The sequence below is a fragment of the Lepidochelys kempii genome, chromosome 11, assembly GCF_965140265.1.
Source record: "Lepidochelys kempii isolate rLepKem1 chromosome 11, rLepKem1.hap2, whole genome shotgun sequence".
NCBI classification, from domain to species: domain Eukaryota; kingdom Metazoa; phylum Chordata; order Testudines; family Cheloniidae; genus Lepidochelys; species Lepidochelys kempii.
The window spans coordinates 57,021,330-57,598,045 of NC_133266.1; the positions used below are offsets into that span (position 1 = coordinate 57,021,330).

Below are 576,716 nucleotides of genomic sequence, written 5' to 3' on the forward strand. Positions count from 1 at the left end.
GTGTGTGAATATAGACCAAAAATCAAAAAAAGATGTTTGTTTAACATCAAAATTAACCGTTTTGACATTTCTGAAATCTTTTTTTTTTGTTTTGACCAGAACAATTCACTGAAATCAAAATGAATTTGTGAAATGTTTTGATTGACTTAAATCTGCATTTTTCATCAAAGAAAAGTTTTGCCAAAAAATGTCACCCAGCTTTAGTCCTAACCTCTTTGGCTGACTACCAAAATCTAGTGCATTAAGTTCATATAGTTTCATGTTCTCTGATTTTATTCCTGTTCCATTGTAGTGTATATAATGTTAATACATAGTTTGTGCTTTCATTTAAGAAGTTTACCAGTAATTAGTTCAAAAAAGCCATATTCTGTGCATGCAGTCTGCTTCATGGCTCCTTTGGGTCAATTAAGCCAAGGGTGGAACCAAAGATTTCTGAGATTTAGAACATACCTCAAGTACTGTCACAGAGGATCTAGAAACTGTTTTAGATCAGACTTCTTTCTCTAACTTGTGAGACTACTCCTTTAAGAAGAGACTCAACTGGTTGGAGCTAAGTGAGTCCATAAAGGGTCTTTGAGGAGGATGACTTCAAACAATTTATCCAAGCCAAGGGGAAAAAGCAACACTGGCTGGGCATCGTTGAGAATGTCTTCACACAGACTACTATAAATCACTGGTGGGCTGATGTGCAATAGACATATTACTGCAGACTGCACATATTTTAAAGCTGGACCTATCGTCCTGATTTTCCATTTTGAGATTAGGGAGTAATGGGCACCACATAATGAACTAAAGCAACCTTAAAGCTGTACTAATTTTCTAAAAACTAAACAAACTAACCTTACTAGTTCCTAAGGTTTCAGACAGATCCAAGACAAATGCAACTGACAGGCAAAAAGTGGATAATTCCTAGACCCACAGGCAGAAAAACAAGGAATGAGAGAATATTTGGACGAAGCATCTCTCATAATTATGATCTGAATGCTCAGGTCTTTAGACAACGCAGGCACATGAATGTAAAGGTTAAGAGATCAGCATTATAATAAGAACTATATCAATCACTACTGAAATAAGACATTTAATAAAGTATAGGCATGTACAAAATATGCCTTTAGGATTCCTATTACTAAGGGTTAAATTAAAGTTGGCTTACTTTCAAAAACCTAGAGAAAAATTAACAAAAAAAGATGAAATACTGAGAAAGGCTCTCTGAAACTTTGGGCTGAAATTTGAGAGGAACTGAACAGTTAGACTGTAAATCACACTGTACAAAAGATTTACATGAGTTGAACCATACCAGACTGCAAAACTATTTCACCTTAAATTACGTTTCCCTGCTAAATTCCCTTCCAGTGTCCAAAAAGACCACTGTTTCATGATATAAGAATGATGCTGTCTGTCCAAATCAGTAGTCCTAGAATAATGAATGAAGGTAGAAAATAGCAGCACTCTGAAGTGGATGGGTACTTCAGTATTCAAATGTTTTATATACAGAATTGCTCAGTATTGGCTCAGGCCCCCCCAGCAACTACTATTATTTTAACCTTCTACTAAATCTTTAAACCTAGTACTAAAAAAAATCTTTGCTTTTTCATGAACAGCAAAATAGTTCTTACACTTGTAAATGTTTTTATGAAGAACTAATGTCAACATATTTTTTAGTTAAACAAAATGTATGTTTAAAAAGCTATACTGACATTAGTTAGTTGTTTCTTTGTAGCAACATTTAAATGTATAAGAACTGTTTCATGGTTCATGAAAAAGCAAGAAATGTATTTAGTATAGGGTTTAAAGAGAATATTTCATAAGTAAAGAATGGATATTTACCCTGCAATAACTGTGGTTCTTTGAGATGACGCAGTCAGTTTGAATCACACTGGAGGTGTGCGTGCACCTCATGTGCATGAACTCAGAATCTTTGGAATAGCAGTGTTAGCTGGGGCCATGCGTGCACCCTGAGTCTCCTTATGACCCAGTGAGAGGGCATACAGGATGGAACGGCTGTAACACTCCTTCAGTTCCCTTGCAATTCTAAGTCCATGACTCTGACAAGTGGGGATGGAGGGTAGGTCATGGGCTCCACACCCACCACAACATCTTCAAGAGCCACAATTACTGTACAGAAAATAACCGTTCTATCTTCTCTGAGTATGTGTCAGTGTGGATCCCACTGAAGGTGACTGTCAATAAGTATCCTCTCAGGATGATGGGAATGATTAGTATCAGCTACATCAGTTAAATAGAGATTGACATACTATTCTCCCAAACTTGGTATCTTATCTAGTAGTTAAGATCAGTGCATAATGCTTGACAAATGCGAGCGGGTTGCTTCATGTGCCTTGCAGATTTCAGATATTGACACATTTCAGAAGTATGACAAGTATGTTGATTGGGCTCTGGTGGAGAGACCCTTACTAATTGGTGGGAGACCAGCTGGTAACATAGTGAAATGCAACATCCATTTTGACGGTTTTTGCAATGAAATAGCCTGACCTTTGAAGCAGCCAGCTATGGTCACAAATAGATGGAGCAGTCTAAAGGACAGAGAAAATGATAGTGGCGAGGGTAGTGAGCAAGGGTAGGGGGCCAGAAAAGAAATTGGATGGAGCAGCTATGGGTGACAAAGTACAGCAGATATTTGTTGGCTGTAATCTCTGGCCGTGCCCAATCAAAGTGGGGACAAGGCAATTTCTGGCATGGTGATGACATGACTCTCAATATCCCTGTCAAATCTGCTGCCTCTGGGTGGCAGCCTGGTGCACAGTAGAGTAGGGGGATGATCGGCACCTCCTGGTTTTAACAGGATTGCTTTCTAGGCAAGCATTCCAGTTGGTGACTGTGGAAATAAGATTATTTTATGCTTTGTGGGGACTGGTACAGGAACATCTTGGGATATAGCACTGGAGTGTAAATTCCCACAGATCTCAGCATTGCCCTTGAATCCATGAAGGAATGGAATGTCTTGTGTGTCTGGTTCCTGAAGAGCTCCATGCCCTTGAAGGGCAAGTATTCTATTGTTGCCTGGACTTCTTTTAGAATTCAAGATGCCTGTAACCAGGAGGCCCAGCACATTGTGACTACCATGGCCATGGATCAAGCAGCCATTCTGGGCTCCTCCATTGCTGTTTGTAGGGCTGTTTTTGCTACTATCTGCCCTTCTTTGATGGTGTATCTCAGCTCCTCCCTAGAGTCCTGCCAGACCCTTGATAGGAAGGGGAGTTGCTCTGACCTACATCAGAAAATTGTATTTTGCAAACAGGGCCAAGTAGTTCAGGATGTAGAATTGGAGAGAGGCTGACAAGTAAGTCTTTCAGCCAAAGAAGTCCCTTTCTTGGGGTCCTTATTCTTTTGGCGTCCCCTTGGTGGACCTGAACTCTTCCTGGACCACAGAAACTCCAAGCGACCGTATTGTCAGATGCGTATAAAAATGTTCAAAATCCTGAACTGGGACCTGACAGAACTTTTCTACTGGTGTAAAAGTAGGGGGAAAGCAAGGTTGGGGTGTGCCACAGTTCGTTTGCTGAGACCAATATTTTCCCACTGATTGGAAGAGCAATTCTTGTCAGCACTGCGAAGCTGAGGCTACCAAACAATTTGTGTGTGTTCTCTTGGATCACCTCTGCCTCTATATCAAAGCTTTCAGCTGTTTTTGGAAGTCCCTAAAGTCATCGATGACAGATATTGGGGCTGAGGTTAAAGCCTGAACTGGAGAAGAGGAGTATTCCTTAGCTGGGGAGGGCAGTTGCCGTGTTTCTCAAGCAATCTTTGCTGCTTCATAAAGAAGGTCCTCAGTTCCAGTGAAGAGGGGCTGGCTTTTGATGTCAACAATGATCAAGACCTTTCCTTTTTGCTGAAACATGTGATGGGACTCCACTCTGGGAAGCTGGGGTATCAATTGGGCTACTACGGCCATTGTGGTAAATTGTATAAGTAATGGCCAGACTGCAGGTGGCCCATCCACAGACAGTAATGCACTAGTACCCAATATAGGGTGCTTTTGTAGCTATCGTTTCAGTCTACCAGGAGAGGGTTCCTGGCTCAAAACCAGGGAGAAGGAATGGCTTGGAGACAGCAAGGAGAAGTACATCTCTGGGAATGGTGGTGCCATTGAATACATGTCTGGTGCTGATGGTGCTGGGTCCAATGCTGAGAGGAGCGGTGAAGGTGGTTCCTTGAAAGTACACCTCTGTAATAGGATGGGCTCTTTTGTCAGTGCCAGTGTTAATACTGGGGTAAATTTGTGTCGATGTCAATATAGCCTCTCATGCCTTTTTTCATTGTCGGTGCCCTGCTCCCATCCCTCAATATTGAAGAAGTAGTGTTTTGGGTCCTCCTGATGGGATGGACATATTGTCCAGTCTGAGCTTGCACTCAATGCAGGTGTGTTGCTTGGCATCCAAACTGAATGGTGCAGACGCATTTGGTGCCAACATCATCAGTGCTAATTGGATCAACACGAAGGATTCTGGTGTCAAGTGTCAGTGGTCTTGGCACCTTTTTAGACTACTTCTTCCCACTGGAACTGGTGGTATGATTCTTGGATTCTGGGGCAATTGCTGACGTTAGTCTCAACTCCATCTTGGAGGATTTCTGCCTCTTTGGGACCAGATGTGAACTTCATGGATTGTTAAAAGAAAAGGAGTACTTGTGGCACCTGAGAGACTAACCAATTTATTTGAGCATGAGCTTTCGTGAGCTACAGCTCACTTCATCGGATGCATACCATGGAAACTGCAGTAGACATTATATACACACAGAGACCATGAAACAATACCCCCTCCCACCCCACTGTCCTGCTGGTAATAGCTTATCTAAAGTGATCATCAAGTTGGGCCATTTCCAGCACAAATCCAGGTTCTCTCACTCCCTCACCCCCCTCCAAAAAGGTGAGGGAGTGAGAGAACCTGGATTTGTGCTGGAAATGACCCACCTTGATATTCATACACATTGTGAAGAGAGCGGTCACTTTGGATGGGCTATTACCAGCAGGAGAGTGAGTTTGTGTGTGTGTGTGGGGGGGGGGGGGCGGAGGGTGAGAAAACCTGGATTTGTGCTGGAAATGGCCCAACTTGATGATCACTTTAGATAAGCTATTACCAGCAGGACAGTGGGATGGGAGGGGGTATTGTTTCATGGTCTCTGTGTGTATATGTCTACTGCAGTTTCCACGGTATGCATCCGATGAAGTGAGCTGTAGCCCACGAAAGCTCATGTTCAAATAAATTGGTTAGTCTCTAAGGTGCCACAAGTACTCCTTTTCTTTTTGCAAAGACAGACTAACACGGCTGTTACTCTGAAACCTGTCATGGATTGTTGTTACACACACTGGGGGTGTAGGTGGTGTGACCTAGTTGTTGGAACAGGCATTATACCTACTGGTCAGAGCAGAGCTGGAAAGCAGAACCAGAGTTGTGGTCAGGAGACAAGCCAATGGTCAGAGGCAGGATTCAGAACAAAACCGGAGTTGTGCTCAGAGCCAGGGTGTGCAGACCAAGGTAGAGACTAGGGCTGAAGCAGGAACAGGTGCAGATTGGAGCAAAGACCAGTACAGGAAGCAGGTCTGGCACAGGTGAGGTGTAGAACATATTGAGCAGCTGCTGTTGCTACAAGGCTTAAATGATTATTTGCTGGCTCTTCTGTCCAATCAGGGAGCACAGTCACTTAGCTTGAGCTTATTGGCCCAGTCAAGCTCATTGAGTTGCCACGCAACTGTGCCCAGAGCCAGCTGAGTTCCTGACAATTGCTCCAAGATGTAATTTGAGACTCCCATATCTCAATTTTCAGGTTCAGGTTGAGAATAAGCAGTGGATGGAACACTTGTCAGGGATGTGTCCTTCCCAGAGGCAGGAAAGACATCTGCTGTGTACATTGATTAAGGGCATAAGACCATCGCATGAAGAACAAGGTTTCAGTATTGTGGGTTAGAGTCTACTATTGCCAGCAGCTGATATGAAGTTGCTCGCCCTGCAGTAAAGCAGTTTGGTGGGGGTATCTCCTCCATCTTTTATTTATATATATATATAGGAACAGCCAAGAAAAAAGAATAACAAACAAATTCATAAGAAGGTGAAGAAAAGTTCTTCACAAAAAGTTTGAGTCTGAAGCTCAAAAACAGTAGTGCGTTGGACACAGTCCAGGTTCAATTTTACTGTCATGGGCAATAAGCGGGAACAGAGGGAGAACAGCAACTGCTGCACCCTTTATGCCTTTACATGCTCAACCCTGAAAACATGAGGATCATGCACACCTATAGTGGGAGCCACACTGACACATACTTGAAGATTATTTTTCAGAGAACAGAATATACCATTTACAAGTTACTTGGTTTGGCAAATTCTACTTATTTTGTTCTGTGTCTCATCCTTTTCTGGAATATCCCCTAATCCATAATCTCCCTCCTAGTTGTGTGAAGAAACTGATAGGCTGCTAAGGGACCCTGAGAGAGGGAAACTTGAACATGGGCCCATTGAGGATGATGGTTTGGGCAAGAAAAGTCTTTCTATTCCTCCACCTGGATGCTATTTTAACCTAATTTCCTAAACAGATAGTGTAATTAATCTAACACATATGAAAACATAACTCTGTTTAAGTGACAGTAAAGCAGTAGACTCATTGTACAAGTTTACAAATTCATTTTTTAAACAATTCCCTGATAAATATAAATGTTTATATTTATCATTTACACTATTCTAGTCTACTTGATCAAAAATAAGTTACACCATGAGCAGTAAATACAGGAAAATTTATTTGAATTAACCTTTTAGTTACAAAAACAGAGTTTTATTAGAAGTTACAAACTACAGAAACTTGTTTTTTATGACTGTATTTCACATGTACAGTTTTAACACAAAATTAGATGTTTGTTTTACTATTCTAAATGGTAACAGGTTTACTAAAATCTTAAGGTCTATGAATTTATTGTTTAAACATTTATTTCTGTACATCAACAGCACCTTACTGAACAAGGCTGCAGTAACCAGATTAAATGCACCTGGAATACATTATCAAAGCAAACATTCATCCGATTAGCTAAAATCCTGCATACTAATATAAGACAAAACTTAAACTGTTATGTCACATGTCAGCTTTAGTTTTATCATGCTTCCATTTCCAAAAATCAAAATACTCAAGAACCTTTATTATGAACCACATAAAGAGCATTCTGTTTATATTTAATGTATACATTTATTATTAACTGCAGCTAATTTTGATGGAAAGAGGTTATGGTATAAAATATATATGGCTCTGTTTATACTCTGTAATACTGTATGGCTCTCTTAAAGCTATCATTTTAAATATATTTAAAAATATTAATATCTCAAAAGGTCCATGAAGGCCAAGAGACCTGTACCTTTCTGCTATGTATTAAATAAATTATTTTGTATTTTCTTTAAAATGAGAGCTACACAGTACAGCTAGCCAAGCATGATAAGTGCTTACCACATTTCAAACTTTTTTTTTTTTTGCACAACAGGTTCTAGTTTTCTGATAGGAGTGTACAGATGTATCATTGAGACATCCTTATTATATTTTTCATTTCTTTAAAAAATGACTTGTTAAATGTTTGTTTTCTTCACTTAAATAGAGAGCCGTCATGAAGTGAAGAAAGCTTTAATCCAGGTGAGCTGAAATTACTGCACTACTTTACCTTTAACACATTTCTACAAACCTATCTTACAATAAAGGCGCATCCTTGAAACTTCCAACATTTTAAAACTATGCTAACATACAGGTAAAGCCATGTGTTCTGTTAGCGTTTACTAAATTGTTATTGGAATGCAGTTTGTTCATTAACATAATGGTAAAAAAATTGTGTAGGACACAGAAAATTGTTGTCTTAATGCAACCTATTTTGGAAATGCATTTTAAAATACCTTAAATACAAAAAAATCACATTAAAATGGCAAATTAAATTGTTTTATGATGAAAATGAATTGTTTGCTAGTTCTCAAGAAAGATTAATATTTTGTGTTAATGCTATTTCTAACCTTTGAAACAGGTATTTACTATCCAAATAGAGGAAAATCTACTTTACTTAACATTATGACATTCCTTGATCTAACGCATAAAAAATGTTCAGGAGCTATGATAATCATTGGTATCAGTTCAGATGTAATTTTTCTGTCAGTCAGAATCTATGGTAAATATGATTTTCCAGTGTTCCCTACAGCAAATGTTCACACTAGCATTTTGCCACATAACTATCTAGAATACAAAATTCAGTCAGTATCAGTTGTTAGTAGTGCTCTGAAAGCTAGCTTTCTAGCATAACGAAAATACAAACTGGGTGGCTAAGTCAGAAAATTAATTTGACTTCAAGGTCAAAGATTGTCAGTGGATAAGAGAAGATACTGAAGAGAAGGAGGAAAATTTGTCATATTTGATTATCTTGACAAAGAATAGTATTGGTATAGGCAATGATCCTGCAATCTGATTTGGGTAGGACTCCTCCCATGCACATGTGTAGAGCTTCAGAGGTGTCAACAGAGCTCTTCGTTGATACAGAATTACACCCATAAATATTATATTGCAGAATCAGGACCACTGCATGTAGAGGCAGCTGTATGACTTCTGTACAAAAGCATGGAATTTCCAAGAACAGGGAGAATGGGATAGAAAAGCATCAAACGGGGGTGGAAGGTAGGAATGAATATTAGAAAAAAACTACACTGGAAGTATCAAGATAATGACACTCACAGATTTTTTAAAGAGGGAGTGGGGTAGTTCTTTCTTAATGTATATTATTTTCTACAAGAGGAACATGCTGAGAGTACAGCTACATATGGGAGTTGAATTTTAAGGCAGGGGTGTCCCAACTTTGCCTAATGAAGGGCCCCACTGATCAGAAGCCTGAGGGTTGAACCTAATTTGCATAACAAGGATTAGGTTGCAATCATCCTAAGAGAAGAATTTAAAGAACAGGAGCCTATTTAGTCACCTGTCTGATCTTCAAAAGCACTGAGCTACCAACACCAACAGCTGCAACTGAAGTCAACAGAAGCTGCTTAGTGCTCAGTGCTTTTGAAAATCAATCAGGATCCTAAATATAGTTTTAGGAGCCTAATTTTAACCTCCTATTTTATTAAAAATCTTGGCTTAATCTTAAAAAAATGATGTATGGCTCTTGGAGGCTTGAGGTCCCAGCATTCAATGCTCTGTATCTTGATCTGTTCTAGACCAGTGGTTCTCAAAGACAGTCCGCCACTTGTTCAGGGAAAGTCCCAGGTGGGCAGGACCAGTTTGTTTACCTGCCGCGTCAGCAGGTTCGGCTGATCGCGGCTCCCACTGGCCGCGGTTCGCCGCTCCAGGACAATGGGGGCTGCAGGAAGGGCGGCCAGCCCTTCCCTTGGCCCATGCCGCTTCCCGCAGCCCACATTGGCCTGGAGTGGCGAACTGCAGCCAGTGGGAGCCGCGACCGGCTGAGCCTGCGGATGCGTCAGGTAAACAAATCGGTCCGGCCTGCCAGGGGCTTTCCCTGAACAAGCGGCAGCCCGGCTTTGAGAACCACTGTTCTAGACCACACAGATAGAGCCCAGTACGTCAGGAAACTGCACTTTCATACTGAAGAAGAGGGTGGCGGCAGACTTTTTTGTAGAAATCTGTGGGCTGTAGTTGATGTGCACAGTGTAGCTGGGCCATTCTTCCAAGGCAAAAGAAGAAGCAATACAAAAGAAAGTCCAAATTGTAAAATGAAATGATAAATACGAAGGTTTAACTTTTACTTTTCAGAACAAGTGTCTTTGGGCCAAATTTTGAAGTCCTTAATTAACTTTTATTTAAGAAAATTCCCACTGAAGTAAGGACCTCAGGATTTAGTCCTTTGTACTTCAGCCTGGAGAAGAGGGAAATTAATTTTTTTGTTTACAAACAAATCTCATTTAATATCTACTACAATTTCTTGTTTTTATGAATTCTGAGTCCCTTATATAGCAGCTCACAGTAGCTCATCCCATCATTTTATTTACCTTAGATTTATATTATTTAATGTTCATATAATTGCATTCTGTATTTGACCAAATAATTAAAGCTGGAATATTTTTCAAGTACAAGAATTAGAGTGTGGTCAAACAAGAACACATTTTCAATTGCTGAATTTTGAAACTTTAATATACCTATTTGGTTTTTACTCTTCAAACTGGGATTCTTATAACTAAAGCACAAAAGAAAGAATCAATTTTGCCAGTCTGTATTATAACACTTTAAATGACATATCAATTCAACCTTTCCCTCACATCAGAAAATTAACTGACACTTACAAAAGAAATCAACTACTTCAATTTAAAAAAATGACAGTTAATACTATAGTTAATAGCTTGATCTTTAGATGAGATACTGCATCTGCCTCTGTAGCACTAAGAACATGTTACGTTATTTATAAAATAAATGCATAGTCACTCAGATTGAGTATGAGAGAGATTTTTCAAAATAGATATTGTGCCATCTTTTTTTTTTTGCATTACTAATAAAATTATCAGACTACCGTTAGTTATTTCACATATTATTTTCCCCCTTATGTTTCTGAAGAAAATAAAACCAAAAGTTAATATTTATAGTCTAAAATCAAATCTGTTCCTATAAATGGAAATAATAAATGTGTGAATATTTGGGCTTTTTAGATACCCTTTACCTGATATACATATCAACAACTGCACAATATTTGTGCACCTTTGAGAAATCAGATCGAAAGACTTCAGCTGTAAACCAAAATTGTTGAACACATTACTGCATAACAAATTTACTTTTTGGACCTCTATAATTTAAAAAATATTGTAATAAAAATGTTTTAGTAGAACAAAGAACAAACTAAAACTGAATTCTTGAAAGCAGAATTTATAACTCATACTGAAAACATGGGTCAAATTGATATATATGTTGTTTCATGATATTAGAAATAAAGCTGTAATAACAGAACACAAGACCTTTCCTGGCTACCTTTGCTTACAAAATATTTACAACTGAGTAAATGCTTCCACATAGATGAAGCAGTTTTAGGATGTGCCAAAATGTCTATAACATATCTATTGAGATAAATTCTAAAACCTAAACCAAATATAAAAATAACTGGGTAGATGCTCACTGGTGTAGATTGTCTCAATGGAGCTATGACAATTTAATCTAGCTGAAGATCTGCCCCAAAACAATGAGCTGATATCCTCAAGATCCCAAGTTATATTTACATTTTGACATAAACTGTTTAAAAATGACAGTTGTTGGGTTATCACAAACATTTTTTACAAGAGGTATAAATCATATTTACGTGTGATCTTGTTTCTGTTCAACAATGGTGCAAAACTGATTTAGTCTTGGAGTGTTACTAAAACAGTAAATAAAATTATATGCTATGGGCCTGACTCTCCTCTCACAGCAATGTCAATCAACTGGAGTTAACCCAGTATAAGAAAGAGCCGAATCAGGCCCAGCACAATATAAAAGAAAACCACTGACTGCTGGATTTTAAATAAGACTGAATACTACCTGTGTATGTATCTACCACTGCTATATATAATGCCCACTCTGCAAGATCTTCACCTGATATAAACTAAAACAGAATATTGCAAATGCAGTTGGAAAGTCACTATCAAGCAGTTCAAAAATGTAAAAAAGAATTTAAAACATTTTACATACAAAAGAAAGGTAGAGATAAAGACTTTCAGTACTACATAAACAATAAGCCATGGCTTGCACTCATATTAAATACAGTAGTCATGTTTTAATCTATCAGGAATTTAAAATTTAATAATATAGATGGAATCCTTAAAAAGGAAGGCAAAGGGGAAAAAGAAGGAATAAATTATTAAGTCCTTGTGGTTGAGGAGAAAATTGTTTTCCATCTCAACACATGATATAGTCAGTCAATGAGTTTTTAATCCTGCATAGACAGTAGAAAAATATTAATACTTAAATGCCAGGTGAAGGTTTTCAGTTGTCTTAAAATATAAAGTATTAAGTAAATTCGTGTTCATTTTCTATAGCTAAAAATCATACCATAAACATGAATGTATTGTTTACTGTATTCAAGAACAGTGTCAGCCTCAGATAAAGGTATAGACTTATAAACAAATGGTCCAAATTATATTCTTAAAAATTCTTATCACAAAGTAACTAAAATTACACCTATGCAAGAATTCTTATCTGATTTGATTTCAACAACAACAAAATAAAGTTACACAAACTATACATGACGTGAAAAAATACAGTTATGTTTAAATAACAATATGTAAAATAAAATAATTGGTATCCAAATCAAGTATATGCTGTCAGTCTACAAGAAAATGGCTCAAATGTTGAAAATGTCTGTTGTAATTTATCTGATACAAAAATGAATTTTAGATTTTTCCTGTAATACAAATATGCTGTTTTTCAAACTACTTTAATAAATAGTGCATATACAATAGTCTGTATATCACAAATTACAAGTCTGTCACCTAAATGTGCATTAATTGATAAAGGAAACCATGATTTTATCCTGCATATCTTGTGTTTGCTGACATGAACTGCAAGATTTCTTTTTATTCCTTTTACAAAAAAATAGGGCATTTTAACTTAGGCATACTCAGTAAATGTTGAGAGTTACTAAATTACATACCCTCTGTGTGCTAGACATATTAGCATAGTAGACATCTAAGATTCTATTTTACAGAGTCTGTAGAGGAAGGTGGAGTGAGAATTGTATCTTCCATTCTGTAATCTTTCCTAGGATGAAAGTGAGGGCTTCGTGTATATCGAGGTTTCAAACTCACAGATGAAGGATGTGAAAAATTTCTTCTCACAGAATGTAACCTTGGTTCCTAAAAAGAAAGAAAAATACCATTGTGTTTAAAACGGTGTTTTGTTTATTATACTAAACATGTAGTGGGAAAGATCCAATTTAGGATATATATGTACCACCTGTCTGAACACTGGTGCTCATCTCTAATTTGGAGGATAAGGACCTAAGGTAGATGCAAGACTTACGCATGTGGATAGTCCCACTGGAGTCAATGGTACATGTGATGGGACTACTCACATGCTTAAAGTTAAACACATGCATATGTCTTTGCAGGATCAGGGCTTTAATGTATTTGAGTTGTTTCTTTAACAAGCAGAGACAACAGAGGAAAAATACTTTGTAAATCTCCTATTTTTCCCTCTTATCGCATACTTTCATGATTCAAATACTGTTCTTATAATATATGCAACTACTCAGCCTCTTGCAGGGCTCCCTCAAATCACTTAGGACTCACAAACTATGAATGCAGAATTTCCACAGATACCAATGTGAGTTCCATGTGCAATTGAAGATACAAGGCTAGATCTTCAACTGATATAAATCATCATAGCATCATTGACTTCCATGGAGTGACATGATTTTCACCAGCTGAAGATATGTCCCACAACTTGGCCTAAGTATCCTTACCACATCACACTGACACTATCTGTTTAAAAATAAAATGAATACATTTAAATGTATTCATATCTAAACAGTTTTCATGCCAAAGCACTTTACAAACAAACTCACAAGGATCTCAGCTGCAGTGCAACTGTAACAGCATGCAGCAAGACTGAACAACAGTTTAAGATAGGTAGTGAAAAATACCATATTCAATTGAAACTGTAAGGGGCAATATAGGTAAGCACAATATTATCATCTAAATTGGAATTTTAGCCACAATACTAGGATTCACACATTCATACTTGTGTTCAGTGCTATGGGATACTTAATGACCAAAAGTATTCAGTACTTTGATTTACAGCTCTTCCAAACCCTAAAATGTCTACCAGCATAGCTTTGTCCTCTGCCCCCGCACCCCCACCTCAGTGTGCTGGGGTATCATAATTCAGTGGATTGACTCAGAGGGAAGAGTTGCACCAACGCCCTTCTTGCAGCACCCACATGTTCTTGGAGGTCTCTCATCCAGTGGTGACTCAGCATGACAATACTTAGCTTTCAACCCATAACAGATTAAACAGTGGGGGCAAGTCTTCCAAGTTATACTGGTGCAAAGCTGATATTAGTGGCACTGCACTGGTGTAATTAAGAATAGAATTTGCACTCTTATTTTTATATTTCTATTATACTTGTATGGTGTAATATTTTACTTCTTGATAAGTATGATTCAACAAGCATATAGAAATAATAAAACATATTAGGGCTGTCAAGCAATTAAAAAAGTTAATCACCATTAATCGTGCAATTAATCTCACTGCTAAACAACAACAGAATATTATTTATTTAAATATTTGTGGATGTTTTCTACATTTTCAAATATACTGATTTCAATTACAACACAGAATACAAAGTCAACAGTGCTCACTTTCTATTTATTTTTATTACAAGTATTTGCACTGTAAAAAACAAAAGAAATATTATTTTTCAATTCACCTAATACAAGTACTGTAGTGCAATCTCTTTATCATGAAAGTTGAACTTACGAATGTAGAATTATGTACAAAAATAACTGCATTCAAAAATAAAACAATGTACAATTTTAGAGCCTGCAAGCCCACTCAGTCCTACTTCTTGTTCAGCCAATCGCTCAGACAGACAAGTTTGTTTACATTTGCAGGAAATAATGCTGCCCTCCTCTTATTTATGTCACCAGAAAGTGAAAACAGGCATTCTCATGGCACTGTTGTAGCAGGCGTCACAAGATATTTACATACTAAATGCACTAAACATTCATATGTCCCTTCATGCTTCAACCACCATTCCAGGAGACATGTATTCATGCTGACGATGGGTTCTGCTCGATAACAATCCAAAGCACTGCAGACCAATGCATGTTCATTTTCATTATCTGAGTCAGATGCCACCAGCAGAAGGTTGATTTTCTTTTTTGGTGATTTGGGTTCTGTAGTTTCCACATCGGAGTGTTGCTCTTTTAAGATTTCTGAAAGTATCCTCCACACCTCGTCCCTCTCAGATTTTGGAAGGAACTTCAGATTTTTAACCCTTGGGCGGAGCGCTGTTGCTATCTTTAGAAATCTCACATTGGTACCTTCTTTGTGTTTTGTGAAATCTGCAGTGAAAGTGTTCTTAAAATGAACAATATATGCTGGGTCATCATCTGAGACTGCTATAACATGAAATATATGGCAGAATGCGGGTAAAACAGAGCAGGGACCATACAATTCTCCCCCAAGGAGTTCAGTCACAAATTTAATTAATGCATACTTTTTTAATGAGCATCATCAGCATGCAAGTATGTCCTCTTGAATGATGGCCAAAGCATGAAGGGGCATACGAATGTTTAGCATATCTGACACGTAAATACCTTGCAATGCCAGCTACAAAAGTGCCATGCAAATACCTGTTCTCACTTTCTGGTGACATTGTAAATAAGAAGAGGGCAGCATTATCTCCTGTAAATGTAAACAAACTTGTTTGTCTTAGCGATTGGCTGAACTAGAAGTAGGACTGAATGGACTTGAAGGCTCTGAAGTTTTAAATTGTTTTGTTTTTGAGTACAGGTTTTGTAACAAAAAAAAATCTACATTTGTAAATTGCACTTTCACGACAAAGATTGCACTATAGTACTTGTATAAGGTGAACTGAAAAATACTATTTCTTTTGTTTATCATTTTTACGGTGCAGATATTTGTAATAAAAAATAATATACACTTTGATTTCAATTACAAATAGAAATAAATAAATATGAAAATGCAGAAAAATATCCAAAATATTTAATAAATTTCAATTGGCATTCTATTGTTTAAAACTATGATTAATTTTTTTGAGTTAATCATGTAAGTTAACTGCGATTAATCAACCGCCCTAAAACATATGTTGTTTTTGCTGCTGTAGTGCTTCCATAGATCTCAAAGTACTTGAGAAGGCTGGCTGATCATTAGCCCCATTTGACCTACAGAATAACCAAAGCACAGAGTCATATATGAATGGCCATACTGGGTCAGACCAATGGTTCTTCTGGCCCAGTATCTTGTGTTCTGACAGTGGCCAGTGCCAGATGCTTCAGAGGAAATGAACAAAACAGGGAAATGTTGAGTGATCCATCTTCTGTCATCCAGTCCCAGCTTCTGGCAGTTGAAGGTTTAGGGATACCCGGAGCATGGGGTTGCAGCCCTGACCATTCTGGCTAATAGTCATTGGTGGACCTATCCATCTTGAACTTATCTAATTCTCTTTTGAGCCTGGTTATACTTCTGGCCCATGGCAACAAGTTCCACAATTTGTATATTGTGTGAAGAAGTACTTCCTTTATGTTTTAAATCTGCTGCCTGTTAATTTCATTGGGTGACTCCTAGGTCTTGTGAAGGGATAAATAACACTTCCTTATTCACTTTCTCCATACCATTCACAATTGTATAGATCTCTATCATATCCCTTCTTCATTGTCTCTTTTCTAAAATGAACAGTCCCCGTCTTTTTAATCTCTGCTTGTATGGAAACTGTTCTGTACTCCTAATTATTTTGTTGCCTTTTTTCTGTACCTTTTCCAATTCTAATATACCTTTTTTGAGATGGGGCAACCAGAACTGCATGCAGTATTTAAGGTGTGGGCATGGGTTTATACAGTGGTATTATATTTTTCTGTTTTATTATCTATACCTTTCCTAATGATTCTTAGCATTCTGCTAGCTTTTTTGAGTGCCACTAAACACTGAGCAGATGTTTTCAGAGAGCTATCCATGATACAAGTATGAAGATCACTTTCTTGTGTGGTAACAGTTAATTTACACCTTATAAGTTTGTATGTATAGTTTGAATTATGTTTTCCAGTGTGCTTACTTTGCACTTATCAACACTGAATTTCATCTGCCATTTTGTTGCCCAGTCACCCAGCTTTGTGAAATCCCTTTGTAACAGTTAGCTTTGAACTTAACTATTTTAAGTAATTTTGTATTGTCTACAAATTTTGTCACTTCACTGTTGACCCCCTTTTCCAGATCATTTATGAGTATGTTGAACAGTGAAGGTCCCAGTACAGATCGTTGGGGGACCCTGCTATTTACCACTTTCCCTGGTGAAAACTGACCATTTATTCCTACCCTTTGTTTCCTATCTTTTAACCAGTTACTGATCTGTGAGAGGACCTTCCCTCTTATCCCATGATTGCTTACTTTGCTTAAGAGTCTTTGGTAAGGGACTTTGTCAAAGACTTCTGAAAGTCAAAATACATTATATTGACCGGATCACCCTTGTCAACATGCTTCAAAGACTTCAAACACCCTCAAAGAATTCTAATAGATTGGTAAGGCATGACTCTTCCCCAACACATCACATTTATCTATGTATCTGATAAATCTGTTCTTTACTATAGTTTCAAACAATTTGCCTGGGGTACTGAATTACTTCAGGTTTACCACCTGTAAATGCCAGATCACCTCGGGAGCCTTTTTAAAAAATTGACGTTATATTAGCTACCCTCCAGTCATCTGGTGCAGAGGATGGTTTAAGTGATAGGGTACATAACACAGTTAGTAGTTCTGCTATTTCATATTTGAGTTCCTTCAAAATGCTTGGGTGAATACCATCTGATGACTTATTACGGCTTAATTTATCAATTTTGTTCCAAAACCTCCTCTGCTGATACCTCAACCTGGTACAGTTCCTTAGATCTGTTACCTAAAAAGAATGGTTTGGGTGTGGAGATCTCCCCCATATCCTCTGCAATGAAGACTGATGCAAAGAATCTCCGCAATGGCCTTGTCTTCTTTGAGTGCTCTGTCAGCACCTTAATTGTCCAGTGGCACCACTGCCTGTTTGGCAGGCTTCCTGTTTTAGTTGGGATGTGCTCCCCACACTGGCCTGAAAGAACTGAATTGGGCTGGGGGGGGGGCAATCAGCCAATTAAGCTGCAAATGGGGGAGATGTAGGCTGAGTGGAGGGTGCTAATTAGAAAGAAGCTCACCTGTGAGAGAACAGGTGGGGCTTCTATAAAGCCAAGAGGCTGGCATCAGTGGGAGGTGGTAAGGAGGAAGCCTGCAGTTTCTCTCTCTGAGGTAATGGAACAGGAAAGGGAGATAGGAATCCACAAGGAAGCGTTTACTTAGTAACTCTAAGAGAGAAGGGTCCGACTAGAAAGGCTGATGGAGGAGCTTAAAGAAGCACAGTAGGAAATAGTTCAGGAAAGAGAGTTGTATGGTTGGTGAAGTCCCAGACCTTAACTGCTCTCTTTAGGGCCCTGGACTGGAACTTGGAGTAGAGGATGGGCCTGGGTTTCCCTACCAACTACTGTGAAGTGGTATTGCTAGAGGCAGTAAATGGGAAGACTGCCTGAGTCACTGTGGGAGTGACATAGTCAGGGCAGTGGGTGTGAGGACTGCCTGATACTGCTTGTGTGGAGAGACTTGGAAAGACTCCCTTGAAAGGGGAAATCACAGTGTGACCTGGCTGGAGGATCAAGTCACGAAGCAGCCGTACCGTGACTCTGTGAGCAGGAAGAGAGCAGCAACTGGGTGGAACAAATCCCTGGAATCGCCAGGAGGTGTCACCCAGCAGTGAGTAGAGCATCCCTAACAAGCAGTCATAAAAATATCCTGTTTAAGATTGCACATTGAGTCTAAGTTGGGAACACAGCATAGATCTTCTGACTCATAGCTCTATAAGTCATCCACAAAATCACAGCTACCTTCACTTTAAAATTTCTATTATAGTCATATAGTACACAGCTACAAGGAATCCTTTGAAGTTAACAATAGATGTAAATAAGATTAAAGTATATTAATGCCATAGTTATGACTGAGGAGACATTTTTTCTAAGCACTTCTTTTCAGGTATTGATAACTTTCTGAAAACAATACCCTTTAGGACAGTGGTTCTGAACCAGGGGGTCCGAGGCCCCCTGGGGGGCTGCGATCAGGTTTCGGGGGGGGCCACCAAGCAGGGCCAGCATTAGATTTGCTGAGGCCCAGGGTAGAAAGTCGAACCCCCACCACATGAGGATGAACCCTGAGACCAACCACCCAGGGCTGAAGCCAAAGCCTGAGCAATATAGTTTCATGGGCGCCCCGTGGCATGAGGCCCCAGGCAATTTCTCTGCTTGCTATCCCCTAACGCTGGCCCTGGCTTTTATATGCAGAAAACCAGTTATTGTAGCACAGGTGGGCCGTGGAGTTTTTATATCCTGTTGAGGGGGCCTCAGAAAGAAAAAGGTTGAGAACCCCTCCTTTAGGATGAAATTCTTGATTTTTGTTCTTAGCCCAAAGAAGAATTTTCTTCAAAACTTTAGTATATCTCTCTGTTCAGAAGTTGTGAGATTTAAGAGAGAACCTCAGTAAAATTAATGTGTGTGTCTGCAAATTTTACACATCTACAGAAGACTTCTGCTATCCATTTTTCAGGGAAAGTTTTGTTAAGATCCTTCCAGTTCTGGATGCATTTACCAACTTTAAGTTTTCACAACCTTAAAAAAACCCACTGAATTAATTTCTACAGGCTTCCCTTGTTTTGTACACCTAACTGTAACTTAAAAGCCAAGTCACATTTGAAAAATATCAGCACACTAGGTTTAAAGTTATGACTGCTTGAAATCAGCCAACTGAACAAAAAGAGGTACAGACTCAAAACCATCTTAAAAAATATCAGGATGGTTCAAAATTTCAGGTGAGTTGTTTTGGGAGGCCTGGATTCAGTAGTCATTGGTGAAGGACAGCTGGGTTAAGGATTAGCTCCATTTATGGATGGCTCACAGATAAGGACAGCAGCATTCAGGCTATGTAAGTGTTTTAACCTGGATCAATTTGGTTTAACAAGTTGCACTACCCATATTAATTTTTAAAAAACAAAACTCAAAAACAAGGATTTTCCATGCAACCCCTCCCCCCAACCATTAATGCAATGATAAGGGTGGATAAACTAATGTTTAAAAGTTGGAAATACAAAGTGAAAGTTAAACGCTAAAACCATAACTTTGCCCCTTTGTTCTTAAACTTTAAAATACGGTCTCTCTTCATAACATTATACAGAAGAACCTCAGAGTTATAAAGACCCTGGGAATGGAGATTGTTCATAACTCTGAAATGTTTGAAACTCTGAACATTATGATTGTTCTTTTAAAAATGTTCAACTGAACTTTGACTTAAAACAGCTTTGAAATTTTACTATGCAGAAGAAAAATCTCATTTTAACTTTAAATGAAACAAGCACAGAAACAGTTCTCTTACCTTGTCAAACTTTAACTTTCCCTTTATTTTTTATAATTTACATTTACCTGTATTTGCTTTTTTTTTTGGGTCTCTGCTACTGCTTGATTGTGTACTTCCAGTTCCAAATGAGGTATGTGGTTGACCAGTCAGTTTGTAACTCTTAGGTTCTACTGTATATTATTTGTAAAATATTTCACACAAAATAGATAACTTGTAATGTTTGCAGTGTTTTCCCCATTCTTGTATAATTATACTAGATTATTATGACATAAACTAATTTTAATCTTTTGAATTAGGAACAAATTCTGAGAGCTGATGATCACCTACTGACTTCAATGGGAGTAACTGGTGTTCAGCAACTTAAGACATTTTATATGGCAGTTCCCTTTGCTAAAATATAGATTTCCCAATATCCATATAACTTATATCTAGCAAAATATTTTTCTTTCTTTCACACATGTTGTAAACCTTTAAACAGTGTTTTCCTGGATAGTTATAGTAACAGAATATATTACACCCAAAACCTATGTTGAAAGAACATTATTAATATTGCAAAGAAAAGCACTCTAAAGTTAGAAAATAAAATTGCTTTGCAAACTTAATTCAGCCCCCTTGTGCATATGTATTGCTATACAGTCTTTAATTAGATGACCACTAGAGCTGGCCAGAGAACAACAACTGAATTTTGTGGCAACTTTTTGAGGTTTCAAATTTTGTCTTTGTTCAGCACTGGAATGGAAATTTTTGTGAAATGGAATTGTGCTGAAACATCTGTTTTCAGATGAAAAAGGTCAAGTTTTTGATTTGGGCCTCTCTCTCTCACCCTCACCGCAGAGTCCAGAAACCCTACCATTGAAAATTTCACTGAAATAAATACATTTCCATTAAACATTTTGGCTACAACTAAAAGCATTTTTTGTCAAAAAATGTTTAGTTGGAAATGTTTCAACCATCTCTAATGTCCACATGCTATTTTTCTATAGGGCTATATCATTCCATGCACAGAACTGATTGTGCTCACTCAATGAGCAGCTATCAAATATTTTGTTTTCTTTGTTTAATATTTGGTCCCATCCATGCCTCATTTACTGAACTGTATCCAAACCCTTCTCTTAAGACAGAATTATTGAACTCCACATGTACTTTTCTATAGCACTCATCACCACAGTATCTAAGTCTTTCACAAATATTAATGAATTAATTTTCACAATAGGCCTGTGAGTTCCACATCCATCAATTTACACCCGCACAATTCATCAGCAGGGTTGGAACCTTTTGTTCTACCACACAGGCCTCTCCCACTTGAGCTAAGTAACTGACAGCAATAGTAGTGTCATCCTATACGTGGACCAGCAGTAGAAGAGGAAGGGACACTCTGCCAGTAGGTTTCAAATATATTTGCCAATAGCAAAGGAATGGTGAGACTTAGGAAGCCTGGGTTCCATTGCAGACTATGGCAGGGAGAGTCTCTAGTGGGCACAGGCTCTTCTGCACATACCCCCAAGCTTGATCCCTTTCTGATACATCCCTTTGAACCTGTCCCTATCCTGTCTCTCCCCCACTCCAGACTCCTCATTCCAATCTTTTTCCTCACCTAACCAGTTCCAGTCTCCACTGCCCTCAGTCTTCTCATCGCAGACCCACCTCTTTCCCAGCAAGCCCTTGTCTCCACCCTTATCCAGTCCCAGTCACCTTGCCCAGCCATTCCCAGTTCCCTCCTAACTGCCCTGGATCCTTACCCCTACTCTTTTTGCCTAGCTAGTCCAACTTCCCCCGTCCTGGCTCCTCATCTGATCTGTGTCTTAAACCTCACCCTAGCCTCCTCACCCACATGCCTCATCTTCACTGGCTCCCAGTCTCCATCCTTGGGCTCCTCATCCAATCTCAGTAGTATTGTTTCCCCCAGCCCCTTGTCCCAGTCTCTTTGCCCAAGCTGTCTCCGTTCTCTCCCATCACCCCGCCTCCAATGTCAGACTCCTGCCTCACCTCCTTCTCCCCAACCCACCAGTTTTCAAGTCCAGTCCCCCTCCAGCTTTTTATCCTCACCTTCTGCCTCCCAGTCATCCCCATTTCTATCCCAGTCTCCTTGCCCAGACAGTCACAGTCTCTGCTCCCAGCTCCAATTCCCAGTCTCTTCTCACCCCAATTCCCAGTCTCCCTCTCCTTCCACTTGTCACTACCCCAGTCCGGCTTTTTTCCTCAAGGCAATGGAATCAGGCAGCTTCCTCTTCCATGCTCTCTGGGTCCAGCAAGGGATAAATGGAGCACAGAAGAGAGTCTCCCTGCTTTCTGTTCAGGTGCCCAGACAGGGCACAGCCCACAGCAATCCAGAGCTGCAATTGCAGGGAAAATCCTGTTCAGCTCCAGGATGAAGTATGCGCAGTGTAGACAGAATCTTTGTGGAATTTGGCTGCTAAAATCTAAAGCTGTATCTACACTACAGACCTTAAAGCTGCGCTGCTGCAAGGTCTCTTGTGTAGCCTCTCTATGCTGGCAGAAGAGAGCTCTCCCACCAGCACCATTAAACCACCCCCAAAGAGCGGTGGTAGTTATGTTGGCAGGAGACTCTCTCCTGCCAACATAGCGCTGTCCACACTGGCATCTTTGTTGGTCCGGGGTGTTTTTTCCCCCACTCCTCTAAATGACAAAAGCTTTGCCAACAAAAGTGCAGTGTAAGACATAGCTAAGTCTCTACTGAGAATGTGTGAAGTGCAATTTTTCAAAGATTTATAACTAGGCCAAATTTTTTGGGTGGATTTTCATGAATGGCAAAAGGCACATCTCTGACTCAAAGGTCACCTCCTGTGCCAAATTAAGTCCCTGTTCCAAAGCATGGTGGGCACTAAAGTTTTTTCAAAGGAAAGGTCACCAGAATTGTTTTAACATGGGCCAAACAACAGATTTGCTACACATTACTGGAAAACCCTGAACCGTTTTGGCTGAAATTTTTCAAAAAAGTTCAGCCTGAGGCAGACACCTGGCATGGAAAATTTCAGCTCAAATGGTTAAAGCCTAGCAAAGTTATAATCAACAGAACACAGGGTCTTATAATGGGAATTGACATGGAAACCTTAAGAACAAGGTGCTACTATCACTGAATATAGCTGATATTTATTTATATTTTGTTTGTCCGTCTCTTAAATAGAAGCCTGTTTATTTCATATTTTCCAGGTACCCTATCCTAAATCTGTCTTTAAAAAGTCCAAATCATACCTTCTCTGAGCACTGGATATACTTTTAAAAAAAATATTGAGCTTTCTTTTTGGACAGAGTCTGCTACCTTTCCTCATGCTGAACAGTATTTTACATCAGGAATAGTCCCATACAAATCAATGTGACTACTTCTTGAGTAAGACACTTACACACATGGGATAGCATATCAGATTTTTGAGTGCTTAGTTACCATTCTACTAAGTTTTTTCTATAAAAAAAAAAAAAAACCTAGATTTTTTTTTTTAAAAAAAAGAAACAGCTTCCTTCTCAAAATAAAGAGGATGGCTGTGTACTTGCAACTGAATATATAATTCCAGAGCATGAAATAATGTTAAAAATTAGAGGTGGGCACTCAAAATAGGATGGATGGAGAAAGGGATAGAGTGCTTACTAACAAAGGAGAAGAGAAACAGGATGTCAAAAAGTTTTAAATAGAATAATCTGGCAGTAAAAATGGCTCAATTTTAAATTTTCAACTTAAAGACAAGGTTTCAAAAATAAAAAAATATTAAAATACTTTAAACAGTCAATCATACTTTCAGGAAAAATAACTCAAAACATGCACAGAATCCTGGGAAGTTGGACTAGGAAGAAAAAACTGGTGGAGGAAAAATACGCAAGATTCACAGTCTCAAGGATGAATGATATGGATTACACAACTTGCTTTATAAAAATGGACAACTGGTTCAGATTAATAAAGGAACTGACACAAACATACAGCAGATTGGGCTGGTTATACTTTGGCACACTTGATACCTAACCAGTTTGCAACAATCAGGCATTGCAAAGAATGAACTGACCCTAAGTTTCACAATGGGCAGCCGCTAGCTGGTTCGCTGAAGATGGATCTTGGCCACGTGGGAAGGACTGGACAAGAAAATCAGTACATCTTGAGTAGAGCTGCCAAAATGGCTTAATAATGAATGCTCCACAATGTCTGTCAAGTAAAGAGAGAGAATATACAGATCAGAGAAACTGGAGGGAAAAACTAAGCTGAAATGAGAGCAGACTACAAATACAGAAAAAGAATAGATGGTAAAGAGAGTACAGAAGGAAACAATGTACAGATAGACAGAAGACATTTCCCTGAACCAACACACATTAATATGAAATGCATCAAAATTACTCAATGGAGTTCTAACAATATTTCTGTTCTACAGACTGAGACAAGCAGATTGTGTGGGGAGACAGAACCCATAAGTTATGTCCCCAGTGTCGTGAGAGACTGGTTGCGTAACCTTGAGCAAGACACTTATTTTCACTGTGCCTCAGTTTTCTCACCTGTAAAATGAGTATAATAATACTTACCCACATCAAAAGTATATTGTGAGGCTTAATTCAAATACTTTGAGATTTCTGGTAAAAAAATGTTTTAAAAGTGCAGAGTATATATTAATGGCTACTGACTTTTTCACAATGCCCATCCCATGACTTCACCTTAAAAAATGCCACAATAAAATCATAGCCCTAATTATATTAACTATAAATAAAGCAAAGCATTTTGGTTCATTGGGGTTTTATTCCAAAGTCTGAAAGTCTTTTGAATTCAAATGAATTCTCAGAACAAACATGACTGAAAGGTCCAGGTATCTTTCCTGAACCCAAGGACACTCCACTCAGAGGTGAGTCATCTTCAGAGACAATTCTTGAAGAAGAAATGATCACCACACCTACAAGACTGACTAGCAGTACTTTCAGATTTCAGAATTGTTCTCTTGGAACAGGCACCTAGCTTAGTTCCAACATAAAAAGAATGATTTTGAATTATGAGTCCCATGCACAGCTTTGGAAATGTCAGAAATGGACACAGGTTTTCCACATAAAATGTAGAAGCTAACTTTGTCCTATTAGAAAAGGCTTTTAGACCATTTGGTAAAGGAACGCCTTGCCATAACAGCACTAAATGCAAAGTCTGATCTATTTAGACAATCTGTAGACTGAGATGGTTGCTTTTAGGGACAAATCTAAAAGGGATGCAAACAAGGCACAACCAGAAGTTATGGTCTTGATGCAGGAATCACATTGTGAAATGCAGGAAATCAGACTAGATGATTATAATGGGCCTTTTGGCCTTAAAATTATGAATCTATTATGGTAATTTGTGGAAGGACTTTGTCTTATCCATACAGCTCAATACTCCTAACATTCAGAGCGTAATTCTCCTTTCATTCATCTCCAGTTTAACTCCATTTATGGCATGGGAGTTGCTCCTAAGCTACATTGGTACAAAGTGAGAGAATGCAGCAACCTGATTTGTGCAGTGCCCAGATACCATAAAAATACATACAATATGTATGTATTGCACGTTTGATATGAGTTGCTCAAAGTCACTGTGCAGTAAACCCAAGTGCTCCTAATGTAAAGCAGAACTCATACATTATTGCAGTAAAGAGAGAATGACCTTCCAGACCTGCAGGCTTGGGTGCTAGAAGGGAAGGGTGGGAGGAGAGGGAGAGAGAGAGTGTGTGTGCATGCACAGGCAACCCCCACCCACCAGTCTGATGGTCCTGGAGTGTGCAACCCCACCCACCCACCTAACCCTCAGCCTAACCCTCCTTTTCCCCTCTGAGACCCTGCCCCCCCACACCTACTCAGCTCTCCTGGAGTCTGTCTCCCAATCCTCCTGGAACCTTTACCTTCCCACCCTACTTCTCACTTTACCCTCCCCACTGGCCCTCAGGTGATGGGTCTATCCTGTTTCCTGAATCTGGCCAGTCCCCAGCACCAGGAGGAACCACCCCACACTTTCTGCAGTCTGCAGGTGAGGGCCTGGCTGCCAGCCTGCAGCACAACACAGAACAGGTCACCAAGATACCAGCCAGCTGAACTATGGTATACTCACTCCCAGCAAGGTTTTAAAAAGTGGGGGCACATGGCCCCCCCCTGCTTTTTAATGGGTCTTTGCTCCTCCTCACCCGGTGCATATTCCTGCAAGGTGAAAAAACCAAGGCCATTTAAAAACAAAAGTAGTGGCAACTCCGATGTTCTGAACAACATGAATTAGAACTGTGGGTAGCTTATTTAAAACCCTAGAAAATTCTGAATCCACTGGTGAACTGAACTGGTTGTGACTGGACTACATTTAGTTCTGGGCTCCTAATTAGCTGAAAGATGTTGAGAAAATGAAGAGAGTTAAGAGAGAAGCTACAAAAATAGTGAGGGGATGGAAATAATTACATGTAAGGAAATATTAGGAGAGTTACATTTGTATAACTCTGGATTAAATAGCTGATATGGCCTATTCTAACAACAAAAAAAGAGAGATCCTCATGCTTAGAAATGCTCTGATTCAATTCTAGACAAAGCTAAAAATATGACTGCAGTCCTTAATTTTTTTTAACAGTATCTTAGAACAATCTCAGGCAGTAAAGAAAGCAAAATCCTTAAAAAAAAACAACAAAAAAACAGAAAAACCTGCCTACCTTTGACAGCAAAATGACTTAACTTGCAAGATAAAAAGTTACTTTCCTGCAGAGAACTTACAAGTCATAATAAAGAGTGTTACCATCAGTATAAAAAAAAAAAATACAAAAAACCCCAAACCCAACCCACAAAACCCCAAAACAACATATGGTTGATTACACTGGCATCTGTTATACTTGATCGGCACATATGTCTCCATCTGGGGGCATCTGTCTCATCTAGAATCTAACTTAACAGCAGAGGCTTTATTCTAGAGGTTAACTTTTACACAGAACAATTTTTAATAAAGCAGATGAATATCATGTCAAAGAATGGTTCAGTAAAAAAGTGTAGAAAATAAGCATCTCACAAAAGTCATTTTTTAAAGCTTCTGTACACATGAAGTAGAAGGTAAACTGAATACTACAAGCATCATGATCATCATGACACTTAATGGTATGGGGCATACATGATCAGGATTTAATGAAATATCACATCTCCAATTTACTTTACCGATGCCAGTAACATTGATGAAGATGCTTACTATGTATAAAAATATAAAAAAGAGTTACGAAGATGAGCTACAGAAAGAAAAGGGAGATGTTTCTTGAGTGTATGAATCACTCCTACAAGTAGTATTCTTCACAGATTCATACTTAGCCTCTGACTTTTTTATTCTAGCTCCCTAATTTTAATTCAAGACTATATTTAATGCTCTAGCCCCCTCTACTGGAAATCTCTAATGAATATAGGTCTTCCATTAATGGGAGATTTTTCAGAATTTTTAAATTTCCTATTTACAAGGAAGTCCACCGTGCAGAGCAATGAAAGGGAACTCACACACATATATAAAAGGATTGGCTGTGTTTATCACATTGTTTATAAAATGGAGGTGAATTCTGGAGCTGGAGGTGTTTCTATAAGGATTCCTTGGAGGCAGCTTGGTGCTCGCCTGGAGTGAGCTGTAATACCCCAAGAGGGGGGAAGTTTTGCTATTTTGTAGCATTCTCAGATGCATCCCAAAACCCACTTAAAAATCCCCTGAGGATATGGCTTGTTCATGCCATCTTTCTGCTATGGCTTTGGTTCTTTGGAGGCAGAACACCAGGGTACTCCTGCCATCAAGGGAGTGAAGTGTCCTGTCTTTGGGAAAAGCATGGGGTTTTGAGAAGAATACAAGTAAGTGATTGATGTGGAACTCAGTTACAATCTATAACCCAAGGGAAATTTTCTCTTTGTGGAATACTGTATAAGGAGAGTCTGCTATCATGGCTGCTAGCTCACTGACCCTCCTGGCCAAAGTGATGGCCACTAAGAGTGCCACTTTCCTGGACAGATGGGTCATGGCACGTTGCCAAAGGTTCGAAAGGTGGACCTGTGAGTGGTGACAGGAAAAGATTGAGATCCTATTGAGGTATAGGTTTAATGACCGGTGGAAAAGTCCTGATCAAGCCCTTCATAAATTGCACAGTAGCCAGGTATGTAAAGACAGAAAGTCCCCCTACTGGAGGGAGAAAAGCACTAATTGCTGCTACGTGTACTTCCAGTAAACTCAGGGCCAGACTTGAAGATTTTAAGGAAAGGAGATAGTCTAGACTAACCGGAATACACACAGCACCTAGTGAATGTTGGTGGGAACATACCCAGGCCAAAAAACGCCGCCAGGTAGCATGTTCTAGTAGAATCTTTTCTACTTTAGTTACTTCCTGAACGCAGGGTGGATGGGTGGGAGCATGAGTGTTCTATTTCCAATGCCTATCCAAATACAAGGCTGTGAAGTGGAGTGAGCACAGGTTGGGGTGCTTGATCTCCATTCCCTCTCCCCCATCCTGAGTTAGGAGATCCTGAAACAGGTGGATCCTGATAGTGTGCGCATCATTAGAATTCCATGAACCAGAACTGTCTGGCCCAGTAGGGTGCTAGGAGGATGATGGTGGCTCTGTTGCAACAGATCTTCCATACAACCTGTGGTAGCAGAAGGATGGGAGGAAAGGTGTATCTGATCCAGAGGAGCCTATGGCTCCCCTGGAACAATACCCAGAGAGCTTTTTGTTAATCTGGGGTGCAAAGAGGTCCCCCAACGGAGTTCCCCACTGTGAGAATATATTAGTTAGAACTGTGTAGTGGATCTCCCATTTGTAGTCTGCAGATAAGCTCCTGCTCACCTTGTTTGTCAGGGAGGTGTGGACATCCAGCAGGTATGTAGCCTGTATTGTAATGTGGTTTCTGATACACCAGTTCCAAAGTCTGATTGCTTCCAGGCAGAGGAGCTACAGGTGATATGAACCTTGCCTCGCCACTAGGGGGAAGATCACCTGCATACTCAGGAGTGGTGAGCATTGTATGCTTAATGTGTGTATTCTGTTTAGGTAACTGTTAATAAATAGAGGTTAAGGATATTATTGTGTAAGGCTCTTTCACTAGGAAAAGACCCGGTAGAGCCCTGAGTCCACCAGGAATGGCTGTTAGCCATGAGCACATGGAGGGGTAGAGCCTGGAACCCAGAGAGGAGTAAATTTGGGTCCCTTACTTCCTGAGCACCCAAAAGAGAGAGTAGTGGTGGCGAGAGACCTAAGTTGTGCAGGTAACAGTCTTTTTTGGGGATTAGGAAATATGGGGAGAAGAACCCTCTCCCTTGGTCCTGAGGTGGGACGCACTCTATCAACCCCCAGAATACAAGGAATTCCACCTCTTACTGAAGACTCCGTTGGTGAGAGTGGTTCCCAAAGGGGGATCAGGAAGGCGGCTGTTGAAGAGGGAAGAAAAGAAACTCTATGAAGTATCCCTGGTAGTCTCCAGGACCCAACTCTGTCTGGTGATCTTGTTCCAGCTGAGGGCGAATGAAGTAAGACATCCTCCAAAGATGACAGGAGAGGAAGTTGATGGCATCATTGGTGATACGCGAGTCTTGACATGCATGTCAAAAATGGCCTTTGGGCTGTGGTTGGAAATAAGTGGAGGGATCTGAGGAACGGGACCTCTGAATCCTCTGTCATTTATGCAGACTCAGGTGGATGCTAGTAATATGCAATGTGTGAAGGGGGTGGTCATGGTCTAAAGCAGTGTTTTTCAAAGTTCGGGTCATGACCCAGAACTGGGTTGCAGCATGTAAGGCACTGGGTCTCCTTCCTCAGCACCCAGGGACCCTATCAGCACTGCTGACTGGGACGTTAAAAGTCCCGTCGGCGGTGCTGCCCAGCTAAGGCAGGCTAGTGTTTACCTGTTCCGACACTGCGCTGTGCCCTGGAAGAGGCCAGCAGTGGGTCCAGCTTCTAGGCAGGGGGGCCATCAGGCTCTGTGCACTGCCCCGAGCACCGGCACATGGGAGCTGGGGGTGGTGGTGCATGCGGGCGAGAGCCATGTGGAGCCTCTTGCACACCTCTGCCTAGGAGCTGGACCTGCTGCTGGCCACTTCCAGGGCACACTGCAGCCTGCAGTGCCAGGACAGATGGGAAGCCTGCCTCTGCACCCTGGCTGTGCTGCTGACTGGGAGCCGCCGGAGCTAAGCCCGGGCCCCAACCCTGTGCCCCAATCCCCTGCCCCAGCCCTGAGCCCCCCAAACCCAGAACCCCTTCCTGCACCCCAAACCCTTCATCCCTGGCCCCACCCCAGAGCCTGCACCCCTAGTCCAGAGCCCTGATCCTCCTCCCAGGCAACCCCCTGCCCCAACCCTGAGCCCATACCCCAAATTTCCCCTCCCACACCCTCATCCCCAGCTCCATTGGGTCACAGGCATCAACAATTTTCTTCAACTGGGTCCCCAGAATAAAAGTGTGAAAACCACTGGTCTAAAGGGCTGTCTCTAGTGTTTCCTCCGGGGGATGGAGTGTAAATTCCCAGGGATCACAGAGTGGATTTTGAATCCTTTAGAGAACGCAGGGATTTATACATCTTTTCATTAAAAAGGTTGGACTCATCAAAAGGGAAGTCGTAGATGGTGGACCTCTCTAGAAAAGCCTGACAACTGGAGCCTCAAGTCCCTTTGCATGACCAGCCCTGTGGCTAAATTTCTGGAAACTGAGTTCTTTCTGTAGCTACCTGTATCATCACCAAGTTAGGGGCAGGATGGGAAAACAAAAAGTCAGCTCCTTTGGCAGGAACAAAATATCATCTTTTGGCTCTTTCTGGTGTTGGAACACAAGATGCTGGTGTGTGCCAAACTGCTCTGGCCAGTTCCAATATAGCCTTGTTAACTGGAAGGGCCACACTGGTCGGTCCTTGCACTTGCAAAGTCCAAGAGTTGGTGTTGAGAGCGCTGGACCTCTTCAAATAGGACCTGTGGACCATTAGTGACCCATTGCAACAGCTCCTGATACTAATGGTGGAAGTTGATGAAGGAGTGATGGCATTGTCTGGAGATGATGAGAAAGCCCCCTCAGAACCGGTTCCAGCTCTTCCTCTTTGTACCCTAATGGAACTAGCTGACGAGAGGAGAGGAGCAGTACAATTCCTGAGAGAGGTCTGGTCACCTGCCATGGGGTCCCAAAGGCCCCAATAAGGCCTCAAGGAGGGATCCATTGGCCATGGTGGCCCCCCGGGCAAACAGTACCAGCTCCCTTTGGGGGCGGGGGGGTTATATCCAGAGGGATGGTAAGAACAGCTTGTCAGGGCTCCTGTGCCTTACTGGAGATACCGGTGCAGCTGTCTCCTCTGATTCCTTCAATTCCAAGTTTGCAGTGGTGGTTCCATCAGTACTGGGCGCTCCTGCCCGATGGGTGGAGATGTAACTGCTCCTGGGACATCAGTAACGATCACACTCTGGGATAAGAATGTCCCTCAGGAGGAGAAGGCCTGAAAGGAGTGGAGATTGCGGGGAGGAGAGGAATATATCCTATGGTGTACTAAGGTCTCCGTATGGCCGAGAGTCTGGGGAGTTCCAGCAGAAACACCTGAAGGATGAGGCTTGTCTGTCACAGCCGGTCGGTCTTTGAATAAACAAGGTTGTACCAATGATGTATCTGGACCTGTAATTGTAGATGAGACTGAAGAGTGTATGTCTTTCCACTTCAGTCCTGAAGGTCTTCGGCGGAGCCAGTTCCCTGGGTTCCATATGTGACATCTCACCCAAGCTGGACCGGCTAAGGAAGGAAACGCGTTTCTTATGGACAATCCTCCGTGAGGATCTGTCCTTACGCCCATGAGATTGCCCCTTACTGTCATGGGAAGTCTTGTAGGAGGAATCCTTGGGCTTTGGTGCTAAAGGTTCTTCTCCAAGGCCTGTGCTTGGAGAGGCACGGCTGGTTGGTTGAGGCTGATGTACACAGAGGGAGGGTATTCCAGGCCCAGGTCAGAGCGAGGACTCATAGTCTCCTCCATTAGGAACATTTTTAGTTAGAACTCTGATCTTTCTAATTCTGGGTGGAAAGCATTGACAGATACTGCACTTCAAAGACATACGTGCGTCGTACAGGCATCATTGATGATTGTCACTGAGGAGAAGGAGCGAGAAGATATAATTTTTGAATCCCAGGATTCTGGGCATAGTCCTGGGACCGGGGAGCATTTTCCCTGAATGGCGGGTGACGGAACTATCTTATACTAACTATAACTACTAAGCTAAGATATAAAAACTATTTACGAAGAGTTTATTTTACAGGTTATGCACGGAGTGAAGGATGACACAATTCTGACTCGGGTCATGTGCTGATAAGCAGGAACTGAAGAGGCATCTACCCACACTGCCTCTTTTATCCTCGGTCGGGAGCACGAGGGAAGCTACTGAGCATGTATGGGTCAACGAATATTGCATTGAAGAATTTCTGGACTCGGGCACATGGCATGCATGCGTATCCCACATGTAGAATACACAAAGGGATCATCACTCAACAAACATACAATTATTTTAATCTTTCATTAACTGATGTTTGTTCTGAGTTTTGATGATGTAAGGTGCTATTATGTTTTCACAGAAACACAGGAACAGTCATACCAAATCAGATCAGTGATCCCTTTAGTTCCATACCCTTGTTTCTGACCGTGGCCAGTCCCAGACGTTTCAGAGGAAAAGTAAGAAACCTCAAAGTGGACAATTAAAGACTAACCTGCCTTAAGGATAAATCCCTTCCTAACCCCAGAAAGTTAGTGGCTGCTTTATGCTTTGAAGCACAAAGGGTTATACCACATCTAATTTGTCTTTAAACCTATCCAGCACAACTGTGGATGATCTCATTAGCCATACAATGTTTATTACTTTTTGCATTACAACTAAACTCTTGGCCTCAATGATATTTAGTTCCACAGGTTAATAATACAGTATGTAAAAAAGTATTTCCTTTTCCTTCTGTTTTAAATCTATTTTTCAATTTCATTGGATAGCCCCTTGTTTTTGTTTTCTATACCATTCATTATTGGGGGAGCTGGTATTTATCCCCTAAATTAAGTTGCCTAACATACTTTGCATTATGAAGGATTCTTGTGACCTTTTCTTTGAGATGATCTCACAGCTCATTTGTTTGTAGGAGTCCTTTGATATTTGGAAGGGGGAAATACCCTCAGGCTAAAGCAGCGCCTGCTTTTTGTTAACATCCTGAAAATATGCTAGAATATTAAAGGCATGATTTTGTCATACAGAAGCTGTGCTTGTCTGTCCCTCTCTCAGCAAGTTCAGCTATATATTTTAAAATTCTATTTTTAATTATTATTTCAGTCAACTTTCTCCTAGAGAAGTAAGGCTCACTAGTCTATAAGTCCCTGTACCATCCCTAAAGTCTTTTTTAAAGATAAGTACTGCCATTTGTTAACCTTTAGTCCTCTGGAATAGCAGCTGATCTTCATAAGAGGTGGCATATTTTTTAAATTTCTTCAGATAACCTCCATCTTCAGAAATCCTGGTGATTTGTTACTTTTTAATTTATCAATTATTTCCAGCTCTTCCTCATTTGACACCTTATTTTCTGACTGTCTCATAGTTATTACCTGAATCGAATAATTCCAAGGTGGGTATCTCCCCAACATCCTCTGTGGTGAAAACTAATGCAAAGAAATAGTTAGTTCCTCTGCAACATTCTTGTCCTCCTTACTTACCACCTGGCAGTACGTAAGACCAAAAGAAAAGAAAAAGACTACAGAGCTTACTTTAACTGGCTCAGGCTGCATCACAGGTGTTGGCATAGCTATGGCACTCTGGGCATAAACTTGGTGATATGCTGCTTGAACTCCATGATCAGAATATGGCTGTCAAAAAAAACCCAAACATTTTTTATAGGAAGATTTTTAAGAGTACAAAAGCATGCTCTACATTTGTATGTTTTTGTAAGCTCTCTTATGATTTAAACCGCTAAAAATTGTGGACTAAGTTAACCTGACTACCTATCATTAATCAAGGATTTTTTTTAATTTATTTTTTCCCCCATTGCAGAACAGGTTTTGGTAAATCACTTAATATTGCACACTTGTTTATCAGTGCCACCCACCTTTCTTCCTAACGTGGAAGCCCATTAAAGAGATTAATTTCTGTACTATGAATTCAGTTTACTCATAACTGTAAAGGAACAGTATATAAATGTATTATATTAATATTGAAACTCCGTAACCAATATTTTCAGCTCGTTTTAAAAATTTACTCAGGAAAGATGCAGAATGCTTTTTTCTTCAACAGGTGTATTGTATGCATGTAGCTTCCCCCAATATCAATAGACTATATACCTGTGGATTGAAGGCATGATACAGCCATGTTTTCCTAAATTAATTCTGGTTTTATTTGTAGTTGATCTGCCTCCTAAAATTTCTTTGTACATAATTGGTAACCTTCTGATTCATGCACAATTGGTAGAGCATGCAAGATAAATATAAAATTAGCCAGCAAAGGAGCAGTGTGTGCAGTTGCATAGGAATGTCAATATACATTTGTTTTAGAGAAAAAAAAAGTGCAGGCTTCTGCATATACTGTTTGTCATTTGCTATAATTTTTAGTGAAAAATACTTGACTTCACCCCCCCCCTCCCCATAGTCCTTCTAGCTGCTTTAGTGATTAATTCTTTTAATGAAAGAATACTATGCCAATATATCAAAATAATTGTACAGGTCTTTTGCCGTAGCTCCATTTTCAGGAAAACATATTGCTATATTTTCCTTCCACTTCTTATATATTCAATTACTAACAAATGGTTTTATCAGAAATTTTCTAATACTTTCTCTCCAATCTAAAAATTAACAATTTTTGGGAAAAAAAAGACTGCAAAAAAAAGGATTGCTGTTGACTAAGAAGTAAAGATTCATATGCACAAAACAGCAGAAAATATTTAATTTTTAGAACCTGGAAAACCTTACGATTCTAATCCCCAGAATTGTCAAACACCACGTTCCTCCACAGAAAAGTATTCCAGCGAATTTATATTCTTAGAAGCATTCAGATCAGACTATAACCATTCAACAGTCCTAACAAGCAGTTCAGTCTGGATTTATTCATTTTGAACTGTTAGCGTGAATGTGGAACTAGCAGAAACATTTAACCTAGTCCTCCCACTGCTGCCCACAATCCAGTGGCAGCCTTTCAAAATATTTCAAAATCCAGTGTTTCTGCTAGGAAGCCGTGCCAGGAATTCTGAGAGAGGTAACCAAGAGGCACTGCGATTGCAATGACTTAAAACAATACTAGTGTGGGCATGGAGAAAAAGTGCAAAGGGTTGTAAACTTCTGCATGGCTGATGTAGTTGCACTGAATTGTTTGTACTTAAATTGGTTCTGTTTAACTGGTTCAAATAAAAAATGTTCAAGTTTCTATTGCATATAAGTATATATATTGTATATAAAAGTTCCATGAAAGTACCTCTGGAACTGCAGCTTCCATTAGAGAGAAAGGAGGAGGTACACATCCACTGTCCTGTGCAATTTCTAGTGGCTGATAAATAACTTCAGAAGGGTGAAGATAAAAGAATGAGGTTGAAGAGGCAGGAGACTGAAATAAAACAAGATTTAGTACACGTTACTGAACTGTGCCAGTGGTAAGCAACACCAAACTAAAGACTTAAATAACTGACACTGAATTTTAGGCAACTTAAAAAAATATTTAAAAGTTTTAGATACTACATTTGGCTTCGACTCCCCTTGCTATTTTTGTGTTTTTACAATCAAATTTTCTTCTTTTAAAAATGTCTCTCCTCTGCTATGTGAAGAGCTGACGCAAACAAAAGGGAAAAGTAACCGACCGACCATACAGGGGAAATAATTAAGATGATTTTACATGAAGTTCTGTCAAAAGCACTCAGTCAACAAACTGTAAAAATAAATATTCTCCTCATTCAGTTATAGTAATCTTATATACTACTGTAAAAAAATTAAAAATTAAAGTTTGCACATACAAGTATGAATTTTAAAATTGATGGTGTTGCTTTAACATTTTAATCCCAGGGCAATTTGGTAGAAAAGAAGAAAGAGAAAACACAAAAGTCAGAAAGCAAGAGAGAGTAAGAAAGTTTTCTAAGCACATTCAAAGTGAACTGATGTACTTTTAAAAGTAACTAAAATATAAAAAGTTGTTTAAGATTCCAAATCCATAACTGAAGAAATATATAAACTTAAAATATATTTAAAAACACATTATTAAAGGAAATTGAAAGGTTGTTTTTTTTAAAATCCCTGCAAAAATTTGATAGTTTTCTGTTTTTCCTGCAATAGTTAACAAAAAAACCCCCCAAACAACTGAAGTAGAAGAGGAAATATTGCTTTGTGTACTCGTGACATCATACATTCCCACAATAAAAATACAAAAACCTGAATACCAGTTGTGGCGTTTAAATAGGAAATAAAGCAATTTTCAAGTATTTTTTTTTAAACTTATCCATTTGTTATTTTTAGGTCTACCCATGCATAGTGTTAATCTTTTAGGATATTATGAAGGTATTGATAAAGACTTAAGTTAAAATTGTGTTGAGATTTACACTTAAAGCAGGATGAACATTCCTGCATTCCACACTGTAACGACTAAATTTAGTCTTCAAATTTACCATCACAACTCTTCAGAGAACAAGTTAATTTTATCCCCCCACACATTTAAAAAACAAAAGGAAACTCCCTTCACAAAAAAATGTTATTAAGTTAGTTAAGGTTGCATTTCCTATGAATGCAATTACTACCTTACCAAACATTAGATTTCACAGCCTAACAACAAATTCACTTTAATTTTTAGCATAGAACCACTCACAATGCACATATGTACGCAAAACCATAATTCTATCCTACTATCTCATGTAAAATATTACATGTATCTATAAATTAACAATCTTGCTTAGTTCGTCAAGCACTGTGTAAGTTTGTGGTGCTAAACTAAGTGTCCAGTCTTGTAAATATTTAATTACATGAGTGAAAATTTTCATAATTGGAACAAGTCTTAACTTTGCACACATGCCCTAAAAAGCTTAAAATTATTGGCTCTCAGCCTGCATGAAGCTCAACAAGCACAAACTCCTGTGCCTATACTGTACTCCATAAAAGCGTAGCTGTCCATGCTTACTGATTCTGATGAAGGATCAGGGCATTGAAAAGTTTGTATTTATTACAATGTTTTTTCAGCTCAACTTTAGCAATAAGATACCATGAATAATTTTTGGGTTTTGTTGACGTGGCTGAATCATAAAACAAATAATTGAACTGGTGTAAAAAATTTCCTCACACATATCCTCACAAAAAAACTTCAGATAAAATAAAAAAAGACATAAAATGTTTTCAGTTTGGCCTAGATCTGTTATTAATCGAGAGAACTTTAAAAAAACAAAGACCATTACAAAGAGAGTCCTGTTTCATGTTCCCCCAAGATTGTATCATGTGATGGTCAGCTGTTCCAATCTTGCTGGCTTGTCTTGTATGAAACAACACGAGATTTAGTTCCATCTTGGAAAAGGGGACTTTTGTCTTGCAATTCTTCATAGATGTAAGCGGGTCCTTAAGAGGGAGTCTGAAATTTGTAAGCCCCAATGAAAATGGCATTCTTCAGACTCCACTTGCATTGGTATATTTGCTTTAGGCTTACCCAACTGGTGACTGAGTTCAGTAACTCTTCGATATGAATAGCTTTTATATTAGTAGCTTCCACTACAGTGCACAGTGGAGAGAAGATCTCTGGGAATAGAACTGGTCTTCTCTTCTTTTTCTTATTTGTACATGCCACTGCTGTAGTGCTGTCATATTACTAGGACAAGCTTCTGGGAGGCTCTGACAGTTTGGAGGATATGTCTGTGTCAACTTATGAATTTCAGCTTTGGCTTGTGAACACCGTTTCTATTTGTAAGAAGACGTAACTCACCCTCTTCAATAACTGTGGTTCTTCAAGATGTGTGTCCCTATGGGTACTTCATGCTAGGTGCGCTTGCGCCCACTGCACCTTTGATCAGAGATTTCACATAGCAGTTTCCGTTAGGCTCATGCATGCACGTTACTCAGTCTTGTGCATCGCACCATTGTTATATAGGACCGCATGGGCCAAAATGCCCTCAATTCCTTCTCAAGCTTCATGACAGATAATTCCAAAGACAAAGGAAAGGAGTATGGGTAGTGGAGCACACACAGGGACATGCATCTCAAAGAACCACAGTTCCTGCACAGAGTGAGTAGCCATTTCTTCTTTGAGTAGTGTCCCTAGGGGTGCTTCACTCCAGATGGCTACTGAGAAGTTCCCCTTAAGGAGGAGGGGGCTTTGGAGTGAGTCCAATACAGAAGAAAGACCAGCAGAGCCAAATACAGCATCGGAAGCGGAGTCATGAGTTCATGCATAATGCTCAGCAAAGATATATATATATATATATATAGAGAGAGAGAGAGAGAGAGAGAGAGAGATCCAAGTCGCAGCTCTACGTATCTCAATAATGGGAACATTTTTCAGAAAGGCTACTGAAATAGAAATGGACCTTGTAGAAAGTGTTTGTATGTTCGAGGGTGCTTGGAGATTGCAAGGTTGGTAGCAACAATGAATATAGTCGGATATGCACCTAGAGAGTCTTTGTTTATAAATTGCTGACCCTTTTGATCTGTCTTCAATTGAGACAATTTGGGGGACTTTCTAAAACAATTAGTCCTGTCAAGATAGACGACCAGCGCTCTTCTAATACTGAGTGCGTGTAACAGTGCTTCCTTCTTACCCAGCTCCGGTGTAGGGTAAAAGACCGGAAGATGAAGGTTAATGTGGAATTCTGAAGATGCTTTTGGTAAGAGCTTGGAGTGTGGTCATAATATGACTGTGTCTTTGAAAAATACAGTGAAAGGGGAGTATGCCATAAGGGCCCCTATTTCCCTAACTTGCTGGCTTGACATAATGGCTACCAGAAATGCCGTTTTCACTGATAAATGGAGGAGCAAACAGGTAGTCAGTGGCTCAAACAGTGTCCTCAAGTTGGGATTCCAAATCAGAATAGGACATTTGACTTGTGGGAAGAGATTTCTGACTCCCCTGAGGAATCTTATTGAAGTTGAGTGAGCAAACACAGAATAACCCTCTATTAGAGAGCGGAAAGCTGCCAAGTGGACCCTAACAGAGCTCAACAACAAACCTGAGTAGTTAAATCCAGGATGTAGTCCAGTATATCTGACAGCGATGAGGTTGCTGGTGGAATGTGCTTTAGGTCACACCAGAAGCAAAATCTTGTCCATTTTTGCGAGTAAGTGTAGGGGGTAGACTGTTTCCTGCTATGTAACAGTACTCTTTTTACTCCCCCTGAACAGGCTGTTTCTAAACCTGCAAATCATTGAGTAGCCATGCTTTGAGGTGAAGCACTCTGAGATTGGGGTGAAGGATCTTTCCGTCTTTTTGGGAAAGAAGATAAGGAGCAGTCCAGAGAATGATCAATGAACAAGAAGCCAGCTTTATGAGGGTAAGGAAACGATGTCCGTCTGGGCCAGGGTGGAACTATTATAATAACTCTGGCTTTGTCCTCCTCTTTCTTGAGCAGAACTTTGGATATTAGAGGAGTCAGAGTAAATGCACACAGTAGACCTGACAACCACAGAAAGTGAAAGGCATCACTCCAAGGACTGGAGACCCAGGCCACCTCTGGGGCAGAACTGAGCACATTTCTTGTTTCTGGCCATGGAGAATAGATCTATCTGAGGGATGCCACATTCCATTGTACTCAATCACATATTTTGGCAATCTATTTCCCACTTACATGCTGATCGCCTGGGACGTAAGCTGCTGTGATGATGATCTTATTGCATATGCACTAATTCCAAAACTTTGACAGCTTCGGCACAGAGGGAAGGGGGATCTTCCCCTCTTTGTCAACTGATATAGAACATGCATGACCTGTTGTTCAGCACGACCTGTATGTATTTGCCCCAATCAATGGTAGAAATTAGAGACAGCCATATCTGACTGCCTTGAGTTCTAGGATGTTGATGTGCAGAAGACATTGCTCAACTCCCTAACAGAAGAGCAGGGACAGACAAGGTTCTGGGGGCTGTTTTAAAAAGGACATGCTCTTGAGGAAAAGGAAGCCATTTCTTCTATGGAAACAAATGACCCAAAAAAGGAAAATGGAGGCAACAGAGACTTTACTTAAATGTCTTGGACCAAACCCAAGACCCACAAAGTAGGGTGAGATAACACTGAAAGGGATTACGTTCAGGTGTGTTTTTGTTTTCCATAGGTCTGTAACTCTCTTGTGCCTTTTAAGAGGTGTATGTGACCATGTCTACACTAGCGAGTTTACAGCAGCACAGCTGTACTGATGCAGCTGCACCGCTGTAAGCCACTCGTGTAGCCACTTGATGCTGATGGAAGAGAGCTCTCCCACCGACATAATAAAACCACCTCCACGGACGGTGGTAGCTATGTCGGCGTGCAACTTTGCTGATGTAGCACTTAAGGAAGATGCTATCTACACTGACAAGAGAAGCTCTCCCATTGGCATAGGTAGTCCACTTCCCCAAGAGGCAGTAGCTATGCTGACAGGAGAAGCCCTCCCATTGACATAACACTGTCTACATGGGAATTCGATTGGTATAACTGGGTTGCTCCTTTTTCCACACCCCTCAGCGATGCATTTATATCAACCTAGGTTTGTAGTGCAGACCAGGGCTAAGGCTGGGCCAAATGGTGACAGACGTCACTGCTATTAGACTAACCAGGGCATGTCTAATTGCCCTGTGTTTCAGGAACTTAATATTCCCTTTGAGTTCAGACTCAAAATCCCTTGGATGGCAAGATTCCCCATCCATATAAACTAGAGAACTCCTGTAAGCTGGACAAAGCTCTCCTGTGGTAAAGAAATACTATGTGAATAAACAAACTGGATGTGATATTTTATTAAATTGTACTATATCCCTTCCATTATGCCAGGAAATACTGCATGATTGCATTACTGAGATATAGCAAACAATATTAACCTGAACAGTGCTGATTAACTGCCTTGGGAGATATCATTTCATCAATGAATTATGTACAAGTGAATTAAAAATTGAAAAAGCATACTGTGCATTCAAACAAGGAAAGCAATGACCAAATGCTGTAATTATAAAATATATTTACCTGTGGAACACTCCATTGCCACTGCCCTGAAAGATACTGTGCAGGTGCCTAGGTTCATAAAAATAAGATAGTTTATTATTTCATAATTCAAACATTCTTATATGGAAAACACACAGACCTTTCAAATGCGTTGTTTTGAAAATAAAACAGACACTTGCAGGTCTTAGCTGATGAAAAGGATGTAAGGTAAAATTTTCAGAAGAGTCTGAGTAATTTAGGCGCATAAGTCCTATTGACTTTCAATGGGACTCTGGTTTGGGCACTTTTGAAAATGGCACTTAGGATCCTACATCACTTAAGCACATTTGAAAATTAATTTTTTTAAAATAAATAAAACAGATAAAATACGAAGTTTTACTACAATTCAAAAGTATTTTTAAAACTTTGCAACAGTCCTATTTTTAAAGATATTTTTATCATGGCCACAACTGATCAATAAAGCCAGAAACTTTCCAGAGAACTCTTCTTCCAATTAAGCATTGGTTCCCAAACTTTAACAACCTGTGAACCCCTTTCACTAAAATGTCATGTCTCGCGAACCCCCTCCTAAAAATGAATATTTCCAGGAATTTTATCCTTTACCTGAGTATAAATTATAAAAGCAGTGATCTTGGAAATATAAAATTTGTTTTTATAACATCCTTATTACACATTATTTATGATTAATTACGATTTATCATGACGCTATTTTTATTACATTATGAAAACAGCAACACTCTTCCAAGATCTCACTTTTGTAGCTTGTAACGCTTTGAATAAGCCTGTTATAAGACAAGGCTCCTATGTTTCATCAAGGAGTACCGCATGAAGGTATTTATGAAGCCAACTCAAAGAGTTCCTCCTACACAAGGATTCAGATCTTGAGCAGTCTAGGCAAACAACACACGTTACAACAAAGCTTAAACTTGTTCTTCATATTAATTTTAAAAAACATACTAAAAATAAATGCCTATTTAACTTTAAAAACAGCAAAAAATATCCACCTCCCTTTCCATTTCTTATAAGGAGTCTTGAAGTTTAAATCTCCTCAGTGTGATAGATATGCTTGCTTTGATCTGCTTAGCTCTTGGAAGTCCAGGGGCTCTGGGCTGCTGGCCCCGGGTTGCCCGTGGTCCCTAGGGACAGCTTTGTCCACCATTAGGGAATTTTTTCCCAAGAACCCCCTATAACATTTCATGAACCACTGCAATAAGGTCCCAAATCTGCAAACTACTGGTGAGAACCCTTGTGCATGCATAAGTCCCTTTAACATCAGTGAGACTGCATGGGTGTTAGAATTCACATTGGTGCATCTAGTTATAGGATCAAGTTCTAAACCCTTCGTGATTTCCAACTTTGTATGATTTGTTCACCATTTTTTTAAGCAAGGATGGGATTGACCCAGCTATCTAGCATTACCATAAAGAAAGGACCAGAGTTCATTCCAAGTAGGCAGGGAGAAAATTCAATCCCAGTGAGGGGTTGCAGGAATGGAATACCGCAGTATGCTATCTACTGTTACTTTAAATTTTAGGTATTGCACTGGTAAACTTTGAAGGGAGCATTGTTTGGCCAGAGGGACAGATGCTACGAATTTATGGTTTTGAGAGAATGGTGAAAGCAAAACTAGACAGTTGGAGAGAATGAGAGGATTACTCACCTTGTGCAGTAACTGAGGTTCTTCGAGATGTGTATCCCTGTGGGTGCTCCACTTTAGGTGACTATGCACCCGGTGCCTCTAATTGGAGAATTTTGACAGCAGTACCTGGCTGGGCTGCACATGCGTTCTCCCCGTCTTGCGCCTGTTGCGGTAGTTGATTAGCGCTGTGCAGCCCCCCCCCGCAGTTCCTTCTCTATTGCAGAGGACTAATTAGAACTCCGAAGTAGAGGGGAAGAGGGAGGGTAGTGGAGCACCCACAGGGACACACAAATCTCGAAGAACCTCAGTTACTGCACAAGGTGAAAAGAAAAGGAGTACTTGTGGCACCTTAGAGACTAACCAATTTATTTGAGCATAAGCTTTCGTGAGCTACAGCTCACTTCATCAGATGCATATCGTGGAAACTGCAGCAGACTTTATATATACACAGAGAATATGAAACAAAACCTCCTCCCACCCCACTGTCCTGCTGGTAATAGCTTATCTAAAGCCATCATTAGGTGGGCCATTTCCAGCACAAATCCAGGTTTTCTCACCCTCCACCCCCCCACACAAATTCACTCTCCTGCTGGTGATAGCCCATCCAAAGTGACAACTCTTTACACAATGTGCATGACAATCAAGTTGGGCTATTTCCTGCACAAATCCAGGTTTTCTCACATCCCCCCACCCCCATACACACACAAACTCACTCTCCTGCTGGTAATAGCTCATCCAAACTGACCACTCTTCAAGTTTAAATCCAAGTTAAACCAGAACATCTGGGGGGGGGGGGGTAGGAAAAAACAAGAGGAAACAGGCTACCTTGCATAATGACTTAGCCACTCCCAGTCTCTATTTAAGCCTAAATTAACAGTATCCAATTTGCAAATGAATTCCAATTCAGCAGTTTCTCGCTGGAGTCTGGATTTGAAGTTTTTTTGTTTTAAGATAGCGACCTTCATGTCTGTGATTGCGTGACCAGAGAGATTGAAGTGTTCTCCGACTGGTTTATGAATGTTATAATTCTTGACATCTGATTTGTGTCCATTTATTCTTTTACGTAGAGACTGTCCAGTTTGACCAATGTACATGGCAGAGGGGCATTGCTGGCACATGATGGCATATATCACATTGGTGGATGTGCAGGTGAACGAGCCTCTGATAGTGTGGCTGATGTTATTAGGCCCTGTGATGGTGTCCCCTGAATAGATATGTGGGCACAATTGGCAACGGGCTTTGTTGCAAGGATAAGTTCCTGGGTTAGTGGTTCTGTTGTGTGGTATGTGGTTGTTGGTGAGTATTTGCTTCAGGTTGCGGGGCTGTCTGTAGGCAAGGACTGGCCTGTCTCCCAAGATTTGTGAGAGTGTTGGGTCATCCTTTAGGATAGGTTGTAGATCCTTAATAATGCGTTGGAGGGGTTTTAGTTGGGGGCTGAAGGTGACGGCTAGTGGCGTTCTGTTATTTTCTTTGTTAGGCCTGTCCTGTAGTAGGTAACTTCTGGGAACTCTTCTGGCTCTATCAATCTGTTTCTTTACTTCTGCAGGTGGGTATTGTAGTTGTAAGAATGCTTGACAGAGATCTTGTAGGTGTTTGTCTCTGTCTGAGGGGTTGGAGCAAATGCGGTTGTATCGCAGAGCTTGGCTGTAGACGATGGATCATGTGGTGTGGTCAGGGTGAAAGCTGGAGGCATGCAGGTAGGAATAGCGGTCAGTAGGTTTCCGGTATAGGGTGGTGTTTATGTGACCATTGTTTATTAGCACTGTAGTGTCCAGGAAGTGGATCTCTTGTGTGGACTGGACCAGGCTGAGGTTGGTGGTGGGATGGAAATTGTTGAAATCATGGTGGAATTCCTCAAGGACTTCTTTTCCATGGGTCCAGATGATGAAGATGTCACAAGGTGAGTAACCCTCTCTTCTTCTTCGAGTGATGTTCCTGAGGGTGCTCCACTTTAGGTGACTGTAGAGCAGTGCCCCTCAGGTGGAAGGAGGGGTTCGGAGTTAATTCTCAATGGACGATAGGACTATGTGTCCAAGCCAAGTGTCGGATGCTGAGACTTGGTCAATGACATAGTGTTGTATGAACATGTGGGGTGATGTCCAAGTAGTTGCTTTGCATATGTTACTCCTGGGGGAATTCTGCACCAGAAAATCCAAAATTCTGTGCCAAAAAATCCGAAATTCTGCGTATTTTATTTGTCAAAATCATGCAATATAATTACACCAGTTTCACTTATGTTGGTAATTAATTTAAACTACCATACAGAAAAAAATCATAATAACTGTTCAGATTTCTTAAACACATGAAAGTTAAGTTACAAAGGTAACCAAGACCCTGCATTCCAGTTATAATGGATTTTCATTTCAATTACATTACTTTTATTTTGGTGTTCTGTAAAGTAGACTGTCGATTTAAAATGCTCTGACTTGCACACATGAAAGTCATACAGTTTTGCTAATCATTGTTCTGCATTTTTTTTAAAACGGATAAGTAAAATAGATCCTGAGCTGTAATCTAACCCCATTGTGCCTCTCTGGTTCAGGAAAAAAAGCTAGAAAGGACACAGACCTTCCTAGTGAGGATTCCGTTACTGTCATTTACAATAAGGGCACATCTTCACTGGCAACATTAAAGCGCTGCTGCAGTAGCACTTTAATGTGGCTTGTGTACTCGCGGCATAGCTCTGGGAGAAAAAAAACACCTCCATGAGGAAAGTAGCTACCAGCTACCAGGATTACTTTGGCTTGATCATATCTGATCTTGTGTATGACACTGGGCAGTGGTGGGATGGAAGGGAAGGCATACAGGAGAGGTGCGTCCCATCAGATGAAAAAAGCATCTCCTCTGGATTTTGATCCCAGACCCGCTCTAGAGCAAAATGTTGGACACTTGCTGTTCTGGCTCATAGCAAATAGGTCTATTGAGGGGAACCCCCATTGCTGAAATATGTTCTGGATCACTGAATTTATTTCCCACTCATGGTTGCGTGAAAACTTTCAGCTTAGCGTTTCTGCTGTGATGGTCTGAGATCCTGGTAGGTAAGTGGCTGATATGCTGATGTTGTGTCGGATGCACCATGTCCACAACTTTATGACTTCTGTGCATAGAGAGTGCGATCTTGCTCCTCCCTGTTTGTTTATGTGGAACATGCAGGCCACATTGTCTGTCATGATCTGTTTGGTTTTGTTTTCAATTAGAGGCATAAAGTGTGCATAGACATTGTGAACTGTTAGCAGCTCCAGAATGTTGATGTGGAGAGTTGATTCCGAAGGAAACCACCTGCCCTGTGCTGTGAGGCTGTTTAAATGGACAGCCCAACCCAGAAGGGAGGTGTCTGCTGTAATTATCATGGGGGGAGCATTTTGTGTGGGTACACCATTGTAACGAGTCCTTGACCTTCACTGGCATGCTTAGGAGTTTGTTCAGTCTGTGTTTGTGTGGAATGTACACTGTCCTGAGCCAAGCTTGCAGGAAGAGCATGCATAGTCTGGCGTGATTTACTACATATGTGGTCACCGCCATGTGACCTAGTAGATGAAGGCAGATCCTGGCAGATACTTGTGGACTGTGTATCATGGTATCAATCAAGTTTGTCAGGGCGACGAATCTCTGAGGTGGTAGTGATGCTTTCGCCTGTATAAAGTTTAAGTGGGCCCCAATAAAGTCCAGTTGTTGAACTGGTGTTAGCATTGAGTTTTGAAGGTTTATTTGTAGACCAAGATCTGTGAAAAGTGACATTGTCTTTTGCGTGGTTTCGACGGCTTCTTCTCGAGTGTGAGCCTTGATTAGACAATCATCTAAATACAGGCGAGTCTCATCTTACGCGCATTTAACATGCATGAATTCAGCTTTGCATCGTCGGCAAAAACAAAAAAAAGAGAGAAAAATAACCATTTAAATACTGACAGGTTTCAGAGTAACAGCCGTGTTAGTCTGTATTCACAAAAAGAAAAGGAGGACTTGTGGCACCTTAGAGACTAACCAATTTATTTGAGCATAAGCTTTCGTGAGCTACAGCTCACTTCATCCGGATCCATACTGTGGAAAGTGTAGAAGATCTTTTTATACACACAAAGCATGAAAAAATACCTCCCCCCACCCCACTCTCCTGCTGGTAATAGCTTATCTAAAGTGATCACTCTCCTTACAATGTGTATGATAACTAAGTTGGGCCATTTCCAGAACAAATCCAGAGTTTAACAAGAACGACTTGGGGGGGGGGGAAACAAGGGGAAATAGGTTACCTTGCATAATGACTTAGCCACTCCCAGTCTCTATTCAAGCCTAAGTTAATTGTATCCAATTTGCAAATGAATTCCAATTCAACAGTTTCTATGACATCATAATCAAAAAGGCTGACAAAGGAGGTGCTGTTGTCATCATGAATAGGTCGGAATATGAACAAGAGGCTGCTCGGCAGCTCTCCAACACCACTTTCTACAAGCCATTACCCTCTGATCCCACTGAAAGCTACCAAAAGAAACTACAGCATTTGCTCAAGAAACTCCCTGAAAAAGCACAAGATCAAATCCGCACAGACACATCCCTGGAACCCCGACCTGGGATATTCTATCTACTACCCAAGATCCATAAACCTGGAAATCCTGGGCGTCCCATCATCTCAGGCATTGGCACCCTGACAGCAGGATTGTCTGGCTATGTAGACTCCCTCCTCAGGCCCTACGCTACCAGCACTCCCAGCTACCTTTGAGACACCACTGACTTCCTGAGAAAACTACAATCCATTGGTGACCTTCCTGATAACACCATCCTGGCCACTATGGATGTAGAAGCCCTCTACACCAACATTCCACACAAAGATGGACTACAAGCCGTCAAGAACACTATCCCCGATAATGTCACAGCAAACCTGGTGGCTTTGTGACTTTGTCCTTACCCATAACTATTTTACATTTGGGGACAATGTATACCTTCAGATCAGCGGCACTGCTATGGGTACCCGCATGGCCCCACAGTATGCCAACATTTTTATGGCTGACTTAGAACAACGCTTCCTCAGCTCTCGTCCCCTAACGCCCCTACTCTACTTGCGCTATATTGATGACATCTTCATCATCTGGACCCATGGAAAAGAAGCCCTTGAGGAATTCCACCATGATTTCAACAATTTCCATCCCACCATCAATCTCAGCCTGGTCGAGTCCACACAAGAGATCCACTTCCTGGACACTACAGTGCTAATAAACGATGGTCACATAAACACCACCCTATACCGGAAACCTACTGATCGCTATTCCTACCTACATGCCTCCAGCTTTCACCCTGATCACACCACATGATCCATCGTCTACAGCCAAGCTCTGCGATACAACCGCATTTGCTCCAACCCCTCAGACAGAGACAAACACCTACAAGATCTCTATCAAGCATTCTTACAACTACAATACCCACCTGAGGAAGTGAAGAAACAGATTGATAGAGCCAGAAGAGTTCCCAGAAGTCACCTACTACAGGACAGGCCTAACAAAGAAAATAACAGAACGCCACTAGCCGTCACCTTCAGCCCCCAACTAAAACCCCTCCAATGCATTATTAAGGATCTACAACCTATCCTGAAGGATGATCCAACACTCTCACAAATCTTGGGAGACAGGCCAGTCCTTGCCTACAGACAGCCCCGCAACCTGAAGCAAATACTCACCAACAACCACATACCACACAACAGAACCACTAACCCAGGAACCTATCCTTGTAACAAAGCCTGTTGCCAACTGTGCCCACATATCTATTCAGGGGACACCATCACAGGGCCTAATAACATCAGCCACACTATCAGAGGTTCGTTCATCGGCACATCCACCAATGTGATATATGCCATCATTTGCCAGCAATGCCCCTCTGCCATGTACATTGGTCAAACTGGACAGTCTCTACGTAAAAGAATAAATGGACACAAATCAGATCAGATGTTAGGAATTATAACATTCATAAACCAGTCGGAGAACATTTCAATCTCTCTGGTCACACGATTACAGACATGAAAGTTGCGATATTACAACAAAAAAACTTCAAATCCAGACTCCAGCGAGAAACTGTTGAATTGGAATTCATTTGCAAATTGGATACAATTAACTTAGGCTTGAATAGAGACTGGGAATGGCTAAGTCATTATGCAAGGTAACCTATTTCCCCTAGTTTTTTCCTCCCCCCCCTCACCACCAAGTCGTTCTTGTTAAACCCTGGATTTGTGCTGGAAATGGCCCAACTTGATTATCATACACATTGTAAGGAGAGTGATCACTTTAGATAAGCTATTACCAGCAGGAGAGTGGGGTGGGGGGAGGTATTTTTTCATGCTTTGTGTGTATAAAAAGATCTTCTATGCTTTCCACAGTATGCATCCGATGAAGTGAGCTGTAGCTCACGAAAGCTTATGCTCAAATAAATTGGTTAGTCTCTTAGGTGCCACAAGTACTCCTTTTCTTTTTTTCATTTAAATACTGTACCTGTAGTCCAGGTGATTCCGCCCGCCATTACACTCAATGTAATTTTGACTACACGCGATTTTCGCTTTATGCGCTGACTGCGGAACGTAACCCCAGCGTAAGATGAGACTCACCTGTACGGGTAAATCATGACCCCTTGCTTGCACAGGTGGGCCGCCACCACTGCTAGAACTTTGGAAAACACTCGGAGGGTGGGGGGTTGGAGATTGATTGCTGTGATGTGGAGGACTGCGAAAAATTTGATCTTCGTTTGGGTGGTGTTTGCCTACATCTTTGAGGATAATACGGTCCCTGGTTCTTGTGTACAGAGCCCGTCTAGGACGTTATAACGTATGATACCTGCCCTGTTTGCATTTTGTTGCAGGTGTATAGATTCCTAGAGATCTAAGAGTGGCTCTCGAGTCCTTTAAGGAGAGAAGTGATTCGTTAATCTGGCTGGCAAACAGCTTCAGACCCTCGAAAGGAAGGTCCTTTACTGTTGATTGCACCTCCCTTGAAAACCCTGAAAAGTGAAACCAGGAGGCCCGGCAGATGCGATGGTCCTCGCAGCAGTGTCAGCGGAGTCCAGTGATGCCGGAAGGACTGTTTGAGCTATAAACTGGCCTTCAGAAATGCTCTCTCTTTTCCTCTGGTATAAGTTCAATAAAGTCTGCTAATTTTGAGTAAGTCATGTGGTCATATTTTGCAAGAGAGCTTCATAATTGGCAAATCTAAACTGTAATGTTGCCGATGAGTAGGCCTTGCAGCCAAGTAAATCCAGCCTTTCGCACTCCTTATCATAAGGTGTGAACCTGGAATAACGGTGCCTACCTCTTTCGTTAACAGTGTCCACCAAGAGAGAATTTGGGGGTTGGAAAATAAAAATTTTAGCCCCTTCGAAGGGACAGAATACCTTTTGTCCATCCTCTTACACTAGGTCGGATTCTGGTGGGTGTTTTCCAGATGGTTATGACGGGCTCCATAAAGGCAAGGAAATCTTGGAAGATGTCAATGTGTGGAGTATGTCCAAAAGCTTGGGCTGATATTCAGTAACCTCTTCAAGAGGGATTTGAAGTGTGTTAGCTATTCTTTTAAACAGTTCCTGAAACTGTTTGAAATCATCTCCAGTAGTAGGGGGCAGAGGCATGATGGTCTTGTCAGGTGAGGATGACAAGCTGGTTGCAGGGATAGCCTCCTGGTCTAACTCCTGATCTGTTTGCTCAAAAGTTTGTTCCTGGGAGATGTCAGGTGGTACTACTGGTTTTGGCGAGAAGTGTCTATACATTTCCCTGCTGCTTGGTGGCTTGGGAAAATATTGCCTGTATGCTGCCCATGAGCCCCAGAATGACCATTGTGGTGGGAAATCACCTAAAGTGGAGCACCCACAGGGACATCACTCGAAGAACTACCTCAGGCTATGAAATGATACACCCATTTTCTAACTTTTACCTGGTAAGGATATGTAGGTTGATGATAAACAGGTTGAGCTACCATTACAGGGGAACTGGAAATGGAACGTGACTTTAAATGAAAAAAAAGAGATAAATTAGAAATTTTAATACATTAATCTCAGGAATTGTTACTTTTACTAAAACATACACCTTAAGTACTATATGCTATACAACTTACCATTTTAAAAACAAAATAATTTATAAAGAATGGTTACTTACAGTAACTATGATTCTTTAAGATGATCACTTGCATGGATTCACACTGCAGACAAAGCACATGGCCTAGGCACATGAACTCAGAACTTTCTTGAAAGCAGTGTTCATTGGGGCTGCTCACATAGCCTATATCCTCAAATTCCCCCCACCCCCGCCCAATCCTGTGGATATGAAATGGAGTGCAGCTTCAAACCTAATTTAGGTTCCTTCCACAAAACACAAGATCTGCTGGAAGACTCTGGAATAATGGAACATATCGTACCAAAGTCCACAAGGTTGAAATAATTGAGGGCCCTGATACTAAAGGACACAGAGTATGTCTACACAACAAAGAAAAATCTGCAGCTCACCCATGCCAGCTGACTCATGCTCACGGGGCTCAGGCTGTCGGGCTCTTTCACGGCTGTGTAAACTTCCAGGCTCAGGCTGCAGGCCAAGCTCTGGAACCCTCTCACCCCGCAAAGATCCTAGAGCCTGGGCTCCAGCCCAAGCCCAGATGTCTACACAGCAGTGAAACAGCCCCACAAGTCCAAGTCAGCTGGCACAGGCCGACCGTGGGTTTTTCTTTGCTGTTTAGCCATACCCTCAGCACCAGAGGAACCAACATCAATGTACTGGGAAGCCCAGATTTAAGGCACTTGAGGTAGTCAACACCAAGGTAATCAATGCCCAGGTGCTCAACACAAAGGGTATGTCTACATGGCAGTTAAAAACCTGTGGCTGGCCCATGTCAGCTGACTCGGGCTTCTGGGGTTCGGGCTAAGAGGCTGTTTCATTGCGGAGTAGATGTTCGGGCTCAGGCTGGAACGTGATCTCTGGGACCCTCCCACCTTGCAGAGTCCCAGAGCCTGGGCTCTAGCTTGAACCTGAACACCTACACTATAATTAAAAGCCCTTTAGCCCAAGTCAGCTAGCATAGGCCAGACGCAAGTTTTTAACTGCAGTGTAGACATACCCATGATGTCTAAAAGACAGAATCCAACAATAAACTCTGTGTAATCTGTAAATTTCTTCCCAAGACATCTTTCCAATGCAGTTTCTTGGTAAAGATAAAATATTTGTCTTTTGGGGTTGAAAGAAAGGTGCTTGCCCTTCCCTGTTTAAATCCAGCACTTGAACTACCCCCATTTATCCTCTTCCCAAAACAAATATCAATTCTAAAATGTATGTGAGACAGATTGGGGGATATGTTTCAGAGTAACAGCCGTGTTAGTCTGTATTCGCAAAAAGAAAAGGAGTACTTGTGGCACTTTAGCGACTAACCAATTTATTTGAGCATAAGCTTTCGTGAGCTACAGCTCACTTCATCGGATGCATACTGTGGAAAATACAGAAGATGTTCTTATACATACAAACCATGAAAAAATGGGTGTTTACCACTACAAAAGGTTCCCCCCCCCCGCTGGTAATAGCTTATCTAAAGTGATCACTCTCCTTACAAGGTAGTGGTAAACACCCATTTTTTCATGTTTTATGTTTGTATCAATTTATGAATTTCATTTTTTGTGAACACTGTTATATTTCACCCTCCATTTTGAATGTAACCTTTATTGTGGCCTGAAATATTCATTATGGTAGCAGGAACTTGACACATAATAGGGAGGCTATGGCAGAGCCATCAGCATTGAAAGTGGAACACTGGGGTTGCTATCAGCAGGGCAACTGACTTTGAACTTTCTGCCCAGAAGCTGGTAGGGGGAAGGAGCATGGAAAATCCCCCGTGGAAAAACAAGGACAGAAAAGGCTGTTTTAAAAAGAGGAATACGCTTTAAGCAAGGGAAAACCATTTCACTGCCAGAAACAAAAAACCAAGCTGAAAAAAAAAAATGGAGGCAGGAGGGGCTTTATCTCCCTAAAGAACAGTGGTCAAACCCAAAGTTCCCAAAAGGGGGTGAGATCACACTGAGGGGACTGCATTCAAGAATTTATTTTCCATAGATCTGTAATTCTCTTATGCTTTTTAAGAGTAAAGTGTGTATGTGTATAAGAAATTCCTTTGTTAACCCTGTGTTCCTTGCTTTATGGCTACACTGACCCTGAAGGGATTAACTAGAAAGCTCACACAGCCAGGTAGACTCTGTGGGAAAAGTGTGGACACTGGTTCTGGGGTCTAGGTGGCCAGACTACAATGTCTCACTGCCCAAGAAGAGTGTTGTACATTGGGTCAGTGGATTCAGTGGTCACAATAGACTGGTGTCTATTCAGGGACTGGTCTAGATTGTGACTGCATGTTGTCACAAAACTCAGTAGTTCTTTCCTCTTACTGACAGCCAAAACCTTTCACAACATTTCTACATAGTTCTCTGTTATGAATTTCTTTCTGCTTTACAATGTCTCATCCTTTGTTCTATATTTAAAAAAAATAGGTGAGGCTAAATGAAGTGAGAACTTAAACTTAATAAACTTTTTTGTACTATTATGAATTTTTAAAGTCACAGATTCCCTAGGAAAAGACAAAGGCAAAAGCATTAACGTAATGTAAAACAGTTTGTTTTATTCAACACGATCCATGAAACCTGTACTAATGATCATCTGTTAACTGCAGTTACCTCCTGACAGACATATTAATTACATTATATGATGCAAAAACAACAAGGAGTCCTTGTGGCACATGAAAAGATGGGAGTTGCCTTACCAAGTGGGGGGTCAGTGCTAACGAGGCCAATTCAGAGTTGGAATTAATTTGCAAACTTGACACCATCAAATTAGGCCTGAATAAAGACTGGGAGTGGCTGGGTCACTACAAAAAGCAATTTTCCCTCTGTTGATATTCACCCCTTCTTGTCAACTGTTGGGAACAGGCCACATCCACCCTGACTGAATTGGCCTCATTAGCACTGACCCCCCCACTTAGAAAGGCAACTCCCATCTTTTCATGTGCTGTATATTTATACCTGCCTACCGTATTTTTCACTCAGTGCATCTGATGAAGTGGGTTATAGCCCACAAAAGCTTATGTCTAAATACATTTGTTAGTCTCTAAGGTGTCACAAGGACTCATTGTTTTTACTGATAGAGACTAACACGGCTACCCCTCTGAAACCTGTCATTGTATGATGCAGTTACAGTCAGAAAAGCAGCCAGTTCCTCAGCTGCCATCAAACATCATGAGAGACTAGGTGGGTAAGGTAATATCTTTTATTGGACCAACTTCTGCTGGTGAAAGAGACAAACTTTTGAGCTAACACAGAGCTCTTTGTCAGGTCTGGGAAACGTACTCAGAGGTTGTGTCTATACTAGAGAGTTTACAGTGGCACAGCTGTACTGTACTTCTTGGGGGGGGGGGTAGAAGGGGAGGCTGAAGGATAGGATCATATTTTCAAAGGGTAGACAACGTGCCCACGCCCCACCTGACCACTAGCTGGCAATGTTAGTGGTTGTTCACCTACTGAGGGAAAGGAGGGGAAAAAGCCGGGGCGGGGAGAGGTTAGTGAGTTATAGATTGTTTATAATAAGCCATAAATCCAGTTGTCTCAATTCAGTCCATGATTTTTAGCTGGCACTTACCATCCCACACTGGAAGCCTTACAGGATAACACCAAACAATTACAACCCATATTCAATGAGGACCAAATCCTGAAAGAAATCTTTCCCACCTCTTCTGGCCTTCAAACAATTCCCCAACCTCTCCATGCTCATGATCTGAAGCAAGCTCCACGCAGACTAGGACACACCAACTGAAAGTGGCGCACACCCTGCCAGAACAACAGATGCAAAACCTATAGATATATCTTCACTACTATGATGATCATCACCCCCAGCAACATGCCTTTCAAGATCTATGGGTCTTATACTTGCCTATCACAACATGTGATGTACATCACCCAGTGCACTAAATGCCCCAATAACAACTATGTGGGTGAAACCAGACAATCATTACGCTCTCGAATGAATTAACACAGAAAAATGATGAGACAAAACTACTATATCATCTGTGGGTTAGCACTTTTCACAAAGGAAACCTGCACAATCCCTTCAAAAGAAGAACCTGGGAACTTAAATTCGTAATTTTGCTAGATACGAAAAATCATGGACCAAATAGAAACACTGGATTTATGGTTTATTCCAACAATCTATAACCCACAAGCCCCCCGCCCCCAGTTTTTTCCCCCTTCAATACCCCTAGGAGTGAAGAGGTGTTAAGGGGCCACTTCACCTTGAACGGTCCCTTGAAATATGTGTATGTGACATGTATTTATGCCAAGCAATCTGCTCCACCTTGTATTTAGCTGGGAAACACTGAGTACATTTCCCAGACCTGAAGAAGATCTCTGTGTAAGCTCAAAAGCTTGTGTCTCTCACCAGCAGAAGTTGGTCCAATAAAAAATATTACCTCACCCATCTTGTCTCTTTCATATTCTGAGACCAACACAACTATAACAATATTGCCTATAATTAAAGATAATGTACAGTTAACAAGTTTCATGGTAGTAATTAATTTTCTTCAGAGTTTTATCTATTTTGTATAACAAGGAGAGAGGAAAGAAGAAAACATGGAAAATACAATAAAGAAGCAAAAGGAAACAAGCTTCATGGAACAGAACTTTACCAACAAGCCAGTTGTGAGACATATGCAGTATTCTCAAATGATAATCTTTCAGATATTACTTACAGGCCATGGCTGTGGAACAGATGCAACTTCAGGAGTATGAAAGTAAGCTACTCCATTGTGATAAGTATAAGGATATCCAGTTGAAGTGGTCAAGTACATTGTTCCAGCTGCTGGCATTATGCTAGATCCTACAATAAACAAGGATGGCTGAAATTAAAATTAAACAAATTTGCAGCTTTTAAAACAAGTGAAGTAATAGAAAATTCCAATGCACATTTTAATTGCCAAACATATAACAAATTTTATACTTGATATATCTACTCCATGTTGCTGCTCTGCATCTCTCTGTAACAGGAATGTGTCTCAAACAAACCACAGATGCTGCAATGGCTCTGGTGGAGTGCATTTTTGAATCCTTGGCAGGAACTACGCTTCTAGCTAAAATGTAACATAGTTCTCTGTATCTTTTTATCCAGTGTGACAGCCTTTGTTTGCTAATAAGCTCTCTCTGACATCTTTCCCCATAGGCTATAAATAGTCAACTGGATTTTCTAAAGGCTTTTGTACTCTCTAGGTAAATACATTCTAATGTCCACATTATGCAGATAAAATTCCCTGGGTTGGAAACAGGGCTTTGAAAGAAAGCTAGGAGGGAGAGGTAGTAAATGGAAATTTGACACCATCTTGGACATGAAGCTAAGTTTGGGCCTCACAATCACCTGGACCTTATGTACCTAAGTGTATGGTAGTCTGGCCATTAATGCATCAGTTCTCCAGCTCTTTTGGCAGAGGCTTTAAGATGGCTTTAAGAAAAGCTGTCTTTAGAGACAGATGCACCAAAGACATTTTCTTGAGGGGCTCAAAGGGAGGATCCACGAGTTTAATCAGAGCAAGATTTAAGCCCCAAGAATAGAGAAGGCTCCCTTGTAGAAGGAAAAACATTGGTCATGCCTTTCAGGAACAAAGAAACAGTACAATCAGAAAATATAGATCTGTTTTTAATATGCCTGACAGCTAAATGCTCCTTAAGCCTGGATTTAAGGAGAAGGAAGTTGTCCAATGTCCTGATATCAACTTGGGGAGCCTTCAAAATCATCTCCAATGGTGTCAAAACTACTCTGAGACAACTGCAGATTTGAATCAGAGAGGTAAGTACAGAAGCAGAGTCAAGTGGTGGAAAAGTATGTGGTGAAATGGGCAGTAGCCTCAGTGGTGGTCCCCCATTCATGCAGTGGGAGAGAGAAGGGGTTCTTGGGATCTATAGTAATGACATGTCCAGGCTGATTGGTGCTCAGAGGTCTGCCACTGGAGATGTGTGTTGAAGAGACAGCTATAGCGTTAAAAATCTCCGAAATACTCTTGTGTTGAAGAGTAAGAGAGACAGTTCCGCCTCGTCTTTTGTTTGTGCCCCTCTAGTGGGGAGAAGTGCTTCCTGTTCTCTTTCTGATTTCCTGGAGGAGTCCTGTGGTGCCATAACTGATGTATTGGTGCTGGAGGACATGTTCAATATAGGACTTTGTGCTGGAAGAGAGGGCAGTGGTGCTGGATGAAGGGTTTGACCTGGGACTTTTCAAGCCTTATGCCACAGTGCCAGCTCAGTTTTTACTGTTGTGCCATAAACTGATTTTGATGCCACAGAACTGACAGGACTGACCACTGGTAGCTGAGGGAGTCTCTCCCTTTATGGGGCTGTAGCGGGGTGGCTACCCTGCTCCTAAAATAGAAGGGGTTAAAAGCAGCCCTGGAAAGGGCTGTGGCTGGCTGACTGGGGAAGCAGCCGCAGCTGGGCGACACCCCAAGCAGGACCCAGCTGGCCTGTATAAAAAGGCTGTGAGCCAGCGGCCCAAGGAGTCTCTCTCCAGGCTGGGAGAGAGCAGGGCCTGGCTGCCTGCCTGACAGTGTACTCAGGGTGGTGCAGTGCTGGGGAAGGAGCAGGCTGAGTGGGGGCGCTCCAAGCTGGCAACTCCCCAAACTGTAGGGCCTGGTCCAAGGCCCATAAAGGTACTGGGAGGCAGAGGAAGGCAACAGGTCCGAACCCCCTTGCCTATGATGAGTGGCCTTTACACTGCAGTCTGCCCCAGGGAGCGGGGGCTTGGTGATGACTGGCAGTAGCCCAGACTGAGGCAAGGCGGGGATAGTGGGTTGGGGGATTCCCTAGGAAGGGGAGATCCAGAGGCAGAGTGTGGGGGTACTGCCAGGGGGCAGAACCCCAGAGAAAGCAGCACTGGGGTCTGTGAGGGACATGGGGGCTAGAGCTGTGGCGGATCACCGGCCTGCAGAGGGCACTCTGGTGGCTGGATTCCCGATGACTATCAGCAGGAGGTGCCACAGGGGTGAGTCTGCTCCTTTACAGGAGCTAAGTAGATTCCAGTCTTGTGCCTTTGGTGGAAGATGGTGCAGAAGCCCAATGAGAAGGGTTTGTCTCAAAGAAGAGGACCTCAGGATTGATCATGGTCTTGACACCAGTCATGGGCCTGCCAGAGTTTCAGGCTGTACATGTTCTGAGGCCAGATGAGTCTGGAGCCTCAAGTCTCTCTCCCTTCCGGCCTGGGGAGTAAAGGCATAGTAATGGTAAGAAAGTTGGCTTTACTCAAAAACAGATGGAACTGGATGTGGGCATCAGACTCAGGAATACCCTGGGCAAGAGGAGCACCTCTTGAAGCCCTTACAGGGCTCAGGACCTGTCATAGTTCTGGTAAAGGAGCCCAGAGATAGGCCAAGGGAATGGCTACTTACACTATTCTAAAGTTAACTAACTATACTACACTACACTAAACAATACTAACTATTTACAGACTTACAAGAAAAGGTTATAAGGTAGTCTAGCCCTGAGGACAGGACATGGTGAGTTCCGTCTGCTCTCTGCAGTGGCAATGAAGGAGCTAAGTCAGTTAGGGTGCATACTCCACTATATAGAGTAAGGCGATGATGTCATTCTTGTGTACTCCCAATGGAATAGGTTTTCAAGGCAGTTCGGCAGCTCAATACCAGGAGATGCCAAACCCACAAAATATAACACACAGAGGCCCCTGGAGAAGAACAAAATGCTTTATACTCTATTTAGTTTGTAAAACAAAACTCTGTAATACAGATAAAAGCAATTACAATGCAAAGGTACTGAAATATGACTGTCCTGGGTAAGCTAAGCCTTTTATCTATGGATTCACACTCTTTGACAAGACACTTCATCAGTACGATTTCAAAGTCTTCCCAAAACTCCAAAAATGGAAACTAAAAAAACAGGGATGCAATTTTGGATAAGCAGATTGTTGTAATTTAATGCAAAATAACGTTAAAAAACTTAACAGTAGAGCTGGTTGAAAAATTTCCAAATTCCCAATGTCGACAAATTTTTCATCCATTTTAAACATAAAAAATCAAGTTTTTATTAAAATTTAGTTTTTCAATTAGCTCTAGTTAACAGTACCTAAAAACGGTTCATACAAAGACTTTATTATGAATAATCTTTTGCTTTAAGAAAATAAATTCCTGAACACTTCAAAGCTGTCTAATCAGGTCAAAATGAAACTAATCATTAACTAAGTATCACAAACCACAACCCCAGTATTAGAAACATCTGAAGAGGTAAAATGTAAGAAAGGGGAACTAAACAATTCCTCAGCAAATGCTATTACCGAAGTCAGAAGTAAAGGTGGAAAAATAACTAGTTGACAATCCTATCAATCTTGGAAGTTTGTAATTTGGTATCAGATAAGTTAAAAGTAATGACAAGCTAAACTTGTGGGAGACTAACTATAGACTCACAGAAACTGAAGACAGTGGAAGCCTATTCCATCCCCTTCCAATTCAGTATTCCCTATGCTATATATTTATTAGTACAACATTCAGTTAACTTAAAAAATATTTCAAGCAATATTGCTTTTGTTACTTCTCTTATGAGACCATTCCACACCCCAACAGATTTCAATCTCTGAAATTTATTTCTGATATTCAGCCTAAATTTTCCATTTATAAATTACATTCTTTTGCTGATGGTTATAGCCCTTCACTGTCCTAAGTAGCTGGTCTCTTAACTTGTGTTTTCACTTTCCAGATATTTATAGGTTATTATCGAACACCACACCAACCCTTAGTCAGAACTTATTTAGGATATTCATAATAATTATCTTCTCTCATTAGGTCAGTTCCTCTAGATCCCTAATTGTATTTGTTGATCTTCTCTAAATTCCTCCCACTTTGTCTGCTCTTTCTGGTAATACAGTGCACTCAAGTAAATGGAATATTTCAAATGTGTTTGCTCCAGAGGAACACAGAGAGGGACCTCCTTTGTTCCATAACATGGTGCCTTTTGGGTATGCAAGCCCAAAACTACATTGCCTTTTTTTTTTTTTGCTGACATACCACAGCAGTATCAGGTATAGAAATACCTTCCTTCTCATGTAAAAATCTACAAAAAGGGACCACCAACCATCAAAGATTTTTTGAAAAGTTTTTGAAGAACTGAAGCGGCACTGCATCATCCCTGTTCTCTAGTGTGACACTATGGGACAGGTGACACTAGAGAATAGGCAGTGGGAGTAGATATCTAAACATACATATGCCAAAGAGCCTCTTGTATAAATGTCCCAAATCTCATGCATCCCTGGCTTTACTCAGAGAACGTCCCTCCGTCTGTTAGGCGCAACCTCTGGAGTAGATAAGAGGAACATGTGCCACCCACAATATATTATCTCATTTAAATCTCCTTCAGTGTGGCTGTAGGATGAATACACTCTCACTTCGTGCCATCCTTAAACCGTATATCACTGCTGTCTCGTCGTGCCTCGGGCCACTTCCAGCACATCTGAATCCACTGCTGTGCTACCACTGGTTATACTTCAATAGCTATGACCTTTGAACATGGCTTCACACAGCACACATGGGGATTTAATGTTCGTTAGAGCAACATATGTAGCATGTCAATATAACATGTGCCCTGTTTCCAATAGGAAAATGCTGTATACAGCAGACTGTCACATACGCTTTCCCTGCAGTTAAAACACATTTGTCTTTAGCTTTGAGGCTCTGTCACAATAAGGGCCTGTGGCAGCTAGGAAGGGGCATACTGCCATACCAGAGAGTCACATTCCATGCAGCCTACCCACATTCAAGTGGATACAGTCTTCATCCATTGGATCCCTTCCATGCAATATACAAAGGAACATACAGTAGGAGGTTAAAGGATGGTGCCTGGAAATCTGGTTCTTTTGACATTTTTGTTAGTATGTCAGTGCTTCCACATGCTGACTATTCTGATCATATTCAATGCTCTGGATTAGTACAGTACAGGTCCAACACAGATATTTTTGGTTAAGAGTTCTATTTATATCACATACAGCTAAAGAATATAATGAAAATACATACGAGGAATCCCTACTTGTTGTTTTCTTATTGCTGGACCAATATTCAGTTTCTTATCCTTATAATTAAGTTTTTCAGCCTAAAACAAACAAAGAAAAACACTTAATATTCAGTACTTTTACTTCTTATTTTTTGGGTCCATATAACTACTGAAAGTAAAACTAGAAGTAGATGATAGTGAACACACCCAAGAAGCTTCTTTCAGATCTCTGATAGTGTTCCTCAAGTACTAAAAAAACCCACTTTTATTATCTAAGTCCTTGGCTTCATTTTGCAAAAATTACCAATTGTGCTCCAATATGTACATGGTGCTTACTGTGATTTGGGCAAATGCTAAATAAAATTTACTTCTGAATGCTAATGGAGCTTCCTGACCAGCTACCAGAGACATAAATAACTGCTAGTAAAAACACTAGTTTTACTTTTTTCCTTTTAAAAAATGTCGTCATAAAAATATTTGAGTTTACTTTAAAAAAAAATTAACTATATTAAAACATGCAATTAATACACTGCAAGGCTACTATATACTTTATAACAGTTGACAGCAATAATTCAGCTGGTGTGCTGTAAATTCACACTCTGAGGGCTTGGATACACTTGCGAGTTAGAGCAGCCTCGGACGCCCTAACTCATGATGCGTCTATGCTGGCAAGGTACGTAAAGCTCCCGGACTCCGTGGCTGGAGGGCTCCTGGTAGTCTACCTCCACAAGAAGCATAACGCTTCCTGCGCCCCGGCTGGAGCACCACGGCGCCAGTGTGGATGCCCTGATCTATTAATGCGCTCTGATCGGCCTCCAAAAGTGTCCCACAATGCCTGTTCTAGCCACTCTGGTCATCACTTTGAACTCTACTGCACTGCCCTCTGGTGACCGACTGTCAAAGCTGCCCTTTAAATTCTCTGGGAATTTTGAAAATCCCCTTCCTGTTTGCTCAGTAAGGCGTGGAATGCTCTCAGTGAATCTTTCCTGGTCACCTCGCCTTAGGGCGACCAGACAGCAAGTGTGAAAAATCAGGACAGGGGGTGGGGAATAATAGGAGCCTATATAAGAAAAAAACCCAAAAATCGGGACTGTCCCTACAAAAACAGGACACCTGATCACCCTACTATGCCCCCACACACCAGGCAATCCCCAGTGTGGAGCAATGGTGAGGTACTGGACCTCATCAGTGTTTGCGGGGAGGAAGCTGTCCAGTCCTGGCTTTGCTCCAGCCGCAGGAATTACGATACCTTTGGGCAGATATCAAGGGACATGATGGAAAGGGGCCATGACCGGGACGCACTGCAGTGCAGGGTTAAAGTGAAGGAGCTGCGGAATGCCTACCACAAAGCCTGTGAGGCAAAACACCGCTCCGGTGCTGCTCCCACCACCTGCCGTTTCTACAAAGAGCTGGACGCAATACTTGGGGGCAACCCCACCTCCACTCCGAAGACCACCACGGACACTTCAGAGCCCAGTTCAGCAAGGCAGGAGGAGGAAAGCAAGAGCGAGGGTGCTGAGGAGGAGGGAGACAGCCTGGCATCCCTAGATGCATGCAGCCAGAAGCTGTTTTCAAGCCAGGAGGAAGGTAGCCAGTCGCAGCGGATGGTGCTTGGGGAAGGACAAACACTAGAGAAAGTATCCGGTAAGCTGCTTTTATTTTGGGAAGGAAGTTGTTCGGTGCGGGCTCTTGGGGCGAAGAGGGTTAGGGCTGTATGCGTGCCTAGATGCAGAATAGGGCATTGATGTGCTCTCTCACATCGCGGTAATTGGCCTCAGTGATCTCTTCAAAGGTCTCATGCAGAAGCTGGGCAATCTGCTTGCGCAGGTTCCTTGGCAGAGCTACTGTGCTCCTTGTCCCAGTAAGGCTAACATGTCTGCGCCACTGTGCCGTGCGGGCGAGGGGACCATTCCTGCACACAGGCAAGCTGCCTATGGGCCAGGGCGGAAGCCGCACTGTAGTAGAAGACCCTCCCTTGCTTTCCAGGTCACCCTCAGCAGCAAGATATCTTCCAGGACAAACTCCTGTGGAAAATGTGGGGACAGTGTTCAGTATAGGGGCCCCCTGCACCTCTTGGCTCTCCCCAAGGCACAGAACCCCAGAGGACAGTACGGCCGTGAAACAATCATGCCCCTTGCCCCTGTGCTTACTCACCATTTTGGGGCTCCTGTGGGTTATGTGTGCTCGCTTTGGGAGGGGCAATTTCTGCTATTGTGTACACTGTGCTTGTCTTTAAGTATGGCCAAATCATTGCTGTGTCTGGTGTGAACAATGCTGCCTCTTTTAAGTGTTGCATTTTGGCTTTACAGATGCAACCTTGAGATCCCAGCTGTCCTTGTTATCAACGTCTGAAAGACTCCAAAGAATCAGGAGGTGTATGCAAAAAAGCAAAGAGGACATGCTGCATGATGTCATGCAGCAGTCCCTTAATGAAAATTAAAAAGGACAGGAGGGTCCGCCAGCAGAATGCGGATGGCCGGCACCAAAGCATGGAGTGCCAGCTAAGCATCATGGAGTGCCAGCTAAGCATCATGGAGTGCCAGCTAAGCATCATGGAGTGCCAAGCGGACTCGATACAGGTGCTTGTAGCAATGCAGGGGGAGCACTTCCGTGCCCGCCCCCCCTTCAGCCCTTGTCCCAAAACTCTTTCCCTTGTGGCCCCATGTCACCGCCAACCCACTTTTCCCAACATCCAGGTTCTTAACGCCACCAGCTGCCTCCAACACCTGTAGCTTCACCACCCAGCCCTGCAAACTACGACCCTTACCCACTGCACTCAACCTCTATCACCATGCATTTTAGCCATCCTGAAGTGCAGCACCCATTGCACAGCTCTCCGGACAGGAAGGCTGAGTATGCTAGGACATACGCAAACCTGTGATTGTCCCGTTCCCCACCTCACCCTCTTCCCTTGTCCCACACAGCACAGATGTGTCATGCCCTTTCTGTTTCCCAAGCAGTTGTTTCTTTGCAATAAATGAATTTTTTGGCTTTGAAAACATTCTTTATTATTGCATTAAGTAAAAGATACCATAGCCCAGGAAAGCACCAGGCACTGCAAGTCAGTGCATCATATGTAGCAAACACAGATTCCTACTAACATTGGAACCACTGCACTTCACTCCCATGTAGGGCACCAAACATTACTGGTGGCTTTCAGCCTCAAATTTCTCCCTCAAGGAATCCCTAATCCTTGCAGTGCTGTGCTGGCCCCTCTAATAGCCCGGCTCTCTGGCTGTTCAAATTCAGCCTCCAGGTGTTGAACCTCTGAGTTCCATGCCTGAGGGAATCTTTCAACCTTCCCTTCACAAATGTTATGGAGGGTACAGCACGCAGATATAACCGTGGGGATATCATTGGCCAGGTCCAGCTTCCCATACAGACAGCCACAGCAGCCCCTTAAACGGCCAAAAGCACACTCCACAGTCATTCTGCACCAACTCAGCCTGTTGTTGAACTGCTCCTTGCAGCTGTCAAGGCTCCCTGTGTAGCCACGGCATTAAAGGGTAAGCAGGATCTCCAAGGATCACAATGGGCATTTCGACTTCCCCTACGGTAATCTTCTGGTCTGTGAAGAAAGTCCTGGCTTGCAGCTTCCTGAACAGGCCTGTGTTGCGAAAGATGCGTGCGTCATGCACCTTTCCGGACCAGCCTGTGTTAATGTCAATGAAACGCCCATGGTGATCCACAAGCGCCTGGAGAACCATCAAGAAATACCCCTTCTGATTAACGTACTCTGAGGCTAGGTGGGCTGGTGCCAGAACTGGAATATACTTCCCATCTATCACCACTCCGCAGTTAGGGAAACCCATTTGTGCAAAGCCAGCCACAATGTCATGTACGTTACTCAGAGTCACAGTTCTTCTGAGCAGGATGCGACTAATGGCCCTGCAAACTTGCATCAACAGGATTCCAACGGCCGACTTCCCCACTCCAAACTGGTTAGCGACTGATCAGTAGCTGTCTGGAGTTGCCAGTTTCCAGAGTGCAATAGCCACCTGCTACTCTACCAGCAGGGCAGCTCTCAATCTCGTGTCCTTGTGCTGCAGGGTGGGGGCGATCTCAGCACACAGTCCCATGAAAGTGGCTTTTCTCACCTCAAAGTTCTGCAGCCACTGCTCGTCATCCCAGACTTGCATGACGATGTGATCCCACTACTCAGTGCTTGTTTCCTGAGCCCAAAAGCAGCGTTCCACGGTGGTGAGCATGTCCATGAATGCCACAAGCAATCTCGTGTGGTGTGCGTTATGTGAGTCGACATCATCCTCGGACTCCTCACTGTCAGTTTGTAGCGTAAGGAGTAACTTGACTGCAATTCATGACGTGTTGGTGAGACCCATCGGCATATTCCTCAGCAGTTCAGGATCCATTCCCACAGACCGAAAGGGAAGACAGAGCGCACAGTACAAAAACCATTGAAAGATGGTGCCAAATGTGGACGGAAGCACAGGGATTGCTGGGATGCAAAGTGATGCATCAGGGGTATTGGGACAGGACCCAGAATGCCCTACACCCTCCCACCCCCTTCCCACAAGCCACAGCACCAGAATGGGAAGAGATGCTCTGTAGGATAGCTGCCCATAATGCACCGTTCCCAATGCCACTGCAAGTGGCGCAAATGTGGCCACACCAGTGCGCTTGCAGCTGACAGTGTGAACACAGTGCAGCGCTTTCCCTGCTGCTGTCTCTAAGGGCTGGTTTAACTCACAGCGCTCTACATCTGCAAGTGTAGCCATGCCCTGAGGCTTGCAGCAGAGTAACCTGCTGTGCAGGTTAGTGCTGTCTACACTGGGAGTTAGGTCAGCTTAAAGACATCACTCTGGAGTATGGATTTTTCACACCCCTGAGTAACACAGCTAAGCTGACTTAATTTTCTAGTGTAGACCAGGCCAAAGTGTAAATTCAAGTAGGATGGGGCTACTTTTATTTACATCTTCTTTCAGCTCCTCATCATTTAAAGGAAAACAACAAAAGTGACTATAAAAATACTGTCAAATGCACAAAGTAAACCAACTGCAAACTTTCACTAATATCTTTCATTTATAGTAGATGTAAGTATTACTTTGCATCTGCAGTAGTTAAAACAAAAATCAGACAGCAATGTGATTTTTAAATTGTAAGTGTCCCTTTTATCCTGCTTCTGCAAAAGGAAATCTGGAGGAACCAGAGGGCCTGATTCTCCATTTCCCTGAACACTTTGTAGTCATTTACACCAGGACAAAATGGGTGTAAAATCAGAATCAGGACCCACGTTTCCACTGCCAGAGCTAGAAGGTTCAAGTACCAGATACAATATATACATTAGGGAGCTAACAATAAAACCTCAAACCTTTTGCAGTTTTATTATCCAGAATATTTATTTAAAGGAAATGTATAAAGATATCAGTTGCAGTCAAGTCCAAAGGCAACAGTCAGAGAACAGAATACTTTCCTCCTCCGGGCCCCAATTCAGCAAGATATTTAAGCACTTGCGTAACGCTAAGCACTGTCTATGTGCTTAAAAATTAGGCACGTGCTTTGCTGAATTTGAGCTCTGGAACACAAAGGATGGTACTGTGTTCTCTTTCATGGCAAATAAACCTATTTAATGGAAAGCAGCAAGTGAGACACGATAACAAGTGTACAGTTTCCAGAGCCAAATTGCTTCCTGACACAGGTGGTGGGAACAAGCATCTCTCTGGTGATTGATGTTATATATTACATTGGTATTATCAGTCAGAATTTGGACTGCTTTTATATATATATGTATGTATATATTATTTTAACTAGAGTTGGTCAAAAATGGGAAATACCATTTCATAAAAATTTCATTAAGAATTTTCCAGCTCTTTGAATAAAATTTTCAATAAAATTTCAATATTTTAAAAATTTCAACCAGCTCTACTTGTTGATAGGCCTCCACTCAGTCTAGAAGAGGCTTTGCTTGAGATAACATCCTCTGGTCTTCTTCAGGGAACTTCATGAACACAACTGAGCCCATGGCTCATCCAGCCAACATAGCCCAAGCAGGCCAAAAGAACAGGTTGCAAAAGGCTAAGGTTGTGGAGCCATCATGGCTTCCTATATCCTAAGAGAAGGACAAGAAAGAATATCCTGGCAGCTAAGAAAGGTCCATTCTGGGGCAAACCTCACATTCGCAGGAGCAAGAATTAAGCATATCTGGAAGTGGGCCTCACAGATCTCAGAGTTTTTTGAGTGAACCTCAGTGGTTCCTCCTTGATGAGAGTGAGGTTAACTTCAATTTCTCTCATGATCTCAGCCTCAGCCCTAAAAATATAGTCTCCTTTACAGATGTCTTATGACAGCTGGATTCTCTACTCAAGAAAATCAAAGCACCAGCAGGAACTTCAGATCCAAGTGAGCAGTATACAAGGAAGAGGCTGGAAACAGTTATCTCTACAAAGTTAAGGTACCTGACACTGAACCATCAGCTTCACCTGCCTTAGTCAGCTCCACAGACTCCCAGCACCCACCCTCCCTTAAAACTAAATCTCTGAGATGTCTTCTTGGATGTTCTGTGGGTTCAGAAGGGAAAATAATGCTACTGCTACTTCTCTTCATCCTTCTGTACCAAGAAAAGAAAGCAACAAATCTGACAAACTGGCCCACAGACATCCTGGGCTTCTTTAATACCTTCAAATCCAAGCAGGTAAACACAGAAGGGACAAATATCCACTGGTAATGGATGTCTGCAAGCACTAATACCAAATTAAAGAATTTACCTAAACAATGAGTATAATGATGATTATATATCATCTTACCTCTTGTAAAATTTTTTGTGCATCTTCTTGAGTTTCAAAAGTGATGAAACCATACCTAAATAAAAATTACATGAATTATTTTTCTTGGCATACTACTTTATAACCTAAAACATGTTATATATTACATATTACACAAAATACTATGTTAAAACATTAAGTTTGAAAAGTAAAGCACTAAGAAGTTAATAAATGACAAATAAGGTTGCTGTGGCAACCTTAATTTGGCCCCAAATGCGTATGAACTATAATAGTCTTTAATTACATGATCACATTCTATTTTTCTCACAGGACCACTGTCTCATTCAGTGAACAGTGCTTAATGAGCAGCTATTCAATATTTTGTTTTATCTTCACTGTTCAGTGCGTGGCCCTGGCCCAGGCCCAGGCCCTGCTCTGAAGACAGAATTAACATCCTCATGGGCTTTTTTATAGTGATCATCACTATAATATGACTGCTTTATAAACATTAATGAATTTATTTTCACAGCACCTGTGAGAGGAAGGGGTATTATTATCCACATTTTACAGATGGGGAACTGAGTCACAGAGAGATTAAAATCAAAAGTATCCACTACATTTTGGTGCCCAATTTACTGTATACTATCCAAACCCTTCTCTGAAGGCATAATTATTAATATCCTCATGGGCTTTTCTATAGCACTGGCCAACAGCATCTGAATTCTTCACAAATATTAATTAATTAATTTTCACAGCATCCTGTGAGGTGACAGAGTGGTATTATCCTACTTTAGAGATGGTGAACACAGGAACAGAAAGTTTAAGGTAAAAATTCTTCACTGATTTTGGATGCTCAATTTGAGACACCTGTGACCTGATTTTTCAGCACACTTAGCATCATATAGCATTTTGTATGTTCAGACACAGGTTCCTATTGACATCAGCTGATGCTGAGAGTACTTAACACTTCTGAAAATTAAACACCAGGGTATCAAGTGGGGCACCCAGAAAATGAGGAATACACAATTAGTGATCACCTGTGAAGAGTTTGGTTTAAGTGACTTGCACAGCATCATCTAGAAACTCTGTAACATGGGCTGGGATAGAATCTCATTCTCCAGAGCAATATTTAACTGCTTTAACTATGAAATCATCCTTTTTCTTCCTGCAGTCCACTGCTTCATTCGCTACAGAACTTCCAATTTCTGCAACAAATAAAGCCGGGGTCTTATAGACAACAACCTCCTTCACTACACAACCTGATTCATTGTAGGGTGACCAGATGAAACGGGCAAAATATTGGGACACATGGGGGAAGAAAAAAAAAAAAGCAGCCGGAGCGGAGTTGCCAAAGCACAAAAAAAAAAAAAAAAACCTGCCGGAGTGGCCAAAGCTGCAATATCGGGACAAATGGCATCCTGACCATGCATCGGTCGGGACATGGGACAAAGAACTAAAAATCGAGACAGTCCCGATTTTATCGGGACGTCTGGTCACCCTAGATTCATTCCCACAGCAGGTCCATCCTCTGCCAAGAATGAGACAGGGGTCCTGTGGAAAAATAGTGTGTGATTATGTAATTTTAGAGAATGTATTATAATGCATATACACAAGAGATCACTTACTTTTGAGTGCTTGCCTTTGCAGTCTTAATGTTCTTCTAAACACTATTTTTTGTTTTTTATTTTAAATTTTAAAAAAGCAAACTGAAAAAAACAAACTTCATCCTACTGATATCCAAACGGTTCATCAGCAAGGTTGGAATCTACAGAGTCTGTGAATCCATCACACAGACCTCTGTCACTTGAGATAACTATGTAACTGATAGCTGTGATGGTAAGTTGTCATCCTCTGTGTGGACCGGAATTAAAGAAGAATGAGACACACACGTAACCTGTCGGTTTCAAATGTATTTGGTAAGAGCAGAATAATGGTGAGACACAGGGATCTTGGATTCCTTCTGCAGACCTTTTGCTTTCCCACCCTGGCTTCTTGTTCTAGTCCAATTCTCCCTGGATACCCAGTCACAGTGTCCAAGGCTCAGATTTCTAAACTCAGTCTCAGACTATTTACTTAGTGCAAATCTCCCCCCACTCCCAGTCTTCCCCCCTCCCCACACCCAGTACCAGTTCCCTTGCCCAACCTGTCCTCTTTTTACCACTTCAGACTCCTCAGCCTATCTGCTTCTCCCTTCTCGCACCACTAGCTCTTAGTCATAGTCTTCCTCATCCAGTCTCATCTCCCACCCCTCCCTGTCTCCTGATCTCAGTCTTTTTGCTTAAATAGTCCCAGTTCTACCCCTGTGCCACAGCTCCTTGTCAGATGTCTGCCCTCCTCAGTTTCCTTTTCCACACTGGTTCCTAATCCAAGTCTCCTTGTCCAGCTACTCCCAGTCCCCTCTCTCACCCCATCCAATCTCACTGTCCCACTCCCCCCTAGCCAACAGGTTCCAAGCTCACCATTCCTCTCACCAGCTCGCAGTCCCAGTTTCCTTGCCCAGCTAGCCCCAGTCTTTGTCCCATCCCAACTCCCACTTTTTCTCTTCCTCTTCCCTCTAGCTCCCCGCTCTAGCTCTTGTCCCTTCAGCATTTGAATCAGGCAACTTCCTCCTCCATGCTGCAGGGCCCAATGAGGGGAGGGTTCATTAAGAACACAAGAGAGACAGTTTCCCTGTTCCAAGTTTAGGTGCCTGGACCCAGCATCCAGAGTGACTGGAATCTTCAAGAATGTAGTTGCTAAAATCAAAGTCTCTATTGAGCATGTAGAAAAGAAGTACTTGTGGCACCTTAGAGACGAACAAATTTATTTGAGCATAAGCTTTCGATGAAGTGAGCTGTAGCTCATGAAAGCTTATGCCAAATAAATTTGTTTGTCTCTAAGGTGCCATAAGTACTCCTTTTCTTTTTGCGGATAAAGACTAACACGGCTGCTACTCTGAATACTGAGCATGTGTAAACTATGATTTTTCAAAGGCTTGTAACTGAGCCAAATTTGGGGCAATTTTCATGGGAATGGCAAAAGGAACATACCTGACACAAAGGACACTCCTCTTGCCAAATCTCAAGTTTCCAAATCTCCAAAGCATGGGGGCACTGGAGCTTTTCAAAGAAAAGGTCATCAGAGTTTTTTAAAATGGGCAAAGTAATGTATTTTTTCCAAGCTTCATATTCAGAAATTTTCCAGGTAAATTCAGCTTGAGACAGATACCTGTCATGCAAGATTTCAGCCAAAATGGTTAAAATTTGGCAAAGTTATAAGCAATTAAAGATGGGGTGTTTACGATGGGAAGTGCCGAGCAACCTTATTAATAGAAAGTGCTACCAGACTCATCTGTAATGACTGTAAACCTACCGACTTTTACTTTTTAAGGAAGCAAAAAATAAAATAAAATGACACTTCTAAAAGGAAGTTGGGACTCTATTTAAAAACGATAGCATATATGAAAGTTCTGGCTAAAGTTCAAAGTAATAGTAAGGGGAGCTGCAAACTCGTAATGAACTAAAATATTAAAAAACAAAAATCACAAAGCATTTTGGCTAACACACAAGAGCTTAACTTCAGTTTCCTTTCTCTTTTTCTTACACAGCTGCTCTGAGGAAAGGCAATAAGAAGATCTTATTAAAGAGACTGAAGCAAAAATACCTGTGGGAAAAAAGGGTGCTACACCAAGATATTGAGTCAACCCTATCTTGGGGAATGTTTTTGTAATAGGCTTTTTGCTTATGTTGAGAAAAATTTACTGCTGCTGAAAAATCTTGTTTGTTAGAGCAGTTTTATTGCTGCTAAATCAACCTACCAGCTTAAAATAGATAAGTAAGTTAATTCAAAATTTAAGGTTTCTACAGCAAAGTTTCCTCATCCACATTTCATGTTTGTTATTTATTATTGGCATTCTGGTAGCATCAATGTGCTAGGTGACGATTACACACCAAGGAAGATACAGTCCCTGCCATAAAGAGCTTCCAGTCTAAGAAAAAAAACAACATAAAAACTTTGAGGGAGAGGAATGGATTAAAGCAGGTAAGCAAAATATATACTCTTCAGCTACTCCTCCACCTATTAGTATTAGTCGGCTAGCTTCTTTTAGGTGTCAAGGCTGAAGTAGAACTGAAGCAGAGATTTGGAGGATAGGGTAGATGCCTTATGGATCAGTTCAGGGAAGGAATTCTGTGAGTTACCAAGGGGTGCACTGGAAGAAAACACGAAAACCACTGTCAGAGAGGTAGATAAATGGAGGTGGCAACAGTGGCAGGTGCAGACATTGGGGATACCATGATGAGAGACAAATGCAGTTAAGTAGCGAGGGGCAGAGTTGGTAATAACCTTGAAGGTGAGTAGAAAAGCTCCTCTTCTGGTGTGGGGCAGAAGCTTCTTCCTTCTGTGTTCAGAGTGAGTTTCAGAGATTGCAGTGACAAGGGATGAGGATGAATGAAGCTGCAAGTTGTCTCACATCTGCAGACTTAAGGTGCTGAAAACTATGACAGCCTCATACATAAGAATGGATCTAATATTTATGCAGGTACTCCATACCCCCTATTACAAGGGTCCTACTGCAACTCTTAGATGTGCTACACAGAACTCATAACTCGGGGGAAAGCGATGGTGATTTTATGCCACCTTTACACTCTCCTGATTTTGTGCTGCTCTGTGGCCCCTGGCATAACAGACAACCCTAGTGGCTTGCCTAAGTCATGGCAGCATGTCCCCAGTTACCTATATGCAACATAAATGTTCACAGTGCTACATGTTGTGGTCCTGCCAGCAACATGTCCCTTCCACCCTGCCCCCAGTATGCCCCCTGCACTAGAGCTTGCAAGCGGCTCTTCAGAATACAGCCTTAGTTCCTGAGCTGGGGGAATCTGTTCCTGATTGGATTCAAGTTTTCAGAGCTCCTTTATTCCACTCTGACCCTTTTACATGATGAGGTTCTCACCCATATTGTAACACAATGGACATTCTTGCCAGTGAAACTCCAGGTTAAAGTGAAGTCTAAGTGCTTAAAGAGGAGGAAAATAGTGATGTTAACCATATATTTATCAACACCACCATTCTGGGACACTGTAAGAAAGAAAACAAATGAACTGAAACTTGAGTGTGTCATATAATGCGATGCCAGTAATAACGTTATAAGCCACAAAAATCACAATCAACTTCTATTCTACTTATTCCACTTACTATTATGTTTTCAGAGTCCACAATGGATATATTGCAACTGTACTAACCCCTTTGATACTCCAGCTCTGTCATTTACTATCTTCACTTCTTTCACGCACCCATACTGGGCAAAAAACTTCCTTAGGTCATTTTCGTTAGTCTAGTAAAATAAAGCAAAAGAACAAAAAGAATACAAATAGGTTTGTTTAGTTATTAAATAAGAAATAACCACAAGATTGCTTTGGTTTGGACACACTGATCAACAAACTACTTGTAAATCCTGGGAGCAACTATTTATTAAAAAAACTAGAAATAGAGAAAAGCCTCCAAGGTGAATGTTTCTGTGACTCTTTTGGGGAGACGGTGGGTGTGGGGGCGGGAGTGGAGCGTGAGAGCGAAAGAGAGAGCAGGTAGTAATCTCAGTTTTTCTCTTACATGGTTTTAATCTTCAGAAATAAATCTAAGTATCTACTGAATTTACATTATAATTTTACTTCAATAATCTTCCCTTGTAACTTAATTATATCTGAATTCCATTTTGTCTCAGACAAGTCTTTCAGTTCTATATTTTAGTGTCATTTACAACATGAGGCATTATAATTTAGAGATCACTTTAAAACTTAAAACTAGGCATGTGTGTGTAGACTTCCACGAAGAATTTGCTAAGTTTGGAAAACAATCATTAAGATAAAGTGACGTTATTAGTCCATATTATGCAGGTCAAACAAAATTATCAAAATGGTCCCTTTTTATCATAAAGTTTATTACTGAAACACTGTGTACCACATATGCATAATATGGTCATTTTCTGTACTATTAAAAACATGCATCTAGTATGGTCTTCCAGACATACATTTATGTATCTAGAAGTAGACACTGAAATAAATACACCAGGCATTTGAATGTCTGATCCTGTGTGACCGTTGATTTGGCATGTGTTGAACCTCATGCTTCAAGGAAGTGTGCTGGTGAACATTGATCTTTGGATGCCTCAAGCCACTCCTGGATGGATCTAGAGTTCTCAGAGCCTCAAGGAAGTACTCAGAAGTTTTAATGTGTTTCTTTGATTCACCAGTCATTTTAAAAAATGTATGGTATATGTTGGAAAAATTCTTCTTCCACTTCTCCAAGGCTTACACTGCCTTGTATATGCCTCTAAGGAGCAGGAGAGTTTTTACTGATTACAGAGTTAATATAAGTTATCATAATGGTTGTGTCATTGAGACATTTGGTGAGTACTTTTTTGGAAGAATTTTACCTTCAAGACGTATTTTATAAAAAGGTGCTATTTTCTTGGTGCTACAAATTCAAACCCCCCAAAAACCAGAGACAGCAAAGCTGTGTGCAGCCTCAAAAATACAGGGAAGAATAGTAGGCAAGAGTAGATCTGAGCAGGTAGGAAATGTACTCCAAGGACTCATTACAGGTAAGCAGTCTTCCTCTCTCCTTTGAAAACTAACCCCACCGAATCCCACTTTCAGAAGATTAAAGTCACAGTCCACCAAAGGAGGGCTTAAAAGTACTAACAAAACAGAGACTGTAGAATTGTAGTCCTGACTTGAATATCACACCCAGTCCCTAAATCCAAGAGTAAAGCTTTGTAAACGTATGAATACAGCTCCATATAGCAGCTTTATGAATATCTGTAAACAATATTTCTCAGAGATGCTGTGGAACCTGCTTTAAATAAGATGTACTGTACTCCTATTTTTGGGTAATGATTCTGTATACAAACTTTTCTAATCCATAGAAAAAAGTCTCTGAGAAGAAGCTGCCTTCCCCTTGGATTTGCCTACAAAGATCAGTGTAATGGTTTACTCACATCTAACTGGAAATTCAAGGCATATTTAATTTGTGCAATTAAACTGTTAGTTTTAAGAAAATATGATCATAGTTATAAACTGGTTTAAATGAAATTCTGAAATAACATTTGGTGAGAATTTATGGTGCAAGCATTGTACTGTCTTATCGTGGAAAACAGTGTGGAAAAGGGCCAGTCATCAGGGATGAATTTTACTCAATAGATTGGATGATGTACTAGCCAGCCAAACCAGTTTTCAGGGAAAGATTCCCCAATGTTCTGGTCCCAAGAAAATGATGATTCTCATATAAGGGGGAAGACGTGTAGCAAGGTCTCCCCAAACACGATGTCAGACCATGCCTATGCCTCAGTTTCTCAACCTTCATGCAAGCCATTGGGCCAATTCACAGGTCAGTGCATCGATGAAGTTTCCACCAGTGTCAATATTTGAGTCCCTTTTCCCAAGGTTGTGTTTATTGTTCAAACATAAACACAATTCAACATCAAAGAAAGTAAACTTGGTCCTGCCACCTGGCCTCTGCCTAAGGGGGCTTCTGCTGCTGCCCACACAACAGGTCTCCCCAGCCAACTGGGTGACAACATGCACCAGGATCTCTAGAAAATTTCTTAAGAGTAGATGGACAAAGACCAAAAATCTCTGGACCAGAAGATGATACATAGATAAGGTTATAAGATGAATTGTAGTTGAGCTCAGAGTCACTGGAGTCTATATTTTTAAGCAAATAGTCCAAAATAAAATAAACTGTCAAAGATAAAGGAGCACTGTTCTTAATAGGTGTTCCTGTTGAAAACTGTTTCCACTTAGGGACACAAGTTTTCTCTGTTGAAGAGTCACAACTCTCTCCAGTAAAATCTGCAGTACCTCTTTTGAATATAGACTTCAACTGCTTTAGAGGGTATTAAGCTCCAAGTTACCAGGTACAATAACTTCAGATATAGATGTAGAATGTCAACTAGACTATGATAAAGGAGATTTGGAAGAACTGGTAGATGGGCATAGTCAGAAGGTTAAAGAACTAAACTTGCCATACTATGAAGATTATATAAATTCTGTCTTACTATATATCTCTTGGAAATAAAGGCAATGAGGGAACGTTGGTTTCAATCAAGAAGGAAGCTTCCCTGCCCATGAAACAGAAATGTGGACAACCCGGTGATGTCTCTTGTGGCAAACAGGTCCATATTTAAGGATTTCCCACTTCTGTGTCCACAGAGTTCTTCAGAAACAATTTGAATTGTACACAGAGCATGCAGCTCAGTTTGTCCACCAGGATGCTTTCCTTGCCTATGAGAAACTTTATTTATGCCAAAATATCTTGAGGCATGGTCAGAGTCTGTTGAGGCCTATTACCAGAGCAAAAGGAGTTTCAGCCTATTTCTGGAGAATGTGGAGGACATATATACATGAGACCATGATTGCCAGAAACCTTAGGAAATATATTGTGTCCTGTGCTCTCATGAATATAATTATCCTCTAGAACGAAATTGTCCTGTGGTCTCTTGCAGCTAAGCTTCTGCAGAGAAGCACAGACATGAAGGGAAACAGGAATAAAACAATGATACTAGATTTACTGCATAGTTATCAAGAGTCCAATCCAATATGATGTCTAGACGTTTACTAGAATGTGCATGTAAGAACTTCTAGCTTTTTTGTTGGCTCCTGTACAAATCAGAATGCAAAGGCTACTGCTGTGTTCTTTAAAAGTGCTAATGTTGAGCGATAGGCTAAATCTGAGATGCTTGGCTCTGGCACTAGAGAAAGAGGACTGATTTACTTTGAAAATATGATGTTAAAGACCATCTAATAGACTTGGCCTCTGTAAGTTTTCTAAGGCCTTATCTGTGATTCTGTTGAACAGAGTGGAGCTTACAAATGAAAGAGACTGGAATTCTTCAGTCACGAATTGTGCATCAGGGATAACTGCTGTGGTGACTGACCAAGTTGCTGTAACAGAGGAAATGAAAGCAGTAGAACTGGTTGGAAAGAGGAAACATTTTTTGTGAAAATTTCACTGAAAAACCTGTCTCTGTTTTTCCATCAATTTTGAATGTTTTCAACAACTCTAGCAAGTGGCTTACAAGGAGTATGACACTCTCTGGCCTTTGGAAAGATTTCCTCCCAGAAATTATCTAAGATTGGCAGGAATCTATCCTAGGTTTTGAATCCACATCTCGCTAAGCCCATTTGGTAGTATTCTTAGCTGAAAGGGTTATTTCCCCTTCCCAATGAAATTCATATTCCTTATTCTCACTCTCTGAGGGAGAGATGACCTAAAGCTTTCCCACTGTTAGACCTCTCAGCTACTGCACAAACAATTAGATACCCTTCATCAGACAGGATAAGTATAAAAATTATTTGAAATACTGATGGTCCTTGGCATAGCTAGCCACAGGAAAGACAAAATTGGGAGGGAGGGAGACAGAAGTCTTTACCAGAATATTTTTTTTTATACAAAGAACTATCTGCCCTCCTAATGAAGCTCCAAATATACTGAAGAGCCTGTACATTTTCCTCTCAAGAGTAAAAACATGAATTTCCAATGCCTCAGCCACATGATCAAAAAGATCCCAGAAGTTCTTGTAATTATTATGCAAGATATACTGGGTAAATTGTCAGCCATAATGATGGACAAGATAAATATCTTCCATATCCATTCTTTTCTTTCTCTTAATTTGAGTCAATACTCAATGGGTCCTCAGACTAATTGCATTAAGGCAGAGAGGATACTGATGGTGGGAAAGAAGGAACAGCTGAACAGACCAAAAGAAGCAGAGGTCCAGGGTTCTAAAGTGGTAAAAAAAGAAAACGAGAGCAGCAGGGAAATCACCAAATGTTCAGATCAGCAAAGGAATGTGCATATGGCCCCATATTTATTGCCTTTTGGAGGGTCCAGAGCATGTAGCATCAAAGCTGCATGTGTTCCATGAGTTAGGATATGTACTAGCAATACTCTGTGGCAAATCCTTAAACAAACATGCTTACTTTTCCTAGATATTACCCTGTGTAACAGGATGGCTTGCCCCTTTATGGGCCACTGGCCTGTGCCCAGCCAACCCTGATTACTGAAGAGGCACACGTGAGCGAGATTAGCTGTCTCCCTATAAAGAGTAGCAAGAAATGGAAGAGGAGGAGGTAGAGAGAGAGAGTTGTAGAGACTAGCAAAGAGAGGAGACTTAGTGGTAGGTTTGGAGGATATACTCCTCAGGGCAGAGATTAAGGCTAGCAGGGTAACTGCCATATTGTCACTTTGATTTGCTGTTTTGGAAAATGAACAAAAGCCTGGCCAGAAGGGCCTGTGAGATTGATCTTGTGTCAGTTTGGTAGCACAGCCCTGAAGGAGGAGAAAGTTGATGGCAGGGCACTGCAGAGGCATCTCAGGCAATGACGGCGGCGCACAGGAGACATCACCCCACAACAAAGTAAAGAAAATATGCTTAACTTCCTTTTATTGTGAAATGGAGTGGAGCTGAAGGTACAGATACTTACTAATAATATGGAGATGTTTCTTACCTACAGTACTGTTTTGTGTAGAAAAAAGGAATAAGTTGATTTTGTGATTCAAAGATGATTAATGTAGTATACCAGATTGTCATTTTTAGCTCTGTCTAGAGGTATTTTTTTAAAATTCTGCTCTAAAAATGTATAATCTACAAAACATCTGTATTACAAATAACTTTTCAGATATTTTTATAAAGAATGCTTGTAGCAGTTCAATATGCAAATAAAAATAGCCATCTTTCTGTGGCAAAATCAGATAAAACAGAATTTTAAGGCTTAGTTTACAAGGATATTATCGCAAAGACCACCATCATCTCACAACCATCACTGTAATGTAGGGGTTCCCAAACTTGGTTCACGGCTTGTTCAGGGTAAGCCCCTGGTGTGCCGCAAGACACTTTGTTTACCTGAGCGTCTGCAGGTACGGCGGCTCACAGCTCCCAGTGGCAGCAGTTCGCTGTTCCCGGCCAATGGGAGCTGCAGGAAGTGGTGCAGGCCGGGTCACTGCTTTCTGCAGCTCCCATTGGCTAGGAAAGGTGAACTGCGGCCACTGGGAGCTGCGAGTGGCCGTACCTGAAGACACTCAGGTAAACAAAGTGTCTTGTGGCCCGCCAAGGGATTACCCTGAACAAGCTGCGAACCAAGTTTGGGAACCCCTTGCTGTAATCAAACAACACAATAAAATGTATTTTATATATGCTTATACCTAACATGCATAAAACTAATGAATATATAAAGTAAGACTAATAAAGAAAAAAATATCAAAACATTTATGCTATTACTTATCTACCAAGATTAGAAAAAAATACCTTAAAATCGATTCCTCCAACAAAGATGCGATTAGGAATAACTGTTCCAAATTTTGGGGCACTTGTTGGGTTATTTAAAGGCACGGGTGACACAGTGTTGGGGGATGGAGACAAAGATTCTGTTTGTGTCTGAATTGTGGTTTGCTGTTTGAGAGAAAAATATTTTTGTAAAATTTATTTTTGACATTTTGTATAGTATAAACCAGTAAAGCAAAACACATCCACACAGAAAAACGTGGAGATTCTTTGAGAACACACAACATGCTGAACAGTCAAACATTTACCATGATTTATTTATTTCTAACCAATGGCACTTATCCAGTTTTCTTCCAGGGTCCTTATCCAGGCTTATTCAGTAAAGTACTTAAATGTACCAAATAAGCATGTCAAGTGCTTAAATACCCTACTGAATTGGGTCTCAGATTAAGATCTTTGGGTCTATTTTTTATTTTGTTTGTACACACCCTGCACTATGGGGGCCCAATCTCGACTAGACCTTCTGGTTGTTACTGTAATATAACATATAATAATAATGAGGAGCGCCTTACTTTAAACTGACAAAAGGCAGTCATTATCCACTACAGGACAGGATTCCCACTGCACTCCAATCATGGATAACAGAACTGGAATGGACCTTCTGTCCAATCACATCTCACAGACTGGACTCTGCACTATACTATGCTTTCTGTGCATTTCTAAAATTATGCGTCTTGAACATATCTTGTGCCTGATTTTCAGAAATGCTAAGCACCCACAACTCCAAATGAAGTCAATGGGAGGAACAGGTGCCCAGCACTTGTAAAGATCAGGTTCCCCAGGCTGGTCCAGTAAGGCCACTTTGCTTTTCTTACACAGTGCAAAATGGCCTTAAATTGGCTGTAAATTCTAGCAGATAAGCCTTCCCCCCCGTGCACCCCTGTCTCTGCTGGTGTAAAGCCCCCCCCGTCTCTGCTGGTGTAAAGCTGACAAAGGCAACACAGTTGCCACCAATGCCAGCTACACCTTACCCAGCCATAAGGGAAAGGGTAAGGTGGAGCTTGCTGGGGCCATTAGCATGGTGGAAGTTAGAATAGCTGCCCTACTGTTCTGATTTCCTCTGGTTTGGGCAGCCAAGGATCAAGAGACCATAACAGCTCCCTGCAGCTGCCACTGTTTGACTGTCTCTATTTTAAAAAAGGTTTAACATCCAAACTAAGTGTATCCTTACCTTAATCCAGTTTAACAGTATCCTGTATAAATAATTTTTTTCATGTAATCCTAAAGTATTATATATGTATGTTTTCAAATCACCTGTTATGCATTATTTTGGCTTTCTGCGTAAACTTAAAGTCTCAAAATTATCCTCATGACTGCCAATATTTAAACTCTTTTTTGATTTTTTCATATCAATTTTCATGTGTAGGAGGAATCTGAAGAACAGTGATTGAAACCCTGACTACATCGAAGTCAATGACAAAATTTCTACTGACAACAATGAGACCAGGATTTCACCCAGTATTCCTGATGCAGTCTCACTCACACAATAAGGAGTCGTGATACTGCTTTAATTTTATAAGTTATTTCTCTTCTAACAACATTGTACAACTGTTTGACCCATTAAAAATGGGTATCATATTTTGTGCACTTGCTTTCAATTTGTTATCCCACAAAAAGGTTCATTTTTTCTCCATATTTGTTTTCTATACATATTCTGCCAAGCTATGATCTTGCATCTTTTCATATAGGAATTCATACAATTAAGTTTTAATTTCCCCAAATGCCTTGCTCCCTCTGAATTTGAGCATTTCATCTTGTGTATATTGCTTCATCAGGAAATAAATGTAAGATAATGTTTAACTTATTTTCTTTCTGGATGTTAGAAGATATACTGAATAGTGACCCTGTCATAAATATAAAGGGAAGGGTAAACCCCTTTGAAATCTCTCCTGGCCAGGGGAAAGCTCCTCTCACCTGTAAAGGGTTAAGAAGCTAAAGGTAACCTCGCTGGCACCTGACCAAAATGACCAATGAGGAGGAGACAAGATACTTTCAAAAGCTGGGAGGAGGGAGAGAAACAAAGGGTCTGTGTGTCTGTCTGTATGCTGGTTTCTGCAGGGGATAGACCAGGAATGGAGTCTTAGAACTTTTAGTAAGTAATCTAGCTAGGTATGTGTTAGATTATGATTTCTTTAAATGGCTGAGAAAAGAATTGTGCTGAATAGAATAACTATTTCTGTCTGTGTATCTTTTTTGTAACTTAAGGTTTTGCCTAGAGGGGTTCTCTATGTTTTTGAATCTAATTACCCTGTAAGATATCTACCATCCTGATTTTACAGGGGGGATTTCTTTATTTCTATTTACTTCTATTTTTATTAAAAGTCTTCTTGTAAGAAACTGAATGCTTTTTCATTGTTCTCAGATCCAAGGGTTTGGGTCTGTGGTCACCTATGCAAATTGGTGAGGCTTTTTATCCAACATTTCCCAGGAAAGGGGGGGTGCAAGTGTTGGGAGGATTGTTCATTGTTCTTAAGATCCAAGGGTCTGGGTCTGTAGTCACCTAGGCAAATTGGTGAGGCTTTTTACCAAACCTTCCCCAGGAAGTGGGGTGCAAGGTTTTGGGAAGTATTTTGGGGGGAAAGATGCGTCCAAACAGCTCTTCCCCAGTAACCAGTATTAGTTTGGTGGTAGCGGCCAATCCAAGGACGACGGGTGGAATATTTTGTACCTTGGGGAAGTTTTGACCTAAGCTGGTAAAGATAAGCTTAGGAGGTTTTTCATGCAGGTCCCCACATCTGTACCCTAGAGTTCAGAGTGGGGGAGGAACCTTGACAGACCCCAATACAGAGCCCTGCAGAACTCCAATATCTCCATTTTCCCCTTCCTCACAGGAGGCTGTTCCTCCTCTGAATTCTCAATGAGTTTTTTGGAAAAATTCAAGTAGCGTTCAATGCAAGAAAAAACTTTTCACATGAAAATACAATAGTAAAAATGAACAGAATTTTAGCACTCAGAAGTCATAAAACTCCCCAAGTTAAGGGTGTTTTGGCAATTAACTTTGTAATGATGTACATATGTAGCATTATTTTTTATTCTTTTGACTTAATTTAAAAAAACACTCATGTTTTAACCTACTATTGATATAACACCTATGAGTTCTAGAAGTAAAAGATAAGAGAAAATTATCTATTTTTGTTTTTGTGTATTTGAAAACACTTTGCCTTAGTTTCAGTTTACCCTGAATACAGAATTAGTCAATTTCTCCTTTCTATCTATCAAGCTATTTACATAACCACAGAAAGGTAGGGCTGGAAGGGACCTGGTCCCAAAGTCCAGCCGTCTGCACTGAGACAGGACCAAGTAAACCTAGACCACCCCTGACAAGTGTGTGTTCAACCTGTTTTTAAAAACCTCCAATGAGCGGGCTTCCACAACCTCCCTTGGAAGCCTGTTCCAGAACTTAACTACCCTTATTAAGTTTTTCCCAATATCTAACCTGAATCTCCCTTGCTGCAGAGTAAGCCCATTACTACCTGTCCTACCTTCAGTGGACATGAAAAACAATTGATCATGGCCCTCTTTAAACCAATCCTTAACATATTTGAAGACTGTTATCATGTCTCCCCTCAGTCCTGTTTTCTCAAGACTAAACATGCCCAGTTTTTTAAACTTTCCTCATAGGTCAGGCTTTCTAAACCTTTTATAATTTTTGTTGCTCTCCTTTGGTCTCTCTCCAATTTATCCACATCTTTCCTAAACTGTGGTGCCCAGAATTGGACACAGTCCTCCAGCGGAGGTCTTACCAGTGCCAAGTAGAGTGGGACAATTGCCTCCTGTGTCTTACATACAACAATCCTGTTAATACACCCCAGAATTATATTAGCTTTTTTTGCAACTGCACCACATTGTTGGCACATATTCAATTTGTAATCCACTGTAAACCCCAGATCCTTTTCAGCATTACTTCCACCTAACCAGTTACTTTGCATTTTGGAGTTGTAATTTTGATTTTTTTCTTCCTAAGCACAGTACTTTCCACTTGTCTTCACTGAATTGATTTCACACCAATTCTCTAATTTGTCCAAGGTCATTTTGAATTCTAATCTTGTCCTCTAAAGTGCATGCAACCCCTTCCAGCTTTGTGTTATCTGCCAATTTTATAAGCATATTCTCCACTCCATTATTCAAGTCATAAATTAAAATATTGAATAGTACCAGACTCACAAATGACCTATATGAGAACCCAATAGATAGCAAATCATTGACAACTATTCTTTGAGTACCATCTTTCAACAAACTGTGCCCATCTTATGGTAATTTCATTTTGATCACATTTTGCTAGTTTTGATTATGACAAGGTCATGTGGTACTGTCAACCTTAAATAAAAACAAGATATACCATGTCTACTGCTTCCCCCAAATCCACTATGCCAGTAACCCAGTCAAAGAAGGAAATTAGGCTGGTTTGGCATGATTTGTTCTTGACAAATCCCTGCCGGCTATACCTTATAACCCTATTATCTCTAGGTGCTTACAAACTGACTGTTTAAATTAATTTGTTCCAATATCTTTCCAGGCATCAAAGTTAGGCTGCCTGGTCTATAATTCCCCAGATCCTCTTTGTTCCTCTTGTTAAAGACAGGTACTATACTTACCCTTCTCCAATAGTCTGGGACATCATCTGTCCTTCATGAGTTCTCAAAGATATGTATAGGGCTCCTATCATCATAGTATGCTCCCTACAATCATAAGCTCCCTACAATCATAAGTATTTATCCCAGAGGTGGCCAAACTATGGCCCACGGGCCACATCTGGCCCGTGGGACCATCCTGCCCGGCCCCTGAGCTCCTGGCCCAGGAGACTCACCCCCACCCCCTCCCCCGCAGTTCCCCCTCCCACGCAGCCATGTGGCTGCATGGGCAGCGGGGCTGCGAGCTCCTGCCGCTCTGAGGGGCATGGTAAGGGGGAGGTGGTGGCAGAGGTTGGGTAGGGGGTCCCAGGTGGCAGTCAGGGGACAGGGAGCAGGGAGCGGTTGGATGGGGCGGAGGTTCTGGGGCGGTCAGGAGTCAGGGAACAGGGGGGGTTGGATAGGGCATGGGAGTCCCAGGGGGCCTGTCAGGGGACAGGAGTGTGGATAGGTCAGGGCAGTCAGGGGACAGCGAGCGGGGAGGGGGGGAGTTGGATGGAGGGGGACAGTCAGGGGGCAAGAAGTGGGAGGGGGCAAATAGAGGGCGGGGGCCAGGCTGTTTGAGGGGCACAGCTTTCCCTACCCGGCCCTCCATACAGTTTCGCACCTGGAGGTGGCCCTCGGGCCAAAAAGTTTGCCCAACCCTGATTTATCCTCATAATACGCTTGCAAAGTTCCCATCATCCCAATTTTACAGATGGGGAACTAGGCATAGAGACTGGACATGATCCAAATCCCACTAATCTCAATGGGAGTCTTTCCATTGATTCCAAGAGGCTTTGGATCATGCCATAAGTGACTTGCTCAAGATCATCCAGGAAGTCTGTGGCACAGCTCGATATTGAAACCAGGCTTCCTGAGTCCCAGAGCAGTGTCATAACCAATTTTCACAAATTCACTCAAAAGAACATGGTGTCTACTCTTTTAGTCATGTTTGGGATCACCTTCATTACTCATTCATGTTGCATATTCTGATTATGTGAATGACAGGAGGGGTAAGGTTTTTTCTGCCCTTATCATTAACAGCTGATTTATTTTTTGCCACAGCCTTGTCCTGGTCAGCTCGTATATATGCCAGTGGTCACACTCCAACTGTGTATTTCAAAGAGGAAATTTTAAGCCTGTGCTGAAACTGTAGAACAGACAAGTGTGACAGTTCTTGAGGCAGTTGATTGATTACTTTTCTGTCACTAATCAACGGCCTTGAGCCATTCCATTGATATGATGTGCTCTCCATCCCTACAAACTCGCATCTAAAGTGATGATTCCATTGTGGGACCCCACAGGCATCTCTTTAACTAGTTTTCAGCTTTCAGCCAACAGCTTAAAGTATGACAGACATGGCAGCATTAACAATTTTTGGAGGTCCTTAAGAGTTCAACTTCCACTGAGAGGGAGAGATATCTGAAGACAACAGAGAAAGATCTGCAAGTGTACTTTGCACTGTCTATCCTGAGTATGTCTAGTTTAGTGCTGAATTGGGTTCTCACATATAGAGATTCTGCATAAGAATTAGCACACATTTCTTTCTGTTGAAGAATCAGCTATGTTGCTCCAGAAACAAACAACTATGGAGATGGCTACCCTGGCCAACATTTCAGCTTGACCCAGTCTAGCCAGTCATTCAGGTATGGCTAAATGAAAAGACACTCTTTTCTCATTCTCTTTACTCTGGTAAAGTTTGAGATGCATCATCCAAATCAACCTGCAATGTTTGACATAAAAACTGTTCCATGGCTACAAAACACTGGAACCATAGATGTAAACATAAATCCAAGTTATGGAGATAAACTTCAATTGATCCAACAAGTAGAACAATTCATCTGAGTAGATTCCTAAGAGACCTCATTCAAAAATTTGTTAGTCTCTAAGGTGCCACAAGTACTCCTCATTGAAACACTCTTTCCCCTAAGGGATGTATTTATTTATTTGAACCTAATTCTGGATTGGTGCTAACAGACTGAATAAAACTGTTGGGATACTTTAAATCAATTTCTGCTGTACAGCTATGGGGCCTAAAAACCAGTGGAGTGACATTTTATGACCCATAAATGGAAGAAACAAAGCAGTCTTCTTCCTATTAAGTTAAGGGTTGTGTGGATCAGCATACCCCCAAAACTCCTTAAATGAGGAGGTGGCGGCACCCAGGTCTCCAGCTCCCCTGCCCTGGAAGCAAAAGAAGCAACTCTTATCGGAGCCTCTTCTCTCTTCTCAGACAATACGATCTGGCTTCTTTAAATCTGTAGCCGGAGAGTGAAGACCAAAAGTGCCACTTAAGTGGTATATCCTGAGGAAGGCCAAGGTTGTTTCTCTCTAGGAAGACTGTAGAATTCACTGGAGCTTTACTGCTAGAAAGGGCTTCCCCATGAAAGAAAGTGGCTGAGAGGCTTGTCTCTGACATCTGGCTGGCTGATCATTAATTTCTGGTTGCTATTGAGGTGGTAACAGATTTAGAAAGTCTCAAGGAGATGTCCTATCAGAAGCATCCCCATCATGTTCATTTGTATTTTTGATATTAGGGTATGCCAACAAAATATTTGGGCCTGGTGAGAGCTCAAGAGAATGGGATCTATTGTACTGAGTCCACTGGTTTTTCCTCTTCCAACTTTAAAGTTGGCCTATTTGGGTAATAAAGAAGGACATAACGTAATTTATCTTTCCCTTGGCTCTAAGGATTAGATATGGATCTCTCCTTTCCATAGAGGATCCTAGTTCCCGAAGATTCTCCACTGTAGCTGGAATACTGGATCCTGAATAACGACCTTGGAACAGAACTTGTCCTTTCAAAATATCAAAAGCAGAAGGAGACATTTAGTCTTCAGAGGAGGAGACTCATTTCTCTCTCTCTAACCTGGCCCTCTATTTTGAATGTCCTAAATTATGTCTTTGTTAAATGCAAGAAATCTGATGCAGTTTGGACTGAAATTTCACAGTCTGCTTTTCACTGTGCAGCCTGGCTGCTGTAACCCTGAGATGGAAGAGGGAGATGCTTCCTAGTGGGATAAGATAGGGTGCAGCACATAGAAGGGTTAGGATCTTCATTGCTCCTTGTTGCCAAGGTCTTTTATTTTCTCTGTGGGTTACACCTTTAAATTTCTGTCCTTCACCATGGAAACAAAACACAACAGACATCTTGTTCTCAAATTTGCTTTTATCCTTGTTCAACTTGTATCACCCAGACAGTAAGCCTTTCACTGAAGAAGTTTGTTCTTTCTGGCTGTTTTTTTTAATCTAAATTAAAATAAAGGTATTTTAGATTGAACTAAACATATTTTACTGTGTGTACAAAAACACAGAAAGTGGAAAGGAGGTGGCAGCAGCTGCCTACTCAGGTTTTTAAAGGCAGATGCAGAGTTGCTGCATGAGCAACTCAAACTGAGGAAAGCACAGTTGGTTCACGTTCTGCAGACTGAGGGGGTGAAAAGACTGGGGGGTTGGAGATCATATAGAAGCCCAAGGGACCTCAAGGGAAGAAGACCCTGATTTGTAAAGGTATTTAGGTGCCTAACTCTGACCGATTTCCAGGAGAGTTAGGTGTCCAAATACCTTTAAAAAATTTGGCCCAAAATACCTAGAAAAAGTAGGGAAAAATTCACTAGCTGTCCCTGAAACAGGCAGTATAAATCCTCTTGGGAATGTATCTGCCCCATTCAATACCTAGGTCTCTTCACAATTGAGAGGGCCTTAGAAAGCTGGGGCTCCAATCTTTGCCCTACTCTTGCAACTGAGGGGGCGTCTCAGGAAAAGGATGTTCTCACACTTTTACTTCTACTGCACTGTGACTTTTTACCTAGAAGTAATAAAAAAATTGTTACACTTTTCTTTCACCTGACTTTTCTTAAGCTAGTAGGAGAAACGTATGCATGTTTAAACATTAGCAAATGGCTGTACAAACTCCGCAATCTCAATACTTGGAAGCTTCCTGATCCGGGACAGGTCGTGCAGGGTAGGGGAGGGGTGAAGATCTGCATGGCAGAAATCAAACTTCTCCTAGACACTGTCATCATTTAGATTACTCTTTATTTAGACTGTCTGCTTCATTTTTAATTGTTTATCTCTCATTTATTCACTACATAGTATCTTGTTCTTTTGTGCAATTTAATACTTTATGATCTCTGCTTTTAAGCATTTCTGGATATGTCCCAAACCCTTTTACCTTCCTGTGTGTCCTATCAAAGATAATCTTCAAGTGAGACAGTGGCAGCAAATAACAAGAAGTAAAATAATATCAATTTTATCTTTAGCTTCTCAGAAACTGAACATGCAGTGCGTCAATTTTATATCCGTTAGGTATCCTAATGAATGACGCTAAAACTATTCTACAGCCTTGATTATTCTCAATCAATACCATGCCTAAAAACAACTGCCATTCAACTGTATGTGAGTTAATTAACTTCAGTGTGAGGGAGTATCTGAAAGCTATTAATTCAAATTTTGATAGGATTATGGGGGGCTGTTCTTTATTTAAACCACTCATCTCTGTATGTCAAGTTAAAAGACAGTATCACAGTCTTAATGATATTTACCACATTTGTCAAAAACACCTATTCACCATACTAGAAATAAAATCAACAAACGCTAGCAAATGTAGGCAGTTCATCTTTCTAGTTTCCTTTTATGGGTTCAGTTAGTCTATAACGTGACATCCAAAATCAAGACACAGGACAGAGTAGTTCACGTGGATGCAAACTAAGATTCACTATTAACCCTGTATTACCTTCAACCAAACATCAATTTATTTCCTAGGAGAAATATCTTATTTGCAACATTTATCAATATTTGGTTTTCACAGAGCATGCTTCCTAGGTGCACAGGAAGCGTTAGCATAGCATGTTGTGCTCTGAGCAACAGAGCCACAACACGGTCCTTCCTGAGTCCGCTGAAAAACATATATTTTGGAGAAAAGGGAAGAGCCAAATAATGGACAGACAGTTTTATGACTGATCTGGGTCGGGCCAAGGGAAAAAATTAGTCGGCTGTAATGGATTCCCACAATTATCACAGACATTGAAGACAATAAATCAACTCTTTGACTACCCCACATTTTTCTTTATAAAGCTGAAGGATTAATTCTTGTTTCAAAAATATAAATTATAATTATTGTAACCATTTGGACATCAGTTCTTTTCCGCGAAGCTTTGACCTGCATTATTCACTGTGAAGTGGAACATAACCAGTACCAAGTCTATCATGAAGATACAAGAGTCTACAACTTGTACTTCTATACTATATGATTATAGGCATTGTATCTGCAATGGCCGACATTCAAGAGTTGCTCTGACAATATATGAAGTTCTTTCAGAGTTTATTGTTTATTATTTGTATAATGGTGGTACCTAAATGCACCAATAAGGACTGAACACCCATTGTGCTAAGTGCGGTACAACCAGAGTAAAAGACACCCCCTTCCCCAAGCAGCTTACAGTCTAATGAAGACAAGACAGAATAAGTGTGAGTAGCAATCAGAAGAAATGGGGAAGGAAGGACTCAAAGAATCAAAGTCCTTTAAGTAAAATAGACTGATTGGGGTGCTGTTATCCTTAAACAAACAACAGTTTGTCCTGTTTACAGGAGCAATGTAAAATGAGGAGCAGATAAATGCCATCTTCACTGGCAGAATTTCATCTGATTTCACATACTGAGGTCCTGGCGAAGCTGTGAGAACATCCCATGCTCCTCATGGCTGTTGAAGGCCAGCAGGGAGGTCCTGGGTCTACTACTGACTGAAATTGTTACTGTTTTTTCCTGGAACAGCAAATGCTGACCACTGAAACAAACAGTCATTAAGTTCTTGGTTAAGAAGCCATTACTTTACTGAACTCACCAGTTACCACTATACTTCCTTCAAACTTTCTTGGTTCTGGATGGCTATGGAGGAGTTCATGTCAATGCAGCTTTGGATTCCTCTGACTTCCTGTGACACTATCAATCTGTTTTTTTTACCTGAGTATGGTAGAAAGACATCTGTTTCTACCTTTAATTGATGCTCTTCTGACAATGCATAAAGTTCTGGTGGACCAGGATTACCTTTGATATAGATAACCACAAGGTGCAGGTGCCATGCCTTTGTAGTCAGGCAAAGGGTAAAAATTGTTCTTTAACTGATCCAACCTTTCCTTTAAGAGGCTGCAAAAAGTAGTACTGGATAACTAGTCATCCAAACCACAGAGACTTCCACAACTGCCTAATACATAGCAGCGATGGACTTGCGTCTTTGCCGCTGATATTTATGGTAAGTATGAGTAAAGGTGGGCAAATGCGTGTTGTGCTGGGAAAGCTGTGTTCATCAGTGCATGGATTGTTTTGTGCTGGGAGATTTGTGTTGATTTGAATGTGGGCTGTGTTCATCTGGGAGATCTGTGTTGATTTTTGAAGGTGGTGAATTGGGGGGGTATGCTGCAGTGAGTGGCTCTGTGTGTTTGGGGTTATTGTGTATGGTTGTACTGTTGGCTGTCCTGATTTTGTGTGTGTTTTAGTGTGGTGCTAGGAAACTTATATGGATTTGTGTGTGTGGTGAATTAGGGGAGTATGCTACAGTGAGGAGCCATGTATGTTTATTATTGTGATTGCTGATTGTGTTGTTGTCTGCGTGGTTGTGCTAATTTGCATCGGGGGGTTGTTCTGGGAGAGTAGTGATGATTTGTTTGACAGTTGAGCACATAGGTATGGCAGTTGGGCCAAGTAATTTACCACCTGTGCCGGGGTAGTCAGTAGGCAGACTGCAAACCAAATCCGGACAGCCAGACCCTTTTGAACAGACCTTGAAATCCCTTTATTTAATTATTATTTTATTATTTGTCTTATTATATTCTCTGGACTCTGGACCTTGACTATACCTCGACCAAGAAATTTGGACCTTGACAAAAAATAATTGATTACCCCTTATCTGTACAGTCTCCCCCATATGACCAATGAAACTGCAGTATGTAAATTAGCTATACAATAAGAGTGGTTGGTTGATTGAGTTATATCTCTGATATCACAATGGTCTTAGCATGGTATAGAATAGATATGTACCTTACTCTAGCAGTACACTGCACAGATACAATTCATAAAGTCAAAATGCCTGAGAACTTAAGAACTAGATTGTAACAGACCACACAACCCAGTGATGATTCAAGCTGCTGATATTCTGAACAAAAAGAGCTCTCAACCATGCTTATAGCTGCTTCCATAACTTCATGCTGACCCTACAAACATTTTAGCCTTCAGAATGACATATAGAGAATCTTATTATATAAATTAGACATCTCAAGGAGACTGTAAGGCATTTGGGGCAGCAGTGCTATCGGTACACCAGTGACACACAGTTCTAGCTCTGGTTCTGTTGAAATGGAGTTTCCAAATGTCTCGCTGAGACCCTGAAGAGAACAAGTTGAAAGATCCAACATGGAGAAAGAGTGAATTAACAGCGAGGGAAAGCAATTTGAGGAACTGAGGAGGTATGTAACTGGTCTATGTATTGGTAAAGGTCCTCTCCTGCTACACTGGTTTACAATCTTTACATACTTCTGGACCACATTGTGCTTGGATTACCAGGAAGCAGCAGTGGCTCTGTGATGGGGTGTACTCCCCACAATGGCTCTGCAAGAGCTGAATTAGGCCAAAGTGGCCCAATCAGCCAATTAGACTGCAAATGGGGGAGACTTAAGCTGGAGGAAGCTAATTAGAAGGAAGTTCAAATGTGAGGGTCTGGGGAGGACTTCTACAAAGGTAGGCGGCTGGCTATAGTGAAGGGAAGGAAGAAAGCCTGCAGTCCCCTACCCTGGGGCAGGGGAGACACAAGATGGTAGGAAGGTGTTCAGTGGCGAGTAATAACGGGTGCAGCTGCAGCCCTAGCCCTTAACTGTTCACTACAGGGCCCTGGACTGGAACCCAGAGTAGAGGGTGTTTTTAAGGGCACTTCTATAAAAACTGCCGGAGTCAAGGATAGAGAGACATAGGGCAGCAAATGTGAGGACTGCCTGACACTGCTTGTGGAAAGAGACTTTGAAAGACAACCCGCTTCCCCCAAAGGGTACCTGGTGAGTGACCTGGCTGGAGGGCTAAGTCATGAAGAGGAAGTAGCAACAAGAGACGGAGTGCCATCAACAGGATGGATGTCAGCCTCACAGAGCTAATCGCCAGGAGATGACGCTGTCCAGCAGTGAGTAGAACACCCGTCACAGGTTCATACAATTTTTGTTTCCATTTGTGACCAGCTATTTGATTGTATTCTTTCCTGGATGAGGCAAACCTTGCAACACTAATCCATGCTTGTCATTACTAGGCTGAACTAATGCAGTACTGTCCATTTGGGGCAATATACTCCTAGTAGTTAAGAGGCATAGAATATGGCAGTCTATTAACTTACTGGGGTAGGTCCACATGAGCATATGAAATCAGTGCTATGTGAACCTTAGTGGGTTCAAATCTGTCTGTAGGTACAGTCCAACACACTGGTTATAAATCTCTATATGGCTGAGAACTGGTATATCACAAACTATGCCATGAGACTAAGCAAGCTTCATCAGCTATTGAAAATGATTCCTCATATGAATAAAAAATTCCTCAAGATCAATGGATTGAATTGAAGACATTATGTTCTTTGTTTGAGACTTGAAACCAAACTTGTTTTACATTGTGGAACATAAAATATCTTAGCATTTAAATTTGTAAGTTTTATAATATGCTTTTTGGGGAGTAATCTGTTTGATTAGAATCATCTGCTAATTATAATTTATTTTTAAATGTATAAAATATACCTGTCACATTTGTCCCTAGGTTAATGAATGATATTAAACACTAATCCGTACATCAATTCATACCAACACAAAGCCAGCCCATAAACAGTTAATAGCTTCAGGCAAAAGATGAAAATATAGACTGAGTACTGCTTGCTGAAGATCAACAGATTTTGCTCTGTTGGACCAGTTGGGAAAGCAAATGCAATACCAAGTGCCTGCACTGAAAATAATCTGCCTATACCTTCCATATGCTTAAGTCTAGGGTGTTAACAAGAGTACCCCACATGATATCAACTGTCATGATGGCACTAAGTGAAAGAGACAGTCTTTCGGGTTGCCAAGAACCAAACCCTATGTAAGATTGCATCCATGTTCAAATATTCAAAACAGTTAATTTCAGGACTTGGTAGACTTGGATTTGAAGTTTCCAATATTTACTACATGGGTTCCAAGTCCTGGTCTATTCCATCTCGATGATTTGGAATCTACCAGAGTAGTCTGAGTTTCGTCAGACTCTTAAATTCTGAAGGCCTACTTGTATCCCCGAGGAAGTAGCACTGGAACATTTATGGCTATGCAGAGATGCTTGCAAGACTTCCCTGCGCCTACCTAGGTGCTGAGGTATGATATTAAAGGATCCCAATATCACAAAGGGCCACCCTAACATCTGTGGTGACCTCCTCCCTAATTGACTTTTCAGTCAGGTACTGGGGGGGGGGGGAATAAAAGCCTCCTGCTAAAAAGGAAGCGAAGAGAGAGAGAGAAGCACGTGCCGGGGAGGGGCGAACGGCTCGCTGGAGCCGTGGGCGCAGCTGGCCCTCCCTGCCGGTTTTGGCGGGAAAGCCATGCGCGGGCTAGGGAGCAGTTGCCTCGCTCACCGCCCCCGTCGTCTCCGACCCCTCACACAGGCCGGGCAGGCCCTGGCTATTTAATGGGCGGGGGGGAGGACACACCCTTTCACCCCGAGTCTCTGAGCCCCTTCGCCACAGAGCCCCGCGCCCCCGCACAGCCAACGCTCACGGCCGCACGTCGCCCCCACAGGGGAGTCGCTCACAGCACCAATCGCAGGCCCCGAGGCACGTTCCCCCGGGAGCCACCCCACCCCGAACCTCCCTCCGACTGACCCAGCTGGGGGGAGGGCGGCGTCGCCTGTAGCTCCGCTTATCCCCCGAGGGGCCGGGCCCCCGCACCCCTGCTACTCACCGCGTTCTCGGGCTCCATCTCCGGTGTCACGCCGGCCTCAAAGTCCCCCGCAGCACGTTTCCCGCACGCAGCTTCCTCCACACGCCGCGGCAGCTCCGAGCCTCGACGCGCTCCTGACTGTGTACCCACACAGAGCCGGAGGAGTCACATCGGGACGGGCGGGCCCGGAAAACGGAGTGTGTTGCGGAGGGGGGGGTCTTCTCCCTGCCTAGCGCACGGGTAGGGGGCAGCACTGAGCTAAAATGGGGGGCGGAGATTGATATCCGGGATTGTCTGGGGCAGCCGGGGAAAAAGAGAAGCGGGCGGTCAATTGTCTCTCCCACAGAACTACCTGCCCTCCCTTCCCCATGCGCCCCACAGAGCTACCTCACTCCCTTCCCCTTCATGGGACCCACACAGCTACCTTGCCCCGTTGTTGTGTGGCGCTCACAGGGGAAAGAGCATAAGGCAGCATCTCGCCAGGGCTCCAGCATAGCTACCCTCCCACAGTCCCTCCAGTGGATCCCACAGAACTATTCTCCTCCCTATGGGCCCCACACAGATACTACTTCATCCCCTCGTGCCCCCTAACATATCTATCCTCCCAAGAACTATTCAACATCCAGCTCTTATCAGCACACTGCAACCCCAACAGATATCGCCTCCAAAGCCTCACTGAGTTCCACTCAGTTATCTCTCCATATCCCATCTACCACCTGCTTCAGCCCATTCAGTCATCTTCTATCTCCCCTGCAGCCCATTCAGTTACTGCTCCTCCTTCCATCTTCTGCAAAACACATCCTACCTGCTAACCCCCCCCCCCATTCTCCCTGCTACTCCCTTCAGCACACTTCTTTATCACTTCCAATCCCCCCTTTCAGTCATCATCCCAGCAATCATCCCTTCCCTGCAGCTTGGGCAGTTTTCACTCCCCATCCCAGTAAAAGAGCTCTTTCATTGAGTTATAAGAGATCAGTGTTTAGGGGCCATGCCTGGAAAGTGGAACTCCCCCCTCTGCCAACCTCCCTTGCACCTGCTGGTGCTGTCACTCACCCTCAGAGCTCAGCCTGCCTCTCTGGGACAGGCACGCACAACTCCTAAGCACTACACAAAAACCCCTTTACAGCTCCTTAGACACCCTAAAGCACTGGGAGTGGGAGGGCTGCTTACTCACCTCCACGGGGTGAGTTACTAGACCCTGGGGCACCACCAGTAGCAGCAGCTGGATAGGAGTTGGTTTCTGACTTCCAGGCCTGGAGCAGCAGGAGAAAGCAGCACAAAGCTGTTGGCTGCTGGCTGCTCCTCCATTCCGTGTGCTTCTGAGTTTCTGACACTCGCATACATTCCTTCTCCCCCTCCCCCTTAGTGAGTATCATTTCACCAACAAACCCTCATTACACACACTTGCAAAAACACTGATCACAGGCTGGCTGGCACACAAACATACAAGAATAGTACCAGGGAAGGGTGGTGTAAATATTACAAATTGGAGCTCAGGAGGACTCTGTGAATGAGCTAGATTCCTCATTGAAACACCTCGCAAAAGTCCCCACACAATCCCAAGATCCCATTATATGTGCACCATATAATGGTGGCCTGATGTGCAGGCCACTATCTTAAAATTAAAAAAATAAATAACCTTGAAATATTTCAGTTAGCCACAGTCACACAAAGTAAACTTCTGTCAACCTGTGTGTGTGCGTGTATATATATATATATTTATATAACCTCCACCATGATTTGTTATTTGGGATTGAACCTTTTAACTCCATTAGCTAATGGTAGTAGCTGGCATAGCCTATATGTGGAACTCGACCAGCCACTGGAGTTACTTGCCCATTCAGTTACTGCTTGCTGAGATTACAAACAATGGTTCCATTTAGTGTCAATTATCACAATATTTTTTGTGATGTAGGTACCTACACTGGGAGGTGAGCTGAAATGTACTCATTTGACACAAGCCACCAAATAACTTGTCAATGATTATTTGGTCATCATCAACCAGATTCTAGCTAGTGACTTAAAAATTAAAGGACGTGTGGCATATAAACAAGCTTTTGATTGATTGATTATATAGCATTTCCACATTTCTTTCAGCTCTGAGGAGGTGCTGCACTACTTTCATTGAGATAACTATAGTGCTCCTTCATTAGCCAGTTGTAGGATGACCATATTTCCCTGTGCTGAATACGGGACACCTGGTAAAATTACTCGTATTCAAGAGAATTCAACAGCAATCAATCAGAACTATGCAGTACAAATGTTAAAATTAACATCAAGTTGACTGAGCCCCTGTTAAAAAGAAATACTGCACAGTTGGATTCTTTTCATTTACCTTCTTATGTTTAAGGCTTTAGGGCTCACACGGGGAGAAGTGACACACACACACTCCCATACACACCTCTCTCTGTGCCTGGAGGCAGCTTGTCCCTTCCTGCCTGCACAGTGTCAAAAGGCAGCTAACACCTCCAGGCTGCTGCCGGTCACCAACATAACCCGACCGCCTCCTGTCCCCTGGCTACAGTGCTGGCAGGAAGGAATTAAGCCCTAAGGATGCATTGTGCACCAGGGCTCAGGGAACCTGACTGCAGGGGCTTCAGCTAACCCTGCCAGAGAGGTGGCTCAGCAAGGGAGGATACCTAGGACAGGACCCAGGGCGAGAGGGAGCTGGGGTGAAGAGTGTGCTACACTAAGTCCCTGCCCTGAGAGCTGCTGTGGCGCCTGCAGGGTTGGGGCATGAACAGGCTGGAAATCGCTTCCCCCCGCCACTCCAGAGCTTAGTTGAGGGGTGGAGAGGCTTCCCTATGCCAGCACTATATGGGGCTTTGGCACGTGCAGGGGTTGGCTCCTCCTGGCCAGTACCCCAGGCTGGAAGGTCTTGGGCTTCCCCAGGGCACTGGCCTAGCTGGAGGCAGTTGTGGAAGAAAGGAGCCTGTCAGCCAGGCCGTTGGTGAGCTGAGTGCTCTGATCCTGGGCTGGTTCTCTGCACAGTGCTGGGAGCAGGACGCACCTCACTGGGGGGAATATGGAGGACCAGCGGGGCTGGGGGAGTGAAGGGGCAAAGCAGGGAGAGGACAGTGAGATGGGAAGCACGTAAAGGGCCAATGGGTGGACAGCAGCGGTGACACGTAACCAGCTGCCACCTGGTGCCTGCCCACACTCGCCAGCCATGGCAGCACGCAGCCAGTGCTGTCTGGAAAAGGGATGGGGGCTATGCTGATGGATCAGCATGGGGAGCGGCCAGCCCCATGCCCTGCAGTTTTGCCCTGCCACCAGCCTTGTACACCCACCCAATTGTCAGCCACTGGACGCCCCCTGCTCACTGCTGGTGGGCAGGACGCTGGCAGCAGGGATCCAGCTAGTAGCAGGACCCGCAAGTACTGATGTGGTGGGAAACAGAAAATACGGGACAGTTTGCCCGTTATTAAGAAGAAGTCGGGACACCTGCAGGAGGACTTAAATTCGGGACTGTCCCTTTAAAAACGGGACATCTGGTCACCTTAGCCAGTCACCCTAGCCATAGTAGTATTGTTGCAGTCGTTAGCATGCTGAACTTGGAAACTCAGCAAATGAGATTTGTAGGATCCTGTGTCTTTAGCACATAATCATGTGAGAGTTAACTCTTAGGGCTTGTCTATACTTACCAGATTGCTGTGGCAATCAATCCATTGGCAGTCGATTTAGTGGGTCTAGTGAAAACCCGCTAAATCGACTGCCGATCGCTCTCCTGTCAACTCCTGTACTCAACCTGATTGAGAAGAGTAAGGGGAATTGACAAGAGAGCATCTCCCATCAATGTTGCGTAGTGTGGACGATAAGTAGATCATTGATTTGAGTTAAGCTATTCACGTAACTCAAATTGCGTAGCTTAGATCGACTTTTTTCCCTTTTGTGTGAACAAGGCCTTAGTGGTGAAATTTTTAAACTGGCTGAGAAAATAAAACTACATCATAAGAGTAACATTAAAATTCAGAAGGATTAATGGTTATTTTATAGAGACTTGCTGAATTACAATCACTGACCTAATTTTATGAATACCTACCACAAAACACATACGTTTAACCTAATAACAGCGTGTTGTTTCTACATGCTTTCATCTGATATGGCTTTGAACTCTCCAGCTTGGAATATAAAAGGCATATGAAAGACTTGTCTTCCTGTTCTGCCTTACAAAGCATTTAAAGAAATCTGAGATATGAAAGATTGCATGGCATATTTTTAACTGCTGGATTTTATTTTATCCTAGACATGATACAGCTATTTCAAAACCTAGATCTTTGACATCTTACATTTAACACTAAAAATCATGATAAAAATAGGACTTTTGAGAACAGATGAGAGGGTGACCTGTTTTTGATTTTGATAATTTAAAATTTGAAATCCTGAAAAGCCAAGAAACTTATAGTAAATATTAATGAAGTAGGGTTGGTAATATTTTAGTCTCTATTAACTATTAAAACTTATTAACCATTAACATGATTTAAATATTGTAACAGTTACTGTGCTGGCTGCCTGGTGTGTGTTTTCTCCAAAATGAGAAATATACCCTGGCTTAGGCAGTCATTCAGAGAGGAAGTCAGTAGTGTCTGTTTTTAATTCCTCTCCATCCATCAGAAGGATAAAATGAGCTCTCTGTGTATTCTCTTCCAGAAATAAAAAGATATGGTTCTTTGTTTTATGGACTTGTGCCTGCAAGGCATTTTTCTTTTCCAGGTGTTGGGAAGGAAGAGCCAGGTGGTAAGCAAAGTTAAAGATAATCATGAGGAAAATAAGAGAGCTGAGAGATTTGGGAGTGAGTGTACTCCAGGTACAAAAAGCGGGAGCTCGATTTTGTGACTAAGACAGGGTTGGAAATCGGGACTCCTGGCTTTCATTCCCAGTTCTGCTATTGATTTATTGTTTGACCTTGAGAAAGTCACACCCCATGCTTTGATTCAGTTTCCCATCTGTAAAATGCAGATAATAATACTGACCAACCTACCAGGTAGTTGAAAGCATCTTAAGATACCCACATGGAAATATTATCATTATTGTATTATTATTAGATGGGGGAGATTTCTGATTTCACATATTCATACCTGAAAAAAAGTAACTCAGGATGCTGCTTAGAGATTGAGTATAGAATAAATGTATGTGGGGGAAAATGTTAAATTTATGGAAAATTACAATACTTTCTCCAATTTTTAAGGGACTTTTGTTGTGACTTTCCCTTTATGACAACTTTGCAGGGGTTTTCCTCAATTTGGGGACTTATCCTGTGTTCTTTGCACACCAAGAAAGCCCATAATTCTAAACATGCAAGGAATTTGGGACCTAGGCTTTAAAGGCAATAGTTTTACTCTTTAGCAGCATATTTTGATGGTTATCCATATAGTGCCATCTAATGGGAGGGGCAGTGGGGGGGAATTGTCCAGGGCCAGTGGAAAACTGAAGATAATTATAAAATTTCGAGGGAGTTCTCCCAATTTATGTAAGCATTTTTAATTTTTTTTAGTAATTCATTATCTTCTTCTCCCCCTCTCTCTTCTTGATGCTGTCTCCACTGCTTCTACCTTTCTCTGCTTGTCATATTTCTTTGTCCCTAGTCACTCACATTTGAAGCCTTTCCCCACTCTTTTTTTTTCTTGTCCCTCTCTTTCTGGCTCCTTTACCCCCCCCCCCATTATATTTCCTTGTCCCATCTGTGTCCCAGTCACTCTTCCCCTTATCTGTGCTTGTGCTTGTCCTCTTCTGTTTGTCCCTTGTTCCTTTTCTGCTTCTAGACGTCCTTTCTCTTTTGCCTCCATTCATTTTTGTCTCTCTGTTTTTCAACCTTGTGTCCCTCTTTCCTCACCACCCTCTCTTTTAAAATCTTCTGCCCTGTTCCTCCATTCAGACTGCGATCATCAGTGAGGAGAGGACTCTACTTCAACTATCTTCTGATGGGTCAGTCCATATTAACCAAACATTCTGCTCAGTGTAGGCTAGTTACTCAGTGGTGTCCTCTCCCATCTTGTTCCTACGTAGCAGCTGTGTTTACTCATCAGATGATTGAAAGGAACAGAAGGTTTCTTGATCTTAATGGTCAGTGCTTAAGGGAGGCTGCTGACTTGCTGTTTTTGATGGCAGACTTCTATAATCCAAAGTGCATTTAGCATCCAAACGTTCTGGTTCAGACCACCCCTGGGAACCATGCCAGGATGATAACTGATTTATAATGCAAACCTGTCCTGGATTGCCAGAGATTAGATTTAAAAATTCAGAGTTTATAGTACAAGGACACTATTTTAGATTTTTTTAAATCTTAATTTAAGACTATATTGCCCGGCCTACACTAGATATTTAGGTCGGTTTAACTATGTCAGTTAGGGATGTGAAAAATCCACAACCCTGAGCAGTGTAGTTAAGCTGAGCTAAGTCCCCACATAGACAGCACTAAATCAGATTTTTTTATCATTCTTGGGGACCAGTAGCCTAAAAAACTTCTTGGAAACAGCTTTTTCAATAAGGAATTAAACTGTGGAATTAATTGGCACAGGAAGATATTGAAGTAAATTTTTAGTAAGATCAAGAAGAGAAAGAGATGAATAAGTATAATAGCATCTGCATCAACACCAGTTAGGACAAAAATTAAAAATGCCATCAGTCCTATCCCAGTTACCTCTAAGCAGAAGACCTATGTACAAAAGCCATGTTAAAAAGGGCAATGCCCTTTCTACACCAGAAACGATAAAACCTGTACATAAAGTATGGACCCCATCCCCAAAATAAGAATCTATTGTTCAAATCTAATGGTCTGTTTGTATTAAAAAGAGACGAGGTCAATCTTAAACACAATTACAGAGTATCAGATCCTCAAATGATGTAAATAAGCATAGTTACATTGACTTCAGTGGAACTATATCAGTTTACACCCGTGGTTCTCAACTCTGGCCCACCACTTGTTCAGGGAAAGCCCTGGTGCTCCGGGCCGGTTTGTTTACCTGCCATGTCTGCAGGTTCGGCCAGTCACGGCTCCCACTGGCTGTGGTTCACCGCTCCATGCCAATGGGGGCTGCGGGAAGGGCAGCCAGCACATCCCGCTGCCCACATTGCCTTCTTCAGCCCCCATTGGCCTGGAACGGGAAACCGCGGCCAGTGGGAGCTGCGATCAGCCGAACCTGCGGACGCAGCAGGTAAACAAACCGGCCCAGCCCGCTAGGGGCTTTCCCTGAACAAGCGGTGGACCAGAGTTGAGAACCACTGGTTTACACCATCTGAGGATCTGGCCTTAAGTCTCCAACTAGATTGGTGAAGAGGTGGTTAAAGTTAAGCTCCTCATTTACTTTAATTGTTTGGTTGAATCTTCCTTTCATTGCACCCTATTACGTTTACTTTATTCTTCAAGACCTTTGATATTGAATCTAATTGTGATAAATTAATTTTTAGAGATTCTAATACAGTAATTTGCCATAATACTGTGTTTTTATATGGCTCACTGAATAAGAAATTTAATAGCATGACATTGGATAGAGGAGAGTATGAATAATTTGGAAGTATTATGAAACACAAATGGACAAGATGAATATTTTCAAGATAGATATATTTAGAAAAATGTAAGACTCTATTTTTATTTAAACTCACTTTAAGGCCTCTTTATTTTGACAGTGTAACCATAATTAAACTTGCTTTAAGGCCACTGTATTCTCCCAAAGGGTGTAAATTAAAATCAGGAGCCCATGTTTGGAGATTAATGTAATAATCTGTGAAAATAATGATTCTGAGTTCTAATCCCAGTTCAACCCATGTTTTAGTATGGGGTTGTATGGATTTCATTCTACCTCCTGGTGCTTCAGCAACCCTAGCTGGGTAGAAAAGAATCTCCCTGTAAACAAGGTGTTCTATATCTGCTCAAACATTCTGTATGTTTGGTAACAATTTTTGAGAGTCACATTGTTAATTATTTAGTTAATTAGGTATTGGGCCCTAATCTGTAAGGGGCTGACAACTTTCATCTCCCATTGATTTCAGTGGGATTTATAGGTGTTTAGCACCTTGCAGGATTTTTTCCAATGTTTGTAAAGTGCTTTGAAGAAGTAAAATGCCACATAAATGCTAAGAACCAATGCAATTTATTGTGGCCCTGATATTTTTTCTTGTTTAGTGCTTAGTATATATATTAAAAATAAATTATTCCATTTCTATCCCCTTGGAATTGGAAAAGATTCAGAAGAGGGCAACAAAAATTATTAGGGGTATGGAACAGCTTCTGTATGAGGAGAGATTAATAAGATTGGGACTTCTCAACTTGGAAAAGAGATGACGGGGGGGGAGGGGGGAAGAAATCATGACTGGTGTGGAGAAAGTAAATAAGGAAATGTTATTTACTCCTTTTCATAACATAAAAACTAGGGGCCACCAAATGAAAGTAATAGGCAGCAGGTTTAAAACAAACAAAAGGGAGTACTTCTTCACACAACGCACAGTCAACCTGTGGAATGTTGTATGGACTGTGACCTACTTTTCATGCCAATGTGCTAAAATGAATGTAGAATTTCATGCTGAAGAGGAGAAATTACAACCATGAAATTCCAATTGTAGAGGTGAAAATAGCACATTTTGCAAGCTAAGAACGGGATATCTGGCTTTAGATTTGTGTTTCTCTTTTTCAGTATCCACCTTTAAAATAGCAGTCCAGCAAACACTAAAAATATCATATTAAATGGGTTTTGATCAAATAAATAATAAAAATAGTACCTAGCTCTTATATAGCACTTTTCAGCCATAGATCTCAAAGAGCTTTACAAAGGAGGTCAGTATCATTATCCCCGCTTAAATTGTTTCTGTAGTTCCTTATCCATCATTACTGATTACCAAGGACCAGGATTAAAATCATAAGCATACCCCTTAGCCTCAATCAGGTGGGAGAAGGGTGATTTTTTTTTTTAAACTCTGAGGGGTTTTATGTAACATCAGCGCTTCCCCCCCCATATTAATCTCTTAGTTAGAATAAAGTTTTGTTAGATCATTGAAGTGTGTGTGTGTGTGGAGGGGTAAGAGGAATTTTATTTTTGCCATATTTATAGCTCATCTCCTGCTATTTTCCCTGTAGTTTACAGAATACAGTCTCTAGCTCTTGTTGCAGAAAGCTTCGTAATAGTTTTAGCTCTTGCCTTTCACCTACATCAAGATATTTGGAGGAATGTGGTGATATATAATTTAAACTAGATTTGACCTGTCATCCAGTTGTAGTGGCTCACAGGGTATAATTATCTTACGCAGATTTTGCCCTGGAGGTGTCTGAGGTCTTCACAGAACTTTAAAGAGCCTGATATTGTTCTCAAGCTGCACAGAAACTGCTCAATGGATGTTCCACATGTAGAACACACACCAGAATGGGATTTCTGTCATTGGGACTGAGAACTACAGATCATGTAGAGTGTATATAGTCCTTACACCTCAATCTGTCTAAATTTGGCCAGTGAGTTTGAATGTATGCACAAGACTAATATAATGGGGAGAGGGTGAAATTGCATAAAAATAGGACTCGCCCCAAACATGTAAGTAAGGAGAGGAAAATGGGCATCGTAAATTAAACCTTCTCAGGGAAGCTGTAATTTTCTGTTTTCCCTTGGATTTAGAGAGAGTCTATTCTAGTTTTTTATAGCTAAAATTTCTCACTTGGTATAGTTCCAGCAGTAGCAATAGTGGGAGTGTTAGTATAGACTGCACACCGGTATTTTAACTGCCATGACAGGCAGTCCTACTCAGAAATGATCTAGATAACAGTGGTAAAAATGCTGACACCTTGTTTAAATTAGCACTTCTGCAGTGGCTACCACCAGTGAAACTGCATGAGTGGTGTGACATTTTTGGAAAATAAGTGTAGTTTAGACAAGACCTTAGCCTTACTTTTCGCCTATTCTAACAATCTCTTCTTCCCCAGCCATTAAAAAAACAAGAGATTTAAAATCAAAGTTATTAAATCCTTGCAGGCAATTCTCTTAAATCTCTTTATAATCCCTCCTCTCTTGTACAATTAACACCAGGGGAGGTTAAATTGTTTTGGGGATTTCATGTTCTGATCGCAATTATGACTTTTTTAAAATTCTGTCCCTAGGATGCCTTCTGTGAGGGATTAGGGAATGTGGGCTCAATGTGCATCTGTGAGAAACAATTAGGTGTGAACATTTTGCACACCTCTTAAAATGTATTTCCAATAAAATTCATAAGTGGCTTCCATCTGCCTAAAGACATAGGCTCACACTCAGTTTTAGAAGACATGGCCAGAATCTGGCCAGCCTCAGTACTGGCTCACAAGGCGAGACTGCACGGAGTTCCCTTACCCTTGTACTTCTGTTCAGGAGCTCTCCAGAATTCTGATGGAAAGCATAGGCCTGACCCTTCCTTGTGCCCGTTGGGATGCTTGGTGCCTGAAAAGGGGCAGGATATGGTAAGGGAAGGGGCATCGCTCCACCCCCACTTCATTGTGTAGCATAGATATACTGGGCAAGAAGAGGGAAGTACGCTGTGCACTTTTAAAGGATGTTGTACAGGGGAAACTGGTGTGCAATGCCTGAGAGCTCCCAGAAGGAATTCTGGCTGAGCAAAAATCTTTCCTGGGGTCATTGTCTATTGTGCATATGCTGTCAGTGCTTCCGGCAGCATGTGGCTTGTGATAAATTTGTCTGCATCTGAATGTATGTGGGCATTAATAAAACACCTCTGAGAGTTGACAGTGCTGTCAGTCTAGACACCACAGTGACTATCAGTTAATAGGCAGATACTGTGCCCTTAACACCCACAGAACTCCCTCTGATGTTATCTGTATTCCTGGATATAGCCTACTCTGCTATGGAGCGTTCTGTTTTCTAGACTTTGTTTAAACATACTCAAAAAAGCAAATGTTGTTGTAGTTACTAATGACAAATCTTAAAGTATTATTAGTGACAAAGTTTAGTGCAATACAGTAGAATCCTCTTCGTTGGGACACCCACTGGTCCATCTTTAATTCCCAGTAAAAGGAATTCCTGATGGTCAGAAGACACCATTTAATAGTAATGCTGCTATCTTGGGAGCTGAACAGCCCACAATGGCCCAAATGTTCAAAAAGGTTTTCACCTAAGTGTGTGTGTGGGGACCATGTAGACATGTAAATCTCAGTTACTGGATAGACTCATTCAATGGGAGGGTCACCATTTACACTGGGATAAGGATTGCACTGCTTTTAGACTCATTACTGGGGCAGATCCAAGACACCTGGCATGAAACCTGAAATATATGTAGCTGCCAAGGAAAGTGACAGATGGTGGCTGGCCAGTACCTTTTAGTGGAATCAAGGTTCACCTGTAAGCAATTAAGGCCTGATCCATAAAGGTATTTAGTTATTCAACATCAGTGGAAGTTAGGAATCTAAATACTTTGGATTTGGGCTTAACAGTCCATGTAGGTAGTAGTTAGTTAACTTACTAATGAGCACCTGGACCTGATAAAAGGCTACTAGTATTGTCTTCTCCAAATCCCTTCTCAAGGCCTTTTGTTTTGTGATGCCTACAAGCAATCAACCAACACTTAAATAACTAGACTGAGGAGGAAGCTGGGAGCAGATAAGGAAGTTTTACTTATTAGTGTAAATAGAAAAGTATGGGGTGGGGATGGTAGCACCACCTATTACTAAGGTTGCCTGACACTTCATTCTAAGACCCTGTTCCATTTGGGGTGAAATATTATATACTAGGTGTATAGTTCAGGCTGAATGTTTATAGAAAACTTTTAATCAAAACTATTCATCAACTTCTAATAATGGGGATAGCAGAAAAATGTTTTACCCACTTCAAAAAAAAAATCTGGTGACCTCCTCTTTGAAGGGCTCTAACACCCCCATGACTTGGACAAGGGACTTCACATTTGGCAGAGGGTTGATGTTTGCATCAGGGATGTCTCTTGCTATTCCTGTGAAAATGGTCCCAAATTTGGCCTAGTTGTAAGCTTTTGAAAAAATCAGTTTGCACATGATCACTGGAGACTTAGATTTTAGTAGCTAACTTTCCCTGAAGACTTCCTCCATTCTGGGAATGCTCCAGCCTGGCTATGGGCAGGGTTTTCCCTGTACTTGCAACTCTGGGCTGTTGCATGCTAGTTAGGATCTGTGCCTAGGTCTCTGCACCAGAGCTGAGAGTGGGGATTCTGACTTTCCTGTGGTCTCAGTGGCCCTCCTACTAGGTCCAGGGAGCATGGAGGAAGAAGCTGCCTGATTCAAAGCCAATGGGGATAAGAGCCAGACTTGGGAGGCACAGAGATGGAAGTAGATTTGGGACAAGAACTGGGTGGGGGCGGAGGGCAGAAACTGGGACTGGAAGATAGGGTGTGAAGAGCATGGGACTAGAGTGACATACTGCATCTGAGTGGGCAAGGAGAATGGGACTGAGTTGGGGATGGAAACAGGAGAAGCCAGGCTTCTAGAGACAGACTCCATCACTAGTGGCTCTAATTCATTCCCAGAGCAGGTCCATTCTGTATGCTAAATGAGATAGGGGTCCTGTGAGGGGAGGAAACAGTATGTGATCCTGTCATTAGACTGTGACTAAGTGGAGTGGTTTGTCTCTACCACTTCTGGATGATTTTATGAAATTGCACCATGAAACTACTGTCACTATATGTATGTGGATCCCCCTTGAGTTAGCAGGGTTGTCATGTTTCAGAGTAACAGCCGTGTTAGTCTGTATTCGCAAAAAGAAAAGGAGTACTTGTGGCACCTTAGAGACTAACCAATTTATTTGAGCATAAGCTTTTGTGAGCTACAGCTCACTTCATCGGATGCATACTGTGGAAAGTGTAGAAGATCTTTTTATACACATAAAGCATGAAAAAATACCTCCTCCCACCCCACTCTCCTGCTGGTGATAGCTTATCTAAAGTGACCACTCTCCTTACAATGTGTATGATAATCAAGGTGGGCCATTTCCAGCACAAATCCAGGGTTTAACAAGAACGTCTGGGGGGGGGGGGGAGGGGTAGGAAAAAACAAGGGGAAATAGGTTACCTTGCATAATGACTTAGCTACTCCCAGTCTCTATTCAAGCCTAAGTTAATTGTATCCAATTTGCAAATGAATTCCAATTCAACAGTTTCTCTCTGGAGTCTGGATTTGAAGTTTTTTTTGTTGTAATATCGCAACTTTCATATCTGTAATCGCGTGACCAGAGAGGTTGAAGTGTTCTCCGACTGGTTTATGAATGTTATAATTCTTGACATCCGATTTGTGTTCATTTATTCTTTTACGTAGAGACTGTCCAGTTTGACCAATGTACGTGGCAGAGGGGCATTGCTGGCACATGATGGCATATATCACATTGGTGGATGTGCAGGTGAACAAGCCTCTGATAGTGTGGCTGATGTTATTAGGCCCTGTGATGGTGTCCCCTGAATAGATATGTGGGCACAGTTGGCAATGGGCTTTGTTGCAAGGTTAGGTTCCTGGGTTAGTGGTTCTGGTGTGTGGTTGCTGGTGAGTATTTGCTTCAGGTTGGGGGGCTGTCTGTAGGCAAGGACTGGCCTGTCTCCCAAGATTTGTGAGAGATCTTGTGCTTTTTCAGGGAGTTTCTTGAGCAATTGCTGTAGTTTCTTTTGGTAACTCTCAGTGGGATCAGAGGGTAATGGCTTGTAGAAAGTGGTGTTGGAGAGCTGCCGAGCAGCCTCTTGTTCATATTCCGACCTATTCATGATGACAACAGCACCTCGTTTGTGAGCCTTTTTTATTATGATGTCTGAGTTGTTTCTGAGGCTGTGGATGGCATTGTGTTCCGCACGGCTGAGGTTATGGGGCAAGTGATGCTGCTTTTCATACACATTGTAAGGAGAGTGATCACTTTGGATAAGCTATTACCAGCAGGAGAGTGGGGTGGGAGGAGGTATTTTTTCATGCTTTATGTGTATAAAAAGATCTTCTACACTTTCCACAGTATGCATCCAATGAAGTGAGCTGTAGCTCACGAAAGCTTATGCTCAAATAAATTGGTTAGTCTCTAAGGTGCTACAGGGTTGTCATGTCTCTGCTTGGCCAGAGACTATGGTGAATGATCAGCACTTAACAATCCATCTATTCAAAATGGAACATGCTTGGACAATAGTCTTTCTCTATCTGGAAGAAAACACCCTCCCCTTTTGTGTGAAGTTGGGGAAGGGTTGGGAGTAATGGATAATTATCAAAAGGCAGAACAAAGGAAGCAGATGACCCCAGCAGAAATCTATAAAGGGAGAGCTATGGGGGTGGGGGGATGAGTGAGGCTGCTGCAGAGGCAGGGAAGGCAAGGGGGCAGAGGACCCTGCCTGTCTGATGGAACACCGGTGATTATCATCACCAAAGAAGCATGAGCTTGTGAGGGACACTGCGTTTAGGATGTCTCATTGTTTTGTATGGTCTGTACTCTCCAGTGCTTTATCTCAAAAGCATAAAGTTGATAGCCACCCACACTCTGTTCAGTCTATGGACTGCTTCACAACTGCTGTGCTGGGAGAGTTCTGAGAGAGGGATGTGTCTAAGTACTGGGGTGTCTGAAGGGTCAGAGCTGCACCCAGAGGGGCTAAGTGGGTGGACAGCAGGTTCCAACACTTGGGAAAGAGGTGCCAATAAGTGTGTGCCCTGAGAGTGTGCCTGAGGAAAGTGGCTGGACTCTGTTCAAGGTCTGGGAGCACATCCCTGGGAATCCCCCTTGTTTCGGAAGGGGAGCTCATTAGGGTCTGTGGCAGACGGTGTCTTAATTCAGCCTTTTTAATATATGTATTATGGTGTAATCTTAATTATGGCATTTCTGAGATCTTGAGTGCTTGACTTTGCAATCTTAATATTCTTTTTAACAATAGGTGGTTGTGTGTAATAAATCTATGGAGTCATATGATTCCAATGTGGTTCCATGTGGGCAAAGGATACACCTGCATATTCCTGTTTCAAGGATTCAGGCTGAAGTCTGTACAGTGATTAGTATAATGGTGTCCTGATTCTGAGCATTACAGTTTTTATATTACAGTAACATATCAAGCATGTTCCAGTTGAGTGCTTGATTCTGCTCACTTACTCACATGAGTAGCACTTAATTATGAAAACAATACCATTGTCAAGGAGTACTTTGTGAATAAGAATTGGCAGTATCAGACCATAATTGGAGTGTATGGATTGCTTTTTCAAAATTGCACATCCCAGAGTCTGGTTCTGAACATACAAGTTCTACAGTTTACTTCAGTGGGATCAAGATAAAATACCTTTGTGGGAAAACTTAGAGGACAATAAAAATTTTATAACTAAAAGGATCCATAACAAAACTTTCCAGAACTATCATTCAAGTGAGCTTTTTCTCCAAAACTAGGAAACTTAGCAAGTTACCAATACGTTAAATGTTCCCACCAAACAACTTGGCAAGCATTGACTATAATTTAAGAAAATGGGGTAGTACAGGATTTAAGTATATTAAATCATGACCTTTGTCTATATTTACTTTTAAAGATTGACTCAAAACTTGCAGTGGTTTTTTCACTATTGGGAATTAGATCAATGTTTAGACAAAATGTCAAGGGTATAACTTTTTTGCAAGATATCCTAGGTACTGAAAGTTTATTGCTTGCCTGATACAATAAAGTGACTGTTTGTATGAAAATCTTTAAATATCCTTTTAAAAACATTTTCATATGCATCATATTACAAAGACAGAGAAAACACAATAACCAGTGCTCTATTACCATAAGAATTACATAGATAAGAACCTCTTCTCTCATAGATGCACTTGTATAACTCTAGTCAACACTAAAGTGAGCTATGCATTAACACCGATGGCAAATCTGTACTTGAAGAATACGCTATGTGATCTTCCCCCATGTAGAAAAATAAATGCTCTAGCAGTGCCATAAGAGAGCTTCTTGTCTGCTTTTATCACTCAATCAATCACCATAGGGGCACCATCCTGACAGCAGAACACTTTTCATTTTAGGGGCATTACCTTAAAATTATTCTTTTATGGTGAATGTCTAAATATGAAAGTACCAGTACTTGATTATGGAAACTAAATTCCAATGTAGATGTATGGTCCTGCCATCTGTGGGGATGGATTCTCAGCTGTTTTTTAAACTGGCTAACTTACACAAGCTAAGATTCTGACCTTGTTTCAAGGATCCAGGAAGTAAAGGGATGCAATTAAAAAAAAAATTATGCAGACTTGTGTTCTGTTCACACATGCAGTTCAAAACGCAAGAGGTAGATTTGGTCTCTCAGTGCCCCTTCTTAGCTTGAATGAATTCCCTAGCTTGTTTGAAACCTGATACCCTTATATGGGTCAGACTTTTCAAAAGAGTTCAGCACCCAACAGCTCCTTCTGAGAGCAATGGGTGTTTCTACTTCAGTTTTAGTACAGTCTTCTATCAGTCACCCAATGACCCTTGATGACAAAATACTTACGATGAAAACAAATGATAGTGCAGCAGCACTAAAATGGAATGCTATTTTTTCTTTACATGCCATTGTTATTGAGGGTGACCATATAGCTTTGAGCAGATAATCTACTAATTAAACTGGATTCATACATATGGGCTGCACGTAAGGATAATTGTTTAGACAATGGGGCCAGCTTATTACCTTTGTGTCCTGCTAGACTAACATTGCAATGCAATATCACAATATGGTGGTAACTTAATTGTTATATAGTGTCATGGCATGGGAAGTGGGATTCATCCACTGACGTAGTGATCGTGGAAAAACTGTAGATTAGTGGCAATGCTAATGATGGCTCTATCCATGCCCCTTCTTTGTGTGTGCCTGTGTGTTTGCAAATCTGTGCATAACACAATATACAAAAATGAGTATTGTCTGTGAAATGTAAGTCTCCTATAAATGTATTGTTCCTTTTGGCTGGAGTCATTAGCCAACGTTTGGGGCCTTGCTGGGTTGTTTCTATTAGGAGGAGAAATTGATAATCAGTTGTTTGGTGTTATCTTTATAGAGAATATAAACCATGTCCTGGTCCCTTAGACATAAGAAACAAATAGGTAGTTTTCTTGTTTGGAAATCCTACTCTGACCCTTCAGAGTACTGTGCCCAAAAAAGTTCTGGCTCTTATCTTCTTTCCAGGGCCATGTTCACTACTGGTTCTATCATTTAGCTGTAACCAGTAAATCTCGTAGCTCCTGTACTTGCAATCAAGTAGCATAGCATAACTCCTCAGCCCACATGGTTTAACTTCACCTTGCATCCCATTGACTTGGGCAGTGGTTTCCTATTGTTTCCAGTTCTTATATAAGGAGGCATTTAATCACTCCTTCCATTTCATCTGAATTAAAGTAGTTAGAATCAGCTTTGACAAAGTTTGTGTTGTTTATTGCTCAGAGACCTGCTTGTTAGTAGCTGGCAACACCTTCCGGCATAACAATATTAATATCCTTTAGTGGTGGAAGAGGCTTGAAATACAATAAATGACCTAGAGATCAAGTTCCAGAAAAGCATGGCAACTGGAAGTTGTGAACTGACTATCCTTTTTGTTCTAAAGTAAGGGTATGTCTACACTACAAAATTAGATCGATTTTATAGAAGTTGGTTTTTAGAAATCTACTTTATACAGTCGATTGCGTATGTTCACACTAAGCGCATTAAGTCGGCGGAGTGTGTCCTCACTACCATGGCTAGCATCAACTTATGGAATGGTGCACTGTGGGTAGCTATCCCACAGTTCCTGCAGTCTCCGCCGCCCATTGGAATTCTAGGTTAAGCACCCAATGCCTGATGGGGCAAAAACATTGTTGTGGGTGGTTTTGGGTACATGTCGTCAGTCGCCCCTCCCCCTGTGAAAGCAACAGCAGACAACGTTTTGTGCCTTTTTTCCGTGCAGACACCATACCACGGCGGCAAGCATTGAGCCCGATCAGCTCAGCTCACGGTCACCGCAGCTGTTGTGTCCTGGGTGCTGCCGTCAGCAGACAGTGCAGTAGGACTGCTAACCATTATCATCCACCACTTTTGCTGCAACTCTGCTCTCCTGCAGATGCATGGAGCCCGCTCAGCTCACCGTCACCACTGTTGTTGTGAGCATTGTAAACACCTTGTGCATTATCCTGGAGTATATGCAGAACGGGGCGAAGAGACGCCAGCATGAGGAGGATTTTGATGAGTACATGGACAGAGACATTCCTGAAAGCACTGGCTGTAGCAATTGGGACATCATGGCGGCAGTGAGGCTGGTTGATACAGTGGAATGCTGATTCTGGGCCAGGCAAACAAGCACAGACTGGTGGGACCGCATAGTGTTGCAGGTATGGGATGAGTCACAGTGGCTGCGAAACTTTTGCATGTGTAAGACCACTTTCCTGGAACTCTGGAAAAGAGTTGCTTTCCTCCACCCTGAAGCACAGGAATACCAAGATGAGAGCTGCCCTGACAGTTGAGAAGCGAGTGGTGATAGTCCTGTGGAAGCTTGCAATGCCTGACTGCTACCAGTCAGTCGGGAATCAATTTGGAGTGGGCAAGTCTACTGTGGGGACTGCTGTAATCGAAGTAGCCAATGCAATCATTGACGTTCTATTATCAAGGGTAATGACTCTAGGAAATATACAGGTCATAGTGGATGGCTTTGCTGCAATGGGGTTCCCTAACTGTGGTGGGGCAATAGATGGAATGCATATCCCCATCTTGGCACCGGACCGCCTTGCCAACCAGTACATAAACCACAAGGGGTACTTCTCAATGGTGCTGCAAGCACTGGTGGATCACAAGGGATGTTTCACCAACATCAACGTGGGACGGCTGGGAAAGGTGCATGATGCTCACATATTTAGGAACTCCGGGCTGTTCAAGCAGCTGCAAGAAGGGAGTTACTTCTCAGACTACAAAATTACCATTGGGGATGTTGAAATGCCAATAGTTATTCTTGGGGACCCTGCCTACCCCTTGCTCCCATGGCTCATGAAGCCTTACACAGGCAGCCTGGACAGTAGTAAGGAGCAGTTCAACTATAGGCTGAGCAAGTGTAGAACGATGGTAGAATGTGCCTTTGGACGTTTAAAAGCTCGCTGGCGCTGTTTGCTGACTAGGTCAGACCTCAGTGCAACCAACGTTCCCATTGTTATTGCTGCTTGCAGTGTGCTCCATAATATTTGTGAGAACAAGGGGGAGACGTTTATGGCGGGGTGGGAGGTTGAGGCAAATCATCTGGCATCCGATTTCGAGCAGTCAGACACTAGGGCGATTAGAAGAGCACAGCTAGTTGTGCTGCGCATCAGAGAGGCTTTGAAAGCCAGTTTTATGACTGGCCAGGCTACGGTGTGACCGTTGTATGTGTTTCTCCTTGATGCAAACCCATCCCCCTTGGTTGATTTTTAATTTCCTCTAACCAAACCACCCTCCCTCCCTTTCCCCTTCGAAATAAAGTAACTATTGTTTTGAAACCATGGATTCTTTATTTATTAATTGAAAAAAAAAAGTGAGATAACAACTGACAAGGTAGACCAGGTTTGGCGGGGGGCAGGGGGGAGGGAGGGAAGGACAAGGCCACATGGCTTTTTGTAGCCACACTACAAATCAAACTGTTTGAATGACAGCCTTCTGTTGCTTGGGCCATCCTCTGGAGTGCAGTGGCTGGGTGTCCGGAGCCTCCCCACTCCTCCTTTCCCGCATTCTTGGGTGTCTGAGTGAGGAGGATATGGAACTTGAGGAGAAGGTCAGGCAGTTATACAATGGATGCAACGGGGCTTTGTGCTCCTGTTCGCTTTCCTGCAGCTCCACCAGACACTTCTTCATGTCCATTTGCTCCCCCCTTAGCCTCCGCTCTTCATGCTCACTTAATGCTTTCCTGGCCTCTAACACTGAATGTCTCCATGCATTAAGCTGTGCCCTATCAGTGTGGGAGGACTGCATGAGCTCAGAAAACATGTCATCGTGAGTGTGGTTCCCCCCCCACCCCACCTTCTAATCTGTGATAACCTCCGGGACGGAGATGATAGGGGGAGCATAGAAACTTTTGCACCTGGGGGGAGAGATAAAAAGGGAGAGTAAACTTTAAGATACATTTCTGAGAACAAAAAGGATACTCTTTCACAGTGAATCAAGCAATTCACAGAAGACAGCACATGTGCTTTAGGTAAAAGGTCGCATTTTGCCTTTTATATTGAGTACTTGCCGGTATGGTGACACATCACACACAGCTGGGCAACAGAATTTGATTTCCAGGCAGCCATGGTAAGGCACAGGGTACGCGGGGTTGGCTTATTACGCATAATATGTGGGAATGGTTTCAAACTGCAGCGCCATCTTTTCCCATAGCAAGCAATGGGTTGGGCTTCACATTTAAAAGGAGGGGCTGCTGTTTTCAGGTGGATGTGCAGCACCCACCTCCCCCCACCCCACTGTGTGGCTATTCTCTGGGATGATCCCTTCACCCCTCCCCCTGCCTCGAAGCTATTCTCCAGGATGATGATCCCTTTTAGCCAAGTGCAAACAGCCCAGCATGAATGGGGTCCTTTTACTGTTCCCTTACAAAAATTCCCCTATTTCAACCAGGTGACCATGAATGCTATTACTCTCCTGAGGCTAACACAGAAAGATATAGACTGAATGTTGCTTGAATGTGACCAAAACCCAGGACCATTTGGTGCCATGCTTTGTGCTGCAATGATTCCAGAATACTTGCTACTGGCTTGCCATGGTAAAGTGTCCTACCATGGAGGACGAAATAAGGCAGCCCTTCCCAGAAACCTTCTGCTAAGGCTTTCAGAGTAACTCCAGGAGAGCTTGATGGAGACGTCCTGGAAGGATTCCTGCACCATTCCCAGACATGTGAACAGACTTTTCCAGTAGCTGTACTGGCCATGAATGCATCCCAATTCTTCAGGGCAAATCAAACATTAAACACTATTGCTTTTAAACCCTGTACTGTAGTTACAAATGTGCACTCACCAGAGCTGCCTTCTCTGGCTTCAGGGTCGGGGATCCCGCCTTTGGACGGTATTGGGTCCAGGGTGATGAAAAGGTCCTGGCTGCCGGGGAGAACGGATTCACCACTTGCCTGCAGCGCATTCTTCTCCTCCTCTTCCTCATCCACAAAATCCTCCTCCGTGTTGCGTGTGACTCCCCCCTTGCAGGTGTCCATGGACAGTGGTGAGGCAGTGGTAGGGTCCTCCCCACTAGATGGCCATGCAGCTGATCATAGAAGCGGCATGTATGGGAGTCTGACCGGAGTGCCCGTTTGCCTCCTTTGTCTTTTGGTAGGCTTGCCTGAGCTCCTTAACTTTCATGCAGCACTGCTGTGTGTCCCTGTTGTAGCCTCTCGTCATCATGCCCTGTGAGATTTTGACAAATATATTGGCATTTCTTCTTTTTGCTCAGAGTTCTGCATGCACAGATGCTTCTCCCCATACAGCAATCAGATCCAGTGTCTCCCTTTCGGTCCATGCTGGAGCTCATTTGTGATTCTAGGGGGACTGCATGGTCACCTGTGCTGCTGAGCTCGTCACACTGACCAAACAGGAAATGAAATTCAAAAGTTCCCGGGGCTTTTCCTGTGTACCAGGCTAGTGCATTGGAGTTCAAAGTCCTGTCCAGAGTGGTCACATTGGAGCACTCTGGGATAGCTCGCGGAAGCCAATACCGTTGATTTGCATCCGCACTACCCCAAATTCGACCCAGCAAGGTTGATTTTAGTACAGAAGTTGATTTTAAGAGCCCTTTAAGTTGACGGAACGGGGTTGGTTGTGTGGATGCATCCATTTAAAAATTGACCTAAGGTGGCTAAATTCGATCTAACCCCATAGTGTAGACCAGGGCTAAATACTAAATATCTATCTTAAAAGAACGTGCAATAAAGGAACATGTTCCTAATTGGAAACAGTGAGTAGCTAACTTTTCATTTTGTTTTATTTGTAAAATAAATTATCTGTGATACTTTCTATTATCTAAGCTTACACCAGGAGTGCCATGTAAGGAGCTCCTGGTTCCCAGTCACCTGCTCATAATACTAAACAATGACTCTCTACTGACTGCTAGATTGAAATTGTGACCTGTTTGCCTGGGTCAGGGGAAAGCAGCACCCTGTATTCTCTATCACAGCACAAACACGAGCTATTGGAGCTTCTCACAAAAGGAAAGAGAACGTTCCCCCATGCCCAACACCATTGCAACTTGGGATGCATATTGTCACCATCTTTCTCCCAGCCTTCAGCATTTTTATATTATAAATGTAAAGAAGCTTTTATATCTGATAGGATTTCTCATTGAAATAACGTTTGCATGTGTGATGACATAGAAAGGGGTTGTCGGCTGAGTGAGGGTCTGATTCAACTCCCACTGCAGTCTGTGGAAACTTCAGAGGGGAATTGTATCTGGCTCTAAATTAGTATATTTTATGACTTCTGCATGGAGCAAAGTACAAGGCTCTATTTTCTATCTTCTACATGTATTACAGTCACAATTCTAATGGGAATTATGTTCTCTGCATTTAGTGGCAATTAATAACTGGCTGGTGTAAAGGTGCTCAACCCTCACATTTCCCGGCTTAGTCATTAAGTGTCAGGAAATTCCTGACCCAGGGGTCTGATTAATTAAGAAATGAGTTTAGGAAACTGGAGAGAAATGGAGCTTTCTGATAAGCATGTTGTCACTGAGCTTTATGTCTAGAGTTTGGACTCTGGGTGTTGTTCTCCAGGGCGCTGGTTAGCTATCTGATCCTAACCTCTCCCACAGTCTCTTCACCTCCTCACTCCAACTGCCCTGCATCATCCACTCTTTCCTTCCTACCCTTTTCTCTCCTGTCTTTTCCCCCTCCTTTCCTTTATCCTTTTAAAATAACCCCATCCAAACTAAATCCTACCCAAAGATTTAATAAAAACAGCCACTTGGAATTAACCTGATACAAGCAGAGTGAGCGTGTTATACCCCTTTCCCTTACTCTGTCTTTTACACTTGCATTGTAAGCTTCTTAGGACCTGGACTACATGCTACAGTCTGTACAATGCCTTGCACAGTGGGGCCTCATTCTCATTTAGCCCTCAAGCACCACTGTAATAAAATATCAATAAACTTAAAAAAAACCCCAAACTAATTCTCTTGTGTGCAAAATCTGTATTTTGAACTCTGCCCTGTACTTTGATTGCATTTATTTAGGGAAAAATCTCTCAATATCTGATACTACTGTAATACAACAGATTTAGAGCTGGTATGAGTGCAAGACCCTTTAGGTCGCAGAAGTTGCAATCACTTACACTAGGGCCATGATAAACTCCTCCTTGCAGCTTGGAGGTGCAGTTTGAACCCTCTACACTAGGAGGCAGGGTATGCCCCACTGGTTCTCCCTGGCAGCTGGACAGAAGGGGTTAGCACTACTTGCCCTCCTTTAGACTCAGGAGGTAAAGGGTGGCTTTGAGGTATGGGGTGGGGGGCTTCCTGTGGAAACAAGGGAATAGATTTGGCTGGACCTTGTCTCAGTAACCCATCTAGAACCAGGCGTCAAGCTCTGTCCCTTCTGCCAACAACTGAACTAAACCAGAGGCAATCAAGGTTCCGTTCTGAATTATTCCCTGTATTTTTTATTACAGTTCATAGAGTGCACCTGGACCAAATCCTGCACCCCTTACTCAGTCCGAACTTCCGTGGAGTAGGGCTGCAGCATTTGGCTCTTGGGGGAAATAAGTGACTGGTTAATTTCAGGTTTCAGAGTAACAGCCGTGTTAGTCTGTATTCGCAAAAAGAAAAGGAGGACTTGTGGCACCTTAGAGACTAACCAATTTATTTGAGCATAAGCTTTCGTGAGCTACAGCTCACTTCATCGGATGCATGCCGATGAAGTGAGCTGTAGCTCACGAAAGCTCATGCTCAAATAAATTGGTTAGTCTCTAAGGTGCCACGAGTACTCCTTTTCTTTTGACTGGTTAATTTAAGTGTCTCTGCTGTCGGAACGCCTTGTGGATGGGCGCTAGAGGGCGCTGGTGTTGCTGAAACCCATCCCAGTCGTGCGGCTGGCTGGACCGAGCTAGGATTCAGCTTCTCTGCTTCACCCAAGTTGTAAATGTCCCGGCGCGGAGCCTTCCGCGGCGCCTGCTTGTTCTCTCCGCTGATCAGAAACTAAGCGCCGGTGGCTGCAGCTCTTTGATTCTTTACAAACGTAACCGAGAAGGTCAAGGCGGAGTCCCAGGCTCCCGCAGCCCGAAACTTCTCCCACTGGAGTCTAAGGTGAAAACTCCCCCCTGACTTCGCTGGGAGCAGCAGGCTCTGCTCTCGGAGGCGAAACGGGGCCAGGTCAAAGCACTTATTCCGTAGGGAGAAAGCAGAAATGAATTATATTCGTATCCGGAGCCCATTCCCTGCATTCCCACCTCTGTCGCCCTTGTGAATGGCCTGGGCAGAATTCCCCCCCCCCCCGCCCCCCACGCCATACAAACGGAAGCTGCTCTAAGCGATCGTTTACATTGATAATCTGAACGGTGTTGAATCGGGCCTCCCAGTCCACTCTTCAACCTGACACGGGGGTCCCACCTGAGCCTGGGCGAATGTCCGTCTAGCGGCATCTTTTTCATACACATTAGTTTATTTAGTGTTAGTTTTGAACGGTCTCACTTTTAATCCAGTTCAGCGACAGAGCTGTTTCATACCTTTCACCCGCCCTGATCATCCCCTGCACAGTGAACATAACACCCCTACAACCTCCTCTAAATGGGCGCTTACTGGGATTGCTAATTTGCACGATTTGGAACCTTTTCTCCTGGTTTTCCCCCCTACTGGCGTATCTTTAGTGTGACACGGTCAAACTTCAAAGCATCCCAGAAACGTCCCTCTAGTTGTATCTTTAACCCTTCACGCTCTGATGACCACAACTCTAATACAAGCTCACCCTCTCCTCTCTTTTTAACTTCCCAAAACCATGCCTCTCTCCTGGGTACTTACTCTCCTTACGTGACTGCTCCAGCACAAATGCACGCTCTGCTCTGACAGCAAGGCTGGGCTGACTGGGATTTCTGGCTTGCAGGGGCAACTAGCCTTCTTCCCCCTCCCTTCTTCGCTGCCCTCTTTAACCGCCCCTGCTCCCACTTCAGCACGTCGCGTGTGTGTGTGTCATCGACAGTTGAATGTACCCCTTCGCTGGGACTTCCAGCTGAGCCCACATTCCACTCTGCCCCATGGCCACACCCCCCGGCGCTTACTATTGGGCGCCCCCGGCCCCATCGGCAAAGCGGCTCCTGTGCTGAGTGGCCCGGCTCCCTGTCTGTCAGCCTGGCCTGTCAAAACACGCCTGGCTCTGTCACAACAGAGGAGTAGCGGCGCGGCGCTCCTTGCTCGCGGGCGGGCTGCGGCGAGCCCCGGGCGCTGCGCTTCTGCCTTGCCCACGCGCCCAGTCCCCTGTGTTCTGCCTGGCACAAGCGGGGCGTGCGCCCGCCCTTTCCCCTCCGCTCCGAGGGAGACCCTCCCCCGCGCCGCCGGGGCGGCCGCCTTGGCGGGGCGGCATGGCCACCTCCCGCTGCAGAGGGAGCCGGGCGAGCAATGACTCCTCCTGAGAAAGTTGTTGCCGCCGCCGCGGTGCCCTCGGAGGAGAGGCTGGAGATCCTCGCCCCGCAGCCCCGTGTCCCCCGCCGTGTCGGCGCCTGCCCCGGGGGGCGCTGAGCCGGCGCGGGAGGGCGATGGCAGAACGCGCGGGCGGCAGGGAGCCGCCGCCGGCGGCGGCGGGTCGTGCCCTGCCCGCGGCGCCTCACAAGGGCGAGGGGGAAGGCGAGCTGTGGCCAGAGCCGGTATCCCTGGAAATCCCTGCGGTGGCTCCAGGCAGGAGACGGGAGCGCCGCAGCGGACTGGCTATGGCGGGAGCCGCCGAGCGCTTTCCCGGCAGCCTGGGGACCTCGGCGGGGGCAGCGGCGGATCCCGAAAACAGCCTCTTGGAAGCTGCCAAGGCGACCCCTCGCAGGAGCAGTATTATCAAGGTAAGGCGGGCAGCCCCCTGCGCCTTTGGGGAGGGGCACGCGTGGACCCCTTGGCACGTGCCCCCTGGGTGAGGAAGCTGCCCTGAATCCGAGCGGGGCGTGCACAGTCACCGAGAGGCACCGGGGCGGTTTCTCTTCACAAGCCAATCTCCCTTCTTGGAAAGGGGGGTGCCTTGTTGGGAGCAGTTGTTGACGGGGAGCACAGAAAGTCTCTCACTTCAGCCAGCCAGCCCCCCGCCCCCAGCTAATAGTTTTGCGGGATACGTTTGCCCAGTTCTCAGCTTTCCATCGCTCCCTTTCCCAGTGGTTCTCAACCTATGGTGTGGGTACTGCGGATGGTTTGCAGATCACTTGGTGGTCGCCTGTGGAGCGCTGGCTGGTCACATAATATTGGCTCTTCTCATTCTTCCCTCCCCCTGCTACCTAGCATTAAAAGAAGCTTAAAAACTTTTCTAATATGCCTCTTTTGTGTTGTCGCTATTGTAGATGCCACAGCTGTGTGAATGGGTAGAGATGGTTGTGCCTGGGATGGGATGAGAGGTGGCCCACACAATACAAAATGGGAAGAGATGGCCCCTAAGGCACTCTCGTATTACAATGTGGTCTGTGCTATGAAAAAGCTTGAGAGGCCATAGCCCATATGCAGACTTTCAACTTCTCATTTCTGGAAGGTATTTTTAACTGTTAGGGTAAATTATGCTGAAGAATTAGGAGCAATCCAGGAATGGATGGATTGCGGGTAAGAATGAAAAATGTATAGATGCAGAAACAAATAGGAGAAGCAACATTGCACCTTATTAAAATGAACATAAACAGAATTATGAAGGGAGGAGTACTAGAGAGGGGACCTATCCCTCCAGCTTTTAGCCTGCAGAGGACAACACTGACTTTGTTTTCCCACTTCCCATCTACCCAAAATTGTATCCTGCAGGAGGGGAAGCAACAGAGAGATGACCAGGGACCGATTTAAGCTCTTAGCTTGTACAGCAAATCTCAATTAATGCTCCCCTCTGTCGCTGTCAGCTGCTGATCTGTTGCTGTTGAGCTGAGTGGCTGAACAGGCAAGAATCTGGGGAGTGAGGGAGAAAAATGTGGGATGGGTCAGGGTGGCTGCTGAGCTGGCTGGGAAGGAGATATAGTAGCCATCCCCCCTCACTCTACATTACCAGCAGCAACAGCTTCTCCTCCCCTCCCTTTAGCAGATCTAGGAATGAGGGAAGGCAGGTACAGCACAAACCATTCACATATAACAGCTTTGCGCACAGATAATACACTGTATATTCATAGTCTGTTTCTAAGGTACATACAGTGGCCAGTTATATACACACACATTTTTTGTGTGTGCTCCAAACTGGCATCTTCAGCACTTGTGTGAAATGGAACTGATTGTGTAATATCGTGTGTAAATACACACACGTACTTGTTTATTTTCCAAACCTTCTAAATAAATGCTAACGGTGCGTACTACAGAGGCATCTGCTGTGTTGAAGAATACCGGGTGGTATATCTGGACAACAAATATCTTGCAGTAGCTTATTGTTTTGTGGTTTGCGGATTTCACAAAGAAAATTGTTTTCAGGATGTGAACTTGGATAAAAAGAGGAAAAGACCTCTGTTGTTGTTGCAAAAGTATCAGAAAAACAGTTGGTTAGAAACAACACAGATGCAATCGCTTTATCAGATAAAAGGAAGATTTTATAGAGTGGGCTATAGGCATACACTTAAAATGATTAAATTGTTTTATACTAATTTTGTTAATGCTCACATGAAAGTGGACATCTTCAAGATACTATTTCCAATTTACGGACTTGATGCTGTCCTTATTCACATGAGCAGTCCCATTGAAGCCAAAAGTATGTGAGTGGCAGGACTGGGCCTGTTATTAATGCCGGAGAGAAAGTAATGGAATTCGGGGAATTCTGGTCACTTTATGTGACCAACAACTGTTACCACCAAACAACAATGTAAATATCTTGTTTGAAAAATACACGTGATTTCTAATTTCATGTGATGAAGGGCCCAGGCCTGCACCTACAGAAGACAATGGAAATTTTGACATTGATTTCAATGGAAATTTATTCAGTTGAATGTAACATGTTTGCAAGTAGGCTTAAACTCAAACTTCTTATTTGAGACTGCATTTTTTTGGTATGGTTCTTGGTAATGTTTGCTAACTTCAAAATAGGGCAAGTTTTGAAATAGCAATAACGTTTTTTGTTTTGCAACTCATCATTATTTTTATGTAACATTTGTGAAGAACTTGAAGGCAGAATAAATAGGTTCAACCTTGACAGTTCTTTCACTCTTGCTTAGAAAAATACGCAGTGACACAAATAAATTAAATTACTGGTATGTTTAAAAGCTGAATGCATTCCAGATTGTTAGGCAATACTGTTTGCTTCGCATCCTCATTGTTACAGTTAAATTAACAGGTTCAATTTTGATCCTAAAATCCTTGACTATCTATTTGTTGTAATCTGGTAGAGAAGTCTCCCAGGTTCCATTTATATATTCAGTTTAGCTTTTAAGAAAGACCTCAAGGAAACAGAATTACTATTTTTATATACTGAACTAAGTGGTCCCTCATAATTATTTAAGTTGCACAATGAATCCTAGAGAGACGAATTTGTGCGCAGAATTCAGATGAGAGAGTTGAAGATGCACACTAAAGGCTGTTTAATAGATATGTGTCAATGATATCCATATATCTCCTTGGTTCTTTTGGCCTGGTTAGGACTCGAGAAGACAGGAGTCAGAAGTAGACTTTGCACTTGGGTGAGGAAAAAAAAGACTTCAGCTATGGTTGACCCCTGTGCAGGGGGAGGATCCTGGCACCCTTCATTCTTGTGTACTTGAACAAAAACTGGACAAAAATCTAGCCCAAGGCAAAGCAGTAACAAACATTCATGCTTAGCTCTAGGTACTTCATATGTTCATTCTTTTTCATAAATGAAGCATTCAGAGTTGGATATTAAGGTTGTGATTTCCAGAGGAAGTGTAAGGGAGTTAAATGCCTAATTCCCTCAGGCTCCTTTGAAATATTCCGGTGTAAACTACTAATCTGCATCAAATTTGTCCGAATCCAGCAAAGCACGTAAGCATGTGTGTAACTTTCTATAAGCATTCGCTAAAAGCAATCAATTGAATTCAATGGGACTATTCAGGTGCTTAAAATTACACACGTGCTTAAATGCTTTGATGGACTAGGGTCATGGTTCTTGGAGTATGTACTCCAACACTTTCCTTTTTCTCTTGAAGCTTGTGTAAAGGCTTCACAAGATACATGATCTTGACCTAAAGTAAAGAGAACATCACTGACTTTGCAACTTTAAAATTTCCATCTGAATCTCCCTGCTCCATAAGGTGTCACAATCATAGATACATTCTGATTACTTTCATGTAGCTTTCACTTCAGGTTGAGGACATGCAAAATTGCAAAAAACTGATATTACAATAATCCTCTGTTTTGACTTATTGTGATATTGGGACTAGTTACAAAGAATTAAGTTTGTTTTCCCACAGGATTCCCTTATTTAGTGTTTATAGAAAAGCAGTTTGAAACCCAGTTTTTCTTTGGTATTGTCCAATTGCGTGATTCTGGGAGTGGCTTTCATTTATTTTGGAGTAAGAATTAAATGGGTAATTTTGCCTGTATTTTCCAAGACTTTTTAATGTTTTAGGAAAAGCTCTCCAGCTATCGAATATGTATTGTTATATAGAATCAACATTTTAAAAATAATTAATTTACTGTCACAGGGTTTTCAGATGAAGAATTTTCATATGCAGGAAAATTAATTGTTTAAACATTGCACATTAAATAGCAAAATGAGTTTTACAATCTTACTTTTATTATTGTGTTCATAAATCTTTAAATCTAAATAAGCTTGAATGAACAGAATCAGAATGTTGTTCCATTGCTTTCTTTAAATTCTTTTTTATCAGCTGAAAAGAGAGCTGGAGTTGAGAAAGTGATAGAAACGTTCACAACAGTCATTCAAAGACCACAGTGAAGTGTCTGTGTAGTTCTGTAGAGGCCACTGGACTGGATGGGTGAAGGGATTGGTAATAGGATCCAGTACCTGGTCACTGGTTTAAAACCAGCTCAGGGTGATTGCGCCCGAAAATCTTGATTCTCTGATGCCTGTTTTGTAGCCTATGGGAAATGAGTTGGAGGCATTTTTTTAATGACCTTATCCTGCTCCTGTTGAATTCAATGGGAAAGTTCCCATTGACTTCAATAGTGTGAGGTCAAGGCCTTAGCACATGGGTGGAAAATAAATTGTAAAAGAATCCCAGTACTTTCTTTGAGCTTGATTCTTCAGGGCTTGGCCCCAATCCACCAAAGCATTTAAACGCATGCTTAATTTTAAGCATATGAGTAGTCCAACTGAACGAGGAGTGTTCAAGTCATCCATCTTTACTTTAGTCAAAGTACATTCTTTTAAAATTAGTTTTAGTAGCCACCTTTTGGATCTCTGTGTCAAATTCAGAGGTAGCATAAGAGGGTGCATCTCCATGCAAGCTAGTGGAGTTGCTTGCATCAGTGGAGTGTTTTGACCTAGGGTTGCCAGCCCTCCAGGATTGGCTTGGAGTTTCTGGCAATTAAAGATTAATCTTTAATTAAAGATTATGTCATGTGATATCTCCAGGAATACATCCATCCAAAATTGGCAACCCTAGTTTGACCTCCAAAGGATATTTGCTTTAAAGAACTGAGTACAGTCTTAAATTAAAAAAAAAATTCTCTGTAGCAAATTAAAATGGACTTATACTGTAAGTAAAATATTAACCCTTTTGGATAATGTCCAATGTGTTTAAGGTCTGAATATTTGTCCTTGGACATGTTCTCTCTCATTTAGAGAGAGAGGAAAATAGTTTTTCTTTTCATTCAAATTTTAACTTGCTAACCTCTTATTTACAACTCTGTAGATGATGGGGGGACTTTTAAAAGGGCATAAATAGGAAATAGAAATATTGACTTTGTACATCTACCTCCTTTTCAGGAATCCTTTCATTTAAATCAGTTCTGATTTGGCCTTGAAAAAGAAAAGAGAAAATAATAATTGTTTATATCAGGAATTTCACCCATAGATCTCATAAATCATTATCAAAGCTTATTTGGGAGAATTTTATGTGAGTCCAAACTTTGTAGACAGGTTCAGTGACATTAATTTAAGAGGCTTATTTGTATTCAGCCACTCTACTTCACAATTAACTTTAATAAGAATTATAATCATGCTGTGACCAGGTCCATAGCCAGGGAGTTTGCTTTCCTGAATTTCAACAAGGAAAGAAAAAGCTGAAATGCAACAGGGAGGAATTCCAGCCGTCCTCCCCCCATTTCACCCCCCCCAAGTGTAAAAGGAGTAGTAAGGACCTATGTTTCTATACTACTTCTATATAACCTTTGGCAAAAGACAAGTGTGAAATACTATGTCATACGTTAAAGACCAGAGCCTGCAAAGCAGACAACTCCCATTGATTTTTTTCATATGCATGATATTTCAAATTCCATTATAACTCGAACCTCTTGAGATGCTTTAAACAAAAGAAGTAAAACAAAAGATTATTTGTCTAAACATCAGTAATTTTGTGATTTTAGTATGTGTGCAAAGGTGACAAATGAGGCATTATTTGGAGAGCAGGAGAGAAATATTGTTTATTACTTTCACACCTGGTTAAAAGTGATGGTTATTTATTATTTGTAAAAGCGGTAACACCTAGGGGCACCCATTGAGATTAATTTCCCACTATGCTAGGTGTTGTACAAACCTATAATAAGAGACAGTCCCTGTCCTGAAGAGCTTACAGTATAAACAGACCAAAAACACAGCATGGTATAAAGGAAGTATTACTATCCCTGTTTTACTGAAGGGGAAATGAGGCACAGAGACGTAGGGACTTGCCCAGGGTCGCATTGGTTAAATTACTCTTAGATGCTTTCAGTAATTTTTATCCCTTCTGGTGAATTATCCATGGCTAAATCAAAATTAATTGTTTGCAGATTGAAAGTATAATTGCAGTTTTCCTACCCTTCCTCAGTAAGGAGGATAGAAAATGGAGTTAAAAAGGGAGAGGTCGCTTCTTAGTATTTAGTGCTCTTGCCTGTAAGGCTTCTCAGCATAAAACTCTCAGTGAAGTCAGCTGTTATTATTATTTTCTTTCTGGAATTGGAAGTATAAATAGTTTAATAAATTGATAGGAAGGTTGTCCACTTATGTAATCCCCAACTATATCTTTTCTGAAATACTATGCAACTTTTTGCAAAGACATTCCTCAGAGGCATCTCAAACATATATCCCTGCTCTTCCTACATTAACTGAATACTTTTGGAACTGTATTTCTTCCCCTTCCCCATAACAGAAGGACATCTTTGTCCAATGATGTCCTAATCTAAGACATAGGTCCTTGTTATATTGATAAAAATGGACTTTGCATATAAAGCTGGGGGAGAGGAAAGGAAGGGACAATATTATCAGAGTTCCTTAGTCATTGTGGTAGTGAAAGACCACTCCTAACTTCAATGTGATACTTTCAAACATTGCCTTGGTCTGTTTCCTACTTACAGATGTTTCTTCAAGGCTCAGTCTGACACTCCTTGCACAGATGATATGCTGGACTGGTCTTTTTCCTATTCTGCCTTCAGTAGTTTGCAGGCAATTTTCAAATCCAGGAAAATTATTTAAGTGGCTGGCTAATATTGTTATGGCTATTTTACTTCAGGAAGCAATATTTATCCAACGGACATTTTTAGCTCTTATAAACCTCTGATAAAAGAATTTAAGGTTTTAATTTATTTTAGTTTGTGCTCTGAAGATAGTGTGGTGAGGCAACTGAGATATTTGTCACATCTTTCTTTGCAACACAACGATATCTGAGGGAAAAACTTTTACTAAAAAGGAAAGTTACATTTCTCATGATTGTTTGTGTCACTGGAATTATTTAGTAACTTATTTTGCTGCTTGTACAATAAGTTTTAAATTTAGATGCCTTTTGCTAAAAGTCTAAATTTGAAAAAGTTTGTTAGAAGTAAATTTTGATAGCCATATAGTGATCGTACCACTCCTTGCTTATTGTTCAGACCAATGTGAGAAAGTTAACAATGGAAAAAAAATTCTGAAAAGACAGAAACAGTCTTCCGGCATGGTCAGTAAAATGCTCTCTTTGAAAAGTAAGGATGTTTATAGAGTTTCTTTCTATTAGACTCCAGAGAATTAGAGCATGACCGACTCTCATGCAATTTGTGCTCTATTTAATATATTTGTTTTATTTTAGATGCTTAATAATAACAACAATAATTCTTTAAACATTATAATAAAAGGAAAAGGACTTCACATATTCTCTTTGGGTTGCTAAGGTCGGTCTGCGAATATCTGTATACTATGTTCACAGTATCTGTGACGTTACACTGTTAATCCATATGTCCCAACAACCTGAATTGATGAGCTGGAGTTGCTGGGGAGCTATGCCAAATTCAGAATTTGTGTAAGCACTGCAGTGCAACATTATTGAAGTCAGTGGTTTAGCACCTACTTACACTAGTTTTGTGTTTGACTTCTTGTCTTTTTATAGGACCCATCTTGGCTCAAGGTTTGCTTTTGGCAGGTGACTTGCTGATGTATGTGCAGAAAGTAATGCTCCTGAAAGTCAGTAGGCTTTCTCTGGAGGTGCTGTTTGTTATATATGATTCAGTCAGGGACTTGCCTGGTAATTCCAGATTATGGTAACTTTGATATTTTCCTAAAACTAAGGCTATGTAGATAAATTCTGCATTTTTTCTATATTTGTGGTAATAACATTGTTTTCAGTGAGCAGTATTTTGGTTCGAGAGAATTCTCATGCCAAATTGTATAGTGGTTGTGTGGCAGGTTTTTGTTTTGTTTTTTAGACACTCATATCTAGATCCTCAAAGATGTTTAGGTGTCTAACTCCTATTGATTTCAATGGAAGTTATGGACTGAAATAGTTTTGAAGATTTGGGTCTCAAATTCTATGGTAGCAAGCATGGTATATGTGCTTAGAGAGGTATTGGATGGATCTCATCACTTATGTCCAGTATTTGGCTAATCTAGGGTCGTATCAGAACACATACTCTAAGGACCAAATCCTGCAGCCCTCACTGAGGCAAAGCTCACACTGATATAGAGCTGGTCAAAAATTTTTTAGATGGAACAGTTTTCTGTCAGAAAATGCAGTTTCGTTAAGATCAAAATAAGTCCATGTAATGTATTGGTTTTGATGAAATTTTCAATGGGAGGTTGAGACATTTTGATAAAGACAAAACGAAACATGTTAACCTTGTTTTGATTCATTTAATTTTGACTTGTACTAAAATATTACTTTTAATATTTACAGTTTTAATATAATATAAAAGTATAATCAAAATGATAAAGTCAAAATGAAGCATTTTTACCATATCAAAACAATTGGATGTTATCCAGATAAAATGTTTTGATGGGCCCAAATATATATATAATTGTTTTAATTTTCATTCTCCACAAATTTTTGACATTTCAAATTCAGAATAGTTTGTTGAAGTGCTTATCTATGCAACACTATGATAGCTGAGATCAGCTGAAGCTGTCCCATTGACCATCCGTAAATCTGACCTCTTGAGAACTGGCAAAAGGATGCCCTCTATGTAGGGACCTAAGCAAAGGAACTCAGTCCATCTGGTGTTCTGCCAAAACCTGAATTTGCAGGTCTTCATCTTTTTAACCAAGCATTTGTTTCATCTTGGGTGAAGACTGTGTAGGCTTTGCCATTTGATGGCTTTTCTTGGTAAGAGATAGCTATTATTTCTGCCAATAATATCAATGTGGTAAATAATGTTTGATTCATTTTTTCATGTATGTAAGGTACCCAAAGGCCATTGCAATAGGTGCATAGTACATTATATAATAATGTCCCATTGGTACATTGGCACTGAGGGATAGGGCATCAGCAGAGGCATGCTTTATTTTGCTTACTAAGTACGTTAAGCAGCAGTTAATAAGGCTGTAATTGTTTACATTGGAGCAGCGCAGCAGAGTATTTCCTACAGCAACGTTTTGTGCATTTTGCAGCTCCAGTGAGATTAAGTCCATCTGCAACAGAAATATTTCATTTGAGTTAATGGAAATTTTTTTGTTCTCTGTTAGAGCCAGTAATGCATCCTTTGTGGTGAAACAACTTGCTAATCAAGTTTGCACACCAGATTAGCATAATGTTTTTATTGTCTTGTATGCACCTGGTAGGCTTAATTCATAGATACTAAGGTCAGAAGGGACCATTATGGTCAAGTAGTCTGACCTCCTGCACAACCCAGGCCACAGAATTTCACCCACCCACTCGTGGCAACACCTTAATATCTTCTGCAAAGAAATAGAGAGAGATGATTGATATAAATGTTTCAAAGCCATGTTTAATAGCATACTCTTTTTTTTTGGCACCACACTATTCATTCCCATGTGATCAGTTTGGACATGGAATAAAAATACAGTTTTAGGCACTACCTCCAGCTGGGTCAAAAGGCTAAGATAACTTCTGCAAAACACTAACTACTTTAAAGTAGGAAACATTTAAAAAGGTATTCTACTCTCCATTCATTGCTACTATAAGAATGGGTGTTAAAAACAAGACTTAGATTGCAAAATCTTTCAGTCTAGCAAATATTTTGTTAGGGAGGCCATAAACCCAGGCAGATAAGACATTGGACTGGGACTCAGGAGACCTGGGTTCAGTTCATGGTTATGCTGCTGGCCTGCTGGGTGACCTTATACAAGTCTCTTCTCTCTCTCTGCTTGTTTCTCCAGCTGTTAAATGGGTATAATAATACTTATCTCCTTTGTAAAGGAGTTTGAGATCTACAGACTGGGAAAAATGCTGTGTAAGAGCTTGGTGGTATTAATAACATTGAGTTCTGCATATGTAATGATGTGGACCACTGTTTTTCAGGAACAGTACATTCTAGGGCAGAGATCATTTAGTTTCTTAGACCGTTTTCCATTTCAGAAATTGAAAATTACTGCTAATAGAAGTAAACTCATAATTTTTCCCCTAAATCATAAGTACTGAGATTATCACAGGTATTCCACTTGATTTTAGTTCATGATTAGCTTGTAAATTTATGAAGTTAAAAGAGTCATTGCTATGATTCTCAAAGCTCCTAACAGGTTCTTATTCAAATGACTGTAGGTAAATAGGCTAAATTTATCCTTGCTGTAATGCTATTTAAATCACTGACATTAGACTGGGGGGAATTTGGCCCTTATGTGTTGGATAATGTCGATTAAAATTTTGGAAGCTACCTGATGCTAGGGACCTGTATTGAGACTTTAAATAGTTCTGGTTATAAATATGTACTCTGTGGGCTTGAGTCTCCTCTGAGTTACACCAGTCAGGAGTAGCTCTACTGAAGCCAGTTTACATGCTCGTGTAAATTTTTAAGAGTCGTTAATTATTTAATTCTAAAAGAGTTTAGCAGTTGATCAGATTACAGAGGTCCAAGAAATAGATCGTCCTTGCAGCCAAATCCTGACTCATGGTTACATATCACTTATTCCCCTGTAAAGGCATCTAATCCCACCTAAGCCTGCTCCCTAGAGGGCCATTTGATTCTCAGCAGATTCAGCCTGGTGATTGTGTGGTCTGGAGTGGCTCCACATGCAGGTGGTATGGAGCCACACAAGGGAAAAGCTGGTGAATTCCATGCTCCTGAAACAGCTGTTCACATCCAGCAATGTTTTCCTCTACCCGGAACCCACAGGATTACTGCATCCCAAGGCTGTAATGACCCCTGTTGAGTTGCTACAGAAGAAAAGGAGAGCGTCCTTGAACTATCACCTGAATGGTCACATTCCCTCTCTCTGAAAACAGGATCTTTTAAAAAATATATTTCAGGAGGTCTGTTTCCTTCACCCCATCTATCCATTCTGTTGATCTGGTGTCAAATTGGACCTGTAGTTAGGAGCTCCTCCTTTGGACTCAGCTCCTGGCTGTCAGCTAGCCACAGCCTGTGCACTGCCTCTTCACTATCATCTCCAATGGCCTAAGGACCAGAGTCTCTAGATGCCTGGTTGGTCATAGCCCTGCACCTTCTGTAATCATTTAAAATGCTTCCATCCTAATTTTTGTCTGCACAGGTGTAAATGTTTACCAAGGTGCAGGGCAAAGGAGAATCAGGACCAAAGACTCCTGGGAGGTTTGGCATCTATGTATCAGATACATAGCCATTTGAAGTGAGTGCCTCAAACAGTCATCAGACAGCTCCTTATTGATTCGATTGCTGTTTACATTTACACAACTTTCCGGTAACTCAGGGATTTATTAGTTTGTAGACCCAATTTCCATCAAGGTGCACAGATCTGTGGTTTTTCTTGTATCCATTTGGATCTATAAATTCATCGATTACCAGTATCCTTATATGCATTTTTTTAAAGTATGTATGGCAGTTACATTATGGCAAATTCATTAAGCCATACCAATATATTGGTAACTTGTTTTTGATTGTAAGTTACAGATGTCTTCATTTTATTTAACACTTCCAGATTGCGAGAAAACACAACAGAATGGAAATTGCTTACACAAAATGAGAGGGTGGGCTGCAGCATTTTGTGGCATTTGCAGGCCTCCGAGTGAAGAAAAAATGGCTGAGAAGTTATTCATTGCCTGTTCTGGCATGCCTTTCGTTGTACTGATATACATGCTATATGCCACCAAATATAACTGCTTTTCAGAAATTCTTTTCTGCCTGTTTTGGTGAGAGAAAGCATGAATTCTGTAACATTAGATGTTTTTGATGTGTGTTTGTGGTGATGAGCCATCATGGGATAATGCATTAGATTACCCACTGGGAATCTGGTCACACAAACATAAGTGTGCTTGAAATTATGCTATTTCTAGTAGCTCAAATGACAAAATTGGCCCAGTGAACAGAAGACTGATTAATAAATGAAGAATTTCTGACATAGGGAGTTCCCCTCTGTTTCCTCTGGGCAGAATTTTGTGTGTACACTGACCATTCTGAGTTCATATGGGTAAGGGTATAGCCAGCACTCTGATCAGTTTTTGTATATATAGTCTTCAGAGTACTGCCGTTTTCCTTTCTCACCCCATAATTTACCCATAGTGTCAATTCTGAGCTGATGTATACTTCATACTCCTATTGAAGTTAATGAACTCTCTGAAGGAAGACCTGCTGTTACACCAAAGGGCCACATTCATCCCAAATGTGAGCAGTGAACCTCTGATTAAAGTGCTTGGACCAAATTCAGCAGTGACTAACTCTAGTGTAAGTTACAACACACAACAGGTATATAGAAACCCAGTTATAAAGTGTCTGCAAAAAGAAGGGATGTCTCCTTTGAAGAACTGTAGGGGATTATATTACAATTTTTTTTTAAAAAATGTCAACCAGGGTTTTTAAATCATGAAGGCTTGATTCTTAATCCTCCAGGTATCTTGTTCAATCAGGAAACACTCTTTATTGAGAGAGCAGAGTATGGAACCTCTTGCTGAGCTCAGAGCAGTCAAACATAGGCAGGCAGCTTGAGCATTACTCTGAGAATCCAGTGCAAAGTATTCCTGACAACTTTTCTTTGTGAATAGAGAATAAGGTGTTCCAATTCTGTACTCTGTAGGAAAGTCTGCATCTGCTTATATAATGCAACTGTTTTTAATATTAATTTAGCCCATAGATGGCTTATGACTTTTAAAGAGATTGCAGATTAATGCAATAACATGGAGACTTTTCCTTTGTGTGGTCATTGATATGTGGACAGCCAATCTCATGTGGTTTAGAGAGAACTCTAGACTGGCTGAGTTTTTCAGATGGAATTCACATCCCTGTGCAATAACAGGTATTTTTTAGTTTTTTGTTTTGCAGAGAGGTATTTTGTCTAATGAAACATTCAGCCCCTATACCATAGCAGTATTTGGGGGAACTCCACAGCCTCTCCCTAGCTGCTATTTCAATTACTGACCAATAGCAAAGGCTGCAAGCAGTATGCTGGTGTCTGAGGCCACTGAATCCATATAATCTGGTTTACTGGCTGCACTTGTAGCCTGCTCCAGTCCCAGTGATGAGTTTATGCAGAGCTAGTGTTGAACTCTCAGGGGAATTTGCCCACGGCACAAGGTGACTGCAACCCTCTCTTGGTGAATTCTCTTTGCACTGTAGCCCCCCTGCCAGGTATAGAGCCAGGTCTGTACTGCTGCTGGTATGGGGGTGTCCGGAGGTACGTTGAGGGTGGGGTGGGCTAGTGGAGAGTGAAAGGAAGTGTGCCTGGGGCAGCAGGCCTGAGACCTAGTGGTTCCCTACTATTGCAAGGCTCACAGGGGATCTGGCAGTGTGGAGAAGGGTAGGTGCAAACTATGGGAGCCTGTAAATAGCTCTAACCTGCTCTGAGGTCAGACCTAGCTTGCTCCTACCCCTTGTCCCTGTGCTAGGCTCTGCAACAGTACTGGATGAATTCCTCTTGCTTTGTACTTGCTCCAAGGCCAGCCATCCACCCATCCACTGGGAGCTTTCTGTGGCCACTGGGCCTCTGGGCGAGTTCCAGCACTGTGGAATAATACCACAAGGTTATTTCATACAGAGCAAGAAATTATAATCTCTGCCTGAGAGGCACAGAGAACAGGCTGGGTGGACTCCTAGCAGCTTTCCAGCCTAAATTGTTTTCTATAGATCAATACGTACTTTAATCGTGGTACTATATTTAGCACTGGCTATTAATTTCCCTACAACATACTTGTAAAATGGAATACAGATAACCCTATTTCAAAATGTAGATGGATTCAATTATTGCACTGAATTCTGTGTTAAAAAGCTAGGAGGAGGGAGTGGGGAGGGCCATGTGCTTTGGTTTTCATAGTTCTTTTTATTTAATTTTTGATGTGATCTTCATAGATACTTGATTAGAAATTACATTTTGTTCAGCTAAAGTGATTGCTGATTTCTTGTAGCTGGAGCTATCAAGAGAGAGCTCTACAAAAGAATTACTGTATAAGATCTCTTTTTTTTTCTCCAAATTTAATTATATAGAAGCCTTATTAAATAATTTAATGTAATAGTTTAATAAAAAATATATTGCATGGGAGTATGACTCACCTCCAGGTTATTCAATATACTGTAAATTCTTTATATTTTATCAAAATTATACGTGCATTGGCTGGAGAAATTTAATAAACTTTGAAAATATTTCTTAAGAGTATTTCTGTTTTGTGATAGTTGGGGCTCAATCAGGGGTGAAAGTAACTTAAGGGACTTGTATGCAGGATGGCTGGGCAAGGTGGGAGGGGGGCAGCTCAACCAGAAGGGGCGGGGCCTTGGGCAGAAGGGGTGGGGCTAGAGCCAGACTTCCCCAGCCAGCCCTTCAGTGCAGCCCGGCAGCAATTTAAAGGTCCTGGGGCTCCCAGCCACCACCACCAGTAGTACCCCGGGGCTCTGGCAGTGATTTAAGGGGCTGGAGCCCCGGGCCCTTTAAATCGCCGCTGGAGACCTGAGGCTCCTGGCCACCGGCACTACGCCAGGGCTCCGGCACTGATTTAAAGGGCCCAGGGCTCACGGTTGCTGCTGCTACCTCGGGGCTCCAGACCTTTAAATAGCTGCCAGAGCCCTGGGGCTTCCGGCCACTGCCACTACGCTGGGGCTTTGGCAGCGATTTAAAGGGCCCAGGGCTCTGGCTGGTGGCGGCCAGCATCCCCGGGGCTCTGGCGGTGATTTAAAGGGCCAGGGACTCTGGGCCCTTTTAAATTGCCAGGCCCTGGGGAGGCTGCCCCCTGCCAGTACGGTTGGCTGTGTACCGGCTCTTACCAGTATGCTGTACCATACCATACCGGCTTACTTTCACCTCTGGGCCCTATCCTGAAAGATGCATGGAAATCTTGTTGATTACAATGGGAGTTTTGTCCATGGAAAGTTCATAGTATTGGGACCTTATGTTCTATGCAACAGCTGAATCCTCAGTCACTGTTGTAAATATTCATTTGCTGCAGGAAATTTTTATACCTGCATCCTGGAAAAAGTGCCATTTTTAATGCTATTAAAAAAATTGATTGTTCTTTGAAAATGTATTGTTAGAAAATGTAAGTCCTATATACAGCCAGGATGTGAAATTTATACCACAGCACTGTAATTCATAGTGGCTGTCGCTCCCTAAAGCAACATTTTCAGCAGTCTCATGAAGGGTCAGATTCTGCACCCATTGAACAATGGCAAACTTTTCATCGATGTCAGTGGGTGCAGGATTTGGTTAATATTTTGCAACACAAATACATGATCACTGAACCCATCAATTTTGCCTTTAAGTTTTCCACAGTAGCTTCTAAAAGTTTAAAATGTCTTTATTTTTGCTCTAAAATTACCCGTTTTGAACTGTGCAAGATTTGTTTGAATTACTTGTATTGATTTTAAACCTAAACAACATTGGATACAAATAATGGATTTTTGGGGATTGTTTTCAACAATAATTAGAAACAATAACTTTGAAGAAAATTGTGTTGTTATCATATTTGAGGAAAAAGGTAACCATTTATTAAACGGTAGCAGTTTATAAAACAAATACACTTACTATTTATTATTTGACTGTGTGCTTACGGCTATCCAAGAACTGCAATTTACAATGGATGAGGTGGGGACACTTGCACACCTAATGTGGGGTTTATTTTTGTCCAGTCGACATATATTCTATATAACATAATATGACCTTTGCCTCAATGAACCAGTAAAGGGCTGATCCAAAGCCCATTAAAGTTAACGGAGTCTTTCCATTGACTTCAGTGCACCCTGGGTCAAATCCTAATTTAGGACTGTATTGTGATATCCTTACTTATGCTGAGTAGTACCTGACTCTTCAAGAATTCCCACTGACTTCAGTTGGAATGTTTTGTTGAGTAAAGGACTACTCCGTGCGAGCAAGGGTGTCAGAATCCAGTCCCCAGGATATATTGTATGAACCAATTCAGAGGCTATATTGTCCTTACTTGAGAAAACCTGTGGAAGGGCCAGAAAACACAATACATTTATAATGTGCAGAATTTCCTACAGCTTGGCCCATGGATGGGGTGAGGAGTGGAAAGTGGTAGTGGTGGTGGTGGGGGAGAAGGGTTGCACCCTGACGTGGTTAGCTGGGGGTGGGAGCATGACTCTCCTAATAAATGAACTGCATGAAATCATGTGGATCTCAGGACATCTGCAGAAGGCTGGGCTACTTACAGTGAGGCTTGGTATCCCAGTGCTACTCCTTGTGAGTTGCAAGCAATCTACTAGGCAATGTGGTCTTGGGGGCAGGAAAGATGAGAAAGGAATTACATCAGTTTTCTGTTTATGTGCAGTAAGGGGCAAAAATCCCTCTAGCGAATACAAACATGCTATACAGTTTAAAAATTAACATAGATCTGGAACTGAGTTCAAAATCAGTTTGCAGTAGAGGAAGCACAAAATGTTGCACTGAAGGCCACCTCTGTTGGATTCAGGGTGTGATCCTGCTCACATTAAAGACAGAGGAAATTGTGCCATTGACTTTCAATAGGAGCGAGATTAGGCCTTAAGGTAATTATAAACTTCAGTGCTTTTGATGGAAGGGAAAGGGGTGGACACAAAGGGACAAATCTGGCTGTGAGCTCTGCACCATGGACCTTCAGCAGCAGCCCCCTAATGGGTGGGCATAGCTGTATCTGTGTCCTGCACAAAGTAATATAGTTTATCCTGCTTAAAATCAGTGTAAGTCTCCATTGCCACAGCCCTCCTCATAGTGTTCTTGGAGCACCAATGAGAGCTGTAATTAAAGGGCATGGCTACACTTGCAGATGTAGAGCGCTGTGAGTTAAACCAGCCCTTGGAGAGCGCAGTAGGGAAAGCGCTGCAGTCTGTCCACACTGACAGCTGCAAGCGCACTGGCATGGCCACATTTGTGGCACTTGCAGTGCAATTGGGAGTGGTGCATTATGGGCAGCTATCCTACAGAGCACCTCTTCCCTTCCTGGCGCTGTGGCTTGTGGGAAGGGGGCGGGGAGTGCGGGGCATTCTGGGTCCTGTCCCAATGCCCCGTGATGCATCGGTTCGCATCCCAGCGTTCCCTTTGTTTCCGTCCACATTTGGCGCCATCTTTCAATGTTTTTTGTACTGTGCGCTCTGTTTTCCCTTTCAGTCTGCGGGAATGGAGCCCGAACTGCTGAGGAGTATGCTGACGAGTCTTGCCAGCACGTCACGTTTGGCAGTCGAGTTATTCCTTGTGATCCAAAGTGACAGTGAGGGCTCCGATGATGATGTTGACTCGAGTAACACATATGACACGAGTTTGCTTGTGGCATTCACAGACATGCTCACCACCGTGGAACGCTGCTTTTGGGCTCAGGAAACAAGCACTGAGTGGTGGGATCACATCATCAGGCAAGTCTGGGATGACGAGCAGTGGCTGCAGAACTTTCGGATGAGAAAAGCTGCTTTCATGGGACTGTGTGAGAAGCTTGCCCCCATCCTGCGGCACAAGGACATGAGATTGAGAGCCGCCTTGCCGGTGGAGAAGCGGGTGGCTATTGCAATCTGGAAGCTGGCAACTCCAGACAGCTACTGATCGGTCGCTAACCGGTTTGGAGTGTGGAAGTCGGCCGTTGGAATCCTGTTGATGCAAGTTTGCAGGGCCATTAATCGCATCCTACTCAGAAGAACCGTGACTCTGAGTAACGTGCATGACATTGTGGCTGGCTTTGCACAAATGGGTTTCCCTAAGTGTGGAAGGGCAACAGATGGCATGCATATTCCAATTCTGGCACCAGCCCATCTAGCTTCCAAGTACGTTAATCGGAAGGGGTATTTCTCGATGCTTCTCCAGGCGCTTGTGGATCACCATGGGTGTTTCTTTGACATTAATGCAGGCTGGCTCGGAAAGGTGCATGACGCATGAATCTTTCGGAACACTGGCCTGTTCAGGAAGCTGCAAGCTGGGACTTTTTTCCCAGATCAGAAGATTACCATAAAGGAAGTCGAAATGCCCATTGTGATCCTTGAAGACCCTGCTTACCCTTTAATGTCATGGCTCATGAAACCCTACACAGGGAGCCTTGGCAGCAGAAAGGAGCAGTTCAACAACAGGCTGAGTCAGTGCAGAATGACTGTGGAGTGTGCTTTTGGCCATTTAAAGGGAACGGGAAGCTGTATGGGAAGCTGGACCTGGCCAATGACAGCATCCCTACTGTTATATCTGCGTGCTGTACCCTCCATAACATTTGTGAAGGGAAGGGTGAAAGATTCACTTAGGCATTGAACTCAGAGGTTCAACACCCGGAGGCTGAATTTGAACAGCCAGAGAGCAGGGCTATTAGAGGAGCCCAGTGCGGGGCTGCAAGGATTAGGGATGCCTTGAGGGAGCAATTTGAGGCTGAAAGCCACCAATAATGTCTGGTGCCCTGCACGGGAGTGAAATGCAGTGGTTTCAATGTTAGTAGGACTCTGTGTTTGCTACGCTGACTTGCAGTGCCTGTTTCTTTCCTGGGCTTTTACTTTATGCAATAATAAAGAACGTTTTCAAAGCCAAAAAAAATCCATTTATTGAAAAGAAAATTCATTTATTGAAAAGAGACACAACTGCTTGGGAAACAGAAAGGGCAAGGGGGTGGGGAATGGTACAATCACAGATTTGCGTATGTCCTGTCTGGAGTGCTGTGCAATGAGTGCTGCACTTCAGGATGGCTAAAATGCATGGTGATGGGGGTTGAGTGCAGTGGGTAAGGGTTGCAGTTTTCAGGGCTGGGTGGTGAAGCTACAGGTGTTGGAGGCAGCTGGTGGTGGTAGGAACCCGGTTGTTGGGGAAAGTGGGTTGGCGGTGACATGGGGGCACGAGGGAAAGAGTTTTGGGAGAAGGGCTGTGGGGGGGTGGCGGGTGTGGAAATGCTCCGCCTGCATTGCTACGAGCGCCTGTATTGAGTCTGCTTGGCACTCCATGATGCTTAGCAGCTGCTCCGTGCTGTGGTGCCGGCGATCCACATTCTGCTGGCAGACCCTCCTTTCACTCTCCTGCCACTCCTGCACTTTTTGATTTTCATTACTTGAATGCTGCATGACTTCATGCAACATGTCTTCCTTGCTACATGGCCTCTTTCTGATTCTTTGGAGTCTTTCGGCCGTTGATAACAAGGACGGCTGGGATCTCAAGGTTGCATCTGTAAAGGCAAAATGCAACACTTAACAGAAGCAGCATTGTTCACACCAGACAGAGCAATGATTTCCCCTGTACTTAAGGGGAAAGCACAGTCTACACAATAGCATAATTTGCCCGTTCCAAAGTGAGTGCACAAAACCCATAGGAGCCCCAAAATGGTGATTAAGCTCAGGGTCAAGTGTGACTGATTGTTTCACAGCTGTACTGTCCTCTGGGTTTCTGTGCCTTGGGGAGAGCCGACAGCAGCAGGAGACCCCTGTACTGAACACTGTCCCCACATTTTCCACAAGAGTTTGTCCTGGAAGATATCTTGCTGCTGAGGGTGACCTGGGAAGCAAGGGAGGGTCTTCTACTGCAGTGCTGCTTCCGCCCTGGCCCATATGCAGCTTGCCTGTGTGCAGCAATGGTCCCCCCTGCCCCGCACGGCACAGTGGTGCAGACAAGTTAGCCTGACTGGGACAAAGACCACAGTGGCTGTGCCGAGAAACCTGCGCAAGTGCTTTGCCCAAGTTCTGAATGAGACCTTTGAAGAGATCACTGAGGCTGATTACCGTGATGTGAGAGAGCACATCAAAGCCCTATTCCGCATATAGGCGTGCATGCAGCCCTAACCCTCTTCGCCCCAAGAGTCCGCACCGAATAACTTCCTTCCTAAAATAAAAGCTGCTTACTGGGAACCTCCTCTGATGTTTGTCCTTACCCAAGCACCGGCTGCCGTGACTGGCTACCTTCCTGGCTTGAAAACAGCTCCTGGCGGCATGCATCTAGGGATTCTGGGGTGTCTTCCTCCACCTCAGCACCCTCGCTCCCGCTTTGCTCCTCCTCTTCCTGTCTTGTTGCACTGGGCTCTGAAGTGTCCATAGTGGTCCCCGGAGTGGAGGTGGGGTCGCCCCCAAGTGTTGCGTCCAGCTCTTTGTTGAAATGGCAGGTGGCGGGAGCAGCACCGGAGTGGCGTTTTGCCTCTCGGGCTTTGCAGTAGGCATTCCTCAGCTCCTTCACTTTAATCCTGCACTGCAGTGCGTCCCGGTCATGGCCCCTTTCCATCATGTCCCTTGATATCTGCCCAAAGGTTTCGTAATTCCTACGGCTGGAGTGCAGCTCGGACTGGACAGCTTCCTCCCCCCAAACACTGATGAGGTCCAGCAACTTGCCATTGCTCCATACCAGGGCTTGCCTGGTGCCTGGAGGCATGGTCACCTGGAAAGATTCGCTGATAGCACTCCACACCTGGCTGAGCAAACAGAAAGGGATTTTTCAAAATTCCTAGAGAATTTAAAGGGCAGGTCTGACAGTTGGTCACCTGAGGGGAGGGCAGTAGAGTTCAAAGTGATGACCAGAGTGGCTAGAACCGGCATTGTGGGACACTTCTGGAGGCTGATGAGCGCGCACTATAGGATCAGGGCGTCCACACTGGCGCCGCGGTGCTCCAGCGGGGGCGCAGCAAATGTTATTCCACTTGCCAAGGTGGAGGACCAGCAGCGCTGTAGCCGCGGAGACAGAGTGCTCTACGTGCCTTGCCAGTGTGGGCAGGTAGTGAGCTAGTGCGCCCGGGGCTCCTTCATTGCGCTGTAACTTGCAAGTGTAGCCAAGGCCAAAGGGAAAAGCTGTCACTCTCCTTTCTATTTCCTTCAGCATGTGGCTCTATACCTGTTCTATGGAATATTAGTTTGTAGTCAGCCTTGGCAGGAGTAACTTGCCCTCCATATTTCCCTTCTGATGGGTTTTCCCATGTGATGTGAAACATTTGCGCATGTATACTTGCTAATTTAAAGCTCCTTGAGCTAGAATTTGCACTACATGTGAGGACTTATATTTAGATTAATTATACTAGACTGTGTTCATATGAAAGGATAGTTAATCCATTAAAATGAAGATCCCACCATATGTCCGTATAAAGGATAGTGTTATGGTGACAGTTGGTAATGTCACATGTGCTGTGAGTTGTTGAGGTATTAGTACTGAGGATGAAATTTTCTCTGTAACCAGAGACTTGTTAAGGGAATTGTGTGGATTCCCTGGCCTGGGCAGTTGAACCTCTTCTGCGGTTCCTTTGTGTTGTGAAACACCTGCACAAAAGGGAGGGTTGATGCCCAGGCTCACCTTTCATGGCCTTTTGTGGCCATCTTGAGACAGCTTTGGTCTAGGTGTTTTCCCAGGTGAAAAGCCCAAAGGTTGAGGGAGGAACAGGGAGCAGTGTGGTTAAGTAGTGAGATCCCAGAAATGTGTGGGAGAGACAGAGGCCCAAGAGAGCTGCTCCTAGATGTTGGGACTGTGGTGCCTTACTGAAGGTTCTGCAAAAGGGAGTTGCTTGTGTGCAGTGTATGACTCTCTCTGCTCAAGGAAACAACCCTTGTGTACAGTTTGTAAAATAAACAAATTACACTAAGAAAATATCCTGACTCTACATCCCTGATTTCTCCTCCAAACATGAAAATTTCCTGCAAGGACCTGAAATCTGCTGCTGCTTGGCAAAGGAGCTGCAATATGTTGTGAGAGGACATCCATTACGAGGACTTGAGATGCTTTCTCTGAAGTTGCTTAGTTTCCAAAAAGAAATTGGCAGTATAGGAGAAATTATCCCTGCTACCACATTTCTTGCTATGTAAAGAGAGAACCACCTATTTTCCTCTGAGCAACATTCTCACATCTCAAAAGATAAGCACCTCTCCGCTTGTATAAACTCAGAACCATGTTGTAATGAAAATGCATTTAGTATCTTGTTTAGAAGTGTCCAGATTATGGAAGGAGTGATATAATCAATGTTCTATTCACTGTCTTGGTCCATTACGTGTTATGGCTAACGAGAATAAAAATTGCTTTTCTAATTTGCACAGCAGCATTTTGCGGTGTGTTGCTGAAGTGGTAACTAAGTGACAGACACGATCCATCTGTGAAATACCATTTGTGTCGTTCAGTGCCACTGCTGGCCTACGTCATAGCCCAGGTGTGCGGCAATCCATAAACATATGTGTGACATGGGCTGCAGAATGTCTGTAATCCATATTGTTCTCAGGCTGGTAGCGATACTGTACACCACAAATGGCATATCACAAACCATAGCACGAGCGTACAGTTCTTCAGGTGTATGCAAGGATAACAGTATATGCACAGTGTATCTGGATAGCCACATGTTGCAGCTAACACCGTTCCATTTATTTAAATGATTATATGTTCAAAAATCATAGCATATGTATGTGGCACATCTATGTTGAAGTTCATATCACATTTTGCATTTAATGGACCTCATGAGCCAAATTCTGCTGTATGGTGGTGTAAATCTGGAGTATGGAAATTCCATGTATTGAAGGGTAGTGGAGCTAAATTTGGTAACCCTTTCAATGTTTATTTCAAAGTGGAACTACTTGTTTTTTTTAATTTAAAGAATAAATAAATAGCAAAAAAACAAAACAAAAACACCAGGAAATGAAATACAATAAACTATGGCAATGCAAAATCATGGTGGAAATTCAAGCTTATGACTTCCACTGCAAAATAACTTGCAAACATTGCATGTATTTTATAGGGTTAACTCCTTCTCTTCACTGTACTGATGTGTAAGGCCTGGTTTAAACACAATAGTTTAATTAAAGGTATGATTTTAAACTGATTTAGTTAAATCAGTATAGAGTTTTGTGTTTTGGACAATCTTAAATTGACTTTAAACATGATTTATGGTAACAGGAGCAAACTAAATAGACATAAATAGTTTTAAGCCAATATAAGTGTGTCCACAAAGAGGTTTACACCAGTTTAACTAAAGCAATTTGTGTGTAGACAGGCACCTAGAAGAGGAAAGAAAGAGCAGAGGCCACCTTCTCTCTCACAAGCAGCCATGTAGAAGTATCTCTTTTTGAAAAAGAATATGTCAGGAAGTGTGTCCAGCTAATCAAGAGGAGCCCATGCTACATCCCAAGGAGCCTGGCCTGCTGGAAAAGGGGCATGCATGTACACCCAGGCAGGTTTGACAATCAGCGATGATTCCTATCCACCAACAGGTTGGCATGCACTTCACTCCTGCTCAAAGGAGCAAAAAAGTACACTCCACACTGTTGTGGTAGCCCACAGTGCAGAATCTTGTCTTATGCCAGTACATCTAATTGCAGAGAGGACTCACAGGCCAGCCTCTCTGTTTATCTTCACTTTGTTGGCGTGTTGCATCGGAGTAGGATTTGACCCATACTATATTAAGGCAGAAAAGTTATTCAGAATCCTTCAGGTCTTTTGGCAAAACTCCAATTGTCTTAAACAAGGGCCACATCATGAGAGGTGTTGTATACCTGCAATTGCCAGGCTTCCATGAGAGAGGGAATTGATCAGCAATGTGGACTGGATCCATAGAGTAAGAACTTCAGGATTTGGTCCATGGAAAATACCACATGTGTACTAGTGCATATAGTATTTGTGAGAACCTCAACTTTAAACTTTCGGATTTTGTGTGTTTTGTAAAATCTCAGCTGCACCATTGAATTAATGCAGTGTTTTGCAATTATACAGATTAAAACATTATTGTGGGGGTAATTTGCAGTGCACTTCATTTACGGAGAATTGTGTCGTCGTCCCCCTCCGCCCATAATTGTAGGCTTTGTTAGCCGAGACTGTGAATTGTGGCTTGGAATTAATTTTGCTTACCTTGGTGTGATTATTATGCTTCAGTAGAGTAATTTAATGGATGAATGTGAATCTGGAGGAGGGGTGATATGAAAGAGGATAAAGCTGGAGAATAGATTTCCATGTGCTATGCAGCTCACGGGTCTTTACGCTGCTGACTATTCTTATAGTTAGGAACCCTTGCCTCTTTGCTTAATTAGTCTATGGACCAGATTTTACTTGGGTAACAACTGTGGTGATTTCCTACTCCTCTCAAGTGTATTTTAACACTGCTGCCTTTGGTATTTTGCCACAGTATGTTGGCTGCTAACTAAGGCTTTAACACCTTGTTTAGGGAACTCATCATGGTATCATTCAAAATTTGAGTTGCCCAAAGCTAGATTTATGGTTGCGGGGGGGCATAACCAATAGTCTGTTTTTATGTGGGAGACAAGGTGGGTGATGTAATAAAAATTTTTATGTGGGAAAGAGACAGTTTTTAAATATTTTTCAAGATTTTGCCTTAACTGCAAGTATCCTCTTAGATCTCTTTTAGAAGAAGGCCAGAGCAGACCATTTCATCAAAATTTCTGCTGTCTGGAATCTGTTAAATGTGTTAAATATCCTTGTGAAATGACTTTAGATGGCTGGGTACATTACAGGGCTTTTAAACTGTCTGGTAATAAATAGTGAATGCTAAAGGATTCCCCCCCCCATTTTTTTTAAATTAAGCAATGATTTAGTGGTCAATAGCAATAAAATAATCCAGGCACTGCATTAGTGGACGATTATTGCCCTTCTTAAATAGTTGTTTAGCTTTAAAGATAAGCTTCATAGTGTGCTTTATGATAATAGTGATTGATGTTTTCCTCTTTGTTGATTTCTCTGTATTACTTTCTTTTTCTTAGTCTGATTTGTGCTGTATAATGCACCAGAGGTTTGCAGCTCTCTCCCCCAGAAAGCTACTTCCTCCCATGCCTTACTGCTTAATTAGATGACTAGATATGATGAGGGATTTATAGCTTGCTCAAAGAGAACTTTGTTGTCTATATTTCTGTCTGGGTGCCTTCCTTACATAAGGCTACATCACACCCTCTGCTGTGAGATGTGGAGGGAAGGAAAAAATGGTTAGCAAGTATTCAAGGAGGTGATATAGAGGAGCCTGTGGCATTGTTCCCACACATAGGTCGTGCAAGCTCCTTTTTGTTACCAGCCTGCCTGTGACTTCACAGGCTGGGGTGGCGGGAGGGAGCTGTTTGGCCAGAGGGGAGGGCGAAGCTGGTGGACAGCTGGTCTAGGCAGCAGCATCTCCCTTCAGTCCTGTGAAACTTCTGCTGGACATAATGCCATCACTATTAACTCTTGTAGCATCTGCATGGGAATAGTAGTGAGTAAGGCAGAGGCACGTGGGAGGGCATGCAGTAGCAGCATGGCTCTTTGGGGTGTATGGGTTATCTTGAAGAAAAGAGGACCAGGATGATAGAGCAGAGGGCTTGGTAGACACCCTGAGCTGTGTGGATTTCCCTGTGCATCATGGGGCACCTGTGAATTTAGAGGGTCATGACACCATCTCTCTTGGTAAAACCAAGCTTAAAATTGGGACTTTGCTGAGTGACTTTTCTCCTCCTACAACTTTTCCATAGCGGGGAATGATTTAAGCCCAAAGTATGTGCATGTTAATCAAAGCCCTCATTCTCTCCTCCTGCCTTGTCCATTCAGTGAAGACACCATGCAGTGATAACATCACAAACCCAGGATGTTGACATCACTGAATGAAGCTGCCACAACATCTGACTAGGTTGGGTATGCAGGCTGAAACCTTTCTGTGCACCAGATATCTCAATGGTCAGGTACAAAGGGAGAGAACTTGCATGGTGACTTAATGGGGCTTTGATTAAATATTTCAACCTTTTCCAGACTGTGTCAGTAGTTCTTTAAATAGCTGCTTTTACCTCTTTTTACAAATACTCCTCCTCTTCTTGTCTGTTTTAATATTCTTATCTTGACATAAAAATAGAAAGTTCCATTTTTCCTGAAATTACAGGGGTCAGTAGTTAATTGCGAGAATCTTAATTATTTTGCAAAGAGAAATAAAATGTCTTAAATGCATTGTAAATGCACACTGACTTATGCCTCAAAATCCTGGCTCCATTGAAGCTAATGGCAAAACTCTCATTTGGATTTTACCCTAGGTTGTTTTACTGCATCTCTAAGGTATAGGGCAGATCCTCAGCAAGTGTCAGTTATCCTAGCCAAGGATTATGTTCGTGTCCCCCATAACATGGTCCTCCATTCTCCTCTCCGTGCCAGGCGTTCTGTGCCTCCCCACATTTTCCGTTCTCCTCACACATGTGCTGGCTGCCCTTCCCACAGCCCCCATTGGCCTAGAGCAGCAAACCGCGGCCAGTGAGAGCCGCGATCAGCCGAACCTATGGACACAGCAGGGAAACAAACCGGTCCGGCCTGCCAGGGGCTTTCCCTGAACAAGCGCGGACCGGCTTTGAGAACCACTGCTTTAGGGTACAGATGTGGGGACCTGCATGAAAGACCCACCTAAGCTTATTTCTGCCAGCTTAGGTTAAAAAAATTCCCCAAGGTACAGATTCTTCCTTGTCCTTGGATGGGCACTTCTGCCACCACCAAGTGAGTTAGACAAAGATTCAGGAAAAGGACCACTTGGAGTTCCTGTTTCCCTAAAATATCCCTCCAAGTCCCTTCACCCCCTTTCCTGGGGAGGCTTATGAATAATCTACCAACCAAATAGGTAAACCAGGTGAGCACAGACCAGATCTTTGGGTTTTTAGGTCACTAAAAACCAATCAGATTCTTAAAAAACAGAACTTTATTATAAAGAAAAAAAAAGTAGAAGAAACACCTCTGTAAAATCAGGATGGAAGGTAATTTTACAGGGTAATAAGATTCAAAACACAGAGGATTCCCCTCTAGGCAAAACTTTAAAGTTACAAAAAACAGGGATAAACCTCTGTCTTAGCACAGGGAAAATTCACAAGCTAAAACAAAAGATACTGTAACGCATTTCCTTGCTATTACTTACTATTTCTGTAAGTTAGATGTGTCATTCAGTAGGAGCTAGATTACTTGCTTGGTCTCTCTCTTTGTCTCAGAGAGAGACAAAGCAAAAACCTCCCCTCAACAGATTTGAAAGTATCTTCTCCCCTTATTGGTCCTTTTGATCAGGTGCCAACCAGGTTATCTGAGCTTCTTAACCCTTTACAGGTAAAGGAGGGATTTTATGCTACCCTTAGCTGTATGTTTATGACAGGGAGTGACAAACTCACAGGTACAGGCAAGGCAGCAGAGATCTTTTCAGCGGAGAGAAAAGGGCATCTACAAGACCGAGAGATAGCACAGTCTTCAGAGGTGAAGGCTCTTGCACCAACAAATTTAATCAGAATAATCATATGCATACTTTTTACTTTTGTTTCTTTATTTGTTCCCAGGCCCCTCCCAGCATCCAGGATGTCATATTCTGTCTGTCTCTTTTTGGGTGAGATTCTGTCCTGGACTTCTAATTCTTTGTTGTCTCCCCCATCCCGTCTAGCTCAATATCTGCAGCTAAATTCTCTGTATAGTCTACATTTTACAGCATGTCATGAAAATCTTGTCTGCTAACCTATGTGAAGTTACTGGGATGTTTACATAATAATCATAAGTGTGACATATAATCGTTACCTACTGCAATAGCAACAAATTGTTTCAAAAATTAGCTTGGTGTGTGTCTGAGTGATACTTTTTGTTTTGTTTTGTTTTGTAAGGGGATTTTTCCCCTCCATCTTGATAATACAAGAAAGGGAAGAAGGATTGGATACTGCTTCTGATCAGTAGTCAGTAACTGCAGCCATATTTCAGTGGAGTGTGTATGAAAATTTGGGATTTTAAATATTCTCAGCTGATTCCTTCACTTTCAGTGCAATGACTTCTCGAGCTTCATTGTTTTGTACAGTTTCAGTAAAGTCAATTACTAGAAATATCCTTTTCTTTGGCAGAGCCAAAATGATTCCATCCCATGAGTCAGCCAGTTCTATTGGAATTTTTATGTTCTTGCTGGTTTTTGGACTCTCTTTTTCCCTATTCCGGAATTATTATTATTGTTGTGTAGTAAGACTATGCAGCTGTGTCATAAAGGGAATTTTACAAATCTCCTGCTAGAATCTTCATTTCCGGGCTTCTCAGAAGCATTCACTTCAGAGAATCAAATCAAATGTGTCTTTTGATTTTGGTTTTGTTTCCTGACTTCTTGGACCTTTGACAAGCACATAATGTCACTTTTAACCTATTTTAGTATCTATAGCTTTGAAGTTAATTTCCCCAAATCAAGACTTGGTACAGTAGTATATTGACTCAGACCCTGCCTTCTGTCCCAATGTGGCCTGAAATATCCTGGGTTTCTTAAATATCCTGGATTTTGACAGTCCTGATCAATGCGCTGGGGACTGTTGGACACTGGTGCCCAGAGTTTTAAAAATGAGTCTCCCACTGCTGAAAGCCACTGTAGTGAGCAGACAAAAGGCTGAGAAGAGGTAGTCAGAACACTTTTGACTAAATGTATTTTTGTCAAATCAAATTAATCTATTTCATCAAAACTGAGACATTTTGCAGAGAGGGATTGATCTTGACAAAGATTTTGATTGGAAGGTTACTGATGTCCAGGACACTCTGTTCACTTTAGAGAGAGAGCGAGAGCAAGCCGAAACCCGACGTTTTTGACACAATTTTGTTTAGAGAAAACTTCTGATTTTTTCCCCCCAGAATGAAAACAAACATCAAAAGCTGTCGTGAAGTAGAACTGTTGTCTTATGGACAGCTCTAGGTAAAAGGAGTAAATTTGAAGCAGGGATTAGGAGAAGACGGGATTTGAACAAGGATCTGCCACATTTAGGAAAGTGCTCTTAACCATTTTGCTATGGGATTTTGTAACGTGGGGCACCCTCAGTCTTTCCTGTTGAAGCTGTTACACTCTGGATAAATAAGAAAAGAGTCATTTGAACAGGGGGACTGGATCCTGGGTTTCTCACCTTCCAGGTAAATCCTCTGACCTCCAGACTACTGAATCATTCGTATGTCTGTGTGCTCTCTTTTTCTTTGAGTCATTTGGGCCAGAGAGAGTGAGAGAGTTTATAATGTAGATATAGCCCCAGCAGCTTCATGCACCCTGCACCCCCTGGTTGTTTTGTGTGAACACATCTGAGGGGCCCAGTCCAGTAGGTACCCTCTGACCAAGCCTACTGGATGGGGCCCTGCACCTGACTTAGGCAGCCAAATACCTATCTTTCCCTGGGTTATGAATAGCTCTGGTGCTTAGGCAGGAGACAGGCACCTGAATGCCGAGAGGGAGGCATGCCCAGAGGCAGAAACGTAGGTGCCTCGTGGACTTTTACTCTGAAAACTTAGGCAGAGAGTGATTTAGGGTTCAGTGGGAGTTTTGTGCATTTCAGTGATTCCAAATCTGGGACTCAGGCACCTAGAAGAGGGACTTAAGGCACATAATTCCTTTTGTGCCATTAGGCCAAAGTCCCTAAAATGGTCCACTTTTCATTCTGAGTCATCTGTGCATTGATGTAGTGCTTCTTTGACTAAAATGACCATTAAACTGACGGAGTCTGAGAGATTAGAACCAGCACCCTCACCTGAGCTTGCTTACTGATGATATCTGCACTATCCAGTTGAAGTCAATGGGCCAAATTCAACCCACATTCCGTTGCCACCTATGGAGTTACACTAGAGATGAATTTGGCCCCTGGTGTTTATCCTACTATTTTTAACTATTTTATCTAAATTGGTAAAAAGAAACTTTTTTTGGTTTAATTATCATGGCTCCTCATCTTGTAAATGTTGATCAAATCAACAATGGAGGATTCATTATTCTAGTTCATTTATTCACTGAGGATCTCAGTGTGCCATCTTTACTCATGGCGAGTGGGACCTTGCTCTTCTAACAGTCCCAGTGGCTACTACTTGCTGTAAGAGTTGGGAGCACGGTCAGTCCCTAAAGCTGAGGGGAAGTTTCAACGTTTTCTCCTCTTTCCCTTCATCTTGTCATTACCGATCCGGCATGTGGGGAGAGTGGAGAAACTTTGCAAGTATGACATAAACAACACAATCCTTCAAGCGTTCAGACTTTCATACTGTTTGTATTAAAGCACTTTGAGTTAATAAAAGCTTCTATTTGGACTATTAATAAAAAGAAGACGGTCAGTTGATGTTATAGTGCATCTTGAGAGTGCTTTGAAAATGCTGTTACGTATTTCGATCAAGCTAAATCGCAGATTGGGTTTAAAGGATTTGTTTTCCTGGCAATATACAAGTACAAGATGAATACTGAAAAAATGCACTGTTAGAGACTTCACTGAAAGAAGCTGATGATAACTATTTGCAAAAGAAACTGCTAGTTTCCCTAATTTTAATCTCCCAAATTACATGACAGGGATTCGCGGGATTTGCCCACCCCTGGTTTAGACAGTGAGATCATATGAGCAGGGGCTGTTTTACTCTGTGTTTGTATAGTGCCTCGCATAATAAGGCCACTATTTTGGTAGGGGCCTCTTAGTGCTACTGTAATAAGAACAACAACAGCTAGGCTTGGAGAGAAAACTTAGACTAAGGTTTATATACTATTGTTATATGAAATACTAGTAAAGCCAAAATCTAGGGGGTAAATTTGACCTTACATAGACTTTATTTGAAAACCACCTACTTGTAAAAAAAGAAGCCTGTCTAACCTCCCTCCGTTCCTCCACCCCCATTCCCAGTGACATTTCTCTGAGAAATGCCAGTGCTGTAAATCTAGAGTTTGTCGGTTTTGTGCAGCAGGAGTATAAGGGGAGAACAGTATTGTCATTGACACTGAATGGTGCTAATCTGTAAATACAGAACAAAAATAACTCTTGGGAAAATTTTTTTGCACTGTTTTCTGTTCCCAGCCAAACAATTTATGTAATGTAAACAGAAGCTTAGTATATCCTGCTACACAATGACATGATATGCACTAGAATGCTTCAAAAAATGGAATGCTTTGCTCTTGGATTAGACAGTCTAATCATGGTAATGGATTTTTAAGGACATGACTGCTGTATATCTGGGGCCATCTTCTGTCCTTGGTTACATCCTAGGGTGACCAGGTGTCTGGTTTTCAAAAGGAACACCCGGTCAAAAAGGGACCCTGGTGCCTCCTCTCAGCATTGCTGACCGGGACATTAAAAGTCCGGTCGGCGGTGCTGTGACGCTAAGGCAGGCTAGTCCCTACCTATCCTGGCACCACACTGCACCCCGGAAGCAGCCAGCAGGTCCAGCTCCTAGGCGGGTGGGGGTGGGGGAAGGGCTGCACGGGGCTCCGCGTGCTGCCCCCGACCAGAGCACTGGTTCTGCACTCCCACTGGCTGAGCTGGGGGGGTGGTGCCTGCTGGCGAGAGCGGCTTGTGGCGCCTCCTTCCCCGCTCCCCCTCCCCAGGACCTGGACCTGCTGGCTGCTTCTGAGGTGCATGCACCGCGATACCAGGACAGGCAGGCAGTCTGCCTTAGCCCCCCCGCTGCACCACTGACTGGGAGCCATCTGAGGTAAGCTCCTGCCCCAATGCTGAGCCCCAGCCCCGAGTCCCGCCCCAAACCCAGAGCACCCTCCTGCACCTGAAACCCCTCATCCCTGGCCCTACCCCAGAGCCCGCTCCCCCACCCAGAGCCCTCACCCCCTGCATCTCAATCCACTGCCCCAGTCCAGAGCCCCCTCCCACACCCTCAGCCCCTCATCCCTGGCTGCACCCCAGAGCCCTCAGCCCCTCCTGCACCCCAACCCCCTGCCTCAACCTGCAGCCCCCTCCTGCACTCCAAATCCCTCAGCTCCCCCCCCCAGCCTGGAGCCCCCTCCTACACCCCAAACCCCTCATCCCCGGCCCAACCCCAGAGCACTCACCCTCTCCCACACCTCAACCTACAGCTTCCTCCTTCACTCTGAATCCCTCGGCCCCATCCCCCAGCCTGGAGCCCTCTCCTACACCCCAAACCCCTCATCCCCAGCCTCACTCTAGAGCTCACACCCCCAGCTGGAGCCATCACCCCCTCCCATACCCCAACTCCCTGCCCCAGCCCGGAGACCCCTCCTGCACCCTGAATCCCTCTTTTTTTGAACCCACCCCAGAGCCCGCACCACCAGTTAGAGTCCTCACCCCCTCCTGCAACCCAACCCCCTGTCCTGAGGGGGCGGGGCCTCAGGGAAGGGGTGGGGCTAGGGTGTTCGGTTTTATTGAACTAGAAAGTTGGCAATCCTATTACACCCCCACAATCTGCAGTGCATTGGGAATGCAAATCACCACAAAACTAGATTCGCCGAGCTGAATTCTGCCTTGAGTTAATCTCATGCAATTTGGGACTTCACAACTGTGTTCGAGGGCAGATTGTGGTAGGCCAGTGAGTATAATCTTGTAGTGGTTTACATTACAAATGTAGGCCTCTTTTTTGCTACTGGTCCCGAGAGGAGCAAAGCTATGAGTGTGTTGTGGAATTGGAGGGTGTGGGCATATAGTCAGGAAAAATCGTTGAGCAGTGACATCTTCCCCAGTGTGTAGCTACCTCTAATTATGCTTGGTTGGGGTGTGGTAAGTAGAGGGTGTGGAGAAATTTGAATTGGAGGGCTGCTGTGTGGCATGCTCTTCTACAAGTTATGATGCATTGGATGGGTGCCATCACTAATGGCAGCATGGGATACTTGTCACACTGTATGTTTAGGGGGGTCTGCGGCAGGGAGTGTAAGAAGCTCCTCTACACGGATGAATTTTGGGATTTTAATGAAATTTCCCCTTGAGTCAGTGGGACAAACCCATATGACAGCTGGGATGACCATCAATGAGAATTACTTTGTTCTCTAGCTGCAGTGAGGGGCAGCTGTCATCAACAAAATGCTTAAAAACCTGAGGAAAAAGTCCCTTCTCCTTCTGCTCCCTTCTGTGATTGTGCCACTGATCCTCAGGCTCTCCTTGGTTGCTGGGCCTTATGTCCTGCTGAATGGGCATCATGGCCATGCCCACTACTGCAGACAGGAGCCGGCTGCAGAGGTTAGCCCTGTTTAGAGCTCCGTGGGCCAGAGAAGTAAGCTGATTTACGCCACCTGAGAATCCAGCGCCATATTTTTTTAAACAACTAGAACCAGAGTTCAAAATGTGAATTCCCGACTTGCGTTTGCAAATCACTGCAATTGAAAGCTTTGATTAATTGATAGACTTTTACCCCCGGGCTGCCAGACCCTGCCTTCACTTCCTGGTTTGAGGTAAGAGCTTCTGCTCCCTTACATCATGTGCAGGAGCCCTCGGTAATAGCAGGAGGAAGGAAGGCAGAGTGCCATTTTAGGGCTTGCCTAGATTATACTGTGTTCAGATACAATGGTCTCGTGTTGGGTTAGCTGACGTGAGGCTGGTCAGTGCAGACCAGGGGCACAACCAATACTGCCAACATCAAGCGCTTAAAATTCATGAGTTTGGCTGCAAAGAAATCATGATTGGCTTAAAAATCATGAGATTTTAAACAGTAAATATGAGGTTCCTTTATTTAGGTTAGTCTCTAAGGTGCCACAAGTACTCCTTTTCTTTTTGCGAATACAGACTAACATGGCTATTACTCTGAAACCTTTATTTGTCTTGTGGGTTCTGGACCTCTATGCTCTGGTCATGTTTTCGTGCTTTCCCTCACAACCATCACGGCTAGAAACTTGCTTTTTAAAACTGAGATTCTCACATAATTACTTGACCCTAGGATCTGGGCCATTAATAAGAACACAAGATATTATGAGAAAGTTGGAACACTGAAAACCATGTGAAACCTCTTGTCAGATAATCGTGATTAAACTCTGGCTTCAGATAAACTTTATTTCAAAGGCCAGTTTAGACTCTTAAAGAAGGTGTTTGTTTGTTTGTTTGTTTTTTTTTTAAAAAGTCTATTACTGAGAAGAACAACTTTTATTGACCTGTGCTGAGCTCATTGCAGGATCGGGCCCTCACTACCTGTAGTGTAGTTTTGATAGTGCGCTGTTGGGCATTTTCCAACTCAGATCAATGCAAACTAAATTATTAAACACAACACAATTCTGGGATAAATCTAAGAGCTTGAAAATGTAGGCTGACCATCAGGAGAAACTTCCTGACATTTACATCTATTGCATTGTGAAATAATCTCCCAAGGGAAGGGGTGAAAAACCCCATTGTTTGGGAAACTGAATAAAGTTCTAGTAGAGGAACTAACCTCCATTGACCCTCAGGGAATGGATTAGATGACCTAACAGAGGATTTTATATTTCTAATTTCTATCATTGCTTCATTTCCTTTGCACAGTTTGTTCTTTTTCTCCAAAAGCTGGTCAGAACAGCAGGCCGGAATGATTGCTGGGAAGCTTTTAGGAGGGGAAAATGACAGCATGAATGGAATTCTGAGAAACCTGTAAGAAGGAAAGGGACTAAGGAAGACTGATATAAAAGTTATTTTAAGTAGAACTGCTTCATGGAGAGGACCTGCAGAGGGAATTAAAAATTGGGATTGTGTCCTGTCTTGGTTCTTGATGTTGTGCGAAGAGAACGTGAAATTTTGTTTTTAAATGTCTACTGCTACTTCTTATTTTTACATTAGAAATTTGGGTCTCACCTACCTTGTTTTTCCTGGAGTGGTTTATGGATGATTAGAGAATGTACAGGTGTTTGACAATAGATACAGTGAAACCTGATTAATTGAAAGAGAAAATGTATTTTTTTATTCAGACTGTTGAAACTCTTGGTGGGGTTTCCCTTCCCAGTTTATGTTCAGTTCAAACTGTTCCATTAAAACACTCTCAAACTGTTGGAAGAAGCAATCTTTGTTAAAGGTTCTATACCTCCACTAGATCAACAAAAGTTTTAGTTCACATCTGTGGGTTGTTTAACTGAGACCCCTGGGAGAAATGCAGAGATGACAAGAGTTTATATTCTTGCTATTTCTAAGGTTAAAGAAAAATATTAAAGCACCCCCAAAATCTTAACTCCTCCTGCAAACCTTCCAGACAAAGGAGCAAAAAATAAAAAAAATAGACAAACTCATTCCCCCCTCTCGCCCTCCCCCTTTGCAGGTTGTTTTGGAGTTTTTGTACAGTTTCCACTGTTTAGTCACTTTTGGTGACGCCCCTCTATAAAGGCTTGTCTACATGGGGACATCCAGGAAAGGTAAGATGAATTAACTAAAGGTGTGAAGTTAAAGCACTTTAAGTTCTGTGTGGATGATCTCATTCAAAAGTACAGTGGTCTTAGTTCGCTTTAGCTTAATACCCACACTTTTAGTTAATTAGTCTTAACTTGCCTGAGTGTTCTCAAGTAGGCAAACCTTAAGACATCTGTGCTTTGGACCAGGTTCAGATTTCTAGGCATTTTGCTGCCAATAGTCAATGGAGAGGAAGGGACCAAGTGCATTTGTGTTTGGTGTTTCCTGCTAGAGCTTCTGCAGGCCACAGAACAACACTAGTGTAGTCTCCATCTCCTGACTCAGGACCTGATCCAGTGCCTATTGGAGTCAGTGTATAGATTCCCATTGATTTCCATGAACATTGAATCAGGCCTGTGAAATAACATGCATTCATATTGCAACTGAGTAGGGAGAGTATAAAGGAGTTGTTTAGGAAAAAGTGGTTATGTCCAAAGTTGGTTAGTTTCTTTACTTTCTCTTAGCTGGGGGGAAGAACCTTGATAGAACAGAGTATTAGTGTGGGACACCTTAACAGAAATTAAGTGTAGGCAGGAAATAAAACAGGTAAATCAGTTTTTAAGAGGACTTTTGCTAGTTGAGTTGATATTTAAACAAACCCCAGCTAGGTTGCTACAATGACTGCTTACAGGCAAAGTAGGTGTCTGTAGGGCTAACTTGGACTGAACATGTCACCCAAAATGGTGTAATTCTGATAGGTTAACCTTTTTTAAAGTTTTCTCTGCACTCCCTCAAGATTGTAAATTCTTAATGGCATTGTCCCAAAATGATGATGATGATGGGGGGGGGGATTCTTGAAATATCAAAGCATAAAAGAGTATAATGATTGTCTGCAAATATTCCAGCTGCAAGTAAAACCACTACTTTGCAGCCCTACAGCATTCACTGATATCACAGTGACCGCAGTAGCCATTCTGCTAACAAGAACATTCAATAGCATAATGTAAATAATTTTTCCCCAATGGACAAGATGAATAAGATTAAAATACAATATTTTCACAGCCTGAGTTTGAGACTCTAGTTTGTTTGAAGGCAGATGGTAGTCCAGTGGTTGTATCTTCTGTCAAAATGTACAAACTCTACATCTTGGATAGAAGTCATGTGTCTGCGTAATCCTCTTTAGGTTTAGAGAGCATGGCCCCTTTCAGACCTTGTAAGGGAAAGGAAGTGCTGATTAGTGCAGGGTGTGGAGAGAGGAAGAGTGGTTGTGTGTGTGTTTGTGTGTGTGCGCACGTGTGGCAGGGGGGACTACAGCAAGCAGACCCTCATATAGTGAAGCAGCTGAGAACCAGCCCGAAGCCTGGGAGGGACAGAGCGACCGACTGGGAAGCCCAAGGACAGGAGCCAGTGGGAACACCGTGCCAGGGAGGAATCACTCAAGAAGGAGAAACTAGAGCTGGATCCAGTATCACTGCTGCCAAGAGGTGTAGGGGGCCATGAGTACTGGGGCTTGTAACCTTGCATTGGGAATAAAGAGGGAGGCTGGAGGAGTTTGCAGAGAGCAGCAAAAGAGGGCACCTGTGGGGTTTGTTGGGGAAAGTTTACTGATACCGAAGATGATCAGGAGCACCCAGAACTCCCTGCCAGACTGGAACCCTGCCCAGGATTCCTGAACTCTGGGTGTAGATGCATTGCTTAGTGCCTGTCCTTTCATATTGTGGTACCTGAGCCCATGGGGCTTCGTGTGGAGTATAACCCTGTTTTACCACTCCTACATCTTCCTCTATTGTTTTTTCTCCATTTATCCCTCTGTGAATAAATATTTCATTTTCCTATATTCATTGTACTATTCCTGTGTGTGTATGTGTGTGTTCACTCCAGGGGGGTTGGAAGAGATGCCCCTGGAGTGGAAGGGAGTTTCCCTTCCACATTCCTACACACTCCTTTTCTTGGATGGAGCTGCCTGCAAAGCAGACTCTATCTTTGGTCATGAAGGCACTAAAGTTACGTCTATAAAACCTCTCACATAGCTTACTATTCCCACTATACCAGTGAACTCAGCTTTAACTTATGTAACCAGCAATAAACACAGTATGAACTCAGTATACCCTTGTGTGATGCTGATTTTTATATGCAGTATCCACCCACCGAGCTATGTGTAGATTCACTGCAGAACAAAGTTTATGTGCGTATGCACATAAAGTCAAATTAAACTCCATGTGTTATATGCATCTTCCTCAGAAATGTGGCAATAGCAGAGATGGCACTGATGCTGTTACATTCATTATAATGGCAATTATCATTTTAGATGGGGCACATAAATGTTTCCATTGTAATCCTGCTCTGATGTGCATATAACTTTCTGAAATGTTCACCTTTTGGACTGAAATTTCCTGGCTTGGTCTATGCCCAAAAATGAGACTTTAAAAAAAAATCTGAACAAAAAATTAGTTAAGCTGTACTTGAGTATGAGGAGAGGAGGGTGGGGATGGAGGTGGGAGGGAGGGAGGGAGGGAAAGAATACTCCATTATTTTTTTAAAAAACTATAATGAATTTTGTGACTTTAACCCCTTCTTTCCCCCCCAAAAAACCCTCCAACCAAACCAACCTCCCTAGACTCCAACAACAGATGCAGTGCAAAAATAGATAAAATTTGGCAAGGAACTAGTTGTCATGGAGGTGAGATGTGCCCTGAACTGTTTCATTGAAAACTGGTTTTTGTTTGAATGAATTAGTACTCATTAAAAATCATCTGTGCACATGCAGTGCATTTTTTGTAGAGTTAAGTTACTAAACATGGGAAATATGTAGCTATGTAAGGCAGCACTGTATTTTTGTGGATGACTGACTGAGGCAGGGGTGAAAGAAAATCTGGAGAAAACGCGCAAATAAACATAGATTTTTTTTTTAAATCAATGCGCCTAGAAGTAATTGTCAGCAGCTGCATTTGTTCAGCTATTCTCTGATAGCTGCATGTAAACAAACTATATTTAACAGAGAATAAAAGTTTTATCTAGTATATTCTAAAAGTGAATTCCTGGTCCCATTATCGTCAATTGGAAAATTCCCATTAATGTCATTGGGGCCAGGATTTTACCCCAAGTCTCTGTACTAGTTCTTAAGTGAGATTTCTGGGTATTAACGCTCATTTAAATTTTCTCTAATATTTCTGAATATTGAAGAGTATTGGTAAGACTGTGGGCTTAAACTTTGACCTGCTTTCCCCGATTTATAGGTTAGAAATGTCCACATATAACCGATGATATATGTGGGTTTCTTCACAGTCCCAGAATAAATGCTTCAGTGTTTTAAACAAATTAATGCCAGGAACTCAAAACTGACAAGTAGCCCTACCAAAAAAGTGAGTATATGGGCACATGATGAAGGATAAAATATTTAGGACCTGCTCCTGAGAGATGTGCAGTCCCACTCTCAGCCATTAAAGTAAATGGAAGTAGAAGGTGCTCAGTACAATATAGGATAGGACCTTAGAAGAGAGATTTTTATTCTCAAAAGTTCTAGAAGTTGTTATAAGCAGTGAGAAAAATTATTAGAGAAGTACTTGACATTAAATTTTTTTTTAACACTTCATCAATCATTGTTACACTTAGCTGCTTTCCAGGATATTTTGGTCCTTTTAAAGCTTTGGAAGGTGGCTGCATTTGAAAGGGAAATGCAGGTTGATAACTTTGCTATTGTTTCTGAGTTGTGTTGCTCTCTTCCTTCCCTACCCCTCCCACTCCAAAAACGTTATTTAAGCTGCTTCACTGGCCATTTTGCGGCCTTGAGACCTCTTACACTGACTATGCTGTATTGTACTGGAATAGGCAAGGTCAGCCTTGGATAGAAAAAAGTGTCTTAATTTTTTATGAGAGAGAAGGTGGGTGAGGTAATATCTTTTTTTAGTGGACCAGCTTCTGTTGGTAGAAGAGATGAGCTTCGCAGAGCCCTTCTACAGGTCTGAAAAAAGGTTATGGTTACTTAAGCCAGTGGTTTTCAAACTTTGGGTCACAACCCAGTACTGGGTTGCAGAACGCAAGGCACTGGGTCACCTTGCTCAGTACCCAAGGACCCTGGCGGCCGGCCAGTAAAAACTAGTAGTCCCAATCAGTTCTGACACCATGCTTCACCCAAGAAGTGGCCAGCAGCAGGTCTGGCTCCTAGGCAGGGGGAGCCACGGGGCTCCGTGTGCCCCCACTCTGAGCACCAGCTCTGCACTCCCATTGGTCAGTTCCCAGCCAATGGGAGCTGGTGTTGGTGGTGCCTGCGGGTGAGAGCTGCGCGGAGCTGCTTGCGCACCTCCCCCTAAGAGCCAGACCTGCTTCTGGCTAGTTCCAGGACAGGCAGGAAGCCTGTCTTAGCACCCCTGCTGCGCCGCTGACCGGGAGCAGCTGGAGGTAAGCCCACGTCGCAAGCCCATGCCCCAATCCCCTGCCCCAGCCCTGAGCCCCCCCAAACCCAGAGCCCCATCCTGCACCCCAAACTCCTCATCCCCAGCCCCACGGCAGAGCCTGTACCCCAGCCGAGAGCCCCCTCCCACACCCTGAAGCCCTCATTCCTGGCCCCACTCTGCAGCCCTCACCCCTGAACCCCAACCCTCTGCCCCAGTGATGCGCCCACTCCCACACCCTAAACCCTTCATCCTTAGCTCCGTGGGGTCGAGGGCATCAATAACTTTCTTCAATTGGGTCACCAGAAAAAAAGTTTGAAAACCACTGGCTTAAGCAACAAGCTAGTTTAATGAAGAAATAACATATCTTAACTAGAAATAAAAAAGTATTCCACCTCTCCTGAACAACTACCAAATTACACAGTGAAACCCAGACCTCTGTGAAGATTCTGAAGTACTTGTCATACCCCCATAGATAGTCCTTGTTGTGACATTGCACCCCATAATGCTTTATGGAAACATGCTTATGAAAGTAAATATGATATAACTGGAATATGTTTTATGCTAGCTATGCCATGTAATGTATCTCTGCAAAGGTTATGATCTACTGGATATATTCATCCTATTTGTATGCATGCATCATTTTTGTATTCGAAGTTATGAATATTGGCTATGTACTTGTTTAATTTTAAGCAGCTTCAGTGAAGAAGTTGGTCAGCTTCCTGAGAAAAGACTATTCTCAGTAAGTGCCCAATCAAGAAACACTTAAGCTAACAATGAACTTGGAGACACCAATCCACATCTGAGCTTTCCCAGGAATGTGGCTTGGCTGTTAAGGAACTCAGTCAAACTTGTGACTTGCCCATGTGACTCCAAAACTCCATCTTGGAGCTGGATTCTGGATAGGAGAGAGGAGGGGGTCTCCGCCCACAAGAGAAAGTCTATTTAAGCTCGTAGGAAACCCCTCCATTTTGTCTTCTGCTGGCTCAAGAGAGAGCCTCTCCACCTCCAAAGGATATCTGAAAGAAACTGGAACAAAGGACAGTAACCACAGGGGGTGTGAGTGATTGCTGCACCCACACTAGAAGGAGGATAGTCTGTAAAAGAAGCTTACTGAAACATCTCTGAGGGTGAGAGTTCATCTGTAATCACTTTCTTACTGTATTAGGCATAGACTTGCATGTTTTATTTTATTTTGCTTGGTAATTCACTTTGTTCTCTCTGCTATTATTTAGAACCACTTAAATCCTACTTTCTGTATTTAATAAAATCACTTTTTACTTATTAATTAACCCAGAGTATGTATTTATACCTGGGGGGACAAACAGCTGTGCATATCTCTCTATCAGTGTTATAGAGGGCAAACAATGTATGAGTTTATCCTGTATAAGCTTTATACAGGGTAAAACGGATTTATTTGGGGTTTGGACCCCACTGGGAGCTGGGCATCTGAGTGTTGGAGACAGGAACACTTCTTAAGCTGTTTTCAGTTAAGCCTGCAGCTTTTAGGGGATGTGGCTCAGATCGGGATCTGTTTGTAGCAGGCTAGCATGTCTGGCTCAAATTAGTTAAGGTTCTGAAGTCCCAAACTGCCAGGGAAAACAGGCTCAGAGTTAGTTTAGGCACATCAGTTGGCAGTTCCCAAGGGGTTTTCTGTGATCCAACCCTTCACACTTGTTATATAGCTTTGCCCATGTTTCGGCTGGAACTAGAGGTGCCAAAATGCTGTGAGAGTGTCTATTACCAAGCTATTTTCCGGCCTGATGGGAAGTAGAATGTTTCACAGCAGGTTATGTTCTCATGAGCCATTCATAACATTTTTCAGTCTCCTTTTTCAGAGAGTTAAGCCAGGCAACAAGAGCTTTGAGTGCACACCTGAAATGAAATCTGATCTTCAAACTTTTGAGGGTCAGTCATCACCAGTCAAAGGCTCAACGTTAACCAATCATCAGTCTTAAACAGATACAACTGTATGAACATGGTATAAATACTTAAGTAAATTAATCTTCACCAGATGTTAATTTCGAGGATAATAATGTGGTCTGGGCCTAATAGGAGTCAAAGTGCAGGTACTAGCACGCATTAGGATTTGTAAGTTTAGGATTTGTAAATTAGTATTTAAGTAATTGGGACTTGTGCAGGAATTCTACTATAATTCAGTATTAAATTTACCATTAGGTGAGCCCTAATGTTACTAGAAACCTTCACTAGTTCAGAGGAAGAGTTAAAGTTTTTATGAATGCCTGGCATGTTACAAAGCTTAAGAGGCAAGCCTATAAAACTCCTTAATTATTGAACATCTAGTTAATTCTAATAGTTCTGTCCCTCAGGCTAGGTTTCTGCATTATCTGCTGGAAAACTGCCTCCTTTCCTGACAGAGGAGAACACAGTGTGTCATATTCTTGTGAGAAAATCTGTGGGTTTTCTTTCTGTCCTCCTCCAGCTCGATCTGTAACATGCTAAAAAAGAAAAGTCAACAAAACTAAGGACCCTCTAATAAAGAGGTGTGGATGTTCCACTCTTGGAGTCTGAAGTTAAGGAAAATCTTGGTCTGCCATGGACATCTGAATTGGTCACTCTGTTTCCCTTCCCCTGAGCCCATTGTCTGTCTTCTCTATTTAGACTGTAAAATCTTTAGGGCGGGGCAGGGAGTGGTGTCTTTTAGCCTGTAGAGTGCCAAGAACAATGGGCCTGTAGGTGCTCCTAATAGGGTTGCCAACTTTCTAATTCCAGAAAACTGAACACCCTTGCCCCGCCCCTTCCCTGGGGCCCCACCCCTGCCTGAGGCCCCACCTCCTGCTTACTCCCTCCCCCCCACCTCCCGTCGCTTGCTCTCTCCCCACCCTCTCTCACTTGCTCATTTTCACTGCAAGGCCCAAACAGGAATATTTATTGTTTTGCCAGGTGTATTATGCTAAATTCAGGTTTCATTTGTTACAGGACACTAGAGCTGGCAGCAAAATAGTCAAAAAGGGTAATTTTTAAAAAAATGAAATTTCACAAAGGTTTTCATGATACTTTCCCTCCCCTCTTCCCATTTTTCGTAACCAGCTCCATGTTTTTTGTTCACTAAAGTTATTGTAATTTTTTGTGTGGAACTAGGACCACACATTATCACAGCTGCAATGGGTCCATTAAAGGCCCACTCCTGAAGCCCAAATACAAATCCATAGAGCACAACCACAGAAATGCACACCTGTCCAGATACCTATATAAATAAATCTGTAGAAACTGACTCCCACACCTACATGTGGATACACACGTGTATTCATGTGTATACATTTAGCACGCACTAACGCATATACTTCAACATTATTTATTATTACAATTGTTGTTTAGTGCCTAGAGACTGCAACTAAGATCATGGCTCCAGAGTGGTAGGTGCTGGACATACACATAAAAAGAGAGTCTGCAACAAAGAGTTTATCAGGTAGCTAGACAAAGGTGAGGAGAAATATATGAAAGATTGGCTCTTCTGCAATTACTAGTCACCAACATTCACTTTTTAAGAAATAATACATTTCTTTTAGAGTTCCTTTCTCTTTTAAAAACTTATTAAATGAATACACACATATTTTATGTCATCAATTTTTTGTGCGCAAGCCAGCAAAAGGAATAAAAGTCAAAGAGTTAGGCTGCAAATTTTATTCACACAGGTATACACCCATGCGGCAATACACACACCTCCCTACACAAAGACACACAGTCTCTTACAATGCATGCATGCACACACTTGCCTACACAGAGACACTGTCATACACTTGTCCAGGGGCTGCCTAAATCACGCAGCTGGGAAGGGAGGAGGGTTGACTGGAGGGGAAAAGATGGGGCAGGGGTGGAGGAGAGAGGATAGGGAGGGAAAGAGGCCAAGGACGAGAGCAGGGTGGGGGTGAGGAGGCAGTGAAGGAGAGAGGAGGGGATGTGGGGGGTATGTGGAGTAGATGGGGATACAGGGGGAGGCAGAAGACTACAGGTGCATGAGGATGTGTGGGGCACAGGGGTGTATAGGGACATAATGGGAGTGCAGCAGTGTATGGAGGTGAATGGAGTGCCGGGCTGTGGGGTGGGGAGGGACATGGAGTAGGGGCTCTGGGAGGTGGAGCGGATGGATGGGAGAGTGCTGTAAATGGTACAGGGATGGGATGGATAGGTGTGGGGAGCAGGATGGGATGGGGCGGGGGAGGGATGCAATGACGGGGGATGGGAGGGTAGGAGGTTGGACAGGGAGGGATGCAGTGAGGGGGATGGGGGTGCAGCCCCATTCCAATCACTCAGAGACAAGGATACACATACCTTGAACTCCTGGGCGCCGGTGATGGGGCGACAGACAGACCACAGTTCACAGCAGGGCACGCGCTGTAGCTCGAGCCCAGCCACACAAGGGGTGCGAGGAGAAGAGGGCCAGGCAGCAGCGGGAGAGGTGCACACCACGCAACCCCTCAACAGCCGCCTGCTGAGTGCTCATGATTGGTGCTAGTCCCTCCCCTGCAGAATCCCCTGCGGCAGTCTCTAAGGCTAGGAGCCAGACACGCCAGCTGTTTCTGGACCTGGCAGCTGCGTGGGCCATGGTGCCGCGCTGTGCCACGCCGCAAACCGGACATTCAACAGCCCGATCAGCAGTGCTGAGCAGAGATGTCAGGATTCCTTTTTGACCAGATATTCCGGTTCAAAACCGCACACCTAGTCACCCTAGCTCCTAGTACAGATGATAAATGGTCTGTGCTCATAGTACAGATGATAAATAGGGCCCTACCAAATTCATGGCCATGAAAAACGTGTCACAGACCGTGAAATCCGGTCTTCCCCTGTGAAATCCGGTCTTTTGTTTGCTTTTACCATATACTATACAGATTTCACAGGGGAGACCAGTGTTTCTCAAATTGGGGGTCCTGACCCAAAAGGGAGTTGCAGAGGTGATGCAAGGTTATTTTAGGGGGGGGGGGGTCACGGTATTGCCACCCTTATTTCTGCGCTGACCAGAACTGGGCGGCCAGAGAACGGCGGCTGATGGCGGGGCGCCCAGCTCTGAAGGCAGCGACCCACCAGCAGCAGCGCGGGCGTAAGTGTGGCGATACCGTACCATGCCACCCTCACTTCTGCACTGCTGCTGACAGCGGCTCTGCCTTCAGAGCTGGGCTTTTAGTTAGCAGCCACCGCTGCTCTCCAGCTGCCGGTGGCTGCTCTCCAGCTGCCCAGCTCTGAAGGCAGAGCCGCTGCCAGCAGCAGTGCAGAAGTGAGGTTGGCAGTACCGCAACCCCCCCTACAATAACCTTGTGACCTCCCACAACTTCTTTTCAGGTCAGGACCCCTGCAATTACAGCACCATGAAATTTCAGATTTAAATAGGTGAAATCATGAAATTTATGATTTTTAAAATCCTGTGACTGTGAAATTGACCAAAATGGACTGTGAATTTGGTAGGGCCCTAATGATAAATAATCGTAAGAATCGTAGATTTTTTTGCAGTGGGCTTTATCTCTTAGTATTATGTAAAATCCATTGCAAAAACCTACAGTTCTTATGATTTATTGTCTGTATTATGGTAGAGCCTGGAGATCCCATTGTTCTAGGTGCTGTACAGACACAAGTAGTAAACAGTCCCTACCCTGAAGAGCTTAGAGTCTAAATAGAAAAGACAGCCACAGAGTGGGGGAAGGGGTAGAACACACACACACAGTGGACAGTGATGAGGCAGCAAATATCATGTTAGCACCATGATTTTATTTTCAATAGGTTTAGTTAGGGGATAAGCTAAATGGAAAGAAAAGCAAAGGGAGAGAAGATGCTGAAGGGAAAGGGGTGAGAGGGAAAGGGAAAAGGGGAGAATAGGGGAAGAGGGGCAGGTGTGGAATGCAGCTGAAGTTGATCTATTTGCTTCAAGCACATATACTCCAAATAAGGAAAATTTTGCATTTAGCCTTATGTCAGTATGTGGATGGGGTCAAAGAGTGTTGGTATAGTTTTACAACCGTAAACTAATTGGAAGGCTGTAACAGTTTTGTAAGTATAACATGTTTAATTCTACAATCCATTGATTAATATTTATTTGCCATTTTTATCACATTCCAAGAGTAATCAAATGGACAATTAGAAATAAAGCCATGGCAGTATATCCTGCTTCCTGGCAACCTTGTAAAACGCTGCTCACCTGGGGCGAGTAATGATCTTTAATGGGTAGGTAATGTATTTTTGGAGGCTTTTTCTTTATTATCATAGTAAGGGCAGAAAGTAGATTTTTGAGCCTGGACTGTTTCTTTTAAGGTTTTTTTACTATTATGACAATTTGTGTTGATCACAGATGAACCATTTGATTTTGCTAATTAAGACACTCTTATTCCTCTTTACCATGTTAGATTTTCAATTTCCTATTGGAAAAGCTTTATTTTCCTAGTCTGTTTTTAAAGTCAGTGGGTCTGTGTGTTTCCCCTCTCCACCCCATTGCCCACTTCAGAAAGCTACCAGATCAGAATGGTAGCATTTGACAGCTACTTTCCACTCCTTTTGGCACAGGTGTAAGGCAGTGGAGAATCAGACTCAGGAAATAGTAGGAAACAATATAGTTTGTTAATAAAACTTAGAAGATGAAGGACAGGGCTAACATGGCTGGCTGAACTTTGTGACGCTCCAAAGTTGAGGAAAAATCCTTAACTTCTGGGGTTTCTACAGGGAACCAGCTGCACTAGATCTTGTGTGTAGGGGTGTGTGGACAGTATTTCATTGTAGGATCACCGTGTGCTAGAGGTATAGTTCTAGTTTGCAGATATAGGAGAAGATTGTGGCATGTACCTCTGAGTAAGGTCGGACTGTGGAGCTGCCCTGCCTTGGAGGAGATCAGCTGACTTGGTCATAATACCTTCAGGAGCATTATCTCCTGCTGCGTCCTTTTACTGGCTGCAGTAATGTAGTACATCTCCCCCTCCCCACCACACCCCTCTCTGGTCCAGCTCAGTTGCTGGTGTAAAAAGGGTGTGAAAGTCATGACCCACCCTTGCACTCTCCTTTTGGGGAATTTAGTTAGTATTAACTCTGTGGCATTTTTGATACTTGGACTGGGATTCTGAGTAGCCCCCAGGCAGACAAGCAAAGGGCAGAAGGTTTCCTACATCTTGTCCCTCTCCTTGTGCATCTGCAGGGCTAGTTCCACTCTAGCCCGTAGACTGATTCCTTCTTTGCTTCCATTGATGCTCGTATTCTGCATGTTACAAAGGGCTGCTTCCATTCTTGATGTAATTTTTTTTATTGCATTTACAGGAGATATCACAAATAATTTGTTTTTAAGGAATGGCAGAATGGGATTTCTCCATTTAACAGTGGGCTTTGAATATGAGTCATAGGGATATTATCATAACAATGATAAATAGCCCACAGAAACACTGTCAGCATGCTGATGCTGCTGGATGAGCACCGATGTAGACTTGGTGGCTGAAGATAAATAGCAAGGGGTTTGCATCTGATTTATCGTTGGACCCAGGCAGACAAACACTTACCACTTTATTTCAGATCCAGAAGCCAATGTAGATGCAACAGATTTTATGCAGGGCCCCTGCTTTCAGCAGGGTTTTGTGCAATATTTCCTCTTAAAAGTGTATATGGAGACTGTTTTGTTGAGCAGCATGGCAGCAATTTGGGAATCGAAATTTATAGTACAAATTAAATACATTTTGGGAAGCTGACACTTGAAATGGAAATAGTGGAGGAAAATGAGCATATTGATCCACCCACCTGTTGCTTACTAATTCTGTTTCTTGCCAGAATCAGCTTTTGCTATGTGTTCTGCAATATAAAGATAATAGATTTTGAATCTGCACTGCTTTGTCCCTTCTATGGCCATTTTACACCCACGAACAAAGGGCAAAGCAGTTGAGAATGAGGCCTGGTGTTGTGTTTTCTGGAACTAGACAAACCTTAAAACTGCATGGCTTTAATAGACAGCATCTTGGGCCCCTGCATCTCTGGAGCAGACCTAAAATAGGTTAATTGATTTAAAAAGAAAATCCTAAAATAGTCTACAGAGGCCCTAGGGCCTGATTCTGCAACTCACCCTCCAATGATTATTCCCACTGGTTAGCCTTATGGGTGAGGGCAACTTACAAGGATAGCAGGATAGTGCTGTTAAAGTGTGAGGTGAGATGAGCTCTAATAGAAAATAATCACACATCTAACAATATATTACACACACACACACACACACACAAAGACCGACAGTAGAAGAACATTGTTCAGATTGCACAATAGCACATTCAAAAGTTAGGAAATGCCAGAATTAAAGTTCCGTTGTGCATATGCTTTCCAAAAAAAGTCATAAGAATTTTTGAATATAGGCAAAACACAGTGTATTTTTCCCTTGCCTTCTTCTCAGAAATGGCTGAACTATTCTGGCTGAAAGTTTCCTAAACAATTCAGCTTGAGGCAGACACCCAGTGTGAAAAATTTCAGCCCAAACGGTTAAAGTTGGGCAAAGTTTTAAGCAACTGAAAATAGACAGGGTCTTATAATGGGAAGTGTCAAGCAACCTTTATAATAGGCCAGCCCCTCCTATGATAAGCATGATTTCAGAAAATACAGTTCAAACAGCAAATAACATTTCCTCAACAAATCTGTATTTAGTCACCATTTCTTAACAAAGGCCTAATCAGTTTAAGAAATCTTGGTGACAAACTTGACAGAAGGCAGTGTCTGCTTGTTTTCCAGTTTAGTTTGCTCATAATCTGCCTAGGTCAAACTGGTGTCCTTAGTCCTTCACATTCGTGAGTAATGTATTTATGTTTAATTTGTAAAGCTTAAAAATGATGACAAGGATATGAAGCAAAATGTATCTAAAGCCAGCTGAAAAGGCCACTCACTCCATGCTCTCATCACTGGGAGGAAATATGGGACTCTGTGCATGTTCTATCATCTTTGAAAACCTCTATACAAGGAGATATGGAACTATGAAGTGCAGTAACTTGGCTCACATAAATCAGTCTGCTTTTCTATTACATTCCAGCTCTGGGATATGCACAGGATACAACTAAGAATGCACAGGATACAACTCCCAAGCTTCCATCAGCTGTTGTTGTTCTTTCTTTTATGGTCCTTGTCTCTTGCGTGGCCCTACCACGCATGATCATTTGTCCTGGAGCATCGAATGAATGATGTCTATCAAAGCTACTGTCAGGGTTGCTCTGGTTTATTTTGAGGTCTTAAAATAAAATATAAGTGATGCATAGGCTTTATGCTGGTCCTCTGCCCACATAGGAGAATTTCACCTTAAGAGCAGAGCTGTTTTATCGTTCTTTTTATCATAGAGCTTGGGTGCTTCCTCCACTGAATCATAGAAGATTAGGGTTGGAAGAGACCTCAGGAGGTCAGCTAGTCCAACCCATAATGCCTGGGGAGATAAAATAAAGTTGTTTCCAAGCCTGGATCATCTACCTAGCAGCACAGAATACCTTTGCAAGGCTATTGGGCCTTTCCTGTGTATATATCATGTCAAAAGGCAAATTAAGATGCACTTCTTAAACGCTTTAGATTCTTGAAACCCTCTGAATTTAACTAGATACATTTATCATGCAGAGAGTGAATCTCCTTAATATGTCCATTGCAGGTGCTTAAGCAATATTAATGAAAAACAAGAGAAAATGAATTTTATTTAAAAAAAATCCTCATCTTTTCTTTTTTAAAGCTCAGTTATGTTATAGTAACAAGCAATCAATATTTCCTTTCCTGATGTTAGGCAGAAGATGTTGCATTTTGTCAGTTGCACTTTCAGGGAAAGTCATCAGCACCTAGTTTTCTATCCCTGTTACATGCTATTTTTGAGAGAGAACAGAAGAAATAGCCTGCCATAGTAAAACAGGGAAAAAGTCTGATGTTAATCATGATTCTGATAGTGTTTTGGTCCCATATCTATGCATAGTTATGTGGTGAAATACATTTTTTTAAATCTAGCAGCACATGCCAAAGTTTAATCAGTGGTATTTTTTGAAATTGAAACCTCCATGTCAGTAAAAGACTGGGTAAACTTTGGTGAATGGTTTAATTTCCAAATTAGCATATTTGAGTGCTACTTAGTTATTCTTTAATTAAGTAAATGTTATTATGAAGCCTGAGGTATACAGAATTCTAGTTTCATATGGTTGTTCACTAATAGACCTGCTTGCTCTTTTTGGTTTAATACAGCTAATTAGATTATTAGACAACTAATATAGAAGATGGAATGAGCTTGGAGTACAATATTGGTTTAGGAGTTCAGGAACAAACAAGAATGCGAAGACAAGGGGAGCTGGGGGAGTTCAGCACCTTGCAGGATGTGATTCTAAATCTTTGCAAAGTAACAACACCTGCACACTAAAGATTGTGGTGGGCTCAGGTACTGTGGAAATGGGAGCTGTTTAAGTACCAGAGATACACCGACTTCTTAAAGTAGTGGTCCAAGACCTGGGTATTTTGAGAGCCACATGCAAGTTATAACCATGTTAATACCTTCTAAATTTGACTTATTGATAAATACTGTAACAAGGCAGGAAAGTGCCTCCATTCCGTTTCCATAACACAACCAAAACATTCTAGCTAATTACTCCTCTCTTATATGACACGCCTCCAAAGTCCTTTTTATTAGCGATGTCTGCATCATTCCTGTCAAATAAATCAAACAGAGCTTTGTAAAATGGATCCACATCACTGATATTGAGGAAACCAAATGAATCAGCACTAGTTTCTGGCATCTGGGGGCCCGGGGATAGTCTGAAACAATATGTACTGGAATCACACCTGGTTAGAACCTAGTTCATGCAACAGGTTTTAACTCTTAATTGTATCACGTTAACAGGAGATCATAAAATCTGTGGAAATGAACTAAAATGAGATGATTCCTTTTTTGTCCTCCTCCAGGAAACAGATTTTAGATTAGTAAAAAACTTGTAGAAATGCAAGAGGTAAGGTTGCACCGACCAAAGCCCTGACAGATGCCCAAAACATCTTGATTTGTTCTGGGGTAAAGCTCTTTCCACAGAAGTGAAATGAAACTGTGGGAATGAAAATGAATTAACTTCCTTTTCTGTGTGGAGTTATATTCAGATATTGAGTCCTAATCTAAAGGCATATGTGCAAGACAGTAAAGTATTTCTGCAAAATAATATAAGACTGTAATCATTAAAACAGTCCCACCAAAACTAATTCTGGATGGCAGATATTTCACAGTAATTAATAACATGGCACTCCTGTATAAATCCTGCTCCTGTCATTTTGCCTTTGTGGGAACGAGAGAGAAAACAGAACCTGCTTTTTTCCTACACCGCCTCTCTCTAAGGCACAGTTCCCTTACAGGCTCAAACTCCTAACAAGCTGTGCAGCTTGTTGGCCTGCACTGTAAGGTCCCCAACAGTTTTCTTACCATTATGAAAAGGGTGGGAACTTGTTCGCTGCTCTGTCTTATTAAACATCAGTTTGTTTTTAATGCCTTAAGATTGCTCCATGGATAACGACCAGCTGAGCTTCAGAGGGATTCAGACAATGGTTTCCGTCAGTTGTCTGTTTCTTGTGTTACAAGCCATGAAGAATAAATTTCCAGTGGCAGAGAACTGTTAATTCCTAAATGTTCCTTCAGTAGATCTGCCAAAAGAAGGAGCAAAGGGCAGTAATATGGAGAAATGAGCAAAATCAGACATTTAAAATAATTATCCCAAAAATTTAAATTAAAAAATAATTTGATTTGCTTGGGGAGAAATGTGACTAATAATTTTGGAGCAGATATTGAATGTTCTATTTTCAAGAGTGTTCTGAAATGTATCACAATTACAGTATAATTTAATTAGGAAATTATTATAGTGGATTAAGTGTTGAAGTGGCAGAAAGCCAGTCTCTTTGAAGCATTCATGCTGCTAAGGCATGTGTATTGTACACACATGGTAAAAATCTCCCTGCTTTCCAAGAAAGACATTTTGATCTTAATTTTTCCAAATGTCTGAGTTGAAAAATGATATGACAGCTCCCACACACAATGTAAAAAGAACAATAAGAAACCTGTTTACATTTCATTATTCTTAGCCTTCATTATTGAGAGTTTATCTTTTAAAGGTACTTTGACAAAGAAAATTATCTAATAGAATATGGTGTTTCTAGAAGCTTCTTAAGACTAGAATAAAATACAGAATTAAGTTATTTCAGTTGCTATCCCCACATCTGAGTCACCCTATCAATTTTTGTATTTCTGCAATCACATTATCCTATTTTAAAATGTTTTCCCTTTTTTGTGGCTGTGTGAAAGACCCACACAAAACAAAGAGGGAAACAGACTAATATGCCACAGGGGCAAGAGTGATACTGACTACAAACCAAAGTGTTGTCAAATTCACAAAGCAAACAAACTGAGAAATAGAAATAAAAATCCCTAATCTCTTCCTGTGACAATAATTTTAGGAGTTACTTGTGATACGAGATGGTAAGAATGTTTCAGATAGCAAAATGATAGTGTCCTCCTAGCTATATCGTCTGCCTTTAATGCAGGAATAAAATGTATAGCTAAAGTATCTACTAATTACTTTCTTATCCATCTATTTCTTTATTTTCTTTTAATTTCATGGCTACTATGAATAGCTTGCAACATGAACTGGAAGATGTTAAGATTAAGAATGGGGCATTATGCACTGCAGTATACAAATAATAAAAATTAATAATCTTACCATAGTATCAGTGAAAGTCTAAGGGAAGACATTTTGATTTCCAGTAGATACATTGGTCAAACTGGACAGTCTGTATGTAAAAGAATAAATGGACACAAATCTGATGTCAAGAATTATAACATTCATAAACCAGTTGGAGAACACTTCAGTCTCTCTGGTCACTCGATTTCTGACCTAAAAGTGGCTATTCTTCAACAAAAAGACTTCAAAAACAGACTCCAGCAAGAGACTGCTGAATTGGAATTAATTTGCAAATTGGATACAATTAACTTAGGCTTGAATAGAGACTGGGAGTGGTTGAGTCATTACACAAAGTAAAACTATTTCCCCTTGTTTATTCCCCCCACCCACTGTTCCTCAGACGTTTTTGTTAACTGCTGGAAATGGCCCACCTTGATTATCACTACAAAAGGTTTTCTTCTCCACCCCACCCCACAACCCCCCCAGCCCGCTGGTAATAGCTCATCTTAAGTGATCACTCTCCTTACAGTGTGCATGATAAACACCCATTTTTTCATGTTCTGTGTGTATATAAATCTCCTCACTGTATTTTCCACAGTATGCATCCGATGAAGTGAGCTGTAGCTCACAAAAGCTTATGCTCAAATAAATTGGTTAGTCTCTAAGGTGCCACAAGTACTCCTTTTCTTTTTGCGAATACAGACTAAAACGGCTGTTACTCTGAAACCTGTCAGTAGATTACTTGTGTCTACTTTACTATAAACACAAAATCGCTGTTTCATTTGTGATGAGCAGTCCACCAGAGGTTGGGAGTGGAAAGCAGAGATCTAAAATTTTTCACGTTTGGTGCAAAAGCTTTTAGATGGCCGTCTTCGTGAGAGAGGAGAGAAGATGCCTTGTCAGCGGACCCTGAAGTTCTTCAGAAGCAAGGTCTTTGGTCTCTCTGCCAGCACAGACTGACGTAAATCAATGTGATTTAAACCAGTGATTCTCAACCAGGGGCCTGGGGCTCCTTGGGGAGGCTGCGAGCACGTTTCAGGGGGGCCTCCAAGCAGGGCCTGTGTTAGACTTGCTGGGGCCCCAGGCAGAAAGCCGAAGCCCCATTGCATGGGATTGAAGCCTGGGGCTCTGAGTCCCACCACCTGGGGCTGAAGCTGAAGCCTGAGCAATGTAGCTTCATCAGGGCCCCTGTGGTGTGGCGCCCTAGGCAATTGCCCTGCTTGCTACCCCCCAACACCAGCCCTGCCTTTTATATGCAGACAACCAGTTATTGTGGCACGGGTGGGCCGTGGAGTTTTTATAGCATGTTGAGGGAGCCTCAGAAAGAAAAAGGTTGAGAACCCCTGATTTAAATCACCGACTTTAGTCATTATTTAAATTGGCAAACAGGGAAACTTGATTTAAATAATCAATTGTAGTCTTTCAATTTTTATCCACCCAGCCCATTGCGCTTCAGTGCTCCACAGAGCAGTGCACTCTTCGGTGGATCACAGGAGTTCTGTGCCAGTAGGGATCATCTCCTGCAGGATTCCTGCTGACGTCCTGGAGATAGTTTTTAAGACCAGAAGGGAACACCAGACCATCCAATCCAACCCCCTGCATGCCACAGGCCATCAGCCCCCCACACTCAACCTGACAACTGAAATTAGACTCAAGTATTACAGCCCACAGGAGACCTGGCTATTATGTGTCAGAGGATAGGAGGGACTTCGTTGCACCAATGGCTGAGGTCCCTGCAATGATAGGGAATTGATCAAATGAGTTATACCTGGATGGTCCTGGCAAGTGACCTGCTGCCTAGAATGGAGAGGAAGGAGTCCGCAGGACTGCACACCTTAATAGGTGCCAAAAGAGGAACTTACCTGATCTTGTGCCGTCTGTGTACATTAGGAGGTGCACAGGAAGGGAGAGATGCACCTGGAAGAAAAAACATTGTACCAAGTACATAAAGTTTCCTACACAAAATACTAGGATTCTGAAGCTGATTTAAACTTTCAGGCTCCTAAGTCTTTTGGAAACAAAGAAAATTCCCTTACTAAGAATTTATTAACTTGGTGCTACAGATGTTGAGGTAATTTAGTGTAACACTTATGCAAGATGCATTACTACACCATCACCATTAAAAAAACAACAACCCCTAAGCATTAAAAGACTGGAAATAACATGGGTAATTTCCTTAAATATTCTATTAGCCTTGCAGCTCATACCTTCTGCTAATGACAATATTGACAGTGAAAATTCACCTTACACACTCCATTTAATAGATTTAACTCTGGTCCACAAGACATACTTAGTCAAAGGCACAGCTATATTGGCAGTGTGTGTGAGAGAGAATGTGATTCTGTCAGATGAAGAGATTTGGGAGGTCAGGCTATAGATGGGCTGTGGTTATGTATGTGGGGGAGGAGAAGAGACTGCTGTGGTTTTAGATTTTGATGTGCTGAAGTTGGCTTTTTGAAATTTTAAAGAAAGTTTTGCTGCCTGATGGGGAATATATGAGGACTGAGGCCAGGTTGTTTTAGGACCTGGTCTGAAATCTGTTTTTTGGGCACCCAACTTGAGACATTTGAATTATGCTTTGGCTGAGTGCAATCAAAGATCTGTAGGAGTCTTTCTCAATTCTCTCTTTCTGGGAATCTGTTTCTTCCCCTTGAATTCCAACTTTATCTCCTTCTTTCTAGAGAAATCTAATACTTAGTGTTCTGGTCAGCAGAGTGGGTGAACAACCTTTTCCTGAGGTTGCTTCCACTACTCTTCTTTGGATCAACGGGCAACAAGCACTCATGGACCAAACGATCCCTATCCTTCGTAAAACACTTGAGCCACAATAGCTAGAGAAAGGAAAGATTCATTCAATCCCCTGAATCTTAGTCTTCGGTGCGTCATAGAATCATAGAATATCAGGGTTGGAAGGGACCTCAGGATTCATCTAGTCCAACTCCCTGCTCAAAGCAGGACCAATCCCCAATTAAATCATCTCAGCCAGGGCTTTGTCAAGCCTGACCTTAAAAGCTTCTAAGGAAGGAGATTCTACCACCTCCCTAGGTAATGCATTCCAGTATTTCACTACCCTCCTAGTGAAGAAGTTTTTCCTAATATCCAACCTAAACCTCCCCCACTGCAACTTGTCATCATTCAGTCTGTTCCCCTGAGGTCAATTAAATGCGTCTAGGTATTGATGCAAAGAATGACATTAAAGTAACATTTGAGCTATACTTGTATTTCCATGCTATTGGTAGAGGCAACAAAAGGCATCCTGATATGTCCATGGACTGCTTGCCAAATAATAGTTTAGGGGGAAGAGTTTTCATAGTGTGGTGCTGCCATGCACTTCATACAAATGCATGTGGGGGTGGTTCAGTAACTGACTGAGAATATTTTATCCAAAGAGCTTCTTGAGATAAAACCTCATTTAAAGAAGTATCTGTCATTGTCACACCCTTACACAGTGCTTCAGGACAAGATGAGTGATGGTATGCACCTTATCAGGTGGTGTCTCTTCCTCCCCCCCCCCACTTGCATTTGACAGAGCAGGAAGAAGAAAGCTTTATGCTTGTTTTCCCTTTTGGGTAAAGGAAATGGGTTTGTAAACATATATGTTCCATTACGTACTACTGATCACAAAGTGAGGTTGTATGGGGTGACGTCATTGGGAATGCCCAGGTGTAACAAAGGGCAAAATTCAGCCTGTATCGTGTTATAAATTACTGTGAAAAGTAGTCAGCAATGGCTGAAATGGACAGCTCTAGTGCTGAGGAGCCTGAACAGATTAAAAGCACTTTACTTGCGTTTTGAAATTAGACTGACTGTTGGATTACTGCACACTGCCTAATGGCTTTTGCTTTATGCTGGGATTTAAAACGTTTAACTTGCCCCAAGAGTTTGGTTTAAAATTGTGTTTTAGGTGGAAGAATATTGATTGTTGGCAAGTTCAAGTGTAAAACTGACTAAGTGTGAGTGGTGAAACTGCCCTGGAGTTGAACCACACACCTAAATGCTTTTTACTATAATTGAGAACAATATAGATTGAAAAGTACAAATTATTTCAGGTTCATTTGATGTTTTTTCAGAGCACAGTAAATTTAAGTCTGCATCCAAATTCCATGGACAGAATCTCATTGACTTCAAGGGACTCTAGATCAGTTCATTTAATTAATTTCTTTTGATTTTACAGTCATACAATACAGATTGAGGCAGTTGATTATATTCCATCACTCCTGCTATAATAAGTATATTTTAGAGCAGAGGCACTCAAACTTGCTGAGATTTTTGCTGTTGACGAGAATCACCTGAAATATCACAATATTTGCATCATGGCATTGAATCATTTTTGTGACTCAGCATCAACATGTATACACAGCATTGCGACAGCAGCATCATGAGGTTTTGGAAGGCTGTTTCGCCTCATCTTGGAAACTGGATAGGTATGGAGGGCATGTCTTCCTTATTCTTTTCCACTTACTGTCTGGCTGCTTTGCAGGGGCAGGGAGAGCAACGCTGTTGGTTCCATCCCATTGGCTTCATTCTCTCCCTTCAGCCTTGCAGATATCGGGCAGCAAGGGGATCACTCCTGTGATTGCACCCTGTTGGATCTACTCTCAAAGTGAGGCAGTACTCAGTTTGAGCATGGGGGCAGAATCAGACCCACAGTGTTTTGCACTAATATCACGACATTCCGTGTAGTTTAAACCTCTGATGGGAAATAGAAAGTTTGTATTATAGTTACAAAACCCACACACCCCAACACCCCTGCCCCCCCTTAAAAGAACATTATTCAGGTTGCAAAGCACTTAAAAGTTAGGAAATGCCAGAATTAAGATTGCCTGTGCAAACTTAATTCAGTCCCCTTGTGTGTATACATTCTGACAATCTTCAATTACATGATTACATACTATTTTTTCCCCCACCAGATCCCTACCTCATTCAGTGCACCGGAGAGATGGTGCTCACTTGATGAGCAGCTGTTCAATATTTTTTCTCCTCATTGTTCAGCGTTTGGCCCCAGGCCTTATTTGCTGCACATTATTTAAACTCTGATCTGAAGCCAGAATTATTAATGTCCTCATAGGCTTTTTTGTAGCACTCGTCACCATAGTATCTGAGTGCTTCACAAACATTAATGAATTCATTTTCACAGCACCTCTGTGAGGTGAGGATGTATTGGGGAACTGAGGCACAGAGAGACTAAGGTGAAAACTTTCCATTCATTTTGGGTGCCCAATTTGAGAAGTCTAGGACCTGATTTTTCAGAGTAGCTAGCAGTATACAGCACTTAGGTTTGAAGCACAGTTTCCATTAACATCATTTGTATCTGTGAGTGATCAGCCCTTCTGCAAATCAGACTCCACCCAGGGTCTCAAGTCAGAAACCCAGGAAATGAGGAACCTGCAATTAGTGTCCACCTGTGAAAAGTTTGGCTGAAGTAATTTCATTACCATTAAACAAACAAAGGCAGGACAGGGATAGAATCCAGTTCTCCAGGGAAGCATTCAACTGCCTTAACCATGAAATCATTCATTCTCTTCCTGTAATCTCTTGCTTCATTCACACTGTTCACCTTTCAACTTCTGCAACAGATGAGGCAGAGATCCTACAGACAACAGTCTCATTCACTGTGCAGGTCCATCCTGTGCACTGAATGAGGCATGGGTTCCTGTCAGGAAAAATAGGAGGTACTCATGATAGTATGTGGCTACCCAATTGTTTTCCCTCTTTGCCCATTCTGAAAGTAACTTGTGTGAGTAGTGGAGCTGGCACATCTTTGCCCCCTCTGCTAACTGCACCTTTTAAAAGTGAGGTGGCAAATTACTCTTTACCCGCAAGCTCAGCCTGAGAGCTCCAGGAGGCATTGGGCCTCACTGAAGCAAAATGCCCCCATTGGCTGCATTGTTTTCCTGGGAAGGAGGGGGAAATAATAAATAATTATCTTTGAATATATTTTAAAGTGTTTTGAAGGCTCTCTATCAAATCTTCTAGCCATCTGATTCTGGCACTGTGTGAAAATGGAATTTTCTATATGGGATGTGAACTACTGTAGTGTCAATGTTACTTGCTTGTATTTACATGTACTTTAAGGCTGCTGTCCATCACCAGAGTAGCGTAAAGGCTTTAATGGAAATGGGAATCAGGCCCAATGTGATGTAGCTCTCCAGTTCATACACGTGCCTTTTTCCCCAACAACATTTCAATCTCCTATGCAATACGCATGAGGGTAAATCAGTTTCCTCAGTGAGTCAAGTTGTGAAAGCTAGTGTGCGTGTCCAGGTTATATTAACATTTCCCCTAACAAGTAAATTGAGAGATTAAGTCCATCCTGTATGGTTTACATGCAGTTACATGGTGTTTAGTGATTAATAAATTAGACACAAACGATGCGGTAAATCACTGGGCTACATCTGCAGTGTAATCTGCGCAAACTTAATTTTCTGTGCTGAGTCAGGAAGGGAAGGCTGCTTCCAAAGATTTCAAAAAACAAACAAAAAACCTCCCAAGCTAAAGATAAATGTTTTGCTTGTTCATTCTGAGATCATTGTTCATTTCCTTTGGCTGAATTGTAGCCCACCAAGAATCTGCATCTGTACCTACAAAACCAACTTTTACTCATTCCATTTTTTTCTTTATTGGGTGCATTTTCAGCAACTTGTTGGCGTTTTCATATTCCCATCCCTTTGGTGTAGGCAGCTGATATATAAGAAGTTAGTCTGAAAAAAATCCTAATTTTAAAGAAATGTAAAAATCTTTAAAAAGAATGATAGGCACAGCCAATGGTGTGGGTTTTACACTCATGGGCTCTCCTATTTTCACCCCTCTTGTCATCCTGCCCTGACTTAGAGGCAAGCCACTGTTGTCTCTTCCATACGACTGAGGTTCCTGCTATTAAAGGAATGTCTTGGACAAGAGACGAGTGCGGGTGGAAAGCATGTTAAAGCTTGTTACTGCTATTAAACAACACAAAGTCACCCTCCCCTACCACGACTAAATGAACTTGGAGAAAAGAGAACACGTTGCAGCTAAAAAAACAGGGTTTGTGGATGTACCAATGCCTGTAGATTTCTTTTCACTTCTTTTTGCTGAATACAGTCCTATCTAGATTTTGTCCATATACTTAAAAACATTCAAAGATCCAATATAAACGAATAGAGCTGTGGCCACTCTTCTCTTATTTCATATTCTGCTATGAAAGGGTGAAATCCTGGCTTCCGGCATGCATCCCTGGTAGCTTCAGAAGGGCCAAAACAGAGCAGAATTGCTGTAAATCTGCTGCCAAGGAGTCGGGAAGAGATTATACAGGTGGATTGCATGGCCTCTGTGTGGCACAGAACTGAGCTCCATTGTGACCCATCCACTCCATGGGACTACGTGAGTTTGACTCTGTCTGCTGGGGCTGCGGTCTGTGAACAATGGGGAAGCTGGACCTGCTGGGCTGTTAAAAGATGTTGTATTTTACAGCCTCCATACCCACCCTCCTGTGCTCCCAAGTGCAACAGAGAATCACTGAATGAGCACAGTGTTTCCTAGTGCTTCTTCTGGGGTGGTGCACCTCTCAACTTGCCCATTGCTTGAGGCTGTGCCCAAAGGCATAATCTAGCCATAGTGTAGGAAGTGTGTACGAAATATAATTAAATCCTATTATCTCCTTCGTTGCAAAGCAACACTGCCACTGATGACAGCTGTAGTGTATTTACTCCATCCATTCCAAGATGGTTTGATAGATTGTAATCAGATTAATGAGTTAATCTATCTAATTTAAGTTTAGCACTGGAATCTGTCATGTATTCTTCTCTTTCCCTAAAGTGCTTTTAGATGATCTTCACACAGGTTAATTAAAATGGATTTTCTAACAGGGTAAATAGTGTAAATTGAATATTGTGTTAATTAGATACTCTTTTTACACCATGAATTCATTTAGATGTGTTATCCCCTTCCTTCCCCTGACGGCTTGAATAGATGAGAAAGAAAATCGCTCAAGACTGAAGTGACAATTTTAGGGCATAGTCAATAAAAAGCTGCTTGATGCTTTCATGTGTCAGACAGAAAGAGAAGCTGCGAGAGTGGTCTCCACACTCTGGCTTCCAAGTCACACTAAGATCATGTGCGCTGCAGAAGCCTGATACCATCGACAGATAATCTTATCTGTTAACCTGGTACCTGCCTCCATGAAGTATTGTAGAGGCAGCCAGGAGGTCAAGAGCTTTATTTATCCTGGTTTGTGGAAAACAAACATGTATTGCAAATCAACTTATAAAAGTAAATGTGTCTTGGTTGTGATTGTTTTGTTGACACTGAGTTATATTTACCAGGACAGTACTCACAACTGAAGAACACTTGCCCTGACACAGTTACCCTCTGCCCGAACCCTGAATCTCTCCTGCATTTGGGCCATTTTGCACTGAACTTCTGGCACACAGCAACCTGAATGCTTGGGTGGCTGATGTTGGTAGGATTCCTTCAGCAAATTGGGAGCACTGGGTGGTATGGAGCCACAGTATTTTGCTTAGGGCCACCTTTCCCTCACTCTCCTGAGCTAGGCTGTGGTGTCCTTGGATGCTATGTCACCTTTTCTCCCTCGTGTAGTTGCTTGGAAAGCTATGGCACTTCCTTGCAGGTGAGGTTGAGAGTCTCTCCCTGATTCCAGTGGTGGCTGTTTGTTGAAACGCTTAGCAGGCTGAACATGGGGTGTGAGTGGTGTTTTTGAAGTTTTAAGGTTCTGTCTATGTAACACTTTGGAGCTTTTTGCAACTTTTTGAAACTTTTGTGACCCTATTTATTTTCATTTCATTGGTCAGCCTCTTCGCAGGAAGCTGAGGAAAAAGGCACTAATCACAAATCTGTATACGTGAAAATAAAACAAAATACACTTCTGCAGCCTCTGATCCTGAGATTATATATGTTAAGTTTGGGACTTTAAAAGAAAAGAGTTGAAAGTCCCAAGGTTACAATGCTACCAGGGCCCCAGTTCAGAAAAGCACTTAAACCTGGGCTTAAGGACATCTTTATTCAGGTCAATACTTTAATGGGTACTTGGCTTTACAGAAGCTATGCTAAATGTCAGTGTTTTCTTGAATGGGGGCCTTAGAGTATACTAATAGAGAAATCTTTTTTCCTGAGAAGTCAGAAGTTTGAAAAGGGAAAAATGGTTCTAATAAGAAATAACGAGCTCTCGTGCTTGGACTTCCTATGTTTTAGCCCATCTAGTTCAGTGGCTCTCAAACTGTGGGAGCTGCAGGGGCGGCACCTGCAGAAGGGGCAGCATGCAGCAGAGCCATCTGGCTGTGCCTCCATGTAGGAGCAGGAGGGGGGACATGCCGCTGCTTCCGGGAGCTGCTTGAGGTAAGCGCCACCCGGAGCCTGCACCCCTGAGCCATCCCCCTCTGTCCCAACCCCCTGCCCAAGATCTGATCCCCCTCCCACCCTCAAATCGATCCCAGCCCGGAGCACCCTCCTGCACCCCAAACACCTCATCACTAGCCCTACCCCAGAGCCTGCACCCGCAGCCGGAGCTCTCACCCCCCCCAGCCCAGAGCCCCCTCCCACACCCTGAACTCCTCATTTCTGGCTCCACCCCAGAGTCTGCACCCCCAGCCAGAGCCCTCACCCCTTCCCACACCCCAACACCAATTTTGTGAGAATTCATGGCCCGCCATACAATTTCTATACCCAGATGAGGCCTTCGGGCCAAAAAGTTTGCCCACCCGATCTATAGGGTTCCTAGGCTTGGATCCAGAGTAGAGGGTGGGCCTGGATTCTCTCCCGCCCCGCCCCCCCACTAGCCACTGGGAAAGTGGCCTGGATCTCGATGCACCGCAGAAAGGGAACTGAGCAATTTTGGTGACCCAGCTGAAGATCTGGGTCCAGAAAGGCTCAGGGAGGTGAAGAGTCTCCAGGGAGGGAGCCCTGGGGGATGTGGCACTACACCAGGGTCAGGACAGCTAAAATAGCAGGGGTAATTCAGGCACACGCACTTGGCCAGGGTGTCACTCGCAAGAGGTGAGTGTGAACTTGTCACAGTTTTAGATATCCATATCTTTAAAATTGTACCAATATCTTAGGGGGAAGGATTCTCTTGCTTGTGCATGTAGCCTCTACCTAGTCATGTTGGGTGGACCAGAATAAAACTGATGAAGGTTCTATGAACCTTGACAATTCCTCTCCTCTCTTCGTGGTGCTTCAGGGTACATTATGCCAGAGAATGGGCATAATCTTCCACTACCTGCTAGGGGCACCCTGTGGGAATTAATGGTGGGGTGGGGGAGAGAGATGGAGAGACAAAAGAGCAGAGATTAGAGAGAGACAAACAAACAGGGAGGTTGGCTCACTGGTCTAGTGGTAACACATCTGAATTCATGATATGGCCAGTCAAGGCAGTGTGTACTGCTTTGGGGTGAGTGTGAATAAAGAGCTATGTAGTATATATCAGTGGTTCTCAAAGCTGGTCTGCCGCTTCTTCAGGGAAAGCCCCTGGTGGCTGGACCGGTTTGTTTACCTGCCGCGTCCACAGGTTCGGCCGATCGCAGCTCCCACTGGCTGTGATTCGCTGCTCCAGGCCAATGGGGGCTGCGGGAAGGGCGGCCAGCACATCCCTTGGCCCACGCTGCTTCCCGCAGCTCCCATTGGCCTGGAATGGCGAACTGTGGCCAGTGGGAGCCGCCATCGGCCAAACCTGCGGACGCGGCAGGTAAACAAACCGGTCCGGCTGCCAGGGGCTTTCCCTGAACGAGCGGCGAACCGGCTTTGAGAACCCCTGGTATATATCACACTAGATACCTTGCTTATGTGAATTAAGGAACAGTTTTGATGGGCATGGTAGAGAGGGAGCTGTCTCTTTGATAGAGGGTCAGTATGATGCTGGTCCTTTGTTGAGAGGCAAAGTAAAGGGAGGAAAATGTGGGAATCCTGGTAGAGCTGCGCGCCCCCCCCCCCGCCCCGAATAAAAAGAAGGAAGGAAAGACTCAAATGAGAAGTGTGGAGGAAAGTGAAACACTGAATGGTATGAGGATGTGCAGAAACAAGAATGGGCAAGAAAGAGAGACCAGCAGGAATAAGGGGTCTTGGAGGAAAGAATTCAAGGTGGGATGTGGTGAAGGGGCTTTTGGAATCCCTCCCCCCCCCGAATTTGGAAGGATGAGTCACTCCATTAGTTAAAAAATTAAGTGAACTTCTAAATGTAAAGTATTCAAATAGCACCATGTTTATTGACGTGCAAACCCTTATTTAAAATGATAATGAACCTTTTAAATTGTATAAGTCTGGTAAAATAGAAATCCAGAGCCACATAAACAATTGTTATAGGGAGGAGCATGAATGATGCACATGACATATTCCAACCAATTTTCTTTTGGAAGAAAAGTGAGACACATATGGTGTATATATTGTAGATAGGTGGCTGTTATCGATGGAAGGCCTTGTCCGTGCTCACATCATTTATACAAAAAACATGCATCCACCATTAGTGGAATCAGTGCCTGAAAACTACAACAAATGAGGATTTTGTGCACTTAAGTGAATTCTAATGCTTTGATAAACTGGAAATTAATGTCATTACTGATTAATGTTTGATTAATAGCAACCTCTATGTATATTTATGAAAAAGTTAATGGGTGTGAATCAGTTTAGTGGTGAGAAAATTGGTTGCTTCCTGTTAAATATCAGTTGATACTGTATTTCAACTGTCAACACTGTATTTATACCTACCTAAGGTTGTTTAATTTTACTTGTAAAACCAACATAAAATTTGAGAAGTTGCCAATAACTCACTTTACTAAATTAAAGTAGAGTAGATAGAGCTGAGAGAAAAGCTGTAATTTCTCTATAGCCTCAATCTCTTAATTTTCAAAACTGAATTTTAATTTGGTTTAGTTGTAATGTTTTCTCATCCATATTGCATTTGTATGAAAATTAGATTTAAAAAGTTGTACTTGAATTCATGTCACTTAGTAATCAAGGGCTCCAAAGTGTTTTAGTAATCTTTAATGAAAGACAAACTTTCTGGTTCTTACTGTAGTGTTTTGTCTTAATTGCATAGATTTTCTGCTCTGCATCTATTTGTTAAAATACTACAGAAATATTATTTTTGTTCATATAACTTAAAAGTAGCAGAAATACAAGTTGTTCTGTTCTATGCTTTATCTGCATGACACACAGTTCTGTGTTCTACAGAAGAAAAGTTGTTTTGGTATTTTTAATTCTTGATTTGTGCAACATAGTATTAAATAAATTGAACTGTTTTGTATCCAAAGCTGTCTTTTCAACAGTCAAAATAAAATTGTGACATCGTGCAAGATAACTGGAGGTTTTGTTTAACGTACATAAATCAAAACACTGTGAAAAAGAGAGGTTGTGATGAAGACATTATTTCCATGTTTCTATCACTATTTAAGACATGCTCATGTCCCAGACAAATTTGGTATCTCCAGACATGTCTGGCTTAGCTAAGGAGGACATGATTTATTTTAAAAGCACACTGGAAATGAGAGAGTCAATCACCCTTTGTTCTTTTCAAGGGCCTAAGAAAGGTTTATCGATCTCTAAGGCATGATGTTGAGTTCGAAACTGCATGGCGGAGGCTGCCTTGGGTAAAAAGACTGCCCTCAGTCAAGTCACATTATCCCTTCAAAACTGTGCAAGGCAGCCAGCTGGTTATTGTCGCATATCATTCCACATCATTACAGGCTTGGTGTATTATTTTAGCAGCATCAGTACCCATCCTTGTATCTGTTCTGGTGTTAGATGCTATTGCTAAAAGTCTTGCTTGGCTGGGCATAGTGCGATATAGGGGAATGATAATTTCTACTGACTTGGGGGCACTACCATAACACAAATAATAAAAATGGCTGGTCTTTCTTGGTGCAGATCAACAGCTGTGCAATTAACGTAATTTTTCCCCATTTCCTTTTTCATTTTAATTGCTAAACGTCTTCATCTAATTGGGTGCTTCCCATTTTCCTGGTTTTTTACAAAATTCACGTTAGTTCTATTCAGTTTAAGTTGTAAATAGCTGCTTTGTTAATTCCATAGGTATTCTATAAATTAATGCAATGAACACATACATTGTCAATGTAAGATAATATGTCAGCATGAATCTTCATGGTGCCATCTATTCCTTCTAAACATCTTCACTTCATCTGTGTGGCGGTACTAAACAAATTTGGTAAGAGTAGTGAATTAATTAAGGTTCCTAGAATAGTAGAGTCTTAGCTGGAATTGTGTGGTTCTGGTGACGTTATTAGTGGAATAGTGATTGAATTCAGATGTCCATACATTCTAACTTGGCATTGTTTTAAAAGTTTAATAAGTATTATTGATCAAAGTGTTCATTGTAACTCCACATCCATATGCCAAAATATGCCACAAGTTCACCTCAGGGGATTTTGTATGTATAACAAACAGCAAGAGCTTTAAAGCCATCTAGTCAACTTTATTTTAAACCAGCCATTTGAAATAAAGGTTAAAAGTACGTACCTGACTGAAATATTAATAGAAGTTTTGTTCTGAATTGAAGTAAAGTGCTGTACATTTTTTTAGTTCTATATAGATTTTGTTTCACATTCAGACAAGCCAATGGGAGTTCTGTCTGAGTAAGAAATGCACGACAAGGCCATAATAATACATGTAACTCTCCTCACTGGGCATGATTCAAAGCCCATTCAGTCCATGGAAAGAATCTCACTGTGCTTTGGATCAGGCCCCAAATACACGCCACTCTTTATTTTTGAAAGCTTTTCTGAGTTGATGAATGAATGAATGTTGTGTGAGAATAATTGAGCAGGGGGAAATTCCTGGGATGTTTGGTAAATAACAGGATGAGGCACTAAGAGACCAACTATCAGATAAGGTACATTTAATGCCAGTTATAGCTTGATTTTTGGATTTGTATTTTTTTGCAGGCATATACCTAAGTTGCCATATGCAGCACACAACATAAAATAAGTTTTCCCAGTGTGATATTAGCTTCAATAGTCATCAATGTCTTTGATAACTATTTCTGGTTACCTTCTACACGTCTTTTTAAAAACCTGTTTTTTACTGTGCTGTCTGTGTCTGAAGTAACATCCTCTAAGCCTTGACTCAGGAGAACTTCCCTGTTCAGGAAAGCACAGAGCCATGTTAAAATTAAGCACGTGCTTATGTGCTTCCCTGAGAGAAGATGGATTTAAAAGCATGTGCTCAAGTGTGTTCCTGAATCTGGGCCAGAATGCCCACAGTTTAGCTCGGGTATAAATTTGGCTCTTAGTTACACCTGTGTGATCCCATTAGCTATGTAGCAAAGCAGACTTGCCCATCTAGTTGCTGAACTAGAATGTTCATGAGTAAAGTATCATGGAACTCCCTGCTGCTGAATCTAGGAGGGCTAGAACATAGAGTAAATTGTGGATTCCAGTATAATAAGCATCCTTTACGTTGACTTAAATGGGCGGTACTGGTATAATTGAAAGGAGAGTGTCACCTTTACTTTTTGCGTTTATTTTGTGTGCCTTCTTGTCAAAACATCTTCACACCATGGTTACTGGTAGAGCATTGTTGCCCTGCAAATCTGCTGTATAAAACCTTTGAGTATGCTGGCTTGAACACATTTGAATTATCATTGATGTTGGGATTTGAGATGCTGGTAGAGTACAATTTGTTTTGGTTCAACTTCACATCTTATTATGAATGTTTTAATGTGGCTTGAAGGAACAGCATGATTCAGAGGCAGCCTCTTCAATTCTTGACTGCTGTAAAAAGAAGTTACTCTCTAGCCTATTGCTTTTGGATTATGTTAATGTGTCAGCGTGCAGCCAAAACAGTTAGTCATTTCATGCTGTTGTTGGAGTTCTCTAACCAATATGGCTTGTTACTCTAGTAAGTGATATTACTTTGCCATCAGCTGGAGAGCAAATTAATGGTCACTAACACTAATGTGTTACTGAAAGAAATCCTAAGAGAATTTTGGCAAGGTTCAGCTGAGCTACTTTTGTGTCTTTAATTATTCTTCTGTACAAAATAATTCATTCATGTGAATTCTGCAAACACGAGAGCCTTAGGAGATCCAGGGAAAATGATCAAAACAAAAAAACATTGAGGGCAGAAATAATAAGAATACTTCACATTCTTATCGTGCTTTCCATATTCAAAGCACTTCATGAACATTAATTAATCCTCATAGTATCCCTTGAGGTAGGTAAACATTCTCCTTATTTTGTGGAAATGGGGAAACTGAGGGACAGAAGTGAAATGATTTGCCAGGGTCCCAGAGGGAATAGGTCTCAGAGATGGGAGTAAACTCAGGAGTTCCTGGTTGCCAGTTACATGCATGGGCAACCTTATCGTTCCCTTGCTCTGAATAGTGAAACCACTAATGGGCCTTTTAATAGAAGGTATATTCGTACCATTGTACAATACAGTGTATGTTAATATTATGTCAGCCATAGATGATAGGGTTTGAGAGAACTCCCTTTAATGAGACTCCGTTTCTCAATGCAATGAAAATAAGTATAAATGCAAATGGGTCAATGATGAATTAGTCTGTATGAACCAATGAGCATGGAGAAAGTTTCACCTGAGAATCAAATTGTTAGACTAGCAGAACATTTGTAAACCTTTGGTTTTCAATGAACATAGAACTAAGTATAACTTGTTGACTTTCCTGATACTGAGAGTGAGTATGGTGGCGGATAATGTGGTGATTCGCTTGTTTGCGAAAATCTTTCTCCTCTGAAAGTGATATGAAATTACAATGTGGATTTCTGCCTTAAGAGGATGTCTTCATGATCCTCTAAACTTGACTCCATGTATGCCTACTGGATTTTACTAGTTGCATCAATGCACAAATTATCCTCCTGAACTTGATTATAGATAGTAAAGCTGCTCTCTCCTTCTCCCCCGATCTTAGTATTTGTCGGTTTAATGTACCCTATAACTGTAATATCGGTGTGCTTCCTGGGTAAATTAGCTTGACATGGCAAAATCCCTGGTGGATTTCATAAAATCTTCCACTCTCCTTCCTTCATTAACATAATCCAAAAGCAATGGGTTGGTTGTTAGAGGTTATTGCTTGGACTAGGTGTGTGAGTGGGGTGGGGATGGTGTTGTACATATCACTTCGGTTATGGTGGCAAAGAGAGAGGTGTTGCAGAATGTTTCCCTGTTTTAGACATCTCACAAAGCCCTGCATTGAAGGCACCATCCTTCCAGTTGTCTTGTTGAGACCCAACAACAGTGTGCTTATGTGTCTGAAGAAGTCACTGTTGAATGATATTAGGCCCTTCCACTCCTTCATGTGCTGAGTTAATTCTGCCTCCACACCTCTCTGTCCCTGTTAGGGTTCATGGAGTGATTGGCCACGGCTAGGAATTGAACCCTGTTTCCCACATGGCTGGGCAGAACATTAGTTCTTGGCTGTTTGGTAATGCATGAGGTTAGGGCATGATCCTGGAAGGTGCTGAGCAACATCAGCTCCCTCTGAGCAAGCCCAGCATCTTACAGAAATGGAATTGTAGCTTTCTATATTACAACAGAACAGGGATGATTAAAAGATTTACACACGTTTTTAATCATAAATGAATATTTAAATACAGTAGATGTTTTTTCATAATACAATCACTGTCTAACAATCCTCCTGATATGTAGAAGGTAATGCTTCTAAGTGGTGGTTTTATGGAAAATTATTATGATTTAGTTTGGCAACCAGTGACTTCATTTTTTCTGCATCTTCTTGTAAATGAGGGAGAAGCAATATGGTTTAGCAGATAGGATGCTGGGGTGGAAGACAGAAGACCTGGATTATATCTCCATTTTAGCTGGTCTGTGACTTTGAGCAAGACGCTTCACCTTTCTGTGCCTTTTTCTCCTCTGACCTTTTGTTTATTAAGAATTAAGCAATTCGGGACCAGGACTGCTTCCTACTATGTGTTTGTGATGCCTAGCACAATGGGCCTCTGATCTCAGCTGGTGCCTAGGTGCTCTTGTAATACAAATAAATAATAATTCATGTCTAGTATTGACCTACTATTATTTACAGGATTATTCACGTTGAGTAGTACAACTGAAGTTAATGGGATTATTTGCATAAAATTCACTCATTGTGAGTAAAGGTTACAGGATCAGGCCCTGTGAGAATTGGGAACCTTTAGATCTGCCATGCCAAGGAAGTCAGGTACAAAAATTGTAAAACCTTTTGCGGTATAAATACATACACAACTGATAATGATGTCACATTTTCTTTCCACACATTAGTGAACTACTTTTTATATATTGCATTTGCTGTACGTACTGTACCTATATGTAATTTTATTTTGCCTATTTTTCTGAACATTTGCATTTAATATTGTTATGATCAGAAAATTTAACACAGTGCAAGAATCACAGAATCATAGAATCATAGAATATCAGGGTTGGAAGGGACCTCTGGAGGTCATCTAGTCCAACTCCCTGCTCAAAGCAGGACCAATCCCCAACTAAATCATCCCAGCCAGGGCTTTGTCAAGACTGACCTTAAAAACTTCTCAGGAAGGAGATTCCACCACATCCCTAGGTAACGCATTCCAGTGTTTCACCACCCTCCTAGTGAAAAAGTTTTTCCTAATATCCAATCTAAACCTCTCCCACTGCAACTTGAGACCATTGCTCCTCATTCTGTCATCTGCTACCACTGAGAACAGTCTAGATCCATCCTCTTTGGAACCCTCTTTCAGGTAGTTGAAAGCAGCTCTCAAATCCCACCTCATTCTTCTCTTCTGCAGACTAAACAATCCCAGTTCCCTCAGCCTCTCCTCATAAGTCATGTGTTCCAATCCCCTAATCATTTTTGTTGCCCTCCGCTGGACTCTTTCCAATTTTTCCACATCCTTCTTGTCATGTGGGGCCCAAAACTGGACACAGTACTCCAGATGAGGCTTCATCAATGTCGAATAGAGGGGGATGATCACGTCCCTCGATCTGCTCGCTATGCCCCTACTTATACATCCCAAAATGCCATTGGCCTTCTTGGCAACAAGGGCACACTGCTGACTCATATCCAGCTTCTCGTCCACTGTAACCCCTAGATCCTTTTCTGCAGAACTGCTGCCTAGCCATTCCGTCCCTAGTCTGTAGCGGTGCATGGGATTCTTCCGTCCTAAGTGCAGGACTCTGCACTTGTCCTTGTTGAACCTCGTCAGATTTCTTTTGGCCCAATCCTCTAATTTGTCTAGGGCCCTATGTATCCTATCCCTACCCTCCAACGTATCTACCTCTCCTCCCAGTTTAGTGTCATCTGCAAACTTGCTGAGGGTGCAATCCACACCATCCTCCAGATCATTAATGAAGATATTGAACAAAACCGGCCTGAGGACTGACCTTTGGGGCACTCCACTTGATACCGGCTGCCAACTAGACATGGAGCCATTGATCAGAATCTCTGGAGCGAGAGAATAGTGTGACCACCTTACATTCTCTGTAGTGAGAGAACTCTTGGTGGCCAGGATGGTGTTTTCTGGAAGCTATTGAAATCGTGGTGGAATTCTTCCTGGGTTTCCTTCCCGTGGGTCCAGATGATGAAAATGTCATCAAGATAGCATAGGTAGAGAAGGAGCGTGAGTGGACAAGAGCTGAGGAAGAGTTGTTCCAGGTCAGTCGTAAAAATGTTGGCATATTGTGGGGCCATGCGGGCGCCCATAGCGGTGCCACTGGTCTGGAGATATATATTGTCACCAAATTTGAAATAATTGTGTGTGAGGATAAAGTCACCGAGCTCAGCAACCAGTTGTGCTGTGGCATCATCAGGGATACTGTTCCTGACAGCTTGTATTCCATCTGTGTGTGGGATGTTTGTGTAGAGAGCCTCTACATCCATGGTGGCGAGGATGGTGTTTTCTGGAAGATCACCAATGCATTGTAGTTTTCTCAGGAAATCGGTGTCACCACGGTTTCAATAGCTTCCAACCCACCATCAACCTCAGCCTGGACCAATCTACACGGGAGGTCCACTTCCTAGACACCACGGTGCAAATAAGTGACGGTCACGTTAACACCACCCTATACTGAAAACCCACCGACTGCTATGCCTACCTTCATGCCTCCAGCTTCCATCCTCGACACACCACACAATCCATTGTCTTCAGCCAAGCGCTGAGGTACAACTGCATTTACTCCAACCCCTCAGACAGAGACCAACACATACAAGATCTTCACCAAGCATTCTCAAAATTATGATACCCACACGAGGAAATAAGGAAACAGATCAACAGAACCAGACGTGTACCCAGAAGCCTCCTGCTGCAAGACAAGACCAAGAAAGAAACAAACAGAACTCCACTGCCATCACATACAGGCTTTGGGAGGCAGGCCAGTCCTCTCCCACAGACAGCCCGAAACATATATTCACCGGCAACTACACACTGAACCATAGGTTTCAGAGGAACAGCCGTGTTAGTCTGTATTCGCAAAAAGAAAAGGAGTACTTGTGGCACCTTAGAGACTAACCAATTTATTTGAGCATGAGCTTTCGTGAGCTACAGCTCACTTCATCAGATGTTTACCGTGGAAACTGCAGCAGGAACCGATCCATGCAACAAACCTTGATGCCAACTCTGCCCACATATCTACACCAGTGACACCATCACAGGACCTAACCAGATCAATCACACCATCACCGGTTCATTCACCTGCACATCCACCAATGTAATCTACACCATCATGTGCCAGCAATGCCTTTCTGCTATATACATTGGCCAAACTGGACAGTCCCTATGTAAAAGGATAAATGGACACAAATAAGATATTAGGAATGGCAATATACAAAAATCTGTAGGAGAACACTTCAACCTCCCTGGACACACAATAGCAGATTTAAAGATAGCCATCCTACAGCAAAAAACCTTCAGGACCAGACTTCAAAGAGAAACTGCTGAGCTTCAGTTCATTTGCAAATTTGACACCATCAGCTCAGGATTTAACAAAGACTGTGAATGGCTCGTCAGCTAAAAAAGCAGTTTCTCCTCCCTTGGTGTTCACACCTCAACTGCTGGAAGAGGGCCTCTTCCTCCCTGATTGAACTAACCTTGTTATCCCTAGCCTGATTCTTGCTTGCATATTTATACCTGCCTCTGGAAATTTCCACGACAGGCATCCGACAAAGTGGGTATTCACCCACGAAAGCTTATGCTCCAATACGTCTGTTAGTCTATAAGGTGCCACAGGACTCTTTGCCTATGTTTATTCTGTTTGTCTTATTCTCTTATTAAAAGCCATTATCACTCTAACAAATCCCACATCATGCATACATTCTCCATAATGGAGAATCAAATGGAAAGTGCTTTTGGTGCATTGCAACTAATTAACTCATTTCCACTGTAAGCTTCATGTCTTATTGTGGCTGTATAGGTGGCTCTTCACAGCTGAGGGATTCCTCTGTGCCAGCAGAAGCAGCAGCTGGCCCTTTTAAGGTTGCTTTTCTGTTGTTCTGCACTGCCTGAGAAGTGCAAAGCTGATCTGGGATGAAATCGTGGCCCTATTTGAAGACAGTGGGAGTTTTGCTATGGACTTTAATAAGGTTAGGATTAATTCCTGGGTCACAGAGCCATGTAGGGGCAACACTGTGCAAAGTCCATGGAGTTACTTATATCCTGAATCAAGTCCTAAAAATGCAAAGTGCAAAGAGATTTGAAAGCTTCCAGAATTTTTCTTCTTCATTCCTTGTTTCCTTCTGTTGTTTTTTCTTGCCCTGGTGTTTTAACGTATTCTATAGATCACAAAACATGTTGTCATACTGATGATTCTGATCTTCCCACCATAATAAAATGACTTTTTTTTGGAAAGCTGGAAGAGAAAGTATTCAACTTGTTGATACACAATCTCACAAGCAGATATTCTAGACAGGGAAGTAGTATGGATAAAGGCTTCTGTCTGCATGGTGTGTGTTATCTAAGCTAAAGCTTAGATAAAGCTTAAGGATACTTTATATTTATATTTATTTAGGTTGTTCCCTGGAACACTATCTCTCGCTTTTAAATCACATAATGCCCTTTAAAAATAATCAAGAACAGCATCTTGGAAAAATACAGTAGTCGTTGGTATAAAAATGTTTGATCTTGTTCCCAAACTGTAAGATCTCAGTAATTACTATGATTATTTTAACATTTTGATTTCAGCAGCATCTAAAGACCCCCACTACCAGATTTGGCACCATTGTGCTTGTACAAATATATAATAAATGAAAGTCGCAGCCCCCAAAAGCTTACAATCTAGAAGACAAGATACAACAGATGGGTGAGATGAACAAGTGGGTCAGGATTTGGCAATATGAGAGTTGTCATTTTGGCAGATTGACTATATTAATCCTTGCAGTCTTGGTGTAGCTGTATTGTAGGAAATCAGAATGATGATTGTGCCGATGCATTCTTTAGACTTGCCTTTCAACTATTAGTTCTTTTCAGGGCTTAGATTGAGGGGGAAAGGTGGTGGTACTCTTTGTAGTGTTGCCTGCAAAATAAACGCTGCCCACGCAAGTCACCAAAATGACTTACTGCTCATAGTAGCGTGTGCATGATCTCTGAGCTCCATTGGGCTCCTTGCGCTTCACTCCCACTCACTTGTGGTTCCACAGGCCATTAGCTCTGCTCGGCTTCTTGGCACTCCAAAAATGAGACGTCACTGGGTAAACTGTGCACCCTGCAACCCTCCCTCATTTTGCTCACAGGGTGGAATGAAATAGTTACCACTCACATAGCTATCTCTGCATTAAATACAGTGGGGTTACATGTCTTAGGTTTTTGCTATGAACCATAACAGCTAGGCTCCTATATCTTTTCATTAAAGCTGACATGCCAGATACCAAATTAGAGAGTTCAGGTAGGTGTAGGTTTGGTATACGGATGTATATGAACGGTTTCCAAGAACTGGTTATTTTGATTAAGCACAGACACTGTGGAAATAGCCAATGCTAGCCTGTAATGGTTTCCTGTTAATGCAAGGTACATTAAGTCCTATATTTACAGGGTTTAAAATATTTTTTTTCATGTGGTGTGTACGTGCATTCGCAATATGTTAGAGGCAGAGATTGTAGTGCTACCTGTAGTTAAGGTTACCTGACACTGCTCAGTACAAGACCCAGTTTTTAGTTCTCTATAACTTTGCCAAACTTTCTTTTGGCTCAGAATTTTCATGGCAGATGTCTGCTTCCAACTGAAGTTTTTTGGAGAGTTTCATACAAAAATTGCTGAGATTTTCTGAGAGTGAAATTAGGGGAAAATAGGCAAAATAACATATGTTAAAAAAATTCTTAAAATAATTTTGTTGAGAAACTCCAGCGCTTCCATCTTGAGGAGCAGAGACTTTAATTATGCCATTGGTTGTCCCTATGAAAACTTGCCCAAATTTAGCCAAATTATAAACTTCTCAAAAATTGCAGGTTACACTTGCTCAGTGAGACTTTGTTTAGAGTTTGGCAGCTCAGTTCTCTGAAAATTCAACCTACATTGAGCACATTCCATACAGGGCTGCTGTGGCTGAGCAGAACTTTCTCTGCAATTGTTCCTCCAGGCAGTCAACAGCCAGTGTTGTGCTGGACATAAGAATAGAGATTAGAGTGACTGTCCTGAGCTCTCGGTGCTCCCTGCCAGTGCTCAGGTGTCCCCAGTTGGGCACCTAATATTAAAGGACACTTTTGACAGTTTTGATCTTAGTCTCTCTCTGTCTCAGCTCCCCATCTGTCAAATGGGGGTGATCACACCCCTCTGAGATGAAGGGGTGGGAAGATAAATGCACTAATGTTTGAGAACTGCACAGATACCGTAGTGGTGAATGCCATTTAAAAAAAAACCTCACGAGGAAGTTAATAATTCAGTTTTCAGAGCTGGGTTTGGACGGTGTGTGGTAAATAAGGCCTGGAGCCACACACTGAGTAAGGAAGAAAGAAGAAATTTTGTATAAACTACCCATTCACTAAACAAGACAAGGACCCTGTGGAAAAACAGTATGTGATCATAGATTCCAAGGCCAGAAGTGGCTACTGTGATCATCTGGTCTGACCTCCTGGATAACACAGGCCATGGAACTTCCCCTAAATAATTCCTGTTTTAGAAAACCATCCAATTTTGATTTTAAAAATTGCTAGTGATGGGGAATCTCCCACAACCTTTGGTAAATGATTCCATTTGTTGATTAGCCCCACTGTTAAAAAAAAAAATAAATCTTGCCTTATTTCCAGTCTGTATTTGTTCAACTTCCAATCATTGGACCTTGTTATACCTTTATCTGCTGGATTGAAGAGTCCATTATCAAATATTTGTTCCTCATGTAGTACTTATAGACTTGTCCTTGAATTAACTCTCTCTGTAAGCTAAATAGATTGAGCTCCTTGAGTGTGTACCGAAGGCATGTTTTCTAATCCTCTAAGCGTTCTTGGGGCTCTTTCTGGAACCCTCTCATATTTATCAATGTTCTTCTTGAACTGTGGATCACAGAACTGGACACAGTATTCCAGTGATAGTCGCAGCAGTGCCAAATAGTGGTTAAGCAACCTCTCTCCTCATACTCGAGATTCTCCCTTTTGTCCACAGTGTTGCACTGAGACCCCATGGCTGCTGATTATTCTCCTGCCACCTAATCATATAATTAAATGCTGTATAAAAATGCACAGGCACAAGAGGGCTGAATTAAAATTGCAGAGTCAACCTTAATTTGGATGTTCCCTAACTTTTGAGTACTTGACTTTGCACCCTAATAATGTTCTTTTAAGGTAGGGTTTTGGGTTTTTGCTTGTAATATATACATCTTTTAAATGGGTATTTCTTTGACTTAGCAAATGCTTATTAGGATGCAATAAATATCTTTTAGACTGAGGTGATTTCCCCCCCCCTCAACTCAGTGTTGTCCAGGCTCTCAGTGTGATGGATAAAATGGGAGGAAAAGGTAAGATTGTTTGAATTGGAATGTAAGCAATGCATCTTTACTAGAAGGAATTACAATGACAGAAATTGACATGGGAAGTTGCACTGTATTAAACTAGAGATGCATTGATCCTCAACTGCTGAATTGCCCACACTGAACATAGGAAAAAAATACCTCATCACATGTCTTCATCTCTACAACCTATTTGCTTTTGCCAAATTGACGTGATCTCTGCATGCTGTCCTTCCAAAAGAGCATTTGAGCGTTTATCCCTGTTCATGCTGAAGTTACCATTGACAAACTCGCTATCTCTGCTTTCCTGCCCCTGATTGCTTGTGGCACTGATGCCATAATGTATGCTGGAGCTATGGGGTGAAGGATGTGATTTGGCTCTTCCAGTGCAAAATGCAACCAAACTGGGTTCAGTCCCTAAGGCCGTGGCTGCGCCAGAGAGGTTGCAGTGTCTGAACCAATGCAGCTGCACCGCTGTAAACTCTGTAGTGGAGCCGCTCTAAGCCGATGGGAGAGAGCTGAATTAATCCACCCCCAACGAGCCTCTCTCGCCGACATAGCACTGTCCACGCTAGGGATTTAAAAAGTTAACCGTTTAAACGATTAAAAATATCATTTAAATGGTTAACCGATTAAGTGGCTGGGCCTGCTCCAGCCGGCCAGCCTTGGGTTAATGGTTAAGGCGGGTTAACCAGTAAGACTGTTACTTACCAATTAACCCTTTACACCCCTAGTCCACACTGGTGTTTAGGCGGTATAACTACGGCGTTCAGGGGGGTGGCTTTTTCACACCCTATAGCAACATAAGTTTTACTAACCTAAATGGTAGTGTAGAGAAAGCCTAAGAAAAGCTGCTGTGTACACAAAAATAACAGCTCCTAGTTGCTCTATACTAGGGAGTTCTGAAGGAGGGTCTCTTGCACTGGGGTCTTATCTGTTCATGATACCTGCTCTGAAAAAGCACATAGGAAAACTGGAATCAAAGTGCATGGTGAACTTTTTTTCCTTGCATTGACCACATTTCTTTAAAAACAGTTGCAAAGGAGATTGCTTATGGTGACAGAAATGGGGGTTGTTCTTCAGTTGTATTCATTGAGTTCCCCAATCCAGAGGGTGCAGTTTGTTTTCCTTTTAATCCTTTTACTGTTAGGTAAGGGACTAATGGTTCACAGTGGTCTCTCTATAGGCCACACTTACACTTGTTGGGGACAGCCACCTCTAGGCCCTCCGCAGCAATTAAACTCTGAAGAGGGACTCGGGGGGTGGGAACGAGGACTGTGCTGATGGAGTGGCTGCACAGAGGTGCCTGCACCCTCAGTGTGCCACGAACAGTTTGTGTGCCAGTTCCTTGCAGAAAGCCACAATGAAAGTGACCCAAGAGAGGGGCAGCAGGACTACTTTTACGCCAGATCTCATGGCCTTAGTTCCCCCCGTGTCTAGTGCACAGAGGCTACAGCTGATATTTCAGCTCACAGTCTTCAATAACAGTCTCCAGTGGCAGCTGCATAGCCTCCCTGCACCCGTCCTGTGATGGCATGGATTTAAATTCCCCAGCTGCTTTGTATCAAGCCATACAGAGCCCACATCCTTGGGCTTCAGGTGGGTGGAGCGGATGTCATCCTGTGTGTACAGGGAATAAATATATACCTCTTGATCTGGTAATGCTTTATGTAAAAAGGTCACAGAAAACGTTAACTGCTACCACTGTACAATAGATCATCTTCCTATAAGATTTATCTCTCTGCTCTGGAGGTGCTGCTGGCTGTGTAAAAGTAGAGCTGCCGGAAGGGATGGCAGCTATACTGCAAAATATTTTTTTCCGTCCCTGCATCAGACTTCTGATTTGTGGTGGAGTTTTTTTTTTTCTTACAGTTTCTACCCTGCTTTTGGCTTTTACAACCTTTGACTACATACAAGTTTCAGCCCGAATCATGTTGCACAGGTTATTTTTATGTAACTCGCACAACATTCAAGCTTAAAAGGGGGCCACTAACAGCTGTATAGTCTACACACCTATTATATGGTACTATTTTATTAGTAACTTGGGTTGTCTCATTCGCTATTGATCAAACGTTATCTGCTCTTAGGCGTGTGTGTGTAGGGGGGAAGGAAGGTGGTTTGTAACTTTTTTTTTTTTCCTTTTTGGATCTCCAGAGGTAAATGATGTATAATAGATTCTCCCAACCCATTCTTGGGGGATATATTTCTAGTGTGAAGCAAGGTGGGAATGTCATCCTGTCAACAGGATGCTGAAGTATAATGGTGTCTAAGGCGATGTTTTTTTTGGTTGGTTTTTACAGCAAGATAACAAATTTGGGGGAGGTTGACCATGCTTAGTTTACCTCACAGTATAATGGAAGTGCCTTGTTCCTGTTGTGTTTTTAGAGTGGGACAGCCTCCCTAGGCAATTTGTTCCAGAGCTTCACTACCTGAACAGTTAGGAAGTTTTTCCTAACGTTGAACCTAAACCTCCCTTGCTGCAATTTAAGACCATTGCTTCTTGTCCTATCCTCAGAGGTTAACAAGAACAAGTTTTCTTCCTTCTCCTTGCAACCACCTTTTACGTAGTTGAAAACTGTTATCATGTCCCCTCTCAGTCTTCTCTTCTCCAGACTAAACAAACCTAATTTTTTCATCTTTCCTCATAGATCATGTTTTCTAGACATTTAATCATTTGTATTGCTTTTCTCTGGACTTCAATTTGATAAGAATTACTTATCATGTCTTGCTTAAAACACTCTTGCTAGTACATTCCAGAATGATGTTTGCTTTTTTTTTTTGAACAGTGTTACATATTTAACTTATGATCCACTGTGACCTGCAGATCCCTTTCTGCAGTCACTTCCCACTTTGTATGTGTACAATTGATTGTTCCTTCTTAAGTGGAGTACTTTGCATTTGTCCTTGTTGAATTTAATCCTATTTATTTAGGACTATTTCTCCAGTTTGTCCGGATCATTTTAAATTTTAATCCTATCCTCCAAATCACTTGCAACCCCACCCAGCTTGGTGTTGTCCATGAATTTTATAAGTGTACTCTCTATGCCATTATCTGAATCATTGATGAAGATACTGAACATAACCAGACCCAGAACTGATCCCTGCAGGACCCCACTTGATATGCCCTTCCACCTTGACAGTGAACCACTGATCACTACTCTCTGGGAATGATTTTCCAACCAGTTATGCCACGTACCTTTATGGTAGCTCCATCTAGGTTGTATTTCCCAAGTTTGCTTATGAGAGGGTCATGCGAGACAGTATCAAAAGCTTTACTAAAGTCAAGATATATCACATCTACTGCTTCTCCCCTATCCAGAAGGCTTGTTATCCTGTCAAAGAAAGCTATCAGGTTGGTTTGACATGATTTGTTCTTGACCTTATTTATCACCTTATTTTCTTCTAGGGGTTTGCAAATTGATTCCTTGATTATTTGCTTCATTATCTTTCCAGGTACTGAAGTTAAGAGGACTGGTCTGTAATTCCCTGGATTGTCTTTATCCCCCTTTTTATACATTGACACTAGAGTTGCCCTCTTCCCGTCCTCTGGAATCTCTCCCGTCTTCCATGAGTCTTTGAAGATAATCACTAATGGCTCAGATATCTCCTCGGTCAGCTCCTTGAGTATTCTAGGATGCATTTCATCAGGCCCTGGTATCTTGAAGACATCTAATTTGTCTAAGTAATTTTTAACTTGTTGTTTCCCTATTTTAGCCTCAGATCCTACCTCCTTTTCACTGGCATTCACTATGTTAGACGTCCAATCGCTACTAACCTTTTTGGTGAAAACTGAAACAAAGTCATTTAGCACTTCTGCCATTTCCACACTTTCTGTTTATTGTTGTTCTTCCCCTCGCTCCCTTCCCTCCCTCCCCTCCGCCCATTGAGGGCCTACCAGGGCCTACCCTGTCCTCTTGCTTCTAATGTATTTGTAGAATGTTTTTGTTACCCTTTTTGTCTCTAGCTAATTTAATCTTGTTTTGTGCCTTTCTAATTTTGTCCCTTCGTGCTTTTGTTGTTAGTTTATATTAATCCTTTGTAATTGGACCTAGTTTCCTCTTTTTGTATTTTTTTTTTAAATTTCAGATCATTGAAGATCTCCTGGTTAAGTCAGGGTGGTCTCTCACCATACTTCCTATCTTTTCTGTGCAGTAGGATAGTTTGTTCTTGTGGCCTTAATAGTGTCTCCTTGAAAAACTGCCAACTCTCTCAAACTGTATTTCCCCTTAGGGGATCTTACCTACCAACTCCCTGAGTTTGCTAAAGTCTGTCTTCTTGAAATCCATAATCTTTATTCTGCTGTTTTCCCTCCAACCATTCCTTGGAATCATGAACTCTATCATTTCATGATCACTTTCATCCAAGCTGCTTTCCACTTTCAAGTTCTCAACCAGTTCCTCCTTATTTGTCAAAATCAAATCTAAAACACCTTCTCCCCTATTGCTTTCTCCACTTTCTGAAATAAAAAAATTGTCTCCAAAGCATTCCAAGAGCTCGTTGGATAATCTGTGCCCTGCTGTATTATTTTCCCAACAGATGTCAGGGTAGTTGAAGTCCCACATCAACACCAAGTCCTGGGCTTTGGATGATTTTGTTAGTTGTTTTAAAAAAAGCCTCAACCACCTCTTCTTCCTGGATAGGTAATTTATTGTAGACCTCCTCTACCATGACATCACCCTTGTTATTTTTTACCTCTTTTATCCTTACCCAGAGACTTTTTCAACAAGTCTGTCTCGTATTTCCATCTCAACCTCAGTCCAAGTGTATACATCTTTGATATACAAAGCCACACCTCTTCCCTTTTTTTCTTGCCTGTCCTTCCTGAGCAAGCTGTATCCTGCTATACCAATATTCCAGTCATGTGTATTATCCCACCAAGTCTCTGTGATGCCAATTATGTCACAGTTGTGTTTATTCACTAGTATTTCTAGTTCTTTCTGTTTTTTCCCAATACTTCTTGCATTAGTATAAAGACATCTAGGATGCTGATTTGATTTCTCCTCTATGTTCCCTCTTGCATTCCTTATCCCTCAATAAAAGCATAGTGGAGATGAGCCCTAAGTGATAAAGCCATCAGTTTCTGCTGCACTGGTTGTGGAGCTCCCTGTTGCTCTGCTCAGGAGGTTTCAACTTCTCTCTGGCAATTTGAATAGTTGACTCCTTGTTGGTGGTGGTAGTTAAAAAAAAAAAAAAGCAGCAGCCATCATGTTACTTTCAACAGAAAACTGTGCTGTGCAATTTGCACTTCTGAAGGGGTTTAATAACCTTGTCATGTCATTTAAGGGTCTTAGAAAGGTGAGTTATATATCTGCTGCTGTCTGATTTTCCTTCTCCATTAATCGTTGTTTTGCAACTGCAGTTGATTGAGCACTGTGCGCTTTACCTGGCTGTTGTGTACTAATAACTTCTGAAATTTCAAAGCACTACAGGACACCACTTACTGTAGGATCAGAAACCCCAGTGATTTCTGGTTCGGAGCATCGTTAACAAGAGAGTATTTGATACGATAAAAGCTTTATATGAATTTAAACAAGCTGCCTTTTAGAATGTCTATTTCCCTATTTCTTTACTAGCATATTCTTCCAGTTGAATGCATGTTTAATCCATATGTGTTCTGGTGTAATAGTTTTTTTTTTTTTTTCCTAAAGTCTTGGTTCAGACACACTCAGCCCAGTGTAATTTCTTCCCCTGTGAGGATTGGATGAGCACAAAAATGACAATAAGTCTGCCTGGAGATAAATGCAGATAAAGTGAAATTGTAAGCGTGATTGTGTGCCATTGGAGGTGTTGGAGCCATCAACTGTCTTTTCATAACACAGGCATTCAAATGTTAATTTGCTATCATTAATTCAGACAGTGAGGGAAAGAATATTCATATCCCTGTCAGGTTTTCTGAACGCAATAAATGTAATTGGTACCTTCCATTCATACAGTCTGGTCATAGGTGGGAGGTTACAGTATAAGTGGGTAATTCCTTGTCTAAGATCTCTTAGTAAGGTATACAAACATCCACAACAGTAAGCTTTGATGTTTAAATTTGCTACTAAATGACAGTTGTTTGTATTGTCCTGTTCATGCTTGAGTTATTCCAAATGGGAGAACCCTGGCGACTGCATGGCTCATGGATGGGCCTTTTATCTCTAGGCTGAAAATTCCATTTCCGCCCCCTTCAGAAGGTTGGTTGTTAGTGTATGGTGAATTAGTTGCTGGTCACAATCCAATTTCTAAGGGACAAATAGTGCACACACCAGGCATTATCTAGTCTATGGAGACTGCCAGCAAAGTTCCCACTCAGTACCCAGAAGGAGCCAACTGATGGAGTGGGCATGGAAATGGGAGCTCCCCATTTTCCTGTTGGAGATTTCCTCTTCAGAACAAGGATGGGGGATGTTAAGGTAGGATATAGGGAAGCTCCCACTCCCATTGCTGGATCTGTTCTGAGTGGGTGTCAGTCCACAGGCTCAGAGCCTGACACCTTTCATCAGCATGACTGTCTGGGAATTTAAATCTATCGATCGGTTCTCTTTTTTGGCAGGTCTGAAAGAGTTAAGTGAGGGTTTTATTATCATTGGGGATGCTTTATTTTACATCCTGTTTTTGTTTCCAGGTTTTACAACTGTACTTTCTTCGATGGTAAATTATTAATTTGAAAGGACATTTTTGTAAGAAGGGAAAACTAAATTTCCTTTTCGGATAATTGACATTAGTTCTGTATCCAAATCTAATACTTTGTCTCCTCCCAGAATAGGATTTAAAAAGGTTTGGGAGACAATCATACTTTGTATTTTTCGTATCAACCAGTTTTACATTTGTTTTTGTGGATGGAGCATGTTTTCAGGGGGTAGAGGAAGACTGTTAATATTCAGCTTCTGGCAAATAATTAAAGTAACTGGGATTTCCATTTTCTTTCATTTAGTTAAAGGAAACTTATTTTTATTCAGATTAGGGCCAGCTATAACTTTCAGTAATACCAAGTGCTGCTTTCCCAAATTTTAAGAACTCCTCATCAGGAGAATACCTTGTTATTACTTAGTCTGATTCTCCATCTGTTAGATTATAATCTCTGATCATCCTTCTAGGAGAGCTGTCAAAAATGTTGGCAACCAATTTGTAATTGAAACAATTTTTTTTTGGCAAATACAGCTCCCTCAGAACAAAGCTTTATCGTGGAAATAATGCTGAGATGCTAATCAACATGTGCTTTGCTGTGCCACAAATGAATGTGGCTGAGATGAATTGCATTGTTTGGGCTGTTTTCCAGTAATGAATACTGGGGACTTGATTCTCATTTAAAATAATGGGTTCACATCACCGTATGTCCTGTTTAAAATCAGCTATGCTAGAGGAATTTGCTATGTGGCATGGGGAGCCCTCCAGATTGCTGGTGGGAATTAAGATCAAAATGTCAAGAATACACATTTAAAAATCTTTTGACCTATATGCACCTTAAAACTCAAAAATGACAAAGCTAGAGGTGAGCGCTGTAAAGAACTTTAAAGGTGTACGCATAATCATGCAAAGTGCTTTCCTCCTTTGTGTGTGCCTGCTGCATTCAAGTGTGGAGACACCAAAGAAATCGTACAGGAGTCTGACAACAGAGCTCTTGAAGAATTACTCTGCTGTTTGGGTGTAGAGATGAGAGCAGCCTGCGATGGGTTCCCCCAGGGATGCCACTTGGAACTGGGGTACCACTGAGCCCGCCTCACTCTGACCCACCAGCCTGGGCTCCCTTTACACTGCATTGCTGAGGCAAGCCAGCCAAGCCCTCTCTCAGACTTCAGACTGCACTTAACCAGCACACATTCAGGTAGGGACATGCCCAGCTGCAGCTATACACACAGATGCTGAGATCAGCTCTCCTTGAGGCAAAGGCAGAAGGAGAAGAGGGTCTTTTTATGTATCTTACTTGTAATATCGAGTGAAAAGTTTTGCTTTGTTGACTTTGAAAATGTCTCTTCCCTGGTTTAAAAGTCAGATTGACAGAAAGAACAATTTGTTACGGCTCCCGCCTTGTGTGTGTAAAGATTTAGCTAATCTGTTTTGCTTTTCTGCAGTTATTACCTTATCTGAAACTGTTTATGCACATTGCAAAGACCTAAGAAGCAACAGAGGCTACAGATGTACAGGGATCACAATGCCTGGTAACTGGAAAGGCCTTGAGGTACTACAGAATTGAAGGCTTTTGCTGCAATAACCTTGCCTCGTAGAGTTGTCCAGTTGCTAGGATCAGGAGGCTCAGACAGCTGCCGAACAGGAACTGCTGCAGATCCAGGTTATGCGTGGCTGAAAGCAGCGGTGACGATTCCAGGAATGGCAGCATGCCTGGCTTATGGAACAATGGGAAGAGAATAGACAATTCCAGGAACAGATGTCCAGAGGATGGTTAATCCTGGGGCAGTACTGCCAGCAATACCTCAAACACCAAAAAGGGAGTAAAAAGAAAAGGAGTACTTGTGGCACCTTAGAGACTAACCAATTTATTTGAGCATGAGCTTTCGTGAGCTACAGCTCACTTCATTGGATGCATACTGTGGAAACTGCAGAAGACATTATATACACAGAGACCATGAAACAATACCTCCTCCCACCCCACTCTCCTGCTGGTAATAGCTTATCTAAAGTGATCATCAAGTTGGGCCATTTCCAGCACAAATCCAGGTTTTCTCACCCTCCGCGCCCCCCCCCCCCACAAACTCACTCTCCTGCTGGTAATAGCCCATCCAAAGTGACCACTCTCTTTAAAATGTGTATGATAATCAAGGTGGGCCATTTCCAGCACAAATCCAGGTTTTCTCACCCCCCCCCCCTCTCCAAAAACCAATTTTTTGGAGGGGGGTGGGGGGGGTGAGAAAACCTGGATTTGTGCTGGAAATGGCCCACCTTGATTATCATACACATTTTAAAGAGAGTGGTCACTTTGGATGGGCTATTACCAGCAGGAGAGTGAGTTTGTGTGTTTGGGGGGGGGGCGCGGAGGGTGAGAAAACCTGGATTTGTGCTGGAAATGGCCCAACTTGATGATCACTTTAGATAAGCTATTACCAGCAGGAGAGTGGGGTGGGAGGAGGTATTGTTTCATGGTCTCTGTGTGTATAATGTCTTCTGCAGTTTCCACAGTATGCATCCGATGAAGTGAGCTGTAGCTCACGAAAGCTCATGCTCAAATAAATTGGTTAGTCTCTAAGGTGCCACAAGTACTCCTTTTCTTTTTGCGAATACAGACTAACATGGCTGTTACTCTGAAACCTGTCAAAAAGGGAGTGGAATTTTGTCTCAACCAAGTAAATGGATGTTGAGAGCAACTTGGGAATGACACTTGCTCATAGTTACAAATCCCAGAAAGAGTTTTTGAAGCTGCTAAGATGCTGGACCTCCAGCGCAGTGATTTGGGTGTTAAACATTGGAGCCACCTCTCATAGGTTTGGAGCAAAATAGAAAACTATTATACTAAACTTAGAGGCCTGGGCTGCTTTTGATATTCTAGTTTTCAGCCTTTTCTAACATTCTGTAAATATTTTGTTAATGCTTTTTACTCTAGATAAATAAGACCTGTCTGAACCTCTTACCCAGCATGCTTTTGTAACCAGCAATACTGTAATGGTGTGTGTTGGCCCTTTAAGTCTAAGTGGGGTTCAGAAGATGCTATCTCAGGGATATTGGTGTGAGCACAGGCTCAGGAACTGTCCAAAACCCAAAGAGGCGAAGTGGTCCCAAGGAGTAAGCAGGTGGATGGGAAGATACCAGGATGCTTACTTTAAGAGCCTGGGATCAGGAGCCCTGTAGTGTAGAGTGGGCAGGGTGTTCCTCGCTCCTAACCAATTGGGAGATGCTTTCAGAAGGAGGCTAGCATATACACTAACCTAGTATCAGGGGAGGGCTGATGATTACACTGAAAAAGACTATACAGCACTCTTGAGGGGGCAGACAGAAAGCACTCCGAAAACATGTCTGGCCATGAGAGGGAGGCAGGCAAAGGACCGTATGTTGTTTTCAAAAACTTGCTTTATACCGTTTTGAAAGAGAAGATTCAAAGATTAAGACAGTCAGGCATAGTCTACCCCAGAAAAGCTTTGCTAGTATAGCTATGTTGGCAAACCCTCCTGCTATTCATGTAGCTTATACTTGCAAAAGAGTGCTTTTGCTACTAGTTCCCTGAATGAAGTAAGTTATACCAGCAAGAGGACTTTTAGGCATCTACACTAGGACTTTTGACAATATAAAAATGTCACCAAAAAATCACACCCCTAACTGATATTGCTATGCCAGCAAAAGTTTTTAATGCAGATCTGGCCTCAGTGGCTCTGGGATAGGATAAGATGGAGCTGAGAAACTTTTAGAAACCTAGATGTGTGTACTTTCCCACGTATACTCACATGCGAGCAGAGACCTACACAAAATGATTTTTCATTGTTTGATGCTGGAGTTTCTGCTCAACTGGTACACATTTAATTAGGGGTTAGAAGTGAGTGGAAATGTCCTTTGACAAAAATTCTGCAGTAGAAACACTTTGAAGTTACAGTGATGTGGCTTTCTTCTTTGATCTCCAGATGTACAAGTTATTTTTATTCTCATGCATGCAGCAATTAATTACTTTTATGTATGTGTGTGTGTGTACACACTTTTTTTGTGGTGGGTGGGGAACTGTTTTGACTGTAATTACCAGTAAAAGTGCAGTGACACATCAGTTGACTCGGGAACAATGGAGCTGCTCAGATAATTAAATGATGAGCTTCAAAGCATTTTTGTCAGGAACTGTAGCCCCCACGGGTACCACTTATAATAAGTTGCTCAGCTAAAATCCTGCTTCCTTTTCAGAGCTTCACCTCTAAGAATTGAATGCTGTCATCTCTAATTTAAATATGTTACCACTTAAAAATATTGCAAACAAACAAACTTATGCAGAAACATAGGAGCCCCTAAGCTTTGCTGGTGCGTATTCCACCTGGGCGTGATCTTCAACTTGGACCTCTCTTTAGATCCTCACATCCAGGCTACATCTAAATCTTGCAGATTCTTTCTGCATAACATCTCTAAAATATGACCTATCCTGTCCACCCACATGGCTAAAACTCTCCTCATGGCTCCCATTGTATCCAGTCTCGATTACCGCAGTGTCCTTCTCTCTGGCCTTGACACAGGCAATCTTTCCCTGCTTGAATCCATTCAGAATGCTGATGCAAAGATCATTTTCCTAGCTCATCGCTTGGATCATGTCAGCCTTCTCTTTTGAGTCCTTCCACTGGTCGCTACTTCTCTTTACATCAAAGATAAGCTATTTGTCTTCACTTTTCAAGCCCTCCGCAGCCAATCCCCACCCTTCCTGTCATCTCTCATTCACTATCAAAATGTCAATTCCTGTCTCTGAGTGGCCCATGATGCCAGCCTCAATTACTCCTTTATTTAATTTTCAAACAAGCACCTTTGTATTTTCTCCCATGCTGCCCCTCATACTGGGAAAGTGCTCCCCATAAACATTCCCAAAGCTACCTCATTCTCCTCAAAACGCTCCTCTGTCATGATGCCAACAAAAATCTTGACTGTGGTTGGCCCTCTGGTGTGCTGAAAGTACTGCCTATCATGCTGACCAATATTGTCTCATGTTTCCTGGTACTCCCCTGTCAGTCTGTGTCTGTCTCTTGGACTGTCTTTTTGTTCTCTTTGTGCCTATCACATTGGGGCCCTATAGTAATACAAATAATAAATTTAAATATTTTGCACTTATATGAGGGGTGACTGGAAATTTCTGTTCCCCAAAGATGATGATAAACTTGTCGTAATGTTCATGACTCTCTTTTTATTTGAGCATAAGCTTTCGTGAGTTACAGCTCACTTCATCGGATGCAGTGAGCTGTAGCTCACGAAAGCTTATGCTCAAATAAATTGGTTAGTCTCTAAGGTGCCACAAGTACTCCTTTTCTTTTTGCGAATACAGACTAACACGGCTGTTACTCTGAAAGACTCTCTTTTTCAAGTTATCATTTCATGGGTCTGGTATAAGACAAATTTATGGCATAGTTCTTACCTTAAATATTTGGAGTAGGAGAGGCTCTAACAGGGACCAGTTTTGCAGACTTCTATAAACGAGACGTAACTAAACCAAAAACTGATTTCTGATTCAGCTGAAACATAGGACATACCCATTAAAATTTGTTGCATTTGAGAGTACACCCATACCTGCCACATAATTCCTAGCAGGAATGGTTGGGACCTGTCCCTGCTCCGCCAGAGCAGTGAGTTTCAGCGTTAGCAATTCCCTGGGATGAATGGAGCCCTTAACACCTCTCAGAGCTGTTGTTTTCGGCATTATGCAAACTCTCAGACTTTGCTGCATCAGTTGCACTCACGTCCCTTTTCAAGATTTGCTTTGCCGCCATGAGGGCTAGAAACATAACTTTTGTGAAAAAGTGAAAGCTTTGATTCTGAAGTCATCATTGACATGACTTCAGAAGTTGGGGCCTTAGACACAGGCCTGTAGTTGCTATGCCTTGATCGGGGCCTTGTATACTCAATCTAAAATGCTTTTGAAGTGATGAATTAGAATATTTGCTGTTTAAATCCCCTTAAAAAGAAATGAAGTAAAAATATTTTCAATAACATACTTGTACGTACTGAACTAAAATAGTTACAGGACACTACTTGGAGTGGATTGTAAATATTATTGACTTTTCTCTGTGGCAACAAGATGTTAATGAGAGCAGCTATTTGCTCAGAAATATAAGCCAGACTGAAAAACACAAGAGTGCACTGTGTGGGAATAGGCGCAAGATAAGATTAATTCTTTGGGACTATGCTAAAAAGACATCTGTGAAAAGAACATCTTCATATTGCCGCTTGGTTTAGCCTGTCCTTGAAGATGTACAGCTCTTTCGCCTGGGACTATTTTATCTTTCTTCACAGGTGGCATATGGGGGAAAACAAAAAGCTCAATGATAAAATTCAGAGTTATGCATGTATCAGACAGAAGCTGAGTTTGTTACAGTGTCCCACACTATGTTTTTCAGGGATCAGGTGATTTTTATGCTTTGACTTATTTGCCAGACCAGGATTCCTGGCTGGCACAAGGGCAGATCCATGTTCCCCTAGAAACACAAAGAAATGTCTGTTTGAGCGCCCACCAACCCCCACAAGCAGTGCACCTCTATGCCCCTCATACCACACAGCTGTACATTCTGAGGTGCGATTTAGCCCATAGGTTGAGATAATATCATAAAAACAGAGTAGAAGAGTAGATCTCAGAGTAAACATAGCCTTTCTGTTAAGCAAGTGTTATTTAATTAATTGTTATTTGGACCTAATTAAATGAAACTAAATAACTTAGGATAGATTCTACTTCAGTAAATCATGAATCAGACCTTTAAAGACTTAGATCTGGTGTCTGGAATCATCGTGTGTGCCTAGACTTCAGAGTCCTACAGATCTTTAGCTTTTAGACAGATTCAAGATAATGATTTTTCTAGTGTGAAGAACTACATAGACTTTAAAGTTTAAACTTTTGCCCATGTGGTCTGTTTTAGCTCTTTTTCCCTTTTCTAAATCTCTCTCTCTTTCTCTCCACTTAAAAGATGGTGGTCCTCACAAACTCGAGTTAAATTTCTTTTATTAGTTAGAGATTAACTAGTCAGCTTCTGTGGAAAAAGTGCACACTGAGCTAAATTCTGCTCTTGTACATGGGGCTGAATTAACTTTATCAGAGCAGAATTTGGTCTCTTGAATAGAGTCTGTCACTGTAGTCTGAACATGGACTAGTTAGTCAGAAAAAGACCCTGAAGCGATCAAGCTATAATTTTCCAAAGCACGCTTTGAGGTGAAGGGAGCAACGAAGCTGTGCTTCCATTGCATGCCCGTATTGTCTCTTACACTTTCCTCTCCTGTGTTCTGTAGTCAAAATCACAAGCTGAACAATCAAAGAGATGTGTAAGTTGGCATTGTGGAACATTTTTTCTTCAGCTATAGAGTTTCAGATGTGCTACATCGGTGGTTTCCCAAACTTTCATGCCACAACCCCCTTTGGGCTCACCTCTATTAATGCAACCTCCATGGCTCTGAGACGTGGGGATTTTGAAAATGAAAACATGAAAAAAAGTATGCTGGAGGCCTCGGGGTGGCAATTATCTCAGAGCGAGCCTGTCCTACACTCACCCCGCAGCAGTGCGTCCTGCCCGGTGGGGCTGGCTGAGCGTAGACCCCCTGCTCTGGGCCTTGTGACCTGGGCCCTGGTGCGGGGGGTTCCATTGCCGTGCCACCCAGGTTTGGCCTGACTCTCCTGATGGGACTGACAGGCAGTCAAATTTGAGTGAGTGGCATTGAGACCCTGTGCATTTGGGGCCAGGTCAAGATGCCCGGAGCAAAGAGCCAAACCCAACCAGCTCTGTGAGATGAGAGCACCATCAACGGGGACATATTTGGACATTCTTCCATTTTCTCCCCCCACTTTCTTTGTCTGGGGGGGCGGCGGGGTCGTGACCCATAGTTTGGAAAAAGCTGTGCTACATAATGCCGCACATGACATCATGCGATCGTGTGAGATGAGCTATTTATATTTAAATAGCACCACTGAATGCTTCATTCACAAAGGTTTGGCTGCATTCGTTTAGTAACCTAGAGGAGGCAGTGAAAATATTTGATGGGCTTTTAAATATTTATTATGTTTCTTTGCAATATAAAATTCTTCGTAATGCCAAAAATAACTGTTTTTTCTACCATATTCTGTAATTGTACATCTTCAATGTAAATAGGTGTAAGGTGGGCTCTTTGGGGTAGTGGTGCAAAATTTTAGTGACAGTAACTGGCTGGCAGTCGACTTTTTAAAACATTACTTACTCCTTCACTATATCAGAGGGATGCCGGCTACACCGATTGGTATGCCAGTTGTACAAACTTGGGCTCAATTCAGCAGTAGGATGGGCGTAGGTCTGAAATCAGTGTAACGATTAGACCTGGCCAAACATTTTGAAACCTGGGTGAATTCGCTGTCTGATGTCAAATCATTCATGGAAATGAGGCCTTACAATACCTCAGATGACATTTTTCACAAACATGGAGGACCATATGCAGTTCAGTTGATAATCCAGTGATCCTCACCTATAAGACCAAATAATGGCTTGGTGTGAGTGCATGTCAGTCCCAAAGAAGCCAACTTATACCAGGGCTGAGTTTGACCTTGAGAAGACAATGCTTTATTTTGTTAGTTATTAGAAAGTATTAAAAAGAGCTCACTGAAACTAAAGGGAAGTGAGAGTACTTCCAGTAAACCTATCTAGCCAGTTAGGCAGTGCCATATCGGGGCTCCAAAGGGCTCACCTCCTCTTCCAGTAGAAGAGTGGCCATGAAACAAGGACTGAAGGAAAAGGAGGGGCTTTTTATGGACGGTGCTGACATAGGCATGTATCCTGATTCTTCCCTCACCCTGCAGAAGGGAAGAAAAAAAAAAGAGCACTCGGGGTCTGATCCACACTCTGGAGAGACTCCCATTGACTTAACAGGCTTTGGATCAGACCATAAAAGCACTGTCTGGAGGAAAACACAACTGTTCCTCTTGCACAAATGAATTCTTTGCTGTGGCCTGAGTTTTATTAACAATTTTATTAAATTCCACTACTTTATTTTCTCAAGAACTTGTATAACTTAGGCTTTCACTGATGGAAGGCCAACTGTTGCTTAAATACTATTTAGAATGTCACTAGGAAAGAAACTTTGCAAATAGATCTGTATTGTATTATACTGTGCATCTCTCTTCAGCTTTATTTTCCTTGTTTCTCACCCAACCTGCTTCCCCACCAATAACTGTGAAGCAAAGTGGATGTTGTATGAAATGAAAATTAAAGATTTGGAAGATTAGTAGATAAGCAATCATACAAAGCTTTCCTACAAAACATCTCTAATAAAATTGAAACTATCAGTCTCTTATGTAACACCCTGAATCCAACTAGGTTATACCCTCTTTTTAACAATGAAGTAGGGATATTATTGTTAGTGTTTGCCTTTCATAGTGGGATGCTATGGATCCAAAGGGGAGCCAGAGGAGTAAAATCAGTAATTCTTGTCTATTTTCTACAGGAAAAATCCATGAAAAGCTCCATGAAAGCTGTTTGCTAGATGTTGCTAAATGCCACACCAATGTGAATAAGATATGCATTAAACAGAGATGTAAATTTGGTTTTTAAAACCTTTTTCTTCTTCTTTATTACTGGTCACTGAGGTCTAGCTGGCAATGCATTTTCCCTCCTCCTGTGTATGAGCAGTCTGGGTAAGATCAAAATTGAGCCCAGCTGGTTTTGCTGTCTCTGCTTTTGTTGCAACTTTCCTGTGTTCGGAAACATTTAACTATGGATCTTCACACCTTTACACTGGTGTAAATCAGGAGTAAATGTGAGTCAATGTGCTAAAGCTGCTGGACAGAAGTGAGAGCAGGTTTTAACCCCTAATTTTAAAATATAAATGTATATACTCAAGGAAACAGTACGGGTCTGATTATGCTGCCATTACTTGCTTTGAGAGTGAGTAATTGACAGAGGCCCATTGGTTCACTACTCTGTGTGAGCAATGCTTGTCAGGCCTGACCTACTCACTAGACCTATTTTATTTATATATATAAAATACACACACCAAAAGGTGGCATGTGATATATATCCTTGAAAAACTCCGAACTCACTGATCATTAGTATTATCGAGGGTAACATATGCAAAATTACAAACATATGCTAAAATGACATTTTAAAAATATATGCCAGGCTGGACATGAAGTACTCCATCCTAGACAAAGGATTGTGGTTGCACTTGTGTGAATGTATCTCCAATGTAAATTGGGCAAGATGTGACCAGAGACAAAGAAAAAACATATTTGCATGCAAGGTAAACAAAGCCATTAGGAGAGCAAGGGAAAGATGGGAAAGCAGGGAAAGATAAATACTTCACAATCTTGATGGGGCTGGGGAGAGGATGGAGACTGCCCCCTCAGGAAGCCTTCCTGCCTCTTGAAGCAGGATCAGTGAAGTTTCGGAAGACAGCATGGTGTCTGCACCACAGTGGGAGAGAGAAATATGATCTGGGCTTTCTCTTCAAATAATAGATTTCAAAGGTTTACTGGGCTATAAAGATATGTCTGAACCTCAAATGATAAGCAATTGTCTCCACTGATTGTATACAATATTACTGTATTATAAAAGGGTATAGAGTATGGTCTTTTAGACCTTATAATACAGTAATATTGAAAGCTGGTGACACACTGGTGATGGATATCACTATGAAATGTATGCATTAACACTGTATGAGGAATTACAAATACTGACCGATATTATGCTTTAACATCTGCGACCAAACTCAGGGAGAAACAGGTTTGCTCCCAGACAGGAAGGAAGGAATCTGCTATCTACTGTCTCCAATGTAAATTAAGCATTATAGACTCAAAACAATGGAAGCTCCATTTACATACGACATAGCAGGGGCATGGGAAGTCAACAGGAAGGGAAGAACAGCAGGAAGCCTTCCTGCCTCCTATAGCAAGCTCAATGAACTTGGGAGATATAAGCAGAAAGAGAGAGCCATTTTGGTATCCATTACTGGGCAGACACAGGAGGCCACAGCTCTCGTATATCTGAGAAAAGTGGATCCTTCAGTCATGGGAGCTGAAGTCTCTGGGACCTGAATATAGGTGAGAAACCGGCTTAGGCAAGGATTGTAACTTTTTGAAGTTAAGGTTTACTTTTAGAAACACATTTTTACATGTGTTTGCTTGTGACGATTTCTATCTTTATTCCTTATACTTGGTATCACTTAAACCATTAACTTTTGTTTAATAAGCTTGGTTTACTTTTACTATAAATCAATTCAGTGCGCTGATTGAGGGGAAGGGTGTTTTAACCTTAACTAAGCTAACAGGTGCAGTGTATTGTCTCTTTTTAAAAAGCAACAAACCTAACTTCTGTGTTCAGACAGAGGGCTGGATAGTGCAGGGAGATGACTCTGGGGAACTCAAGAGTTGAGAGTGCACTGATTTGTTACTTGCCAGATTTGGCAAGTTTTGCAAGATTTGGACTAGCAGAACCCTGAAGATTTTGCTGATAAGGCTAGACAAGCTGATACGTCAGGGAATTGTCACACAGCTTAGTTGTAGCAAAACTCTCACTTGCTGAGGCCAAGAGAGATAACACAGTAACTCACAGTTTGGCAACCCAAAAAGATTGCCACAGTAATCTTGTTATGCGTACAGAGTGGTTCTACTCAAAGGTCTTCACTGCAAAGTTAGCCAAGGCTTTTATCTGGATGTTGTCCCTAACCCCCCAAAAATCTCTCACTCAAGTATAGTAGTGCTGTGAAGAATGGGGGAGTTCTCTGTTATTGTTTAAGACTATCATCATATGAACCTAAGTTTATTGCTTGATATTAGCCTTCCTGATGAGTTAAATCAAAGGAGGCTGTTAGGGGGAACCGAAGAGGAAATGAAACAAGGACATAGTTGACAAAATGACAGAAGTAAGGTACTACCAGAGAGCATACCAAGGGTCCTAAAGGAAACAATGTGAGAACTATTAATTGGGAAATGCCTACCTGTCTGGCTCCAACTAGGCTAACAGGTTAATTTTTCCCAGGCCTGAGCCTAGGATCAGAAGGGCACTAAACTATTAAAGACTCTGGCTTAGTGAGAAAAGGGGTTAGCTGGCAGGAGCACAGGGAGATGAGTTTCTGACAGACCTTAAAAGAATGGTGCAGGAGCAGGGAGTCTGGGCTGAGAGGAATTTATTCTTTCCTTGCAAGAGGAAAGGCCAGTAAAGTTCAGGTGAGACCCAGGTGAACAGGCCTCTTGTTGTTGTATCCCTTTGCTCTGTGATCTGTGTAGTACCTTTGGGTGAATAAATAATGCTTTGTTTTGAATAATCTGTTTCTGAGTCACTCTGATCAGTCATATGCTCCTGGAGGAAGCTAAATACTAGATGCTAAATACAGTTGTGCCTCTCATAATATCACAGGAGGCCTGCAACTCAGAAACCCAGTCTAAGAGTGATAGGACTACCTGGTTCTACCCAAAGAGGGGGAAGGTAGCAAAACCTGTTACCAAAGGGGTGCACTGAAAAGTGGCTTAAGGCACAACTTGCCCTGGCTTTCAACTTTCAGGGTAGCTGGCTCATCTGGGGATGTGGGTTAGACCCCTGATTCTGCTTTCACTTGGGCTGGTAACCCTTCCATTTTGCCATGATGATGCAGGCTAAATTACTTGTGTGCTGATAGTTCTCCAGCACCTACTTACAATTCCCTCTGTGTTTCCAGGAGGATGGACCAATTCCCCCACAATTCACTGGGAAAGAATCATAGAGCAGCTCAGCTTTACTGTAGCACAAAGAACCATAGGATCTACCCCCCCAGAAGTCCTGGCAACACACACAGGTGAATGCTGCAGTGGTGATGCAGTGATCTCGGTAGGGCTTTGCCATGTGGCTGCCTACACCAGGTAGGCTAACTCAGGTGTCAATTATCACTGCTAGCTCTGCAGTGAAAACATACCCAAACTGAGTAAGATGGACAGAATCAAGATGAGGATTAGCAATTTCTGTGGAGCTCTTGCTATTGTGGCTCTGAATTGCTGCTAGGCAGAAGCATTCACTTCTATTATATAGAGTAGTTTAAACTGGTAACTTTTTTTATCTATATCCAGAAAGTTCTCCTCTTGCACTTTAATTAGACATACTGCTTTGGAAGGAGCAGAGTGTATATTATTTCTACATACTCCTTGCTTCTTGGTATTTGAATAAAATCTGTTTGCTTTGCCAAGGGGCTGAGCATGGCAGATGCCAAGCTGCAATCAAGTTTTGCTTCATTGGAATGAAAGAGATATTAATCTGACTCAGCGTTTTTTATTTTTAATCACATTCTTACTCTCTCCCCGCTACCCCAGGCCTGTGGAGTACACTCACAGTAACATGATAGCTATCATTTAGAATTCACCTCAATGTTTGTTAATTTTATGTTTGACAAGGGTGTTCAAATGTATTTTAAATGGTAAATTAACTAGTGCCACAGTCTACAAATGGTAGGTTTTTACATGTGGTTGTGGTTGTTGGCAGTGCATTTGCTTTCCTGTATAATGTGTTGCTCAAATGCTATATTACAAGATTAGCAGAGGAAAGAAAGCTATTTTCTGATTTTATTTTTCCCATGAGGTCCCAGTTTTTCTAGAATTCATTATTTAAGGGCTACATTTTTGGAACACCTTATACAGCACTTACTCACATGAGTAGTCCAACTGAAATGGTCAGCTTCAAAGTTCTACCATAGTTTGCTAAGAGTCAGATTCTGGCACAGCTACTTAGATTGAGTAGTACCTGACTCCCGGAAGCAATTGCGTGCTTACTGTTTCTGAAAACCTGCTCACACTTATTTAGGATCTTAAATTAGGAGTTAGGAGCCTGACTTCAGGCAAGAGATCATGGCAGCATTCTACATGGCTGGAGACAAGTGAGAATAGGCAGGCTGTGACCACCAGAGAAAAGAGAAGCAGGAGGAATTCCACAGAGCTAGAAGTTTCAAAGAGACACCAGATTCTCAACATGGAAATGATGGAAGCTATTGCTTAAGATCCAGCAGGTCCAAGGGAATGGAAAGATATATAGGACACACATTTGAATGGCAGCTCAGCCCAATCAGTATGAAAATTAAGCTTGCCCACAAAGAGTTCTCCAACCTTCCAAGGAAGACAGACTGATCCTTGTTGGAGATTCTGTACTCAGAAGAATTGAAATACATCTCTGCTAGGGACAAGCTGACAACAGGATGGTGTGCTGCCTTCCAGGACCCAAGACGTGAAATGTCACTCCAAGATTGGATAGACTCCTGAAGCTGACAGGCAGTGATCCATTGATGATAGTTGGTATTGGCACTAATGACATTGCATCACAGGATATCTCACAGATATAGATTATTTCAGGTAGCTGGAAAGTGTGCTGAAGAACAGTCTCCTCTGAGATTCTTTCTGTCCCAGGAGCTAAGAAAGATAGAAAGTGGAAGATTCTAAAAGTGAACTGGATTGATGTCCTAAAAGACACAACACTAGACTGGGTATTAGTTGTTGTCTGCTATAAATCGCACTAGGGAACAAAATGACCACCTCCTTTTACCTGTATCTAAAATATATAGGAAAAAAAGCTGCAGGATTGTGCGGGACTTCAATTTGAGCTACGTATCATAGAATCATAGAATATCAGGGTTGGAAGGGACCTCAGGAGGTCATCTAGTCCAACCCCCTGCTCAAAGCAGGACCAATCCCCAATTAAATCATCCCAGCCAGGGCTTTGTCAAGCCTGACCTTAAAAACTTCTAAGGAAGGAGATTCTACCACCTCCCTAGGTAACACATTCCAGTGTTTCACCACCCTCCTAGTGAAAAAGTTTTTCCTAATATCCAACCTAAACCTCCCCCACTGCAACTTGAGACCATTACTCCTTGTCCTGTCCTCTTCTACCACTGAGAATAGTCTAGAACCATCCTCTCTGGAACCACCTCTCAGGTAGTTGAAAGCAGCTATCAAATCCCCCCTCATTCTTCTCTTCCGCAGACTAAACAATCCCAGTTCCCTCAGCCTCTCCTCATAAGTCATGTGTTCCAATCCCCTAATCATTTTTGTTGCCCTTTGCTGGACTCTCTCCAATTTATCCACATCCTTCTTGTAGTGTGGGGCCCAAAACTGGACACAGTACTCCAGATGAGGCCTCATCAATGTCGAATAGAGGGGGATGATCACGTCCCTCGATCTGCTCGCTATGCCCCTACTTATACATCCCAAAATGCCATTGGCCTTCTTGGCAACAAGGGCACACTGCTGACTCATATCCAGCTTCTCGTCCACTGTCACCCCTAGGTCCTTTTCCGCAGAACTGCTGCCTAGCCATTCGGTCCCTAGTCTGTAGCTGTGCATTGGGTTCTTCCGTCCTAAGTGCAGGACCCTGCACTTATCCTTATTGAACCTCATCAGATTTCTTTTGGCCCAATCCTCCAATTTGTCTAGATCCCTCTGTATCCTATCCGTGCCCTCCAGCATATCTACCACTCCTCCCAATTTAGTATCATCCGCAAATTTGCTGAGAGTACAATCCACACCATCCTCCAGATCATTTATGAAGATATTGAACAAAACCGGCCCCAGGACCGACCCCTGGGGCACTCCACTTGACACTAGCTGCCAACTAGACATGGAGCCATTGATCACTACCCGTTGAGCCCGACAATCTAGCCAACTTTCTACCCACCTTATAGTGCATTCATCCAGCCCATACTTCTTTAACTTGCTGCCAAGAATACTGTGGGAGACCATTTCAAAAGCTTTGCTAAAGTCAAGAAACAATACATCCACTGCTTTCCCTTCATCCACAGAACCAGTAATCTCATCATAGAAGGCGATTAGATTAGTCAGGCATGACCTTCCCTTGGTGAATCCATGCTGACTGTTCCTGATCACTTTCCTCTCATGTAAGTGCTTCAGGATTGATTCTTTGAGGACCTGCTCCATGATTTTTCTGGGACTGAGGTGAGGCTGACTGGCATGTAGTTCCCAGGATTCTCCTTCTTCTCTTTCTTAAAGATTGGCACTACATTAGCCTTTTTCCAGTCATCGGGGACTTCCCCCGTTCGCCACGAGTTTTCAAAGATAATGGCCAATGGCTCTGCAATCACAGCCGCCAATTCTTTTAGCACCCTCGGATGCAACTCGTCCGGCCCCATGGACTTGTGCACGTCCAGCTTTTCTAAATAGTCCCTAACCACCTCTTTCTCTACAGAGGGCTGGCCATCTATTCCCCATGTTGTGATGCCCAGCGCAGCAGTCTGGGAGCTGACCTTGTTAGTGAAGACAGAGGCAAAAAAAGCATTGAGTACATTAGCTTTTTCCACATCCTCTGTCACTAGGTTGCTTCCCTCATTCATTAAGAGGCCCACACTTTCCTTGGCTTTCTTCTTGTTGCCAACATACCTGAAGAAACCCTTCTTGTTACTCTTAACATCTCTGGCTAGCTGCAGCTCCAGGTGCGATTTGGCCCTCCTGATTTCATTCCTACATGCCCGAGCAATATTTTTATACTCTTCCCTGGTCATATGTCCAACCTTCCACTTCTTGTAAGCTTCTTTTTTATGTTTAAGATCCGCTAGGATTTCACCGTTAAGCCAAGCTGGTCGCCTGCCATATTTACTATTCTTTCGACACATCGGGATGGTTTGTCCCTGTAACCTCAACAGGGATTCCTTGAAATACAGCCAGCTCTCCTGGACTCCTTTCCCCTCCATGTTAGTCCCCCAGGGGATCCTACCCATCCGTTCCCTGAGGGAGTCGAAGTCTGCTTTCCTGAAGTCCAGGATGCTGGAGGTCTCATGCTACTAGTACTAAAACATCCTTGGAATTTCTAAACATTACAGGTGACAATTTCTTAACTCAAAATTGTTGCAGCCAACACAGGGGAATTCTTTATTAATCCTTAACAGATGAAGACGAGCTGATTACAGAACTAAAAATTAATGGTAGCTTAGGTACAAGTGATCATGACTTGATCACATTTATAATGTGCAAATAGAATAAAGTCTTATATATATACATACACCCCCCCCCACACACACACTTGGTTTTTTAATAGGAACAATTTCACAATGTTGAAAACAGTTATGAGCCTAATCAGCTGGGAGGAAGAATTTAATCAGAAAAATGAATAATTGGAAGTCATTTTAAGAATACTTCATTTGATATCCAAAAAGCCACAATTAAGAAAGAAGGCCATAATGGCTTTTTTTTAAAAAAAGTCTGGTTTAGAGGGGAAGTGAAGGCAGCTATAAAAATAGACCAAATGGAAGAAAGGGAAAGTTGATAATAATAAATATAAATCAGAGATTAGGAATTGTAGAATATTGTTAAGAAAGGCAAAAGAAGAAATATATAGCCAACAGAGTTAAGGACAATAAGGAGGTGTCTTTTAAAATATATTAGGAACAAAAAGAATCCTGACGATATTACTACATGGAAATGGTAGTATTATTGATAATAATGCAACAAAGGCAGAAATGTTCAATAAATATTTATTCTGTATTTTGGGAAGAACAGATGATATAGTCTCATCATATGGTGATAACTTTCCATTCCACTGGTATCTGCCGAGGATGTTAAACTGAAGCTACTAAATGTAGACATTTTTAAATCAGCAGGTCCAGATAACATGTATCCAAAAGTTTTTACAAAAGCTCGCTGAGGCACTCACTGGATTGTTAATGTTGGTTTTCAATAAGACTTGGAGTACTGGGGAAATTCCAGAAGACTTAAAGAAAGCTAATGTACCAATTTTTAAAAGGGTAAATGGGATGACCTGGATAATTATAGGCTGTCAGCCTGACATCAATCCTGGGCAAGATGATGGAGCAGTTGAACAGGACTTTATTAATAAAGAATTAAAGGAAGGTACTGTAATTAATGCAAATCAACATGGGTTTATGGAAAATAGATCCTGTCAAACTAATTTGATAACGTATTTTGATGAGATTACAAGTATGGTTGATAAAGATAATAGTGTTTACATAATATACTTAGACTTCTGCAAGGCATTTAACTTGATACTACAAAATATTTTGATTAAAAAAGCTAGAATGGTATAAAGTGAACACAGCACACATTAAATGGATTAAAAACTGGCTAACTAATATGTCTTAAAATGTAACTGTAAATGGGGAATCATCATTGAGTAGGTGTGCTACTCCTGGGGGAATTCTGCACCAATGTGCAATGCAGAATTTTGCAGAAATTAACACTGTGCGTGCAGAATTTCCTTTCCCCCACAGAAATGGATTTCAGTGCTGCTAGCTGCCAGTAGGGGCCACTGGACTTGGCAGAGCCCAGCTTGCACATAGAAGACCCTGCTGGTGGGAGGGAGAGGGAGCTAGAGGGTTCCTGGCAGCTGCAGATCCCAGCATCCCTGACGGAAGGAGAGGGCAGCATGCAGGAAACTCCGTTCAAGCCTGGGACCAAGCATCAGGATGTTTCTCCTTTTGGATCCCTGGGGCTCTCTGGGGAAGGGGAGCGGGTGTCTGGATTGGGGGGCATGGCTTGGTTTGGGCGGGTGCAGGTATCTGGGCAAGGGGGGGGCTTTGCGGCTGGGCTCTCGGGGGAGGGGAGTCGTTTGTATTGGCTGGGGGACCGTGGCTGGGCTCTGGGGGTGGGTGAGAGGTTGTGGGTGTCTGGCCCCCAAGCTGCACTCCAGGGAGGAAGGGGGAGAGAAGCAGGAACTGGGTTGTCTTAAGTATTTCTTTAATTCCCTATTCCTGGGGGAGTTTTTGTGTGTGTTTGTACTTGTTGACAGGTATTTTGAAATAAATTACCAAAATAATTAAAACTGGCATGATTATGTAGTGTTATTTTGACAAATAAAATTTGCAGAATTTTGCAGAATTTTAAAATATTGTGTGCAGAATTTTATTTTTTGGCACAGAATGCCCCCAGGACTAGTGTGCTTCCAGTGGGGTCCTACAGGATCGATTCTTGTCCCTATGTCATTTAATATTTTTATTAATGTCTTGGAAAGAAAACATAAAATCATCACTGATAAAGTTTGCAGGCGATTCAAAAAATAGGGGAGTGGTAAATAACAAAGAGGACAGGTCACTGATTTAAAGAGATCTGGTTCTCTTTGTAAACTGGGTACGAGCAAATAAGATGCATTTTAATACAGTTAAATATAAATGTATACATAAAAGAGCGAAGAATTCAGGGCATACTTATGTGATGGGTGCTATATCCTGGGAAGCAATGACTCTGAAAAAGATTTGGGATTTGTGGTGGATAATCAACTGAACATGAGCTGTCATTGTGACACTATGCAAAAAGAGCGAATGTGATCCTGGGATGCATAAACAAGGGATTCTTGAGTAGGAGTAGAGAGTTTATTTGACCTCTATATTTGGCACTGGTGCATCTGAAATATTGTATCCAGTTCTCGTGCCCACAATTCAAGGATGTTGATAAATTGGAGAGGGTTCAAAGAAGAGCCATGAGAATGATTAGACTGAGCGAGTGAGAAGGCTAAGGGGTGAGTTGATTACAGCCTATAAGTACCTATATAGGGAATGAATATTTAATAATGGGCTCTTCAGTCTAGCAGAGAAAAGTATAACACAGTCCAATGGCTAGAAATTGAAGCTAGACAAATTCAGAGTGGAAATAAGGTTTACATTTTTAATGGTGAGAGTAACTATCCACTGGAACAATTTACTAAGAGTCATGGTGGATTCTCCAGCACTGACTACTTTTAAATCAAGATTGGATGTTTTCCTAAAATATATGCTCTAGCAATTATTTTTGGGAAATTCTGTGGCCCATCACAATAGTCCCTTGTGGCCTTGGAATCGATGAATTTTTGAAAATCTTGGCCTTCATCCTGAATGGTTTTCCTTATTCCTGTAATGACACTTTCTTCAGATGAGTATTATGTGTTCTGACAGTCGTGGACAATCTATAGGTTCTCATCAGGTTAAAGAAGAGAGTGAAATAAAGAGAGGAATCATGGTTCCTTTCTTCAGGACTGGCTAATGTATATTGCTACTTGTTTGTGTAGCTTCCTTATCTTCGTGTCAGTTTTTTTATTACGTACATGTTTATATTGAAAGTAGAATAAGCTAGAATGAGCCCATTCCATTTTTTACTACGTTATAATAACAGTTTGTCTTTCATTTTAAAGTCCCCATTGTATCATAATATGCAATTGAGTGTTGGCAGAAGAATTACTCATGACAAAGGAGGCAAAAGCAAGAGTCTGAAGTACACCAATGAAGTACAGCATGGTGGTGTGGTTTTACTTCCCCTGTTTTTCCTCCTTTGATTATTTTCTCTTTACAGTTTAACACAAGAGGCTTGGGTTGGAAGGAACTAACTTTGCAGACACCTCGTTAATGTGCTCCATGGAGTTGATGCTGGGGAGGGGAGTTGTAAATATGGTGTGGCCAGTTCTTACTATAATTTCCTATGCACCCCACACAAAGTCTGCACAAAACATCTCTTGTGTTAACATGCTAACCCTTGGGTTTGGAAGGTCAGCTCTTCCCTTGGTGCTGCTGTTTGCATTTCACAGGCTGTATTAAAAGAACCTGATGGTTAAAAAATATTTTAGAGACTTTATAATTCATGTATTGTAGTCCTCTGTATGTTGCTTGAATAATACAAAGTTGACAAACTGTTGCCTGGATTGTTTACTGCAACACGCCAGAAAAAAATTTATTATCAAGGCATATTTCATTGTTGTTAAACAGGATATGTAGTTCTGATATAATTCAGTGCAGTGACAAAATTCATGTGGCTTGAAGTTGTTGTTTTTGTGTGTGCATTTTCAATGGCTCTTTGATTATTTCCTGGGAACAAAATGCAATCTGATTGCTCACGTTCACATACTCAGTGTAGCATCCATCAGAGCAGCACCCAGAGGCACCTGAAAAACATCAGTGATAATTAAGAGATTATTAAAAGGCAACCATATATATCTGAGTCTTCAGACTTGATTTAAAGACTTGGGAATATTTCAACTAGAATTAAATAATGCTGTCGCCCTGCAAGCTATGAAAGAAAAGAGTTCAATAGGTGAGAAGCAAACAAAAGTAAAATGTGCTTAGAATATGAGAAACAATCATTATTAGTCCTTGAGACAACACTGCCCCTGCTACCCCTAAGCCCCTACTGAAAAGCAAAAGGATATGAATAACATTTAATTTTTTTTAAAAAAAGCAAAACCCTACCTCAGGCAGAGTTTTTACCTCAAAAAGGGAGAAGTGACAGAGACCCAAAGAAGTCCACTTTGCTATTGACTCTCTGTGTGGAAGGTGATCAGATACCATGATGATGGTAGGTAGATAGCGTAGATTCTAACTTGTGGAGTATGGACAACTAAATGTTTACAGTTGTAGGATAAAAGGGATTTATTCACAGCATTATGTGGGAGCAAAAGCATCTATAGTCCATTTGCTGCCTGTTTTGGAGAATCTTGTGAAGCTCTCTTACCAAAGAAGCTACATACTCAGGACCAGATCCTCTGACCATGACTTGGGTGGAGGTACACTGATTTAGAGCAGCCAGGGACTGCTGATTTAGAGCAGCCCTCTGTGTGGCTGGGGAATTTCTGCACAGACTGAGAGAAGCAATAGGGGGAGGCAGGGGAGAGACCATTTGACAATGGTCTACAATAGTCAGGGGTGAAAGTAACTTAAAGGACTTACTGGTACTCCGGAGTCCTTGGGAGGGGGCGGGGCCTCAACTGGAAGAGGCATAGCCTCTACCGGAAGAGGCGGGACCTTTACATCCCTGGTCCCTTTAAATCAATATTTAAAGGGCCCCAGGCTGGGACTGTGGTAGCAGCAGCTGGGAACCTCGGGCCCTTTAAATCACCCCGGAGCTACCAGCTGCAGAGGCGGCTGGGAGCCCTGGGGCTCGGGGGTGATTTAAAGGGCCCGGGGCTCCAACCACTGCTACCACAGCAGAGCCCCGGGCCCTTTAAATAACCATCGGAGCCCTGGGGCCTCCCGGCTGCCACTGCTACCTCGGGGTCCTGGGCTCTGGCGGAGCTTTAAAGCGCCCAGGGCTCCGCTGCAGTAGTGGCAGCTGGCAGCCCCTGGCCCTTTAAATCACCGCCAGAGCCCTCGGCTGCCACTGCTACCCCGGGACTCCGACAGCGGGGCTCGGGTGGTGATTTAAAGGGCTCCGGAGGGTAGCGGCAGTGGGAGCCCTGGACCCTTTAAATTGCTGCCGCAACCCCTGGGGCTCCAGCAGCAGGGCTCGGACGGTGATTTAAAGGGTCCGGGGCTCCGATTGCCACTACCACCCCGGGTCCTTTAAATAGCTGCCAGAGCCCTGCCGCTGCTACCCCAGGGCTCTGGCAGGCTCCGGGGACGATTTCAAGGACACGGGCTGGTAGCGGCTACCGGAGCCCTGGACTCTTTAAATTGTCCCCGGAGCCCTGCTGCCACGCCGGCGGCTATTTCAAGGGCCCAGGTTGGTAGCTGCGGCAGGAGCCCCAGGACCTTTAAATTGCCTCCCGAGCCCCACCACTGCTTCCCCGAGGCTCTGGCAGCAGGGCTCTGGCCACAATTTAAAGGGCCCAGGGCACTGCTGGGAGCCCCAGGCCCTTTAAATTGCCACCTGGAGAAGCCGATCCGCCCCGGTACGGCGCACGGGTTCTTGCTGGTACACTGTACCGGGGTGTACCGGCTTACTTTCAGCTCTGACAGTAGTTCACTTGGACATGACAAAGACATGCTACAAGTGTCTCTGCATACAAGGCAGCATGGGTAACATTGAGAGGTTCTGGAGATGATAGCAAGATAGTTTCCCTATTCTATTGATATGAGTTCTCTGATTCAAAGAGGATTCCAGCATTACGTGCTCTGGAAACTGGCAAAAATAAAGTATTTTCAAATGAAACCAGAAAAGAAGTTATGAGATCTCTATTGGAAGCGCTGTGTGTACAATAGCTGTGTCTGTTCAGAGACAATGGAAACCATAGACCCATTTCTCACTCTCACTAACAGCATGCTGACATCTCCACTGACTGAAATGGATTACACTGGTGAGAGATGAGAATTGGAACCCTTGTAACCAGAGGAAGCCCATAAAAACACAACGAGAGTTCCAGTGATGATCCCTGGGGACTGTATAAACAATCTGAGTATGAATGGTGTGAAGAATTTACTGCTCTTTAAGCCTGCCCGTACTGTGTTGGAACAGGGCGCACAGCGATCTTGTAAATGCATTGGAAGAAATATTCTAATATGGTGAATCACCCTGTCACAAGAGCTGAGTGAATAACTGATGTTTTCAGTTTGCTGACTGAACCAAAAATCAACCCGAAAGAAATTTCTTAAAATGTTTTGGCAAACTAGAAAGTTTCATTTAGGAAAATGTCAAAACAAAATTATTTGGATTTTTTTTTTTACTGAAGCAATGTGGGGAATTGGACATGAATTCACAAAATATTCTGGTAGATCGGAATCTGTATTTTTCTTTGAGGGGTGGGAGGGACTTCCATCTGAACTTCCCACAGCTCCTCATGTCATGCTGCATGTCTCTGCAGATGCTGTCATAGGATGAAGTGTGATATTGCAAGCTTAGTGGGATATGTATAGAGAGGTGCCACAGAAATTGGTGTTCAGTCTACTCTTTGACATATTTACTGATGACCTGGGAAAGTCAGTAAACAGCTTGCTAACTAAGCCCTGACCCAGCAAGCTGATCCCTGTGGGTAGCCTGCTGGACCCACTGAGGTCCATGAGGCACCCCATGCGCAGAGATCTGTCCCTGCAGATCAGTTTGTAGGAATGAGGTCTAAATTTGCAGACAACACTAAGTAGAGAGGTGTTGCCTACACCATTAGGAACAAAGAAATAATGAAGAAAGGGATCGTGAGAAATTAAAAACATGGATAAGAAATAACAGAATGAAATTTAGCTTGGGCAAAGCCAGGCAAATGTTTGGGGACAAATAACCAAAGTAGACATTTAATTAGGGTGAGACATTTGTCAAGCAATATTAGCAAAGGAAACCTAGGTGAATCTTAGGCTACAAATTAAACAAGACTTTGTCTGTAGTTTATAACCCTGCTCTATAAAGCTCTGCTGACTGCATGTAAAATATGGTTTCACTTCTGGGCACTCACTGTCAGAAAGATGTAGACAAACTGGAAAGAGTTTAGAGAAGAGCAGCAAATATATATATATATTAAAAGGCTGGAGGGAATGGTGAAGAAAGACTGAAAGAATGAAGCATAGATAGTTTGGCTAAGCTATGACTATGGAAGGTATAAGTCTATACCCATTTGAAGAGTTACACTAAAGAAGGAAAGAGATTAAATAGGCCTGCAATGGGATATGTGTGCATGTATCTCTGTGCCCATTCAGAGCCCCAGTGAATTTAATATGTTGATGTCTGTGGGGCTTTATGTGCCTGTAGGGTCTACCCACCCAGATCAGATTGCAGGACTGGGGCCTTAGTGAGGTACAAGAGTATAACTTAACTGTAGGAGTTAAAGGATAAAATGAAGCAAGTGTAACATTTTGGCTAACATCAGAAAGAGAAGAGCTAGAGAATGAAATGTGTTACATTTCACTTAGAGTGAAAATGGTAGAAGCCCCATTGTTTCCGATATTTTAGAACTAGACTAGAGAAAGCACTTGAAAATCTACAGTATACAGAATCCTGCGCTAATAGGAGAAAGGCTAGATGACCGAATAGAGATGGAGAATAATATAGGACCAAATCCTCTCCCCTTACTCATATTAGTTATTCACTTATTAGCAAGGGGTGCATTTGAAAATTTGGCCCCTCAGGCCTTAGTTACATTACTGTTTTTGTCATATGCAAAAATGGAAAACTTGAGTGAACATACAGCATTTTAAGTCAAGCCAACCCATTACATGAACAAATTCTGAATGTATCCTAGTTCCCCTTCAATCACAATGAACTTTTCTTTAGGAAAGTAATTACACAAAGAAAGACATGTTGCCATGTAAATCAAGGTGTGTTGGTTTTTTTTAAAATACTGTTGGCTTATAAGAAATCTTCATTAAAATCAGTGATGTGAACAATCTCTATTTACAGCAATCCGGAGCCGGCAAGTCTTCAGACAAACTACGAGGTGTTCTTTGCTTTGCACAGTGTTTCCTTCCAATAAGATTTTTACTTGTTTCACAATAAAACAAAGACAGAAAAAAATCAAATCCCAGAGCAAGCAAGCTTTTCAGCCAATTCCAGTGCTCTACAGCGACTGTACAGGCTTTACCCTAGATACACATCAGTGGTTCCCTGTTCTGCTTTTGGGAAATTGTGCAGGATTCTGCTCATTCTTGCCCATGGGTCCTGTCCCAGTCAGCAGCTAGCGCTGGCTGGGGACTGCCTGAAGGAAGGATACCTTTCATTTAGCTGGTTTAAAGTCACATGGCCCCTTCCTTTTAAAGCTGTGGTCCCATGCTGTAGACATCCACAGCTTAAATACAGGAAAGAGAAAAGTGGCTCTTTTCTATGCCCAATTAGGCAATCTCCTGCTGTTTGCATGTACACATATATATCACAGCCAGTTTCTATCCATTGTCATGGTGAAAAGAGAAATAAAAATGACCCATTGCTCATATGTTCAGTAATACCTAGATGTTCGTGCGCACAGCTCCTTACCTCTGTCACTACCTGGTGGGAGGAAGGTGCTCAGTTGCTATGCATATGCAGTTGTTGATACTTCTGCTGAGATTACCAAGCAGATGCCAGTTATTATAGTTCCTGTGGTGTGGGCACCTGTCTTATCGAACTAAACTACTGTACCACTGAACAGACAGCAGATGGTAACTACTTTGTCATTCTTAACCTCAATATACTTTGAACCAGTGTCTTAGAAGTGAAGGCTTCTTATAGCATGATCAGAGCCCTCATACATAAGTCCACTAAAGAAAAATAAGAAAAAAAAAACACCCTAGTATCTTCAGACCAGACAGAAATCTACCATGAAAAATCAAAAGGTGAACCATGCTGGCACTTACATTGCTTAAAATGTCCCAAACTATCCAACGGTGTCAAAGATCCAGTAAGCAGTTGATTGAACGCCACCTCAAGGTAACTTGATTGACCTTCTCATCTATTTGCTGGGAAAACCTCTGCAAGCAAAAACTCTCTGGATGATGGATAGAGTAAGGTGAAAGAAAAAGAGTGCCTAGGATGACTGCAGGAGGACCCAGGGAGATGGATGTTATAATCTTACCTCAAATATATTTTGAGGAAAGCGTTGTAGAATGTTAAGGAGGGGCATGACTTTCTAGGATAAACTTGTGATTTACCAAGTAATTCTAAACAAGACATTAGACCAGGTCCTCACCTGATAGAAATCAGTATGGCTGTATTAACTACAACAACCGATGAGAATCCATCCATCCCATAAGGGTTATTGGACTTTTTATTTGTCCTTTATGTTGTAATTTATATGCCATTGTATGTTCAGAAGGCCTAGAAAATGCAAAAAGAAATCTGATATTCAGAGCTGGCACTTCCTTGTACTCTCTCATATATTTTGAAGTAAAAATCAGTGTTGTACTCTATAAACCCTTATGTATACGAAGTTTCAGCGAAAGGGAATTTAAAAATTACCATATAAAGTAATTTGTTTGGGTTTAAAGGTTCTTAAATGGCTAGTTACTATTGCCTCATCCCATATTTTCCACTGATTTTTTTCAAATTCAGTCACTCTGTGCTCTGTTTTAAGAGAAATGGCACACACATGATTATATATTTTGTACACAGGACCTACAACAAATTTTGTTTCCACCCTAACCTATGTTGTACCTCCTGAATATCATAGATAATAAGCATGTATTTGCCATTTCTCTTAACATCTCAATGCCTTTGAAAGCCAATGCCTTAGAAAACTACTAGGTATTAAATGGAATGAATCTATAAAAAATGGCAAGATTCATCAGAATTCAACAACCCCCATATTCTCTAGTTATCTAGGAACAATGGAGATTTTTGGGACATTGGTTAAGCATGAAACCGGAGCATCTGCCATGCCAGGTGTGCTGTTGGATAGCTGGAGGAATTTGCACAGGGCCTGTGAGACACATTGGAATTCTATGCAATATCTTTGAGGACCATATTGTATTAAATCTCTGAATGGTTTATGTATGATTCTATTCTACTCCATAGGGGCGGGTTTCCACAGCTACTACAGGAACTATAAACAATGGTATGGTGGTGATTAGAGTTGTTCGATCTCAGTGATTCACCTTAGAGAGGTACCACCGCCAGCATGGCTTGCATATTCAAGCTGGGTTTTCCAGAGACTAGCTGTCATAACCATACAGCTAAGGGTAGCCTAGAATTCCTCCTTACCTGTAAGGGGTTAAGAAGCTCAAATAACCTGGTTGGCACCTGACCAAAAGGACCAATGGGGAAAGAAGATACTTTCAAATCTGGGGGGGGGGGAGAGAGGGCTTTGTTTGTGCTCTTTGTTTGTGTGTTCTCTTGGGATGCAGAGAAGCACCAGGTCAGAAAACTCTTTCTCCTATAAATCATCCTAAAGTGAGTCTCAGTATTGCAAAAAGAGTAAGTAAATAAGGCAGGGCGCTTTAGATTACCTTTTGTTTTCAACTTGTGAATTTTCCCTGTGCTAAGAGGGAGGTTTATCCTTATTTTTTGTAACTTTAAAGTTTTGCCTAGAGGGGAATCCTCTGTGTTTTGAATCTGATTACTCTGTAAAGTTATCTTCCATCCTGATTTTACAGAGGTGCTTCTTTTATGTTTTTTTCTTTATAATAAACTTCTGTTTTTTAAGAATCTGGTTTACCTATTTGGTTGGTATGTTATTCTCAGGCCTTCCCAGGAAGGGGGTGTAGGGCTTGGGGGGATATTTCGGGGGAATAGGAATTCCAAGTGGTCCTTTCCCTGATTCTTGTCTAAATCACTTGGTGGTGGCAGTGTACCGTCCAAGGGCAAAGGATTTGTGCCTTGGGGAAGTTTTTAACCTAAGCTGGTAGAAATGGGCTTAGAGGGCTTTCATGTGGGTCCCCACATCTGTACCCTAGAGTTCAGAGTGGGGAGGGAACCCTGACACTAACAGACAAAAAAAGGGCTTTTGGTATAAAGAGATGAGCTTGAACAGATACAGGCCTTTCTTTTTCATCCAGCAAATGGACAGGTCTTTCTTTCCAAGGAAAGACCCAACCTTTGCAGAAGGGTTGGAAAGACTTTGGCCTGCTAGGGCTTCAGAAGACTGATGGGTGACTCCTAGTATGTTTTGTGTGTGTTTAAATCTGTTGTTGTAATATATTTTTCTCCTTTTGCCTTAAGAATAAATGTGCTTGCTTAGAAAGAGCTGTGTGGTAATTTATAACTGCTGGCAAACACTGTGCATAGCCCTCAGAGAGACCTTTAAGTAGACTGACTTGCTGGGGATATCACAGTGTAATGCAGAAAGTTGTGCATCCTTAAATCCCTGGTTAGAAGGAAAGAGACTGGTCTTTGCCCAAGACAGGTGACATCTGGGAGCCAGAAACCTGAAGTGGGTTCCCTCAAGGGACCATGGAAAGGGAATACAGATGCAGTTACCCAAAGTAACATTTCATGGTACAGGAAGGACTCCGATAGGAGGTACAGAAGCTATTTTTTTTGGTTTGTTTTTTTGAGGTGGATGAAGAAAAAATATGATGAACAAAATGGAACTGTCACCATTTTGGCAACCTCAAACTCTTCAATAAGTGTAAAACATTCAAATTAATGAAATTACTGACAACACATGGTAGAGGCTCTGGAAATGTTTAATAGCTTGCTATTGTTTCCCATGTTCAGTTTAGCTTAGTTCAGCTTGTTATACCGCACGTTGTAAAGGAGAAATCATAGATGGTGGGGATCTGAGCCTTGAGCTTGCAGAGTGTGTTTTTCCTGAAAGGTGAGGAGTCTATAGCAGATCAGTATGCTCGTCTATTTAAACACTTTCTCCTGCGGAAATGAAATATTAGAGGAATATGTTGCCAGAGACCAGAACTGAACAGGATTGTATCACATCAGAATTATAATAAATCTGGATTGATTGCCTAAATAAAGGTTTGCACAAACCTCCCTGACCCACACACACAGTTAGGTTCAGATTATGCTCCGCCTATGTGTGGGTGTGCATGGTAAAAATGGCAATGTGGCTGGCCCGGTTGGTTCATACAGTACATTTTCCAATCATGTTGCATTGTTATTGGACAGTGAGGGGAAAAAAGTCAGATATAAAGCCTTAGACTTTTTGCCAAAGCAATTCTCGCTAAAAGTTTACCAACTGTGTATTTTTCACGGTGGGGGGAGGACACTTAAAGCTTGATCCAGCAAATCTCTTAAGCATGTGAATAACTTCAAAGCACTCTGGGGCTGAGCTTTAAAGATAATCACGTGCTTAAGTGATTTGCTGAACTGGGACGTTTTGGCCCGACTGTAGCTAGGTGTTTGTGGATGCACAAATGTCAGAGGGGTAGAGTGGGAGGCCACAAGGTATTTCCACTCGCCCTCACCTGTTTAAGGGGAAGCCCTTAATCCTCACATCCTGGAGTGTAAAAAAAAATAAAAAGGAGGGAGGGGAGGTCTGAAGGACAAGATGCCTAAAAACAAATGAGGCTTCAGCTCCAGGGCCTGGATCAAAGCCAGCATAGTGATGTGCAAGCAACGTATGTCTGTGGCCATTCAAGTGTGTGCTCCCCTAGCGCTCCCTGGGGGCATCTGAGCTGTCTCAGCGTGGAAGCAGTCAAAAGAATACCTCCAGGTCTTGCTGCTGCACCAGAATCGTGCCCCATCCTCTAACATGTGCTTTTGGCATAAAAAGCCACACTCAAAACCCTTTAAGTACAGCGCTATGTTTCACGGAGGATCTTCTTAGCAGAAATTCATGTGACGTTTCCCAGGTGATTATAATGAGGTTGTTTGGTGGGAAGTCTGCAACAAAGCAGATTTGTTTTCAATGCAACGGTATGATGTATGGGCTGCAGTGGGAATCTGGTTGCCTGGCAGCAGCAACAGTTACTTCATCGGTGTCTTGTCTCTGGAAAAACTGTGAAGCAGAAATGACCTGCCCTTTTATTTAATTTGTGATTTTTTTTTCCAAAAAGAATTTTTTTTCTATGTGTTGCAGGATTTTACTAGATTGCCTTTACATGTCCATGTAAAAAAAAGTTAGAGGGCTCATACAGAGGGCAGCCCAGGCACTTTAGGCAGATGACGTATTTGGTAATATTTCAGTTATGGTTAGCAGTCAACCAAGAAATTAATAGTGATACTTTATTAAATGTAACTGTTACTTTCTGGGTGAACATTTAATTAGTTAACTTAATTGCTTTTAGTTACTCACTGTTGGAAAATGTAACGAAGTTCCAGGAACTGGTTACTGGCAATGAGTCATATAAAAATACCTGCAGTTCATCTAGTTCATTTCACGAAAGTTATGTCACCGCAATAGTTTACAGAGAAACGTCACATTTACTTTCTAGTTGTGTCTACGATAGACTATTTCATAGGTACTGAGGCAATCTGCATTAAAGTTTGAAATGTGACAAGGTAGTTAATGCTACAAGTTGATTATATAATTGTAAAAAAATTGTCAAATTGAAATATGAACAGTTTAATTGTTTGTTTTAATGTGGCTTAACAATTTGGAAAGCTACTGTGTGTACTCAGAGGAAGAAAAACAACCCTGCTCCCTAGTTTGTAATTAGCAAATACTTTTGGTTTTGTATTTCTTACATCAGTTACATTTAGGTAGTTTTTTCCTCATTTGTTCTCAAGTGTGTAATTCATGTCTCATATCTTCCAACATTATTTTTAGCTGCCTAAAATTAAAATTCATGTTCCTTTATGACCTCTTGTGAGTGAGGGTTGTAAGGGCCCAATGCACCAGCCAGTATGTCAGCTAAAGCTCCCGGCACTGACAGAAATTCATTCCCTTTCTTCGTGGTTTCATTTCATTAACAAGTTCAATGACAATGCAATTCAAAACGAATCTTTGATACTCTCTGTAGTTTCCTTCCTAAAACCCAGCACCTGCAACCTGGCTTTTCCTACTGCCTCTCCTTAATGCTTCTGCCTCTGTCCTTGCAGGAATCTCCTACCAGACCACTCACCTGGCTGGAAGGCTGCTCCCACATCTTTCCTTCTGATGGTATATCTCACGCTGATGAGCAGGCTGCCTGTTGGTGATCATGTGACCCTTTTTCACCTGACTCAGTTAATTGGCCAGGTCCCTGAAACAGGGGGCTGAGTCATGCACATGCAGCCCAGGGCCAGTGCCCTGCTACAAGGTGTTCAGTGTTCTGTTTGAAAATATCATCCAGTACAACTCGTAAAAAGGAAGGGGTGGAAAGGAATTTTTAGTCGGGCAAAACATCAGAGGGAGTCTTGTCTGAGTAAGGCCTGCAGAATATGGCCACCATGCTGTCAGAGTTAAAACATTACATTAGTATTGTGTATACTAGCATATGGCTTAAACCTAAGAAAGCAGTTTTAGAACTTTTACCTGTTCTGTTGCGATGTATTCAAGAGTAGCTTGCAGATTGGAAATGCCTACTGAACCAGCCTTCAGAGGGTAACACCTGTTTAATCAAAGAAATGCTATGAGTAGTTGTGACATTGTTAGAGCCACTGCTAACTGAAGTCCTCTGTTAATGAAATATTTCACTTTCCAGCTAGTGGCACAGGAATTTTTCTAATGACCATCACACAGAACTGTAGCTGCTTTTAAAAAAACAACAACACAGTGCAGAGCAGCAGCTGCTACGTATAATGAAAAAGTGCCTATAGATATTCAAGTGGACATGTGGTTAAGTTGTTCTATGAGAGTCTGGTTTCTGAATTTACTTTGCTAGTTGCTGACCTATGTATGTGTAGGAATTTCTCTGTAGTGTCTATCATCTGAAATTATATTTCAGTGTCTTTGGGGGCAGAGACTGTATTTTACATGCAAATTTATACAGCACCCTGCTCAATGGGACCCCAATCCTGAGCTACCACAATAGAAATAATAATTAACACAACTCTTTAACTTACTCTGGATGTCATGTGAAGCTCCTCCTTCATAATGCTCAACTCCAGTGAGCCTCGGAAATGAGAGATCAGGACCAAGAAGCAAACTCCAGTCTCCCACATGGCGGTGTAGGAAACTACATACATTTTGGTCCCCTCTTTTAAGAAATGACATATTGGAATATTTTAGAGATGTCTATAGAAGAACAACAAAAACTGAAGCATGCGGAGGCTTTTATATAAGAAGAGGTTAAATAAGGTGACTCAGTTTGGGTGTCCAGAAACACCAAGTCACTATTGAAAATTTGGACCGCTTTTGTGTGAGTCGAGCCAGACTCCAGTGCACATGAGAGATGGCAGGACAGAAAATAAATAGGACAAATGTTTAAAAATGTCTGGCTTACAGGGATGTAGTTTACTTTATTAAGGTCATGTGTCTACATCAAACATAGCAAAAAAAACCCCAGATCATCAATAAGCAGAGAGCAGTTAAAATCTCGGAAAGCTGCAGGTGAAGACCAAGTTACTGGGGAAATGTTGAAAACTTGTGGTGATGAGACCATTGATAAAATCACCATTTTTTTCAACGTATGAAACCAGGAAAAAGCCTCCAGAACAATTGAAAAATGTCCTTATAATCAAATACCGAAGAAAGATGACTTATGTGAATGGAATAGCTGGTATGGTGTTGCATTCCTGTCAGTGACAGGTAAAGACTTCTTCAGTATCATTTTAAGCATAATGGCAGAAACCACATATTAGAAACTTCATAGATTTTAAGAAAGTATTGACAACTTCCATCACGATTCACTCTGGAACATCTTGATGTCTTATGGTATGATAATAAAAATAATTAATATCAATCTTTTTATATCCAGGTGCAAGTAAATGCAGATGAGCGAACAGTTAAACATAAACACTGGTGTCAAACCAGATGTATTTTCTCACTTTTCCTGTTTGGCCTTGCCATTGACTTCATTATGAGAAAAAATATAGACAGATACAACACATGCGTTGCCTGGTTTAACAACAGTCCACTAGAAGATTTAGGGCTTGTTTTCACTGCTGGGGAGATAGATGCTGCTGCAATCGATGCAGCAGGTGTTGATTTAGCAGGTCTAGTGAAGACCTACTAAATTGACCGTAGAGCGCTCTCCGGTTGATTCCGGTACTCCCCGAGAAGAATGAGGTATGTCGATGGGAGAGCATTTCCTGTTAACGCAGCACAGTGAAGACACTGTGGTAAGTCAACCGAAGCTAATTTAGGTCAACTTACCCTGGTAGTGTAGACAAAGCCTGATTTTGCTGCTGATATGGCTCTAAGTGACAGCTGAACCAGCATGCAAGCAAAGACCAAAAGACTGCTCAGCATCCCATAAAAGACAGGGTTCATAACGAGTTATGAAAAAACTAATCTAATGAGAATCCCAGCAACTCCCAACTCAAGCCTGACATTGGAAGACAAAGGAATACAAGAGGTGAGTCCTTTCACATACCTTGGCAGTAACATGCAAGATGGTGGGGATGTCCAGAAGGAAATAACATCATGGATTAGCAAGGCAGAAGCCCCGTTTGCCAGTTCACACAAGATTTGGTAATCAGAAATCTACATCTTAACGACTTATTTTCAACTCAAATGTTGTTTCCACTTTAACGTATGGCTTTGAAAGCTAGAAATCCACTAAACGTACAGACAGATATTTAAATGCCTTCAAAAGCAAATATCTCCAGAAAATACTAGGTATTAAAATGAAATGAATTTAAAACAAATGCTGGGATATGTCAGAAAGTCCAACAACTCCTTATCTCTAAAGTTGTGCAGAAAAGAAGATAGAAATATTTGGGATATGTATAGAGCATAAAGCCAGTGTCTGCCTGGCAAGCATGTGATAGGGCAGCTGGAGGTACACATGAATGGGGCTGACCAAAATAATCCCTTTGTTGAACAGTAGTTAAAGGGGAAAACTTATGGGATTTAACAACGTAGAAGACATGCAAAGAATGGCCCAGAATAGACAAGGATTGTGAAGACTTGTTTGTGCCCTAACTGACAATTGCCGGCATGGAAGTATTCAGATTCAGTAAGTGGTAATAACATCCCTGAAAGCTTGGGAAAAGGCAGTTGTGTTTTCTATAGGGCTTTTGCTTATACACACTGTAGTCTTTGTGCTGAAAGATTTGCAGACACCTGTCTCCTGCCAACAGGAATGTGGAGGTGCTCCTCTGGAAGGTATAATGAATAACAGAAATCACTTCGTTTCACACAATCTTTCCATTCTACTGAGAGCGATACAGATGCATGTTTTAGAACTTCCCTGCCCTTGCATGGGGATACTGTTGTGGTGAATCTAGGCATTCTCTAGGAATGTCAAGATCTGTTTAATAGCCTCATTGTGATTTTTTAGACTCTTTACTAACAGCTGTGGGGATCTATTCTTGTGGCCAATTGCGTGCAGCAGAATCTATAATTAATTCCCTTGGCTTGTTAAACCACTGTACAAACTTTCTGTGGTTACATTTTTCTTCAGTCTTCCACAACACATCATTAAACGGCTTAAAAAAAGAAAGTTATTTCCTTCTTCAGCTCAATCTTGAGGATATCATGTATCAGATACTGACCTTAGGTTTGTGCCACTAAAGTGCAAAGGAAATCATTTAAAGGGATCATTTAGTAGATTTTGGAAGAATGTATTTACTTCTTTTTTCATTTGCACCAAATCAAAATACGAAGGCCAAATTCTGCTCAGTTAAATGCGGGGTGACTCATTGTCTTCAAATATGCTCCCCTTCCACTCTCCTGTCTGGCAAAGTCCTCGTAACCCCAACAAGGCTGAGCCCAGGATTCCTGGGGGGCTTGACCCCCAACCTTGCTGTGGTCACCTAGGACAGGGGCTAGGGTGTCCCCACTCCGGGGTACTGTCTCTGCACTGGGCACTTCCCTGACCCACTGATCATTACACACAATTTAAAGCAAATGCAAGTTATTTAATCAACAGTTCATTAAAAAGGAATAAGGAAAAACGGAAAAGGTTAAAGGAAAACACATTACCCCGCTCTGTGGCAGGGAACATCACAAACAGTGTCTCTGCAACGTCAGGGTCCTTGTAGGTCCCAGGCCTCCTCCTCAGGCCCTGGCTGTGCTGCAGGGATGCTGCAGGTTGGACACGTGCTCTGGTGGTGGCCACACACCTCCGGGCTTTAGGTGGTGGGACCCTTCTTCCAGCCTCAGCCCCCCGTCGGGTTAAGATCCCCCTCCCAGTCTGGCCTACAAGGACCCTTGGTTGGGGGTGTCTTTCTGCGCTGGGCCTTTTGCCCAGGGTGCCCCCTTGGCTGGCCCCAGTTGCTCACCACACCTGGCTTCAGACTGCTCCAGCTCCACTGCTCTAGCTCTGGCTCCACTCTGCCTCCACACTGATGCTGCTGCTCTGCCTCCAGCCTCCTGGGTTGCTTCTCTAGCCCCTCTGGCTCTGTGGCTGCAGCTCTGCTCCCAGCACAGGGTCTGCTCTCCCTGGGCTGTGTCTTTGCCTCTGTTGGCTGGCATAGCTCTGCCCCCCAGATCAGCTTGGGCCCCTGCTCTTTCCTTAGCTCGGCCCCACTCTGCCTGATCCAGGCAATTCCAGCTCACACGGAGGACGAGACCCACCCTGGCCTCCTGACTCCCTGATTAGCCTGCCCACCCTGTCATTCAGGCTGACCTAGAGCATTGGCCTCTCCCCATTGTTCCTGGGCACTGTCAGTCTCGGGGTCCTGATTTCCCATCGATCCTTCCCCTTTCTTTTGGTACTGGGAGCTAGCAACTAAAACACTCCCACTGAGTCTTAGTAAGGGGACAAGAGTCCCCTTACACATGTGCTAAACTCAGCTGGGACCTGATGAGGAATCACAGTTTGTGTAGGACCAGCCCTAGCCAGTTTTACTGGCAAGGGCAGAAAACATTCTCTCCCTGTTCCTCTTCCTCTTCTCATGCCCCCTCTCCCCCGTCTGAGCCAAAATAAAATAAAATAAAATGACCCACCGCTGATCAATTGACAGAGCAAAAGAAAATAAAAAGCTGCCCAATCAGAGAAGCAAAAACAACTGATCAATCAGACTGGAGGAAAAACAAACACAAAAACCACAGCCAAGTGGTGCACTTGGTCCAGTGTCCTCTAGAAGAAGGTGCTGATGGCACCTGCCTGCCAGCACATAGAACTGGCTGTGGGAAAGTGAACAAGAGTGCTGTAGCCTGGGGACTTTGCATGTGAGTGGGAGAAAAGTGGAATTCCACCCTGAGAGGAGTCAAAGGATGTAGGGCCTGTCATTTGAAAGCCTGAAAGCCTAAGAGGGGCCAGAGATACAGCTAACCCTGTAAAAGTGACCATGGGCCATCCTGGAGAACCTCCTTTTTCCTCAGAAGGATGTTACTGAGGATGGTAGGCAAAAAACGTAATGTACCTTTACTAATCTTTTCCTTTAGCTCTTGGAAGAGCGATTAATACTCCTCCAACACAGAGGCTGCTATGCTAGATTTTTAGCAAGGCCGGTACCTTGCCTGTTCACAGGAACAGGGCAGTCAGGCAGAGTGGGTGAACAGGTGCGATGTTCCCTGCACACACATGCCTACGATACAAAGCTGTTGTGTCTAATTTTAAGTTTCCCAGGATTCCTTTAGGAGGACACATGTCTTGGGTGTGATCTCCTGAAAGTGAAGAAATATGTCAAGTGTTTGGATATCACTTCATCCTGAGGTACTGTAATGTGTCTGGTGTAAATACCTTGTCTTAACTTTTAAAAACTCTAAATATGTTTAAATGGGATGGGACACGTTAACAACCATCTTGGGCTTGAATTTTTTCCCCTTCATACATTCATCCCCAGATACATGTACTTTTTTAGTGAGTGTGGAACTTTTAAAAATATATCTTCAGCCTTGTGTCACTGAGCATCGCTTCCCAGGCAGTGATAGCATATGGGCAGTTTATAAAAGGGTTAAGATATTGCATTCATTACTAATACGAGTGGTGAATATTGTACAGAATTCATACTGTAAGTGGGTTCAAGGCCTTTCTTTGTGGTCACTATCTTCCGGGCCAAAGAGGACTGGAAGTAATGCCCTTCTGAGCCAACCAACATTGCTTTTTAGTGTCTTGGAGATCAGCAGCTGAGCATTAGGAGGAAACTTCTTCCTGCCTGTACTGGAACTGAGCATCCTGTATTTCAAACACATGGCTCTTGTAGGCCAGGCCCAGAAATCAAACCCATATCTCCTGCAGCACAGCACATGGTGCTACTGGACCAGCCCATCAGTGGTTGTATTAAGGTTAGCAAGCCTTTTTCTGTCTGACGTGCCATTCTTTTCAATGGGCATTTTGTGGGGATGAGGCATAAAATGAACACTAAAACCTTTCTAATTTGCATTAATGATTGGGAGACCTGTTGCAATTGTTTTGCATTTTCTGAATGAAAGAGCAAATTAACAAACACAATAAAAAAGCCAGACTGATGGATCACAAACTGTACATTTCTCATTTATTTGACAAGTATAATTTTAAATTTAGATATGACCATTCTTCCTACTAGAGCAGTAATTATTCTGTAGCACATATAGTATCAGAGCACAACAGTAAAGTTTTAGTAATAGCAGAGCTCACTACAGTAATCTGCTTTATTAAATTTCTGCTGAAAAGTGGGGAGAAATCACTGGGTTCTGAGCCCTTCTGGATTAGGGGGTGTGTGCATTAATGCGGCATGGTCTCATGGGGTCCAAAGTACCCCATTCAGCAAGTAGTTAGATTAGCCACAGGAATCTTGTTTTTGGAGGTGCTTGACCATTTCTGCCCTGGTAGTCTGTCTATGCTCATGGTCCTAATTCTCCTTCCTCTGGGCTGTTCACTATGCAAAATGCAGGGGAAAGATCCCTACCTGAATTCAGTGGTTTTCTGAAGAATGTTTGAGTGAATGAGTTCAAATGCTATGAAGGTATGATGTAAGAAGTTTTCAGAGAGGAAAATCTAGGACAATATAAGTAACACTGAATGTACCACTGTGTGGGTTTTGTCACTAACGTGTCTGGTACCATATATACGAACAGTTTGAAGGAATTTTTAAAAAAATGTATATACCTACATACAGTTTGCGACCTGTATGCTAGTTGAGCCATACTTTTTTAATCAATGTTTTAAAAAATGTGCATTATGGCTAACCCTAACCCTAACCCAGTACAATCTTTTTGTTTAAACAAACAACCTGGAAATAACATTTGTTTAACTTCTAATTTTCTCTGTTTTAAATTTAATTTTTATTTTAAAAATTTAATGTGTACATATATTTGGAGCATTTGAGAGGCACTCTTTAAGAAATGAACCAGACTATTAAAATGTTACTAACATATGGGCCCTGATCCTGCAAACACTTTACAGATAGTTTAATTTTCCCTCTATGCATATTCCCATTGATTTCAGTGAGCCTATGCGTGACAATACACTTAAGTACATTCAAAAGTGTTTGCAGGATTGGAGTCTTGAGGCACAGCATAAAAATTAGCTCAATTTTATTTTTAAGAGCCTTTCCGGAGCATATTTTTTAAAAAATGAACATACTGAAAATGGAAGGCAGCCATTGAAAAGAGAACAATAGTTTCCTTTAGTTCCAAATTTGTTAGTCTCTAAGGTGCCACAAGTCCTCCTTTTCTTAAAACTGAGATGGTAATTTTGATTGCTGTGCTTTTACACTGTAGATTTTATTTGTAGTTGTATTCAGCTCCCTAGGGATGTGTATTAAGTCCTCCCCCTTTCTTATCTACCTCAACTACATTGTTTTAAAGAAGAGGAAAGTAATTCTCAATGTCATACAGAAATCTGGGGCAGAACCAGACTGAATGCCAGGTGTCTTCATTCCCATTTCTGTGCTCTAATCATTTAGACCATGCTGCTCTCATACAGGAGACCGGCTGAGAGGCTTAGAGCACACAGGAAAATTTGATCTCCAAATGTCCCTGTTAATTTGAAAGGTTTGCCTTCTCTTCTAAACAGTCTAATATCCTAGGTCACTACTGCAGGGATATCATAGCCTGCCTGGCTTGTAATGTTGATTGAAATGGTGGGGGGGGGGGGAGCATCCTCAGTTCAGATACACAGCTTCCATGGAGCCAGCAAAAATGAGCTATTCTTGTGTTCTTTGAGCTTTCTGCTTAATGAAAATTGTTTGGGTGGCCAAGAACCATAGGGTTAAGTTAAGGAAAGTGCAACACATATTTGACTTCAGGCACGTTAGTTAAGGCAACACCACCTAAACTAATGTTCCATTTAAAAAGAAAAACACTGATCTGTGATCATGTCATATTAAATATAAAGAGGCTTGGAAAGATCAGGTTTTTATCAGTAAATGTTGATAAATGTCGATTTCACTGCTCACACACAAATTGATGGGAAAAAATCTTTCAATCAATGATCATCAAAGTTTACAGATAAACAAAGTAAGAAAAATGCTGCTTGAGAACTTATTAGAGATTGATTTAAGGATATTTACATTGTATATTTTGACATGTGATGTTGACCATTTGTGTTTTAATGGTTATAAAGCTTTAACTCTTTGAATCTCAGTGTTTACTGTCATTAAATAATTGTCTGCCATCTATAATTTCCCACAATATAAATAAATGAAAATATACAGTCATACAAACAAAAAAAGATTAAAACCCATAACTTTGTGAAAGTGTGAAAATTTAAATTGATAAAAATAGAAAAAATATGTAAAAATAAATATCAATATTACCTGTTAAAATGGTCTATTAATAAATACAATCAAATTCTACCAGGCCCAAGTATAAGGAAAACTGACTATGATAGTTAGAATATAACTTTTGAAGTTTATGGCTTAGATTTTTAGGGAAATATTCAAGGGAAGACCAGAGAAGGCACTGAAAATAGATATGCCGCTTGTATGTGTGAACATGTTAAGTACAATATAAAGGTCCTCTTTTTGAGTTAGGTTCCTATACAAAAGCTGTATAATTGCACCTATTACAGCAAAATTAATGGCATTTTTAGTCCTTGTAAATTTGAGATTGAAAAATAGTTCTGTAAAATTTAACTCTCTCTTTGTACTCTACTCTGTTGGAGCACAGTGTGTTACATCACATGATTCATCACAAGGTAACAAAGAATAATTGTCATCACTGTATGCTATTTGCCACCTGACTAGTCCTACTAAAAGCTTCCTTTAGGAACAAAGGGACTTACTCTATGTCATGCATTGACATCTTGTGCTGTACACAGAGTAATTTGGATGCTAACTTGCCTCACCATTGTATAAAGTTCTTCAGTAAATAAAATTCAGTACTTGCCATTGAGCGATTTTCTTTTAGAAAGCATGTGCCAGTTTGATATCACAATGTTCATGAAGTAGCATGTGAGCAAGAAACAGAGGGAACTGGTCTCCAAAACGAAGATGTCTATTTTCACATTGCTACTGATTTTAGGGTTAGGTACCCTCTGGAAGTCTAGTCTTGTTCTAGTTTCAGTTATTACCAAGAGATAACATCATTTCATAACACATCTGACTGCCAAGTGAAACAGTTGAAGCCAATGAACTGATTGCATAATGCAGTTGAGAATGTGCTGTAAAATGTCCAGAAAACATGCCAAAATTAGCATTGTGACTATTGTGACTAACTCTTGGAGAGAGAAGCATTGGATATCTTTTTTTCTCCTTAGGAAAATAAGAAAGGCTTTGAATCACTCTTTCCCACTCCCCCCCAACCAATTAATCATTAAGAAAGCTTTGAACTAAGGGAGGCTATAGGAACCTATAGAACTAGGTTCTTACTAGAAATCACAATTGAATATGATGGTCTAGATCTTCAGCTGATATAAATGGATGTAGCTCCATTGACGTCAGTTTACATGAGTGGAGGCTCAACACTTCTTAAAAGCAAATCTCACTCACATGGGAACGGTTTAGAGTAGGCAGAATAGATTTTTACTTTCGTAGCCTTAAGCAGTTTGACTGAAATTGAGCCACTTAGCTTGTTGGTAGAGAACATAATTTCCTAGAAGAACTCAGAGATTCACATTAAAACCAAGTGTAATTTGCAAATTGGTGGATATTATGTGAAAGCACAGGCATCAGGCACTTTTGCAGCTGCTATGTGCTGCAAAAAATGGCAGAATATTTATGCACATGAAACATATGTTATGAAAAAGTGGGTTTTTGCTATACTGCTATATAACTTTGTATATTTCTTTCTTTTTTTGAGCAGGCACAAATGTTATCTTAAACTAACTTGGGTAAGCTGCCTTGCATGGAATATAGACTATTAAGACTTGTTTGGGATTACATTCATTGTGGGCATGAGCATTTACAAATAACATTGAAAGCAACAGGAGCTGCACCTGCTTACCTCGGTGGCTGAATTTGGCCCTCAGTGTTCATGAACTGGGAATGAGCAAGTGCTGGTTTGGTCCTTTTCCTTATGCGAACAGGAATGGCCTGTAGTTAGTAAAGGTTGTTTGCCTGACTGTGTAAACCGAAGGTACTGTATGTTGAATATGTGTATAGATTATGCATCTTTACTGGGTTACTGAAGGGAAGAGCCAGCCATAGGATTGTTTTTGGCTTAGTGATTTTGCTGGCTTGATTTGATGAATTGTGTTTGGAAGGAAAGAATTACTTTGAGTAGACATACTATTCCCATTGGATCGAGTCTCATGATTCGGATATGCGTGGGTGAGGAGATGTTAATACAGCTTCAAGGGAAGAGATGAAATGGCTTTATTTCTATGGAGATCATAATGTTTCCTGTGATCAACATCAGTGTACTGTATGTTCCAGCAATTGCAGTAGTCTTCATACATTTTCGGGAGAAAATGACCATAGCAGATGTTGACAGTTAGCTCTGAGAAAGGTATAATGAATAGGACCATGTTAGAAGTAGAAAAGGCAACAGTATATACAGCACATGTATTTCCTTTTGGCCCAGCATGGAAAAATGTTTTATCTAGAAGAGTAACTTGCATAAAAATTTATAGCTAACCGTTTAAACATATAAAACAGGTGTAAATTCTATAGGCTGGATTTTCAGTGGGTATAAATCAGCATAGCTCCATTGACTTTACTGGAGGTGTGCCCATTTGCACCACTCTGTAATCTTACAGTAAGTCAAACAGGCATAGCTGTAAGAAAAATAAATCTTCTGGATTCATTTTAATCTGTAAAATGTGCTGCCAGGTAAACTCTTAATTTGAAAAAGTATTTTGATTTTAAATTACATTATCACTCACTTACACTGCTTGAATGACTCTTGGCAAGACGAGCCATCCTGGGCTCTGCACTCGGAAACACTGTAAATGGTGCTCGTTTTTTAACGTAGCCATGACTGTGAAGAGAAGAGTTCAGTGGAGCTCCCTGTGGTTAACACAAGCCATTATTGGCAGTGAACAATTTTTCCTGACCCTATTAATCATGAAAGCAAAAACCCAAGATAAATAACGTACTAAACAAACCTCAGACTTGGATGCCCTTAATTAGTATTAAAGGTGCTGAGCGTACATGCTGACATTACTGCCAAGGATGTAATTTGTAGTACTTTTAACTTCTCTAATGGATTATTTCTCTCTCTCTCTCTCTCTCTCTCTCTCTCTCTCTTTTTTTTTAGAGCAATGTTAACATTCTGAGAAGGCCTTTCTCACTTCAGTACGTGAACAATAATATTCATTAATATCAATAAGAGTTGTGTGCACAGTGGGAGAAGAATAGACCTCTTTTTGTTCAAAATTTTAACTATATTTTGGGAAAAGATTGCCTAAAGGAAGACTTTTTTTCAACCTCATTAACACCCTTCTCGTATCCCCCCTCCAATTAATAAAAGGTTATTTTTACTTTTTCCAACTTGAGGATTACATTGTAAAGTAATCTTTATGGTAAGGTAGAGTGGTACTTAATCTATGTTAGAAAATGCTCACCAATATTGCTATGCAGGTGTAGCAATTCTGGCAAAAACTCCTAGTGTAGACAGGTTTCAGAGTAACTGTCGTGTTAGTCTGTATTCGCAAAAAGAAAAGGAGTACTTGTGGCACAAGTACAAGGGACAATTTTGCCATTAATGTTTATTGCCTAACTGAAAAATGTAAAAGTGCTTGAAACTCACTGTAGACATGCCAATTAATCAAAAGATGCAGAGACTCAAACAATATAATAGGACACCAGGACAGGAAGAAGGATGTTTTTTTACTTTCATCTTTTAATCACACCCAAGAATATCTTCTTATACAGCTGTTTTCTGAGGAGCTAATGTTACTAATTAGCCATGTATAAAGTGCACGATTTTAAAATCCATGGTGAAACAGATACGGTTAATATACAAAACATGTCAAAGATTTCTCCACTGCCACACTTCCTCCTCCTTCTCCAAAAAAAGAGAGAGAAAAAGATGATCAGATTGAAAGGGCTTGGAAAATCAACAGGCCTCTGTAGAAGGCGCTGTAGAAAAGCGGTCTTTTGGCACTTTGCCTTTAAGGCAAGAGATGAGTTCTGCAGAAGATCAAGAAGCAATAAACAGGCTGAGTTTTTGTAAAGAACAAATTGTGCCAGGCAGACTTGATCACTCTTTTTGGATCGAATTACAAAAGTAGAGATTGAAGAGTGTGCTTTAGGATGTAACTTAACTGGGCTTCAATAAAACATTTGATTGTCTTACAGAATCCTGTTGGAGTAACTAATTCAAAGTAGCTTCGGGCATAAGCACTATGATGAGGCATTAAAAACATGCTGAATAACTGTTCAAGGAAAGAAAAAGAAAAGATAGCAATAAACAGCAATATGTAGAATTGGGGGAGGTACCCAGTGAGATGCCCAAGTGTGAGGCCCTGCAGTGGCTTGTACAAGCATGGGCTCAGACTGCAGACAAGACTCAGCTGTGAAGAATATAATTATGATTCTTTATTGAGGCTTCAGGACATGGACAGGTCCTGGAGTTCTTCCTGGTTCTCCAGCTTCCAGACTGACTGACATAGCCTGTGATGCCTGTTATAATTGCAACATGCTAGAAAAACTCCACCGTCCACCTGTGCCACAATAATTGGTTTTCTGCATATGAAAGCCAGGGCCGACGTTAGCGGGTAGCAAGCAGGGCAGTTGCCTGGGGCCCCTGCCACAGGGGCTCCCACAAAGCTACATTCCTCAGGCTTCGGCTTCAGCCCCAGGTGGTAGGGCTCAGGGCCTGGGCTTCAACCCCATGCAAGTCTAAAGCCCCTGAAACCCCCTGAAACCTGCTCATGGCCCTCCAGTTGCTAACTGACAACTGTTGTTTCCAGCTCTCTTCAGACACTATCTCACAGTCTAATAGGTCTCATCACTGGTGCTCCAATTCAGCAAAGTGCTTAATGGAGCTGGTTGAAATTTTTCTAACAGAATTACAACACAGAAACACAGCCTTTTTTTGAAAATGAAAACTGATGTGAAAAAATATTTTTTGAAAAAAAGTTTCATTCATGACTTTAATCAATTTTTATCAAAATGTCAACAAACATTTCAGACGTGTGCTCTTGCTACATGGTTCTCAAACCACAGAAATGTATGAAACAGGTAAACACATGTTATCGTGTAAAATTTATTGTATATCAATCCTAAATGTAACCGGGTTTTGGGGTGATGCACAGTATTCCACTATTATTTTAAATACAATGGATTTCCCCAATATACTTTCTTGACCACGTCATATCGTTAGTCACTATAAATGAGGAGTTCTCAAACTGGGGGCTGGGACCCCTCAGGGGGTTGCGAGGTTATTACGGGGGAGGGGAGTCGCGAGCTGTCAGCCTCCACCCCAAACCCCACTTTGCATCCAGCATTTATAATGATATTCAATTTATAAAAAAGTGTTTTTAATTTATAAGGGAGGGTCACACTCAGAGGCTTGCTATGTGAAAGGGGTCACCAGTATAAAGCTTTGAGAACCACTGCTATAGATAAGGACAGATAAATGTGTTATAATTACCACCCCAGATCAGCCATCCAGGGCCATATATGGACCTCCATCATGTGCCTACTCTCCATTATGGTCTGAGAGTGTTGAGCATTCTCCATAGCTAAGTGGCGAATGTGATGTTCAGAGACATCTCTTTCTAAACACATTAGTTTTGGAGGACAGGAATATGAATTAAAACATTTCCACTCCTTTTTCTGCTGTTTTCTCAAACAATAAACAGCCCATCTCCTGCAAATGGGCTACTTTCAGAAAGGAAAGAGATTTAACCGGAACAGTACAAACCCTGCACAGTACCCTGTTATTTATGTTACATCATCTGATCAGACAATTGTTCTGAGCATGCATGCATTTTGAGAGCCTTTAAAGTGGAACACTATGCAAACAGCAAGATACGAAGCACCTTCAAGCTATATTCTCAGAAGTGGGCCACTGCGGAGAGGGGGCAGTGGGAGGGAGCAGAGCAAAAGCCTCATTTTCTGTAAATGTGATTTATGCTCCACTAGCCTTATAGGCTAATCCTACTGAAGGTAGTGGACTATTCACGTTACATGCCGGCTTAAATACCTTGCTGAGTCTGGGCCTATGTGTGTCTATCAAAATGCTTAAGGGAAATGCCTCAAATTATAAAAGTTTAATTCTTATTTAATAATGAAGAAAACCCTATACTCTTGTTTCATTTTAAGACTAAATTGTGTTTTCCTACTGGGTGTATGTTATAAGGACATGTGTCTTGAAATAAATGTTTTACATCTGTCATCTGGGGTTGAAGGTCGTATTGTTATACCAAAAAAATAAAAACCAGCAGGATCTTATTAAAGGGGAAAAGGCAAAATGCCACATTTATTGTGAATACAGAAAGAATCATAGTAAGCAGTTAGTTATAGCTATAACATTCCATTCAATTTCATATTTATTCACACATTCATTCATACACACACACATACAGATTCTGCAAGGTGGTTGTTATAGTTACCAGCGTTAGAGTTGCTCATGCCAAGCCACTGGCCAGGTGGCCTGGACATGAGGAGGGAGCAGGGCCTTGTCAGATGCTCATCTGATGCTCCTGGAAGATGGTTTGCAGAATCAGACCCCAAAGTTCTCAGTTTCTAGAGTCCATTTTTATAGGAATTTCTTCCTATGCCAGTCTATGGGAATTGCTTCATCATGCTGTTGCTGAATCATTCAGCAGATGGCACATTCCTGACAGCTCCCTGCTGCCAGATGTTATCTTGCTCTCCCATTCTTGAGGCTGTTGGGTGGATTCCTGTCTGCCCTCCGGGGGTCCTCTGGTTATTTCCACTTGACGCCTTCTTCAGCCGATGGACCCTGGATTCTTAGGCTGGCACCTCCCTGATCATTCAGTTTTTATCCACACCAAGCATCCATCCACATACATCCTCTTTCTCTATTTTAATTACAATTGTTAACAAAGCGAGATGAATACAACAAAAGGGCGGGGAGTCTCTGGGTGCTGTTTCTGTTGTTACAGAGTATTGCTTTGAGTCTCTCTCTGTGTGAGTAGTTGTTGTTACAAAGAATTGCTTTGAGAACAGACTCTGTCTTAGAATGTACTAACACAATTAGCACCTTGCAAGTTTCACACATAGAGGGAGAGAAACCAAGAGACCAAGAGAGACCAAAAACCAAGAGACCTCTTAATTAGTAATACCCTGGAATTTAAACTATGGGGAATCAAACTCATTTGTGATTTTAATACAGAACTTCTTTAATATGATCCAACAGTATGACATGAAATGCACGAGACATGAAATGGAAAAGGAATTATTCCATCTATTAACTCTGTGTAGCATTTTATCAGGCTCTTTGGAACTCTTTATCAACCATCCAGTGTCTTTGTCAGAGTCAGTAATATCCTTTTCCTAGTTATTTATTTGTCAGAGGACTCTTTGTTCTCTCTGTGAGAGAAGCAATGTCAATCAATTTGTTAATGCCCCCTTTGGATAATATTACTGTGCTCTTATTAAGTTTTTAGAAGAGGTTTAAACTTATTTCTAATACTCCCTTTGTGGAGGTGGGGAGAAGTTCTAAAACTTTTTTTTTAAAGAAGTGATTTTAGGCCCAGGTGCATCTGCATTGGCCAGCTCACCCAGGTCCCTGAAAAGATCACTGGCTTCCTTAAAGGGGCCGAATCAATGTTGATAGGCCAGAAATGCCAATTCCCAGATATATTTTGGATCGGGGTGGCCAACCTGTGGCTCCAGAGCCGCATGTGGCTCTTCAGAAGTTAATATGCGGCTCCTTGTATAGGCACCGACTCCAGGGCTGCGAGAAGGGTGACCAGATGTCCCGATTTTACAGGGACAGTCCCAATTTTGGGGTCTTTTTCTTATATAGGTTCCTATTACCCCCCCACCCCAGTCCTGATTTTTCACACTTGCTGCCTGGTCACCCTAGCTGCAGGTGGGAGGCACTGGGACCGGGGGGATCGGTGAGGGGGACGCTAATGCAGGGCTGCTGACATATTACTGTGGCTCTTTGGCAATGTACATTGGTAAATTCTGGCTCCTTCTCAGGCTCAGGTTGGCCACCCCGATCTAAATTTCAAACCACAAAAGACATTAAAGGGATTGTGAATGCCACATAGGAGATTTCATGACTCCCTGGATACAGACCAAGAATCTTTATGCTGCGTCTCTGGCTTTTACATGAAAAGGATAGCTTCATAAAACAGATTTACATGGGCGTTTAAAAAAACAAAACAAACCCTGCCGGATTTTTGTTTAATTATTTGCACAAACATAACAAAACTTCACACAAGGGTGGACAAAGTCTGTATAAAGAACCTTCACTTGAAAGGAGCAAACAATGGACGTGGGGAAAATTTTAAAAGGAAACATGTAAAGTTTCCCTTTGGTCCAAGGAGGTTCGCAGAATTTAGGGCCACACCATGACTTTGCCAGGGGCCTTGTGCAGGAGGCAGCACTGAAGGCAGATTTTCCCCCTTTTCCTCCTTCCTGCAGCTGGTGGGGATTGTGGGGAGAACCCAGCAGCAAGAATTCTCTGGCATGGGCATAGCCTATTTCCCCTGCTGTGCCAGCGTAGCTATTCTAGCTGGTGCACTGGAGGTGGCGAAGCCGTTCGTTGCCTTTTCCCACCCACACGCTCAGGGCAGAAGAATGCAACGGCTCAGCTGAGGCTAGGTCTCCCCCTGTGCTTTACCCCAGCATGTGCAGTCCATGCAAGGAGAACAGGGCCCTCTTATGCCCTGTTGCTCCCCTGCATGACCACACAGGCCGTGACCACACAGGCCGGGCCACACAATTTGCCCTTGGGCAACAAAAACAGGTTCCTTAAGGGACTAACAAGGCATTGCAGTGCAAGTTACCAATATTTGGCTGACACCCAAGCGAGCCATGTGAAATGAAAAGCGAAGGAGAATAAATAAAAGAGAAATGCAGACGAGAGGAACAGAATGGAAAGGAAGCAGGAAAGGAGAAAAAGCCAGGAGGACAAGAAGGGTTAATTTACATTTGCTTCATTTCTGAAATAGTCGGAAAAGATGAGTGAAGAGAAATGTCATATTGATCTTTTGAAATGAGAATGTTCTCTCTGACTGGCTTAGGGAGTTACTCCCGCTGAGCACAGAACTGAAAGTACGGATTTCTTCTATGCAATTACCACCAACAGGCATCAGCTACTGTTTGCATCCTCACTCTAATGAACACGGAGCAGCCAAAACCAGGTGTAGCTGAATAGGAGGAACATGACTGAAGAGATTATTGCTTCCTTGGAAATTCCTTGACAACGGTTGCTGCAGAATATATCTGCTAAAAAGGAGTTACAGAGCCACCCCGTAAGTGGGAGTCTAGTAGGATTGCCAATTTTCATTGGACATGTTCCCGGAGGTTTCATCACCTAACATAATCTATCATTAGAGATTGATCTTTAATTTCTTGGAGACTCCAGGATAATCCTGGAGGGTTGGGAATCATAGAGTCTAGCAAGAAAAGTTCAGCAAAGAACCATAAAGAAACTAGATCCCATTCAGCAGAAAGGAGAAAAAAAGTAAGAAAATGAAAACAGAGTGAGATGTAACATCACTGGATACATTCAAGGCTAAATTCTGGCTTTTGTTGCCAGAGGAGCAACGGGAAAGAGTTGGTGGGAATGCAGCTGTAGCAGAAGCTCATGTAGCCATCCTACCCAAGAGATGCAGATTCAGGAAAGACAGCTAAGTGGGCTCTGAGGACAGTGCAATCAGAAACTCTCCTTACAGCTGTCCCAATGGGGAGCAATATCCTACTTCTTCATGCAGACAGAGAAAGAAAGAGAAAGGACATAATGCTACAATCCAAAACAGGGATGGTCAAACTTACTGGCCCTCTGAGCTGCATACAACAATCTTCAGAAGTTTGAGAGCAGGGGCACACCTGCTGGGGACCTGGGCTTGGAGCTTCAGCCCTGCAGAGGTGCCTGATGGGGCTGAAGCCCCGAGCTCTGGCAGGTGCGCCCCGCAGAGCTGAAGCCCAGAGCCCACCTTCCCTGCTGGGCAGAAGCCGCTACCCCATCACCCTGCTTCAAGGCAGAGCTCCTCACCCCCTAGTCTGGTAGGTGGAGAATGGGGGGAGGGATTAGGGGGTCTCCGTGACCCACGCTTTAACAGTAAAAGAAGCGCATGTGGCTCGTGAGCCACAGTTTTGCCACCCTTGGTATATAATCTGCATTCCCCAAAAGTGTTCAGCATAAACTGAAATGGCTGAAGAGATTCAGTTTGGATTTGGATTAGGTTTTGATTAAGGTTCAGTGGTAAGGCTGGATCTAGACTAGGGTTGAGTTTTGGTTGTGCTGGTGCCCTTTTAGAGAGAACAGAAATCCTCCACGACTGAGTGTTCTACGCACGATTTTGGCCCATCTGAACCGGAACAGGAAAACTAATCCCCCTCTGGGTGTGAATTCAAACTGGAATCCAAAGAGCAAGGGTGGGTTTGGATCCTGGCAATCAAACCTGAATCCCTCGCCCTTGAAATCTGAAGTGGTTCACATTTGTTTCTGATTTTGGCCCATTTCTTGTCAAAAGCAAAGAAAAATGGTGTCCTAATACAGATGTATTCAGTGTTAACACACTCAGTCATTAGAGAATTGTTAAATGCAAAAGGAATTAACCTTTGCCTTGTAATAATAACTGATCCATGGGTATCAATTCCAGTAAAAGCAGCATGCTTTGCATGTTGCTATTGGTCTGTAATGCTTTTAGTCACTGTGTGACCTTTATTATTCATTGATACATGTGACTGTAGTATTTCACACCAATGCAACACAATGTATCATGACTCTCCCGGCAACAGTTTCCCTGAGGCCTTTAATCTGGAACTATGTTCCCATGGTTGGTTTCCAAAGAAATGTGCTATAATACATAAACTATTTCAGAATTTGCCTTTCAGCAGGGGAAGCCTTGGTAATAAAAATAAGTTGCTGGGCCAAATTCTGACCTCAGTTACACCCGTGAAACCCCACAGAGATCATGAGTTTTGTGGGTGTAACTGGAAGCAAAATTTGCTCATTTATATTCGAGACTCTTCAGAATAACGGTGATAGTCTGGGAAGAGGCAGTGTTAAAGAGACAATACTAAGTATGTTACTTTCTTGGAGGACATTTTATCAAGATACTGGAATGTCTGGGTGATCAGTGTCCTGTTTCAATGGAATCTTCTGAAATATACACCCGTGCAGGCCTGCCATGTGTTTTTCATTTTAAAGTACGTGAGAATTAAAATAAGGTGCTCCATTTTCATTTATGAATATTTTATGAAATTCAGTGATTCTTCAAGTATGTTTTAGCCTGGAGCCATCCTGTCCTCTTGCTGGAACTCTCAGTAAATTGGGTCAGACCTAAAAAAAACCCCTTCGGTGCTCCGTGAAGGTGTATTAGAATGACTTCCACTGAATCCCTTTCTTCTGCCAGTACTGCACTGTTACTTCAGTGGGGTTAAAGGGCACTGTGCTGTTTGTAGTGCTGTCTTTTGGATGAGATTTCAAATCAAGGTCTTCTCAACTTATAGTCATTAAAGATCCCTTGGCACTTTACATGCGCATAAAGATACGAATTAGAATCTCCTGACCACATTCCACTTGAGTGTTTATATTTTGCCTATCTAAATACTTCCCTTGCTGGCTAGAATCATCTTCATTTGGTCCTGAATAGCAGTCTGCTCTTGCTGTGTTCTGTTCAACCATTGCTGTGTAAGTGGTTGGTGAAGTGATTCCTTTAGATGCAGTTTATATAGGAAAGTGCTGTATAAATGTAGTCGTCATTATGGTTATTGACTAAAATGTGCTTTATGTAATTAAGCTATGTAAAATATGCTGTAAGAAGCCAGCCTTTTGCACTGCAGGATTTGAGTTTAGGTGCCAAATTTGCTCCCCAGGTGCCAATCTGGCCACTGATACATTCACTAGAGGAGGAGGTGGTCGGGGACAAGGCACAGGGGGGGTTGGAGGGGTCAGGAGTTCTGAGGGGGGGGCAGTCAGGGGGCAGGAAGTGGGAGGGGGCGGAGGCCAGGCTGTTTGGGGAGGCACAGTCTTCCCTACCCGGCCCTCCATACAGTTTCGCAACCTAATATGGCCCTCGGGCAAAAAGTTTGCCACCCCTGACTTACGTCCTGTGGAAAACTTAATTTTACAACATAATTCATATCTTCCCTGTGATGAGTGGCCTAATCGAGCTAGGGTTCTGTAGTCAACTTACTGTGGGGCTACAGTGATGCCAAGGTTTCTAAAGCAAATTGCAGTGACAGATAAAATCTGTTCTGAATGTGATTCACATGGGAAGGAAAACAAGTCTCTGTGGAGCAACTGGGTTTGGTTTTTTTTAGAAGTACATCAGGGTGTGCTGTTTAGTGTATCACTTATTGAGCTTTTTCAGACTGTGGGTCAAGCCTAACTTTAACTAAAGTTGCTGAGAATAATTTTGATCAGATGTCTTGCCAAGGTCATAAATAAATAGAACGTGGGGGATTGCAGATTGCTTACTAATGGATTACAGTCTTTCTCATGGAAGTATTGATTATAATCAGCTTATACTTCCATGGGTCTGTGACGAAGACAAATGGATGAAACTAAAAGGGAAAATCAAGTTAAAGTTTTTGGGGTAGAGGGGGTGGGGGGTGATGGAACTCAATTTCTCTTTAGGCACTGAGAATAATTAGACTTCGGAATTCTCTCCCTAGGGAAGTAGTCACAGATCAATCACTTGGGACATTTAGTCCTAGATAAATACTGGAAAATGGTGCTGCAGGGAGCAATCCAGCATTGGTAGTGGGATGGACTTGGATAAACTAATACAGTGATTGCCATTAGACTGTCAGTGTTTACCATACCAACCGATAGCACACTACAGTGTCTGCCCCACACAAGCCCTGAGCAGGCTAATGAGGTCCAGAAGGGGCCAATTAACTTTATATGCTGAACCTGCAGGGGAACCAGGGCTTGATAAGGCTTAATGGCTGATGAAGCCCAGCTGGACAAGGAGGTGGGCTAGGATTAAAGCCCGGAAGTGAGAGCAGGAAGGGGATTGTAGAAGGGAGTCTGCAATCACTCCCTGGCAATTGAGAGGTGGTGTGGAGGAAACCAGCTGCGGAGAATAAACCTGGGGTTTTACCCATAAAGCAGGGTAAACCCAGGGAAGTTATGAGAAGGAAAGTCTGAGAGAGGCTGGGTAGGAGGAAGTCCAGGGAAACAGAAGCAAGGAGTGGGACTGTTCTGTCCTTGGCTGCTGGGTCTAGGGACCCCTAGCTGGAACCCAATGTAGAGGGAGGGTCTGGGTTCCCCTAGCAGCCACTGGGAAAATGGCACAGGACCTGGAGACATGGGATGGAAGAGTGTCTGTAGTGGCATCCGGACAGCTTATCTGGTGGGACTTTTTTTCCCACAGAAGACTTTGTGAACTGGCCAGAGGCCTCAGGGTAGCCTTAGTCATGGAGAGGGGCCATAGCATGAGCAATTGACAGAAGGTGGCACCAGATAGGGCAAAATCTAATTCCCGGACCCAACCACAATTTGGTGTACTTGTGGCTAGTGGAACCCCTGTTATTTCCTTTTCAAGGAAATACTGCAGTGTTCAGATACCAGAATCTTGCTTGTCAATGGTGATGACTGAAGATCTTTTCTGTTTCTTGACTCTGACTATTCAGTGGGCAGGTTTATCTAGAAATGCACTTGTCACTTTCTCTTCCTTGAGAGATTCTTATAAATCATACCAGGATCTTCAGAGGATGGGAACCACAATATTAATCCTGAATTTGCGTCTCTTGAATGCCTGAGGAATGCTAGAGATCGTGACACCAGCCTAGCCTATTGTACAATTGGGTGAGTGATGGGAGGACATAGGGTATACTTAGTTGGCCATGGGGCTTGAGCCATGATTGATATATTTGGTATGAAAAAACTGTCTTTTAATGTCCATTATTACTTTAAAAAAGTGCATAAATCTCTATGCATGAGACATGGCAACCAATGGAAGCATCTGAAAACATGTGGACTTTAGTGGGCTGTAACATACTGAAATGTGTTTAATAGCTTTTCTGTTGAGGAATATTGGTTAGTTGTTATGCTGTTTATAAGCTTTCTGGTGTCTGTTAATCCCAAGAGGATCTCTGAATTGTCAGTTTATTGCATTTTTAATTTAAAGGATGTGGGTCAGTCATTCCCCTGGCTGCTAGGGGATTGACATGGTCTTGTGAGAGGAATAAAAGTCTTGAGGGTGCAGGTTTAAGTGAAGGATGACTGGAAGGAGGTTTATGGAAGTGACTAAAAGTGCTCTTGAAATTCTCACTAATACACCCTCGGAGACCAAGGACGTGAATGTGGTCCTAACTCTTTAAAGAACTGCATTCTTGAAAGACAAACTTGAACTGGTGGTTCTAAAGCTTCTTTAAATTCATAGTTTAAAAACAAGTTAACTCAAGTTATAGAGTGCAGAATCTCTACTGTTACCCCTGTGCAAAATCTGTGGCTTCACTTGGGTTGGCAAGGTGTAAATGAGAGCAGAATTTAGCTCACGGTGTTTAATCTTGCAGTTACTGAAACTACTGATCAAGCTTGATAATTGGTGTGTTTTACTCATTAGATGATAAAATTTCTCCTTTTTATAGTGTTCAAATCTACATTTAAAGGACTTCCATGATCAGTCAGGAAATAATAGGTAACACTGTGACAAAAAAGTGGCTAGATTTTAGCCTAGAGTAACTGACTATAGTTGCAAAAAGAAAAGGAGTACTTGTGGCACCTTAGAGACTAACCAATTTATTTGAGCGTGAGCTTCCGTGAGCTACAGCTCACTTCATCGGATGCATACTGTGGAAACTGCAGAAGACATTATATACACAGAGACCATGAAACAATACCTCCTCCCACCCCACTCTCCTGCTGGTAATAGTTTATCTAAAGTGATCATCAAGTTGGGCCATTTCCAGCACAAATCCAGGTTTTCTCACCCCCCACCCCCCTCCAAAAACCACACACACAAACTCACTTGTGTGTGTGGTTTTTGGTTTGTGTGTGTGGTTTTTGGAGGGGGGTGGGGGGTGAGAACCTGGATTTGTGCTGGAAATGGCCCACCTTGATGATCATGCACATTTTAAAGAGAGTGGTCACTTTGGATGGGCTATTACCAGCAGGAGAGTGAGTTTGGGCGGGGGGGGGCGGAGGGTGAGAAAACCTGGATTTGTGCTGGAAATGGCCCAACTTGATGATCACTTTAGATAAGCTTTAGATTTACCAGCAGGAGAGTGGGGTGGGAGGAGGTATTGTTTCATGGTCTCTGTGTATATGATGTCTTCTGCAGTTTCCACGGTATGCATCCGATTAAGTGAGCTGTAGCTCACGAAAGCTCATGCTCAAATAAATTGGTTAGTCTCTAAGGTGCCACAAGTACTCCTTTTCTTTTTGCGAATACAGACTAACACGGCTGTTGCTCTGAAACCTGACTATAGTTGAGGAGTGTTACTTTAAGAATTGGATAAAATTTCCTGGCTCAGGGATAGGAGAGCTAATTCACAGTAGTTTAAAAGTGATTTTCATTTGTACTGTTAGGTCATGATGAATGGTGTGTGACATTTTGAGTCAAGCTTTTATAAATTACATTCATATGGCTGGCTTATTTTGAAAAGCAATTTGGAAATAATATAGACCATAACATATGTCTCCCTTTCTCTCTCCTTGAACAGTTCCTTAGAATATGTGCTAACTACTTATGCTAAACCAGTGGTTTTCAACTGAGGGTCCATGGCCCCCTGGGGGCTCTGCGGGCCATTTCAGGGGGGCCACAAGGCCCTGCAGCTGAAGACTAGAGCCCTGAGTCCCGGAGGTAAAGCCTGCCGGCACACATCTCCTAGCTACCCCCTGCTTGAACTGTGAGCCATTTTCAAACTTTTTTGAGCTGAGCCTCCAGCTTTTGAGTTATAATTTTTGGTTGCACCCCAACCCCACACAACCCAGACAGACTGGGTGTCCTGCTGAGGTGAGTCGGGGTGGAGGTGGTGCTCCCTCCCTGGTTCCCGTCATGTGGCGCTGGCCCCCAGGCCTCCCCGCAATAGAAATCAAACTATGCTTATGCCCAAGTCCCTCTTCACATCTCCCCTCGCTGGGTCCTGAAGTTTCTATAGCATGTGGGGGGAGCCTCACAGAAAAGGGTTGAGAACCCCTGTGCTAAACTATCTGTTTGATCTTGTGGCACTCTGAGCACCTTTCCCTGATCTGAGGAAGAGCTCTGTGTAGCTCAACAGCTTCTTTCGCACCAGCGGAAGTTGGTCTGCAATAAAAGATGTAACCTCATCCACCTTGTCTCTTTAATGTCCTGGGACCGACATGGCTACAGTAGCGCTGGATAAAAGAATGGTGTCACACTGAGAAGAAAGAATTTTTCATGAGAATGAGTGCCGCAGACATTAGTAGTACAGCAGTGCTTGAGCTTCCTACAGGCATAAACTTCTGCAACTCTGACCTTCATTGAGAGTACTCATTTACCACCGTATTGGGAGGTTTGGATACAGGTTCCCTTGTAGGATCTCTTAGACATTCATCTCAATGTTGTTTGTGCAGGCCATATCAAATGTGTCAGGCGCACAGATGTCATAATAATTGCTCAGACTCTGACAGTGCTGTGAAACTCAATGTGTTTTCTGAGTTGAAAAACTGTGAGGGAATATAGATTAAACAAGGCACAGTTTGGCCTGTATTTGTTAAAGTCATGAGTTACAAACTGAAATTCTTATCAGGCACATCTCTTCCTGGGATCCATGTGAATCTGGTTGGTGTTAGGATAGCAGGATTGGACCCATAGTAAATAAATACACATTAATTAGATAATATTCAGACACGAATAGCTGTCATCTTACAATAGTTATGGGATGGCCATTAGAATATTATCATATGCCGACCAATGAATCACTAAATAATAGCCCCCTATATTGAATATCCTAGCTCTCCCACACTTCCCCCCCCACCCCATTGCCTTGGGAAAATGGTGGGCCTATATCCAGGCTCGGTCAGGTCAGCAGATGGGGAAATTAATTCCTTAATGAAAGCACCATCACAGAGGGGATGGGGTCAATAGGGGAAATATAGGCTGAAAAAAACTGCAACACATTTATTATGACAGCAGTAGACTATAATTCCACATTAGCCACCAAATAAATAAAGCAATTTTAATTTTTTAAAAGCACATTGTAAATTTTTTTGGAAAGAATTGCTCATTTGAGGTTCAAATACCCTGAAGATCTGTTCAGTAATAGATTTCTCAAACTGTGCCATAATATGGGAACTTATGCGCATAATTGGTTTGGCTTTTTTATGGGGAAAATATTAACTGTTGTTCTGCATAGTTTCGTTAATGGTGGGACAATCTTCTTACAGATGTTTCTCTGAAATTGGTGTGTAGCATAGTATTTGCAACTCAAGGCAGTGGTATAGTCTACTGGAACTGCCTTATTTTCATTACTACTGCTACTATCTAACTTGTTTCTGGTAACACTATGTGCTAGGCACTGTACAGAACTTAAAAGAGAGCATTGATCTTGCCTTGAAGAGCTTACAGTCTAACTAGACAGAAGACAAAGAGCAGAGGGAAAAGGTACCACATACAATAAAGCGATGATGACTGGCTTTATGGGATGGTCTAGATAATACTTAGTCCTGCCATGAGCACAGGGGACTGGATTAGATGACCTTTTGAAGTCCCTTCCAGTCCTATGATTCTACTCTTCTGTTTTGAAATACGTTTAAAGATGTGTAGGTCATTCCCAGTTACCCACTCAACCTGGTCATTATCAAGCAGCTAATTTTCTGTACACATTTCAGGATAGGATTTCAATGCAGGATTTTCATGTAGCATGGGTGTCATCCAGTCAATTTCTGAGGAACAGAATCTAATTGTTCCATGGAAATGACTTCAGTGGGAGTTTCACCTGCAAAAGGCAGATAGATAGGATTGGGCTCTATGGGCTTGATCCTGCATCACTGTCAGTGAAGTTAGTGGAAACTTCTCCACTGATTTTAATGGGTGTAGGACCAGGCTGTATCTATAGAACATCTGTGTAACTTCGTAGTCCTTGCCATGGTACCTTTTCCGCATTGGGTCTCTCTACAGCTGGTGGGATGAGATAACAGTAGAACCTCAGTTACGAACACCAGAATTATGAACTGACCAGTCAACCACACACCTCATTTGGAACTGGAAGTACCCAGTCAGACAGCAGCAGAGACACAAAAAAACAAAACAAAAACAAAACAAATACAGTTCAGTACTGTGTTAAACGTAAACTACTAAAAAATAAAGGGAACGTTTAAAAAGATTTGACAAAGGTAAGAGAACTGTTTCTACGTTTCAGAGTGGTAGCCGTGTTAATCTGTTAGTCTGAGACTAACCAATTTATTTGAGTATAAGCTTTTGTGGGCTAAAACCCACTTCATCGGATGCATGCAGTGGAAAATACAGTAGGAAGATAAATATATACACAGAGAACATGGAAAAATGGAGTACTTGTGGCACCTTAGAGACTAACTAATTTATTAGTTAGTCTCTAAGGTGCCACAAGTACTCCTTTTCTTTTTGCGAATACAGACTAACACGGCTGTTACTCTGAAACATGGAAAAATGGGTGTTACAGTACACACTATAAAGATGCTTGTTTCATTTAAACTAAGATGGTTAAAAGCCACATTTATCTTCTGCATAGTAAAGTTTCAAAGCTGTATTAACTCATTGTTCAGTTGTAAACTTTTGAAAGAACAACCATAACATTTTGTTCAGAGTTACGAACATTTCAGAGTTGCAAACAACTTCCATTCCCGATGTGTTTATACCTCTGAGGTTCCACTGTACTGGCAAAGTGGTGGACTTGATGGTCTGTGACATTTTCCTTAATTATGGTCCAGTTTCAGCAAGTACTTAAGCATATGCCTGACTTCAAGCACATGGGATTACAGCTTTACAGTTTGGCATGTGTTTAGTTTGCTGGACTGGGGCCTGTGTTGGGAATTGAACTTCCTGGGGATGGTGTTATTTTAGATTAGAGACTCCCAATGGACTAGATCCAAATTTCTTATCTTAATGATTTATGCTCTCAGTATATAAGCTTTACTTGTGGGGTGTTAAAATACTTCACTCGTTGAAATTGTATATCAAAGAGTTAGCATCTTTGTAGGTTTAATCCAGCTGCCCTTCTGTAATGGGCCTGTGAGAGGCATTGTGATGTTTTTTCTCCCTCTGAATGGAAATCTCCATTCCAGTCACATGTTATGGTAGGCTGTTGAATTTGGTACTTGATGAGAACTGGTCTTTTTCTTTCAGAACAGAGAAGTGTCTGTCTGTGCAATCTTGCCCATAGAGAGTCTCTGCATCACTGTGCATGAGTGAGTTGACACAGAATGGTCGTACTTCAAAAGCTTACAAATGTTTAGATAAAGTTACCTTAGTATATGGTGTTTCCTATATTTCTCTATGCTTTCCATAGGGATATAGCAGATGTTTGAAATAACCTTATTAAGAGCCAGATTGTGGCTTGGGCTACCCAGTAAGAGCTCCATACTCTGTGTGGTCTCCCCAAACCTAGGATTGAAGCATACAGGGTAAGCAAGTTCTGGGCATCTGTTATTCACCTGCCCAGCAAATGGGCCAGGAGTGGGTGGACCTTGACTCTTATGCCCCTCAGTGTGCCAGCCAGCACCGCGGAGCTGGTGGAATGCTGTGTGCAGGGGAAGTAATCTGCTACTGCGAAGGCCAGCAGCAGGGGTTAATATTCCACCCTCTGAAGCAAGGGGGGAGCAAGGCAGGAATCTGAGGTCAGAGTCCTTCCTGGTGCTTACTCCTGAGGCAGTGCCACTTCGGAATTATTTGCTGTATTGCAGTTGGCAAGTTTTTAAGAATGTTACTGTCCATGAAACAAACCAGCCCTGAAAACTTCAGATAGTAAAGTTAAACATGAGTAGGAAAGATGCACCCAGACTCTGGGTTTGTGCTACTTTTTGATACCTGGATTCAATATTTCTTGAAGGAGAAAGGATGGTCTCTAATTCTATCCTATTTTCATCTGAAAGTGAGGAGGAGTGAAATGCAAAGTATAGTAGAGGGTTGGGCATAGGAATGTTCTGTTCTGCAAAAGGTAACTAGTGAAAGTGGTGTGCAATACATATTCCTTTCAGTGTGTCTCTGAAGAAACACTTGTAGATGATGATGGTTTGCTATGTTTGTTTCTGCTCTTATGCAGTCCCCAAGACAGTTAATTCAGATGTAGACTATTGTTGTTCCAATCCACAATCACATGAGTGTCAGAGGAATAAATGGCTAGTTTAAATTGTAGATTTAGATGGATCTTTTATAGTGAAAATCTGAATTTTGTAAAAATTCCAGTAAACAGATTTCCATTTGACATGGTACAACTGTGTGAAATAGCTAGGTTACTAGGGCCTGTTAACACTGGATTGAGTTGATGAATCAGGACAATAACAGGAAGGAATTCTCTCTGGATTGGAGAATGGGTAATAAACTATCAGTGCACTAGCTTTTATGCCAGTAAATTCATCAAAAAAATAATGTATTGCAGTTTAGAGAGCACAAAAAAGACACACAAATGGAGTGACAGAGTGATACATAAAAGCTTTTTATTGTCTTGGACTTGAACTATAAATGTTATCCAATCCACTTTGTGATCCACTCCAGGCAAGGAGAGCCAAGTCCAGCCAATACTGAATGCTTGTAAAAATCGCACTTTCGCACTATTCAGAACAAATGCATCATTCAAAATCTGGACCAGTCATGGATAACCCCATCTATGCCAGGCAATGGTGTTGAGATTGAGTGTCTCTTTAGTTCACTCTGTGGTGCTTTGGTAGGGTAGCCCACTGAGCCATAGTGGCTATGGTAAGCAGACCCATAGAATTTGCCAAATCATTAGCATGTAGTCCCTGATTCAACTGAGCATTTATTTAGTTGTTTAAATCCCATGTTCTTAAGTGGTTTGCTGAATAGGGATGAATTCATGCACATACTTAAAATTGAGCATGTGTGTAAATGCTTTGCTAAATCAAGGCCATAAAGAAAAACTTAAAAGCAGCCCAGAGAAAACTTTTTGGTTGTCCTGGTCAGAAGAGAATGAGCAGAGAAAACTTAATGAGCCTCAGTCGTTCTCAGATTACTGAGCCATCACCTGTTTCGACATGTAAGTATAGGGCCAAGCTGTAACCTTAGATGCGGAGTGTTTGTCTATAAATCTGTTACTGCGGTTGAGCAAGAGTTGGAGTTTTGGAGATGTAATCATGTGTTCTGTTCTGTGCATTGGAGATTATCATCAACATGGTAGTAGAGATGCTCCTCCCTTAGCATGCCGCTCTTGCCTTCTTGGAACCTGTCCCAATTTAGGAGAGAATGTCTCTTGTTTTTGAGGGGACTGCCCCCAGCAAGCTCCAGTGTTTTCCCCCAAGATACCATTATTTTGCTTTAATGTTAAGGACCCAACATTGATCTTTTTACTGTTACCTGTGGCCCTTTGCAGTGGGGTTGCATTGACCTCCATGATCCAGCCTAAGGATGAAGAGAACCAGGATCAATGACTTGCTTCCTTGGAGCGGATGAGTCTGGTGCACACATGAGTATGCAAGCCCCGGTTGATATAAGTACTGGTTGGGATGGTGTAGAATGCAGCTTCCTGGGGTTTATGCATCTCTTGTGGCCACATAAAAAAGGACCAGAGGCCTTCCTTAAAGTTTGGACATGTGGAGCTTATTACTCATCAGTCTTTAGTTGACACCGTTGTCACTTGTCTTATACACATAGCATCTTTGTATAAAGCTGTGTAAATTCAGAAATGTTCCCCTCTGTAGCCAGGAGCTGTATTGCATGTGCACAACTGGCTGAATTAAGGATGTTGTTTTGACCTTAACTCTTAATTTCCTGTGTGTGGGTTGTTCTGGGGAGAGTTTGAGTTTGTTGCGTGTGTGGGTATAAAACAGATTGGCTTTTTAGATTGCAGATATAGATAGATAGAAAGATAGACTGCCTGCTGAGCACTCATAAGAATGGACTGGTGGGGAAGAAAATGTGTGAACTTGATCACACTCACATGAATGCTGTTGTGCTTGCATTTGTCATTTCTCTTTCATTAATCTCCATTGAATGCAACTGCTTAAGTGTCTCAATGAAGAGAGCGATGATCCCTCAGGTAACCCGATCCCAAACTATTTATAGGTTGAAATCAACACCATCTCCTCCTCAAAGCATGCACCAAAAAATGCAATCTTCAGTTCATGTTTACTACTGCACCTTCAGTTCATGTTTGCTACTATAAATATTAACTCAGCAGAAAACTTCTTTGAAACACTTGGTGTTAATTATTTGTATGGAAAATCTTGGAAAAGTTGTTGACTTCCTATATCTAAAGTAAAGGAGGACTTGTGGCACCTTAGAGACGAACCAATTTATTTGAGCATGAGCTTTTGTGAGCTTATGCTCAAATAAATTGGTTAGTCTCTAAGGTGCCACAAGTCCTCCTTTTCTTTTTGGGAATACAGACTAACACGGCTGCTGCTCTGACACCTGTATCTAAAGTGACATTCCATGTTTTGGTGCACTCTGTATTCTTCCAGTAGGTTCATATAAATAACCTCTATTAGTTATGTGGCACAGGACATCAAAATGTTAAGATCTATCGAAGAGATGGGTAGCATTTGCAGTGAAAGATGGCAGTTTCTCTAGAAGGCGTAATTTGTTTAGGCTCTGTAGTCTTGGAATATTAACTTATCCGTGGGTTTCTTGGAGATGGTTATTCAATGGGAGGAATACTGATGTACAATTATATAGGCATACCTCCAGGTTGAATTTGTTGATAACTATATATAATGCCTAGGGACGTATCTTTGAGATCGGGGCTCCATTGTACCAGATGCTGTACAAACACCTAACAAAAAGATGAGCCCTGCTTCAAAAAGCTTACAGTCTAAATGTTGGAGGCTTTCATTGATTGTCCATCGGGGTCGTGATGGATACTGATGCCAGTGAAAAGAGCAGGTGGGGGGAGTATTTTGTAAAATTACAGTGAAGCACATTCGTCTCTGGTATAGGTCAATTGAAGTGAATGGGGTTAAATAGCAAGGTTGAATGTGGCCTGTTATGTTTTCCTGAGAGGTACTTAATAGATTTTAAATGCTAATGCTAAAAGCTTTAAAAATTATTAAAATGTTTACCTGTGTGGTTCATATCAGCTGGATCCTTCTTAGATTTGATTTATGACAGTTAATTGTAAAGTGCTGCATTATGGTAAAGGCGTGCAGTACTGCTTGTAAATAACTTTTTACAAAAAAAGAGTAATTGTCATAGTGGTGAGGTGACACTTGAAGCGTCAAGCCCTGGGTTAATCTGAGCATATATAAAATTAGACTGTAGTCCTGGAGTAAGTCAAGCAGATTGTTAGTGTGGCTCTGTGCCAGTCTTTTTCTTCTTCCCTGGTCCTAGAAACTATAGAGAAATTGGAAAGAGGAATGAGATGTTAAAACCCGTGAACAAAGTCTATCGATCCTGTTATCAGAAATCCGAATGAATGGTTATCAGTAACTGAGAGAGCGAAATAGCTTTTACTAAAACTAGTAAAAATAGCTTTTGTAAAACTGCCTAAAAAAAGGAAATAAATTCAAATGGGAACAGGGTTCCCCATACTAATACAGTAAACATAACAGGATGGGAGTGGCCCTCAATCTTGAGCTAACGTTCTAAGAATAGGAAATAGCATGATACCCACAACATGAAAACAAGTAATCTCATGGTCTTATACTGTGTAAGCTCTCTTGTTCCACTTCCTTGCATTTTGCCATCCCTCCCTATTCCGTGATGTTTCTCTAACCTATACTGTAAATTACTTGTCTGTAAAGTGCTACGTACACCCCTTTTGATACTCATACTCTGTTCATGGGTGCAGTACAAGAATCAAGAGAGGCCGGCTGTATAAATAACAGGAGTCTCCACATTCATCCTACAGCTAGCTCTCCATGATTACACTGCCTCCCCACCGGGCTCAACAGGTGGAAAACTTTATTGGACTGTATGGGGGGATAGGGGGAGGGGAATGAAGTGAGGAGGGGGAGTGCATGCCAGAGAGATATAAGGGTGGCCCCTCTCCTATGAGCTCTTAACCTTCTATTGACTAGCCAGAGAGATTGGAGTGGATTGACTCCTCACTTCCCTGCCCCCCTGCATTAATTTAAATTCTTGCCCAGGTCTTTTGGAGCCTCTAGCTCTCTCCCTCCCGGTTCTTGTGGTATATATGAACTGTGTTCTTTGAGATGCTGTGGGTCTGACCAACTGCCGATTTAGGGGTCAGAAAGGAATTTATTTCCTGTCAAGGCCAAATTGGCAGAGGCTTTGTAGGTTTTTTTTCTGCCTTCTAAATAGGATTTAGATTTATTAATATTCCAGTTGGTGTGAATGTTTAGTTTATCTCAACTTGTGTCCAGTGTGGAGACAAGGCCAAAAGGGCCAGCGCCCAGAATGAAGAGAGATGGGATTTTGTGGGTGAACCTCGGGCCTACGCAATGATGAGCTGCCAAAATCTTAACAACCGGTTCCCTCCTCACACCACGAGGAGGTCGTGGCCTGCCCCCACCCCCCGGGACTCCTGCCCCATCCAACCCCCCACATTCCTTGATACCCTCCACCCCGGGACTCCTGCCCCATCCATCTCCCTCCCCTGTCCCCTGACTGCCCCAGAACTGGGTAGGAGGGTCTTGTGGGCCACGGTAGTGGGTGCCCATCCTGCCCCTCCCCTAAGAGCTAGAGGGACCTGTGGGGGGGCAAGATGAGGAGTCCTGGCGTTGCTTACCTGAGGCGGCTCCCAGGAAGCATCCGGCAGGTCCCTCTGGCTACTAGAGGTGGGGTAGCATAGCTGAGGGGGGAAGCAGGGGGAGCGGCCGGTCCCCACACTGATCACATCAAAAGTGGCGCCTTAGGCACTGACTCCATGAGGGAGGCGGAGGTGAGCTGAGGTGGGGAGCGGTTCCCCTGCACGCCCCCTGGGTTACCTGCTGCGACGCAGGCGGCCCTCCTCACGACCCCACCCCAGCTCTCCTTTACCTCCTTGGGCCTGAGTACAAAGCCACCGCTTGCTTCTCAGCCCTCCCAGGCTTCCTGCGCGAACAGCTGATTCGCGGGAAGCTGGGGGCGGGGGGGCGGCGGAGAAGCAGAGTGGGGCGGTGCGTTCAGGGGAGGAGGCGGAGCGGAGGTGAGGTGAGCTGGGGCCGGGTGGGGAGCTGCCGGTGGGTGCTCTGCACCCACCAAATTTTCCCCGTGGGTGCTCCAGCCCAGGAGCACCCACGGAGTCGGCGCCTAAGGTGCCACTTTTGGCCGGTTGTTAAATTTAGAAGCCCTTTTAGAACTGGTTGTGCCAGGACAACCGGTTCTAAAAGGGCTTCTAAATTTAACAACTGGTTCCAGCAAACCGGTGCGAACCAGCTCCAGCTCACCATTGGGCCTATGGGAAAAGGGGAGACCTGAAGTCTTAGACCAAGGTCTCTTTCGGGATCTGTCGTGAGGAGGAGGGTGAGAGGATACAGCTGAGCGAGGTGAATACTAAGGGTAGGCAGAAGAGACACTATGTAACCAATAACTTGGAGCAGAAGCAGTCCTGTAACCTCCGTTCTGGACCCACTGAAATGCCTGCTTTGGGGAGATAGGAGCAGATAACACCCCTCCCCAATGTTAAGTTAGGGTCTGCTGCTTATAGGGTGACCAGACAGCAAGTGTGAAAAATCGGGACGGGGGTGGTGGTTAATAAGGGCCTATATAAGAAAAATACCCCAAATTGGGACCGTCCCTATAAAATCGGGACATCTGGTTACCCTAGCTGCTTAAATCCATCACTGTGTCTGTTTCAAGCATACATGGATATGACATGGAAGGAGTTAGTCAGGACATGCAGGGGAATGAGGTTAGTCTTTCATTTACTATATATGAAGCTCTGCTCTCTCCTGCTTAAAAAATAAAACTTCTGAAAACCCACCCCATTTCTGCTTTAGTGACTGTACACTATTCTCTGTGTGTTCTGTATTGTAATGTGCTGTTATACCTGATCATGCCTTTAGGGTTGGACTTGTGAATGTTTGGTGTGGCTCACCCTTACTACAGCATTATGTACACTTTAGGGCACTCCAGTATATAAAGAACAGTATAGCGTTGCTTTCACGTATTGAGAAATTAGAATGTCTTTTCACAACACACTCTTTCCCTCTTTCCTTGGTTTAATCACAGAGAGACAGTATTTTTGGGACTAGAACCGAGTATAGTGTAAGTCCTAAAATGATGTTGGCTCTCTTTACTAACCTTGTTCTTGTATTGGTACAGCAAGTCAAGAGACTGTCAAAGAAAAGTATCAGAATAAACAATAATGAAAGGAACAAACTGGTTGGGTTTATCTAAAACATAAATAAACAATAATTTATTAGTATGGGGCTTCCAGTTCAGCATTTTCCCAGAACAGAGGGTCTGGTTTTGTGTCTAAGTCAAACAGAGGTTTTGTGTCTAAGTCAAATATTCACCATTTGCGGAAGATGTGATCAATAAGTAAATCAGGTGAAAGAAAATTAATGTGATGAAATGTTGGCTTTGTAATGTTAAAGGAATAGGATTCATTCTTAGTTTGATAGTCCTGGCAAAATTATTTTGATATGGAAAAGCTTCTCCAGCGCTGTTTCACCCATAGCATTGTACTGCATCTGAGCAGCTTGCTGAGAGTGTTAAAACACAACTGCTGCTGAATCATTGTGAACACAACTCAGCCCATCAGTATGTCCGAGGGGGGATAATGTTCAAAATGTGATGGTTGCTCTGCGTTCTCTCTCTCTCCCAATATTGTCACAGGATCATCAAGTAACAGTATTATTTCTCACTGTAGGCCTAACTGTTGATGTGGCTGCATATGCCTCCCCACTTCCAGGAGGCCGAAACCATGGCATGTCGGCCAGAAATCCTATCCTGCTTGATGTTAGTACTTCCATCTGACTCCACAGCAGAGATTAAATTGCCTTTTCTTCTTCCCTTATTTCCCACTTGGAAAGGTACACCTCTGCTGCACCTCTGAAGGGAGAAAGGAGGTTGATAAAGACATGGCAGACAGGAGGCAGACATGGGGAGAGGAGATGCTTATCCTCTGTAACATCCAGGGGTGACTCTCTTTATACTGCACAGTTACAGTGGCTCTTCCTACTTGGGCTTGGACATTATGTATATGTGTTGGTTTACATTCATAAGAAACCCTGAAAAGAGGCATGAATGGTCACGAAACTGCATTCTGGTATTAACACATCACCCAGATTGCAGCACATCACTTTGCTGAGTTATCATCTTTCAAGGTCAAATGAGCTTCCATTTTGGCTTGCCACAGTTGCATAATTGAAGCTAGAGAGCTCATTCAAGAGTGAATTTCAGGTAGCATAGAAAAGAGAAATGGATGCCTGAAATTCTTTTCCAGGTAACAAAAGTAACATTTCACTTAAGCAAAAAGGAGGTGGACATAGAAGGGTAGATATACAAAGTGTTGTGATATGGCTGCCATATATCTCAAAATGGTAACAGAATCTGCTTCTGGCTCCCTCTAAAGAACAGATGCACAGAGTATGTTCAAAGGTTGAGAAAATATAGAGGCAAAGCTGTGTGTGATGAGGTCTGCTCCTTCTAAAATGTGTGGAGTGAGGCCAAAACTATTAATTAGGCATGCTAATTGAATTTCCTAAGGATTTTTGAGGATGGAAGACATCTGAAAGAGAGCCTAGATTGTGTCAAAACTAATAAATACAGCATGAATGTCTTGCCCGGATTACTTAAGATGCCATGAGGGATTTAACAGAGCTGCGATCCTTTTCAGGGTCAGAAGGAAATACCCAATGTGCAATTTGACAATGGAATATCTTTTAGTCCATTTCTGGCTGTGCAGAACTGTACTGCAGTTTATTTTAGTTTTCAGACCGTAAATTATATAAGAGATTTATAATCTATTTAGTGATTAAACCCTCCTGCCCCTGTATTACACTTCCTCAGCTTGTGAAACATTGCTAGTGCTTCAATTGGGCACTTTGATAAAATTACTATTATTGTTAACTATTCTTAGGGTCAAGGACATAGACTTACTTCACCATAGATTAAAGAAATCAGTTTCTACCTTTTCAAGAAACAGCTTTTTGAACCTAACAGCAACTAAAAGATATTTACCCACAGTGATCAGTCTTTATTGTCCCATTTATATACAGCTGTGACAGCAAGCTATTAATCGTCATGCTACGTAAGTTCTAGGAGCATGTGAAAAGGGGAGAGAGAATGATGCCTGAGCTTCACAATGGTTAACATAATAGCCTATGACAGTCATTCTGTTCCTTGTGCTAAGCTGCACTCTGGGACTTTCATGGCAGCAGAGTCCACACGGCACCAGCTGGTGCACCGTAGATTGACACCCTGACTTGCTGTTCACTTACTTGCTGTATGGACAAGCCCGAAGACTTAAATGATGGTGGATTACCGAAGAGTCTAGCATTGACTTTTCCCCACGCTTTAGAAGAAGCAGGTGTTTTTGTAGAGAAACCATAGCACTTCTCTAGCTGGGGAGACTGGTGCACACGCTTGACCAAATCATATTCACCTCCCTTGTGATGGTAGTTCCACTGAACAATTTGACCTTTTGTGCATCAGTGCAAGTAATTGCTTTTCACTAGCCAACACGTCTTGTCATGCACGTAGGGTTTGAGCCTGCTCCTATCTAATCACTGGAGAAATCTCCCATTAACTTGAGTGATGCAGGATCCAGCATATTATTGGTTCCATCAATCAATAATCTATTCCAGGGTTTATAAAGAGACTGATGGAGAATTCCCTGCATGCCCAAATCTCCTACCCTAATCATACAAGTTTTAGAGGAACAAAGAATGTAGGATTGGTACCAAAAAGTTTCAGAGAAGTCAAAAGTAAACTAACTGCAGGGCTTTAAATTTAAAACGTCACCATCTGAACAATGTTATTGCCACCTAATGTGCAGGGTTTCACAATTACATGAAAAAGTAAATGTTCTGATTGTGTTATAGTGAATTATTAAAAACATTAGCAATTTTAGCATAGATCTGATTTTTATTAATGGAGTATATCTGTAATGGGAATGTGAGATCCAAATCAGAGGGTGTCATAAATATAAAGGGAAGGGTAAACCCCTTTGAAATCCCTCCTGGCCAGGGGAAAGTTCCTCTGACCTGTAAAGGGTTAAGAAGCTAAAGGTAACCTCGCTGGCACCTGACCAAAATGACCAATGAGGAGACAAGATACTTTCAAAAGCTGGGAGGAGGGAGAGAAACAAAGGGGTCTGTGTGTCTGTCTATATGCTGTCTTCTTTGTCGGGGATAGACCAGGAATGGAGTCTTAGAACTTTTAGTAAGTAATCTAGCTAGGTATGTGTTAGATTATGATTTCTTTAAATGGCTGAGAAAAGAATTGTGCTGAATAGAATAACTATTTCTGTCTGTGTATCTTTTTTGTAACTTAAGGTTTTGCCTAGAGGGGTTCTCTATGTTTTTGAATCTAATTACCCTGTAAGATATCTACCATCCTGATTTTACAGGGGGGATTTCTTCATTTCTATTTACTTCTATTTTTATTAAAAGTCTTCTTGTAAGAAAACTGAATGCTTTTTCATTGTTCTCAGATCCAAGAGTTTGGGTCTGTGATCACCTATGCAAATTGGTGAGGCTTTTTATCCAACATTTCCCAGAAAAGGGGGGGTGCAAGTGTTGGGAGGATTGTTCTTAAGATCCAAGGGTCTGGGTCTGTAGTCACCTAGGCAAATTGGTGAGGCTTTTTACCAAACCTTGTCCAGGAAGTGGGGTGCAAGGTTTTGGGAAGTATTTTGGGGGGAAGGACGCGTCCAGACAGCTCTTCCCCAGTAACCAGTATTAGTTTGGTGGTGGTAGCGGCCAGTCCAAGGACAAAGGGTGGAATATTTTGTACCTTGGGGAAGCTTTGACCTAAGCTGGTAAAGATAAGCTTAGGAGGTTTTTCATGCAGGTCCCCACATCTGTACCCTAGAGTTCAGAGTGGGGGAGGAACCTTGACAGAGGGATTATTCAGATTCAACTGTTAGAATTTGAATATTTATTTCTTGTATATACACCCCCCCCAAACCTTTTCTTTGTTGTTTGATAGCCACAAAAATTTTACACTTTAATGAAAGACTTTATAAAAATAGGTTTTATGAAACAAAGATTGCTGGTAACCCAAGAATAAATAAGAAACTTTCTCATAAAAACAAATATACTAACATTTATACCACAGTGTTGATTTAAAGAGCTTAAATGCACAGTACTTGCCATGCTTAACAATGTAATGGAGTGTAATAGGGCGCCTGATGTTTTCATAGTTTCCAACTTCATAATGCCTTATGTTCATGTTTTTTAGAGCTTTTAGGTTGTCACTAGAAAGAACTGTTTGCATTTTTGGTGCAATATCATTTACTTTTGCTTTTAGGAAAGCATTAAAGTAAATTTAAAAAACACTTAATAGATAATGCCGTTAAGTAAATTGAGGGAAGCCATTTGTAGCCCAACTATAGAAGATTCTGACATGTTTAACAGATCCATCTGCTTTACCACCTAATCTCTGCTTTGTCTTACGTGTGTAGAACATGAAATTTACTGCAGGTAGAGTGTCCACAATAGCTAGCCTAAATTATTCACTTTGTATTATTCTAGAATTGAAAGATTATTAATCAGAAAACCAGGCTCCCTCTTACAAAGTCAAGTTTCAGTAGGTGAAAAGATAGATACCTCTCCCCTCCTCGTTTTTGCTTCAAGGTTCCCTCTGTCTGTGGTGCTCTGTCTTTCACTAGGGGTGCTGGAACTTGAGGTAATGGGGGCAGCACCCCCCTGGCTTGAAGTGGTTCCCATCATATGCGGGGTTTACAGTTTGGTTCAATGGCTTTCAGCACCCTCATTATACAAAGTGTTCCAGTGCTGCTGCTAAAACTCATTGTGCAGGTGAGAACCAAATAATGGTTTGACAAGTGCTTTGCAAAGTCTCATCAGCTTCAGCAATGAGCATCATTCCTAAGCTGCAATATCTCTGCTGTTCTGGTACTGGTGATATCTCCCCCCCAGAGGTAAATTACTCTGGAATACACACTCTGTCTCATGACATTCACTGAATTTTGTTTCTACATTCACTAATAAGAAATCAAATTGGATTTTAAGTACAGCAAGCTCTGTACACACAGGTCTCCTAGATGTTTAAACTATTATCTCATAAATCTGTACTCTGGTGCCACATAAACCACAGTGTGAGGTAGGGTGACCAGATGCCCTTATTTTATAGGCACAAAGTCCTGATTTTGGGGTTTTTTTCTTATATAGGCTCCTATTATCCCCCCACCTGCTGTCCTGATTTTTCACACTTGCTGTCTGGTCACCCTAGTGTGAGGTCCTCAGAGAAAGGTATTGCTTCCCTTTTTTAAAGCTCAAGTCTCGTTTTACTCTAAAATGTGAGACTACATGTGTGATTCTCAACTCCCACTTTCTAATGGCGTGGCATACAGCATACTCTAGTCTAAACAAAGAGTGAGATTTTGATTTTATTTACCAAAATGTAAAGTAGTGGGCCTTTGTAACGAGGATGCTGCTATGGGGCTTAAACCAAAGTTCATTAAAGAAATGGCAACCCTTCCATGGGCTTTGGATCATGCCCATATTTGACATCTTTGTCATTAGGTATATGCAAGTGCTACTTGACCTGCTAGAGGAAAACTATCGTGATTTATGATCTTTACAAAGTGTGCGGAGTCTTTGGTTTTTCTGATTGTTCACAGTTTCTCTGTGAAATGATGAAAGTGAGAGGCTGTAGATGGATGCAGAATGTAGACGTTAACAGTATTGTGGCAGTGGAAATACACATACACAACCAGACATCTGTCAGCTGTTCCAATATTTTCAGTTCAAGTTGCAGGGAAGTTTTAACAAAATAAAAAGAAACTTAGGTCTTTACCAAAGAAGTTGGATAACTTCTGTGTCTGCCTCTAAGATAGCATCCAGACTTGCTCTCTTGAGCATACATCGTCTTCAATGTAATTTCAGCCAGAATTCCTTTAATTTTGTGTTGTAACTAATTGGAGCAACTGACCCAAACTTCATCTTCTAATATGCTGCCGGATTTCATTGTGTAAAACCTTGCCTAATACCACTTCACAGTGCTGTGCTTCTTAATAGTATCGAGGAGTCAATGACCACTTGTATTTCTGTCAGTCACTCAATATTTCAAATGGGCTGTCTTTTTGCCAAAAAAAAAAAAAAAGTCATAAAACCAGTATGGCGAAAGCTGTTCAGAGATATTGAGCTTTGTGAAGATAAACCTTTTATTACTAGTAGGACTTTTGAAATATTGAAACAGAATCTTTCAATCAGTTCCTCTGGCCTGATCTGAGAGAAGCGTCAGAAGTGATGACTAATTTTTGTTCGGCACTTAGTCTTCAGATGCTATTGGATTGGCTTCTCGTGAGCCTCCAATGCAATTGTAGTATCCCAGCTGAGCTGCCAAAAAAGAGATGCAACTTTTGGAAACCTGTCTGGAAGCTTTTTGAGTGGCATTCATTGAAGAGTGCAATGGCTTCCGTTCTCACGTTGACCTGGACCAGTGTATTGCGATGATTCTTGGGTTTGGCGTTGAGTTGACGTGTGGACACTTCTGTTGATATGTTGTTCATATAATCATGAGTTGTCCATTAAGTGTCTTATATATATCCAGTGCTTTAGCAAATAAGTTCCTTGACCAACAGTTGGTTGGCCTTGGTAAAATTTTCCATGTACCATCTCTCTCCTGCAGACTTCCACCATTTGTGCCATTACAGAAGCATTTGCACTATGTATCTTTTTAATGAGGATTGTGCATGCTGAAATTTATGTGCCAACATTTTTTAATTTAGTGGAGGGAGGGAAGATACAGATGGAACATCTAGTTGCCTTCAAGACAAGTATGCAAGAGGCCCATAAAATGGCCCATCATCATTTAAAAAACAGATCAGTAATAAAATATCAGATATTGGAATGATGAATATCATGATAAACTCAATAAGATCTTGGTAACTTAAGACTTCCACCTTTGTGTCTGAATGGTAGATTTGGGCCTCCTATTGGAGCCTATGGGAACGATCGAATATCAATGTCAATTTGAATTTGACTATCAAAGGTAGGTAGCATTCTCTGGACAAATTTAGCTAACAGATTATTGTGCAGGAGAAAACTATCTGGATGGCTAGAACTCCTTTGTAGTGTTGTAAACACTGGCTATATCTCCATGCAATATATCCAGGTAACATGGGTGCTGATGAAATGTCTTTTTTGCAGTTGTTTTCTGAACAGGTTATCCTCAGACTCCAGTGCTTTTGTCCCAATTTAGGAAAGCAGGGAACTACTTAGTTTAGAGGCTAAAGCACAGGACTAGGACTCAGGACACCTGGGTTCTGTTTTCAGGTCTGCTACAGACTTTCCTGTGTTACTTTAGGCAAGTCATTTAATCTCCCTGGATATATCTGCACTGCAATTAAAAACCCAGGCCTGGCCAATGCCAGCCTCCTTGGGCTAAGGGCGTCAGGCTCAGGGGCTGTTTAACTATGGTGTAGATCGCAAAAAGAAAAGGAGTACTTGTGGCACCTTAGAGACTAACCAATTTATTAGAGCATAAGCTTTCGTGAGCTACAGCTCACTTCATCAGATAGATGTTCAGGCTTCAGCCGGAGGCCAGGCTATGGGACACCCCCCCCGCCCCCTCGCAGGGGACTGGAGCCTGGGCTCCAGGCCAAGGCCAAGTCCAAGTGTCTACACTGCAATTAAAATGGCCCTTAGCCTGAGCCCCAGTCAGCTGTCACAGGTCAGATGTGGGTATTTAATTGCAACTTAGACAGACACACTGTCTCTTTCCTAGTCTATAAAACCCGGGATGTTACATATCTAGCTCAGAGAGGTGTTTTGAGCCTTAATTAATTAATGTTTGTGAAGCACTTGGAGAGGGAAGTCATATATAAGTGCCTGTTGTTGTTGTTTAAGAATATTGCCATCACAGAACTGCCCTTTGATTAGTCAGTCGCCTTATCCCAAGAGAAGATGCTTTTATTTTGAAAGAGCAAAGAAAGTCAGAAGTCACAACAATAGGCTACTTCCTTGGTAATTTTCTTGTTTCAGAGAAGTATCGCCAAATTATGCTAAAGCAATGCCAAGTATAGAATTCTATACACAGTCTGCTTGGAGAACCTGAGGCCATTTTATTCTGAAAATACTCCAGAGACCATTTTGTTGAGGTAATATTCAACATCGATGGAACATTTCTAATGAATGGCATTAAAGAAAAATCTTGCTATGCAAAAATTGTGGTGGGAATTAGTTAGCGGTAAGAGTATAGCTATTGTTAAAAGAATATTAGCTCTTTCTGGACTAATCCTGGACCTCTCTGGCAAAATTTCCCACCTCCCTCCTCCACCTTCAAAAAAGAGAATCACATCTTGGTTCCATGGACATCAGTAGGGCCAGGATTTCACCCTGGGGCTAGAAGAATATTCATGAGTTGGATGCCTCCAGCTGGGCTTTGGGGAGCAGTGAGAAGAGGCACAGACCTTGGAGATAGGGAGTTGGGCTGAATCGGAGTGGTAAGTCTGTACCCTGCCTCCACACATCAGATGTGCTATACCATTATGTGGCGCTGCTGAGTCTTTTTCCCCCAATTTTGTACCGTCCCCATTGCATAGGTTAAGTAACTACATGGCTGAGAACTACATGCTTTTGGAGCTCTGGGTAACTTTACCCAGACTTTATGCACTTTAACTACAGAACTGTTCTCTTGTGTACTGTTATGACACATGCACAGTTGCTTGTGGGTATGCTTACAACACTATTTTCTTTAGAAGTTCATGAGCGTGTAAACTGGGATCAACTAAAGGAGTGACAAATAATGAATATAAGTACACACATTTTCTCATTTTCCCTTCTAAAACAGAGTAATAAATTTTCCTTACTCTGTTCTTGAACTTGGTTTTGTCCTTATCTATGCAGACAGAGAAAACCACGTCAACAATTCAGTGTTGCCAACTCTGATAATCTTATCGTGAGTTCTGGTGGCTTCTTAAAGCCCTAGCTCTTGGAATCAAGAGATTGCCTGAGAATCTCAGCTTCCATTTAAAAAAAGTTTCATGATTTCAGAAAAAAAGCTTGCACATGTGAACCAAGTGCATCATGACAGCTCAGAAACCAGAAGGCAAATTGAAGGAACCTAAAAAGTCTCATGACTTTTAACCCAATCTCATGATATTTTGGGGTATGACTCATGATTTTTGAATGCTTGACATTGGCAATACTGATTAAACATGTAAATGTCTCGGGTATAAATACTGCGAATTTAAACTCTGTAGTGTTGGCATGCTTTCAGATGAATGAAACAGAGAACAAGTGACTTTTATACTACTAAAATATTTATAGTTGCAATAAGAAAATATAGTTGTGAAAGATGGATTAAATGAATGTCTTGCTGTGGGAACATTGTACTGAATTGTGGCTACTATGTCTGCCACAATTTTATATTCATGCTCCAATGAAATGACTGGTAGTGAGAATATTCCTTTAACTGTGGATGAAATTCCTCCTGATGTATGTTTCACTCGACTCTACTCAACATCTGTTCCAACTAAAAATAACTCTAGAAAATTTACATTTTAGGCACATCAGTTTTACTATGGGCTAGAAACTTTTTGATTTTTTTTTTAAAGTCTGCTTTATTTTTTCAGTGTCAATGTCCTGAGCCACATGAATTGGCCCAAGTGTGGATTCTCAGAACTTTTAGCTTGGACACTGCTATATAATTGTTAACTATAACCTCGTGTATTTCCCCTGCCCATGCAGGTAATACTTGCTGAAAGGAGTAGGATTTACGGGCAACCAGGCCAGGGAACACGAGGGTAGGTTCATTCTATTGACTTCAATACATCTCCTCCATGGGTCTTGTCACAGAGGAGCTATGAACACTACTGGTTTTTGAATAGATTGTCTAACAGTTGTAGCTCTCCTGACATAACATCTTGGTACATGCTTGAATTTGTCACATTATAATAAGCTGGATCCCTTGGAGCCAGTGCAAGTTTTTAAGGAAATATCCCATATGTCCCATCCCATGAACTTCTACTGTGAAGTCCAAAGAAGCCAAGATGTTGAAGTTTCTTCCAGATGAATTATGTCTTTAAACTTATTGGGCCGAATCCTCAGTGATTTTAATTCCTGTGTTTAACATTAAAGAAGTTTGTATAAAAGCAGGATCTTTGCTTCATGTATGGTCATCACTTGCTGTACTTCACTCCAATGTACTTTTAATTCATTCCAGTGTGTCTATATATTAATTGCAGCACTCCTGAAACACTGCAAGAGCTGTTCTGAGGTTACTGCAATATTTAGGCCAAATGGCTGGAGTTAATTCCAGAAGGGCTCTTTAAGTGCCTCTGTGAAAAAGGCATTGTGGAGATCCATGTTTTATTGTCCTTCAGTGGCTTATGGATTAATTTTATACAGTTTTCAAGAAGAAAGGTGACTTGCTTATCTGTCAGATTTGCAATCTCTGCTTGTGTTCTATAAATCAAACTGTTTGTTCGTTAACCTGACTCCAGCATCTTCACCAGCAGTGGAGATGTTGCAGGCCCGTATTTTCATTCACTTTCAGTTTTGGATGTTATTTTAATGTAACTTTTGCAGTTAGTTAATTTGGTATTCAAAACAATATCGGTGCCTGCAATTGCTTTCTGTGTACCTCATCTACAATACACCTATGAAAAAAATTTACAAATTCCTATATTTATGTCCTTCTGATAAGAGCAGTCTGTCTGTGTTGTTTTGTCCCCATTTAAGACACCATTTTGTGAGCTGCTGATGGATATCATTGGGCATTAGGGGGTGCAGCCAGTAAAAAAGGCACTGGGCATCTCACAGGATTAGATTTTTTTTCTTTGGCCTTGCCAGCATATGGGCAGACAGTCGATAGCGGGGTGGGGCCTACCCTTGTAAAAGTTGGGCCGGAAACATTTCTTTTGTCTTCTGCACAACACAGAGAACTGTATTGGCACTGTACAAAATACACTTTTTGTTTAGATGTCGGGTTAGCTTTTGTAACATTACTTTAGCTGAGTGGATATTTTATACAAATAGGAATGCAGCGATTGAATTGACAAGAGTGGCAGTGTGAGAGCAAATCAATATTCTTAAAGTACATGACCTCTCAAGTCTCCTTTCTTTTTTCAGTTGAAAGGGGCAGATGTTTTCTGTTTCTCTCTCTTTATCAGACTTGGTCACTACTTTGATTTTTCTGTTTTCTACTTTCATTAGCTGGAAAGGCTAGATCTAACCACATTAATTAAATTGTAAAGTATACTTACCTAGAAGTTGATATAGACCAGAGTAAGAGTCTTATTGGTAAATGTTTTGTCCCTACCATGGATTAAGATCCTAATCCAGCTCCCAGTGAAATCAACAGAAATATCTCCTGTTGATTTAGTGGGATTTGGAGTAGGTCATAAAGTGTGAAGTCCTTACTTGTGGCTGAGACAACATGCCTATATTCACATGGGACTACTCACATGAGAAAAGTTACTGTCATTCACAAATATTTGCAAAAGTCAGACTCAGATTTTTATTTTAAACTCAGTCAGAACTCCCATTGAACTCAGGCAAAATTGAATGGGAATGAATTAATGGGATTTTTGCCTGATTAAGATGGAGTATAACCCTTCTTTGACAGGGTAACTGGTTTGGTGGATAGTGGGAATGCAGTGGACATAAGGTACCTGGACTTCAGCAAGGTTTTTGACATAGTCCCACCTGACTTTCTGATAAGCAAGCCGGAGAAATGCAGACTCGGCAGAACTGCCTTCAGTGGATACATAATCGGTTAAACAACCGCAAACAGAGAGTAACTATTAATGGAATGATGGCAGATTGGAGAGAGGTCTCAAGTGGGGTTCCACAGTGATCGGTTCTGGGTGTCTTTACACTGGAGGATGGGGCAAACTCCAGAAATGTAGCTTTCTTCATGTCAGAGTTCTGGACCCACTGCTCGTCATCTCTCGTCTGCAAGGTGATGTGGTCCCACCAGTCTATGCTTGTGGCCCTGCTCCAGAAGTGCTGGTCTATGCAGGAGGCATCAGGGGCTATAGCGAGTGTCCTGAGCGGCATCACCCAGTTTGAATCAGCCTTGTCTGTATCCTCTTCCCCTTCCTCCTACTCCATCATAAGCTCTGTCAGATGTCTTGAGTGGGCCAGAAAACATTACCGAAATGTCCACCAGCATCTCATGGAAGCTCTGCCCATTTCCTAAAACAGGAGTGAAAGTGCAAGCAAGAGAAGCTCTTCAAATGATGCCTCCTCCTTATTTCTAGCTCTGGTAGCTGGGAGTGCACAGACCAGACTGACTGCATAGCAGGATGTATTGGCAGGCTGTTCAAACTTTCTGTAACATGCAGGGTGGACGGTCCAAGTTGTTCTACGCTGCACCATGGTCAAAGGGCTAGAGTGGCCACATTTCAGGAGGGTGTTACGGAGTCTGGGTTGTGGTTGGTTTGACTCAGGTCTGCGTGTTGTAGTGTGGATGCCAGAAGTCCAGGTTAGAAGATTGTCAACCCTGAGTTAAGAATCAGTGTAGACACGTAAGACCTGGATTCTCTAACCCAGGGCCATCTGATTCGAGTCCCACTAACCTGGGTTTACACTGCAGTATAGACAAACCCGCAGCCTCAGGTTTGTGAGAGAGAACCCTCCGGCTGTATTATCTTTCCTGACTAACTTTTCCCAGGGCCACAAAGGGTAAAATGTGATTCTCCCTGGCCCAGCACACCCATTCTTTCCCCAAGCTACCCAGCCTCCACTCTTTCCCCCAACCTACATCTTAGATAATGTGGAGAGCAACATTATCTAACATCTAGCAGGGCCAGGATGATGCTTTGGAGGCAGCTGAGGGTCTTCTCCATGCAGAGGGTCTCTTCTCAGCAGGCATCTAGGGGGACAATCTGGGCCTTTGACAGGACAACTTTGGCTTTCCTTGGAAATTGGTATTTTTAGGTAATTGAGTGGCAACCCTTTAAATCATTGTGCATTGCAGATGGCAATAGAGCACAGGCTAAGCACCTCCTCTGCAGTATTTGTAGGTGTAGCCGTCTGTTGTTTGAATATAAAAGAAAGAATACACTTAAGAAAAAGTTCTATTTAACTCACTAAACAGACCTGGGGGTGTTTACCCATTACCCAGGCCTGGCATGGCCAGCTAGCACATTTTAGACATGTGCCTTCTTTGGAGCTGTGTCTAGCGAGAACCTGCTTAATTAATAGGGCAGTGGTTCCCAAACTTGTTCTGCTGCTTGTGCAGGGAAAGCCCCTGGCTGGCTGCCCCAGTTTGTTTACCTGCTGCATCCGCAGGTTTGGCCGATCGCGTCTCCCAGTGGCCGCGGTTTGCTGCTCCAGGCCAATGGGAGCTGCTGGAAGCGGCGCGGGCCGAGGGACATCCTGGCCGCTGCTTTTAGGAGATGTGCTTGGCAAACCTGAATTAAAGTGGTTATCTTTTGTCTGAGTCAGAGAGCAAAATAAGATCCATAGTAATTATTTTTACTTTTGTCTTGTTTTCATTTATTCTATAAACTGGGTTATTTCAGTGTTTTTGTTTTATACAAAAGAGTAATCACTTTTTTCCTGATTGAGATTGTGAATCAGCATTGATTTAAAAAAAACAACAACCCCAGCATGGGTAGCTGTTTCCTCTAGTATTGGACTTCTTGATGAGAGAGGAATTTCTCAGCTGATATACATAGAATTTATGACCATCAGAATCCACTGATTCTAGAGACAGCTTCATCAACTCAAGTCACTTAAACTGTTAATATAATTGATACAGTATATGTTTATCAGGCAACTCCGATCTGAACAATGAGTGCACGTTAAGCAGGGGTGCAAATACACTGAGTTTTAGCCTTCCACACACTGCGTATCTGTCTGTGTGGATCCTTCTGCTTCACACTAAAAGTTCTCTGGTGTGCTTTAATTTGCTCCCACTTCAAAACAAGAAACCTTGATTTAAATAATTGTTTTTAATCTTGTTTTGCATTGCTACTTTAGTTATTTCCCCTAAGAGAGGCTGACTCATTGGTTGGTTTAATCTGGTGCTTCTTTTTGCTAACCATAAGGATACACAAGATCTGTGCTCATTTATTTGAGCAATTAAATAGTGTAACATACATTTATTCAGACTCTAACTTTTGCATTTTTATTATGTTAGAAAATGATGAATGACACGTTTATTTACTAGTGGGTTGTCAAGCTGCATTTGGATGGAAACTGGAATTCAATTTAAAATGCACAAAAATATTTTAAATTTTGTTTAGTGAGTTTTTAATTAACTTAAGTGTGCTGATACAAAAGAAAAAGGTGTTTGTTAAAACACATTTTTCATTTAGTGCTAACTGATTCATTAAATAAGAGAAATACTATCTCTAGTTAGTGAATTGAACTGGTTTCTGATCACCATGTCCTTCAGGTTTTATAGAAGTGGTAGATCTCATCCTGTCACACCTAGTTTTTATTGATAAATTGGAAGAAAAAACAAACTTTCCTGCTTTTTTTTTTTAAACCCCCAATGAGTTTCTCAAATTTGAGTGAATAAGTCATTGAACTGAACCAGCTAAATAAACCAAAATGAAGGAAATATTCTCTTTGCACCTGCAGAAGAAGCTACTGCTGTCAAAAGCTGGTTTAGCACTTCAGTAAACTCTGGTACCACAAACTTAGCCACTGACTTCCACCAGTTCAGTGGTTTGACTTTCTTTAAAACTTTGGCTGAAAATGTGCTGCTTGATATAATTAAAAAAAAATAATTTAAATATTTTGGTAGCTTATTGTAGGTTAAAGCCTAAACTTAACTTGTCACATTTAAAAATAAATTTGACTTTGATAACTTTAAAATAAAAATATTTAATTTAAGTTTAAAAATATTTAAATCTCTGATTTTTAAATTAAATAATAATCTATCCATTCTTGTCCTATATGGATATGTAAAATGATTGGAACAACTTCTCTGTGGTCAATGTTTTAAAAAGACCAACTGACACTTCCGGGTACACTTTCAAAACTTTGTATGACAACTTTTTATTTCTGCTGGTATTTTCTGTATTGCTCATCTCCCGTGGTTACTTTTTAATTTGGAAGATTTGCATGAATACAAGATCTGTTGTTCCTTTCGCGTTTATTTACCACTCTTCACTGTCCTCTGACATCATATTTAGTAGCTATGGAAATGGCTGACATCATATTTTAAGGAATATAACTTCATATGGGAATTAAACAGTAGGAGCAAATAAACTTCTAAGCGATCAAGACTGTTTCCTTCCCTCAGCATCAGCAAAATAAATAAATAAACAAAAAGTAAAGTGAGAGGTGAGGGAGAAGGAGGAAATATGAGAGCAGATTTTATTTTTCTAAATGGAATGGATGACAGCTCCTTAAGAGTCTCAGACCCATCTTGATCATTCGCTGCTGGCGTCTAGGGAAATCACTCAGATCAGGTAGCTGGTAATGTTATGTTAATTAGACAGTGTTTTGTTTTTCAGTTAGTTCAGATAAACTCAGCCAAAAGTATTTTCTGATTTTCACTAGTAGATAACCTAGAGCATAGCTGCTCTGTTTTGTGCAGCACCATTTTAGGCAAGTTGCTCAATGAGAACTTGAATATCTGCAAATAATTTCTCCTCCCCTCATCGGCCATCTCCTTTCTGTCCCCATCATTTTCAGCCCTGACCCTTAGTCTCTTTATTTTCAGACCATGTCCCATTCTCTTCCTCTTCTCAGCCCCTTAATGTCTTCATCCTCATGTCCCCATTCTATCTCCCTATCTTTCTCAGGTTCCCCTCCTTTGGTTAATCATCCCATTCTTATCAGCTGCTATATCTGCCTCCTCCCCAGGCCCTGACACTAGCAGGGCAAGGTCACCTTGCAGTCTACATCCAGGTGACACAGCAGCCCCCAGCTGCCAGGGAATGAACCGCACACAGCGGAGGGCATCTTGTGGGCTGTGTTTTGTTTGGAAGCCCCACCAAAACTTGCCTGAAATCTTGGGGATCATGGAGGTTTTAAGATGAAGGTTTCACTTCTAGAAATGTAAAGCCACCATACATAATTAAATGAGGAATAAATTACTGTAAATAGTCACACCTGATTAAACCAGTGCTGCAAGGTTTAAAGCTTTAAATAGGCTACCAGAATGATATTAATGAAAAAGAACAGGACAACTTCCAAAGTAAAAATATGTGACCTAAAGTAAACTACCATATTTGACAAGATGCTTGTATTAAGAAAACTATATGGCATAGCTCTGGTTAGCAGAAAAAATAAAGCTTTAAAATAAATGTCAAATTTCACAAAAATAAAACATGTCAAAACATTTTAAACAATAGTTTAGTGTGTTAAAAATTGTGTTCATCTTTGTTGTGTCATAAATTATACAATGAAGTAACTCCTATGTTGAAAGTGGAGATGTATTTTTCATCCTAGTGGCATTGGTCATTACTAAACTAACACGATATGAACTGTGTTAAAAAGATTAATAACAAATTCACCTCTTTTTCTTTTCTTTCAAGAAAGACAGAGCAGGGACACCAGGGCAGTCCATTGGATTAGTCCATCACTTCTTGAGGAATTGGCCCATTCTAGCTATGACAGGGAAATATTTAGCTAATTAAAAAAAATTTCAGAATGAAGTGGCCATGTGAGAATAGTGTTATAGGGGCCTGGCATATGCACCATATTGCTGTACCCAGCTGTCCAGATTTGGGCTACTTTCCAATGTTTGTTCAAAAGAGGCCCAGACTGAAGTATACATAGAAAGAGAGAGCCTCCCAGTCAGAGTGGATGCAGTATTATAACACAGTTGTAAATGCAGAACTTTTGTGGCTTATGGCTAAATAGAGGAGTTTAGCATTCAGGACTCTACTGTTAATCTCTTTGTTTATAAGCACTAGATTTATTTCTCAGAAGTTACATAAATGAAAAGGAAGTAATGAGAAAATTATGCCTTTGCCTATTTGTTACAATCTGAACCAATAGTGGAAAGTACATTTTTTTAAAAGAAATAATATTTTTAATATTTTTACAGTTCTTATAAACTAAAAGTCATCTGAGTAACTTTCAGGATTTGCTTCCCATATTGTGTATAAAATCTTTTTTGGTAATGCCCCTTAAGAGATTCCAGATTTGCCATCTGGTGCGACAGATTTGACATGCTAGTTTTAGCTTGTGTATTATCTTCCTACTACATATTACTTAAATGCAGCCAGTTGAACAGTGTAATAGAACAGTGGCTTGGGCTCAGGAGCACTGAGTTGGGATCATGGTTATGTTTTTGGAAAAGAGAATTGGAGTGCAGCACATGTTTAAGATTTCAACTACCAAGATATTATTAAGGTTATTCTGTGCATCCGGAAAAGGAAATATCAGAGAAAGGGCAAGATTTTGCAGACAATTTAAAGAGCAACTGAAATCTTCTGGAAACGTATGGAAAATGTTTTGTTGAGGGGGAAAAGTTCTACTGCTTGTCTTCTGTTCTTTATTTTTGTGTCTCATCCTTTATTTCTAAGGAGTCACATGAAAGCAGGAACTTGATCTCTTAAGAGTTTCTTTTTTTTCCCACGGCCGATCTTCAGTTTATGACATCACAGTAATACTGACAGCCACCAATGATGAGGTGTGTGTAACTGCAATAAAAGACCGGTGGCACAGCCCCACTGACCCAGATCAACTGGTGTGGTCTTGTGCAGAGGGGCTAAAAATTGCAGTGTAGATGTTTGGGCTTGGACTGGAGCCTGGGCTCTGAAACCCCACAAAGTGGGGAGGGTCTCAGAACCCAGGCTCTAGCCTGAGCCTGAACATGTGCACTGCTATTTTTAGTCCCGCAGCCCAAACCAGTTAATTGAGCCCAGCTCCAAGACTTGGTGCTGTGTGTTTTTATTGCAGTGTAGACCTACCCACAGAAGACTATGAACAGAAGTCATATCATGCTTGTTGTGCACAAATAGTCCCACTGAAATCAATAAGACTATTTGTGTGACTAAAGGAAGCAGGATTTGTCCCAGCTGCAGGACTGACAGCTAGAGCAGATATACTTTTAAGAAGCAATAATCCTTTTACCTGTAAATGTCTTGAGTAATAAAGAACAAGGGAAGGAGAAAAAGGGAGACATCAGTGAAAGACTAGGTTCTCTTCTTTAGTCTCAGATGGTAGAGATAAGTTTTATTGGTATAAATGTTAAACCCTGCTATATCTTAGACATGTAAGTAGTCCCACTGGCTTCAGTGAAAGAATGCTGTTCGTTTTCACTTCTGCGTGCCACTGGCTTTGAGCGTGCTCCTGAAAGCAAGCATAAGAAAAATAAAGAGGACAGATGAGGATAAAAGCCAGTAAGCGTTGGAAGGAACAGATTATATTAAGGATACCAGTAGGTGCAGCTTGCTTGCAGTTTTGTAAATGACAGAGATGCAAACATTCCTAATCTTGTAGGTGAAATAGAAGGCTGAGAAGAATGAACAAGGTTTGCATTCTACCTATTTCAATTGATTGGATATTCTCCACTATTCTTGTAGTGTAGGAGTTAGACAGGAAGATTTCTGGAGCAAGAGGGAGTCTTGCTGCTTGCATGCTGTGAAAGATGGATCTGACACTTTATTTATTTCTGCAGATCTAGAAAACTAACACAAAGGCGCCTATTGTACACTCTAGGCTTCTTGAAACAAATATTTAAAACTACAAATGAACATAAAGGCAACGGCCAGCAACATTCTCAGCCATATATAGCAATAGCTAGTTCAGTCTTATAACTGGGGGTGGGGTGTGGGGGAAGGAGGGGAAGGATATACCTTCCCTCATAATAACACCTGAATGAAAATCCCCCTTCCCAAAAGGCCCTCTAATGGGTATTGTGTCTTGAAGGTCAACAAATGTGAATTGTTTTGGACTACGTTCCTAAGGGAGCCCTGCTGCTCACTAGCCTCGCCATCAGCTCCCTTTCTTTTAGATTGGAGGAACTCCAGGTTGAGCACCCCTGCTGATTCTCAGTTGCAGTAGGTATGGCGTGGTGGTGGGGGGGTGTCTCTCAAGCAGGCCACTCCCATGCTAAAGTTTGGAATGTTTCAACTGAGCAAGCATGATGCCTATTCAATTGGAGAAATCCACCCACCTGTGGAGATCCTGTTTAAGGTCCTCACTCAAGCTCCATGGTGTGAACTACCAGGTGAGCACCTGCAAGGTGATGGTAGGCCTCCACACTCCTGCATTTCTACTGAAGAGAGGATTTATACCGGATAGGTACAAAGAGTACCTTTCGAGAACAGGCTGTTGCATTGATGATGGTGCAGATCCATTGGCCCTAACCAGGCCCGCTGACAGCAATTCTAGGCCCCAGGGCAGAACAGTCAATGGGAGTGCTTCTGGCATGGTCAGTTCTTTCACGTGCCTGCCCGGCTGCCTTCGCCGCCGCCGGTACCACCCCGTGTGCGCCTAGGGGCCCTGCGGCCCACCTGGACAATTTAAAAGGGCCTGGGGCTCCCAGCTGCTGCCGCCGCTACCATAGCAGTGGCGGGAGCCCCCAGGCCCTTTTAAATCACCTGGGCCCCTGGGCAATTGCCCCCTTTGCCCCCCCATTGGCGGGCCTGGCCCTAACAACCAGCACATGCATGTGAAGTACCAGTTGGGATGGGAGGGTTGCTGGGGGGTAGATTTTTTTCTTCTCAGTCCCTCCTATGGGACTTGGAATTTATTCAGGGTATGTGAATTTTGCCCTCGATAAATTGCACGGCTCCTTCAAAACAGTGTTTGTTTTTAATCAGCTGAATTACCCATTCTATCTTCTAGGAGTATAACCCAGTTCTGTGTTTTGAAGTTTGCAATTCCAAGGGGTTAGATGCCCTAGAAAGAGAATTCTTTTGTGTTCTGGTGGGGGCGGGGGTGGGGGCAGTGTTGGTACACAGTTGCATTATTTTATAAACCCCAGATATTTGTGTTGTTCACACCCTATTGTATCTCCATGTTGTTTAAATAAGTTTTTCCTGTCTGGATACCTCTGCTAGGAATCGTGCATTATTAAGTTAAAAAATAATACTCCGCTGGAACTAAGACTTGGCAACCGCATAGCTATTCATTATTTGGTAATAGCTGTTCAAAAATAGAGTTGAGTTTCTCAAAATAGTCTATAAAGTTAGCTGACTAATGTGTGCAAGTCATTCTGTAGGACATAAATATGTGACTTGCAGGTTAAAGCTATCTCATGCAGAAAATGGCTTGCTGGTGCAATGATTTAAGGAATTGATGCATGGGAATGATGTTAATTTAAATATCACAGTTTTAGAAAAATTAAAGGCCAAATCATTCAGTTAGAACACTGGTGAGCCCTCTGCTTTTTGTTTTTGTATTGCATATTATAATTCCCTATAGCGCTATTATCACTATTATTTATTGTTTAAATTATGTTAGCATCTAGAGACCTCAGTCATGATGGAGGCTGCATTCTGGTAGATACTAAATAAACACACATGAAAACACTGTCCCTTTCCTGAAGAGCATGACATTTTTTTTCATATTTATAATTATATTCATATAGAAATATGCATATTTACATACTGTGGGGTGTGTGTGTGTGTGTATATATACACATACACTGTGTGTGTGCATATGTGTGTATGCATGAAGAAACATTTATCAAAGTATAATGTATACACACTTTTGTCTGCGTACTTGTGGGCATCATTGTATCAACCACTTGTGCTGCATTAACTTTGCCTGTGTTATGGAAATAATAAAATTGCAAATCATGTTTGTAACTCCAGAAATTGGTGGAATTGAGCTACTGTAATATCGTTTTATCACCATTCAGCAGCTGACATAATATGAAAGAAAAAACATCTCTTTCACCCCTTGTATTCCTATGCTGAATTAAAGTCAGCAACAGAGCAGGCCCATAGATGTGGTTTTTGTTTGCTAGTCCTGGAGCACTATTTACAGTGTGGTTGCACAAAGTTGATAAAATGGGCCACATTTTGCCCTCACTTACACCTGTGCAATGATATTAAACGAATGGGATTACATGGAGGGTAAACCAGGGCAGAGTTGAGTGCCCTTATGTTGTTTCTGCCATGGAGACATGGATCAAGCACTGTTGCAAAGCAAATCCCTCTTCTTATGTTTCACTGATCCAGGACTTTGATGACAGGGCTAATGTTGTCAGACTAAACTAGGGGTGGATCCACAGATCCCTCTTCCCCTTCCCGCTTGAGTCCTCCCAAGATAAGGCATTACAGGCCCTGTGAAATATCGCTGTCTCTTTCTCAGCGTCTCCCTTTGCATCACACACATGCTTTTGGCTGCTAGTTTGAATTTCCTCCGTCTGAACAGAGTCCATGCAATAGTGTTGCAGACATGAACAGTTTTGCAAGGGGCAGTTCTTCAAATAAGCTGGGGGCGGGTCTGGGGGCTGCTGAATGGATGGTTCTGTGTACAGTTGGGGTGGCTTTTAGGTTTTCTTCTTAGAAGTGCCAGAGGGAATGCCACACCCCTGCAAATTAATGAGAAGGTACATAGCGCCCTTCCCCACCAGGATGCATGTGAAGCTATTGCTTAAATGTTGCTCCTTCTCCTTTCCTCTTCAATTCCCATGACTTCCTCCTTTTATAGTCCTCTGCTTCCTATGGCTTCCCCTCTTGTCTCCCCTGAGCTCTGTACCTTGCATGTTGGCTGCTCTTGGACATGGCTGGTCATCCCTCCCAGTTGAAGATGGCCAGCTCTGCCCACCTGCAGCTGCCCACAGAGCAATATTCATCTGACTGGGAGGGTGGAATTGGCAGCTTAAAGCTGGTAGTGGCTGATGGGAGGTGTAGGTTCTCACATAGCTCTGAGGTGTCAGTCCCCCTGAACTCGGAGTGCTGGAAGATGGGCTTGCTCAGAGATTTAAAAATGTTTTATCTGCAGTATTCCTCTATGGGCATTGATTATAGAGCACCACGCAGCTCGGGGCACAGTATCCGACTGCTGGTCACTTTCTTAACTCATGCGATGATGATTATGATCTAAAATTTAGACATCTTTCACCCAAGAGCACTTAAAATATAAGGAATTAGTCATGGGAATCGCTTCATTTTGGCACTGAAAAGATGACACAGCAGCTGTTTAATGGTGCTCAGCAATCCAACGCAATGTGTTAGGGTAAGTCGGGAAAATTACATTTCCCAGAGGAAACTGCAGGAGGAATTTAGGTGAGCAAAATGCAATTGCAGTACTTGAGTTGGATTTTGCAAGGCCAATGGGTTTATCATCCAGACTGCTGTAAAAAGTGCCATGAGCTCTTCAATGGTTTTACAGTTCAGCTGATCTGGACCATCTCTGCTGAGCTTGTGAGATCTGATCAAGGTCACAGCGTAAGGCTGAATGCTGAGGCTATAAATTGTACTGTAAAATGACAGGTTATAAAATTAGCCTTCCACCGTAAGCTTCTCCTTCTGTCATCCCCCTGCAAGTCTGTAATAGGTCCCCTAAATACAGTGGTGCAAGCAGAAATAATTTCTTGCCGGTACTGCACTCATGGGAGGGACACAAAGGGGGGGCACGCGATCTCCCCATTTGACCCTTCATGTGACTCCTCCCAGCCCAGGGCCCCCACACTCTCTCCATCCCCTCTGAAACCCCTCTTTGTATATACAAACGTCAACATGCTTAACTACTCAATTTCCTCCCAAATATGCAGTATTTAGTCTGCTTATATGGAATATGGGAGTTGGATGAGGAGCCATTTCAGCATATGTATGACTTATTAAAAGCCAAATTTTAAGTAGAACTGTATCCTAAACTGCTTTATGGTATTGTTCCCAAACATTGCATTTCAATGAGGGATTCAACTTCCTTTATAGGAACAGACTCCTGAAACTCTTACCAGCCCACAAAAGTGGTCCATAGTCATGCAAGTAGTCCCATTGTCTTCAATGGGATTGATCAAATGATTAGGGGTTTACAGGATTAGGTTCCAAGTTTGTAAATTGTTCTGGATGAAATTGACAATGCCTGCGCTGTCAGATCAGAAGGAGCTTCATTGGAATAAAGGTGGGCAAATGTGTGATAAGTCTTAGCTCCGTTGCTAAGATGAGGAACATATTTTCAGCAAAGTTCTTGACAGATTCCTGAGGCAGCTGGTTTAAGGCCATCAGTGTCTGGCATTATAATCTTCACTTATACTTCTCTCACCCAGAAAGCTAGAAACTGAGGCACTTGTTTTCTTTGTTTTGCTGCTCCAGTTCCAGTAAGCAAAATGCATATTAGACTCATTTGGCTGCAAAGAAGAATTCTAGATACACTGGGGACAACACCCGATTCCCATCAGGCTGCAGAACTAACATCAGAATCCAGACATCCTCTGGTCAGTGCAAGCAGAGGCATTGCCCTAATGATTTTAACTTGAGGTGATGCAGTGTGGATGTCATGGATAGTTCAGACCGATGGGGAGAAACAGAATCAAAAACACTGCTTAAACACCTTCCGTCCCCTGCATCCCTCCCCTCTTGAGGACTCCTGACCAATGTAACAGCACAATACATATGCTAACAAACTTAAACAAAGCCTTTGTTTGTTAGCATATGTATTGTGCAGTTAAAGCCATATAAAGAATGAATGTACTCCCTAGCCGCATTCTGCTCCTTTAAGGAGCAGAGTGCAGGCCAAGTCTTTCCGGTACCCCGTACTCGCTAAAAATCTCTTGCTGGTACTGCGTACTGGAGGGTACCTCCCTACTTGCACCCCTGTGTAAATAACCTCAGAAAATGACCCTATAGCAAATGGATTTCATGAAAAAGTAGTGTCCTTTATTTCGGTGAAGAGGCTGAGCTGTACTCCGCAGAAACGTGTCTTATTTTGATATGTCAGGAAAGAACTTGTATAAGTTGCTGTGATATATTTAAGTCCTGGAGGAATAATAAGAAAAAAGTAATGTGGGTGTTACTTTCACTTTGTTCTGGAAGGATGGAAGGTTTTTACATATTAAACCCTCTGTCTGAAACAGGATGGAACAATCTTGAATTGTTTGGAATGCAAACTTTTTTCTTGTATACAATAACTTAATTACAAGAAAATATATACACACAAACACAATTATATTATATACACAGATACCTATATATACACATACATATATAGTAAAAGTTATAATTAATGTAAACAGTTTTTACTGCATTACATTTTACAAAAACAATAGCTCTTGTAAATAGAATCTATTGTAAATTGTAGCTGTACAAACTGTTTACATGATTTATAATGTTTACTTCCTGTGTGAGAATATAATTGTGTGTGTCTGTGGGGGGCATTTTCGGGTAAACATTAATAAAGAAACATTGTGTACAAAAAAGAGGTTTGCATTGCAAACAATTCAAGACTGTGTTCCATCCTGTTTCAGATACATTTTGAAGTGCCAAGAAGCCATTCTAGGCAATCTGAAATAAAACAGAAGAAACCAGAAGTGCAAACACAAATGCAATGGAAAAGATGCTGAAGTAGAACAGCACCTACCTCAGAAGTTTACTGAAACATGAGATTACATGAGATTGTGGATAACCATCAAAGCCAATGTTTGTGGAGAGGGCCCAGATCTGAGTGTGTAGGGGATTGAATTCTCATGCACCTCAGATTAGCTATTACAATGTAAAGATCAGAGCAGTGCAGTTTACAGGAAAACTCACTGTGTCAGTAGATAGTGGTGTAGTAGCTGACTAGGTAAGTATTGTTTTGTCCTTCTACTTTTGCTTTAAAGAGATGAGACAGCTAGTGGGTTGTGAACAACTTTAACACAGGTCTCAAGGTGTTTTTACTTAGCACTGCAGCCTGGTCTCACATGGTAGAGACCCTTCTCAGGATGTATAGTCTGTGAAAGGGAAAGATGTTTGAAAATAAAGTTTTATGTTGAAATAGTTATTCCTGAGTCTCCTCCTGGCCATGACCATGAGAGGTGGCATCTTTTGTGCCAGTTTTCATTAAATGTCCTACCCCCAATGCTGCATTAGTTTATACCCGGTAAGAAATGCTTCTCATGCTGTGAAATGTCGGACTGGTGTGCTGGAGCAATATGGTCACAATTTTCTTTTAACTTTCAAAGCTGTTGGTATAGTTGGATGGTAAAGAGCGTATGTAAGCACCATGCAGCGTGCGCAGACTCGTGAGGAAGTGGGAAGCTGTTAGGTCTGATTTACCACTCCATCACACTGCTTTTACATCAGTGTGATACTATTGATGTCAATGGAGTTTGACTAGCATAACACCGATCTAACAGAGTGGAGAATCAGGCCAGTTGTATACAGAAGCAATGAATGCAGTTACAGTTTAGCAGGGAGCTAATGGAAGGTGCAGAGCTGACGAGTGAAATCTTTCCGTGTTGCACTCAAGTGTTGACATAAAATTGAAAAGAAAAATGTGGAAACTCCACTACTCCATGATCACTGAACTGTGCACAAAAGCATTGGTCTGTGACACGTGAATGTTGCTGTGATTCCATATGCTGTCCAGGAACCAAGAGTTGGTCAATACTATTGTAAAGATCATTGAGCAGAACAGCCAAATTCATTCCTGGTGTAACCCCATTAAAGTAAGTGGAGCTTTACACCAAGTGTAAATTTGCCCCATTGATGGTAAGATGCAGTAAGCTTCTGATCTGCTAAACAAGGCTCACAACACTTGCCACAATGCATTTGCTGAAGCGGGGCTCTGAGGGATGTGAAATAACTTATCTCCTTATTTTAGAGGATGGCTTGAACATTCGTTGAAGGCTGCCCTTTGAAATGTGCCAGGCTGCTGAGGCATTCCGATGACCTTCTTTGATAGGTATTAAATTAATCCAATAACCACTTGTGAGCCAAAGACTCTGTAGAGCAGAGGTGGGCAAACTACAGCCCATGGGCCACATCCGGCCTGCGGGACCATCCTGCCTGGCCCTTGAGCTCCCGACTGGGCAAGCTAGTCCTCGGCCCCTCCCCTGCTGTCCTCCCTCCCCCGCAGTTATACCACTGCGTGGGCAGCAGGTCTGCCAACTACTGCTGCTCTGAGCGGCATGGTAAGGGGGCGGTGGTGGCGGCACGTGCATGTGTGGCGGTGGGGAAGTTGGGTAGGGGTTCCGGGGGGCAGTCTAGGGGCGGGGAGTCCCGGGGGGGCAGTCAGGGAACAGGGAGCAGTTGGATGGGACAGAGGTTCTGGGGTGGGGCGGTCGGGGAATGGGACGGGGGGGGGTTGGATAGGGCGTGGGAGTCCTGGGGGGCCAGTTGGGGGTGAGGTAGTCAGGGGCCAGGGAGCGGGGGGGGGTTGGATAAGGGGTGGGATCTCGGGAGGGGCAGTTTGGGGCAGGGGGTCCTGGGAGGGGGCAGTCAGGGGTCAAGGAGCAGGGGGGGTTGGATGGGTTGGGTGTTCTAAGGGGGGCAGTCGGGGGCAGGGGCCAGGCTGTTTGGGGAGGCACAGCCTTCCTTACCTGGCCCTCCATACAGTTTCGCACCCCGATGTGGCCCTGGGGCCAAAAAGTTTGCCCACCCCTGATCTAATACATGTGCTCAAACAATAAATATAAAGTAGGTAACTTCTTTGGGCTCAAGAAAAGTAGCTAAATTCCAAGAATAGTTTTTAAATGTATTATTATTATTTAGTATTTTTAAAGCTCCTTGTTGTGCACTGTTTTTTCAGACATAGGAGAATGTCGTCTGTGCCTTCAGTATAGTACAATGTAATGGCTCAGTTCTGGGGCTCTTACACAAGCAGGCCCTGATAGCGCAAAAATGTCGGCATGTGTTGAATGCGTGTAGCTCTGTTGGCATTAGGGGGGCACGCACATCGGTAAAGGTAAAGACTTCTGTATATTTAAGCACATATGCAGGATCAGGGCCCTATACCTTACTCTTGTGAGTGGTCCCATTGACTTCAAGGAGAGTATTCTGTGAATAAGGACTGCTCTCTTGAGTAAGGGTTGAGCTCAAAATTAGGTGTTGTACGGGTAATGAGAGTGGAAAAGGACACATCTGAACAAAACGTTATTTGCTTTGTTAGGCACTTGAGTATTTTTTATGTGAGTTAAGAAGATTAGCTCAGATGTGATGGCAGCTGTAATTGATATAAGAAAGGACACTCGCAGGAATCTAGCAGAAAAATGAGAGAGGCAAGGCAGGGTGCTTGGCATAGGAAAAATTAGCACAACCCTTCTCTTTTTAATATTGTTTTTATTCAGATATATATCATAAATTGAGGAACATACTGTTTGCTAGTGCTGTATTTTTTTAGAAAAGGGATAAGAAAAAAATCCTGGCCTGCCAATATGTAGATTAAAATCACAGTGAGCTGTATTTCCTGGAATGCAGCACATCAACTATAGCCTTTGGGAGGGCTAGAGAGAGCATTTCATTCATGTGCTATTTTGACAGAATGCATTGTTTTGAAAAGCCCTGGAAGTTAGTCTCAAAAACATTCAGCGGCATACATCTGTGAGGCTCGGTCCAGAACTTTGCGTACTCATTGTTTAGAGGTCCGGACATGAAAGCAGTCTGGAAATCCTCAAACAGAATCCCAAATATTGTACAATGGTATTTACTTTGGCCTAGATTGTGCCCAGCCCTGTCAGGGTGTGCAGAGGACAGGGATGCTGGGAGGGCAGCTGCACCCCCTTGGCTTGAAGTGGTTTTCCTCATATACAGGGTTTACAATTTAGTTCAGTGGCTCTCAGCACCCCCACTACACAAAATGTTCCAAGGCCACTGGTAAAGGATGGCTCTGAGGTGGGAAATGAGAAAAGTGAAAGAATCCTCCTTCCTTACCTTGTATGCCTGTATAGAAGTCAGGCAAACGTAACCTCCGTCTGCTCCAGGCTGAGGGGACTCAAGTACGGCCAACAGTGTTAACACCCCAGAGTTGAGGTGTGAGGGTCTGGAGTGAGGGTAGGGCCATATCCCGCTGCCCAGACTGACACTAGGTTGATAAGCTAGAGGGTGAAGCAGTAGTCACACCTGTGTGTTCTTGCCATTGTACTCCCACTGTCAGCCTCAGGCACAAGCCCTCTCGGAGCTGCTGTTAGGGGTAGTATGTCTCCACACACACTGCAGTTCTGGCTGGGTCGAATGCTACAATCAAGCCCTTTTAGGGAACATTTTTCTTCAATAAAATATAGCAAGAATTGGTCTTTCACATAGTTTTACAGTGGAGAGTGAGGGGAGGTTGCTCTAGTGTTACCTGGAACTGTTTTCCAAAGCAGGCATCTCCTTTGTCCTCCTAATGAATGACTTGCCCCCCCCCCAAAGAAAAGTATCCAGTCTTTTCCCCTCAGTCTGAAATGGGATGCAGGGACACCAATAAGCTATTTATGTATTACACTCCCCATCTTCCTGCACCTCAGTTCTGCCCTTGGCTGGCCAGAATTCTTTCTTCAGAGCTTCTCAGAAAGCATAACACAAAGTTAAACCTTAGGGCTATTGTACGTAAACCTCTGAAAGTAGGCGTTAACAGGTCCCAGACAGCTTCAAGAGAGAGAATGTACCATACAGCTTCTTAATACACAATTAATAAACACAAGAACATTGTATTATCTAGACCAGTGGTTCCCAAACTTGTTCCGCTGCTTGTGCAAGGAAAGCCCCTGGCGGGCCTGGCTGGTTTGTTTACCTGCTGCGTCCACAGGTTTGGCCAATCGCGCTCCCAGTGGCCACAGTTCGCTGTTCCAGGCCAATGGGAGCTGCTGGAAGCGGCGCGGGCCGAGAGACGTAACAGAACGCCACTAGCCGTCACCTTCAGCCCCCAACTAAAACCCCTCCAAAGCATTATTAAGGATCTACAACCTATCTTGAAGGATGACCCAACACTCTCACAAATCTTGGGAGACAGGCCAGTCCTTGCCTACAGACAGCCCCACAACCTGAAGCAAATACTCACCAGCAACCACATACCACACAACAGAACCACCACTAACCCAGGAACCTATCCTTGCAACAAAGCCCGTTGCCAACTGTGCCCACATATCTATTCAGGGGACACCATCACAGGGCCTAATAACATCAGCCACACTATCAGAGGCTCGTTCACCTGCACATCCACCAATGTGATATATGCCATCATGTGCCAGCAATGCCCCTCTGCCATTTACATTGGTCAAACTGGACAGTCTCTACGTAAAAGAATAAATGGACACAAATCAGATGTCAAGAATTATAACATTCATAAACCAGTCGGAGAACACTTCAATCTCTCTGGGCACGCAATCACCGACATGAAGGTCACTATCTTACAACAAAAAAACTTCAAATTCAGGCTCCAGCGAGAAACTGCTGAATTGGAATTCATTTGCAAATTGGATACTATTAACTTAGGCTTGAATAGAGACTGGGAGTGGCTAAGTCATTATGCAAGGTAGCCTATTTCCCCTTGCTTTTTCCTACCCCCTCCCCCCCCAGACGTTCTGGTTAAACTTGGACTTAAACTTGGAGAGTGGTCCGTTTGGATGAGCTATTGCCAGCAGGAGAGTGAGTTTGTGTGTGTGGTTTTTGGAGGGGGGTGAGGGGGTGAAAGAACCTGGATTTGTGCAGGAAATGGCCCACCTTGATTATCATACACATTGTGAAGAGAGTGGTCACTTTGGATGGGCTATTACCAGCAGGAGAGTGAGTTTGTGTGTGGGGGGGTGGAGGGTGAGAAAACCTGGATTTGTGCTGGAAATGGCCCAACTTGATGATCACTTTAGATAAGCTATTACCAGCAGGACAGTGGGGTGGGAGGAGGTATGGTTTCATGGTCTCTGTGTGTATATAATGTCTACTGCAGTTTCCACAGTATGCATCCAATGAAGTGAGCTGTAGCTCACGAAAGCTCATGCTCAAATAAATTGGTTAGTCTCTAAGGTGCCACAAGTACTCCTTTTCTTTTTGCAAAGACAGACTAACACGGCTGTTACTCTGAAACCTGTCATTATATTGGCAGGGTTCACTGGCATAGTTATACTAGCATAGACATGGCCTAAATTGTCCTGCCTTGCTCTCTGTATGTGTGCAGACATGCAGAGGATTCAACTAAATCCATGTCTCCACTCCACTGCTTATCTCCCTTGCTTTGAACCTCAATAAATAAATAAATTAAATAAAAAGCTGCAGTATAAGCAAGTGCATCACAAATACACCTGTGCAATTCCTTTTACCACTGATGAGATGTACAGCACATGCTCACTTTGCGGAGAAAATAAAATATGCTTATTGTTCTGCACGGTGAGCCAAATTCTGTTGTCAGAGAAACGGAATTGTAAATCAAGTCAGCAGGACTTGGAAATGTGTATCTGAGGGCTGACATTTTTTGCCCAATTTACACAAATAAAAGATTTGTTGTCACATATAAAGACTTAAGCCCAGGTCTTGAAACGCCTTTAATATCCTAACTTCCATTGATTAGGAACTGGGCCTCAGACCTACATTTTCCAAAATGACTAGGGATTTTGGGTGGCCAATTTGAGACATCTTACAGAGGCTGGATTTTGAGAGAGCAGCTGCTTAGCACTTACTCACAATTATTGTCCTTTAGGGTGTCTGCATACCTTAAAATTGAGGTACCCACAATTGCTAGTCACTTTTGAAAATGTAGGCCTGAATCAATTTATATTAAATCAGGACCTGATTCTGCAAGCTCTTGTATGCACGTGCTTAATTTTACTATTTGAGAAGCCCTAATGGGGTAATCCCAGTACTAAAGTTAAGCATGTGTACTGTATAAGAATTTATAAAATTGAGCCCCCCCGCTTTTTTTTTTTTAAGTATCAATTAGATTCCATGATCAAATGTTAGTGAGGTGTGGTCTAGTGGTTTGAACACAGGTCTGGAAATCAGGGATAATGTACTTTTTAATCCTGGTTCTACCATGATTCTATCTTTTTAGGAAAGTGAATTAAGTTCTCTGTCTCAGTGTCCCTGACCGGGGAGGCGGGGGTGGCAATGATAATTCCTACCTACTATAGGACTGATCTGATCCAAAGTCTGCAAAGAAGCTCCCATGGACTTCAATGGATTTTACATCCAACACCTGATAAAGCTGCTCTGAAGATTAATTTGGTAATTTTTAACTTCTTTGGTCTAGATAATATTTAGTCCTGCCATGAGTGCAAAGGACTAGACTAGATGACCTCTCAAGGTCCCTTCCAGTCCTACGATTCTATGATTCTTTGATTATGAAGAGCTCTACAGAAGAGCTAAGTGTTGTTACATTACTTAGCCTGTTATGCTGTGAGAAAAAGAAAGCAGTAGTAAAAACTCTTTTTACAAGCATCCCGCTCTGTATAATTTTTTAGAAACATTAGGTCAAAAGGCACTTGTGGCATAGAGATCCCATAAAATGTGTGTCTAAAAATATTCCTAAATCTTTGAAACCTCTTTCTGCCTGTAACTGCTGTAACCTCTTCGTAGCCATGGACCAAAACATTGTTCTAAACCCTTTTGGGTATGGTTAAGGGCCATATCATGAAATGGAATAGTTTAAAATGATGATAAATGAGTAGTAAAATGTTCAGAAATAGAAAGAGAGCTTTATAGAAATCCCTGATTTAGATAGACAGGTATAATGTATATTTCAGAATCAGTCATGTTACAATGAAGAAATTGGCCTGATAGATTAAAGATGGGATAATTACTTTTTAAAGAGCCTTATATTTAGAATTCCTCAGAAGTCTTTTGGTGTTGTGCCAGATTCATTCCTTGTGTTTCATTTCAAGCATCTAATTTTGGATCTCCACTGTCATTTATCAAGTCTTTCGCCTGAAAACTGCTCTTGTTATCAGCTCTGTCATAAACACGGTCTTTTTTGTGTATCTGTTTTAGCAAGGCTTTTTACATCTTAGCTAAAAGAGTTTCTGTGTATTACCTGAATTAGCAGCAGTGTTGACAAAGCTGCAGGTCTAACCTTACTACTTAAAAAGAATAGTGTGAGGATCAGAAAAAGTGTGTTTATTTAATTCAGAACAGCTGAAACAGAACACTGTGGGCATATCTACACAAACACTGCATGGCAAGCTGGGGTGTAAAACTACTGCGCCCCAGTGTACCATGCACTAAGTGTCATGGGGACCCTGCTGCTGTGCACTAAAGCTTGCATTGCATACTAGGGAACTTTCAGTGTGCAGTAGCAGTGTGTAGTAACAGTTACTGTGTGCACTGTTCCCTCTAAGCTGTGTGCGTGTGTGCATGCACACAGATCCTAAACCCCGCGCACACGACGAAACACCATGCGCACAAAAATTTGCACAGAAGAAATTTTTTGCGCACACGGCCAAAATGTTGGCGGGAACATTGATTGCGTGGCATGCTGGAGTGCTGTGCATTTACACACAAGCTTGCTGAGCAGTAAATGTGTATGTAGACATGCACTATATGTGTATTATATACAACAAACCAAATGAAAAGAATATTGAGGTTGTAAAATCACGTACGCTACAGTTAGGAAATGCCTGAATTAAGTTTGCCTGGGCAACCTTAATTCCAGTCCCTGGTATGTATGCATTATGATACTACCTTTACATGATCAATTACTATTTTTTCCACACAATCTCAGCCTCATATCTGTTCTGTGGTTTTATACTGTGACCCATCACTCTAGTGTCTGAGTGCCTACCACGTAAATTTGATAGCAGTAGCAAAGTTCCCAGTGACTTTGGGCAAATGGATTAATTTCTCTGTACTTCAATTTACCTGTTTTTAATAATATTTACCTCAGTGAAGTGTGGCGCTGTTTCCTTAAAGAGAGGTTCTCTGGGAGTATGTCTACACAGGGATAAAAGACCTGCGGAATGGCCACAGCTGGCTTGGGTCAGCGGACTCGGACCCGTGGAGCACAGGCTGCCAGGCTAAAAATTGCTGTGTAGATATTCAGGCTCAGGCTGGAGCCCGAGCTCTGAGACCCTCCGTCCTCACAGGATTCCAGAACTTGAACTCCAGCCTGAACCCAAATGTCTACACAGTATTTGTTTGGTTCCGTGAGCCTGAGTCAGCTGACCCAGGCCAGCCACAGGCTTTTTATCCCTGTGTAGACATACCTAGGGAGGTATTACTGGGAAGCTGGTGCCACCCAACTGCAAATTCACCTTATAACTCAGGGACATTTAGGTCTATATGAGACACGGTTTCTTTATCTGGATGGTACATCAGGGCTCAGACTGTGGTTGTTGTTTACCCAGACACACAATTTGAGCGACTCCTCAGGCAGTTGAACTCTTGAATTTATAAGCAACATAAGCAAGCAGTGGAGTAGGGCCCTCTTCATTTGATTAGAGCAATTTAAATGACCTAATTAGCAGCTGATGCCTTGTGCTTTCAAGTTGACTCTTTTTAATTAAAAACAAAGGCTATTCATATGAGTGCTTGGAGACAACAAAATGATGGTATTTGTAATGTTTCAGAGTAACAGCCGTGTTAGTCTGTATTCGCAAAAAGAAAAGGAGTACTTGTGGCACCTTAGAGACTATCCAATTTATTTGAGCATGAGCTTTCGTGAGCTACAGCTCACTTCATCGGATGCATACCGTGGAAACTGCAGCAGACTTTATATATACACAGAGAATATGAAACAATACTCCCTCCCACCCCACTGTCCATTACCAGCAGGACAGTGGGGTGGGAGGGGGTATTGTTTCATATTCTCTGTGTATATATAAAGTCTGCTGCAGTTTCCACGGTATGCATCCGATGAAGTGAGCTGTAGCTCACGAAAGCTCATGCTCAAATAAATTGGTTAGTCTCTAAGGTGCCACAAGTACTCCTTTTCTTTTTGGTATTTGTAATGCTACCTTTCATTCTGAACCTATTTTTGAAATGCTAATAGCCATGTATTTGCCTGGGGCTGCTATATTATAAGCAAAATTTGCAAATACTTAACTGCTATGCTATTTTTACACCGAGCAACTCCAGCACAAATTCTGCTGACATGATTTTATAGCCTGTTACTATAGGCACTGAAGTTCAAGCCTTAATAAACATTCAGTGTCTTGAAGAGGCAGATTGATCTTTACAGACATTTAATCTACCTGTTGGCATTTTGTTGAAGTGTAACAGAGATATGCCTGGTACCATTTATTTTACTGTAAGAAAAGCCAGAGAGATTTTTAATTCATTAGACAAAAACGGAAGATCCTAGTCTTGCACTTCTTGCTCAGGCACAACTCCCAAGGATTTCTGTGGAAGTGTTGCATAAGGAGTACAGGGTTGGCCCCAAATGCTTTTACAGACATGTTTGTTCCGTGATAGCCAATAGGATCTAAGAGCTGCACCTCAAAACTCTCAGCCCAAAGATGAGGTGCTACAGTAGCTTTTCACCCTTCTGATTTGAACCTTGTCTGGTCTGCTGGAGTGACAAGTGTAATTTAGACCATCCCGGAGGCCTCTATGGGCTGCAGCACTGTATGCTATGGGCTTCAGCACTTTATGCCATGGCGGCTGAAAGCTACTGTAGCTGTACTGTGCCAGGGTTTGTGAGAGGGTCCTCAGGGGAGGCAGGTTGTTGGCTATCTTCCTCAGTGCCTGTGCAGGGGGAAACTTCCCCTGGTCAGAAATGGGATTTTTAGGGCCCCTTTATGCTGCTCCACTCTTTTTACCCAGTGTAAAGGGACTAGAGCAAGGCTGAGGATCTCACTCTTGAAGTGTAATGCCTGATCTAGCAAAGCACTTAAGCTGTGCTTGCCTTTAAGACTGAGTAGTCCCACTGAACTAAAATGTTAAGCACATGGGTAAGTACTATGCTGGATGTGAACCTTAGAAACAGTGTGCAACTGGATGGCACCAATTTTCCAGTAATACCTACTAGAGGACGGACCCCTCCCTCCCACCAGTAAAACCACACCTTCAAGGTAAATATTCTCAGTCTCATCTTTCAGCTGGGTAAACTGTGGTACAGAGAAATTAATTCACTTGTCTAAAGTTACAGAGGACTACACTATTGCTATTGAATTTATTTGGTATGTGCTCTGGGATTATAAAACTCTAAAATAGGTGGGGGGAATAAAGACCCAACTGCTCTATCATCGACTTCATTCGAATAGCCGGTGATATGACTCCAAAGATTGTTTATAAAAAAAAAATTACAGTAGATTTTTAAAAACACAATATGAAGAGAACATTTTGTTCAGCATCCATTATCATTAATTTTATTTCGAATTAGTTCTTTTTTTCTGGCTTGCTTGACTTTAGCAATCTTAACTTTTTTTTTTTTTTTTTTTTTGTGAATATGGGTAAAGCATGTCATGTATTTCTTCATGACTGCTACCTTGGTAGCTTCCAGTTTGTGCTGTAGCCAAGTCTATGTAGTTCTAATGTGAAGGTATCTGAGTGCTATTAACCCCACCCCCAAAATACGTAGACAAACAAATATTACTGGAAACAAACAAAAAAACCCTCCTGTATTTCAAGGCTGAAGTTTTCTAAGGAATCATAGAATATCAGGATTGGAAGGGACCTCAGGAGGTCATCTAGTCCAACCTCCTGCTCAAAGCAGGACCAATCCCCAATTTTTGCCCCACATCCCTAAATGGCCCCCTCAAGGATTGAACTTACAACCCTGGGTTTAGCAGGCCAATGCTCAAACCACTGAGCTATCCGTCTACAGGTGTTAGGTGCCCAGCTGTCACTGAAATTCAGTGGGATTTCAGTGCCTAACTCTTAGATTTAGCAAATCTCATATGATCAAAGCAAAAGTACTGAACTTAAACTGCATTCACTATAGAATCTTCTCTACTAAGTGGCATGGTACGTGTGATTGGGATGTCTACTCTGAAAAATGTAACTCACGTTTATTTGAAAAAAGGAGGAAACAAACCCCAAATCACATGACTTTCTATTGCATCTCTTCCTTTTCTCCAGCCTTTGTCAGAATCATGGTGCCTAAATACTACAGGGATGGGCAGCTTTAAAAGGATAAGAAGTATGATATCAAGGCAAATTAATCTGTAGTGTGACTCCACCAGCTTCAGTGGACTTACATCAAGGAAGAGTTTGGTCTGTTATGTCTAATTTACATAGTAAGCTTCTCCTGGAAGGGCCCTTTTCAGCTTGTGTCTGTAAAGACTATGCACACATATGGCCTTAAAATTATTAGAAATGGACCTGCGCAGCTGTTTGGATTTGCCTCTGAATCCGAATAATCTCCAAATTTGGGGATGTTTGGGTTCAGACACATCTGTAGTAGAAACTGGTAATAGTAATAAAAAGACTTACCTTCTGGGAGAAGGGGCAGTATGTGACTTCAGTGGAATTGTCTTGTTTAAACCAGGTTTTAGTTTATTAATAGTATATTGTTTAAAGTGGTATTTCAGTCTCACCCTCTTTAAAGTAAATGGGCTGACTACTTCCAGGTTTTGTTGTATTGGGTATTTCCAGGTTCAGTGATTGCCAAACTGTGGGTTGCAAAAAGAAAAGGAGTACTTGTGGCACCTTAGAGACTTTTTCTTTTTGCGAATACAGACTAACACGGCAATAAATTGGTTAGTCTCTAAGGTGCCACAAGTACTCCTTTTCTTTTTGCGAATACAGACTAACACGGCTGTTACTCTGAAACCTGAACTCTGAAAACTGTGGGTTGTGAACCACCAGTGATCCCTCGGTGCTGGCCCTTCTCTTGTTTCCAACTACTCTGTCACAATAAAGACAGCTAAAAAAATACATGAAGTGCTTTCCTAAACATTACTTTTACTTGTAAGCAATCGCTGACATTGCCACACAAATGTTATAAACTTGCAAGTGGAAGGGGAAATGGGCCATGTGAGATGTAGTCCATACTATGAAAACTCCTGCAACATGATTGTGGAACAATAGCTGTGGGAAAGAAAGAGGAAGACGGAGCTGTATGTAGTTTGGGGAAGACAGAGAAACAATCTGATCCAGTGCCTGCGGGACAGTATTTCCTTATATTAACAAGACCTAAGGGAGAGCCTGCAGTATGCGATGTGGTGGGGAAGGAAGAGCAACGATAAAAAGTCTCTGATGCTTTTCTGAAGTCAAGGCTATTTTGCAGAAAACTAAGGGCCTCTTATCTGTGCTGTTTGATCAATGTACAAATATGTAATTATTAAAAGATCACACTGTCACTAGAAGTTGACTCATCAGATGTAATTGGAGTCGACTCACAGGATAGACGATATTTGAATCTATGGAAAGGATTCAGCCATCCAGTAAAATATTTCTTTTCCAGTACTCTGACAAACTTTTATAGTCTGGCAGCCTTACAAGTTGTAATGAGGAGTAGATGCTCTTTTTAACATAGTGCAGTTCAGGAGGAAAGACTGGTTACATTGTATTGCTATTCACAGGGGAACTAAAGGCAGCATCCTGAAAAGTACAGCTCCTGGCACCTAAGGGACAATGTTGAGTGAAGAGCAAAAAGGTCTTCTCCAGTGACCAGTTGTTCTGAAAAGCTTTGTCACACACATGTTAAAAATAAAAATAGCCCACTCTTCTCTTGTAGTACAGGATTCTAAAGCAGCATCAGTGTGCTACATGGAAATAGAGTGACAGTATCAAACTCATCAGTTAAGCTCACTTGTTGGACAAGAAGAAAAATTAGCAACACTTGTTAACATGTGTAATGCACCACGGCCCAGATCCTCAAAGGCACTGAAATCAGTGGGAGTTAGGTGCCTAAATACCTTTTGAGGATCTGAGTCCAAGTCCCTGGGTACAATTAAGAGCAGTAAACACAAGCAAGTGTGTGTGAATATTCAGAAAAGCCTGTAACTAGTAAGGATGACAATTTGAACACTGCAACTGTGCACGGTGGATTATTTAGGGCTTGCCGACAGTGCTAGTAAAGTGCACCAGAAGGGTGTAATTTGTACAGCGCTCTGAGGTGTTGGACTCTAACTCTGAAAGGAACCTAGTGCATGTTAGCAGCAGCTGGGGCTACACATGGCAGTTGGAGCCCGGTGCACTTTACAAACCACCTCCCTCTGGTCAGGGGCGGCTCTACCAATTTTGCCGCCCTAAGCAGTCGCCGCCGAATTGCTGCCACAGGACACGGACTGCCACCCCGTTCTAAATGCCGCCCCAAGCACCTGCTTGCAAAGCTGGTGCCTGGAGCCGGCCCTGCCTCTGGTGCACTTTGCTGGCGCCGTGTAGATGCCCGTAGACTCTGGAACCAAGCTCCGTTCACAGTAAAATGAACTGTAAAAGGCTCAGAAAAAGGCTCCCAAAAATTCAATGGGAAGCATTTAGAGTCAGGATGCATGTCAGTGATTAATGGCATTTGGCTACTTGAGCCATTTGGCTGGCAGTGTTTTATCCCTCTATAATCTACTTGTAATCATGCAGACCATCCATAATCATACTATCTATAGGCATGCCATTCCACAACACAAAGTGGGGCAGAACGTGAAAGTCTACTGGACTGCTAATGGTTGTGCCTATGTTCTGTTAATTAAATGTGCATACGCTGTGCCAAAGAAGCAGATGTTTTCAGGCCTAGCAGCTGCAGTTTAATTTCTGTGAATTAGAAAGCCATCTTTTGGATGCAGAGGATACCTTCCTAATGGATGGAACTAAACCCCAGGACTCTATCATGACTCTAACTTATTGCCCCTGGTTGGAGTGAGTTTAATAGTTTAACTTCATCCTGTAGAAGGCTACTGCCATTTATTTAGATTCTAAATCTTCCTTGCATTTTCATTGCAGGCGAGCGTAAATCATGGAAGCTGAAATGATTTCATCTAGTAGAGCTCTTGAATTATGGAGGAATACTTCTGGAGAAGGCTTCTTGGACTGTTGGGGAAGGCTGCAGTTACCAGGGTCTTCAGGCAATGGGGAGGTAGCACCTGATGTAGGGAAAAGGTGCTGGGAAAGCCTGTAGCAGACAGCATGCTGTCGAGAAAATATGTGCAAGTGCAAAGTTGATAGGAAAAATGGAGCTATCTAGGAATGCTTTTGTGGAGGGAGGACTGGACCTGGAAGTGGGGCTCCTGGAGGGGAAGGATGAAAGTGGGCAGCTTTTGGAATCTTTTCAGAATCATTCCTTAACAAAATCCCTCAGTGACTCCACCTGGCAGAGGTTCCTCTTCTTTGGGAATGGGAACTCTGCTGTAATTACATCTGTGGGTGCTCACACATGCCTTCACATCCCTGTTTGGGTACAGGTGTTTTCCTGTGTTTGTTTTCATATACTCTTTGCCTATCAACAACAATTTAAGACTGGTTTTTTGCTCTTGTTTTTCTTGATGAACTTTTCCATGTTACAAAAATTGCTCTGTTCTGAGGATTTTGTGACTTTGATTAAAAGAGAGAGAGAGAAATCACAGGATATGAAGGACCAATAGGATTTAAAGCCTTTGGGTGAAATAAAAATGACACTTTATCCACGTGGATGTGAGGAAATAGCTGTATTTGTGCGAAGAGTTAACTTTTTTACTCCAGTGAAGCCCTACAGCTCTGCCAGCATTTTGTGGCAGACTAGCTGTGCCTCTCTTGGCAGATTGTGAATATTGCTCCTTAATTAGTCCTAACTTAGCCAACAGGAGGTTGCCTCTGAGTCACATGAGGCCTCTGCAGCACTCTAGGTTCTGCTGGCCATAAAGAAAGAGGAGGGGAGTCTGTCTTTAGCACATTGCTGCAGTTTATCGCTACTTGATGCTAGGGCATATTCCTATTAAGTTAGGGGCTTCGTGGTTTCTCATGCCTTTAAAAACTGTCAAGTTGAAACACTTGATTTGCAAATGGTCGCTGAAGTGATCCTTTCTTTCCCAACTAGAGATAATACTGGATGTATTAATCAAGAGACTTATTTATATATTCATTTATTTTTATCACAATACCATGAAATTGGGCTCTTCTTGAAAGAGAGGAAGAGAAATCAGTGGATCAGTGAAGCACCTCTTCACAGATCTGCAAAGGCACTTAATTCCTGACCCTCTTACGTTCTGTCTGTTGTTATTTAGGGATGGTCTTGGGCAGAAACCAATCATTGTGATTAAATTTTCGACCAAATTGTGTGGTACTATTTGTGAGACTGACCAATGGGCATGAGGGACCAAATGGAGACAATCAAAATCATTGCACTTCTGACTGCTAACAGATTTTTGACCTCACGTTTTAAAGTGAATGGCTAATGCCTCAGTCTCTGTAGTCTCTGACAGGAGATTCTCTCATCTGACTTCTGTACTTCAACTATGTATTTCTTACCTGGCTGGGAGGTACACATTGTATTCTCCATGTTTGACATCTGTGATGCTTGGGCCTTTAACAGTATATGGCCTTTAACATGAGCATGGGGATGTGCCTTTTCTTTATTTAATTTAGTAGGCGAAATGCACATTTAAACAAGGCACAGTGAAATAATAATTAAAATAAGACACTTTAAATCAGTTCTGGTTCAGATTAATAGAAATGCATATCAGAACTTGCATTTTGTTGCATTTTAATGAATTATAGGCATTTGTCAATTCATACTTATGGTGTTTATAATGAATTGTCACAAAAGTACTTCCATTCAAAAAGACTACTAGACAAAAATGCCTTTTTAACCTTTGATATCAACTGTATAATGCAATACCCTGATCTGAAGGAAGATGACATTGCCTATGTAATTATGTATTGATAGCAAAACCCTGAATGTAATAATGAATAGATTGTTTAGTAAAGAGTGCTGGAGTAGGCACCAATTGCTGGGATTGTGTATATGTACTTGCATATTACTGAGTGAGATAAAGGCCAAAAAATATTAAAATTAATTTGGAAGCTTGCTATGATTAAATTCCCTCCATTACCTTAGTGGATGAACGGTCTCCTGTGTTGTCATGTGTTTCCGTGATAGAGACTTTATCCTCCATTCAGATGTGCTACGGTATGATGATGTGATGGCACAAAGTAAGTTTTTAGTTTCCAAACCAAAGAGAAAACTGGATCATTTTCATGTTGTCCTTTTGGGGCTTGATTGGCTTGAATACTCAATAGCATAAGGTTATATAAGGGGCTAAAAATAATATGGCTTAAAATGAGACCTGGTTGTAACCTTGGAGTCATGACCATGGTTTCATACTAATAACTACATTTTCCAAAGTTTTTTTGCAGTTGTTTCCAAAGTTGTAGCTGTGTTGGCCCCAGGTTATGACAGAGACAGTATGCTTCTCCTTTTTGAAAGGAGACACAGTTGGTTAGTTAATGAATGGAGTGCCCCACTCTTTTTTTTCTCTGTCTTTTTGCCATTTTTGCCTAAAAGAGATCTGGGAAGGGCAGGTTTTGAGTCTGATTCTGCTCCCGTTAAAATCTATAGCAAAACTTCCCCTGACTTCAATAGGGAAAGGATCCTGCCCTGTATGACATTGTGTTTTAATAAGCATGACATTTACACACTTGCAGAGCATACAAATCCCATCATTTTCCCATCTAAATAAATAGTGTGCAAATCCTCTGTACTAGGGCCAAAGCAACTGAAATGGCATTTAAGAACAAGCCCAGCTTTCTTCATCTGTAGTAACAAGTTACCATTTATTACCCCAGGCTGCAATTTTCTCATTAGCTGTTTAGTGAACTTGAATAAGGTTAAATTCATTCTCTGTTCCAGTGTTCTCTGGATAAATAGACCTCCCCTGACACATCTCACATATAGGGAACTTGGCTTATAAAGCAGGTTTTGTTTTTGGTTGCGAGCTGTGTTCGTGGCTGTAAGAATTGTAATGTCCATATTAGACTCATTAGGAGTAAATAGAACATCAGGTAAACAACATGGCATGAGTTTTAGTCTGAAAGCCTGAAAAATAAAGTTACGGAGCTAACAGGCCTCAGAGGATTTGAAGGTTAACATAATAGATTCAAACAAGCAATGTGCCTGCAGCTGTATTTTGCAGAAGATGTTAAATGAAAAGCTGCTATCTCTCTTGGCCAATAGGGGAGGTCTGTTAATGAGATATATTTTATGCCATTGGGAAGAGTCCTCTATTTTATTAATTTCATAAACAAACCCCCTCCCTCTGTCCCCTGCTCTCCATATTGGAACAACATCAACAGCTAGGAGAAGCGCCTAAGGGGCGGATTATGGAGATCTCTAGAAGATCAGGGCTCCAGCTAGACCACAGGTAAGTCAGGGCCTTCCAGCCCCCTTGAGCCTTTCCACTGAACCCAGAGGGACCATCCCAGAGAACCAGATCTGCCAACCTCTACATGGGGAACAACAATGGATTTAACTGCTGGGTGAAGCCTTCATAATATTGTTCATTCAGTTCTGAATCTTGAATTTTTTTTCTCATTTGTTGGTAGTTGACTCCCCTTTTCCACACCCCTCTCTTCCTACTGCCACCCTTCAGCTACCCAACCTCTTTCTCCCTTTCCCATTATGCTTCTCACACTTCTCCACCCCAGCCCCTCTTTTTCTTACTTCTATACCGCAGTTTCCCTCTCCTTTCATCCACTCACTCCTTATTGTAATTTGCAGTCCCTTATTCCAACCATCCCTGTCCCCCACTTCAACTTCATGTTCCCCAAGCCCCCAAGATTTTTTTCTAATGTATGAACAAAACAAATATATAAACAAATATGAATATCTATTTTATAAAAAGATATGAAACTAATATGCCACGTGCCTGCCACAGCCACGCTCACTCTGCTTTGAAGGTTCATCTTTGTAAATTACAAACTCCAACCTAAAGAGATTGTATCTTCTTATATATTTGTATAGCACATAATACAATGGGCCTCCAGTCATGGCTTGGAGTGTTTTCACAATATAAATAATAATAAACCTCCAAAAGAATGAGTCTCCCTTTTGAACTTACTTTAGCTTTGTTTCCATAATATCTATTAATAGACGGTCTTCCCCATGCTAGCTTTAATACTGGGCGAAATGCACTAAAACGGGCAAAGATTCTGAGATTCACTTTTACTTAGCAGTGGGTTTTAGCTTGGAGTTAGTCCAAGGTTCCTTAGAATACTGCTGTATAATACATTGATAGATCACTGCAGTACTGTATGTGGAATTGTGTTGACATAGTAATGAGATAATTAATGCACATATTTGAATATGCCCTGACAGATTAAGTAGAAATCATAAAGAAAAAAGGCTTAAAGCTTGATTTGCTTGATAGTTAGAATATTATCCAGTGTCTGTTAGTCTGTGTCGCAAAAAAGGCTAGTGTATATCCAGTGTCACATATAGAATGTGACTCTCATTGTTAGAAAGTACATACTCAGAGAATGGTATGTTTTAATGACAGGGAACTCCATCTTTATAATTGTGTGCTGTACCACACGATGATACTAGTAGTCTTTTTTAATTATTTTGGTTCTCCTGACTGAAAAGCTTATGCTTTTAATCTTGTTAAAACACCTCAGTGCCTAACGCAACTCAGTATTAATCAGCAAATTTCATTTGGATACTCCTAATCAGACTTTTCTTTCTTCTGCAAGTTCACTTAGTCACTGCATGAGACAGACAGGCACTTCCTACTTTTTTACAGTTTTGCTCTTAGAAAAGAATAATATACATTATGCCACGATCTCCACAGTGGGCTTCCCATTCATTCCAATAGCTGGATCAAAATTGTCTGCCTTGTTTTTAAAATTGTCTATGAGCTTATTCCACTATGCCTCACATACCCTGGGCCTGGCCCTTCTAGTCATTTACCACTGCTTTTTTCTCTGTCCCTTGACACAGTCTTCCCATCTGTTAGGGTAAGAGCCTTCTTCTGTGCATCTTCTGCTATCTGGAACAGTCCTCTTGGATCTCTCCATCTATTTTCAAATCTCAGCTGGAAACTGTCTTTTCCATGCCGAAGCATTTAACTCTAATATGCCAATTGAATTGCCATTGCAGGAGAAACTGTAATAAAAACAAAGGGTTGCATTGTTACCATTGCGCTGCACCCTTTTGATCACATAAGCTCCTTGCTCCAACCAATGGTTACTCACAGTTAGCTGACCCAGTTCTTCTTATGGTTTGTCCTTGTGTACACTTAGAGCTAAACCAAGGCTAGCACCAATTTAGCTATCATGGTGGTTTGACATCTGAACTCTGAAACAGCAGTATTTCCTAATGTGGACGGAGCCTTGTATTCCATGCAATCCCACTGAAGGGTGGTAGGGCAGAATTTGGTCCCATTTGCGTTTTGACATTTACATATAAATACATTTAAAGTATGTTGGATTGCTGATGCATAGGGATATGAATTACCTATGCTGGGGAAGACCTCATGGAGAGTAGTGGCTTTACGGCTGCTTTCCTCCCTTGGCTTTTCTGCTTGGGAATGGACTGGTTTAATTTTGCTGCAGTGCTGTAGGAACTCCATGGGCAGGAGCTGCTGATTTCTTTAGGCTATACTGGCCACTACATCCCTCATGCCATGGTATAACTGAAGTTGTTAGCTCCGCATTGTCTCTTAGTATATGATCTGCCCCTGTGACCTTTGGCAGAGTTTATCCTGCCTTAACCCATGGTGAATCTGACACTCGTTTTGTGTAGTCTTTACTTGGTGACCTACAGTAGTTGGACTTAAAACATTTCTTCGGAAAGATTCAGCTGATTTGAGACAGGTTTCCTATACTTCACTGGGAATTGCTGGGACTGTTATGCTTCTCAGAACAGCAATAACTGTTCAAGGGTGGCATTCTACTGTAGTGGCAGTTGTAAAACTTGCCTGTTGCCTTAGATAATTATGTGCGATTAGGTAGTGTCAGTACGTGGAGAACTTGAGGTATTTCCAGTAGTAAGTGTAAAGAGGTACAGGGAATACTGAGTCAGCTTAATTTATCTGTCTCCTCTTTGGGTAAAATGAACGCATTTGTAAATGGTCCATACTGTATTTTTGAAACCTTGAGGATTTCAGCAGCATGACAAAGTGCTGTTGCCCCTTTTGTTCTCAGTTTGCTATTTGGAGTCCCTAACATGATGATTTGATAATTTATTCTGGATTCTGCTGGCACAATGGGCATTCCAGGATAACGCTGTCATTGTTTGCTCTTCTCTTGTGCTTGCTTTGGGCTCAGCGATGATCAATTGCCTCCATTATAGCTAATAATAAAGGCTCAGTGATACTTATCAACTGGGAATAAATAGTTATTGATGGGAACTGAGGAGCTCACCTGTTCAAAGGAACATGTTGAGAGTAGAACTGGAGTTACCACTTCTACCATATACTTAAAGGCTGCATCCTGGGACCCTGGGAAGTCCATGGCAAAAGTCCCATTGATTTCAATGGGACTAGAATTTTACCCCAATACTAATGGAATTTTCTTTGATGAAACGGCACAATGTTTTTGAATATTTTTAAATGTTTAGGTCCAATTTCTGCTCCAAGTTACGCCCTGCTTCTCTTTGGTGTGGTTGCACAGTGTAAGTGGTGGCAAAATTTGACTCTGAAGCTTCATACATTATTATTTTGCCATCTTGCTGAAAAATTATATTCTTGACACAGCAAAAGAGCCCCTTTTAGGCATGAAGATATAATTAGATGTACTTTAAGCATTTATTTTTTAAACAGTATGAATTTTAAGAGCAAACTTTGTTTACCTAGAGGTGCAAGATACAAATTAGGGGACACATTTGTAACGATTCCCTGGTAATGCTTTCCCCCTCTATGTAGAATGATTTTGTTTTTGTTTTTTTTAAGCAGCAGCTCCAGCAGTAGGTAGAAGCTCAGCATCATTGGGTGGTTAAGACTGTAAATTTCAGGTATCTTCATGCCACTCAAAGGAGAACTGGCTTTGCAGGTTATTGTTGTGAGAGTGATACCGTCACAAACCTCAGAAATATTAATAGCTAGAGTACTATATTGGTGGAAGGCTATGGACTGATGTACAGTTTTAATGGCAGATTAAAAGTGGTTTGAAAAGTTCCAGAGAGAGGGAGAGAGACTGAGAGGTTGCCAAGGCATGATTTCTTTTTTCATGGCATACATTTGGTAAAGGAAATCTATAATAATGCCCTCTTGCACTTCTGTAGCACTTTTCATCTGAGGTTCTTGCACTTATGCATTAATTAATGCTCATAACAACCCTGTTATTACTGATGTACCAACAGGTATGTTTTGAATACAGGGGGTTAGACTGTGGAACAGAGAGCTTAAGTGCCCAGTTCAAGGTCATGCAATCAGTCAGCAGAAGAGCTGAGAATAGATCCAGGAGGCCTGACTCAGAGTCCCCTGCATTAATCAGTAGACTACAGTCTTCCATCTCTATACTGAAATGTAATTCAGCTGGGTGTTGCTGTTGCTTTCTATGAATAAAAACAAGTATAGCCTATGCCCAAAGATGGAGCAATATAAGAGTTATTGGTTTGGCTCTGTGTTCTAGGTCAGTGATACAGTGGTGAGCTTAGTATTTTTGAAGTGGGGTTACTGATTCCTGAGTGCACTCAGAAGTTTGGCTCATGTGCTATCTTGGGGGCCTAAATACATTTTTAAATGTATCTAGCTTTTACACAGTTTTAAAACATCTTTATTCTTCTCCTGTGTGGGAGTGCAGAAACTCGGTCTCATGGCTCTGCTGTACAGAAGTCACTTGTCGAATCAGAGATACGGGGTTACTGTGGAGTAGAAGATAACTCCCACTCTTTCAAAATGATAGATAAAATTTAGGAATGATGAAAAAACACAAAGAAATATTGGCAGTCTTTACTTCGCCACAAAATAGAACTCAGTCCTTTTGACATTTCATAAATGTCAGCTTCATGTTGCAACAAGAATAAATCAACACTTTTTGCATGTGTTCAAATGATATTTAAAATAAAACTGTTTAAGGCTGGATGAAATCATATACACAAGCATCAATCATAGTGCTACATCAGCAAAGGCATGAGAGTGTAAGATTATATGTTCTTATTTATTCATTTCAGTTTACAAATATCTACCACTTTCCTGATCTAGCTAATGTGTTACAGATGAATTTTGAGTAGTTATGAGGTCTAGAAGTGTGAGCATGGGACTGGAGCCGAATTCTAATCCTGACTCAGATACTGATTCATTGTGTGGCTTTGGGCAAGTGACATGAGATACAATTTTCAAACTCAAGTGGCTAAAATTGGGCATATAAATAAGTGGTTTGCTTTTCAAAAGGTGCTGAGTACCTATGACTCCCATTGAGATAAAATATGGATTTATGTGGTTAACGTTAGCCACCCAGATTTTCAAATATCTCTCTTAACTTTTCTGTCCCTCAGTTTCCACATCTGTTAAAATGAAACATCAACCAATGTTTGTAAAGGTTTTGGAGATGCTAAATATTTTTTTAGCATTTGATGCCTTGAAATACGGAACATGTCCAAGCATAGGATCCTATGAAATGGAGCAAGCTTGGGAAGCATTTGGGATATAAGCTTGGTGTCTTCTTACTGAACATTGTTTTTCAGTCCTTGCTACTTCAGATTGTATGGCTCAAGAGACTGATGTTCAGACAGTAGTTCATGTGAACAATAATGGGAGAAGAGACTCTGATGAAACTTTGTTTTTTGTTGTTTAAATCTGTTTTAAAGCAGTCAGCTAGATCAGTGGTTCTCAAAGCCGGTCCACCGCTTGTTCAGGGAAAGACCCTGGCGGGCTGAACTGGTTTGTTTACCTGCCGTGTTTGCAGGTTTGGCCGATCGTGGCTCCTACTGGCCGCAGTTCACCATTCCAGGCTAATGGGGGCTGCGGGAAGCAGCGCGGGCCAAGGGATGTGCTGGCTGCCCTTCCCGCAGCCCCCATTGGCCTGGAGCAGTGAACCGCGGAGAGTGGGAGCCGCGATCGGCCAAACCTGCAAACGCGGCAGGTAAACAAACCGGTCCAGCCCAGCAGGGGCTTTCCCTGAACAAGTGGCGGACCGGCTTTGAGAACCACTGAGCTAGATGATGGAGCATTTTCCTTAAAATAAAACTTGCAGCTGCCTGAAAGGTCCCTTCCTTGTGCTGCCTAGGGTAGTACTGTTTTTTTTTTTTTTAATAAGCTGGCTGGAACCCACTGGTTTTTAAGTTGACTTTAGTAGGTTCAGAGCCTTGAAAGCACCTGTTATATATGTCTGGAGGCTATTCTGGGTTTTGAGTTTATTCTGTGCGGAGGCTTGTCTAGATGTGTTGGCATGCAAGCTCTCTGTGGCCTCTTGTGGTTATGACTATTCAACTAGCCTTCATCAAACACTTGTCGCAGTTTCACGCGGACTGCTGCTAAGCACCTGGCCACTAACCTCTCAGGAAGCTCCAACAGTCCCAAACTGGAAACAAAGGCTGTGTAAACCAAGCTATGGTTAGCTAATCAACACCTTAGAGAGCAGTTTTACACAGAAAAGATTTACCTGCAAATAATTGGGATATGATGTAATTATTGAAAAGGAATCTCAATGAGGCACTAACGCACATGTGCGTGCGTGTGTGTGTGTGTGTGAGAGAGATGAGAATAGATTCAGTAAACATTCTTTTCTTTGCAAGTTAACTGGAATGCAGAGAACCAGAAATGAATGTGTCAAAGACAGCAAGTGTGAGAAGGGATAAAAGAACAAGAAAGATGATCCTATTAGGAGTGAAGGAGTACTTGTGGCACCTTAGAGACTAACCAATTTATTTGAGCATGAGCTTTCGTGAGCTACAGCTCACTTCATCAGATGTTTACCGTGGAAACTGCAGCAGACTTTATAAAGTCTGCTGCAGTTTCCACGGTAAACATCTGATGAAGTGAGCTGTAGCTCACGAAAGCTCATGCTCAAATAAATTGGTTAGTCTCTAAGGTGCCACAAGTACTCCTTTTCTTTTTGAAATACAGACTAACACGGCTGTTCCTCTGAAACCTATTAGGAGTAGATCTGAACTACTGATGGTGTTAGAAACTGATGCTAATGCCAGTAGAATGAAGAAAAGGCTAGGTGATAAATACAGCCCTGAGGATGTGCTCAGTGAACAAAAGAAATCTGCAGTGTTAATAAAACATAGGGAAATGGTCCTGGCAGGGGCAACATATTTAATTGTTGACTTTTTTTAAAATGAAAAATGGAGGGGAAAATGTGAAGTGGGAGTAGAAAAAAAGAATCCCAAACTGCATTTAATTGAAATTTCTCCCACAGAAGCCTTGATAAACTGTCTTTGATTTCTAGTGCTTTTAGATTCTGTAATATCACTTCTAACAAGGTGGCTTCTCTCTGTGAGAAAGAGGAGAATTCAGGAGCATTTTTTGTTTTCATCACAGAAAGCCTGGAAAACATTTCTCTAGAATATTTATTGATAAAAAGGAGTCTGCAGTGATGTTTGTTTGTCAGTACAGACATCCGTAAGAATTAAATGGGTAGGTTAATATTTTTGTCAAATAGTATAGATTTTAAAATTGTCTCTCTGTTGTCTTCCCTGTGTCTTTGGAGCTGCTTACCCTGAACTTTACACAAGACTGGAATTTGGGAGTGACCTTTGTACTCCTCTCCCCTATACAGCATCATGAGTTGAGTGGGAATAATGGCTATCTGCTCTCATGGAATTCCTCGGAGGCTGAACAGCAGCTTTTCACAGCGTAGTCTTTGATTTAGTCTAAGGCCAAGTCTCAACTGCAGACCTATAGCAGAGCGACGTAGTAAAACTGACCTAACAGCCCTTGTAGACAGTGCTATGTTGACGGAAGAGCTTCTCCCCCTGGCGGGAGGTGGATTAACTGTGCCGACGGGAGAAGCTGTCCTGTTGGTGTCGTAGCATCTTCACTGAAGCACGATAGCGTTGTCTGTGGCTGCTCGCCACTTTTGTCAAGTTGGGAAGAGGAGCATAAAGAGAATGCTGCGCCTCCCAGAATAAGAGGAAATTTCGGGTACCATCCTTGGGACAGACATTGTAAAGAGAGAATTTATTCAGGATGCTTGTGGGATCTATCCACTCCAGTGCAAACACTGGTGGTTTAATGGCAGTTCATTGCGCTGCCATGTGTGATTCCAAGTTTGGGCCCTGAGCACTCTTTGTAAGAGCTAGGTGTATTGCAGTGACAATGTGCTCAATTTCTGAGAAGGAGATGAGAGAGCACAGCTCTCTTTAGGCAGCAATCAGAGTGGTGCTAATCAACTGAGCTCTGGAGGGAATTCCATTCTCTTCTTTTTTGGCCCCTGGAAAAGTTTCTGGGACATGGAGGTCAAGGATGTTATGGGGCAGAGGTGGAGGAAACCTGATCTTCGGGAAAGAATACCCAAAGCCCCAAATATGTTTTCCTGAGATATTAAATGGAGGTCAGAGGTTCTGGGAAGAAATGTCCAGTACTTTGACTAATGGCTTAACACAATTTATTTTAATGGTCTTATTTCATTTCCTGTTTCTGAGATTAGTGAGAAACTTGTGGCTGAGAGATGCGCACACCAATCAAGTTAATGACTTTAAACCCTTAATACAGACACAGGCACAAGGACTCCGGGATAAAATGATGATGCTCTGTGCCAGCTCTCTCTAACAACTAAAGATACTGAAAGTATATGTTGGATCTCAGACTGTGGGATAGTCTCTCTGGTAGTGAATATCAGAACAGATCTAGTGATCTGACTAACAGCAGTAGTAATTAACAGTCATTCTAGGGATGATCATTACACCCCTTCCAGTTTGCAATAGAGATTGTATCATCCTTAGTTGTTTCTTGTGAAAGGTGAGTCTCGTGGGAGGGGGGGAAACAAAAGCGGAGTGCCTGGAATGGTCAGAATGGAATTGTGATAGTATGTCCTACCCATTTATAATGCAGTGTACTTGTGTAATGCTTTTTTAATGTAATTTCACTCATAAATTTAGCCAGCTAATCAACAAACTCTTTGAGGAAGAGACTTCTCTTATTCTATGGGTGCACAGTGTTTCAGAGAGGTCTCTAGGCAATATTGTAATAAAATAATAGCTTGCAGTACAAAAAGTGGATACTTCCTAATGCAATGTATCATCCTTTTGTAAAAAGTGGAATTAGGATTTATGAGCCAGATCCTCAGATGATCTCAATCATAAGATAGTTGTCTCTGACCATTTACACTATCTGAGAATCTGTTTGTAATGTTTCCAGTAGGAAAATAACGGATAGCAAATAACTTGGTTATAGCATCACTTTGCTTGGGATATGCTTAATTTTTTTTACATCTATAATCTACTGAGGCTCAGAACTAATACGGCTTTGTGTTCTGCCACCAACTCGTTATGCTTCCCTGCAGAGGATACAGCCTTCAAGATGAGTCTGAGTCACTAATGAGTGCTGTGTATGGCAAGGAGATTTCAGTACCTGATGATGACAATGAGGGTTTCAGTACCTGATGATGAGGGTCAGTCATGTGTCATGTCTGGGCACCCTTGCTAGCTTGTGTGGTGTTCTGACCACTGCCTAGCTACCTCTCACACGGGATGTTGATGAAATGGGAAATGGTCTCTTACTGGGGAAAAAAGAGAGGGGTGTAGAGAGAAGTCATTGGGCATATTTTGAATGTGTATGCAAGTCACTTTGTCTTGGTAGCAGGAACCTTAGTATAAAGGGAGAACATATACTGGGATGCCTGTCTCTCTCTGGATGGAAGTACAATGCAAAAGAGTTCAGACAGTCCAGTTAGAAATTACAGAATCTGTCATCTTAAAAATAAATTTTTATAAAATTTATGTTTTAAACAACAGTAGGGTCTGGAACAAGGAGGCAGCCTTGGGAACTGTATAGGAATGTTCAGCGTTCTTCCATGGATTTACCCTTGGGTCAAGCGGTAAAACTCTGCCTCCAACTTCATGGCAATGACAGCTGAGTCATGTTCACAAACGTGTCCCATTAGCTCCAGTCATGATAGAAAGCGGTGGAAGGGTCTCTCTGAGTTAGAGAGGACTAGACAGCTTGGACAGTGGGCGCCGCTAGAAGGGGATTTTAGGAATGCCCAAGATGGGGGATGAATTTTAGGCTTATGTTGTGGTTGTATTTTGGAGTTACCAATAAAGGAAGATGCATGCTTAGGCCAGGTGACTAGTCCTATTGAAATCAATGGGACAGCTTGTGGAGTAAGGTCTTACTCAATGTGACTTTGGGTAGAAGGAATCTGGCCCTTGCTGAATCTTGGTGTATGTATCAAAATATTTTGTTACTGTGACAGCCACTCACTCAAGGGTCACAGAGCATTTTAAACCCTCTTTTCGCCAAAATTGCTGTGGAGTTCAATTTATTCTGATTTCTGACATTGGCAGATCAGTGTTTCTTTCAAGTAAGTGAAGTTCTTCTGATCACTTTTTTTTTTCTTTTTGAACAGCTTGTGCGGTAAGGTAGTTTGTGGTAAAGAAAACTCTTCCTGTTTTGATCTGATATTCTTCAAGATTTTCCTGTTGTCACTCCACTGTTCTGAGCAGCAAGAAACAGCTTATTAGAAAAACATTCAGTCAAGGAGTGGATTTTAGGTTCTGCATCTCCAAGGAGTCTTGTAATATATCTAGTTTTCAAGAAGTTGTACTTGTAGTTACTGAAATATTTATTCCCTGCCTCTTACCTTACACATTTAAACGTGGAAAAAATGTGTCTCTAAAAGTCATTAAAAAGCAGTAATGGATCGACTGAAGAGACATCACAGTAGTTGTTACAAGAATGGAGCTTGTGATGAAGTGAGCTGTAGCTCACGAGAGCTTATGCTCAAATAAATTTGTTAGTCTCTAAGGTGCCACAAGTCCTCCTGTTCTTTTTGGAGCGTGTAAAGTTTATCTCAGCTAGAAGTGAAAGGAATGATGCACTGGAGATTTGATTGGCCTTGACTTTTTTTTTTTGTTGGCCTTGTATCCCAGGTTTCTTGTTTTGAAAATCAGAATTGAGACGTGTGGAGGCTTAGGTGGGGAAATCGGAGTTCTTCCCCAAACTTCAAATAGTTTATTTCAAATAAATATTTTATAAATATTTGTAAATGTTTTTTAAAAATTGTCTTTCTGCTACCTCTCTTTATTTTGTTAGTTGTAAATCAGTTAAACTTTGTCAATTTACACTCGCTGGAAAACTGAGCCACAATATTTTCCCAGTGTATTTTTGATTGCTTCTACGGCACAGCACTAAGAAAGCTGTGTTACTTTTTTATTCCAAAAACTGACTTTTCTTTTTTGAAAAGGAACCTCTTGACTCCTTTAAGAATATAGTATGCAGTTTCAGTTTTCTGTGCAAAGGACTTGTGGTTTGTAAGTAAATACTGGGGATTACTGGAGTGGCTTTTCCTCATGACACTCCAAACATTAGGGAAATATGATTCCTCAGTTAAATATAAGGAGCCTGTTCCCATTCCCACTGAAGTTCATACAAAGATCATCTGTGTTCATGTGAATAAGAATATTTAGAGACACTGGGGCAGATCCTCCAGGCTTCTCCTCTCCATTCTTGTGCTAAAGAACTTGGCTTGTCTGATCCTATGACCATCCCAACACTTGTCCGGCCTGAAGACTCCTCTGTCTTGCACTGGTGATTCACAGCTCCTATGGGGCATTGGAGTAGCTTAGTGGAGGGATAGCATGGCCATGCCCCTTTTTCCTTGGCCAGGCTCTGTGAAGTGGATGCTTGCAGAGCAGCTATAGTGATTGTATATCAACCAGTGTTCCCCTGCCCAGAGGGAATCTTCAAATGTCCAGTACTGCCAGGGCACAGAGTATCCGCGCCGTACCAGTGAATCTGGCCCTTCAGGAAAGCTATGTATGTGGCCGGAAGAGGAAGGTGAATTTATAAGAGAAGTAGAAAGCCATGGGCAGCATTTCCTGTAAAACAGCCCCTTGGAGTTGTAGAACCTTTGTAAAACCTAAGTGACAACAAGCCAAATTCCACTCTGTCACACCTGTGTAATTTCATTGCAATCAATTTTTATAAAAACTTCTAAACTATGTTCATTAACAAATTGTGTTTATATCAGTTTCAAGTTGGATGCCCAGCAGCATATGCTTAACTGAGTAAATAAAGCATGAATAGCTGTCTGAGAAATACTTGTCTATTTTTAAATTGCCAGTATAGGTCCCTTCTATGGGCTGTTTCTTTCTGTGGTATAGGGTCTCTTAGTTATCTGAGCTCAGATGCTGAATTTAACTTTCAGGTCTTAAGAGGCTAGATTCCATCTAAAAGATGTTTCCTCTGCAGGAAGCAGTGTTCAGAAGCATTCTGTGTTCAAAATTTACAGTAAATGCAAACCAAATGCAATCAAAGGAAGGCAGCTACTGAGTATAGTAAACAATAGTTACAATAAAGCCACTTTAGACAAGAAGACTATAAAGTCCTTGTCTTGCCATTCCCTTGAGAACATTGAGGGCAGTAATAGGAAAGTCAGATTATGGTATAGGGCCATATGTGTACCCTTTTCCTGGAAGTACAATTTGTCTCTGAGGTGCCTATTCTCCAAAAGGCTGTCCAGCAGTGTGAAGTGGAAGACCTACCAGCTTTTGTCAAGCTGTCTTCCATTCTGCAATTCTCGCCATGGGCACAACCCGATCCAATGGCTTGTTGATGCCAACTAGCCATAGCCCACAGTAAGCATAGATAGCAGCTCTGCTGGCTGTGATGAGATGGAATCATGGCCCTGCCTTTTCACTCGCACTCTTTGAGGTACTGTGTGCCCCCCCCACCCCTCCAGCAGATGGGGTGGGAACAATCTCTGCACTTCTCAGAGCATTGAGGCTGCAATTCTGCCTGGCCCTTACATACGTCAGACAGGGCTTCTTGTGCCTTCCCTTGGTTGTACACCTACATGAGGGGCTGACCAAACCCATCCTCAACTGAGGGGCTGACCCTAATCATGGAGGAGGAGGACATATGCAGTGGTATTCTCCCCTTACATCCCTCTGGACTGCATGTTTGTTTTTTGGCCTGTTGAAGATCTCATGCCTCCCTCTAAAGTCTTCACCTATCCTCTGTCAAGTTGTACCCCTTGAACTCTGTGCTATGTTGCCAACATCACAAGAACAAATGGATATAAACTGGCCACTAGGAAATTTAGATTAGAAATTAGACGAAGGTTTCTAACCATCAGAGGAGTGAAGTTTTGGAATAGCCTTCCGAGGGAAGTAGTGGGGGCAAAAGATCTATCTTGCTTTAAGATTAAACTCGATAAGTTTATGGAGGAGATGGTATGATGGGATAACATGGTTTTGGTAATTAAATATTCATGGTAAATAGGCCCAATGGCCTGTGATGGGTTTTTAGATGGGGTAAGATCCAAGTTACCCGGGAAAGAATTTTCTGTAGTATCTGGCTGATGAATCTTGCCCATATGCTCAGGGTTTAGCTGATCGCCATATTTGGGGTCGGGAAGGAATTTTCCTCCAGGGCAGATTGGAAGGCCCTGGAGGTTTTTCGCCTTCCTCTGTAGCATGGGGCACGGGTCACTTGCTGGAGGATTCTCTGCTCCTTGAGGTCTTCAAACTACAATTTGAGGACTTCAATAGCACAGATATAGGTGTGAGGTCTTTTTTAGGAGTGGTGGGTGAAATTCTGTGGCCTGCATTGTGCAGGAGGTCAGACTAGATGATCATAATGGTCCCTTCTGGCCTAAATATCTATGAATCTATGAATCTATGAACATGCTCAGTGTGTGTAGCTGTCAATCAAAGGCATTCAGTATCATGGGAACCTCAATTTGTATGCCCAGCAACTGTCTGTCTCCTTCCTTGGTTATAATATTTAGAAGGTATTTTTATCTAAATGAAGGAAAAAAAGGAATAAATGCCGTAGATCCTTGTCCATTTGTTTGACACATGCAGGCTAAGGACAATGGGAGTCTCTTGTTAAAGTATTCATAACACCTCATTGACACAGCCATTTACTAGAAACAACAGCACTTGAATAAATGATGCCAGTCAGCCTCAGACCATAGTAAGATGGTTCGCGTTATTGGGAGAGGCCTTTCTGCTCTCCTGGTAGATCTGCTTTGGTCTCACTAGTCTTGTTTTGATGATTAACTCTAAGCAGAAAAATTACCTGGTGCTGAAAAGGGTTAAATTGACAATGTGGAATGTCATCAGAAGCTATGAACCAAATGCAGGTTCAGTTACTAGTTTTATCTTTTTAATTAAATAAAAGGTTGTACAGTATGTATCTGTCAGTTTAAAATTTTTCTGGATGATCTACTACTAAATGTTAAATTTAGCACAAATGCTGTGCACGGTGTATGGAGACTGCTGAGAATGGTAATATTAAACACGCTCCTCCTTCTCAGATTCGCTGCTTGCTATGAGACCCTCTCAGCTGCACATCCCCAGTGAGCTTCAGCAGTAGTTACAAATGAGTCAGGACATTTCACTCCCACAGTTCTTCATCGTCAGGCTAGTTTGTCTAAGGAGAGTGGATTCATGGGAAAATGCAGCACACACACACTCCTTGATGAAGTCTTGATGGCTTTGTTACTCTTTCCATTGGGACCTTGAACCTTTTGTTTAGAATACATGAGAGTGGAAAACTTAAAGGAGCTTTAACAATTTTTTTTTCTCACTTTGCTTTGCTTCCAGGGGAGATTACAGCTGAATGGAGTTTGATAAGATTAGCCAGAGTAATGCACATCTTGATAGACTCAATTTTGTAATTACGTTTACTTTCATTTTTACAAACTATTTTTGTAGTTCAATTTGAAAATGACCCCTGGCTGAGACTGCAAATGTCTAAAACAAAAAAACAAACTCTCCTTCTGGTAGCAAGGGACAAGAAAACTACTGTTGTTATAAAGACTTAATTTTAAATTAAATGGTTATACATAAAGGCTCCCAATAATATATAATTTCAGAGCATAACACACATACTATCTGATGGTAACATAACTGATAAGCAAATGTATACAGTGAGTGACCTTAAAGATTTCCTTTTATTAAGTATGTTTTTAGTAGGAATACTGCTAATAGGGTCAATAGAAAGCCCTCCAGGACAGGGATTGTACAAACTGAAAGGAGACAACATACAGCACAATGGGATTGTGACCCAAGACCTCTTGATGCCAACTGGCAGAGGGCACAGGGATACATAAGGGTTATAGAGATCCCCTGTATCTGGCATCTATATATTAGACCACCAAAGAATGCATGGAGGGTCTCTAATGAAAGCCTGTGTTACACTGTTATCGTAATTATTGTGAGATGTAAGTATGGAAAAATATGAAGTTATTAATGTATACTAAAAATTATGTTCTCTAGGTCTGTAAGTTGAGGCAAGTCACTGAAAGATAATTTACATACTCCTGGCAGGCAGGGTGAAAGAGATGTTTATTTCAGTCTGGCTGGTCATGAGCAAATTACGGATTGTATGGTTCATAATGGATGCCCATTGACAGTCTGAGCAAAATGCTGATCAATAGATTGTGGAGGCTGGAGTTAAAAACATAAACAGATGAACACCCAGATATTTCTTCAATCTGTAAGAACAACAGAAAACTCAAGCAAACTGGTTGAAAATGCTGGGGAAAGGACATGGGATAAGCTATCCTGAGGGAAACAGGGTGATGTCTTGTGAGTTAAGATTAGGCTCAAGAAAGCACGTTATGATTTTGTTTTATATGTAACTGTTTCTGATAGTCTCACTTATTATCATTTGAATCTCTGTTCTTTGATAATAAACTTATTCCTGTTTTCACTATAAATCTATCTAAGTGCTGTGTGTTATGCGGAGTGGTGATCCTACATTAAAACCAGTAAGCTGATGTGTCCTCTTCCCTTTGTGAGTAATGAATCTGAGTGTTCTGCCAGCATTTAGTGAACAGGGCTGGGCGCTCTGGAGGAATGCTCAGGGATTGATATGTGCCTGTCGCTAACCTGTACAGAGAAATCAAGGCCTGCGGGCAGTCTGGAAGGCAGCGCTTGTGTTCCCAGATAAGGTTGCCAGGTGTCCGGTTTTCGACTGGAACGCCGGGTTTAAAAAGGCACCCTGGCAACTCCGGTCAGCACTGCTGACCAGACCATTACAATATGGTTGGCGGCACAGCGGCGCTAAGGCAGGCTCCCTGGCTCTGTGTGGCTCCCAGAAATGGCTGGCATGTCCCTGCGGCCCCTAGGCACGGGGGTGGCCAGGGAGGCTCCGCGCACTGCCCCTGCCCTGCCCGGCCAATGAGAGCTGCAGGGGCAGTGCCTGCAGGCGTGGGCAGTGCACAGAGCCGCCTGGTCACCCCTATGCCTAGGATCCAGACATGCCGGCTGCTTCCGGGAGCTGCCTCAGGTAAGCAGGGCCCGACCGGAGCCCACAACCTATACCCCCTCCAGCACCACAACCCCCTGCCCCAGCCCTGCACCCTCTCCCTCACCGCAACCCCTTGCCCCAGGTCAGAATCCCGTCCCACACCCTCCCTCCCTCCCAGAGCCTGCACCTCCTCCTGCATCCCAACATCCTGCCCCAGCCCAGAGCCCCCTCCTACGTCCCAACCCCCTCATTCCTGGCCCCACCCCAGAGCCCGCACCCCCAGCCATAACCTCTACCCCCTCCTGCCCCCCAACCCTCTGCCCCAGCCCAGAGGCCTCTCCTGCATACAGAGCCCCTCATTTATGGCCCCACCCTGGAACCTGCACCCCGAGCTGGAGCCCTCACCCCCTCCCGTACCTCAATCCCTTGCCCCAGTCTTGTGAAAGTGAGGGTGGGGGAGAGTGAATGACAGAGGGAGGAGGGTGGCGTGAGCTGGGGATGGGGCCTCGGAGAAAGGGCAGGGCAGGGGTTGGAGCAAAGGTGTTCAGTTTTGTGCAATTAGAAAGTTGGCACCCTATTGCCAGAGGCTGATGGCTTCAGGGAGCTGATCCACAACTGGCACAGACAAGACTTCCTCACGCTAAGGTTAGGTCGTGGTGAGGTGCCTCACAACCATGGGTACCCCTGGGAAGCATCACAGGGACACCAGTCTCAGATGGGCCTTTAGATATTACCATAACATAAATATTAGCGACTATTAATCAGAGCAGTAAATAATTAAAAGGAAACTTAAGAGGGCCCACTGTATTTGTTGAGGATAAATAACTACTCTAAGCCATATGTCTAATAATAATTTCCACCAAAAAGTAGCTCAACTAATAGCTTAGGCATTCCTATTCTGTGCAGCCCAATTTGGCCTGATGTGTCTCAAGAATAAGCAGAAGCCCCTGACAGGTTTGTGTGGTTTTTACACTCACTTCAGTTAACTTAATAAAAGTACAAAACGCAGCTCTCTGGGCTATCACGGCATTTGTGATCTATGTTGCAAAACTTACCTGTTGGGAGTAATACATATATATTTGGCCAGTCATATAGTGTGCTCAGTCATTTGGGGTTGCCTGGGTGTAACTGAGAGTACAATTTGTGTTGTTAGAATACGTGTAAATTGAGATGGCTAAAGTTAAAAATAGCCTGTGAAAAATGTGGACAAATGTACCATCCCTTTTGCTACCTCTTCGTACTGTACATGCACACTAGCTGAGTTCAGACCCCAATGTGTTCAGCCTAAACTTATTTCTCACATGTTAATCTCTGGTTTATGTTATGTTGGGAAAGAAATGGCTAGGAATTCATTTTGAATTTAATAGCTCCAGGAGAGACAAATATATGTAAATAGTGGCCCATAAATGGATATAGGTTTGGGTCTGAACACTGATCATACTTGGCAGAAGCATGGATATGGAACCCAAACCCACAGCCAGATATGCAAACAGAGATCTGCAAAGATGGACCGAGATGTCTGGTGTAAGTTGTGCTTCCCTTATAGGGCCAAATTCTGCTCCCAGAGCCTTGCAAAAACACCAGCATCAAAAGGGTTGTGAAGCTTTAGTGAAGGGCAGACTTTGGCCTTCAGTGGACAGTGACTTCAGGGTGTTCATTTGAAAAAATTTTTTACAAAAAGCTGAGTACAGTATTGAGCCTCACACATGAGTTCTGTGCTGTGGCCGATATTTATGAACCTGTGCTTTTGAGTTCTATGATCTAAGTAAACAAAATCCCTCCGATGAATTATAACCTCATGTGACTTCCATTGGGGAGAACAGGCACTGCCTCACTGCCCAAGCATGAGCTTGATGAATGAGAAATATATCTAAATTGATGATTTCGTTCCATTTGGTCATTTTAAAATCTCAACACTAAATCATTATACACTTCATTATACTAGTGCTGAGTTATGCAGTGAGAGTACCGTTTTGGTTCTGTGAGCATTTGCATTCAAAAGCATGGTTTTTTTCAAGAGGTTATCATTGAGCCACAATAGTTTGCTGTAGTCTGGAACTTGGCACGTGAAGTCTTTGAATGGAAGCTGTTTTTTCCCATTAGATGCGTTCACCAGTTGTATTTGTCCATTGAAAGCAATGGAGAGTTTTGCAATTAACATCACTGTGAACAGGATAAGCTCTATATTCATAAACCAAAAAAAGTTGCCACGTTATTAATATAAGAAGGTAACTGCATATGTCCACTCAAAACTGTCCTTGATTTATAAAACGTAAACAAGCAGAGTATACATGTGCTGCTATAATTGGTTTAATGGGTATTTTGGTATGTAGAATTCATTCACCGCCATATTAAAACAGCCAAGATATTTAACTTCAACTAGTTATATCATTAATCTTGTATGCTGTCTGTGTGTTATTTTTTTCTAAAAAAGAAAAGGAGTACTTGTGGCACCTTAGAGACTAACCAATTTATTTGAGCATGAGCATCAAATGAAGTGAGCTGTAGCTCACGACTGTTACTCTGAAACTTATTTTTTTCTAACGTTGCATGCAATTATGCATTTAAAAATGTATCACCACTTTAAACAAACTGTCAGATGGGAATGGAACTGGCCATAAAAGCCTAGCATCTTAACTAACCACCCTTAGTTGTACCCTATTCTGTCAGCAAGCTTACTGATTTCCATGGGATGACTTGTAGAATAAGACACTACTCCATGTGAATAAGGGTGGTCCTTAGACATCGAACAGTTCAAAAGGATCTACAGAGGGACAATGGAGCTCATTCTCAAAGTTGGTTGAAAGTGAAGTGGATGTATGCCAATTTATACCAGCCAGAGATCTGCCCCATAATTCATTAGTCAGATTGGACCATCCTAGAAATCTATAACAATTATGCATATAAATTTGTGAATTGGCCTGTGCCTGGGCCCACTGGTCCCATGTTCATCTTTTTCTATTTTTAAATTTTTGATGTCTTTGTAGAACAAAATGAGTTGTTATAAAAAGGAAGCATCTTGTCTCCAAAGAGAGTTTGCCAAAAATATTAGTAAGGCTTTTGACAGAGTCTCACATGTCATTCTCATAAGCAAACTAGGGAAACATGATCTAGATGAAATTACGATGAGGTGAGTGCCCAACTCGTTGAAAGACTATACTCAGAGAGTAGTTATCAATTGTTCACTACTTATCAATGGTGCAAACTAGGAGGGAAAATCTAGTAGTGTCCTGCAGGGGACAGTCCTGGGTCCGGTACTATTCAACATTTTCATGAATGACTTAGATAACGGAGTGAAGAGTATGAGAAAACATTTGCAGATGACACCAAGTTGGGAGGGGTTTCAAGCATTTAGGAGGACAAGATTAGAATTCAAAATGACCTGGACAAATTAGAGAATCTGAAATCAACAAGATGAAATTCAGTAATGACAAGTACAAAGTGCTACACTTAGGAAGGAAAAATCAAATGCACAGCTACAAAATGGGGAATAACTGGGTAGGTGGCAACACTGCTGAAAAGGTTGTGGGGGTTATAGTGGATCAGAAATTGAATCTGAATCATCAATGTGGTGCCGTTGTGACAAAGGCTAATATCATTCTGGGCTAATATAATTCAGAAGTAATTGTTCCGCGGTACTTGGCAATGATGAGTCCTCAGCTGGAGTACTTTTGTCCATTTCTGGGCGCCATACTTTAAAAAAGATGTGGATAAATTTTAGAGAGTCCAGAGGAGAGCAACAAAAATTATAAAAGGTTTAGAAAACTGGACCTATTAGGAACACAGTTAAAAAACCAGGGCATGTTTAGTCTTTAAAAGAGAAGACTGAGGGGGCACCTGATAAATAGTCTTCAAATATGTTTAAGGGCTGTTATAAAGGGGATGGTGATTAATTGTTCTCCATGTCCACTGAAGGTAGGACAAGATATAATGAGCTTAATCTGCAGCAAGGGAGATTTAGGTTAGAAATTAGGAAAAACTTTTTAACTATAAAGGTAGGTAAACTCTGGAATAGGCTTCCAAGGGAGAGGCCCATCACTGGCGGTTTCGAAGAACAGGTAGAACAAATAGCTGTCAGGGGTCGTCTTGATCAGTGGTTCTCAACCTTTCCAGACTGCTGTACCCCTTTCAGGAGTCTGATTGGTCTTGCGTACCCCCAAGTTTCACTTCACTTAAAAACGACTTGCTTACAAAATCAGACATAAAAATACAAAAATGTCACAGCCCTGTATTACGGACAAATTGCTTACTTCTCTAATTTTGTCTGTATGAAATTTTAGTTTGTACGGCTTTGCTAGTGCTGTTTATGTAGCCTGTTGTAAAACTAGACAAATATCTAGATGAGCTGGAGTACCCCTGGAAGACCTCTGCGTACCCCTAGGGGTACCCGCACCCCTGGTGGAGAACCACTGCTCTAGGTTTACTTGGTACTGACTGAATGCACAGGTGGCTGGATTTGATAACCTCCAGAGATTATTTTCTAACCTTACATTTCTATGAGTCTGTGATTTTGTCCCTCCAAATGAGGAATGCAATGTATTCTCTGAACAACTTTGTCTTCGTTGTGTCATTGAGAGGTGAGTACCAGGAATAAATAAAGCCAGGCCTAATTTCTAAGATCTTTCTTCTTATTTACAAAGAAAGGGAAAAGATAAAAAGAACCAACCATCCTCGGTGAAATCCTGTGGCCTGTGTTTAGCCGGCGGTTAGACTATCTAATCACAATGGTCCCTGATGGCCTTAAAAGTTATGAATCTCTGATTTTCATTTTATTACCATTTGTGGATAGATAGTCTTTCCCTCTGGATTATTCCCAGTACTTGATCCATGTAATATATTTATAATACAACATTTCTGGTTGTTGTAACACAACAGATCATAAAATATAAATAGCAAAAAACACGATCAGTGTTTGCACAGTTTGAAACTTAATGACTCATACAGGTTTGTTAGAGCTTAAAGATTATTTCCATGGTCAAAAACAAACTTTAAATTGGAATTATGGTTAAGAAAAAATCTGTTAAGAGAATGCAATATTCATAAAGCAAAACAAACATTACTCAGAACATTGGTCGATCAGGTTATATTTACAAAGCAAGCAAGCATTAGAAAATCTGGAAATACCCACCAACAGTCACTCAAGTAACATTTACACTATGTCTGCCCCTTGCCAGCCTCCCCTCCTGCACATCCATTACACCTTCCATGTCAGATGGAGACCTTTTGATAAAAGCAGTAGAGTTAAGAACGTGAAGAAGGTCATAGGCTGTGCCTGCAGACATCTTAAAATTACTAAGTGTGTTCGTGGAATCAGACACTGGAAAACATAGGTGCCTATCTGAGATTCTTAAGAATGATTTCCCACCAGCTCTGCAGCCTTAGTGTGTAAGCTACTCAGTTTTTGTTTGGTCCTTAAAAGGTTTTTTTTAGCTCCAGATATGGTAGCTATCAGCCTAGTTTTTTACAAATACTTAGCAGCCACAAGTCCAGTGAAGTCAACTGAAAATCAAGACCAAGGTGTCTGAGCTACCTCTTGAGAATATACTATGCTAACATTTGAAAATCCATATACTATTGAGGGATTGGTCAGAATGTACTTACCGTGGGTAAAGATGTAAAAATCTGCCCTTTTTTTTGTATCTGAAGATGGCTGGAAAGAAGGAAGATGCAATTTGCAATAGTGGTTTAAAGTTTAAATGCTACAGCAATGTACAGCCAGTTTATGAAGATTAAAGTCATTAAGTCACTTCTCAGTTTTCAGAGTCACTGATTTGTTAAAAATCTACATTGTTTGATGTCAGATTTGTTTCTTGGATTTTGGCTGTTCTGTCAGGATGGTAAAATGGACATAAATATAGGTGACCATTTTGTACTCTAATACATTTTTTAAGAGTAACTTTAACTTCATGTTTCCAGGCTTTCTAAATACAGTAGGTGGGATTTTCAAAGCAGTTCAAAGGATTTATATGTCCACTTCTCATTGTGAATTAATTACTCCATAATTGCACTGGTTCCACTGACCACAATGGGACTAAATGTAGAGTAAGGTACTACTCCATGGGAGAAATCCTGGCCCTGCTGAAATCAGTGGGAATTTTGCCATTGATTTCAATGGGGACAGGATTTCACTCGGTATGAGTGAGAGTGTTAGTGTCTGGGCCTGTGTGTTTATAGTATAAATATACCCAACACACACACACACACACACTTTTGTGTAACAGAGGTTTTGATATATGCAGGTATGATGTGGTGTTCTAAACACTGAGGATTAAATCATCAAGAACGAAGACAGAGGACCTTGCCAGAGGACACTTATGTGGCTGATTTTTTTTTTTTCTGAGAATTTTTTTTTTTAATGCATTAGGGCAGTGGTTTTCAAACTGTGGGTTGTGACGCAGTGCTGGGGTCGTGGAATGTAAGGCACTGGGTCGTGGTGGCTCTGGTCAGCACTGCTGACAGGGCCACTAAAAGTCCTGGCTAAGGAAGGCTGCTCCCTACCTGTTCTGACACCATGCTGCGCCCCAGAAGTGGCCAGTAGCAGTTCCCACTCCTAGGTGGGGGGGCCATGAGGCTTTGTGTGCTGCTCCCCGCCCCAAGCACCGGCTCCGCACTCCCATTGGCTGGTTTCCCATTGAGATACGTCTGGTGGAATCTTGGTTGGCAAAGGGGCTGTTATTACTACTCAGAAGATGCTAGCAGGAAGTGAGTTTTTCCTTGACTGAGTAAGATGCTTCTTTGGGGTGCTGGTTAATGGCATGTAAGTAACCTACTTGTGATGGAACTGTGTTAATTTGGTGTTTTGTTATAAGTGAAGCGGTGGCCTTTGCTTCCAATCGCTGTTGAGTATGTTATATGGTTTTCTAGTGAGGAGAAGAAGCCTGCTGTGGTTAATGTAAAACATTGCTTTGTGTATTTTTCCCTTTACTTCAGAGACAAAACTCTATCAATGATGTTTAGTTAATGAATAAGGCATGTGCTGCAATGCAGCTGCAGTCTCTATTAGACTGAAAAGTACATACATCTACAAATATTTAAAAGAAATAAGAGGGGAAGAAAGCATTCAGAAAGATAACTCTGCTACCTATCCTTGCTCAGGCACTATCAGTTACATTTTTTTTCCTTAACAAGCTTTTCTGGTAATACTTAATTTAAAGAGTCACCATCAATTTAAAAGAAAAAAATCCCCGGATGTTAGCCATTTTTTTACCGAATGGTGTTTCAAAGAACATCTAAGATAACTATAACTGAGAGAGAGTAGAGAATTTTTTTTTAAAGTTGTTCAGTTTGTGGATTTTGACAGCATGTAGGGACTAGTCAGTTGCACTGTCTCTCCTTGCTTGGGATTTTCACACATCAGCAGGGAAGAGAGAAACGTTTTTAAAAATAGGAAATTGTGGCTGAAAAAACCCACCAGAATTGTTCGGCAGGCTGAGGGGCAGTAGAGCACCTTAAATTATGCTGGACTGACTGTTTGTTTTTTAAATGGACTAGATTTCCCATTGCCCAGGTCTCTCTAAATGTAGCATTTGTTTTTGTGACTTGCACTTAAACCTATTGTGTTGTTCAGCACCTCTTGAATTCTTTGCCATTTCCCTTTTCTCATAGGGAGACCATACAGCGCATTTTGGCTGGACAGTTCCCTTTGTAAGCCCTGTCGCAGATGACCTGACTTTTTTGGCAACACTGGGCATTTGTCCCATTTGTTCTTGCCAGCTGATGAGAGTAAGAGCAAAGGGGAAAAATGCCCAGTCTTGCCGCACAACCCCCCCCCCCCAGGGGGTGTGTGGAGGAACATTCAGGGAGGCAAGCAGCAACGTTTTGGGGGGAGATGACGCCACACCCGTGTGGGGATTCCAAGGCTCGTGCCCCGCCCCCCACTAAGAGGCTACACAGGAGCCTGGCTGATGTGTATCTGATACGCCCTGCTCCTCTAATCAGGGAGCAGTGGGGTGTCACATGCTTATTCTGCAGTCCAATCAGAGAGCAGCGCTGTTGGGGCCCTAATTCAAACTCTCTTCTTTGGTTTGCTTGAAGACGGGGGGCCCTCTCCACCCTGACTTCCCCAACCAGCCTCTTTTCCTCCCTAGTGCACCTCCAGTCTCCCGTTTCTGCCACAACCCAGCCTCCTCCCATCTCTCCAGAGTTGCCACCTGAAGTCTCCTTGGTCTCTTCCACTAGCTCGTTCTTGCCCCCTCTGCTGTCCCTGCCCCCAAAGGGGCATTGCACCACTAGCTGGATCATAGTCCAATAGCTTCATCTCCCGGCCCCGAGCCCAAAAATACACACTCACTCATTCACACTCACCGCCCCCCCACTTCGCTGCCCAGATCCCAGTCCATAGCCGTTCCTCTTCCCTTTTGCCCCCATCTCTGCTGCTTGGCTGAATTGTGCACACAGAAGAATGTGTGGGGAGGGGCGAGTGGCGATGCTAGGGAGATCGGGCCAGCCCTGAGTGTCTCGTTTTCACTTTAGGGAAATAGGGTCACCTTACTTTTCACAGCTTGTGGGCAGGGAGACTGCAACTCTCATTGTTTTGACCATGTGCCCAAACCAATCTGCCCCCCTACTTCTACCTCATGAATGGTCAGAAGTCCCTAATTTCAAAGGTGCCCCCCCAGTAGCTGACCCACCTGTAACAGTCTAGATGTCCAGTTTCATCCATCTTAAATTCAATACAAAGTTTCTGTGGCATACGGTGCAAAATAAAGTGAAGATCACAAACAAAACAAACAGTGAGTAGAATCTCAGCTAGGCCAGTCACTAAGAGCTTTAAACTGAGTTACAGCCATGACCGTACACACTAGAAGTTATATCTCTCAGCCAGCTGCCTTGCAGTACCAGCAGCGTTTGAGTCCCACAAAGTGTCTGTGTTGCCCTGAGTCTTGGTTTTGCACCAGCTCACAGACGTCATAATTCCAATCGTTGTCTCCACCAGAGAATATCCCCAAAGTGAGGTATTGCGCAGGGATGGCATGACAGCCCTTTGTCCCCCTCGCATGGGGCATGACTCAGGGCTGTAGGGAGTGGCTCTGGAGTACACTGCGTTCTGACTATGCTGGACTGATCAAAGGCCCACGAGCACTGCTGCAGCAGAGTGTAAATTGTATCCGCTCTTGGGGTAGCTCTAAATTATGCCAGGGATAGGAACAGTCTCTGGCCACCTCCAGAGTCCAGGGGCACAGCTACCTTCCCTCCCCTATTGCCTCCTGATCAAAGTTCCAGCAGTCATTCCTCTGGCATTTTGAAACAGAGTTGTCAGCTGGGGATGGATTAGGTCCGTCCAGCTGAAGACACCCTCTCTCAGCCAATCAGGAGCACAGATGCAAGGGGACAATCAGATCCACAGTACTGCCTCATAAATCCTTACCTACAAAGTATGTGTTTTCCTTCTGCCCATCCCTGGTTCTGTCTCTTCCACATGGTAGTGCTCTGGAGGAAGGCCAGTACCCTCTTCAGGAAAAGAGGTGGGGAAGAGGACAGAAAAGTCTGATTATCTCACTAGGCCTTGGAGCTGAATACATCATCAGAAATCAGCGATCCAGATACAGCTACCTGTCACACGGACCTAGGCTGCCATTGCTATACTTTTAATAGCTTGGTCTGCAGGCTGTTCATAAACTGCTTACCAGTTAGAAGGTCCACAGTGCTAGCTGCTTGGTTTAGGAAGACGATTAAAGGTTGAATAGCTTATGTTTCAATACATTTCCCTGTGGCTATGCAGAATGTTGGATAATGGTTTTACGTAAGATGTTTCTTGATTTAATAATAATTGACTGAAAGTTTATTGGCGCTTGGAAGCTCAGTGATTAAAGGGATGATTAAAACAAAAGGTGGTTTAAGTAATTTAATGTTTACAGGGGGCCTTTGCTTCCAGCAATCTTTTTGTTTCCATGATTGGTTTTACCATGTACAATGAGGCTAATGAAAAGGGCTTCACTAGTGTGTTTTGTCCCTAAGATGCTGACTTCCTCCCTCCTATTTCAGGAGGTCATCAGTGATGATGAGATTAGAGGTTTATGTCTGTAGGTCTAAGTCATTAGTCATAATTTAATCAATGCAATTGAAAATGTTTCTTCTAATAAAACTGCAATGGCTCCACATGATTTGTCAAGTTTATCAGAAAACAGAGCTTTAACATTTTCATGTTTAGTCACACTGCACTACTGTAGAACAATGGGCAATACCTCTACAGACTGTGTCAGTTTCATCTCTCTCCCCCAGGCTGGGGTTAATCTAGAATAACAGGTGAAGTGAATGGAATTACACTAATATAGAACTGGTGTTAGATCAGAATCAGGCCGTCTATGAATAACCGACTTTTCCTTTTCTTAAGAAAGAACAGTTGTCTCCCATCTTTTCTTGGTTAAACCCTACACTGAGCCTTGAAATGAAGAAGACGCAAAAGAAGAAATAACCCTCCAGAGTCTACAGCTTAACAGGAGAAAAGGGTTTTCTGTTGCATGGTGAATGGAATAAATGGCCTCCCACAGTGGTGACTGAATTATTTAAAATGAAGGCAAGAACAGAAGGCAGAGTTAGGTAATATGTGTTTGAAGGAAGAATAGATGAATTTTAAGAAGCCAGATCATAGACAACTCTAAATACAAATGTCTGTGATCTGTTTCCAGAAATGTTTCTGAAATACATGAGGACTAACACTTTGCTGAAACTGCCCACGCTCTCAACTTCTGTTATAGCTGGTTGAATTCTAACTGGTCAGGCAGAAGTGGTAGACTTCAATTTATTGTGTTCCAGGTCTGTTAGCCAGAGTCTTATGTTGAATGTGCCGCCACCAATATTTACTATGTTATTCTCCCAAGTTAAATGGAGCAGCATGAAAAGGATCCACATGGAAGTCAGAAGTCAGCTAATCGTATACGGTTAAATCCACCATGGTGTGGAGGGTTGGCGCAAAGCTCTCCATGACACATCATCTCCATGGTTACCTCTCTAAGAGGTGCACACATGTGGATGTATTATTGTAAGGGCCTGAGTTTTCAGAAGTGCTGAATACCCAAAACTCTCATAGGCTTTAGTTAGTTTAAGGTCCTCTGTACTCCTGAAAATCAGGCCCTGTTGCGTGTCCTTGGGGCCCGCATCGCTTCATTATATCAGTGAATTAATCCTTATAACACACTTGAGATACAGAGGAATGTCACTCCTGCTTTATAGACGAGGAACGGAGGCGAAGAGAGATCATGTGGCTTTGCCCAGGGTGTCTCAGGAAGTCTGTGACAGGGCTGGACATTTAATCAGATCTCTTGAGTCCCAAGCAGGTTCCTTGTCAACCACTCTGTCTTGTGGTTGACCTCCAGTGCACTCAGTAGGCATGTACCTGCAGTGGTGAGGTCTGTGATACTATCAAATAGGCCAAGGTCACGTCCTTTGGAGAGCCTGAAATGTCACCCAGATCACTTGACTCTCAGTCCTGGGCTTTAACCACAAAGCCATTCATTTTCCCTTGGATAATGGTCCAAAAGTTTTCTCATTTGTTCAGGGTGTTCTAGCATAGGTCCAGCAGCAACCTGCCAACTGGCTCATATAATTATATCATTTGCAGAGAGTAGCTATAAGTTGCGTGCAGGAGCAGGTCTCATGTTAATGGTAAGAAAAAATGCAAAGAGGACCAGTTTTTTTTAAATGAGAAATTTGTGATTGTGCTCGTTCTTAGTCTCAAAATCCCCTTGGAACTTCAAGCACCAAAGCAAGAAATCTACTGTCTTGATAAGCAGTTAAAAAGAAACTGGAGAGTTGTTTAATATTCTGTTAAAAAATTTGGCAACTGAAATGTATAACATGAATTGTCCCATTTACCCTGAGGTGCTGAATAGTTTAGACATGATGAAATGGATGTACCAGCCCTGCATCATTCTAGTGAAGCCCAGTAGGGACACCCAATATCATTGAATGTGAACAGATACTTGGTACTGCTATACTATATCAGCATTGGGTGCATAAAAAACTGGGAATGGAGGGCCTCATTCCTGTTATAAAATGAACATTTAAAATGGTTGGTTTGTTTCGGGGAGGGGGGAGGGGTTTGAATTTTGGGACCCAACATGTGTTGGTGATATTGGCACCACTAGTGAGACGGCTGCCCACCGGGTCTCCCCATCTTCCTTTTCATGGGGCTGTTGGCATCCTACTTCTAAGAGCTGCCGGCTACTCTGCTGGCCTGTAGGGAGGCTGACAGGAGCTCACTCTTCTGACACTCAGCAACATTCTGTTTCCTGGGTGAGCCACTTTGTTGTTTGGTATCTGTCCTTATCTAAAGGTGAGGGCTGCCGATCAAGTCCCATGCTCCTAGGAATTTGTATTACGTGACTGCATGGAATGTGTCAGACATCAGGGACTGGAATGGCAAATGGACAGATGCCAACATAGTGGAGATAATAGAAGAGATTAGATTATGTTTTTTCTCTCCTTTTATATAGTCCTTTTATACAGCTGATCCATTTTATATTGTAGCAGCAAGGCTTGGTTAAGGATGAGAAATAGTTCTCACTATAATGTCCTGCCTCAGGCAAATCATTCTGTCCACATATATATTCTAGTTCAACGCCTGGGAATTTCCATGTTATATAATATTAAGCACAGCACTGGTTAATAATCTTTTTCTTTTAATATTTTTTTATATTGCAAAGAAATCATTTTGGTTCCCTGCAGCTAACAGATACACTAATGTTAAAAAACCTTGGGAATGATGGGAAGTCTGATAAATCTAGTAACTGAGAACACTGAAACAGACTATCAGACATTGTGCTTGAGCCATTAGCTCCTGATTCGTAGATCTGCATCAAGTCAGAGAGTATCCCAAAGTCAGCATTAATGATGAAACCACCCTCCCTTCATCCACTAGAAATGTTTTTCAAAGTATTCTCTGGCGAATGAAAGCTCCCTTTTCTCGGTGCTATTTCTTAGCAACAAGGGACAAGTTAAAATGGATCTCTAAGGCCAAAGGCTATTTAGTTTGTCCCTTTTTGAAATATAATATCTGTATCTTGCATCCGATGAAGTGAGCTGTAGCTCACGAAAGCTCATGCTCAAATAAATTGGTTAGTCTCTAAGGTGCCACAAGTACTTCTTTTCTTTTTGCATAATATCTGTATGTTAGGTTCATCTTTGGATGGTCCATGTTTTAATGATTTTTTCCTTTACTTGTATTTTTAGGCTTATATGTCTAAGTGTTCTTTTCACTCTCTACTATGACTTGTCCTGTATAATTTAATTTTTTTTCAGTAGCTAGCCATGTCTTCTTCTGTCTATTCAAGGACTCACAACCTGTGGTAGGGCATTGCAGAATTTCATGAGCAATGTACTGTTACTGTCTATTTTGCTTAATGTGCAGCTGGAAAGCTAAGTAACGATAAACACCTTGTTGGCATAAGAAGCCATATAGAACATACTTCAACTGGGGATGCAGAAATGGCCTCTCTCCTTAAACAGTCAACAGCATAAATAAGGCTTGATCCTGTGAGGTGTTGAGCTCCCACAACACAAATTGACTTAAGAGGATACTTGGGGGAGCTCAGGACAATATAGGATTGGGCCCATGGTAGGTATCTTTCACAACCACACTGAAAGAGCTCTGGATCAGAAATATTAGCTTTAGAGGAGAGGAGCCGAAAGGTTTCACTTCATGCTGATGACCCCCTGCCTTTTAACATAGACTGGAGAGTGTGTGCCCTTACGAATTAAAAAAATTGTAAGTTAGATGGTAATAATGAGGCCAGAATAGACCTTAGGGGATGTCCCCTGAAAAGTTAACAAGTGTGTAGCGGTATATGCTTCAAAACTGCAGAAACAGAGTTTGGAATCTGTTGAGAGCAATTTACAGCTGGAATAAGCTGGACCATAATGGGGCAGGGGTTTGCCTCCTGAAAATGTACACTGTGGTACACATTTTATCCTTTCTCACTTCTGGTGCTGAAACCTGTGGACTTGTTTATTTAGTTTTTGGAGAGGTTAAATGCAGCTATCCAAAATTACATTCGGGTCCCCCACAAGCCCAGAATTTAATCATAATGGCTGGAATGACATGTAGGGAAAGGTGGTGGTGGGAAATCTGTCACCTGTAGATTTTAAAGTAATTAGGAAATAATAACTACTGTGAAATAACCTTTCTCTGATGAAGAGCACTGACATGGACATACCTAGATCCTTATCATTAGTGAACTGCTTACTGGGACCACAGAGAACATTTCACTAGTAATTGGAAATCTCACAAGAAATGTTGGTAGAACCTAATGGCCCTGTGTGAAGTGTTCTGGGAAATGTTCTCCACGAACTCAGACACACATGAACACTTTAGAAGCTAGTGCTCTTTTGTGAGCAGTTATTTTTTTACTGATAAAGCATAATGAACTTCCCTTTGATATCCTGGTTTAATTCTTTGTGGAGTTGAAAGCAAACATGCAGAAGAAGAAGGGTTTAGTGACAGGAAAATATATTTGGCTGCAAAAAGTTAGCACAATGTAATTCACCAGATGCTTAATTTCAGCCATCCAAGGGACTGGCCTGACTAAAACAATGTGTCATCCAGGCTGAATGAGGACAGCAAACATTGCTGCCAGGAGCTTCTTTTCATTAGCTGGTGACCCAGTTGAGTACTAAAAACAGAATTCAAGGTTTCAGTTTTGCTAAGAGGCCTTTTATCTGATCAGTGAGGAAAGCCATGCAGATTCTCCAGAAATATATAGTAGACCCACAATAACATACAGCTGTTAGATTCCATTTTACATTTCCCTGCCCTGGTAGAGCTATATAATTCAGCCAGTCATGGGTTTGATTCTGCAAGCCCATTTTTGGCACCAAGGGGAGATGTGCAAAGGGGATATGTGCCTAATGCCTGTTCCAAACCCCATTACATCCAACCAGTGTTCTGGTCAGTCACTGTTAATAACTGAGTAGAATATCAATTGACACTTTTGCTCTTTTGGCTTTTTCCTGTTTCTTTCCTCTGTTTTTTTTTTTTACGTTAGTGACATGATAAATCTCTTCAGCAGCATCTGTGTATCACTATTGACATTTTAATTTTCAGTTATAACATTTTAATTAAAATCTGACATCATTTGGCATGAAAAATGAAAGGGAACTGAAATTGTACATGCAGACTAAACTAATGTAAATGTGCATAGCAATTTCAAGAAAACTGGCATCTGATTAATCCTTACAGCAGCAGTATGCTGGAAAAATCTCATGCATACTCCTTTTTAGAAATTCTACTACCAAATTGAAGGGGAGGTTGAGTGGATTTCCATATATCTGATGGAATTCACCCTCTTCCCCCCCTTAATCATCCCTATCAGAGATGACTTTTTTCTGGGGCTCATGAAAATGTTTGTGTGGAGAACAATGTTTGCCTTTGGAATGGACCAGACTGTACCAAGCGTCAGGTATTTTTTAAAAATGTCCCTGGGAGGGCTGTAAGAGGGTCCCCTAAAAGAATAGAGTGTGTATTTGTAGTATAGATATTTTCTCTTACATCCCGCCCCCGCCCCCCATTTCAAATTACAGTTTGGACACTGTGCTATACTCAATATTTTCTTTACATTTTTCAAGAACAAAGTGTAAACATTTCCCGGATGCACTTTAAAATGCACTTATTTGTCAAGCCTTGTTCCCCGTCTTTGGTTATGAAAGAGCCTTGTTGTTTAACTAGTTAAACAAGTGAATAGATTTGCCAGGCCCATTCCCCTCCACTCTGCTGTACCTGCCCCTGTATGATATAGGTTTTATCGCAGATTGAGGGACTTTTTCTTGTGTGAAAGTCTCTGGTTACAATATTGGCAGCATAGCATTGCCTTAATGCAGTCAACGTGGTATGCCTGTGAAGCTAATTTGATTGTTCTATTGTATCAGTTATTTAACACAGTGGTTCTCAACCGGGGTATGCATGCTCCTGGGGAGGTATTCAGAAGTCTTCCACGGGGTATTCAACTCATCTGGATTCATGTTTCTCGACCTGTGGCTTGCAGCCCTGAGGGGGTCATGGGATGGGGTCACAAATGCAAGGCTGGCATTTGCAGGTAGCATGCAGGTAGTAGCCTGGGGGCTGCCACCATAGGGCCCCCCTGCAAAGCTAAGTTACATGCTTCAGCCCCAGGCGGCTGGGCTTGGACTTGGGCTTCAGACAAGGCTCACTAGTGGAAAAACGGGCTCAGTATCACACTGAAATGTAAGTACAATACTTAGATTCCAATGGATTTATCTTATAATTATATGATAAAAATGAGAAAGTAAGTAATTTTTTTAAGTGAGCTGAAACTGGGGGTACTCAAGACAAATGAGACTCCTGAAAGGGGTACAGAAGTCTGGAAAGGTTGAGAACCACTGATTTAGCAAACCCTAATAAAGTAGAGACTTTTCATACCCTCGTGATAGATGAATGGTATAGCAAAGGTAAATCAGCCTCTCCTATCTTCTCTCATAGACTAGACGGTTAGGGGTTAGACTAGATAACCCTTAAGGTCACTTTGACAGATATGACCATTTCCTGTAATATCCTTGGAAGAACTTACTGTATTCAATTTATGTATTATTGTGAACTAGGATTATATGTAACCTCACCACGGGGAAGATGTGACAGACATGAAGCCTGGGAGTACAAAAGTCTGTACTGAAAATGTACCAGACAAATATGGATTCTTGGTAAAATAAGTGTGAAGTGGATTTCCTGGGGAATCTGTAGGGAGAGGTGAATGCAAATTCCCCTATTCCAGTTATGTGAAAACCCAGCCCTGAGGAGAAAGTCATTTTCTGCTGATTACCTGTTACAGAAGCCAAGATCAAAGGTCCACTCTATATAAAGTAATAGGTAATCTGCCCAGTCTCTGTTCTGGTTCTGGGTCCAAGACAGATGAATTTGTAACCATGGGGAAAACCCAGTTGTGGGTTTTGAAGGACTGAAACCTACCAGAGCCCTAGGTTGGAGTTGGGGAGAGCCCTCTGGTAAGCTTTTTAACATGTGTGTAGTTTATTTTGTTGTTTTAATGTTTTAGTGTGATGCTTTTATCTGAAAAATAAATGTGCTTGCTTAGGAGGAGCTGTGTGGTAACTTAACACTGTGGGTAATACATTGGTCATAGCCCTCAGAGAGAATGTCAAGAGCAGGCATGAGTCTTTTTGACTTGCTTGCTGGGCTTATTGCAGGGGAAGGCCGGGAGCTGTGCAGCCTCAGGAGGGACTGAGACATGGGTCTCTGCCTGACAGAGGTGACGGTTGGGAGCCAGAAAGCCTAAAGTGGGTGCCCTTGGTAGACTGCAAAGGGGGAATAGAGATGTAGTTGTCCTGAGATTGAGCTAATCATTACATTACTGTTGGTATGTTCATGTTTTGATTAATAGTGGGTTGGCATGGCTTTCATAAATTGCATTGCATGCAGTTTTGTATATGGGTTTGTGTTGGTGTGTGTACGTAAGTGTGGTGTCAGATTTATCAATGATGGCAAGAAGGCGTGTTTTCTGTAAGTTTTGGAAAGTTTGTGTGAACATGTGATCTATGTTGTATTCTAAATTTGCTTGTAATTTTAATGTAGAAATTGCAGAACTGAAATCTGCAACTTTGCGTATGCGTTGGTGTACTATATATGGGGCCAGAGTTAAAGTAGCACACAAGCTATTTTAGGATGCAGGCATATGGAAGGATTGTAAATGATCACTGGGACACAGTATTCATTTTTCATTAAGGAGTTATGTAGCTTCAATTTTCTCAGATAAAATAGTGCACTCTGATCAATAGAAAACATTTAGTTAAATTATGCATTGTGACAAAGTTCCTGCTCTACCTTGGTGGGTCTTGTGCTTATTGGCGGATTTGCTCGCCTTGGAGCTTCACGGCAGCCCTCAGCTTGGCTGTTTTTCTGAATTCACAGTCCAGGTTGACTCCTCCCGTGTCTGACCAGGAGTTGGGAGGATTTGGGGGGAACCCGGGCCCGCCCTCTACTCCGGGTTCCAGCCCAGGGCCCTGTGGAATGCAGCTGTCTAGAGTGCCTCCTGGAACAGCTACAACTCCCTGGGCTACTTCCCCATGGCCTCCTCCCAACACCTTCTTTATCCTCACCATAGGACGACCTTCCTCCTGGTGTCTGATAATGCTTGTACACCTCAGTCCTCCAACAGTCCATGTTCTCACTCTAAGCTCCTAGTGTCTCTTGCTCCCAGCCCCTCACACGCACGCCACAAACTGAAGTGAGCTCTTTTTAAAAACACAGGTGCCCTGATTAGCCTGCCTTAATTGATTCTAGCAGCTTCTTGATTGTTCTGGAACCTTCCCTGTTACCTTACCCAGGGAAAAGGGACCTACTTAGCTAATATATCTGGGGCTAATATATCTGCCTTCTATTACTCTCCTATAGCCATCTAGCCCGACCCGGTCACAGCATATATTTGAGATGTCTCCATTTATATAGTAATGAAAGAACTCATTGACAGATATATTAATTGGCTTTAGAAAATGAGTTAGAAAAGCTATTTTTTTACTGCTGATTCAAAAAATATTGTAGTCTTAATTACTTAAGAAGAGTTGGTGTTTATCTCCCCTCAATCCATATAATCCCTCTGATTGTATTATCAGAAGAAGCTCTTGTACATTTTGTTCATGTTTATTTCCATTAACTTTGATATTGATTTAAAAAGTCTAAAATGGTAGGGATGAAACCACTTAAATTAATAAATTATGAAATTTGTTGTCTATCATGTTCTGCGTAGATATTTTTTTACTCCTGTGTATAAATCATCTAGGTTTACCTTATTGTCTTGCCCTCTCCTCCTGCCTCTCAATTTCTAAATTAAATGGGCTTAGCAGAAAACTTGATGCAATCAGTTATGTCGGGTTTCCGTGTATCAAATATATAGATAGTTGGGGTCAGATTGTGCTTGTATTAACACTGAGGCAAATAAAAAGCAACTCTATTGAATTCAACAGAATTCATCCTGATTCATGCTGAGAGCAGAGTTTGGCCGTTGGTCACTACTCTTGTCCCAGTTGCTGAACTACAAGAATGAAACACATGCACATCTCACAGTGTAAATCAATACACTATCTACTCAGTTGATCAGCATTTGATATTTTCTCTAGTTTTGATTTTATAATCATGCAGAAAATGCTAGAAACGACATTAAAAAGCATAGTATGACTTATGCAATCAAACTAAATAACCCAGGGTAATGTTGTGCTGTTATATAAGGCAGTTCAGATACAGTAGTCACCACTTTCTACATCTGAGAAAAGAGACTTAATTAAGACAAGCAAATAAATTCTCTTGGGCAAGACAAGACAGTTCTCTCAGTACAGCCTTGTTATATTGAAATTTGATTAAATGCATTGCCAATGACTGCAGCAATATAATTAATAAGATATAAAGATTTATTGCCCTTAGCTTACACAACATTTTGCTTTAGGGTTAAGGCTGGAAAATGATTGTTGGAAATTTCATTGAGAGCCTGAAAAGTGAAAAATAATCCACAGAGTAAAGCAGATGACAGAGCTTTTAGAAAATTGTTTTTTTAAAATCACTGCCTCTACTAGCTTTCCAGCAAAAAGAGACATCCAAAATATGGTGAAATTAAATATACGTTCATAGGATTTCCCCTTTGAGTTTCGTATAGGGGAAAAAAGTGTATAATTCTATACATTGCAGCTAAAACTGTGCTTGATCCAAATGGCACTGGAGCCAATGGAACTCTTATCCCGGATTTTTGAATCAGGCTCATGATGGGAATTGGTGGCTAAAAATTTTGAACCTCAAATTAAAATCTCTCTGAAATAAGTCATATTTCCATTAGAATATTTTACTGTAACTCTGGTCTTAAGACACTTGTAATCACAATATATTACGGCACATAACATATATTTAAAGATGGTGTAATTAATAAGACTAAAAGTGCCAACGCAAACTGTTGAAAAAATACAAAAAGTTAACACACTGAATTAAGTTTTTATAGTTAGAAAAAGACTTTTCTATTAAAAAATATTCACCTTTCCCCATTGTCACTTCAACGAAACCAAATAAATAGCTCAAAGTTTTTCAGTGTTTCTGCTCGTGGTCCTCAAGGAAACTGCATTATATATATATATATATATATATATATATATATATATATATATATATATATATATATATATATATATATAAAATATTCTGAAGTCTTTAAAAGAACATATAAACTTTATGCTGAAATATATATTTGCAAACTAACGCTGTGCCCATTGGGAATACTTGTGGTATGTAAGTGTGTTCACAAAATCAGGGCCTAAATGAGTAAACAATTATATAGCTGTTGTAAATCATAATGTATTTTAAATGACCTGATGAATGGAAATTGAGTTCTTTTTTGTTTGTGTGTGTGTGTGGAAAAGTGGTTTATGATGTTTAAAAAAGCAATTTTTAATAAACATCTTTGCTTCAGTTCTGCTGTGGTGCCTGAAAATAAATGCCTCTCTGGTCGTTACTACATAGTCATTTATACATTGGAATGCTTGTTTGGCATGCATATCTTTTGTTTTGCTTTGCTTTATAATCATAGCATCATTGAACTGGAAAGGACCTCAAGAGGTCATCTAGTCCAGTCCCTTGCACTCCTGGCAGGAATAAGTATTACCTAGACCATTCCTGACAGGTGTCCGTCTAACCTGCTCTTAAAAATCTCCAATGATGGAGATTCCACAACCTCCCTAAGCAATTTATTTCAATGCTTAACCACCCTGACAGTTAGAAAGATTTTCTTAATATCCAATGTAAACCTCCTTTGCAATTTAAGCCCATTGCTTCTTCTATCCTTAGAGGTTAAGTAAAACAATTTTTCTCCCTCCTTGTAACAACCCTTTATGTACTTGAAAACTGTTATCATGTCCCCTCTCGGTTTTCTCTTTTCCAGACTAAACAAACCCAATTTTTTCAGTCTTCCCTCATAGGTCATGTTTTCTAGACCTTTAATCATTTTTGTTGCTCTTCTCTGGACTTTCTCCCATTTGTCCACATCTTTCCTGAAATGTGACGCCCAGAACTGGACACAATACTCCAGTTGAGGTCTAATCAGCACGGAGTAGAGCATAAGTATAATTTTAAGTATAAGTATAATTCATAAGTATACTTTTCAGTAACTCATTTTGTCCATGTTTTTAACTATAGCTGGCTTAGGCTCATGTATGTTTGTAAAGTTCAGTATTGGAAGTGTTTTGCAGGATTGAAGCCTTAAAGTGCGATGCTACCTTTACTAGTCAGTGGAAGCCTTTCCATTGAATCCCAGGAGGGCTGAGTCAGGCCCATAATTTAGCTAGTAGGCTTGCGTTCACTGGTTAAAAAGAAGAAAGCAAACAAAGCTAACATCCTGAGCACTTTGTTAGTGTCCTTTAATAGTGTTCTGATTGTTAGACAAAAATATAAATGAGTCACTGTAAATAATTTCTTCTGGAAAAAGAGCAAAAATATAGAAAATAATATGCAGCTAGTGGAAGATAAATACCATCATAACACAGTTTTTTTCTGGCTAATATAATTAGTTCAACATCTGCATACTCTGGCTACATATGTTAAACAAAAAGGAGTGGTTCTGTAATGATGGTGGTTAGCTGAATGCTTCAAAGCTTTCATTTGTGAACACAAGTATAATGGATGGATGCTACTCAGTTGGAGAGACTCAGCTGATGGCATAGCCCACAAGAATGTAAATGGTATCTCATCACAGTACTCCATTGTGCATTAGATCTGTTTGTTTGTTTATTTGTCTTTTTTTTTTTTGATGAGCAGGGAAAGTATATTGATCATAGATAATCTCCCTAAAAGGTGATAAAATGAATCCTGACTGAGAGAACCTCACAGGCATAGATACCAAAGGTTTGTGCTTTAAGGACGTGCTTAAGGCGCATTCATATTACAGGTCCAAAGCCCAGCACGGGCAAAATTTAATGACATCTTTATGATCTGATATCTAACAGCCTTTTAGAGCTAGAAGTGGGAGCGGAAGAGTTCTAGTGATAGTATTTTTATGTATACAAAATCTATTTGAGGTTGTTTTTAGTGTTGTTTTAAAATTTATTATTTTAATGTGATGTTTGTTTGATAATAGACTGACTACATCGTTATTACACTGCAGGTAGTGTTTATGCTTGTTAATATTTGTAATACCACAAATTCATATAACTGAAAGGAGTCTAATAACAGTGTAATCAGTCACTGTATTTTTATAAAATGGAACCAATTTTTCTTCCCCTGAGACCGGCACAGATGAACTCATGATGCTAGCACTCATATAGTGCTTTTCATCACTAGATTTCAAAGCACTTTGCAAAGGAAGGTTAGTATCATTATCCCTATTTTTATAGATGGGGAAACTGAGGCACAGAGAAGTGAAGTGATTTGCTCAGTGCCAACCAGCAGGTCAGTGGTAGAGTCAGAAATGGAATCTGGGTCTCCAGTATCCTAGGCCAGTGCTCTCACCACTAGGAAACGCTGCCTCTGTGGCACCCTGGCTTTACAAAGGCATGGATACTAATAAATGCTTCAATATTTCTTTTTGCACCTCACTAAACCATTTGCAAAATAGTTTTTCTTTAAGTAAATGGGCTGTAGATGGTGTGCTTTGTCATGAAGGGTTACTGGCACTCATTTTTGGGGTAACCTGCATAACTCTCACACAGTTTTGCTGGTCACCATGAATAAAGCAGCCATCCTGATCTTATCTAGTAAGAACTCCGCATATGCCTGCCTGTCTATTAGATTCACATTTAGTGAGGGCGGCTACCACAACTGACTCCTGAGAACTCATCAGCTCATTGTCACAAGGGAATTCAGAGTATTACCTATAGGGGAGAAATTTAAATGAATGATGCTATCGCTGTGTCATTTGTATTTTGGATTTAGGGTGTAAGTTCTTGATCTCTTTATTGTGTTACAGTAGTGTGTTTCAAAGGCTGACATGCAAAATGACTTCCGACTCCTTTACTACGTGTCGTACTGTGATTATAAATGGTGGACATAAGTCTATATGTAATTTTAGCATAACACTTCAGCCCGAGTATATATTAAATACAGAGAGGTTGAAAGTACAAATGAGCTGAATGTATGGAATGCACTGAACACATAACAGAAGGAAAAATATCAAGTACAGGGGAAATACTTCAGATATGTTTTTATTACTTGAAAACAATTAGCAGTCCTTCCCTAAACCTATTTCTGTAAGGAATCTTGTCAGTAGTGGGTGGTAGATGAAGTAAATGGGAAACAGTTCGGGCATCCAGAAAAATGTAAGGCCCCAGTTCTGCCATGTGCTTTATGTGAATAGCCACCCCCTCTTCCCCCCACTCATTATGGCTTTCTTCTCCTAACTGAACATAAAAGAAGCTAATCCCCCAGATAAGTGATGCAGGGGGATCTGTATCCCTGTGTTTCCATGGAGATGCTATGTGTACCACTCAGGAAGGTCTGTATCACCCACCTATATATAGAAACTCCTATATCTCAAGGACACACTCCTAAATTGATAAATATTTTTCTTAAAGGTGTATTTATGCCTCCAATTGCTAAAATCAGATGTGCTGAACATTTTCTTTTTCTGATGGAAATCTGGGAATTTTTTAAATGCCATGCTTCAGGCAAGATTTCACTTCTTACATGCATTATAGACAAGCTAAAACAACCAAAGTTTGCTCGCACAAATATTTAATTTGCTGTTATATGTTCTGTTTAAAACCTTTTTAATAATTTACAGTTCCTCTTCAATTATAACTGACATACGAAGTACCAAATTATTTTGATTCTATGGTTTCACTGGGTTTTGGTGCATCAGTGATACATTTAAGGGCTGGGGATGACCTGACTCAGCTTATTTATTCATTAGTCATTTTTATGCTAAATTGGTTAAAAAGGGTTTAAAATAATATGCTATGGAGATTGGGTGCTTTATTGGATTACATGCTTTACTCATGGAGGATTGCTGTAAGAATCCAAGTGAAGTAAACTGGCCATCCTATTTCAGGCCCAACTGAATAATAATCAACAGTATCATGACAACAAAAGCACCATACACCATCATATTTGACCATTTCATCTGAAAAGTATAGAACAGAGTTACTTAATAGTTTCCTAGATTATAAAGCAGAATAAACCTTTGATCATCTAGTCTGACCTCCTGTATAACACTGGGTTTAGGACTTCCCCTGCATTAATCCAGTCTTGATAAAAATTGCCGATTCGTAAATTGTTCCAGTGGTTAATTAACCGTTTTAAAATCGTGCCTCATTTCCACTCTGAATTTACCTAGTTTTAATTTCTAGTCATTGGATCATGTTGCAGCTTTGTCTGTTAGATTGAAGAGCCCTCAATTATCAAATATTTGTTCCCATGCCTTACAGAAGTTTATTATATCAACACTATTGACTTTGCAAAAAGAAAAGGAGTACTTGTGGCACCTTAGAGACTAACCAATTTATTTGAGCATGAGCTTTCGTGAGCTACAGCTCACTTCATTGGTGCATCCGATGAAGTGAGCTGTAGCTCACGAAAGCTCATGCTCAAATAAATTGGTTAGTCTCTAAGGTGCCACAAGTACTCCTTTTCTTTTTGCGAATACAGACTAACACGGCTGTTACTCTGAAAACTATTGACTTTGTCAACCAAACTTGTAATCTCATCAGAAAAGACACGAAGTTAGTTTGACCAAGATCTATTGTCCATTAACCCTTGATGATTAGCATTAATTATATTACCTTCATTTACTTCTATATTAATTGCGTCCTGTATCAGCTGCTCCATTATTTTATCCAGGATGGGTGGCAGGCTGACAGACCTATAATTATCCAGGTCATCCCATTTACCCTTTTAAAATATTGGCACATTAGCTTTCTTCCAGTTCTATGGAACTTCCCCAGTGTTCCAAGACTTGTTGAAATCAACAATAAAGGTCCACATAGCCCCTTCGCCAGCTCTTTTAAAACTCTTGGATGCAAGTTATCTGGGCCTGCTGATTTAAAAATGTCTTGCTTTAGTAGCTGATGTTTAATGTCTTTCTGAGTTAGTGTTGAAATGGAAAGTATTTCATCATCATGATATGAATATATCATTTGTTTTTTCCCCAAATATGGAATAGAAATATTTAATGAACCCTTCTGCCTTTTCTGTATTATTATTGATAGTCCTACCATTTCTATCTAATAATGGACTAATACCATTATTAAAATTCCTTTTGTTTCTAATATACTTAAAACCTCCTTATTGTCCTTAACTCTGCTGGCCATTGATTTCTTCTTGTCTTTTTGCTTCCCTTATCAATTTTTTACAATTCCTAGCTTCTAACATATATTAATTCTTATGATCTTCCCCATTCCATTTGTTATACATTGCTTTTTAGAGGTGCTTTTGCTTCCCCTGTAAATCATGGGTGGTTTTTTTTAATCAGTATAGTCTTCTTTCTGACACCATTTGTCTAGGAGGGGTAGAATTCTGTCTATGAAGAGTCCTGAATCATCTTTAATCTGAGAGAGTGTTGTCATACATAAATGGATTGCAGGTTAGACATGAACAGATTCTTGGTTGCCTACCTACTTTAGGCCATCTTGTGCCATAGATTTTTAAGCAAAATTCCTCTGCTCAGGTTTTTTTTTAGTTTAATACATATGAAGGTCTCATCAAAAGAAGAACCACCTCCTTCATACCATAGGGTCAGATTCCCACAAACCTTACTTAGGCAGAACTCCCTTTGATTTTAGTGGCAACTTTGCCTGATAAAGAAATGCAGGATCAGACCTATAGAAAGGGTTTAATCTGATTGGATCCCCATATCTGAATGCATGATTGCCTGAGAATATGTACCGTTTCTAAGGGATGTACGGAGAGTGCTAAGGAAGGGTAAATGCTGTTTTCAAAAACAGGGTGATTATGGGTAAAATCTACAAAGGAAAATGTGGAGTTAATCTAGTCCATTTATATTTGGGTTTTTGCCTCAGAGTAGATGTGACACAATGTTGTGCATTTCAATACATAAAGAGAATAAAAATACGTAAGGATCACCTCTCTCTAGTATATTTACATCGTCAGTCCTGTAGATTTCCCTGTAGATTACAAGTGATTTTTTTTCACTACTATTCTTTACCTCTTGCAAGTAGCTAGGATTATTTCTACAGCACATTCAGTGCTGATATAGCAGACTGCTTCCAAATCTTATTACAACTAGTGATGGTGGGAAATTGCCCAGTCTCTCTCTTTTCAGAACATCACTGAGATGTTCTTTTGTGTTCACTGTGCCCATTTTGAGATCTCTAATTAGCAAGGGAAAAAGCAATAAAGTTATGCTGAAATGTACAGTTATTGTAGTGCTCATTTTCCCATTCCCCAGAGCACAATAGCTTTTACATCAAGGGTAGCACCATAACTGAAAGCTTCTAAGGGTATGTCTATGCTTCAGGTGTGATTTCCAGCTTGAGAAAGCATACTAGTTCTGATTGATCTAGAGAGCTAAAAATAGAATGTAGTTCCCATGGCAGGAGGGGCTAGCTGCCCCAGGTACATGCCTAAGATCTCGGACAGGTACATGTTTGGACCAGCTATTTCCTTCCATTGTTCGTGTGGCTGCAGCTATGCTCTATTTTTACCCCCACTAGCTCGACCAGAGCTAGCCTAGTTATGTCTCCTCAAGCTGGAAATCACTCCCCCCAGCTCAAAGTGTAGACATACCCTAAGTGAGTAAGTACAGTTTTCTAGCACTATTTTACATTTACAACCAGGCTCTGTTTCCTCTAGAGCTCCCGAGCAGTGGTGCCCTGTACCACTAGAATGGCTCTGAAACCTTGATTCTTCTGTGGTGTTTCAACTCCGGATCTGTGATCTACTTTATTTTATCAGCTGACTATTCAGACTACTTGTTGAGGTTCATAACATTTCTGCTTTATGCCTGTACTGAAAGCAAATAGATATTTGTGAAATAAAAGTTACACATTTCAAAACATACAGGGATAGTTATGCCTAGAGGAAGAATAACCCAGCTGTTCATTTAGATTAGATTTGTGAACTTAGAAACATAAATTTCTTTTATTACCGTGCTAGCAAGGCTGGCTTGCAAATCTAGCACCAGAATTAAGGTCACCAAACTTTAGGGAACGTTCCCTTATCCAGTTTCATAAATAAACTTCAGATTAGATCTCACTCTTCAATAAATGTTGTTAAACAACATGATAGCAGTGGTGGCAGGAACACTTCTTACTATTTGTGCCTGGTTAGCAGATTCTGATTAACTCTTTCAGGTGCAGAACTTGCTACCATGATCCAGGCCTTTGTCAACTCAAGCCAGGATCACTGCAGTGTATTTTACCTGGAGTTTATGCCTTTTATCAATCTGGAAACTTAATTAGGTGCAGAATGTAGTGTCCAGCATGTTAAACAATGCTTCTCCAGGGGAAACTCATCATCCAAGCTCTGTGACCTACAGTGGCTGCCTACTAGTTTCCAGATTGAATTTAAAATGTTAGTTTTGACCTATAAAGTCCTAAATAACTTGGGACGTTCCTACTTGAGTGGCCACCCCTGTCATTTAAAAGAGGGGGTGTGTGGAGTACAGTATTCTCAGGAGCCCTCAGATTCTGAACCAAGCCCCTTCCTCCCTCTTCTCCCGCCCCACCCTTGGAAATTGACCATGCTGTAAGGTATATCTATTTGCTTGAGCTTTTGCAGGGGGAGGGTTTGGTAGCGGGCAGGTCTGTGTTGAGGGATGGGAGTTGTGTAGGGGGCAGAGTTTTGTGGCTGCTGTTAGGTAAACTGCTAATTTTTATCTTTTTCTTCTTGCAATTTATGCCAGGGCCCCTCGGGCTTTGAATGGAGGAAAATTTTTATTTTAGTATCAATCTAAAGAAATAAGAATCTATAAACAAAAGAAGATCTTTGGTATGAAGACTTTGAGGACACTAGAGCTGAGATCTCTCACCCTTCCATGGCCTCCCATTTTTGCTTTTTTTGGACAGTTGAAGAATAAAAGTGACTTTGTCTTCATTGTATGGTCTGTTAGAGTATCTGGAGCTATTTGGTCCATTTCCCAGCACTCCAGTCATTGAGAGGATGGCCTGAAAAGCTGGCCTTGGGAGACTTTTAAGAATTACCAACGGGAGCAAATGGAGCACTTCGAAGAGGGGTGGGCAAACTCTTTGGTCCAAGGGCCACATCTGGGTATGAAAATTTTATGGTAGGCCCTGAATGTTCATGAAATTGGGGGTTGGGGTGTGGGAGGGGGTGAGGGCTCCACAGGGGGTGCGGGCTCTGGGGTGGGTCCAGAAATGTGGAATTTAGGGTGCGGGAGAGTGCTCCGGGTTGGGATGGAGTGGTTCAGAGGGCAGGAGGGGGTCAGGGGTGCAGGCTCCAGGTGGCACTTACCTCAAGCAGCTCCTGGAAGCAGCGGCATGTCCCTCCTACAGCTCCTACACGGAGCAGGCCCAGGTGCCTCTATGCGCTGGTCCTCAGGCACCACTCCTGCAGCTCCCATTGGCCACAACACTTGGGGCAGGGGCAGCGTGTGGAACCCCCTGGCTGCCCCTAAGCATAGGAGCTGGATGGGGGACATGCCACTGTGTCTGGGAGCCACGTGGAGCCACGGCACACGTGGAGCGGGACAAGCCCCCATCCCCACTCTCCAGCAGGAGCTTGAGGGCCATAGTAAAACATCTGAAGGGCCAGGTGCGGCCCCCCAGGCCATAGTTTGCCCACCCCTGACTTAGAATAAGAGAGCACTGTGGAGAGGCATTAGGAGGTAATTGGGGGCTTATTGGTTAGCAGGGGAGCACTGATGTCCTATGAGACTCTTTGCTCTATGTATTTTTAAGGAGAAATAGACCCAAGAGGGGAGGGTCCATGAAGGCTCCCTCCACCACTTATTGCTTGCATTGCCCAGGCAGAGTGGGTGAGTGAAGGGGCAAGGTTCTGCAAGGGAAGGTTCTAGGTTCTTGAGGAGACTGTGAAGGGAGGTTTGCAAGGAGAGACTTGAACCCACCCTAGTGTTTGTCCAGTGCTCTGAAATCTCCACAGAGTTGCATGGAGGAGCAGCACTTGTCCCCTGTTTGGATTTGATAGATTTGGCTTCACCCATGCACACAGAGTTCTCTGTTAAGTCTGTTCTCTTAGGCTTTGTGAGTGCTGGAGGTGAATTTCTCCTTTGGTGCCTTCCACACAATAAGCCTATATTGAAATATAGCTAGTAGGAACTCTGCCGCTATACATGAAATCAAGGGTTTGTTACTCATCAAGAGTGAAAATCTGAGGAGTTATGCAAAGTCCTCTGCAACATGTAAGCCCCTTGGTGGGGCTGTACGGGGGTGTGATGCAGAGCAACTATATCTATACAGAGCAACTATATCTATTATCTCTCTGTAGATTATTGTTGAACTGCTTGATAAGTAAGGGCTAGCTCCTGCTACCATAAGCCACCTGAACAATACCTTCCACCATGGACCCCTTGGGACTTAATGAGACTTCTTCCAGAGTTAAGTGCTACTAACATGAACAGGGGTGGCAGAATGAGACCCTAGGTGATATCATTATTACAGGGAGTTCCAACCTATACACCAAATGAAAGAAATATAAAAATATATATATAAATGAAAGCTCTCTGGACTCTTGTGGCTGCCTGGAGCCCATTGACTTCAGTTAAGTGCATCTGATTGCAGAATTGGGTCTACATGAAATGATTAGTTTTAGTATCATAACACCCAGGAAAACTAATTGTGCTTGTCTTATGGAAACCTTATTTCCAGAAAGCGTTTCCAGTTGGAATTTTAAAGTGCTGCTCTTTTTTCTTCTCCATAATTTGTCCAACAATATTTCTAACTTTCCTTGAGGTAGGACTGAGCATGTCGAACAACCTGGCATTAGAGGGCTGTTTTTTTTGACACAGCAAATAAATTGTGTCAAATATTTTGCTCTAGAGTTTTCCCATTCTCTTTTTTCTCCCCATCCTAATTTCTAGTGGTCTGATGAAATTCAGAGGGGTTTGAGTGCTGGTGGGGAAGAGGAAAGCAGACAAGCCATTATAATTTTGTCTCCTGTTGAATTTCTCCAGTGGGGACTATTCAGCATCTCAGAATTGTTAGGTCATTGTCTGCATCCTGCCTGCATTCTTCTGTTCCCTCAGGGTGGCCATTCTGGGGAATGACATTTCCTCCCCTTTTCACTACAAAGCCATTATAAAGCCATTATTAAGCTCCTGATGACACTCCTTCCTCTGTGTCTTTCCTTCTTTTGTGTCTAGTTGGTCCCTGGGTGTGCTGAGAAGCCTACTGTAAATGCTGCTATCGCTCCCCAGGATACCCTCTCCCTCCCCTCCCCTCCCCTTCATTCATATATAATATAACATATATCTAGGGTCCTTGCTTTTTCAAAATGGTGAGTGTGCGAGAGAAGCTGGGTGGAACCGTGTGAACAATTAAATTAGCTAAAGTTAATTGTCAAAGACATTGAAGCATCTAAAGATGTAGATAGCAGCCTAGAGGAATTTTCATAAGGCATCTAGGTGCCTAACTCCCCTTGATTTCAGTGGGAATTAGGTGCCTAGCTGCTTCTGAAAATCCTCCAAGGCACCTATTTGCATCTTTAGCCACATAAATACCTTTGAAAATCTGCCCCAAGTGTTTTTGTGCATCTGCCTGTCTGATTCTCTAACACAAAATAAACAGATCAAGAGTAAAACACAGTTTTGTGCCAGGCTAGTTTGATAAAGAGAACTTTTGTATTGTCATGACGTAGTATGTTGAACTTTGGACAAAATCCCGAAGTCCTTATTCAGTCTGTAATCAGGCAAACCTTTGAAGATGGAAGGAATTTTGTATCAGTGGGGATGGCTGGATCTAGGCCTTCAACATTAACATCTGTTCTCACAAGCTATTGAATTCTCTAGGTTAGTCCTGGAGTGTGATTTGGCAGCAAATACACAGATGACTGTAGGAGTTGTATCATTCTGTCCTTAAGCGTGATTTTTGAAGGTGGCTGATTTGTACTGCTTCTCAGTCTCATTACAATCATAAGAATGGATCAGTTGGTTTTGAGTGTTTCTTTGCTTTCCTTGTTGTTACTGTCGTAGGTGTCTGATATTTAAAATCTGCAGAGAAAACATTTGTCAAAATTGGCACAAACTTGACAGAAAGTTTTGTCTATTAATTCATTCTAGTAACAGTAACTATTCTGAAAATCGATGAAATCTGTGAAATGAGCCATTCTAGGATATTCCCTGGAGACCATAAGTCTGTTTTTGGTTCAGAGTATGAATCCTTCCCTGCTAATGCATATTTGTTCCAATTTTGAATTTCAGAAGTATAATTTCAAAATATACTAGTATTTTGTCTGTTTTGCCTCCCCCTTCTCTCTCTCTCGTAAGGGACAGCTATGGTCTAGTCATGGACTTGAGCACAAGACTGACATTCAGGAGACCTGTGCTACAATCCCAGCTTTGATGCTGACTTGCTGTGTCACCTTGGGCAGGTCACTTAATCTCTATATGCTCTGGTTTACACATTTATAAAACAAAGAAACTAATGTTTATCCACCTTTGCAATGTGCTTTGAGTACCACAGGTGACAAAGTGTTTGTTTGTTTATTTATTTATTTAAGTGTGCAATTGTCTAACCATCTCACCTACTTGCTTTGATTCTTGATAATTTCCTTGTGTATTACTCCAAAAATGGCCACAAAGCAGGGATGAAAACAGGTAGGTGGTTGTGTGTGTTGGATGTATTTGAAAGCAAATTTCAAACATTTTTTTCACCCTTTTCAAATGGGTTAATCCTGCACAACATGCCAATTTATATATATTGTGCTATTCTGCTGCTGCTGCAAAAAATATATATATATATAAAAAAACCAAATTTGTCACCAAGCAATAGTGCATAGTGATTGAATGAGATTTGGGCAGTAGAACTATCTCAAGTCCATATACCCATGTCAGTATTTCTGGTACGGCTACCTCTGCTATGTAAAAAAAAAAAAAAAAATGACCAACATGACACACTTGGGATATTGAATGAGGATTGTGCCCTGGATCTTGATAAACCAGGATGAAAATGATTGTTCTCAAGCATTTACAACACTCAGAACTATTTGAGAAAGAACTGTATACAGTGTGAGTTGTTCTACCGTGCTGAAACTTAAAAGGGACCCTTTAGAATCTAACCGTCATGATGAGGAGCACTTTTATGCTTTGTAGCTATATACAATGCTCATGGTAGCCCCATGGCTGAGTCGCATTACACTGTCCCACAGGATCTTCCTTGAAAATTCTCAATCAACAGGGTTCTTTGGGGAGAGACCAAGTAATCTAAGCCGCTAAGCATTACAAAGACCAGAATTGTATCTTGGATACCACTTGAGCACCTGCAGTAGTTCCAAATAAGCAGAATACTCCTTTGCCGTTAAATTATCAATAGACTTAACTTGCTTCTCCTGGAAGTACTTTATTTAACCAGTTTGCTGATTAAATAAATCACATGGTATTCCATAACCTATGTAGTATTCAGGATGCTCAGTTTGTCACCATATAATCGAAGGACAGAGGAGACTGCTTTTGAATTATTTTAGATCCCATGTTCCTGAGAAGTGGGAGAGATTAGAATAAGGCTTTTCTTTCAACAGCAAGATCATTCAGTGAAAATGCTACTAGTTTCTGAGAGAGAGAAATGGATTTGTAGAATGATCTTAACTGTACTTATCAAGTTTAGCTCTCAGCATTTAGCAATAAATGTCAGCTCCCCCCGCAGAGGCCCTACAGTTCTAGAAGAACTTTAGGTGACTGCCATTAGCGATGTTTTTGCTCTTTTGTATTTCTTAAAGGAAGCTTCATTGCTATTGACATGTTAGATACATTGATGTAGTTTAATTTCTGGCTAAAGCAGCGTCTGAGCTTGGGATTCACATGCGTAGGGTCATTGTCTGATCAGTATCACTGCACTAGTTCTTGACTTCTGACCTGAGAATTTGAGTTCTATTAGTTTTGGTGGTGGGAGGGGGCATTTTGTGTGTGTGTGTGTATTCCTTGTAATCATTTCTATTAGTGCTATGATTTAAATGGCAAAATATAGGTTGGTCAGAGGTTAGGCTGGGTAGGGTGGAGTTTTTCCGCAGCTACTAGTGACTCACTGATCCCAAGTTTACATACTCAGTACTTCTGACGAGGAGAGTCCGTTTGATAATAGAATTTCTTCTATTCTGGTAACCAGTTTAAATCTGAGCTGAAGCAGCCGTTTTCCTCTGAGACAGTCAGTTGCAAACTGAGGGCCCGATTCTGCTAATACTTGCACAAGTACTCAACTTTCACTGAACTCAGTAGGATTGTTCACCTGCTTGAAGTTAAACATGTGCATAAGTGTTAGGATTGTGGCCTAAGGTATCATTGTTCAATTGTTATTGTGCAGACCTGGGAATGAGAAAACCCAGGTTCTAAATCTCAGCTCTGATAGACAAGTCACCTAACTAATGTGAATCAGTTTCTCCTTCTATTCTATTTTGATAACTTGCATATCTACTGCACAGCAATAGTAGGAAGCTGAATCACTTAATCTTCTTATTAACTTTTTAATACTACTCTTGCAGACGGATGGATTCAATTAGATAGTAGAACTTTTCCATCTCTGAAAATCTATGGTCCTTGCTGTGTATCCCTGAGCAAAACTTGGAATCAGGAGCATAACCCAAACTCTGCTCCCTTTCTTTAGGAATGGAATGCTACATTAGTTGCCCTCTTCTGGGCTGGTGTTATGAAGTTACAATGTTTGTCCCTCCTTCCTTTTCCAGTAGCTACTATTCTCATGCAAATGTGAAGCAAATTCTAAGGGCAGTGTCAACATGTAGGCATTTGCAACATTAGAGCCACAGTGTCACTTTTTAATGAAATTATACAAATATTTTAAATGCATTTTAAAAGGTATTCTGAAGCTTTTGCAATAATTATAGATAAGGATTCTATCAAAAGCCAAACTGGGAGTTCAGTAATACTCAATCTTCTATACAGAAGAAAAATATGTAATTTGTGGACTTCCCTGCTCAGAAAAGTCCACAAAAGAGAACCCCACAGAGATAGGTCATAAAAGGACAAGGCATCATTTCATAGTCACAAGAGGTTATGATGGGTCAGCATCCGGTAAATCATTATTTCATTTGTAAGTAAACGGTTATTCATGGCATACTCAGACCCAGGTGTTTTAATCTGTTTTGTAGTAGAAGGTATAGGCCAACATTTTCAAAAATATGCACTCATTGGGGTGCCTTAGTCTTTCGGCGCCCAGCTTGAGATGCCTGTGGTGTGATTTTTTCAGAGGTTCTGAGCACCTGCAGCCCTTCTTGATTGCTGCTGGAATTGTGGGAACTCTTCCCTTCTGAAAACCAGGCCCTATGGGTCTCAAGTGAGGCACCCAAAAAACTGAGGAACACAAATCTGTGGAAACATTTGAAAAATGTTGGCACTTTGAAAGCATTATTACTTCCTTAGTGAATATCGGATTTCCCTCTCTTTGTACCCTAAGTAAGCTGTACCCACACTACTTATGAATAGTGACTTTTCCTAAATAGTGTTCCGTACACTTATATTTTTTATCTTGCATGAAGGCTCTTATGATGGGAAATCTCCATAAGTTATTGCTTTCTCTTTTGTTACAAAATGTGAAAAGTTAAGATGAATCAGTTCAGTGATCTGAATTTATTTATGGGGTTTTTTAACCATGGCAAAACAGCAGTGCTTATAAACACTACTTTATAGTTGGTGTATTGGTTCCCATTCTTTGAGACGATATGTTTTCAATAAAAGGAAGCTTTGAAGTATTCTTCTTTTTGATGTCAAAACAAGTCTGTAGTCAAATATATGTGGATCTTATAGCTGCCTTTGAGATCCCAGGCAATTATCTTAAATATTTTCCTAGAGAGACAGTGCTGTATAGACCAAATTCAAACCTGAATTACAGTGTTGAGACAGGTTTCAGAGTAACAGCCGTGTTAGTCTGTATTCGCAAAAAGAAAAGGAGTACTTGTGGCACCTTAGAGACTAACCAATTTATTTGAGCATGAGCTTTCGTGAGCTACAGCTCACTTCATCGGATGCATACCGTGGAAACTGCAGCAGACTTTATATATACACACAGAGAATATGAAACACCTACAAGATCTCTGTCAAGCTTTCTTACAACTACAATACCCACCTGCAGAAGTAAAGAAACAGATTGATAGAGCCAGAAGAGTTCCCAGAAGTTACCTACTACAGGACAGGCCTAACAAAGAAAATAACAGAACGCCACTAGCCGTCACCTTCAGCCCCCAACTAAAACCCCTCCAACGCATTATTAAGGATCTACAACCTATCCTAAAGGATGACCCAGCACTCTCACAAATCTTGGGAGACAGGCCAGTCCTTGCCTACAGACAGCCCCGCAACCTGAAGCAAATACTCACCAACAACCACATACCACACAACAGAACCACTAACCCAGGAACTTATCCTTGCAACAAAGCCCGTTGCCAATTGTGCCCACATATCTATTCAGGGGACACCATCACAGGGCCTAATAACATCAGCCACACTATCAGAGGCTCGTTCACCTGCACATCCACCAATGTGATATATGCCATCATGTGCCAGCAATGCCCCTCTGCCATGTACATTGGTCAAACTGGACAGTCTCTACGTAAAAGAATAAATGGACACAAATCAGATGTCAAGAATTATAACATTCATAAACCAGTCGGAGAACACTTCAATCTCTCTGGTCACGCAATCACAGACATGAAGGTCGCGATCTTAAAACAAAAAAACTTCAAATCCAGACTCCAGCGAGAAACTGCTGAATTGGAATTCATTTGCAAATTGGATACTATTAATTTAGGCTTAAATAGAGACTGGGAGTGGCTAAGTCATTATGCAAGGTAGCCTATTTCCTCTTGTTTTTTCCTACCCCCCCCCAGATGTTCTGGTTTAACTTGGATTTAAACTTGGAGAGTGGTCAGTTTGGATGAGCTATTACCAGCAGGAGAGTGAGTTTGTGTGTGTATGGGGGTGGGGGGGGGATGTGAGAAAACCTGGATTTGTGCAGGAAATAGCCCAACTTGATTATCATGCACATTGTGTAAAGAGTTGTCACTTTGGATGGGCTATCACCAGCAGGAGAGTGAATCTGTGTGGGGGGGTGGAGGGTGAGAAAACCTGGATTTGTGCTGGAAATGGCCCAACCTGATGATCACTTTAGATAAGCTATTACCAGCAGGACAGTGGGGTGGGAGGAGGTATTGTTTCATATTCTCTGTGTGTATATATAAAGTCTGCTGCAGTTTCCATGGTATGCATCCGATGAAGTGAGCTGTAGCTCACAAAAGCTCATGCTCAAATAAATTGGTTAGTCCCTAAGGTGCCACAAGTACTCCTTTTCTTTTTAGTGTAGAGACAAACACTCCTAATAAGGGACACAAGCAAAACAGCTCAGAAAGCATGAAACTATGAAGGATTAATTCATTTAAACATACAGTAGAACACTAGAGTTATGAACTGATCAGTTAACCACACACCTCTTGTGGAACTGGAAGTATGCAATCAGGCAGCAGCAGAGACAAAACAAACAAAAAAACCAAACCGAAACAAAAAAGGCAAATACAGTACAGTACTGTGTTAAACATAAACTACTAAAAACTAAAGGGAAAGCATCATTTTTCTTCTGCATAGTAAAGTTTCAAAGCTGTATTAAATCAATGTTCAGTTGTAAACTTCTGAAAGAACAACTACAATGTTTTGTCAGAGTTATGAACATTTCAGAGTTACAAACAACCTCCATTCCTGAGGTGTTCGTAACTCTGAGGTTCTGCTGTAACTAATATTTCTTAAAGGCTCATATTCAGGATTCACTGTTTGTGCATGGCATTTTAAAAGTTGACATGCTAGATCAGATCTCTGGACCATCAAATCAAGCATTCTTTCTTTGGTAGTAACCAATACATGATCCTTTGGAGGAAGTTGTAACTCCCCATCCCTCCCAAAATACACCTGCCTAGTCTAGTGTGCATTGCTGTACACAGGGAAGAAAAAGATCTGCTTGAACCCTGCAGAGGTCAGTTTACAGCAACTTGATGCTGCTATTACTGTTGAGATGGTAAAACTAGAATTACTACTGACCAAGTCAAACTTGACTCAGTGAACAATCTGAAGGAAAAAAAATGACACTGGTGAATGGAAATAACTGCAGGAGGTCACTGCTGTACTGATTGTTACAAAGCTTTTATAGTAGAGCTATTCGAGATGAGCAGTTTCTATGCTCTCATAGGATTCCATTCATTTAATTGGATAAAGCCTGCGTCATCAGGCTTGATGTGGAGCAAAGTGGACAGGGCTTTGGGGATGAAATTTGTCCCCAAGCTGTGGACAGCATTCCCCCTCGCTGGCTGTTTTTCTAGCCCTAAGGACTCAAAGTGCTGGTAGGCTCTCCGTGTCACTGGCCTGTTGTGTTAGGCCACTGGAAATCCTGTGGCAGCTCTCCTGACTTGCTCCCATTGGAGCCGTCCACACTAGCTTATGTGAAGCTGGTGCAGACACTCCTTGGTGGCATGCAAGTGGAAAGGTCTTTCTGCACAGCTGCTCCTCCAGCGGTTCTGCATACACAGCCCACTACAGGATTTAAGAGGTGCCGAGAGTCTTGCGCAGGTTAGGGTGAATCTCGCCAGCAGTGTGGATGCTATAGCCATCCAGGAATAAAACGACTGCTAAGAAATCAGTGGGAACTTGTTTGAAATTAAGCATTTCTTCTTTGTCAGGTGTTGATTTTGAAATATAAGGATTTCAGGCTGAGGTCTCAAACAATGAGGTTGCTGGCAAAAAGGTGGTTTGTTTGTATTCAATTTTGATGTGGGTTTCTGACAAGACAAACCTTTTTCTTTTTTTCCTTCTTTCTTTGTCATAATAAATTCAATGCCAGCAGTTGAGATGGCTGAGGTGAGGCATGAATAGAAGTCCTACTGTGCTTATTATCTGTGAAGATCTATTTTGCTTTATCTAAGGTCTCTGAGAAAGACACACTCTAAATCTCAAGGATTCAGTGGAACATCACATTGTGCTTTCGAACTTAGTGAGTGTTTTGGATTAATAAAAGAGAAGATTTGTTCTTCTGTAGGTGAATACAATGGAGAGTTTCCTTATAGCCTGCAGTATGAATACCTTTGGCATTTAGCACGGGAAAGTAGTTTTGCTATTTATACACACAAGCTCTTGGCATCTTTTAGCATGTTAGGTGTCTATAATCATTCCTGTATTTAGTTCCGAGTGAAAGGTGACACATATCAGGAGTTATAGCCATTAGAGACATTGCAGCATAAAAGTATTTGTAGTTTAATGTTGTTTGTTAGAAAAATAAAACATAGGAATTGAATTTATTAGAGACATATAGTAAGAAAGTAACTAATTATATTGGCCCTGAGCCTTGGATCTACCTGAGCTAAACTCAACATTGGACCTGAGCGGAGACAAAGTTGGCTTCAAGCCCCCTTTGCTCTCCTCTAGTCTCTGGGACAGGCAGGACTGGATTGACCCCTTGCATAACTGAGAGCAGTCCAGAGACTTCTTTAAATTGTTCCATCTTGTATCATCCCCCCACGGTTGAGAGGTAGCAGGGCTTGGAGCTGGCTACACCACACTGATTGAATCCTTAGCTCCCCCACTAGAGCAGTGTAAAGGTGCAAGAGCAGAGGCCAGGGTCTGGCTTGTTCTGAGAAGAAACACATTTTGTTTGTTTTGGGTTTTTAATTTTGTTTAAATAGCTTTTATTCAGCTGGGCGAAAACACAATCTAATTATCAGGAGAATCTTTGTTTGATGCTTACTTACAGATGGAAGCAGCCTGATTTGTTAGTAAATCTTGCTCTTTTTATTTTAAATAAACAAATTATGGAACAACAAAATAGATAGTTCACCGAAATGTCCTTAGTGGAACCCGATCCACCACTAACTGAGGAGTGTAAATTAGATTCTTTTCTTAAAGTTAGGTAAGCGCGTGCCTCTAGAAGAAAATATGTTCCCTTCCTGAGATTTAATAAAGCTATAGTTTAACAAAGATTAAGGGAACACTTTTTTGAGCATTTAATGTTTGCAAAACTTGAATAAATATGTTTTTGATTATTACATTTTGAAATGAAAACTGCCTTATTAAATGAAATTATATACAAATTTGTCAGGCTTCATTTTAAAAGCATTACAAAGAAATTATACAATAGTGACCAAATAAGGAACAACTGGAGTGGTTATGAGCTCATTCTTGGATCAATTTACAATTGCAAATTGCATAGTTTTCTCCTCCATGTATTGTACTGTAGATTAGAGTGATTAGTCATTAATGTGAATGAAAATAATCATATCAGTTGCAATAACATCCAAATTCTGCTTGTTTTACATATTTAGTCTCCAGGATTAGATTTGAATTGATTGACTTGATAAACAGATATGAAAAAGTCCTTCATGGAGAAGAAACAACTATTTTATTTTTAAATAGGCTATATGACACTAACTAAAAACTCTCTGCAATAAACCCTAAAGATTAAGAGCAAGCATTAATGGGAGCACTCAATGGTCCCAGGAAGGCCCCTTATTTTTGTCACCTAAAATAAATTAGGTTTGATTCAAGGTATCATTGTCATAAAAAACGACAGCCATTTTACAACTAAAAATAAATAACTTGTTTGTTTTCCACAGAAGCCAGTTGGTGAGCATGTTGTGTAACGAATCTTGCTGCCCTCTCTGACAAAGACAAAATGATAGGTCTTTAGCTAGTGTAATCAGTGTCACTCCACTGAAATCAGTGGGACAGATTTACCCCAGCTGAGGATCTGGCCCAGGGTACCTCCATCATAGTATAGACTGCTGTAGATTCAAAGTCCAAAAATGTCTGTTACTGTATTTACTTAAGAAGACTTTAAATGTCAATTCTTTCGAAATTAATATGAGTGGTATTGCCAATCCCCAAACATTCAAAAATTCTGTGTCACCCCCAAAAATATGAGACTAGCGTAAAAGTCATGAGTGTTTTGGTTTTTTTTTAAACACACATTGGGGTACTTTTCAGACGCCTTCTGGTTTCTGAGCCTTTATAGTGCATTTGTTTAATGTTTTCAACCATTTCCCCACAATCATGAGGACTAGAAAGTTACCTTTTATTTTAATTGAAAGCTGAGATCCTCATGCAATATTTTGATTACAGATGCTGGGGCTTTAAGAACATAACCTAAGAACGGCCACACTGGCTCAGACCAATGGTGCATTTCACCTCGTATCCATCCCGTCTTCTGACAATGGCCAGTGCCAGATGCTTCACAGGGAATAAACAGAACAGGGCAATCATTAAGTGATCCATCCGCAGTCCCAGCATCTGGCAGTTAGAGGCTTAGGGACACCCAGAGTGTGGAGTTGCATCGCTCATCATCTTGGCGAATAGCCATTGATGGGTTTATCCTCCATGAACTTATCTAATTCTTTTCTGAATCCAGTTATAGTTTGACCTTCACAGCATCCCCTGCCAACAAGTGTCACAGGTTGACTGTATGTTGTGTGAAGTACTTCCTTTTGCTTGTTTTAAGCCTGCTGCCTATTAATATCACTGGGTGAAAGACACCAAATATCACAAGACTCACCATAAAACTGCAGAAGTTGGCAACGCTGTATGAGGTTTTTCCTGCTTCCATTGAAATAATTGGAAGTAGGTTCAGGTTCCTGGTTTTGGAATCTGCACTGTTCCGCTAAACGCGAGATATGGAATTTCATATGAATTTTTCTAAAAACCAAACACAAAGTTGTTTTAAATTTAAATAACTTTTTCTTTAAAAATCTAAAAGTGGGAAAGAAAAGGCTCTTATACTAACTACTGTATAATTGGCTGCATTCATTTATACTCATTAGCATCTGTTGGCTAAAGATTTTCGTACCAGCAATATATTAAATTGCAGTATGATGATTCAGGAACATAAAAATGTGCTGGTGAAATAAAAAAAAAAAAAGGCTGAACTAACGTGCTGGGTTCATTGACTTTCTTTCTCCCTATTTTAATCATTTTAGCATACTAAATGCTACAATGAATGGCTAGAGTAATTTTTGCCTGTCATTAAAAGTTTTAATTCATTGCCTTGACAGATTAGCTAAAGACCTTTAATACTGAAGTTCAGAGGTTTTGTAATTGTTCCCAATAGAGCCAGTTGGCTTTGAATACGGTTGTTGTATTTCTTTGATAACACTTCAGATGTTACTGAATGGGCTAACGTGGAGAGTGCTGTATATAAGATGGACAATAAAGCACAGAGAAATACTTCAAAAACAGAAAATATTAACAATGACCTACCTTCTCAAAATAGCTATCCCAAGAATGCAGATGTTTGTACTTAGTTTTTGTACTGTTTACAGAGCAGTATATGCTAGGATTTAATTTAACAGGTCAAGTTATCTAGACCCATGGTGGGATCCTTAAGATACTATGTTACTGAGTATTTGGTTTTCTGGTCAGATCTACAGTGCAAGAAATATGGGCCTGGTTTTCAAACTAGGTCATTGTTTTGGAAGGCAGAGTTTTGCAACATTGAAGAATTGCACCAGCAGTTTTATGCCTGCGTTTCATTCATGCTGTCTACCGGCAAGTTGTGGGCACAAAATAGCACACACAAACATGGAGGCCTTATTTGAAATTCAGGCCCTGGGACCTTCAGGGATTATAGGGAGGTTATATTTTTCTGTACTAATTCTCCTGAGGCTTTGGCTTTGGGCCGGCAGTAGGTTTTGGGGCTGCAGTTGCTCCTCCTGACCACGAGAGCTGCTGTGGCGCCTGCTGAGCAGGTAACGAGGCAGTTTCTCTGCCTCCTGCCTGGCTGGTCTCTCCTCCTCCTGCCCATTACCGGGCAGCATGGAGCCGGGAGGGAAGGTTGGTGCCCTCCTGGTGCGTAGGGTGGAGCCGGGGTTGGGCGCGACGGGGCACAGGAGCCAGCGGGAGCCCGTGCTGGGGGCCGGAAGGCAACGCAGCATTGCCAGCCCAGCGGGCTCCCCGGCCGGCTTTGGGTGGTGAGCTGTTACCCTGGCCGCGGCCCGTGAGGCCTGTTGTTCTTTCCCTTCTGGTCGCTGAGCCGCCAGGGTGGGCTCAGCTCGTGCTCCCAGGCTGTTCTCTGCAGCCTGCAGGGTTGGAAATGTACCTTCCTGTCAGTGACCGCTGCGAGTCTCCCGTCTTCCCCTGATGCCAGCGGCTGGGGCTTTGTGGAAACACCAGATGTGGCGAGAGAGGGGCAACACTGAAGCGGGGAAATGGAAAGCGGGTCAGAGTGAGGGCAGGGCCATCTCCCACCTGCCCAGGCTTTCCCTTCTACCTCAACTCTTCCCCTGCCGCCACAGGCTCTTCTAGGATCTCCCCCCACTCCCTTCATCCTCGTAGCAACCCTACAGGTTAATTCCATAACTGGGAAGCTTCTCACTGCTCAGTGAACCCTCCTCAATCCCAACTTCTCCAGGTACCTTGATTGTCCACAACCCCTCTCCTCCCAATATGCTTCTCAGGAGTGATTGTGACAGCTATGTTGTTGCAGCCAAGCAAGACACTGTGTAATTATATTCTATAGCTGAGTAGAGAATTGAATTATGGGAAGGGATAGTGCTTATGTTTTGATGATCAAACAAATATAAGGTAGCTGTGCTTTGTATATTATATATACACTTGCCAAAGGGACAAAGAAAATGTACTTAATTTTTTTAAAATTATTTTTCAGGATCCTTCCAACCAAAAATGTGGAAGGAAGAAAACGGTGTCCTTCAGCAGCATGCCATCAGAGAAGAAAATAAGCAGTGCTAGTGACTGTATCAGTTTTATGCAGGCTGGGTGTGAACTGAAGAAAGTCCGTCCAAATTCCCGCATTTATAATCGTTTTTTTACTTTAGACCCTGACTTGCAAGCTCTTCGCTGGGAACCTTCCAAGAAAGACCTTGACAAGGCTAAGCTTGATATTTCTGCTGTAAAAGATATAAGACTAGGGAAGAACACTGAAACATTCAGGAACAATGGACTTGCAGACCAGATTAGTGAAGACTGTGCATTCTCTGTAATTCATGGGGAGAACTATGAGTCTCTTGACCTGGTTGCCAATTCAGCTGATGTGGCCAACATTTGGGTGTCAGGTTTACGGTACCTGGTTTCTCGTAGCAAACAACCTCTGGATTTGATGGAAAACAGCCAGAATACCCCACGGTTTGTGTGGCTAAAAACTGTATTTGAAGATGCAGATGTTGATGGTAATGGCATAATGTTAGAAGATACATCTGTAGAGTTAATCAAACAGCTTAATCCTACCCTAAAGGAGTCAAAGATTAGGTTAAAATTTAAGGAAATCCAGAAAAGCAAAGAAAAACTAACAACTCGAGTAACTAAAGAGGAATTTTGTGAAGCATTCAGCGAACTTTGCACAAGACCTGAAGTTTATTTCTTACTAGTGCAGATATCTAAAAACAAAGAATATTTAGATGCTAATGACCTCATGCTTTTTTTAGAAGCTGAGCAAGGAGTTGCTCATATAACTGAAGAAATGTGTCTAGACATTATCCGCAGGTATGAACTTTCTCAAGAAGGACGGTTGAAGGGATTTCTTGCAATAGATGGATTTACTCAGTATTTAGTGTCCCCAGAATGTGATATTTTTGACCCTGAACACAGAAAAGTTGTCCAGGATATGACCCAGCCTTTATCACATTACTATATCAATGCATCTCACAATACCTATCTCATAGAAGACCAGTTTAGAGGACCAGCTGATATCAATGGTTATGTCAGGGCTTTAAAAATGAATTGTAGGAGTATTGAACTTGATGTTTGTGATGGTCCAGATAATGAGCCCATTATTTGTAACCGTAATAGCATGACATCACCGCTTGCCTTTCAAAATGTTATTGAGGTAATAAACAAATTAGCCTTCATTACTTCAGAGTATCCTCTCATCCTCTGCTTGGGTAACCACTGCTCAATACAACAACAAAAAGTAATGGTTCAACATATGAAGAAGATTTTTGGAAACAAACTCTACACAGAAGCACCTTTGCCATCAGAAGCCTACCTTCCATCACCTGAGAAATTGAAAATGAAGATCATTGTGAAAGGGAAGAAGCTTCCCTCTGACCAGGATTTATTAGAAGGAGAAATCACTGATGAAGATGAAGAGGCTGAAATATCTCGAAGAATGTCTGAAGATTATGTGAATGAACCAAGGCTGATCTGGCTGTGCAGAGAGTTGTCTGATTTGGTATCGATATGCAAGTCTGTCCCTTACAAAGATTTTGTGGTATCTATGAAAAGTCAGAATTATTGGGAAATCTGCTCTTTCAGTGAGGCAGAGGCCAGTAGAATTGCAAATGAGTATCCAGAGGACTTTGTCAATTACAACAAGAAGTTTTTGTCTAGGATATACCCAAGTACTATGAGGATAGACTCTAGTAACTTAAATCCCCAAGATTTTTGGAATTGTGGTTGTCAGATAGTGGCAATGAACTATCAGACTCCAGGACCAATGATGGATCTACACACTGGCTGGTTTTTACAGAATGGGGGATGTGGCTATGTCCTTAGACCTTCAGTTATGCGTGATGAAGTATCTTACTTTAGTGCAAATACAAAGGGCATCGTTCCAGGGGTCTCTCCTCAAGTTCTACATGTCAAAATTATCAGTGGTCAGAACTTTCCAAAGCCCAAGGGAGCTTGTGCAAAAGGGGATGTCATAGACCCATATGTTTGCATAGAAATTCATGGAATTCCTGCAGACTGTGCAGAACTAAGAACTAAAACTGTTCAGCAAAACAGTGACAATCCTATTTTTGATGAAAGTTTTGAGTTCCAAATAAATCTACCAGAGCTTGCCATGATCCGTTTTGTTGTTTTGGATGATGATTATATTGGTGATGAGTTCATAGGCCAGTATACCATACCACTTGAATGTTTACAGCCTGGATATCGACATATACCCTTGCGCTCTTTTGTGGGAGATATCATGGAGCATGTTACACTTTTTGTTCACATTGCAATAACTAATCGAAGTGGAGGAGGAAAAGCACAAAAGCGCAGTCTGTCGGTGAGAATAGGAAAGAAAGGAAGCGAGTATACCATGCTGAGGAACACAAGCCTTAAGATTATAGATGATATCTTTAAACTAGCAGTGCATCCATTACGAGAGGCCACTGACATGAGAGAAAACATGCAGGTATGAAACTTTTTACTTCATTATTGCTTTGTACTGAACACTTGGGTAAAGATTCTGATCTCAGTCACAGCAGTGTAACTCCATTAAAGGCAATGGACTTGCTTCAAAATTATACCTGTAGAACTAAAAGGAATATCTAGCCCTTGCAATTTAAATACAGAAAGTGCTGATTTGCAAAAGCTTGATATTTACTGAGGTTAATTAACATATAGATGTCAGGCTAAGCATCTGTTTAATTTTTAAAAAATATTTAAAAGAAAAAAAATCAAAACACACTCTGCTGATTTTAGCTATTTGGGAGATTTGAGTTGAGGACTAGCTTGTATCTCCAGACCATAGGACTAGAGACATCCCATCCTGTCTCCTTTTTGAAGAAAGTCCGCTTACCTTTATCTTGCTAATGAGAGAAAAGTGTGTGTGTGTGTGAGTGTACCTGAGTGTGCCTAGAAACACCCACATGTATGAGTCATTACGGTCTTGTCTACATTACAGATGTGTATTCTGCTAAGAACTATGTGAGCCTACCTAAAACACATTCCTCCCTATACCACACGTGCTCTATACATTTAACATGTTAACCAAATACCATTTGGATTACATTTTGCTTTTAGCTAAATGCTGGTTATGTCTGAACTGGTTCAATGCAATATGGACAGCATTAACACGGTTTGGGCTGAAATGGATAGACCTCCTGGTACAGTACCATAGTCCCAGAATCCAGTTCTTATAGATGTGTTAGGAACTGTGGGGTAAGCACCCAGTTTGCAATTGAAAAAGTTTAATGGTCGGGAGTAAACTGCAATGGTTCAGAACGTGAGTCAGCATGGCAGGTTTGAACAATTCGTGCTTAATTTCATGCATTCTCACTGGTTCAGTTAGGAGAAAATCAGATCTGTGGTGTAGATGCTGCCAAAGAGAAAAAAAACTTAATAGGGTTAACCAATAAAAATGTTATTTATATAGGAGAATGTACAATAGCTATTTCCTTGGTAAAGGAAAGGAAACAGTGTATTTATCCCTGGACAAGAACACATTTTGTATTACTTCACTGACCCTGCAGTTCTGGACAGAGTCTAAAGGAAATTTAGTTTTGGCAGCTGGAAAGGTTTACAAAATGACATAAGTTATAAATCACTCTCAAAGGACTATCTTAAGCATATCTTTAAGAATGGGAAACTCTTCCCAGGCTTTTCTTCCTTGCAGGACTTGAAAATAACTAACTTGAACCTCTGACTCCATCTTCTGTTCCCTTACATTCCTTTATTCTGTAACAATAAATATTAGATTACAGCTGTATACACTAAGTAGTATAACCAGAAAATAATTTATAAACCTGACCTAAAATATTATTAGTGTGTGTTCAAAAATTAAATTTTGGTTCTAGATCTTGTTCTCAAAGATGTTTTGTATGACAACCAGACAACAGATTTTATTTTCTAGTACACCATTCAAATATATTTGGTTAACAGAAGAGCCTCTGTTAATTACTGGAACATTTTCTGATGCCGGACCTACAAAAATAGAGACTCCTGCAAATCCACAGATATCCACTTTATATCTGCGGATATCTGCATCTGTGGATGCAGCTGTATTGTTTACTATCTTTGCGGACCAGATACGGATCCAAATGTTTGTATCCTCGCTGGGCTCTAACAGTGACATTGGGTGCAAGTGCAGATGTGAATACATATAAAAGGTGGAGTGCGGGTCACAAGTTCATTATTGTGGATGCAGATCGGATGTGGATCCAAATTTTTGTATCCTCACAGGGGTCTAAAGTGCAGTATGGTAACAGTTGTGTTCTGTTGGTTGCTACAATGTTCTCTTACTCGGATTTTTGTGGATTTTGGCAACAATGGTTGGAAGAAGATAAATCACAAGGACAAGTCAACCACATGTCTGCTGACTTCTGCATACATTCTGGAGTTTTAATTAGGTTTGACCGGGGTCACCTGGTTTTCTTACAGGTGACCGATGAAAGAGAAAAAATGTTTGTGCCCTTTTTTATTTTTTCTGATCCACAATGCAGCCCTTAAAGACAATGGTTTTTCTCTTGCTCGCTTTTCTCGTGAGAAACATCAGATTTTTCCAATTTATGTTTGCTGGAGGACAATGGACAATTAGAGAACTGGTGTCATTCTAACATAAGAGATTGAAATCTGCGCACTTGAGGGGAAGAGCTTTTCAGTCAGACTATTTAAAATTCTTTGAGCCAAATCCTGGCTGCACTGTACTTGGCCTGCCAGAGCAGAGCACTTGTGGGGCTGGCAGATTGGCTGTCTGCGCATTCCACCAGCATGGGGGAATTTGCAGGTGGTATAGATCTGAGTTAAAGGGAATGAAGCTGGGTACCTCTAGACATGCACATCTAGAGCCTGGTGATCTCCAGCTGCTGAACCATCCAGCTGCAGTGGTGGAGAGCCAGTGGCACTAACACCAGCCCTCAAGTTGCTCCATGGTGCCTCAGGACAGACTGATGCTGGACCAGGAACAGAAAGCATAAAACTGCGTTGGGCATAGAAGAGCTGGACTTTAGAATCTGGCCCTTTTGTTTTTGTTTGGTTTTTTTTCACAGCTGTTAGCCTACACTGCGAGTTACTGATAAGCAAGCCAGGGTGTGAATCTACAATGCACCAGTTTGCCACACAATAGCTTGCTGTATGGACACTGCTACAGTGCAGTGAAATTTCCAGAGTGCAGCTTAGTAGAAATTTCAATGTGCTGTAGCAGTGTCCACATGGGATGTTAATGTGCAGCAAGCTGGTGCACTGTAGATACTTACAGTGGCTTGCCACGCAGGAAGTCTCTATATGGACAAGCCCTAATGCAAACTGCTGACAAAGTTTTGGGATAAAAGTTTTATTTGTGAAAAAGTAAATTCCCCTCCCCTCAGTCAGGTAAGGGTTGAGTACTCCAACCCTTTGAACCCTTGAGCAAAATCAGGGAAGATGAGTTTATATTTCTGATATTCCTAAATTTTAAAAAAAGGAGATAAATATTTTTCAGGCCTTCTATAAAAATCATAAAGAAGCAACAAAGGTCACAACCCTTTTTTTTTATTTTACTCTTTGCAGATTATCTTTTAATTCTTATGAGTTTCTTATCCTCACTGACACTGTATTCTGAATGAACTCAAAACGGTATGATCACAGGGACAGACTTATTCTTAGAATTTTCCAAATGCTCATGAAACCTTGTGTGTGTGTCAGAGGCATTAGTTGACTTACTTTTATAAACCAGAATGGGATGGTGAGCTACAGTAAATGGAAATCCATTTTTTCCCCACAGAATGCAATTGTGTCAGTTAAAGAGCTTTGTGGACTCCCTCCAATTGCCAGTCTGAAGCAGTGCATCTTGACTTTGTCCTCACGGCTCATAAACAGTGACAATATTCCCTCTGCCACTGTCTATATGAAAGATACATTCCCTTACCTGGAGCCTCTGGGGACCATGCCTGATGTGCAGAAAAAGCTTATGGCTGCATATGATCTGGTATGAACTTTTATAACTGTATTTTTATTACTGTGTTATAATTTTGAAATACGGTGGGCCAATTCATGCTTCTGTTACTCTTGTGAGAGGTCCCATTGAGGTTAGTGGGGCTATTCATATGCATAAGATAAGCAAGATTTGGCCCTTAATCATGCGATAGATTTGTCTGTATTCACTTACCTGCAGTTTGATTGTAGTGAATTATATGGCTGGAGATAAAATTCTGCAAAGTTTCAGCTACAGGGTAGCAAGATATTGACGTACAGGGAGCATTATTTTAGCAGTGGAAAGGACTAATACAACTCATTATTTTTAGTGAAAGCTTAGATTATGCAGTAAATAGCTAAAATTGTACAAGATCCTAACAGACAGTATTTTTGCTCTCATGCTTTTTTTGTTTTAAGATATGTTTCAAATAATACTAGAATAAACCACTGGGAAATTTACCTAGAAATTCTTCATGATGGAAAACTGACTAAGAGCATACGAAAGAGACAGAATGAAATAAATAAAAAAGGATCTTGGTTCATGAGTCCACATATTTCTCTAAAGTATTTTCCCCCAGCTTCATCTGTTTTAGGCTGATGATTTAACATGTTCAGATACAATTCCTTTCTAAAAAGAATAAGTCCCTATTTTTCAAAGTTTTTCTCAATACGTATTTTCTTTTTTAGATCGTGTCAGTATGCAGAATATTGAAATCTGTTGTCTTTTCTTGATGAAAGAGTAAACGATGTATCTCAACATTAATATTTGAAAGTATAATATAGTGTCTGTGTGTGGGGATTACACCTTCAACTGTTGAAATAAGTTATTAAAGTGTTTATTGACGAGATAGTGAAAAATGCCACCCCTCCTTATTGTCATTTGCAATGACTCAGGTGGTGATTCTTTTTCATAGAGAAGTGGTTGTTAACCTTAAGAAATTTCTTTCTACTAGAGGAAATGTCAGTCCATGTGACAGGTGAAAAATGGGATCCAGTGTATGTTTATGCCGGTAAAAGTGAACCCAAACTAGGAAGCTTTAGTGAACTCTGAATTTAAGTTATGCAAGAAACATGTGGGGATAAATTAAGAGATAAGGAGATTAATAGAGCAGAAAGGGACAATCTTTGTTGTTGTCCAACAGTTCTCAACTGAAAGGGCTTGTATTCATAAAACTGAAAACAAAGGGAGACTTTGGCAGAACACCATGTAAAACATACACAAATAATAAAAGAGGTGGAGAAGATTTCAAATCTTAAGGACTGGTTCTGCAGACACTTGCTCTATTCCTTTACTCACCTAAGTAGTCCATTAACCTCAAAGGGCTACTCTTGGGTTTACACAGCTGGAGCCTTGTTTGCCCTACACACAAAAATGTTGATTCATATGAACACTGAGTTGTCTATTAAATACCTTAATGTAGCACATCTCTTATGTTTGAGATGTATTTTTAATTGCTTTAACAGAACTGTTATGGGATGTTATGAAAATTAATCTCTGATTTAAAAAAAATGCTACAAGTGTTGTATTTTTTCTGTGGGGAAGCCTGTTATCTGAACATACCTTTTTTTCCATGCAAATGGTAAACTCTGTCAATGTGTTTAATGGGGCATAGACAGCTTGGCTATTCCACATGAATGATGATGCAGATGCTCTGAGACCGGTAGCACTGATCTTGAAAACAATTAGCTGTCTGTTATATTGGATTGTGCTTTTGTCAACAGGCCTGCTAGACAAAGATCATTTTCTGTGGTTTGTTTGCTTTTTTCCTGGACAATTAGGTGTTTTTAAAATTATTATAGAACCTTGAAAAGTACTGTAGTTACAGTTCCAGAAACAAAGTACGTGGGATGTTTCAAATTGTGCTACCTTAACATTTTATTTGAGAGAGTCTCTCAGAAGAATTTCATATTTGTTTCATTAAAAAAAAAGGCCTCTCTGCAGTAGTTTGGTGGAACTTACCTTCAATTCTACATTTCATGGAGAAAAAGAATCCTCTGAAGAAATCCAGGGTGTAGAAGAGATCCACAAAGTAGAAAAAGGGATGGAATCAACTAAAAGCAAGAAACTTAGAGGAAGTGTTGGCAGAAAAATTAATTTATCTATTTTGAAGAATATATGAAAATGCAGGAACATGGTTTATAGCTGTTTATTTTCCAAGTTTACTCGTAGATTTGGTTATTATCATATATGATCAATTGATTCCCCCTAACTGTTATCACTAATTCTCACCCACCTACAGTTGTATAATATAATGTTTCATTTGTAAAGCTACAATTCAGATTTTTTCATGTAATAGGAATCTTCCTGGATTTCCTCATTTTCACCTTCACTTGTGCTTGCTCACTTTCTTCAAAGGTTGTCACAGCAATCTTCTTTGAGGTGGGCAGCATGCAGCTCATTTTAGAACCTGTCAAATTCATTTAAAAGTTCATTGATCACATTTAAAAGGGAAATATTTAGCATGGTGAAAGTGACAGAAGCTAAGCTGGAAAGTAGAGATGGTTGAATTGTTTATTGATAATAATTGTACAAGTAATTTAGCACTTTTGTAGTTGTGAATTGTTCTAAAAAAGAGTCCGATTCCTGTGTCTGCATTCAATATTCATATGCAAAATAGCTTATGCAAACAAATTTGAGCCTCTGGTTGCTTGTGAATAGTTCATTTAAACTGTTAGCTGTTTGTGGTAACCATTCACGTAAGTTGCACGGTATTGTTTTTCCTCCCTGATTGGAAGACTAAAGCTTTTTAAACTCAAGTTATATTTAGCAAATAATAAATAAATGAATACTCTTCTTTGCACACAGACACCCCAGCTCCTGTGCAGATACAAATACTTCTGTCAAAGTGTGCCACACTTCGAATTTCAGCCCTATTTGAATTATCTGTGTGGACACAAGTGTGATATATATAGTCTTTTATTCCAATGGGAGAGGTACATCTTTTTCACGTGCGTCATTCAAAAATGGCTGAACAGATTTTCCAAACTTTCCCAACAAAATTTGTCTTTCAACAGAGGCAATTTCAGCACCAAAGAATCATTTTTCAGACAGCTCTGAACAAGTAAAAATGAGAGGGGTGGCTAACTTCACTAGTATTCACTGCCAAGCGAATGTTGTAATACACTGATGTCAAGCATAACTTAAAGCAGAATTTGGTCCAACTTGTGAAAATTAACTATGTATGGAAACTTGTATTGATATTTGGTTTTAGAGTTTGGTTGCATATTTTTATATAGATATGGGTGTAGTGTGGTAAGAGCAATTTTTAGATTTCTTACTGTATTTTCTCTCTTTTTTCCCCTCTCCATCTGTGTGTACATCTTTCTCCATCTGTGTATCTTTCTCTTTCCTTCCTCCAGTCTTATTTTGGTTTATCTTGCTCTCCCCCCAGTCACATCCATTAGTTCCCTGCAAAATAGGGCCTGAATGATATCAGAGTTCTGAATATGAAATATCATTAGGTTGCCTTTCTTTCATTATTTTGTAGAATAGATATGCTTAAAGTACAACAAAAAGCAAGTATTTCTGCTGATTTGTAGGCTGATTGTATTCATTTTTAAGCCCAAAAATCTTACAGTTCAGGGATAATATTTTTTCCATAAATATTTGTAAAGAAACAAAGAGCAGTATCAAACTGAAATTCAGGATATTTGTATTCAGACCCTTTGCTGTCCTACTGTAACCTGTTATATGTCAAACTCTCCCAAATGATGTCAGCATTCTTGATAGGCATTCTTACTACCACAGTGTGTTGTGCGTATGTTCAACATATAGAAAACTGAATTTGCTGTATATTGGCATAGATATCATGGTTTTGTACATAGCTACTATCCCTTTTCTAACCCTGTCAGCATCTAGATTTTTCCACTTCTTACAAGGCTTGTTGGCAGACGATTACTTGCTTGGCTGTTTCTTGTCCTAAATGCCTGCAAGAAATGCTTGATGTTAAAAGAGCGAATCCTTTTAACATTTTCATTAATTCAATTTGCACTTCAGTTGTTCGACCAATAGATTATATTTTTGAAGAGGGAGAGCAAGATTCTTCCCCCCCCCCATTGACAAAGATGCATTCAAGAATACAGAGTTTATAGGGCTTTTCTCTCAAAATTCTCTCCTGACTCCACTGAGAGAGAAAGGAAAAAAAAATTCTCCCTTTTTAGTGTTGTTGATTTCTATTCTTAAAGTCTGGTATATTTATTATTTGATTTTTTTGAACTATCCCTCTGTATCATTTATCTTCCCAGAGAGAGTAGCACTTTAATTTTTCACTTTTTTTGGTGAGGCTGCCACAATAATTTCCTCTCCCTTTTTCAAGTTACAGAAAAACATATAAAGAACAAGGAAATAATTTGTACCAGTGTAGTTTATAAAAAGAAATCCTTTGTTTTTATTGATTCTCCAATTAATTTTCTCTTAATACATACAAGACTTAATATTTATATGGGCAAAGAATTCAGGTGTTATTGTTAAGATAAATATCTTACTAGCACCTTAGTTTATTAAAAGTGAAGGAAAGTTAACTGATATGAAAGGCTAGAAGTGGATTAGATTTTAAAGTCCTTGCACTTCATTCAATTTAGACAGTGAAATGAGACAAGTCAGTTTCATCTTCCATTCACTGTAAGTTTCACTTTCTGCTTCTCATTTATTGCATACCATAGTGCTGTTATGTTTGAACCAAATCTTACTTATCATACTATAAACACATCAGAGGTACAACTACCAGGGAGGGAGAGAAGTTGTTTAAGTTAAGCGACCATGTGGACACGAGAACAAATGGATATAAACTGGCCATCAACAAGTTTAGGCTTGAAATTAGACGAAGGTTTCTAACCATCAAAGGAAGTTCTAGAACATCCTTGATCCTTGATAAGTTTATGGAGGAGATGGTATGATAAGACTGCCTACAATGCCATGTAGCCGAATTGCGATTGCTAGTAGCAATTATCCCCAGTGGCCAGTGACAGGACACTAGAGGAGGACTCTGAGTTACTCCAGAGCAGAGGTGGACAAACTACAGCGACCGCGGGACCCTCCTGACTGGCCCCGGAGCTCCTGACCCTGGAGGCTGGCCCCGGCCCCTCCCCTACTCTTCCTCCTCCCCTGCAGCCTCAGCTCACTGCACTGCCAGCGCAATGCTCTGGGAGGCAGCGCAGCTGGAGAGCCGCGGCCTGACCCGGTGCTCTGTGCTGCGCGGTGGCATGGCTGGCTCCAGCCGTGTGGCATGGCCACCTGTCCTGGCGCTCTGGGCAGCTCGGCTGCAGCGCCGCCAGCCACCGGTGCTCCAGGCAGCGCGGTAAGGGGGCAGGGAGCAGGGGCGGTTGGATAGAGGGCAGGGGAGTTCGGGGTGGTGGTCAGGAGGTGAGGGTGTGGATAGGGGTTGGGACGGACAGAGGGCAGGGAACGGGGGGTTTGAATGGGGGCGGTCATCAAGGAGGCAGGGGTTGGATGGGGCGGCAGGGGTAGTCAGGGGCAGGGATTCCGGGGGCAGTCAGGGAGAAGGGGTGGTTGGATGGGGCAGGGGTCCCGGGGGAGGCTCGAGGTCGGGGGGCGGATAGGGTGTAGGGGCCGGGGCACGCCTGGCTGTTTGGGGAGGCACAGCCTCCCCTAACTGGCCCTCCATACAATTTCGGAAACCCGATGTGGCCCTCAGGCCAAAAAGTTTTTGCCCACTGCTGAAAGCATGTGGTGAGAAACTGTGCTTGAATTTGATATCGTTTGATAAGTTAGGTTTTACTAAACATCTTATCTTTATTTTTCTTGTAATCATTTTTTACTTTTATGCCTCATTACTTGTACTCACTTAAAATCTGTTTGTAGTAAATAAACGTGTTTTATCTGATCCAGTGTGTTCAAGTTGAAGTGTCTGGGTAACTCCTTTTGGGGTGACAAGTTACATACATATTATTCCCTTACATTACAGGAATTCCTTACAGGAATAATGGACTCGAGATCTGTAATGTCCAGGCTGGGCAGTACAGAACATACATTTCTGGGGGCAAATCTGAGACTAGTGGTGTGCTGGGGTCACCCTGCAATATAACCAAGGCTGGTGAAAGCCAAAGTGTGGCTGGCAGGCTACAGTTAAACACAGATGCTCAGGGGATGGCTTGCATGCTGGAAGGCTGTTTGTGAGGGGCCCTGGTAGGAGGCATCCAAACAAATATGAAGGCAACCCAGGGTGCAGGGCAGAGGTGACATCCTTGCTCATTAGTCTGGAATATACCCTGGTATGTCACAATAAGAATTTTTTTATTTAAAAAATAAAAAACCGCGAACATCATGATTGATGAATGACATTTGAAAAATTCATTTTAAATTGGTCAATTCATGTAAATACCCTGATGGATTATACTTTATATTTTCTGAAAACCACCCACCATTGAAAAGGAATGTCACTTTATAGACTAAAGATTATTTCTTCTTCACCTCGGTGCAGTGGTAGAGAAGTTACTCCTTTGCCTCCTATCAAGTGTATTGGGGAAGCTCTCAAATCTAAATTGCCTTCTTATGTTTGTTCCACTGGGACAAAGGCTGCTTAATTTTACATGAAAATTACAGACAGGATTGCAAACATTAACAGGCTCAATTCTACTATGCAATTCTGTTTTCATTGCTTTATCCTGGGGGTGTTGACAGCAGCAAGATTCAACTGTCAGCATCAAGAGAGCTGGGGACCGCTCTACATGGTATTTGAGTAAAGGAAACTTGACCTTTCATTGTAGCTTTTCCCATGAAAACCGTTGTAATTGTTATTCAATATCTCTGTTGGATAGTCTGAGGATAACCCTACCATAAACTCCTAGGAAGAGGTGCAGTCAGTGGCAGAAGGTGATCAATTTTCATAGTTTACATAATTTTATATAGAAATTGAAGGCTTGCAGGACATTCATATCAATGCAATTTTCTGAGGTCTTACTGATGATAGGATTTATACATGCAGCGGATGCTGAGCTATGTGAAGGCCTCATAGGTGTGGTTAAGAGATCAGAACACACAACTGGAAGCCAAGAATTCTGGACTTCCAAACCTATCTATGACACGTGCCTTGGGCAGGTCACTTAGCCTCTCTCCTGCTGTTTTTCCATTTTAAATTGGGCATATCAGTACTTAATCTAAATCCTGCCTCATAGGGGTGTTCTGAGGATTAGTAAATTAATGCCAGGCAGGAGTTGGAGGACAGGCCAATCATTTGTAAAGCAGTGTGTTGGCAATCCTGTGGGATGCTGAGCATCCTCCACCCCATTTGTTGAAACCAGTTGGAGATGAGGGCACTCAGCACCTCAGTGGAGGCACTCAGCACCTTATTGAATGAGGCCTGTATAAGTGCTGAGTATTATTGATGAAATTCTACCAGGTTTCTTTGCCATCCATGACAATACATGCAAATCTTCTTTGTATCTTGGGCCAGTGGTAAGGTGCAATTTTTTGAAAGACTTTTGCTCTCTCCACTGTTGAGACCACACTCTGGGATTCATAGCTGGTGGCAGAAAGGCTCCTTTAATGCAAAATTACTGTGTGCAATGGTGTAGAAAAGCCAGAGGATTGTTAGAAATTGCCATTTTCTCTCAGATGAAAAGAGAAAAAATCAGCATGATGCATGAACAAGCAAGTAATAAAGAAGGAAAGGCATTGGATACTATAGAAACACGTTTCAGTCCAGGAGGCATATTTTGACAAAAAATAATTTTATCACGTGAAGCTGTATCAAGCTACCTGTTTTCTATATGAATACAGGGGGCAATGGATTTTGTTTCCTTGGTGTCCTGAGTATGTCAAAGCAGCAAAATATTTGTATTAAGTATAGTTTTTATATGTTTATTTAGACATAGAGATGTCTAATTCAACATATATAATATAATTATAATTAATATATAATATAATTATAATATAAAAATTGAGACTTACACATCCAGGATTTTGGAGCAGCATGTTATAGATAGGAGCTAGCTGGGAAGTTTGGGGCCATCAGGATTTTAATGCAGACCGATCTGTAATTGGAACATTAATACTCAATAAATTACCAATATCTTTAAATACTTTGTAAACATTACTCTGTTATTGAAATGAGTTACATTGTATTTTAACATCATTGGGGCCAAAATCATCCCACTGTCAAATAAACCAAAAATGAATTTGGCCCAAAGTCCCCTCCTGGCGAAATCTAGTTGTACATGTATCTGGCCTATGTTAATGTATATTCTCATTGTTTCCCTTGTTCTCCTTTCTCCAGTGTTTCCTACTGTTTGTTACACCCACTTGCTGTGTCTTTTCTTAAATTAGATTATAAGCTCCTCAGGGCAAGGACTGTCATACTCTGTATTTGTACATTGCTGAGCACAACTGGTTGCCCTCTCGATTTGAGCCTTTAGACAAGACTGTAGTATAAATTATTATTGTTGTTTTTATTTCTAAAAGAAACTTAACTCTGTTCTCTCCCAAGCCTTTTTGTCACCTGCTTTAGGGATATTAAGTTTAATGATATCTTTAGTCTTATTCAGCATACTATTAATTCTAAAGGTGCATAAGGACAACTGTTTTCCATATTTGAAAACAGTAAATAACTTTTAATAAAAAAGTCGTATTTTCTCAGGTCTAGAGAATGCTAGGTTTCATGTAGATTGCAGGCTTTATTTGACAAAAAAATTTCCTTAAATCATACATGTAAATTGCCCACATATGCTGCCTCGTATACTTAGTGCTCTGTGCAGCTCTAAAATGCATGAAATGCTCAAATGCTTCAAGTGTGTAGTGAAAGTGAGATTTTGTGCTGCATGGGATAGTCTAGAGTGAGAGGAACAGGGGAATATTTGATTGTTGAGCCTCTCTGTAAAGTCCTGGTTCTATGCCCACTGACGTCAGACACAAGATCCTCATTGAGGTCAATGGTGCAGGATCAGGACATAAATTTTCATATTTCACACAATTGAACACAGGAATTTAAAAAAAAAAAACAGTTGCAGCATTTGGGCCAAGTTTGCATATCATAACTTATGTAACAGCAGGATGTAAAACTATGAAACTATCTGCTTGATTCTTATCTCATTTATATCAATTTTATGCTGTTTTAACTCAATTGGCTTCAGTGGTGTTACTCTTGATTTATACCAGTAAGAATAAGATTATATGCAAGCCTATGTGTTTTATCTTTGTACATGTTCTTCCTTCCTGTAACAGATATACATGCTACATCTCACAATTTTTGCAAAAGTTAGCATTGAAACAACTTGGTTGCTTGACTGGGCTTTTGAAACTTTTTGGAAGGTTTGCAAGCATGAAAGAAGAAATGCAGTTTCACTGAAGATGGCAAGAAGAGTGGCTCAGAGCATTTACTACATGGCTGATGGATGTTGGTTTATGTATTTTCCTCTTACCAACAGCCTAAATCCAGGAAGGTACTTGAACATGTATAACTTTAAAGATATGAGTATTCCCACTGAAGTCAAGTACTTTTTGTTAGTTGGTTGGTTTGTTAAATCTTTTTAACTCTTGAGTACTATAGTTGAGCTGCAGAGTTTGTTCTCTGAATTCCTCCAAAGAGAAAAACAAACAATAACGTTATTTGGACTACTCAAGTGCTTAAAGTTGTACATGGGCTTAAATACCTTCCTGATGCAGGGCCCTTAATGGGTCAATACATGTTTTTGCTAGGTATTTACTCTGAAGGGCCATAATTCTAATTCTTTGATTTCATTCAAATAAAAAACCAAAAACCTAGTAAGCACAGAAAGGCTTCATTTTCAAATACAATCGTAGATTTAAGTTAGTGTTTGTCTGCTAGCTCTGTTCTCTATTGACACCACTTCTGTTTCCTTTATATTGCTTAAAATTATGTCTGTCTGATGTAAAACAGCTGTTCTCTGACTTCTGCAACAAAACATTTCCTGAGCAACTGTCATTTACCTTGACACAGAATTGGGAGATCTGATATGATTGACTGATAATAATCTTTTTAGTCTTACTTACACAGCAGAGCTCTTTTTAAATGGTACCTTCTTAATACTTGTCTGAGAGCTAGATATTTAACTAAAGCCTGGTAATAGCAACCTTGTTTCCATTTGTTTTCTGACAGATGATTCAGGAGAGCAGGTTTCTTATTGAAACAGCAGACACCATTCATGACAAGATTGTTCAGTGTCAGAAAGCAGGTAATTTTGTTGTATTCTCTGTATGCACTGTTGTAACTCTATACCTTGTTGAGTATATCTATAAATGTCTATACACATTTTTAAGGTGGTGGAAACGGAATGCCATAGTTTTTCTTAGAGCGGAGTACAAAGGGGAGAAGCATCTCTGGCCTTCAATTACATGCTTATTTTACAATTTAGTTACACCATTCCAACTTTTCTAATATGGACAAGGCCTTAGGGACCACTTCTGCAAACACTCACAACTGAATGTAGTCTTTGGTTTCAGCTGGAGTCTGATAAGTGGTCTTCAATAACACTACATACTGCAGTAAACACTACTGTCTGTGATAAGTATTTGCAGGAAGGAGCCTTTGGATTGGTAAACTACTGAGGCCAGAGCCACGTATGTCTATTACACTCCTTAAATAAACAATTAATGCCCTGTAATAAATTCCTTTAATTCCTCCATCTTTAGTAGAGAAAAATTTCATAGAATGGTTTAACAATAACATTCTACTGATTTGTTCACCTAATATAAGAGCAGGGTGGAAATTGGTTTTTGCCTTTGCCCCATGCTTGAAATCCAAACTACTCTTTCCAGGCCTTGCCAGTAGAGTGACAATCATATCACTTTTCAGCACTCTTGTGGTTGGTCACCAGAACTGAGACTCAGAATTGGCTGCTGTGCTTAGGTTGTAGCGTATTTCAGCCATTTAGAACCACCAGTGGGACTGTTTTATTTTTCAAATGTGTCCCTAACAAATGTTAATTTTCATTAACATCTTTAAATCCATATACATTCCATTATTTCCATAGAGCATAAAGAAAATTGTTCCCCCTGTGAACATTCTGAATTGTGGCTTCCATCAGATGGGCATGGGATTTGTTTATTTAAATATATATTTTAGTCAAAATCATCACTTGAGCTGGGCTGTCAAGCTGGGACAACCTTGAATGAAGGAGACTGCTGAAAATAATTATTAACTATTTCCGGTATCATAGAAATATACACACAGTAAAATCCTCAACAGGAAAGTCACAGGTGTGAAATGATGCTCTCTCACTTACAGTAGTTTAGATCTGGAGTAACTCTATTGAAATAACCAGAAACAGAATGGGGTCCAGAGACTTCAAAAATAGCCTTAAAATTAGTGGGAAATTTAGTGGAACTTAGCAGGTTTGTTCTGGAGTAATGTACCGTAGCTGCTCACAGCTAATATTGTTGCTGGAATGATCAGTTGTGATTTATGAGTGGATTCTGCGTTGACTACTCTACTTCTTAGGATCCATCTCCCACTCTGTGCCTGTGTTTTACTCTGAATGAAGTTAGCAGGAGCTACTTGTACACATCAAAGAAAGAATGTGGAAGTTAGAGAGGAGTTTATAATTGTGAACTCTGTGTGTAAAACAGGAGGGGTCAATCCCTTAGGGTATGTCCACACTGCAATTAAAAATCCACGGCTGGCCCATGTCAGCTGATTCGGTATTGGGCTAAAGGGATGTTTAATTAAAGTGTATATACTTAGACTCGGGTCCTAGAGCTTGGGCTCCAGCCCAAGCCAAAACATATACACTGCAATTAAATAGCCCTTTAGCCTGAGCCCTGGGAGCCTGAATCAGCTGAGATGTGCCAGCCATGGGAGTTTAATTACAATATAGTCAGGCCTTTATTTCCTACTACATTTCATGGATCTGATAGTCCACTCTGCCCAAGTTCCCTTTTCACTGCTCCAGGGCAGCCTGTGCAACTCTAATTCTCCTCCCCACCCCCGGCATGTATGAATTATGATCCAGTCTTTAATTACACAGGACCCCTGCCTCATTGAGTACACAGACTGGGTGGTGCTCACTGAATGAGCAGCTGTCCAATATTTTGTTTTCTCCTCATTCAGTGTGTGGCCCCAGGTTTTATTTACTGCACACTGTTCAAAGCCTGCTTGAAGACAGAATTATTAATTTTCTTGTGGTTGTTCCTGTGGTGCTCATTACTATAGCATCTGAATGCTTCACAAACGTTGATTAATTTTCTAAATATCCTTGTGAGGTGAGGGGATCTTATGTCTGTTTTACAGCAGGGAACTGAGGCATAGGCAGTTTAAGGCCAAAAGTATCCACTCATTTGGTGTTCAATTTTAGAGGCCTGGCACATGGTTTTTCAGAGTCCTTAGCATTATATAGCACTATATATATTCAGAGCATAGCTCCCGTTGACTTCAGTTACAGCTATGAGTGCTCAGCATTTCTGAAAATCAGACCCCAGGGTCTCAAGTGAGACACCCAGAAAATGTGAAATACAGTTAGTAGGCATCTGTGAAAAGTTTGGTTTCAGTGACTTGTCCAGCATCACACAGGAACTCTGTGGCTCAGGTAGGGATAGAATCCAATTCTCGGGGCATCCTTCAACTGCCTTCACGATGATACCATCCTTTTGTCTTCCTGCAATTGCCTGCTTCTTTACTACACGCTTCCCAACATCTGTAAGAAATGAAATATTAAGTGATAGAGGCAAATCTCCTCCTACAAAATCCCAAATACACCCCCAGAGCAGGTCCATCCTATGCCCTGAATGAGGGAGGGTCCTGTGGAAAAATAATGAATGATCAAATAATTAAAGACTATCATAATGCATACAAGAGGGCCAAATTAAGGTTGCATAGGCACTTCGTAACTTCTGCGTGCTTGACTTTGCCACCTTAATGATGTTCTTTTAATAGAGGATTTTTTGTTTTGTATGTGTAATTTCCTAAAAAGAAAATTAAGTAAAAGAAATTGCATCATTTGGCATCATGTTAGCACCTACATTGGTCATCAAATGGAACTTTTAGATCCACTGCACAGACCTCAGATAGCTAACAGAGTAACTGATACCAGTAATAGGTTGTAATGCTCTATGTGGACAATCCCTAGCGGGGGATGAGACACTTTGCCAGTGGAAAGAAAAGGAGTACTTGTGGCACCTTAGAGACTAACCAATTTATTTGAGCATGAGCTTTCGTGAGCTACAGCTCACTTCATCGGATGCATACCGTGGAAACTGCAGAAGACATTATGTACACACAGAGACCATGAAACAATACCTCCTCCCACCCCACTGTCCTGCTGGTAATAGCTTATCTAAAGTGATCATCAAGTTGGGCCATTTCCAGCACAAATCCAGGTTTTCTCACCCTCCGCCCCCCACCCCCACAAACTCACTCTCCTGCTGGTAATAGCCCATCCAAAGTGACCACTGTCCTCACAATGTGTATGATAATCAAGGTGGGCCATTTCCTGCACAAATCCAGGTTCTCTCACCCCGTCACCCCCCTCCAAAAACCACACACACACAAACTCACTATCCTGCTGGTAATAGCTCATCCAAAGTGACCACTCTCCCTACAGTGTGCATGATAATCAAGGTGGGCCATTTCTCGCTGGAGCCTGAATTTGAAGTTTTTTTGTTGTAAGATAGTGACCTTCATGTCGGTGATTGCGTGACCAGAGAGATTGAAGTGTTCTCCGACTGGTTTATGAATGTTATAATTCTTGACATCTGATTTGTGTCCATTTATTCTTTTACGTAGAGACTGTCCAGTTTGACCAATGTAAATGGCAGAGGGGCATTGCTGGCACATGATGGCAGATATCACATTGGTGGATGTGCAGGTGAACGAGCCTCTGATAGTGTGGCTGATGTTATTAGGCCCTGTGATGGTGTCCCCTGAATAGATATGTGGGCACAGTTGGCAACGGGCTTTGTTGCAAGGATAGGTTCCTGGGCTAGTGGTTCTGTTGTGTGGTATGTGGTTGTTGGTGAGTATTTGCTTCAGGTTGCGTGGCTGTCTGTAGGCAAGGACTGGCCTGTCTCCCAAGATTTGTGAGAGTGTTGGGTCATCCTTCAGGATAGGTTGTAGATCCTTAATAATGTGTTGGAGGGGTTTTAGTTGGGGGCTGAAGGTGACGGCTAGTGGCGTTCTGTTGTTTTCTTTGTTAGGCCTGTCCTGTAGTAGGTGACTTCTGGGAACTCTTCTGGCTCTATCAATCTGTTTCTTCACTTCCGCAGGTGGGTATTGTAGTTGTAAGAAAGCTTGACAGAGATCTTGTAGGTGTTTGTCTCTGTCTGAGGGGTTGGAGCAAATGCGGTTGTATCGCAGAGCTTGGCTGTAGACAATGGATCGTGTGGTGTGGTCTGTATGAAAGCTGGAAGCATGTAGGTAGGAATAGCGGTCAGTAGGTTTCCGGTATAGGGTGGTGTTTATGTGACCATTGTTTATTAGCACTGTAGTGTCCAAGAAGTGGATCTCTTGTGTGGACTGGACCAGGCTGAGGTTGATGGTGGAATGGAAATTGTTGAAATCATGGTGGAATTCCTCAAGGGCTTCTTTTCCGTGGGTCCAGATGATGAAGATGTCATCAATATAGCGCAAGTAGAGTAGGGGCTTTAGGGGACGAGCGCTGAGGAAGCGTTGTTCTAAATCAGCCATAAAAATGTTGGCATACTGTGGGGCCATGCGGGTACCCATAGCAGTGCCGCTGATCTGAAGGTATACATTGTCCCCAAATGTAAAATAGTTATGGGTAAGGACAAAGTCACGAAGTTCAGCCACCAGGTTAGCCATGACATTATCGGGGATAGTGTTCTTGATGGCTTGTAGTCCATCTTTGTGTGGAATGTTGGTGTAGAGGGCTTCTACATCCATAGTGGCCAGGATGGTGTTATCAGGAAGATCACTGATGGATTGAAGTTTCCTCAGGAAGTCAGTGGTGTCTCGAAGGTAGCTGGGAATGCTGGTAGCGTAGGGCCTGAGGAGGGAGTCTACATAGCCAGACAATCCTGCTGTCAGGGTGCCAATGCCTGAGATGATGGGGTGCCCAGGATTTCCAGGTTTATGGATCTTGGGTAGTAGATAGAATATCCCAGGTCGGGGTTCCAGGGGTGTGTCTGTGAGGATTTGATCTTGTGCTTTTTCAGAAAGTTTCTTGAGCAAATGCTGTAGTTGCTTTTGGTAACTCTCAGTGGGATCAGAGGGTAATGGCTTGTAGAAAGTGGTGTTGGAGAGCTGCCGAGCAGCCTCTTGTTCATATTCCGACCTATTCATGATGACAACAGCACCTCCTTTGTCAGCCTTTTTGATTATGATGTCAGAGTTGTTTCTGAGGCTGTGGATGGCATTGTGTTCCGCACGGCTGAGGTTATGGGGCAAGTGATGCTGCTTTTCCACAATTTCAGCCCGTGCACGTCGGCGGAAGCACTCTATGTAGAAGTCCAGTCTGCTGTTTCGACCTTCAGGAGGAGTCCACCTAGAATCCTTCTTTTTGTAGTGTTGGTAGGGAGGCCTCTGTGGATTAGTATGTTGTTCAGAGGTATTTTGGAAATATTCCTTGAGTCGGAGACGTTGAAAATAGGATTCTAGGTCACCACAGAACTGTATCATGTTCGTGGGGGTGGAGGGGCAGAAGGAGAGGCCCCGAGATAGGACAGCTGCTTCTGCTGGGCTGAGAGTATAGTTAGATAGGTTAACAATATTGCTGGGTGGGTTGAGGGAACCATTGCTCTGGCCCCTTGTAGCATGTAGTAGTTTAGAAAGTTTAGTGTCCTTTTTCTTTTGTAGAGAAGCAAAGTGTGCGTTGTAAATGGCTTGTCTAGTTTTAGTAAAATCCAGCCACGAGGAAGTTTGTGTGAAAGGTTGGTTTTTTATGAGAGTATCCATTTTTGAGAGCTCATTCTTAATCTTTCCCTGTTTGCTGTAGAGGATGTTGATCAGGTGATTCCGCAGTTTCTTTGAGAGCGTGTGGCACAAACTGTCAGCATAGTCTGTGTGGTATGTAGATTGTAATGGATTTTTTACCTTCAGTCCTTTTGGCAGTGGGTTTCAAAATGTTGTGCTGAAAGCAGAGGAATGATGAGTCTCAGAAATCATGGTTTCCACTGCAGGCTCTGGAGAAGAATATTCTGTAGTGGATACAGACTTTTCTGCCCATTCCTCCCAAACGTGACCCTTTCTGTCCTCTCCTCTCCAACTTGTACCCGCTCGTTTTCCCAGTGTCTGCCCCTGACTGCCAGTCTCCTTGCCCAAACAGGACCAGTTTCCCAAACTGTCATCTATAACCCTTCTTGGTGCTCTGCAAAGCCTCTTCAGTCATAGGGGGAAGCATTTGTCAGTCTTTTGGCAATGATATTTCTTGTTAGCTTAAGCCCATTCCAGGACTTTCTCGGGCTTTCAAGAGGCTTTTTTAATCTGCAGAAATAATTAATTAATTAGCCCCTCTTTGCACACTCTGCAAAGTTTTGTGTCATTCCTTGTTGGATGCTTCTTTGTTGTCAGTTCAGCAGAGTTTAAATTAGGGAATTACACCAAAATTGGAGATGTAGGAAACAGACAGGAAGACTAACCAAACAACTGCAGACTGAGCTTGATTTATTAGAGTAGTGGGGGCTGCAGGCGTTATGGGGTGATTTGGTACTAATGAAAGTCAAATTTCCTAGGAGAGGAAATTAACAACACTGGTATAAATTGAAGGGCTGTAACCAAGCAGCCACACTCACTGTATTAAGGTGGGTTTGTTTTCATTTTGTCCCTTAATCCTTGCTTGCACTCTGGAAATGTCACACAGTATGAAAATCCTTGAGAGCCACTGGCCTAAATGGCCCCATTAAGAGGTTTTCCATCTCTAATTTCCATAACTAAATATACATCTGAAGGGTGAAGTGTGCGCTTAGACTTTCTGAACTTTTATGGACAGCAATGGCTCTGACAAATATCTACCACAGAAACTGGCAGTGAAATGTAACAGGTTTCCGAAGGCTATGGTTCAAAGTTGCTGTTCCACAGGCCGCAAGAATCGTATCCCGTGACAGACAGTGTAGAGTTTATGAAATAATTTATCAGTGCGAAGTGCTAGGTTGTTTCTCTATGACTCCTATTAAGATTAATGAGAAGCTGTGAATCTAAATCCTGGTGCACTGTGCTAAACAGATATCTTTTGTGTCTGTTGAGTTTCCTTCCAAGACATGAACCTGTCTGTTGAAGACAGAGACAATGGGGGAAGGGAGATGCAGAGACCAGTGATCTTGCCAGCAATGCAGAATAAAGGCAGAGTCATTGGAGAAATGTGGGTTCATAACCTTGCTTCACACTGTCTACCAATGATTGTGACAGCACACAGCAAAATAAAGGAACAAACATGGAGCCCTAAAGGTGGAAGCTGAATATTAGAAATAGAGGATTAAACAATAAACAGGACTATATTGTTTTAGATTGGTGGTAAAACTTCTTTTGTCAACTGGGATTTAAAAAAATATGTTTTTGCACCCAGTCCTCTGCAGTTGAAAGATGAGCATCAGGTTCTTGAGAGGCAGGGATGGGAGGAAATAAAATGAAAATTCAGGAAGTAACTGGTGTGGGGAGGTCTGGGGATTGTCAGGTTTGAGTAAAAATTACATTGCAGTATAACTGAATTATGAACTAAATCATGTACCAATCCATGTTTTAGGCATGGAATTTCATGAAGAACTTCATAACCTTGGGGCAAAGGAAGGTTTGAAAGGAAGAAAACTAAGCAAAGCCATTGAAAGTTTTGCATGGAATATCACTGTGCTGAAGGTAAGCAGTAAAGATTGAATTTAAAGGGGAGTTATTGACTTGTAACTTCAGTTAGCTGGAAGGGGCTACCATTGTACTGGTAGGAGCATGCTAAAGGATGCTAAATCAGAATGAGAAGTTTAAATCCAGGAAGTGAGTGTGGGAACTAAATGTGTAACACTGAGAGCTGGGCAAATAACTGATTTTTCCGGTTTGTTTGCAGTTCCAAAAAATGGAGAAAAATGTGATTCAAGTCAAATCAAATCTACTTTGGGTGTGTTTCAGAGCAGGGAATTGAACCTGGGTCTTCCATATGTCATGTGAGTGACCTAGCGATTGGGCTAAAGGTTATAAGAGGGTAGCAATAGTTCTACTTCCTCCTCCTCTGGCCATATTGTGAATGGCTGAAACTATTTGTATCCAGGTTGCAAATAGTTTTGAGTCAATCAAAACAACATTTTCATCAACTAAACTATTTGTTAGAAAAATTTCACACAGCTCTCATAATGACTACTACATGGTAGGACTTAATATCACAATATAGGAGTAAAGGGGCAGATAAAACAACAAGAAAAATGGATTTGACCAGGCTGAAAGACAAAATAAATAAACACATGTAAAATATAGAGATGAATCCAAGACCCAAAGTTTGGCTCTAATGATGGACTTGTCCAAAGCTTGAGGGTGTTTGCTTCCTAGGTTTAGTTTTGGGCTTGTGTCTATATGAATCTATAGAATCAGTCTGGAGACCATGGAAGGACACCATGTTAGAACTACAGGAGGCTTGTATACCTCTGAATGGGGGTGGGAGGGGGGAAGTATAGAGGGGAGTGAAATCAGCATGATAAATTGATGGAACTGCCCATGTTTCCTAGAACTATAAAAGCCCCCTGTCTTTTGAAAAGAAGAAATCCTAATCAAACACTGTTACCAGCAAACTATGTCTGGTAAGACATTATTATTTATTTCTGGTGGCACACATAGCGTACTTAGCACTTCCCAAACAGAAAAGAAAGCACAGGTCATTAAATTGTGCTCACCTCAGCCAAGGATAGACAAGCAGGAAACAGTGAATTACAGTGAGTAAATTGGATGGTCAAAGTCATGGATTGACTATATCTTGGTAATATAAAGTTATGTTAAGACAATGTTTTGTTTTAATGGGATTTATAAATTATTTCCAATTGCACGTCAAACTGGGTTGCAGGGATTTATCTGAACCTGAACGAGAGGAGGCATGGTCCAGCACTACCTTGAGACTTGGGTTCAATTCCCTGCTCTGCCACAGTCTTCAGGTGAGTCCTGGGAGAAATCAAGTAGAGCATCTCTACGCTGCCCCGCAGTTCAGACTGTGGGGGTGTGTACCGCAGTGTGTACCACAGAGCTGCACCGTAACTTCCCCATGTGGACGCTGCAGGTGTGAACTAAAAAGTTCCAAGTTCGCGTTAATGGATTCCTTTTCAGACACTACTGTTCACACACTCATAGTCTGAAGTGTGGGGCAGTGTAGACAAGCTCTTAGTCGTTCTGTGTCTCCGTTCTGCATCTGTAAAATGGGGATAATAGCACGTCCCTACCTCACGGGGTCTTGTGAGGATAAATACATTAAAATATTGTGAGGCATTACAGAAACTGGGGGCCATATAAGTACCAAAGATAGATATCTGAAACGAATGTTTGGGTCAGGAGATTGGTGAAAGTGAGTCCTTCCCCTCTCTGTGGCAAAAGCCCGATCTCTCAGTGATCTCATCCACTTATAAGGCTTCAGTTACCATTTCTATATTGACAAGTCACAAACGGTCAAGTAGACATGGTAGCTGAGCTCTTGAGAGTGGATGAGATGATCCAGAGATAATAAGAGGAGTTGGCCAAAGATGGAATCCTGTGAAATCACAACAGACATTAGGAGAGTGGAAGAGGACTCCTCTCATTTGTCCATTCCCTTAAGCAAACACTTGTTGATGTTCAGCTAAATCGCCACTCCACAACTACCATTCTCTAGCCTGTTTTGTACAGACTAAACTCTGTCCTCTCCTGCCTTCAGAGATGGTCCCTCCCTCTATTTCTGTTTAAATGGGGTGTCAGAGATAGTAGACTCTGAGATCCTGGCATGCCACTCCCTGTTACTTTCATTTCAAAGTCGACAAGCTGAAAGTAGTAAATGTCATTTTCTGCAAAGTTTCTTGTTACAGATGCGAGTGAGAGGGTAGCTTGAGAGTGCTAACCAAAACTGCAGTAAGTGATACACTTTGACCCATTGGAGAGAGGATACACATGTTCTTAAGAGGAAACAGTGCAGAAAATAGTGGTGGGAAAGGAGAGTTTGGGGAATTAGAAAGGGGAGAGGGGTCACTTCTGGTGGGAATGAAAGTGTTAGGGTGGGGCTGGATGATGGGTGAGGTTCAGTATGCATTTTAGCCAGCCATAAAAAGGAGGCAAAGTGAGTAATGGGAGCATTATAGGCTCAGTTAAGAAGACCCCCTATGAAACTAAAAGACATCAAATTTAAAACTGGTGGAAGGAAATGAGACTTTTACACACTGCATAATTGAGGCCAAGAGCTCAGATTGCTGAAAAGAAGAATCAGACATTTATATGAATAATAAGAATATCTTCAGTTGCATTAGATAGAAAAAAAATCTATAAGAGATGTAAACCTCATGCTTCAGGGTGTGAGCCTAGCACAGACTGCTTGGATTTAAGAAAGGGACAGCCTTGGTGTGCATATTATTGATTAGGTTCCATTATGTGGGTTTTACTCCATCCTCTGAGGCACCTGGCACAGGCCACTGATGGAGACAGGATACTGGACTAGATAGACTGCTGTTCTGATGCAGGATGGCAGTTTCTGTGCTCCTATACACATTTGAACTTTTAGATGCTTATCAAAACTGAACTTTCAAACTTTTGAGGTTCAGCCAGGATTAATAAAGATAGATTTAGAGTATGAGAAAGAAATTCCCTACAAAATGTAATTTCCATGCATATGCAGTAGCTGTTTTTCCGAGTAAACCAACTGGGGCACATGGTTTATTTTAAAGGCTACCAAAATCATTTAATCCAGGTTATGAACTAATTGCCATGTTTCTTTTTTCTTCTTCTTTTTTTTTTTTAACATCAAAGCTGCTTTTCATTTCTGAAAGTCCAAACCATTTGGTAATGTGCTTAAAAGATGAACAGTGTAAATTGATCTGTAGCTTAGTATCCAGTGGTGCAAGTGAGTGGGAGACACCTTTTTCATTCTGAGGTAGGACAGGTTCAGCAATGAAGTCATGTCCTGGAAGACTTGGCTATTTTCTGCCCTGCACCAGATGTCAAATTTCAGGCAGTCAATTGTCATTTTAATTTTTTTTCTGCTGAGCACTGGAAATCAGTGACCCTGCAAATAACAAACCTATTCATTCGTTACTGCTTGTATCTTTTGTTCAGTACTGACTCATTTCTTCATGCCTCCATGTAAGCATCATTTAAGGGTCTATTTAGAAAGAGACCAGAAACCCTCTCCCGCCCAAATCAGCAGCCTCATCCATCTGTCTGTTCTTAATGGTGTTCCATAAAAAGATTTGTGATTAGATATGAATATAATCGTTTAAGAACTAAAAAATACTGTACAGTAGCTAACAAAAAGTCAGAGTTTCTTTAAACTGGATGAGCTGATCTAACTAGAGAATATATGTTAAAACATCAGTGTAAGGATACTTCTTAGGATCTGTCTGTTGTTAGGAGCAATGATATACTCAGCAATAGTCTGCTCTGCCTGGAGGTTTTCATGGGTTACCCCTAAGCAGTAGCTGGTACTGTTGTATTCTTATGTGTGTTAGATGATTAATAGCCTTTTCCTAGACTAGTGAGGTAAAGGCATATTGAATTAATGTATTTATTCATAAACACTTATTGAAATAGGTAAGCTTTGTATGCAAAGAGGCAAAAGGGATGCATTAAGAAAATCACCTTTAGCAAAATCATTAAATAGAGTTTAAGATCAATGTGTAGTTTATAAAAATGACCACCGTGGGCATTCTTCTTGTTTAAAAATGTCTGGGGTACTTCTAGGAGGTACTTAATAAGAATGAACCAAAATAATACAACATTTTCTTTCTTATTTTATATAAACTTAATTACATATTAGTAATACCCTTTGGGAGGACATAACATTCACCATAACATAAAAGTGTTTGTAGAAATAGGTTATGCAACTCAGTAGCAGCCTAATAAGTCGAGAGAGAGCCTTATTTGCAACTTGTATTGACCTACCCACAGAGGCTGCATCTTATCAGGTTTCATGTCATGCAAAATAATGTCAGACACATTATGTCAGAAACATTTAGATGGTGAATGTACACAACATAAATAAGCGACAGATGTTCTTGCAGCTGAAGCACAGGAATGGTTTTCAGGTGTTCCGGTTTCTAGTCACAGCTCTCTCACTATACTTCCTGTGTGACACGGGGCAAAGCACTTAACTTCTCTGTGCCTATATTTCCCTTTCTGTACTTATTTAAATTCCAGCAAAATAAACAGGTAACAGCAAATTCTGTGCTCAGAATTTCATTGGGCGTCCCAATGGCTACACAGGGTAAACCACGCTCACAAGACCCACTTGGTGGAATTGTTAATTTTATCATGTGGGAGCAGCACCACCACTTCAGTTAAGATTGCTTAGCAGTTTCCATTCTAACCCCCTTTTTTTCAGGCGCTCATAACTTTTTCTTCGGTATTTTCTGATATTCGAGCACTTCCCTGTTCAGCCCTAATGTTCTCTGAACGGAGTTTTTCATATGGCTTTGTGCTGCCTTCCCCAAAGTGTTGATGCTTCTCTCTCTCTTCTCAGACTTCCTCCATTGCTGCTGCAGTTCTCCCACAGTGCTAGACATTCTCCCCTCTTATTCTTCCTCCCAGACATTGCTGCACCTCTTCCCTATACACCACAGGCTCCTTTGCTCCCTCTGCTCCTTCAGTCTGGTTCGCACTAATTGCTCGGTCTCCTTTTTTACTGCTTCCTCTTCCCTTCATACAGTTGCCGTCTCTCCGGGGGCCTCTTATTCACTGTTGAAGTAGCCCCCTCTCCTTTTGCTCCCACTGCATCCTCTGATGTACTGTCCCAGTAGCTCTCCGGTGGATGCAGTGGGTGCTTCAGTGACACTGATTGGGTGAATCTCAGAATCAATTATTGAGTTGTCACACCTGTGAATTTTGAGAATGGTTTAAAAATAAGGACTGTAGTGTTTGTTCTAGAAAAAGTTTGATTACCTTTCTGATACAGCCTGCTCTACAGAAAACACCACAAACTGTGGCCCTGAACCTGTGCTCCTTACTCAAACAAAAATAGCACAGATTTTAGTGAGATTTTTACCCAAGTGAGAGCTGCAGGATCAGGCCCACTATCCAGAGGGGTTGTTAAGTCATCTAAGCAAAGCTCGAAGTTGTTTGTGCTGGTCCAAATGAATTCCTAGTGTAACTCTGTTGAAGTCAACAATTATACCTGGGATACATTTGTCTCCCTGTACCTATCATACTTTATTAGGGTATCTGTTTCTCTGTTGATGAATGTAATATGAAGCCTATTAACAGCAATATCAAATACTTGCCTGCTTATGGATGATTAAATTGCAAAGTATTTTGTATACCCATGACTTAGTTTGTAAATGAAGCATTCTGAATATGAAGATAGGGGCATATGCCCTTTTTATTCAGAAGAAAAAACAAATTATTTTAAACCAAGCTGTGCACTAAACTGTTTTCAATTTTCATAGACTTATGCTGCCACCCACCTTAATATGTTACTGCTGCTGCCAAAAGATTATGCTGTCATATTCAGGTTTCCAAATATTAATTTGTGTGTCTCCCCCATGCTTCTGGCTTATATATTTGTCAAAGCAGGGTCTGGTATGTTGGGTGGTTAGATTTTCAGGGACCATTTCATCAGCTACCCATCAGTGAATCTGCTAATTCACCTGTATTTAAACAATTAGACATATTAAAGAGAAAGCTTGTTGAAGACAGAAGGCATAGAATTATTAACTTGCAGATGCAATTCATTCTCAGTGAGAGCGGAATCCATGATGTCATCTCGTCAGACACAGACATGCATGCATCTTATCTGCAGCTTTCCCATTGTGTCTCAGAAATCTGCTCAGCCTGTACTTGGTTCACATTTTTGTGATGTGAGCATGGAGAAGGGGGGAAGCTTTTATGATGTAGAATAATTAATGTCAGCTTCTGGGGAAAGTATTTTTAATGTAATTAAAACAGTACTCAAATGGCTCATCTAGAGAATGTTGCCAAGAATTACCTTTCTCTTAATTATACTCTTGTCATTTGTGACAGCGGAGCCCTGAGTAATCAGCCTTCTATTGCTTGCAAGGACAGCAGTGTCCAGCTTTCTGCCTTTGGTGGCAGAAGCCAGCTGTGCAGTCCCGGGCTACTTGCAGAGATAAAAGCTAGGTTTTCGCAATGAATATGGAACCACAGACAGCCATGTACTTCCTTTTCTTTCATTCACATTAAACTAAATCTAGCATCTCTCTGAGGTACAACTTTTCTTTCAGAAAAAAAGAGGCATATCTGACAATGATTACTGAATAATTCAGAAGCAGCTAGATCCTAATGAATAGCTGTATCACACAGCCAGGGAGTCTCCACTGATCCCCGTGAAGCAGTAGGGGCCATTCATATCCTTATTCCAAGTCCTATAATATGCAGACTGGACATTTTTAATGGACATTTGGCATTATAGTAAAACCATCTTAATCTGAATTAAGATTTATTTTACAACAATTTATTTGGATGAGGCAAAAATAGAAATATGTTGGACATTATTCTAACGTGGCTTTCTTTTTGCATTTATTTACATCTAACGTCTTATTCCCACTGATAGGCAGGTAGCCTGGTGATGCTGCTTGGCATGCTACTTAGTGGACAATGGAAAGAGGCAGAGCATACTGCCAGGGGGACATTTGGTATATTGAAGCATGATTGCAAGAATAACTTCTATACCCCTTGTAACTATCTAGATCTTAAATAAGAACACCAGCCATTTGATGAGCAACACCAAAGTTGGTTTCTTTCCATACTACCAGTATATCTTTGCCCTCTAACTCATTTATCCTTTTTCTCCATCCTCAGAATACTTGTGCACCCTCTGTTCTGCCCTTTTCTGTCATCCTCTTTTGCTTGCCTTAAACATGTCCTTCCTGCGGAGATTTGCAGAGCTGCTACCTGGAGTTCTGTTCACACTTTCATGAAGCATTATGCTTTGGATTTGGCCTCTAGGACAGATGTTGAATTTGGTGGAGCTGTGCTGCAGTCTCTCTTCAGTTAGGATTCTGTCCCCGCCTGCACATTATTTTCAGCACTGCTTATCAATCTATCCTGTAAGTGGAAATCTGCAGAGCCACTTGAAGAGATGAAAGTTACTTAGTTGTAACTGGAGTCCTTCAAGATGGCTCTGCATATTCACACTCCTCACTCATCTTCCCCTCTTTGTCAGAGTCCTAGTTGCTTATTGTTCTCTGGCATTGTGGTGGAAGGAACTGAAGTATTAGAGGATGCTCCATCCCTTATATAGCCTGGCTGTCAGGACCTTTGGAGACACGGAAGGAGGGGCTGGGGGCAATGAACATTGCTGGGAGAAGGGTCTGCTCCTACCGTAAAGCACCACAAGGTGGCACCGTACCAGTAAGTGTGTGAATATCTTAAAGAACTCTAGTTACAAGTAACCAGCCTTCATTTACACACATGCACAGGGATTTTAATGAGTGTATGTTGTAAATCTACAATAACAAATGCTACTAGATTAATGGAGTCCTATTGTATTCTCTGAAGTACACTACTTTCTGTTGATTAGGTTTGTGAATGCCTCCACAAGCTTTCCCTTTCTGTTGTTGACCACATTAAGCTTTGCATGTCTCCTATTTTTAGCTTTGTACAAGAGCACGCCTGCAGGATTCTGTTTACTTAAAAGACACTTTTCTCCATGGATTTGGGGTCAATATATCTAGCCATGGAAAGTTCTCAAGTTACTTTAACAATATATTTCAGGGTAAAGTGATTGTAGTCCCAGTCTCTCCAAGGTACTAGTTAATCAACTGGAATATCCTGTATCTCCTGGCTGCCAGCCATTCTACCGGACAGTTGCTCCAGGAAGGATGTAGTCAACATTTTCAAACAAGCAGGATAGTGTCAAACTAGTTATCCTCTTAATGTGAGATCTTAAAGCCAAGTGGTGTTTTATATAATGTCTCCATTTTTTTTTAGCCAAGGAACTTTTCAAGACATGAATTAGATTTGGAGTAAATTAAATTTTCACATGTATTTAAAATATGTATGAAGAACTTCATCTGATCTTATATCTGCATGGACAGAGTGTTGAAAAGAGGAACAATTTATGTTTGCTCAGCAGGCAACAGCTGCACACATTGAAATCTGTTGCAACATCATGATATTTTAATATTCCAAAAGGATATCTTAGGTCATATACTACTTATGTGGCTGAGGCCTGAGGTCACTAAAATAAGGCATAGTTGGAGAAAAAGGGGAGACTTTATCCCTTACTAATCAGTCGTTCACATATTTGTCTGAAACTGGAGCATATTTCAGTGACTAGCTGGAAGTGATTTTGCATACACAGGAGTTCAGATAGAAAATGCAGCTCTCAAACAATAGGCCAAATTCAGCCCTTGGGTAACTGGGTGCATTTCCCCTGACCTTCAGTGGAATAAAAGTGGTTATTATAAACATTATTCACTTATATGGATCTGACACACACTCAGAAGGAGTTTAGATCACAAAACCAGAGAATGGATTTTATTTATTCATGCAGAATGTCAGCGGTTCTCAGCTGGGGGTCCGCAGCCCACTGGGGGTCTGTGAACATGTTTCAGCGGGTCCACCAAGTAGGGCCAATGTTAGACTGGTTGGGGCCCAGGGCAGAAAGCCGAAGCCTGAGCCTGAACCTGCCATGGGGCTGAAGTCAGAGCCTGGGCTCCACCATTCAGATCTGAAGTCTGAGCCTGAGCTCTGAAGACAGCGCAGTCACGGAGCTTTCTGCAGCCAGGGAAAGTACCTGGAGGTGGGTCTGATCTCCCTCAGAGAGTAGCCATGCAGGAAAAGAGGAAGTCCTGTCCTTCCCCAGCCTTTCTGGGACTAGCAGCTGAAGCCCGGTGCATGGTCTGAGCTAGATTTCACGGGGGAGATCTGATTTCAAGGTCCATGAAACTTTTTTCTCGGCTGTGAATTTGGTATGGCTCTAACCATAAGTATCAATTTGGGCAGCAAATCACCTTGAGTTGGGGGCATGGTGGAGGGAGGGTGCATAACTCAACTTGTCTAGACCCAAATGCGGGACAAGAAGACCCCAAATGAGTGAGTGACAGAAATGTATGCAGAAAATTTAAAATGCAGTGGGTCTCTGTAACAGGGCCAACCACCTCCTGAGCTCCCCCGGCTGGACAGGGTATGCTCTGCAGCACCCTGCCTGAGTTTTCCCCTGATATAACCCAAGAACTTAATGCAAATGCTCCTCTCTCAATAACACCCCTTCCTAAGACTGATTTATTATCAAAACCTTGTCCAAATGGTCCCTAACAAAAGTCCCCAAATCCATTTATAACCTCCAGTGCAAACAGTCATTAAGATTTCCTGGCACCTGTCCCTCAATGACCCACATACCCCACTCTGGCACCTTTGGCCATGCCTGGACTCTCTGTCAGTCCTCTTCTGTTCCTCCGGCCCTGGTCAGCTATCCTAGGCCTTCCAGCTGGAGTGCAAACTTGGTCTTCCCCATTAGATCACGCCCCCCCCCCCAGCTTCTCCGCTGGGAGCCCTCACAGCCCCCTGGCCCTCTCACGGTTCCTCTGGGTCCAACTCTCTGGCCCTGGAGATGTCAGCTGATAAGTTCCTCGGTTGCCCTCCTGCCTTCAGCCCTCTCCTAGGAACTACATACAGTCTCCAGCAGCTCTCATTTTCTACTTAATCTTTTCCTCCCAGGCAACCCTGGCTCACTGATTCTCTCTTTCCTTAGGGTCCCAGTGCCCTCTTTTAAGGTGTCCTCAATTAACTGGCCAAATTGGAGTGTACTGATAAAGCACAGGTGCTCTGGCCTTTTAAAGGGCCAGCTTCACCCTGTGACAGACTCCCTCCTTTAGTGTAAATTACAATTTTTTTAGACTCAGTTCCATGATTCTGGTTTTTTTTATGTAAATAATTTTCAACAACCTGAGTAAAGGGCCACCAAATGTGTGTGCGACGTTGGTAATTGTGGGGCTAAAACGGGAGACATTTGAGAATCAGGGGACCATGAACAGAGGGTGGCATATTGTGAAATTCCATTTGATGAAGTGGAAAAACCTTCTCCCAGCCTGACTTTCTTTGACTGAGCTAAGCCAGAGCTGATTAGAAGTCTAATGGTGTGCTTTTTGGGTGGTAAGCCACATTACAAAAGACTATAAATCTGATTTTACAATATATATTGGGCAGGTATATAGTAATATAGCATATATGATATAACAGTCATGAATAGACTGAGAAATGGGGAACAGATATACGCCATATGGCATTTTCTGTTTCACAAGCACTTGGTAAAATTAACTAGACAGCTACATTCAGTATAAGACTACTTTGCAAAAAGCCTCTTCACATGAGGCCATCTTTAGAATCAAGGGATTGAGCATATCAGATTACTGTGGTGTTGATCTGTTGTTTGTAGATACCAATTTTAGTATCAGATCACAAATGAGCTGTCGAGATTTTTAAACAGCACCAGCCTGCCTAAACAGATGTCTAGTTGTATAGCTTTAAAAACCAAGAAAACATAAAGGGGTTGACAAATCATTGGCAAAACTATCCTATCCATTTAAAAAGTTAACATCAAAATATACATTAAACGCTAGTAGTCATTATGGGCCAGCAGCTCCTGTTTTGGACAGGCTGGTCCATATTTGGATGGAAGAACCCCAAGAAAAACCTGGGTGCTGCACAAAGCAATGTAAGATTCAGTGGGCAAAACTGTGAGTTTGTAGTGAACCACTGTCTCAGCATGATGCTGGAGGATAGCCTGGGATGCTCTGGTTTTGGGTGAAAAGAATAACTGAACTGCTGAGAACCCATGACCAGTAAAACTCCAATGGAATGCTTTACGAGAGTAGCTCAGGTGCCCTGGCTGAATTCCTACTGGTTAGTTACAGTTTGCCAATCTAAAAATCCCCCCAAGTTTTGTAACTCCAGCCCTGGGTGTGGCTGCAGTCCTCTCCCTTTTTTTTCCCACAGGGTTATGAGTCCTGCATTCACTATCATGGCTCCTGGTGCCTCCACCAAAGGAAAACTGTCCTAGTGCAGAGAACAGAAAGGGCTTGTCCCTTGGGAAAATATTTAACGTGCAGTCACATACAGTGGAGTGTCAGAGCACACAGAAATAAAATATCTGTCACAATTCCTAGGGGGCTTTATTAGGCACGGGGAACTCAGGATAGGGGACAATGGAAACGGGGATTAGGATAATAAAAGACCAAAACAACAATACATAAACTCTACCCCTCAGAAATGTACAGCCAGTATAATCCACCCCGTGCTCCCTCCCAGCACCTAGGCAAATAGTGAGTTTAGGGTCAGTCTTTAATGGGCAGTGTAGTGCTGAAGACATTGGCCGTCTTAAAACCGAATAGCAAAATAAACAAAACTGTATTCTTACAAAATATCCACACCAGAGAGAGATTCTCCAAACCTTTTCATATCCTGGTTGAAGTTAATAAAATTTCCCTGCTGATGTGAGTCAGCATCAGTTACGCTGTAATTTTATGCCGAATTCCCATAGCAGAGTTTAGGGTATTGGAACCCTGTAACATACCTTCTCTTCTCCGTGCCTCAAGGAAACACTCCTGTTTCCCTCTTTTGTGTATTATATTCACCACCCACAATCTATCATTTCATGTTGCTCCCCTGATTTCCTCGCTATGCCCAATAGACCTTTCCTCAGTTCTAGGTTGTAGCTACACTTCATAGAATCATAGAATATCAGGTTTGGAAGGGACCTCAGGAGGTCATCTAGTCCAACCCCCTGCTCAAAGCAGGACCAATCCCCAGTTTTTGCCCCAGATCCCTAAATGGCCCCCTCAAGGATTGAACTTGCAACCCTGAGTTTAGCAGGCCAATGCTCAAACCACTGAGCTATCGCTACCTCCCTCCCCCAGTTGGGACAATCTTGCTGCTGGCTCTGTTCCAGGTAGTCCTACATTTGTTGCACAGTCTTTGCCAGGGTGACAATGGGTGCTGATGAACCCAGCTCATTCTCCAGCGCTGTGTTGACTCTGCAGCAGTAACATGTCTGTGGGCTTGTCTGCATTACCCGATTGATCCACCAGGGGTCGATTTATCGCATCTAGTCTAGATGCGATAAATTGATGGCCGAGCACTCTCCCATCGACTCCGGTACTCCACTGGAGTGAGAGGCACAGGCAGAGTCAACGGGAGAGTGTCAGCTGTTGACTTACTGCAATGACGACACCGCAATAAGTAGATCTAAGTATGTAACTTAGATGGATTCCCCCCCACGGTGTAGACCAGGCCTAAAAAGTACTACTAATTTATCTGAATAGTCAGCAGATAAGTTCTGAGTACATAGAGTGAGCAGATCTATTGAGTAAAAAGGTGCATGTTTGTCAAGAGTAGAACTGCACTTGAAAATTGGTAGGGGTAGGAAGAGAAAATGAGGAGAGACTGGAATAATAGAAGAGAATTTCCCTGATAGAAGAGAATTTCCTAAGTATAAAAACTAGGTCCTTATAATTTTTCCATCTGTAGTATGGAGGAGGTTATGAATATACTAACTGTATGTGTCAGAAGAAAGTCAGCAGCTTCTGTCACAACTCTCTCTCTCTTAAAATAGTGACATTTCATCTGGGACATGAACATCAAAGACTCTTGTACACCTGCAATGTGTTAATTAAGGGAAGCTTGGAAGTGTGGGAGTCGGGAATTTTATTTGTGCCAATCTGGCAGCAACTATCTCACCCAGATGAGTTTAAAGGGTTGTAATGACGGTATAAGATTCAGCAGAATTTTGCTTTTATCTGTCAATAGGTGTATTAATATATAGAAAAGGGAAAAGAGCAACCTCCTGTATGGATTCTTCAAGATTTCACCACAAACCTCACTGAGGTAAAATCCTGGCCCTAATGCATAGCCTAAGCAACCAGGGTATGTTTTTGAGAGGAAGGAATCATTTGCTCTGATTTCTCTCCAAGGCTGTGGATTGGCAGAAGCATTGTACCACAGCCCCTACTCCAGCCTGAGATCTGGAATATCCTTGATGCTGCTTGCACTTTCCCTGCCATGTGGCTGGGAATGGCTGAAAGGGCTGCTGTCCAGCACACAGGGAGACCCCATGAAGGAATGCTCCATTAGCATGCAGTGTGGGTGTGCATCAGATACTCAACACACCTCCACCAGCCTCTATTGCAAGAGGGCCATTGTATCCATAAAGAGGGAGCCGGATTTATCCCAAAGTGTGCCATGTAAATGTGGGTTTAGATTGATGTCATTTGTTTTTTTTCATGTTAAAAGTACATAAAAATAGAATAATTGTTCTTGCCCTCCAGGACAGACTTATCATGCAGCGTTATCTTTATCGTTTATGTATTCAGGAATTGATTATTGGTCATAAAATTCCTATTGTCCTTTTATACAACTTGGACGATTTCTATCGTTGCATAAATTACAGTTTTATCTATGAAGAGAGATATTTAATTACAAGATTATTGATTATTGAAAAGGCACATTACATTTTCAAAATGATTTAATATGTATTTAACCTTCACTATTTAGAATATTCACTTAGTCTAAAAGTAATTTTTACTTCACTGATTTTGTCTTCCCCATCTAACGTATGTTTCTTTCCTGTGGTTTGAATGGCGATGAAATTAATATGCCTGGGGAGTCTTTTTGACTCCTCATTTGTTAAATAGCTGAAGGGATTAACAGTGTAGAATTAATATTCTCGGTCCCCCAGTTTTGGGTATGACTGAGCTGTGCCTGATGTGCGAGATGCAGGTGGGGGACAAAGGTGGCTCCTCTGAATCTGGGGCTGGCCAATTGCAGTTCACCCCCCAGCACAAGATAGGACCATCTTTGGGGTTCTCTAGGGTATACAGGTACAGTATAGTAGAGCTATCCTGGTATAGACACAGTTTATACCAGAAAAATCACTTTTATGGGAGTGAGATTTTCTTTGTTTTAGATTATCTATGCTTGGGCTTTTGCCAGTATGAAATGTCATAAAATGATCACACCCCAAATGACATTACCATACAGGCAAATGTTTTAAATTATGCTGGCAGGGGATTGCTGGAGTACAGCAACGCCCTGATCAGACCCTTTCCTCTTTGAAATGGCTCATGTGCTCAGTGCAACCCTGGGCTCAGGTATCCTAACAAAGCACCTTTCACCAAACTGTTGAACTGCCCTCCTCTTTTGGTTCAGGCTACTGAAATATTCAAGCGGTCTTGGTGTACTACAGTACTCCCAGGGACCTCACTGGGGTGTTATTTACACATCGGTATCCTGTGCATTTATTTAACTTATGAAAACTCTCTTGTAAAATATAATTGGTTGCTTATCCAGGAACTTCATATTAAACTGTTACCAGCCTGAAACTGTTGGCTGAGGTCTTCAGTGGTGTCTGAATGGACGCTCTGCTGCCTATCAGAACATTTTTTCCCTTTCAAATGATCTTTGTTACACATTTTCTGCTGATTACAACTACTTCTCCCATTGTCAGCACATAATCATAGAATGGAAGGACTGGAAGGGACCTTGAGAGGTCATCTAGTCCCCTGCACTCATGACAGGACTATTATCTAGTGCATCCCTGACAGGTGTTTGTCTAACCTGCTCTTTAAAACCTCCAATGATGGAGATTCCGCAACCTCCCTGTACAGTTGAACAGCTCTTATAAATTATGTAAGGCTAACTGCTCCTCCTTTGTTATGCAAGTACTCTGTCCATGCCTACAAAATAAAGTGCTCCCTGAGGGTGGGAAACAAGTGTTCACTAATTGGAGTCAGTTCCATGAAGGAACAGGCCCTGCAGATCAACAAAATGACAGAAACTGAAGTTAGCTCAATGGAAAGCTCACAAGTTTCTCACCTGAGAGATGTGGGTTTTTTTCCAGCACTACTGGTTGCCTAAAATAAATCGTGTTCGATATCTCCTTGCATGAGAATCACTAGTCACCTCCAACCCTGTTTCCAAAGCATCACATGCAGCTCCAGTTAAAAATGACTAGGACTAATGTGACTAGTATGTCTCTAACCAACTTGGCGTTTATAACATGCTCATCATCCATTTATCTAAGTGTTTCCACATTCCACTTTGAAAATATAGGGGCTAGTGCCTAAAGTTCACCACAAGTTGTCCAGGTAGTTGTCTGTTTAGTTTGTATTTTCTGAAAGTATTACAGTTCTATTTCACTGTCAGTAAGAATCCATTTTTTAATTTTGTACTTATTATTTGTATTCCAGTACCTCCAACAGGTCACAAGGGAGACCAGGGCCCCATTGTACTAGGTGTTATACAAACACACTGTAATAGACCATTCCTGCCTTGAAGACAGACAAGAGCAGGGGTATTATTGACCCCATTTTATCATCTCTAGCTAAGGCACAGAGGGCCAACACTCACTGACATTAATAGAAATGTAAGTGACTTGGCCAAGGTCACACAGGAAGTCTGTGGTAGAGCTGGGAATTAAATCCAGATCTCCTGAGTCCCGGCCCGCTGCCTTAATCACAAGACCATTCTCTCTCTCTCTCCCCCTCCCTCTCTTTCCTGGAAGAGAGTCTATTTCTGGAAATCAATGCATGCCAAATCACTATCAATAAGGAGTTGAATAGAGACATTTCCCACAGAATTTGAGGGTTTTTTCCACATTTCAAATTTGAACATGGATTAATGAATTCTGAACTTTTCACTCAAAAAGGAGCTGATTCTGAGAAAAAGATGGCTTCCAAATTAGAAGCTAAAAATCAGAATTTTTGACAGTTTTCTATTGGAGGAATCGGTTTCACTGACTTTCGTCAGAGTGAAAAACTGAAGGACAGGACAATACACAAAATGGGAAAAGTTGCAAAAAATTATCTCCAGTTTTATAGAGAGGTGGATGGTATAACTGCTATTGAAAGAACAGACAAACTTCTAGGCTGGAGAGGAGATGTCAAGACATAGAGAAAAGGCCTAGTGCCTCACAATGCATACCCTTTTCATGGCTTATTTCTATATTGCTCTGAACATAAGTATTAGGAGCCCTCATTTTGCATCCAGGAGCTAGTGACTTGCTTTGACCTTGGCCATTTCACTTTACCTCTCCTGGTTCCATGTACCCTGGCTCTAAAGTGGGGTAACAATGCTCAGCCACATTTGTAAAGTGCTTTGAAATCTGTGGATGAAAGAAAAGTGATGTTTAACTGATTGGTAATATTTATGTATTTAAATAGCAATGAGTGACCCACCACTGTGACTCCATAGTAAAAGCTTGCTCATGCCATATGTAACTGGCAGCATCATGGATTCCCCAGGTAAGATTTAGGAAGAGAACTAGTTTGCTGTGTGAAGGGGAGATCCACGTACTGCTTTGAATGTTCCACAACAAGCAGGGTTTTATTTTACATTTGCTGCCCCTGAGCCACCCAGAACATTGGCAACTCCTGTAAGCCCCAAAGATGGGAGGTGTACAGGAGTTGTCAGAGTAGCTAACTGGATCAAAAGCTTTCAGTTCTCTGTTTTGAAGTATGCTTTACTGTAAAAATAATTAAGCCGTGGCAGGAAACTCCACTTGTATCCTTGGCAACTACTGTTTCCCTTAAACTAGGTCAAGTGAAATAAGGTACGTGAAGGTGAATATACATGAGCCCTGGGTTCTTTCTTTTCCTAATAGGTCATTTTTCAGGATGAGTATTTTGGGAGAAAAGACATCTATACGAAGATACGCTATCTATTGACCTGGCAGCATCTGTTTATTTTTAGACCACAAAAAAAAAAGTGCTTATTGCTTATGTCAGATACGCTGTGTGTGAAAGAGTCGAGTAGGAGCAGAACTAAAAGGCACAAGCAATAAGGATCATAGAAATGGATGAAACAGGGCTGTACAATAGTCTGTTCTCTTCTTGAGTTTTCAATTATATATACCCAAAGTGGGTAGAAGTCCCACTTTGACAGGCAGAACTGATGTGAGTTGCTCCATATTAACAGAACAGGGGGAAACTGTGTTTAACTGCCCTGAATGTTTTCACTTTACATTGTCTTATATACTGTATTTTGAACATGTGATATGGTGTTGTGCATGATACTGTATTGTACTAGCAAATGAGAAAGACACAAACTCCTTACAGAACCAGAAAAATACATATACTCTGACAGACAGTTGCAGTCTCCTTTCTGAGGACTTTGAAGTATTTATAGTCTGAGATCCATTTCATATCTTAGTTAAAGGGGTACAAATCCAGAAAGACTCCCCTGACCTCAAAAAGAAGTAGATAACAGAGTCTTCCTTTTTTCTTTCTTCTTACAGAAATGTCTAGAGGGGGGCGGGGTGGGGCAGGGGAAGATCCTTTTAAATCTACCATTAGTTTGTCTAAAGAAAAGTGTTTCACATGCATGAATCATAGAATCATAGAATATCAGGGTTGGAAGGGACCCCAGAAGGTCATCTAGTCCAACCCCCTGCTCGAAGCAGGACCAATTCCCAGTTAAATCATCCCAGCCAGGGCTTTGTCAAGCCTGACCTTAAAAACCTCTAAGGAAGGAGATTCTACCACCTCCCTAGGTAACGCATTCCAGTGTTTCACCACCCTCTTAGTGAAAAAGTTTTTCCTAATATCCAATCTAAACCTCCCCCACTGCAACTTGAGACCATTACTCCTCGTTCTGTCATCTGCTACCACTGAGAACAGTCTAGAGCCATCCTCTTTGGAACCCCCTTTCAGGTAGTTGAAAGCAACTATCAAATCCCCCCTCATTCTTCTCTTCCGCAGGCTAAACAATCCCAGCTCCCTCAGCCTCTTCTCATAACTCATGTGTTCCAGTCCCCTAATCATTTTTGTTGCCCTTCGCTGGACTCTCTCCAATTTATCCACATCCTTCTTGAAGTGTGGGGCCCAAAACTGGACACAGTACTCCAGATGAGGCCTCACCAATGTCGAATAGAGGGGAACGATCACGTCCCTCGATCTGCTCGCTATGCCCCTACTTATACATCCCAAAATGCCATTGGCCTTCTTGGCAACAAGGGCACACTGCTGACTCATATCCAGCTTCTCGTCCACTGTCACCCCTAGGTCCTTTTCTGCAGAACTGCTGCCTAGCCATTCGGTCCCTAGTCTGTAGCTGTGCATTGGGTTCTTCCGTCCTAAGTGCAGGACCCTGCACTTATCCTTATGACGTATACTTTTAGTCCATACTAGGTCATATAATTCTGTTCCTCAGTGAAGACATTGATCAAAATCGAGACCTGGCATATATGGTATGACATCATTAAGGTCAGGAGTTCACTTATGTCAGCCCTGGATTTGGACTTTTAATGAGTGGTGGAAAGAGCACAAGCTCCCCCATGCCCACAAATTTCTGTTAAGGGTTATTACCAATGCCCTGTGTATTCTGAAGCAAGATTGAACTGAATTCTGCTGCAAAACCCCCATTTTTTTGTGGCACTCTGTTGTGACAGATTGGAAATTTTACTTCATTTATATGAAGCAATTGAGGTTTTATTGAAATCAATAGGACATGAGTAATACAATCAATAAAGGAACTCCTTGGATGGCGTTTATTTTTGTTCTATTCAGTTAGTTACTATGTCCCTTATTTTCAGTTTTCATTGTGAGTTCTCATCTTCTGTCATGCCTACTTCTGACCCACCTCATTTTCCTTCTTCCCTCATTGTTTCCTTTCAGTTGCTCCCTCCCTAATGGTCAACAAGCCTCTTCTGTGAATAATCTGACCTCTGGGGAAGGAAAGTGATCAGAGAAAAGGGCTCAATTCTGTTCCCATTGAAGTCAGTGGGAACAGAGTTTGACCTGAAGGAAGGAAATGATTCAAAGGCATTTATTCAAACGTCTTTTAAAAACATTTGCCCTTCCAGCTTTCTTTTCCCCTTCTCCTTCATGTAAATGTTGGAGTTTTCTACTTCAGGTGAAGGGAATATGAAGCTGAGGTCATACTTTTCTTGCTAGAAACAGTTGGAAAATTGAGCAGGGGAGCAGTTAAATCAGAGGCAGAGTGCAAGTATATTGAAAATTACACCCTTCCTGCCTGATTTTCCTCTCACTTATTATGGTTTTACATTGTTATAACCCCATTGACTTGAATGGAGTTATTCCTCATTTGCACTGGGGTAGGTGAGAGAATCAGTCCTCATGACTTCAGATGGGCTGAACACACTTCCTGCCACATAGTTTTAAGTTATACTGCACAGCAGTGTATTAATAATAAACAGTCCCTCAGTTTAATCAGCAGTGATCTGAGGTTTCTTTGGTATCAGTTGAGGCACTGGTGGTCTCCAGCCACACCTTCTCTATTTCAAACTTTTCACCACAGGACAGCCAGACTTCCAGCTTGGAAGGGCTAACAGAGATAGCCCAAAGATACCTTTGGGCTTGCAAACTGTCCAATACTGCAGGCCTAATGCCCATCTCTCTCTCTCTCTCAAACACCGCCCCCCCCGGCTGAACTGCACAGCATATCGAAAACATCAAATTAATGCTGTTTTTTCAGAAAGTTCCTGCTTTACCACTTACACATGGTAGATGTTCACATTCATTGCTCTTGACAGTCTGATATGAGGTAATTTAATTTAAACACCCAGATGAAAGAGAAACCAGAGGTATTTTTTTTAAAAAAGCCAACTCTTGTTATACCCAAAAAAAAGAAAAAGAAAAAAAAGAAAAAGCTGCTTGAGAGAGAGAGCGGCTTAGGAGCCATGTAGTGCACTGATTTATAAGAACTCCCCACTGATTTTTGTAGATTTAAAATCAGTGGTGCACTACTACAGCATGAGATTTTTCATTTATTTTTACCTTTTAGTCATTCAGGAAAACACTTTGCATTAATTCAAGAGGTTTAAATCAGCTCTGTAAGGTTCTGTGTTTTGTTTTCTCCTGGGAAATGAAGATCAGTTTGTTTTCTCGTTCTGAACAACTCCTCTGTCCGGCTATGCGTGAGCACGCACTCGTGCATGCCCTTAGTGTTAGGGGAGACAAATAATGAATTATCGAACCAAGTGTCTGTATTTAAAAATAATAACAAAGCAATTAAAAAACCCCCAAAAAAAAACTACAACAAAAAACCAGCATGGAACACAAATATTTATGCAGCCACTGTCTCTTTTTGACCGGGGGCTGAAAGGAGTCCCCCAAGATTCACTGTTGTTCTCAGGTACCTTAAAACACCACTCTCAGGTGGCATGCCTGAAAACAAATGAGAAAAGGTGAAAAACAAAAACGAAAAACCCTTAGGGCTGTCGATTAATTGCAGTTAACTCACGAGATTAACTCAAAAAAATTAATCCCAATTAAAAAAATTAATCGCAATTAATCACGGTTTTAATCTCACTGTTAAACAATAGAATACCAATTGAATTTTATTAAATAGTTTTGATGTTTTTCTACATTTTCAAATATATTGATTTCAGTTGCACAGAATACAAAGTATACACTGCTCACTTGATATTATTTTATTACAAATATTTGCACTGTAAAAACAAAAAAAGAAATTGTATTTTTGAATTCACCTCATACAAATGCTGTAATGCAATCTCTTGTGAAAGTGCAATTTACAAATGTAGATTTTTTTTTGTTACATAACTGCACTCAAAAAACAAAATAATGTAAAACTTTAGAGCCTACAAGACCACTCATTCCTACTTCTTGTTCAACCAATCACTAAGATAAACAAGTGTGTTTACATTTATGGGAGATAAAGCTGCCTGATTTTTGTTTACAAGATCACCAGACAGTGAGAACAGGCATTCGCATGGGACATTTGTAGCCGGCATTGCAAGGTGTTTATGTGGCAGGTATGCTAAACATTCGTATGTCCTGTCATTCTTTGGCCACCATTCCAGAGGACATGCTTCCATGCTGACGCTCATTAAAAAAAATAATGTGTTAATTAAATTTGTGACTGAACTCCTTTGGGGAGAATTGTGTGTCTATAGCTTTGTTTTACCCGCATTCTGCCATATATTTCATGTGTAGTAGTCTCGAATGATGACTCAGCACATGTTGTTTGTTTTAAGAACACTTTCGTGGCATATTTGACAAAATGCAGAGAGGATACCAATGTGAGATTTCTAAAATAGCTAAAGCACTCGACCCAAGGTTTAAGAATCTGAAGTGCCTTCCAAAACCTGAGAGGGACGAGGTGTGGAGCTTTGAGAAGTCTTAAAAGAGCAGCACTCCAATGTGGAAACTACAGAACCCGAACCACCAAAAAAGAAAATCAACCTTCTGCTGGTGTCATTTGACTCATGATGATGAAAATGAACATGCGTCGGTCCGCGCTGCTTTGGATTGTTATCAAGCAGAACCCATCATCAGCATGGCAGGCTTGTCCTCTGGAATGGTGGTTGAAGCATGAAGGGACATATGAATCTTTAGCACATCTGGCACATAAATATCTTGTGATGCTGGCTACAAAAGTGCCATGCGAACGCCTGTTCTCACTTTTAGGTGACATTGTAAACAAGAAGCGGGCAGCATTATCTCCCGCAAATGTAAACAAACTTGTTTGTCTGAACGATTGGCTGAACAAGAAATAGTACTGAGTGGACTTGTAGGCTTTAAAGTTTTACATTGTTTTATTTTTGAAAGCAGTTATTTTTTTCTACATAATTCTACATTTGTAAATTCAACTTTCATGATAAAGAGATTGCACTACAGTACTTGTATGAGGTGAATTGAAAAATACTATTTCTTTTGTTTTTTACAGTGCAAATATTTGTAATAAAAATAAATATAAAGTGAGCATTGTACACTTTGTATTCTGTGTTGTAAATGAAATCAATATATTTGAAAATGTAGAAAACATCCACAAATATTTAAATAAATGGTATTCTATTATTGTTTAACAGTGCGATTAATCACGATTTTAATTTTTTTTAATCACACGATTAATCACAATTAATTTTTTAAATCATTTGATAGCTCTAAAAAAACCCCAACCTTAACTTGGTAGCCTGTTGCAAGGAGGTGGATGTTAGCATTCTAAAAGTCCGCACCTTATCAAATCAGAGATCTCTTGCTAGGCTTCCTTCAGATTCATCCCTGTCGAGGTACCTATAAGAAATCAGTCAACTAATGAAATCTAGATCAAGAGAGATTTGGGGGATGACGGATTTTATTTATTTCCATATGTAATTAAAATACATGCAGATGTTCCAGTTTGTGTCTATAATCATATTGTACAACTGTGTGAATTTCTTATTGTTAACTCACTATCCAAATATCCCACTTACCTTCTGTAGTCTACATTACTCATTAGCAATTTTTATACTTTTTTAAAAATACCCAAACCCACCTTTTCAAACTTGAAGCATAATTTACCCCACTATATGTATTTTAAAACAAACTATAATTTTCTGTTTTATTAATGTAAATAGTAACCTGTACAGGTGTGATATATGAATTCTCCCATGTTATAATCTTGCTTTTCATCTGCTATTCTTTTCTCATACATATTTTCGGGGGACAGAGCTGGAAACTACAATTGTATTTTAAAAATGCACAAGAATAACATGCTACTTGCTTGCTATACCATTCAGCCCCTTTGTTATAACCTTACACTCAAAAAACCTTTGTGCTGACCATACTTTTACAAGCTGACAATAATCAAAACCCTCAGGGAAAACATATATTCCATATATAGTTTCTCTTTCCTGCTTTTGGTTACAGAGATATAACACTTCATACAATGGTAACTGACCTTCATTGGTCAGATTTTCTCTGTGATAAACTTTACAGGTTCATTCTCTTGTGAGATTATACTACACATCATATGACTTACATAATTATCTCAGTTGGCTAAGCCCATCCATGCATGGGAATACCATTAGCTCACATTACTATATGAATGTGCACATAGTAATGTTTTAATCAGTTTGATCAATCCTGTACCCTTCAATATCCTGATTGTTTGTTTATTTTATAAAACTCTCAAAGGTTAGGAAAGAAATAGGCAAGCAGATGTGCATCTCAGCTCCCAGTAGCTAGAAAAAAATTGCAAACTCCTTCCAGTCATTAATATCACTGAGTCTTATTTTTGCAAATATTTGAAAGAGCCTTCTTTGTGATTCTGAGATACGGGTCTATTGCGCTCAATACCATACTGAACCTAATGTAACAAGTTAGTGCTGCTCAGTTTGGCATGCAAAATTGTACACAAGCCAAAATGGTGGTCCAGTCCTGCCCCCATTTTAGTGAATGGCAGAACTCTCATTGAAATCAATGGCATAGGAGTAAGACGTAAATTAAAAGTGCTACTGGTACGTTCTGATATTAATGAGAAATCTTGGGTACTGCCTATACAATACCATGTGTTAGATACTATGGTAATGAGAGTAGTCATAGAAATAAGCTTTGCCTTTTTGTTTTTTGCAAGAACCTAGTCACTCTTACATAACATAAAATCAACAGCCAGGGTATGATCCTGCAACCCTTATTCCTAGGAATAATTCGGGCTCAACCTTGTTCTAGATATCACATCTTTTTGTAAGACAAATGTGTTCTTTCTGCCTAAAGATTTTTGTTGTGTTTTAACAAGTACAGTACAATCTGTATCACAGAGAATGAAGTAAATGTCTTAACAAAGCGTTTAAAATAATAATATATCTGCACAAACCTAAGAATGCTCCACAGAAGTTATGAATAAATTGTGCTCTGTTTTAAAATTGGAATTCATTAAAATCAGATTCATACAAGTACCGTCCCACATTTGACTTTGAAAAAGGCTGTGGAATAATATCCGCTTTTGGTAGCAATTAAAAATAGCGACCTAACCAGTCTGTTAAAGGCTTTACTGTTTAGGAGTAAATTTTCAAAACAGTGTTTGGTGATTTAACTATGCACCTCTCCCATTAATAATTAAACACAGTTAAATCCCCAGTAGAACACTTTGAAAATGAAACCCTGGCTGTAAATTCAGTGTCTGCACAGAATCTATAAATATCACAGATGCTTCTATAGGACTTTTTGCTTTCAGCTCTCACTCACCATTGATTATCTGTACCATAATTTTAACTGAGTTACTCTTTTTCCTTGTACATCTGGCAGTATAAATACATCTGACACAATACTTTATTGATGGTTTGTCTGTCATTCTTGGGTTTTTAACAGTGGACTTTCTTCAGCTAACCTATCTTGGGTTCTGTGATGATGATTTTACTCTCTGATTAAATAGCGATATGCAGGCAGTTTACTCCTTATTGTGCAAAAGTCAAAGATATGGTATTAACATGCTGTGAGATGGGCAGTGGGGGAAAATCAAATCACTTATTGTTTGTTTACTCAGGCCCTTAGAAATTGATTATATAAAGCTCCTCTAATAAGTTGTCAAAGAATGTGTTCACCAGTAGATAAGCAAATGTCTGCTTTAACAATAAACAGACCACAAAATGGCCCTAGCTGCCAACAACTTAGCCTGCTTAGTAACAGTGTCAGTTTTGGAAGGCATAGAGATTGTAATACTCAATATGCAACTGTTCAAGATTTTCCATTTTAATGGTAATAAACAAATTCATCCTTAAGATCTCTTTGCCTTTCAAATCTCAGTGCACTTTTTAACAGGTTTAAGGTATGGGCTGCAAAGACTGTTTTGTAGTCTGCTTATGTTACTGCAGAGAATTACGTGAATACTGACAGTAACATTCTTTGTTGACAATACGAGAGGGGAGAGGGGAAACTGCCTGTAATCAGTTTGTGAGAGTCTGAATGATCCTTAATAGTGGCTGCTCAAAGGATGGTAAGGCACCATTAAATAAATGTTAGAGGTTAATTTGTTTAACAGGATCTGAATTGAAGTGTTTATTAGAAATGGACCCAAACTGAAACCATTTATTTTAGCGTCTTCGTCCCACCACTCTCTCAAATTCTGGAATTTGGATATAATAGACCTTGGATCTGACCCTCACCTGATTTAGTTTGATTTTACAAAAGGCCAAGGTTTTATAAAACGGAAACCCACAATTTTGCCCATCTCTAGTTATTACTAGTTTCTTTCTAGCCTGGCTAATACTTAAAGCCTTTTATATAATGACATTGAAACTGAGTAACATATAAAGCTATGTAAAATGATGTCTCTGCATTTTAAATAGTATTCGTCCATCATAGTAAAGGCTCAAGCTATTAGTTTGACATACTGTGCTGTTTGTACAGTAGTATTAATTCATGTGAGAATCCCATAGTTAGTTGTAGTTAGGCATATGAAACATCACATTTAATATTTTGTAACTTTTATTCCTAGAAGAAAAATTCAAGTCTTGATTAAACTTCTTACTAAAATGTTTGATTAATCACTTTTAGCTTTACTTAGTATCCTACCAAATGTTGAATTTAACCTTTTCCCACTTATTATATTTATTTTCAGAGAGGCTGCTGATATCAATAACAGAAGGGAGACAGATAGATGCCAAAAATGGACAAATACAATTTCTCTTTGTCTGAGAGAGAGAATGATTCCTTTGTTTGTGAGAGTGAAGAGGATTGTTCTGTGCACTGAGCTTATGACAATGACTTTGATTTTATAAAGGTCACCTCAGTTTAATTATATTTTTAAAATTTACTCCAGATTTTTTCCAGTATTTAGTTTGTCAAGGTGTTGACACAATTTTGCTGACATTTTTCATAAGTGGATTATGCTCACAGTCAGTTTTTTAAAGCAAACAGATGGCTTCTCAAACAGAGCATGCCCACAGAAATTTTTTCGTGGTATCTTTAGAATTATAACAGCACTGTCACAAGGGATAAGTTTGTTACTAATTGGCTTGTGACAGATGATTCAAAATTATTTTTGCTTCCTCAGCTTGCTCAAATGAACCAGCTGTTTAAAAAAAATTCCGAGGAAACTCAGACATAAATCAGTCAGTACATAAATGAATACAATATTTTGGTAGGTACATTTCTATTTCTAGAAGGAAAGTAAAATTAGATTCTCCCCAGAATCTCAAAAACATTTTATGGAAGTAAATTTTAGTTCTTGGATCCAAAAGAAATTTTAAAGCATTGCCAAGATAAACTTGTAAACCATAATCAATTGTAATGGCCTGATTATTTAAATATTCAATAGATCAATGAACTATCATCTTTAGCATTAAAACATCAAACGTGAAATAGCTGCATTCCTAGGGCCACAGATACAAATCTTGACAGGGTTCACTCAGCCTGCCATCCTTCCAAGACAGATAAATTAAATACCAAGTAGGATTCCATGAGTGGGTCTTTCACAGGAAACTCGAATGAAGGCCTGATTTACAGTGAGACATGAAAGGATTTCCATGCCCACCTTTTGCCAGAAAAGGAAGAAATCAAAAAGACAGCACAGACCATCCGTTTAAGCTTTGCTTTTAATATCTACTGAATTTCATCTCTCCTGTGTTGCTCCTGCTTGATGGGAAATATTCACCCCCACTCATAGCATGTGTGAATTGTTATGACTACCCACATGGAACTGTGTGTAATATGGGTTCATGAGACTCAACAGCTAAAATTGTCTTCACGAACACACAGGTTAGAAGGACTTCAGAAGCTCCCCGGGTACCATACCATTATTAATTATTATTATTATTTATTTCACATTTATATTCTGGTAACACCCAGAGGCCAGTCAGGAGTGGGGCTTCATTGTGACAGGTGCTGCACAAACACATGGGAAGACACAGCCCCAGCTTCAGGATATTATTCTATATGGTATTTCCATTCTTAACATAATGCCAGCTTTAGACTCCTACATTTTAAAGCTAGAAGGGCTATTATGATGATGTAGTCTGACCTCCTGCCTACCATAGGCCATAGAATTTCAGAGCCTTTAGTCTTATGCAGATGCAACAAATTAACACCAGTTCCCAGGTGGAGCCTGTGCTCCACCCAGTGTGGTCTCCCTGGCAGTCAAGTTCATGGGAAAGATGCCGACTTAGCTGTGGCCTCAGGGCCATAACATGGGAAGGGGGCAGGAGACTAGACAGCCAGGGACACTGTTTAAAAGCAGGCTGGGCTGTTCAGGTCAAAGCCACCTTGCTGGGCTGATAACTCCAGTCAGGCTGGAAATTCCCTTTCTCTTGAAATGGATGATGGCACGTCGCACAATAGGAAATGAAGGATGATGGTCCATCTCTGGGCCAGCATTCCCAAGCTACCCTGCTACACCATTGCATGTAAGAGATCTTCCCTCTCATAACTAAAGGTATTTTTTTCAGTTAGAGTGGGGCCTGGATCTCTTCCCAAACAAGAAGTTTATTTTATTCTGCATTCACCTTGCAAATTAATGTTGACATTTACTCAGATCATTTGTTTCAGAGTAGCAGCCATGTTAGTCTGTATCCGCAAAAAGAAAAGGAGGACTTGTGGCACCTTAGAAGACTAACAAATTTATTTGAGCATAAGCTTTCGTGAGCTACAGCTCACTTCATCGGATGAATGTAGTGGAAAATACAGTGGGGAGATTTTATATACACAGAGAACATGAAACAATGGGTGTTACCATACACACTGTAACAAGAGTGATCAGGTAAGGTGAGCTATTACCAGCAGAAGGGGGGGAACCTTTTGTAGTGATAATCAAGGTGGGCCATTTCCAGCAGTTGACAAGAAAGTGTGAGGAACAATAGGAGGGCGGAGGGAGAATAAACATGGGGAAATAGTTTTACTTTGTGTAATGACACATCCACTTCCAGTCTTTATTCAAGCTTAATGTAATGGTGTCCAGTTTGCAAATTAATTCCAATTCAGCATTCTCTCATTGGAGTCTGTTTTTGAAGTTTTTTTGTTGAAGAATTGCAACTTTTAGGTCTGTAATCAAGTGACGAAAGAGATTGAAGTGTTCTCCGACTGGTTTTTGAATGTAATAATTCTTGACATCTGATTTGTGTCCATTTATTCTTTTACGTAGAGACTGTCCGGTTTGGCCAATGTAAATGGCAGAGGGGCATTGCTGGCACATGATGGCATATATCACATTGGTAGATGTGCAGGCGAATGAGCCTCTGATAGTGTGGCTGATGTGATTAGGCCCTATGATGGTGTCCCCTGAATAGATATGTGGACACAGTTGGCAACGGGCTTTGTTGCAAGGATAGGTTCCTGGGTTAGTGTTTTTGTTGTGTGGTGTGTGGATGCTGGTGAGTATTTGCTTCAGGATGGGGGACTGTCTGTAAGCAAAGGCTGGCCTATCTCCCAAGATCTGTGAGAGTTATGGATTGTCCTTCAGGATAGGTTGTAGATCCTTGATGATGCACTGGAAAGGTTTTAGTTGGGGGCTGAAGGTGATGGCTAGTGGCGTTCTTTTATTTTCTTTGTTGGGCCTGTCCTGTAGTAGGTAACTTGTGGGTACTCTTCTGGCTCTGTCAGTCTGTTTCTTCACTTCAGCAGGTGGGTATTGTAGTTGTAAGAATGCTTGATAGAGATCTTGTAGGTGTTTGTCTCTGTCTGAGGGGTTGGAGCAAATGCAGTTGTATTGTAGAGCTTGGCTGTAGACAATGGATCGTGTGGTGTGGTCTGGATGAAAGCTGGAGGCATGTACGTAGGAATAGAGGTCAGTAGGCTTCCGGTATAGGGTGGTGTTTATGTGACCGTCGCTTATTAGCACTGTAGTGTCAAGGAAGTGGATCTCTTGTGTGGACTGGTCCAGGCTGAGGTTGATGGTGGGATGAAAATTATTGACTCCATGTACTGTTGAACAGTTTCATTTCATGTTAGCTACATATTTGCTTGTCTTATTTGCATGCACCATTGTAAGTAGAGAGCTATTGGGCCAGTATTCCTGTGGAGCTCAGAAGATCCACAGTAGTGATTAGAACTGCATGAGTCTGCACTCCAAGTGTCAGGCCATGGATTTGGGCCAATGTTTCCAGTGGATTCCTACTCCTGACGTCTTGGTTGGGGCCCACTGCTTTTCCACACCACTCCATTGCCAGTCAAATCTTTGGGAAATGTTGCCCTATATGTCTTTTAAGCAGATATGAGACATAAGCATCTATGTAATTTCATCAGAGCACATATTATGAAAGCTAAGACTGACTTATTTTTTGTGAGTATGTAGTAATCCTGGTAATAGGAAAAGGTTTGTCATATATTGAAAAAAGTATTATGGAAAATTTGCTCTTTTCGGTACATATGCTTATGAGTCTGCCAGGGGAATAGGACCTGAACCACTGAAATCAATGGCAAAACTCCCATTGGGTGCAAACAGCACAAATTTAACTTACTGCATGGGAATTATTTAATTTAACAAAACTCTTCCTGGAGTAAAACAGTTAGCAGCTTGGGATCCCCTCCTTTTCTCAGAAAGAAGCCTCAGATCATATGTTGTATAAAAATGTAGCCTAAACGTGGTAAAAGCCAAATCACTAAATTAATTTTGGACTAGAGTTTTATAGCTTTTTTGTATATACACACACAATTATACCGGATACAAATCAAATCATAATCTTCAAGACACTGCCTGGCTGTGTTTAAAATTGAGGTCTTTCTTATTGGCAAATTGTAATAGTCAAATACAAACATCGTAAAAAATGGTAAGGGTGGAGCACTAATACATATTCAAAACTGTTACATCAGGAATTGTAGTCTTCGTACATAGCAGTGACATCAGGCGGACTGACGCCATTATGGCTGAATCTGTAACAACAGATTACCGATAATGCCAAGTATCAGCATTGGATGGGGCTGTATTGTGGGGGCATGGAAGATTGTAGAGCCTAGATGTTTCATCCCTTTCAAAGCAAACTATTTCAAATTACATTCATGATATCAACTTTGGCATAATTGTTGGGTACCAAGAAATCATTACATTAGGTCTCAGATGCTGCCACTAGTCCATCTCTCTAGGTACTTACCAGGATAGGGTCCAGTCACTGTAGTAACTTAGTGCTCTGTAAATAACAATGACTTTAGCCCCACAGCACTCCCTTTCACAGATATGGTAACTGAGGCACAAACAGATGAAGTGACTTTCCGCCAAGTCATGCAGAATGTCTGGGGCAGTGTCGTGGACTTAACCCTGGTCTCTTGAATCCCAATCAAGATCAAGGCTTTTAATCACAAGATCAACCTTCATCCTAAAAGCATAATCACACCTCTCTGAAATGTATGTGGTGCAGATTTTATTTACTGACTTCTTTAAACCTTTGCTGCTCACCAGATTCCAGTCTTCTAAGTGTATCTACCTGCATATTCCTATAACAGTCAGATTGAGCTTTCTCTCTATAGTTTAGTGCTTCATGAGGAATAGCACACAGCTACTCTTAGTGGAGTTTTTTATTAAATCTGATTCTTAACATCTGTTTAGTGTTGTTCATCAGAACAAGTCCATGTCATCAGGAAATGAAGCAATCAGGCTCTCGTGCACTGGGCTAAGATGACATCTCCAACTGCCATTGTTTCCCAAACATTGTTTACCAGTGCTGAACTCTGCCAGCTACCATTGTTTCTTGCTTTTGTTTACCAGGGTTGAAACAATACAGTGTGCAAGTTATGTACCATGCTGCAATGGAAGGTCACCACTGTGGGCTAAATCCTGCCTGCTTCAGTGCTGGAGAATGGGAGAAGCAGAGCAATGTTAGCTGTGCAGTGCTTCCCGTTATTATGATGTATAATCACTCTCATGACAGCCTTTTACTTACCCATATCTATCTAGTGCCTTTAGAATACCACAAGGGATGCTGGGGTCATCACCCTTTGAAGATATGCAGGGTCCTGACCATGGGTTCCAGCCCATTACATATGATTTGTTCTATAAGAACTCACACAACATATATGGCATACAAGATACTAGATTAGATTGCCTAGATGTAGAGATGGTGTTATTGTCAGTAAGGGCCAGATCTCTAAAAGGTGTTTAGGCACTTAAGGGTGCAGATAGCTAGTGAGATTTTCAAAGGTGCCTAGAAATCTAAATCCTATTGATTTCAAGGGGAGTCAGGCGCTTTTGAAAATCCCAGTAGGCACCTATCTGCGTATTTAGGTATCTAACTGCCTTTAAAAATCTGGCCCTAAATCTTCATTAAAATATCTCCTGCCCTGAGATTCTGTGTTACGTGCATGCTAATGGGCAAGATGTGAAGCACATTGTTTAGGGCTCACTTATATATATCCCTGAAAAGTGTTAAGGGAGCTTCCTTTTTACTGTGCAGGATTCTCTGGTGACTCTGCCCAGCTTTTAAACATGTCACCCAATTCTTGTTCCTGTTGTCCAGTAACTAATGTATTATGACTAAATTCTTGGCTCCACATACAAAATGGCATAACTAGCTTTTCATGGGCACACAGCAGTGCAGGAAAAGCATCATCAATGTACACTGGTGTCCATGTGACCCATACAGATCTCCATGCTAATTACTCCTAACCGTAATAATCTGCATTGGAAAGGCTGTATATGATTGGATCTGGTTCAAATTGCACACACACTGAAACTCATGAGGTGAAATCCTGATCCCATTGAAGTCCATGGCAAAAAATTCTCATTAACTTCAGTGTGACTCCAATTTCACCCATAGGACTACAATCGTTAGCCCCCATCCCAGAGAAATAATCCATAGTTCTATCTGTGGAGGACTAGCATCTCTGTCTCTTGAGAGATGCCAGAATTACAGTGGAAAATAATATGACCCTTTATGTGGGTGATGGAAAATTGGAAGCTTGAAGTACCATTATGCCCCAGTCTAGGACACGTTCGTAAATTTATCCTGCAGATTTCAGTTTTTCCTTATATTTTAAAGGAACTTCCTCTTGCAGTCTGGCATAACTTCTGTTTAATTGTTTTAGAAAATTGTAACTAGTAAAATGGATTTACAAGAAAAGCAAGTGGAAATCTTTTCATTTTGAATGCAAGTATAAACAACTGTATGCAATGATGTACCTAAAGCTGCACTTGGTTTCATGTTGACATTAAGAAGATCAGCTCAAGCTCTTGATAACCCTTCATTTTAATATCTAGCAGAATCTCCTGCTCTTATTCATTTATTTTGTAACACTCATTCTTGTCACTTCATGCAATTTAAAATATCAATATTCATTTCAGAACTTCTAAACATTAGCATGTTAATGGAACTTCCATATAACACCCCCACTCCCTTTCGGACAAAACTGTTTGAAGGAGGCCAGGATATTATAAGTGTGTGTGTGTGTGTCCTACACTGTGTAGCTCTGACTGTGTTAACCGCACTTTTTTGGTATCATAATTCTCCTTGTTCTCAAATTAAAAACAGCTATCTAGTTGTAATTATGTATTTATAAACTTTCAAAGGGGGATATATATTTTCCAAATTTTATGGGTATCCACACACTGCATTTGTAGCAAGCAAACAATTAATACAAAATATAGACACACAGGTGTTCTTGCTGGTAGATTACTTTTATTTTTAATGTGCACAGGGGGGCAATTGTAAGTCTGCTAAGCAGTCAAAAGATGTCAGTCTGGTAGCATGATTGTTATTGTTTTTTATTAATGTGTCGTATAGACCAAAGAGTAAACTCATTTTATATTTTGGTAACTTCTCTAACTCTCGTTTCTCAGTGGCCTCTCTATGTTGTAATGTAGATAACATAAGTGCATTTATTTTTATTTGAAATCTCCAAAAATGTTAATTGTTCATCATTGTGTCTGTGACAAAGAATGAGACACACAGTTTATTATATTTGAAGATCGGTATTTTCTCTGATGTTTAAAAACTGGATTGAGTTTCACCTTTGAAGTGTTTTGACATGGTATAAAAGAAGCTTTTTGTGCATCAAATCCTGGGTTCATGTTAGTCTGCTGGAAGGTCACAGATGAAATGGGTTGAATGGATTCAGCATGGTACATAGAAATGTTTGCACATCTCGTAAACACACCTCTGTCAACGAGAGGCTTAGGACTGGATAGCCAGCCATGACTAAGGGGTGTTAACAGGGCTATGTGAGAAGGCTTTCATTAGTACTAAAATTCCCCCCAATTTACCCCACCTATAAGATTTGGGATGATTAAACATTTTCATTTGTTTCAAAGAGTGGAGTAATGGAGCCACTGGCAGTAGCAGTGTGGTGGTGGTTTTGTAGAATCACTATTCCAGCACATACATTGGTGACGTATCTGAAGAGAACAATTTTCTATTGATTCAGTTACGGTTGTCACTGGCCTGGGTATAAACAGGCAGGCCTACTATAATGTATTGATTTCTCATCTATTTGAGAGAACTCCTAGCTCATTATTATTAAATCAAGTTTTTTTCCCCCTTAATATGGAGAAGGGTCTTTCCACTGATGCTTCTGCCTTGAGATCAGCTTAACAAACTGCTGCTGTGGTTTGATGGGGCCCTTGGGTTCTGCACTCCCAAAGGCTTCGCCTTAATACCCTGCCCCTTCAGCCAGTCCACAGAACAATGAACTAGCTAGAAAAAGGTATAAATGACTATAAAATCCCTCTACTGACAATCAGTATTTTTCATTGTTGTATGCAGTGTTGTTGTAACCATGTTGGACCTATGATATTAGGGAGACAAGGTCACTGAGGTAATATCTTTTATGGGACCACCCTCTGTTGCCAGACCTGAAGAAAGAGCTTTGTGTAAGCTCAAAAGCTTGTCTCTTTCACCAACAGAATGTAGATATTACCTCGCCTCCCTTGTCTCTCAAATTAATAGTTTATAAGACATTGAATCTGCAGGCCCAGCTCATCAAACTCACTGCTATGACTGCTTCTGCTGCCTTTTATGTTGGCTAAAGGTACGGTGCATTTAAAAAGCTTCCAGACGATTTCACTCCCTTCTGTCTGAGCTGAAATTAATAGTAGGCCCCACTGTGGAATTGAAACAAAGCTGGATGAATTTGAACCGTGTTCCACCATAAAAAATAATTTTAACGAGGACATGAGAACAGCAGCTCCACTTTAAGTTCTTAACGATCTATATTATTCATGCCTTTTTTTCTTTGTGTATTTCTATATACTCTTAGGGACAAGGAGATCTGCTGAAGAATGCCAAGAATGAAGCCATAGAGAATATGAAGCAGATCCAGCTGGCCTGCTTGTCATGTGGACTGAGCAAAACTGGAAGTGGAAATGTGGATGCAAAATCAAAACGATGCCTTGAGGCAATAGAGGAGAAGGATACTGGGGATGAGAATGGCAGGTTGTGAGAGAAGGCAGAGCTGTCATATTTGTCATATATTTCAATAACTTTAAACTATTTTTTTAAAGCATTTAAATTTCACACAGGAATGCCTTCTTGCAGGGTGTTGAAAGTATTAAAATCCTCACAATGTCAGTATTTTAATGCAGTTAATTTATCTAAGTTAAACTCTTTAGTAGTGAAATTTCTAATAAATCCGAGGAGTGGGTGGGGAGTGTGAATGAGAGAGAGAACATATGTGTGGAATCCTAGAAAAGCCCGTTTAAGAGTTGCTTTATCCATTTACTAATTTATTCTTTTGTCATCTTTGAACACATATGTTAATTCTGAAGATCAAAACAAATAGACTACTTATTGTATCAATTTTGTGCTTCGTTTGACTTTCCTGCCTTTGTCATTTAATTTACAACTTTTAATATATTCTGTTTAAATTAAACAAAACAGATTTCACTGACAAATAACCATTTGTTGTAAGGGTGAAATTAATGGATTGCTACAAATCCTCAACATCATTTTTAATGATCAATTAAAAATAAGTAAATGAAATATTAAACAGAATTTCTAGATAGTTCCTGATTGGATTTCAGATGGACATTTCATAGAATTTTAGCTTGTCTTTGAAATACATGTATCTGAAATATATTCAGATAATACATAGTAATGTAAGAAATAGCTAACTTCTTTCATTCAAGAAGGTCAGTGCAACATTTTAGCTCTGCAGAACAGCTGCGATCTTTGCAGAAATGCATTTAACATGTGTAATAATAAACACAGCTTCTGCCCTCTAGTTATGGAGTGAGAATTGTGAGTAGTCATCAATGATAAAATAACATGACAGTGATCTTCAGTAATTCTGAAATATTCATGAATGCCAATATTTGAAGGAAGGTTATAGACTTCACAAACTGAGCTTTATATGAAATTTAGAGAATGGGTTAATTTTTTCTTGCCTTACTCATACCAGTGATCCCACTTAAGTCCGGTGAGTAAGGTAAGCAGGATCTGGCCACAGTGTGTCAGTTTTAAGAAGTGTTCTGTGCTAGAGATGTAAGTCTGCAGAATTGCTGAGGATATAGCATAGAGAAATGGCTTGAAAATACAGGGGAGCAGCATTCTTGTGCAGCAATTATAAATGTCATGAGACAACAAATCGCTACGGTAGTTTTGAGAATTAACTCCATTATGCTACTGTACTGTCATTTAATGTACACAGCAGAGATGCAGGACAACAAATGAATCCTTATCCTGTCATCCTTAATAGGGTCCCGCTCATGTATTCTCATGGTGTTCATTTCAGTCTTGTGCTTCAGTGTAGTATTTGTGTTTCCTCTAACAGAACTCAGCGTTCTATGGGTATAAAAGACTATATTTATTTAAAGCATTGCTTTTATTTTGAAAAGCTACTTTTTAAATTAATTTGATTAACAAATGTGCTAATTTTCTGAACTTAACAAAAGGTAAATTATTGAAAGTTTGGCCGTCTGAAAATCTTATAAAGCTACTGTATTAAGTTATTTTTGACTTCTTAATAACACTATAATGTTCATGTTGCGTATTACTGAGAGAGTAAAGCTATGAAACAACTTTAACCCATGTTTTTAAAGTGATTTTACACAAAAGGCAAACACTGAAAAGTGATTAAGAGCATGTGTTAGAATTTGGGTGAGTTGTACGTGATAAGGTTCTGTTCAGTCTTGAAGCCCATTATTTAAAGCATTATAACATAGTTGCCTGAAATTTGATTATATACAGTAAGAACCAGATATCTTCCCTCCCCCCACACACACACTATGTTAACCAGTCATTTAGGTCTTTGATTTTGTGTGTGTGTGTGTGTGTGTGTGTGTGTGTGTGTGTGTATTACAGTTTCCTTGTGTGACTTCAGGTGGGGGTTTCTTTTGGGTGCCAGTCAAGGAATAAATACCCCTGCCCAAATTAATGTTATAATCATGCAAGGACAAATTCTTCCTTTAGATTCTGTTCTATCAATTTCAACAGGAGTCATGTATATGGCAAACAGAACTTGGCACTCAGAGGTTAGTGTCAAATGGAACAAAAATTGTTAAGCTAACTTTATGCCAGTTATTAACACAATCTCTTTTAGGAATGATCTGTGTAAAGGGAAGGGTTTCTTTGGAAAAGAACTCTGTTCCCTGTGCTATTTTCTTTTAAAATGAAAACAGCCTTAATTTTTTTCACTTTGAAAGTCAATTTGAAATCCCTTCAAGTACTGAAGTTTTTCCTCGCTCTCTGGTTTTATAAATTGCACGGGTGGTAAAATATAGACAAGAGCTTGATTTACAAGTTGAAGCTGGCAAAAGCAGTTACTATGCAACAATGTTGAACTCCCTCTATACATATGGAGAAGGGACAGAAGATCGGTGGAAAGACTTCTAATCACATGTACATCCATCTTTCATAACAGGTTTAGTGTGCATAAATTGTATTGGAAATTAAAGGACAAATCTTAAACCCAGCTCAAGTCGCCAGGCTGGGTCCTGGGCAGAGGGTGCTGGGAAAGAGAAATCCTCCCACCTCTTTAGGATGTAGAACAGTTGTGGAGCTTCCTCACATGGCTGGAGTAGCCTCCATACTCCCTCTCCATAGGTATAGGACCAAGAGATTAATTCCCAGGCCCTTCCCTCATCTGCCTCTGCTCATTAATTCATCCTCTTAAAAGCTTATGTGCCACGCAGCATAATAAAAACCCTTCCTTGGAAAAAGGGATGTGGAGGGATCATGCCCAGCCTAACCAGCAGCAATACACATGAGAGAAGCTTTCTAAAGAAGAGCTCCGTGTAAGCTCAAAAGCTTGTCTCTTTCACCAGCAGAAGTTGGTCCAATAAAAGATATGACCTCACCCGCCTTGTCTCTCTAATATACTAAGGACAGTAATGTCTCAATATGTGCAATTAGTTCTGGCTGTTGTGTAAAACCAAAGTCTATAGTTCATCCAAAACTGTTGGTGGATGCACATTCGCTAGTGCATTCTGGTGCTGAGCTTGCAGTCTCTCTCTCTCTCTCTTTTTTTTTAATCAAAATAATTTTTTACCAAATTTTCACACACCTGTTCCCTACTCCTGGGCTCAGACAATGGAAATTAACATGTGCCTCATCACATGGGATCAGGTTAACATTAATGAAAGGCTTACATGGCACTGTTACTTTTTTCTATATTATTTGCCCATGGTTTTTATGCTATTTTAAATAATCATACAGCTTCCAAATACAGATGCATCTCAGGCCAAATGTCAGATCCCTGCATGTCCCTCCTTTTTTAGTCTCATTTCCCTAAATATAGTAATCAGATAACTGCATGCACAGAGAGAGCTTGCCTGTATAATAACCCATCTCTTCATTCTATCCCTTCAGACTAAAACATTAGGTCATAACCTCCTTGGAATCCGTCCCATTCCCAGAGCAATAGACAATGTCATCACTCAAGACACTGAAAGCTAAAATGTTTTATAAAAGAAGCTGAAGGCAGAGTTTATGGAGAAAAGCTCTCTTCTTCACCAGTACTTATTTTAGATATGGTGATGGTACCATATTTTACTGTTTCAGACATGTACAATAGACCTACCACAAGATGTCATAACAGTAATTAACTTGTCACTACTATATCTCAGTCTTATTTCTTGTAAAATTAGGTATATAGGAGGAAAGAATAATATTAAAGAATGAAAACTTGTCTAGGTACTTGGGCACTAAAGATGGTATAATCACTTCATGCACCAGACTTTCACTTCTGGAGATCTTGCTTTTTATCTCTTAGGAGAAATGAGAAATAAATGTGAAAGGGAAAAACATTACTAATGGAATGACTGTGATTATATCTCCTAACCAATCTGCAGCTAGTCAAAATTCTCTGTTTACGAGGAGCCTGACTGGAAAAGCAGGTGAGTGTGAGCAGTCAGAATAGAAATCCGTTGAAGAGTTATGTGGGGAAATTGTACAGTCCATCAGCCGGACTCATAATTTTGAAAAACTATGAAGGTGAAGTTCTACACTGGAAAGTGACTATAGCACCTTGTGACTGAACAGCTCTGCTCTCTGTCGTTATTCAGCATCATATCTGCCAACTTTACTGACTAAAATAACATTTCACTACCTAGTTTAGCCCAACAGAGACAAAATAGCTATGGGGGAGTGAGCTGGATTGTTTCTGGCTTATGGATCCTTAATAAAATTGTTAATTAAACTCCAACTGCAGGGCAAAATACTGCCCACAGTTAGACTGTTCAACCCCATTGAAAACAATGAATTTGGCTGGCAGAATTTTTATTGCTGGTGAGTTACGAGATGAAGACTACAGCCTGACACTGCAGGGCTGACAGAGCCCTGGAACAAAACCCATCTTCTTACTTGTGAACTAAGCAAATTGAAAGTTGAAGTCCTTGAGATACAGTAACTCCTCTGGGATTGAACCTGGGTAAATTAGAAGCACCCTTTGGACTCAGTTTATTGAGTGAAGGAAGTAATCATTTTAAATAGAGCTGTGTAAATAATTCATAAGAAATGTGGACACATTTCAGTTTTTTGTGACTTGTCAAAACACAGACCATTATTTTCTCCCTTTTGTTACTTAGAATTCTCTCCCTAATAATTTCTGATCTGTATCCTGTTCACAAGCAGTTAGATGAGAGTAGTCAATGTTCAATAGGCAAGTTTAATTGGAGGTGAAGATGACACAGTAGATTTATCTTTCCTGATTGGATGAGTGTAACTCTTAGCATGAGGTTTCTGGTGTGTACACTTGTGGTTAGAAATGTGAAGTTCACAGTCAGTGAATATTCTGCCATATTTCTTTAAAATGTTCTTTGGCAAAAATTTCTACTAGAATATTTAAAGAAAGTTCATATAAAATAGTGCAAATGTCATCAAAGAAGCTAAAGATTATGCAGAGACATTTATTTTAGGTATCTCTCTAAGGTACATATATTGCCTCCATTGCCATAGTATCTCACCATCTTTAATGTATCCTCACAACATCCCCGTGAGGTACAGAAGTGCTATTAAGCCCATTTACAGATGGGAAACTGAGGCACAGAGAGACTAAATGCCTTGCCCATGGTCACACAGGAAGTCTATGATGGCGCAAGGAGTCGGTACTGGGTGCCCAGGCTAGCACCTTAAACACTGGGCTATGCTTCCTCAGCCATCTGACTCTCCATTTTAAAACACAAAAAATACATGTACAAGAGTTGCAACCGGGTAGTGGGGTGGGGGCAAGAAGAGATTGGAATAGATGGGAAAAGAAGGGAGAGATCTGGGCTATGGCTCCTTTAAAGGAGTTATGGGAAGATGTAGAAGAATAAGGAAAAATTGGTCAAAAGATGAATCACCAAGATAGAAAAGCATGAGACTTCATCAGCGCTATTCTTACCCATGTCGTTCTCATTTCAGTGAGAAGACGTATCAGGAAGTGTGCCCTTTGTCCATCTCTTTCTGTACAAGTCACTGATCACAAGTTAGTTTGTATTCTATTGTGTGCAGCATGTTTCAGTGTGGAAGGGAGCTGAATTTGAGGGTGAAAAATCTAGTCAAAGTGTTCCTATTGTGGAAGAGAGACGGAGGAAAGGAATGGTGAAAAAAGATGATTAAAGTGGTAGAGAGATTGTGACTGAGAGGCTTGGGATAAATAGGACACAATGACTAATGACCAGGTCATCCTAGGTCTCTTCAAATCTCCCCCAAGTCCAGGATGCTCAGGAATAGCTTTGAGATGATAAGATTTTCACAGGTTACAGCTTCCCCCTAAAGTAGTGTGAGTCTGAGTACATACAGTGGGAAAAGCATCTGATGCCTGATGTATAGTAACAAAACAAAGCTGTGGCCATAAAAGCAAATCAATAAAAAAGGGAGGCAAAAGCAGGTGAAGAAGTTAATTGCTGGATGTGAGCTAAATAATGTCCCTTCCAGAAGGTTTGTTCACTGACGTCAATGGGTGTCCAAGTATAGCAGGATTTAGCCTTTAGGAAATAAATCCAGATTATGGCCTTGATGGGTTCCCCCCCCAGGGTGCCACCTGGAACTGGAGTACCACTGAGCCCCCCTGACCCACCAGCCTGGGCTTCCCCTCACACTATGCTGCTGTGAGAAGTTGCAAAGCCCTCCAAGCTTGCCCTTTCACCAGCATTCATGCAGGTAGGGACACACCCAGCTGCAGTTACATGCAGGCTCTCTAGCCACCAGCATCTCAGCCTAGGACCCCAGAGCAGTACCGTCCAGCCCTGGTCAAATCTGGCCAGTATATTGGTTTGACACCCAGTCCACCTCTCCCTCAATGTGAAGAGGACCATGCACACTTGTGGTAACCAAGATAAGATTTTCCCCAGACACCTTAGTCAAACATACACTGGTTTGGATTAAAATATAAACTTATTTTATTAACTTCAAAAGGATATATTTTAAGTAATTATAAGTAATAGCAAACAGATCAAAGCAGATTACCTATAAACAAAACTGCAAACTGAGCCTAACATACTAGATAGGTAGGATATGAATTAGCAAATTCTCACCCTGAGTGATAACAGACTGGCAGATTCTTAAGGCACAAGCTGCCTTGGCTTTGCAGCTTGCATTTCCCAGGTTTTCATACTCAGTCTAGAAATCCCTTTAGCCTGCGACCATCATTTCCCACAGTTCAGTCTTTGTTCCTCAGGTGTTTCCAGGTGTGTGGTGTTGTAGGGAGAGTGAGGTCCCATCATGATGTCATTTTCCCCCTTTTATATCTTCTTCCCACTCGCTGGAAAGCTTTTTTGCTGTGATCTGGGTCAAACAGTTCCCATGGTGTAGGACTATCTCCGAGAGGTTTCTATTGTACATAGTTCCTAGGGTAACCCTGGTGCTTGTGTGCTTTTCCTCAATCAGCCATTCACATTGTTTGGCCTTTTTACTGTTGTACCTGAAAGGCCACAACATGTTTCAGTAGCACATACTTAGCCAAACTTCATCACTTCACATACAACAGTAGCTCATACTATCCAACCTGATACTAATGTTGAACAGATCAAGACTTTTAGAATGGCACCTTACAAGACATACTTTGTACAAAACATATTCTAATTACATGACAGTGGTAAATATTGGAGTGCCAGGGTGTCACAATGACCATTCTCTTCATAGGTGCTGGTGTTTTATTGTGCGTGCACCTTCGGAATACAGACACTTGAATCCAACTGAAAGACCTGAATTAAAGCTGCCTAACAAGTAGTGTCTCTTAATTTGCCATCTATTACAACACCTCACATGTTTTAGGTTTCCCTGGATATCTTGCATTATACCTGAGTGTAAACAGATTTTATTTGAGTTGGTAAAAGTGCTCTTGTTTGGTACTTCTTGGGTGAGTTCTCACTCTTTCTGCAGGGAGGCCTGATAGCAGCAGTGGGCCACCTCGTGGTTGAGAAATTATTCATCAGAGTACTTTGGTTTGGGGTTTTTCCTTTGTACCAGTATCTGGAATTTTCATTATTCTCTCCGAGCTAATCCCCAGTACGGCAGCAGAGTGAAGTAGGCACTGTGCTCAGGGTTATGTGAGCTGAATCCTGTCAGCTCTCCCTGTGCCATTGTTCTGTGGAGAGCCAGCTCTTGTATTCTGTTAACCATGGTGAGATTTACCCGACGGTCTTTTCCCTGGCTGGACCAGCAAAGAACACTGACTAAAAGCAACATGGCTGCTGATGGAGGAGACCAGGGGTGTGTCTACACTTCAAACGGAGGTGTAATTTCTAGCTTGGGTAGACATACCTGTGTTAGTTCCCACTGAACTAGAGTGCTCAACATAGCAGTGTAGCCACAGCAGGGTGGGTGGTGGGACAGGCTGGCGGCCCTGCGCTTGCCCCTTCTGAGACACTCAGAGTAGCTAGCCCCTCCTGTCACTAGTACTGCCACGCTGCATTCTATTTTTAGCATGGTAGCTTGATCAGAGCTACTACAGGTATGTTTCCTTCAGCTGCAAATCACACCTCAGCTCTAAGTGTAGACACAGCTTGTGTGTGTTGGGGAGTCTTTCTAGGCTGAAGGGCTGAGCAAGAGCAGTGGGGAAGGAGGAGTGGGAATGCAAGTACTTGTTAACTTATATGGACTCTCACCTTTCCCATCCCAGCAGCTCAGCAGTTGTTTAGTGTCCCACTCTGGCCAAAGTTTCACAGTAGCTTTCTTGAAGTTTCTTGTCACCTCTTGAATTATATGGCAACAAGGGCAAAGCAGACTGGACCGGAGATGACCAGCTTCTCAGGGTTTATGAAGAAGGGGTTGCTAAAAGCAAAGACATTGAGATAGGGCTTTGAGGTTGCAGCTTTTCCCCTTGTCTTTCTTCTCTGCAATCTATTGTTTGGGTCCCTTAATATCACAGTGAGTATGGGAACCCTAAGGTACCAGAATGCCACCGGGTCATTGGCAGGGCTGACAAAGTGAATGATATAATGGGAAGGGTAGTTGTGAGGTCACCCCATAATGTTTCCTGCAACCACCAAATCCAATATGTGGAAACATATCTCCAAAGTGGGTTGGGGAATATTGCTGAAGTCACATGCGTGGAAGGATTTCAGGATCAGAAGTGGGTGCACACCACAAGATGCTCTTCAGGAACAGTCATTTGCATTTTTAAACTAATCTGCTTAGATTCAGATTTTGTTTTTTGCATCTGATTTTCACAAGATGTCTAGTGAGTCAGTTTCCCGACAGGAATATTTGCTTTTTAAACTAATATTGCAGGATATGTGTGGAGCTGAGCATAAAATTCATAATCATGAGTATTTGCACCAGAAACCTGAATTTGTTTCATGCTATCAGCTGAGGAACTGAAAATGCCTTATGAACTGTATGCCCAGCCAAACAGCTCAGATTAAAAATCATGAATTTCAAATACTCAGCAAACAGTTTGTGAGCAATAAATAGGCTGAAATTTGTGCAACAATAACTTCATGGGACAATTTCAAACAAATTTGTGAAAATCATTCTCTGTCCAGACAATTCGCATACAGAGTAAAGAGCTCTATTTGACAGATAAATTGTTTGCTAAGAACAGTTAGCTGTCCTTTGGACACCAAAAGGAAAATTAATTATTATAAAGCCAAGTTTGAATTATTAGTAGTGCTGGAAGATATTCCCCTGTTAAATTTTTCATAAGGTGCCCATTAATTTACTAAGACACAACAAAATCAGACTGTGGTAGCAGACAGGATCCTTGGGATTAAGAATTAGTGATTCAAATTCAGAAAAATGCACTGGGGAAAGCCTGGTATATGAGGACATATTATATACCAGGGAAAGTGTGTGTGACTTGAGATACTCTGTACAGGTTAAAGTCCTGATTAGGAAGAAGCATTCCTGAGATACAACATGCTACGGAACGTGTAAGGATCTAATTGAACACCAAATGGAGGAAATGGTGTCACCAGATATAGCATCAGGGAAGGTTGCATTGACAAGGAACTGGTAAAAGATGGGTTTTGCATATATTCCCACTGTAAAGAGCATGTCAGCAAAAGTTTGAGTGGGTCTCCTAGAAAGTTGAGAACAATTCTTTGTGCTTGGCATTCATGGTTATACTTTCAGTTCTCAGTGTCTTTCTGGAATGATTTTCCAGTGAAATTGGATATCTTGTAGACAGACTGTGGGCCAGTGCTTAATTTGTAATGAAAGAGGTGTCAGGGCTCAAGCAATTTTTTTTACTTTCCTAACTGATGCAGCAAGCCCAGAGGTGCTGGGGCTGTGAACTGCCAAGTCCGGAGGTGCTGGGGCTATGAACTGCCAAGTCCAGAGGTGCTGGTGCTATGAACTGCCAAGCCTAGAGGTGCCAGGACTCAGCCCTGGCACAAACTAAGCACTGCTGTGGACCAACTGGAAAAGGAAGAGATATGTGCAAAAGCATTGTGCTCACTGAATGCTGACCATTTAGACATACTTCAAAGGGAGAGGGTAAAAACACAGCAGTACTGGGATCTTGGCCAGTCTGAGGGTCAGATCCTTAGCTGGTGTAAATGAGCCCAGTTCTATTGAAGGTGGCAATGGAGCCATACTGATTTGCTCCAGCTGAGGATGTGGCTCTGAGCGTGTAAGAAGCTTGTCACTTGGCTAGAGGCAGAAGATCAGAATCTTGCTCAGGGCAATGTTGTTAGAATGTCTGGCAATAGAAGCAGATCGATGTTGAGACACATTAACTAATCATCTGCTTCAAGTCTGGCATTTGTAGTCCCAAAATTGCTGTTAGTTAAATGATATAATATCCTATTAAGAGCATCATAGATACTTACACTTAAGATGCATCTAGAGGTTCTCTTTCTAAGACAGCTGATGATCATGTTTGCACAAAGTACTAGTCCTCAAAATCAACCTGATTGACCCTCTGTGGTTAAGTCCCTAATTGAGTGTAATCAAGATTTTAGAACACTGGAAGAGATTGAATATACTAGGTCAAGAATTAATTTTCAGGTGGCAGCAGAAGATGTAGCTAAATAAGATACTTGAGATATATAGTATTTGGATGAGATTCGAAAGAGAAAAAATGGTACTATTCCTGCTTGTTCGGAGGTGCACATGGAGAAAATTAGGGGTTATAAATGAAGTATTTGTATGCCTGCTCAGAGGGGCCCTGGTGGACCAGCTACACTTAGTACAATTAGAAACTAGATAAAAATTATGTTCAGGCAGCTGGAGTTGAAGCTTATTTGTGCTGCACACTGATGGAGAGGGTGTCTGCAGGAAGAGCAGTAGGGGTTTCATATCTTCTAGTCATAACAGTAGCATGCAGTAGCCAAGAGAGGTGATGGTGGTACCCTATAAACAAAATGAACTCTGACTTCGTAACAGCCACAGCAACCATGATCAGCTGGTGCTCCCCATATGTGAAAACTGAAGAATCAGTGATTGCAAGAGAGGCAGAGAAACAATTTACCGTGGTGTGTACTGACGTTGGTAAATCTGTTTCTGATTGATTGTGTTGTTCCCTTGCCCCAGTCTTAGAGTCTCGGGTGTGCTGGTTCTCGATGACATTCAGGACCTGCTGGGCCTCACAAGACCTAGACATGATTTCACATTCTGGGAAGATCCATTCCTGACACAGATTTTGGGAACCACCAAAGACAGAATTTCCCTCAAATAAAGTATCCCTAATACATACCTCATGCCAGAAAGTCTAACCAATTGGTCTAGAGTTAGCATAATGTAATGCAGTCACAGGGAATGTGAGTTTGGATGCTGCTGAGGCCCCAGGATTTGCAGAATCTGGCAGTGCTATGGTGACGTTTCACACAGTGGGGGTAGGAAGGGGCCACAGACTTGAGGAGCAGCATCTATGGCTTTTAGATGGAGCCTGGTGTTGTGTCCCAGATTACTGAGAACTCCCTGAATCGAAGCACTGAGACTCAGTGAAGAGGCACGTAACTTTCACCTTTGACGCTCATGTTGGCACTATGCAGTTACGTGCACAGTACTGACTAATACGCAGCAATGTTCTCTATGAGGGTGTGAGTTCTAATATGCACAAATGTGTTGCACATTAATTGGTCCATGTAGACCTGGCTGATGCACGCTGAGGTTCCCGAATGGGCTTTAATGTAGTGCTGTTTAAAGCGCACTAGGGAGCCATGGTGTACCATGTGACCGGCATCCGAGTGCTTCCTGTCCCCGGGGGGCAATTGGACTGAAGGATTTGCACAGTGGTCTTGCCACACCGCTTGCCCATTCCCAATGCCCTGACAATGGGGCTGCAGAGGGAGCCCCCATGGAACTGGGCCACCTGCTGTGTGTGGACTTCCGAGCTAGGGGTAATTTTCCCTGCATGTGCACACCTCCTCGCACTAGGGCATGTATAAATAGTAGTGTAGCCATGCTAGCCCTGGTAGTGACAGTGGAGGCTTGGCTGAGCCATGCTGAGTACAAACCTGCCTGAAACCAGTGGGTACATAGTCTGCATGTCTCAGCCCTGCTTCTGCCACCCGCACCCGTCCTACCATGATACTTGTTCCAGCTCAATGAGCACTAAAGTGAGTGTGTGCGCGAGAGCCGGGGAATCCCATCCCATCTTCATAGTATAGACAGGGCCTAAGACTAAAAACATCGATAGGGCTCCCATACGTCTGGGTTTTCCCGGACATTTCCTCCTCTTTGATCCTCTGGCTGGGCAGATTTTTCAAATAAAAGGAAATGTCCAGGGATTTTGCGACGCAGACGTTGCACCTCAGAAATTGCATCCCAATTGGTCCCTCCACTGCAGCTGTAGCTGCCAGATCCTGCCCACCCAGGCCCTGGTTCCCAGCCCTGGGGAGGGGGAGAGGCCTGAAGGGAGGCACTCACTGGCGGCTAGCGCTGCGTCCTGGGCTGCCCTGCTACCATGACAGGAAGCAACACTGTCTCCCACCTCAAGAGTGAGGCCTCAGGTACCCCCTCCTCTGCTCTCCAAACACCCCCTCCCATCCCAGTACACACACACCCCTCCAGCACCCCCTAGGTACCCCTCCCAGTATATCCCCCCCAGGACCCCCAAATATCTCCTCCAGTACTGCCCAACTGCATCCCCTCCTCCAACTCCCCTTCTATCCCCCTCCGACAGTGTCCTCTCTTTGGGAACCTGAAAGATGGTAATCAGATTTTCTTCTAGTATCCTATTTCCAGGACAGGTTTGATTTTCTAGATTTCTTATCCTAATGAAATCCAGATGTGTGCTCTAATACATCATCACAATAACAGGTGAGGGAAAGTAATGGAAATTCTTCTGGATACAAGTCCTTTTAGACCTATAGCCGATTGAAATAGGCTCCTAGAAGAATTCTAATGAATTCGCTCCTCTTCAAAGAGAATAACAGCAGTATTGGTACCTCTATGAATACTACAGAGAAACTTAAAATAACTGGTGTATAGTAGCTTCTTAAAGTGGTAAAGCCAGATCCTCAGCTGGTATAAACAGGCATAACTCCACTGATTTCATTTACACCCGGGAAAGATCTGAATCATCTGCTTCTTTGTATGGCTCATGTAGATCTACATCTGAACCATGATGTCAATACAAGTAAGCAAAAAAAATGTGACCTAAAGTTCCTTGATAATTGGCCTATATTTAATGAAGTTCCCCATTTGAGGAATGCTGCCATGTGTTTATTTTACGAACTGATCTTTTGATGGATGCATACATTTAAGAAAACCAACAAAATTAAACCCCACGACTCGTTGCAAATTGCATGGTGACTGTGTTACTTGCTTTATTTATTTTGAAATTCCAGGTGTGGCAATGATTGGCAACGATTGGCTTGAATTCCTACATGTAAGCCTGCTGCTATGGGCTGAGTGTGGGCCAGTGTCTTACAATAGCTGATAAGTTACGGAGCGTTGTCAAGCTATATTCTTATTTTAGGAAGCATACCCTAATTACCCATGTAGTAAGATCATTGCACGATACGCTCCAGAAAGCAGCTCTATACCTTGGTAAAGCTGCCGGAGGATTTCAGTCTATAACCCCCTCAAATTGCAGTAATAGCATTGGGAGACGTCGGGGCTCAGCACCTCACATATGGTGCTTGTCTTCCAGAATTGGAACCTACTTTGCAACAACCAATTGCAACTGCCTGGTTGTAAAGGTGATAAAAATGTACGTGCTGTGTTTACGTAGGGGTGTGCATTCAATTCAACGCTATTTCATTTTAACTTGCAAATAAGTATTTGATGTTGGCTAAGACTAACCTTCAGGCATGCCTCAGCGCATGTAAGCAAGAGTTGATTCTGTGCTTCTGAAAAGTCCGCTTCTTGAATTAGGATTCAAAAGTTGCAAGAAGAGTCTATTTTTGGCTACCCTTAATACTGCAGCGTGGGGTAGATCTTGCCTCTCCTCCACAGCCATGGACGGCTCCAGCTGTAGTGGAGCTGGCCTGTTTCTCATGTGTGGGGAGAGTGGGGAAGTTGTGCAAATAATAAGGCAGGTTATTCATATATCGGTGTTTGCAATGCCTACTTCAGAGGCGCTTCCATGGAGAGTCCTGTGCATTCATGTTTGGTGCGTGGGTCAGGAGAGTGGGTCTGGCTGAAAATTTTCAGTTGAAAAATGGGGGTTTTTTGGTAATGAAAAAAATCATGGAGAACTTATGTTTCTTTTGAATTTTCCCTGTTCTTCACTGTTCCTGATTATCACATGGCTGATGCTTCCTGCTTGGTCCTTTTACGTTGGGACTGGCCAGAGTTTTGTTCACAAAACTCAAAATCTGTGTAATCAACTAAATTCATCCTTGGTATAACTCCACTGATCTGAGCCTGAACTTTGCACTTCTTTAAAATCCAGTGATTGAAGATCCTATAGATCTTTAAAATATGAATGATTTTAGCCTCTCAATATCCCATGAAGTAAGTGGGTATTATTACCCCCATTTCACAGGAGGGATGCTGAGGCTCAAGGGAGTTAAATTAGGTTGCCTTCTGTAATGGAGGATGTCTGGCAGACCTGAGAGAGACAGCTCAGATCTACTGACTTCCAGTATGTGCATTAACCGTAAGACCATCCTCCCTCACTTTGTACACAAAGGGATCTTTCACCTAAGGATGCATAGGGCCCAGTTTGTATAATTCTAATGAGCACTGACGAGTTCACTAAAATGAACTCCCTGCTGACTGATGACACTCTAGACTCCAGAAAATGCAGTCAGGAAGAAATACAGAGAGGTTTACATATATGGCACTAAGAGTAGCAGGATGAAGGATAATGTAGAAAGAAAGAGGACAGTAGCCTCCTCCAGAGAACACTCCACAGTTCAGTTCCCTTTTCCTTATTTTAAAATCACTCCATATTAAATGCTGTCTTGCAAAGGGAGACCATTTACAAAGCTAAAACTGTCTGCACAGCTAAAACTCTGGCCAAACACTGGGATCGCCCTTTAAAACACAATATGGCTGACAATGGGAAGAGCTCTGAGAAAACAGTTTGGTATCTACTCTTCTGTACTGTGCCACATGGCAGAGCTCAATGTGCTGAGACAGAGGTGTTCTCCTGAATGGTTGGACTGCAAGATGGGTACCATTTGTTAGCAGAATACTTCAGCACCCTCCCTGCAGAAATAAGGACAAACCTATTTAGGTTCATATGGAAATTTAACAACGTATTTAGTACACGTGCTCCCCATCGGCCCCTTGCATTCAAATATCCGAACTCTCTGTGAATCTTACCCTCTCCTGGGAAATGCAAGGAGCGTGTGTGGAAGAGAACTGGAGAGACTGCGTGTAAGTGATGCTGTAGAACTGTACCGGCATGTTTCTTCAATTCGTCTGAGCATGTCAATGTATTAAACCTGTTAAATTCACAGTGAAACAGAATTTTATTATTAAACCCCCTCATTTTTAGCTCTGTGTATCCCCACACTGAGAATCAGAGCAATTTGCAGTGCACTACTCAAAAGTGAGGGTCAGGGGAGCTCTTGGAAATAGAGTATTGTTATATTTAGCCTCTCTGGTGCACTCCTGGTCTCCAGTCCAGGCGACAGCTGCCAGAGCAAGGTGACGAGTGCAGCCCTCTGTGCACCACAGATTGGGTGTTCCACAGAACATGCCCTGGTTCCTCAGGTTAGGAGGTGGCAAAGAAAGGAGTGACCAGCATATATATATATATAAAACTGTGTGCGTGTTAATCTTCCCACCAGATCAGTGTACTGGAGCTACCTGTTGTATTAACCAATCCTCTAACTGGCTGAAAATCCCAAGAAACTTTGCAGTGAGAAGAAAAGGAGGACTTGTGGCACCTTAGAGACTAACCAATTTATTAGAGCATAAGCTTTCGTGAGCTACAGCTCACTTCCTCAGATGCATATCGTGGAAACTGCAGCAGGCTTTATATATACACAGAGAATATGAAACAATACCTATTCCCACCCCACTGTCCTGCTGGTAATAGCTTATCTAAAGTGATTTCCAGCACAAATCCAGGTTTTCTCACCCTCCACCCCCCCACACAAATTCACTCTCCTGCTGGTGATAGCCCATCCAAAGTGACAACTCTGCAGTGAGAGAGACTGAGGAGCACAGCAGATGAACCTTTGATCACTGAAGATCCAGGTTTAAATCCTAGCTTGCGAGTGATGCAAAGAGTTTGATTCTCCCATCTTATTCCCTAGGGCAGATATGATCCTGTCACTAAACAAGGCTATGGTCTAGGAACATTTGGACCTCTGTGTGTGTGTGTGTGAGAGAGAGAGAGAGAATTCCTCACTTCAGTGTTCCCCCTGACCCAGATGTGGCGATAAATAGAGGTTCCGGATCCTGCAGACTGACAAACCAGCTGCTATTCTCAGACAAGCTACCATGTCACGGAAAGGATCTCTAGCAGACTCCAGACTTGAGGCAGAGTTGGTGGTAAGGGCAGGAGTTCCTTCTTCAGCTCAGTGAAGCTGAAGAAAAGCAGCTGAGTTCTTTGCTGAGCGTGGTAAATCAGAGCAAATGAGACGTATCCAAAGCAGGAGGCCAGAAAAAGAACAAATGGTATTTTTGCCAAGAGTCACGCTGCAACAAAGGAACAGCGATGTAGCAGTTTAGCTTCCCAAACCAACTTTATTCACACAGTGACAACGTAGGCAGCCTTAATGCGGAGAACATGCAGGCAATCTTACTGAGATTAAACCACATAGATGGGTGACCTTGTTATAAAATCCTGGAAATTGTTCATAGCAGGGCCCTAAAGACCAGCCCTTGCAGAGCAGGAAAGACCCTTACCCTCCAAATTAAGGTTCCAATTCCTTTCAATGAGGAATGGTCAACAGCTGCTAGCCCTTTCCATGGGACTGACTGTCCATGCTACAGCCCGTCTCACGGATGGCTGGGCCCTTGCACGGGTGTATTTCCTCCACTGAAAACTGGGAGGCCTTATCCTGGGGAGGCAGATCTCTTTAAAACACATCAGTGCATGGGAAGCTGAACAAGCAAGGTGCTTGGTTATGGTTTTCATGGCAAGAACTACTGAGCTGAGCTATCGGCCGGTCTCTAAGAGAAAAACAGGGAGAGTGAATGTAATGAAAAGTGACGGTGGAAACAAATGTACATGGCAGAAGCAGTAGCAACTTGAGAGGGAAGCCTCCATAGGGTGAAGCTGAAACAATGAGTGTGGTTAAACATCCCAGCAAAACGTGATGTTGAATAGCAAATTCTCTGTAACAGAATCCAGTGTGGTGAAAGATGGGGGTTAAATGACATTGTCCCTGTACACACATGGTCTAGGCGCATAAGCCTAAAATAATACTTTGGTGCCCATCGCTCTGTGTTTATGGAATTTTTTTAACCATGCACGGGTCAGGTACTCAGTTTTATGCTTTCTCTGAAGGAAGGTGCCTCAGGAGTTGTACTGTGGAATCCAGGCTGGAGTGCTGATTCCGTACAGACTCTGAGGGAAGGATATCGTGAAATGAGCTCTTCTTGCAATGACCATGCAGGAGTACAGCTGTTCAGGGCATTTGTCTTGCAGGTCTCCTCTGAGTACCAAGGAATGTTGATCCTGTCTGAGTGAGTTTGATATCTGGTGACATCTATCAGCTACTTCTGTGGCCCTCATTACCATATATCTGAGCACCTCACAATCTTCTGATGTAATTTATCCTCCATGTCCCTCTAATGAAGGGAAGTCCTACTGTCCCCATTTTACAGATGAGGAACTGAGGGACAGAGAAATTAAGTGACTTGCCCAGGGTCATATAGGAAATCTGTGGCAGAGCATGAAATTGACCCTGGGACTCCTGAGACTCATGTTAGCTCCCTAACCACTGTCATACCCTTCCTCCCCAGCCTGAGCAGCTCAACTTAGTATAATTTTCAAACTCAGTCTTCAAGGTAATACTAAGCTAGAGCTAGACTTCTAGTGGCAGCTTTTGATATGGCACACCACAAGCTTTCCTTTAAAAGGAAACAGACAAAAGAGAGCCATACAAAGCTTAAGCTGATTAATGTCTGTTATGTTTTCTTTCTAATGAAGACTGTTATGTAACAGATTGAAAAACAATTTCTGGAATACAGAATTTAAACATGGAATAAAACATGTTCTTGCTTAACAGCAGAATTCCTCAGTGGGGGAAGCTGATGGAGCTGGAAGTTTGTGTCTTTCAGTTAGAAGTGTCTGTTTCCAATTCGTGAACCTTGTACAGTAAAGAAAAGTTTACACTATGCAAAATAATTGTTGGCATTTCACCTGGCCTCTGGAAGGCTTGTAATGCTCTTTCCAAAGACAAAAATGCTCCTCACATTTAGGTGATCCAAGAACTGTTGCGCTAGCCCTTTCTCTGGGAAAGCCCTGAGATCCTCGCCATTCATGCTGAGTCCGTGGGAGCGTGGCTGGGAGCCCAGCGTGTTCCAGCTGCACTGACTCAGCTGGTCCTCACAGTGCAACCCCACAGTCCTCCTGCCCACCGTTCTGGAAATGGGACCATTGGTGTGTTTTGCTTCGACTCCAGGGCATCCCATGGGTGCAATTCTTTTGGAAGCCTTTACATGTAAAGCACGCTCTTAGGCTGCGATTGGGCAAAGTGGGTAAGTGTTGAATCATCTCATTGAGTTCAGTGGCATGCCTCACGTTTTTAAATTTAAGCATGCACTTGAGTACCTTTCTGAACTGGGGCCCTACTCAGCAGCTATTTTGTGCTCTTTGCCCCCTGCTTTGGGGCCGGAACCCATGCCTTCTGCTTTTGTGCTCTTTGCCCCCTGCTTTGGGGCTGGAACCCATGCCTTCTGCTTTTGTGCTCTTTGCCCCCTGCTTTGGGGCTGGAACCCATGCCTTCTGCTTTTGTGCTCTTTGCCCCCTGCTTTGGGGACGGAACCATGCCTTCTTCAACAAAGGGAGCTTCCTGTTGTGCTGCAAGCTGGCCACCTGGAACACGTTGGCACCAGCAGTGGGATATGAGGTTGTGATATTTGGTCCAAGCTGAACTTCACCTGTTAGAACATCTCTATATATGCTAAGATGTCCCAGCAGCTGGACACACTGCTTTAGGGGCAATGCAACTCAACAGTAGGAACCTGGAAGAGTGATCTGATAAGGGCTGTGTTTTGCTGCTGTTTTCAGGGCAGTGCTTTTGAAAAGTTAAAAAATGTTACTTGCAAGTGTTTTAATTTACATTTTATTGAAACCCTTCCCACAAGAAGGGGAGAATGTGGGGGAAACCCCCAAAGCAGCAAGGTAAAGGAATGTGGGTGGGAAAGGAATGGAAGGAAGGAAGTCAGTGAGGGGAAAGGAGAGCGACATCTTGGTAAAGTCAGACCAGGCTTTTCAAAATTGTCTGAAGTCCCTTTTCTCTGCAACGTTACCTGCCTTTTAGCTGCCAGGTCAGCCAGATCGCTGGACTAGGTGCTATCCCTGGAGGCAGCCTGCTCTTCCATCTGAACAGTATGCTGTGCGGCTCCAGACCCTGCTCTGGAGAGCCAAGCTTTCCGTGAGTTGGAGAGCTTTCAAGATGATAGGGCCAACCCCCAAAACACAGATCCTGGAAATAATTTGTAAGGAGGTCTCCATTACCATATTAGCCCTCTGACGTACATCTGCCCAAAAGGATTGTATCTTGGGATGGGCCCAACGCCAGTGTGTGTCCTCTTGAGCAGGAGTTTGTTTGGCAAGGTCCATGACCATAACCCATGCCAGGACTAGTGGGAACGAAATGTAATTTTCTGTCTAATCATCCTTCATGGTACATTGATAGTACAATGTTTCATGTTTTGCAAGGTCTTTCCGTATTGGTCAGCATTCAAGCATCTACACCAATCGTTGTTTCAGCCCAGGCCCAGGCAATCTAAATTAGGAAGGGTGTTTTGGGCCAAGAAATTGTAGCAGGCTACAGTAGATTGGGTGAATCTATGGAGCTTTCTCCACGTTGGTGTTGCTGGCACTTCCAGGGCATCAAGACCAAATAGATCCTTCAAGAGATGCATAAGTTGTAGGTAATACCATGCCGTTGGACCAAGTAGGTTGTATTGTTGTGGTGTTTGGAATGGCAAAAGCCGATCCTCTGAGATCATTCGAGAGTCCCAAACCAGCCCCTTATCCACCTACTTTTGCCACATCCATGGTCTCTTGTTGATTTTCAACAATGGGTTCCCCCAAACTGCAGCATCAATGTCTGAGAAGGGGTGGAATTTAGATTTTCTAGCCAAGCTGGCCCATGTTTGTTTGACAGCCAATATTCTAGGGAACATTTAAAGATCAAAATGGTAATAGGCTGAACCCAGTATTCCTGCCGATGGGAAGGGATGGACCAACTCCCATTCCGCCAGTATCCAGGGTGGGGTCTCCCGTGAGATGTTCTGGAGCCCCAGTGGTGCCTCGCTAAGGATAAAGGCTGTCTGATAGTGCTGCAAGCTGGGGAAATGGAAGCCTCCGGATCGGCCTGGGAGTTGCAGTTTACATGAAGCCAGTCTTGGCTACCCTCCTTGCCCTCAAGAAATATTTTCAAAATTTCGTTCCATTTCCTAAAATAAAAGGGAGGAATATTAACTGGGAGACCTCTCAGGAAGGGAAGCACATTCATATTGATAATATTAATATTCCACCAAAGGGTCAGGGTTCTCCATTTGCCCAAATCTCTCACTCCTTTGGCTGAGACGGACTCTAGATTAATTTTGACCAGATTCTCCTCCTCTCTGGGGATGGGTATCCTTAAATGTTTTGTATGTTTGGGTTGACACCTAACACGCCAATGATCAGAGGTTCCTCTGTGAGCATGTTTGCTTTTGCCCAGAATGTCTCACTTATGCCAGTTGCTTTTATATCCCCAGAGGTGATTTAAGAGGTGATCCCCAGAGGTTAGATACAGAATCGTTCGGTTTAGAGACAAGAACAAGAGCACTGTCAACATAAAACACAATCTTGTGCTCTATGCAGTGTTGTAGCTGTGTTGGTCCCAGGATAATAGAGACGTAAAGTGGCTGAGGTAATATCTTGTATTAGACCAACTTCTGTTGGTGAGAGAGACAAGCTTTGGAGCTTACATAGCGCTCTGAATCTGAAGAAGAGCTCTGGGTAAGCTCCAAATCTTGTCTCTCTCACTAACAGATGTTGGTCCAATAAAAGATATTGTATCCCCCACCTTGTTAATCTTGTGCTCTGTTTGGCCAATACTGATGCCACGTATGAGTTGATTTGTATGGATAGCAATAGCTAAAGGCTCTAGAATTAGATCAAACAGCAAGGGTGAGAAGGGATGTTACTTAAATGTAAAGAAAATTAAAATATTTTGCAATATTTTTTCATGTTTTTACACCCCACTTTCTCCAGGAATGGTGATTGGACTATAATTGACAAGTATAAAAGAACTCCAGTGTTGGTGCACCACGGGCATGTTCTCGTGCATTACTTGCACAGTACAGAGGACATCCCTAGTGTTTGCATGCCCGTCACTGGCAGTTGCTGTCCAGTTCTTTACCATGAGGACTGGCTTTGGCTGGGGAATACCGCTGCTTGCTGTGCGTACTCATTCGGGAATACTTAGAATAGTACCCTGTTGCTTTAGCAAAGTTTGTGCAAAATAAAGCAGGGCAAAATAACAAAGGAGACACATTCAAATAGCAGTGTCAGGCTTCTTCAGAGGCACCTCTATCTGTCCTTAAGCCTTCCAAAGGCACCTTCAGCCTGTTCCTTGAAACTACTAACTTAAACCAGGGATCAGCAACCTTTGGCCAGCGGCCCACCAGGGTAAGCCCCCTGGCGGGCCGGGCCAGTTTTTTACCTGCCGTGTCCAGAGGTTCAGCTGATCACAGCTCCCACTGGCTGCGGTTCGCCGCACCAGGCCAATGGGGGCTGCGGGAAGTGGCGCGGGCTGAGGGATGTGCTGGCCACTGCTTCCCACAGCCCCCATTGGCCTGGAGTAGTGAACCGCGGCCAGTGGGATCTGCGATCGGCCTAACCTGTGGATGCAGCAGGTAAACAAACCAGCCCGGCCCACCAGTGGGCTTACCCTAGCAGGCTGCGTGCCAAAGGTTGCCGATCCCTGCCTTAAACCATACATTACAATATGTTTTATCATTTAGTCTTTAACCCTCAAATCAGACTGTGCAGGGACCAACAGCATTTACTCCAAAAGGACCCTAGAAGCTGAAGCAAAGAAGCACAACAAATTGGTTTATAAAACAACTGATGCCTCTAAAACTGCAGTACTGCATAGTTTGTTTTGTCATTTCATGCAAAAGGTCTCTCTTTGCTGAGGCTGCAAAGTTTGGGGCAGGGAGAGGGGAGAACCCACTGCCTATTCTTCAAATCATGTACACTGGGTTTTGAAAAATTAGAAAATCCTTTTATTTAATTCAACATCCTTTTAAAGTGTATGTGGAGGAGACTAATTACACACGACAGTCAAACTGCTAGTGGGCCTTATTGTAATGTGACTAGAATCATAGATTCCAAGGCCAGAAGGGACCACTGTGATCACCTAATTTGTCCTGCTGTATAACACAGGCCATAGGCCTTCCTCAAAGTAATTCCTAGAACAGATATTTTAGGAAAACATCCAATTTGATTTACCAGTTGTCAGTGGTAGAGAATCCACCAGGACCCTTAGTAAATTGTTCCAATAGTTATTTACTCTCACCGTTAAAAATGTATACCTTATTTCCAGTCTGAATTTGTCTAGCTTCAGTTTCCAACCATTGGATCATGCTATACCTGTCTCTGCTAGATTGAAGAGCCCATTATTAAATATTTGTTTCCCGTGTAGATGCGTAATCAAGTCACCCCTTAACCTTCTTTTTGTTAAGTTATATAGATAGACTCAATGAGCTCAATCATTATAAGGTATATCTTCTAATCATTTAATCATTCTCATGACTCTTCTTTGAACCCTCTCCAATTTATTAACATCCTTCTTGAATTGTGGGCACCAGACCTGGAAATGGTATTCCAGCAGTGGTCACACAAATGCCAAATACAGAGGGAGAATAACCTCTCTACTTCTACTCAAAATTCCCCTGTCTATGGATCCAAAAGATTGTATTAGGTGTTTGGCTATAGCATTATTTTGGGAGCTCATGTTCTGCTGATTACCCACTAAAAACTCCAAATCTTTTTTCAGAGTTATTACTTCCCAGGATAGAGTTCCCCATCCTATAAGTATGGCCTATGTTTTTTGTTCCTATATACATATGTTTATATTTCGCCATACTAAAATACATATTGTTTCCTTGCACTCAATTACAAGAGATCCAGATTGCTCTGAATCAGTTACCTGTCCTCTTCCTTATTTACTAGTCCCCCAATTTTTGTGTCAGCTGCAAAATTTACCAGTGATTTTATGTTTTCTTCCAGGTCGTTAATAAAAATGTTAAATAGCACAGGGCCAAGAATCAATCTTGGAGGGACTCCACTGGAAACACCTGCTTGATGACAATTCTCTGTTTATAATTATATTTAGTTAAATGGTTATCCATTTATATATGATAGCATCAGTTAGCCAGTTTGTAATCCATTTATAGTGTGCCATGTTAATTTTATATTGTTCTAGCTTTTTAATCAAAATGCTGTGTGGCACAAAGTCAATTGCCTTACAGAAGTCTAAGTATATTTCGTTAACACTATTACCTTTATCAATCAGATTTGTAAGTTTGATGAGCTATTTTTCATAAACATGTGTTAATTTGCATTAATTACATTACCTTCCTTTAATTCTCTATTGAGTCCTTTATCAGCTGCTCCATTACCTTGCCCTAGATTGAGGACAGGCTGACAGGCATATAATTACTCATGTCATCTGGTTTACCCTTTTTAAAAAGTGGTACAACATTAGTTTTCTGGAACTTCCTTAGTGCTCCACGACTTACTGAAAATCAACATTAATGGTCCAGGAAGCTCCTCAGCCAGCTCTTTTAAAACTCTTCAATGCAACTTATCTGGATCTGCTGATTTTAAAATGTCTAACTTTAGTGGCTTCTGTAGAACCTCCTTCAGAGAAACTAGTGGAATGGAAAGAGTGTTATTACCATATGATAAGACTATATTATCTATTTCCCCCCAAATACAGAACAGAAATATTTATTGAACACTTCTGCCTTTTCTGCCTTATTATTAATAATTCTACCTTTTTTGTCTCATAATGGACCAATACCATTATTAGACTACCAAAAATGCTTAGGGCATGTCTGTATGAGAAACTTGCATTTGTATTACTTGGATCAGCTTTCAAACTGATCTAGTTAAGCCAAAGGCCATGTGGATCCTCTTATTTTGGTATGAGTGTCTTACTTCAGTTTATTCTTAACTGCCTTAAGCTAAACTGAAAGAAGAGTCTCCACACAGCCTCTTGGGTCTGGTTTAAATTCACACCTTTAAGTTACACAAGCACACCTTTCTTGTGTAGAAGTGCCCTTTATACAGGCTTTATACAGGAGACAATAAGGGTTGAATGTCAGATCCACGCCTCAGATCCACCAAAGCACCTCTACTAAGCTAAGGCTACAATTACCATTAACTGGTTCAGCTAATTTGTAGTTAAAGCACAGTGACTCTTTCGATACTGGAAACTTGGGAGCAAGGTAGGAGTGTGACCAAAGGAGGCACTCATATGAAAAAAACAAAACAACACCCCCCTGCCCCCCCCCAAAACAAAAAACCTGTTAGAGTAAGTTTTACAAATCTAATTGCTTGTTAGTGATTTGGCTATATTGTATGGTAGAGTATGGCAATAATTTTTTGAACAATTCTTTCTGGGGCACAGATGATGCTAGGCATCCACTCTTTAGCTGGTGTGTTGAGAAATTGGATGGTAATGTGAGCTACAGCAGATTATCCCATAATTATTCCTCAGTGATCAAGGTGGTATCATGGCTTCATCACTCACCACCTTGCCAAAAGTAAAGCATCTGTGTTCAGGGAGAAGTGGGTGCCCAGCAGCACAGTACACACAGTCAGTACTCAACTCCTAGCTCTTTGAGGCTCACGGCTGGATCTGCTCCAACTTTCCCTCAAATAAGGACAGGGCTGGATTCTTTGCAGTAGCTAGGGCGTGGACAGTGCAGCATGGTGCAGAGGTCACGTTAAGCCCCCTTTGCACTCCTCCAAGACCTGGGCTGACTGTGTCTGGCTGGCTTCCCAGTGCAGGCTGCTCTAATGTAGAACCAGTCTAATAGATCAGGGTCCCCGCACATATGGGGTGATAGTCCCATGGCCAGCAACCCCAGCTTTCTGGCCACTTTGTACCAGTAGCTTGGTGCAAAGCATCCACAGTGCAGGTGAGTGAGCATTTGGCCCTGCTTTTACTGCACTAATCTGCAACCTGTTTTCTAGGCCACTTAGGGCCCCTCCAACTTCTTTTTTGCATATTCTTTCTGCTCATGGCGAGTGCAGTCCAGTCCAGTCAGGGGAGAATGGATGGTGGTTTTGGGTGGATCAGGGGAATACACACTACAATGCACAAAGCATGTCCCCTGCATCTTTAATCCTCATCTAGGGTTGCCCCTCTGCACCATGAAATACTCTGCCTAGGATCAACTCAAGGGTTTTGCTGGATCCAGGACTGGAAGGCAGACAGTTGTGCCCTGTAATTCCTCTGGTCTGTTCTCTTTGCATGAGCATATATGGAAGGGCCTGTCAGAATCTGGCTCTTTGTGCTTAGCCTTGACCAATCCCCTCTCACCCAGCACTGAGATTTGCAGTTGATTGGTCATTTGAAAGTACAAACCAAACCGGATGGACATGTGTAATGTGAGGTTTCACACAGCGTGTGCCTGACCTCCCAGTTGGGAGGGGAGCACACTTTTAATAGTTCCCTTTTATGGGAAGTCGAACATCAGGTTTTAATTTGCCTGGGTTAGGATGAATTTCTTTGGAAGAGCAGAATTCTATGGTTTGACCTCTCCCGTTCATGATAATTGAGACACATTTCCAGGCAGGCTAGAGGACTGGTGCTGTCTATCATGGTAGGCATTTTATAATGAATTTTTGACATTTTCTATTACTAGTTCCCTAAATATGCTGCCCCAGGCTTCATAGAATCATAGAATATCAGGGTTGGAAGGGACTTCAGGAGGTCATCTAGTCCAACCCCCTGCTCAAAGCAGGACCAATCCCAACTAAATCATCCCAGCCAGGGCTTTGTCAAGACTGACCTTAAAAACCTCTAAGGAAGGAGATTCCACCACCTCCCTAGGTAATGCATTCCAGTGCTTCACCACCCTCCTAGTGAAAAAGTTTTTCCTAATATCCAACCTAAACCTCCCCCACTGCAACTTGAGACCATTACTCCTTGTTCTGTCATCTGCTACCACTGAGGACAGTCTAGATCCATCCTCTTTGGAACCCCCCTTTCAAGTAGTTGAAAGCAGCTATCAAATCCCCCCTCATTCTTCTCTCCTGCATACTAAACAATCCCAGTTCCCTCAGCCTCTCCTCATAAGTCATGTGTTCCAGTCCCCTAATAATTTTTGTTGCCCTCCACTGGACGCTTTCCAACTTTTCCACATCCTTCTTGTGGTGTGGGGCCCAAAACTGGACACAGTTTAGCTCAAGTTTAACTCCCTCAGATCACCTTCAGTCACAGATGGTCTGTGACCAGTGAAGCAAAAGGTGAGATGGCCAGAGAGCTGATGGTGGAAGTCTCTTGTTTGACCAGGCCGAATGGAACATAGAATTGCTAAAATTGTATGTAGTTTCTCTCCAGAGATAATTTTTCACCTCCAACCCCCAGAGAGTGGAACTTTTCTGGGTCCTGGAAACCTCAGTTAATAAGGCTGTTTTCAATCAAAGTGGAATTTTTCTTGCACTCTGATGCAAATATGAATAAACAATTGTACAACTTCTCAGATCTTCCGGGACTCTGTTTTGTAATGTACTCTCCTCTGCCTTTTCTCCTCCTGATAATGGGTCATCTTTTACATTATGAATTGCTTTAGTTGGGTTCGATTATCATTTGTTTATGCCCATTTGAAGGCTCTAATTTCAATTTAAGATTCATCTGCAGTTTGAGTAAAATGAATATTTCAGATTGTAAATTATGTATGTGTTGCAGAGCTGTCAGCTTCTCAGAGACTCTCTGACAAAGCCCTTTGTGAAGTTATTCTATCCTCTTTCATGTTCTACATCTTCTAGAAAATGATGAGGACATTTTTTATCTTTCAGAACAACTGAATTTCCCTCCAACACTGTGCATAGTTACTGACTATTTCGGACTAACATAGTTGTTCCAAAGCTGGTTTTGGTTGGAACTCCTGCTTTTGTGATAGATCAGGTCCTGAGTCCTTCTTTTATTTCCTCTCATCCTGTATGTGGTTGCCATGTGTGAAGAAGTGGGAATTTTCTATCGTATTTTAATAAATCCTAGGCATGCCTCAGTTTCCCTCAATACGTGGCATTGATAACCAGTAGATGCCAAAGGGTTACCACTTCTCCTGGAAGAGCAAAGGAGACAAAAGGAGTGTGTGTGTGTCTGACCTTGCTGTCTGGAGGGAATGAATACAGTCATTAAAGAGCTGGCTGAAACCATCCCAAATCTACAGAGGGTCCAGCAAGACAAAGATGCCCCAAGAACAGAACAAGCAACACCTAGCAGCAGGAAACCCCAGCAGATGGGACTTGTGAACTGGAAAACAAGATGTCAGGAAGAAATGAGGAAGAGAGAGAGCCCAAGATGGAGTCCGTCACAGCTTGGCGTGCCCATCAGAGCACTGGTTTGACGAGGGTGGACTATGGTTTAACTTCTGTCTCTCTCTGCTAACCTAAGGACTTTCAGATTCTGTAGCCAGGTGACCTTATTTTGCAAAGGCTGCCCGTGTTTCTGTGAATACTCACTGAGGGCATTGACCCCTGGAGGGGCACTGAACAAGCCTCCTGCAGGAGTTTGGCTTGGCTGGATTTGCTGCAGGGAGCCATGGAGAGAGACAGGGAATGCTGGTGCCATCAGTCGAGTCTTGGAGGCTATGGACCTGCCCCTGTGGAAATGTGTGGATCCCTGGGACCAGTACACTATAGGGGGTCCAGTCACTCCCAGGAGACCGGTGACTCCATGACTCTGTGCCACACCTCTTTGTGTCCATTTCTATCTCCTGCATCTCATCTATTTTTTGCCTGCTCATGGGCTTTTATCCTATAAGTATTTTCCTCTCTTTCCCTTTCAGTTCTTTTCCCTCCTTTCTCCCACTCTCCCCTGTTACATGGGGCTGCTCCCTGCCTTTTGCCACAGAGATGGCAGGGAGCAGTGCAAGGTAGTGTCACATAGGGGAGGGAAGCTAGGCCTGTCAGCAGCAGAAAGGTGGAGAGAGTAAAGCAGCCAATACCTCCTTTGACAGGACACAGGAGGGCAAGAGGGGGTATGGTGTGCCCCACAGGCTGAGAATCCTAGAGCCGATGCATCTGATCAGTTGATCGGGCTCCCTACCTGTACCCAAACCCAGATACCACAGGTGTCTTTTGAGGACTGTTACTGGCGAAGACAACTTAGAACAGCCCTGAGGCTGCAGGATGAGACATCCATAAAGGTGGCCACCTTTGTACTAAATCATGCCAAGTACCAACCCCAGTGGCCTGCCCCATCATCACAGGCTCTTTCGGCACTCCCTGAAACCTGTGTAAACCAGAAAGAACTTTGCTGAGATGTGAAACTGTCGCAAGTGAGACGAGAAGGCTCAGTATAAACGAGAGGGCGTCATGTGAGAGCATCCTGGAGGGAGGGCACACTACACGCTCCCTGTGAAGTCTGACTCCAGATAGTGATGTGACAAATATCTGCTTCCTTTGCTATGGAAAGATTAGCTAGGGAGTGTGGAAACCTTTCTGCGGCTACTAAAGTCAGGAAGAACTGGCAACCACTCACCCTTCAGCAAAACTTTCTGGATGGTGCTAATACCATGGTGACAGAGTGGGATACGTCTGTACCAAATTGAAACCTCCATTTTCTATTGTGTCCTGAACACCTATTTAACCTTGCCCAAGGCAGGTGATTGTAATGTACTCCAGACAGGTGCCCTGCTCAGGATAGATGCTTGACACCTCACTGAAGGACCATCACTGAGAAGCTGTCACAGAGGAATCTGGAACCATTGTCTTTGATTCTCTCACCTGATGGCTTAACCCATGGAAAAATAGATTTTCTACACAGGAGTGCCAGCTCGGCAAATGGAGCCGCTGTATTTAAGGGAGATGTCTTCTCTAAGCAGGGAGCGCTGACCATCGCTACGTGGAAGCAAGACATGCAGGAGTGATAGGGGGCAGGAGGGACTCTGCCCAGCCTGAGAACCTGACTAACTTCAGAAGGATTGATATCAGACTAGGGGAGGGACCATCTTAGGGTTCATGTTGTTTTTTTCAGAGGTTTATGAACTCTCTAGACTTTTTAATAGTAAAGTGAAGAAATTCCTTGGCTAAGCCTGTGCTCTTTGCTTCCTGCGATGTTCGCAAAGGAATGCCCAGAGTGGCCACATCCCAATGGGAATATGTGTAAGTGACTGGTGGGGCTCAGGAGGTCAGATGCACTGGGGGAAGAGTCTGGGGCAGCTGGACTGCAGTCTCATGTCCCAAGGAAGGGCTCAGACAAGAGGTTTGAGTCAGGGGTGTGCACATCAAAATCCCAGGGCTAGACACACTGACTGTGCCCATTTGGCTTGGAAACATGGGGCACTTGGCCTTTGGATCCACTCCCAATAGACTGGGCGATGGAAAATCTCTTTCTCTGATTCACTATTTGGTTTAAAAATAAGTTTTGGTGCCCTGACCTATGTTTTTTGAGCACTTGGGGTTCGTAACAATGCTATTCCCAAGGTTTCCAGCAAGAATCCGTCTACTTAGAGTCCCTACCCCAATATATCCTGGTTGGAGTTAGCAAGATGTGTTGCCCAGAATGAGTCAGCCCTGCTTATTCATCAGTTCTGTGCATAGTTCTTACTCTTGCCGACTAGGGTGACCAGATGTCCCGATTTTATAGGAACAGTCCCGATATTTGGGGCTTTGTCTTGTATAGGCTCCTATTACCCCCCATTCCCGGTCCCGATTTTTCACACTTGCTGTCTGGTCACGCTACTGCCGACAGGGTGGGTAAACAAAAGAGCCTTGTATCCTTAAGCTGGGGACTGGTTTCTTTCCAGTCTGCTCCTCTTAATATTCTTAATTAGAGCTGCGTCAATAATAGATTTGTCGCTTTGGTGGCAGAACTGAAAAATCTGGGAAAAAATCATCAGTTCACTTTTAACAAAAACAGATTTTTTTTTCTAACCAAAACTAAAACAATTGATTTGGATCAAAGGAAACATTTCAAATGTCATTTTGAGATGACGTTTCATTTTAATAACGTGAATTTGAAATGAAATGTCAAACCAGTTTGGAATGTTTAATTAACTTTGCTGAATTTTTTTCCCCACTGAAACTATTCACTGAACTTGACCTGAAGTCACAAATAGTTTTGGTGTTCTGAAAAATGCATTTTTGGGGGGCAAATTTACCACTCGCCAACATTTTTTTGCCCAGCTGTAGTCTTAATGCAATGAAAGAAGGAACCAAAGCCCTAATCTACCTTCTGCCTTCAAACCTCTCTTAAATATCCTTTGCTGACCCTGTGAATGTGATTATTTGAAAGAATTACTTTTACTTGGCAGCTTCAGGCAAGCTGTTTCAGGGTTATTATCTTGGTTGATAGGCTGCTGATTCAAAGAGATCAATATGCCTTCCAGAAGTCTGTCCTACATCCTTTTAACAAATTATTAGCAGGAGAAATCTGAACAGTCGAGCTATTATGAAACCCCAGACTTTTTACTGTTCAAAGACTTGTCTGCTGAAAATGCAGTATGCAAAACATTAATTTGCTCTGAACATCTGTTAAAAGACTTTTCTGAGCAGACAGATACCTCCGTCTTTTGAAATGCTATGGAAATAATAGCACCACAGAGCCAGGTTTTTAGACCACATCTGATAAGTAGAAGGCAAACCAGGCAGAAGTATTGGAATAACACACATTTTCTGCCCATGACAAACCTGCAGAAAGGTTTGTGCTTTTACATCGTAAAAATGATCATATTGGGGAGTGAGAATCTTAAAAAGTCAAGAAATGAGCCTAGGGGAAAAGGAGTTTGACTGGGATTTTGGGGTTCATCTGTTTTGTTTGCTGCTGAATGGGGATAAAAGAGGTAAAAAATGAAGGTGAGATTACACTGAACCTGTACCAGACAGTATCAGCCTGTAGGTCAGATGTTAAAAAAAAAAAAAAAAATTACAACCGGCACCTTCAAATGAGTATAATGAATTCAGCTAAAAGTAGGATTGCAGGGGGATGCTTATCTCTGTTCTGCAGGGAGTCACAGGGAAGCCGTACTTTGAAAAGATATGGCAGAAGAAGGAAAGAGAAGTTACGATCACAGCTGACTTTAGCAGGCCTATTTGAATGGGAAAGTTCTGTGATGAGCAACAATGGGTTGAAGTCTGACACAAATGCCCCTCGTTCCAAAGGAGTAGCTAAAAGCTATTGCACAAGAGTTTCACCTTCTCTTTGGATACATTTCAGGTTTTTAAAAGAGTTCCAAGGTTTCCTATTCCTTCCTGTCCCCTACACTGTAGTATTAAGGGGTCCAATGAGACTGAAACTGCCAAGTGGTCATGTGGGGAACAATATTCTCAGCCGAAACAATTTACAGAGATGGAGGCTTGTCTTGTTGGGAAGGCACTAGATTGGTACTCGGGAGGCCTACATTCAATTCCCAGCTTTCCTGCATGACTTTGGGTAACCACTTCATCTCCCTGAACCTCTCTTAAAGGGAATAATAATAATATTTCCATAATCTGTCTTGTCTAGTTAGGTTGCAAGCATTTTCTGGTAGTGACTGTCTATTGCTATGTGTACGTACAGAATCTAGCACATTGGGGCCCTGATCTTGGTCAGAGCCTTAGGCACTACCATAAGACACCCTAGAAAATTAGAATACAATACATTTAAGGTACAAAACTGCCCTACATAAAATGGATACATCTAAAATCGACGTCAGATATGTTGGTTTATGTGCTGAAGTCAATAGAGATAAGCTAATCTGCATCAACTGTCAGCCTGGCCCTTATGGTTTTGAAGATTGTCTTGCTCCTTGTCCTGCATCTGTGTGATGATCAAGTATGTGAGTCAAGTCCTACAGATATCTTCCCAAGCCTGGCCTGTCCTATCCTAGCAGTACTGCTGGCCCACTGGCAGTATGGCATCAAAATGGAAAAAATTAACGATCTTCTCATATTTACTCATGAAAGCGCTCAGCCTTCAAACTCTCTCTGACAAAGCAAAGATGGGTGTGTGTCTCCCTGCTCTGGAGGGCTTGGCTATGTTTATGGTGCAGACAGCTGTTTATACATGTTCTCTCTAGTATTCCAGAGCATGGTAGCTAATGGAACTAACAGAACTAACAGCCGAGACAAAGAGCCTCCCTGTCGCCTGATGCCCTTGCTGATGTGGCAGCTCTGGGGCTAGGGATGACAGGTTTAATACTGTCCCTTCTGTGCTGAAGCATGTTGCTGGAGCTGAAAATAAAGCTACAGCTAGCTGCAGCCAGAAGGTGTATGGGCCTGGGTTGGGTTTTCCGGCTTTGCTGGCCATTTAATAGTTTCCAAAGAGCTCCCTCTCCGCTCGTCCTCCCAGGCATGCTCTGCGCTGTGAGTGCTTCTGTCCTTGCTTAAAAAAAAACAACAAAAACCCTGCAGGCCAACGGCAAAGGGCAGAGAGACGTGGGGAGCTCAGCCCCAATCCCAAGGGGAAAATTTGTCTTATAAACTTAAGGGTCTTTTTATTCTTTTTGGCCGAGTTGAATTTCCTGCCTTTCCACGGTGCTCCTGCCTCGACTGGGCACCGCAGCATTGTTCATTGTCCCTTCGGGAGGAGCAAGGCCTTGCCGGAGTGCTAGCCTCACGAGGGACCTGCACTTGTGCTGAGACCCCTGTGCTACTGCTGCGGAAGAGCATCAGGGTACTAATGGCTTTCAAGCCCTAATTACTCTCTCCCCGCTGTGTTTATTGATAGGGTTACACGCAATTTTCTACAGTAGCCTCGCACCGATCATGCAGGTAGGTGCACAACTGGTTTAAGTTAAAAATATTTCAGAAAGCAAAAGAGCAGACAGATGTCCACAGCTTAATGACGATGGCAACAACATACATGGGAACCTCATGGTGTACACATTGGGAAGCTCTTAAGCAGAGCAGAATGGGCTGCTTTCTGCCTTGCTTTCCTCTGGCCAAGTTCTCCTTCCTGAAATGAAATAGGTGTTTCAAGCATCAACTGTGACTTGCCCCTGGGTTGTAGAAGCTTGTCTTTTTTTCTGCTTGAACAGATCTCCTGGCTATTTCTGCATAAAAGCGTCAGTTGAAAATGAAGGAACCCTTTTGTCTTGCCTGCCAAATGAAAATGAATTGACACAAACAAAACATGGCATGGATCAAATTTTTCAGACAAACCCGGAAGAGAACTTGGATGCTTCCCTTCTTCTGAACTTGCTGCCAGATCCCAGGCTCACATGCTGAAACTGTATGGAAAGAGATTGCTTTGCAATTAGTGTTTTGTATCATGCTTTTACCTCACTCAAATATCTTAAAACATTGGTGGCAGAATGAGAGAAAATGGGCCACATTTTAACCTGGCTGCAGAATAAGTCAAATTGTTTAGGCCCTGCAAAGACAGTGGCAACTTTGCTTCCCTGTGGAATTCAGTTCAATGAGATTACCCACGTGAGTAAAATGATTGCGGTGTGTAATTGTGTGCAAGTTCTAGCCCTTAATTTGTAACACATCTTTTGTTCACTTATGCTAACATTTCGTGCCAGGAGAGGCAGGCAGTGTACTCGACTGTCTTCTACTGTCAAAATAGTTGATAAAAAATTGTAGTGGAAGTGTATCTGGGCCAGATTTTAAAAAGAATTCCGCTCCTGGTTAGCTACCAGCACAGGTGGCCAGGTTTTTCAGAAGAGCTGGGCACGTGGGACATAAGCTTCTTCTGAAAATCTGAGCATGCGTGTCACAAATGGAATGGTTGAAAATCTGGAATAAAATTCTGTGCTGCTTTGAGTGCAGCTTAGGTGAAGTTGTTTCCCTGGCCTTCCTAGACTAGTGATTTAAAATGACTTCTGTTTTAGTTAAAACAGAACATCCATTAAACATGTCCTGGCTTGACCTCTTATACCATTGCCATGATTGCATGGGCTACTTGATGCCTTGGACATCCACAGTGAATCATGTATTCTGAGCTACTGTTCTTGGTCACAGGTAGTTTGTGAACAGATCCTGATTTCTGTTTAAAACTATTAAACTGTTTTATGCCAAGCTATGTTCGCCTCTGGTTAGCTGTGCATATTGCTCCAGTGAACATTTCAGGCAAAAATCTTACAACAAATCACTCAGCGGGTAAAAAGTTGAGGTCTGAAGTGGGTCTTAATTGATGCCCAGGCCATGTGCTGGGCCTCTGCAGGAGGGTGAATTTCACTCTGCTCACAGGCTGCCCAAGCGTTGGCAAAGTACAAGCTTTTCAAGAATGTAAATGAATGTTGGGAAATGATTTCTGGCAGTGTTTGCCCAGCCCTAGTTTAGGCACATGTGGGAGGCTGGGATGGGGTGTTCACCCCACACAAGACCAGAAGGGGTTAAGGTGGCTGGGCTTACCAATTTACTGCCCCGGTTGTACCTTGAGGAGGGAGCAGGGATTAATTAGATGAGGCTCAGCTGGATGGGAGCAGGTGGGGCCTGTATGAAGCTGAGAGCAGCTAGCCTTGGCAGAGTTGTCGACTACAGTTACTCCCTGGGAGGAGGGAGGTGTGTTTAGGGACTACAGCAGTAAGTAGCCTCTGGTTACTCCCTGGGAGTTTGGGCTGGCAAACCCAGAGAGTGGGGGGAAAGCCAGAAAGGTAGGAAAGGCTTTGGGGAAAAGCAGCAAGGCATGGGATAGTGCGGCCCTTGGGTGCTGAGGAGAGGCCATCTGAACTGGGGCCCAGAGTAGAGGGTGGGCCTGGATTCCCCTACCAGCCACTGGGGAAGTGGCACAGACCAAGCAGTGGAGAGTGGACTGCCAGGGACAGTTTGCCATGGAAGGAGAGGCACATAATGACCTGTCTGTAGGGCCAAGTCATGGATGGCAAGTTGCTGCTCCTGGAGTAAGAGGAGCTGCAGAGTAAGAGGATGACGGGTCACCAGAGGACGAGATCACCAGTGGGGGGCTCAGCACCTGGAAGGAGCTAATCCCCAGAGCTGCCAGGCAGAGGCTACCTAGTGGCAAGTGGACCCTATCACAGAGGCTTTAATGGCTAAAAAGGGGCATTGTCAGCCAGGTGTATAAAATTAAATCAAACTAAGGAAATGACCCCAAGCCCACATTCTCAGTCAAATTCAAGAAGTGTATGAATGCTGTTAACACCTGGTGACAGCAAATCCTTTCTCTCTCGTATCTGTTTGCCATTTTGTACACCAGAGTTCTAGTGAAAAACAGCAGGTTTTGAATTGCCAGCGCCTGGAGTTCCTCTCTCTCTCTAGGGACGTTGAAAAGACGTCCCTGCCAAGGCTGTTTCTGTCTGCTTTAAAGACATTTCAGAAAAGCAAACGTCTTGCTTTTAGACAGCATAATTGGCATCATTATATGTGTTCCAAGGGAGAGTACATGCCAACCTGCCGCCAGCCAGCCAGCCTGCGGCATTGCTTTGTCTCCTGTCTCCTCCTCCATCTCAATTTGGGCTGTGTCCTGTTAAAGTGCTGAATGCCTTCAGCTTCTCTTGAGACCAATGGACTTTGAGCAGTCAGTACCTTGCAGGGCTGGGGCTTTAGAGCAGGGATGTTAATACTTACACGGTTTTTCTTTATTTGATTTCTCTAAGTGGGGACACTTGCCCATATTAAAGCCAACTCATAAGTCAGCAGAGGTGGTGACTGGGATTGGGTAGTAAATTGGGACTGGGTCCTCCTTTTTGCTAAACAATCTGTTTTAAATTAATGACGTACTGTTATGAAATAAAAGGGCTCAGTGTGTCAGCCAAGCGCTTTGCACAGAAATCCTGAAGAAGTGAACCATGTGCATGTTCTACCTTCTGACAGACTAATTTTTCACCCATCTGGAGGGAATTCAGCTGCCACTTCCTGGACAGTGTCTGAGGCAGTCTGACTGATGTCCCAAGTGCTCAGGAGCGGGAGGGGAGAGAGAGAGGGAATTACATAACTGACAGAAGGAGAGCAACCTCCTGCCCTCCCGCACTTCATAGGACTAACATAATAAAAGTGGCTTTACCTTTAGGGAATAAACATATTAAATTTGGTTTAATAAAACAGTGCAGAGAGAGAGTGAGTGAGAGGCAAGCAAGGGGCTGCATAACCTAGGAAAGGGCTACAGGCAGACTAGAGTGGTTTTTGTTATGATTTCAGAATTTAAAAACCTGATAGTTTCTCTCCTTATGATACTAACATCTCTGATTCTTGAAATGGAAAGATTTAAAATAAACCCAATATACTCTTTACACCTCATGTTGTTTGTTTACTTTTTGCAATTTTCTCAGCTTTGGCAATGCATATACGGCCTACGGCAACAGCTAGTGAAATCCGGGGAAAGATTGCCTTTGGATAGCCCATGGACCCGGCCCTCAGACTGCCCAGTTTCTAGTTAATTTCACATTCAGATTCTCTAGCCCTATGTTATAACTGTAAACTGTAGATTTTTAAAATCCAGAAAATGATCTTTTACTGAACTTAAAATTGAAAACATCAAAACATTTTTATAACAGTAGCTTTCATGAAGCCTGCTTTCAAAAATGAACCCTAAAATTTAGAGCACAAATGACTAGTGTCCTTCCAAAAGGTGAATGCTATAAAAAATAATCAAATATCATGTAATGGGCGGTGGTCAAACTGGAAAGGGAGCACCTGCATTATTTGTCTGTATTAAACTTAACAAACCCCAAACAGAACATTTGCTGGTTAACATAACCATCTTTAGGACTTCCATGCAACTTTTGCAGTTACACATTTTCCCCGTCATGTTTGTGCACAGAGAAGTGTGTGTATACTCTGCTAGAGAGGGGAGCCTATAATATAGGTTCATATTACTGGTCATCCTTGAGTTGCTGCCTTAAAAATAGACTGGCTTTATCTCCTATTTCAGAACAGTTCATCCCCACCCAGCACTTAAACAATGTCCATGTCCTCTTTAAAAGCCCAAAGAGAAAACTGTAGCCCTGTGTTAGGTTATTACCCTGGCACACACGCTCTCTAGTCTCTTGCTTTGTTATACCAATACAAAAAGAATCATAGTAGGCAGTCAGTTCTAGCTATAAGAAAAGGAGTACTTGTGGCACCTTAGAGACTAACCAATTTATTTGAGCACTGGTTAGTCTCTAAGATGCCACTAGTACTCCTTTTCCTTTTGCGAATACAGACTAACACGGCTGTTACTCTGAGTTCTAGCTATAACATTTCACTCAGTTTCACATTCAGTCACATGTTCGTTCATACACACACACAGGTTCTGCCGCTGCTGTACGGTTACCAGTCCTGAATGTAGCTTGAGTTCGTGGCTTGGGTTCGTAGCTTGTGGCGGTTAACTGGCCAGGAAAGCCGGGCACAAGGAAGAGCTGGGTCTCTGTTGGGCATGCACCGATGCCCTTCCTTGTTGGCAGCGGAATGTTACCCTCTAAAGTCTTCCATCTCCCCCATCCTTTTTGTAGGATTTAGTTTGAATCCAAAGTCTATAGGTCTTGCTGTGTCACCCTGCCTCTGGGTTCGATGTGATTGATCACTCGTCAATTGCAGACATGACTTTCAGTCTAGGACCTGGCTTTGATGTTTCTTCGATTGTACTTTTGTTCTTTTCTTTTGAGGGTGGACTCCTCTTACTTTGTCAGGCCTGTTGTCTGCATCTTCAGCCATTGGGTGTTTACACTTTATTTCATCAGGACAGGCTGGGGCTGGAGGTTGATTCCATCATCCATCCATACCTCATTCACACATCTGAACTAAACTAATAAGATTACAACAGGGTTTTGCAAAAATGAAGGTTGCAGCAAGCTTTTACAAAATGAAGTGAGCATTTTAAAATGGAGTTTGGGACAAGTTAAAATGGAGTTTGAGTTACAATATGGACAAGTGTAAGGAATGGCAAAGAGTGAGCAGAAGTTACAATGTTGAAACAGTGTAAGTTTCAGCAATTTAAGCAGCAATTGGATTGAAAGTGAAACTCAATTAGCCAGTTATTGGGGTAACCGGTTTTATGAATGAATGTTGTTTCATTCATAAAACTTTGTTTATGAAGTTATATTAATAAAGTGAATGATTAAAAACAATTTCATTGATCAGTTCTACAGCTTTCTCATGCACTTGGCTGCTGTGGCAGTGAATGTGTTGTAGGCAGCTAGATCTCTTTTGCTGCATTGCCACAATATGCTGTTCCCGTGCAGTTCTGGTTCTCAGGATTTCATCTTTTCCTGATTTTACCACAAATTGGGCAAAATTCTCATCAGTCAGGCACATGGAATTCTCCTCTCCTCTCCTGCTCGAGCCCAGCCTAGAGCCAGAGTGCAAAGCAGCCCTGCAGTATTGGTGTGACTCTAGTACCCCCAACCATGCTGCTGCCATGTAGGGGACTTGACGACTGGGTCCATGTAGCATGTTAACCAACTGGCCGTGACCCCCACCCTAACCCCTTTCCCTCTGTATGGCACTGCTGCATGGGCATGGAGTATGCATTTGAGCCTTAAAAACGTATAGTAGAACTAACTCTTTGCATCACAACACCATTGGCCAACTGCCTTATCTCTGGGGATACACAGATGACAGACTTGGAGTCTTCATCCCTCACTTATTCCCTTTGATGCCCATGTAAGAACCATTGGCCACGCATTCTGTTGGGTTTGAATACCGCAGAGTGCAGGAAATCATACTACCTTGCTCTAAAACTGTCCTTCACTTGGCATGATGCCGTGCTGAATTACTGCCACGTGATATATCCACCCAAAGTGGAGTTTTGGTCTGTAGCGTTACTGTCTGGGGAAAGCCAGAGTAACTTGTGAAAGACTGTAAACTCCACGTAGCTCACCGCAGAAACAATTGACTTTCTAATGGCTCTCAGCTGCAACTCAGTGTAATCCAACATAAATGGGGTGGATCTCCAAGACAACAGGGACTATCCCCCAATCTCAGACAAGCACTGAAATGACTATGTGCCTACAGGATTATATCATTTTCCTGAGCCATGAGCAGCTGAGTACTCTCACTGAAGTCAATGGGAACAGAAGATATATGGCCCCAGCAGGATCTTTAAATGTAATGGCTCTCTTCCCCAGCCCCCATTTCTAATCCTGTATACACTGCCCTTGGCATAGTAGCTGTGGAGTCGTATCCACAGTATGGCTGCCACAGTTGAGCTTGCATGTCCATGTATAAGAGATTTCCCCCTTTCCCCCACTCCGAGGGCCTCCTGCAGCTTTAGAAGTTCCAGGGTCATCAGGAATGTTGGCTTTGTGTTGATATTTATTATGAATTCCCATGAGTTTCTTAATATCCTCTTTAATAAAAATAAATCCTTTCCCTACACTGAAATGACCCTTTTCAAGTCCTAGTGGAAAAAAGAACGTGGATGAGGCTCACAGAAAAGTGCAACTGTCCTGAGTACAGTGTCTTCTGGTTTCAAGCTGGTGGTAGAGAATCTGTTTCCTTCAGGGCCAGAAAGGTACCAGTTATCTTGCAGCAGGACTTGCATTGGTCAGTACAGCCACTAGACCTGTGGCCAGTGTGGTGTTGCATAAGACCCTGTTCTTTTTTGTCAGCAATCCCTTCTCAAGACATAGCTAGGATCATGCAAGCCTGTGAGCTCACCATGATCTCCCACCCCACCCTTCTAAAGAATCCAACTCTCTAATTGCCTCATGACAGTACACTGATTGAATCAATCCCCTCCTCGTCCAATGCTTAAATCCTTCCTCGTTTTCTCATGAAAATCTCCTCTGTCTCTATCCTCTCTTCCAAACTTGTCTGATTCCCCCAGCCACTCCTCCCTATATGCTATGCAAGCTGCAGAGTGCTACCTGAGGCCCCTACCAAATTTACTTTGCACTTGAAGGCTGGGGCTGGTCCCTGTAGACTAAAACAACTTTTAAATGTGTTCTAATAAACCCAACACCTCTAATTTTAGAAAAGGAATGAGCCCGGCTACATTTTTGCCTTGCACTGTAATTGTGTTTTTCATAAACAGAACTTTTGCTCTTATTCTATCAAAAGTGATGTAGCACTTCAGCACCAGGCTTCTCTGTGCTACCATTGCTGTCCAATTTCTCACTTCTAAGAACAGTGCTGTAATTAAAGGTACAGGGCAAAGTCTTTAATCACGAGCTGAAGATTAATACCAAGTATGTAGGGGACTGCATTTTCCCGTGGAAGTTAAAGCGTACTCGTTTTCTGTGCGAGTTATAATTTTCATGGTACACTAGGAACCATCAGATTATTATTGAATCCATAATTAAAAATCACATGGGGTGAGATAAATTCAAACTATGGTTATGACAATGAATTACAGTCATGTGGGGGCAAGTCTTGAGGCAAACCATGTTCAAACTATTTAAATGCTTTCCAGATTAATCATGAGACATTTTTTATTTAAACACTATAAAAGGGTCCATGCATTCTCTGAGGAATTTGCCCAGGAATTGGTTCTCAGCCCAGTAACTACTCACACTTTAGTGCATACCATTAAACTGGCATTCTGATGAATGAGCCAAGCCCACAGTAACACAAGCACATAGGAAACCTGAATGGGTAATTTAAGACCTATGAGTACTCATGCCTGTGGAGCATTTAAAGAAGCAAGATGCTGCTAGTGGAAAAATGATCTCCAACCCAAACATCTGAGTTTTGGAGTGGCAACCTGTATATTGTGTGCAGCTATTATGGTGGCAGAGTTCTCTAGGGTGTGGTGGTCACTAAATAGGGAATCGAAAGTCAGAGTTGTGGGGGAGGAGAATTACTCCATGAAAATGGGGGACCCTGATCCTATGAGATCTAACTCACTGTCTTGAGTGTCAACTGAGGTGCTCAGCACATTGCAAAATTTGGCTAATGGCCAACTCTATTTCCATAAAGATTTTCTCTCAGTTCATCATTTAAAAACAGATAGTAAGAGATGGGCAACTTTATCCTTCTCAAAAGAATTTAATCCTGTGTGTCTGGAGTCTTTTTCTTCTGAACTACCAGGTTTAGGCTAGGTCAGTCATCGGTAAGCATTTTTCTGGCCATTATTTGTATTACGTTTCCATTTCTATGGTGGTGATCTTGTGTACATTTTAAAATCAACAAGCATAGTTGTTTTTTTTTAAATCCCATACAGGATGCCCATATATATATTTCAGTTACATTACTTGTAGGCCTCTGTGAAAGAAAGCAATAGATTAACGTACTGCAATAGTTTTTTGGTTTTTAAACCAACACTGTAGATTTTTTTAAAAAAAATCATCCACCAAGGGTACTGTATGGAACGTGCCTTCCATTGTATTGTACATTTTGGAGGCTAACCAGATTGCATCCCTCTTAAGAAATGGGAGCAAGGGCTGTATTTATAGTAAATTTGACAATGGCTAGGCAACTGGTTGGCTGAGAACTATGTGTCATGCTGATCAGTATTGCCTCATTCTTTCTTTGTGCTCCCCATCTATCTGTCTGTCTCATGTCTTATACTTAGATTGTGAGTGCTTTGGAGCAGAGTCTGTCTTTTTTGGTCTGTGTTTGTACAGTGCCTAGCACAATGGGGTACTAATCCATGAGTGGGGCTTATGGGCACTATCGCAATACAGAAAAATAATAATATTCTCACTAGAAATCATGGGGGAAATTGAAGGTTTTATATTTGTTTGGTGACCTGTAGGTGTCTTTTCTGCCTGCCAAGATCTTGGATATATTTATAACTATGCTATCTTACTGCTATAATTTTACTCTTAGATAGTTTCTTTAAAGGAATCCCAATACTCGTAACCATAGGCACTTAAAACCAAAATGATTGTGTGTGTGTGTGTGTGTGTGTGTGTGTGTGAGATGGGGCGGCTGCTCCACCCCGGGTGAAAGTAGGCTAGAACAGGCTAGAGAGGCTGCGCAGGCTGGCAGCCAATCACCAAGGGCCTGTGGGGAGCCAATTGGCGCTGAGCAGGAGGCGACCAATCAGGGCCAGGCTCAGCCCTATAAAGACTACTCAGGAGAAGAGCAGTGAGTCTTTTCCAGAGGGGAAGGTCTGTCTTCTGAACTAAGGAGACCAGCACCTTGGACAGCGCAGCACTGGGCAGGCTCCAGGGTGCAGAGGAGAGCTCCAGCAGGTTACCTGTCAGACTGTGGGCCCTGACCAGAAGGCCTAGAGGGTGCAAGGGGTCAGAGGCAAAGTGACCCAGGCAAGACAGACAGATGAGGGGAGAGAAGGAGGGTGGAGAGGCTGCCACTAGAGGGTCCCTTGGTTGGGACCCAGAGCAGTGGGTGGGCCTGGGTCCCCACCTTGTACTGCACCTGGATGTGGAGGAGTGGCCGTGACAGACTGCAACTGGCCCTTGAGCAGAGGGGCTAGCCTTTGGGGGTTGTGGTTGGCCACTGCAGCAGGGGCAAGCTGGAAGACTGCTGTTAATACCTCCCCCCCCCCGAGAAGGGGGTGAGACTGGAGTAGTGGGCACTGCTGGAGGGCAGTGTCCTGAAGCAGAAGAAGGCAGTGTCCTGAAGTGGCCACAGAGTGTCCTGCAGAGGATGCCACCAAGCAGGGAGCAACGTGCGTCCCAGGACAGTGGAGCAGAGACAGCGGACGGGACACCACCGGCAGAGGGTGCCCCACAGGGCACAGAGCTAATTCCCAGATGTACCAGCAGGAGGCGCTGTGGTGGTGAGTCCCGACCCCATCACAGTGTGATATATCTAAGAGTCTTAGCCACAGCAGGGCTGCCAAACTCTGTCTAGTTAAGTATTTTTGGAACCCCCTCAGACAGGTAGATCCCAGCAGACTTGTTTGGAATATGAACCTGTGGTAGCAAGATGTGAAGCTGAACACGGTTTTAGCATCATGCAAGCATTAGTAACAAAGCCCTGAAGTCAGCAGAAGAACATACCACATTCCGTGAAGGAAATTGTTCAGAAGATACTATAGTTAGTACTTGAGGACATTTCTACTGAAACATTATGGATAATCATTTGTACTAAATCTAATAGGGAAACTCTGGAGCTGCAGGATGACATAAATAATCCAGACAGGATGCCTGGGCTCTTTTTTAAAGATGTTTCTGTCGATAGGAAACTATTGCCAATGATGCCACAGCAACCAGTTCAGCGGGCAGGCTGGCAGACTTTAGGCTGCAGGGCGGCCTATAGATGCAGAAACTGCATCCCAGATAAAATGTGCAGCCACAAATGCGATCTCTGAAAAGGCTTCTGTGAAAGTGGAAGCATCACTGGGCATCACTTTTTCGTAATGAATTTGGAATAGAAAAGCAAAACCAGTGCACCGTTGTTCATGCATCTACAGTGCAATGGAGAGGGCTCAACACGTGCGAGTTAGGGTGGACACACCCCAGCTAACCTAACAGAAGATGGAACAATGCTGGAGAGATCCAGTCCTCTCCCTGTCTTCTGGAGGGCAAAAGTTTCAAAACCAGTGATGTCTGAATGACCCTTAGTTTGAGATCAGTAATGTTTTGGGGACACCGACCTTTGAAACACAAGTCAGAAATGGATGTAAATGTGAAGCAACAAAATGTGGCTGCAGGAGCCTGGTACAATTTTGCCCTTACTAAGTACAGGCCAGACTCTCTGGTTCGTTGCTTGGGTAGGAAGGAAGGGAGCCTCTGGGGGCTGCTGTGGGAGGGGAATTTTCCATTGCTTGTGGAATATTCCTATAAAGTAGAATATTCCTTTAAAATGTAATAGAAAAGAAGCCAGTGGAGTTCTGGAGGAGTTACTCTAAAAAATAATGAAATCTAATAGTGAATAAAATTATTTCTGTGAAGTTCTTTTTTACCACATTCAATAGCAGGGATATAATTGAATTATATAGGATGGCCTAAAAGGCCTATATAAAAGATACCCTATTCTATAAAATGCTGGACAATTTGTCCATAAAGGATACCTTGTGCAAGGCTGCTATTTATTGGGTCTGGGTGGTTTTCCTTTGTTTCTGTGGTGCTTTTGCTTTTCAAGGTAAACTCCCTAAACAGTACTCTTGGTACAGTAGTTATCTAATGCCCAAGGGAAAGGCCCTGCTGAGATGCCTTTAATTTACACACCTCTGTCTGCTCCTGCAAGTGATACACACTACAGAGAGAAGAGTGACCATCTGAGGTTAAAAAGTAGGGCCAGCAGCTTTGGCCTTGCTCTCACCACCAGGTTTAACACAAATTTGAAACTTTATGGCCCCAATGCAGCAGAGCACTTAAGCATATCAGTAACTTTGTGTATGTGAGAAATGTCATCCCTGTTCAGCCACTTAAGCATGTGCAAGTACTTTGCTGGATCAGAAGCTAGAAGAATAAAATGAGGCTGGCATTTTCAAATGTGGGTTTCTAGAGTCAGACACTTAAATATACATTAAGGCACCAAACTATGTGTCCTGATTTTCAAAGGCACTGAGCACCCACAGCTTCCAATCTAGTAGATACTTTTGATTTACATTCATTCACTGTGAATTATGGGTTCTCAGAACCTCTGAAAGGCTAGGGTTGCCAACTTTATACTCGCATAAAACTGAACACCCTTGCTCCACCCTGCCCCACCCCTTCTCTGAGGCCTCAGCCCTGTTCATTCCATCCCCCATCCCTCTGTCGTTCACTCTCCCCACCCTCATTCACTTGCTCATTTTCACCGGGCTACTCAGGGGGTTGGGCTGTAGGAGGGGGTCAGGGCTCTGGCTGTGGGTGTAGGCTCCAGGAGGGGCTGGGGATGAGGTGTTTGGGGTGCAGGAGGGGGCTCTGGACTAGGGTAGAGGGTTGGGGTGTGTGGGGGTATGAGGGCTCTGGCTGGGGGTGCAGACTCTGGGCTGGGGCTGAAGGGTTTGGGGTGCAGGAGGGTGCTCAGGGCTGGGACCGAGGAGTTTGGAGGACAGGAGAGGGATCAGGGCTGGGGCTGAGGCATGGGGGGAGGGTCAGGGGTGCAGGCTCTGGGCAGTGCTTACGTGAAGCGGCTCCCAGAAGCAGTGTCATGTCCCCCCTCCGGCTCTGGGTGCTGCCCTGTCCACAGGTCCCACCCCCGCAGATCCCACTGGCCGTGGTTCCTGACCAATGGGAGCTGTGAAGCTGGCGCTTGGGGCAGGGTCAGCTCTTGGAGCCCCCTGGCTGCCGCTATGCCTAGGAGCTGGAGTGGGGACATGCTGCTGCTTCCGGGAGCTGCGCGGAGCAGACCGGACTTTTAATGGCCTGGTTGGCAGTGCTGACTGGAGCCGCCAGGGTCCCTTTTCAACTGGGCAATCCGGTCAAAACCCAGACACCTGGCAATCCTATGAAAGGTGCAGATTCTCATCAGAAAAGCACTTGACTATTTGAATGCCAGTGGAACTTATCCACATACTTGAACACATGCTTAAGAGCTGTCTTGAAAGGGGATAGATTTAAGCACATGCTAAGGGCTTTCCTGGATCAGAAACAAAATTGGAAAAAATATTTAGCTATTTAAATATGGATTAGGTGCCTCATTTTTTGTTCTGTGTATGTACAGTGCCTTGTCCTGGTCCCGGACATGGGCTCCTAGCTATTATGGTAATAATTAATACTAGTAATATCGTAATTATAGCTTTAAGTCATCCATGTCTTTTGAATAATGCTGGCCTAAATCTTTCCCCACATCCATCTTTGTAACACTGTATAACTCTTTCTAATGTATTCAAGATACTCTAATCACAGCACATTTCACTGACCACACAGAACATCGTCTACATTTTCCTTACTAAGAAAATCACAGACGAGAGCAACTTTTTGTGAAACAGCAATGAGCCAGGACATAGAAAATGGTTTAGCATGGAACAGGAGACTGGAAACACATGTTGACATGGAATAAGTTTGCTGGAGAGAACCACTGAAGAGCTGGGTCAACTTGACCCATTGGTTCTGTGGCACTCAGTTGGCTGCCACAATAGTGGCCGAGAAAGAGCATTATGGATCTAAAACGAGTAATCGATTTAAATGACTCAATCCATGGTTAATTTGATGTGATGCGTTATTAGTTATGGGAGTGTAGGAAGTGTCAAGTTTGGGGACCATTCTCATACCAAAGGAAATATTGCCATAGACGAGTAGGTTGAAACTCAAGCTAAAAACCTAGAATTCCTTTGACCTTTGGCATAGGCATACAACTTCCCCTGGAAGTCAGTGGGTAGTGGATCTCTAACTCTCATTTGTGCCTTTGGAAAATCTCTCCTACAGCTATTTTTCCATTTAAGAAAACAAAAATCTGTCCAGCTACACAGTGCTGTAAAGTCAATTAGCTTGCTACAACATTGCCACATTAATTCGCAGCTTGCCAGCTCATTGACTATGAAATGTATTCATTGTTGTCAGGTGTGCAAGTCTGTTGGGTTTTACAACAGAATGAGAATGTCTTATCTTTCACCTCACATTCCAGATTGCCAAAATGACAGTGCCAGGCTGCTGCTTTGTAGGACGTAATTAGTGCCTCTTTTCTCCTCACTTGCCATCAGAGGTAATCTCACTAGTTTCTGAGTTAAATTAAGGTGAGATTCCCCCCCTTCACAGCACATAGACACTCCCCAACTCTGACATCTGTGCTGGGCTCCTTAGGCCTTTGTCCCTTAAACAGCATCAAGGGTTGAAATCGTATTCAGAAATCCCTTTGTCTTGGGAAGGAATAAACATTTTGTTCCAGTCTTATAAAGTAAATGGTATGTTCTCACAGTGACTCTAGATTTAATCAAGCTTGCTGAGACAGGTGATGCATTTTACAGTGAGTAGGAACCACTGGCATTTCCCTTCTTGCATTTCTTTTTTCCAGAGCCGGAATCCTTCATTTCTTTGGGCATGGGACCCCTGGAAAAAGAGAGGTGACCGTCATTTACAAACCCAGCATGGCAGTGGTGTTTGGAACAATATGCTTTCTTTAATAAAAAAAAGTTTGAGCCACCAGTATTTTGATGGCCGCTCAAACTGCAAAACCAAAAGACTGACTCTCATGCTAGCAGTGCATCATAATGATTGGTTATGTGCTGAAACATCAGTGAGTGGCAGACTCTTTCACAACATATAGACCCCCTAAACTCTTTGTTCTCAGTGCCTGTCAGCTACAAGGAGCACAGCATAACAAGGCCTTTCTTTATCTTTTCCATTTCAAAGGCTTTGGTTTTTTTAAAGACATTTTGCATTTGCAGTAAGGTGAGGCCAATTCTATTACAAGACAAAATGTTGGCAGGCTTATACTTCCCCAGTACATTTAGAATTTGTGGGTGAATACCATGTGTCTGTTTGCGCCACATTTAACTTCTCATTCTACTGAAACCGACTGTTCCAACACTTCATTTTTTCTCCTAGACCTCACCTTTTCTCCCACAAGAAAGGCGAGCTGCTTGGTATGGCCGATGCTAGAACCAGCATAAAGACCCAAAACTTTTTTTTTCTTGTTTTCTTCCTTAAACAAATTCTCATTTGTGTTCCAGACGTGGCCTGAGGCTGACCAGACAGGAGAGAGATGGGGCAAGCCGGCTTCACCCTAGGCAAGCTCATTGTTTTCGTTACTCAGTGCTCGTCCTGCCAATGCTGTTATCCAGTCTGCACTCCCTTTGTTCTCAGCCACTCCAGCAGTGTGGTAACTGCTTGAGTTTGTGGCGTGACTATAGAGTTCGTGGTCCTCCACAGTTACCAGAAAGGGCCAGGATTTGTTGCTGGGGAATTTAACAAAGAGAGGCACTTCTCAGTCAGGGAGTTGTCTCGTTGCTGCTTTAGACATGGCTCCTCACGCTGTGACACTGGTGTGGCCTGAGGGGTGAAGGTGGGAGTGGCCGAAATACAGTGTGTGCGTTCCTACCTGCACTGGCAGGTGCTGGAGGGCAGTAGCTAACTGTGCTTTGTGCTACCACCTGCTGCTCTACCGTACAGCTGTGTCCCTCCAAACAAGACTATCTCTTGGATCTAAAGCATCTGCCTTACTCCACCTGAGTGAATTTTTGATCACTGCACCACTGCAATGGTTCCCAGGCAGTGATCTGTCAGCCACCAGAAGTCTATGGTGCAGTTGCTGGTGGCCCATGGAGAGCTGGCAGGTCACATGGTGCTCGGTCCCTTCTTGTTTCCAGCTGCTAACTGTATTGAAAGAAGCTAGACATGCCCTGAATAGTTTCCTAATATTACTGTTCCTCGTAAACAACTGCTGTGGGTGCCACAAGTATGTTATGTGATTGTCTGCTTGCTTGTGAATGAGAGCACGCAGTCCATTTGTGTATTCAGGTGTAGTCTAAATGACAATGTTTGAGAATGCCTCCTGCAACTGAACAAAAACAAAGCAAAGTATGTTCAAACTACCCTCCTAAAAGGACAGAATGATCTATGCCAAACAAGGAAATTTAAAGGGCATTCACATCAAGACGTAACTACTGCATTACAGCCTGTGGTAAACTCTGTAGAGCCGTTTCATAACACAGCTTGGCAAGTCAAACACAGTGAGCCTGATTCTATTGCTGAAACTCAAAGCAACCTCAGCAGGAGCCTAGTGCATGGAATGGCTATTAAATGACTTGAACTGCAGAACATAATACTGATGAAATATAGACCCTGGTCTTGTCAAATAAACTCATAATTAAATAGATGTGATTGTTTCACTCTTTCTCCCCACTTGTTAGGCTGTTCAGGGAGACACTATATTTTTAGGTTTAAACAATTGTCTTTTAACTATATAATTAAAATGGGCTATATTTTTCACCTGTTGTATTTGGTACTATAAATCCAGGACATACATATCCTGTTTTATTTTATTTTTTTCTGGAAGGTGATGGACAACTGAAGATGTAGTCAGATTATCAAAGGTAACAAGGAAAGTGAAACTTGGACTGTAATTTTCATTTATTTTTAAAGGGAACTAGCTCTCTGATAAAGGTTTAACGGCCCCATGCTTCAAGTAAGGCTTGAGAGTTTCCAATCTATTCCTCTCTCTACTCAAAGCAGATCTCCAGAAACTGTAAGATCTTATATTCATGGTACTTCTAAAATACAAAAACCTTTCAAAACAAATCCCCAAAACTTTCAGACTGCCTTTGTGCATGATGAACAAGGAAACTGTAGGGCACAACCTTCCCCTGCCTTTTCCTTTTCATATAATCTTTTAAAGAGTGACAGTCTAACTGACTTTACCTCACACTGAGTATGTACACAAATCCCCATTCCCAGGCCTCCCTGGCAGATGGAGCAGTTGCGAATCTGTTGGATGGGGCTGTGGTGATTTCAGGATGATGGAGGACCAAAGTCATTCGTTCCTTCCACATGCAGAAGGGCGAAATCTTTCACATGCATCTTTGTTACCAGCCTAATTGGGTATGCTATTGGTGGGAATTATTTACAGGACAATAGGAGGGAATCCCTCAACTGCTAGTGGCCATGGAACAAAGGCTTAGTAATTGCTCTGTTTTTTATGATACACCTTCATCTCCCTGTATAAGCTGTCTTTTAAGAACTGAATGGCAGGGAGAGAAGTGCTTTGGGACTATGTGACTCCTTGAAATTTACTTGTTGTCTGCCAAATGCCAGCCAAGCGACTCAAGAAGCTAGCAATAGTGAATGCAAATTTGGGCTGGATAGAGACCTGAAGTGTGGAGTTGTGCATCTAATTAAACATCCAACTGAGCCTACAAACCCCCATATTTTCACTTGCACTGGACTCTTCCATTCCATATAGAAACACCGAAGCTCCTGTCAGGTTGTGTTGTGCAAGCTCACAGGCAGTCACTGCATGTGGAATAACATGCCCCCTTTTAAAAGTTAGCCCTTTTCATCTCCAGCGATGCATTAGGAACTGAATAAGTGCTTAAGTAAGTAACAACTGATTTTTCTCACCACTGGCTCACTAATATTCCCATGAGCTCAGCTGAATATATTTTTTTAATATATTGGATTAATATTCCATGTCTACCTCTACCCATATGACCTCCTTTGCATAGTCCATTTGTCTTCTGATCTGGGCCCACATTTCTTGCATGACTGGCAGGCACATTGCAGGAGATGCTACTGATTTAGGAATTATGGAAAAGTTATGTTCGCAGTTGTGTGCCTGAAAATGAGAGGTCAGGTTTGTAGCCTCAGAAGCTTTAGATGAAGAAACCACTTGTTGCATCTTTCTCTGTGAAGAGCAATATCTCTACAGAATTTACAGAGTCATTTTTTTCTCTCTCTCTCTCCCTAAAATGGTGGTTGATGGTATAGTTCTTGAAATGATCAAAGTTTATCACCCTGATGGCATTGGTGAAATCCTGGTCCCACTGCTGTCAATGGCAAACTCCTGCAGGCTGCAGTGGGGCTCGGACTTCACCCCACAAGTTGCAATTTTCAGGTGCTAGCTGACTAGAATACTGCTGGTGGCCTATCCAGTGGCTGTTTGGGTCTGTGTGTGTAATACTGAGTTGCCCAAACTCCTAATACTACTTAAGGTTCCACATATAGATTCCTGACTTCTCAATGGGCTTTTTGTGGAAGAGAAGCTGGACTCTTTTTTTTTAAATCGCGAATAGCATGAATGAAGAGGGAACTGGCAGCTCTTAAACTAATTTTGTTTTCCTTTGGTCTAAATGAGAAATATTTCTTTCCGTGACTACTACAAATTATTGGGGCCTGACTCCCAGCTGCCCCACAGCAGCTTTTCACTGGTGCTGGGGTCGCAGAGTGGCTGTAAAGCGGCTGGACCGGCCTTCATGGGATCTCCCTGACAAATGGAGAGTCCTGGGTAGGTGTAGGATTGAGATAGTTGTGTCTGTGCCAACCCCTGTGTTCCCTGGGGCAGGGCAGTGGGAGGATGGGGAGGCATGGCCAGGGAATTCCTCCAGCCCAGCTTTTCCTAGCTGCGGAAACTGCCCATAGGAGCTGTTGGCAGTCAGGTGCAAGCTCACACAGCCCCGGAGGCTGCTATTAACCTGAATCAGGAGCTGAACCCATCCCTGCATGTACAAAGGTGCCACAGAGCTTGGGTCCAGAAATCAATTTTAGCTCTTAATTCTTTTAAACACATTGGCCAAGATTTCCAAAAGCAACTCCTAATGGTGGGTGGCTCAAGTTTGGGGACTGCAGCTTGAGACCCCTTAAAGTGGCTGGTCTTTCAAAGAACAGGTGCGATGCGCTTACTGAAAACTCAGCCCTTTTTAAGGTGCCTTAGGCTGGGCACCCTAAACTGAAGGTCCCCAGGATTTGGCTTTTGGAAATCTTGGCCACTGGTTTCAAAAGAGCTCAGCACACTTTTCTCCTTCTATTTTGAATGTTGCATATGTGGGGATTGTTGAACATTAAAAATGTGTGCTTTTAATTAAAGAAATAAGCTATCTCAGATGCACTGTCCTGCATCTATTGCCTGGGTGCTTATCTTTCTGGGTGCATGATCTTTCTCTACATCTTCCATTTTCGGTACTTAGAATTGGCAGAAACTTGGCATTTTACTGAGACCCACAAACCTCCAAGCATTTGTTCATTAGTCCATTCTGCAATAGTACTCCATTATTTAGAGTACTTTGGAAATGACTCTCTGGGCAGCTCATTATACACTAAGGAATGTAGCTAAAATCTGGTGCTGAAGCATTGCAGCAGGCTGAGAAGTTAAAACAGAGCTGAGGATTTCCTCAATGATCCTTGTCATCAAATCACGTGACTTATGTCCATAGCTAGAGGACAAACAAGGTTGAAAATAAAGCTCAGGGACAGATTAATCCTGGAACCTTGTCTCTTAAGTGAAATCCTATACCCGCAATATTTTTCTAATCCTGTGAAATTACACAATGGGGAAATTGTAAATACACCTTGTAGGGAATCCTCTGCCACTCAGCAATAATGCTGATGAATCGGAATATTTTGCATTTATATGAATCGGAATATTTTGCATTTATGTAGTACTTTCAATCTGATGAACTCAAAGTGCTTTATAGCTGTTCATGGATTTAGCCTTGCAATACTCCTAAGAGGGATGTAGTATTATCCTTGTTATGCAGAGGAGGAAGATGAAAAATAGAGACGTTAAGGAATTTGCCCATGCATACACACCTCTGTGGCTGAGTTGGAAATGGAACTTCCTTCTCATGGCTCTTAGTTGTGTGCTTTAGCCACAAGGCCATCCCTAGATCCTTCAATGAACCCAGAGTGGCCTGTTGTTTGTTATTGCTATGTGTTTCAAAGCCATGTGAGTATCTTGTGCATATAAAGGAGTTTGTCCCAACATTCAGAGGAAACATCAGGCTAAGGAAGCAGTTAGCAGCAAAGCAATACACAGTGTGATGCTGGTTGAATGATTTGTGCAATCTGGACCTCAGGAGAGTCTCATTTATATGTTGATCAGTAAATCTCAAAGTGCTTATAAGGAGAAAACAGAAATATGACAACAATTGAGGACTGAGGAGAAAGAGAGAGCACCAAATGGATCACAAAGACAAAATTTGCTATTTATGGAGCAAATTCTCTGATATACTGTGCTAATGTAAACCAAGCTATCAGAAAATCTGCACAGTACCAGACATAAAAGATTAAGGAACAGTAGAGCTCATGCTAGCAATAGATTCTGATCTGGATTTGTTATGGCCCTGTCATGAGACAGCAAGTAAAATGGATGTTTCATTCTCCTGTCATGTGTATCAGTAGATCATTGTACAGTGAACATAATAAAACTGAAAGGGAGGTGCTTTTGTCCGCACTCCTTCACAAGGCTTATGTGCCACTGAAGATATATTTTTGGGGTCTTACATGGAACTTAGGCTGGTTGAAAATGTTCATCAATATTTTGATTGGAAAAAAGCTTATTTTAAAATGTGGGTTTTTTTAAAAATAAAAATTTCATACTGCAAAGGAAAAATGAAATGAATTGAATACCAACTTCAATATCAAATCAGGTTTGTGTATGCCATGTACAATATTTACTTATTAACTTCACTGTAGTTTGTACCAAGAACTGGCTACAGATCTTGTGTATGAAACAGTTAAATATAACTGATCCAAGATCTGTAATTCTGTCAGATGAATAATTATTAAATGAGACATGTACTGTCCTATTTAATACATAATGAAACTCCTCTGATGAATACATGAGATAAGAATAAGTTTAAGATATTTCACTGAAAGAAGAGACTCTACGTGGAAAATAACTGTTTTTCATCAAAATGTTCCATAGCTAGCTATCCTAATAGGCAGAGTTAAACATGTGAAGATCAACTATTTGTATTTGGTGATTTGCAGACCAGATCAAATAACTAAGGCTGCGTGGTTGTCAATATCCTCCCTTAGTGACATGGTGCAGAATTTATTCATTATAATAAGCACTGTCCATTTTGTCATGCAGCATGTTGGCAAGCACAGTGGATGGAAGTAGCTGTATTTTGGCAGCAAGTTAGAGAAAGCAGCGTCTGAGAATAGCTGTGCAATGAGTCACTGGGCAAATCCACAATCTCTCCGGGTTTCAGGTTCTGCGCCGGGAGGCCTTCCATAGCAAACAAAAAGCTATTGTAAATGTATGCCCCTTTTCGATCACTGTCACCAAGTGTCACAGTGACATCACCTGAATCAGTATTGCCAAGTCTCTTTAGACCGAGTTGGACCATTTTGTTTCCAGCTGTCTATTCCTGCACAGTGATTTCAAGTCCCAGTTGCATGTTGCTGACATAGCTGGAGATTTTCTTGAGGCTACCTAAACTGCCTTGTTCAGAAGTGGATAACAACCCTATTATAGCCTTAAGCCCACAGCTGATTCCTTGGAAATACTGCCACTTTCTCAGGAACGGACTGTATATTTTTGTACGAAGGCAGCATCTGCTGAACTGCTTAAATAGAAAGCCAGTGTCATAAGACGGAATAAATATCCAGGCAGACTGAAGTACTATCTTGAGGCTTAGGCTGCATGTGCCCTCTGCCTGCCAAATACAAATCAGAAACAAAATGTCTCCCTATTTCCTGCCTGAAGAGTGAAATTTCTTTCTTTCTCGTTATGTGCTAGCACTTCTAAATCTGGTGAGAGCTGTGTAGATGCCTGGCAGTCTCTGACAACCCAGATAGCCCTGGCGTAACCTCCCACATGGAAGAATGAGGAGGACTTGTGGCACCTTAGAGACTAACAAGTTTATTTGAGCATAAGCTTTTGTGGGCTAAAACCCACTTCATCAGATGCATGGAGTGGAAAATACAGTAGGAAGATAGATAGATACACACACACAGAGAACATGAAAAAATGGGGGTTGCCATATCCGCTCTAACGGGACCAATCGATTAAGGTGGGCTGTTATCAGCAGGAGAATAAAAACTTTTGTGTTGATAACAGCCCACCTTAATCGATTGGTCCCGTTAGAGCGGATATGGCAACCCCCATTTTTTCATGTTCTCTCTCTGTGTGTGTGTGTGTAAGTAAAATATCTATCTATCTTCCTCCTATATTTTCCACTACATGCATCTGATGAAGTGGGCTTTAGCCCACAAAAGCTTATGCTCAAATAAATTTGTTAGTCTCTAAGGTGCCACAAGGACTCCTTTTCTTTCTGCTGATACAAACTAACACGGCTACCACTCTGAAACCTCCCACATGGAGTTACCTAAAGCTTATAGGGACCTGGAAATCTAGTCCCGGATGCCCTCTGGCTTAATGTTTCCTGCCAAAAGCACAAACCTCCCTTTTGAGAAGACCGTGTGCCTCTCCAGCTTGTCCGGAGTTTTGACAAACAGTTTGGGAGGGCCTGAAACAGGTTCAGGAAACTACTGGTGTCATTCCTGCATTCAAATAGGAAGCTAATTGTGCCAAGAGATTTTGAAGAAAAAGTTTGCGTCTCCCCAAAGATCAGTCACATGACATGTGCGCCCAGCCCTTCCAGAACAGAATCGACGGGCTTGAGGTGAACAGGGTGTTTGAACATCCTATTAAGGTGGTGCAAAACTCCATTTTAGCAGAAATGCTGTTGGAGCTTCAGACAAAATTGCTCATTATTTAGTGTGAGCCTTGACTTACCTAGCAGTAAGGGTGTGCTGGACCATTGTCTTGTCAGGACTGAATGAGGTAATCAAGAAGAACCTCCAAACGTAGCTTTGTGTGGGATGGTAGGGCAGATTGGAGATCAGCTGATTTTATTTTCCACTACCATTTATTAGTGAGGTCTCCCTTCCCCAGTTCTCCCTTTCACATGCTGTCATCTTCTACATGCAGACTCGACACAGACACTAATGGAAAGCTACAGACATCCTAAAAGCACTACTGGTTAGATTGCATTACTGAATGGTAGACCAGTTGCTCAGATCTAATGTAATACTCATCAAGGGGTAATGCTTCCTGACTTGTGTGCATATATCAGTAAAGGGTGATTATTTTTTTTTAAATGTGGCAGTATGTTATTTTGAACCCTCATTGGGTTATCTGTGTGTGTTTGGTTTTGATAGATTATTCCCCCCCTGTAGCGGGGTGGTCACCCGCTCCTGCCTGGAAGGGCTTAAAACAGCCTTGGGGGAGGGCTGGGGCAGGGGAAACACTGCGCTGATTGGGAGGCAGCCTCAGCTGTGGCCACACCCCAAAGAGACCCAGCGGGCCCTAGAAAAGCCAGTGAAGCCAGGAGCAGAAGGACTCTCTCTCTCTCTCTCCTTCCTCTGTTGCGAGGGAGGGACCTGGCTGCTGGGAGCATACCAAGGTACCTGAGGACTGAGGCAGGGCTGGGGGAAGGCCAGAAGGGCTGGGGCGCTCCAGCCTGGAAACGTGCCCCCCCCCCAGGCTGCAGGCCTAGTGGAAAGCCAAAAAGAGTACTGGGGTTGCAGGGGGCAGCCCAAGGGGTAGGCAGAGGCAGCAGGTCCAAACCCCGCTTGCCTATGATGAGTGGCACTTACGCTGCAGTCGGCCCCAGGGAATGGGGGCTAGGTGATGACTGGCGGTGACCACAGACTGAGGCGAGTTGGGGTAGAGGGTTGGGGGTTCGCCGGGAAAGGGAGACCCAAATCTGTGTGGGGTACTGCAGGTGGCAGCACCCCGGCATGAAAGGGGGCACCGGGGTTCAGGAGGGACTCGGGGCCTAGCGGCAAGCAGGACACCGGCCTGCAGAGGGCGCTCCAGAGGCTGGAACGCTAATTCCCTGAATGACCAGCAGGAGGTGCCGCGGGGTGAGTCCCGCCCCGTGACACCCCCCATCTGGAATTGACAAGCTGATTACTAACACTTCTAACTAAAAAAGCTGATTGCTGCTTTACTTGAAGAAGAAAAATGGTGAAAAGGTGGGGAGGCTGGAGAAGGTGTTAGGTGTTTTGTGCACAGCCACTATAGAAACCACATAAGTAACTTTTAACCGAAAGTGAAGCTGTCTAAAACTTGCTGAGTGGAGTGAGGGGCTGTTTCTGACAGGCCTCCACACTGGATTGCAAAATCAGAATCAGCTGTGAACGATCAAGGAAGTCTCTCAACTTCCTTGCGTAGCTTGGTAAAGCACTCAGATCTGTGAGCTTGAGCCTGAGTCAACTGTCACATAAATTGGTGTAAATCGGGCATACATGATGTCAAACAGATGCAAGAAGTGTTTCAGGCTTCTGTGCTTTGCCTTGAAAGTAGGCCTAATGTGGTTGAAATGTTGATAACAATGTGATCTAATTTAAAGTGTCTGCCAGGGATGCATTGCAGCACTTTTGTTTTTGTTCAGAGTTAAATGGAAGGTTAAAAGAAATATGATTGAAAAGAGGTAGTAAAGGGAAGACTAATTAGTGTGAGGGCCTGGTCAGACTCATATCATGGTGTTCACCCGCTAATAATACTCTTTGCTCCACTTCAGTCCAGCACTGCAGCATTATATGAGGTCCTCTGCTCTTGTTGCTTGGGGGTTTGTGAAATATGGCTCTTTCGTTATGTAGCGCATTCGAGTACTCCTAACCTTCCCCCTCATGCTGGTTCAGTAGGTGCAATGTAATACGCAAAATGCAACACGCGTTAAAAGTAGCCATCAATGGTATATATCCCTCATGTGACTGGAAAGCTGTTGCCATATAGATTTATAAACCTGGATAACCCCCGGCAGAGTAATGATGGGTTCTGCTGGCACCTGGTAAAAAAGCTGGAGGAGTAGAACCATACATTGTGGTGAGGCACTGAAGCAGTGAAATGATTAACGTTGCCAGGGGAAGATCTATACTGCAGCAGGTGGGGAATGCTGATTGAAAAATCCTAAAATGGCAGCCTGCTCCAGACAAGACAGAGCCTGTCAGCACAGTGCTGTGTCTGGCATGAAGGCTGCTTCTGACAGCTTTTTCTGACCTGGTTTTCTTCAACCTTCCCAGCTGCCAGATGTGGTCACCTGAAGCTGACTTGTTCATTTCCCCAATATCCATGGGGCCGTAACTAGTCCCATAGCTCCATTTTTCTGGTAATTTCACTGCCCAAAGATTGACTGGAAGCCAAAATGAACTCTAAGGTACCACTAATTGCCTCCATTTCCTAAGCTATGAAACCAGCTCAGCTGTGAAGTTTGCAGGAAAGATAGAAAACTTGCTGAAAACCCAAAGCTGCAACTGAGCTGAGCTTTCTTGATGAAATGAACTCTAACTAGATCTCTTGCGATTCCTCCTTTTGGCTCTTTTTGAGCATCTGCTTAAGATGCAGAAGTCCAGGACTGAGTCCCCTGCCCCATCAGAGAAATTAAATGCTAGTAAAAATTGAGCTGTCTGGAGGTGTGGTATAAGAGGTTGCTTTATATACAAGGAATATATTCACATCAAACAAGGGAATTGCTAGTGACTTGATCAAAATTGCTGCTTTGTGATCTATTTTTTCCTGTTGCACTAATTCATTTCAACTCATGAGTCTTTATTTCCTTCTTTTAAAACTGTATAGTAGTTCCCGCAATCTAAAAATAAGCCCAAGCAAGAAGCAAATATGACCGCATGATGTATCTAACCTACCAAGATAGTTATGGCACCTATTTGTATTTGAGCATCAAGGCAGATCATATTAATAATATTTCAGTTGTGATGGAAAACAAGAACTTAATCAGCAATTACGAACCTTAAAGATCCTACGGCTCTTTTGAAAAGAGTTTTAGCTCTGGTGTCTTGACCGATCTCAGTCAGCCAATTTGTGTATTTTTACATTTTGTCTAAATAAATTCCTCCTGAGGTTTCTATTGAGTATAATATTATCTTTTGTATTCTGTTCTGAAATGCTGCTGTGTGCTGTTAAACAGCTGTTTTATTCTACCCAAGAGGTGGCTGCCATTTCTTAGGGGTGGGCTGAAGATGCTGCTGTGTAATCTTTGTCTGCCGTGCTTAGGTGTTCAGGTTATTTCACTACTTGTAAAGCACTTTGAGAGCCTCAGGTGATAGAAGTGTAAAGCCTACATGATATTCATACTCACTGATGGTGACTACATGATAGCATTTAAAACACAGGCGGCAACTGCAAAATAGTGTGGTGATGGAGATTTTATTTTTACTGTGTTAGTAATGCTGAGGGTCATTATTTACAGCAGGTGAAGGAATCATTGATGGCCATTTCAGAGCCATCCTTATCATCACAACAGGTTAAAGATCAATGGCCAACCCTTTTTTCATAAAATTAAATGAAAAAGGCTTGAGTCTCTTTTCACACTGGGTTTATGTCAATGGAACATTTTGTCTTCCATGAAGTTATTCCTGACCTACAACAGTGCATGTGAGAGGAAAATTGGGGACCATAGAGTTTAAAACCCCAAACTAGTGATGTGCATTGACTTCAATTTTATACCAACATTTGAAAAATAAATATTTGTGAATCAGCTCCTCCTGGCAAAGACTTGGGGTACAAGGTTATATTCCAGCGATAAGACCACTAATGTCCCAAACACTAAAAATGTTCTTCTGTGTGTTTACTGGCATATCACCTTTTAGGGGTTTACATCTTCTCTTGTAGCATCGGAAATACACTGGAACAGATGGTTGTTACTCTGCACACCTTGTGATTTTTGCACAAAACTGTTGCCTTCCCCATCTCTGAGTTCTGTGGTGAGGTCTCACGTTACTAAGACCTAATAGCTTTATTAAAATATACTGCAGATCATTTACAAGTGCATGATGAAGTGTTGTCGTTCATTTCAGCTGTTGTTTTCACTTGCTATTTCACAACATGCAGTTTCCGAGTCATTAAGAGAATTGGTGAAAATTTTACTGTACTTAGACTCAGATTTTTGGATAACCAACTTGTCTCATTGCCAATAAAATCGGACTCTCTTAAGGGTAAGAGATTGTAGCTGTGCACCAAGGGCATCTCTGTCTCCTCATTCATTTGTAAGCTCGTTAAATGTCCCTTCTTGCTCTAGATCCAGTGTTGATCGCAGGCATCCCACATGCATCTGTTGCATTGGAGGAGTAGGCACAGAGGTAGTGGGGTTTTCATTTACAGGTGGACGACAGGTGGTGCATATGGTATCTAATGCATACAGATTTCTTCTAGAGGGCTTTACAAAACTGATCTATGTAGGGTTTACACAAGGTAGAAAGTGTTAACGACGCTCTGTTGGAAAGATGGTATAACAGATATGCACAATTTGCGATACGGACTCATATCACATATACACCGCTTCTGTGGTAAGCTAGAGACTTAGTGGGGAATGAGGATACCGCTGTCTGCAGCAGAACAAACTGGAAATCTTTATTTGTCTAAAGTTATGTCTCTTTAAGCAAAGTATCATTTTTATTGTGCTTTGGGATAGAAACTGGTCAGCTGCTGTGTGACCTCATGCCTGGCTGAACATTACACTAGTGAGTCTTTGTGAGGTCACGGGTCTTACAAAGCATTTAGTTTTTCTTACTGTTGAGCCATTTCATGAGAGACAGATACCACTACTGAAGTATGCAAAGAGCACAGTGTGTTACAATATACAAGACATCATTTATGGAGACATATAATGGACCAGTGTCTTGATCCTGTCCCACTGAACTCAATGGAAGTTTAACTGCTGGTCTCAGTGGAACAAGGTTTGGGCTTCTTCCGGGTAAGAAGGTTACAGCTTTTTTTATGTAAAATAGTTATTTAATTTACTGAACTATGCACAACTGGAAGGAGTGGGAACAAGAGCAGGATAGAGGCGGGCATAATTGCAAGCCTGATGGCGCTGCTCTCTTGCATTGCGCATACTGATAATACGAGAGAGAACAGGAAGGAGAGGTGCAAGAGCAGCAATATTTCCAAAACTCTGGCTACGGTGATGAAAAGGAGGGTAATGAAATATTTGGGGTACAGATACAAGGAATGAAACGCAAAGGAGAAACTGCAGTGGGCTTACATTTGTAGAGTTCAGGGCTACACAATCATCCAACACTTACTGGACTGGAAGGCTAAAACCTTTTGAAACATGAGCCTAAATTGAGATAGTTCAAGCCTTATTTAGGCATCTAAATAAAAATGGCCTGTTTTTCAGCTGTCCTGGTCTTGAATGGAGTGATTGGATTTACACCAGTGTAAACGACGTCAAAGCTGGCCCTCTGATGTGACATGACACTCATCACTGTTGATGGTGCCTATTGGAGGCCTTTCAAATGCAGCAAGAGAAATGCGGTGGCACCCCCTGTCAGGCAGTACTGGAGACTGTTCAGAGCTCCTGCCAGGGAACTGTTTAAAATTTAAATGAGGTGCCTTATGATAAGAATGATGCAATGGGACAATATCCCCAAGCCCATCAAAACCCAGTCAGAGTTGGCAGTCTCTTTCCCTTAGTCTCCTTTAAAAATCCAAGTCTGAGCTTTCTGGGGTAGGGTCCATCTTTTTACTGTGTGCCTGTATCTTCCCAGAAGGAAATTAAATTTATTGGGAGCAGAGTCCTGCTTCACTCAGGCCCTGGTCCCAAATCCATTGAAATCAGTGGAAAGACTTTCATACCCCAATGTGGGTACCGGACTGGGCCCTCACCTCTATCTTAGGCTTTTCTGTAACTCCTATCACTTTAGTGTCTAATACTTTTAAAACTTTGGGCATGTCTACACGGGGCGCTCACTGAATTAAGCTAAATCAAATTAAGGTCACTTTATTTCTGAATGAGAACTTTCACACATGGGTCTTAATGCACTTTAACTAATGCAATTTAACATTATAACTTCAGTTAATTTGACTTTATTTTCCTGAGTGTCCCCTGTGTAGACATGTTCTTCGGAGCTCCCTGCAAGGGGCAAATATCTATCTGTTTAATTACATGGCTCAGTGCTTAATGTTTATGCTGTATCCAGACATGTTGCCATACACCCAAAGGGCCAAATTGTGATGTCCTTACTCCTGGTGCAGGGTACTTAATTCAACAAGAGTAGTCCCAATGAAATCAAAGGAGCTACTTATGGAGTATGTTACTGTGACACTGCACCCCATATTCACCATAGTGGTATGATTATGATATGATTGACATGATTATGACTCATTTTGTACAAAATATTAAATTTATTGGGACTACTGTCAATGGAGTGAGTGTCAATGGAAAAGTGGTGATTTGCTGAATATGATTACCCTATCATGTATCATGCATGTATCATTTTTGTATCTGAAATTATGAATATTGACTATGCATCTGCATTTCAAATGTGTTTGCTCCTGGGTAACACCCACAAAGTTCGTTTACATCCAGTCTAGCCAGCACATTGTGAAGGGGCTATCCAAGGTAACGGCTCAGCAGCAAAGACAATGGGCCATGGGAAAAGCTTATCCTCACCTGATGATGTTTCCTGTGGACACTTCAGCCAAAATATAGGTAATGGCTGCCATGACTCTTAAAAGCATGTGAGGGGTTGTGACTAGATCAGGTGATACTGGACTCTATTTTAGTGCCTGTATTTTTCCATAAAATGTGTTGGGGGCTTGGCTTGAAACAAAGAAGTTCCCTCCATATGGAAGAAACTATAAAAGAGGGAAGTGACATCACCGAGGGGCCTCACTCCCCCCACAGCACAGCACCTGAAAGCACCTTAGGAACAAAGACTGAACAGGGGAAGTGGAGTCCCAGGCAGGAAAGAAGGAAACCTGCCTGTGTATGGAAGCTTGGTGGACTGTTTGTACTATCTAACAGGTTGAGACATGGCTTGATTCAAATCCTATCCAGTTTAGAGAATTTAGATTGCATTTTGTTTTATTTCTTATGGCAATCTACTTTGATCTGTACGCTGTTACTTATAATCATTTAAAATCTATCTGTTTTAGGTAAAAAATATAAAACAAATGTGTGTTATTTATAATGTAAAGGGAACTCTGCTAGGGACCAGGGGCTGGTGCATTGTCCTCTCCACATTGAGGGAGGGGTGGACTGGGTAATAATCTTGACTGGTCAGGCTTTTGACCAGACAAGACAGTACAGCTCTGGTGTCCTAGGCTGTGGACCTGGGGAGAAACCTTCATGAAACTGCAGCTGGGTGTGTCCCTGCTTAATTAAAGTTCTGTGTGAGTGCAGGACCAGGAGCGGTCTGCAGCTTGTCACAGCAGCACAGTGTGAGAGGGAGCCCAGGCTGGTGAGACAGAGGGCTCAGTGGTACCCCAGTTCCAGGTTGCACCCTGTGGGGTGGGGAACCCATCACATTTACCCTTACTTGCATTCAGTAGTATCACAATCTAGATCAAAGTGTCTGCAGTAATGCTGGGGTACTGCTGTTGGAGCATAAATAAAGGTATGTTAGTATCCATTGGTACACTGCCTGTTAATGAGTCTTTCCACAGCCCACTAGTAAGGCAATTAACCTATGCCAGGAGACTTATAATGTTTTAGGTAAAGATGAAGCATTATCATTTTGTTCCTTCACTTGAAATGGGTCTGTTGTAATCTCCTCCTCAATGGCTTTTGGATTATATTTAACAATGTTTCTTGTCTTTTTACAGGCCTCATTGGTCCAAGCCAGTTTATATTGGTTGCTTTGTAAACTGAACTAATTAAAATATCCCGATCTTTTTCTCTCAGGCTGAGCAGGGCAATTTCTTTGGAGGAAACACAATGGAAAGGCGCAGCAAAAGACTGGCCAGCCTTCAAAAGCAGAAGCCCAATATATACCGAGAAACAGGAGTGAGGAGGTATGAGGGGGCCTTGTGGCTGTCAGCATATGTTGGTTTTTAAGAATTGTATTAGAAAATACTTCACTCTATCCACTCTGTATTTCAGTCCATGCTATTGCTATTAATGGTCTTGCAGATGCTGCACAACCAAACTCTATAGACTATGCACATCTGATTTATAGTACAGTGGCATACCAAATGTGCTCAGCACTATACAGATACACACAGGAAGAGATGATCCCTGCCAGCCAGAGAGTACAACCTGTAAAGAGAGGGTGCAGAGAAGGGGATGCAATGTACAAAGAGAGTCACTGGCATTCAACTTGCTGGGACCCTGGTTTTTATAGGATTTGAAACTTTTTAAATATTTCTTCTCTTGCCCATCCACGAGAAGGAATTTCCTTCTCTTTCCTATCCCCACCTACTCTAGGGTCATGAACCTAACATTCTAAAGACAGTCTGGTGGGTACAGATAGGATGAGAGAAGAGGCCAAATGATTATTTTCCTGTTGGTACTGGAACCCATAACCTCTGACATAGTTAGGCAAGGGCCATAGTGCTAAACAATTCAGCCAGCTAACCTAGGATGTGATACTTTATATTCTACACAAAAAGCAAGAGATCTATCACACACTGAATAACAGAGTGATATAATGAGGTCTCATATAACAAGGACTTCATTATGTTTACAAAATACACTTACAAGTATATCATGAATTATCCTAAATAAAACTACCCAGTTTAGCTAAATAAAAAAAAAATATTGAATTATAGAAAGATAGCCCTTGTCAATAGTTAGCAAAGAATGCTAGTGGAGATAACCACAGATTTTCCTCTCATATCAATAGCAACCGTTGGCAAATGTTAACTTTCTAATGGATTCTACTATAAATACACTTTGGGATGCATTATCCTTGTTTTTGTTCATATACAGGACCTGCTAGTTTGGAAATGTTCTGAAAGTCATTAGTAAAATTCTATTGCATTTGCAGTACCCAGACAGAGCTATGGAGTTGATACTCACAGCTGACAAAGGGGCAATGTTTAAAATTTTAATCTTGTTTTGTTTTTAGATCATTTTACCGCAATATTTTCTGTTCCCTAGATCCCTAAAGGAGCATTGCTGATATGGCGGTGATGCTGTCTAAGGGAAAGCAGCATAAGTTTTAAGTGTGTGCACTGTGTGCAAAGTCTGACATGAGCTCCTCTCAGCAGGGGTTCTATCCCATTTCCTTGGTGTGGAAGACATTTCTGGATGTAGCAAAAAGGAATCTGATAACTTCCCTACACCCATTTGGCAAAGGTTCTACATTTATTTTACAGTAGCTGCTATTAAAAAGTCAACATTTCCTGGGTTACTATGTGGTGATGCCAGAGATACCACTGTTTTAATGCTTAAACTAGGAGGAATTAGCCGTAGTATCTCAGATATTCCTGTCAATGATAATTACTATCTGTTGGCTTGAAGGCTTTTTATTTGGTAGCACAAAAACTACCAGTGAGCCAGACCAATGTTGACATCCCATTATGATCAATGCAAAACTAGCATGCACCTGAAATTCTGGGCGGTAACGAAGATATGTACTGGCTGGGATAGCCTTAGAACTTCTGTAGCAAGGTAAATGGACTCTTGAACATTCAGCAACAGTCAAATGTCTACATGGGATCTCAGTGCCATGACTTCCTTAAGAGAATTCCCCTCAAGGAGTGTGCATGGATAAAGGGTCACATCCTTTAATGAGGGGAAATGCAAAGTTTTTCACTGGATACCACACAGTCTTCACCTTCCTTGGAGAGGGTCCCTGTCATTATGGTCTCCTCTCTTCTTTAGGGTTTTCAAAAGACCATACAGGAGTAAGCACTCTTCTAGTGCCACCCGGTTGAAACGAGACTGCAGCCATAAGCAGGACCGTTGTCCACACAGCGACAGTGATGCAGAAGACTCAATGGAGCAGCCTGCTTGCAGTTAGTTTGTACATCTCTGTCTTTCTCCTGTGGCAAACCTGAGCAAGGGTGTTGTGCAGATGAAAGGCATGTGTAACCTGAAGTGGCATTGAGAGGCTGGGAGGTTCCCCATTAAATTGTCAGGCTCCCTGGCTCTGCCAAGGAGCAGGTGGCCACAAAATGGTTTGCAACTGCATCCTCACCTCAAACTAACCCAGGTGTAAAAGAGCTGGTTTCCAGGATCTGGTCTATTACATTGTGCATTTAACAAAACTATGGGCCATAAGTAAGATAGCAGGCCAGATAGGCTAGTGTTACCTGTTCCTCTGGCTATAATGTAGAAGAGAGACCAAGAAAATACAGGGATGGAGAAAGTGTCTCCTGTTTGAAAATGGAGGCGGAATTAATGAAGTGATGATACTATGATAAGTGCAGACCGGAAGCAGGGAAACAGCCTCATCAGCTGATATTCTCTTCAAAGCAGCAGCTTGGGTAGGCACTAATGCCAGGGCCATGATGTGTCAGAACCAGGGACAGATCTTGTCAAGTATGTTGACAATGGATTTGTTTAATTGATAAGGGCTCTAGCAACTATAAAATCTGTACAGCATGCAAGTGTGTGACTATTGGATACAAACAAAAGCCCTTTCAAGTGGAACATGCCCTACTTTGGAAACCTGTTTCTGGCTAGCTCTAAATACACCTCAGAGGTGTATAGTGGGGTCAGAGTTTCTAATCCTTTACATGGCCTCTTGGATTTTGTGTCCAGTAATAGAGCAACCCCAGGCACCTTGGCATTTCTTCTCCCTGGATTTTCCAGCTGTTAATTCTTTTTATTACTGTTACTTATTTAATCGTACCCCAAGTGTGCTAGGCACTTCAGAGAGAATGACAGCACGAGGACCCTGTCCCAAAGGGATTTGCAATCTAAATTCCAGACGCCCTTTGTTAGAGTTACTGAAGTGACATTTATCTAATTGACAGATACAGAGCTGCATGAAGGAAGCAGCTGCTCCAGTAAATGTCTTCCTGAAACCAGCACGTTGGTAGACACCACCAACAATCCCCCCGTCTTGCACAACCAAGGGCAGATCCCATTAGGTACGTTGAAGTAGATGGACCATAGGTCAGTTCCAGTAGGGTATTTCTTGTTTCAAGGGCACAGTCACACAATCACTGACTATTCAGGATTTCAGAGTTAACCAGTCTGAGAAGTAAAGCTTCAATATTAAACCTACTGGCTTCCTTTAGAAGCTGCATTTCTCCCTATACTCTTCATAGCCTTGCCCTAACACCTCACACTGTCCTTCCCTCATAACAGCAAGGAATAATAGCTACCCTTTGTGTCTGGCTGCATCTGTCCCACTACCAACATGACAATCTGCTCTGTAGCTGCTAAGGCAACTGGACTCTGAGATTCTGTTCTGCACTCCGCTGTTCAGATACTACTGTGCAACCACTAGCCACTGTGAAATCCATTCTTCCAGCCCCAGCTACCAAAGCAAAGCCGAAAGAATCCCCTGCTCCTCACTGATGCCAGGGATGGGTCTCCTGCACCAAAGCAAGTGGCATAGTGTCCTGCAGGATCACTCTGATAACAATCTTCTATTGTTGGCCCAGTTCTAATGACAAAGATGAATAAAGAATGCATTGCACCAATTTCCATGTGGGACTGTTTTCCCCCCCACACAGAGGACCAGTCCAGGAGAGTGATGAAGATGGTTGCTTTTCTGGCAATAATATTCCTGTTGGGCATCTTTTCTGGTGAGTGCTTGAAAGGATTTGTGGTCAGGGTTAAACTTTCTTGCTATACTCGGAATTCCTCTTATCTGTCAAGGAATTGTTTTAGTTTCATGCCAAAACCTGGCCCTTGGTTAAGGCCATTTAAAATTGGAGTCCTTTGGGTCCTCACCTTTTGAAATATTTTTATTATATTATATTTGGTGCTGACGAAAGACCTGGAAAATGAATTCTTCCTTCTTCCCCCTCACCCACAGGGAAAGTAGCATCAGCAGCTGTAATGTAGCTTGTCCTTTCAAAAGGTGTTACTCCCTACCCCAAAGAACTGCCTCTGTAAGTGAGAGAGTACTTTGTCTCCTGGGCCAGTTCAGTTCTTGGCTCCTTGTTGAGAGTGCTATTTGTGATGTCCATGTTTATCTGCTAGAAGCTGGCCTACCATGGCATAGTTGATAGATGGTAATGATATTGAGTCACTGCTAGACCAAACCTAGGTGTAAATGAGCAAACTAGTAGTGAAAGACTCTCATAATCCCACTACCAATCCAGTTCTCTTTCCTTCTTCTGTAAATTTTGTATCTGACTCATGAGGGGCAGCGGTGACACTTCTGTCCTCTGTCTAAGGAGCACAATGGACCATGTATCCTGGAAAGAAGAGACTCTGAGGAGGACTCAGGTGTTGTGGTGGTGGATAACCAACTGAGCATAACAGCATATTGCTTTGGTTAAAAAAGCAAACGCAACCCTAGAATTTATAAACAGAAAATACAACACTACCTCTATACAGTACCGGGGAGACCATTACTGGAATACTGTGCCTAATTCTGATGCCCACACTTCAAAAAGGATGTGGGAAAGGGTTCAGAAAAGAGCGTTAAGCATGATTCAGGGTTTAGAAACCTGCTTTTCAGTGTGGGATTTAGGACTCTCAATCTATTTAGTTTATCAAAAGTGAAGGGTTAAGAGGTGACTTGGTCACTGTCTGTAAGTGCCATCGCAGGGGAAAGATTTCTGAGAGTAGAAGGCTCTTTAACTTAGCAGACAAAGGCATAAGAAGATCTAGTGGCTGGAAGCTGAAGCCAGATAAATTCAAGCTAGGAATAAGGTACAGATTTTTAACAGTGAGGGTCATAAATCACTGGAACGATTAAGCAAGGGCTGTTTTGTCATATCCATCACTTGAGGTCTTTAAATCAAGACTGGATGCCTTTCTAAAAAAATATGCTGTACCTCAGCCACAAGGTAAGAGCTTGATGACGGGATGAAATTCTACGGCCTGTGTTTATGCAGGGTTAGATGATCAGCCTTGTTTCTTCTGGATGTAGAAACTATGAATGTTCCCCTTCTGCTCAACATCATCCCAAAAGTGCTTGGGCTGGGCAGCTCTGGCATTTACTTCTGACTTAAAATCCTTTAGTCCTGCTTTAATAGATAAATATATTGACTCTAGGAGTTGCTGTTATTTGGGGAGTTTTTCGCCTACTCTTCTTTTCCAGGAAAGCAAAAAACCTGTCAGATAAAATTTGTGTGTTCAACTTTTCAGGTCACTTTTATCAATCTAAACCAAAAAAATTACATTCTTTGTGTTGTGGTGGTGATTAGAATGTGAACAGCGTTATGTACAGTTATATAATCCTGCACCATATATATATATATATATATATATATATATATATACAGCTGCTGATGCATGCAGAAAACTGTTAACCTAGCTATTTCCTCTCTAGCATTTGTGCGTGGCTTTCTCTTACCCTCTGAGACCTGCAAGCAGCAGATGAAATTGAAGCTCAGGTAAAAAGGATTCTTTGAAGAGAGCTTTGCTCACCATAACCTGGGGTTACGTGGAAAAGGGTGAAGCACCAATGTGATTACTACAGTCCCAGGAGCTCTGACTGGTCTCCTGGCAGCTTGTGCTGTGGTGGGGTTGACACAACAGACCCTAGTTCAAGTTTTCTCTTCTGAATTCTCAAATGCTTAACCTGTGGCATGTGGGCTGGAAGCTTTGTAGTGGGGGAGCTGTATGTACTGGCTGAGAACTAGGAGAGGTGAGCTCTAGCTGAGCCCAACTCCTCTTCTCTTCTCTGTTGGCTCACCTTGTGCAGTTGCTGCCTTGAGGGACCATGAGCTTCCTGCTTCAAGGTATGGTTGTGGTAACATGCAGGATGTGCTCCATATGTAGGGGAAAGGGAAATACTAACACGCATATGGGAAAGGGAAACTCTATCACATCTGCTGCCTGCCATTGGGGCACACTGAGGTCATTACCCTAGTGCCCCTTACTTCAGGGACCAGAATGAGAGCCCTGGAGAAAGCACCCTCACTGGAGGCAGCACTTCCCATAAGTCTACATTGAAGAAAATGGCCTGGGAGGGGCAAAGAGGTGTGGAAGGCTTGAAATCCTGACCTTTGTGGCTCACCTTCTCTCTCTGTCTCCACCTGTGTGCTAAGGAGTCTGCTTCCTTCCCCCTCTCTGTACCACTGGTGGGGGTAGCTGTTAGCCGACGGCCAAGGATGTTTGGTGAGGTGCCAGCTATGCCCGTTTATACCATCCATGACTTTAACCTCTAGGACGCACTGTCCCTTCGCGGCGGGCAGCCCGGGCTAGGCTGACGGATGCCCCAAGGTCCTAACCACCCGTGACTTTAACTGCTAGAGCTCAGAGCTCCTTCGCAGTGGGCAGTCAATACTGACTGACAAGTGCCCCAATGGCAGCACTAAGAGCCTCTGCACACCCGTGACTTTAACTGCTAGAGCTCAGAGCTCCTTTGCAGCGGGCAGCCAGGATTGACTGACAGGTGCCCCAAGAGTTTGCCCCGTGGAGGCGGCACAACTCAACGCTAGGCTCTTAGTACTCTCACCTAATGGCCAGGCTTTAGAGCCAAAATGGCTGAGGTTCTTTAATTGTGTTGGCTGCTTTACAGTAAACCAGAGAAAACAAGTCAGGCTTATGCATAAATGGTTACCAAAATTTATTAAGCTAGATTCTAATCATGTGGTTACAAAATTGCTAGTGCCTACTTATTTAAATGTAGAGATGTTACACACACAAACAAGTTACAAAACTGAAGCCACAATCCCAAAGAAAGAAAACAAAGTATAGAGCTCTATTTCAAAATATGTGTACACTAAAGATAGGAGTTCAGGTGTGGGTGCTTCTTACCCTCCTTGCATCTCTCGATTCCAGCGGTGCCAAGCCAGGATCGGTCACTCAATTCCGCGGAAAGACGAATAAGGGACAAGGCTTAGGGACCCTCTTAGCTGCAGAAGCCTTGGGAGGCTGTCACTTATCTGACCAGCAGATAGATAGTGAAAAGCACTCAAAAATCATGATGCTGTAGGTCCCCTACTTATACCTCTGTACTCCTTTATTCTCTTTCTCCTTTCTTATGCCAAATTGAGGCTGGTCTGTCTGGGTGACGCCAGCTTTCGCAAGAGTAGTTTACACTTGCAAGGGAGAGAAACAATAAGTGTCGACTACTGGACATTTCTTTTATCAGGGTAAATATTTTCCCACCTTGGTGGTGTGTGTGCATCACGCTATTTAGTAGGGGCTAAGAGCCATGTCTGTCACAGGGCCTCTGCCTGCTGTGAGCTTAATCGTCGTATCTGCTCCCAGAGGCACATTGTAGCAGCACACCTGTGCTTTCACAGCTTCAAAGGCTGTGCTGGAATATATGTTAAGTGCCCTGTTCCGGCTTCCTCCTGTGTTTCCAGCAATGCTGGTCTGAGGGGGGGTGGGGCGGCTGGCTGTCTGGCTACAGTAGCTCGCGCACACGTGTGACAGCTTAGTCTGAAATGGCATTTCCTGATGTCTGCTCATTGTTGTTTATAAAGACACCAGAATGAGATTCTTCAGCAACACCTTCAGTGGGAAATTGACAACCTCCGAGGGCAGATCTCTGAGCTGCAGACCCAAGTAGCAACTCTAGCGAAGACCCATGGTCAGCAGCATCGGAGGACAAAGAAAGTGAGGACCAGAATGTGTAGTTGTTTTTTATTTTAGTCTTCGAAAATGGACCTAAGTTCAGATGGGTAATAAGTTTATATGGCTTTGAGGGCCTTTCAGGCATGTGGAAACTGTCTGGGGACAGCCATGGCCCATCCATGTCAGCCCAAATGCCACTGCTTTGAGCTTCTTTGTATTAGTGTCATAACTTCACCTACTGCTACACGATGGCTTTCATCTACTGTGACAAAGTTCCTCCTCGGCCTTGGTGGGTCCTGTGCTTATTGGCGGATTTGCTCACCTCAGAGATTCACGGAAGCCCTTGCTTGTGGCTCAAACCCGCTGTTCACTCAGCTAACCTCGTCACTGGCCAGCATGGAGAAAAGGAAGGAGAACAATCCCCACTGTCTCTGCTGATCCACCTAGTGGGTCAGGAGACAGGCCAGAGACCTTTCCCTCTGGTGGGACCCACAGTCTAGGTCAACTCCTCTTATATCCAATAGGGGAGAGAAGGATGAGGGGAACCCGGGCCCACCCTCTACTCTGGGTTCCAGCCCAGAGCCCTGTGGATCACAGCTGTGTGACAGCTACAACTCCCTGGACTACTTCCCCAGGGTACTCCTCCCAACACCTTCTTTATCCTCACTACAGGACCTTCCTCCTGATACCAGATGACATTTGTACTCCTCAGTCCTCCAGTAGCACACCCTCTCACTCTCAGCTCCTTGCGCATCTCTCACTGACTGACTGAAGTGAGGTCCTTTTTAAACCAGGTGCCCTGATTAGCCAGCCTGCCTTAATTGGTTCCAGCAAGTTCCTGATTGTTCTGGAACTGCCCCTGTTACCTTACCCAGGGAAAAGGGACCTGCTTAATCTGGGGCTAATATATCTCCCTTTGATCACTCTCCCCTAGCCATCTGGCCCAACCCTGTAACACTATGTTACATTTATTTTAAAAGTGAAGGTACCAAACCCACCCTGATGAATAATTCCTCTAGAAAACCATCAGAATGGATGGCTTTTTTGAGCCATACTATAGAATTGAATAGTAAAGGATAGCCCTGCTACTGAATTCTGTAGGGGGCTCACACAAAACAATAGAAAGGGTATAACTTTCTATGAAATGTTATAGATTTTTAGAATAACTTCTATAGAACCATACTGGTTTAATCTTGGTTAAATTCTAGAGGGTCTTTGCACGAGGGCAGGTCCTGGAGGCTGAAGTTCTATTTATCCACAGAGGAGGAATAGCCTGGACAATGACAGTGCTATCCACCCCCACATACCCTTCCATCTCGCCCTTCTATTGGAGAACACGTTGTGTTGGACAGAGGAGTCCAGTTCATGTGACTCATTCAGTCCTGTTTGTTATTGTTAATTAGTAATCATGTTTGTTACGGTGGTGCCTTAGGGCCACCCAAGATAGGGCCCCATGGTGTTAGGTTCTATACAAACAGAGTAATATCAGTCCGTTCCTTGAAGAGTTTACAATATATAGAGAGAAGACAGCCACAATGTGGGTGAAGGGGAAGAACACAATCAGAGTGAATGATAGGATGGTGGCAAACATGGTGATAGTGCCATATTGTGTTTTATTTTGTGGGAGGTGGGTTTAGTTAGGAGGAGATAAGCTAAATGGAAAACCAAGGAAAGGGAGAGGGGACATGGAAAGAAAAGGAGGCAGGGGGCCAGGGCTGGGGTAAGAGGGACAGGAGTGGAGTGAAGCTGAGGTGAAGAGATTGAGGGAAGGGGAAGAAGAGGGTTGGAACAAACAGCTGATCAGCACAGGACAGAGAAAGTCCAATCCAAGCTCAAGCTCTTCACAAGGAGGCTAATTATCACCAATTATGCTGATAGTCTTGGAGATCTGTCCACTAGGACTAAGGCAAAGAATCCTTTTATGGGGATGGCTGATGGATACCACATTTGTGCTGCAGTGTGTGGAATGCAGGCATCATTGCTGACTTGTTGAGCAGAGATCCTGGAAAATAACTGTCTAAGCCCAGATGGGATGTGTCCATTCAGGTACCTCTAGGTGTTATTCTGTGTAGCGTTCCCTCACTTGGTGTCTCCTTTACAGCATCCAGTCAGGTCAGTGGATGGTTGGGTACAGGGCAACAGTGACCACATCCAGAGGGAGGACTTTGCTCTGAAGTCATTGGGTAAGCCAAACTTAAGTAAAATGGGCTCTCTCCTCTTCCACAGCGAAGGATGCTCTTAATTGGGGGTGAATGGAAGATAAATGCCCAAGCCTAGTTCCTATTAGCATAGCCAAGAGTTAGATCACAAGAATAGACTTCAAAGTCTATTCCCTGTATACACTAGGGAATTGCATATCTGTCTGGTGCACATATGGTACTGTCCAAATGTAACTTATTCTGGAGCTGTTCCTTATGTCTTCTAGTATGTCTGGATGTAAAACTTTCTCACACATGCTGTAATATCTGCAGGTGCCTCTGTTGTGAAATACAGTGAAAGCTACAAGACAGGTGCGCATATCTGTATGTTTGGACTCTGCTGGGAATATTCACGATCTCCAGATGTGATTCTACAGGTAGGAATGCCATGGAACTCTACCTGTTTGTTCTCTTTTGGTGGCTTAATCCTCCCTTCCCCCACCACCTCAGCCAGCCCTCAGATGATATTGTGAAGGCAGAGTCCCCTGTCCAGTAAGAGACAAAACATAAGTCTCCAGCTGAGCGAATTGACCCCTGCAGATTAGATCAGCTGTCTTCATTAGCAAGATCAATGTGAGTGGAAGCAGGACCTGCTAAGAGATCTAAACAGGGTGTCAGCTATCACAGTGCCAAATGCAAAGCTAATGGATGACATTTCAGATGGGGATATTACTCTAAAAAACAAAAAGTTCTCAAGAGACAGGATCACAACTGTCTCAAGATTGGGACACTAGAAAAAAGACAAGAAACTCCCTCTACCCACAGTTAAGAAGGCATGAGTCCTTACAAATTGATGCTCTAGGAAGAGAGAGGCTTTTGTAATAGGGAAGTAGACTGGCTTCCCTATCCTAGAATATTGCTACCGCACTGAATATAGCATCTCCCTGTACCACTCTGGGTGTTTGATGTCATTCCCAGTTGCCAAGGAAACACAGAATTCTCAAACTGGGGTCTTGGAAGTAAGGCAGAGGAGAAAGGAGGGAAGGGAAGAGCAGTTGAGGTCCTTTTCAAATATTTTGCTTTATAGGGATCAAAATAATTCTGAAATTTAAACCCTAGACTAGGATTGAATCAAAACAGAGCCAGAATAATTTAGAAGACTATTTCAGTTTGTTCCAAAACACACACATACAAATCCTGCATTTAAAAAAAAATGGTAAAGTTGTTAAAGTGATGATATGGTCGCCTATCACATCAATTACAAAAGTCAGTTGTTAAAAAGCAAGCTAATTTCTAGTTCAGGCCATAAATCTTCTGCTGAGAAAACACATAGGGACACATTCTAATCCAGAACAAAGAAATGCACGGTTATAACTTTGTATATGTAGCATAACAAGAAAAGTTTATAAGACTGACATTATAAAATGATGTAGGCACCCGTCCATTATTGTGGGTATGAATTAATGCAGTATATATTTCTTTGTTTGGTAAGACTGTGATAGTTATGTAACCACTATTGATTGTTATAGAATATTACTCATGTTATGCCTTTGCATTCATAATTTCACAAGGCATTAACAGAACTCATTTCTTGCCTAACCCCTTGTCTTGCTGTGTTTGACCTGCCAGAAAGCCGCCTTTCAGTTAAGGGGATGCCTTTCATATCAAGAGCATTTGAATGCTTTCTGATGGGTATTGGTACAACACATTATTATTCAGCTGTGTACCATTCCCAAGGAAATAGGGCAGTGGAGAGACTGCATGGGAGTCTGAAGAAATACATTACCTGCGTACTGGATACTGCATTAACTCATGCTTTATATGATATTCGGAGTACCTCTCATGAAAGTGTTGAGAAAACCCCATTCTACTGGCTCTTCAGCCAGCCTCTGAGGACCAAGTTGTCTATACTGATGGGAAAGGTACAGCCCACCCTTTCTCCATTCTTGAAGCTGACTTTTGAGATGAGGAAATATGAGTTTTCAACAAGCGTATCCATGAAAGATTCCAGCCTTTCTATCCTGGACAAGCAGTGTCCGTTAGGCTAGGGTCTGGCAGCATTTTTGATATTCGTGACGTGGCTGCAGGATACAGAATGCAATAAGTACTTTTACCCTGGGGAGAACGTGGTGTTAATCACCAAGACATACTGCCTGCTGCCAGGGGAACAGATTGGGAAGATTTTCTGTGTATGACGATGTCACGTGGCCAATTGGAGAAGTTGTGCATCAGAGACATAAGCTACGGCTGGTGCCTCTGCCCAGGTACTGCTGAGCTTTTGGGGAGAAGGGAAAGAAATTGTGATGACTGATGTGTGTGTTGCCTTCCTGCTTCCCGCAGCCTGCTCCTTGTTCCTATTCCTGGATCCTTCTCCCTGAACTCAGTGCAGTGGTTCTGTTCCTGGTTAAGGCTCTGTAGGTGTGCAAAGCATTGGGTGTGTGCAGCTACTAAAAATGTCAGCAGTCCATCTACTCTGATTTGTGACATTCACAACAACAAAAAATCTTTTTGTTCCCCATTTTAATATTTGCTAGTGACACTGACAACCTGGAATTTCTTTGCCACCGGAATATTTTGCTCATGATATGGGATCATGTAGCTAGAGAGTCACAAACCGTAATGCCTGAAGGGACCGCCAGGTCACCTAGACATGTCTGAAATGCAATTCACTATTTTATATTCTGTATGGGTTCCAGCGGGATAACACCCCAGGGAACTGCTGGGCCCTGCATGGATCTCGTGGCTATGTCGTGGTTAAATTATCCAGAATCATCCATCCGTTTGCTGTCACGCTGGATCATATTGCCAAGGAAGACTCTCAGACAGAAGAAATATCCAGTGCCCCAAAGAACTTTGCCATCTATGTGAGTAACTTTCTTACCTTTGTAAAGAAACTGACCTCTGCATGCTTCCTGCTCGCTCACATGTCAGAGCTGGTTGGTACTGAGGGCCGATCACACAGTGGGATTTGTGGCACGCTGCAGTAGCCTTTGATCAGCATGTTGTTTGCCTCTGGCCCTGGAATTGTTGAAATTCCTCCCCCTTCCTGTTTCTTCTTTCAGGGGCTGAAAGACAGCTTTGGAGAGAAGGAAGGCGCCTTCTTAGGGGAGTTTATCTATGATCAGGAAGGGTTCCCCGTCCAAACATTCAAGCTGGAGGTATGCTTTGGAGTGGAAACTGGAAGAAGAATGTATTGCTTCATTTGATCCAACCATGATGCTGAAAAATATTTGTCACAGTGATAGGGCTAGCAGCCCCTCAGTCCCCTCTCTAGTCTCTGTCTGAGTGCACCCCCTCTGGTGTCAGGCCATTGTCCCTTTACCTAGCCCAGAGTGGGATTTTGCAAGTATCCCATGCTATAGTACCCAGTGGATCAACTATTATTACCCTGAAGGGCTGACTGAGGTTCTTGCCTTTGGGAACCAGTGACCAGAGGTACATAGTAACCAAACAACATTCTTAAAACAAACATAGTATTTATTTAGTAATAGGAACAAAGCATGAGAGGGAAAAGGTTTAAAACCCCAGCCCACACACATCTATCTTCCCATGACTCCTACCATCCCATGATGGCAACCTAGACACAGGCCTCACTTCTTCAAACTTCCCAGGGGGCTTCTGGGTCTGGGTCTGCTTTCCCTGTGGGTTCTCCCTCTCCTTGAGAATGGCCCTCTTTCAACCCTGCTATTTTTTTTTATTCTCTTGTGTTTATGGGCCTTGGCCACTCCTAGTCAAACCATTTCATAGGTTGGCAGGACACCAGAGCCAGAATCTGGCATTGTCCCTTAACAGCTCATAAGTGTCTGGTGAGTGGGTGCTGGAGTCATTCTTCTCCTTCCTGCCTGGGTGAGTCAACCCAAGCTAGTCATTCAAAAAATATCCCAGTAACCAAGCCAACATACAGTACCAACGAATGATTACAGGACGGCTCCATATTCGTCACTATGTTCTCGTCACATGTGTGGTAGAATGGGGTTGGAGGCAGTTTGATGGGGCAAAGGGGGAAAGCAGCAGAGGGGGGATACTTCTTCAACCCCCCCTCCAGCCAAACCCATTATGCCCTGCACTTATTTACATGAGTGCATGGCAGAGGGAGTGGATGCAGTGAAACATCTCCTTAAGGCATAAACCAGTGAGTTTCTACACCTCTGGTTCTTTTCCCTCCCTCAGGATGCAAACGCAGATCGATTTGGATACCTACAGCTGAGAGTCCTGAGCAACTGGGGCCACCAAAACTATACATGCATTTATGGGCTTCGTGTGCATGGGGACCCAGCACTCTGATGAACCTGCCAGCAAGAATCCATGCAATAAATAATTACTTCTGGGTAACATGTTTGCTTTGATAGTGTTGGTCTGGCCAGTAACAGCAAATGGAAGCAGCCCTGTTTCTCTGTATTACTTTTGACTCACTCCAGATTGGAGAAGATGGTTAATGAAATGTAACCCGATTCCTAAAATCCGACTTGTGGCTACGGGCAGAAAGTGACACTGTAAAAATGACACCTCCGTACTCCACTGATCTGCTCCCAGAGTATTATCTGAATCCTATTTGCCGATTTAGTTGGTCAGAGTACGTTTTAACAAGTCCGATTTAATACTGCTGAGTCAGTACTTTTAGGAGAGACTGAGCTTGATTCTGTTCCAGCTTGTATACCATCAACAGAATTGTTAACAAGGCTTCATTTGTAGAATGGATTTTACTGTTGCTGATGCATTAATCAGAAAGAACCCAGCTGGACTTTCAAATTCCAAGGGGCTGGCAATTAGTATAGAAATATAATTCTACTTGTCATTTTGATCTGGAAAGGGGAGCCACAACAAGACTGGAGCCCACAATAGTATTTTTAGTGTCACTTTTCAGAGCAGAACCATGTTTTAAGCCCTATTCAAGACATTCTTAGGCAGTCTATGTGATTCTGGTGTCTTTCAAAATGAGCAAGCACCCATGCTGGGCTGAGGCAGCCAAGTCTTGGCTACCCAAAAGTAGGATGACCAGACAGCAAGTGTGAAAAATCGGGATGGGGGTGGGGCGGTAATAGGAGCCTATTTGAGAAAAACACCCCAAAATCGGGACTGTCCCTATAAAATCGGGACATCTGGTCACCCTACCCAAGAGATTCTCCTTCTTAAGGAAACTCTCAGTCATCTACTATTAAAATGCAGCTCTGCATGTTTGGAAAGAACAGTCACCTCACTAGGTGTCATTTTATATACAGTATAACCCAAAGCGTGCTAGTCATTTTCCAGACAGGAAGAAAAGGGGTGAAATCCTGGTTCCACTGAAGTCAATAGGAGCTTTATTATTGACTTCAGTGGAGTCAGGATTTCATTCAAGGTCCCTGCCCTGAACAATTTACAATCTAAAAAAAGACCTAAAGGGACCCTTTAACAAATCATAGGACAGATCCTTGGTGTAAAAATCAGCATAGCTCCATCACTTTACACCAGGTGGGGATCTAGTCCCATATATTGTAAACACCTCTTTCCTAATAGTGCATTAGATTATTATACGTGCAAGAATTTCAGAAATCCACTCATTGCTGTTTGTTTGTTTTGTTAGTGTCAAAGCAGACAGAAATGAAAATAAAAGTTTTGGACATGTTTATAGTCAGTTATGCTTTTAGGTTACTAGTGCTGCAATGTTTGGGTTTCAAACACTACAGAGGGATGTTGATTTAACAACTAACAGTTTCCCTGCAATGTTAAAAAAAATGGTGTCAACATTCCTACTGGTTTTATGGTTTTCTAAATTTATTTTTTATTGGCACAAATTTAACTTGTGTCCTTTTAAACTCTTGCTGAGTAGAGACAACTTGTTACTGGCATAGCAGTGTCTCTGTAACTCCTTGTAATGGAAGACTTCTCACTATCTCAGATGACAGCATTTCATAATAGGTCCTTTGGCAGTTTTTGCCATGCCCTGATGTCTGTGGCCTCCTACTGGAAAAAATAAAGTACAAATCTAGCTGTTTGAAGGGGAAATAAATATTTTTTCATTGAACATGGCACATGTCAACTACTGGTATCATACAGCTGCCATGATTCTGAGTGCTTTGAAACTCTAATAGGATATTGGTTACTTTATACTGGTGCTTTCCTCTTCAAGAGAGTTTACACTGTTCTAATAATACTGGTAGGGAAAATGTTTGTAACTGCTTCTGGTTTCAATTTTGATTTCACATTATGCCAGGTAAGAGATGTTCATACAGTCCTGAGATGATCAAAATGGACAGAGCTAAATCTGCTGTATTTTAGGGATTTAAACATCTTCCACCTAAAACTGTGCTTTTTTAAAAAAAATAATCCAGACTATTTTCTTCAGAAAGTGAAAATAAAAGAAATTTTTGCTGCTTTTATTAGTAAAGCCAAATTCATCCCACTCTGTCTGACAGCAAAGTAATCACCAATCAATAAGACACCCTAAAATTACACGGTATATGCTGTAATGATAACTAGCATTCTGTTTAAAAGAATATATTTTCTCTATAAATAATACTAATTTCATCTGAATGGCAAAATGCCAATGGTTAATGCCTGTGGAAGGAAAAGCCCAAAGAAAATGATGGATATTTGTGATTATTTTAATATACCCTGATGATATAAGTTTTCTGCAAGCAGCTGTGTGTGTGTTAAACTCTGTGGGCAGGTGCTCTTCTCTCTTCCCCCCCCCCCATCCCCCTTTACATGGGTCTGGAGGCCCAAAGGGGATAGAAACTGAGGGTTTTTCACCTCCTGAGGATTGCCCTGGCCTGACGGAGTTTGCTGTTGGTGGGCAGTGCCCCGGAACCACTGTTCGCCATCCTGATTTAAATGCCATTGGGGCTCCATGCAGGTATGGGGTTCTTCAGCTTGCAGGTTCAGAGCTTTAGCCTGTGTTTTTCTTAACTCACAAATTTCAGTGCAGTTCACAGCTTTTTGTTAAACAGGGTTCAAAAAAGAACTAGACAGTTTCCAGCTTCTGCAACTGATAATCTGGAGACCCTACAGGCAACAGCCTCATTCACTCCACAACCTGATTCATCCCCAAAGCTACAGAAAACAGGAGATTATAATGGATAATTAGAACTGGTCTACAGTCTCTATCTTTTATGTAGCAGGAGAGAACACCACCCTCCACGGCAAGAATCACTAGTTGGAATTCTGTGGCCTGCGCTATGCAGGGCGAGGTCAGACTAGATGATCATAATGGTCCCTTCTGGCCTTTTAAAATCTGTGAAAATTCCTCAGAAGCTCTCTAAGAAGTTGACATGTATCACTCCCATTTTATATTCTATTACTAGGTCACTCAAGTTATTTCATGATCATATCAAATCTTCCATCACTGATGTAATTAGTAGCCCCATGGACAACAATGAATGGGAAATCCTCTGCATTCTTTAGGCAGTCTGGCTCTCTTCCTGTTAGACTGTATGACTAACTCCAGCATACCAACCGTTTTCCCTTGATTGGGCCACAGATGTATTGGTCCAGGGATAATCATTCTGTATGGCTCTATCTTAAATGATCTTCTTGCCAGGAGATGCAATTTTATGTTGACTCCTTGAAAACCTGTAGTGCATAAGAAAATATGGTTTGTTCTGTTAAACCATGAAATGAGGAAAGCCTGACTCTGCATGTTCTGTCTATCAAGAAAATGTGCATCATTATTGCTGTATTGAAAACTGAGCAATTACACCAGAAATACTGTTACGAGCAAAACAAAACATTATGAGCAACAGAATCTCTGATTCAAATGGTTTTATGTGTCCTAGGCTCCCAGAACTTATTTCTAATATTATACACGAGTGTACGGCTCACTAATGAACTGGTTGCCATGGCAAAGATGTTACATATTGAAAACTGGCATTTTGCAATGGGCTAAAAGTTCCCAAGTCCCTTGTGATAAACAGGACTAATTAGATGTATGTGATATATTGCTTTGACAAAGTCTATGCCCAGCACTGCTTTCTGTTAGAGAATTCTTTAGTCTCTTTATCGAGTTGGTGTGTGTGGAAAAGGGAAATGTATACCCTGATAAATGTATGCTACAAAATATTTCTTGCTGTCCATTTTGACAGAATGTAATATATATTTAAATTTAAGAGGCCTGGAGGCTTAGTTGGGATACATATACTTATACATATACTTCTTAGTTGGAATACATATATTTATATGAACTAAAATGTGTAGGTAGACTGAGAGTGTAAATTGCAATTAATGATAAATGAAAAGTTTAAAATAAGTTCATAGATATATAGTCAAGACTGACCTACATTTCTCGAAAGTTATAGTGATTTTGGCTGCTTCAATTTTAGGTGCTCAACATGAGGCATCTTAAAGGGCCCAGGTTTTCAGAAAGTAAGCACTCACCCTCTGAACATTGAATACTCAAAATCACAAGTCATTTTTGCAGATTCAGGCCAGCAAGCCTCAGAATTCTCAGTAGTCCTGCTGTGATGTTATAATGACTCCTTGTGGGGCCTGTATTACGGCAGTTCAGGCAAAAGAGTCTTTATTTCCAATCTCGACGGAGTTAATAAATTAAGGAGCACCGGTACAGACCCCCAACCTGCTCTTTCATTGGGAATTTCTTCTCTCACTTTCTGCTGAAAAGGTAACCAACCTACTCCATTACTTTAGATCCAATATTCCTATTAAATGGGCCCTTCTGAATTCTCTGGCACCTGTGTGCCAACATTAACAGCAGGGTTAAAGATTCTATAGCAATGAGGCAATTCATTATTTGTGAACATTTTATCTTATTTATAGTAACAAAATGATTAGAATATCTTATTCATTTTTTACCCATTCATGTTTTCCTACATTTTCCTGCTCACAAGTGATCTTTTGGGGGGAAGGGATAGAGAGATGGAGACCAAAACCACAACAAACCAAACCAAACCTCCCTGCTTCTGCCAATCAAATATTTGGGTATTATTAGTCATTGCTATTAGCAATTTTACCCGTTAATCCGCTGTTTAAATATCATGATGATAAAGTACAAACTGTTCTCAGTTCTGCTCCTTTGGCGAGAGAGCTGGTCTCCTTTTACTATTTTATACTAATATAATCAACTATAGCAGGGAAAAGATGGAATGCCAGCTGTATTTTCTTGGCTTGAAATTAAATGCTTTGTCCCATATAGGTCATGATCCTGCAAAGAGTTACTTACATTCCTAGCTTTATGCATTTAAATAGTCCATTTGAGTTCAAAGTTAAGTTCATGCATAAATCTTTGCAGGATTGGAGCCTGGTATTTAAAAGCACAGTAGTCTGTTTTTGAGTCAGTGGACAGGTTATTTTTCTTCAAATTATTTCTTTCACCTTTAACATGCAATTGCACTTTGTTTTGGAAGGCAATGTCAGAAGTGTCTCTCCTGCCCCCTGGAGGTGGAACTGCTGCAGTGAATCAAATTAGAATTGAGTCCTAGGCTTACTTGGGGATGTTAACCATGTTCCAATTAAAATGTACAGAACGAAAGAACTGTTTCATCTATCATTATCATTGGATAAATCAAACCAGATCTGTCTCATAAGGAAATGGTTGCAGCCAGTTTTCCCCTCCTACTGCACCGTGAGAGTGGAGATGCTTCCATGTGAGCCAAACCACCAGCTGTAAGACATCAGAGAAACTCCTAGGCAGTAAGGAACCAAAGTGATTTGCTGTCTCAGCTCCTGCAGCACTGAAGCAGCCAGCATCCCCAGCATGAGGCCAGGAATCTGAGCAGCAGGGAAGGTGACAAGAACTGCAGCATTATCTGGCCACCTCTATGGTTTCTTTCCCCAATTTGCAGTTTGCTGGGACACTCTAAACCTTGTTGCAGATCTCAGAGAGTCTCCCTGCAGCTCTGGCACTTCTGCTTCTCTGCTGTTCAGGGGAAAGGCTGGTTTAGAAAGGTCCATTTCTCTGAAGACTTACTAGAGTGGCCATTAAAAAGCAGACACTCAGCTGTGGGACTAACTCCCCCACCCATGCCTTCTTTCAGGTGTTCCTGGTGCAATACAAGCCTCTGAGGAAAATGGTAGCTCTGAAAACCATGAAGAAGTCAGAGCTACTGGATGAAGACCTCATAGAAAGGTGAATGGGAAATAAATCTGTGGTTGTGATGCACAAAATTGCTGCCGTTTCCCATGGGCTGCAGGGAAATGCCATTTCTAGGTGTTAAAGAAGCAGAGGATAGGGCCCAATGTTACAGATTTCTCAGACCTGGCTAATGAAAGAGGCTGTGTCAAGGTTCCTTCCCCACTCTGAACTCTAGGGTACAGATGTGGGGACCTGCATGAAAACCTCCTAAGCTTACTTTTACCAGCTTAGGTTAAAACTTCCCCAAGGTACAAAATTATTTTACCCTTGGATTTCCACTGCCACCACCAAACTTTATCTGGGTTTACTGGGAAATGTAGTTTGGACATGTCTGTCCCCCCAAAATCCTCCCAACCCTTGCACCCCACTTCCTGGGGAAGGTTTGGTAAAAATCCTCACCAATGTGCTTAGGTGACCACAGACCCAAACCCTTGGATCTTAGAACAATGAAAAAGCATTCAGTTTTCTTACAAGAAGACTTTAATAGAAGTAAAGGAATCACCTCTGTAAAATCAGGATGGTGAATACCTTACAGGGTAATTAGATTCAAAACATAGAGAATCCCTCTAGGCAAAACCTTAAGTTACAAAAAAGACACACAGACAGGAATATTCATTCTATTCAGCACAGCTATTTTCTCAGCCATTTAAAGAAATCATAATCTAACACATACCTAGCTAGATTACTTACTAAAAGTTCTAAGGCTCCATTCCTGTTCTGTCCCCAGCCAAAGCATCATACAGACAGACACAGACCCTTTGTTTTTCTCCCTCCTCCCAGCTTTTGAAAGTATCTTGTCTCTTCATTGGTCATTTTGATCAGGTGTCACCGAGGTTACCTTTAGTTTCTTAACCCTTTACAGGTAAGAGGATTTTTCCTCTGGCCAGGAGGGATTTTAAAGAGGTTTACCCTTCCCTTTATATTTATGACAGGCTGCATGCTTGACATTGCCCTGTTGGGTGAGTACCACAGAAGGACCAAGCCTGGCATTTCCAGGGCTAATTTTACAAGGTATAACAGAAGTTTCAAGTGGCTCCTGATGCCCCAGTACTTCAGGGTGATCCAGCCCCTACTTGAATGCATTCCTCGGGGCTTCGCCATTTGCAGAGTAGACAAATGCTGGAGAGAATTTAATCCTCTTGACTATACCCCTGGCTCTGATCTTGTCTGGTGTTGGCAGCCTGATGGGGAAGAAGCAGGTACTGGAGGCTGTCAGTCAGGAGAAGGTACCTGAATTTGGTCCAGCTTGTTGGGGGCTTCCACAGAGCATGTGTGCTTTCTCTAGAGTGTGCTCCTGGTGGGGATCTGTTTACCTTCTGCCAGGTGCAGAGTGTCACAGAGACATGGATTGTCAGGGAAGGGACTATAACTACAGTAGGGATGTAGAAATAGGACCAAAAGAGCCCAGATCCTTCCATTGATCTAGTCCCTGGGACTACTAAAGATTCACAAGTTCTGATTGAAACAAACCCATGGGTGGGTATTAGCTTTCTCCAGGGAAAAGTGTTCCTTCAGAGCTGTGTTTCCTCTGCGGCTTTGACCCTTAGAGCACGTGAGCTGACACTCCATATGCCTTGTTCTGTTCAAAGGATGGGCATGTAATACCACCAATGTGTGGAACTAGATGGGCTCAGTTGTGGTTTGAAGGTAATACATTGCATCATTTACAGGCCAGAATGCGATTTGTGACTGTACCATAATACCAGCATAGTGCAGTTGTTCTGCTCACATAGTCCCCATTAACGTCAAAGGGAGATTTACCTATGTGTGCGGACAGGATTTGTCACTCGTGGGCTCATGTGAATTTCTTTAAAATATAAAGTTGCTTGTGGGTGTCTTTAGATACAATTTATTAGATGAAATCCCCATCAGTGAGCCATGGGCAATGTCCAGTTCAGTGAAAGGATGAGAGGCTTTGACACAGTCACAAACTTTTCCTCTGTGTAAGCTGTAGGAGCTGATCCTGCTTCTGCTGGAATACCATTGAGCAGTCCCCCATTGCAGGGCCATTGACAGCAGTGGAAGCAGAAAGGGGTCTAGAAAGACATTTTTAAAAGGCTGCAAAGCTAGAGCTGAAGTCACTGAAATGAGTCTGTTTTCTGTGATCCTGTTGCACAGGTTTTGTGCAGCATGCATGGTCCTGGGCCACCAATGCCTTCACAAGCACTGGATCGTCTATAGGTGCAGAGTGTGGGGCTGACCTGTAGAATATCAGGGTTGGAAGGGACCTTAGGAGGTCATCTAGTCCAACCCAGGACCAATCCCCAATTTTTGCCCCAGATCCCTAAAGGGCCCCCTCAAGTATTGAACTCACAACCCTGGGTTTAGCAGGCCAATGCTCCAACCCCTGAGCTATCCCTCTCCCTATCCTCTGGCCTGGGGAGGGGGACTTTAAAAGAACATGAAAAATGGGGAAAACAATTCCTGGGTCCCTTTCCTACTGAATTTTGACTGATCCCTCTGGTCGCTGCTGGGGCATATGGTGCTCTAGCTAGGTTGGGAGTCCTGAGAGAGGGTCAGAGAGAGTGTGGGATTCTGATGCAAATTTCCTAGCATGACACCATCAGAGGGGAGGAATTTGGGGAGGAGGAGGAGGCTTCAGATTCCTTTCTTCTTGCTGTGGCCTCAGGAAAGCCTGTGCTGCCCAGAGGGAATCCTGGTGGGAAGCAGGAGGCATGGGAGCAGTCAGGGAGCAAACTTACAAGAGAAAATCCCATCTGAGGGTGGGACCTTGAGCTGTTCCCCTACCAGTTTTAGCAACATCTTTCTATTTTGCGACTGGGCTCCTACATGATCCCCCTGCAGACCTCCCACTTGATCCTTTTCCATTTCACTTTGTTTTCAGGGACCTCAAATTATCAGCCCACTGCTGGGAACAGACGGGTTTGTGAAGGTAACCAATTTTGGCCTCTGCAAAGAAGGGATCTGACTATTCACATTTGTCACCCTGCTGCCTTCTCAGAGCTTGGGCACTTTGCAGATGCATTTTCCATGGTGTTTAGCTGGAGTCCTACAATCTGACAAAGCAACATAAACACTACTGCATTACAGAGGTTGCGTAGGCTGGTAAAGTGTAAGCAAGAGGCAAAGCTGTTACACAGAGGCATCTTCAGAGCCAATGCACAACTGCGTGGAAACATCACACTGTCTTTGAGACCTGCGGAAGAGCCGTGTCAACTCGAAAGCTTGTTTAGTTGTCCTGCTTTAATTGGTATTTTTAAACACTCTTCCCTTGGCGCCACAGGCAATGGCCAATGACCAACTGGGTTTTCAGCCAGAATAGAGGCAAAAGCAACACTAGTGATGAGCTGCCAAAATCTTAACAATGGGTTCCCTCCTCACCCCACGAGGGGGTCGTTGCCCACCCCCACCCCCTGGGACTCCTGCCCCATCCAACCCCACCACGTTCCTTGACACCCCCTCCCCCGGATCCCTGCCCCATCCACCCCCCTCCCCTGTCCCCTGACTGCCCCCAGAACCGGGCAGGAGGGTCTCGTGGGCCACCGTAATGGGTGCCTACCCCACCCCTAAGAGCCAGAGGGACCTGCCGGGGGGCGAGGTGGGGAGTCCCGGCAGTGCTTAGCTGGGGCAGCTCCCAGGAAGCATCCGGCAGGTCTCTCTGGCTCCTAGGGGCGGGGGAGCGTAGCTGGGGGGGAACAGGGGGAGCGGCCGCTCCCCCCACTGATCACATCAAAAGTGGTGCCTTAGCCGCCGACTCCCTGGGTGCTCCGGGGCTGGAGCACCCATGGGGAAAATTGGTGGGTGCAGAGCCCCCACCGGCAGCTCCTCACCCCGCGCCCGGCCCCAGCTCACCTCCGCTCTGCCTCTGCCTCCTCCCCTGAATGCGCCGCCCTGCTCTGCTTCTCCGTGCCCCGCCCGCCCCCCGCTTCCACGGATCAGCTGTTCGGCGGGAAACTGCAGAGCGCTGAGAAGCAGGCCGCAGCTTCACACTCAGGCCGAGGGTGGCGGAGGTGAGCTGGGGCGGGGAGCGGTTCCCTGCACCCCCCCGCCCCAGGTTACCTGCTGTGGTGCGGGCGGCCCTCCTCATGCACCCCCACCCAGCTCACCTCCACCTCCCTGGGCCTGAGCGGGAAGCCGTCTCCTGCTTCTCAGCATGCCCCGGCTTCCCGTGTGAACAGCTGATTCATGGGAAGCCGGAGGGGGGAGGGGGGGGCGAAGAAGCAGAAGGGGGCGGCGTGTTCAGGGGAAGAGGCGGAGTGGAGGTGAGTTGGGGCCGGGGTGGGGCGGGGAGCTGCCGGTGGGTGATCTGCACCCACCAAATTTTCCCCCTTGGGTGCTCCAGGGCTGGAGCACCCGTGGAGTCGGTGCCTAAGGTGCCACTTTTGGCCAGTTAAATTTAGAAGCCCTTTTAGAACCGGTTGTCCCTCACGGAACAACCAGTTCTAAAAGGGCTTCTAAATTTAACAACCGGTTCTAGCGAACCGGTGCGAACCGGCTCCAGCTCACCACTGAGCAACACTAACTGATTGATAAAAAGGACATTTAAAGTCACACTGTGAGGCATACCCCAGAGAGCAGCGCCTGTCCAGAGGCTGCTGGGGGTATCCTCTTCCCCTCGGCGACCATTCTGGAAAATACTCACTCTTTGGTGTGTTCCAAAGGCATGATTATAGGAGGCTGGAATAACAGGTGGCTGAAATGCAGCCACTTCAGTGGACTACTCCTCCCCACCTCCCCTGTCATTCTAATACTGCTAAAGCACCCAGTAGCTTGTACACAGTGAATTACCATTTACTAAGGAACTGTGCTTTGTTGCAATTTAAATTCATCCCTGGGCTCACACCTGCTTTGTATTAGACATTGCAGTGCCCAGGTCTACTGGCCTTCAAACAGTGAAGGTGTCAGGGTGGGGTTTGCCAACGCTGCTCTGAGTCAGATACAGTGTCATGTTTGCCCACAGTTGTGCATTGCCTCTGAAGATGTCTTTGTGTATCAGCTTTGCCTCCCCTTGCTTCCATCTCACCAGTGTGCCCAACCTCTGTAATGGGGTCGAGTGGTTCTGTTGCTTTGTTACAGATCAGAGGACTCCAGCTACACAATATGGAACTTTGTGTATTTCTCACAGCCTCAAATCTGGTAGCTGGCACTCCAATATTTAGCGTTGCCCCAGAGCATAGTTCACTGGGGAGAGGACGGGCTGGGGGGTCACTGCCTGGTGTCATGGATGTTCTCGTTCTTGCAGGTGTTGGTTTTGGGACCATTGTGGACAGCATCTGTGGCATCCCATGACACTATTAGTCTAGAGGCCCTCAGAGGGGAACCATGCTCCAGGGCCACAGACTGGTGGGGCCTTGAAATAATTCTCGACTAGCTCGTGGTTGGAACGGTAAGTTCAGAAACACATGCTATTCTTTTTCAGGTGGAAAAAAGAGAGTGAACTTTGAATCTGACTTGGGGGTGCACTAGCTTTGTGTGTGGGATTTGATCCTTCTCTACAATACAGACTCGTACAGGAAGTGAGTATATTAAATTTCAGATCAGGTGCAAATTTCTGTTACATGAAGTTTTTCTGGTGCCTTGACCATGCATATTGGATTCAGAAAGGGCTTTTCCAGGGGCTGGGTTAAGAGTGAGATTTTCAAATGCACTGACGTTGCCCAAGAGAAGTCATCTCCGCACTACAACTCCAATGATTTTCAGTTGCACTTCTGCTCCTCAATCACTTCAGTGCTTTGGAAATCCCATTAGAGCATTTTACTGAGCTCTGTTTCCCAGCTTTTAACCTCTGTGTAGTGCCCATATTCTGCTGGTTACCTCCTCCAGTGCCAATCTCCTTATGGATTTTAAAGGAGAGGCCTGAGTTCGTCTGGCTCTCACCTCCAGTTCAGGAGGGTGTAACTTCCTTATTCTCTTCCTATATGAATTTACTTGGGCAGTTCCTCCAATCCCCTCACTCCTTCCTGGCAGAATCACCAGGGCGCCTTGGAAAGAAGATTCTAAACACAGGGTAACCCCGCATTATTTGCCAGAGAGTTGGAGATGACTAAGGAATAACACAAACACACAATATATTCAACAGAGTAATTTTATTAAACAGGAAGTAAATATAATATAATAGGGTAAAAAGAGCTCTTCAGGACCCCACACTGATAATACCCATGAATTTCCCCATTCATGCGACCTGATATAGCAAGGGTAAAATGTGGAGTCCCATTGGTACGTGTACTTCGTACCTCTTGAAGATCTGTGACGACTATATCTTCTGTGCAGCAGTTAGCAACTTGGCTGACTTGGTTCAGTACAGCCAAAAAGTCTCTCACATAGGATAAGATGCTAAGACCTTCCACGGGTTTAATAGACAGTATGTAACATTAATCCCCAAGTCCTTACCCCCTGGTCTGAGGACACAGTTCGTGGACTTGGAGGTCTCCCAAACGATTCCCATGACTATCTAAAAGGTGGGGCACTCACACTCTGTGAGTGATTGACAGGTTCAGAGATGAATCTGGACTCCTCAGCAACTGCAGAGGGGCTGACCATCTCAGTTGGCAGGTGTCCTCTTCACACAGGAATCAGGCTGATTCTGCTCCCAAGGTGACCCCTCACCATAAAGGATTGCAGGGATCAGATACAAATTACAATAACTATCCTAAAACTCTGACCCTCCTTCCTGAGAGCTCAGATCAGTCACAGCAGGCGGGCAGCCCTGGACTAGCAGCCAGAGCAGTACATGCCATTTGTTGACTGATTTATCTAGAGAGCTGAAGGATTAACTCAGCCTGACAGGGCAGGGAGTTTTCCCAACAAAACTCTGCAAACTGGGAGTCACCTTGAGCAGGGAAAGGACCAAGCTGAGGGATCTTTCTTCCAGCTACACAGAGGCCAGTTCTCAGGGGGACCCTGCATGCAGGGCTGGGACTCTTAAACTCACCACAGCTAGTCCTACCTTTTCAGTGGCTTGCTCCAGACTCCTCCAAAATTGCTTTTCCCCTCTCATAGTGCTCCTGGGGGCAGATGTCTCCCTAAGGATCTTCATTATTGGTCAGACTGGCTCTTCTCCCTGGGCTTTTACTTATCAGTCAGTTAACTCTAACCCCCTCCTTTCTCTCAAACACTGCTCCTCCTCTGAGCAGGCATGCTGGTGACCATCCAGCTTTCACCCCCGTGAGCCAACACGCGCCCTATGCCTTCAAATAGTGTCTTTCCTCTCTCTGTCTGGGTTGCCTAGCGCACTCAGAGTCTCTGTTGGGACCCCATTCCTTCTAGGGGCAGCATTACAAGCATACAGAGGCACAGGACTCCAAGGTAAGCTCCTTGGGGTTACATTTGCAAAGTACGTGATGAGCTCCTGGAACTTTGATTGCTTGGCTAGAGCTTTACTCTTTCTTTACCACATATTCTTCACTCTCCAAATGAACCAGGGAAAGTAGGTTAATTATGGCCAGAGATTCGTGGAGCTGGTGCTGAACCCATCTTCCCGCTATTGTCAGTGAAGAAGTGGCGGCGTTCGTTACAATGAAAAATGTCCTAGCAGAGAAGTGTCCACAGCACAAACCCACCATCATCGACACTAATTGTTCCCCTCTTCAGCAGAGAGGCCAAGGACTGAATGGGACACAGAAACTGAACCCCCTTCTTGGCCCGATGGTCGCACAAAGAGCAATACAAGCGTAAAGAGATATGTGGATGAGAGAGAGTCAAAATGATGGGACCCCCTAGGAATGGCCGTGGTAGCTCACTGAGGACGAGTGCTGCCAGGACACCTTGCCTCAGTCTTTAGTGATTCACCAAGGCAGGCATCATTTATCTAGGGATTAAGGGCCTGATCCAAAGCCCATTGCAGCCAGTGGGAGCTTTTCTGGGCAACAGGCCACAAATAGCCGAGCTGGGGACTGTAGTGCAAGCATGAGAGTTGGTTAGGGAAAGAAACCGATAGATGCATCTGGAAAGCAATGAGCCCACTGAAGTCAGAGGCAGAACTCCCATTGACTGAAGTTACCAGGCTTCGGCCCTGATTGTCTTGAAACCACCACATCGAAACTACAGCTTGAGGTTTAAACAAACTGAGCAAGAACCTGAGCAGTGAATCCTTAAGACTCTTTTTTAAAAGATTCCTGGATTCAGAGGAGATTCCTGAGGATTTGCTAACTAGCAATCATCACTCGGGGGTTTAAACACAGGTAAACCAGCAACCTCCACAGCAAGGGTCCAGGAGGTTTGGCGCTTTTTTGCTTAGTAACAGAGTATTTTACACATTAATTGCACCCTGTTTCACATATTCTGGGGCCATCTCTTTCTTTGGTGTTTGGAGACATTTACAAGCCAGCCAAGCCCAGCAAAACGTGAAGTAGCCAGCTGGTTTATTTGTTTTTCAGTGGGGACATAGCCGGGTCAGGCTTGAAAATGCATCTCATCTGTTTGGAATATGTTGGTGAAATAACCTCATTCCCTTCCAAATCTGAGCTGTGTCTTTGGTTTCTCCTTGATCCCAGGACCCCTTCTCTGGAGACGACATTGAGATCATGGTGGAGAGTAGGCAGAGGTCCGATGCCCCAAGTCCCTCTCAGAAGAGGCAACCTCCATAAGGACCAGGGTGAGAGGAGAGGGAAAGCTCATGTCTGGTGCCCTTAGAAAGGTGAGTGACTCTGGTCTAGCTCCATCTGGGGCCATCTACTGGCAGGAGAGTGAACTGTCAGGTCAGGGGGATGAGAGTTTGGGACCTTGAACTCCAGGAATTGGATGCATCTTCTCTGGGGCTTCTGTGGGCTGGCGTCCAGCCACCTTCCTTGGCCAGAGGATGGTTGTTGTGAAACACGGGCCAGGAGGAGAAGGTGGGGGAGTACAATGGGATGGGGGGAGGAAATAGAGGAGCAGGAGCCAGCCAGTATGGGTGTAGAACGTGCTGTTTCTAAGTGAATTTAATAGGCTGCCTTGGGGCATGTGCCCCTGTCTCCCTCTGAGAGACCCAGTGACTCAAATATCCTACTACTAGCTGACTGCTGAAGGGGTCACTCCTTTCTTTTGGGGGAGGGGTGGGAGACTGGTGTTGCTGGTGCTGGGTTCAAACCCTGCAGCCACAATGCGTGGTAAGAGGGCAGCGACTGAGGCTGGGGTGTGTGTGACTCTGCAGGCCTCACGGCACCTTCTTCTCCAACTCAAATCAGGCCTTTTTGTCTGTCTCTGGGGCCCCCCGCCCCTGAGATCCAGGCTGTTGAGTTTGGGACATGCCTGAGAGCCAGGCAGTCCTTGGACTTATGACACAATTGGTTCCTGAAAATTGCTTTGTAGGGCAAAACGTCGTAACTCGGAACCGCAATCCACTCCATTGCGGGACCAAGCATCATAAAGTTGAAACCAATGGCATAAGTCGAATCAGGGTGTCAATTCAGAAATGTCGTAAGCCGAACATTGTAAAGTCAAGGACTGCCTGTAGATGGATCCTTTGTGCAGGGGGAAATGCTTGTCCTGACCGTCTCCACAATGTTTACCAGAGCCATGCAGCAGCCCTGGGGTGGTGGGAGCAGGAGGATGAGGAGATGAAGAGCCACCACTTCTTCCAGGTACTGAACCACAGGATGGGATGTAAAGAGACATTAACTATCCTTTCCTAGGCTCCTCACAGACTCCCCCGCCTCCCTCTCTGCTCTTCTTTCCTCCTCCCCTCTTCCCCATTGTTCTTTACACTCCACCTAAGCCTCCACGCTCCGTCTCCTGCTCTCAACTCGATGCCTTCTCACTTTCATGCAGCCCTGCACCTGTGTCCAGCTTCTTATCTGCCCAGACCCACCCTCTCTTCAAATCCCTCCATCAGCCCCACTTTATAATAGTCCTTTGCCTTCTGAAGCACCTCCCAGGGGCTTGGAGAACTTTGCAGACACTCATTAATTAAGCCTTGCAAGCCTCTGGTGGAGTTGAACTTGACCTGTAATCCCTACAATTATCATGCACCAATTAGGCCAGGATCACTTATTATATTTGTTTCTTTTTAACTATTAGAGAGAAGTGCCAGACTACCTGAGGCATCATCCGAGATCAGAACCCAGTGACAATCCCTAGTGTGAGTATCCCAAAGTGCGTCTGGTTTTGCATAGTGCAGCTTTTAGATTTTATCAGCTCATAATGTCTGCTAATAATTTGAGGAGGCCATATTAGGTGGGAGATGAGTATGTAAAGGTGCAACTGGAAGATGAGGATCTGGAGGTGGGATCAGAGGGAGGAGAAATTCCTCAGGGCACAGAACACACTTATAAATCCCCACCACTTCCAGTCCAAGAACAGCAGTTTTACCCAACACATTAGACAGAAATTGCAGGAGTTTGGGGCAGGGAGAAAATCAGGTCTCTTTCTAGGTCAGGTGACCCTGACACACAACAGAAGCCAGGGCATGCGTGGTGCAGCTGGATGTGGCTAGCCCACGCAGGGGTCTCTGGGCTGCAGAGATGGGCTATGTGCGTGCTGTGGCTTGCCCCGTGGAAGAAAGTGGCTAAGGGCAGGGATGGGGCCTTGTCGGTGGCTGTAAACCCCCCTATGAGGGGCGAGTGTAGACGGGCATGGTGCCTGTTGCAGTCCCATGGGTGGGGTATTTACCAGGGATGTGCTGCGCTGCTTCCCTGTGCCGTCCCTGCAAAGCCTAACAGAGTTGGAGGCAGCTCTTGTCATCATGGAGTATCTCTGATTAGGGTTTGGAGAAGCTCACTCATGTTTTCTCCTCTTGCCCTCAGGTGTCAATATTTTGAATATCCGAGTGGCAGGTTCTCTTTCCTAAGGGTTCCAGTGTGTCCAAGAGGGACTGCGCCTCTCCCCAGGTATTTCTCAGGCTTCACAATCAGACACTGTCTGCTTGGTGTGAGACACTGCTCCCTTGTATCTGGCGTTAGCTGCAGACACAGCTCCCTCAGGGCCTGCTCCTATGACGTGCGGTGTGTCCTCAACTCTCACTGATGTCACCGAGCTGTGAGGGCACCGAGAACCTTGTAGGATCACTCCCATGTCCTAAGGCTGCCTGTGCCCGCTTTATGTCCCTGTGTCTGGCTCCCAGCACAGTGCTGTCTGCCTCTCCCTGGCCCCCACCAAAGGCTAGCACGGTATTTGCTCTAGGGAGCTGTGCACCAATAACTCTCCTCATCTTTTATTTAGGCTGAAATCCCTGTTGGAGGCATGGATCTAGGGGGGCTGGGGTAACATGGAAGATCTTCTATTTCATGTAGCGAGTGATCTTTCTAACACTGAATCAGTCTGGCTGTCGATTTCTAGACTCATTCAATGAGTTAGACAGTGCTCAGGGGGACTGTGCCTCCTGCAGATGTCCTGCCCATGCCGTGTTGGCACCTGTTTGTCCTAATGATTCATCAGAGGTTTCCCGTTGCTGCCTCCTTCTCATCATTTTGACTCTTAGAAAAGAATGAGATCATAAATCTTCCAGCCCGCTTCCTTGTCTTGAGATTTTTTTTAAAAATACATTTTTATTTGAATTTCCAGTTCATGAAATAAATCTTCTTTCCTTTTCTAAAATGATTTTAGTCACCGAGGACGCAAGACAATAAATTGGCAAGAGTCAAGTAAAGAGAATGGACACCAAACCCAGGGTCACTGACATTGTATATGTGTGCAAAGCGGCAGGTGTGTGTGTGTGTGATTAGTGTGTGTATAATGAACAAGATTTAGGAGACAGCGAAGATCCCAGGTCCCCAGGTGAATTCAGTTGAAATTCTGGCCAGAGATGCAGCACTTCCTAAGATCCCGTCCACACAACAACTTGGAACTGAGCTTGTCACCAGCTAATGATATATTTGGCCCTAAACTTGGGATTCCTTCCCAGAGTCTGGGTTCTTAACCACTATCAGATGAGTGGCTCCAAGGACCATGACAGTTTATATCTTAGGATACCTGGAATTAGCTAACTTTAGTTGTTGTTTGGGGCTCTCTCATCTAAGGCCCAGGGGCTTGCACCATGTAGGAATAGCTCAGCTGGTGTTTTCGAGCTCATGTTTTTGAGGTGACCTGCTGGTTTCCCTGACCTCCCGGCTATTGGACTGAACTGCAACCATGTAGCCCAGCTGAATTTTACATCTGATTTCTTAATGTGCTGATACTGACTTAACCCCTTTAGCCTCCTGGAAGAAGGGGGCTATTTCCTTTTGTTTTATGGGTGAGTAGTACGTTCATTGTTCACTCTCCCCCAGCTCAGGGCGAGAAGGGCGTCTTGGCTGAGGGGATGAGAAAAGCTCGCAAAGCTGCAGCTTTGGGCCTAATTATACCCAGAGTTTGGGGGAAAGGGGACCCACAGGTCATGCTGCTGTAATTTTTCCTCACACACAAAATGTTTAAGAGATCTGAGCCATTGTGCAATTGTAAAGGTTTCATGGGTACTAATCAACCTTTCCCTTGTGTGATTTCCTGTATCCACAGCTCCTCAGCGATGGTTTGTACAGATTCCCTGAGTCCCTTTTTGGCTGGAACTTTAAGTTGTCAGAGTTTTTCTAATATAATATTTTGTTTGATTTTTTTCATGCTACACCTCTGGATTTGCCTCCATTTGCTGCTTTCATGAAATTCCCTAGACTCAAGAAATCTAAAGGCAGAGTGTAAATAAAGAATCCAAACTGTCCTGCCTTAGGCTGGGTCTCACAAAAAACAACAGCAACAGGAGCAGGGTCAGAGAATAAATCTGCTCAGTGGTGCCTTTTTAAACTAGAGTTAGAAGATGCCTTATTAAAAAGAGGAGGTGCATATGAGGAACACATATGGTGCCTTGCAGTCTACAGTGTTGCAGGGCTAAATTCATCCCTGGTGTAAACACCCCTGACTCCAGTGGAGTTCAGCTAGGATGCAGAACCTTCCATGCCTTGATTAAGCCATGATCAGTTATTATCATTTAGGGTATGTCTACACTGCCCACTCCTTATGGCGGTGTGTCAAGTACTTTCACTGCATGCCCCACAGCACAGGTATAAATAGCAGTGTAGAAGGTGCTTAAGGGAATAAAGTACAAGACATGCCAGAAACTTAGGATATGTACCCTACACGGCTCTCTAGACACCCAAGCAGTGCCTTCCCCTCTATGCTGCTAGTGTAGTGTCCCGCTGCCGGAGTCTTTCCCCCTTGCAGGGAGCTGCTCTGGTGTCTTTCTCCTGCAGGGAAAGATCTGGCAGCAGGGAAAGGCTCTGGCAGGGGGCAGGCAGTGGGGAAAGGCTCCAGCAGGGGAACAACAGGGAGGAGGATTTTGTGGATGAGGAAGAGGAGGAGGAGGAGAATGCGCAGCCAGCAAGTGGTGAATCTGTTTTCCCTGGCAGCCAGGACCTTTTCATCTTCCTGGACCCAATACCCTCCGAAGGCAGGATCCCTGACCCCTGAAACTGGAGAAGGCACCTCTGGTGAGTGCACATTTGTAACTACAGTACAGGGTTTAAAAGCAATAGTGTTTAATGTTTGATTTACCCTGTTCATGCTGGGCTGTTTGCGCTTAGCTAAAAGGGATCATCCTGGAGAATAGCCTTGCGGTGGGGGGAGGGGTGAAGGGATCATCCCAGAGAATAGCCACACAGTGGGGTGGGGGGGAAGGGGGAGGTGTACGCTGCACATCCACCTGAAAACCACAGCCCCTCCTTTTAAATGTGCAACCCAACCCATTCCTTGCTATGGGAAAGGATGGCGCTGCAGTTTGAAACCATTCCCACATGTTATGCGTAAGTAGCCAACCCCACATACCCTGTGCCTTACCATGGCTGCCTGAAAACCGAATTCTGCTGCCCAGTGTCATGGGGCGATGACTCACTGCTGCGACACCTCCTGCTGGTTGTCCAGGGAATTAGCTCTTTTCAGCCAGGAGCGCTCTCTGCTGGTCGTTGTCTCACCTGCCACTGGCCCCATGCCCCTCCTGGACCCCAGTGCCCTTCTAGATGAAGGTTCTTCCCCCTGGTAGTACCCCCTCAGTCTGGGTCTCCCCTCCCAGGGGACTCCCCAACCCCCATCCCTCCCTTGTCTCAGTGGCTACTGTCAGTCATCGTCTAGCTCCCGCTCCCTGGGGCAGACTACAGTCTGTACCACTCATCATCAGCAAGGGAGGGGTTGGACCAGCTGCCTCTGTCTAGGTCTAGGCTGCTCCTCTGCAGTCTTAGTACCCTTTCGTGGGCCTTTACCTTGGCCTGCAGCCTGGGGCCCTGCTTGGCTGGAGCTCCCCAGCTCCTTCTGCCCTTCCCCAGCACTGCTCTGCCGTAGGTACCCTCCTCAGCTTCCCAGGCAGCCAGGTCCTCCTCTCTCCATGTAGCTAGAGAGAGTGTGTGTTTCTCAGCTCCTGGCTAACAGCCCTCTTATAGGGCTAGCTGTGGCCTGATTGGGACATGGCCCCACCTGTGGCTACTTCCCCCAATCAGTCTAGCTTTCCTCCAACTACAGCCCTCTTGTAGGGCTGTTTTAAGCCCTTCAAGGCCTTCACCCCGCCACACCCAGCCATGTGTGATGTGTCACGATACTGGCAGGCACTGAATATAAAAGGCAAAATGCCACCTTGTACCTAAAGCACATGTGCTGTCTGCTGTGAATTGCTTGATTCACTGTGAAAGAGTATCCCTTTTGTTCTCAGAAATGTATCATCTTAAATTTTACTCTTCCTTTTTATCTTCCCCCCCCCCCCGCCACCCCCAGGTGCAAAAGTTTCTATGCTTCCCCTATCATCTCCGTCCCTGATGTTATCGCAGATTAGAAGGTGAAAAAAACACACTCGCAATGACATGTTTTCCGAGCTCATGCAGTCCTCCCACACTGATAGGGCACAGTTTAATGCATGGAGGCATTCAGTGTTAGAGGCCAGGAAAACATTAAGTGTGAAGAGCAGAGGCAGGAAAGTGAAGAGCGGAGGCAGGAGGCGATGCTGAGGCTCATGGGGGAGCAAATGGACATGATGAAGTGTCTGGTGGAGCTGCAGGAAAGCCAACAGGAGCACAGACCCCTGCTGCATCCATTGTATAACCGCCTGACCTCCTCCCCAAGTTCCATATCCTCCTCACCCAGACCTCCGGGCACCCAGCCACTGCACTCCAGAGGATGGCCCAAGCAACAGAAGGCTGTCATTCAAACAGTTTGATTTGTAGTGTGGCTACAAAAAGCAATGTGACCTTGTCCTTCCCTCCTCCCTCACCCCACCCCATTTATTTTTTAATTAATAAATAAAGAATGCATGGTTTCAAAACAACAGTTACTTTATTTTGAAGGGGGAGAGAGGGTAGTTTGGTTACAGGGAATTAAAATCAACCAAGGTGGGCGGGTTTGCATCAAGGAGAAACACACACAACAGTCACACGTAGCCTGGCCAGTCATGAAACTGGCTTTCAAAGCCTCTCTGATGCGCAGCGCACCTAGCTGTGCTCTTCTAATCGCCCTGGTGTCTGGCTGCTCAAAATCGGATGCCAGGCGATTTGCCTCAACCTCCCACCCCACCATAAATGTCTCCCCCTTATTCTCACAAATATTATGGAGCACACAGCAAGCAGCAATAACAATGGGAATGTTGGTTGCACTGAGGTCTGACCTAGTCAGCAAACAGCGCCAGCGAGCTTTTAAACGTCCAAAGGCACATTCTACCACCATTCTGCACTTGCTCAGCCTATAGTTGAACTGCTCCTTACTACTGTCCAGGCTGCCTGTGTAAGGCTTCATGAGCCATGGGAGCAAGGGGTAGGCAGGGTCCCCAAGAATAACTATTGGCATTTCAACATCCCCAATGGTAATTTTGTAGTCTGAGAAGTAACTCCCTTCTTGCAGCTGCTCGAACAGCCCGGAGTTCCTAAATATGTGAGCATCATGCACCTTTCCCGGCCGTCCCACGTTGATGTTGGTGAAACATCCCTTGTGATCCACCAGTGCTTGCAGCACCATTGAGAAGTACCCCTTGTGGTTTATGTACTGGTTGGCAAGGTGGTCCGGTGCCGAGATGGGGATATGCATTCCGTCAATTGCCCCACCACAGTTAGGGAACCCCATTGCAGCAAAGCCATCCACTATGACCTGCATATTTTCCAGAGTCACAACCCTTGATAACAGAACGTCAATGATTGCATTGGCTACTTTGATCACAGCAGCCCCCACAGTAGACTTGCCCACTCCAAATTGATTCCCGACTGATTGGTAGCAGTCGGGCATTGCAAGCTTCCACAGGACTATCACCACTTGCTTCTCAACTGTCAGGGCAGCTCTCATCTTGGTATTCCTGTGCTTCAGGGTGGGGGAAAGCAACTCTTTTCCAAAGTTCCAGGAAAGTGGTCTTACACATGCAAAAGTTTCGCAGCCACTGTGACTCATCCCATACCTGCAACACTATGCGGTCCCACCAATCTGTGCTTGTTTGCCTGGCCCAGAATCGGCATTCCACTGTATCAACCAGCCTCACTGCCGCCATGATGTCCCAATAGCTACAGCCAGTGCTTTCAGGAATGTCTCTGTTCATGTCCTCATCAAAATCCTCCTCATGCTGGCGTCTCTTCGCCCCGTTCTGCATATACTCCAGGATAATGCACGAGGTGTTTACAATGCTCACAACAGCAGCGGTGACGATGAGCTGAGCGGGCTCCATGCTTGCCGTGGTATGGCGTCTGCAGGAGAGCAGAGTTGCAGCCGAAGCGGTGGATGACAATGGTTATCAGCATCCAGGAGGACCAGAACAGATCCCCCGAGCTTCAGGAGAGCAGAGTTGCAGTGGAAGCGGTGGATGACGATGGTTAGCAGACCTGCTGCACCATCTGCTGACAGCAGCACCCAGGACACAACAGCCCCGGTGACAGTGAGCTGTGCGGGCTCAATGCTTGCCTTGGTATGGCGTCTGCATGGAAAAAAGGCGCGAAACAATTGTCTGCCATTGCTTTCACTGAGAGAGGGGCGACTGACGACATGTACCCAAAACCACCTGCGACAATGATTTTGCTCCATCAGGCACTGGGAGCTTAACCCAGAATTCCAATGGGTGGCGAAGACTGCGGGAACTGTGGGATAGCTACCCACAGTGCACCGCTCCGTAAGTTGACGCTAGCCATGGTAGTGAGGATGCACTTCGCTGACTTAATGCACTTAGTGTGGACATACGCAATCGACTGTATAAAATCGATTTCTAAAAACCGACGTCTATAAAATTGACCTAATTTCATAGTGTAGGCATACCCTAAATCTTATAAGCATCTGGTCACTAACATCTTGTTGTCCTATAAAAATGTATAGGTTTGGAAGTACTTACATAAAGTAATATTATGTTATGCTACTTTGATGTGTTCTTAAGAATGGTCATATATATTCTTCATTTCATTTACGAAAAAATTAGGAAAACCACAAAGGCTCATATGTGAGATCTTATTGTCACTTTTGTGGCAGATCTTTTAGTGTCTGTGTCTTTTTCTCTCTGTGGTAATCTGTTAAAGAGTGACAAATTATCATAGGATATAATAATAAAAACACATTTCATCCTTTGGTTAGTATAATGCCTTCCAAAGAAGTCTCTCCCACAAATAGAAACTTAAGGAGGAGGGTCATCCAGTGTCCTATGTTGCTTTAGAAAGAAGATGAAGCTGGAGAATGGGATGTCATATAGACCTTTCAAACCTCCTTGTGGAAATTTAAAATAGTTGTGTTTTTTCTAATATTTTAAAAACAGGGGGAGGCATTTCTAGGCTACTGATTTATCTCTTTCTCAGTGGCTTTTTCTGTTTGGTGGAATCTTTTGTGAGAGGTACGTTATGGTATAAATTCCAACAAGATCAGTAATATCTGCAGATAGCCACCAGAGAGCACCAAATCTCTTTGCGAAGTACTTCACGTTTATTCAAAGAATGTGCCTGTAGCAAACTTCTTTGGCTTTTTAAAATGGACTGCGGTAGAAATGACTAAATTTCTTTTAGGGATTCATGGACGTGTGACCTGCCATTCAATTGCGCCAGCCTCCTTGCAAATGATGGGAATCATCACTCTGGTATCGTCAGTCTTGACAGCCAAACTTTACTAGCAGGGTTGGTGGCACAGTGGCAGGATGTAGTGAGGAACATGCAGGTGGGGATGTGTGAGGGTCCCTTGGTACGATTACCATTTTGGCTTATGCCCTGGCTTGGATTAAACCCACGAATCTTAATGCAATATAGCCTGTTGATTTCTGCAGAATGTTTCCATTCTTAAAACATGCACTTAGTCTTTTGCCCCATGTGCATGTACATTAAAAACCAAACCCATCAAAATATAAACCAATTACAAATCTGGATTTTCACTCCATCTAGGAGGCAGGATTTATGAATCCTCCCCCACTCTCATGACCATTTCCCCTACCAGATAGGCCGTTTAGTGTGCCAGGAAGATCAACATACTCCAGCTTTGCTGGACCTAGGAGGAGGGAAAGTACTAGATACAAGGGCCCCTTCTTGAAAATGCCAAGCCAACGGCCCAGCTAAACCAGGGGAATAATAGGTGGAAGATCTCCACTGATTGCCACAGCTGAGATATCAGGAATAAAAAGATAACCAGGATCCCATCTGCATATGACTTTAAAGATTATTTAATTTGCCACTGTCTCTTGTTTTATTGCCATGGCATCCACATTTTGCACACCAATATATAGCATTCAGCTTTACATGGCATTAAGGTGTGTTTCCTTTCTATTGAGACCAGTTTTCAGAAATGGAAACCTGAGACCTGTAAACCTGAGATACTGGTATTACATTTACTTTAAGCTTCATGGTTTTAATGTTTCCATAATGGCACTCATTTATGGTCCTGTTAAAGGTAGTTCTGGGGAGGTGCAAGCCCATTTTTTACTCATTTGCTCTCTGAAAGTTGCATAAAGTAGAGAACTTTCTTGTTGTTTTCCACAGTAATTTTTTGTAGTCTTGGAGACAGTGAAGCATATGCCCTCAGAGCATTGTCATAACTACAAGTCATGGCATGTTAGTCCTGTGGCTGCAGAAAAAACCTTGCAACAATTCGACCGAGGGTCCCGCTTCAGGAAAGCACTCAAACCTGTGCTTCAGTGCTATCCTGAATGGGGATGTTTTCCTGCTTTGGGGTTTATTAGTCTATTATTGAATGTTTTATTGATTTTTTTTCCTTACGAGCATATTTTGATTTATTGTTTTTCACTTTTACGCTTGTAAAACAAAGATTTCAGTTAAATGTAGGGCTGTTGTTACTATGGACAGCCAGAAGATGGCATTCTTGTAAGGCTTAGGGGACAAGCATTCAAAGTTTGAGCATAAACACTGGGGAGAAGGTTGAACTGCAATAACATCGTCCCCACTCGCTGTGAGCCCTGCCCTGCGGATGTAAATAGAGTCACCTTACTCACAGGAGTAGACTCACTGAAGCCAAAGCAACTCATGTGCATAAGTATCTTGGTATCAATCCCCACATGAGTATTTTTCTGCTCTTCAAAATGTATTCAAAACTCATCTGGGTGGATGCTGTTATTTATTGTAAAGACTTTAAGTAGGACTGCGAAATGGAAAGAAAAGAGTAACAGATCTATATGTTAGTTGTTATAGCAGGACTTCTTTTCGTTACAGGCTATGGTTCTATTCACTGTACTACACAGCTATTATATCCTATTAAAAGTGATCTCATTTTTCTTAATCACAGGTCATTTTTCTACTTGCTCTGTTTTTGATAGAGTATTTCAATAAAATCATAAGAGTTTTCCTGAACCAAGTCTTGGGTAGGTTTTAACAATACTTAGACCAGGCTGAAAAATAACAGAACTGCATTTTCTTCTTAGAATGTTCAAAACACAACGATTTCCCCTCGATGAAGGCTACAACCACATATTGGGCTTTCGAAAAGTTAACTTCTTTGAACAATTTTCTGCACCTTTACTGCTACAAATAAGTAAAATTTGTTACGAAATCGAATTGTTTTCCCTCCCCAAAAGAAAGCTTGCTTTTGTAATAATGGTGACTAACTTACACACATGTCTCCATTCTCTTTTTAGGCTTCTGTTCTAAGCAACCTATCGAGGGTGAAAGAAAGGCATTTGAGAAGAATGCCAATACAACAGTCTGTCCCTGGAAAAGATATTTCTTTTTCAACCTCCCTTGAGTCTATTCTAGCTTTGGCACAGAAGCACTGTCAGTATAACCTCTCCCCATCACGCTCTTTCTTCCAAAAAACCCACCTTCAAGTCCCTGACAAATATGCTAACAGATGTGGGTTAGTTTTTTTTATTTAGGAGCAGTTCTTTACAGTGTTAATGTTTAAGAAGGAAGAGTCTCTTTTTGATCGTAATCTGAACATTTCATATTTGCTAAAACTGCACTGCCTTTTGTGTTTGCTTTAATTACAAACCCTCTGTAGCCACTGAAACACTCAGACTGATGAGTAAAATCACAGACAATGGTCCAAATGAGTCAAGGAAATAAAGGCCTCTTTTATTTTTTTGTTAATAATGATTTAAATAGTCATTTCCCAAACATCCTTGATTTCATAAACAACTAAAATAGTCCACTTGGAAAGATCCTGATTCAGCTTTCTTGGATTCCATAATAACAGATGGATCACTAGACTGTTTACTGCTGCGTCCCACAAACTTCCTGTTAGTAAACTCCTATATTATTTATGAAACAGAAAAATTACAAAGTAGTATCTTAGCTGATTACTGCTTGCTGATGAACCAGTGCCAGAGAAACTTTTTATACAACTTCACTTTCTTGAGCGGCTCTGTTGCTCTTATTGTTTTGTATTTGTGTCACAGAACCACCCAGAGGCCCTAATTGGATTGGGGTCTCACTGAGAAACTGTACAAACACACAGTAAGACATTCCCTGAATTATGGCAGACACCCGAACTGTGTGAAATCAACAAATGGCAGGAGTGGAGAAGAGATGGGGACAGTAACAGATAGGCACGCATGGTTCCACAGGTTAGCTGTCAGCACAGTGTACATTTCAGGACAATACTAAATGAGATATTAATTATATTAAACCTGAACTCTTGTAGATGCTGGTCGTAGAAAGGATCTTGCCAAGCTGATCATCTCAAAGATATTTGTGACATAATTAGATGACAATTAAATACATAGATCCTGATTCTCCTTTCACTTACACGGGGCATACACTCATATAATTTCATTACATCGTATAGATTAGACAAGAGCCTTGTTAGACATACACACTGTAGCTTGACAGATTGGCTTGATTTCTGAGGAATTACTTCTGATTTACAGTGGTGCGAATAAGAACAGAATTCAGCCCAGGCTCTACATTTTTAAAATCATACAAAGTTAGGTCATTAAAGAAGTAGTATATAAACAAGGAGCAAAGTATTATGCAGAAAGATGAATCTTGTGTATTACTTAGTGGTTCTGAAAATAGCACTTACTTGAGCTCACATAATTATTCTGGTTTTAAAATATTCTGGTTTTGAAGTTACATTTCACTGAGTTTATATTCTCTCCATGTAAATGATTGCTGCTCTACCTGACACTGATGATTATAGACATATGTAATATACACAGAAACAGAACAAAGGTTTTCCTGATTCTAAACAGATAAACCAGTCTTACCATTTTGCTTTGATCCGCAATTGAAATTAAAACTTGACCTAGCAATGCAGAGGCATGTTTCTTAACATTAGCTCCAGTGCCGCCGATTATCCATTAACTGAAGTTTAGCAAATTCTGCTACCTACCAGAGGCTTGATCATTATTATCTTCATAAGAACCATATCTACAAAGAAAGTAGCATCAGACAGAATAGTGCATTTGCTAATTGAGGGGTAGAACTGATTTTTTGTGTGGATGGCAGTGCAAGGTAAGTAATCTCCCATTTAAAAATAACAATAGTAAATATTTCTTCTTTGAGGAAATGTATCCCTGGGTCTCCCCAGACACCCACTATAGGTTCCTACTGACAGCAACAGAATCTGATAGTATTAAGAGCAGATGATCGACTAGAAGATCTCCCGATGCCTAACTCCCCCAACCAGGAGCTTGTGACAGATGTTCCGGCATTTTATGCAAATAGGAACTTCATGGATCAGTTTTCCTTTCTCCGTGTCATAAATGTAGCTGGAAAATAGAATTCTGGCACCACGGCATGCAGCAAAACCCAAGCATCCCACTGACCAAACAAGCGGAAGAGAAAGCAAGATGTATACGTGAATTCAAAATAATGATGCCATGAGTTTTTCCGCTCACTTGTCTTATCAGTCAAGATACGCACCCAACGATACAATTTCAGTGGTCTTTTTCTCCACCTGTATCATAGCCCACGATTCATTTCTGGAAGAAAAACCCTTTCCGCATCTTGTATGCAAAGTTTCTGCATGAACCTCATCATATTGTATGTGGACATATTATATACACACCTGCAAACTATATATATGTGTAGATATATATTTCTCTCTCTCTATATATATACAGATACATGCACAAACAATTAATTAAGGTTGAGTTGAGTTTGCACTTAAAGCCAGGATTCAGTTTCTTTATGTATAACACATAATGTATATACATATTTATATAATGTGTGTGCTTACTTACTTTCTCCATAGTAGATAAGAAGCTAAACCTGACCACGAAAAGGAGATCAAAAAATCCAGTTCCCTTTTTAAAAAAAAAAAAAAAGCTGCTTTGGGAATTTGTGAAATTTTAGAGAAAATATAAATTTTCAAATTACTGTACAACATATTAAGGTTTATTTGTATTAAATAATTTCTGTGATATCATGCAGTAGAAAAAGTTGTGGAATATTGCATTATTTCCTCCGCAAAACTGAGAAAGACTTGAAGAGCTAAAGTTCTGAATTCCCATTATCCAGCTACAATTTTAAAAATAAGACAGTGAATTATTACTGTGTTTAAAATAAGATAAATATTGCATTTTAAAAACTGTTTTGACCCTTTTCAATTCTTTATAATTTTAGATACATCTTATATAAATTTGTAGGCATGTATTTTCTAGGAGACATCTCCATTTTTGGAAAATATCTCATTAAAATGACTAGTCAGTATTGTGGCTTCACAAATTGCTCAAAGTGGATCCATTCTGTTTATGATACTTTTGTTCATTCTAAATATTTTAGATTTTTTAATTGAATCTAACTTGGGGTGCAGGAAAATATTCCTTAGACCTTTCAAATGGGATTTTGTTCAAAATCTGTTTCTGTTAATCTGAAAACATGCAAACAGATTTAGATGATTGTTTTATATACATCCTGAACATTTTTGGGTTGTAGTATGATATAAAATTTTGTCAACATGTCAAGTTTTGTTGAATGCTGGAAAACAATCTTCATCTAATTCAGATGTACAGTCTAATTTTGTTCAAAAGTGTATGACAATACTTTATTCCTGTTCACTTATTATAAATATTGCTAGATTCGTGGGTATTTCTTTTTCAATCTTATTCCTGTTCAAGTTTTTTTCTTTAAAAAATGTACAAAAAAGAAGTGAAAATACCAATACGGGGACAAAAAAAGAGAGGTATATATGTAAACACATATCCTGTTGCAGTGAATCTAGTTTTTGGGCAGAAGCAATTAGCAATATATTTTTATGCACCATATCATGCATCCGTGTTGTTGCTTTGGAAAATAGTTATGCAGCTGGTAACATGTTGCAGGTGAGGTGTGGCTTTAAATGAAGCCTCTGCCTGAAAATGTCAAAGACCATTCCAGAATCAAGTATTAATAGAATAAACTTAATTTTAGTTTCTCATAAGTGCAGCTGCATTCTTCTATTTAATTATAGGGTTCCCACAGTAGTAATTTTTCCCTGACCTACTCAATCTCAAAAGTCAGAGAATTGCTTCTTTTTTAAAGCTGACAATAGCATGGTATGTTTCCAAAGGAAAAGTACAAATTACAGAAAACCATTACTTTAGACATATTTAAATAGCCAGGAAGAAATCCTAATTGAAAAGTTTGCTAAAATGTGAAAAAGTTAGGTTTTTTTTAATTCTTGTTATATTGTTGGTTGCCATATAAGCTGCTTATGATAGAATAGTTTCCCTTTCTCTGCACTTTTTTTCCCCCTCCTAGTTAAACAAAAACATTTGGGAATGACAAAATTTAAAATAGAGAGGGCTTAAAAATAACTTGCATGTGTTTAATAAGATAAAACGAACTATTGTTTTAGGGTCTGATCCAAAGTCCACTGAGTTAACACGAGTCTTTCCATTGATTTAAATGGGCTCTGGATCAAGCCCTTAGCTTTTGTGCTCTCAAACAGGAGTCTTATGAAGAGGGGAAACCCTGCTTTCCCAAAGGAATTTTTAAAAACTGTCCAATTATTGGAATGCCTGTCCAGCAGCTACTGCTGTGTATTTGTGGTAACGTTTAACAACATTCAAGTTAGGAATTTACAGGGAACTGAGCAATATTAAAATATTTCCTAAATTAAAAGTGGACCTTTCCTGAAGTGAATGTTGATGAATACGTGCGAGTAGGCCAGAGGTAGTGTGCTTCATCTGAACAGAAATGACTGGTATTTTGGTTGTAACCCATGGAGATTTTTCTTCATTCGGCACAAGGTGCAGTCTTTTTCTGAAGGGAAGCTATAGACAACTCACTTTTTCAGAGCTCTTGGGTGCTGCTTTGTAGGTTAGCAATACAGTACGATACAGAATTAAGTGCCTATCTTTAGGAACCTTGCATGAAAAAATGTTGACCCCGTGCTACCCTCCTTGACCCCAGCTAGAGCCGTCTGCTTCCATTTGTGGGGTTGCATTGTTGTGCCAGAGATGGGAAAAATGAAGTCTGGGAACCATGGCACCCCACAACAAGCTCCCCTGATAATGCCATGAATTCCAGAATTCCAAATCAGATTAGCTCCTGCTGCAAGCCCTCTCCATGGCCTCTCCTGAAGCAGTCCTGGTTTGGAGCTGTGCTTTTAGTGGAGACAGGACCTTCGAACTGCTGGAAAAGAACCCTGGAGGTGGGAACTAAAGTCCATGTAGTTCACTGAGTTTGCGTGTGGGTGTCACACCGCCTGTCCCCTCCATGACCCTCCGAAACTCTTTCCCTTCTAAGGAAGGCATCAGGAAAAACTCCTTGTGAGAAACCACAAAGTTTCCTAAGCCCTTTGTTATTGTTAATGACAGTATTGCTACCTCAAGGATTAAAAAAATCATGATTTAAAAAAAAACATCATAAATTTGGGTTCTTTCTATTTGCCTTCTGCTTTCTGAGCCTTTAGTCACACTCTTTTCATGTTTTCAAGCTTTTCTCCATAATCATGGAGGCCAGCAATTTGCTGTTTTTTCTCTTTTTTTCAAATGAACGATGGTATTCTCTTGTAATCTTTTGATTCCAGTGTATGGGGCTTTAATAAACACCCTAACACTAGCAAGAGTCACAGGAGTTGGCAACTAATGAAGAGGAGGCTGGTTCACAGACTTTGTCCTCGTGTTTCAGACTTGTGAGACTGCAAAGGGTCAATGGCAATTCCGGGCTATCTCCATCACTTGCCAGCTCTTGGTTGTTGCCCAAGATTGTTTAAGGTTTGGAAACTCAGTCTGCAGAGTCCCGGACAAGCTTCCAGGACTGACCGTGCTTATATTTGCCTCCCACGAGCAGTGGCTACAGAGAACAATGGTTGGGGCCCTGTGGCTGACTCTTATCACACTACACAAGCTCCTCCACCCTGCAGAGCAGAGACCAGTCCACCAGCAGGAATTAAAAAGGGGGTCAGAATGAGCTGTTAGCTGGCTTCCCATCTGCCCCCCCCCCTTGTGCTGAACAGCACCCCTCTCCTATTCCTGCCTACCTCAATGCTTCAGGGGTTGGGGTTGGGGAAGCAGGAGAGGTGGGGGTGGCTAGCCTTCCTCCCTGGTTCCAATACCAGCACTAGGGAGTACAGAGAGATGAGGGGAGAGGTCAAAAGTACATGGCTGTAGGATGGGCATGGAGTGGTCAGGGACACAGATGAGGGTTGTGAGTCTCTGAGGTATGGCTTTCCAGGTCAGCCAGCTCCCCACTCCATCTGCCATCACACGCTTGTGGGAGCGGTCCCCTGTGGGAATGGGCTGGTGGTAGGGGCACCAGAGGACAGTAGCTTGGAGGTTTAATGTTTATTTGGAGGGGGGGCAGGGATGAATTTGCAGCGTTAGTGAATTGGTAACATTCTTGGGGGGTTATTTTATTTCCGCTTTTCCTTTTATGTTCTGTCATCATGAGAATTGCTGCTGCAGCAGCTCCTCCCAGAGCATTAAAACACGCGCCAGGACAGAGATGCTGGCCTAGCTGTGGTAAGGTGTGTTACTACATTGGGTGTTTGGTTATGGTGCTAGTTATTACCGGAGCAGGAGAGACTGGGCCTCATATTTTTTTCTGTTTAATGTTCAAGTGCCATTAAAGTTTCCTTAGGATTGAACTCAGTGTGTGACTTCCCTGCTTTCTCTTCATCCCATCTCTGTACGAAGGAGGAGGGGATTAGGGGACCTAGTTGATACTGATACCTGTCATGTGACTGGAGCATTTGCCTTTGGAACTGTGACCTGGGTCATATGACTGAGGCCAGGAAATTGTGTCCATTTTCCTGACAGCCCTTCTCTGTGTGTGATATCCTTATTACAAGGGTTCCATTCAGCGGAGGAGACATTTGCATCATTGGCTTTCTCAGTCAATATATTTAACACGCTCCAGACTGGTATTATTTCCTCAGCAATTATACGTGGACCAGATCCTCCACTGATGTAAACAGTTACTGCTCTCCCAAAGTCCATGGAATGACACTAATTTACACCATCTGAGGATCTGGCCCAATGGATTTTTTTTACCATGCATTCTAGACATATCCCATTTTTTCCTTTTAAAAATGTGATGTAGCTTGTGCATCTCTCTTAAAAACTACCTACGCTTTTGGCTCTTGTCAAACCCCCAGCATAAAAAAGGCCATAGTCCGCTCTCACTGCTCATGTTGAGCAATACCTTAAATTGCAAGTAGCCCTTTTGCAATCAACAGGATTATTCATAATTTAAGGGACTACTCAAAGTGAGTATGGTTGGAGAACTGGACCTTATCTTTTGCAGTCACCCTCACCTGGATGTCAATTTTAGCTTAGATTGTTAGCCCTGCGGGGCAGGGCCACCTCTGTCACTCTGTATCCTGTAAAGAGTCTAATGTTTGGCTTCCGTGCTAGTAAATTAATAACAATAATGTGGAACTCCAGAAGACAGACTTGGGGAAGGGTACAATCAAAGGTCCCAGTTCTACAAGCGCTCTGCATTGTGTGTGTGATATGGGAGAGCTATTTACTGAGCAGTTCCAGAATCAGGCCCCAAACCCATAAGATGCATCATATTCACAAGAGGAAAAAAGAAATAATAAAGGAAAAAACTTCTAAGCAGTCAGCTGACCATGTTAAAACTGGCACCAATACATAGTATTCAAAGAGCAGCTAACCCAAGGTCTCCCTAACCTTGGCAGAAGTGCAGGCAATGGCTACATGAGGATGAAGTGTTCTTGAAACATTTCTCCAGTGTATCAAGTGCAAGCAGGTTTTTCTTCAGCCTTAAGCATGCATGACTTCTTTCTGCACCTCTTTCTTCCCCTTTGAAGAAACTTTTTATTGTGGACAATAAAGAGAAAATCAATCTGCCTTGCAGGACCCCGCTGCGTCTCATAAGGTATCCAAGGACAAAGGGGCAAATCAGGATTTTTTCCCCACAACACATTAGCATTTATAAGGCAAATTACTAGCTAAGATCTTAGAATAAAAGCAATACATTTAAAGAAAAGCAGAGCTCAAGTGCCATCTTCAATGAAAAAAAACAAACCCCACATTCTTAAAACTACCAAGAAAGCATTTCCCTGAAAGCATCTAAAACAGCATTCCTGATAAAAGCAGCATCATGTGAAAAGCCCTGATCAGCAACCAATTGATATCTGGGCTCAGGGACTAATGTAAGAATGTAAAGAGTTGTCTAGAGAATATATCTTGAGAAGCATAAACATATAAGATAATGTAAAACCATGGAAAGCTTTATATACCCTTTAAGAAGGAGAATTTCCAAATCTGTGTGTTGACAAATAGGGATCAAAGGACGCAATATGATTAATACCCTCGGCTCTGAGGAGCCTAGTGCCTGTGTTGTCTGACCCACTGACTAGAATATAGAGCTTCACCACATATGAAGACATTAGCAACAATCACAGTAAATACACAGATACATCCTTTGTTGAATATAAGTCCTATTCTGGCTATACTATTTTATGGGGGTGGAGGGAACTGGGGGAAATGAAAGCTAACAGCAATTGCCTACATTCTGTTTGGTGTGGATAGCAAAATTTGCCCAATATGCCCAAGTACTGATTGACAAATTTTGTACTGACTTAAATCCCATGTAATCCCATTGATTTCAGAATCTGGTGCAGACTTTGGCTCAAAGAATATGAAGTCCAAAAATTGCCCTAAGATGCCTAACTAAAGCAAAAGTATATTTACAAGAAGCCCTGTGTTTCAGAATAGCCTTTTCCCCAACATGTTTATGTTTTTGGATAGGCTTGGAAGGCTGTGATGTCATACAGCAGTTGCTTCAGTTTAAGTCCTTATGCTTTGGCAGGTTCCCACCTGTTCTACACCTGGGAACTCCAGTCTTGGACCTTCAAAAAAGGCATAGTCAGGCTTGCTTCTCCACTATCCCCCCCTTTGCTGCCTTTTCAAGACCCCTGAGGGTAGGATGGGGGCAGGACCATAGCTCTGTTCTCCTCTAAATGTCAGCCTGTGGACCTTCTCAGGTACATGGCTAGTAAGCTCTTCAGCACCTCCAGCACAGGATTGTGCCTCATTGCACCATCCTAGCCCTAAACAAGTTAGCTGGAGAATTAGGTACACCACCATTTTCTTCGTTTTTTACTTCCCTTTGGTCTCAAAATACTCCAGGATCCTGAACTCTGATTTTTCCCTCTGTGTTCCATGACAGTGCCTGGATTAGGAGGTAAAATAGAAATGTGATGTTTCTTGTATTTTAGGAGAACTAAGTAGCATCTCGACTTGAGGACTGATGCAAGGTCAAGGAGGAGGGGCTGTCTGAAGAGAGGTATGGAAAAGACCTAGCTTATCCAACACATTTTCTTTCTTTCTTGTTTTATATTGCACGGAGGCAACTTTACCGGAATATTTTACAGGTCCCTAGTAATATAATAGGGTGCAGGAGTTCTGAGTTAAAAATCCATATACAAATTCCATCAAGGTAATATTTAGCAAAAAAGGCATAATTGTATTTTTTTCATTCATGTTTGTATAAGTTTAGACTGATGAGCTTTTACCTGTAGCTTTTGGAGGACATGCTAAATAAAACTTAAATGGTTGAGAGGCTTTAAAAATTGTATTAAATCAAAGAGGTAGTGTTTCTATATTAGGAGCAAATCCCATAAACCCTTATGCTTTAGTCACATGGATAAGTCCCTTGTATCAAATGCAGCTACCCATGTGAGTTAAACTACTTATGTGCAGAACTGTTTGCAGAATTGGGCCCTTAGTTTGGAAGATGATACCATTGCGAAATGACCTATATCAATGTGAAAGTAAAATCTGTCTCACTTCAAAAGAAAATTGCCAAGATTTTCTTCACTGAAATTTTGGGATCTGTAGAAAATGAAGCCTTTTTATTTTTTTCCCCCTCTGATAATCTGTTCAGTGAACAAGCTGTGAAAAATAGTTCTCTGTAGTTTCCATGTGAAGCAGCAGACGGTAAATTTCCATTTAAAAGAATGATTGGAGTAGCTGCTGGCACTGAACTCAGTTGTCTTAGTCAAATCTACTTACCAACAGTTTACAGCAATGCAATAGTTTATTATTTCACTCAACCAGAAATCAGAGGAAAAAGATACAGAGGAAGACCAAAGTAGGTTCATGGTCAGAATTCTTTTCTTTCTTAACATTTTGTTTTTATTTTAATACAGATTTTAGGGTCAGTAGTTTCATGTGTAAGGAAGAGACGTTTCTTTTCTCCTCTTTTGTATGCCGTGAAATACCTGTACTTTGTGCTTCTATAGCACCTTTCTTCTGTGGATCTGAAAGGACTTTACAAACATTAATTAAATCTCGCAACACCCAAGTTGAGGTAAGTATTTGTGTAGCTAATGTAGAATGCTTAACCTGATCCTTGTACGTAAGTACTATAAGAGGTCTGTAGTAAAATTATAGGCTATCCATGGCGAATTAATTTAACTGAATTGCCATATATATAAGCCATATATTGCCCTCTGTCCACCACTCATGCTGCTTCCATGATATGGGAGATCTGTACAAATATCTAAGGAAGATTATGTTTAATTGTTTGTGTCACCATAATCTTTTAGAGTTTTGTATATAAAGGTGTTTATTGTTTGGGCCTGGCAAATCGTTATTTGCTGTGATGGTTCAAGGTCATTCATTACTTTTAAGATTATTTTTAAAAGAACCACAAAAACAAGTTTTTCCTTATATTCTTCACCCTACCTGTGTTTGTGAATAAAAAAGAAAAGGTGGAACTAGAAGATCAACCTAGAGTCTTTAACTTTTGAGCAAGTGGGATGATTATACTTCCACCAGCCTAGCCCATCTGCCAATCCCCACAATACCTTCTCGCAAAATGAAAAAGTGTCCCTCATCCTGCCCAATGACCCTCAGTCCCGAACCTAGTGACACTGCTAGGATCTCCCCTACCTTAACATTCCCTGTCACCGTGCTCCTCCTTGCCTGCCAGTTCCCCTGCCATCCTCCTGCTCTGCCATTTGAGAAAGGGTACAGGAACGGACAGTATATAAAGGCAGGTCATGTTATCAGTGCAGGGTAGGTAAGAGGAGACCATTCCAGTGGGAGAAAGGCAAGCCCACTGGGTCTCACGCCAACTCCTAAGCTGGATGTCCCTTCCATTTCCTTAGGGAAACTCCGCTAGAGCAGAATACAGAACGAGAACTTTTTTCTCAAGAGTTATAATGCCAGCCTATGGAATCCTAAAGCAGGGATGTAGTTCTATATTAAACAATTGGTTTAAAAATTCTGCAGAAGGGGTATTATTCTCATTCTCTGTGGAATTATATAGGGTTTTAGAGTGATTTCTACTGAAACTTTATATTTCTATAGGGATTTTTCCATAAAGGATAGCAAGAAGCCTTCTTCCCTTCGTGCCATAGCAGCTGTTAGCTAGCCCCCAGTCCTTTAGGAAATTAGCCAATTTCTGGAGGAACCAGCTAGTTTGCCAAGAGTCAATGTCTATAGGCCCAAACTTATAAATCATAAGCACCTGCGGAAAGTTAATCATGTGATTAAGTATTTGCAGGACTGGACACTAGAATAGAGAATTTGAATAGAGAATTTGAAATAATTATTAAATTGTTAATTTACCTACAAATATTGACCAACAATACTTAGTGATGTATGCCAGGATCCACGAGACCTGCCTAATCACCAGCAAATGGGATCTGCTGCAAAAAGATCCAGCCAAGCAAGCTGTTGCTCTTTGTGGGATGCTTTAACACGTTCCTCAATTTTTTGGTAGATTCTGGCAGGTCGCGAGAGTGGCATACTCTGTTTACTTGAAACTTGTTGGTTTGTGTTAGTTCTTTTCATTTCCCCACTCTTCTCTGTCTGCCTCTGTGCCGTCAGGCATCTGCCAAGATTGCCAATATCCAAAGCAAATTCAAAGGCAGAAGATACCCTGACAGGGTGTATTTTAGATTAGAAAATCAAGGGTCCTTACTTGTACTGTCAGGAATGTAAATGAAACTAAGCAGTTGAGCAAAGTGGAGCTAACCCAAATGGAAAGATATAGCAATGCCTTCCATTTCTGTCCCTCTGGTGCATTAGGATGTCCTTTCTCATGTCTGTCTAGTATGGAAAAGTGCAGTATTAGCATTGTCCCTGCAGCAACAGATTCTTTTAAAAAGTCTTTTTTTTCCCCAAAGGAATATCCATTACTCTGCTGTTTCCTTTGTACTTGATGAAAGTTGAAGGGCAACTTGCACAAATGAACATTCTGATTGTGAAAGGCAGTTGGGTGGCTAAAACACCATTACAGCAAATTGAAGGCCTGGTCTTTCAGAAATGTTTTCCCACTAGCCTTGTTCTGCTCTAGCCCTACCTGATGCTCAATTTTCAATATTATCAGGGCTTCAGCATTGTCAGCAATATATAAATGTTTTAAGCCTTGGTCCTTCCTTCTCTCTGATATCTTGCATTTCTTTGTTGGTCGAATGCAGGTTGTAAGCTTTTGTTTTTTGGTTGGTTTTTTTTGGTGCAGGGACATTGTCTTTTATCCTCTGCAAAGTGGCAAACAAAATTATGGGATATGTGAATATTTAATAACAACAATAATAATAGTCATGGAGCTTAGAGTCCTGGAGGAAAGTGTCTCCTCTTTAGTAGCTGTAGGATGTGTAATGGGCCCTCCTGCACTGCTTTCCTCCCAAGATTAAAGACTCTTTGTGCCCCGACTCCAGTTACCACTAATAGGGTTTTGGTAACAACATTGGGAAGCACCACACTGTCCGTGCTCAGAGATGTCCTAATGCAGCATGATGTTGATCTTCTGCAGTAAGCAGCCCCATTCCAGAAGTCAGCCAAACAGAGGAAGAAAGAGTAATTAAGGGCCCAAAGATGTCTACAATAGCAATAGGAGCGAGGGCAGGTTTTCCCAGGCTGCTTCAGCCGTTGTGTGCACAGGTACTTACAGAACTCTCTGGCCAGCACTTAGTTGAACAGATGCACTGGTGAGCTGCCAATACTTTATAAGGGACTCTCACAAAAAAATGTTCTCCCTCTGATAACACACTGTCTCCCAAGGGCGCAGGTGCTGCCCAGGAGGGGTGAGGAACTGAGGAATCGTATCATGTGGTTTCTCATTTCAACAATAATTTTCTCCTAGCCATAATGAAGGAAGGAGCCACCGGCCTTATATTGAGGGGGCTTCACTGGAAATGTTTTGTTTGTTCTTGAATATGTATTATAAATACTGATGCCATAGCACAGTGATCCACTTGTGTAGTTTGAAATGGGGGAAGAAGGGAGAAGCAATGCCTCGCAATCTATGGGAGTTAAGGTACCCAGCACTGCACTGGGTTTATTGAAGGAAAGTTTGCTCCCTCCAAGCCTGCCAGTGTTTTCCTGGTGGGACTGAGAATTGTTCTGATATGGCTAATGTTCCCTGCAGAGAATTAACATTCCTCAAAGTAGTCAAGCGCTGATTCTGAATCAAGGGAGCCACAGTGTGGCTGGATCAGTCTTCACACGCCGGAACTGCTCGGCTAGGCAACCCTTATTACGTCTTCCTTTTTAGTATTCAATCTAAATAAATAAACAAATGCTTTGGCCATACAATCAGATTTGTTTTATAGGAGCGTGTTTATTGCCATACCTTAAATCTTTAATTTTCTAATGATTGTAGCCAATGGCAATTAATTTAAAATAATTAACCCAAATATACACATCAAATTGCCAAGCACAACATTTTTCTCCTTCATTTATGACTTAATAGACTTCAGTGTGCATGCTCTGTCTTTACTAATTGCACAGTTGATAATTCTTTATGACTTTAAGGAGTTCAGCATTTTCTGTCTTTTCCTTTAATGGCTGCATCCTATAAGAATAATCATAGTCTTAATTTTGTTTAACTTATGCTAAGGCAAAATATGAATCTAAACCACAGGAGGAAAATAAAACACGTCATTGTACAGTTTGCTACATTGTATAAAATACATTTCCTATCTTTTTACAGCTGGAACCATTCAACCATTCCAATCTGCAGCATAGATGGGATCTAACCAGGCTTGAAGGGTTGTGCTGAAGTCTTTAAACTGATTAGGTTCTATCAAGATTACAGAACAGAGGAGTGTGTAGCCAGGTCTAACATCTAATTCTATTTACATGTAAGTTTGCAAACCCCGCTGTTTCTGGCACAATCATTTTGCTGTTATTTATGTAGAGGTGCTCATTTTGTTCAGCGCTACACACCCATGCACGAGAGACCATCTGTGGCACAGAGAGTTTACAGTCTAACTAGAAAAAGGTGGGAAGAGAGGCAAGGTGACTCACGCAGGGTCACACAGCAGCTTGTTGGAGGAGAGAATAGGTCACACGGCTCTTGACTCCCTGTCCGGTGCCCTGTCCACTTGACCATACTGATGGAGCTGTGGAAGGTTGTGTTTGAGAAGGGGAGAGGAATGGCTGTGTGATGCCCTCTTATTTGGGGCAGGGTGGATGATGAGGTGGAGTGAGATTAAAGAAGGGATTCCGTCACTGCGGTGAATGGGTGCTGAGTGATCAGTTGGGGTGGTGCAGGGGGCTATGCCACCAAGGACATGTTTGAGGTGGTACAGTGGGAAAGAATGGACATGCAATTGATAAAGCCAAATGTGTAGGCTCTGAGTATTTTTTGCAGTAAGGAAATAACACACGTATTGTCACAACCCCTTGCCCTGCTCTGAGAAAAGAATAGTCTTGTAAACAATGTAAGAAAATCTGGCACAAGAGACTATTCCAAGGCAGAAAATGAAGGAACAGAAACATTTCATGTAATATCACAGTAAGATATTTCCTCCTTAATTGTGGACTGAGACTAAAATGTTGTAACTTTCTCCCTCTGCCCCCAATAAAAGGGAATGGAAATTTAGTTAACTAAAAAGGGTTATTTTAGAGCAGCCATTCCTAGGACCCAGACCAGTGCTTGTAGGTGGCAGGTTGGAGCCTGCCCGTGAAAGCAATAGTTGGCAAAACCTAGGAAAAGCTCTAGCAGCTTCCATAACCCTGGGGACTCATTCAGAATGTGTGCAATAGCCCTGGAATCCACCTGTCATAGGCTATCACCTGTAGCTCCAGGGCATGCAGCACCCATGAGTCCCACCAGCAAACCATAAACCTCTCCTCTCTCTGTGCTGTCCGAGCATCCACCCTTCTTGGGGAATCATCTCTGGAACAAAGAATATCATTCCACAGAATACGAGTCAGAACCTTCTCACCTGGTGTTTCCTGAGGCATGCTGCTATCTTCTGTGGAGCCTTCTTCCTCACTATGCACCCCATCTTTCCCACCAAATGGGAATTCTGAAAAAGTTGTCATGACATTTTCATACCAACCTTTTCAAAACATCTACAAGGCTCCCCAAGCTGCTTGGAGCCCCAGTAGCCATCAGGCAGGGAACCAGGCAGCAAAGGTAGCCTAGGAGTCAGGTTTTCTGGACTGCTGAGAGCCAAGAAGCCTGGGTATCAGGACTTATGAGCTGCCAAGAGTCGTAGAGCCCTGAGAACACCAGCAACTGCTGTGGAGTGGTGGAGCTGTTGAGCTGGAAGTGATTTTCCAACAGGAGGTTGAAATTTTCCCACCAAAAATTTTTATTTTACAAAAACTAAATTTATCATTGGAAAATAATGCTGATGGAAAACTCTGAACCACCTTGAGATAAAATACAATAAATAAATAAAATACAATACAGGATTTGTAACAAAATTGTTCTCACACTTTCCCCCTGGGATGAGGATTGGAGAAAGGAAAGAACCACAAATGAAAGATGCTAATTGTATCACTGAAGACACTTCTGGAAGGTGATCATATATCATGGTGATGGGCATGGCCTAAGACCCTGAATAGAATAGAATCAGAAAACCTATATATGAATATCAGAGACGGGTTAAAAATACTGACGTGAAAAATAAAACTCCACAAGACATATTCCCTTTAACCAAACGCAGCATGTATGGGATAACTTAAAGGGGCTACATTTTGAGGGGCCCCAGCCCATTAATTCCCTTTAATTACAAAAGGAGGTCATTGAAAGCTACCTTTTCTACTAGTGGGCAGTGTTCTTTTTTTTTAATCATGTGTAACACTTGTACAATTTGGTGAAATTACAGGCACAAGAGGAGAAGCTGGTCTGTTTAAAAAATAAAAAGAAGACATGATTACTTTGCTGAAGCTGTACTTCATATTTTATCTTTCCAAAGAGACAAAAGGAATAAATACTTAAGGCCCAGTGGTGATGACAGTGAAGCAATCATGCAGTTGCTGGATACCTTTGTCTCTAAGAGGCATGTAATAATTTCTACATGTCTGCCACTGAGTGTCAACCTTTCTTTTCTTCCCTTTTCCATTTTGGATGGCCAAACTGATTATCTAAAATAGAAAATTAGCACACAATGGGTTTACTCTGTGATACCCCTTATGCAACTAATGGGCAAAGCTTGTTAATTGGTTGTAAATGCCAGCAGGTTGCCAAGATAATACTTCAGAAATAAGCGGGTATTCTGATAATTACAGCAATCTTCATCTATAAAAGCTTAAGTAGATGAAGTACTGGCTGGCTTAAAACCAAGATTTATCCCGCTGAACTCACATTAAAAGAAAAAATAAGATGAAAACAATAATGTAGCAAAACAATTATATAGCAGGAAGCATTGTAGGTTTTAGAGATTGTGAAAACTCAGAAAGTAAAACAGTGCTGTAATAACCAGTTATGGAAAAATAGGCCATTTACATTTGTATATAATTAAATAGTAGGCTATGCAATTTCACTTTTTAAAGTAAACTGCCTCTTCCTTTTTTTATAGGGCAACGTAGCCATAATTGCTGCATTAAAGCTTTAATGAAAGAAAAAAGCAGCAGATCAAGATGACATGTAACATCTACATTTGTACCGTGGCATTCTGCTTGTCTAGTAATAGGAATCTACTGAGGAGATTAAAATTGCAGAATTCTTCATAGTTTTTCCCCCCTAAAATTGGTATAGAAAGATCATTCAAGATCTAAAATACAAAAACATTATTTTTCTACCTTCAATCTACAAGCACTTAATGGCTTTCCTAAGTATTAGAGTGCTTTAAGGAATGCTTCAGTGTAAGAGGGAATATTACTTCAGATCATGACAATTATTAAAAGTTAGTGGCTCCCACTTAAAGTTAGAGGGCTCACCTGATGTTTTAGAATATTGCCCCAAATATTAGATGTTACTTAATTTTTTTAACTTTGTGCCTTTTTTGAGTAATTTTCTTGTCAAAATTATCAACGGGTTGATATATAATAAAGTTGTTTGAATTTTGATTTTTTTTTTAAATTAGGAGCAATTGCAAGATGCGGTAGATGCAGTCCTGATCTAGATTAAGATTTAAAATTAGGGCTGCAGCTTTCAATCAAGATCTTCAACCCTGAGAGTAAAATATGTGAGCTGATGGTGACTGGGCGGGAGGCGGGGAGGAAATGCACAGGTTTCCCATCTCTTGTGTGATGAGTTTGGAGTGTATCTCTGTACATTACACTTAATAGATGGTGTCTTTTGAGAACAAGTAATGGCATGTTTTGGTGCGTACCGCATGAACGGGCTAGATAAGTTTGGTGTGCAGAACAGAAATATTGCTCCAAGATTATGTTCACTTTACACTTTTGTGGGAATAACTGAAGAAAAACATTTTTTTTCTGACAAGGTTGTTGGAGGTCAGTGTAAGAAGTTGGCAGATTCAAATTGGACTGAACACGTAGAACCCACCAAATGCATTGCAACAGTGACTGGAATTCTGTGTCCAGGCTGGTGTGCAGAATTAAAGAAGGGTGTTGAAAAATTGAGGAGGTTCAGAGAAGAACCATGAGAATGATTAAAGGATTAGAAAACATGCCTTATAAGCTCAATCTATTTACCTTAACAAAGAGAAGATTAAGGGGAGACTTGCTCAAACTCTGTAAGTATCTACATGGGGAACAAAAATTTGATAATAGAGGGCTCTTCAATTTAGCAGACAAAGGTATAATAAGATATAAATGTGGTAAGCAGAAGCTTACGACTCAAAATAAGGTGCAGACTTTCAGCAGTGAGGATAATTAACCATCAAAACAACTTACCAAGTGTTGTGATCAATTCTCAAATCAAGATTGGATGTTTTTCTAAAAGACATACTCTACCTCAAACAGGAAATAATTCAGGGAAATCTGATGTGGGAAGTCAGCGTAGATAATTACACTAGTCCCTTCTGCATTTACAATCTATGAATGTATGAAGGGCATCGATTGTTTACTAATAGTTGCCATCCCTACAGCTGTTGACAAACACTAACTGCATAGGCATGTGTCATCCTAGCTGTAAAAAGGCAGCCAGACCCTTGTCTGTCTCACTTAAGTACCTCAGTGTCAGGGCCCAAAGGGTTTTGCCCTCTCCTGGGTTAAATCAACTTCCCATCTCTTTCATCATGTTTAGCGTGAATACTCAAGCATGCTGGAAATTAACATTTGCTTTACAATCAGATTTGCAGAAATGACTAATGCTTGTGATGTCCACACTGATCCACTTTAAAGGAACCTGATTTTTAGAGGGCAGGTGCTCCGTACTTTCAGATAATCAGGTCCTTTTAAGGGGGTCTAAGGTTGGCCTACTAGAAATAAGTCACCCAAAATCACGAGTGACTCTTGGAAAGGGAGGTCATTGGTATAACTACAAGTGCGTCACTTTAATGTTTATGGAAAATGGAAAGGAAAAGGACATGAAGATACCTGAAGGGAATTCATTCATTGGTAAATCCAAGTCAATGCTTGTAGAAAATGTGTTGTAGTGTGTACTGTAATATTTTTTAGCAGTACAGGAATCTACTGTACATTTTGAAGTAAAAATTTTCAAAATAATACTGGGGCAAGTTCAAATGGCATGATAGGGTTCCACTTTTGCTCTCAGACGTAGCGAGAACACAAATATGACTTCCTCCAACTCCCCAACTGATAATCATGTAAATGCATCCTAGGGGGGCTTTTCTCACACCTTGTGGCCAATAAAAATGGTCTACCAGCCAAATTCAGTACCTCTCCACCCACAACATTGTCTTCAAAGGGTTTGCACAGTATAGCTAATTAGAACTTAGTTTCTAAGGTGCCACAAGTCCTCCTTTTCTTTTTATATCTCCTTGTGCATCCTCAACAGACCTGTTTACTAACAAATTTATTTGAGCATAAGCTTTCGTGAGCTACAGCTCACTTCAAGAGATAGACTCTCACTCACTGTGGCTCTGCAATGCTTGCTGGAAGAAAAAGGAGTTGAAAAAATTGTCACAACAGTAAAGTGGTATGACTCGGAATGCACACAGGCAGCAGAGCGGATGGGTAAAAAGGTGCGATTTTTGCACAGATATTTTCTACAGTAGAACCGCACTTTAAATAATGGACCTTACTAGTTTGGACAACTTACATATATTATGTACTATAAGTATAGTTGTGGAAACTGGTGAAGGAAAAACATTACTTCAAGGGATTCTTTAATGGATCTATCTCTCTTGTCTTCTAGGAATAAAACAAGTAGGAGACTTTTTCAATCCTCCTGTATTTCCATTTATCCTTTAAAAATGTATGAGCACAGTTTTCAAATGATGGTGCAGTTACTATGGTAATTGTTTATTAATCTTGTGGCTGTCGGTAATTGTCACGGTACAAGTTATATAGCTTGGAGAAGGATTTAAAGTAGGAGTTTGGTTGTTTTATACATCCATCTTTTAGACACTTCACAAACTCTTTTTTACAGCATATGCATTTTTCTCTCTTAGTTCAACTTTTATTCAGATGTGTCAGTTTCTTGAAATGCCTCTCTTTGAATTGCGTACAGTCTAGGTGCTGTAAGAAATGGGTGAAAAAATTGCTTAGAATCAGGAGAATGGGGTAGGTGCAGAAGTTTACTGAACTTAAATCATGGCTTTTTTTTAAGAGTACATTTGTTACATTGAACGTAATGGATTATCTATGGAAAATTAATATACCAACATAAAACTCGCTACATAGATTATATTTAATAGAGCATAATTCTGAGCTACTTCCTCAGTTCTTCTCAGGCCTTTCTCCTTAGGACCATGATCCTGATTGGCTCCACTAGTTGCTATCCCTTTCCCTTTAATGCCATTTGCTTCCAGAGACATTTGGAAGCACTGCAACTACCTCTAGTTTCCCTTCGAGACTCGGGGAGATTCAGTAGGCTTCATTAGTCCTGAATTTGCAAAAGTATCAATTTATTTCTCATAACAAGCATATGGCACAGAAAAACTTTCTCCTCAGCTCTGGGGAATGAGAGCGGGTTGTGTGTGCTATAAAAATCCCTTCAGACAATAAAACTCGGAAGAACACTAACATGAGAAAGAGGTTGTTCCCCTACGACCTGCTCACAGAAGGAACCATGAAATAGCTTTGATGATCTGGGCCTAAAAGCTTGTTCTTTAAACATGTAACCCCAGCCCTGAGGCATGGCTTTAGCCTTCTCCATTTTCTCCTCAGGGTTATGGGTCCTGGTTCACCTATAAAGGCACCTGGTGCCTACACCCAGGGAAAATCCTCCTGGTGTAGAGAACATGGAGGGCTTGTCCCTTGGGGAAATATTTATCACACAGTCTCATACAGCAGAGTGTCAGTCAGAGCACACAGAAATAAAATAGCTTGTCACAATTTTCAAGGTAATAAAACAGCAAACAGGGCTTTATTAGGTATGGGCAACTCAGGATAAAGGACAGTGGGAAAGGGGAGTAGGACAAAAACAACAATACATGAACTCTACCCCTTTCAACATTTGTAGCCAGTACAAACTACCCTGTGCTCCCTCCCAGCACCTGCCCAGGCAAATAGTGGGTTTAGGCTCAGTCTTTGATGGGTGTTGCATTGCTGAAGTCAGTGGGTTAAAACAAAATAGCAAAATAAACAAATGGGTGTTCTTACAAAGTGTCCACACCATGATGGTAGGCTCATCCTTGTGGCTTTCTGGTCTGGATTCCAATGTGCAGTTTGACTGGCTCTTGGTAGTCTGACTGTGACTCTCCTCAGACTCCTGGGTTTCTGGTCTATGTTGAGATGACGCCGTTCCATGTCCCAGAAATCCCGAAATGACTCAAACTCTTCCCTTGGGCAGGAATGTAGAGGATAGAAGGGTCCTCCTTCGCTGTGATACTTCTCTCTCTTCCAAAACCAAAAGTAAAACCATACCCTTTGTCTCGGAGTTCTGGCTATGATTGGTCCTGGTAGCATTGCCAGCCAGTTCTATCTCCGTCATGGATCCTAGGCAATCCGGGAAATGAAGTTCTGAGCCTCTCTAACCATTGTTGCTAGAGGCTGGCTCAGTGTGGTATTTCAGGACCACCATTTCCAAAGGGGTTAAAAATGTAAGAACTTGCTCATGGAACTCTGGTGTAATATGTCTGTCATCTCATTATTAGCACCAGTTGGAAAATGGTAAGTATTTTCTGTGAAAAATTTGAAAAACACATTTTCAATTTTAATAAAAAGTGTTACTAGACATTTTTCAGTTATCAAAGGAAAAACCAAAACCAAATATAATTTAAAAAAATGTTTTTCTTGTCAAAGCCATCAGAAAATTTAGAAAGAAATGAACATTCTCAGTACTTTTTTTCATTTTGAAAATAGGCACTTTTGGTCAGGAAAAAAATTCAAATGAAAAATTCAGACCCAATCTACTCATTGCTATTTTCTGCTGGTTTTAGTCGAATCTAAAGGAGCAGATTCATGACTAGTTTTTTTCCTATCAAAAACTGAGAGAACCAAACAGTGGATAGAATGTTTATAAATAACTGATTAGCTCCCAGCTCGGCTTTGTAGTTTTATCAGTAGTATAAGCCCAACCCAATAATTGGTAACTCCTAAAGTCTGCTTACTGCAAGAACTCCCCTTTCAACCTGGAGTCATTTTGAAGAGATTCACATGCTTTAGATGGAAAAAGTGCATGATGCCATCTCCAGACTCTTTCTGCATAAATTGTATGTGTTTATTATTCATCATAACACAGAACATTTTCTGTTTCTGTGTCACTTGTCACTAATCACTTATGCATCTGATGTGCAGATCCAGCGTAGAATCTCAGGCATTCTTGGCCTTAAAACATAAGATATGCATGAATAAGAGTTTATCCCACCTCCAAAATAACAACGTTGATACATTTTCAAAAGGGAAAGTGCATATGTTATGGTAGCTCATAAGCAGCCATAACCAAACTAGTTGAAAAGTGACATGGGCTTTTCCCCCCCCGTTTTCCTCTTTAGTATTTCATGCAAGTGTGTAAAAATTTTACCATCTGAATGCCACACATTTCATTCTGTCTGTGAGATAAAGAACATTTTTCGAAAAGAAACATACACTACTTGTTACAGTGCTTTTGCTTCTTTGTACAGACTGATTTCTCAATGCATTTAAATTTTGTCATCTGTAATTGTGTTTGTGAGAAAAGGAAACGTACACTTTTCTCCCACCTTCCCAGGTAGCACAGGGCTAGTGTAACTTTTATACTATTGTATGCATAGGATGACACACACACACACACATTGCAGCTTTATGTACTGACACATCTGATTCTAAAGGCTGGTCTTCTACAGACTGAGTAGAGGCAGGGGCAGTCAGCCATTAAGTGATTACACCTCTACTCTGGCATTTTGCTCTTCCATGCCTTTTTACCCTCCTCTGGGTCAAACCCTGAACCTGTTAACATCAATGGTAAAACTTGAATGGGACCAGGATTTGACACTAGCCCTTCCCCTCAAATTTTCTAACCTTGCTACAACTGTCCAGCTGCACCAGCTGCATCAGCTGCTGTTGATTTGATTCTCATATTGCCTAGTTCTGCTCTGAAAAGGGTTAGAAAACACAGTGGTAAAAACGCTGGAAGCTGCAGGAAGCTTGTGTACAGTAGCTCTCAGAGTTGCTAGTGGAGCTGAACGGGTGGGAGCAATGATGGGAAGTTTGGAGGGAAAAGAGCTAGTGTGGCTGCAGCTGGTATGTTGTCGACAGGAAAACATTTCAGTTGGCAATACTGCGTGATGAGTCTGGCTAGCATTGTTTGTAATTGTAATTAGAGCTGGTAAAATATTATTGATCATATTAATTATATGATTCCCCCCCCATATTTTGTTCAATCAACATTCTGATCAGCTTATTCATTCAATAATTTTTTGACCAGCTCTACCTCTTATGCTGTCACTGTTCTACAAACCTTGATGACCATATTCCGTGAAGAAACTGGATCTAGCTGAACATTTAACCACATGAGCTTCACGACTGGAAATACTCAAGAGAAGCACGTTTGCACTCAGCAGCTATTCCACATTATATCTTTCATTGTTTAAAAAAAAAAAGTTTCAATCTGCAGTGCATTGGCTAGTTATACAAGTCATGTGGTATTGTTTGTCTCCTGATTGGATGATTTGCATAACTAGCCAACACAACATGAATTTTGAATTGCATGTGTTTGCAACTAACTTTTCACAAAACGTCCGTAGGTCAAGAATTATTTATATCAGAAATTTGAGAATATTTTTAGACATTACATAAATTCAAGAGCTGGACGATCTGTCTGTGGACAAGTCACAAAGAGAAAAATATTGCAAAATGAATCAAATTATTCACTGGGAATTACTCATTCAACTGTACAAAAAAGTCAGATTAGGAAACTACTCTAGGTATCTGCACAATCTAAAGCAGTGGAACAACAATTGCTGCCCGGGGGATAATTTTGATGATTATGTGGTCCAAGGGCAACTCTACTGATCATCTGTGAGACTAGTACTAATTCTAAGCTAAAATGAGACACATGATAACAGTTAGGAAGCAAGGTCTTGAAAAATATGATACTGGGAAATTGCTGCCAAAAATATAATAAAGAAAAGATCAGTAAGAATGATAAGATTTAAGAGTATTTTGAGATACTTTAAATAATAATGGGAAAAATAATATTTTCTAATATGCATGCAAACTGTGATTAATAAATCAAATCAGAATGTATAATTCAGCAATAAATCTGACTGGAACAGGGATTTAATTTGATTTAAATGTGAAGATAACTATTAGAACACTAATAATTCTTACCTACTGAAGAATGCTTCCCTCCTCCCCCTTTTATGACACTACAGTTTTAGGAGTGTGTGAACCAAATATAAGTTTACCTCTGCTCACAACATGTTTCAAAGATATGGGCTTATAGCTTACAATAGTTTATTAAAAATATCCTTATTTTTTTACTCATCTTAAAAATTGATCTGGGCTGGTACATGGCATAGAAGGTCTTGCACTGGAATAGTTCTTTTTAAACTATAAATATTTAGTTTAACTCTGCTCAGGCATTTTTCAATTTAGATCACGGGAAAGGTGCTGGTGTTTAACGCACCTATTTCACACTGGCATAGCTCAAAGAGCAGCTTTGATTTTAGCTGGAAGATTTTGCAGGCTGTTAATTGATAACATCGTGGAGTAGAGTCCCTTTGTATATATTTTCAAAAAATGTTTAAGACAAGTTGAAAAGGGCAGAGAAATTTAGGTGTAAAATGTACCATATCTGACTTGCACTTGCAGTTGCTTTTTTTCATAAGGATTTATAAGTCACATGCTTACAGGGCATGCTCAGTGTATTATACATATAGTACTGAATATTTTTAAAAATAAGCTCTTATTAGCATGATTGATTGGCCTAATGTGTAAATACAATTGCATGTTTAAAATTAAATATCTATGTTATCTTACTAGATGGACACCTTTCTGGTTTAGCATGTTGATTGGTACTTTGGGAATTACTAATTCACAAATGAGCACTGACTCAAAAACCTAGAACAGATTCTTCAGAGCTCTTATCATTTATCTTGTCAAACTGAGTATTAAAGGTCTTGATAATAAGAAGGTATCAAAGGAATTGTTACATTTTATTACTCTGTATAAATGATTAATGTCTCCCTATGTGCTAATGAACAAAGTTAGATCAGAACGCCTTCTAAATATATTTAAATGATTTAATGTCTCACTGGCATAAAGAAAAGGAGCAACGTCAGTCTATTGGTGAATTAAGATTTCCTTTTTAGATTTTACATTGCCATAGTGAAATGTGCAATTTAATTGAGGTGAAAATATCAGTGTACAAGAAGCTGCAGAGTTTCTGTTATACCATGCAACTCAGAGGATGGGGTTTGGTCACACACAAATTGGGCAAAAGGCTTGATCCTTTTAATCCATGTAAAAATCATGTGGATCTTGAGGCATCCTTGAAAGACAAGTTCTTCTGCATGATGGTCCAGATCCTCTGAGGAGCTTCCTGCATCCATTGTGTCCCTTGGCCACATGGTTCATGGGGGAGCCACACTACCAGCACTCTTGTACCAGCTGTAGCTTGTGTGCCTAGTTCTACCACTCTCCCATGGAAGATGTTCTGATGGCAGAGAGCAAGAGGTTGTCCAAATATTCACTGCCTTAAAGAAGACAGTGAGATGACTAATGTACAAAGTTCTCTCAGTGTAGAATCCCAGTGGAGACAAGGCACCTGTAGCTTTTACCTGAAGATTGCTATGTGAGGTCAACACTGTGTCCTCCACCTCTGCTTGATCTCACCTAGTTTACCTCACGATAAAAAATATGTCTTGTCTCCAGTAGGACTTTATAGCAAGGTAGCTAATACATGTTAGTTATCCCGTGGTAAAAAACCCCACCTTTTATTTCAGCCATGAAGACAAAATTAATCCCTCACAGTTAGCATTAACTTCAGAAATATGTTTGACACCTGTAGTGTTTTTATTTCCTATCTTGAAGGGTAGCCGCTTTGAACCTTGATAGCAGTCAGGACAACTTTGGGAGAGGGAAAAATCTTCCGCTAATGATAAATATATCCACTCAAAAGAAGTGCATCACAACTCACAACCAGAATTTCTCCAAGGTCTAACTGCCTATACATTCAGTTAAACAGAATGTGTAAGACTGTCTTGTAGTATTACCTCCTGAATACTCCTAATAAGATTACAGTACAATCCCTGTAGAGTCTCATTGCTTGATGCTGCATATATCAAGTGTCCCCTGATTCCATAACCTTCCTGTTTTGTGTTTTGAATCCCATCATGTTCCCGCCCTCCCAGCAGCTTTGGACTCAGTTTCTGTTCCTTTAATTCCCTGTATGGGAAATAACAAAGGAGATGTTATGGTTCCAAGAGCCTTGCAGTTTATTGTGTCAGTGATTCATGGATAACTATCACCAAGGATGCATTGACATGGTAGATGTCATCATCTACTGAGGTTCATGGCAGCCTGGAATCCATTCTGACCGTACTTTGCACCTGAAGTATTATTGCCTTGAATGCAGTAGAGATTACAAATGTTGGGGCAGATGTGCCGCTATTTCAATGCCGGGTTTAAAAAAAAGTGTTCATTGGTATATTTCAAAACATAAATTAGGAAATTAACAGAAGGCTTCTCTGACCTACCAGGACATAACTACAGTAAATGCATCATTACAGTATGATACTCTCTCTTTCGCTCTTATAAACATCAATATAAAAATTTAGAATTTAATGATTTGACCACGCACAAAATTGTATGTGTCTATGTATATAAATTTAGAACTTCAAAATAAAAAACAAAACATAATAAAACCGAATGTAAATAATTAACCCCGTTCCATGTATTTTATAGCTCACAGACTGCAAAATTGTAAGAAGCAACACAGTCGAGTGATCTTTATTTCACACAATATTAACAAACACCTCAGCACAGGTTTTTTTATATGTATGTTTTAGGGCTGTCAATTAATCACAGTTAACTCGCACGATGGGCTCAAAAAGGTTAATCACGATTAAAAAAAGTAATCATGATTAATTGCACTGTTAAACAATAGAATGCCAATGGAAATTTATTAAATACTTTTGGAGGTTTTCTACATTTTTCAGATATATTGATTTCAATTACAACACAGAGTACAAAGTGTACAGTGCTCACTTTATATTATCATTTTTATTGCAAATATTTGTGCTGTAAAAATGATAAACAAAAGAAATAGTATTTTTCAATTCACCTCATACAAGTAATGTAGGGCAATCTCTTGATCATGAAAGTGCAACTTACAAATGTAGTTTTTTTGTTACATAACTGCACTCAAAACCAAAACAATGTAAAACTTTAGCGCCTACAAGTCCACTCAGTCCTATTTCTTGTTCAGCCAATCGCTAAGAGAAACAAGTTTGTTTACATTTATGGGAGATAAGGCTGCCCACTTCTTAATTACAATGTCACTTGAAAGTGAGAACAGACATGGCACTGTTGTAGTCGGTGTCGCAAGTTATTTACATGCCAGATGCGCTAAAAATTCATATGCCTCTTCATGCTTTCGCCATCATTCTAGAGGACATGCTTCCATGCTGATGACACTCATTTAAAAAAAAGTGTTAATTAAATTTGTGACTGAACACCTTGCGGGAGAATTGTATGTCTCCTCCTCTGTTTTACTTGCATTCTGCATATATTTCATGTTATAGCAGTCTCGGATGATGACCCAGCACATGTTGTTCGTTTTAAGAACACTTTCACTGCAAATTTGACAAAATGCAAAGAAGGTACCAATGTGAGATTTCTAAAGATAGCTACAGTACTCAACCTGAGATTTAAGAACCTGAAGTGCCTTCCAAAAACTGAGAGGAACGAGGTGTGGAGCACGCTTTCAGAAGTCTTAAAAGAGCAACACTCTGTACAGAAACCGCAGAACCCAAACCACCAGAAAAGAAAATCAAGCTTCTGCTGGTGACATCTGACTCAAATGATGAAAATGAACTTGTGTCGGTCTGCACTGCTTTGGATCATTATCGAGCAGAACCCGTCATTAGCATGGATGCCTGTCCTCTGGATTGGTGGTTGCAGCATCAAGGGACATATGAATCTTTAGCGCATCTGGCATGTAAATATCTTGCGACGCCAGCTACAACAGTGCCATGCAAATGCCTGTTCTTACTTTCAGATGATATTGTGAACAAGAAGCAGGCAGCATTATCTCCTGCAAATGTAAACAACTTGTTTGTCTGAGTGATTGGCTGAATAAGAAGTAGGACTGATGGGACTTGTAGGCGCTAAAGTTTTACATTGTTTTATTTTTGAATGCAGGGGTTTTTTTGTACATAATTCTACATTTGTAAGTTCATGATAAAGAGATTGCACTACAGTACTTGTATGAGGTGAATTGAAAAATACTATTTCTTTTGTTTTTTACAGTGCAAATATTTGTAATAAAAAAATATAAAGTGAGCACTGTACACGTTGTATTCTGTGTTGTAATTGAAATCAATGTATTTGAAAATGTAGAAAACATCCAAAAATATTTAAATAAACGGTATTCTATTATGTTTAACAGCACGATTAATCACGATTAATTTTTTTAATCACTTGACAGCCCTAGTATGCTTCTAAAAAAATGCTTTACAAACAATAGCTTGTTTTACAAAACAATCTTGGGAGCCTAGGTATTGCAAGCAATACACACACACACACACACACACACACACACACACACACACACATATTGCTTGCAATACCTAGGCTCAGAAGATGAGTTGAGGGCAGAGTGTTCTGAATTTCTTGTCTTATGAAAGTCATTTGGGGTGTAACATCATAACTAGCTCCTGCAGCCCTCCAGGCTATCCATAAAAGGAAAATTAGGTATTTTACTTTTTTAGAGGGAAAAATAATAAATTACATTGTCACCAAATAACCCATATTTCCTGTGTATATGCATCTCGATAATCTCCCTATAATGCTATGTAGTACGGTTAGGCTCTTTCTTGCCCTCCTATTGGCTTGAACTGCAGGCACAAGGTAAGAGAAAATTACAAAATAAATTGATTCTTAGGGCTAATGTAAGACTTTATGGGCTACCTATGTGCAGGATTCCCACAGGGTTTTATAGAAACAAAGTTGAGCTATTTACACATCATCACAGAAGGAAAAGCACTTTGTATATACGGGGAAAATGGTTTGTTAACTATTAGTTTTCATCAAAAACCTATTTTTACATCCAGTCTTACCAACAGCTTGCCACGGAGGCCTTAGCTCATGCTACACACACCCCACCCTTTGGGTGGTTTTTCAGATTCGGTAGGCCTAAGTTACAGAAGTGGGGATCACCTGCATCTACCACTGACTTCAAATGAAGTTGTTGGCACTCAGCCCCTCTGAAAATCAGCCCCTGGAGAATTGCCAGGACTTTCCTTTAATTTTTTAGGTTGTTTTGCAAAGGAGGGACTCCAACTCTCTTAGGCCTGATCCTGCACCAGCAGAGTCATGGGAGTTTTGCCACTGACCTCAGTGAGTGTCGGATCAAACCCTCTGGCTATTCAGCATGCTAGCTTTTCCTTTACATTCCTCCAGCTGGCAAGTCAGAGCAATCAGACACCATCGTGGTGAGGCTTTCAGTTCCAAAGTGAAATTGGGGGCAGGTAGGTCCTTTGCATTTGTGTGCTCCACTGGGGTGGAGGTGAGCAGAACTGCTGTGTGGGAGGATGGCTCCTGCGGGGGTTGAGGTGTGACACACTTTCCAGCTGGGCTACAAAGCAAAACAAAAAAAGGCATGGCACCTGGAGACTGTGGTGAAAGACACATTACAAGTATGTAGCACAGATAGGTGAGCACCATCTAGCACTTGCTGCCAACTGCAGCAGAAATACGTGTTCAAAATGTTTTTGCCAAAACAGACCTTGCCTCTTTGAGGCCATCGAGTATTCAGATGGATCTGTGAGCAGGACCATGCTAGTGTCTGCTTCCTTTTCCAACACAATTTGACAGCACAAGGAAGGACTTTGCACTTATGCAGGTAAAATAATGTATATACGTGGTTGCTGCAAGGCTTGTGAGTGGACAAGCTTCGTGACTCTCAGCCCAGCTGGGACATTCTTACATTACAGGGTATATTTTGGAAGGCTGACTACAATGGACTTTAGCAGTGTGATTCCAAATGACACATATGGAAGCGGCATAGCTCAAACATGATACAACTCTGTAAATATTTAAGGGGGTTAGGTTATTTTAATAGAGTTTTTTGTGCTTAATAGAAAAAAGGGTTTGTGGTTAACTCTTTATTATCCCAGGTGGCAGTTCTCTCTTTGTCTCCTCTCTCTTTAAACGTGGCGCTAGCATTTTCCCTGTTTCGTTGCTCCATTCTTAGAGGTTTGTTTTGGAATACTGCCAGTTATCATTTTCCAATTAGGGCAAATATTATATCAAACTCATAATTAGGAATTTGAGAGCTTGGGCATATTAACCTGTCATACAAATATTTTCTAACACTTGTCTTTCATTTTCTATGACTTTTCAAAAATATTTATAATTAATGTTCTTTCTTTATGCAAAGGAAAATGGAAGACATTTCTCAAGTAAAATTCTAAGAGAAAAAAGGAGACAGGATAAAGAATTTTTGTATTTGATACTTTAGTTTGACAATGAAGGAAGGTGTTAAGAACTCCACGTAAAGCTGATGACATTTCCAGTGCACAAGAAGCCTTTGGTCCTACAAAACCCAGGAACTATGTTACGTATTCTTAAGCTCTGTCTCTTGGCAGCTTATCTATTTATGTATATAGACAGACATGTTATCTACAGAGCACTCCTGTATCAGGAGATCTTCCACTCCGTATTTCTGTAAGTTGCTGTTAACCACCCTAGGATTTTAAAATGTATCGCGCAGCAGATATCAGGGACCCTTGTACAAGTTCAGGGAAATACGCTTTGTGTCGTGTTGCTTCACAGCTCCTTTGGAATTATAACAAGACCTAGACCTGAACTGATGCATGGCATAAAAGGGAGCTAGTGACTGTTTTGCTGCTTTTCATCCCCGATTGACGGTTTCAGTAGTGAAGGTAATGGGGCACGATCTCTGAGACGATGTTCTGCTAGCGCTGTGTGAAAAATGTCCCATGTCAAACCGTATTGCCAACTTTTGATTTCTGACTGATTTTCAGCAATACATGGAAAATGTGTTTTTGTGGCGCAGTTACACTTACCTTCCAGTGTGTCAGTAACTGTGCTACATGCCACACTGTGCATCGTTAGCTAGTCCCATGCCTACTCTGAGTGGGGAAGAGAGGGAGGACTGAGGGTGAACGGGAGTTGACAGGGCTAGAATCCCAAACTGGCTGCACAAATGAGTCTGGAGTCTAGCATTTTCTTCATCACCCAGACCAGGAATAACTAGGGCTCTAAAGGAGTGCAACATTGTCCAGTGGATACAGCACTGACTTAGAGGGGAGGAGATCTGTGACCTTGGGCAAATCACTTAACCGCTCTGCACTTCAATTTTACCGTCTGTAACACGAGAGAGAATTATATTTGGCCATCTTTGTAAAGAACATTAAGATTTTGATCAATTGGAGGCTGCAGTGTCATTATCATTTCCACTTGCAGGCAAGTGAATTTTTAGCAGTCAGGAGGAAAGAGGTGAAGGCCTCCATTTTGGTAACATCCCATGGCTGGAAAAACAGCTGCCAGGGAAATTTTATAAGATGGAGACAACACAATTTCAATGGTATCTAAAATAAATCTTAGGTGAGAATTGTTGTTTGGCTCTTACCCAGTAGAGGTAGCCTAGGGAGCTAGATTGGAGTGAATGTATCTGAGGAAAGGTGCTGGCTGTACAGTGGTTTCACTTTGCTTTCTACTAGCAGATGAAGGTAGTCAACAGGTTCTCGGTATCTTTCTGTACCCATATTTCCAAGCAACCAATTTATCTGCCTCTGAAAATTTGTTCTCCAAGCCTTGTTCCCATCTGCCAAAAGAAAACGTGTCATTTTTTATAAAATAACTTTGACAGACAGCAGTACATTCTTGAGATGAAGCCCTTTGCTTGTACCTGAGTCAAGCTACAAGTTTCAACAGTGAGACAGCCTTTGAAATGAACACTTTACCTGTTATTCCACATGGCTTATTAATGTCTTACTCTTATTTCTCTCTGGCTGGTTGATCTGTTTGTCTACAGCTCATTCATTAAGTCTCTGGCAGTATTTTGCCCCTATTTCATTCTAAATTTTGTCAGAATTGTTCTTGAGCAGAAATAACTTGGCAATTCTCCATACAAAATGTAATACTACCTCCATTAGTACAATAGCATAGTTGCCGGGGATTACTATTATTATTTGCGGGGTTTCGGTAGTCTTTCCATCTCAAAGACTGCATCTGAATTTTCATGACAAGCCTGATTTCCCACCCCCACCACCCGCAACAAGTCATATTGGACCTAAACTTGGTAGATTTGATTAAATCTTCTTTAAATTTTTAAGTGAATATGACAAGGGGATGGCTAATTGGGATAGCCTAAAAACAGAGCTGCTAAACAAAATTCCAAATTTAGGTCTCAATTTTTTTTGTTGCTATTTTGTAGGAGACATATGGAAAGAAGTAGAGAGATGAAGCTTACTTTGTTGGATTCTCTCAGCAGAAACATAGTGTTGGGACGAAATTGTATCAGATTAAAATCATCTTACCAAAATTACTGATGTTTTCTTTAATAATGTTCCTATGGCACATCAGACTGTAGCCTGTTTAATGCAGGATGTCCCATAGACTTTAAGATCAGAAGGGACCGTAATGATCATCTAGTTTGACCTCCTGCACATTGCAGGCCACAAAACCTCACCCACCCACTTCTGTAATAGACCCATAACCTCTGGCTGAGTTACTGAAGTCCTCAAATCATGATTTAAATACTTCAAATTACAGAGAATTAACCATTTATACTACTTTAAAAGTGCAAGTGACCCATGCCCCATGCTGCATAAATCTTGTTGTTAGTTCCTAAATGCATGACCTTGCACTTTGCACTATTAAATTTCATCCCATTTCTATTACTCCAGTTTACAAGGTCGTTCAGATCATCTTGTATGTTATTCTGGTCCTCCTCCATATTGGCAATACCTCCTAAGTTTGTGTCATCCACAAATTTTATTAGCACACTCCCACTTTTTGTGCCAAGGTCAGTAATAAAAGTGATAAATAAGATTGGTTCCAAGACCAATCCCTGAGGAACTCCACTATTAGCCTCCCTCCAGCCTGACAGTTCTCCTTTCAGTATGTGCTGTTGTTGTCTCCCCTTTAACCAGTTCCTTATCCACCGTTCAAATTTCATATTAATTCCCATCTTTTGCAATTTAACTAATAACTTCTTTTATGGAACTGCATCAAATGCTTTACTGAAATCCAGGTAGATTAGATTTACTGCATTTCCTTTGTCTAAGAAATCAGATAGCTTTTCAAAGAAGGAGATCAGGTTGGTCTGGCACGATCTACCTTTTATAAAACCATGTTGTATTTTATCCCAATAACCATTAAACCACTATATTTGTAACCACTTTCTTTTTCAAAATTTATTCCAAGACCTTGTATACTTTTGAGGTCAAACTGACAGACCTGTAGTTTCCTGGATCACTTTTTTCCCTTTCTTAAAAATAAGAACTATATAGCAATTCTCTGGTCATAGAGTATGACCCCTGAGATTACAGATGTTTTAAAAAGTGTCAACAGATTAAAGACCTAAGTTTTCATTTACCAAAAAAAGTATTGGATACATCCTCACATGGGCGTAACTCTGCTGAAGTCAATGGAGCTAGGCCAATAGAATAGTAAATACGGCAGGCGACCAGCTTGGCTTAACAGTGAAATCCTTGCTGATCTTGAACACAAAAAAAGAAGCTTACAAGAAATGGAAGATTGGACAAATGACCAGGGAAGAGTATAAAAATATTGCTCGGGGATGCAGGAGTGAAATCAGGAAGGCCAAATCACACCTGGAGTTGCAGCTAGCAAGAGACGTTAAGAGTAACAAGAAGGGTTTCTTCAGGTATGTTAGCAACAAGAAGAAAGTCAAGGAAAGTGTGGGCCCCTTACTGAATGATGGAGGCAACCTAGTGACAGAGGATGTGGAAAAAGCTAATGTACTCAATGCTTTTTTTGCCTCTGTCTTCACGAACAAGATCAGCTCCCAGACTACTGCACTGGGCAGCACAACATGGGGAGGAGGTGACCAGCCCTGTGTGGAGAAAGAAGTGGTTCGGTACTATTTAGAAAAGCTGGATGAGCACAAGTCCATGGGGCCAGATGCGCTGCATCTGAGAGTGCTAAAGGAGTTGGCGGATGTGATTGCAGAGCCATTAGCCATTATCTTTGAAAACTCATGGTGATCGGGGGAAGTCCCGGACGACTGGAAAAAGCTAATGTAGTGCCCATCTTTAAAAAAGGGAAGAAGGAGGATCCTGGGAACTACAGGCCAGTCAGCGTCACCTCAGTCCCTGGAAAAATCATGGAGCAGGTCCCCAAGGAATCAATTCTGAAGCACTTAGAGGAGAGGAAAGTGATCAGGAACAGTCAGCATGGATTCACCAAGGGCAAGTCATGCCTGACTAATCTAATTGCCTTCTATGACAAGATAACTGGCTCTGTGGATGAGGGAAAAGCGGTGGACGTGTTGTTCCTTGACTTTAGCAAAGCTTTTGACAGGGTCTCCCATAGTATTCTTGCCAGCAAGTTATAGAAGTATGGGCTGGATGAATGGACTATAAGTTGGATAGAAAGTTGGCTAGGTTGAGGCCTCTAGGCACTGCCACAATACAAATGTTAAGTAATAACAGCAGCAATAGCGATGACTGTGATACAAGCCAGGCCATCCCTGGTGTAATTTAAAACTGAACTGGATGCAGTAAAGAACAACCTACTATAGCAAACAGAGCAGGGGGGATGGCCTGTTAACACTTATTTATCTGAGTCTTTTATATTATGGAAGGTAATGCTACATGCCACAGTTGGGAGGCTTTATGTAACATCCAGTGTGGACAGCACCTGATTCAACGCCCAAGACTCCCACTGAATACAATAATAATAATGCATCTTTTTGTGTATGTTTACAGTAAGGTAATTCCTGTAAATTTACCAACAACTACCTCCCCTTCTATCACAAGTTAGATTTAAAAAATAATTTTCTTTTGGTAATAGAAATATGCTCCTGGCTTCATTGTCCCAAGATTTCTAGTGAAAGAATTCTGTAGATGTTTGTTTTATTAGTACAATAGCTAATTTAATTCGGTATGACACATACCAGCTTAATTTTATATTGTATCGGTTTATATAGTAGCATTTATTTCTTGTACCAACTCTCAAGGATGTTTTATCTGTTTTATATCCCATTGAATTCTCTGGGAAACTGCACTAGTTAACAATAATTTTATTACTTTATTAATTAAACGTTTTCCAACAAGCTAGCTATGGCATTTCTTATCATCAAGGGTTCCATTAGTTTTTAATGGTGTGAGACAAAATTACCATTTACCCACATGCAATTTAAGAAGCATCATTAACACAGAAAAAGCACCAGGTGGGATTTCTAATAGTTACTGTTTCTCATTTTTGTTTTTATTTAAAAGAAATAACTGGTTTTGAGGTTTTTGCTGCAAGGTTGCCAAATCCTCACTTAGTTTTTATGTTCTAGATAATTTAAAATAATGTTCTTCTATCTCCTAAGGCTCTATTCAAAAGTATTTTACTTATCCGCACATAGCTTCGTTTGTACGCAATTTCTTGACGCAGCCAGACGAGTGTGTTGTCTGCACAGTAATCATCAACAAGAACAAAGACTAAGCTACATGGTCAGTAAGCCTGGTGCGCATATTAGGAGGAGGAGGTACTAACTGGCAGGATAAAGGGCTGACTTGGATATCAGAGAGAGCATGTGTTTCTGTGCTAGGAAGCAGTGTGGGATGTAGTGTGGTAAGGTGACAAGCAGAATTCTACAAAGATTAGACTGAGTAGCACTGATTTGTTCAGTTTAAATATTTACACCTGCCATGAGTTTGAATAGCCTAGATTAGAGACCTCTCATGTGTACAAAGGTGACAGTAACATTTCTTGCTGATACTATGGTGGGGTGGAGTTCAGCAGTGTCAGAAGATAAGTAATACAATTGGGAACAACTTCTGTAGTTAGGCAAGGTGGGCACAGAAGAGAGAAAGATTTGAAGTAATAGCCTATAAAACCAAAATATTACACATATCCATAGAGTTTAAGAACGGTTGAACGACTTAAATAAAATAGGACACATGAAGGAGCTTAACAAGGCTACATTTGGAACGAAGTGTGCCTTTTGGATTTACATTGTTAAAATAGATACCTCATCCAATTCCAACCCTGTCCAGCTGTCAGAGAGGTTAAATTCACGGATTCACTTAAAATATAATGTAGATGAATAATGGTGGGAACATATATTCTGAAGGTTGCTGGAAAACTCTGATCCAGAGTTTGCATGGAGATGCTTTTGTTACATGTGAAAGTCAAATGAAAAAAAGATAGTAAATATTTACCTTAAGTGCTAAAAGGCAATAATTAAATGGCAATGTAATTAGTATGTTCTATTCAATTATGCTCCACGCTGACTAATTGCTGACTCAGTCTATTTACATATTAATAAATTGTCTATCTGAGGTCCCCTTTTGTTAATTTTCTAGGTTTAATAATGCAAAGTAGAGTTGCTTTTTATTTTATTAATTCTTTGTTCTTGGAAGTGGTGATTTCCTGATGGCGTGCACTAATGCAGTAGCTGCAGGGTTAGGGACTGTCATTGAGAGTTCCCAGATCCTGGTGTCAGTCGTTTTATTATTGCACACTCCATTCCTTTTCATAAATGATTCTTTTTGGGGAAATTCCTAAGGAAACCCCTACCTCAGTTCCCAAAAGGAGAGAAATCTTTTTTTCAAACATGCATCTTTCTTTACAGTATATTGGGATATTTAATTTAGGGAAGTAGGCCGCGATTGTGCAAACACTCATGTATCTGTGTAGTCCCATTGCACTTAATGTACTCACACATGTAGTGTTTGAGAATCAGGGTCTTAACTGGTTTGCACATTTGATACAAGATGCAAATGGCAACCAGAAGATACATAGATAGAAACCCTGAACAAAAGAGCTGGATCCTGCAGCCCTTACTCTAGTAATTATTCCTTACACAAATGAGTAGACCCTTAGTGAAGAAGAGATGGTCGTACGGTAAAAGAAAATGGGCTGAGACTAAGGAGATCTGGGGCATATTTTTGGTTCTGCCACAGACTTCCTGGGTGATCTAGGGAAAGTCGCTTAATCCACCTGTGCCTTACTTTATTCTTCCAGACAATAGGGATAACAATACATCCCTACCTCTCAGGGTGTTGTGAGGCTAAATACACTAAAGATTGTGATGTGATCTGAGAGCACAGTGCTGGGGACTGGGTAAGTACCTCAGCAAGATTAGCGAGATAGGTAGAGGGTGTTACAAGGATACATTAATTAATATTTATGTGAAACTCAAAAGCTCTGATGAAGAGCATTGTAGAAAAGCCTGAAAATAAACAATGTGTTGTGGGACCAGGCCCAAAATGAGCAATGTAAAACAATATTTCTACTGAGAAACAAGTTTGGCACATATATACCCACCAGATTTTCTCCCTCAGTCAGTTCAGCAGGGATTGCCCGGAAGGAGCTCTGACAGAAGGTTAACACAAGAGCGAAAGCTGTGAAATTGGTTTTCTCCACACTCTCTGTATGGTGACAGTGCCATGCTGCCTTCTCCATGGGTGGGATGGGTCACTTGAATGTGTTTTTAGGTAAGATTTTCCAAACCTTCAGGAGATACTGGAGCAGGATAGGCGCTGTAGCAGCAGCTCTGCCATGTCGGTCAGAGGAAGCCTTCATCTTACAAAGCCAGCAGGAGCCATTCAGGTGAAATTTGGTCTTACAGCTCCCTTCAAAAGGGTTAAAGGAAGCTCTAGGGCATGGAGTGGTGCATGGAGTGGTCCATTCGTTCACTCTGTCCTGGGCCAACATGACTACGTAGGGCCCGAAAAGGCTCACAGTTGCTGTACCTATTGGAGCTCCTTTCTGCCAAGAATTATATCAATGGCCCAACTCCTCTTATGGTGATGAGATTAAGCCACTGCCCCATTTTCTTCCCAGTTTGCACATTAGTTTGTTTTCCTCTCACACAGATTTGCATTCCTTCCCATATGTATTGTGTGCAGCAGAGTCACCTGTTAAGGTTGTCAGTCACTTCCTATTTTAAGACCCTTTTTAATTGGCTTAAACTTTGCCAAATTTTAACTGTTTGGTCTGAAATGTTACAGGCCAGGTGCCTACTTCATGCTGAACTTTTTTTTTTTCTTTTTTGTTTTCTGCCAAAGCAGGTCAGGCATTTCCAAGAACAAGGCTAGGAAACATAGTTTTGTTTTGCCTATGTTAAAAGTTGTGGCAATCTTTTCTTTGAAAAGCTCCAACACTTCCATGCTCCGGAGCAGGGACCTGAACTTGGGCAGGAGGGTGACCTTTGTGTCAGAGATGTGCCTTTTGCAATCCTTGTAAAAACTGGCCCAAGTCATAAGCCTTTGGAGGAAAAAATCACAGCTGACATATACTTAATAGAGACTTTAAAAGCTAGAGTCCCCATGTTCACACTGGGCATGCTCCAGCCGGGGCTTGAGCAGGACTTTCCAACAATTTCATCTCATGGCTGCTGCAGGCTGGGCCAGGTCGAGGCATCCTGTCATGCCTGTTCTTTCAATGACTACCCCCCATAGGCCCACCAAGCATGGAAGAGGAAGCTGCCTGATTCAAATGGAGAGGGGACAAGAACCAGTCTTGCTGGTGAGGCGGGGTGTGGGGGGGAGTGACGGGGAGTGGGAGTTGTAGTGGGGCGGGGGACACTGACACAAGTTGGGCAAGGAGCCTGGGACTAGAAACCAGGGAGGGAAATGGAGAAATAGGTAGCCAGGAGGTGGTGTGGAAGGGAGGGACTGAGGGTGGATGAGTGGCCAGGGGAAGACTGAGACCATCAGGACAAGGAGACTGGGACTGAACGTTACTGGTGTGTTGGGGGAAGAAGATGAAGGAAGAGGGGAGCCAGATCTGATGCGTTGTGGTGCAGGAGGAGAACTGGGACCGGCTGAAGAAAGAGACTGGGAAAAGGAACCAGGGAGATGCTGAGATTGGATGAGGAGTCCAGGGTCACAGAATCCCAGTTTGGAAGCCAGTGGGGGCGGGGAATGTGGGGGTGGGGTCTGGAGGCCAGTGTCGGGGAGAGAGAGATCAGAAGAGGAGTGAGCCGAGGAGTTGTGTGGCAAGGAGCTTGGCCCCAGGATGAGAAGCGTAAGGAGTGGAGACTGCTACTGGCTAGGTGAGAAGAATGGGCGGGGACCGAGGAGATGGGGGTGGGTGAAGGTTGGAGGGGCTGGGGCAGAAGGGGTCACATGAAGGGGGGAGAAAGGACAGAAGAATCTGGAATTCCTGAGTCTTGCCGATCCTTTGCTGTCAGCAAATATCTGTGAACCCCACCAGCAATGTCCCATTCCCCTCTAGGTCCCTAAGTGGATGACAACCTGCTCCTGCTGTCGATTACGCCATTTGCGCACGTGGCGGAGGTCTGCGTGGCACAGTGCTGGTGCTGCTGCTGCTGACCTGATGCCACGTGGTAGAAGTCCATTTTTTTTAGTTACCTTTTATTAAAGCCTAGTGCACTTGAATGTTCTCCTGGGGAGTTAGTCTAGAACTAACATTCCTACGTGCCACAGCATTCCTACGTGAGGCCAGGCAAGTCACTGCAACCAGTTTTTTTCACAAATGCCCACTAATTGTACGCTCCTCATTTTTATTGGGTGCCTGACTTGAGACCCAGGTGCAGGGAGGAGGTCTGACCTGAACACTCACAGCTCCGGCGGAAGTCAGTGGGAGCTGTGCTTTGACCACGTGACATGCTCTATAAAGATACGAAGGCTGAAAACCAGGTCCTAGGCATCGCAAATTGGGCATCCAACATGATCTTAATCACTGTGCTTCAGTTTCCCAGCTGTAAAATGGGATAACAATACCCTCATCTCATCAGGGTGTTGTGAAAAATCACTTCATTAATATTTGTGGACCACACAGATACTCTAGTGAGGCAGGTTTCAGAGTAGCAACCGTGTTAGTCTGTATTCGCAAAAAGAAAAGGAGGACTTGTGGCACCTTAGAGACTAACCAATTTATTTGAGCATAAGCTTTCGTGAGTGAGCTGTAGCTCACGAAAGCTTATGCTCAAATAAATTGGTTAGTCTCTAAGGTGCCACAAGTACTACTTTTCTTCTAGTGGGGCACTTGATAGAAAAGCCCATGAAGAAATGCACAATGACGTCTCCAGAGCAAGATATGAATAGCATATGGTAAATAAGGCCTGGGGCATGTACTGAACAAGGAGACAAAAATACTAACTAGCTGCTCCTCAAGTGAGCACCATCCAGTGTATGCAGGCAGGGGGCACGTGGGGGAAAACACCCAGTTTGTGCTCGTATAATAAAAAAGTGTATCATAGTGCATATGAACCAGGGGCCGAATTAAGGTTAACCAGGCAATCTTAATGCTGGGATTTCCTAACATTTGAGTGCAAACTTAATGTTCTTTTAACATAGTTTTTCAGGTTAGGTCTGTGTCTGCCGAGTTTACACTATTTTTCTATACACAGATGTCACGCTGTGTTTGTAAGAAGACATGTTCACCACTACACACCAGCCTGCCATAAAAATGAAATACATTTTAAAAATGAAGTACAGTTGTTATAACCATATACACAATGGGCCCTCAGCAGCATAAAGGCACGAGATACAAAGTTTATAGTTTGATTAACTATTACAGTTGTGTTGGGTCCAGATTTCATCGAGTCTGTTCCAATGTTGGCCTCTCAGGCCGTCAATCCTTTGTGGTTGCGCAGGAATGGACCAAATGGCGAACGATCGCTATGGCCGATTGTCTGGCTGAGCGTTGAAGCAGAAGAAGTAGTGGATTGGAGAGTTTGCTTAGTGGCTGGATGGACATTTGAATTTTAAATCTGTTGTTCAATCAGCATGTTTAGTGGTGTTTATATGAAAATAAAGAGGTAAGTACATCACTGATAGCACATGCGCTGTGTCACATACAAAATGTCCTGTTGTGACTCATGGACAATATGTCAGGCTTGAAGTACTACACCGATGATAGAATAAGAGCTGGAAATAAAGAAAAAGCTTAAGCATATTAAAGGAAGCCATCGGATCTCAGAGATGGCTAACAGGCTCAATGGCCTAGGTTGTGATTCAGCCTGCCTTACCTATGCATGGGAGCGTGAGAGAAAATCCTCCCCCCAGGTTTTGGGTCCAGGTGCATGTAAGTGAGTGGGGTTGCTTGCCTGCTTGCTCCCTCCCCAGAGCAGGTAAGTGGGGAATGGCAGGGGAGACACATAGCCTTGGCTCCAACTCCCCCACTCTCTTGTTCTGGCCAGGTGCATGTGTAGTAATTTGCTGCTGGTATAGACTAGCGGTAACAAATTACTACTCCCCTGGTAGCAAGAAGGAAGCCAGGAGGGACTTGTGACTCAGAGGTGTGCCTCTCGGTCACAGTGCCTCCCATGCCGGGGCTGCTCCTGAGCAGGGGTAGGCTACACACCACCCCTTTGCTTACAGTCACAACCCAGCCCAATGCTGGTGCGCAAATTCACCTCCGAACCAAGTCCCCTTCCTAGCCGGTGGAAGTATGACTGGCTGGACTATACTATATGTAAATGTGATGGCTAATTGTCCTCTATGCCTGCAGCCATGCCACCCTATGCTGGCTCGTGGCAGTTCTCACAGCTCACAGGTTTGGGCTGGGTGTCGGTGGTTACATGGGGAACACCAAGACATTGCAAGTAGTGCGACTGGAGATTCAATAGGCTGTGCTCGCTTGCGCTCTCCCTCTCTGAGTCTGTTCTGAACCAGTGGCCTAGCCTTAGGACCAGCAGATGAGATGTAGCACCAGGGGGCCACACAGTGTGTGGTTCTTAAAGAGCACATGACACTTGAGTAATAACGGGGATTTTGTTGTGTTTCCTCATTAAAAAAAATGATGATAACGGGAGGGAGATTCACACTGCTCTGTCTCCAGACCTGTGTGTGCAGTGGGATGGGTAGATGGTCTGACTGGTCCTGATGACATGCTCTTATTGGCTTGCCAAACATCAGGAGGGCCCCAACACCTAATGCTGGGGTCCAGTATTAGATTGCCTCATGTTTGGGAAGTGGGGAAGCTGACAAAGGGACTTAGCTCCATTCTCCATGACCTATTTTACTAAAAGGGATTGAAGTCATGTGCCCCCTGCAAGAGTCACTGATACCATGCGCTACCATGACCTACTGTGATTAAAAACCTTGTCCATGGCCTGTTAGGGCTGGCAGGAAATAAAGAAACTCACCACCATTGCTGTAGATTGCCTTTAGTATTGACTTTGAATTTAGGAAGCAGATAAAACTGCAAACGTAGCTAAGAATTCACTGGCCACTGTGTGGCTATGGTTAAAGCCATCTAGTCATCTATAACAAAATACATTACTGAGCATAGCCATATTAATATCAATGAATAAAAATAACAAAGAAAAAACAGCATCTGTAGTTCCACTTGTACTCTTGCTCTCGTTCCCTGAATCCCTGCCTGTCTTTACTGTTGCCCCACGCCACCCTCAGATCCCAGGTAAATATGCTGTTGCCTCCAGCACCATGTTAGATTTGCCTGTCCCCATTGACTCCAGTCTCTTACTTTTCACTAATGCTTGACATGTAACGTTCTGGAAAGTCAATCAACAGTGTCACTCCCAGTGTATAGGGAACTGAGTGTTTTGTTTTCCTCTAGGAGGTTTTTCAAGCAGACGCCACTAAGAAGCAGTTTGATATTTTTATGGTTTGAAGCATCTATTAAAATAGAAACAAATTTTGCATTTTCTAAATGGGCGGATAATTGTTCCATGATGAAGCGAGCAAAAACATGAACAATAATGGCCTCTGCCTTATATGCAGGCTGAACTGAACTTCTGGTCATATAAATTTCTAATTAATTTGGATGTGCAAGCCATGGAACAAAAGCTCTGATTACATATTAGAGCATGAGATGCAAAAATAACTTCACACGCAGCTTCCTTGTTATCCAGTTTCTTGTTTACAAAGAAGTTCTCAATTGCTGGACAGGTACATTAGGGCCAGAATTATGAGAAAGGTTTAGGGCTCATTTCGGCACTGGGCTTTTTTGAAAATCTGTTTGTAATTGTGGGTGCTGAGTACTTGGAAATCTGGCCTGGCGCTCTTTTGAAATTCTAGTGTTATGCAGCATCTCTCTCTGCTGGCTCTTCAATTTTGGCTTGGCAGTCAGAGGATCTCTGCTTCAAGAACCACCCAGAGAGCTGCACTATTGCATGTACAATAAGTAAATAATCTGTGGCTTTTGTTTATAAAGAAAAACTCCTTCATAATGTTAAATAAGACCAACTAAAGAAACTGTATCTTTAATATTGGTTGCAGCAACTTCCGTCCCAATTATTAACCACATCGTCATCTCTAGCAAGGCAAAAATTGTATTACAGCAAGCAGGATAAACTACATATTGCATAATGCCCTACTTATACAGGGGTCAGAACACTGGCAATCTGCCCAGTAAAGCAAAGTTAGCGTGCCACTACACTGATTTCCTAGAGGGTCACATATACCCTTGTGCAGACAGCCTATACAAAAACTATGTACTTCTTACATCCGGTAACAGTTGGTAATTAAATAGATAGCGACCACTAAGGTATTGTGCCTAAAACCAAGCGTCCCATCCCAGGAGGGCACACATATACCCCTCTAGTGAGAGACTGCATAGCTCTAGGGTGAGGTTTTTGCCATTCAGGAAAGACTCGTGTTTATTAGTAAAGTTTTGTGTTGTTTGTAAATTTCAAAATAAAGCAAGGAAATCTTTTTCTCCACTCAGTCAGGAAAGGTTCTCCTTGGTTATTCTCAGGAAACGTCTTTGCCTTTGAATTTGTATTATCCATGAATGATTAACTTAGTTTTCAACCCCTACATTTTCTGACTTGTAGCTGGCATAAGCATTAATAGATGTTGGAATGGTCTGTGATGAGCAACTGAGTGGTTGTATTCTAACCAGCTTTAGAGCTAGTTGGGAAACAGATTTTATTCTGTGTGAAAAACTGACCAAAAAAATCCAAAATATTTTGCAGATTTTTTTTTTGTATTTTCATTGAAAAAGTTGAAATAAAATTAGCTTTGACAACTGAACTCCAAACAGTTTGTTTTTTCGTTGGCAAAAGCAGATTCATTTTTTCTTTCCTGGGTTTAATTTCTTCAGTGTCCCACACAACAAAAATGTAGGTGAAGAAAGAATTTTTTGTGCAAAAAGCTCTCATTCGAAAAAGGCAAAAAAAAAAAAAAAAAAAAAAGATTTTTGACCCACTCTAGTCACCTCTGAATGCAGGATCTAAAGTAAGATGTCACTTCCAGTTACCTATGCCTTCAGCAAATCGATCAGACTCACACTTGGCCATAGTGCACACATTCATTATGCCCAGGAAGAAAGCTACACACCCTGAAAAACAGGTTGAAATGCAGGAGCAGTCTATGTTCTTAGTACTACAGTTTGCCAAGAACACTTCTCTGAAGTGCTCCATTCTGTGCACTGGTTCCCCTTAGTATACAGAGTCCAGTTCAAGATATCTACCCTGTTATTTAAATCCCTGCATGGCATCGTCTTTAGAACTTAATGCAAAATTCAGGTGTTCAAAGTAGCTTTCCTCCATTAATTTCTTCACCAGAATGCCTAAAAAAAATTCCTAATCAAGCTATTCTTCCTGGGAAAGAAAAGCATGAGATTGTTTTTCTTTCTGTTTTTAAATACGTGGGCAGTTCTTAGCCACTGTGGCAATAGGGCCATCTAGATAGACAGGAATCTTGGTTCACATTGTACTTAGCAGTCTCAAAAGTCAAGTGACTATTCTGTTGGGAGATTGGCTTTGAAGTCATCTCAACACAAAGTGGTGCTCATGTTGTAATTAATTGTTCCACTTGAGGCAACGTATGCAGGCATCAAAGATTACATCAAACATCCCCTTTGGTGCACAGTTTTATCTTTGTGATGAAGTGTATTCCACCTGCTGAAGGAGAAGAACGGGAACAGAATCGAAACTGGGGGAGGGGAGGTGCTGCCTAGGGAGATGGACAAAAATCCATTCCACCATTAAGGGTAAGAAATGCTGCTTGTTCCTACGTGGGGCAAAGTAAAGGATGTCTGGGGCTTTGGCATGAAGCAGACGTACTCTCGATTTCAGGAACGGGTGCCTGACTCATTGCTACTCTATGGCTCTTTTGCATCAGCTTAGAGAGCAGGCATTAGTCTCACCAGTGAATAGCCTCACCCCAGGAGCCCCAGCACGGAGGGGATGTAGAAAAGCATTTGAGGATGGACTGGGGGCTGAAGGAACCACAGACGGAGCAGTCCTATGCCCTAGTGTTCCCCACTGCTGCAAGCCTCACAGGGCTCTGACCGAGGGTGAAAGAAGAGGTACAAGGCGGCAAAACACCTCCCTTTGGTCCCTCCATTGGTGCTTTTCGGTCTTCAGGCAGGTCGGGCCTGAAAGTTCTCTGCAGAAGTAGCAAAATCAGTTTCTGGGGGAGGGACTGCTTTCTATCACTCAATAGGCCAGTTAGGGACCTGAGCTGGTGGCTTTGAAGGGGTTTCTCCTCTAGAGAGGCAGGACATCTAGAGTGGTTATGGCTCTAGCCTAGGACTTGGAAGACGATTAGTTTAATTCCTTGCTCCACCACACATGGTGTGTGTGACCGTGGGCAAGTCGTTGCGTGTCTCTGTGCCTCATTGCCCAGCTGTAAAAGGAGGCTACTAGTACTTCCCTGTATCACAGGGAAGGTGTGCAGGCACTACAGGGGTGGGGTCCATGTAAGTATTATAGATAGAAAAAGAAAAGTAAGGTGCAGTGTCAGGGTATTGCAACAGAAGTGGCCTACTGATTTCACATTCATTGCTCTGCGTGTACACACCGGCATTTATTAAGAACAAGACAGGAAACAGAGATCACTTAGATCGTTATAACTGCCTAATAAGTGTGACCTTAGTTGGTTTTTCAATTTGCATTTAGAACCCTGACACGTTCGTCAGTTTCTGGTGAACATTCAGCTGCAGGGTGAAGTTCAGGCTAAAGCTTTACAGTAATGGCCTGTGTCACAGCGCAGGGCAACTGCACCAGTATTTCCTCTCAGTGGTCCAGCAAGGAATACCACTGTAGGCTCCTGACTCCCCAGCTGTTGCCACTCTTGGATGGAAACTTATGCCTTACTCTCTCCTGACCAGGGTACTTCCAGGTTATACAGTTCCCTGCCTTCCCTAGATATTTCCCAGCACAGACAATCTGCCTAAACCAACCTACTTGTTTTCTCTTCAGAGACTGAGAACAGAGTGATTCTTACAGATATAACTTAGCACCCAGAGTTTTCCATGCAAGTCTCCTTTATTCTTAAAGTAAAAAGCATTACAGAGAAAACATAAAAACAATAAAAGAACCTATGTGCAGGCTAACAAACTTACCAGAGATCACCCCAAACATGGGTTCAGGCAGGATAAGTCCTACAACCCCCTCCCCGGGGAAGTCCTTGTGGTTACAAGTTCATCACAGCTTCAGTTCAGAACAAGTTTAGCCCACCCTTTTAGATAAATCCTGGGGTCTTTTAGCTGGAGTTTCCAGAAGCAGGTAATTAGTATACACAAGGTATCTCTCGCTATCTTCAAAAGTTTGGCTTTTGAGGGGGAAAATTTGTATTCCCCTCACCTCCAGGTATTTCCTAAGGAAATCCACTTCACATGTATTGGTCCAGAAAGACCTTTGAACTTCCTCATCCCTTCCAGAGATTGCATTAATCTTATTTTCCCACTAATCAAGTTCCATACAATCTCACAATAGTACATAAGCACATGCATTTCCAATACAAGGTACCCCAAAGGTATTAACCCTACTTCAATAAGGTTTAACTTAATTCAGTAAAGTCAATTCAGGATAATACAGGATATCATCAGTCTGTCACAGCCTAATAATTGCTTGTTTCTTTGGTATTAATTACAATCACATGATTTATGATATCCTCATGCAGCATTAGGATTTCTACTTTAAGTAACTAATAATGAACTAGTTTATTATTCTGAAGTGTTACAAATCAAAAATGTGGTAAGACTGATAGAATTCTAGATGCTGCCGAGTGATGGTTGTATTCCTTCCTCCTACTCTATTGCTGTACGCTTAACCAAGTATTGTTAAACTGATGCTTCCTTCAAACACAGCCAGGTTTGATTTGCTTTTGCTAAGACACTTTTTCAAAGGGTAAGGCTAGGATTTTCAAAGGCAAATTCAATGGAAATTGTACACCTCACTCTCCAGGACTCCTTTAATAAGCCAAGCATAACCCCTGGAGAAATGCATCTCCACTAGAAATTTGACATAGTTACTGACTCATATTTCTGTATATGCAGTTTAATTTTGAGCAGGATCATCTCGAGAGGCTTACAAAACTAACTCTCCTCCTGTTGAAGTCAATAGAGGTTTTAACATTGACTTTGACTGGAGCAGAATAAGCTAATGCTGTGCACTATTGGAAAACCCTACCCTTAATCTCTCTTTAATAAAGCTTCCGTAGTGCCATAATAACGGCAACAAGTATAAAGGGTGGGATTTTCAAAAGTGCCTAAACATCCAATTGACTTTCAATAGGACGCATATTCTTAAATCATTTAGGATTTTCAAACGTGCCTATCCTAAAAGACAGGAACTCAGAATTTCACACTTAACTACAACATGGTTAAGCACAAGGTAGCTGCTGACTGCTTCACTGCTAAACAGAATTTTTGCAAATAATGTCTTGATTAAGCAATAGCCTTTGCAATTCACACTAATTAGACTAAATGGACTCCTCAGGAGATAGTCCAATAAAGTAACCATCCCCTTTTAAAGTCTCCCAATGAGGGAAATTATTCTGCACTTCCATAGGTGTTATTTTATAAAGATATGGACTTTCATGCATTTACAGATTTTCAACAAACACATTTCACAAATGTTTGTGAACATTCATAAATGTGCATGCCAATCTAAGCATGTAGCAAAGCATTTTTATAACTAACAAATAATTTCTCTTTATATATTGTAAGTTGTTTATTTAAACAGATTCAGAAAGGATGGTCTGGTGGTTAAGGCAATGAACTAGATTCCACAGACGTGGGTTCAATTCCTAGGCCTGCCACAGACTTCCTGTATGACCTTGGGCAAATCACTTAATCTCTCTGTGCTTCAATTCTCCATTTGCAAAACAGAGATAATAAAACACCATTTCTCCCACTCTTTCTCTTCCCTGTCTATTTAGACTGTAAGATCTTTGGGGCATGATCTGTCTCTTATGAGAAGTATGTACAGTGCCTAGCACAATGGAGTCCTCATTGTTGGTGTCTCTAGATGCTACTGTAATATTACTATTAATGAATTTTTCAGATTTCAAACTGTGCATATACTTATTTTGCATGTGAACAAAATATGACCCTCAATATCCACTTAACTCCTTTTTGCTTTCTTTTCTCTAAAATGCAGGAAAATTATCCCAGGAACATTCTAGGATAGAGATCTAGTCACCTTTAATTG

General features: G+C 42.0%; 2 protein-coding genes across 2 annotated transcripts; one reads left to right on the top strand and one right to left on the bottom strand.

Moving 5' to 3' along the window:
• Positions 1 to 24,214: 24,214 nt before the first annotated feature.
• BOLL (boule homolog, RNA binding protein) lies at positions 24,215 to 93,448 on the bottom strand. Its single transcript, XM_073306316.1, has 11 exons — positions 93,379 to 93,448; positions 78,786 to 78,929; positions 72,724 to 72,815; positions 67,544 to 67,598; positions 60,806 to 60,881; positions 55,502 to 55,629; positions 50,672 to 50,743; positions 41,159 to 41,206; positions 35,471 to 35,599; positions 33,778 to 33,876; positions 24,215 to 24,238 (listed from the first exon to the last, which is right to left on the bottom strand). The coding sequence occupies exons 1-11, from the start codon at positions 93,394 to 93,396 to the stop codon at positions 24,215 to 24,217; spliced, it is 885 nt and encodes a 294-aa protein (XP_073162417.1). The 5' UTR covers positions 93,397 to 93,448.
• Positions 93,449 to 118,565: 25,117 nt separating this feature from the next.
• Positions 118,566 to 427,494, top strand: PLCL1 (phospholipase C like 1 (inactive)). Its single transcript, XM_073306317.1, has 6 exons — positions 118,566 to 119,244; positions 367,764 to 370,235; positions 373,524 to 373,727; positions 383,788 to 383,863; positions 391,319 to 391,428; positions 425,583 to 427,494. Exons 1-6 carry the CDS (start codon positions 118,951 to 118,953, stop codon positions 425,763 to 425,765), a joined length of 3,339 nt encoding a protein of 1,112 aa, XP_073162418.1. The 5' UTR covers positions 118,566 to 118,950; the 3' UTR covers positions 425,766 to 427,494.
• The last annotated feature ends 149,222 nt before the right edge of the window (positions 427,495 to 576,716 follow it).

Bases quoted from the DNA above. Each gene is read 5' to 3' on its own strand.
- BOLL (XM_073306316.1), bottom strand. The intron at 55,630-60,805 runs GTATGTATTTTC...TGTTTATTGTAG, and splicing joins ACAACAAGTAGGGATTCCTC to GATCTAGCATAATGCCAGCA. The intron at 41,207-50,671 runs GTAAAAGTTAGA...TTATGAACCTAG, and splicing joins AACCTACATATCCTTACCAG to GCACCTGCACAGTATCTTTC.
- PLCL1 (XM_073306317.1), top strand. From the start codon at position 118,951: ATGGCAGAACGCGCGGGCGGCAGGGAGCCGCCGCCGGCGGCGGCGGGT. The intron at 373,728-383,787 runs GTATGAACTTTT...GTTTTCTGACAG, and splicing joins TTATGGCTGCATATGATCTG to ATGATTCAGGAGAGCAGGTT. The intron at 391,429-425,582 runs GTAAGCAGTAAA...ATATACTCTTAG, and splicing joins GGAATATCACTGTGCTGAAG to GGACAAGGAGATCTGCTGAA.